Raw genomic sequence first — 563,650 nt, 5'->3', positions numbered from 1 at the left:
CCTGCCTGATTGTGGCAAAAAGAGAAATGTTGTAAGCAGGAATGTGATAAAGCACATAACAGAAAATTTCTAAATAATAACCTGGTTATATGAAAGTGTAACAAAGACCCTTCCTTACATTGTCAGAGACCATATATCAATGAAGACAGCCCAGCTTTGACATCTGGCCACTGTGTTGCTGGATCAAGAGTGCCTCACAAGACAAGTGGGCTTATGAGCCCACTAGGCCCTGGGAATGGGGCAGGAATGGACACACTGTTAAGGGAAGAGTTTCAGAAAACATTACTGAGTTCTGGGAAAGAAGAAAGCATGAGAAAGAAACTCAGCACAATCCCACCTTGATATTGTTTGGTATAAGGTGTAGTAGAAAGAAACTCTGAAACTTTCAAGATTCTCTTGTTATATCCGACAACAATAAAGCTCATTCTTGAAACCCCCACTGTTCCTGTTTCTTGACTTTGCCTGCCTTGAAGGGCTGACAACGGTAACATCCTACTTTCCTTCCCAACACTTGGTATCACAATTGAGATATATATCTACCCAAAAATAAAGTTCAGTAAGCTTTCTTCCTAGGTAAATAGGTAAAGGCTTATGGCTGAAAGACTAACGTTATCCTTATAGTTGGAGAACATGTGTAGCACACCTGGGAAATATTTTTAAAGTGCATTTCAAATAAGCCCTCTTTGCTAATCTCACCATTCCTTGGTAACGTGTATGTATTATGTGGACATCATCAGGTGCTGTCACCCAGTTTCTCATATACTGCTTAGCACATAGATAACGTTTTGTGGACATACATTCCAGGTGGGATCCAGCTTTGGTTTTTTAGCTGTAGTGGAGAGACACCCTCTCTCAGGCACATTAATCGGTGGCTGCCACTGGAGTTCAGATAAGATAAAGCCATGGCTTTATCAAGCCGACTGACTGGAGTGAAGGGGATGGCTCGAGGCCCCCTGTTATCCCAGGTAGGAACAAGATAAGCTCTCTGGCACTGACAGAAAATCACTGGCTTCTGATGAATGTTCTGTATTGATGTTGGTAATGAACAGTATGTGGAGGGGGAGAATGACAAGCCTTGGAGTGTGAGTATCACAAGGTGAGACTGTGCATGTGAGAATTTATAGGAGTGTGAAAACAAAACTGTGTATGAATCAGCCGTTTGGGGTGATTTGGGGCTAATTGCTGGTTGTTTCTATTTATTATGTTATTTTTAAGGAAGGAGTGAAATCTATTTCTCTTCTGCTTGAAAAAGAAGACTGCCCGCCCACCTGGAAAAGATGGCTGGGCTACCTATTTGGCTTTTTTGTGAATGGCAGTAAAACCCTGCTTGCCAAATTTTCAGCCTCATTTTTGTTCAGAAAGTGCCCCAAATATACAGAAGCACCTCCTCCAGGCATCTTCCTTCACATTGCCCTTCTTTTCTTTTCCAAGAAGTAATCATTCCCAGGTGCTAGACTACCAGGAAGAGAAAGAAGCCTAGTAAACCTGGGTCAAGGGAGGGGAGGATAAATGATCCAGGAACAAGCCATCCTGCCAGGTCCTTGGAACATGGGTTGACAAACTCTAGCTAAAGTATTCCATAGACATGCCCCACCTAAGGTCCCCTTCCCACTTGTACATACATTTGCACTGACCCTGGTGAAATACCTTTGACCACCCTGCTTGTTGACGCAGCCAATGGAGAAAGGATTGTTATTCCACTCCTTTGAAGACAAATGTTCCCACAGTTTTTGGTTATAAACAGAATCCTTTTCACTGGCAAATGATTTCTGGCCATCCAGCCCCTTGACCTCATGCTCCTGAGATGTGCCATGTCTCACATACTTCCTGCTCCTAATGCCCAGCCAGCTGAACATGTATAGAATACCCAAGAGAAGACACAATCACTGGAACTGGAGGATTCACCATCACTATGAGTTCTACAGAAATAAAAGTATGTGTATTATTGTGTTACAACAAGGTAACTCAGAATTAACTGAACAATGTTTACTGAATTAACCTGATTGGATTTACATAGTACATTCATCCATTAATTAGCCAATCACATTTTAGCATATTGGGGTCACACAATACAAATCAAACTAGTATATTTTGTGAATCAAACCACTAAGTAGGTGTGTTGTATTAATGTCTAGAGCAGGTGAGATGGATATTGTGGAAAAGAACGGCTGAGATTGACTTGATTAGGAATATAAACCTGGGAGTTCCCTGCTTAAGGTAGCTGGGCCTTCAGACTTTCAAGCTGTAAAAAGAAATATAGTGCTTGGCACTACAGATGTAAAAAAGTCTATTGAGATCAGTATAGGGACTCTAATAGCACATGATAAATATAGGGGATGGCTATTTCTGAATCTGACCAACCTGGAAATATAGGGATTAAGAATAATTCCAAACAAGCCAAAAGGTGGATTGCTTAATTCTGGATTGTTATCCTGCAACTTTATTCCTCTTTGAGATTCCAAAAGGAGACCACAACCCTGAAGATTCAGGTCAGATAACATCCTAGTTTGTGGTTCTGCCTATTGTGGGAATTCAGCCATTGTTTTGGCATGTTGGGCAAACAATGTCATCACATGAAGCCATAATATGGCATATTTCTGTTGCTATATCATTTTATGTGAATGCAGCAGTTGTGTTTTGTTAATTTGGGTTAAATGAGTTGTGTGAACCCAGCCAGTATGTCTGTCTAACATTATTGTTTAAGTATGGACCATCTATGGTATTAGGAAGATTTTTCATTCTGTTATCAAGGAGGTATAGGATATATTATTGGCATTTTAGACTTTTTTAGTGGTTACTTTATAGCCTAGACAGCCTACTTACAATTAATTCTTGTTCAGCTTGCCCCAAGATATATAGGAATACTTGTCCTAAATTTGAAAATGAAAAGAAAGATTTGTTGATTGCTGTTGTCTAGTGATTGAGATATACAGGCCAGGTCTAGGGAAGGGAGGGGTTAATTCTGATCAAAGTCTTGCACAGTTAGTGGGAAAGCAGGGGTTAAACCCATACTAGCTGAGGGATAGGCAGCTGTGCTCAAAGGCTCATTGGGAGGGACAAATCGATTTCCCCATGGGGTCTTTTTGTTTGTCCTTTTTACTGAGAGACATTATGGTGAGACAGGATGACGCCAACCTGGAAATGAGTAGAGGGGGCTGGGATATTGCTGTGGAAAGGAAAAGCGGAGGGAATACTAGATATTGATAGCAGGGGTAGAGGATGTGGCAGCCTTTTCTGATTGTAGATTACTAGGGCGATTTGCTTACCATGTAGATTGACAACTTCCTACAAGTTACTAGCCAGGGAATGTCCAGATCCTCTCTTTTCCATAGTCACTGAAATATTTGATAAAGGAACCCCTATGTGCATTTTCTGCATGATTTCACCTTCCCTAACCTGGTGCTTTCATCAGTCCAGCTAATATGGCTGTTAGCTGTTTGCAGAATAATTATAATCACATGAGAGGCTGGATCGAGATCTTTCTCCGTTACTGAATGGTATCATGCTCCAGTTATTCCTCTAAATCTGGAGAATTAAACATGGGTATGCTATAATCATTAGCTCATATAAGTCTGAAGGGTACAGGTAACCATACAGCATACTTCTTAAGCAATTCTGTAAAGAATATATTTATGTGGTTTTAATGTTGCCAGGATCAGAATTTTCTATGCCTTTTTCCTGTGTCCCTTCTCTTAAGTATGCAAAGGGAGTGAAAGAAAATGCTCTCTGTAAGGGATCCAGTTTTTTTCTCCCAGGACTTTAAGGGTGTAAATGTCTCTTTTCCTTTACATTTTGATGTACAGGCAAATTAGTGATGCTTTTGGATAATACAATTTGGTAAACATGGACCAAATCAGCTGAAGTAGTGGAGTTACATTTGGCCAAGAATTGTTTATAATAACCTAGCTGGGAAAGTCAGCCCAGAGACTAATTTTTCGAAAGTTCTGCTGAGTAACAGTAGCAGATTTCAGGATCTCTTTCAAAGTTTACTGAAACCTTGAGATCCAGGGGCAAAATAACAAAGTATGCACATATATGCTAAGAATTAAGGACTAGGTTGTTTTGGACTCCGTTCAGCCCAGGAATTTATGATAGTACTTAAACTAAACTCATAAATCCGTTCACATAAAAATGCTTTTTGTTTTCCAGGTTTTTTTTTTTTATGAACCCAATTTTATTATTTTAGTTTTTAAGCAGCTGATATTGCTAGACAGTTGAGAATTAAAAACAGCAATGCCAAACTTTCACTCCTGATGTTGGTTGCTATTGATGTTATTTATAGTACAGAGGGTATTTTTCGGTCCTTATTTCATACATCCCACATCACAACAAGGTCACTGTGATTCTTCCACAGATATTGTTGAATTAAGATTGCAATACTATATACAAAATTGGCAGTAATCTATTGAGTTCAGTGGGGTTTCTTCTTGAATGGATTACATATGATTGTGCTGCAAGTGTCCTTGAATCTTGCGACTTTAACTCGGGCAACTAGAAGTTGTGACTAACCTGAGGTTCTGGTCCAGGTCCAAGTTCAATGTTACCTCCATAAGTTTACATTTTATTTTGGCTCAAGCCATACTGAGAAATACAAGATAAGCATCTTATACATTCACAAAGTTCTATCTTACATCAGTGCAGGATAAGGCAATTGCCTATCCCACCACTGACCAAACTTTCCATAGTTTGAACATTCCCTTTGATCTTCCATGATAAGGGAATGGGAGTGCTTTAAGTTTTGAGCGATTACCTTTGAAATGTTAATTTATGTAATAATTATTGGATATAGTCAAAGAGTCCTACTTTTTACATACTGTCTGTCTTACACCAAATGGAGATATCATTACTAGAAGGTTATTGATATTCTCTGCTGTTTCAGCAGGAGCACTGTATTGAAATAGTAGATGGTATTATTCTACCCCACTTAGCACTCTTCAAGCTCCAAGTGTGGGTCTGTGGTTCTTCCCTTTCATAAGGACACTGATAGTTTGGGGACAGTTCAGAGGAAAAAGGGGATGATGATTGGAGTGTGAGACATGAAGACAAAAGAACTGGGCAACCTAAACAGAAAGAAGATAATAGTGATAGCATAATACTGTTTTCAGATAAGCTGGAGGTTATTTGGAGCAGGATGGAGCATAGACACAGAGAAAGGGATCCAGTTAACATTAGAACAATGGGCTGACTACTTGACATTTAAAAATAATCTGTTGCACAAATGTATTTTAGGAAAGTGATGAGTCCAAATGGTCCTGTTGAGGCTTGGGGCAACTTGAGCTCCATCCCTTTTGAATGTCTTTTCTGTTCTGAAAAGCTGTAGTAGTTTCACTTTAAGAAAATCAGCTGGAGGTCTTTTAGCCTGTTTTGCTTCCAAGGTTGCTATTTGTTTCCCTAGCAGGCTTTTGTTGCCTTTCCCAGCTGTACAGAAAGTTGACATCAAACTGATGATCATCCATACTTCTGCTGGGAAAAATGGACCATCTGTTGAATGTGGGTTGCAGAAAAACACATTATGGTTCATCTATAAAAATGTGACAACTCTCCTTGCTGCCTGGTCTCCCATGTTGATTGTGCAAGCAGGCTTTTCCAGACATTAGGTGTATCTTTGTTATTTCCTCTCTCCTCATTTATAATGGTAGTCCCCGGGTTAAGAACAATAATACTGTTCCAGCTTGTATACAAATCTGACTTAAGGACAGACCTTGGGGACGGAACTCTTTCTTAAACTGGGGACTACCTGTATTCTGCCTGATGTCTCCTTGGCCTCGCTATAGTCAATCTATTTCCTGCCCATCAAAATTGAGCCATGCCTGGAGTTGCTGGAATTTTTTGAGGAGGCAGCTTTTGCAGCAACACACCATTTGTATCTTTAGCACAGCCAGCCACAAGATACCAGTTAATGTTACTGCTTGTGAACAGCATAACTAAGTTTAACTTGCTTTCTCTTAGCCTTCTCTCGGTTTACATGTTGAAGTGATCCAGTATTGCCTTCTGCATGTGCAAAAACTTGGATGTTTTTTTGTGAGCATTGTACCTACATTTTGAGATGTTGGGATGCAACCTATATCTTCCACAACCTCATGCTACAGATGAATTGGACTTCAACTCCCATAATTCTTAGATGCCATTGTTGTACTGGCTAAGGATTATAGAAGCTGCAGTCCAACGCCTGTGGAGGGCATCTAGTTGAGAAAGGCTGATCTGAAACAAAAATTTATTTCCTGTGTTGTTCACTTTTCTGTAAGGGAATCTATATGATGTCTGGATGGCACATAAATGTTCCCCATATCTATGGCTCTTGACCAAGTTGGCTCCTGTTGAATTTTACTGTGTACAGTATTTAGGTACATCTTATCACAAACTTTGGTGCTCCAACCATTTTCAGTGAAGAAATGGTCGGTGGAGGGTGTGAGAAATGATGACTATGATGACTTAATAGCTTTAAAATTAAATCTTTTTTTTTAATGGTCCCACTAAAGTTAAATCCCCCAATATCACTTTTCCTCTTGTAAGAAATATTTGTGTGTGTGTGTTTTGGTGAAAGGTATCACAAAGCTATTGTCACAGATGATATTGAGCTTTCTGAACTACAACCCCAGTTTGTTTTGGGATAAACCAATTTCCCCCCATCAGCTGGGTTATACAAACCCAAGATAAAAGATTAACATGGAATTAACCCTCTCTTTTTGCTACTGAGACAGAAATGAGTTGCTAAAGAGGCTCCACAATATGGAACTTCTCTAGAAACTCCCATTCTCTGATCATTTTACTGACCCCCACCACACAGAAAGGGGATGGGACTGAGTAAGTTTCCTATAAGACCATCCAAGATGGCTTTGATTCCAATCAAGCCACTGTGGACTTTTTTTTCTCCCAGATAGGGAGAGAGGGACAGTTACTCAGTTTTCTTTGTAGTGGCTGGGTTTCCTATCAAAATCATTTCCTATTTGACCAGGACATCTGGGTTGCCTGCTGCTGGCTCATGGGTATTAGTGTTTATTCTGGGGTACCAGCAGACTGTATCAGCTATGTTGTGTGAACACTGCTACAGAGTTTAATGCAAGTCTTGATGTTTAACTGCCCTTTGCTATGTTCCCAGCCTGGTTTTGTTGCTGATCCTTGGTTTTGCAAAGTTTCTGGAGTAGGTGTACCTAAATCTCTTTTCCATTTTAGTGTCTGCTGGTGGAGGTAGACACTTCTTTTCCTAAGTGACTCATTACATAGTCAGGCCCAAAGTGCTTTGGTCATTAAGATTCCTGAGCTCCGACTTCTTGACCCTCAATCCTGGTCATCCGAAGGCATGTATTCTGCCCCTAAGTTTCACCACCATCTCATTCATATTCCCACAATTTGATGGTTTTGTTGGCCCTACTTTTAAGCAAATTGAAATGATTGACCAACTTAGGCTACAGCTATAGTTAGAATAGTACCCCATTTCTCTTCAAGCATCCAGTTTTTATCCTCTGTTAGAATTAACTGCCATACCATTTGTTCAGGGCCTCCTAAATTTGTGTGCCATAGTCTACTATCTGAACTCTAGTGCTAAAGTTGCCCACCCAGGTGCCATCTCTTCCCTCAGATGACAAAATGTCTTGGGATGGCCTTTTCCCAGATGTCAGCACAGAGTCTAGTAAAAATAAACTTAAAAGGCCACAGAATTACCTTTCTGCTCAGGGGTTGATGAAAGGCCTGTGCAGGATAGGCTTAAAGCCAGCTGGATAGATACTCCTGTCTGTCAAGACACCCTCATTACTACCTCTCTGATCTCCCAGCTTAGGAGACTTCAGTGCTATTGATCTTTGGAAAAGAAGAAATATTAGTGCATCAAATTCCTGCTACATGACTCTGACTGATTGGATTGGGCTGCTTTCTTATGCCCAGGTAACTTGCACTCTGCACATTTATTTCTGCCTTTTTCTGTACCCTATAATGCCCTCCATTGCCTTCTATGCAAAAAACATAAGGTATTCAGTGTCTTATGACTTTTCAGTTCCTTCAGTTTCTCAACTTTGTAAAAATTTCTCTTTCATGTATTTGGATTTGCAGAGCTTGATCAAATTGTAGCTAATGAGCCAAGGCACTAGCACCCCTTCACCATCTTTTCTTATTCTGTGACTGCTTTCCAGTTGTACCTTGAATCTTGGCACTGGCTTTGCAGAGGAAGCTGGTTTGGAGAATGAATAACTTCTTTGTAAGTTCACTGGGCCTGTGGTGCACCTGTGCCTGTCAGTGACATGCTGGGGTTAGCTCAACCTTTCAGCAGAGCAGCATGGGAGACAGGAAGAATCCTGTGTTTACTGCAGATCTGTATAGGCTCAAAGTTCATCTGAAAATGCATTGATACCCTCATCTAGGATCAGGCAACTCTTGCATCACAGGTATGGTAATAACATTCCATTCTGATTAGTACTGTCAGGCTACTCACAACAAAATCCCTAATTGCTGCACTGTTCTCTATAGGTCCTCTCTTTTATAGGGCTAGGATTTCAGAGTTAATGGAACAGGATTTGTCCTTTGTTTGACATTCTATTTACTGCAAGACATAGCCCTGGCTGGGCTGTTGACCTAGATCAGTGGTTCTCAAACATGTTGGACTCTGGACCCCTTTACATTCTTAAAAATGATTGAGGACCCAAAGACATTTGGTTCATCAGGGTTATATTTATTGATATGTACTAAATTAGAAATTAAAACTGAGAAATGCTAAAATATTATTTATTTGACTTTCACAGAGTCCCTGAAAAGGTTTCAGAGACCCACACTTTGAAAAACCTGGACCTAGATGAACAGTCCTAGGTCCAAAGAATTCTTGATTCAATCTTCAGTCTGTTTTGGTTTGCTCTGTAGTCTCCAACAACTCCATGTTCATGTCAGGAGGTTGTTAGTTACAAGTGGCTATTTAAATCACAGAAAACATTGGAGAAGTCTGAAGATGGTTGTAATGGAAATGGTGAAATGCTTTGGTAAGGCAGGGGAAGAATGCATATAGAGAAATATTGGGAGCACAGCTGAAGAAATCCTGTGATGGTAGGAAACTGCCTTCTTTAAATCATGAATGTGGACTTCAGATTTGGGCAATCTCCGTGATACATAGAAGGGAATCATTGGCTGAAGCTTCTCCCATCAATCCATGGCAGCACTGGGTATTGGTGAAGCACACAGAGGTGGTGCTTTTCACTCAGCCTTTTAGTGATGCCCACATTCTAACCCTACTGGTCTCACATTACTCTTGGCTCATAAACCTGCCTTATCTCTATGATGCATATGCAAGCTCTTGTCTCTGAAGCTTCGGACTCCGTTTTTGGCCAGAGCTCACATCAGCTGTGATGGAGTAAAGGGCACCTTGAGACTGCTCAGCTTGTGCTGTGTTGTGCTGCAGCTCAAGCTTCCCATATTAATGCATCCTTCCTGGCTGGTAGGTAGGTTGCAGATAGGCTCGCTGCCTCTGTGCCCACTTGGCCTGAATCCCTTTCCCTAGAAAATGTTGGGCCAGTCTGAGGACCTTGAGCAGCAGGAGGTCTTTGTCAAGCTTCGGGGGTATAAACTGTTCTGATGTCTTTCCTGTTTCAGCTACATTTATAATGTGCTCCCAGGCTGACAGAGCTGGCTGGCTTACAGAAAATCATGAAATATGAACTGAAAACCTGCAACAGAGAATCCAGAAGGTTTGCTGGGTGAAACTAAGTTTCCCTTCCTATCACTACCATACTCTCATGGGAATGTTGGGAATTTCTCCTTGATTCTTTCCCTGTCCTGGGGTCTGGATGCTTCAGAAGGTTTAAGAGGAGATGATGAGAGGCCATAACAGTGTAACAAGGGCACAAAAATGATGGAGGAACTTATAAGATGATGGACTCCCCATTGCTTTGCTTGATGTATTCAGGCAGAGGCTAAAAAGCCCTCTGTTAGGGGAGATTTACTTTGGATTCCTGTCCTGAGCAGGACATTGGACTCAGTAGCCTAAATGACATCTTCCAATTCTATGATTTTAGGGATATGATATTGGAATCAGAGTAGGAATATATAGAATGGCACCTTCTTAATCAAATTTCTCCTTGCTTTCCTAATAGCAAAATATCAAGTTCTTTTAGAACTGCTTTCTTTATTAAGGTACTCTCCTATTATCAGATTACAATATTCATCATCCACAACAATAACATTCAATGCCATGCTGGAGATTATGGGAATTGTAGTCTAATGCATCTGAAGGATGTCAAGTTTGTTTATATTTACTAGGGTTCTTTGCTGCTTCATTTGTCAACTGATTCTGAGTGACTTACATTCCTGCCACATGTGAACAAGGTTAAAATAAAAAAATTAAACAATATAGATAATATACTATATTCCTATGCTGAGGAATCATAACCCCATATATTCTTACACAACAGGAATCCTGTCAGATACTCTCCCTTTCAAAGACCTGTTCAAATAACCAGGTTTTAATAGTGTTCCTGAGTCCTAATAATATTGGGTCAAGTCAAATCTCTGGAGGGGAGATCTAGAGAATCCAGGGAAGATCTCCCCTTTCCAGAGAAGGGGAGATACAGTTGAGAAGGGCCACTTCTAAGAACTCTACAGAAGACATTATTTAAGAGAGGGAACCCTAAGGGAGTCTGCTGTTCCCAATTTAATTGGGCAGGCAGAAACCATCAGGAGCAGGTGTTCTTGTAAATATTCAGTTATGAAGGGCTTTAAAGCCAACAACTGCTACCTTGAATTGCACCCAGAAACCAACTGGTTACCAGTGCAGCTCTTGAACTAGGAGTGTTACATATATGTAATTACTAGAGCTTCTACATTTTGGGCCAGCTGCAGCTTTGTAATGGAGTGCACTGCAATAGTCCAAGTGGGAGAAGAGTAAAGCAAGAGTTAATATGAGAAGGGCATCCTGCTCCAGAAAAGGTAACAATTGGCACACCAACTGAAGCTGTGCAAAGGCTTTCTATCCAGTGCTGCACCAATTCTTATCTCTTGTCTTGGAAATCCACCACAACTAAACACACTGTCTCAGATCTCATTTCTTTTCAGTTCTTTGCATGTCAGCAGCATCTAGAAAATGCTGTGTAGAATGGGAAACGATATCCACATCTAAAGCTATTCATATTTCACAGATATGAGTCATCATATACTAACTGTAGGACAGGAAGGCCTGGCGCAATATGGTTCATGGGGTCACGAAGAGTCGGACACGACTTAACGACTAAACAACAACAATACTAACTGTATGCCAGACATTTATATGTCACCTCTGTTATTAATTTTTGCATGTGACAGAGTTCGTAACTAGCACCTCACTTGTGATATAACACCTCTAGTCTTGTTTCTCTAAGACATTTGAAGTTGTAGCTTCTCTAATTTTCTCCTCTGGAAATGCATATATGATAAATACAAGAAGTGTTATTCCTACATCACGCATCATGTTCATTATATACATGGAGGTTTATCAGTGAAAATCTACATGTTTACTTGGAATGAAGTCTCATTGTATTCAATGAAGCAAGCCCCAAATTAGTATAGTATGTACAGGTCTGCAGCTTTCTTCCACAGTTCCATCAAATTATGTGAGATATAAACATGTATATGACTGCAGTATAAGAATTTGTGAGCTGCAGTAGCTCTCAATAGACTTCTGGGTTGAATTCAAGGTGCTGGTTGTCACCTATAAAACCATACAGGCAGGACTACCTTTCTCAATTATTTCTGCTTGTTCCACACATTCTAATAGGATAGGCATGCCTTTCCTTCCTTAAACCAATGTTATCTGATGGGACCAAGAAGGCATGCATTTGCCATTGCAGTGACTGCCCTCTGGAATGATTGTCCCCCTCCCTTGATATAGCGTTAATCCTAACCCTGTTGGCTTTTAAGAAGACAGGAAGAACTTGGTTTTTCCCCTGAGTCCTAGGGCCAGGATGATAGGAGATCCCACCTTGAGAGGTGTGCATATTGAGGGGCCCAATTTTTAATTATTTTTTGCTGTTGTAGTTTTAATTGTAATTTAATTTTTGGTTATTCTTTATTGATGCATGCCACTCAGAGATGCTTTATCTGAGCTGGGCAGCCATATAAATTTCTTAAATATAGATAAATAAATAAATCTCAAGAGACACATTAGGTTGTGCCACAGATTGGGTACATAATGTGTGTAGAACAAATGTGCACTGATCCTTTTGAGAAACTGATGTGGTCTTTCCATGCACCTAGTGCAATACTTGCAATAATTCCAACTTCTAAGTCAAGAGTGGGACTCCCATTATCTTTAACCCATTATCTTTCAATTGGGACTAATGAAAATGATTCTGATCAAGAGTATTTCTACAGTGCTAATAGCAGTTCCTCATCACTGTTTTCTGTTATTTAAGGATAGGGTGAGAAGAACATGTAGGACTCTCACAGGTTCCATGGGTCACCTGTGGGGTTCATATTGTCAATTTAGGCACTAATAGGAGCAGTTGGACAGCAGGAACTGGAATAATCAGTCCTTGAGTAATGATTTGCTTGACAGCAGACTACTGAGATTGCGGAAACAATCCATGTTTTCCCTAATTCTAACAAAACATGTCTATCGCTCACAGAGAGAGACAGCACATTGCACTGAGCTCTGGTTGTTGAATAAGCCCACAATTAGCTGCTTTGCATAACACGCTACACCATAAATCATGATTGTGAACATTCAGTTGAATACCAGAATTTCTTAGGGTAGAGATGTCAGCTTTGTCAATAGTCAACAGTTTCCTAGATTCAAGGTAAAAAAAAATAGAAAGCAAAAAATCAATTAAGCCATGGGAAGTGCAGGAAGAAGTACTAGAATTGAACCACAGTGGATATAAGAAGGGACTGCACTCCATATTGAGAGAGGATAATCAGTTGTTTTATAAAACAATATGAAAAAGAGCTTTCTAGGTAGCTGTGTCAATTTGTGTGTCTAAGGGATCATCAGCACATCCTTCTTGTTCAGGGACCAAGATGCCCTGGGAACCATTTGTGGAGGCATCAACCTGAACCTGCCCCTGGCCCACTGCAAGGGCAGCCTCCGCCCATCTTCTCTTGCTTCTCATCAAAAGTGACCTCTTCTGACTTCTGCCAGCACATGTGGTGCTTGTGGAACTTCATTTCATTGCTGCTATGCCAATTACCTAGTGGATGTTGTAGTGGGCATGCCTCCTCCCCTTTGGCCACTGGTCATTGCCCTCCATGGCCATTTCACCTTGGGCTGGTGGTCTGCCTGCCCTTCTTCGGAGGGAGCCTCCCACATAAAGCCTGACCCTGTTTCAGTTTACAAGGTACATTTTAAGTCTTACTTGGACTCTTTATCTATATGAAAATATCACTGTTTTGTAATATGAATATGCTGCTTCCAGTATGGGTGAGGTATTTGTGCATTAGTTGAATAGTTCAAGAATTTTAACGAGTGTGAGCAGGTGAAGTGGTAGTTGCTTTTATCTTCTAGCCCCTGCCTTCAACCTAGAGAGCTATATCCCACATAAAAGCAGTAAGGCAGTGCCATTTTGCCTGTTCTAATGCTATTTTATTTACTTCATGGGAGACTTCTGGGTGTCTCCCATGAAGTAAACAAAATAGCTTTCTGCCAGCATTCCTTTACAAACTTTACCCATGAAGGATGTTTGGGAGCTGGGATGAAATTCACAAGAATTCTTCCAGTTTCCCCTTCTACTCCAGGCAACAGGAAGAAGAGTCTACCTTCTCTGGTAAGACTGGTGAACCAAAAGTAGTCCAGCTAGCAGGCCAGTGACTGAAGAATGGCTGGAAGCCTCTCCCCACACCTCTCCATCCCACTGGGCTAGTTTTGGGCAGAGATTTACCAGACTTACAGAAGACAAGTAGTTTTACTGTTCTTCCTGTCATTTGTGTTATCAGAAGTCTAGTGTTCAGTAGGCCTATGCTCAGAGAAGTCCAAGTGGCCAGTGCCAGGCCACCAACAACCTGTCACTTGGGTAATTTGAAACGTGACTAAAGCCTCCATCCCAGGCACCCACCCAAGCCACCCTGACACACTTTAAGGAAAGGACTGGCAGTGATTTTCTCTGCTAATAACATCCTGGTTGGAGGGGAAACAAAGCTGAGGAATCTTGCTGTGGATGTCAAGGGAAAAGAGGAGAGAGAAGGGGAACTGGGGGAGACATGATGTAGAGCTCTTGTGGTGCCAGTGTTTTGAACTGATGAAGTAACTGGCACCCACCGAATCATCCCTCTCTTGTGCCCTGCTTCTTAGGCAGAGATAGCCACTATTCTGCTTCCTTGCAGTGGCAGAATAAGGGATGGCATGCAGGCAGCGCTTGAAGGGGCCTACTGTATGTACTTGATAACAGGACTTTAGTGCTGCTGTGAGGAGGCGCCCTGAGTATTCAGCCAAGCTGCACCCTAAACTTCTAGCCAAGCAATGCTGAGACAAATATCTGGACACTACTGCCAAATATGTCTGTTCATTAAAATTGTGGTATATTGGTCGATAGCCTTTGGTTCAAGAGCCATTTTAATTGCAGCTTCCTTATGCCTTTTACTAAGAAGTATGTAATAGTGTATTATTCCAAAACACTAAGCAAATTTATGGTTTTGAGGACTGGATGAAGCCAGTCGGTATGATTTATAAGCTGATGTTTGTGGCCGAATTTATTATGTGAACCAGATAATTCCATAAAATATGTAAAGCAAACTATGGTTTAACATTTTGCATGAACACAGCCTATATATTTTCTAGATTTTTTATCACTTATCACTTTAGCAACGCAAGTTTAATTAAGGCATCAAGTTATCCCTGTTTCAAGAGAAGCATAAGATATGCAATTATCCTTTCACCCTCATAAAACTATATAATGATAATGTTCTAAACACTGGATAAATTAATTCTAATCCATGAAAGCTAAGTATTTTTCATCTATAAGATGCTACATGACTATATGCTACTGTTTTATTATATGCATGCCATCAAAGCTAAATTTGAGACTGACATAGGAGACACTGACCTTCTCACTTTTGTGACACATATACAGTATAAGGATGCATAGGTTCCTTTGCATATCTAATAGGGCTTTGAATGATCTCTGGGTAGAAAGATATAATATTGTAATGTAATGTAATGTAATAATACAGTCCTGGTTGCAAAGGTCACTGTGATCAGGGATCTACAAAGTCTTTTTCTCCAGACAGACATAGGATATATAGTAGCACCAATGGCTACATGTTCATTTAAGCCAATCTTCCCCAATTAGTCAGTGGATTAAAGTGGATGTTAGTTGCAACTTACAAACAAGATTCTTACAGATGTATATAATGGATAGTTACCATGAAGTATGGTAATCTTTTATTGGAATTACTGTTTAAAAATTTATATGCTACATACATATCTAAGAAGCTATCCTATATAATAATTGTTGAGTTGCTTTATTTTGTTATTGTTTTCATTTTTCTTCATTTTATTAAACAAATATAGGCACCCCTCCATCATTCCCAACGTGGTGCCCTCCATTTCTTTGGTCTATAACTTCCAGGGGGTCATCATTCCACCATCTCCAGCCATGCAGTGTAGGAATGATCTGGGAATTGTAGCTCAGCACATGTGGAGAGTAATAATTGGGAAAGCCAAGTTAAACTCTCCATCTTGTTTTAAACCGCTGTGAGTTGTAAGATTCAGCAGCACACAAAAGTAATCAATCCCCCTTGTAGAAAGTCAGAATTGATTATGTGGGTGCTCCTGCTTCTTCTCCTTCATTTTCACATATCCTTCCCTCACTAGGCAGAGGGAATCAAAAGAGAGCAATAAAGAGGAACAATAGCACAAGTAGGCACTACTACATACTCATCTGCTCAGCTTGGAGACAGATTGAGAGTTTGGGTATGTATGTACAGTCTTCACGCTTTTGTCATTTTTCCATATGCATTCAGCTCCTGAAAATACAGTTTACTTACAGTACATTCCTTTTCTAATGTTATTTTTAGGCATGTTGTTTATTATGCTATCACTTCAACTTTTCCTTTTTCATTTTGTCTACACACAGAAACACATAGATAATGCCTTCCCTCAACCATGGATATAAAGTGCAGAGCTTTCTCTTGCTAAAAGGTGTCTGAAAGAAGAATTCTGGAAAATGATGTTTTTCTCATCTTCCTTCCATGATCAGCAGCATTTCATAATTTCCTGTTACAAACTACTGTTAAAATAGAGGGACTTTTTTTTCCTTTGCCCTCAGCTGCCCTTTGGGGATGTTACTTTTTCCCTTAGCTGTCTTTCTCTAACTTTATCCCTTTGCTTATAGTAGCAGATCCAATTCCACCTCTTTGTCCATTCCCCTAAATCTTTCATTCTACAGAAGTTATGTGCACAAGTATAATACATTGGAGGTTTAGTTACACACTTTAAGAAACACTGATTTATAGCAAGTCTCCCTTGAGTCAAGATTGACTCTTGCTGATTACATGGATGTGCTCATGCAATTTTCTTAGCAACAGAATGGATAGAGTTTGCCATTGCCTCCTGGGATATTCCTTTTTCATCTTCCCAGTATAATCTACAGCACTATATGCACCTAGGACAAAAGCATAGCAACATGTAATTTAACTAAGAGGTAAAATACCTGCACATTTTTATTGTTATGTGGATTCATGCTGGGGTCAGGTTTGCTGTGAATTATTTAGTGCATTTTTGTACTAACGACTCTGTACTACCAAGATAATGCAAACAGCACAGAATCACAAAACATCTACATTATAAAATGTTAAAATAGTGAGATCCATAATGTAATATTGAAACAATATTTTAAAAATAATAGGGTAAGTTTTAAAGAGACACTTGACACTCTTCCTTAGAGTAGAGAAAATAGGGACTAAGTAGAGGTCCAACAAGAATGAGAGCTACAATTTGAAAATGACACAGAAGGAAGTCCTTGCACATGCCCATTGAATAGGTTTTGTATGTGACTATGTGTTTAAAAAAACCTCTGCTGCAGATCTCAACAAGTAATCAGGTGCATAAAGAAAGAAGCTGAGTCTTAGATAAGCTGGTGAGGCAGGAACCAGCAGTTCTTCAGCTGAACGGAAGGGTTATTGGTCATGCCTCAGTTCCTTCAATACTTAGGGTAGATTTTAAACTAGAGTTTTCAAGATAACCAATTCTTTGAATTGAGCTTGGATGGCAACTAGTGCAATTTTTTCAACATTTAAACGTTATTTATTTATAGAGTTTATATAGCTGCTCATCTCAACCTATGACTCTTGGCAGCTTGCAATAAAAAAAATTAAAAATAAAAACACAGGATAGCATAAAAACAGCATTCCAGTACAGCCAAGTCACCTAAAAAAAGCTACTTCATAATCAAAATCCCATACTTGTCAGGCTCCACTAACAGCCTGACCCCAAGGCCTGAGAAAAAAGCCTCAGGAAGCCTAACAGGGTCAGGGCTGTTCAGATCTCAGGAGCTGCTGTTTCACAGGGCCCATGCCACCACAGAGAAGGCATGCTTCCTGGGTCCCACAAGATGACATTGTTTCAGAAAAGCCACAATCACCAGCGGAAGATCTGGGGGCAACTTAGAATTAAAGAGTACTCCCAACTATAACCCAATCCACAGAAGGAGCACAATTCTTCCAGTACTGGTTGAATGTTCAGGCTTCGTGTTGATCACTGGCCTTTCTGTTTCAGTGTATTTAATGCCAGCTTGATAAATAAGTAATCCACTCTAATCACATTTTACCGGAAGATATTTTTTATCATCACATAAGATAATTGATATGCAGATACTGTATGTTTTACCTGCAGAAAAGTTTTTCTTTGTAAGAACAAAAATGTAGTATCTGACATTATCTTTAGATATGAGAGCCAGAAACTTGGAAGAAATAGCCTTGGGCATTGATTTACACCACATATTGTTATTCCAATCAAGAAGGATTACATTCCTTTAGAACTTGCTTCTTTTTGGGGGAAGAATCTAATAAACTCTGGAACTTAGCATTAGCACATGCATTTTTCATTCTCTTCATTCTTTTCCCCTCCTTTCCACTCCCTTTCAAGTCTAGCCACGTGTGGCTGAGTCCCAAAAGATGGGGAATTCTTTGAATAGAAAAACATAAAAGCTACAACATGCTTCTGAGTCCAAACTAGCAGACAGCTTTAATTGTAGACCATGCACTACATTATAGTCTGACTAACTGCTAGCTATTTCACTAAGTGTTCCTTATCTTTCAGATAAATATAAAATCTGGGATGGATTATGTTAAAGTTTGGAATCTCTTACATGCTGGTTGTGGTTATGAAACGAAGTCAGAGAAATACTAAACTGGTGTAAAAATAGTGCAGCGTTGTCTAACCCAACCACCTCTCTCTTACCTGCTTCAGAACCTATGGCAAACTCCAACTTCCTGGCAGCAAGGAACCAGGTTTTTCATATCACTGATTCCATGTGACGTTGACTGTCTATGCACAGCCACGCGATTGCTTGTAGTCACTGACATATAGTAAGTGATGAATGGAATAATGAAATGAGCGATAGCTCTGATTAGGATACAAAAGTTCCCAGAAGAGCCTTTAGCTGGGAGAATTCATGGATACAGGGGGGTAAAAAAGTATTTAGTCAGCCACCAATTGTGCAAGTTCTCCCACTTAAAAAGATGAGAGAGGCCTGTAATTTTCATCATAGGTATACCTCAACTATGAGAGACAAAATGAGGAAAAAAATCCAGAAAATCACATTGTCTGATTTTTAAAGAATTTATTTGCAAATCATGGTGGAAAATAAGTATTTGGTCACCTACAAACAAGCAAGATGTCTGGCTCTCACAGACCTGTAACTACTTCTTTAAGAGGCTCCTCTGTCCTCCACTCGTTACCTGTAGTAATGGCACCTGTTTGACCTTGTTATCAGTATAAAAGACACCTGTCCACAACCTCAAACAGTCACACTCCAAACTCCGCTATGGCCAAGACCAAAGAGCTGTCGAAGGACACCAGAAACAAAATTGTAGACCTGCACCAGGCTGGGAAGACTGAATCTGCAATAGGCAAGCAGCTTGGTGTGAAGAAATCAACTGTGGGAACAATAATTAGAAAATGGAAGACATACAAGACCACTGATAATCTCCCTCGATCTGGGGCTCCACGCAAGATCTCACCCCGTGGGGTCAAAATGATCACAAGAACAGTGAGCAAAAATCCCAGAACCACACAGGGGGGCCTAGTGAATGACCTGCAGAGAGCTGGGACCAAAGTAACAAAGGCTACCATCAGTAACACACTACGCCACCAGGGACTCAAATCCTGCAGTGCCAGATGTGTCCCCTGCTTAAGCCAGTACATGTCCGGGCCCGTCTGAAGTTTGCTAGAGAGCATTTGGATGATCCAGAAGAGGATTGGGAGAATGTCATATGGTCAGATGAAACCAAAGTAGAACGTTTTGGTCTAAACTCGTTGTGTTTGGAGGAGAGAGAATGCTGAGTTGCATCCAAAGAACACCATACCTACTGTGAAGCATGGGGTTGGAAACATCATGCTTTGGGGCTGTTTTTCTGCAAAGGGACCAGGACGACTGATCCGTGTAAAGGAAAGAATCAATGGGGCCATGTATCGTGAGATTTTGAGTGAACACCTCCTTCCATCAGCAAGGGCATTGAAGATGAAACATGGCTGGGTCTTTCAGCATGACAATGATCCCAAACACACTGCCCAGGCAACGAAGGAGTGGGTTCGTAAGAAGCATTTCAAGGTCCTGGAGTGGCCTAGCCAGTCTCCAGATCTCAACCCCATGGAAAACCTTTGGAGGGAGTTGAAAGTCCGTGTTGCCCAGCGACAGCCCCAAAACATCACTGCTCTAGAGGAGATCTGCATGGAGGAATGGGCCAAAATACCAGCAACAGTGTGTGAAAACCTTGTGAAGACTTACAGAAAACGTTTGACCTCTGTCATTGCCAACAAAGGATATATAACAAAGTATTGAGATGAACTTTTGATATTGACCAAATACTTATTTTCCACCATGATTTGCAAATAAATTCTTTAAAAATCAGACAATGGGATTTTCTGGATTTTTTTCCCCATTTTGTCTCTCATAGTTGAAGTATAGCTATGATGAAAATTACAGGCCTCTCTCATCTTTTTAAGTGGGAGAACTTGCACAATTGGTGGCTGACTAAATACTTTTTTGCCCCACTGTAAATATTCAATATTTTTAATATTTTTATTGGAGTCTTACATAGTTAAAAGCTAATACAGAATTAGAAAATATATACAAACAAAAAAGGAGAAGAAAGAGAACAAGAGAAAGAAAAAGAAAGAAGAAAAAGACATATAAAAAGTGACTCTCCCCTTCCTCCAAACAAGTATAAGCATTTACAGTAACTTAACACCTTCACCTAATGCAAAGAGAGGACTCCTTGGAAAAGACCCTGATGCTGGGAAAGATTGAAGGCAAAAGGAGAAGGGGACGGCAGAGGATGAGATGACTAGATAGCATCACTGAAGCAATGAGCATGAAACTGAGTGAACTCCGGGGGGCAGTGAAGGACAGGAAGGCCTGGCGCGATATGGTTCATGGGGTCATGAAGAGTCAGACATGACTTAATGACTGAACAACAACAACAACAACAACACCTTCTCTAATATTACAGAAATTTAAAAAAATCTCTTCTCCCCATTTCTCATCACTAAACAATAACCAGATTATAGAAAGATCAATCAATCAGTCTTATTCAGCAAAAGCATTAAGAATACCAGTAGTAGTAGCCTATATGTTTTAAGCTTAGACAAATTTATTTTGCATTTTGACTTATAACTTTCTCTAATAAGTAAGACATAAAAGATTTATCCCCATAGATATAAAGAATATCAATAATAGTAACATATATATTTTAAACTAGATCCAATAGATCCCTTTTACATTCTAACCCAAAACTTTCTCTACCAAGTAGGAGGAAAAAGATTTATCCCTATATGAAAAAAAACTTTACCTCGTCTTTCAATCCTAGTTAAAAAAAAAAAAAAAAAGCCAATAACAATAGCCCAAAATCAACATTTATACAATTTAACCCTGGTGAAATAAGTCCACTTTGAATTCCTTTTAAGAAGAAGAAAAAGGAATTCAAAGTGGACTTATTTCACCAGGGTTAAATTGTAAAAATTTTGATTTTGGGCTACCATTATTGGATTTTTTTTTTTAACTAAGATTAAATCTTTTTTTTGACAGAGGCTTAATCTTTAGTCACTTCTTCAAATAAAGTCCCACATAGTGATTCTCCCTGTCTCTTTTCAGTAGCAACTTCAGAAATTTAGTACTTCCGTTCTGTGGATCCAAAATAAGATAACTCTCCAAGTCACTCTTTTAATTTATAATCAGGATATCTCTTTTAATTGTTAAAACATCAGCCAGCATAGTTTGTATATCCATTACAACTTCTTTCTCCATGTTACTCTTGTAGTCAAATATTTTAAAGTCCATTTTCAAATCCACAACATCTTTTTCTATATCTTCCATATCTCTTTTGTAGTCTGGCAATTCTTTGCAGCCCATTTTAAAATCCCTATTCAAATCATCCTCAGCTTCTGTTTTATCCAGTAGAATCTTTTCTTCTTCTATAACCTCTGTTAGATCCAGTTTTAAAAATAAGTCCTGAACACATTGTTTCCAAATAAATTTAAATTCTTCTATAGTAAAACAATGTTCCTCCCTTATGTTAGGAAGTACAGTATCTTTTCCTTTAATTGCTCTCTGGTTCCCTGTAGTTAACCTTCAAAGCCCAATCTTATCTTTTGGTTATTTTCAGAGCCAAAACTTTCCCACAATAAATTTTCTTACAGTTAATTCCAAAATCATCTGCTGTATTTTTATAAAATTTAAAATAGCCCATAAAAAAGCTATTCTTTCAACTCCATCTGGCCCCTTAACTGTCCACAGCCAACATTCTTAACTTCCTTTTGCTGTCTTCCAAAAGTTAATTTTTTAAAAATCTTTAAACTTACTTAAATCTTCTTTCTCCCGGGATAGAAGGAAATTCTCCCAGTGTACAGCAACTTGCCTTTCAGAAGGTTTTTAATTCCCAAGTAAATGGCTAATAAGTAATTTCTGATGTTAATTAAAAGAGGAAGTGAAAGCAAGTCTAGCGTCTCTTTGGAGGCTCCGAACTGTGGCTTGTGCTCGATGGTTTCCATGACTCCCAGAGCACTCCAGCTACTGGAGATTGCTAGACTGCGATCTCTTCACAGGCAGCCTCTGTAAGGAGTACTTGTGGGTGATCCGGTCATCTTCTTTGTCCAGAGATGGTTCTGAAGAGCCGAACTTTTTGCCGGCCCCTCTTAATTGCCGCAGTTGTTGGCTCTGCAAAAACAGAGCTGTCTTCAATCCACCATTACTCCCCCAGAAGTTAATAAATATTCTGTATTTTTCACAATGCATAATTATGTTTCGTAGGCTTTGAGATAATATCCTGGTTCAACAGATTGCATTTGTTTTAGACAAGAACTAATTATTCAGTGTGGCTAAATAGATTCCTACCAGTCCTGCATCCAATTTTTTGGCAGGGGGCGGGGGAAGTGCTGATGAAGGTTTTAGGAAGCAACAGAGTGACTGTTCTACTGATCACATACACACTGACTCTCAAGTTTTTTTTATTAGGGTTAAGAATTGTGGGTTGTTTCTTCTGTGGGAAGCCCAGATGATGGGAAGACCATATATCAGTGTATTGCCTTGCATATAGAAGACCCTATGTGAGGTTTCTGGAATCTCCATCAAAAGAAATAGGAAGACCTCTGTCTCTGAATAGATAATATAGTTTAAATAGCCCAACAGTCTGAACCTGACGTAATAAGCTTGATATGTTCAAGTGCAATTCTATTCTTTCCCCCCTGAGAGAATACCACTTGGCCCAGCTAGATGGTGAGAGAGGGAAAGTGCATTCTACCATCTGCCTGCTACCTGTGGAAAAGCAGTTTCCTCATACATTCAAGCCTTGGACTGCATGCTTCCAGCAGAGGATTGCCCAGGATTTCATCAGCTGCTTGAGTTCAAGAGCTCAGCCCTGGTAGGCTTGCTGCCAAAATTTTGCTCCAGAAAAAGCTGCCCTTCTGGGTGGCTTTGGAACCAAGCGCACCCCACTTTTTATTTTTGTAGGCTTATGTATATGTATTTATTTAACTTAAATAAATATGACTTGGGGCCAGGTTGTTTGTGGGACCGCCTCTCCCTGCCCATTCTACCAGGTTAGACAGGATGGGTGCACTCCAGGTCCCTTCCCTTAAATATTGCCATCTGGTGGGACCTTGGAGACATGCCTTTTCTGTGACAGCCCCTACCCTTTGGAATAGCCTCACCTCTGAGGTTCAGAGAACCTCCACCCTATTAGCCTTCCAGAGTGCTGTGAAGACCTGGCTCTTGACCCAGGCTTGGAGCTAGGATAGTGACCCCAGCAAATGCAAGAGTGTATGGGACATTACAGTGCTGTGGTTGAGAAATATGGTTTGGTTGGTTTTATTTATTCTGCTTTTACTGATTATTATTGTGAGCTGCCTAGGATTATCTTGTATAAGATGGGCAGCCATATAAGCTTCTAATAAATAAGTGGGAGAGCACAACTTGGCCCCTGAAAAAAAAGGGGAGCAAGTTGATGACTAGCTTCACTTCCTTTCAGATTATAGCCTAACCAAGGAAGTCAAGGTGACAGTGATGGTGGCTCCTCCAACTTGAAAACCAGGTCAGTTGCTAGTAAAACATATTTTATCCAAGGTTTAATCCTGGATGACAGTGCTGACCTGGTGTATATTTCAGATGCCTGGTTGAAAGAAGAGGATGGAGTTCAACTCTGCCAGATTTGTCTTCTGAAATATTTTATAGTATAACAGGCTAGCAGTGAAAGGTTTGGAGGTGAGTGGCCATAAGCTATAGAAATTCCATCTTGCTGACAAGATGTTTCATTTGGCAATCTGCCAAATGCTGCTGTATTTAGGTGAGTAGGGTAGCACTGAGATTGCATCACAGTCCTGGATATGCAGCCCTTATCAATAAAGAATAGTCTCACTTTTTTTCTCCTTGTAGCAAAGTTTCACTGCAACAAACAAGCAAGGGACTAGGAAGTAGATACCTGGGGCATGGTGTTTTGTACAAGTCATTTCTTTCTTCTCTTGGAGAAAAAGAACTCAAAAATTGAATAATAGAACCATATGTCTGCTTCAAGAAAAGAGTTGCAGACCATGGTGAGTGTGTCACTGGGAATCTCTTATTCATGGATCCAAAGGCAGAAGTGTTGCTATAGAAACCATAGAACATATCCCTTTTGCCAGCTGGAGAAGACTTGTGGTTAACACCATGGATGGAATGACAGACACGTGGTACAGGAATAGAGGTGATCAGTGTGTCTATGAGATTGTTATAGAAAGAGAAAAGGGGGAACCAGGTAGCTTTGGTGGCCGCATTGGCACAACATACTAATTAAGCCAGCGTAACCCAAGTAACCCAATTATTTTACAAGGCATAACAAAACCCTTGAAATTAGCTGAGCTGAACACACTGAAGCCAGATTTACCAATTAACATTTGGGACCCCATTTACTGTAGATTATGACCAGCCCTGCAAAGTAATACTAAAGCAAGAAATGGTGAACCTGTTTCAGCCCAAGGCCCAAACTAGCTCCAACCAAGCCTATGCATAAACAGCCCACGCTGGGTGGCCCTGCACTGCTGTGGTCATACAGCTTTAAATGTGCTTGCCCAGATCTATGTTCACAAATAATCATACAACATTCCCACATGCACACACAGTGTGACACATCACATATACACACACATTCCATTCCCACATGCTCAGGCCCCATGTGCTCATGCCTTGAAGTTGCCCCCATGAAGTCTTCACTTCAAAATGCCAAGATGCTTGAATGAGTGGATACTGGGTTTCACTTTACTTCATTGTGCCTTTCCTGATAGCTTTGAAAAGGCAGCTTCCTCAGGAGAGAATGAAGAGGAAGATGGTTTCCAGAAGGGTGAGAGATGCCCACCAGGCTTCCTGCCCTGCCTTAAAAATGTTGTTTTAAAATACAAAAGAGTGATACAGGCATGAGATAAAGCAAGCAGGAACCCTCCAATATCTGTTGGTGTCATGCAGGCCCAAAGTACATTCCTGAAGGTAGAGATAAAACTAAGGGATACTGCTTGTTTTATCTCTACCTTCAGGAATGTACTTTGGGCCTGCATGACTCCAATAGATATTCTTTAAGTATAATAAGGGATGGTTGCATCCTAGTGTTTTGTCTGGAAGTATATTCTTCTGCCCAGAAAGATAAGCTGGAGTAGTAGGGAGCATCCTGAGGCTAATGGGTGTGGTAGGGAACAACCTTACTAATTTACTTTCTAATAAATGGGTAATTTGTGACTGGCTACACCAAAGATGGAGGCTCTTTTCTGAAGGGGTAAGCCTCTCATCACAGCAGTCTTGAATGTTTCCCAATGTTCCAGATGTGTCTCCCAACCCCAGAAGACTGGAGACCTCAAACATTGGACCTTCTGTGTGATTACATAAGCTGGTGGCTCAGCTCAATGGCTTACAGATCAAAGCAAGTTGCTGGGATGGCACAAGTATTCTTCCTATTTTGTAGAGTGGGAATTGGAACTGCCAAAGAAGCAGATGTTCCTATTACCTCTTAAATATGAACAATTAATGCAAGTTCTTAATAATGTTTATTGCTGTGGTTGGACCCTAGTCCCAAGTGATACTGGCATCAGTGAGAAAGATGAGTGTTACTTTACAGATGAGATGTGTAAACTTGTTCAGTGCTTATCTTAATAACATATATTGCACATTTGCATACTTTGAGAAACTCCTGGATCACAAATAGTTGCTCATTGCCCTTGTTCTTTTTCTTTACTAGAGTTCCAATGTTTGCTGCATCTTTGGTTATCCTAGAGCTATGTAAGATTCCTTCTCTACATTCTATGAAAGTAGCTGCAATGAAATGAGTCCTGTAGTAGTAGCTATAAACCGAACAGTGTTGCTTGAGCCCATTAGGGAGTAGGCATAATGACTTGTTATAAAGTACTGCTGCTGGTAGTTTCCCCTTTCCATTGAGTGCCACTGATTTGTGAGCCATACTTCCTTCCCAAAGGCAGCTTATGTCCTACAGGGAAACTTGTTTTTAAACAGTAACATCTTTGAGGAAATGGTAGCAGCCAAAGAAAAATCTTCTGGGTTGACTTTGAGTCTCCCAGTGATCGGAGCTGCAAGAAGATTTAATTCTTACCCAAATCATAATGGGGTGACTTGTCATTCAGAACTTATATAATCTCTTGCTAAGTATTTACCTGTATCTCTGTTAGACAATACACTTCCTAGGGTAGAGGCCTATCATTCTTATGTTGGTCTCCGAACTGACAGTGCAGAATGACTGAAAGTTACCTGACATAAGGTATACAGCAGTCTGAATACACAAAGCACAATATGGATTTTGAGTATCCGAGTGATAAAGTTCTGAAAATCATAATCAATAATATAAGGATTTTCCTTTCTCATTCTGCATGCTCACTGAGTATGCATTGCCCACAGGGCCTATCCCAGCAAAGCCTTTAATCACTGACTCATAATTAAACATGCAGTCTTTCCCTAGAGCTGTTCCCAAACCTACTTTCTTTCCATGAACATCTACAGAGATAGGCGTGTGAGGGATGTCATATGCATTATGACATCATCGTACAAATGACACAAATTACATACTGTACATCATTTGCACCATGATATGACTGACATAAATTACATAATTTATGCTATTTGTGTGATGATGTCATGATGCAAGTGACATCACTGTAGCTTTTACTGTGCACCTATAATAACTCCTTTCCATGACCTTGTTTACCTTCTAGGCCCAAAGAAGGCAAACCTTTTGTGGCCACCAGCTGAGGTATAGCTAATCCAAAATCTTTAGCATTAGTCTGTACTACACAGCTTCACGTTAACTTTCCAAAATGTTTAACTGAAAAACAGCATTACATCCGAAGATGTAAGCTGCACTGTGCAGATTCCTGCCCCAGAATTGGTAATGTTAAACTCTCTCCTGAACAAAAGTACATTATTAATAAATGTAGATTTCAATCCTCAGGTAATTCTTGCTTTGACCAGATGTTGCCAGCATCAACTCAGATAGGACACAGGAGTTCTTTTCATGTCAGTGAGCAGTTGGATTGCCATTGGCTTAAAAAATCTACTTTTGATGGATAGATGAAGAATTCATTCAAAAGTGATAGACTTCTCAGCAATTCTTTTTGCTTTTTGTACTGACCTGAATTATAAGGCCTTTGAAGTTATTTTTCATGTGGCTTTCCTTGATTGTGGTAACTGGGAAGCAATGTGTGGAAAGAAAAAAAAAAAAAGGAAGCTGAGTGGCAGATTTGCTTTCATGCTGAGACAGGAAGCATGTTCTAGGCTTGAGAATTGGTTGAAGTGGTTCTTGAGACGTATACTGGATTGAATGAAACGTGAAGCTGGGATTATTTATGTAAATATGTGTCTCTGTTTAAATATGTACGATTATGTAGAACCTCAGATACATAATTACCTAAAATGGTTAGGTTCATCATGTTTTTCTTTTTTCCCAAAGTAGCATGCATATCTTGCTCACTCATGCAATATACATACAAATCATAATGTGGTTTTGATTTGTTTGGTTTAGCATGTTGCATGGATGCCATTGTGGTATAGAAATAATAAATTATTATTTAGTGCATTGTGCAGTGTTCATCAATTGTGGCATATTAGATAATCCATAGTTAAATTATGTCTTAACAAGATGTGTGAGTCAGGTTGTAATGCAATTTGTTTGCTTATGACTTTGTCTCTCTCTCTTACGTGGCCATAAATACCCCAGATGCATCAGAGTTGCCTTAACACTAGTGTAACAAGAGTACCTTTTAAAAGCAGGCTGAGTCCAGTGAGTTTAGAGCCTGGTCAGATTTATTTTGGTTTATATATAAAACAGGATCAACAGATGAAAAGGAATAGAAAAGCAGTTTTAGAGCAAAGTTCTCAGCATAAGAAGTCAAGAGAAAGCTAAGAATAACATACATTATACTCAGAGTAAGCAACAAGTGGTCCTGGGCCATAAACAGCTCATGGGTCCCTATTTTGTGTCCCTTGAAGTGTCCCCTGGCTATGATTGCTGCAAATCAGAACCTCTACTTTCTGCTCGTTTGAGGCAGAAAATACATGAAAACCATAGCATACCTTCTAACTTAAGTTTAACAGATTAAAAATCAGCAACGCTTCTTTTCCAACTACAGAAAAATAGAAGACCCAAGTCTCACTCAAATGTGCAGTAAAGTCCTCCCTTTGCCCTGCCTACAGCTGCCCTCCCTTCTTCCTTCCTTCAAATGTTGAAGGTGCCTCTAGCCATAGAAAGCTTTTCTGCCTATGCAGAGAACTTCTAAAGTCTTTCTTTGGCACCACTCACTTGCTAGATAAGGTGGAAGCAGAACTCCTAATGAGATGTACACCAAGCTTACATATTAATAATGTGATGCCCTGCCATAACTAGTCAAACAATGATGAGATTTTAGAACTCTCAAGAACATCCTATCTTTTCGTAACAGAAGTCACAATAATTTAAACAGTTCAGTGTCTGGAAGAGAACAAAATGAATTGCTTAGCTAGAAAGAAAATGAAAATAGGCAGAAAGAAGTATATAAAGCTTATGATACTAAACGATTGCAGGGAAACAAGTATGATGTTGAATGCAGATTTCCACTTCCTGAGAACCTCAGTTTTCGTGTTCAAAGAGGGAAAAAATAGCCCTTTTTCATGTGAAAATAAGGCTTAGAAAACAACAGATAACTGATGAAAATTCCAAAGCCGTATGGAGGTTACAATGAAGTTTAAGGGAAAGAGTCTTCAGTATCATACACAGCTATTATTCTGCTGTCTGCAGAACAATTATGCAAACTAAGCAAAGGCATTAAAACCATTTAATTTGCACAATTCATATAGACTGTGGAATTAATAATCTTGTGCTATGGAATTCGGGTTTCCTTGCTGTTTCTGTTTAAACTTAAGAACCCATACCTTAGATATATTTTAGCAGAGCAAATGAATCAATCTGACATTCTTTACTTGTTCTTCTTTGGCACTGAGGACAGCTATGCGACAGCTGGTACTGGGGTTTCACCTGATCAGAAAAGAAGAGTTCTGGAAGTGGAAGTAGTTGCAGCACCTTCCAGAGAAACACTGCAACCCAAAGCCTTACACATAGGGGTGAAAAGTGCTGTTTGCTTGCTTGCAAGCTCCTGCAAGACAAGCAGGAAATGAACGTCAGCTGAGTTCTTTTCCTTGCTCTGTGCAGCTCCGCCTCTCACTGTCCCTCCCCTGAGTCAGAGCTGGATCTCGTCCCTCCATCATGGGGATGTAGGGGAGGGGGGATGCAGCTCCCACTTAGAGCTGTTGATCCCCTCCCCTTATGATGCCACTAACTGAGCCAGCCTGAGCAACAAAGCTCAGCTACCTACTAGGGGATCAGCTTAGGAAATGGGTTGTCAACACTAGATGAGGTGCTTGCCTCCAGCTCCTGTTTTTCAGATACCAAGTTTCAGGACCAAGGATAGCACCACACTCTCTGCGTCTATTTCCCACTGCAGGCGCCACCTCAACGCAGCAGACTAGATTCCGCCCCCGCTGGCAGCAGCTTCGGATTTGAGCACTTCCTCCGCCTACAGAACCAGGGACAGCGCCTTTTCTGGGAAAGGAGTCGTCGTCTTCACCAAATTGCTATCGTCGCAGCTTCAGTCTCCCGTGTGGAGGAACAGCATTGAGCCACGTTGGTAAAACATGGCAACTGAGGTGAGCAGCGCCGGCAAGGTGGAACACGCATGTACTGGAGGCTACAGCTCTGCCGAATCATTGGTGCTGCAGCCAGATTTTCCTGGTTTGTGAGTGTTCTCCCTGATGCGGCAGGAAGCTTTACATCAGGCACCCCAATATTAGCTGTTATTGGTTGTTGTAGTGCCATGTTCCTTGGCTTGTTATGCTGAGGGCCTCTTGCTTTTCCTGAGTTTCCAGTGTCTGCAGCAATTGTACAGGTTAAATAAAGAAAGGAAGTATAGAAACCTGAGGCTCTTTGAGGGCTGAGAGTGCCATTGCTCATTCCAAAGCTAATTGCCTGATTTTTCCCCCCTTACAATGTAAATTGTTCTTGTTCAGCAATCATGGAGCAGAAACCAAGGCAGGCTATTGTTAAGAGGAGCAGGTGGCCCTTTGCTCAGCTGTGAATCAATGGGTTTCCCTGAACACATGGTAACATTCACCAGAGATAGACAGAAAGTCAGAGGCCTGAGGAAACACTCCTGAGCTGGACTGTGGTAGCAGCCTGACCAATAGCCATGCTTGTGGGATGATAGTTATGGTGTCTCGAGGGAACCAGGTTGGGTAAGGCTGCCTTATGTCTTGTGCTTTGGATTTGGTTTTAGTTCTGGCTTTTGTGAATAGGGGAGAAAAAGAGATACATGTGCCATGATTTCCTAGAATAAAGGGGGGCATTATTCAAATTGATGAATTATAGACTCATAGGCAGGTCCCCAAAATGATTTATTGTTTGGTATAAGGTTAAAAAATACAGGGGGTGGGGGAGGAAGGGAAAAAGATTTTGCAGTGTTTTCTCTAAAGGTGCTCTATCCTGTTTTCAGAACTCTTTCCAAGTCAGCCCCTAGCAAGAGCCCCATCCCTCAGTGATTTTGTCACGATCACTGTTGCTCTTGCTCCATATTTCCCACCTTCCCATCCCAGCCAATAGGATCCTGTTTGTCAATAGAAGATGCATCCCTGAGCAGAAAAATCAATCTGAGTCGGAGCAGAAATAGCCAAAAGCTTGCTTGTTGCTAAGGGAAGAGCAACAGTTCCTGGGGGCATGGGTGGTGGTGGAAGGGAGTAGAAGCAGCTTGTTAAAGACTCAGTGAGATATCCTTAGACTTTGAAATAAGAAAAGCACGTAAGTACATGAAGCACACTGAATTCTCTCCCCTCCCCCCAATTTACAAAAGAATAGGCAGTTGTTTTTACAGTCATCTAACTTCAAACTCTCTTCCATTCCCAAAGATATTAATTTCAATCTTCAGTTTCTTGGAAGATTTCCATCTAAGCTCAAAATAAGATAAACAGGTCCAATTCCTACTGAGGGAAACCAGGGTTGCTCTGAAATCCAGTACATCTGCTAGTTTTCTAAATACCTAGGAAGTTTTATTGAACTGGATGGCCTCATATTTAGACTAATAAAACTTGTTGGAATTTTAAAAACATAAAAATAGCCTTCCTAGCCCATTTTGGTCCAATGTTATGATTTCACAGGCTTTTATTTTATTCTGAACCAACTCAACTCTGAGGAGGAGACAGCATATAATTTAATGTAAGAAATAAATAAACCTAAAGGCAGCATTGAGTCTTCAGAACTGATTGCTCTTAGGCTGTCCTTCATGAATTGATTAAATAGCTTTTTAAACCCACCTAAAATACTAGTCATCATGTCATGGTAATACTAATGAGTTCTATATGGTTTTTATCAACTTGGGAAAAAAATAGTTGGGTCTGTTCTGAATCTTCTTCCAATCATCTATGCTGAGTGTTCCCAGACCTTAACATTATGAGACTTCCTGTCCACTTTCTCTATGCCATGCCTGTATGGGGGGGGGGGGGGGTGTCACACCACAAAACTCCATAACACAGAATGATTTGTCCACAACACTATCTTTTGGTGTAATCTTTGATATTTAGGCTTGTTTTGTTTTAACCCTGATTGTATTTCATTAAGTTGTACTCACTTGAAAGCAAATATATACATAAATATATAGACAAAAATATAGTTATTTTATTTTTTAATGTTTATCAAAAGCTAAATATTCAGTACCTTCTCATCTTCTGTAACACAATGCCTGAACATCTTCATTCAGCTTACTAATTTAAATTATTTTCTGTTATGTGACATTAGTTAACAAATGAACTCCGTCCCATCTCAATAATAATATACTAGAATAAATGTAGTTAGTTAGTGCATAATTCAGGGTGTTGTGAGAACATGATCTTTTATGATGGGCTCAAATATAGATAACTGCGATTGAAATCCAGTTGTATCCCCACTTAGCTTACTGAGTGATTTGAGGAAAGTCATATTCTTTCAGCTTGACATACCCCATAGTTATAATGAGAACCAAGTTCTGATGATCCCAATCAGAACTGGATTTGGACCACTCTGTGTCTGCTATTTGAATGCGAAGAAAGCTAGAATGAAGGAATAGTGGGATATTGGTGTTCTGTATCACAGCCTCATAAAAGATCTTTTAATGCTTTTTGGGGCGTGTAGTATGGAAATGTAAAATTAAAGACTACTTTCATTGTCTACATTTTGGCTAATTAAGAAGGTATTTCTCTATGTAATTAGGTAGTAGAGTAATATTTTTCATATAAAAATATGCAGATTCACCTTCTTAACTGAAGTACATACCTAAAAGCACCTGCAGATAGCAGTCAGAAAAGGTATCCTTGCTTATACAAAAAGAAACACACTTTGAAGATGGTGCCTGCAGTGACTCATGAAACATCATTTAAAAACAAATTCAGCATTCCACCCATATCCCAATTACTTTTATAATTAATATGCATTTTAATGTGGATGTTGGTGCTAGTTAGAGATTGTCCCAATCCCAACTGTCCCTACTTATATGTAGTGATCAATGACTGCGTGACTGGGATACAGTTGAATGACCTTCCATTTGAGTGGTGCTGATGGTATGAATTTTCTCCGTAGAAGCAGAAATCATTGAGTCTGCTTAGTTAGGCCACTTACAATTTTTCTTAAACAAGCCTGATAATTAAGTAGCTTCTCAGTGCCTTCAAGAATAACTGATGATTCTTAAATGGTTGATTAAGCAATTGAGATGTATAAGATTAAATGTTCTAAGATGTCTTTAATGGGGTAACACACTTACTCTTTTGTGATGCTGTCCATATTGCATTGCTCCCTTACTATGTTATAGAACATGTTTCCCTTGGACTTCTCCACTTACTCTTTAACATTTCCCCTCTAAGACAACAAACAAAACAAAACAAGCATATTAGTGGATAAATGATCTTGGGGAGGACTTTGGTATGCAATGTGATTAGGGGAGAATTAGGTTTGTCTCTGTGAAGAATGAAGAGAAGTACACAGTGAAGCACAGAGCAATCCAGGAATGAAAAGAAGTCCATGTATACAGTGTGAGCTCCCACCACAACTATAGTAGGATTTTCTCTTGTTGCAACCTCCTACCTTTAATTTTCTTCAGGTCCACAATCTTCAAGAACTGCGGAGGAGTGCTTCATTGGCTACCAAGGTTTTTATACAGCGAGACTACAGTGATGGGACCATCTGTCAGTTCCAGACCAAATTCCCTCCTGAATTGGACAGTCGGGTACAATCTGTTATTTCATGTGGTTCTCATGGCTCATACTCTCACACTGTATAGCAAACTTTTATATCAAACCAGTATCTAGATTGGAGGTCAGATTAAACCCAGTCAATTAAATATATCAAACCAGTATCTAGTATCAAATATATCAAACTAGTATCAAATATATCAAACCAGTATGAAGGTCAGATTAAGCTATGATGTCCCACTAATGTTCTATGACTGTTTCAGTGGCTTTCTAACTATGTATTTAAAGAACTTATATGGCTGCCTGTCTAATCCAATGATCCTAGGCAGTTCACAACAAGCCATAAAAACACACTGTACCCTTCCCACAAATGGGCCATAATCACCCATACTACTGACCCCTTGACTCAACTCCATCCTAGCCCAATGCTTGGGGGAAGAGCCAGGTCTTCATCACCTTCTGGAAGGCTATTAGGGTGCCCTCCCAAATCTCAGTTGGGAAGCTATTGTAAAAGGCCAGAGCAGCTATGGAGAAGGCACACTCCCGGGCCCCACTGGATCTACATGTACATTACTTCTTTGTGGAAGGGCTGACATGGCAAAGTAGAAACCAAAGAATTTCAGACCAGGCATGACTGTTATGTAAACAGGATGCAGGTGCCCTCCACATTCCAGTCTGAGAAAAAGAGCAACAAAGTGTCTGTTGCCACAAATGAGTCCTAGGATTTAATCCCTGGGTACATGCACCCACACATCCACACAAGGTTAGATTTCTGAATTCTGTAGTAGCTGACCTTTTGCATAGACAGAGTTTGCAATAATGCTCTTATCTAACCACAATGAGTCCTTGAAGTTCTGCTGTTAGCTAGTAACTGAGTGCAGAGGGTGTGGTTGAGTATCTGAAGAGTTGTGAATACGTCTGACACTTTGAGGGATTTTTCCTAATTAGTTAATTGTTGCAATCACATGTTAACTACATAGTATAAATGCAATTTCTTTCAAAAGTATGAATGCTTGCACATACATGATTGCTTCTTGCAGCATCTCTTCTTTTGATCTACCAATGTCTCTGTTCTCCCTTTTGGCATCTGCATGAAGGGAGAACACCAGTAGTCATTAAAATGACATCCTGCATATCACTCTTACGTCACTTCCTCTCTTTTCCCCTTCCAAAGATTGAACGGCAACTTTTTGAGGAAACAGTGAAGACCCTGAACAACTTCTATGCGGAGGCTGAGAAAATTGGGGGCAGCTCCTACCTGGAGGGATGTCTGGCCTGTGCCACAGCCTATTTCATCTTTCTTTGCATGGAAACCCACTATGAGAAGGTTTGGAGGACATAATAGAGCAACTACAATAATTAATATAATAGGTGTTTAATATCCCGTATTAAGGGGCCCCAAAGTAGGGAAATGCAACAATATCAATATAACTATTTTAATTTTACAAAATTATTGAAATAAATAATGCACAGTGGCATACTAAAAGGCTGAAATAGACATGATACAGGAGCTATGTGATTAAATCTTCCAAAATTGTCCTTTTCATCCTTCAAAGTGGTTCTGATGGATATAACTGCATTGGGATTTCAGTGCTTTTAAGGTTTGGTTTTAAAGATATATTTTTCACATTCTTTGTCTTATTACCTTCCTCAAATGTTCTATGTCCACTGAAGCATGCTTTTACTTGTGTATATTATTATTAGTGGGGCAAATAGTAGATGAAGGGGTATTTAGATCAAGGAAATAGTCTAAGGAAGGAAAAAAAACTTCTACCTGCATTACAATGACAATTTAATTCTGCATTAACAGCATTACAATTCATTTTAATACCCTCCCCATTAGTTTTTTTTTTTTAAAATCTAATCAGAGATTCCCTTCTTTTCACACTCTGATCTGTGCTTTTCATCATATATAGCCATCTTTAGCATACCACACAGCATGGTGGTATCTTTAAAAATATTATGGGAGATAGAAGGGCCATGTAGTATTTTAAGGCCCTCCCTTTGTAGCATCTTTCAAGAAATTGTCTACTTTACAATGCAAAAGGGATGAACAAGAATATGCCACTGGTCCATTTGGCCTACTTTATTAATTTTTTTAGAGACAGTTAAAGATTATTTAAAGGCACCACCACACCACTCACTGTGCATCTATTCCAGTTTCCAGATTGTTAAAATTATTTGACCAATTTTTGGATTGCTTCCAAAATCTGTAAAACATGTTTGATCTGAGTTGATAAGGATAGAAGAAATATGCATGCATTTGGTGGGATGCAAAACCTCTCTCAAAATCCTTTCAATAGAAATTATTGTCTGCGTCCAGCCTGATCTGACAGGGAGGGTGAAGAACTGTCCTACCTGACAACTTTCTGCACTGTCTTTGTGGTGGCCAATCAATTTGCCCTTATTTGCACAGCATACCATACAATCTGTTTCTTAATTATATAACTAAGGGTTCTTTTTCAAGGCTGATTTAAAGTGCTACCATCCAATTATTTTGCTGGTAGAAGTCTAATCCATTTTACAACAATCTCTATCCTGCCACTGGCAGAATGCTGGCAAATGAGGCTGTCCTTGTTTATGGTATATAGGGCATGTTAAGGAGAGTAGGTATGGATCCCCCTGACTTTGTTTGACTTACTCCCCACAAATGTCACTAGCCAGCAGGGAAACGTCCATCAATCTCTCTTTGCAACATGGGCTGTGGCTGGAGGAAGAGGTGAGTTTTGATAGATCTGTCATACCTCACTCTGGTTTTGTGTTTTGCACAGGTATATTGGATACAGGTTTTAGTGCCATTTTGGCCACATTTTTAATGGGATTCCAAAATAATAATATTTTGGGATAGCATGAAACCCATGTTCAGAAGGAGGATGACTGTCACCTGACAGGCATGGAAAGAACTGCACTATGAAGCAAGAGAGAGAGAGATTGATTGATTTTGTGTGTGTGTCTGTGTGTGTGTGTTAGTGTTAGTGTTAGACTTCTCTCTCTTCAGCTTCACTGATTAGCTCCTGTTTGGCTGGGGATTGGCTTAGAGGCCTGGCAAGTACGATTGAAATCCTGGCTTGGAAAAAAAAGGAAACTCTCTTGATATTCCAAACAAAACAAGTTTGAAGACAGTGCCCAGGGACTGGAGTGGTGAGGGGAGCAGGTCTGCACCAGCCTACAATGACCAAAAGACACTGGGCTGATCCCTCCTCTTAAGAGTCACCTGACTGTCACACTGACTGAATGGTTGATGAAGCACCCATGAAAAAGCTGTCATGGCTTGCCCCCAACTTAAAAGGAAAAACTCTAACACTGGAACAGCTAAGGATGGCTTTAAGGGAGTGAGATGAAGGCAATATCATGAGGACATGGCAAGGAAAAAAAGCAGGTTGCTACAGCCTGTATGTGTTATAGTAACTGTAACTGAGGAAAGTCCCTAAAATATTGTAAGTGCACATATAAAACATGATGGATAAATAAGTGCACTTATCAGTGAGCCAAGATTTTTTTTTCATTTTTATAATAATGCACAATCTCTAAGAAAACTTGGAACTTGTTTATACCTTCTCAGGTTTATACTACTTATTATCTGTGGACATGAAATGGGCATTCACTTGGTCCTGATTGGTTCTAATTATTTCTTCAGGTTCTGAAGAAGATCTCCAAGTATATCCAGGAGCAGAATGAGAAAATCTATGCCCCACGAGGGCTTCTGCTGACAGACCCAGTGGAGCGGGGCATGAGAGTTGTATCCTTGGTTGATGTCAGGGATGAAAACAAAATACATGACTGCCTAAAACTAACTAGCTAGGTCTGATTTATGGGGTCATGGTGGATTTTATCTATCTATCTATCTATCTATCTATCTATCTATCTATCTATCTATCTATCTATCTATCTCTGTAAAATATTGTGGTGATAGTGATTCTCAAAGGTGCTCACATTTACAATAGGACAGATGATTTCACCAGCCCAATGATGTCTGGTGCAGTAGTCTAGGAATGGGGAGTCCTGGGTTCAAGTCCACCCTTAACCATGGAGGCTCACAGGGTGACTTTGGACCAGTCACACATGCGCGTCCAAGCTCTCACAGAGTCGTTATTGTTGGATAGTTAAGGAAGATCTCCTTGTAATCTACTGTGAGCTCCTGTAGGAAGTGGCATAGAAACCTAGCAATTAAATAAATAAATATTGTTCAATCAGTAATGCCATAAAATGCATAGATGTGACACTGAGGGAAGACGCCTACACTATACAGGAGATAGAAATTATTCAGGTTCTTCCTATAGTTTACCATGCATTCCCCAGGCCTGATTAAGACTCTGAGAGGGACTCCGATTCGGAAAAAAAGGTGGTAGGGAAATAATGAGAAGTTAGGATGGTTGAAAACATTTTTACCACTTTCTATCATTTTAATATTTAGCATCCTCTGGGTGGGTAAGACTACAACTTTCATTACTACTGTATAGACAGCCTGGCCTGGCTATAGTGTCTAATACATCTGGAGGCCATGATACTGGGAAGGGTTATTTCAGAAGAAGGCATCCGTTGATGCCAGATAAAACATATAGGTACATTTTCACACAGTGTACAGTTGATCTGGGTAACTATTGTCTAATTTGCCATGAAGTGAAATGAAGTGGTAAGTCAATCCTGCATCTTTCAGAGGCATACCTTTTTGTTTTCACTATTCTTGCCCCAACATGGCTCATATCTCCCTTGCACAATACATTTAAGTTGGTTGCTGAATTAACTTTATTGCAAACTCTGAAAATGGGTTAAAACTGACCAAGGTTACCAAACTGTGTGCGTGCAACTGCTAAGTCTTCAGGTATTTTGTGTAACTTGAGAGGTTGAGTCCCTAGAAGCTAGGCAGACTACTGTAGTTCTGTAGCTCTTTCTGCTCACCTGAACTACTGAAGAGTAAGGCAAAGGAGGATGAACTCCACATTGACTGAAGACTTAACTCTGCACTGGTTTGCCAACCTTGGGATTTGGCTGTGATGTGTGTGTGAACAGACACTGACCAGTAGCTTGGCTTGGGAAAAGAGGTAAGGTGATCTGCTCCCTGTGTGTACGTGTATGGGTGTATGTATGTGTGAAAGAACAAAAGAAAAGGGTGAGGAGAGAGAGCAAGTGGCATGACTAACATAATGTCTCCATACCTGCTTAGCCAGTAATGTAAACTGACTTTGAGTTCCAGGAGGATGTGTATATTTGAGAGAGGGCCTCCTTGGCTGAATATGGGACGGAGCAGGATTTTCATGCATTTGTTTGGTGTCCTTATCTTCTTGCCTTCAGATTGAGATTTCTATCTATGAGGATCGTTGCAGCAGTTCCAGCTCAGGCAGCACCAGCAGCACCAGCAGCAGTGCTGGGGGAGGCGGGGGAGCAGGAGGCCGGTGACTGGCACAAAGTCCCGGTAGGGACTTGTACTGCCGGGACGATGGAGTCTCTGAGATTCGCAGGCTGCGCTATCAGAGCACCCGTTTCTGAGCTCCTCCAGGGGGTCAGGATGCCAGCAAGGAGTATCACGACACCCCTGGGATTTACAATGGCTGGTGAGGGAAGTCATTCCCAGGGGATTCCTGACCTTGACTTGAGTGGCTGTTACCCCTGAAGGAGCTCCCTATGGGCAAGTCCTTGATATCCTGAAATACTGGCACTTCCTGTGAGTTCCTGCAGACATGATGGCCCCTGATTTTCCCAGATAGATCATTACTGAAGTTTTGTCCTCCCAAACCCCACCCAGACTGGCTACAGCTGCTAGCTGAAGGTCAAATGATCAGCAAGATAGCAACCCAGCAGAGTGAGCTGGGATGGGGTGGGCCGAAGGAACAGGAGTGTTTTTAAACTATGTTATAATCCTTTCAGTGAGTGTTTCTGCCTTGTTCCTTAACAGGCTACCTTAGCTCTTGTCTTTGGGTGCTATGTATATTCCTTTCCTGAACTTCAGGCATGCTATATGCTTTGAATATTCAGTGTCCACAATGCTTCCACTTCAGTTGCCTGCATCCTCTCCTATACCTCTAGTGCTGGTACTTCCAAAACATGTCTCTTCACAGATGCTAGGATGGCTTCTGTTCTTGGAAACCATAGAACATGCCTTATGCTCTATTTCTTTCAGGGCACTAGAAAAGAATATAGCGCCACAGAATGGAGCTGCTACTTGGTCTCTTCCTCTGGGACGGTAGCGTGAATACTACTGGAGACTATAACTTCTTCCAAATTTGGAAGACTGCACCTCATTGACTCTGGCCAACTCCAAAAGATTTCGGTACAATTCTGGGATCATGGAGAGCACTAAAAATATTCTGAGGCTTTAAAGGTGCATTGTGGGTAGATGGGTGGGATAATGGTTTATTTATTTGCTTAACTTAGTCCATCTCAAGTATATTTTAAGTATGTGTGTAAATATCTTCTATAGCTCTAACCATCTGAGCTTCATTCCACCTCTACCCCTGAGTTGGTACACAAAGTCACAGGAAAGAATATTTCCCCAAGGCTGATGTGGTAGGTGTTTCTCCCTACAGCTCTTAACTTACCTCCCAACACTGGTATTCTGCAACATCACCTTATTACTTGTATGCACAAGTTGTTCTTTGCAGCATGTTTTCTCATCCTGTATATAGCCGTTTGGGTCCCACGAATATTTAAGAACCTCTGCGTATTGGTGCTTCAGTGCCACTTCTCTGAGTCCCTTGGTACCACTCTGTGAAACAAGATAGATCGATAAAGAGAAGAGGATGCCAAGTTGTCCAAACAATGAGTATCCAAACCATGGATGAAGTTTGTCACTACCTCCAACAACGAACAATAGATCCTTAAATACTTCCAACTTCTCATATATCACACATCTGTCTTTGTGTGTATTATAAGCATACGCATGCTGAGATCCTCAAAGAACAAAATTGTACACATATCTAAAGAGGGGAGAGTCTTGAGTTGAGTGCACACTAGGACATTTATTATTCACTGAATGCTTGGCCTGAGAAGCTTTGCTGTAACTCATCTTCATTACTCAGGGGCATAGTGGGGCATCTGCTGAAAGCCCAGGTGCTAATAAAGACACATTGTCAATCATGCCACACCAGTCATCAGGCCCCTGTCTGGTGCTTCTGCAGCATAGTTCCTGCTGCATCAATAACTGTTTTTCCACTATTCTCATCCATTGCTCCCCTCATGATTCTCACCCTTCTTTGACCTAGTGAAGCTGCTTCCCACATGCCTAGTAAAGTCTGGGCCATGCCAACTATGGCTGATTTCTGTCACTGCTCTCAGTCATCCCTCTCTGGGTGTGGTGCTTATTATGGATATAGAGTGATGGTTAGGCCAGGCCTGTAGCCTGCCCTAAAAGTTGGGGGAGAGGACAAAAGTAGGGAGAAGCTTATGTGGACTTTTAAAAATAAGATAAAATATAGGCTACAGGATGGGATGGAAAGATGCCACATTAACTTTCATGCTTATTCTAAGTACTCCTGAGGCACAAGAGGGAAGGAGACATAAGGGACTGGGGGTGGCAATGAGTAACCACCAGTGGGGCACCATACAGAGACTGATGGTAGAAGTTATAGGAAACATGGCAGCATTCCCAGTTGAAACAGGGTCTCTTTAGCAGCACCATATTAAGGTTCCACTAACATCTGGAGTCAGCCTTGTTATTAGTATTCTCACCACCTTGATTTCAGGATTGGATTTCCTTGATGGTGAGAAAAGAACTGGAGATTGACCAAACCCTGTTCTGTGGGACTGAGAACTGCGGGGGCTATAGCAGATGCATAGAAGTTAGGCCAGATGTATCCAGATGCCTTGAGCAGCTGTGCCTCATGCCATATGTTGGGTATCATTTTTGCCACATGAATCTGGTCACAACTCAACCTACTATGTCTTGACATGGCAATTTCTAACAATAAATGGCAAGTGAGAATTTACTTGTGTTCTTTTCTTTTTATCCATCACCTTTAGGAACAGTACATTACTTCCCACTTCTACGGCTAGTTGTTTCATGCACAGTCATTCTGTATCATAGTGTTTAAGTGTGTGCATGACATGACTACCTAAATGAATATCAGTAGTCGGGCTGTGTAAAGCATTTGAACAAAGTGCTTCATAAAACTTAATCAGCCAATATTCTATTAACCTGCGGTCCAAGTTGCCTGTGCTGGTATGTAGCTATCCAGGTCATCATTCTAGGAAGGAGAACAGTCTTCCATATGGAAATTGTCTCTTCAATGTGACTTACACACACACACACACACACACACACACGATGCTCACTAGTATGAAAAGTCCTGCAACCTATCCTCAGGAGTACAAATGGGTATTTATCTGAATCTCATTTCAGATTAATCTAGAAATTATAAATTAGTCTAGACAAAACTTGGTAATTTTTTTCAGAGGCAATCAGAGTCTCGGGAAAAAAAACCCTAATCTATCCTGCCTTCCAATATTTGCAACTCCTGTTTTGTCCCTCCACCCTCTCAGCTTTCCACTTCTTCAATTTTCATAACTTGAAGCTGTGGGTCTTCCCCCACTGTCATCTCCTCCTCCTCTTTCCATTTGGTGACAATGTGTTGGGTCCTGGAAATGGTGAAAGAGGTACTTTTATCAAGGGAATGGATTGTGCAGATTTTACTTAATGGTCACAAGGCACGAGCATTATGGATTACTTGTATGGGGACACGTCTGAATGAATCGAAGTGGCTTCCTTTTCCCCCACCTTAAAGAGATGAGTAGTAGTAAACCTGATAGCATTGACTATGAAGATGCTTTCCAGCCGCTCCTACACACACAAAAAATGGGGATCAGTTCACTAATGAGAGATATATTAAACCAAAGTAGAAACAATCTAAAGGTGAGTTTAAACATTCATGTTAAAACAAACAATTGATTTCTAACTTTGGAGTTATAAATTCTTCCAACTTCCTGAGTGTCATAATTGTGTAACAGCACCCCCAAGTGTTCAAGCAATGAAAGAAATATAACTAGAATGGAATATACAGTCTACCTTCCCTTAAACTCTCAAAGCAAAGAAATACTGATGTTAGTTTATGTCATGCTCCTGTGTTTAGGGTCTTCCACCCCTCCCTCTTGGTGTAGGGGGGGAGGATTTCTCTGTTTTTACACAGTGTATATCCTGTGTAGTAGTTTCAGTTATATTAACCACTAGGAGGCACTAAGAGATCAATTTCATCCTTTTTGGGATTCATTGGACACCAGTAGCCAGATGATATTCCATGAGGTTCAGACCTTCTGCCAGGGAATTGAATTCATGGACCTTTGCACTTTAGATGATCATATACAATGCATTAGCCTGAGGAGTTGTCCAGGTCCTACTGCTAATGAGTTGGAAGGATATATAGAAATTCTCAGGATAGTATATACAGTCCACCTTCTCTTAACCTCTCAGAGCACAGAGAAGCTTATGTTACATTATGTCATGCCCCAAGCCCCATCTGCATATACTGTAAATGGTCATCTGAAGTGTGAAGGTCAGTGAGTTTGGTTCCTGGTACAGGGTTTGAACCCCACAGAGTAACATCTTGCTTCCTATGTCTGATGAATCCCAGAAAAGATAAAACTGGCCATGTGGTGCCTCCTGATGGTCAGTGTTTGTGATCAAAAGCAGTGCCTCCCAATCTAGGAATGGGTGCAACTGGTGTATAAGATGTAATTGTGCAAAAGCCCTCCTAGCCATGACTCAGGGTCCATCAGGCACCTATGGTGGACTGTTCAAATAGGTCCTTCTCTCCTGCAGTGGGGGGCAGTCCTCAAAAACTCCAGGCTAACAGGAAGTTATCTCTCCATGATACGGGACTGATGACAACACCCCCAACTCCAAATCACATTGCCACTGCCCCGAGACAAAAAACAGATCAAACACGTGCCCCTGTTTGAGGGGCTGATGAGCACCTGATGAGCTTCCTAGTGAGATGGGTGGGGACTAAATTTGAAAAATATTAATAAATAAATAAAATAATCAGAACTAGGTAATATGCAAGATTTCGGTGGGCTGCTGTACTCGGCATATGATGGAATTCCCTCATAATCACAGGTGGTTGCATTTTCAAAGTGACATGGGAAATATCTACCTCTCAGAATCTCAGAAACCAAGAAGAAACCTGAATACCAAGAATAAAATACTAATATTTTTAGTAGCATGAAATGAAGGGAAACTTATAGTTTCACACAGCCTTGCAACCCCAGACCTCTTATGATGGAAATTGCCCAGCAACACCCTTGACTAATCAGCTGGGAGCTTAATTTGCTTTTCAAGCAGATTTGAAGCCTCATCAGTAATGCCTGTAGTGTGCAGAAATCTGGCTTTACTTCAGACAGAGAGAAGTGCCTTAAAAAGATGCAGAGCCTTCCTAATGTAGCCAAGGGAATGTCTTAAGGAATCTTTGGTTCTGCTTTCAGATTCAATGGTAGTATTTAGTGCCATCTGCTAGGGGAAGCTGTTCTGATGGCCAAAGAATGCCATGGTGCATTTAGAAGATGGAAGAAAACAGACAAGATCTGCATGATTATCCCTTGCAGAGAAAAAGAAGGGTCAGGTGGGACTTGGAGTCTGAGACTCATCACTCCTGGCATCGTGTTGTTGGAATGCTGGTACAAGGCCATAACATGAATTGAATTAAGAATTAATTTGTACTTAGCCCTTTCCCCATTGCTGTATTAAAGTGCTATCCACCCATCCTTGAACCACAGAAAACTCCATCAACCTGAAATCTGCTGCCCCCATTTCCGATCTCCATTATGCCTTTATAGTCTCTGTTCTGCACCAGTGCTGAATGGTGTGGTCTTGATCACGTGTGTGACAAGTAAAGCAATTACTTAACTCTTCTGACTTTACTGTGCTCCTGCTTCACTGACAATATGATTCACAGTGAGGGGCACGTGTTTGATCTGTTTTTTGTCTCGGGGCAGTGGCAATGTGATTTGGAGTTGGGGGTGTTGTCATCAGTCCCGTATCATGGAGAGATAACTTCCTGTTAGCCTGGAGTTTTTGAGGACTGCCCCCCACTGCAGGAGAGAAGGACCTATTTGAACAGTCCACCATAGGTGCCTGATGGACCCTGAGTCATGGCTAGGAGGGCTTTTGCACAATTACATCTTATACACCAGTTGCACCCATTCCTAGATTGGGAGGCACTGCTTTTGATCACAAACACCTTAGTACCTCTCAGCTAGCCTATTAGAACATATTCCACCTGGGGCTGCCCTTGAAGAGTATTCAGAAGCTTCAACTGGTCCAGAATGCAGCAGCACAGGCAGTACTGTGCTCTCCATGGTACTCTCATGTAACACTGTTCTCATGAGCTGCACAAGCTCTCAGTAGGCTTCCAGGTGCAACATGGTGGCTGTCACCTTTAAAGCTCTACATGGCATGGGAGCAGGTTACTTGCAGGGCCCCCCTCCCTGATGGTTTCTGATCCCTGCAGATCAAGCAAAGTAGGCCTGGTCTGAGTCCCATTAGTGAATCAGTGTTGCTTGGTTGGTCCTTGGGTTAGGGTTAGGGTTTATGACCTCACTGACCTCAAATTGACTAACACTTGGCTGAACCTGGGTAAACCTGGCTGCCATCAATTCCTTTTTTAAAAAATTAATTTTTATTAAAAGTTTTTACATAGCTAAAAGACAAGTACTGAAGTATATAAAGAAAAGAAAGAAAAGGAGAAAAGGTGCAGAAAAGAATATAGTAAAAGAAAGAAAAAAGAAAGGTTAGTTAAGGAAGCGACTTCTACCCTTCCTTATAGCAGTTATAGACAAACTCATTATCCTCCCTCCCTCCCTCCTTAACATTACAATAATCCCTTCAGCTCCTTATTCAATCTTTTTTCAATCAAATCCAGAAATCACCATTTCCCTTTTTTCCATTTTCAGCAAAAAGTCCATAAAAGGTTTCCAGTCCTTTATAAAAAGACTTATTGTTTTGTCCCTGACCAAACAGGTCACTTATGCCATCTCTGCTAGTTCTGCCATCTTTAAAATCCATTCCTCCATTGTGGGTATTTCAATATTTCATCTTTGTGCATATACAGTCAGGTCCAGAAATCTTGGGACATCGACACAATTCTAACATCCTTGGCTCTATACACCACCACAATGGATTTGGAATGAAACAAACACAATGTGCTTTAACTGCAGACTGTCAACTTTAATTTGAGGGTATGTACATCCAACTCAGGTGAACGGTGTAGGAATTACAACAGTTTGCATATGTGTCTCCCACTTGTTAAGGGACCAAAAGTAATGGGATAGAATAATAATCACAAATCGAACTTTCCCTTTTTAATACTTGGTTGCAAATCCGTTGCAGTCAATCACAGCCTGAAGCCTGGAACGCATAGACATCACCAGACGCTGGGTTTCATCCCTGGTGATGCTCTGCCAGGCCTCTACTGCAACTGTCTTCAGTTCGTGCTTGTTCTTGAGGCATTTTCCCTTCAGTTTTGTCTTCAGCAAGTGAAATGCATGCTCAATGGGATTCAGGTCAGGTGATTGACTTGACCATTGCATAACATTCCACTTCTGTCCCTTCAAAAACTCTTTGGTTGCTTTTGCAGTATGCTTTGGGTCATTGTCCATCTGTACTGTGAAGCGCCGTCCAATGAGTTCTGCAGCATTTGGCTGAATGTGAGCAGATAATATTGCCCGAAACACTGCAGAATTCATCCTGCTGCTTTTGTCAGCAGTCACGTCATCAATAAATACAAGAGAACCAGTTCCATTGGCAGCCATACATGCCCATGCCATGACACTACCACCACCATGCTTCACTGATGAGGTGGTATGCTTAGGATCATGAGCAGTTCCTTTCCTTCTCCATACTCTTCTCTTCCCATCACTCTGGTACAAGTTGATCTTGGTCTCATCTGTCCATAGGATGTTGTTCCAGAACTGTGAAGGCTTTTTTAGATGTCATTTGGCAAACTCTAATCTGGCCTTCCTGTTTTTGAGGCTCACCAATGGTTTACATCTTGTGGTGAACCCTCTGTATTCACTCTGGTGAAGTCTTCTTTTGATTGTTGACTTTGACACACATACACCTACCTCCTGGAGAGTGTTCTTGATCTGGCCAACTGTTGTGAAGGGTGTTTTCTTCACCAGGGAAAGGATTCTTCGGTCATCCACCACAGTTGTTTTCCATTGTCTCCCAGGTCTTTTGGTGTTGCTGAGCTCACCGGTACGTTCCTTCTTTTTGAGAATGTTCCAAACAGTTGTTTTGGCCACACCTAATGTTCTTGCTATCTCTCTGATGGGTTTGTTTTGTTTCTTCAGCCTAATGATGGCTTGCTTCACTGATAGTGACAGCTCTTTGGATCTCATCTTGAGAGTTGACAGCAACAGATTCCAAATGCAAATAGCACACTTGAAATGAACTCTGGGCCTTTTATCTGCACATTGTAATTGGGGTACTGAGGGGATATCACACACCTGGCCATGGAACAGCTGAGAAGCCAATTGTCCCATTACTTTTGGTCCCTTACCAAGTGGGAGGCACATATGCAAACTGTTGTAATTCCTACACCGTTCACCTGAGTTGGATGTACATACCCTCAAATTAAAGCTGACAGTCTGCAGTTAAGGCACATTGTGTTTGTTTCATTCCAAATCCATTGTGGTGGTGTATAGAGCCAAAGATGTTAGAATTGTGTCGATGTCCCAATATTTCTGGACCTGACTATAAAATCTTGCTGCAGTTACCATATATAAAATCAATCTTCCACAAGTCTTTTCTAACTGACTATCCATAAGTCCCAATAAAAACAGTTCTGGTTTCATCTCAATATTAATCTTCAAAATTCTTTGTATTATCGTATGTATTTGTTTCCTTTTCCTTTTCTTTTTTCTTTTTCTTTTTCAAAAGTTCACCATGCATGGTAAAATGTTCTTTCATGTTTTTCACATTTCCAACATTGACTAGAAGTATCTTTATCCATCTTAGATAATTTCTCTGGTGCCATATACCAACAGTACACCATTTGGTAAAAAGTTCTCTCTTAAATTATAACACAATGTGAATTTCAGTCCCTTTATTCACATTGTCTCCCATTGATCCATCTGTATATTGTAACCAAAATTCTTAGCCTATTTTATCATGCAATCTTTAACTTGTTCATCTTCTGTTTTAAATTTCAACAAATGTTTATACATTTTTACAGTCACATGCTCATCATTTGTACACAATTCATTTTCAAATTCCATCTTATGTTGTTCAATCCCCATTACCTTTTTATCTATGTTAAATCTTTCTCTCAATTATGCATATGAAAACCATTGAAAATTAAATCCCTCTGTAGTTAATTGTTCTCTTGACTTCACCATAAGCTGTCCATCTTCCTGTATTAATAAGTTTTGATATGTTAACCATTTCTCTTTGCCTGTTGTATTTTTTCTATAAAATGCTTCCTGTGCTGAGACCAGTAAAGATATTTTTAGGCACAACTTGTGGTTATATTTATTCCCTATCCTTAATATGTCACTTCTTACATAATGACTTTTGAAATCTACATTAACTTTATTGTACCATAAAAACTCATGCCAACCTTAAATTGAACACTAGAAGGGACTTAAGTCAGGCAAAAAAAGAAAAAAACCAACAACTTGCCTTTAGGATTGGGATTTACAAAATGACACAAAATACTATAACATTTGAAATATTAAAGGAGATCTTTGAAGAATGGGGCCAGAAATTAGTAGCCACAATATCAACACTATCAGTAACGATGTCTGCTTCTCTGAATAGACTATGTCTAAAATATGTTCATGAAGGAGTGGTAAATGTGAAATGAATTTTGCTTGATGCAGAAATAGTGGATAAAAAGAAGTGCAGATTACAAAATATACAAGGCATTCAAATTGGAAATACAAATGACAGGAAAAAGTGTGGATTACAAGATAGAGAAGAGCCAAGAGAAAGACTCCGATAAGAACTTTTTACTGGACACACAAAAGAAGTTGGTCACGGCTTTGAAAATCAAAGGGGACATGCAAAAGACAAACCAAGACAATGCCCTGGATAAGACTTTCCACTGGATTTACAAATGAGGTGTGTTAAAGCCTCGAAGAAGTCTTTGCTATGGGAGAAAGACAACATCTGAATGAATTAAAGATCAAGACTGTTAGAAGTAAAAGAGAGGACAATGAAGTTGGTCTGAAGCTCTGGTAACCCTTTGTGGACTTTTTGCTGACACCAGGATTGAAAAGTTGATGATTTATGGTTTTGCATATAGAAGGGATGGGTTATAAGGAGAAGAAAAATTTGTTTGTAACTTTATAGGGGATGATGAGTTATCAAATTTGTTTTTACTTGTGATGAAGACTGGAAGTCACTTCTTTATATATTTCTTTTCTTTTTCTTTCTTTGTACTTTTTATTCTTTCTCTCTCTCTTATTGTTATAGGTCCATTCATCATCCGCTTTTATTTATCCATTATCTTTGATAAATTTTGCTTCTTTAAATATTCATCACTCTTGCCGAGGAAATTTCTTCTCCTTTATAAAGTTTTGTATAATACTAATGGAATCTGCTTTGCATATTTGCATTATCTGTTACCATAGCATTTCCATTTTGTAATTTTAATATAATTTTCTTCTCACTTTCTTTTCTCACTTTATATGCTAACCACTTCCCCGGCTTATTTGCTAACTCAAAATTCTTCTGTTTTGCAAAATTCATTTTTATTAAATATATATATATATATATATACACACACACACACACACACATATACATATATACATACATACACACACTTTTAAACAAGAAAATAAAAACTAATACAAACTAATATAAAGTAAGGAAGAAAAAAGAAAAAGAAAAAAAAAGCCAAAAGTGCAAGAAAAGAAAAGAAAGTTGAAGAAAGATAGAAAAGAAAGAAAAAAGATATAAAGAAGTGGCTTCCAATACTCTTCACACCAAGTATAAGTACAAATATATTTTAACCTCTCTAAAGTTATATCATATTATTCTTCTTTCTATAATATGTCCTAATCATCAAAACCATAAATCACAAATTCATTTTTTTCATTTTTACACAAAAAGTCCATAAGAGGCTTCCAGTCACCAATATATGTAGATAATGTCTTTTCTGTAATCAAAGAAGTCATTTATCCATTTCAGCAAAATCTATCAACTTCACCAACCATTCCTCCATTGTGGGTAGTTGTCAGGCCCAGCCCAAGAACAAAGGTGAAACCGTCCAGTCGAGTAAAATTCCTTTATTTGCTTACACCTTATAGACAGAATCTTGCTAAACTAAATCTATACTATAGTAACTAGTGAATATACCCTGTGAGATTCTAGGGAGTGGCTATTCTGAACCTCTTTCGCTTCTCACACTCCCCCTGCAAACTGTATTGTCTCTTGTCTCCTTTCCCCTCCTGGAATACACCCCCTCCCTCCTGATAGCTTTGATCTCCCACATCACTCTCCTCCTTGTAGATACATTCCATTACAGTAGTGTCAAAACTTTCCATCTCTGTGCATATAGTAATCTTGATGCAGTAATCATATATTGAAATAATCTTCCATGGCTTTTTTCTAACTGTTTATCCATTATACCTAAAAGGAAAAGTTCTGGCTTCAACTGAACATTAATCTTTAAAATCCTCTGTATCAAAGTATGTATTTGAATCCAACATTTTTTAGCTGTTTTACATCTCCACCAAGCATGATAAAACATCCCTTCATGTTGTTCACATTTCCAACATACATTTGAAGTGCTTTCATACATTCTAGCTAATTTCTCTGGTGTCATATACCAATGATACATCCTTTATAAAAATTGTCTTTGAGATCATAATACAATGTAAACTTCAACTCTTTTAACCACATATTTTCCCATTGATCCATCTGTACATTATAACCAAAATTGTTAGCCCACTTTATCATACATTCTTTAACCTGTTCTTCCTCTTTATTTCCATTTCTTTGATTGTTAACATAGAAAGCTGGCATTGTAAAAGTTAAATTTGCTATGAGACATTTTTCCTTCCTGGAGACCTCTGAATTCCTTTTTCCTTTTTATTTCCATGCAGCCACCCACTCCCACTAGCCTGACTGAACTCTTGGCTAACATGGAATTGCATCAGCCAAAGGGGAGACTGGCCCACTTGAAACTGATGCAGAGAGGGGGTGTTCCCTCAGGCTTGGCGTAGCAGTCTCTTCATTACTGTTCCATCCTTTGCCATAGTTCCCTTCATCAGCAACTTTGTTTAGAGGGCCACCACATTCTGGGGCCCAATGCAGCTGAACATGATGCGATCCCCCTTAAACTAGACCTGCACAACTGGAAAAAAAAGATGTTGCTGGGGCCTATTTTTAAAGGCATTTAAATTCTGCATCATGGCAACAATCATCCAGAGTGAAGACCTAATTAACTGTACTGATTACATGTTGCATAGCAACTAGGTGGAGCCAAGGAAGCATCATTTGACCTGGGCTTTTCTTGGTTCATAAATGGTACATATAGAGTGCACTTTTGCTTTGGATCTGTTTTGCTACACCTCCAGAGGACTGTTAAAACTGACTTCTTGCTTTGAATCTATGGCTCCTATTTGCTTTTGAATCAAGCGATTAGCCAAGTTCTTAAACTCACTGAATTCAGCTTGCATGCTTATTCAGGCAGTCTACTAATAACTCCCTTCTGCAATCATCCTGAGAAAGTTTCAAACTTTTCAATGAAAGTCTGGAATCTGGGCCCAGCACATCAGGCAGATAGGAGTTGTCCCTGTGAGTATAAGATCTGTTGCTCCAGATTTTGAACAGAAAGTCTCTGAAGAACCTCTAGGCCAATGTTTCTCAATCTTAGCAACTTGAAGATGCATGGATTTCAAAATTAGCTAGTGTTGAAAATAATACCAACACCTTGTAAGTTCCTGAGCTGGGCTTCCTGGCATTATGTTGCCTTATGACAACATTTTGGACTTACACTTGACATGTATTCTAATCTCCTTTGGTATGGGGGACCCTTGTTGTGGTTTGCAGTTTTGCTCTGTTCCCTGGCTGCTGCTGATTGAATAAGAGAAAGCTATAACCTAGCAGGCCTCATGAGCCCTTCAGATGAGATAGGGTGGAAGCAGGGAATTATGGGAGTAGTATGTAGGGAAAAGAAGCACATCTAGCATTGCCATGTAATTTTTATGCAATTGACTATGATATAATCAAAACCTTTCTGGAGATATATTACATCCTTCAACACTTCACGCTGATGGGATGAAATATGACAGATGAGATGGGTACCTCGGGAAAACATAAGATAACAAATGACCCTGTCATTTTGTAAACACAGTACAGGATTTAATGCTCCCAACTACTCTAAGATGCTAAATTAAAGCTATAAGATCATGTGACATCACTGAAAAGATATTAGCATTATAAGCCTGCATTGATCTGATCTGAGTTGAGTTGAGAATCAGATCACTTATCCCAGTTAGATAGTCTCAGCTTTGTATATTTGCACTGATTTTATGTGATGACTGACACCAGATTAAATCCAAATATTTTGCCTTAATTATGTGTAATAACCACCAAAATTTTGACATCATGACAGTTTCTGCAACCTGATGCCATACATGAAAGACCTAACAATGGTGTCTTAATTTAATATGGTATCCCCATTAAGTTGCAGAAAGTATATAATTTTCATTAATTCACATGCAAGCTTCAATGACTAATATCTGTCAAGTGTAGGAAAATTACAGTGGTTGCCTGAGAAGAAAATAATGGCAGAGATTATTGCGATAAATATATTGTAATGTGATATGCTTGTCCTGTCTGACAAAAAGACAGCTATGCTTTTAATAATGTGTTTGATTTTTATCTCTCTTTTTTGTGTGAGGTGAAGCTCTTCTGCCTTCAAAAACTGCATGACAGGGTACGTTGCAATACCATGCTAATGCCATTTACTGCATATGATTAAGAAGCAACCTATTATTTAAGCAAAGTCAGTTAATGTAGTAATGAATATATATTTTCAGGAAAATATAGCTATAGATACTTTTGCATTTATATTTTGTATGTGTATGTAGTTTAAGTATTTTTCATATTTTTAAAAAATAATCCTGATGTTAACAATTAAAGCAAGAACTCATTTCTCATCTCCCCCAAAAGCATGGGCTAATTTTAATTAATCAGATAAAAGCAAGATGGACAATTACTAGACTTTAAAACATGTCTATAAAATAAGGAGTGATGGGGCATTTGCAACTGCAAGGTCATTTTCAAAGCCAGTGATAGTGTTTCAAAAACATGTTGAGTGTTTTATAGTTGAGGCCCTGTGCTAATGGAAGTTAGTGCAGAGGGATATTCCCCCTTGCTTCTGTTTTACCACAGGTGTATGTATAGTTTCCTTCCTTCCTTGGCCATCCAATTCCATTTGGTATGGCAATGCTGGCCATGAGCAATCAGTAAGAGTAGGTTTCCTGACCAGTCTTTTCAATAGCTTCCCTCCTTTGTTTTTAGTACTGATGTAGTTATAAATGGGGGAGATTATACATGGTCTTCTAATTAGCAACTAGTGATCAAACGAACATGGAAAAGCATGGCTGGATGAGATGAAGTCTGCTGAGCAAAATGTCAGGAAGCTTGCAGAGATCAGAGACCAACGATTAATCAAGGCAGGCTATCAGGCAATGCAAAGGTGGGGTCAGCATCACAGCAGAATCCCTGTCTCTGCTGGAGCATGGACCACTGTGTGAGACAGGCCAGAAGCAAGCATCCTGAAGCCTTCTGCTGGCATTACTTTGAATTTCTCCTAAAATACAAACTAACGACATCAGAGTGCCAGGTTGCTTTTTCCTCCCAAATGCCTAACATTCCTTTGCCCAACAGAAACTCCTTGGAGGTTTTCTTTTCACTTCAATAAGAAACAGGCAGTGAGTGGGGGCCTTGGTAATGATAAGCACCAGAAGCTAGGCTGAGAAATTTAAAGGTGGATAATTAAATCTTAGAGGTAATTAAATCTTCTTAGTGTGAGTATGATCTGGGAGGCTCCATGTTCCAATCTCTCCTTGATAATAACCTCAGTCATTGCCCTTAGACAAACCACCATCCATTCAGAGCAACACTGCTAGGCTCCTGCCCATGCTGGATGGAGCTCTGGGCATATTCATTTTAGGGAACAGGAAAATATACGCTGCAGATGCTCGTGCATGATTACACAGAGAGGATTACTGAGATAATCTTTGTGAGGGTTATATCAAAGAGTGCTATGCTAATGTTTTAATAATATTCCACTGCAGGTAGTATTTAGAATTAAGAAGTACATTTTTCTTGTCTGGCCATCATATTTCTTGTTCCTATAGATAGAACTACTTGCAAGGGAATATTTTCCTTCCTTTAGCTTATTCTTCAATAAATCCAAAAGATCCAGTTGTTAGCTCATTGACTTTTACCTTGCCCTACTACATAACCAAATGTACTTAAATGGGCAAGTACATTGTGTTAGAAAGTGGGGCTTAAATCAGATATAAAAATATATTCCTTACCAATTATCAATTTCAATAGATTGTGTGTGCTACTAAAAATCATGTCCTGTTTGATTATAACATAAACATTAACATGACAGAATTTTAAGTTGGTTTGGAGCGAAACAACAAACCAACCAACCATCAACTTTTGTAATTCAGAATAAAATCACAGCAGCAATCAAAATAAAAACATGATGGGTTTCCAGAGTAAAAATCACTCTTTCTGCTTGAATATCATGTTCATGAAAGTGATGTTGTGATAAATTAAATGTCACAATGTCGGCAATGGGGACGAGGATGGGATTTTGCCCAGCTCTTCTATAGATCTGGATCTTCTACATCAATTCTTCCTGCTAACATAATTGATCTTGTATTTCCTGCATAACGTTTTATATTGCAACAGCATCTCATGCCATATGGCATGTGTAGACTGAGAAATTATAAACTGAAAAGTGATAAGTTGATATCATCTTGCTTGGTCTTCATGCTTAGAAAAATAACTCTTTGGGTTAGCAGAACTCTCTTCATTTTTGTTGCATTGCCAGGAAAAAATAGAAGAAGCAGGCAATACCTGGGGATATAAACAACCACATTCCCAATAAAGGTCATGGAGTGAGTAAGCAAGCATTTATTTTGGATTCAAGTAAAAAGAGAATACCTCAGTTCTTCAGACTGTAAGTCTGATGGAAGAAGAATGACTACCTTGAATTGGGAGATAAAAACGATCACCTGCTCTCTCTCTGTCTCTCTCTCTCTCTCTGTTGTCACCGCCCATCTCGTTGAAAGGACTCTGGGCAGTTTACAAAACAGTTAAAAATAATTAAAAGTACAGTATACAATAATCTTAAATAAATAGAAAATAAGATCCAAGGATAGATGTTAAAATTGGCAGTCAAGGTGCCAGCCACCCCAGGATTGGGTAAGATTGTTGTCACCCCACGCAAGCTGGCAGAGCCAAGTCTTCAATTCTTTCTGGAAAGCCGGAAGGGTGCGGGCCTGCTGCATCTCCTGGGGGAGAATATTCCATAGGGCGGGGGCAATGGCAGAGAAGGCTCTCCTCCTGGGCCATGCCAGCTGACATTCTCTCACTGATGGAGTCTGCAACATGCCCTGTCTGCCTGACTGGGTGGGACAAGTTGATGTGATGGGGGTGAGACAGTCCCTCAGGTAACCTGGACCCATGCCATGTCGGGCTTTAAAGGTGATAACCAACACTTTGAATTGAACCCGGAAGGAGACTGGGACCCATTGCAGCTCACGCAGTAAAGGTGTTATATGTGCCATTCTTGGGGCACCCAAGATTGTCCGTGCGGCTGCATTTTGAACCAGCTGTAGCTTCCGGATATTCTTCAAGGGTAGCCCCATGTAGAGCACATTGCAATAGTCTAACCAAGAGATGACCAGGCCGTGAGTGACTGATCAGAGGGCCTCCTGATCCAGGAAAGGGCGTAACTGGCAGACCACACGAAGGTGGGCAAAGGCCCTCCTGGCCACGACTACCACCTGCTCCTTGTGCAGGAGTCATGAGTCCAGGAGGACCCTCAGATTACACACCAGGTCCGTCCGGGGCACTGCAACCCCGTCCAAAACCAAGGATGGTAAATCCTTGGATACAGAGGGGCTTCCATCCACAGCCACTCTGCCTTATCAGAGTTCAGCTGAAGCCTCTTGCACCCCATCCAGACCCCCACAGCCTCCAGGCACCACAAAAGTGTGGTCACAGCATCATTCACCTTACCCGGGATGGAGATGTATAACTGGGTATCATCTGCATATTGATGATACCTCGTCCCATGGTGGCGGATGATCTCACCCAGTGGTTTCATGTAGATGTTAAAAAGGAGCAGAGAGAGTACCGAACCCTGGGGCACCCCACAGAGTAGGGGCTGTGGGCTGGATCTCTCACTCCCAATCAACACCAATTGGGATCGACCTTGGAGGAAGGAAGAGAACCAGCAGAAAACTGCGTCGCCCACTCCCAACTCCCTAAGTCAACCGAAAAGGATACCATGGCTGATGGTATCAAAAGCTGCTGAGAGGTCAAGAAGAGCAAGGATGGATGCACTACTCCCATCCTGCTCCCACCAGAGATCATCCATGAATGCGACCAATGCTGTTTCCATCCCATATCCAGGCCTGAAACCTGACTGAAAAGGGTCCAGATAATCCGTTTCCTCCAGGATCCTCTGGAGCTGCAATACCACCACATTCTCAACCACCTTCCCTAAAAAGGGGAGGTGGGAGACAGGACAAAAATTGTCTGATATGGTGGGATCCAGTGATGGCTTCTTGAGGAGGGGATGCATCAGTGCCTCTTTAAAGGCAGCTGGAAACACCCCCTCCCTCAAGGATGAATTCACCATTGCCTGGACCCACCCACATGTCACCTCCCAGGAAGTTTTGACTAGCCAGGAAGGGCATGGATCCAGTTGACAGGTGGTGGCACTGACCATCTGGAGGAGCCCATCCATCTCTTCGGGTTCAACAGAATCAAACTGTTCCCAGATAACAGGGTAAGAGCGTACTTTGGGCATCTCTATAGATCATGATGCACACTTGGCATCCAACTGGAACTGGATCCAAGTGATTTTATCCTCCAGATGCCTAGAAAACTCCTCTGTAAATGGGCCACTGGGCCTCCCCTTCCGAAAAGGGATCGAGTGATCTTAAACAGGGCTGCTGGGCGGCATTCTATGGATGCAATAAGAGCAGAGAAATTTTGATGTTTCGCCACTCTTACCGCCACGAGGTAGGCCTTAATAGTAGCTCTAGCTTGTGTTCGGTCGGGTTCGGTTCTTGTTTTCCTCCAGCAGCACTCTAGACATCTCTTAACCCTTTTCAAAATGCTCAACTCCTACGTAAACCATGGGGAGTGTTGGGTTTTATGGGTCAAGAGAGGTTGCAAAGGCATGATTTTGTCCAAGGCCTCAGCCGCTTTCCTATTCCAGGTAGTGGCCAAGGCCTCCACTGGACTGTGCAGCAGACTCTCGGGTACAACCCCCAGCTCCTTTTGGAATCCATTTGGGTCCATTAGTTGCCAGGGGCAGACCAATTGAATGGGTCCTGCCTCCCTGCAGAGGGGGGTAGCATAGGAGAATCTCAAGGCCACCAGGAACTGGGGACAGTTTATCTGCCATATGAAGGGGTTACATGGGCCAATGCATGCTATACATTTTGGGCAGAGTACAAGGCAGTGTTCACTGAGGAACCTTATTGCCACCGATCAATTCTGCAGATGGTGGTGTCTATCTGTTTCCAAGGAGAAACCTTGCAGGCAATGGTAATGAAAAGTATCAGTGCATTGTAGCAGGAACACATCAGCTGATCTCTCACCCCCACATTGGAACAACAAAAACAACAGTGGGACATGTCACCTACTGTAAGCAGTAAGATTTGAGTGGCATTGTACCTTGGCAAAGAAAATAATCTCCCTGGTCTTTCCTTCTCACAAATTAAAAGTTATGTCTAATTAGCGCTGTTTCAAGAGTTTTGTTGTCTGAGGTGAAGCACAAGATGGTGCTCCCTCTGATTCATATGCCAACTGGACTTATAATTGAATTTCTCTTTCACATTGGTGATGAGGTTGTATCTTCCACTGCACAAACTCCAGAGAGGGGTATAGGGCAGGCTCTGCATGAAACATCATCTTTTCCATTGCCTGAGGCAACTTCCTCAGTCAAATGGTAGGGCAGTCCAGGAGCCTCATAATGATCCTCTACACCTCCTTCTCTCAAACAAAATGGTATCTTAATCCATTTCCATCAGTCTGTAAAGAGCAGTTTCCAAACCACTCCTTTATATACATTTGTGCCAAGAGACATCTCAGAATGATTTAAGGGAGGCGATTCTGGGCCACAACTCTATTTTTTGCAATGTTTGAAGCACTAAATGCTGCTGCCTTGCTAAGCCAGTGCTGGTTACAAACCTGATGGGCATCATTACCATCAGCCTGGGTGATAGTAACGGAGTGTGCATCCTATGTCTTGACACAGATGTGCCCATGGTTATTCATCTCATTCACTAACCCCTGGGCACGGAAGGGGATGAAGAGGAAATAAAATACTGTATTTATTTACAGTATTTATAAAAATGTGCTGAAAAGACCTATTATCTCTTGCTGAAACATGCCAGTAAAAGCTTGGCCAGGGCTCTAACTATATGCAAATGGAACACTCCTAGCAGCAAGCAGGCTGAGTGTACGCCCCAATTCTTTGAGCGAAGAAAAACAGAATCCCAATCCCTCCCTCAGCCTGGTGTGGGCTTACAGTATTGTCTACGTAGCAGTTCAAGATGGCTAATTGCAGCAGCCATAGCTTTGTAATGAACTATTTTTCTCTGGTCCCCTTTTTAAAATCTAGACTTGTGAAGTGATGGGGAATTTGTGATCTCCTGCATTTTATCACCTCTGTTAGCCAGGCTGGTATGAAATAAAACTCAACATATCTGGAAGGACATGTCTGTCACTCTTTCCGAAGGCTTTTTTCTAGTTCTTCAGCCTGAAGCTTCAAACCCATTTTTATTCTGATTTTGCTTCTGTCCTCTAGAGGGCACTAGCTTCATAATTGATTGTTGTTACAAGCTCACTAATGATATTATGCATTGGGGGGAGGAAAACCAGCAATTATGTCTAAGCTTCTAGACTTAATTAGCCATGTAACCTGTCTATTTTTTTGTTTCATAGAAGCTGGATGAAATCGCAAGCCAGGTATCCTACACAGCTGAGCAATATGATGTGGCAAACAAGGAATTCGGCCATTAGCTGAAGCAGCATCTCAGAGCCACAGCTAAACCAGGATAGGATGAAACCAAAGATCTATCCCCAACAGCATTTATGACTCATTTGACACATATGAGCACATCCCAGTTTCACCAGGTAGTCCTTAAACTCTTTACATATACAATTCTTTCCCTTCAGTAGTACTGTTTGTGAATGTCCATAATTATGCATGTGTATTTTCTTCCATTTTAGCTAGTGTAATTTGATGAATTTCCAATACCTTGTCATAAAATATCACTACTTACAGCTATTTTCAGTTCATGAAGTACAAGAGCACAGTCCTCCCAGAGTGCACTAAAGTTTGGCAGAAGCACAGTGTCATAGAAACCCAATGGATCATTTCATGGCCAATCGTTTCAACCTCAAGTGAAACCTATGCTTTCTCCACTTAAGCTTTTGCACTCCAGAGCCCTATGTCTTTGATTATTTCATTGTGGCTTTGAATAGCTTTGCTAACTTGTCCCTCTGATTTCGCCTGAAAAGCAGCATTTTGTGCTTGGGCTTTCATTAGCCAGGTTGAAACAGCAACTTAACCCTTTGCATGCTACTTAACCCAGTACCTCTTAAAAACATAGGGGAGGGGTTTACAGGTTTGCCCTAATAGAGACCCTTTCTCCCCAAAATGAGAGAATGGTAGGTTAGCACTAAGATGCCAAGATGGATAGTTATGAGCTTAGAATGAGTCCCTTCTCCATTTAGTAAGGGGAGAGATTGGCTGTTAGATGGCCATCTGGCTCTAAATTAGAGATGGACAACCTGGAATTTTTGTGACTGTCAGGCCCTTGCAGCCTCTAATATTCCTAAAGTCAGCAACAAACTTCCTTATAATGGCAACAATTTTTCTAAATTTACTTGGCCAAATAAAATGTAAATACTAGCCTCTGACAGATGTAAAGCACCCATTTTATTTAACCTCCTATCCCAGCAGATCAAAATGAAGAGAAAAGGTTGAAAAGTCTATCTCAATAGGCTCCAATTATGTTATCATGTCACTGTCAACACTCTGTGGCCCTTGACTCAGCTGCCAAAAATGCCCTGAATGAATTGGATACCCACCCTTCTTCTCAGCTAACTTTCCAGCTTAACATACAACATCCTATCTTTAAATCATTGCTGACAGATTCTGTCCAGGCTGCCTTTTTTTTACATGCTCAAAATATATTTGGGATTCTCTAAGCTACTACAATTTGCACTGTGCTGAAGATGGAAGTGTTCCCTTGTAATCATACGTAGGGTTCTTGAAAGCTCTCTTTCTTTGTTTTAGGCGTCTTCTGTTAGTTATTAGAGTCAGCTGTGTGATAAGACAGATTCATCTTTTATGCACTAACAAATCTTTTTAATCACATAGCAGGAACTAAGTCATTCAGCTGTAAGTGGCAGAATAGCTGTAAAAGCACCTTCAAATCACAGCTTCCTGTACTTTTGCCTTGGAACCTAAGAAACTGCTAGCAACTGGATACCTTAAAACTGCAAGTGGCTGTTTTATTATTGTTCATACAAGTTCATCCCACATCACCTAGAAACATAGAACGCTGCCTAATATTAGAGTTGACCATGGGTTCCTTCAATTCAGCACTTTTGCTGTTCTGTCATTCAGTCGCTTCTGACTCTTCAGGATTCAATGGACTGACCTCATTTTGTCCTAATTGTCTACCCAGAATGGCAGTGGCTCCTCAGACCTCAGGTGGGGTTTTTCTAGCCATGCAGACTTCATTGTACATGTTCAATCATGGCAATCATGTGAATGGTTAGGAGTAAGAAATTAGAGTGAAATGGTACATCCAGTCTTCCACAACCTAGCACACTCCAACTGTGTAGACCAAACTCCCAGAATTCTCAGCAATTCTGGAAAGACTGGTATAGTTTGTAGCAGCAATATATGCTTCTTCAACATTGTTTCACGATCCTTTAAGAAGCAGCCTTTATATTTTGTGCAACAAAAACATATACAGAGAGAAAGCGCCTCTAGTTCTTAGGATATAGCTTGCACTGCAGGGTGAGGCTAACTGGATTTTCCAACAAAATGATGTGAGGTCTGTAAACAATGCCTGACCTATTCAAGACTGCAAGCAAAGATGGGTAAACAGAAGATACCAAATTTTCTAGAGTTGCACCAAGGGTATTCAAATATTTTGATCTGATTCTACATTGCTATGAAGAGAAAATTCTAAGAAGAATAAAAAAGCAAATTAATCTGTGCTGCCCACTAGTCTATTTAGTCTACAGGAAAGATGAAGATCTATCTATATTAATCCAAGAAATGAAAATATAAATTTTTAAAAAAACTGTAGGTAAGAGAGTAACAGTAGTCAAACGTGACCCTTTCCAGATGTATTGAAAGCTGGTAAAAAGAGAACACCAAATAAATGTATATAAAATATTCAATAATGCTTTTGTTTCAAAATGGCACCAACTTTGCTCAGAAAAGAATGGCATCTTCCTTGAAATTTTGAGCTCTTCCTCTTCTTTAAATATCAAGAGAAAAAACCCACCATTTTATTTTTTAATTTCTTTCTTTCCTTTTTTTTAAGGATAGACAAACTTGTTCCTGTTAGGTTCAGAAGCAAAAAACAAAAACAGAAAAAACAAAACAAAAACAAAAACAAAAACCAGAAACCAGAAACCAGAAACCTCTCAAATATTCCCAGTCCACCATTAAAAAATTATCTCAGCTGCAGCTGAAGTCTGTTATCACTGGCACTTTACCGTAAGAAGATCTGATCCCAACACCATAGGATCTCCTTTCTCCACGGCAGGCAGAAGAAAGAGGTCTTTTTACCAGCCCTCCAGGCCGCTGCCCACCCTGCTGCTGTGGCTGCATGTCACAGGGAAGGTTGGTTCAGGCCTCCCTACTGACATATGAAGAGCGCTGGAAAACGTGCTCATAAGCGGCAGTCAGGCATCCAAGAACAGATACACTTCTGCCACTGTTAAAATGTAAAAAAGGAAGAAGAGGGAAAGATCCTGGAGGATATAGATGCTTGTAAGAGAGATTGGGGTGGGGGGAGAATCCATCTTCTTTCTGGCTTCTCATTTACTCTAAGCTGGAGAAAAACTGGCAGGTACGATGTTTGCTTCATATTGTAATAAGAGCCCAACTGGATTTGTGTTTCAACTTGAAGTTAGGTAATGTCTAGATCACTGTTAATTTTACTTAATTAAATAATAATGATTTTGCCCTTTGAGAAAAGGTGTCAGTCTTTTCTTTCAATAGGGACTAACAGATCATTTTAGAGTTTGGGGAGGAATTCCCAGCCATCAGCTCACATTGGCTGACACCTATAGAAATGTTTACCTCCCCCCTCTTTTTTCCTCTGATGTATGGCATGCGCCTTCTGGCCTTTCTTCACCTCACTCTTTACATAGCAATCATGTTTTAAGTGGATCTAAATCAGGAGCAAAATAACCCATGAATGGAATACACAGTTGTAAACACAAAGCAGAATCCATTGTCTATTGCAATTCCCTGGCACGTGTGCATTGTGTTTACAACACAGGTCCCCTACAAAGTATTTACTATGTAACAGATAGAAGGCATGCTTGCAATATCTCCTCCTTTGCCTTACAATGTTTGGTAAAAAGAGTCTTGCTCGCATTTAGTTTGTGCTTGCAACAATATAACAAACTTCTAAATCACGGATAGGAAAACTTTTGGAGATGGAGGAATGATTTGGTCCCCACAGAATATTTCATAAATTGCACAAGTAGACAAAGTTGGTAAGTGGAGTCACAATACAGGCAGACACATCACACCCATGTATACCCACTCCTGCTGTTTCATTCCCATTGCATTCACACAACATCAATGCATTCATACTCCCCAACCCCCACTTCATTCACCAGAGAGGCTTAGCCTTTCTCCCAACATGAACCTGCTGTAGATAGCTGTTCTCTGCTGCCGTTGGAAGATGGAAAAGAACAATCTGGAACAAGCTTGCTGAGAGGCAGGACTTTAATTCCTCCAAGCCCCCCCCCCCCAATTCTTGCCATTCAGCTAATGATTATTCACGTACGTGGCAGAGCAAAGTGGGTGGAACTCTCTTGGCTGCAGAAAAAGTATTAAAGGCTGCATCTGGTCCATAAGTTGCCTGTATCTGTTTGTTTGCTTGTTTATTAGATTTACATCCTGCCTTTCCTCCAGAAGCTCAAAGCAGCATGCACAGCATCCCTCCTCCGACTCCATCCCCTGCTCCCAACCTCCTGAAGTAGGCTGGGCTGAGAAACTAGAGTCACCCAGCGAACCTTCACGGCTGAGGATGGATGGCCCTGGTCTCTCTGGTCCTAGTCCAACACCTTAACCACTACACTGACACTGGATTTGTCAGATCTGCTTGCATATGGTTTCTACCTTGGGAACCTTCCAGACGCATGGACTTCAATTCCCATAATTTCTAAGCCGGATTTACCCTTGCTGAGAATCCTCAGGTTGGGGAAGGCTGTGGTAAAGAAGCTAAGAAAAGACAAATATAGTAGGAATATTGAAAGGCAAATGGGAAATGTGCTGCTGCAAAATGAAGCAACTTCTATCAGAGATACTACCAGGACAGGACTTCTGATCAAATGTGCAGGGCCCTGTAGAGCAGAATTCAGCAGGACTGGCTGCTCACATGTTTTAAAACGAAGTAAAACCCAGAATCTTATGCCTGGTCACCTGACTGCCCTTAGATATTCATAAGTCTGCCACAAAGAAAACAGGCACAAAGCTTAATACTATCTCATTATTTGGCCTATTTTCTTCTGAATATTAGCTATTGTCCCCAGTCTCACCCACATCCCAAGCATAGTTGCAAGCAGATGCTTGTCGACAGTGTAGAGTTTATTGGCGGTGGTGGGGGGCGTTATGGTAGTGTGATTCTCCAGCTGGAAGATTGTTTATTTAAACTGCAGACAAACCAGGATCCAGGTTTGTAATTGGGCTGGAGAGGAGGAGGAGGAGGAGCACAAGGAAGGATAGGAAACAATTATGTCATAGGCCAAACCAGCAGGCACAGAGTAACTGTATTGATTTTAACCAAGCAAGCTACTACCAGCAAGAGCTACCTTCTTGGTTATAGGCAAGCTCCTAAGAAGATGGCCACCATATAGAGGTGACAAGCATTGGTGGGGCCTCTGCCCTCTCTGTTTTCTCAGAAAACCTGCAAAGGGTGTGTTGCTAGTGCCAGTGTCATCAGCTGGGCTGTATAATGGATGCCCCCACCTCAGTTCATGTTTCCAGGGACCACCATGAGAAAAGAGGATGTGGAGGGAAGGAGGAGAGGGGAGGCTAGGTCATCCATAAAGGCTGCTTCTGTCCTTTATTGGCAAGGCTTAAAGTGCATAGGAGTAAAAGCAGAGTCCAAGGCAAAGTGAAAGGAGAGGGGCTGATGGCAAGGTTGAGCCCAGCCAGCTCCCTGAAGAAGGATATCCACCGAAAAAGGCCACTTGAGCTACACACAGAGAAAAAGAAGCAGAAAGGACAGAAGACTTGTTAGTGGCACTTGGCAAGGAGCAAGCCTTTAGGCTAAAGGAGACAGAGTACACAGCATGTCTGGCAGGAGAGAGAAGTCCAGAAACCCCAGCCACCATCCTCTAGCCATGGAACTGCCCGTGATCTATGGGAAACAACAGTAGAAGGAAAGCAAGCACCCTTGTCTCCACCTGCCATTCCCTTCTGGCAAATCACAATTGCTGAATAGCTGCTCAACAATGATTAGTAGTTTCCAGACCTGTGTCTGATATCAAATGTCTGATATCAATTTCCTCTGACCTGGAAAAATTATCTATCATTCTCCTCTGCCTAGCAAGGGTACAGAACAGGAAGTAATTCTACACTACCCTCTACAATAATTTGTGATTAGTTAAGGTGAACTTAGGGACCTCATTAGCTAATTTGCTTCTCACTCCAAACATTCCTTCATCTATGTACATAACAAAGACTTCCAGAGTTTCACTGCCTGACAGTTCCCTATCAATTTCATTAGCTGACATCGGGATGTAGCTCCAGCCGGTATTCCCTTCTGCCCGTGCTATCACTCACCAACACAAGCAGTGCCGTCCTCATTGGGTTCAAAGCCCCGGTCACAGCGCTTGTTGCTGCGGCAACGGTACCCACCATATGTGTTGATGCAGACGGGTCTGCCTCTTGGACACACAAAAGGAAATTCTGCACACTCATCCATGTCTGAGAAGAAGGGAAGCGAGAGAGAGAGAGAGAGAGAGAGAGCATGGAAAGTAATAAAAGACAGACTCAGTGCCAGCAGCCTCAGAAATCAGCCACATGGGTGCGTCTGGATACCAAAGAACTGTCGTTCTGCTCCATGGAACCCAGTTGCGGGAACCAAGAAATGACACCCCAGGAGCCTTTGCTGACCTTCTCTTGCCAGGTGACTCACCAACACAGCGCCCACTCTTGTGCTGAAAGAATCCTTGGCCACACTATGAGAGAAAAAGGGAAACGTATCATCAGCAGACCATTGGCTCTTAATCTCATTTCTGTCATACCTATTTTGAGGGTTTTATTCTGGAATTTGTGTGGTTACAGTTTCTGCCTCAGACCATGCACCATCTAACATTCAGCTCCCAATCTTGAGCTTTTTTTGTTATAGCATCACTTCTGAAAAGTATATACAGTGAAGCTTCTGTACAATTTATTTACAACCACAGAGAATGAAAATGAGCCAGACAAAATTGCCCTAAAACTGCAGAGCTGAAGGAGAACACACCCCATTACTGCTCCGGAGCCACTGGGAAATTGCATTCACAAATTTCTAGGAAGAAGATCACACCAAGCCTTTTCCGCTGGCTGGAGAAGGAGTAGCTGCAGTGAACTTCCTGCAAGAAAGAACACCACGCTCCCGCCGGTTTGGCCTGTGACGCTGCAACTACAGTTATCTTGGGCTGCCAAAGTGAGGAGAAGTTGTTGACCATTAGAAGAAGGAGCAGTGGCAGACGCAGGCTTTTGCTGCATTCATCAGAATAATAAAAGCAGCATCGCAGCATCATACAGCAAGCTCTGTCTGTTTAGGTTGTGTGTGTGACCACACAACACGTGTAGGAAAAAAGTGGGAGGCTTGCACTGCAGTACCGTGATGCTCCTTGCATTGCTCTGAGCCCCCTCGCCCTCCTGCCCCTCTTCAGCATTGCTGAGGAGCACTACTAAGTCAGCTGCAACTTCTCTATTCAAGAAAGACCACTAGCAAAGGGAGATCAGCTTGATCACAGCCGGATGTCAGTTCCTCTACCTTTCTCTTCCATTTCCCTTCTCTTGTGCATTATGTGTTTTACATTTATAAATCTGAAGGTGAGGCCTTTCATTTTCTTTACTGATGTGAGTTGCCTTGGGGGACAAACAAAAGGAGTAACATAATATAATGTAAAATAATGTAAAATAATGTAAAGTAAAAGTAATGTAAAGTAAAAGTAAAGTAAAGTAAAAAGTAAAGTAAAGTAAAAAATAAAATAAAATAAAATAAAACAAAACGTAACGTAACGTAACGTAACGTAACGTAACGTAACGTAACAACTAATTCTTTATGCACGTAATTTATTCTCTTTCTGAAAATGGAGACGATAGTTGCAGAATTATTTATCTCTTCAAATTCTCTGCCATCACACATTTGTTGTCCTTTTTTCAGCATATAATTTCTTGCTGGTTGTCTGGTCATCCCACCACCTATGGTAAGCCTACTAAGGAACTTAAATGTCCAAATCTCTCCTGTTTCTGCTAATAACGGAATCAATGGCTACAGTTACAATTAAATTACAGCCAAACCATCCGATTCAGAGCCCTGTTTGCAGAGCATATTTAGAGCCCTTGTGCATGCAGCCTTCTTTATTCACTGCATTGGAGAAGCTAATCTTCTTGTGCAATAAATGCAGAAGCCCAGGACTTCCTCTGTATCGGCAAAGTCTCCATATGAAAACCAGGGCACATAGTAGATTTCTGGATAAGGGTATGACAAAAGGCAGCAGCAAGAAAAAAATCCACACTGGGCAAGTATCAGTCATTGCAAATCTGAATCCCTTCACTATTTACTGATGAATGTAGTTGAGAACTCATAATTCAGCATTTGTAAATGGGAAGGTTCTCTTGTTGTTATTTTATTAGATTTATTATAGCCGCCTCACTCCAAAGGACTCTGCAGATTCATACCCAATCTTTTCATTACAGAGATGGCACATTCAAATTCGGTTTCCAAATTTCAGCAGTCCTTTCTTAGTAAACTCCATTATCTCATTGTAGGCAACATCCAATATACAATTTAAAACAATAAAAAACTACAAAGCATAACAGCCCAGACAAAAGAGCTGTAACAGTACAAAAACCATGACAGGGGCTCCACTAACATAATAACCCCAGGCCTGGGGGCAGAACCAGGTCTTGAGCCTTCTGGAACCCTAAGAGACCGGGTGCCATACAGATCTTGGGGGGGATGCTATTCCAGAGGGCAGGGGCAGCAACAGAGAAAGGACGGTTCCTTGGCTCCACAATGTGACACTGTTTAATTGAAGGGACCTGGAGTGCACCCACTCTGCCTGAACATACCAGGCAGGCAGAAATGATTGGAGACAGGCGATTCTGCAGACAACCAGGCCCTAGGTCATGAAGGGTTTTATAGATGATGACCAGCAGCTTAAATTGTACCTGGAAGCCAACTGGTAGCCAATACAGCTCATGTAGCAACAATGACATATGAGTGTAACAAGAAGTGCTTGCAGTGCTACATTTTACATATATACAGCTATAGCTTCCAGAGGGACTTCAAGGGCAGCCCATGCAGAATGCATTGCAATAGTCTAGTCACAAAGTGATTAGAGCGTGAGTGAGCATCTAAAAGACCTCCTGGTCAAGGAAAGGGCTCAACTGATGCACAAGATGAACCTGTGCAAAGGCCTCCTGGCCACAGCTGCCACTAGTAGCTGTGAATTCAGGAGGACCTCCAAGTTACACACCAGTTTTGAATGGGGAAGTGTAACCCCATCCAGCCCTATCTAAGACCAACAGTGAAAATGTCCCCATCCCAGGAGCCCAGACAGCCACAGCCACTCGGTCTTGTGAGGACTAAGCCAAAGTCTATTCCTCCCATCCAGACCCTTGAACAATTTATGCTTTTCTGGCTGCACATTTTATGAACAGTGCATCTGAGAGGAACAAAACTACTTGAAGATGGTCGGCTAATGCTACAGTTTCCTACCCAATCGTTTCATTATAGAGATGGCACATTCAAATTCTGTTTCCAAATTTCAACAGTCCTTTATTAGTAAACTCCATTATCCCATTGTAGGCAGCTGAACAATTAGAGCAGTGAAAAGATAAATGTACACTGAATTTTTCACGAGAAGTAACTGCAGCAGTGTAGCTGTAGCCACAGCTGAAAAGCTGAGAAGATGGTCGTGCAGCAGCTTATAAGCATCTTGGAGGAAGAGGATTATCTGGACCCCTTTCAGTCGGGATTCAGGCCTGGGTATGGGACTTAAATGGCATTGGTCACCTTTTTGGATGACCTCTGGTGGGAGTAAGATGGAGTAGTGCATCCATCCTTGCTCTTCTTGACCTCTCGGTGGCTTTTAATACCATCAACCATGGTATTTTTCTGGATCAGCTCCAGGGGCTGGGAGTGGATAGTACTGTATTGTGCTGATTCTCTTCCTCTGAGGCTAGCTCCAGTTGGTGTTGATTAGGTGGGAGAGGTCCCACCCTCAGCCGCTCCTTTGTGGGGTGCCACAGGGTTTGGTACTTTCTCTGCTCCTGTTCAACATCTACATGAAGCTTCTGGGTGAGGTTATCTAATGGCACAGAGTGAAGTACCATCAGCACACTGATGATATCCAACTTAACATCTCCACCCTGGGCCAAGTAAGTGATGCTATGGAGAACCTGTCTCAGTGACTGGAGGCTGTGGGAGTTTGGATGAGTAACAGTAGGCTTCAGCTTTACACAAGCAAGACTGAGTGGCTTTGGATGTTGGGGCCCCTTGGTCCTGGGGACTTTCTACCTCTTGTTCTGGATGGAGTTGCAGTAACCTAAACAGAACCTGTGCACAATTTGGGAGTCCTTCTGGGCTCATGGCTCCTGTTTGAGAAACAGGTGGCAGCCATGGCTAGGAGGGCCTTTATATAGCTACATGTTGTGCTCCAGTTGCACCCGTTTTTGGACTGGGAGACCCTGCCTTGGTCACCTCTCATATGGATTACTTCAATGCGCTCTACATGGGGCTGCCCTTGAAGAGTATTCGGATGCTTCAGCTACTGTAAAACGCGGCTGGGCAGGCAATTATGTGCACCCCTCACTCAGCGCATGTTACACCTCTGCTCTGCAGGCTGCATTGGTTGCTAGTTTGCTTCCAGTTTCAATTCAAGGTGTTGCTGATGACCTATAAGGCCCTTCATGGTATGGGTTATTTGAGAGACTGCTTCAATCACATCTACCTGTCCCATCAGGTCTGGCATGAGGAGTATGCTCTGGGTCCCATCAGCCAGAGAGTGTTGTCTGGCAGGGACCAGGAAGAGAGCCTTTTCTGTCATGGCTCCCACTCTGTGGAACATCATCACCCCAAAGATCAGATTGGCCCCAACCCTGCTGGCTTTTCACAAGACGTTAAAAATGTGAATTTGCCAATGGCATGAGTATCCAGGCGTGTGGTAGAGCCTGTGCAGTGGCTGTATTAACTGTTATGGGTGGATGTGACTACCTCAGCTATGAATTTTGCTATATGGTTTTATATTGTTTTTAAACTGCTGTATTGTTTTGGTGTTATTAATATTGTTTTTAATTGTTTGTGAGCCGCCCAGAGTCATATATTGAGAAAAATAAATAACTAGTAAAAAGTAGCATTGCACAACTTTCTAACACTGACAGTTTGGCCATTCCTTACCTCCTGCTAGTGCATTTTTAACACTGGAAGTCACTTTGCTGACAATAGCAAATTCTGTAGCAACATTACCATTATTATAGCCCCTTTAGCTATATTACACCCTTTAGCTTCTCTGTTCAATTTTAATGTTGCTGTCACAATTCAGAGAATCCTGATGATGCTCCCTAGTTGGATAATGAAACATCTGCAAGAAAACAACCACGCTCAGAGAGCACCAAGGACTCCGCAGTTCAGCCTTGAGCTACAGGTATTCTCTTCTATTGGACTAGAGAAACTGGCTCACTGAAACCACTCTGGAGAAGGAGGTTATGGAAAAGAGCAAGAGAGGCCAAAGAAGGGGCTGCAACAGAAATGTGTTAGATCAGCCTGGCAGTCCTTGTTGAAGCATCACATTTCCAGGTGCAACCTTCCTAGAATGATATTGTAGATGTATATATTTGAACATTCAAGCTTAGTGTATGAACAGATTTAACAATTGTAGGCAATAGCACCAATTGCAGCCTCTGCCTTTCTTTTACCCAAATATCTTCCTTTCTTACTAGGAGCAGCTTCTCTTCAGCCAGTTACATCTTCCCCTGAGATACCAGGCCTGTAAGAAGCTCATACAAACCAACACCCCACCCTTTCTGCCCCTATGTTCCTGGGTCTTTTTCTTTTCCCACTGGGAGTCAATATTCCACAAACCTGGATCTCTGGATATCTTATTTAACTATTTTTGGAAGATGAAATTGGGTGGAAAACCACTCCCTTTTATTTTATTTTAAAATCATTATTATACTTCTGCTAAACAAGCATGCTGATATTGGTATCTTGTTTCTTGGGACCCATTTAGCTTCACTGCTTTCATTATGGAGGAAATGAGTTGGCATTCCTTACACTGAAAGCCCAACTTAAATTGGCTTAATTGTGAAGCTTACCTCAAGAGGAAGTATAATGGTGGGTGACCCTGGTGTGTCCTGGGGATAGAGAATTTCCAGTACAGAATTGGTCTCAGTGCTCACTACAGCCCGGCTGACAAACTTGCCATCTGGCCAAGTCACTTCCAGGCTGCTAGGCTCATCCTGTCCTACAAGGAAGAAGCACAAGGAATTGCTAAGTAATGGAGAAAACTGCAGCCAACATAAAAAGAGGAATGGCTGTTAAAAACCACCTTTCCTTCAATGTTCATGCTTAGTTTTCCTCCTCCCATATTTTAATAGCTGTTCCCAACAGAGATGAAAGAACTTGAGATGTGATGGGGTTGTATCCTTCCATCTACCACTCTGTGCCAAGACCAGCAGAAATGTGGAACATTTGGGCATATAGGCCCTTTGAATTTCTGAGCCACTTGACTTCACTTACAGCTCAATCTAACCTGGCAATGCCCCACTAAACCAAGCTACCTCAAGGATGCAGAAAAGTAATGAGGTGTGGAGAAATGCAGTGCCTTCTGCAGAAACAGCTGGAGGAACAAATCAGGGCTTCAGTATTATGCAAACTCTGCTCTCTGGGAATGCAAATTACTATTAACACCCTTTATACTCTTGATGATATATCAACTATTGTTAATACATAAGACAATAAAATTAGCTTGCTAAATATTTTCAAAGAAAAGGGCTATGGTCTAGAAATAGGCTTTAGTGCAGCTGTGGTTTAGCATCTGCGGATCTCTAGAAATGTAGGGGGCTGCTACAGCCCTTCAAAAACTTGCTGCTGAATTAGCGGTTTTAATGTGATAGAATTGGGAAATCATCTAAAAATATGAGTAACCATATTAAGTATTTTGGTTCTGACCACACCTACTTTGGGGGATATACTACACGGTCTTTGGTCTGTGAAAGGTTGTACATTGTTGCTTTCTTGTAATGTAGATTCTTCAGTATGCATTACAGAGGTTAACAGAATTGGAGGAATGCAAGGATGAGGCCCTGAACTAAAAAGTTTTAAAGGGGTAGAATGATAAGGACATAAGTTAGTGAAAGGACAGAACTGATGCTTTATCTAATTTACAGTGTTTCTGGTGACGTTTGGTGAGCATTAGGAGGGATGAGAGGCAAAGAAGATCCATTAAAAAAAACTAAAGCACCTATACTGGTCACAAGAAAGCAAAAACAAAGTCCATGTTAAGGCAACGCCTTTCTTAGACTAAGTTAAAATTTATAAAATAGCATGTGAGCTTTTGAGTTTTCAAGAACTCCACATAATCCAGAAAATAAAAGAAGCAGTGGGGAACAGGGTGGGGAAATATTAACTGAAGTTTGCTAATAACTGATCCATGTTTGCAACAATTTCAGGGTCATAGGCAGATACAGCACTTGGATCCTACCAAATACAGAGATGGTGTTAGGTTGCACCAGGCTTCTCTCTCTCAAATTTGATTTGGAAGGAGAAATAAGCAAGTGATAATTGTGCATTATTGAGCTAGATGGCAGAATGGCAAGGGCAGAGAGATCTGGGACCACCCACCGCTCTGCATTCCAAGCCCTGCCTCCACCCCTCCTCACTCACCCAGGCCGAAATGGGCAACAGGCTCCATCTCACACAAGTACCCAGACCCTCCATCAATGATGCGCAGATGGGCACCACTGTGCCGCGTGAACAGCACCACTTTAGCACCACGAGCAAATGCCCCAAAGCGTGTACGTGGAATCACCCGCAGCCAGTTGTTGCCAGCACCCTGTGGAGATGGACAGACAGACACAGCCGAAGGATGAAGTGGTCATGGAACTGAGGAAGGACTTTCATGCTTGTTGACAGGTAGATTTGATTTTAAACGTATTAACAGAGGTACCTTTCTAAACCCACCTCACTGACTTTGAAGACTGAGAGTGGCTGTGCCATGGATTCGCCATGTGAAAGAATTAAATCCAGCTTCCCATCACCATCAAAATCTACCACCGCACCTCCTAAAATAATATAATCTCAGTAAGGAAATGTATCTTTGGTCATCATTTTTGTGAAAGGGCCACATGATTTAGTGGCAATATTGAATGATATAATGCCCAACATGAGAAAAATCAGAATATACTTTCTTCATTTCTGTCCTTGATTCCATTCAATTTCCCTGCAGTGGTGTTTTCTGTGACTATTTACTCCACAGGCACCTTCTCTTCCTAGTGCCAAATCCTCTATTAATCAGATAGTTTCTGCTACTGATACTCAGGAATTAAGTCTCCTGGCTGTTGATAGGAACCACACACAAAGGTCACTCTTTTCTTCCTTCATATGCTTTAAGAGGCAGCCAATCATGGGAACAACCCATAGGCCTTGGGGTCAGGTCACATGGATGTTTTGTCTCTGAGCCTAAAACAAATAATTATGCTCTTGTTATGGTGCATCACAGGACCCAGGTGGCAAGATCTGCCAACCTCTCCCTTTCTCCCTCAAACATCTGCAGTATTTGCATATGTTCATTGAGTGTTTACAAAATACAGATCCCATGCAAACATTGTATAAATACACTATTATATAAAACCATTACACTCAGAATCTGACATTTCCTAACTGTGCCACTGCCCAGCAACCTAGATATCTAGATTTTCCTGGCACAGAGAGGGGTCACCGGTACACAGTTATCACTGGCAGAAGGTCTGTCCCAATCATTGCCAATAGGTTACAGCAACCTCTTTTATATCTGTGTTATTCTTGCTAAGTGATACATGATAATCATGCTCCACAAAAGACATCACAATGATTCACCTGTGCCACGCCCCTCTGGTTCCACAGCATCACCAGGGTTTAGTTCTTCAATAGCTGGGTCAGCATGTTCTCGGCGGACAACCCTGCAACAGCGAAGGACTGTAGTAATTAATGTTGTCCTCCCAGAACAGGGCCTTAATTTTGCAAGCCTATTTCTGGTGGTCACCACCCTGAATCACAGCCTAAGTCTGCTTTTGCCACTGTTCTTTTCTCCGGAAGAGACCTTGCACATTTGCAAAATGATAAATTTGGCATGGACTCCCTAGACTTGCCATATGCTGCTGCTATCACTTTATTAGTCAGAGAAATGTAAGCAACTCTGTTTAACAAGCCATTGATTGCCTACAATTAATGGGAACTGTGCATAAGTGCTAATTAGTGAAAGCCAGACCTCCAGGGATGTGGTCTAGGCAGAATAGACTGCTGTATCAGTAGTGAGATAGTCACAACACTGTCAGCTGTATAAAGAGTGGCTGGAACTGAATGGGCCCCTTTCCATTCTGGTGGAACCATTTCACTCCTGTGGATTATATCATAGGAGAGCAAATGACAATGTATAATGGATCAAGAATTATCCCTCCCAGCTCTCTCATCTCGTTCTTGGTTTGCATGCAGAGCTTTTTAAAGACATGATGATTTCCACCAGACTATGCTGCTGGGAAACCTTTCCTGCAGTGCCCAGGGCCAAGCAAGATGGGGAGCCCACTGCCCCAGCCTCTGGTGGCCCTGCGGCTCTCACCCACCGGAAGAGGCGGTTGGCAGATGAGCCACGATACGCGATGTTGTTGAAGAAGACTTCCAATTCCTGGTCATTGTCAAAGTCAGCAGCGATGACAGTGCGGACAGGTGATGGCATGGACAGTTTGGGCGTGGCAATGTCCTGGGGGAAGGATGGGGATTAGTGGGACAGGGCTTGGGCTTGTAGAGGATGTAAAGATTAGGAATAGATTTAGGCAACTGGATATATTATAGCTGGGCTGAAAAGTAGGGAGCTAATGAAGTGCAGCAGGAGATGTTAAAAGACTATATAGTTTCATGCAAGGAGTTTTCTTCTGCTGATGGCTAGAAACCAAGATGAGGAAAATGCTGCCAGATCTACATTGCAGGAATAAGGAGCATTCTTGAGCTGTGAGATAATCCTTCAAAATAAGGAATTTCAGTCATCCAACTGGGGTAGAGACATCAGTCTCTTTGGTGATTGGATCTAATCTTATGTGCTCCATTCTTTCTTACATTATTTCATTACTGGAGTCCCCACATCCCCTTTCCCTGCTCAGAGCCCAGGACATTCCAGGCATATACTGGTTTTGGACTTCTCTTTTCCAGATGGCACTTACCCGGAAATGGATACGCCCACCTGCATTAATCTGCAGATAGAGCCGGTGTGGTCCATTCCAGTTACCATAGATTAGGTCAACTTTGCCATCACGATTGAAGTCAGCCAGTGCCACTCCACGACCATGCTGGTAGGGATCATCCAAGCCTACAAGAGGATGACAGGGAAGTCAGCAGGATGAACATTCCCATGTACTATACCGAACTGAATCCTCTGCTGTTGTGGAGCTCAAGGAATTCAGGCTCCATAGTGGTGGTGGACAGAAGAGGGTTTTCTGGCAGATAGTGCTCCTCACTGAACTTGCCAGTGACAACAGGGCCATGGACAAAAAGAATTACAGATTGTGTGGTATGGCTAGTTGAGTAGGCAACTGAGAGACTGGAAATCTGCTATTTCACTTTCCCCCACCCGATCTCCTTCTCTCCTTCCAGCCAATGTGTTCCTATTCTCTTGATGACATGGAAGGAATGTTTCTAAAGAGAATAGGTGTCATCAGCAGCACGGCAGTGATGGATGCCAGCCTGACATCTCGTTAAACTCCAGTGATCATCAGCCAGACGCTAAATAACTGGTGGCTGAGCCTGGGTGCACTTATTATCCCCCTCCTTTCCCAGGAGCAGGCAGGGTGGGATAGAAAGAAATCTCAACTCTACTAGGATTTACAGTGTCCAGCAGCTACATAACCATTTTCATCTTGTAAGACACGCCCCCCCTCAAACGCCCTCACCCAGGCTGTATACTCACCAGTACTGGGTGCTACATCAATGAAGGTACCATCACCCTGGTTCTGAAAGAGGAAGTTGGCTCCGTTCTCATTATCACAAAATATGTCAGAGGCAGCTTCACTGAGAATGGGACCCACCGCTATGCCCCGACCCCCTGGGAACAAGAGGAGTGAAAGCTCCAGAGCACCCCCAAACACTGCTCCCTGTGAAGTAGGTAGCTGCACTGGGAATAAATTCTAGCTAGAATGTAAGATCAAAAAAGCCCCACCAGTGGATTCATTCTCCTACTTCCCATCTCTGTCCACAGTTAATCCTATGAATTGATAAACATTAAAATTCACTGTGAGGTTGGTGGTCACTTTTTACCATCAAGTTCCATAATACCCACCTAACTATTTCGTAAGAATTCAGTGCCATAGAGTCTGAATGCTGAACCAAGACCTCTTAAGAGAGACGAGACGAGAATCAGAGACTGATCCAGCATAGTGTGAGGCAAGTTTTCTCTCCATCTCAGAGGTCTGGTTTCTGGAAGCTACAATTTAGCTGGTAACTACTATTGCATTGCCCTAACCCTAGCTGTGTCTGGGCTTTGTAGGATTTTAAGAAATGTCCAATGGAAGGTACTGAAGCAAAATGGTATCCATCACACAGAACTCCCATTTCTTTCCTGCTGGAAGCCATTTTATTTTTTCCACAATGCAATATGGAGAATTGCAGGAAAAACAAAAGTAGGCTGCTGTTCAGATGAAATGCTACCATGGAAAAAACATAAATGACACTCTATGGTACTAGAAGATGAATTTATTCTGAAACTTACGGAGCACAACAAAGGAAAAGCCCCTGGAGGACACTTTGTAAGAGGTCCTTCAAACCTGGGGCTCTTTCTGATCAAAGGTCTCCCCAGTTTATATCCTCAGGTTTTCTTACTGTCCTCTTCAACCTTCATATGTTGAGCTAGCACTCAATACAGCACTCAATACAGCCCTCTGCTTCCCTCATACCTGTGAATTTATTGACTCCAGCATCTGCAGCCACATCATTCAGTGCCACAATGCCACGCTCTAGGTCACTGGCAGCTGTATCCATCTCAATGAGGGCATGAGGACCAACCCTTCCATTGGCATAGTTAGCTATGTAAATGGAATACCGGCCAGAGCCCTGCAGGAAGGAAGGAAGTGGAAACATTTAGCACCTGAGCTCCAATGAAGCATTCCCATCCATACCCCACATGTGGACACAATGGCTAGATTCATACAACACGCAAACCCCCAAACCAGATGAACAAAACACGATTCCTATGTTCCTATGTTCATATATCATGCCCAAATAAACTGTCATGGTGTAACACAACTATCTGGTTCATATAATGAAATGGCTGAGTTCCCAAAACACGCTGAGTCACAAAGTACCCAAGCCCACAGTCTGGCACATTGTGTGAGTGCATCCAAAGGATAGCAGGTCCACAGCTTGATAAGGATGAGTCTGGTATGGAAAACACCATGCCAGTCCCTGGAGCACACAAGCAGAAACAGTCTAGTCAGACATGGTTGTTTTCTTCCCCTTGCTAGGGGGCTTCCAAAAAGAACATGCCAGGCCTTCACATGCCCACATTTGCCCCAGGCTTTTCTGTCAGCCACCATCTGCCCCCTTTTGTTCTCCCATGGCACCCTGATTTAGCAATAATCATTGGAAAACAAACCACGCAAGGTAGAGAGAGAAGAAAATGCAGGTGACAGGGGCATAAATCACCCAGACAGGCGGTGTTTATCAGCAGCACGGCACTCGCCTGGCACTGCAGCCCCTGATGGGAGTCCTGACAGCTGTGGGGGAGGGGGCAGCGCCTGGTCACAGAGGAGCTTGGTGGAGAACAAGGCCTCTCCAAGCATGTTTTCTCTCTTTATGCAGCTTAGATGATGCCTCTTCACTTCCCAACTGCCATCTTCTGCATTCTGAAATGATAGCCTCAGCAATGCCATCTCAGCCTGCCCATGCACTCACCAGCCTGTCCACGCATGCCACGGAACGCCCAGCAAAGCGGCTTGCCACAGCCCGATTCACCTCATCACTCAAGATGTCCTCCCAGTGCCCATTGCGGAACTTGAAGAGTTTATCTGTATAGGTGGCTACACCTGGGGAGGAGAGAGGGGACATCAAGCATCTTATGGCCCCAGGCTATACTCCATGTGAGCATTTTCTCCTGTCAAAGATAGGGAACCAGGCAGAGCTGCACTTTCTCCAGAACCTTAACCGCGTCTTTAGGTAAAAGGGCTCTAAGATTCCAGGGATCAGAGGTGGAAAGATTTGGCATAATCCATTCTGAAACATAATTGCATTGTGCAGATGTGAAATCTCTATGTATATGCAGATGGTGAATTTAGCCATCAGACAATCCCCACCCCACCCTGTCACTGCAAATGGAGCCCTTCTTTATCTTGTCTGCTTTGAGTTCCTGATCGTCAGCCTTTACAGCTTCTCCACTCCAATCCCCTCACTCGGTGAATGTGTAACTGCTAGCCAGGATGCGGGGCTGCGACTGGGACTGCACTGCTGCGAATGCAGCAACCCCAGCAATGCTTAAGGGTTGGTAAGGGAGGTCCAGAAGAACATACTCATTAAGGAAAAATGTGCCAAAGCAGCATGGAGCCATGCACATCATAAAGGGAAAAGGGAAAAGAAAAAATCGATGGCCAGACCCCGACACCAGGAGTAATGTGAATGGCTGATTTAAGGAGTGGGAGTCTTTGGCAGCTGCAAAGCAGTAATTAGGTATGTCAGGAAGACAGATAAGCAGAACCCAGAGCAGGTCGATGAAGCAGGTGAAGGGCCCAGCCCAACTCTGGTAGCAGCAAGGGCCTGGCACTGGTTTTGGCGAGGGAGAGGTCCACAGAGCTCCAAAGAAGGGCTTCGAGCAAAGGCACAGAAGCAGAGTGGGAGGAAAGACAATTGTCATTCCAGGGTTATCACAAGCTATTCAGCGAGAGTCTAGAAGCAGCCAAAATCCAGCACGGAATCTTCACAGAAAAGCCTGTGGTCAAGCAACATTTCCCAGAAATTCCCACAAGCCCCCCTGAAGCTCAGAGAAGAAAAGGGGCCTGTTTTCTGACTGCAATTTCTGTTAAACCTTAAGGAAGGGCTAGGCCTTAGGATTGGGCTGGCAGGGCAAAGATAGCTCTACATATGTGACTTTGGCAAGAGCATACAGTGAAGGGGTCTAGTGCCAGCCTAGCAGTTAGGCAATCATTTTCCCAAAGGAAAAAGATAATGGCAGTGGAATCATAGAGGGTTAGATGCTTCAGAAGTCCACCATCTTTCCTCTATCCTATTCACCTCAAGGAACATTGCCCCAGAGGCACTTGTTCATCCCCTGCAGTTCTAAGCTCTCAGAGCTGCAGTCACTGCTGGCAACGAGAGATGTGGCAAAACCCTGAGTCAGCAACCAAGTCTCTCCACATCCCCCCCCCCCACCCGTCTGCCAGCCCCGCTGCTGCCAGAGAATTGACAAAATCACTCAGCTGGGAAATTAACTCCAGGCTTGAAACATCCCACCCTGGTGGCCAGTGAAGGTCAGGAAACTAAAGTCAGTGGTACAAGGCTAGCAGGTGAAGCCCCAGAGTAAACTATGCAAAGGACAGCCTACATGGTACCACAACCAAGAAAGAAAGACAGCTGAACAGACTCCTGGTCTTCAACCAACCACATCACTATGTGCCCCCTCTGAGAATCACTCCCACGCTTTCTGTCACCTGTTTTGTTCAGTTTAAATAAATGCTGGGAACTAGTCAGTGCTGTTCAAGCTGATAAAATGGGATAATTTTCAGAGGCATATAGTATGTTGTAGTGACAATGACGAAATCCTATTTTGGCAGTGAATGTTAATTAACAAGTTGAAGCCATAGGTTTAATGGGGTCATGAGGTGGAGGTGTCAAAGCATGAATGAGTGAGGATAGCATATGAAGGAGATGCAATATGTAGTCAGCACTGGAAGACTGATGAATATGGTGGGTGAAGTGATACTGATTGGCAGGATTTGAGGGGATGGATATCAAAGTTGGGTGGATATCACAAGATGAAGGAAAATGCATAGGACATGTGAGATGCCTGATGCTTTAATTTGGTTGTCGATGGGAAGTTAAACGTCAGGGATGGGTGGCTTTGACACATACCAGAAAAGGCATTATTGGTGTTTAGGAAGTAAATCTCCTCCCATCCATCTCCATCAATGTCACAGGCTGTCACACCAATTGCATTGCCCTGGCGATCCCTCAGTGCATAGTAGGGGGAGCTGTGTTCATCCACTGCAAGATTCAACAGCCGTCCCCGTGCCTTGTCGTACTTCAGCACTAGGTTGGGTCCATTGTACCTGAAGGAATAGAGAGTAAGGAATGACGCAAGAGTGAGCAGTGAGTAGTTTCAGATACCAGCCCTTCTCAGTGGTTTTCTTCTATCAAAGTGAAGTCTTCTATTGCTGCTAATGCTAGTCCCTCAATTTGGCAGCCAGGCATTCCCACTATCTTCTGTTCTTGAAGAAGAGAAAGGAATGGACCGTAATAAAGAGAACAGTGGTGGGAACCAATATGCTTTCCATATTTTCTAGTCTTTTCCACTGCTCTGCCTTATTAAGAAGCCAGTAACTCAGTCTGAGTTCTAGCGTACTGGATTAATTACCTCCCTGCCTCTCTTCTGCCATAATGAATTTGTTAGATTTTAATGAGCCACAAGGCTCTCAGTAACTGCCACAACTACCTTTCGGTCCCATTCTGTGGGAAAAAGTCAACAGAGAAAAAGGAATAAAGCCACTGTTTTCCTCATGTCTGGTGAACACATCACAAATTTATGAAAAGTGCTTTGAAAGACAGATTTAATACATTAATCTGGTAAGATTTCAAGACACATAATTCACTAAAGTTGATTAAAACCCTTCACAGGACAATGTACAAAGTTTAGGAGAAGGAGTGATGCTTATGAAGTTTAGGATTATATTTTTTAAAATATTAGGAAAGTCTATTTTCTCATCCAGTGCAAAGCAAATGCTACGGGTAAAAATGTTATGCCGCTTACAGTAATACATGTTTAAATCAACATTTTCCTTCACCACAAAACTTACACTGTTGCCTTCTTCCTTCTTCAGATTAGTGAGATTCACTGGGATAAATAGGTTAAAGAAAAAGGATCTGGAAATGGGCTGGATTTTGTGTTTCCTATATTTATGGAGGTAGAGTTCCTTTTCAAAATCTTTTCTGTCCTTAAAGGAGATCAAGGCTGGACCATTTAAAGGGCCAAGCCTGCATCAGAGGCTGAGTTTTGTAATGTGTCAGTGGGTCTATGAAAGACACTTAGTGACATGCTGAAGGATTTGGGGATCAAGTGAGGCACTACTGGGGCTCCTCAGGAAAATGGTGACCAAATGGTAAAGGCCCCAAAGAAGTTTCTTTTTAACTTCTTTAAGACAACTAATGTCTTCAAGATGCAAATAGGTTTCTCCTTTTTAATTCAGGAATCAAGACTTACCTGGAGCTGTATTGTTAAAAGGCATATGACATGGGTTTGACTTGAAGCCCTTGTCAGGGAGAGGCACTGGAAAGATCTCTGATACAGAATTGACAGAAACCTAAATTACTGCAGGATCAGATCAAGAATAGTGCTTTTACTGAGTACTTATCTGTCTTATTAATGGATTTGGCCAAAGTATGCCCTTCCACATGAAACCTCTAACTCTATAATGTATAGAATTCTGTTTGTTTGATTAAGGGAGAGTTCTGAATTCTTTTAGACATCCATCCGTGTTAACATCGCACAATGCAAAGTTGCAGAAACGCCTGAGTGGTTTCATCTGGCAGCTAATGATGTGTGACTCTAATGTGGTTAGCATAGAGTTTGCTAAGGCTGAAAATGTACAGCAGAGAGAGAAAATACAGCAGAGAAGGAGGGCAGGGAGGGGAGTCCTAGGAGCTAGTAATAAATATAGAATTTGGTAAAACCTTGAGGGCAGTATTTGAAAAACCAGGAGAAAACATCTGTCCTGAAAGGAGATCAAGACTGGACCATTTAAAGGGCCAAGCCTACATCAGAGGCTGAGTTTTGTAATGTGTCAGTGGGTCTATGAAAGGCACTTAGTGACAGTATTTGGCTATTGTTGCTGTTATCTTTTGGAATGGAGGACTTTGTAATCTGAAGTAGGAAAAACTGCCTTCAGAAAACATGGTAATCCTCTGTAGGTCTTGTTCATATTTGGGGCAATGTATACACTTTCTGATTCTTCACCCTTTAACAAAAATAGATTCAGACAACACTGGTTTATATTATGGCTGAAATTATTATATAATAGTCTGACTCTTGGAATATTTCATGTACTTGAATAAGAACTCCAAGATCTCCCATATTCTACCTCAATAAAGATCAATGGGAAAGAAATGTTCATGTAATAAAAGCTTAACATTCTTCTGGGTTGTTCCAGCATCTCTTTCAGCATGATATTCTTCAGTTCATTTAAACACTGCATAATTTGAAATGTGCTATATTAGAAAGCACAGTACTGGCAATCCTAGGGTGGAAATCTTCTTTCAAAAGGTTGCACTCTGTTATCCAAAGGTTTCTAAATCTGGGCAGCTGCAGCCTGTGGCTGGATGAGATGCTTTGTTATCCTTTATTAGGAGCAATATCAAAAGGAAATTAGAAATACTGGGTATATTAGATCTGCAAATGATACTTGTAAACTTTGCATAGTTTCAAGATTCTGTTCTGGTGGAAGCAATTATAATCTATTTCTTATTCTTAATCTAGGAAAATTCAACATACAGGTTTTGAGTGCCCTGGCAAAAGAATACTCTGCTACAACTTGTAGGACCTTCCCTGTGCCAGCCTGCCAAGGTACTAAGATCTACTCAGTACTAAGATCTACTCAGCTATGATCAAATCTCCCTTCCACCAAAGTGCCAGCGTTACTACTTTTTCAGTACCAGGTTACATTTTTTGCCCCCTCTGGCATTTTAGATGACTTGTTTATTGTTGTCATAATTGTTTTTTAATGCATTGCCTTTTAAATGTGTTATGATTACATTCTCTTTTGTTTTTATTATATTCTATTCCAATTCTGTCAAGGGGCTTTAAGCCTAAATACCAAAGAAGTCACTATTGTGCCCTAAAGATGTATATATGTATGGGGGGGGGGCAGTTATAGTGCATCTCAGACTAAAGCTGAGGTAGAAGTGTGGCAAAAGCAGAAACTTGTCCTTTTCAGGCTACAAATAAATACACAGAACATCTCAGAACCAGGCTCCAATTGCTCTGCTAAGGCCATAACTGAAGAACTATGTGTCTACTTTAGTAAGAATATTAACAACTTGGTGACAGTTTAGGACTGAGTGATGTAGATGTTAGGTCTGGAATGCACATCCATGAAGGAAGGTCAGAGGAATGATGGGAATAAAAAGGATGGATGGATTCAGGTGAAGTACCCACAGATGAATAAGTTTTCTGGGTAAAGTTCCCTTCTAAGAAATCTGAATCAGTCCAGAATTAATCAGGAATAGGTTGCACATTATTGTTACCCAGAGGAATATCTTACTGCAAAAAGCTTTCCCCCCAAATGGATGATGACTTCCACCGTTCCCAGTGAACTTGGTTGAATTGGCATCCTGACTAGCAATAATAGCACAAATGCATTTAGAGACCATCATCTGGGGGATAGCTACAACCTTTCCCAATTGGCCACTCTCAAAATGTTTTGAACTACCTTCCTCATATTCTCCAATCATATGTTGGATGGGTCTTGTGGGATTTGTTATTTAAAATATCTAGAGGGGACTAAATTAAGGAAAGCTGCAGGGTAGATGTCCTATATAAGGGAAGCCTACAAATCTAAGGAACCATGATTTTATGGCAGTCAGTAAGATTGGGAAAAATGCTGATTCCTGCACCTGGAATTTCATATCATTTACAATTATTATCTATCAATATTTTAAATAATTGCAATGTTATTAGATATGAGATGTGCAGTCCAGCTTTCAGTCTCCTTGTGTTAAAGCACCGGTTGCAATTATTTCAGAAGGGACCATTACTTTCTTTCTTTTAGGAATATTTGAGAATTAGAACTGATTTCTCCAACTTGGAGTCCTTCTCATTCCTAACTCCTGGCTATAGTTAGGGGTGAGGTACTGCAGTCTGACAATTGGAGGGCAGCAGGATGGGGAAGCCAGTATGCTGAAGTCTACATGTGACAACAGCTTCATCAGAATAGCCAGTTCATTACCTGATACTTGTTTGCTTTTGACAGGACTACAAAAATCCTAGATAAAGATTCTGAGGATCCTTTAAGTGCATCTGGACTCATACAGTTCTAATATGTGGCAGGTATTGTTTCCTGTGTGATAACTTGCCTCTTCTTAATTATACATTAATGCACCCTTGGCAAGCATGCACACATTCCTGATTGTTCATTCATGGGAAACTTCCACTTTCTCCATATGCACATTTGTCAATACATGTCCAACATGACCACTCTGAAGGCAAAACATGCTGTTCCTCTTTGAGCAGCTGGCCAGGCTGGTTTCCATTTCCTTCTATCCTTCCTCTTCAAAGGACTGTCAGATTAGGGATGCAAGGAGCACACAGCTGAATGCCTGCTCACTCCTGTGCACCAACCCAAGCCAAGCACACTGTCAATAATGCGACGAAGCACTCCCTCACTCTGCTGCAGCCAATTAACACAATGTCAGGGTGCACACTGAGGCTGTCAGAAGAGCGAGAGAGAAGGTTGCCCCTCCTCAGAGAGAAAGTTTGTTTTTCTTCAGGTCAAACCAGGGGGCTCTTCCACATGTCTGGACTTGCCTAAACCTTTCCTTACCTATGTGAAATACCTGCCCGTCCAGAGTTTTCTAGGCTGAATAAGATAATCTGGGTTCCAAAGCCTCTGTATAAAGCAGCATTCCCAAGCCTACTGTTTTCTAGTTGCACTGGGATTACAATTCCCAGAATTTCCAGGCAGGGGAATTCTAGAAGCTGTCATTACAACACAGCTGGAGGGCACCAAGCTGGGGAAGATCAGCATGAAGAATGGAATGGAACTGAGTTCTCCAACCTGTGTGAAAAGTTAACTAACCAAGGCACGTACACAATATTCAGCATTAACACAGGTGATACGTCAATAAGGGGAATGTTTGCATTTGATACAGGATTCAACGGTTCATTCTCTACTTCTGATGCAAGGGTTGTTGGTTAAGTAGCCAAAAGAGTACCCTACGACACAGAAGGAGACATCTGTAAATTTAAAGTACTGACAATCTGGTCAGTGGGGGGGGAGAAAAAAATGAACTAATTCAGTGATGATTTGACAATTCAGTTTCATGGAATGCTAATTCATTTGGGGGATGAAAAGAGAGAAGACAGGAAGAAGAAATGAAGTGGATGGCATCCAGAACTGTAGATCACATTTCAAAGTTTTGCTGAAAGTCCCTATTGATTCCTAATTTTAAATAATGATAATATGTATTTATTTATTAAATTTATATAACCACCCATCTCACGAGAAGTGACTCTGGCTGGCATACAATAATCAAATAAAAACAATGCATATATAAAAACAACCATTTAAAATATTAAAAAGTCAACACTAAAAGTATAGATTAATTAAAACTAAAATATATACAATATAATCAGGTTTATTCTGCATGTCATGGAAAGGCTCTGTTTGGGAGCTTACATATTAAACTACTGGGAGAAGTCATTCTTCAGTTTGGGGTGGATATTATTAGTATGAGTATGATATCTAGTTGTATGGCTCTACCTCAGCCAAGAAGGAGATATAGTAGAAGTCTTGATCTGGTGCTTGGAGGCTATGAGAAGGTTCCAGCTACAGTAATTTATGACCTTGTCATCTCCTGGTTAGATTGGGATACGCTGTAAATGGGCAGCCCTTGAAAACAACAGAGTATAGCAGAGTAACAACTATTTTATAAGGGCTATATTGGTTCCCAGCTGACTTCCAGCTCCAATCCTGATTCTTTAGGGTTTAGGTCCTTGTTAACCCTGGGACTGTCTACTCCAGATACCAGTTGTCCATCCAATATGTGCTAGCTGATATGATATGCTGCATGTCCTCCTAGGACATGAAGGAAATGGGTGCTTGGAGGCAGGTCTTTTTGGATGCTGGGCCCTAGTCTGGAACAGCCTGCCCATCCAGTCTGGATGACTCCTTCTGTGTTATAGTTCAGGAAGGCTATAAAGATTGTTCTTCCACAGAGCCTGTGTAGCAGCAGGCGGACTGCAGTGTGTGGAGTAGTTTTATGTTTTATTGATATGAGCAACCTTCGAGGAGGTGGCATACAAATGGATCCAAATAAAAACTTGCTAGCCATGCAGCTGTGATTCTGCTAATGAAAGACCCTGCAAAACCTCTGAGACAGAATGCAGCTTCAGGCACCTGAGGTCCCTAGCACCCAAGTGAGGATGAAACAGAAAAATGTGGGACTCCTGAAACTATGGCCCTAGTAGTCCATGTGCTGCTATAGGAATGGAGTGAATAGATGGAAAACAATTTAGCAGGAGTTAAGATTTGCAGGGAAAATCAAGGCCAGGAAGAGATGAGAGAGCTTGGTGAAATGAATTTGGTTACAGAAACAAATTCCCCGTTTTCTAGGAAATCCTAGACAGAAGAGCTTTTCAATGGATATATACTCTTTCCAGCTCAGTGCAGCTGAGACATGTTTTATGAGCAGTACAAGTTGTACAAGTAGTGGCCAGGTATAAAGAGACAGTCCCCTCTGGCACCTATTTCCTAGGTCATGATTCCAACCTGGCCAGGTGGGGGGAGCCGGGGTGGGGGCTGAGAAGACTGCAGGCAGAGGCAGTCAATCAGGGAAATGATGTGGGAGACAGTTAAGTTGTAAGCTTTGAGGATGCAGCTGTACAGTAGCTCTACTGAAAATGCACATTCACATCTGCAACTGAACCATTGCACAGATGTTACTTCTGGTTTATTTCAGGGGCTCCACACCAACCTTTGCATGTCCTAAGAGCAAAGTGGAGTATGCATACACACACTTTTCCTTCCTTTTACAGCCTTCCCCAACTTAGTGCCCTAAAACCAGATCCTGCTAACTGGGAATGATAGGAGTTTTAGTCCAGAACATCTGTAAAACACCACAAAGATAGCAATGCCTGAGTTTTTCTGAGAAACAGGGTCTGAATTCACACACTGTATTAAACCTTAATGCAGTTTGTTTGGTTTTGAATTAATATAATACGTGCATCCAGCTATTGTGGTTATAAGGTGGTTTAGGGCTATCAAGCCTAGCCCATTCTTTCTCCTCAAACATGGCTCCTTGGGTGATGGCAGCCCCCCCCCTTCCCACACACCCAGCAACACTCAGCATTTTCCATGGTACCCACCCAGCCACGACAATCTCGAAGTCTCCATCCTGGTCTACATCAGTCACAGCCACGCCATAGTTGAGCTGAGTTGGGTTGCTGTCATAGTCAGGGGGAAGGATTTGATCCGTGACTGCTGTGAATATGGGTTTACTGCGCTGGGATCCTTCACCAGGCCAAGGCAGAACCAAGCTCCACAACAGCAGTAGCAGCAGCTTTGGCACCTACAACAGAGAGGCATGTGGCTACATCACCCATTCATCCAGTTGCTGGAAAGCATTGTTTTCCATGCAGGAATCCTGTAACAGACTATAAAACTATGGAAAATCTAGCTTGTTTTTTGCCCATTTCACTGCTACTTACCCTTGCAGGTAGTCTTTGGCAGGGATCTGATATAGCCATCCTGTTAAATTCTTAGGGCAGAGCTGCCACCACCCCTTGCAGAACTGGGCAGGCAGTTTTGGAGACTTTGGTTTGGTTTGGGATTGGCCAGCAGTTGTCTACTGCTCAAGTACCAATACAGATGTTGTTTGTTTTAATCCAGTGTAGGCAGGGAACTTCTGTTTCTTAATCTTCTGAGCTTTGGGGGGGAAGCGCTGGAATGCTAGATCTATGGCAAATCTGAGCTGGTGCCAAGAGCAGGATGTGCTGACACTATAGTTCGTACCAAGCATCTAGTTTCAGGACCGAAAGTGAATTCAACTGCCTCAGAATTCACACTGGGATGTGAAACCATATTTGCTTCAGAGTTCCACATCCCTGCTGAAGAGAAACAAAAAGACACTAGATTAGACTATTAAATCTCACATTTACCCTTCATTCATCAGAATTAAAAGGAAGAGAAAGGCCCTTAATCCATTCCTTCAAGAAAAGTGTCCTATCTCTCCCCTTTGATTCCATCAAAGGGCAAGAGTTGATTTTGTTGCTAGTCTGAACTAGAAGATGGAAGGGAAAGCAGCTATAAAAGAGTATCAGGGTTTAAATATAGTTTAAACATAGATTTAAACATAGATGCAGTGATGTGAGCAAGAATTTAAATAACATCACATTTCTGTTCTAAATTGATCACACCCTACTTCATAACCTTCCAGTAACTGATTAAGCATGATAAGGCCAGAAGATCTTGAGGGCCGTCTAGTCTGCTTCTTGAGGCAGGCTCCTCTTAATATTAACGTGCTTCCACAGAATGTGTGTTGCTCCCTCCTATGGGATAGGCCATGCAAAAAATGAGAATGGCAGGAAATAAAGCATCTTGTGCCACAGATCACCTTTCAATTGAAGGTAGACTCTGAGATAGGATCAGCCTCCTTTACTTCCTGAGAGGGCATTTTCTCAATGAGATTAGTTAATCCCTAAAACAGATGAACATCTCTCTCCTCATTTGTACACACAACCAGAGTAGTTAAAGCTTAGTAAAGAAGGCACTTCTTCATTCTGTCAGTACTCGCATATGGAAACTCTTATATCTTATGTTAATAAGCATCTTTCCTCCCTCAGCCAGGGCTGTCAGCTTGGAGTATTCTTATAATCAGTATTGTAGGTTAGAATCAATAGTGCCTTTAAAGTCCCTTGGGATGAAAGAGTGAAGGGGGAGAAGCCAACCTTTTCATCATGTTTTATCCATCCTGATTGTGTGAATAAGAAGGTTGTCAAAACGCATTATGGAATAGGTAATCTGTCTTATGAACATTTCTACAGATAATATCTCATTAGCTCTATTATTGGCCTTTGGGGACTGCCCCAACCCCTATTAGCAGTACCCTGTGTTATTCACACTTCTAGAAAACAGATATTAAGATAACTCTTGCAAATCTTCCTGCTGGATCCAAAACCAGAGTTGGGCTTGGACTCTTGGGAGTACCCAATCTACCGATACTGACAGGCAGATGGTACTACAACTAGGCACGTCCCAAGCTTTTTCTCCTCCTACTCTAAGATCAGCTAGATCATATTATCTCTAAGACTTCATTGAAATCACCATATGCTCAAAATTATTCTCTGAAGAGGTAATGGATGAAATTTATCTATTTCATTATGCTTTACAATAGAATGTAGGGATGCAGAATTCATGATGTGGCCTGAAATACAGGAAAACTATCCAAAACAAAAACTGAAAACTAGTACTGGACTGAAAGCCTCAGTAAGGTCAAACTTGGTTATTCTTGTTATATAGGGCAGGAGGCACCTGGTGCAAATAATTACAATTAATTATGATTATTATGAATAGTTGTGATGTAACATACCAGAAGCTATCAAGTTCAATCCTCTCATCAGGAAAAACTCTACCTACTCACTTTAGAAACAGTGAAGGAACCATTGGCTAGCTGATATACGTCTATAGGCCTGATGATTAGGTGGGAAGTACAAGAGCAAAATGCATCTTTCTTGTGTTCTTCCACAGCAAAACAATCCATCATACAAAGCTGGTAGCTGGTACTATCCTCCAGTTTAGGCTCAGATTAACTCTTCATTAAAAAGGTTTCCATAAACATAGGATGGTAACAGGCGCCTGGTGACAAAGACAACGTGTTCTTCTGTCGGGCTCCCAGCATTTGGCTTGAGCTAATTAAACTCATACATCAGTGTGCATTTCTAGATAGATCATTAGGGAAATGGCCATTAATTAAGTTGCCTTCCTAAACACGGACAAACATGCACTCAGAGCTTGCACCTGTGCACAGGCAGTCAAGAAAATGTATTTGATCCTTGTATGTAACCCCTGTTCTTCCTCTTGTGGGATTTCAGCTTTCCTCTTGGACCAGATTTTCATGCTCCTGATGCTATCAGATAAGGCTGCTGAATACATTACAAAATCCATATATGGAAAATAGTTCTGTTTAGGCTTATTCTGAACAGTTTCCAATAGTTATGGAGGAAAACTGATTAGGAATCATTATCATGGTTGGGGGGATTACCCTCCAATAAATTTCACAGAAAAAGAACACACATTAGAAATAAATCTCACCACCCACCCCCAAATTTCATTTTTGCCATAGTCCTGCATTACAGTCTACACACTATTTTCCTAGAGATTCTAATACAAATCTACGCAACTTGTGCCCTGGCATTAGCCCCTTCAAAAGCATTGCAGTACAATTCTCATTAACCTTAGGCAGCACATCTTGCTGGATGGGGATGACTGGGATTTGGACCCCAATATACCTGAAGAGTATCAGGTAAGGGGAAGTTAGCATAATGGATACTATCTCCCATTTAAAGCCTTTAGAACTTTCAAAAGGGAACAGAATGCATGATGGGAGACCCAGAGGTGAACTAGTCCCAGGGTGGCTGGTGGTGTTTCTAGTCCAGGGGTGAACAACGTGACAAGTGCACCATTGAACATGTGAATGTCTCCTTCAGTCCTACTGGGTTCCCTGACTTGATATCAATACCATCAATCATGGGTTTTTTTTCAATTAAAACATTAAACTGAGAATCTGGCATGTGGCAAAGCAAGACATCAGCCTCCAGCATCATCACTATTTCAGTGAGTGCCTCTAGTCACCTATGGTCTTCAAACTTACTTAGAAAATAAAAATGGTAGGTGGCAGCAGCCCAGGGCTTTATTTAGACATGAACCTCCCAGGCAAAAAAATCCCAGAGCAAAAGTGAAACTTAGGTTGTGGAATAGAGTATTCTGGGTTGGTGGGTGGGGCCAAAGGGAGTAGTGGGGAGCAATTTCACACTTGTCTTTTATTAAATTGGCAGTTTGTGACTGATGAAGCTCACCATGGCAGCCATTTTGTGATATTGTTCATGACATGACTCAAAATTCCCAATGGGATTACTGGCCCCCAAAGGTTGCCTATCCCTGTTCTGTTCTCAGGTTTCAAGATTTTATCCCCTGGGTTGGGGGCAGCAATTCAGCAATCAGCTGTCGATATGCCTGCAGAAGTCACTGTAGGATGCCCATGGAAAAGCTGCAAGTATCAAGAGAGCAACATGACATGGTAAAGGAACAGCAGGGACATACTATGAAAAGCAGGGAAAATTTTCCCCCCACCCCATGTTCGAACAGGATTGTATAGAAAAGCAAGAGGCTGAAGCGAGGCATTCATTTGCTGTCAACTGTGTTGTTTTTGATCCCTTCCCTTGCCTCTTCAGTTCAGTTCTGAAAATGGAGGATATTGATAGGTTAAGAAGATTCAAGATTAAATCCAGTTTCTTCTTGAACCAACCAGGGTCAGAAACAGTCTTAGGCGTCTGCTAGCATTCCAAGGTACAGACATGATTTTGGGTGCCCTTGGCAGCTGGAAAAAAAATAGCGGACGCCATTTTGTTCTTGTTGTGGACATTGATGGAAATCACCTGCATGACTTCATGCCCTACACATTACCATTTTCTATTATGCCAGGAGGTCAGCTCTTACATGGAGAATGCAGTGTAGACAAGAATGCCCATTCTGAGCCTACGCTGAAGCAAATTTGCCCCAAACACAAGACTGTGATAATAGTTGGATCCCGCTTTTGTAACCTGATGGTCTCTAGTTTGTTAGTCATATGGTTCCAGGTTCTGAATGGATGAAAAGCTTCTAAAACATTAGTGTCTGGTTCAGGGATATGTACTGCCAAATTACAGAAAAGGCACTTCAGGAGGGTATGTCAGCAGCTGCATATTTCCATGACTTTCATGATCTCTTAGGGTGTGGCCGATTACACTGCTATTCGTACCCACATATGCAGAAACCAGAAGGGTTGATGACAACAGATTTCTGTATGTTGGGAAGATACTGGGATTTGCATAACATTCTAACACCATGCAATAATCCCCAAATAAATACATGCTTTGATTTCTTGCCATTGGCTGGGAGGGGGAGGGGGAGCAGAGGAAATTGCCTGTGATTTTCTCACGACAGCAAAAACAGGTTCTCCTAGCAAATCCTGGACTTTCAAATGAGTGGCCACAGCAGAACTAAAAATTTAAGTGCACCATTGCTGTGCATTAGCAAGTAGTTGCTGTTCCAGACTTTCTGCTATTTTCCTAAATGTTAGTTGAACTCCTATGGAACCACATCTCCATTATATACGCTTCTCCAAAAGCCTCACAGTGGCACAGGGCTTCCTGCCTCATTGTGGACTAGTGACATCACTAGGTCACAGAGTCGTTATCCAAATGCATTCCTACATCCTTCTCAGTGACATCATGATGGTTCAGCCAATGACTTGTGCTGACATCAACTGAGCTAATAAACCTTACAAGATGCCAACCCACCATATTCTTGTTCAAAGTGCAGACTGAGTGCAAACAGATTCAGCCCAACAAAAGCATGGCATCATAAAATTCGAGTTTGAGCCTCAGTTATGGCCCAGTATTGCTTCGGGTTCCAATTCTGTTTTTCTGGAGCCACTAACAAGAAAGGGCTACTGGCCTGGCCTGCATTGCTGTCTTTCCAGAGCTTGCTATTCCCAGCTCAGTTCCTGCATTAATACTGCAGGCAAGTGATATTCTTTTCCCCACAAAAGTCAAAGGAATTGGAATCGGACCTATCAGATCTCCAGAAAGCAGCCATAGCTCCAGGGCCCACAGAGTTACACTTCAGAGTTGGAACTGTGCCTCTCCTCGGCCGTGTCAAACTGCAGGGTGTCAAGCCAGCTCCAGCACTGGCACTGCCACCACCAGCAGCTGCCGCCACCAGCAGCACTAGTGCAATTTGGAGAGCGGCAGTCACCTTGGCACTTGGCTTTTGCTCACTGCCGTGAGGCAAGCACTCCAAGAAGCAGCTCCCCGCTCAGGCGAGATCCAGTGTGCCACTGGGCAGCTGACAGCTGTCCCCACCGTGGCTCTTCAGCACATGCCCAACACAGAAAAGGGCTTCCCCGTCCCCACATCTGTCAAACCTCACTTCCACTTCTTACTCCCTAGCTTCCAAAGCCCGGGCTTCTTCACGCAGCCCCTCCCTACCGTTCTCTCCCAGAATCCCACTCCTCAATCCAAATTCCGCCCGCCCGAGTCTCACGTGGCGCTTGACTGTGTCCACATAGTCCCCCCCCGCCCCGCCTCATCCGCCAACTCGCAACTTTTCTTCCCCACCCAACGTCTCCACCTCTTTGGGAATTTGGGAAAGTTTGCTTCGGTCGGTGTGTACACAGTGGGCAGGGAACAGTTGTACTCACCGGGTAAGTGGGTTGCGGTGGCAGCTCCATGCCTGCCAGCTGGCCGCGAAACATCCCGGGCAGGCGGGCGGATTGCCCGATCCCGTGCCGATGCCCGTAGTGTTGGTGCCCGCCCGCCCGCTCGCTGGCCGCCGCCGCCGCCGCCGCCGCTGCTGCTCTAGAGGTCCTGGCGCACCTGAACGTCTATCTCTCCAGCTCTATCAAGTCAGCAGAGCGAGCGCCTCCTTATGTAAAGGCTTGTGGCCGCGAGGCGACCAATCACTGTGGCCCGAGCACAGCAGGCGCCCAATGGCAACGCCGGGAGGTGGGGCCTCCTGGCACTGATTTACTACCTGGAATTGCAGGGGAAGCGCGGCCAGGCAGCGCCGATCGATACGGAGCCAAACTGTGACGGGCGGTGAGGCTGGGGTGTGTGTGTGTCTGTGCACGCGTGTGAGTAGCAGGGGGAGGGAAGCAGCATTCAAGAGCAGGCGTGCAACCTTTACAAGGGAGCAGGTTTGTCTGATCGGAGTAGCAACCATTAAAAGAAGCCAGAGGGCATTGCCCCGACGACACCACGCTTGTAGCGCTGGCTACAAAGAAGAGCAGGGCATTGAGTGGGCGTGGGTTCGCCTGTCCTGCGCCTTCCCGACGCCCATTTTGGCCAGACTATCTTCTATCCCATTTCTTTCACGTGAAGAGAAGATCGGCGGAGACGTGCCGTGGCTGGAAGGTGGAGATGTTGTCTGCCAGGATGAATGAAGCAAAGCCGGGGGCCCTCGCCTTCCAAGGATGGAAGAGGGAGGTGGGCTTGCCAAGGGGCTGTGGTCTTGGGAGAGCAGTGCTAGCTCCTCCCCCAGTAAGAACAACCCTCTCCTCCTGCTGCTCCTCGTCTCCCGGGCAGCACCCTCCGCTGCGCCCAATATCCCCGGACGTTCGCTCTCGCCACCGCCTTTCCTGTTAATTCTAACACCCGTCGTAGTTGTCCCTATGATCTTCCTCACACGTGAGCTGCTGCCCTGTGTCTCCACTGCTTCACAAGTTTGGTTGAAGATGGGAAAACTTCGGTCCCTCGCTGTTAGTGAGAGAGGAGGGAAAGGATGGAAGATAGGACCTGGAGCTCGCTCGAGCTTCCACTCTTCCCATCCCAACTAGCAAGGTTTCCTTAAGCAACAGGCTCTGTATAAATGTCATCTTGATGGCCAAAAGGGGAGATGCCTGTCTTCTTCCTGAGCCCTTGCTTCCTTTGGCTGGAAGCTGATTTCCAAGTTCTCAGCACTGTGGGCACCATACCCGATAACCGGGCAAATGTGCTCTCTTTCAGTTCCCTTATTTTTGGCTTCTATGTTTAGGCTGCCTAAGCACATTAGACTTGATTCTCTGTGTTGGAGGGCATATTATTCAACGCCCCTGCATCATACTGTGACATGGTTAGGTTAAGGACATTGGAAGCACAGTTTTTCTAAGATCCCCATAGCTTGGTGCTAGTGGTTGGAACCAGTCATGAAATGTTCACTACTGGAAACATACTTCCCTCTTCCCAATGTGTAACTGGTGAATAGGAAAATTTTCATCTTAGGTTTTTGAAATTGTCTCCTGATGCCAAAAAGCAGCAAGCATTCTTGGAGATTGCATTGGGTTAAAAGAGTGTTTGAAGAAACTCTTTGAGGCCACATGTGCAGCTACTATTGAAAAGCCTTTCCTAATCTGGCACCCACTAGATGTGTTGAATTATGATTGCCTTCAGTTTCAGTTGACGTGGGCATTGGCTGTGCTACAACTCTGCTGTTAGTGGAACTTTGGGGAGAAGAATGAATGCCTCTCCAGAATCATGTGTCCTAGTCTGACCAGTGCCATGTGAAGCCCATTTTGAAGACCAGGGCACTTCACAGTAGAAACAAATCAGCTAAGAAAATGGCCATGATATAAAACATGAGAATAGATCTCTGATCCCTAATAGCTTAGTTTTGCTACCAAACTCTTCAGTTGCACTGCAACTTCTTCTGAACCAGGTATGGAGCTTAATGAGTGGGTAAGGATAAGACCCCACATCTCTAATGTCAATAGCACATCAAAGTTAACTGGTGCTTTTTTCAGTTCCAGTCACATAAACCATCAGAAACCCTATTGCAATGCCTCATGTATTATAATTCCCCGCATATATACAGTATCTGTTGGGAAAAAGCATCATTATGTTAGGATGCTTCAAGTATAGCACAAGAATTCTTTTTCTCTTCTTTTTTACATCAGAAATACATTGACCAGATGTGTAATGTGTCAGTGGCTGAATACGTGCAATGGAAATAGTAAGAGATCATTCATTTCTGAAGCAATCATATTGGAGGCCTTTGAGTGAAATGTACCCAGTGCCCTCTTCTATAATACAGTTCCATTTCCAAGTAGTCCAGTCAGCTGCCAATGCTAATTTACACAAATTTGCTTCTCTGCTTACAAGTATGCTATGTAAATTCACAATGATAAGCACCAGATAATAATATGGTCTTTCAAAAATGTCCCTGCACTTTTAACTATATGCAGAGTCACTGATCTTCCTCCCACCTCTAATCTAGCCATCAGACATTTCACTCTTATATATTATGATAAAAACATGTGATTACCAAGGGGTTAGCTCATTAATCTGCTGCAGCAAAAACAATAGTGTTGTAGTGTTAGCTTTATTTAATTTACTATAGTCCACTTCATCAGATGCATGACTCTAGAGAAATAAAATTGTATGTCATAGCTGTTACATGCAGAGAGATAATAATTAAGAATAGATTTCTGATAACATATATCTAATAAATTAGACTTTATTACAAACCTTATGCTGCAGTATATTAGTCTTGAAGATGTCACAGGTTCCTTGTTATCAATATGCATGAAATCTGTGTGAATTTTGTTGACTGTTATTGCTGGTTGTCTGGAATGTTTACTCCTCCAAAGTCAAAGGAAGATTTTATTGATCTCACCGGATTCCATGTTTTGCAATGTATACCTGAAATATCTACCCATTTAGAAATAACTGTTGATGTAACTGTTGGTGGAAACTAAAACAAACCTGAAAACTATATTCAAGTATAAGCTCAGCTATGATTTACAATCAATAGGTGGCCAAATGGAAACATTTACTTCTCATGTTTTTTGTGCTTATAACCTGAGTTGCAAACATAATGGCCTACTCTCTTTCAGCAGAGCTACTAGAGAATGGGATTTTTCCCTAGTATGTCAAACAGCTGCTTTTAGGGGACAAATTTATGAACTCTTTCCTCTCAGCTAACTAGAGTACAAACACAGTGAAGACTCTTGGGAGAATTTGGGCTGTTTTATACAAGATAGAATTTCCTCCAAAGAAGTAGAGGAGTTTAAGCTAAATAAGGTAATAAACACACATGGAATACATGCACATGTGCAAACACATGCACATGTAAGGGAATAGGTCATAGTTATACTGATAATATGGACATATTTGTTGAACTGCACAATGCATTTTTACCGTTTCTTTTATCAAAGGATAATTTCCAAGTAGAAAAATGCGTTTGTTTTAAAAGTTCTGGTTCATATAGCATCTTATTTGCTTTGAACACAGAAAAGGTGACTAGTTTAAGGCCTTTAAGATTTCTTCTTTAAAGAATACCCTCAAATACCACAGTTGGCACTATATACAACATATAGGTATAACTGAATTCATGTGCGTTTGACCATTTTGCATAGAGACATGGCTAGCTCTATGAATGCAACAAAATGAAGTGATGGGAAAGACTTGACTATACAAGTTCAGAACATCAAATTCTCCATTCTACTGAATGCAAGTAGAAAACAAGCACATCAGGAATAAGTTTTCTAGCCTAGTTTTTTTAATTCCAAAAGTTAAGGACTCTGCAGCAGTTCAAAAGCAACTCCAAACCTCTTTTAAACAATGTCAACTGTGTTCAAGAGCTGAGCTGAATTATTCCTCTCTCAGTTATGATGTATTTGAAACTATCATCATCACCATCACCATTATCATCATCCTCATCTGTAGTTCTATGGTGTTTCTGGGTGGCCAATTTCCCTGTTTCAGGACACCTCCCAGATCAGGTCTTTCAAGGGTAAAATGGCTTAGAGCCTCTTCAAGTCCCTTCATAAAACAGCTGTTTGTTTGGGGTTTTAGTATGCAACTAGATAAAAGCATGAAATATGAAGTAAGGATAAGGATAGGGTAATATACAAGTGATTTCTTTTATTCTCCTTTTGTATGGAGTTGGAGGGGAAAGGATTTTTGATGCTATCAAACCCATAGGAGAGGACAGGGCAATGTTTTTTGCTAGGTGTTCCAAGTATTTTGTGGTTGGCAGCAAGTTTTAAGCTACTCATAGATTGTCTTTTGAGGATTGAGGAGTAGAAGCAGGTGGGGTGTGGAAGAGCCCTCCAGACTATGATTTTCTTCAATCTCATATTCATATTCTGCTATTTTCATCCCCAGTTCGTTCTACTACTTGAACCAGGGATATTTCTCATATGCTATGATTGACTCTTATTACTTTTCAGTCAGAGGATGTGGTCAGTGGATGAGAGCTTACAATATGATGTAAGCAACTTGTCTTTTGGGGGCACTTAAGGAGAGTTTAGGAAGGGCTTGAATGGAATGGGACAGAAGGGAAAATGTGATATAGGTACAAATCTTCTGCTTGGGAGTCTGGAAGTGCAGGAGATTCAGTAGAATGAACTACTCCCTCTCATAGTTTACTCAATCACAGAAAAAATATAAATAAGCAACTAAAGGAACTCCCCAAAAGATCATATTTTCTTTCACCGACTTCAGTTGGTTAGCATGGAGTTAGGTGAAGAATGAGGTCTGCTATTAAGGAAATCAGCATAAGTCAGGGATATTCTGTTGGATTATAGGCTATACTGAACGTTACATGGCACTTTAAGGGCTGCACTCCAGAAGTGCAAAGGACCATTTCTAATTTAATTTAATTTTTACTTATTTTGGAGGTGCTTTAATAAACATGCTCACCCCAAGTTGCAGTTTTGTTTTTCATCTGTAGAGGGCAAAATAACATGACTCCTTTTTTCAATGTCATAGCTCCCGCTGCTGATTAAGAAAAAAAAATGTGGCATGTCTTTCTTTCTTTCTTTCTTTCTTTCTTTCTTTCTTTCTTTCTTTCTTTCTTTCTTTCTTTCTTTCTTTCTTTCTTTCTTTCCAGATGGCAGAAGCAACTTGCAGGGATACAACACTGGAATAAACAGCGCCAAAATGTTCTCCCAGGTTTTGGAGGTGTTTTGGAGACTTAAGGATTTACTGTTGTTGGAACAACTGTCCTGAATTTGAGGAATTCAGAGTTTAAAGGAATAAACATGATGAGCCTTGTGGATTTAATAAAGAGATCATAGAGTTGCAGTCATCCAGTCCAACTTTCTCCAATGTGTAGGAAAACCAATGAAACTGTCCTTTAGAAGTGGATGTCTAGCCTCTTCTTAAAAACCTCCAGAGTTGAAGAACCACTACCTCTGGAAGTAGACTGCTCCACTGTTGTATAGTTCTTACTATCAGGAATTATTTCCTTGTATTTAAATTAAATCTAGGTAGCTACAATTTATACCCATTATTTTGGCCTTAGTTCCTGACCTTCTTCCCTATGGTACTTTTTAATGTACTTGAACAGTGATACCAGGTATCCTCTCAATCTTTTTTTTTATAGATTGAATATCTCAAGTTGTTTCCATCTGTCCTCATACGGCATGTCCTCAAGTCCCTGTATCATCTTCATCGCCCTCCTCTGAACTTGTTCTTATTTATCAATGTCCTTCTGGACTGTAGTACCCAGAGTCATATACAGTACTCCAGTATGATCTCATCCATGCAGAATAGAGGGAAATAAGGACTTCTATTTCTTTGATACTCTTCTAATTCAACCCAAAACTGTATTAGATGTCTCACTGCTGGCTCATGCTCAGTTTGTTGTCCACATCACACCCAAATCCTTCTTGGAAGTAGTGCTTCCAAACCATGAATCCTTCATCTTGTATGTGTGCGCTATATTTTTCCCTCCCTAAATGTAATAGCTTAGATGTCTCCCTGTTGAAGGACATCTTTTTCCTCTTATCTCAGTCTTCCAGCCTGTCCAAGTGAAATTGCCATCTTGATCTGTCACCCTGGGAATTAGCCAGATTTCCCAATTTTGTGTCATCCATAAATTGGACCTAAGACATATCCTTGCAGGATCACACTGGATATTGCTAACTTGAGTGTGGTTAGTCAGCCAATTGTAGTGCTATCCAAACCACACTTTAACAACTTGTCAATTAGAATGTCACGTGGAATCCTGTCAAAAGTTTTGCTGAAGTTGGGGTAGATCACATGTATAGCATTCCCCTTGTCTACTAAAGTACAGGTAGTCCTGGACTTATGACCATTTGTTTAACAACTGTTCGAAGTTATGACAGTGCTGAAAAAAGTGACTTACGACCAGTCCTTGCACTTAAAATCATTGCAGCATCCCTGCAGTCATGTGATCAAAATTTGGGTGCTTGGCAACCAGCATGCATTTACAACGGTTGCAGTGTCCTGGGGTCATGTGATCACCATTTGCCACCTTCCCAGGGGGCTTCCAACAAGCAAAGTCAATGGGGAAAGCCGGATTTGCTTAACAACTGTGTAATTCGCTTAATGACTGTGGCAAAAAGGTCATAAAATTGGGTGTGATTCACTTAATGACCTCATCGCTTAGCGACAGAAGTTCCAGTCCCAATTGTGGTTGGAAGTCGAGGACTACCTGCAGCTATCTTGTTAAAGGAGGAGATGAGATTTATCTAACATGGTAATCAAGACATTGTCTTCAGGATGCTTACAAATGGCTTCTTTTATAATCTGTTCTAATATCTTTCCAGGTATGATCTTCTATTTCTTTTCCAATTCAGGTATAATCTAATATTCCTAATCCTCTTGTAAAGAGGTCAAGGAATGACTTCATTGTTTCCAATGCTACAGTATGCCTATACAGAAATTAGCAAACTGCTCTCATGTAGGTATTTATTTTAAAGCTACCTGAACCAAAAGCTCCTACTTCATAGAAAGTTTTCTTGGCTCTCAGCTAGGCCCAGCGAGTTACTCTATCACGGACACATTTTTTTACTGAATTAGGAGCATTACTGAGCAAATGATACAAGGTCTGGGATCTGGTGAACAATGCCCTGAAAAGCCTCTTGCTTGGGTTATAACTTCATATTAACAATGTAGAAGAATAAACAGTGCTAATGATATTGGCAGTTTATACTAAATTGGGAGGTGTCAAAACAGCAGAGAGAACAGCAAGGAGAGAGGGGTGATAATAGAAAGTGTAGCAAATGTCGGAGGGCAGTAAATGGAAATATGTGACTTGTCAAGGCATTGAGACGATGGGGGTGCAGGCCAGGGAGCTGGATGAACAATGAACAGGATATTAGAGTAAAGCTGGCAGGGAGATATGGTGGTGAAAGCCCTAGCTGAGCATGCTGGAAAGATGGTAGGAGGGTGAGGGTTCATGTTTTGTGCTTTGCTGTCAGCCCAAATATGGCAAATATGTTGAAAGACTGCATACATCAACACTGACAAATTGTAAGAACTGTAGAGATGTAAGGAGCTTTGTATGATTTAATTATGACTCAAAGATAAAAACACTGTGGAATTGCAGATGTGACTTGCAGTTGCCTCTTAAGCATGTGCTCACTTCATCACATTATGGCAGTGGGAAACATTATTCAAAGTATAAATATTAAGTTTGTGATAGTTTGTCAATTTAAATTGCTCCACTGTTTTCTTTCTGTAAGTGCAAATCAGTGTAATGAATATTCCAAGCTTGTAATACTTTACACATCATTTTGTTCAAAACAGGAGTATTTGTCTGATGTTTAAAGTGACTTTACCTCACCAATTTCTCTTTATGATTTTAAAATAAGTTGACCTAATAATTATTTCTGTGTGAGTTTTTCTAAAATGAAGTTTCACTTGTTCTAAATGCTACACTTCATATTCTAAATAAACTGAAGATTTGGGTACAGTATTGAAGAGTGACTCAAGTCAAGAGAAATCTCAGGTAGCTTGAACAGAAAGCAAACAAACAGACAAAACCTCTTTTCCCTTTTGGATTAGCTTGTTATTTTATCTCTCCCACAAGACTCAAAGGACATATTAGAAATCGACGCTGCAGGGATAGGCGTCTTGAAGCTCTCCAGATGTGTTGAAACAACTCCCATCAGTCCCAGCCAATTGGCCAATGGCAAGGAACTAGAAAAGCTGCAGTCCAAAGCATCTGGAGGGTGCTAGATTGTCTGCCTCCCATTATATTTTAAAGGAAGATGAGGTATATCTGCATCGTATCACCATAGTCCAGATCTTTTCCATAAGAGGTTTTGGACAAAACAGAACTCAGTTTCTCATCTGCTACTTTCCCCATAATGCACATTAATATTAAGGTGCATAACATGTTTTCTCCTCTCTACTTGGGATGGCTTATTTTTAATATTTTTCAGCCACTATGCTGCACAGATGTTCCTGAACAGGAAAAGCAACTCAGAAAGACATATAACCCATGGAAGAAGGTTATACATATAGTTTGCATTAGTCCCAATGACATTCATGATCAAGAGGAGAAAGGGACCCAACTGAAGTTTCCCAAAGTTGCTATCAAGGCGGCTTTCTCCCAAAGAATCCAGAGTCTTGTTGGGTGTACAGAAGGCTGGTTACTTTGCTACTACTCTCAGTTTTGCTGAGCCTCTCCAGATTCTGCTCTGTTGCCATGGCATGCTCTGCCCAGAGTTTAAATAACCAGTTCCATTAAAGTACAGGAATCTTTTGTTTTCAGTCAGTTAAGAGTATCAGCCAGGATAGGTGCCCCTTAGGTAGCTCTGCAGCACAATGAGAAATCCTGTTTACTAAATTTCTCTTTTTTTAGCAACTATTATAGGCTTGCTCACTCCACTAATGCTACCCCAGCTCGCCTCCCTTCCATCTTACCCTTCTGCTTTCCCTGCCACACTGCTCATTCCTCATGACATCCCTCCCCACTGTTCCCTTGGTGGGCCATGCCCTGGGGAGCTATTTGGAATCTTCCTGTCGCCACTCACCAGGACATTCTCAAAATGTGAATTATTCATTCTCACTAAAAGCCCTTTTTGCTGTCTTGCTTTTCTCAAGTATTTGCTATTGCTGTGTAACCGGAGCTACTGCCACACAGTCCCTTTCTCTGTGGTCACCTCCCTACCAACTAACAGTCATGAGGTGGGGGCTGGGAGTATCTGGCCAGGGACCAAGGTGTGCATTTATCTAATCTAGCTTCAAGGTGATCGTCGATTTCCCAGGAATTTCAAAGGCACTGGCAAGAGACCTTATCTCTCCAGAAGACATGGGTCCTTTAGTGGAATGCCGTTTCCATGATGAGCTCCATCATGAGTAATTTCCCTCAAAAGTTCCAGAGAACCAATTTTTGTTGACCTAATGTACAACTGTTAATGTACAACTAATCTACAACTGTTTCTGAACAGTCCCTATCTTATCATACCATACCAGAATCAGCCTGGACTATGTTTGCCCCTCAGGTAGTCAACCTTCGGCATATGATCAGGAGTCTGGTAGCACCTTTTCCAACTAACAAGTTTTATTAAAAGGTATAAACTCACAAAAGACCCTGCTAGTTGGAAAAGGTGCCACCAGACTCCCATTTTTTTTTTTTTGCCTCCATAGACAAAGACAACTCTCCTCTTACAACTTCTGCACATGCTACATTTTGGGCTGGCTTCACCTATGAGACTAGGAAATGTTTGCTTAAAATATTTGTGTGTGTATGCCTACTGCACTTGAGCAAAAAAGGTTCCTAGAACAGCTTATCCAGATCAATAGTACAATAGTTCTTTTCTTTAGTCTTTTACTCTAAAAGTCATGGAGCACAATGAAAAAGAGATAGGGAGGAAGTAGAGAAAAACAAGCTCAAATATCTACAGTATGCTTAAAGTTATAGTCTGCTAACCCAACAGAAGGAAAGTCTGCCGCTTGGCAGCAGTGGGGAGGAACACCAGAGCAACAGGTCCCTCCAGATGGAATGGAACAGCCCTGCTTCTCCCCTCTTCTTCTACTCTGCAGTATGTTGGAATGGGTGTTGCTAGATGACAGTTATAATATTAACTTTTTAAAAAGGTTGTTGTTGACAACATTAGTAACATTGCTGAAGCAGCAGCAATGGAAACCAGATGGGGAAGAATTGAGGAACAGTGCAGCTGCCCTATAAATACGTTATGCTCTGCAGTATTTCCAAAGCAGGGAGACTCAAGCTTTGTGCAGATTCATGTTCTATGCATAAGTGCATGGAAATGGTCTTAAGAATGACTGTACATATGCTAAAGCCCAAGCCTGAAATTTATGAGACGTTTCCAAATAAATATGGGGACATATTCACTTTCTCATTCCAGTGGCATTCATGCTTACTAGAGGGTTAGTATGTGCAGGGGGAGGGGGGCTAAAGCCCCCACTGCTGAGGCAATGAGCCCAGGGTTTTTGTCTTTTCTGGTTTATTGGGGTAGAGTTTGGAGGGGGCTCTTTGTTTTATAAACCATATTAAACACATTTTAAGGCTTGCAGTACAGTTTTCTTCTGTTTCCTTTCTCAAAATATCAGAAACCATGCCCTAACTTTCAGTAATTATGCCCAGAGAAGTACATCAAAGAGGTATGGGGTCCGTTTGGGGCTATAGATTGTCCCATCCCTGATGTACACAGTGGTGGAAACTGTTAAAGATTAGGTATTTTTATATAAAGTTGTCTTCCGAGAAGTGCCATTTGTCTATTTGCTCTGCATTGTTTGGTAATTAGCATTTTATAGCATTTCTTGAATACTTCCTTTAGCCTGATCTCTGTTGTGGTGCTAACATGTACAATTATGTGGACTGAATGCATGATAAATGGATGTACATATAATGAAGAATGAGAATCACCTGACATATGTACAAGCAGCAAGCAAATCGATATGGGTTATGTACACATTTAATGTAACATCTAAATATGTAACGATCCCCTTCTATGTCATATTCAGGTCAAGTAATATTGCAGTCCTAGGTAAACATTATTTTGTTGCCCTGCTTTCACCCTGCTTTTTTTGTATTCTGGGAATAGGGATGGGTTTTCTCCTCAAAGATTTCCCCATTGCTCCGTGTGAACAGAACAAGGGCAAGGACTGCAATTGGGGATATTAGAAGATAGGGTGCATTTACTTCTTCTTCAGATGTACATATGTTGTCACAAAGCTCAATGTCCCACTGACCTCTCTATACTACTGGATGGCCTGATTCCTATGCCAAAAATATAATAGAGCCCTACTATATTAAATGGTTCTTAAGCAATTGAAAATGGAATTCTCCAAAAGGCAATGAAAATGAGCTGATGTAGACCGCTGCTCCATCAAGAGTCTGTTGATTAGGACATTATGGAAATCATGGGAGTGCAAGGTGAGTTGGTGCCAGAGATAGCAAATTCATTCCAGGACACTAGGAACAAGGAGTGGCTAGTGGCAGGTGCTTTGCTGTTTCAGAATCAACATTGGATGTAGTGTCCATAATCCCATGAAGCTTCAGAGAGTTTGGAGCCCACCGCAGGACGTTTTCGCCATGGAAAGATGTGTGCCAAGTACATGTCATGCTGCATCATGGCTAGTACTTCTCATGTTTGGCATCTCATGCTTAGATTCAGTAAAGTATCTTAGTATTCCATGGCTAAAGAAATGTGCTCTTGGGAGCAAGAAGAGCATCAATGTTTGTCAGATTTATCAAGGTATATATAGGCTTTTGCAGATTAGGTTTGGTGTCATGAAATCTTCTTTTCACTAGCATAGGAAGAAGTTTTCAAAAAAGCAAGCTAAGGTTGTGTTTTCAACTGCTTCTGAAGCCCCCTCTCTAACAGTAATGGTTTCCTGCTCCATGGAGATGCCAGAATAGTGTGTGGCAATTAAAACAGAAATGCAGGACTTGAACTGCATGTGGCTTACAGAAACCTTTGGAAAATGGCACAGCTAGGAGACATGTGAGTTACCATGAAAGGAGGATAGAAAAGACCTACTCAGCTCCCCCTTACTGATCCTCATGAAAGATGGATTAGCACAAAAGAGATCTTGTTGATTAATCAGTTCCAATCATTGTCTACCAGGAATATGTGGGTTTCAAATGGATGCCACCTGACATAACTGTCCCTCCCAGTCAGGGCCGGTGCACACTGATAAGGAGCATCTTTCTAGCACTGTCTGGACCGAAATGAGTGCTTTCTCCAAGCACTGCCAAATACTAGGCACAATGCATTGTAACAATCTAACCTATCCCCTCCCAAAGGTGGAGTCCACAGATCTGTGCTGCATCAGCATTGTCTGGGCTCAGAAATGGCTTGCCAGTTAAGCCGCACGTGGTTCTTCCAGACAGAGAACACATTTCCTAAAGCCCAGTTTTCAAGCGCAAAAATATATTTACTGGTCCTAGCTCTAGATCTTACCTAGATGAAAGCCCACAAGTTCCATGTTTCTCTTGGTAGCTTAGTTTCTCATGCTAGTGGGCTGTGTAGTCCTTGGTATAGAGTTTCTTTGTCACTTATTACTGTTATTTTAAGATCCTGTGGTTATTTCTCCACCAGAGCCCAGCCCAGTCCATCCATGTACGGGAACTGTTTTGAGACCTGAAATCTGGACTCAGAGAGGGTAAGCACATCCTTTTGTGTCATTCTACACAGCTGCTGCTCCCATCTTCTCATGTGCTAGGAGCTTGGGTGTTAACCCTTTCTCCAGCAAGGTCACAAGCACAATTTGAATTTGCTTGGCAGCATCACGTCTGTATCCACCAAGATGCTCTAGGGATGTACTGGCCGTGATGTTACTTGGAGACAGTGATAATTAGCCTTGCTCACAGAATCTGCTCGAGCTCCACCAGTTGGTACCTACCCCAGGAGTCCAAAAAGGGAAACTGTTTGCTGAAGAAGGAAATAGGAATTAAGCATCGTGGTTTGTATTAACAGAAGGATGAATGGTACTTTACAGTCATGGTGAATAACAGCAACAACTATGACTGAGAACATTCCATGACATTAAAAAAAAATTATTTTATAATGAATATAAAGTGATAGTGTTGTTTAAAAGCATGATGCCTCCCATATACCCAGAAACATACTAGGCCTTATTATTAAGCAGAATGAGATGATCATCTTAGGCAATGAGTGCTGGAGAACAGCAGTGGCAGGCTCCCAACTGTTCTTATGATGTTTCCTTTGTTGAACAACACAGTTATATATGTCATACATCTTGCTCTGGGCCTCTAAACCAGCCCATTGTTTCAAGCATGGTGGTGAATTTCACTCCTTTGCTGCTATCCGACTTTCCAATATCTTCATGCAGGATGGGAAATGGGCACCATCTTTGTCAACAACCACAAAATAGCTAGGGCCATCCCTGGCAACTGGAGGTTCAGCTTGTCGATCTAGACCTATCACCAATTTATCTAGGAAAATTCAGATGTATTACTCTTCCTCTCTTGCTTTGTATGTTTGAAATTTAGATTGCAACCATCCTGAGACAAGGATCTGCCTTTCTTTACATTACTTTATCAAGAGCCATGATCAGAACATCAATGTAACAATGAATAATAATTGGAGGCCTTTGTGTTACAACAAATCTTGGCAGATTAATCCCCGTTGACCTTGCTCATAATTGGTTGTTGTTTTATTTTATCCTTGTTGAAAGTGGTCTAGATTTGCCAGCTCCAGATGAAACATATCTTTTAAAATTAACATTTGCTTAAACAAAATAAAATAAAAGAGTGCAATCATGTTACAGAAGCAAGGGGTGGAATTCTAAGGGGCATAATCTGAGGTATTTAGAAATAAGAAAATTCAGATCTACTTCAAGAGAGGAAAAAAAGTAAGTTACATCCAGTCATGGTTTTACATAACCTGTCCTAGACCTGTTTATATACTGCTTCTAAAATATAACTTAAACCAGTCTCTCTCTCTCTTTCTCTCCAAACTCCAGATCAAAGAATCCCCCCTTTTTTTTACTTAAAAAATCCTAACATTCTGCTCCCTCATTACAACATAAAAAGGATCATGGATGAAAAGCATGGCGTATTATGACCAGGGGTGATCATTTTACAGAAAACAATGAAAGAGAGATAGGAACCCCAAAGATTTCTCAGACATTGCCTATACATTTTAAAGTTCTCTTGATACATCCATAGGGACTAAAACCTTTCTTTAATAAATATAAACAAATGCTATGATTGTTTGGAATCTAAATTGTACTCTTAGTTTCATATAGATGATGAAAACTGTCAGTCCTGTAGCTCCTTAATGACGATCAGATTTACTATGACATGGGTTTTTACAGCCTGCAGCTCACTTCATCAGATACAATGCTGCAGATGATGGCCAGTGCTCTATACTGAATGCTTCATCCTGAGCTGGACTAAAATCTTAAAGTTGCACTTTTCTGGGATGCTGCATCTGAGGATCCAAGGGAGCCTGACAGGAGGCTGATGAGAAGAAAGGCCTCAAGCAATCAGAGCAGTGGAAGAATAAACATGCCCTGAGTCTAAACATGGGAATTCATAAGATGTTTTCTATTTTTAGGAATGACCTTAATTTCTCCAGATTGTTCCTTTAAAAAACAACACCTTCCTGCCATACACAAAGAACTACTGTATCATATTTAAATAGCTATTTCTTATTTCAGGGCACTTCTATCTCATTGAAACTGCCCTGCGCAATGCCATAAATGTTCTCAGCTTAGAGCAATTTTGATTTGGCTATCTGGTGGTTGTTCCTCTTCCAAAAACAAGGGCTCCTGTTGCATTGTGGGGCAATGGTTGGTCATGAAAGGCCTTCTCAAACAGCATAGCAAGACTGATAGCTCCTTCCTCACGATTGCTCATCCTTTCACTCACCAGGTCCCTGAGGCCTTTCCAGCTGCAGTTACAGATCAACAGATACGGGGAGAGATAACAGTCAGCGGACCCAGAAACATCATCAAAACTGAATCAAGTACTGTACCATGTATTGAACAGCAAGTGTTTTGTACTCTGTGGAAAGATTCAGCAAGAAGACACTAAAGAATAATGCCACATGCCCTATAAGAGACCCACAAGATAGCTGGCATGCAGTGGCTGAGGTGGAACATTCCTACCAGCACAGATAGGATATGTTTAAGAAATTATGTACTGTGGCCAATGGATATAGACAATTATGGGAAAACTAGAATTCCAGGGGCAGAAGCCAAGAGATCTCCTAAACTATTATTTTAAACTTGCTTTGGAGCAGACTCTTTCAATCTGGCACTTTCCAGATGTTCTTGGACTGCATTCCAGCTGGGAATTCTGGAAGAAGCAGTCCCGGCCGGAACAACTGGAAGACTATTTTATAGAAATACATTATTTGAAATCATTGACATCTGAAGAAGCATATTAGGATCAGTGTTTGCCTAAAAAAGAAAATCCTCTTCTCTGAATCATGGCAGACCATTGATACGGAAAACTATACTTGACTGAATTCTCAGTTCTGTGCAACTCCTAAAAGGATAGGTGTCTTCCTAGTGGATGGATTTGGCAACTCTACTGATAGAATGGGGAATATCATTCCCCCTTCCTAATTCAAGGCCTTGCTTGCCGCAGGAGATTCTGTTGCTGGGCTGAAATAGCTACATAAATCCAAGTAGAGTTTTCTCCAGGATCCATGAGGATAGGAAAAGAGTTGAAACTGGCATCAACCCTCCTTTCTGCAGTATCTTCTGCTTAATAGGCCTTTCCTATCAAGTACCAAAAGTGGTCAGATTTACGGCATCATCCTTCACCCAAGCGGTCATTTTATTTAAAAAAAATTCTCATGCTCCAGGCTCCTCACCCTCCTTTCTGTCTGGATGCCAATGAATTTTGAAGTTTTCTGGAGGTTCTTTAGAAGCAAAAGAATGCCAGTGAGTGAGCATGGATCAGGGAAGGAGGACAATGGCCTGTGTAGATTGAAGAAGGATTCAATAGCAGTATAATCCCCCCCCCCACTAGCTGTTTAGCACTCAGGATGCTACAGTAGTGTTCAGAAATGTGAGGGGAGGGAGGGAAGGGGGGAATCTGCATTAGAAACTTGGTAGTAAACAGTTATTCTGCTGCTGTTGCTGCTGCTATGGAAACAGCTGCTAAAATCAGAATAATGTCCATAGTTGGACTGACAGGAGACCCCACAGTGTAGGCTGAATTGCCCAGGTCTGTTGGGGGCTTTGAGAGCTTTGGCAAATATTAATTCGAGCTCTCCTCCAATATGCCAGGTTGTCCTGCATAGCAATAGGGTGATGTTAAGAGTGAGCCCCAAGATTCCCTACTTTTCAGCTCACCAGGTCCATTCCATACAGTATTGGCATTAGAGCAGGGGTAGGTGGCCTATAGCCACAAAACCTCTTTTTTTCTTGGAGTCTTCATAGCTACTTCCAGTCACAACTGCTAAAAATCAAGAGCATGGTTTCCTCCCATTTTGTGTTGGTAAATACATGGAAATTGTAACATTAAGTTTTAAAATATTGTAGGTATAACATAATTAAAATTCCCAAATTCCCCCTCCCACAACCATAAGAAGAGGGGGGAAATAACTCAACCATTGCTCTACTCACGGGAATGACAGAGCTCTACTCCCTTTGCATCACTGCCCTGCCCACAGTAGCCCTTCCCTTTCAAAAATGTTAAAGTGTGGCTCTGTCAATACCAAAAGGTTTCCCACTCTTTTAGACCAGCAGTCCTCAGTAATATTCCTTATGAAAGAACTGCAGCAACATTTCTGGCCAGAATTGGTCTAGAAGAGATAGCCAAGCAATCTTGATTAGGCAGTATTATTGAAGGAGTGGTGTTTCCCTTGCAGGACCAAATTAAGGAATCTACCAGAAACTACAAGTTTCTACCAGAAACTTTCTACCAGAAAGTACAAGTACAAGTTGTTTACAACTTGTTGTAAACTGACATGTACTTCTGTTCCCATGTGAGAGAATGTTGCTGTTGGACAAGATCACCTGAAGGTCACCCAACCTCTTTGGCCTCACCCATATGATACATACTTTGATGTTTCTACTTTCAACTGTGGCAAGCCAGATTTAAATGTGATGGCGGCAGCATCTTTGAAGGGCACACCTGTGCAGCAGCCTATTAAACTAATAATCCATTTAAGATCAGGCCTTTTATTCTCTGATAACTGGCATACCATCCATCCAGACTATGAATCCCCAGCACGCTAATGTTGCATGAAGAGTTGAAACAACCTGATTTAAACAAATGTTGTTTGAATGCTGTCCCACTAAGGTAAAATTTCTTCTATCTCTGACATCTATTGTCAGTTCTCACAAAGAAAAAGAATTGCAATTTCACTTTTTAGTGACAGGAAGGCATTGTTCCTGGCATAATGGCCAGAAGTTAAAGCCCATTCATTCAGGAGAGGACCCAGGACAACTCCTAGCAGAAGGAACAATGCATGGGAGTACAAGGGTGTCTAAACTTCATGCATCTTGCACAAGACCAGGCTCCCAGCCACTCCCTTAACCTCCATAAATCATTTTCTAATTTATAACATGAATAATTGATTTTGCCGTGGCAGCCTCGGTGATAAATCTCCCATGCACACATGCATAAGAAAATAATAATCCCTCTTGGAGTGATTGGGGCTCCCTCTATTGATTACCTGTGCAGAGGGCCTCTTACCCACAATTCATGTTCCAGCTCACCCTGCAGTACTGCTGGCAAATGTGTGGGGAGGCAGAGGAGGCAGATCTTGCTAGGCCAGGGACACACTGCCACTCTCTAGGCATGTGATGTTTAAGGGCACAAGATTCTCCAGGAGGAAAAATAATTGATACCCAATGGAACTGTAGCAAGAAAAGAGATTGTGCATTTCTTGTTTTCCTGACAATTTATTTTGGAAAATACTTGTCTTGAGAGATGGCTCTGCCCCAGCTTTATAGTTGGGGTAGGAACCTTCTATGGGAAGCTGAGGGGGCATAGGTTGTGGGGCTATAACCAGCAGTGGAAGAGGCCAGGATTGAAGTAAGCCTGGCCATCCTTTTTCTGTCTCTCCTTTGCTCCATCCAGATCACTTTTGCTGGGAGTCTGAACTTCTTGCAGAAGGCTTTTCAAATTAGGCTGAGTTTTGCAGATTTCTCTTTAGCACAAGTCTGAGATTTATAAAATGGGTACTGTCAGGGCCTCCTTCTGTTTGGAAATAAGCACCTACTTTACCCTTTAATTCCAAATGTTTGAGGGCTGTGTGGCTTCTTATTTATGGTGGAAAGGTAATTCTGTCCATGACCAGCAGCATCACTGCTTATTACTTCAAATCCTCACATGATGAGACCTGAGAAGGGACAATGGGGCAGAACCCTGCACAGCTTCACCTCACACATCTTTAAGCATCCCTGCCAGCATGCTCCCTTAACAGTAACTAAGAATTGGGTGTTCCATACAAAGTGCTAGCTAATAGGATAGCACATGGTAGAGGAATTTCCAGTCCCCTGTCCCCATTCCAAAGTCTTTGCTAACCTTAATGCTTCAGAATCCTTATAATAAATCAACAGAGCAACTGCATGCAATCTCCACCATTTCTCCAAAGATATGGTCTAAAGATGGTTCCTCAGCAGAATTCATCCTTTGTGCACAGACATGCATGAACACAGGACAAGCACAAAGAAAGGAAAAAGAGATGCATGCTTCAAGAAGCTTGGATTAAGATTCTTAAGAAAGTGAGAATCATTTGTAAAATGCACAGCAAATGGCATATTCTATTGATCTCATTATAACGTACTTCCACACAAAGGGTGCTTAGAAGACGGCAGCTATGGACAGTTGCTTCATTGACTGTTCCTGTCTTTTTACACATTTTCCTATTCCCTTTGCAGCATCCAACTGTGGCAGGTTCAACAGGCAATTCTGCACTAACTACTAATGCCTTTAGATCAATTTTAAAATCTTCATGGGGGATGACAGGTAATCTCCTCCCTTCCATGAACCTATGGATTCACAATCTGCCTCATAAATGTTCTCTGTGGAGCTACAATATCCCAACGTGTTCTGGGAGTGCTCTGATATGTGTTCTGGTGGCTTTGGAGGAAACAGTCCACATTATGCATGCCCCAGGTGGTTACTCTTAGGAAGAGAATGCAGTGCTGGTACAACTGGGTACTATCTGGCAGTGCTGTTTTGACTATCCCCCCCCCTTTTTTTTTTGCTGTTTGTTCCACCTTAGCCTGCCTTAATTGATCCATTCACATTGACTAAAGTTTGGACTTAGAGATGTTCCTCTTTTATATCCTGGATTAATTAGATAAAAGTGTCAGGCATATATATGGCCACCAAGTTTCCTTAGGTGTTCCAGGCAATCTCCCCTAACAAACCCATTACAATGCTGTATTGAAGCAGAAGTTGTTGCAGATAGACAAACATAGAAACACACACAAATGGTGCAGTTATATGAATTTTAGAGCACATGAGTACCCTTATCCCATTTAATTTGGTCCTTTGCAGGGTCATGCAAACAGGACAGATGGGAAGGGAGAGATTTAAAGCAGAGCATGGGTTGGCAGGTCTGTGGGGAGCTCTACCTGGGCCTTTTTCCTTAAATTGCTTTTTCTCTCCTGAAGCTAGTTATTTTCAGTCATTAATGGCTAAAATAATTTTAAAAGGAGATTGAAAAGAAAGAGAGATGTGATTATGGGGGTGGAGAGGTTATATGCATACACACCTGCTCGTGTTGTGCTTTGAATCCTCCACCTCCTGCTTTGTGAAGATTCAGCAGCATCTGCTGCCACATTTTGGTTGTTTTGGCCCCAAGGTTCAATCTATTTGTCCCGGCATTCAGGCCTGTCTGCCTGTGAGTGCAGCCATGCATAGATTCTGTCATCACTTAGCAGAGGGCTGTCCCCCCTGCCCTTCCAGCCCAGGTCCATCCAGAGCCCTAGAAAGTTGCAGCAATGTCACTTCAGCCCTGCCGGAAGCTAATAAAGCAGGAGAGTAACAGAGTGAATCTCTATACCTTTAATATGCAACATTAAAAGGTAATGGGAAAATCAATCCCAGCAACAGCAGGGTTCCCTCTGCAGCAAGTGCAACAAAGGCACAAGCAGTTTTTGTCGGGCCCTGCCAAGGGAGCCAGAGGGGTCGGGTGCTGTGTGTTCCAAGCTGTGCCAAGTTTTGTACCCCATGATTAGCTGGATGTTCATGCAGTACCACCCATTTGAGAGTGTGAACAATGAAGTACACAGCCAATAAAGATGTAACCATTTATCATTATTTTAGACACAACTCTTTTCTGCGTGGCATCATTTGTTAAATGGTAGGTCATCATGCCATCCTAAATGGTACCCAGGAATGTATGTTTGAGGGGGTAGCACTAACAGGTGTTTCTGCCTTTTTGGAGGTACAAAGCTCCAATTACAGGGTAGATGGCAGTTCTGCAATCATGGCCAAAGTAGGAAGCTGGGTTCTCCTAACTCAGTCCACCTCCTACTTTATAAACATAGCCTGGTTTTAGAGAACAGAAGGTGCCCTTCTAACTGCTGCTGTTTGGGAGCTGTTGTTAAGGATGCTTACAACTAGCAGGAGGATGATATGGGCTGAAAGTGATCCATTAATTTTGTGCCAATTTCTTCCTAGCTAACCAGAAACTCCAAATCACATATTCAGGGGATCAGTTTCAGACCTATTCAAATTAGTGCAGAATTTGGTAACAATGGGAGCTGGGAGAAAGAATGAGTTTGAAATTAATATGGGTGATTGGAATACTCTCTTTCTCTCTCTCTGTCCCCATTCCCGCATGTAGGCATGCATCCATGTGTCCTTATGTCCTGACATGCATTTGAAAATGCAAGGTTGAGTTATTAAGAGTTGGAGGAATATTCATATTCCAGGAGTGAAGGGCGGGAATTATCACTGTTATTATATCTTCCCTAGGCTAGAAGAATGGGCACTTATCATCTGCATCAGTAAAACTTCCCTGCTTAGTAAATTAAACACAGAACAGAACAACACACCAGCTAGTATCACATGTGCTGGCTCCTGCCAAAATACAAGGCACAGCACCTGGTACCTACTGCTGTGTGCCCGGTGTGAAGCTTTTTTCTCCCCTTGTGCATGTTTTGTATATCCTCTAATACTATAAAGGAGCATTAGATTGGCAATTCAAAAGAAATGACTGAATCTATCATAATGATACTGTCTTTGTTGTCTCAGCTCCTTATCTGCTCCAGATTAGCTTGTCCCACCCAAAATCTCATGACTTGAAAGCATCCTGCCTATCCCTATCAAAAATAGGGCAATATCTCCAATTTTGATAAATTGATTATGTGCCATCAAGTCATTTTCAACTCTTAGTGACCACATCGATAGATTCTTTCCATTATGATCTGTCCCTAACCTGTCTTTCAGGTCTTCCAACAGTACACCCATCACCACTGTAACTGAATCCATCCACCTCCCTGCTGGTTGTCCTCTTTCCTTCCACAATTCCTAGCATTAGAGCCTTCTTCAGAGAGCTAGGTGTTTGTATAATGTGTCCAAAGTAGGATAATTTGAGCCTGGTAATTTGTGCCTCAAGAGAATTCTGGGTTGATTTGTTTGATGATCCATTTGTTTGTTTTCTTGGCTGTCCATAATATTCTCAGAAGTCTTCTCCAACACCAAAGTTCAAAAGTGTCAATATTGTTCCTATCCTGCTTCTTCAAAGTCACTTCCATAGAGTGTCACAGGGAATACAGTACCATGGTTTGCACAATTCTGGTCTTTGTAAGTATAGACACATCACAGCATTTGAATATCTTTTCCAAGGCCTTCATGACTATTCTACTAAGTGCTAATCTGTGGTGTATTTCTTGACTGCTTGTTCCTTTCCTATTGATGGTTGACCCTAAAAGGCAGAAGCTATCCAACACACTGATATCTTCATTATCAGTACTAACACTAGTTGTTGTACCTGTTGTCATTTGGGTTTTTTTATATTTAATTTTAGTCCCATTTTTTCACTTTGCTTCTGGACTTTTATTAGTAGAGCTTGCAGATCCTTTGCATTTTTGGCTATCAGGGTAGTGTCATTAGCATAGCGCAGATTATTGAAGTTTCTTCCTCCAATTTTCTTCTCATCTTCTCCAATCCAGCTTTCCTTAATATATATTCGTCATAGAAGTTGAATAAATAATGGGAGAGTATACAGACTTTGCCAACCTGGAGCCAGTCTGTTTCATCATGTTCTGCCTGGACAGTAGTTTCCTGACCTGTGTATAAATTCCTCATGAGAACAATGAGATGTTCTGGGATTCCCATTTTTCTGAGCCCTTTCCACAGCTTGAAGTGATCGACTTCATTTAGGCCTTTCTATAATCAATGAAGCACATAGTGACTTCTTTTTGATATTCTTTGGCTTTCTCAATTATCCAGCATGCATGAGCAATAATGTCTTGTGTTCCTTGGCCTTTTCTAAAGCCAGCTTGAACATCTGGCATATTTTTCCATGTATTGCTCTAATCTGTGTTGGATGATCCTGAACATTATTTTGCTAGCATGTGATATCAAGGATATTGTATGATAGTTTGCACTATCTCCAGTTTTACCCTAACTCATATCCAGAGCAAATCATTGGTAAAATTCCTGGTAGTGAAGTGAGGTGAAGACACAAAGTACAGTTGCAAGAAAGTATTGAGTAGTGTTGGATACATGTGGCATGCTCAGGACTGTGATAATTACTCTTTCATTACCTGAGAGCAGATTAATTAACTTTACTGCCTGCAGGAAAACTAATACGCACACATCTTCTTCTCAGTGAGTCCATAGATTTCAGTGATCCAGTTCAGGAGGGATCTGGATTTTGGATTCCTGGATACTGTTCCTTCTGTCTTACCTCAACCACTTTGAGTGATTTGCTGTAGATCTCTATGAGCTCTTGACTCCCAACAGTTTAAAAATTGCCAGTGAAACCTGTCTGTCTGTCTGTCTGTCTGTCTGTCTATCTACCTATCATCCACCCACCCACCCACCCATCCCTGTCCTTGTAGTAATTGTTGTTTTTCAGTCTCAGTGTTCCCTTATTTATAAACATAAACAAGCATCATTTGACTGTTTTTTCACCTCTTTGTGTAACTGGACTGACCAGTTTTGGGACATGACATTAGAATACCTGAATGACTTGTAATAACAAAGATGTGGAGTTATACTTGTTTATCCTCTCTCATGAGGAAGGGAAACAGGGAGAAATGTTTTACAATTTAATGATTGTTGACCTTAGCTACTGTCTTGCAGTTGCCTCTGGTCGATGAATCAACAACATGATACAAGATTATTCTTGTAACACAGGAGTCTTGCAGGCCCAGTAATTAAGCATAGGTGGAGCTGATTCATGCTAGTTTCAAGGAGCATTAGGACTTTGTAAGGTCCTGGACACTTTAGAGGCTGTCAGAGTTAGTCAGACATAACCATGTAGCAGTGGCCATATATTTTGCTTAGGACAAGGCAATATCTCTTTCTCCACCACTCCACCATCCTTTTCTTACTAGTTTTGATGTGATCTTGTTGGCACCATCTCACTGAGGCTAAATATTATAACTGTGGTTAATTTATTTACAGTCAAAATTAATAAAATTACAATCACATAGCACCAAACAAACAGTTAGTATAATAAGAGCCAAACAATTAGTAAAATGAATAGAGTTAGGAAATGAATAAATTAATGAATAAACATTTTCAGTATTAAACCCAGAGCCCTCTTATGGCTGTTACAATCACACAAACCTTGGCAACTCTCCTAGATGTTTCTGGAGATGTTTCCACTAACAAGAAAAAAAAGTTTTGCTTTTTTTGACCAACCTAAATGATTGGTTAGCAAAAATGGCATTAATTCAGAGTACCAGGATTGATACAGAGGACAGCACAGGAAGACAAATGGTGTCAATTGTCCCGACCCAACAGGGAGATAGGCAAACTTGAGACAGAATGTTATATAACTCCCCCCCACAAACCATTTTTATTTTATGTTTGTTTCCCTTTTCAGGAGTAGGCACAAACACACTCTCCCACTACCACAAATTATGCAGTCAAGTTTTTCACATTTGGGGAAATCACAGGGGTGAGCACACCCAGAGTGCAATGTAAGAGCCTCAGCTTGGGAAAACCTCCTTCATGTTCAAGGTATCTCCCCTGTCAGATAAGTATCTCTCAAAACCATTGATGGCAGAGTACTAAATCTAGCCAATGAGAATACTCTTCCATGCAAGATAGAGAGGATGTTAGTGAAGTAATCAGGCAATGTGACAGATCTACCCCAGAGGCTACCATTACAATTGGGAGGAACTTTCCTCCTCTTTCTCTGTAAATCTAGGCCAAGAACTTGTTTCTTGTCTCTAAACAAGCTCTCTCAAACTTCAGCAACATCAAGAAGTGCTGTGGGATACCACAATCATTTAAGTCTGTAATCATGCTTTGCTTCCAAGAAGAAACACATTTATCAGATAGGACTAACCGGGCTAAGGATCCCTCCATAAAGGTAAGCTCTACTTTAACTGGCAAGATCTTTTATAAGTGTCTACAGAGGGAAAGCCAGTTTGCAAGTACAGAAGAGCACATATCTGACACCTATTGGGAGACACATACCATAGTTCTTAAGAATGTGGATTGAATTACCTCTAAGGGTCTTATGCCATTATCATTACCAAAGCAGGACCAAGCTGCACAAAGCACAAGGCTCAATATCTTAGATCTGAATAGTTTGACTTCAGAATGATACTCACTACAGGTAGCAGACTGAGTTATGGCATTCTGAATCTTTGGGGCCTGAACTATTGTGTGCCTGTATTGGTTTCTTCAAAGTTGTAGATGTTTAGATGAAGACATCTAGGTGTTGGACAAGTCTTTGACTTGTTCAATTACAGATACCATTCTGTGCAATTGTAAAAGCAGTTAGCTTGCCTCTTAGTAAACAAAACCTTTCTTTTGAAAGTGGGCGACCAATTTTTCTTCATTGCAAATTGTTGCCAATGCTTGCAAGCTCTGGCTGAGACCCTCATGTGTCAGGGATAAGATGCCTTCATCATCAGCATAGAGGAGGATAGTTAGGGGTTTATTCGCTAACTTTGGTGGGTGAAATTGATCGATTGATGGTACTGGGTTTGTTTGTTGCTCCAGCTATGACTGACTCTGAACAGCTTACAGGCTTATGATATGGTAATAAGATTAAAACTAAAGGTAACAATATAAGCATAACAGTATAATACTATAACAGTGTAATAAATAACAACTTACATGCCAAATAACAACCATAAAACTGTTCTCATCAAGAGAGACTAAAATAAATTCCCACAGCCCCAAAAGGCCTGCTCAAGCAGGCCTTAACGACTTTGTGAAAAGCTAACAGGGTGGGGAAATGAAGTCCAGAGAAACATGAGGAAACCAAGACTGAGAAACTTGCTTTTAGACAGAGCTTGAAGAATAGAATTGATAGAAAGTTGAAAAAGGAGACCAAGTTTTGTAAGCAACTTAATTCCTTTTCTAATAGGTATTGAAATAGACAGTCCTCCAAAGGAGGTGCGTCTAACCTGCATGTAGGCCATTTTATGTAACATCACAATTAATCAAAGAAGCTCTATAGTTTCATCCTCCTCCTAGCAGACAATGGCCAAACCACAATTATCATGGATAGGTCACAATACATAAAAAAGTGAAAGAATTACTGGAGGACAAAGAAACCTACATCCCAGTAAACATCAACCTGATACAGAAACTAGACAACCCTTAATAACCTAACCAAGAAAGGCCAAATCACAAAAGAAGAACAGTGGTGGATGAAAAGCAGTGGACCCATCCTCCCATACTTCTATTGATGCCCAGAAATACACAAGCCCAACGTACCTCTCCAACCGGTTGCATTGTTACCAGGAACCCCAACATACAACACAGCGAAAGAACTTACAAAAAAGCTTGGACATCTCACAGAGGGAAGCAAATATTCTATCAACTCCCCACTACAGTGCCTCCAGAAAAAATCCAAGACCTAAAATAGATGAAGATGAAATTATGGTTTCATTTGATGTCATGGCACTCTTTACATCCATAGACCCAGAACTAGCAAAATAATCCATGGCAACAGTAGTACACAACACACCCAACCTAACCAAATACAGTAAAATTGAAATAGCCAGAATCATAGACCTCATCAGCCTCTGCCTCACTACTTATTTTCAGTTTAATGGACAAATATACCAATAATCAGAGGAACACCCATGGGATCACCACTCTCAGGACTCATAGCAGAGATTGTAATGCAGCATCTAGAAATTATAGCACTTCCACACATACAACCTGTGATGGAAGGCTTGAGCGAGGAAGATACTGGAATAGAGGATCAAGGTTATCAAGAGGGAGGGGGAACATCCCAGAGCAAGCACTTTCTCAGTCTGCAGCAAGAGCGTGGGAAGAGGAAGAGGATGAGGCTAGCCCCTCCCTAGAGTCTCATGGGGTTATATCAACTAGTTGCTTTAGCATAAGTTTAGTCTGGTGAGATTCTGTCTATTAGGTGCAAGGTAATAAAGGAACTGGACTGGACTGGATTGTCTCATTGTTCTCCTTGGGCTGAACCTGACACAACCAAAAGTATGGATCTGGTATGTAGATGACACCTTTGTCGTAATAAAAAAAGGAACAACTAGAGAAGACACATGAAACAATCAACAACATCTTCAAAGGAATAAAATTCACAAGGGAAGAAGAAAACAACAACACACTACCCTTCCTGGATATCTACATCAGCAGAAGAAATGATGGCAAATTAGAAACAGAAGTCTATTGAAAAATAACCCACACTAACAAGTGCTCCACTACCAAAGTAGCAACCCAACCTCTCACAAGAGGAGCTGTGTAAGAACATTATTCAGATGAGCACAAATGCATTGCAGCAACCCAGAACAGCAGAAAAAGGAAACAGATCGCCTATACCACATCTTCCAACAAAATGAACACCCATGCAACTTTATCAAAAAGGGCCTGACCACTCAACCCACTATAGCACAACGAACACAAGCTATGAAAAGGATAACACTGCCATACATCAGAAACATCTCAGAAACAACCAACAGACTATTACAACCACATAACATCACCATAGCACACAAACCAACTAAAGCCCTCCAGAACATCTTAAGTAAATCAAAAGACCCAGTAGCCCAAGAAAAAACAGGAGTCATCTACCACATACAGTGTAAGGACTGTAACAGCCATTATGTAGGACAGACGGGCAGAAGACTAGAAGAGTGCATCCATGAACACCAACTACCAATCAAAAGACAATGAAAACTCCTTAATCTCACAACACATAGACAGACTCAACCATAGCTTCAACTGGGAAACTGTCAGCTTCTTAGATGCACCCAAAAACACAAGGAAATTCCTGAAAGCTTGGTATTCAGACAAATCAGCCATGAACAGGCACATAGAGATAAACAACATTTACACACCATTCAAATGAGACAACAAAAAAATAAAAAGACCAGAACACCTCCTTGCCAGCAATCAACACCCAGATAAACAGGGATTAACACCAATATTAACACCATGACAAACAATCAAGCAGTAAACAATACTCTAATCAAGGAACTACAATTCAGATAAACAATCAAGCAGTAAACAACAGCCTAATCTAGGAACTACCAAGGAAAAAAGACAACACTCCCACCAACACTGTCAGGGCAAGCTACTGTATATAAGCAGAGAGCAGTCCCCACTCCCTTCTAGCACTGAAGATGTTACCTAGCCTGGTAATGAAATGTTTGCAAGAAAACAACCAACCCCAAAGACTCTAAAGCTCTATAGTTCTTTCTGCCAATTTCACCCATAGGTACTCCCTAGATATTGAGCTAAAGACTGCCTTCAAATCAGTGAAGGTGGCATACATTGTGGTTGACTAGAATACACTGCTGAATACTGAGAATCCATCTGAAGCCCTTTCCACAAAGCCTTTTTCACAAAACAATAGGAGATCTTATAGAGCCAAGTTAAAAGCCCCTAACACAAATACACCTTGCCAGGGAAAACAAAGCACAGGCTCAGCTATGCAGCATCAAAATGGGCATCTACCCTCTCTACAAACACTTCCCCAGGGAAACTAAAACTTAGTTCAGCCATAGAACATTTAGAAGGCCAAAGTGTGCTAATATGCTGGGAAAAGATTCTAGGAGGTGAGCAGAGCTCTGGGAAAGCAGAAGAAAGTAACTCCCTGGAAGGAAATGATGTTCATGAAATACTGCCTCTTTGTTCTTTCAAAACCTCATTGTCTTTGTACTCCTGCCCCATTACCTCATAGTTACACCCTAATGGCCACTGACCTCACTCGGCACATGATGTGTTATATCCAATGAAATTCCAAGCTGTTGTATCCAATCACATGTATATTCTAATTTGCATAAGTCTATAAAGAGGGGCTGTAACTCCACCCCTCTTTAAGCCTGTATTTGCCTCCAATGCTATCAATGAACCTATCTGTGTTTCATTGTAAAGTGTCCTGGTCTCCAGTTCAAATGTACACCTTAAATATTTTACTGCAAAGGAAAGCTGAGCTGAATCCTCGTTTATTAGCTTTCAATTCTTCTGGCTGAAATATCAGCATATTTTGTGTAGAAAAAGGATGAAAGAGAAAAAAGAGCAGGAAGAAGAGGAAGAGGGAGGATTGGTAGACGCTGCAACTCATTGTGTTACTTTATATTTTTCATTGCTCTATATCATATTTACCCTCACTGTTCCTAAAATTCTTCTGCATTTATCAGTTGCTCTAACCAAGAGGTGGGGTATCTATGGATCCTCTAAATCCCTGACTGTTGGTCATAATGGCTGAGGTTGACGGGAATCATAGATCAACAATAGTTGGGGGGCACAGGGTTCCCACCCCCGTTCTAGTCTGAGCTGCAAGCTTTTTTTGGAGAGCCAAGCCCTTCCTTCCCCACATAATTTGTATTTCAAATCTACAACCCACTCTTAAATCATGTACCACTTGTTTCCAATTATTGTAATTTAACAACAGTTTACTAATGATAGAGAATATAATTGGATAGGATGAGGGAAAAACAAGATTAAGTTGCAATGAAAAATGAAATAAAAAATCCAGAACTGGACTAGTATGCAGATCTTCTGGTCTGCTGACAGAGGGAATAGTAAAAACTAGGATTTCTCATGTTGTACCCCACCATGCTTCTATTCCATCATTGAAAACAATACAGGGTTTTTAACCAGGGCTTTTATTTTCAACTGAAATATCCCTGGATTTGTACATGTTACCCATAATACAGCCCTTCGATTCCCTAGCTTCAGGTGAGTCCCACTGCTCCCTAGACTAGCACAAATAAGTCACTACTGACCTTCTTCTAGACATCATTAGTCTGTCTCCAGACACTGTGAAACACAAACAAAGGTTGTTCCAAGACACTTTGCTGCCAGAGGAAAGGACAAGATGGCATCCTCTCCTTCCATTCCATTTCCAGAAGACAGCTAGACTGGCAGCTCAATCAGTGTTCAGCTCTAAAAAAAGAATAGGCTCGTTCCCCACATCTGACGATGACAGCAGGCTAGTTTAGAGGATGAAGGATAGACCATGTGGCATATACTGCTTGGTGATTCAAGAGAAGAAAATGGCCTGAGACCACAGAAGAATCATCTGGGCAGATTCCATGGTTGTCCTCCAATATTTGCTGCCTGAAGCAATGGCTTCACTTTGTCTAATGGCAGGGCCAGTCCGGCACAAACAAAATTCTTTCATTCCTTCAGAAGCAAGAAATCAGGAGGAATCTGGTAGCACCTCTTCCAATTAACAAATTTTATTAAAAGGCATATGCTTTTGTGATGCTTATGATGATAAAGTGAATTGCAAATTTTAAAAATCTGCTGCTATTGCATGATGCCTCAAGAGATTGGCAATAGGGCAATTAATACATTTACAAACTTTTAGAAGTGGTTGTGACGGAGAAAGGTGATGATATGAAAAGCTCAGGTTTCAGAAGATATCCCAATGCATGTTGGCTTCTTTCCAGAGACATCTCTGAATAGGAAAATGTCCCATCAAGGCAGCCATCAGCTAAGGCAGGCACCAGAACCAGGATGCTGCCTGCCAGAGAGTAAAAGTTAATGAATTATGATATAATGACACTTTTATTGCCTTCTGTTTGTGATATTTTTGATGAAGATGTCAGACAGTCAATCTCTCCAGGAACCAACAGCCTGACAGAGATTCAAGAATAGAGGCCTAACATAGGCCTGGCCCCTGACTACAAGGCAGAAATGAGAGGTGACAACGCAAAGCACAGTCTAGTAGATCATGTTCAGTCTAAAGGCAAGCCAATATTGCCCATAAGTTGATTTATGCTCACCAATGTTCTAACCCAGAGATTTTTGTTCAGCCTCTCTCCTTAACCATTAAGTGGGGATCCCAATTAGTCTGAAATTTAGGACCTTATACATATTACCAACTCGTTCTGCCACAAATGAGAGATTCTTACAGCATGATCAGAACCAGGATTGTTGCTCTGTATGCATGTGAACAAGCAAAGTTCAAGATCAGTGTTTATTATTCATTGTGATGATATAAAATCTTTACACAGACAAAAAGGAGTGGTTCTTGCGTTGAATTCAACTCCTAGCACCCCATGGACACCAGCAGGCAGTTTTCTTGCAAACAGTACAGAAGTGGACTTCCATTTCCTTCATCTGGGATTTTTTTACTTCCCAATCTAGCTGCAGCTCTGGAATTGTTTTGTTGTTTCCTATTCAACTGCTACCAAGCTTAGACAAAGTCAACCAGCTACTGAAACCTTTTTTGCAGGAAGTGCAACATAGTTTTTTTTGGACTGGGCTGAATTATTCTTTTATTTGCTGTTCTTGTGCATAACAACCTGTCATTCCAAGGGTATACAATTATGTGCATGTTCTTATTAACAGCCATTTTTACTTTTTTCAACTAATTCCTTGCAACAGATAACATTCTATGACTTATCATTCTTACTATCTTCACATCTTAAAATTTCTTTGTCAATTTTCCCATCTTTAATAAATATTATATCCACGTGCACAAATTCAGCATTTGCATTTTCCTAGTAAAACAAAGCTATCTTGGTCTTTAATAGGTTAACGTTCAGATTCATTCTTCTCATTGCATCATACTATTTAACATTCGTTATAAATCATTCAGGTTCTCAGAGAATATAGCACACACATGCACGCACACACAAACACACACACACATACTATATTATCTGAGAACCTGAATATATATATCTCTCCACTCAACATACTCCAGTGTCATCACAATATCTCTTATTTATCTATCCATAAATACATTTAACTGCCAGAGAGACTTCCTTGAATTCCCTGCTCTGTATGAACCATTTGCTATACATTCTACTTATTCTTCTGCATGTTTTACATCCCTATACCACTCTTATCATATTCTGCAACCAACCTTTAACTCTTGTATTTATGCAAAACATTCCATAATTCACGCCTACTCAGTTTATAGTACACTTTCTCCAAAACAAAGAATATACGATGAAATTTCTTTCTCATATTTATAGGTTTCTTAACGAGCAGCAGAAGAGCAAAAATCTAGTTTATACCTCTGCCTGGCATTTAGCCACAGTGCATTTCCCAAACTTTGTTCAATGATGCCTCTCATACCATTCTGAGGCATACTTAATAAACCAATTCCTGCCCTCCACCATATTGGTAAAATTACCTCCAGGTAAAGCCATGTGAGATAATGAACATGTGCTGAAGTCTCACTAGTCATGCTGCTACCATTTTCAAAGCAGATCTGAAACTGAATTTGGCAATAGATACCATGCTCATATATTGTCCACAACCAATAATCATTTGCTAACTGCCATATAAACAATGGTCGATAATTGTCCTCCCTATTTAAATTATTTGTCTCCTTATACATTTCTATTGCCTCTCTAATAATTATGCAGACTTGTTACAGGGTGCCAAGATGCTGATGTTCACCAAGTCTATTTTGTGATTTGGCTCTTGTGGCTGATGTTCAGCCAATGCTGATTCTCCTATGTTTTTAAGTTGAATGTCCTTTCATGTTCTTTAACTCTTTAAGTCTCATTTGTCCAATGTAAGTGTTCCCACACTGGCAGTTTATTCTATACAGTCCCTCAGTTCTCAATTGGAGAATTTATCCTTATTAGAGGCAGCTATTGTTATATCATGTCCATCATCCCAAATCTTACTGCTATACTTTTTTGTACAGCATTTTTCTTATCAAGTCAGACATAGTTGAGATGCGTGGATGGTTTGCATGCTGTTCATACTCCTTCTTTGGCTGTTCTGATATTTTTCTTGCTCTAGTAATGTCTTTTAAGTGTGTCCATTACTGTACTTATAAGGGCATCATACAGGGGTTGGATTTCTTTTGGTTTGATGGTGGCATCACTTATTCTCAAAGGCAAGTCATAACATATAGGGAAAACTACAATGTAAAAAATTCAAAACTTCTGGAGTGTGACACAATCACCTCCCCTCTAAAAGCAGCCCCACTGCAAAGATTGAGGGACAAGCAGGTGATATCACACACTCGCATATTTCCAAGAAACAAACAGTAGGCTCCTCTATCTTCATCACCAAGTCACCTGGACTACATGAATCCCAAGATTCATAAATCTGCCTTCTCCATTGTGTCCTATTGTCAGCAACATCAAATCACCCATCTATAGACAGCACAGTATATTGAGAAACGTCTCTAATATTTCATGGGAAAAATAGCACTGTTTGTTGAAAAAAACAACTAACCAACATCACAACATTTCAGTGATATCTTTATAAAACTGAGAATAAACAATCTAATGATTGTCTGATGTCTGGATATTACATTGTTATTTACCAGCAGATTCAGTATCCCAGTTCCAACAGATATGCACATGATAAAGATATCACAAACCTGGTAAAATTCTGTCTGAATAACACATTTCCCATGGTATGAAGAATATTTTGAACACAAATCCAGAACACTTACAGGATTGCCATTTTCACCAGTTACTACCAATATCTTCATGGAAGATTTTGAGCAGTTGCTTTGGAATACAACCATCTACAACCAAAGTATTGGCTTACTGTAGATACATTGATGATACTTTCATTGTCTGGCCACCTAGAAAAGGAGAGATGATTAAATTTCTAGACCACCTAAATGAACAAACCAAGTCCATAAAATTCACATAGAATTTGAAAATAATGATTTGCCATTCTGGGATGTTCTAGTGAACAAGGTAAAGATGAATATTAAGTGTACAGAAAGGAGATGCATACAGACAGTTGCCTCAGTGCTCAACACAGCACAACCCTCTACAAAAATGACCAGGTGTTAGGCCACTAATAAATAGGCAAACAGGCAGCAACATTTCCCCTGTATCAAGAGGCAATTAAGAAGATCAAGGTATCCAGGAGGCCCCATCTTAATGTACTTACTGAAAAATGCAGGCTAAAGTATACATTACAGTTTCCAAGATTCTATAACCAAATCCCTTTTTCCTTGCAATACACCTGACTAGGTAAGAATCTGGATTTCTTGGTAGCTAGGGGCTTCACCTCATTTATATCATTTAACAGTCCCCCCCCCCAAAATATTCACCCCTTGTTCTTCCACTATGACCATTCACTGGAATAACATGCAATTATATGTTACTGTATACTGTATGGACCCAACTAGGTTCCAAAGCGAGCTGGGAGTTATACCTGAGAGTCTGCTGCATGGTCCAGCGGAGACCTTGGCCACTACCTGGAATAGGAAAGTGGCCAAGGACTTAGACAAGATCACACCCGTGCAACCTCTCGTGACCCATCGAACCCGACACTTCCCATGGTTTATGGAGGAGTTAAGGGTTTTGAAAAGGGTGAAAAGACATCTAGAGCGCCGCTGGAGGAAAACAAGGACCAAACCCAACCAAACATAAGCTAGAGCCGCTATTAAGGCCTACCTTGTGGTGGTAAGAGCTGTGAAACTTCAATATTTCTCCGCTCTTATTGCATCCGCACTATGTCGCCCGGTGATCCTATTTAAGATTACCCAATCTCTTTTGGGAAAGGGGGGCTCAGTAGCCCATTTACAGGGGCGTGCAGGAGCTTTCTAGGCATCTGGAGGATAAAATCGTTCAGATCCAGTTCCAGTTGGATACCAAGCGTGAGGCATGGTCTATAGAGATGCATACGGTATGTTCTTACCCTGTTATCTGGGAACAGTTTGATCCTGTTGAACCCAAGGAAGTAGACAAGGTCCTCCAGACAGTCAATGCCACCACCTGTCAACTAGATCCATCTCCCTCCTGGCTAGTTAAATCTTCCCAGGAGGTGACATGTGGGTGGGTCCAGGTAATGATGAATTCAACCTTGAGGGAGGGGGTGTTTCCAGCTGCCTTTAGAGAGGCACTGATGCACCCCTTCCTCAAAAAGTCATCACTGGATCCCACCACACTGGACAATTTTCGTCCAGTCTCCCACCTCCCCTTTTTAGGGAAGGTGGTTGAGAAGGTGGTGGTGTTGCAACTCCAGAGGATCCTGAAGGAAACGGATTATCTGGACCCTTTTCAGTCAGGTTTCAGGCCCAGATACAGGACAGAAACGGCATTGGTTGAACTCATGGATGATCTCTGGTGGGAGCAGGATGGGGGTAGTGCCGCTTTCAATACCATCGACCATGGTATCCTTTTGGGTTGACTTGGAGAGTTGGGAATGGGCAGCACAATTTTGCACTGGTTCTCTTCCTTCCTCCAAGGTCGATCCCAATCAGTGTTGACTGGGGGCGAGAGGTCCAGCTCGTGGCCCCTTCTTTGTGGGGTGCCCCAGGGTTCAGCACTCTCTCCGCTCCTTTTTAACATCTACATGTTAAAATCTCACTGGGTGAGATTATCTGCCACCATGGGATGAGGTATCATCAATATGCAAATGATACCCATTTATACATCTCCATCTCAGGGGAGGTGAATGATGCCATGACCACCCTTTCGTGGTGCCTGGATGGGGTGCAACAGGCTTCAGCTGAACCCTGGTAAGGCAGAGTGGCTATGGATTGGAAGCCCCTCTCTATCCAAGGATTTACTATCTTTGGTTTCAGACGGGGTTGCACTGCCCTGGACGGACCCGGTGTGTAATCTGGGGGTCCTCCTGGACTCATGACTCCTGCTCAAAGAGCAGGTGGCAGTCATGGCCAGGAGGGCCTTTGCCCACCTCCATGTGGCATGCCGGTTACTCCCCTTCTGGATCAGGAGGCTCTCCAGTCAGTCACTCACGCCCTGGTCATCTCTCGGCTAGACTATTGCAATGGGCTCTACATGGGGCTACCTTTGAAGAGTATCCGGAAGCTACAGCTGGTCCAAAATGCGGTCACATGGATAATTTTGAGTGCCCCAAGAACAGCGCATATAACACCTTTACTACGCAAGCTGCATTGGGTCCCAGTCTGCTTCCGGGTTCAATTCAAAGTGTTGGTTATCACCTTTAAAGCCCGACATGGCATGGGTCCAGGTTACCTGAGGGACCGTCTTACCCCCATCACATCAACCCGTCCCACCCAGTCAGGCAGAGAGGGCATGTCAGGGAGAGAATGTCGGCTGGCAGGGCCCAGGAGGAGAGCCTTCTCTGCCATCGCCCCCGCCCTTTGGAACATTCTCTCCCCAGAGGTGCGGCAGGCCCCTACCCTACTGGCCTTCCAGAAAGAATTAAAGACCTGGCTCTGCCAGCTTGTGTGGGGTGATAACAACCTTACCCAATCCTGGGGGTGGCTAGCACCTCAATGATGCTTCCTGAATGATTGCCAATTATTTTCGGATCTATTTATTTTCTATTTATTATTGTAATTTTGTAATTTTAATTGATTCTAAATGTTTTGTAAACCGCCCAGAGTCGTTCAACAAGATGGGTGGTGACAGATTTGATATATAAATAAAAAATAAAAATAAATAAATAAATACATAAATTATCACTGACCTATGGATTTCTACTTTCATGAATACCCACAACAATGTAGATGACCTCAATCAGTACTTTCTGACACAAATTTAACTCCTTTCATAACTAAATCTGCAGCTTCACTTCCTTGCATGTATTCATCAATTCTGTTCCACAGGATTAGATCACATTCATTCGGATCTAATACAACCTTCTCCTTTCTCTTAATTTCATGAACAAATATCTCCTTCCCTTCCCTTCCCTTCCCTTCCCTTCCCTTCCCTTCCCTTCCCTTCCCTTCCCTTCCCTTCCCTTCCCTCTTTACCATTTGATATTCTAAGTCATAATTTTCCATACATCACGCTCATCACCAGATGGACCCAAAAACCAAAGCCCAATTTTACCCTAAGTAACTTCACATTATTCTGGGCAAGCTACCATCTCTAATCTAGACACTATTTTGCAAACAAAATACTACTGCACACATCCCATCAACTAGGAGGAATATGTAATGTATTGATACACTCAGGAATGTTATAACATTTGGAAATTGCAGAAACACAACAGTTAACTTTGCGTGGATACAAAGTTCATGCCATGTTATGGTAATGGAGGAAAAATCTCATGTAGGCTATCCCAAATTCTACAGGAAAAGATTTTGCTACTTGTGAGTGTTCCCAAATTGCATTTAAACATTTAACACCAGCTTAACTGGCTAGAGACAATTGATCAGAAGTATTAACATAGTTCTCAGAGCAGCCAATCATATACACGTATACTGGATAAGCAAATTACAGTATGAGAATAATAGTCTGAACATTGTTATTTATAACCCCCAGAATTTCTGGGCAAATAATATGGTAACTTTCTAGGGACTTAATGGCAAAACTCTTCTACCCAGAGTCCTAACTACAACGAGACCGTGACAGTAAATCTTCACTGAATATTATTTCTCTACCTGTCCTCCCCATTAGTTCGAGCTTTATTCAAAATATGTGCATTTTCAATTCTGTCAGTGTCTTGTTATCAGCACCAGCCTTCTAGCTTTGGCATTTCTCAAGAGATCCTGCTGGTTGGTATTTCTCTGACACTGCAATGTGGTACTGCCATTCTTCAGTACCACATGAATACTCTCATCACAATCAGATAAGCAGCATCAAACAGAAGCATTCAGACAGAAAAGAAGTCCAGACAGAATTCTTCCTCTGAACATGAATACCTAGGGATTTAATAACCCAAATGGGTCAATCTTTTATATCCTAGTTTCTGTCACCCATGCACACTATCATGAAACTATCTAGACTGATTGCCTGCAAAAAACAGAACCACCAGCCTTTGTCGTATAGTTGGAGGAGTCCAAGTCACTGCTCAATGCCAGCATCCAAATTAAAGTATACCAAACACATACATGACTGCCTAGTTTACAAGGGAATGCTTTTGTGAAGGGGGAGCACCATCTCTTTGTGTAAATAGTTTCACTGCCAAATTACTCTTATTATTAGGAAGTTTTTTTTCCTTATTATTCCATCTTTCCTTTAACTTCTCCATTATTCCATATCCTGAATTCTGGAATGATATGGAATAGATTTTGATTTTCTGTATTCCATCCATTCAGTTATTTGAAGACTGCTGTCATACTGCACCTTCCCTCAGTCTTCTGTTATCAAGGCTAAATATTCCCAGTTTCTTCAATCTCTCTTCCTAGGACCAAATCTCTAGTTCCCTGATTATTCTAATTGGCCTTCTCTGAACATAGTCCACTTTGCTTGAATCCTTCTCAGAGTGTAATGGTTGTAATTAGACACAATATTCAAAATGGGATCCGATTAATGCAAAATAAATTGAAAATATTGCATCTTGTGATTTGGAATCTATACTCCTGTTGATGGAACCTAAAATGGAATTGTTTTTTTTCTCAGTTATATCACACTGCTTAATCATACTGGTAGTTCTTGGGTTACAACAGCAACTGGGACCAGAATTTCCATTGCTAAGTGATGTGGTCATAAAGTATGACATCATGGAATGCATCGCTGGCAGTTGTGGTCATAACCCCAGGACCATGTGGGTTGTTAAGCAGGAAGAGGCGGGAGCCCCAGGCAAGCAGGCCAGTGAGTCCACAGGTGGTGTGTTCGTGGGGTGTGTGTGGCATGGGCAGACGCTATGGGGCGCAGGGGATGTGTGGGTACTGCAGGGGCACTGCTGTGGGCAGGTGCTATGGAGCACTGGCAGGTGCGCGGGTGATCTTGCTACCTACAAATCATGCTATTCCCTTTCAGGGTAAGTAATATTACATAAAGCAGTCAAAAGAAATTAAAGACAAGTGATAAGGGGGAAAAAAGGGAAACACAGCTAATGGTGTTTCTATCAACAACATTCACTATCCCTCTCCATTTCTATTCTTGCACACTAACATGCTTCCGCCATATCCATACACTGCATCATACCTTGCCTTTTCTTTTTTAAACTTCCTCTGTTTTTCTGAGGATCTCATCAACTCCATCCAACCATGACTTTTTGGTCCTTCCCTTCTTCTCAACTCATTTACTTTTCCTTCATATATTTCTTCTGAGATTCATTTGCCATTCCATTTCTTTACATGACCAAATCACCTCAACGTACTTTTGGCCTGGTTATTTACTTTTGTATTCAATCCACATTCATTCAGCACCCATTCATTCTTGATTCTATATCTTCTTGTTTTATCACACATTCTTCTTCAGTACTCAATTCCCACTGCATCCATCTTCCATTTATATTTCTCCTGACATACCAACTCTCTATATAATGAGAGGGAAGTGGGAAGAAGCACACTCTAATACACAGCTATTTTTGCTTCTTTCAACAAACTTTCTTTCCTTGCAACAGACTGTGTAGTACTCACTATCTTTCTATATTTCTATCAGCATTTTCACTTCTCAAAATCCATTCTTAGTAAGTATTCTACCAATTCATCTACTTGCTCATGTTTTTTTGCCATCCATATATAACTTGCAATTGTATTTTTCAGATCCGTACTCCTTGTTGCATCATACAATCTATTCAAACTTTGCTGCAAATAATTTGGATTCTCATATGGCATCATCTGCATACAAAAATATGTACATGTTCATGTCCCTAACAGTACACCTCTAACATTATCACAAACATTCCTTATACATTTATCCATAAATACATTAAACAACCAAGGGGCATAATCTTGTCTTACCACCTGCTTAGTGCTCTACCATTCACTAAGCATCCCATGTATTCTGATGCATACTTTACTTCCATCATATACTGTCCTTATCATGTTCAGCAACCAACCTTCAGCTCCATATTTTATGCAAATGGTCTACAATTCAAGTCCATTCACTTTATCAACAAAGTGTAAAATAAATGTTGTTTCTCACATAGATATCTCACACAAACAGTCCAAAAAGAGAATATGATGACGAATATCTAAAAAAGGAGTTTCAATGGGATGTAGATCCATTCAATCCACAGCTCTTCACCATTCAAAGATTTCTACTGAAGAATATTCTTGATCAGCAAGTTGTTCTAAGAATTGTTAATATACCATAGTGTACATAAAATTATTCAAGTGGTAAATAAATTCTTAATCCTGGCTTTTAAAAATTGATATAAAATTTAGTTTTAAAAAGGCATCAAAGTGCTGTGAATGGGAAATCATACACAAATGTAACCAAAATTATTTTCTTGCTTGCCAAAAAAATTTAAAGGCTTGCAGAAAGTTTGAGAAACACTGCTCTAACCTATCAAGATAATTTGAATTTTATTTCTGCTTTACAGGGTACTAGCAATCTTGCCCAATTAGGGTCAAACACTAATGTGATAAGCAATCTGTCTACAACTTCATCCAAGTCATTAAAAATGGTGAAGAGTGTAAGATGCAGGACTGAACTATGTGGCACCGCATTCCAGTTTGATGAGGATTCATTGATTAATATCTTTGAGTGTAATTTTTCAGCCAGATATGCATCCACTTAGATCACAGAATCAGAATTGGGAGGGATTATTTTGGCCACTAAGTCCAACTCTGTTTAATGAGAGAGTATGATATGAGGGTACATATTATATAAATTAAAACATCTTCAACAGATGGCTATATAATTTTGTGTCAATACTTCCAATGAAGAAAAGCTCATAACTTCTTTGGAAAATTGGTTCCACTGTTGACCTGTCCTTATACTGTAGTTAGGAAGTTTTCCTAACATTTAAAAAATGTTATTTAGAATTTTCCTTTCTTTTAGTAAAGAGCAAACAAAAGTAAGGACTAAAGATTTACATTGGAAGCATAATGTATAATATAAAATCATAATCAATATCACTAAAAATACTTCCAGATGCTTGATGAACAATTTGCTCTTGTTCATACTTAAGATTCAAAGTTATGTCTCAAAATCACAAAGTTAAGCTGTATATCAATCTCAGTGTAAAGTGGATTAACCAAATGTCCTTCAATAACTTGAGATACCTCAAAAGATATATTAGACAAAAGCATATTTGTTCCACTCATTTGAAAGTACTGAGACAAACAATAAGAGTACATTGAGAGCTTATTAGTATAGATTGGCTCAACAAAACATAGCTATTATGCTGTTTTAAGTTCTAGCAGAAAGGTGCAAGTTCATCTATATTCCATGACACAAGTCATCCAGTAATCAATGGGAAGAACACAGGTGAAGCTTGGATAGATCAGCACCCTCCTGTTCATTTTCCTTAAGAATCAGTGCTCTGGGGCATACTGCATTTGATCCTGAAGATAATGTGAGTTTCTTAAAGAAAGAAAATGCAGGGGAATATAAGAGGGGATGGAAGCAATTTATAACTTTAACCTCAATAAATCTGTTGAGTATTTGAACAGCTTGTGGTACTGAATTCTACAGTTTGACTTGGTTCAAGCATTAGGAGAAAGAGAACATGTAATGTTCATTTCAGAATGGGAGGCAAGGTATTTTTTTCCTATATCAGACTGCTGAACAAAAAATTACATTTATATCAATGCTCCCATCCTAATTTATTGAAGTCATCTAGATCTTGAAGGGCTCAGAGGTTATCTTCTCCCCACTAGCTGCCCACAGAAATGGAGGCAAGCTTCTGGGGAATTGCTCTGTGAAAGGACAAATAAAGGGAAGAGCACTAAGTATGTGAAAAATGTATTTTCCATTTCACACAGGTCATACAATGGATGGGGAGATAAGGTGAGCTATTCCAGAGTGTGGTGTTGGCATCCATGCTTCCATCAAATTTTCTCAAAATTAGAATATGTCTGCAGATACATACTGTATTTAGAATGTGGCACTTTATCACTGCTAAGTAAGTGGGTGTTTTCCTTCCAATTCAGTAACTAAAAAATATAGTTGAGCACGTGCAGAACAGAGAGCTTCTATTCTCACCACTAAGTAACATTGGTAAGATTCAAGAGGAAAGTAGCCTGTAAGCTTTAAGCAGTCACAGAGCTCGAGTCTTCAACAAGGTTAGATTATGTCCCATGTTCACTGGATGAACGTAGCAGACTATGCAAATCTAAAAGAAGAATTTCTTACGTGGCGTAATTACGTCTGTTCTTAGGACAACTAGATCGGGAGAAGATGTTTGAAGGTCCGCTAAATTAAGAGGGTGACTTACTATACTACATTTCCCAGACGCCCTTGCGGAGAGGACGTATTAAACTGGATAGGGGCGGACGGAACTAGTGAAGGCGGAAGCAGCTATGGTGGAGTGATCGTGTTTGTGCTTGGTAACTGTTTCTGTTCTCCCCTTCCCGTGTTGGGTCTTTGCAGATGTTTCTCTTCTTTTGCCTTCCATCCTCGTCCCCTCATTTTCTGGGCGACGAAGGGGGTCCTTAATGCCGTTTTCTTCCTTTTCGCTTGCTTCCCTTCCCCTCTGCCCACGAAGTGATAGTTGGTGCTTCCCACCAATTCTGATCGCTCTTCTTGGGCTGGTGATTATTACCGGTACAGTAGTTCATATTCAAGCAACAGGTGGGCAGCAATTGATTTTTGGGAAGAAAGACGCTATATAATTTTGTAATATAGAAAATTAAGGTTCGTTAATGCTGTATAATCATGTCATAAATCTGTCTCAGTTTGCCCAAACTCCGCACAACCCTGTTCTGTAATTCAATCTAAAGTACATTAAGTGGTGCGGATTTGTTGTATTTGGGGGGAAAAAATGCAGCATTCCGTGCAATAAATGTACATTAAAAAAAAAAACCGTTTAGTATCTTTAACTCAGTGTTGTTGCGAGATTATTCCATTTTTCCATGTCCCTGGGAACGTACATCCTTTTCCTTCAAACCTCTTAAACACTTCTTTTGAAAAATGCAGTTTTGAATGGAAATTGGATAATGCCTGCGTCGTCACTAACAGTACAGGGTGCACTTCTCTAATGCCAATGCTGTTTTACAGGGCAGTCTTAAATGTTTTTGTTACATATTTTTATGACAAACTTCAAGAGGACTAATATAGGATTGAGAAATACTTGTCTAAAGGTGGCTGGCTGAATCACCTCATCCATACATTTACATTGCTTTGGTTCTTTCTTTTAAAACAATTAACAAATTATTCTCTTCCTTCCCACTTTCAGTAACAGAACTAAAGCTCTAATCATGTGCATAATTACATGTAAGTTAACTGAGAAGGCACTAGGGTTTGATCCTGTGAAGAAGTCTGCTTTCCACTTGAGAAATGTTGCATTGCTTGTCAGCCTGCGTGAAGTAGTAAAAAAAACAAGTATGTTTGAGGGAGAATGCTGAAATACAAAGAACTCTTAAATATGTCTTTTATTAGTGCTTCAGGTTTTTAGGGATGAATCCTGACACTCTGATCTCATTTCAAGGCTATTATCTGGCCCAGATTAGCTCTTCACTGTTACAGCTTAAAATATAAAAAATAAAAAAGTATCAATATTTAAAGCTGTAACAGTGAAGAGCTAATTTGGGCCAGATAATCAGTTGTATTTATAACAGTTTCTCTCTAGGAAGCTTTCAGAGTATTAATGCACAATATTAATATACTTTAGTACATTCTAGTGCTTTTGGTTGCCAAAAGAACCTTGCAAATACCAACCTGTACAAGAGCTAGAGAGAAAATGGATTTTCTTATGGTTCAAGGATAAGGCTTCAGTTTTTAAAATTTGATGAACTTTTAACTTTCCAAGGTTTGAAGGCTTGGGTGAAGTAATGTACACATAAAACCCAAGATATACAGTTCAGACTCAAAGACACCATTAACATGAGAAGCTTAAGACTCTTAAAACGTATTCCTGTTTTTTTCATTTATTGCAGATATTCAAGTGCTAGTGAGTTTTTAATTAATAAGTCCAAAAGCTGTAAACAACATGTGATGTTAAAATACAAATTTAAGAATTTTACATTGCACATTTTAAAAATTAATTACATTAGAAGATCATGTACAGTTTATTAAAAATGAGATTTTTCTGCAATGTTTTATAAATAGTTTGTAGAATCATAGAGCCTAACTCCCTGCTCAGTGCAGATATTCAAGGTAAAACTTACAGATGGTTGTCTACCCTCTGTTTGAATACAGTCAGTGACAAGAAGCCTTCCACCTCAATCTGCATTTACTATTAGGAAGTGTTTTCCAACTAACACTGTCAGAATTTGCCTTCCTGTAACTTAAATCCATTATTCTGTGTCCTGTACCCTAATTAAGAGAAAACAGATTTAATCTTCAACATGACACCCTTTCAGGTACTTCAAAGCTACTGTCCTATTCTTTCTGTTAACTTTTTCTCAGGACTAAATGTACTGTGCTCATTCAGTGTCTTTTATAGAAGTTAATTTCTATTCCCCTGACCATCTTCATTGACATTCTGTGAACCCAGTCCAGTTTTTTTGAATCCCTGTTAAAGATCAATGCTCAGAACTAGACACAGTACTTCATGGTGGAGTCTGACCAGAAAAGTACTATTACTTTCCATAACTTGGACAATATATTATTCATGATGCAGCCTAAAATTGCACTTAACTTTTTGTAGTCTCATCACACTGTTTGCTTATATTCTATTTGCAATCAACTACTATTTCAGTTTTTTTCACAAGTATCAAGCTATTCCCCATATCGTGTATCTATGCATTTGATTTTTGTTTTCTAAATGAAAAAACTTTGCTCATGTCTCTGTTAAATTTTATTCAGTTAATTTCAGCTAATTTCTCTAACCTATTAAGCTCAATTTCAATTTTATTTCTGTGTTCTGGGGAACTAGCTATCTCACCCAGTTTTAACATTTGATAAATATATCTTCCATCTCTTCATCCATGTCATTAATAAAAATATTAAAAAGTATAAAACCCAGGATTGATAAATGTGACACCCCATTTGATATCTCTCTTCAATTTGGTGAGCATCTTTTTGAGTATGATTTTTGAACCAGCTATGTTCCCATTTAATTGTGATGCTATCCAGCCCACACTTAAATACTGATCAAATGCATTACAGAAGTCAAGATATATTATGTCCATAGCATTCCCACAATCTGTTAAGGAAGTTATCCACTCAAAAATAAGATAAGGTTAACCTGGAAAGGTCTGTAATTACCACATTGATCTGTAAGAACTTTGGAAGCAATCTCTTTATGATCTGTCTTAGAACCTTCTTAGTATCAATGTCAGACTGGCTGGGCTGTAGTTTGCTGGATTTTTCTTTCAACAAATATTAGAAAAAACTGAACTCTTCCATAATTGTGAATTCTTGCCACTTTGAAAGAGTCGCAGTTTGCTTTTGAAAGGCATCATGCACGTCTTCTTGGTTGGATGACCAATGGCAGACATCAACAGTATTGCTTTTATTTATTCCTCCAGATATTTTAACTTAAGATACTCTCTGCAGCATTGTTAAGTTGATTTATTTAGATTTCTGAGCAGGAGTTGATATTTTTAACATACAGTGCAAGTCTTCCCCCCATTCTATTGTTTCTGTTCCTTTTGAACATATTGTTTCCTTTAGTGCTCTGTTCCAGTTGGGAGTCATCCCACCAGGTCTTCATTAAAATTATTAAAACATATTTGTCTTTCTGTACCAAAAATTCATACTCATCTTGTCTATATCCTATATTTTTATAGGATTAGTGTATAGTCAGTTAGGGTTATGATCTTTTTGAGCCAATGTTCTTTCTGACATTTATTTGAATTGAGGCCCCATTTCAGCAACACTCCCACTTTCTATAGTGCATTTTTTCCAGTTCTTACTTTTGTTTCTGTCCCCCATAGGATTCAGTTTAAAACTGTCCTAATCAAGCTTACCGTGCTTTAGCCAAACACTCTTTGGAGATACGCAACCTCTCTCATGACAGTGGTCCATCATCTAGATCACTGAGACCATGGTCCTGGAAACCAAACCTCTCTCATTGACTCAATTTGTGTAGCCAGTTATTGAATTGCAGTATTTTTCTTTCCCTCTTTAGCCCTTTTCCATAAACTAGAAGAATAGATAAGAATACCACCTGATCTCCCAGAGCCTTGATTTTTGTTCCAGGGTTTTCAAAGCCATTCTTTGCAGTGTTATTTGTCCCCACGTGTATTATCAGAAAAAATAATTGTTGTTGGACCTGGTAGATCTTGGAAGTTGTCTGTCACATTCCTGATTCTTACTCGAGGAAGACAGCACACTTCACAGGTTGATGGGTCCAGTTGGCATATATATGTTTCAGTTACTCATTGTGCTGACTCTTCTCTTTGTCTTTTTACAGGACACAGTTGCATCCTCTCTGCCTTTAGGGTTCCACCATCCTGTCTCCCATTCTTCAGTGTCTTTTCTTTTTCAGCTGTTTCATCTGCAAGAGCTAGAAAATGGTTTCTGAGTTCCAGCAAGCAGTACATCTTTTACATCTCTTGCTGTTGCTCTGATCCATTGAGGTTACTCCTCTGTTTGACTGTCTTCTTCATGGAGACTTGTTTCCACTGCCAGTTTCTGTTGTAGCCTTTGAATTCATAAATCCTTGATTTCTCATCAGCTGAAATGTAGCCATTTGCTGCTCCTTTTCTTTGACATTTCCTTCAACGACTGCTACAAGTTTGCATTTATTGTTAATATTAAATATTATCCCTTTTTTGCTCTGTTTCCTGTTACATAATTAATACATATTTTAATATGACTATATACCCTGTTAACAAGTAAAATTACACCTCTCTTGCATCTAGCAGTCCACTAGTTTGATACCACTGAAATCATGTCCCAGTGAAAAGGCATTCTGTAGCTGTGATGAAAGGATCAAAAGTGCCTGCTTATCCTTTAGTTGTGTTGTTTAATGGATAGATACTAAAGAATCTTGGATAATTTGCAATAATGCATAGGAATACAATATACATAACACCTTGCAAATGTGTGCTCAATTTTTAAAGGCTTTATAAGTCAGTCTCAAACAGTATTTATAACCAATAAACATGTAATATCACCTAATTCAGTTTTACCTGAATCTTCTAAACAGCATTCAGGAACAAAAACATGTACCGTGCATTGCCTGAGCCAAGCCCAGTTGTCTTTATTTTTAGTCAAGTGATATTTGATTGCATTTGTTATAACCACCACTTTTCCATTCTGTTTAAGTACACATACACACTTTGGATTCACTGGATAAATGCATTTTGTATAAGAAAGATAAATAAGATTCTCTCTCCACATTTTGGCGTGCTATTTCCTCAGCCTTGTCTGTTCCATTTTGTGTGGGATGTGAAAGGAGCATCTATGATCAGCTGCTGCAATATATTAGATGTAATGAACTGGTGTTGAAAATTCTTGTTATTTTACAAATTCTTCTTTTCACATGTTCTAATGGGAAAAGGGGTTGTTTATTTATTTATATATATATCAAATTTGTCACCGTCCATCTCATTAAAAAACGACTGGGCGGTTTACAGAGACAACCTAGTAATATAGTAATTTGGAAAATTCCATACTTTTCTTTTTCTTTCCTCCTAACATTTATGAAACAATCCCAAATATGAATTGTTACTCCATTACAGGGAAGAAAAGTTTCTTATAGGTCACAAGCCATCCCTATGTGGCTGTTAGAGAAAAGGGATACAAGATGTTTAGTATAAGATTATATGAACTAATTAAGCTGTTTATACATTGCATTTTTAGGATTAAATCATTCCAAAGTGATGTGCAGTACATGGAATGAATGAAACAGTGATATCTTAGACAGTTGCATAAATATTCAGAAGCAATTATATGAAGAAACTGCTTTCACATGTAAAGCCATCCTAAGAAAGGGAGCAATAAAATGTTAAGCATTGAGTGTTCTCCTAGTCCTCTACTAAAAGGCCCTGACAGAAAGGCATTCCACAATGGGCAATGCCAGTAAAATTGTCCTGGCTTTTTGTGTTTGAACAGAACTGACTTTACCAATGGATTTACCAGCACTGATTACAGGCAAAAATGTACAGGTGAAGGCAGTGTCAGTTAAGGATATCTTGGTGTCAAATGGATAGTGCTTAATACCAGCAAATTAGGCCCTGTAATGTGCTTTTTTGCATAACTGGTGCAAACGGTATGTTACCAAAAATTTTCAGAGAGATCACATGGTCCCACATTGTTAATCCTGTCCTGGTTTAAGATACCACTTTGTCTGGGACAGTATCAAACTCTTATCACTGCTTATGCAGGTTGCACTTATAAAATAATTTATATTCCACCCCTTTAATGCTTGAAGACCATTCAGTGTGCCCTAAAGCAATTAAAAAAATGATTAAATATTATAGCATTCTGTAAAAGCAACAAGATGGATAAGCAAACCCCATCTAATAGAACATTATTTGTAGGACAAAATAAATGGTGACTGGAATAAAGTTTTGGCAGGATGTAGAGGGCTTTCTTTGAGTTCTTGTAATGCTTTATTGCTGCCCTCAGAATCTGGGGGCTGATGCTGCATTTGGGGAGGATCACTAGTGCCTACCATCCAGTAAGTCTTTTTCCTGTGCATATTGGTCTGGAAAAATTTATGTGGGCAGCAGCTGTAGTCTTCTGGGTACGATGGATGAACCACAGTAACTGCTGGGACTTTATTGAATTACAAAGAGATTCTATTTATCAGAGCCCCTGCAGGAGGGAAGTGATATGGTGTCCCTTGCTAATGCTGTGCTGCACCTCCCTCCTCTCTTGGCAAACTTGAGGTCCCAGGCACTCGATGCCTCATAAAACATATATCCCTTCATTTCCAGCCTCCGGGCAGCGTTTTTCACTGTCTCCTGCCAGCAAATGTCATAACTGCTGTTCTTCATCATGGTGTTTCAGTTTCCTTGCCTATGCACATATTGCTGATAGTGACCAGTTGTATGATGGGTCACTTTGGGCAAGAACAGCATTTGTCCTCGGTGTTAGAGGTGTAGAGGAGTCGGGGCAGGATTAGGAGCAAAATGGTAGCTTTACCTGAAAATTGCACCAGCAGCATATGATCCAGGTGACCCAGTCAACCAAGGAGTAGCCATTTTTGAAGCCATTCCAGCTACTGCAGAGGAAGATGGAGCCTGATACTTTACAGTTGTTAGCTTTTCCTCTCTGAAGAGGGGGAAAAAATAATCTGCAAAATCCAGATTGGTGACCATATTACAGCAGATAGCTCTGGGGAAGGGGGCTTATCTAGCCCTACCCCTTTCTTCCAGATTTCTATCCCCCCCCCCCCACGTAATTGTGGAGGGAAGATTTGAAATGTAAAAAGTACACAGAGTCCGACTTCCTAGAGAAGACTTTTTTTTTGTGGGACTACTTGAGGACTTTGTCATCATATTAGCAGCTAGGGAGAATTAGTTTGGGACTAAAATTAGCTCTGTCCTTGCCACTGACTGAGCTATGTAATCATATGTCGCATTATATGCACCTACATGCATCAGTCATACAAACAGCCATTCAGTCTTCAGTAGGGGAAATCACATGCTTAGAGAAAGATATGAGAGCAGGAAGATTTTGGAGAATGTGAAGTGGCAGAAGGAAGTTAAGAAATATGTATTTTCAGTTTTCTGCTACATTTTTATAAATAGGTTTCTTTGAATTCCAATTATTGAGAAAAGACTAAAGGATTTGTTTTCTGAGGGTGTACTACCAGGATTTAACAAGCTGAAAGCAGAGAGAACTTTCTTTTGATTTTATGGATATAAATCGTTTTCATGAGTGTTAATACTGAGGAGAGGACAGCTATGCAGTTATTTAGCCTCTTGCTCTAAAGCTTGTTAGTTTTTCTGCAAGCTCTTCCACTGATTATATTGTTTGTCCTGTTTGAGGCCTAATGTGATGCAGTTTAGGCTTATAGTTTTGATAGGTTTATACAGACCTTCTCCACAAAGAGGCTTCTTCCTGGTGTAGTGGAGGCACCTTGATTGTGGAATTCCACTCAGAACTGAATTGAAGGAATGGAAATCAGAGAGTGTTGTTTATTGATTCCTAGAGGGTCATCTGTTTAGGGGGAGATCAATGCTGCTTCCTTTTGCCTCTACCTATTTTACCCCCCTATCGTATCCCCTTTTCCCAGTTCCAGCCAGGGTGCTTTGGGCAACCTGATCTTGCTGATCATGGATGCGTCCTGTCTGCTATTCCCCCTTCCTCTGGGGCGTGATATTTCTGCAGTCTGAAATAGTAGCAGCTCTTTCATCATTGTCAGCTCATCTCCAATTTGCTCTCATCCTTTCCAGGTTTCTGTCCCTGTTCAGTGTCTGCATTTCCTGTCTCTCCACAAGCTATGCCTTGCCTGCCTGAATTGTATTTTATTTCTAGCTTCACTCACTTCCTTTGAATTATTTTCTTGTTCTCTCAGTTCTTTGTGCAAATTCCCCTTTAGTATCATCTGCAAATGTAATTGCCAGGCACTTGGAAATTAAAATTTGGGAAACTTTCCTTGAAGATCAGTGGCATTGAATTTTAATGCTGTTTTTTCCTCAACATCATTTGATGGCAATTTCTGATAGCAATTTCCTGATCATAGACAATCCCATCACTGTCTAGATGAATGCAGCCTTATATTCTTATATTCACTTTCCGTGGTCTCGCTTTTTCTTTATAGGACTGCTAGGCTTGGCAGGAGACTTTCCAACTTACATAGTTACTACTGCTGGAAATCAGACCACATTTGTGGGCAAGCTGCCACAAAATAACCAAAAAGAGGGAGATAGTCAACAAGATAACCTGCCCTTTGCTAAGCCTTCCTCACCAAATGTCTTTTAAACATTAATTATTCAGGATTGATATATTAATTAGTTAAACCTCCCAGATAGTCTGGGATGCTTGTGGTTGTGAGTGGCTAGTTTTAGTAGCATGCACATATATGGCTGTATTTTCTCCAGGCCATTCCTCTCATCTTTTTCCCCCCCTTTTCAAGACAGATTTAAATAATCTTATTCCTATTGGACTCCTTGTTAATTTCATCTCTCTTGTTATTTATTGATGTGCTCTCTAGCAGGGCTTCTGCCCTTGATATATCTATACAATCCTGCCTAATTCCCTTAGTCCTTTGGTCAGACATTAATTCACTTTTTTTCTTTGTTGCTTTGTCTTTTTCTTGCAAGTTTAAAAGAATATCATTGACTCCAAGCCTCCTCCTGGTATTGAACTGGTGTTAGTAACCGTGCTTAGTTCAAGGAATCTGAAATGGAAGAAAATGAACTGTTTCCTCTGTTGTGTCTTCTTATTTTTTAAAAAAGTGTTATCTTTGCAGGCTTGGGATTGTCTTGTGAAGTGTGGTTGATTCCTTGCTCTTTGTGTAAGTCTTAGTATTCCACTAGGGAGAAAAACATTGAGTGAAAGGGGCTTTTCCCCCCCAAAAAGGGGCTGTAGAATTAGATATCCTTAGTTACTGAACTGGGGAAGGGGTCATTGGTCAAATAGATATGAATGAATGGCTCTAAAAGATGAAGGAGGATTAGGGCAAGGGTGGGATGTGGATCTCTTGCTATCCAGCTGGCTGGATTCAAAGCTACTTACTGGCTTATGACAAATGTTACAAGCATGCTTAAGGTGCAGTTAAGGTGCAGAGGAGCATGGTAGAGCCCCAGGCAATATTTTCTGCTTTTTGGTGTGCAGGTTGCTTCTTAAAGGAAACCAGCTTGGTCTTCCTGCTCATGAGAATCTTTATATTCTCTTGCTCCAACAGCAAATTATGACAATGTATAAGCTTCCTTCTGACCACTGTGTGAGGGCTCATGCAAAGATTATAATCGTACTACAGAAAGATAGATTGAATTCAAGTCAATTTAACTTCTCAAGAAGAATAGAAAGTGGTTGTAATGGTTTAGACGTCTGAGTTACCATTGTAGTTTATGCAAGAGAGATGCTAGAGGTCAGATTCATTGTATGGTGATGGATACAAAATTTGGATGCAGTTCCAAGTTCCAAATCAGCTACTAAAATTTACATATAAGTGGCTTTGCAGATTAGCATTAAGTTCTGAGGAAAGTGACTTTAATGACAATTCAGAATAAAGTTTCTCTCCTGTACAGCAAGGGTGAAGAACTCATGACTCTCTAGAAGTTTGATTATAATTCATATTGTTCCCCACAACTGCTTATGCTGACTGTGGCTGATTTGTTGGAGTCTAACAAAGAAGGAAGAGTCACAAGTTCTCTCCTCCTACAGTACAGCAATGTAGACCCCAGCACCAGGAATATTATCTATGCATGCAGCTCCCAAAGTACCTGTGCAATGGCATATAACTGGCCTTTTTTTTTAAGTTTCAGGGTTAAAACCACACCCCCACCTCCTAAATTGGAACATGTTTTACTGTTTCAGATGATTTAGAGGTGAAAATATATCGTAAGGCAACTATTTTGCCTCTTAGCAACTCACAAGTCCCACCTCCTGAAGTAGTTGAACATGGTGCTCCCCACTCCTAAAACATCTAGACACCCACCCACCTCCGACTTCCAAGGCCCCTGGGCGGTCAAACAATTAAAGTGCAGAGCCTGGTTATAATGAGTTGCTTACTCTTGATGTAAAAGGCTCATTGTCCCAACTTCTGAAGTATAGCTGTTTGGAGAAGAATCCCTAATTTGCAGGAGATGAGGGATTATGTATCTGTCTCTGGGAGGGAATGTAGGACTTGCCCATTTGAGCTATATATATAATTGAGAACAATAGAGACATTTGGGAGAGGTGCAGTCCAGGTCATATTGTACCCCTTTAGTGTACAGAAAGGGTCCCAGAGAAAAAGACTGCAGACGGACTGTGGATTTCTGTTGGCAAGGTGCTTCTGTTGATGCTCTGCAGAGAGGGAGAGACACTCTTGTCATGTGCCTGGAGACTAAATGAGTAGACCATTCCAAAGGGGTTTCTAATTCAAGTTGTTTGGAGTCTCCTTGCACCTCTCTCTTGTTATTAATATTATTATTTTGTAAGAAGTGCCAGTTCTACAGGAGGCCATAAAGAATGACATTGTGCAGGTATGAGTGCTAAATGACACATGGTGCTGTCACACAAGGGCACTTCGCTGCTCCCTAAGCACCAATTGAGAGCTGTTCCCTTTGTGCAAAAGGAGTGGAGGCAGGTGGAGGCAGAGATGAGTTTTGGTCATTACCAACCCTGGGGAGGGTGGAAGCTGAATCCCTAGGGCCAGTAAGGAAGTTGGCATAGGCCCTACCTCCACAGTACTGTGGGGCAAAGATCTAGCACTCTTGTCAGGCCAAAGGGGTTGTTATTTCTCTCCTATGATCAAGGCTCTAAGGTAAATATGCTATTGATGGAGTTATGGATTGAGTGGAATCGGAAACCTCAAAGGCTAAAAATATAGTTTGCTGCCAGGAAGCAATACCGGCTGCTAGGAGCTCATGGGTGCCACTACAGCCTTTACTACTGGCAGCTGTGCTTGTGCAGTTATAAGAGAAGGGTTCTGTGCTCTTAGGATGCTCTAACATCTCACTTGTCTGTTTTCCCATAAAGGATGGGCACTTTACCCATAGCTAATTGCTGAAGCTGTTCCCTAAGGAACATAGTTCATGGAATGCCAGGTATGGCTGTCAAAACTAGAGCTCCAACAGGAATATATTCTAAAGTTGTCTATACAAAGAGCCCAATTGCAGTTATAGTAAAAAAAAAAAAAGGCAGAGTATATTTTGATGGATTGGTTTTTCTAGCACAGTTTGGGAATATTTTCCCCTCTCACCTGTTACCATCATCCTACTATAGCCATTCTGGGTTCTTGTTTCTCAGTTGGCTCCCTGTTTTGCACTTTTTTTTTAATCAGGCAGAGCAACATTTGGATCTGAGGACTGATTGCAAACATCTCTGTGACCATTTGTGACTGAGGGATTCCCAGATTTCATTTGCTGAAGGTCCTTTCCCATCCTTTTGTAGACATATCTAATGGAGATGAAAATGTAGAATATCTAAGTTGTGCTTTTCTTTGTAGATTCAGGTGCACATGAAAGAGTTGTTACCGCCTCACCCTAACTAGGTTTGCAGAAAATGCTAGGCTAGACTAAATTGGAGCTGAGTATCTTATAGTTGTTTGTCTTGTGCAAACCTAGTTATTATCTCACCATAGTATTGAACTTGGCATCACATTAAGCCATATTATGGTTTAATTTGGGAGAGGTCATAGCATTTTATGTAAATACAGCTGTTGTGTTTTTTTTAACCCAGGTTTAGGATTTAATATTTTGTGCACACCCAGCTCCTCAATTGTATACATTGCTAGAAAAGTGGTAATAAAGTAAAACAATGAAAGAAAGATAATAAATAAGGGGAGGGGAGGAGAGATACTTTTGGTGGGGGTGGGGAGATGGGTCCACAGAGGGATCTTTCAGACAAAGAAAGAGAAGCAAGAATAATGAAGGGGACAGAAGAAACACTGTGGACTTGGGGAAAAATAATATGGAGCCAAGGAACTTTATTTTGGGTCCAGAAAAAGTGGAGAAAGTGGTATAAGAGATGGAAAGAAAATGAGTGTGTGAGGGAGAAACTGCAAAAAGTTTTGAAACAGAAAAAAAGAGTAACAGAAAAAGTATGCTGCAGAGGGATCAAGGGCCATGTGCTGTGTGGTGGAGAAAGAAAATAAAAGCTAACATAGATGGCAAGAAATATTACCCTGCAGAGAAAGAAGAGAGCCTGCTGCACAATGCAGAGAGGAAGAAGGACCCAGTAGATAGTAAGTTAAAAACCATACACAGCTAAAATTGAAATCAAACATTTGTGTAGCACTTTGGCTTTATTAAGTAATTGAAAATGTTCATCAGAATAACCCGAGTATTAGGACTCTGCTCTAGAAGCTGGTGTCTACCTGGCCACTAGTCCCAGACGTTTACTTTTGGCTTGACAGCCTGCCTAGTTTGGAGTCTGCCTAGTCTGCTACATGGTTCCTTGTATAGTTTTTCAGTTTCTTTGCCTTGTAGTATAGATTAAGGGGCTTACTACAGAACTTAGAGAGCAAGTTAGAAGTTGTGTTGTTCAGCATAGTGTGAAAAGGAGACACGCCAAGGGACACTGATTCAATCCTCTGAGCATGAAATGGGTTGGTGCCGAGGCGTGGCGGGGGGGAGGGAAGGCATCTGATGGAGTGTGTAATAGACTGCGGATACAAGGGAGATAGAAGATCTTGAGAAATAAAATTTGTGAGCTGTACTTCCTCCTGTTCTCTTTGTTTTGCATCTTGTTCTAAAAAACAAAACAAAAACAAAATCTCTGCAGAGGATGATGCAGTAGTTAGGGCCAGTTAATCTTAAAACATCACAGAACAAGGCTCTTGAAGGAGTTCAGAACTGGATCAGACCAAAGGCACCTCTAGTCTTGTCTATTGTTTGCAGTTCCCAGACATAATCTCAGAGATGCATCACTTCTCCACTGTTTGTAGCTTATAGTAGCTGGCCAGTATCTTCTAAATCGCCTTTCCTCAATATTTTTTATTACTTCAGTCTTCTCAACCTGGCACCTTAGACATGTTAAATTATCTCTAGCTAGCACAGCCATTGGCCTAGCTATATTGTTTGAGAATTATCAGAATTTTAGTTATAAACATCTGGAACCTATATGGAGAAGGCTGGTCTAGTCTTTCAAAGCCAATTAATCCACTGACTGATCTTGTGACAGTGAATTCTATGTCTTAATAAAATGACGTGGTGTAAATAAAGAATTTATTTAGTGTGTTCTGATTCTGGGGCTAATTAATTTAATTATAATCAAATATGTCTATCTACTCTTTCCTCATCTCTGTAACTTTGAAACTCTTTAATTATATCCTTGCTTAAGCATTTTGTTTCAAAATTAAGTCTCATCAGTCATTTTTGTTGCTGTTCCGCAACTGTTCATTCCTGCAGTACCGTTTTTGCTATGTAACCCAGATAAACATCTTTGGCATAGTGTGAGTTGGGTTCCCTTTGAACCCTTGTATGAGAGAAATTGCATGCTTTACAGAGGAAACACACAGTTGGGTTCATATTGTGTAAATATGGTATGGTCTTGACAATAGAACTATAATGTAAGATGTGAATATTGTGTTACTCATGGGTATGTGTCTCAAAATCTGTAATTGGGTTAGATATCTGCACACAGAATAGTGATGCTCGCACCTTACATGGAATCACCAGCATCCTGGTAACCACTGCATTTGCTGTAGAAAGTATGGATCTTCTAAGGGTGGCAAGGAGAATCAGAGGTTGTTGGAAAGGCTGCAAATTCTGACAGCAAGAGAGGCTTAATAGAAAGTGTGACTGGCTGTGGCTTTTCAGACCGTGGCACAGTGCAAGTTGTGCTGCTTCATGATGACAAATTGTGGAAGGATTGTCTCAGCACAGATGAAGGATGGCTGAATAGCTGTCAGGGGAGGGAGGTGGAGTGGACACACAAATTGTTCTCAGGAAGGCTTATAATTTGCAGATCCAGTCTTGCTCAGCACAGGACTTGTTGCTTCAAGAGTCTGGAAACTTCTTTTCCTTAGGACTACATCCTCTGGGCCAACCTTTTCCAAGCCAGTGCCCTGCATTCAGGTTGGAATTGATTAGGATTGATTATGTACCATCAAGTCAGTGTGTCGACTCTTAGCAACCATATAGATTTTCTCCCTGACAATCTGTCCCTAACCTGGTCTTTCAGGTCTTCCAGCAGTGCACCCATCGCTGCTGTAACTTAGTCCCTCCACCTTACTGCTAGTTGTCCTCTTCTGTTCCCTTCCATCTATCCCAGCATTAGAGCCTTTTCTAAAGAGCTAAGTCTTCACATAATGTGTCCAAATCAAGTTGGAATACAGGTTCCATAAACTCCTGTAAAGATTGGTCATGTTAGCTTGGAACTTGGGAGACTGTAGTTCTGCACAAATGGAAGGCTCTTGACTGGGAAGTCTCCTCCAGATGATTAATTCATTTGGCCTCTTGGCCTCTTCATGCCTAGTCAATTAAGTCAGCATCATCTGATATGAAGGGCTTCATAAATATGGTACACACATCATCAGATGATGCAATGGTTTTAAGAATGACAGATTGGCAGTGAAGTCAGTACGTTTGAAAAGGTTTTTACATTTTCATTTTTTAAAAAATATCACAGCATTAAATTTTGGAAATGTTCCTGTGGTCTTGAGAAATTCTGGCCACATCCCTGTCTGCCTTCTGGAAGACCCTTAAAACCTAGTTTTTCTTTCAACCTTGGGGATCCCATAGTGAGCCTACAAGATGGTAATATGATGACAAATGATTGTTGTTCTCCCAGATTCTTGGTTTTTAAATGCTTTTTATTTATGCTTGTCTGTTTTATGGTTTTAATTATTAATATGTTTGTATACCGGCCAGAGTCACATTAGATTTATATAGATAAATCTAATAAATAAATGTTTGTTTGTTTGTTTTTGGTCAGTTCAGGCTGCCAGTTGGTTAACTCCAATTTAGGCAAGACAAACTATCCCTAAAATTGATTAAAACCTTGATACAGAACCAGAGATGTAAAATATGTACTGTGTTGACTTGAGTTTTTGTTTCCATGGTCCCCGATACTCATTTTTGAGCATTCGGATTCATTTAAGTCATATCTTTTTTTTATATCTATGATCATGGTCTAAAAAGCACTGAACAGAATCTGAGAACCTCTTTGTTTCAGCAACTGTGGTTGAAAGGAAGCATTGAAATCTGCAAATGTCAGCAGCTTTACAATAATAAATATCCCCAAATTTATTATGGCCATCATGCTTTTGGATTCTGACTGGCTTGAAATCAAGCTCAGTAAACTTCCAATTCTAAAAATTGCAATTATATTTTTAGAAGCCAAATTGCATAAAACCAGTTATACATCACACTAAGTGCGGGGTTGGCTGAGCAGTGAATATGATGACACACATTTGTGAGCAAATACAGCCAACAAGAATAACTTGTTGGTTATTCTGGTTTGGTTGTGTTCTGTTTCTTTTGAATACAGGATATTACAGTCCCATATTCTGATATGATAAGCTTGGCTAACCAAACAACAAATGGCTTGTTAGCTGCTTCACCCATGAGCAAGTATAGCTGGGTGAATAGGGTATGTTTATAGTTTATTATCATTTAAATGTATAACTGATATGAATTTCTAGGGCAAATATAAATTTTTAGGAACCAATGGGTTGGATCTTTACAATTTTGTCTGGAAGGCAACCATTAATTCGGCAGGCCTAACTCTGAAATAAATTATAGCATTCAAAGTGTACAAAGCTAATGATAGGCAACTTGGTTTTCTCAATGTGTTTTTAGACAACATCACCCGGAATTCCTTACTATTAACCTGACTAGCTGTGGTTGAGCTGCATTATATGAAACATCAGGAGGTTGCCTATTCCTGTTCTGTCTAAAGAGAAAAAGTGGTTTCATTGGAACTGGAGAAGAGCCACCACTGATAGGTATAAGAACAGATCTAAGCTGCATTTTGGGAAGTGCTTTAAGGAGGCTTCAGTAGGAAAAGGAAGTGGTAGAATCTTCTCTGGAGATTTGTAAGAGAAGGCTGAACAAATAAATGCCATGCATGGCAAGCTTCTCAAAGGATTGTTAATTGCAAGAGATTGATGCCTGAAGCATTATGTTGTTATGCTTCTCTGATTACTCTTATGGAAAGTAGGTTGAAGAAAAGCTCAGTGGGCTGTAGGGTTATAGTACTGTATAATCCTGGGAAATATGTGAAGGAAATGCAGGGATCTAGAGCTGATAAAAGTTTGGAGAGGAAGAATTAGAACTCTCTGGCCCTATCCATGAAAAACGTTAAGACTTTTAGTTAATTAATAATGTGATATTCAGCAAGACTCACATATGTATTCATTTTGCGGGCACATTGACAAGGGCATATTTTCAGCTTTCCCAACATCAGTCCAATTATCTTCACAGTCCTGCTAATTTTCTAGTAAATTGCTTATTGCTGCCTTCCCCAACCTTGCACCTCCCAGATACATTGGACTATAACTCCTCCTTCCTACCTGTCATAACGGTACTGACTATGAATGATGGAGGTGGTAACCTGACTTATCAAAGTTTAGACTGCCAGGTGAGGGAACACTTTTTTGTGGAATCATCAAAGAGACACTTGGAGAGCCTACTTGTTCTTGTTGTGCTCCTTGGAGTCCCAGTTTAACTTCTGCATTACTCTGTTTCCTTCTCAGGAAAAGCTGCTATTTACCTAGTGCTGATTTTACAGCTTCTTTTTATTGTAAAATTTGTGATGTGCTGCTCTACTTTATATTTGCTATACATAGGAAATTTGAAAAGTAATTATGAGCAGAGCTTTTGTTTGCTGCCATTAGTGTTGTTGCCATGAGATACCTTTGGAGCACCCAGTTTGTGGAACACAATTCCTCCTTCACAGTGGGTGTGACTATTCTGAAAGAAATAGATTATACTTTGTGCTGAAAAATGACTCCTTTGGGCTGAAGCTGTCTTAATGATACCTTCTCTTCTCACTGAGTCAATAAAGATGAAGGGGACCATTCTGTTGGTTAAATTAGCTTATTGGAGAATGGAAAAGATCCAGTGGTTCTATCTGCATCTTGGTTAGGAAACAATTTGTAGACTTTTAAAAATTTGCCATATATACCTTGGTTACTTAGAGCTTCAAATAAAGCATTTTGTTATGGGGATGCCTTCTAGTTCAAAAGATTGGCTAGACTCTACAGGAGGGCATGGATAGAACACATTGTCCTATATCTATGCTCTTTTCTAACCATGGCACTCTTTGATACAAGGTTTCTCCCCAGCAACACAGGCCAGCTTCATGTTTTTAACCATTTAGACGTTTAATAATTTACCTGTCTGTGGTAGATTGAAATGCAGCGTCAATAGGCACAAGGGTTGATCTAGTTGCCTTCTTTCTGTTCCCCTTGAGGGCATCTGCATGGCCAGGTGACACTGAGAGCCTTTTCTTAGTTCTTTTGCTGCAGGCCTTTTCTTCCAGACCCTGTGTCACCCCTTAAGTTATCCTGGGTGAGTTGAGTTGTGATTTTATTTCAAATCTAGGGTGGGGAGAAGAGAGAAGAAAGGAGCAGGGTGGAAAAGGTGAACACAGCCTCATGTACTGGAGGTGCTTCGGAAATGAGAATCTTGGATGAATTTCTGGCCCTATTGATTGGTATACAGTTTATACATCCTGACATTCATAATCTTGGTGTGCTGCTGATAGTCCAGATTAATGGGCCCAGGGGCTGTCCATCCGTCACTTCCCATTAATTACCAGAGAGGTGTTTTTCCAGTGATTTACCTGACAGCGGGCCATGATGAATACCCCTAAACCAAGTGGGCAGTGATTAATCATGTGGCCACACCCTTCTCCAACTCTTCCTTCGCCTTCACCACAGGACAGACCCTCAAGCCATCTGTCTCCATAAACGTGGCCTGATGCATATTTATAGGGACCTGGGGCCTGGCAGAGAGCAGCCTGACTGTTTGTGCCAAAGCTTGTGAAAAATAAATATCCCCTGGCAGAAGGGGGTTGCAAGTACCCAGGGTCTTAGTGTGGCAGTTAGGTTTCAACAGTGTGCAGTCTAGGGTTTAGAGTAAAAAATCGAGGGGGGTTGAACAGGAGGAAGCAAATATGGCTGTTTCAGCCTTGGAAGGGAATATGGGCTTGTGACAGGGGGACTGTGCCTTGCACTTATTCCTGGCCTTGAATCATGAGAAAGATTTTAAACTTAAAAATGAGGAGCCAAGAGTGCAAAGCTGTCCTCTCTACACTGCTCTAATTTGCTGCATGTGTAAATCTGGCCATTCATCTGTGGTTATTTCTCCATTTATAGAACGCAGGTAAGTTCCTTTCCTAAGCTGGAAGGAGGTTGACCGCTTGCTTCTAATATGTCTTGTAGCAGCTGCTCATACTGCCAATGGGATACATTCTCATTATGTTTCCATATCAATGAGGATTCCTGATAGAAGGCAAGTCTGTGCCCATGGCTTTTGCTTTTCTTTACATTTCCAATACATTGAGAATCGTCAGATCATTTGATATTAGGTGCCCTGCTGAAGCACATCAGAGTTCCTTGTTCTCTTCTTTGCTTGAACATGGGGTTGATCTACAGGAAATGCCAAACTGGCATTCTAATAGATAGCTGGCAAGTGAGCAAGATTCTGTGTGGGTATATACTTCATGATGGGTGCATTTCTAACATTTCTGGATGTTTCTGAACCTCTTAGTGCCATTTTAAGATGGTATGGCTGGGCTGAACTAAGATAGGCTTAGGCCACCACCACTTGTTTACTCTGAAAATTGTCAACAAAATGAGTGCAAGGGCAATTGTATTCTAGTTAATCTTGGTATCTGTCAGTCTTTCCAAGCAGCTAAACTAGCATTATATTATTAGCCCTTCCCTACTGGCCTGGCAGGCAGCAGGATACATGGCTTGAACACTGCAGTCCCACAGTGCCAGGTGACATCTTCTATGCTGCTGGACTTAGACAGTAAGTTCTCTAAAGGGCTCATTGTATTTCCAGCTCTTTCTTGGAGGACTGACTGGGTTGGGTTGGGAAACTTCCCCATTTTGACTAGATTATGGTGTTCACATAAGCAAGCCCTGTGCCATATAGGGGTTTATAGGTAATAATCCAGCACCTTGAATTGCTTAAACCAAAACAAAGCCAGGGTTTGGAGGTTAAAATGAATCTTCTCTTGCCCCACTATTTTCTGTGCTGTAATATTCACACAGTACACTTACCCCATCGTTGAACCAGTTAAGCTTGTTGTGTAAATATAGCCATCCTGCCATAAATCCTGTCTCGCTCAATAACTGTTGTTATGAGATACAGATAAATGCATAAAACTGAGCTCTTCATATGCCTGTGGTATGTTCGGTACAGTATCTTTGCTCTTGCCTTATTAATGTGTAAACCATTGTTTAATACCATATATGCTATATATTTTGGAACATGTGATGTGACATTTCATAGTCTTGAATCCTTTGCTTAAGGGGCTTAAATCTGTCCCTTAGGAGCCTGTCGGTTTAGGATATATATACCGTACTTCTTACATATCCATGGGAATCCAATTGCAAAAGAGAAAAGGGCACAGCAAAATCCCCTCCATGGCATTTGGAACGGGGGGGGGGGAGGGGAGGAGGGGAAGAGGAAGAGGAGAGGAGGGTGTACAAAGTAGTATTCTGAACCCTTTTTAAAGCGTAGTAGATATCCATTTCATTTCCATATAGAGGCAGCAAGGACAGAATGTGTTAGAGATTGGTGCTCTTTTTAGACCAACACAGCAACTGAAAGCTTAGATCTAGTCCTTCAGATGAAACAGGCAGGTGAGCCACAGAAGACTCCTTCTTCAACTCAAGACTTATATCTCATTCAGTTCTCTATATATTCCTAATACGTATCCTGCTTCCATAGCTTGTTTCCTGTTTTCCCCAGAGAGTGATGGATTCAATATTTTAGAAAATTTTGGGCAAGGAACTTCATTGCTTCTTTTTCAGAAATAGGAAAACAGGAAGTTGAATGTGTACCCGGCCTTCTATGTTGTAACTAGGCAGTATTGTCCACTCAAACTTAAGTGACTCTCTTGAGCAGAAGAGCAGAACCTTTTCCTATCACTTTCTGAATGCAAAGCATGTGGTCTATCACTGAGCTGCAGTCTGCCCCCTAGTCTCTTGGGCAGGGACATAAGCAAAAAACATAACAAGACAGGTTCTCTGTGTTGCTCCTGAACTTCTTGGGTGCTCTGTGCCATGCAGAAATTGGTAGACACTTCACTAGCCTTCTGACCCAGCAGAACATTACCGTATCACTCTCTAGAGATAATTCTGCTTCCCATTTTTAATTGTTCAGAAATTTATACAAACTTCTGAACTATAAAAACAATTCTCTTTAAATGTGCTAATCTGGCCAACCAGTAAATATATAACACATTTAAAATGTGATGGGGTAAATAGTGTCCTAGAGGAACTTGATCAAGAATTAGTTTGTTAGTTAACAGAAGAGAGACTTGACTGATTTTGATCCTGGACTTTTGCACATAATCTTTAAATAGAAAGAGAAACAAATTGCCAGTCCTGTAGGGTATAGGTTAATAAATCTGGGTTTTTTTAAAAAAGATTTTTTCTCCCACTCTAGAGTAAAGACACTGAATGATATTTGCAGCAGCTTGAGCCTTGAGGCTAGAGACTAGAATTACAATATAGAATAAAATTACATATCTATTTTATTTGTTGCTTCACCTATCCTAAACCATACTTATTCTGTGTAACTGTCTTATTCTCAAAATCTTTTTGGACAAAAGTATTCATGTGGATTTTAAGTAGAATATAGAAACTTTTGGTTTAGGATAGAGTTTGGGATATTGTGAAGATAGCTGAGCTTATGCCAAACACCACTGTGATTTGCTACAGGATAGTGCCAAAGCTGATAAAAATCCTTAGAGGAGCTTGATTAGAGTTTGAAGCAGCTGGGATTAGGGTACCAACTTGCAGGAGAGAGCAGGTTGAAGCTTACTTATACCAGTTTTTAAAAATAACAAGATATACTAGGATCCATCATATGAAAATGATATATATCTTTCTCTCTCTTTTTGTGCCTAGTGCAAAATTAATGTGGTTTTTTCAGGCATGATTATCCTCTTTTCTTGAGAGCAATATTAGAAAGTGTTTAGCAGTAGAGAGAGAAACCACAAAGGGGATCTGATGGCATCAAAATCTGATGCAAGGCCTATAAGAAATGCTCAAGTAGTTCATTGATCAAAAGAATAATCAAAATGCCAAAGCATTTAAGCAGTAGAGCTTTCTGTAGAGGAATGTCAGTTACTGATGCTGTTTTGTGTATAATGTCGTACATAACTAGCTGCTGCTTGACTCTCAGTTCTGCCTCTACCTTTCCCTTGTTTCAGTACATTTCTGTTTTTAAGTTGTACCACCTCAAATCTGCTCTGATGAATTCTATTTTAATTCCACATAATTTGTGCTACTGGGTTTATATAACTCTGATGCTGCACTGGACTGATTCCCCCTCTCTCTTACAGATATTGATAACACCATGCAGTCAGATACGGAAAAGACCAGGGTACGTCTTAAGAAACCGGACATGGTCCTGTATGTCCCAAGAGCAAGACGTGAGATGGCAGTCTCAAAAAGTGGTACTTCCCTGGCCACCAAATATGGGAGGGAGAGTCACTGCTCCACAGGGAAGGACAGCATTAAAGCATGTGAGACAGGACAAAGCCCTAAAGCTAGGAAAGGGCAGCTTCAGAATGATCAGGGAAGTGCTGGGTCTCCTAAGAAAGAGAGAAGAACTTTTTCCCAAGACTGGAGTCATAATGATGCATTCTGCCAAAGAAACCCAGGCACAAAGACTCAGGAAGAGAAGAGTCCACAGTTCCAACAGAAGACCAAATCACATCAATTGTTCCATTCCTCCAGCCTCCTGGACCCAACTCTTACTGGAGTGAGTGAAACAGAGACATGTGAATGCTGTACTATACGCTCTGCTGTCTCAATGGAGAGAATGGCAGATGTCCCACCAGAGGTTAGTAATATAGACAGCTCATGGAAAAATGAACATACATGTCCATCAGAAAGACAGGGCACTTTATCTTTGCCAAAGGCTCACCGCACTGGCAGGACCAAGCGGGCAGGAGTTCTCCCAGAAGAAGTAGGACTGGGTGAAGGTGGTATGCAGTACTCTAGCAGTAAAACACTCTTGGATCAAGAGCTAAGCGAAGATAGCAAGTTGCTTTGCAAGAGTAACACAACAAAGCCTTTAGGTAAAGGTGGTTCAGAATTGACTGGAATAAGTGCGAACAGTATATCTGAAAATGTAGGCAAGAGGATTCCAGGTAACATAGAAACATATAAGGATAACTCATCAATCTGTACAGAGGAGAGAAACTCTGATTCAACATATATAAGTAACAGTGGTTTGCTGGAGCACATTGATAAAAGCAATCTGTTTCCTATGGAGATAACTAATAGATGTAAATGTATAGAGCAGAGCAGTTCCAATCAAACAGCAATAAGTGACAAAAGCATCTTAGAATATGCTGTGGTAGAGCCAAAGGAAAGTAGTAGGGTTAAAGATGCAAAGGGGAGTGTTCCTACTTCAGCACAAGCAAGTGAGCATGGCAACAAGAATGAGAGTTGTGTCTCCCATCATTCAGTTAAACTTAGCTGTGATCAGGTTAGAGTGAGATCAGATAATTTGTCTACTTATAGTAGTGGGAACATTTTGATTCAGGCGGAGACACATAACCTAATGGAGAAAGGAGAGCAGTTCCCAGATAATTCAAGTGTGTCTATAAGTTCTAGTTGTTCAGATAGGACTTCTGGGAAGACAGATGATCTACCCAATTGTGTCTTTGAGGTAGCAGGGGATGAAATGTTACAGGCATGTGACAGTGAACATAAGAAGGAGAAAAGTCTGTTTCACGAGACTGGCCAGTATAAAGTTGACACATTTGAGGCAAAGGCTACACTGACAGCAGGGGAAAGCACTTTGGACTTGGTTGATCAGAGCACTGAGAGTAGAAGCAGTGTGGAACCAAGCAGTTCTTCCAAGGAGACTGCCAGCTGGTCGCTGAAGTGTGCCTCTGAGAAGATGGCATGTTGTCCAGGAAGCATATTGGAGAGAAGAGAAACCCCCTTAGCTGATAACTCTGTGGAAAAACCAAGTTTGGGGGAACTGGGTATAAGCTTGCAGTATCCCTTTGAAGACAAAGGAGGAGACCCACCCACAGATTGTGTACCAGCTAGTTTGGAAGAGACTACTAACACCAACGCAGGTCCTGCAAGTCACAGCAAGAGTGACAGCACGGCAGACGAGACCTGGGATGCCCTGTTTAATGATGATGGGGATTGCCTGGATCCACAGTTACTGGAGGGGGTGAGTATTCTGTGCTTTTTCCAGAGCTGAGGCAAGAGCTACATGCATGTTGGAGGCATGTGACACAGCCAATTTGAATCTAGTATATGTTTATATCAAAGCTGGCTCATTCTGGTCTCCTGTTGCCTTTTCCTGGAATATCAAGTCATAAACATTAAATATAGAATTCTCTGCTGAAAAATTCAGACCATGATGCTCAGAGGAATTCAAAATACATATATTTCATTTTGTCATTTGGTCTAATATTGTTTCTAAATCTTGTTTGTTTTTGTTTTCGCATTATCTGCATGTTCTTGGGAGGTGAAGGAGAGTCGATGCTATTAGAAAATGGCACACAGGGGTAGGAAAATTGGTAATTGACAGCACAGGAAGGAAAAAATCAGGAGTCCAATAGCACCATTTCTGACAAACAGACTTTATTAAAAGGCATACAGTCATGACTTTTAATAAAATTTGTTAGTTGGAAAAGGTGACTCCTGATTTTTTGCTACCATAGACCAATATGGCTCTCCTCCTGCAGTATCCACAAGAAGCAAAAGGAAACTGCAGAAATAATAAAAACTGCAAAGCTCCAACTATATCAGTGAAAATATACCCTATTTTCTGAACATTTAGTAGAGGCTGCCGATTTATATTATTCCTCCCACCCGCCGCCCATTAGGGCTAGTAGTTCACCCAGAAATGCCCTTATCAAGGATATGCACTAGAATAATACTGTCTGGGCTGTGTGTTTCCTGTTCTCTTTGATAATTTGCAGGGAGGATCATATATGGTCTGCAGTAGAAATTGGAAGAAAATTCTGCATTCTGTATGGCTAGCTTGTAGAACACTTTAGCACAAATGCTGGCAATGAAATCATTAAATAAAGAGAAGCAATGTGAATGATTATTTATAAATCCAACACCTGCAGCGGGCTGGGCTCCCTAACCCTTGCTAAAACTCAGCATGGCCAGGTTCTGGATTACAGTAAAGAAATATGCTCCATTGACAGTATATAAAATGCATGTGATCAAGCAGGCGGAAGTGTTGTGCACGGGGCCTGCGTTGCCATTGAGCAGCTCCGGCATGATGAACACCAGGCGTGGAGAGATGGACTGGGAAGCCTCGTGAAAATGGCAGTTTTTTAATTGGCTCTGGCTTGTTAGCATATTGGCCTGTAAGGATAGCGCTGAATGCTTGGTGGTGAGAAGCACAGCCTGGGGAATGTGCAGCCTTGCCGTCCGTTTACGAGGAAATCTCGGTGTTGGCTGGGTGGCTGAGGACCCTTATTAAAGCTTAAATCAATATCACAGCCCTGTACTTTTAGAGTGACACAAAGGTACCTAAAGTAACAAAGTGGCCTAATATTGCTGCAAAGTGCACACAGCCTGCTCAGGAGTCAGGGTTGATCTGAGCTGATTCAGCTTGCTAATAGCTCCTGAAAACCACTGAAATTAACTAAGCATGCTCATTACCAAAGGTTAGCTCATAAACCATCCTAAATTCCCCATAATGGAAGCTGCTGAAACTCCACAGGGCCTGCTTTTACAGGAAGTGGCTGTAGGTTCACTACTGCTTATTCCACTTGGTTATGGTCTAGAAATTAAATCTCTCTTTCTAAGCAGGTCATCCACCAATCAGAATCCAAGCCAGATCACACATGTGGCATATATGGCACAAAAGGACTATCTGTCTTTCCTTTGCCTTCAGCAGACCTGCCAGCACTTCAAGTGCAACCTCTCTTCCTCAGAACAGGAAGAGCAACAGGAATGCGGTTGACCTTCAGATCAGGTGGCACTGAGTGTCTGTTGCACAACATAGGCAGGGCTCAGAGGCACAAGACATCCTCCATCCGTGCCCAGGCAAATGTAAATAAACCCTTGTGCAAGGGAACATTTTACTGTATTTACATTTTTCTGTAGCTGTGATAGCTCGCGTAGTGCTTTGGGCTGAAAAATGAGCAGGGGAATTGTTTGCATGCTGGAAGGCATCAGGAAAGCAAAAACAGTTTAGATTATCTAACCTAGGGCTATGTCCTTTGGTTTCGGTAAAGGCTTGGCCTGCTCTGTTGGTATTGTCAGAAGTAATGGTTGTCTAAACTTAACCAGGAATGGGAGGTAAGGATGTCCCTCCCTCCAATCACAAAGCTAGTGATCTCTTTGCATTATTATGAAATAAGCATTATAGAATATTTCTGCTTGTTTGAAGTAAGTCCGTGCCTGCTTTTATAAGAAAAATTATACTAGTACGCTTTCTGCATTAAACACCACCAGTTTTAAAAAGTTAGGGATGATTTCTTTTCTCCTACACCTTTCTTTTGCTTGGCAGAAAGTGCATCCTCCCTAGCTGGGAAAGTGGAGGTGAAATATGGCACCGATCACTGGGTGATGCAGCCTGCCAAGGAAGTAAGCTCTTGGTCCTTTTTCAGTAGGCTCCTCTTATAGCTTACAGACTTCTTCAATATCCTAATAATTGCACCATTGCACTCAGAAAAGGCCCAGCAGTTCCATGTGCCACAGACACTTCAAGGAAAAGCAAACCAAAACAGGGACATAATCCTGTTTTAAGCTTGAAGGCAAGATCAGAGTGAAAATAGTACAGTGATTCTCTGTTAGAAATATATAGAGGAATCTATGAAGTCACTGACTTAGGAAAACTTCCCCAAAAAATGCGAACTGCAGCTTCAATCAGCCCCAGCTAGTATGACCAATCATCAAATATGGCAGAGTGAGAAGTACAGCCCAAAACATCTAGGTGGTGGAAGTCTGATTTGCCATACGTCCAGACTGGGATTTTTGTCAGATTACGTACAATGGTAAGCTTCACTGTGCCTGAACCACTCCTTTGAGTGTCTCTACCACCATTGCTTGCTGATAAATAGGTTTGTAAATGTGTGTGTGTGTGTGTGTTCATGTGCAATTTGGGATTCTCATATTTTCTTTAATGAACTTGGAGTTCTGTGTGTGATTGCATCAAAATATTTAAACATTTTCACAATCCATGTTATTAAATGTGATTTCTCCACCCCCCGCCCCACACAACTGCTTACCAGAAAAAAGACCTTCCATCAGGCTTGTGAAATTACAGGGCTCTGGGATCATGAAGCAGATGGATTTACAAAGGTTCTTTTAAGAGTGCCTCACAAAAGGGTGCAATGCCACAAATTTACCTTAACAAAGAAAAAAGTTGTGTTAATAAAAGAGCGAATATGGGACAATAGCCAGAAAACGAGTTAGTGTAAGATTTCTGTTGAGACCAATTACCCATAGTATCACTTTAATGAGCTACAAGATTTTGTGTGGATGAAACAGGACTTGAGTTGCACACAGTGACAGATCTTGGGATGCGTGTGAGCTGAATTCCTTGTTCTTGTGGGAAAAATCAGCATTCAAACGTTCCAAAAATTCTTAGTGGGCAACCTAATTGAACAAAGGGAGATTTCACACTAGCAAGCACTACCTTGCTGTTATATTCACTGTGAAATGTGCCCCTACTTTAAATCATTTTGCATTTGTTACTGTAGGAGATCATTGCATATGGTAAAATGCTGTTCATTAAATCCCGAATGATTCCTTAAATTGACGATTTCCCATATCAGAGAAATGGGCAAATTTCCCATAAAAGGCTAACAGGCAGAATTTGGCTTTTGTGAAGTGGCTGTAGCCTTGTTAATGCAGAGCTGCATTTATCCATATCTTCCTGTTTGTGCTGAAGAAAGAATAAGGTGAGATAAAAATAGAGGGTGAAAAAAACAATCCTCAGAAAACAACTCATATCTAAATAAAGCAGGATCTGTGCTTTTACTTACCCCAGTGAGTTTACTTTGTTGCACCAAGGTCAGTCTAACTCAGTGTTGTCCAAACTTGGCCACTTTAAGATGAGTGGACTTCAACTCCCAGAATTCCCCAGCCAGCCATGAAGTTGAAGTCCACTCATCTTAAAGTGGCCAAGTTTGGACAACACTGGTCTAACTCATTTTGTTGTATAAGAGCAAGATTAGGGGTAGAGAGGCTGCACATGGGAATAGGAAGGAAAGTGATGAGATTTTGGCATGTCCCGAAGGAGATACTTCTCATGTGATTGTAGGTTGTGTGTTAGGGCTCTCCTGTTTACACATGAGGGAGATGGGAGCATCATGCTTATTCTTCATCTTGATGAGTACTGAAGTGAAAAGAGGGAACACAGATATGTGTGTTTGCCTTGGGAATGGGGAAGGGTGTATATGTTTTAGGTGATATGTATGAGATTAGGATTTGGGCCCTGTATTTCCCAAACGTCAGCCTTTCCTGTAGTATTGGATTACAGTTCTCATCATTTCAAGCCAGCATGCTTAGTGGCTGTATTGGAAGGGCTAAAAATGGGGACAGCTCGTGAATGAGCGTAAAGGCAGCAGTGATTCTGTCTGTCTGGTGAAGGCAACAAGATCTATTCCCTTCACTTAGCATTTGGGTAGCCCCCTGTTTTCATTTAGCAAGGAAACTTTGCTCTAACATTAGACTATTTGATCCTTAGAGTCCTAAATTCTGCATGGTTTTTTTTTATTATTCTACAAAACCTAAATTTGGAGGACAGTCATCTGAAGGCTATCCAATCAAACCTAGCTTCTTTTAGCTGCCAGAAAATTACTTCTCTTCCTCGCCCAAGAAAGATAATTTATGTCAAGTGATATCAAAACCTTTAATCTCCCCATGGGACTGAAGTTTCTGCAGCCTCTGCTACTCAGTTCTTTCCCCTATCTTGCATTAATTGTCTTCTCTGTCTCAAAAGTTAGGTAAATGAGCACATCATCTTCCTAACCTGGACACACCAGCACAGATAAATCTTTAGAGAACACTGAGCCATGCAGCAGTCTTCTTCCTCTTCTTCCTCCTCCCCCTCTTCCCCCTTGCTCACTGCTGCCTGGGCATCCACTGACACAACCTTTCCCACACAGGCATGAACATGAGAGATCTCTGGGAAGAAGACTGTGAACCAAAGGCTGGGGCTGGCTTTATGCATCACTTAAGTGCACAGTTCCTGTAAGCAATTCATGATAGGAAATTCTAGCACTAATGGGCTCACGCTCTCATACGTATGAACCCTTTTAAACATACTTGTAATAATACAAAACTATATACACACTACATTGCCTGATGCACGTATGCATGAGCAGCTGTCTGCCTAGCTCATATTTCACAATTAAAGCTGCAATTTGTGCATGTGGAAAGTTTTAAGAAACTTTGTCTCCCATTTCCAGTGGTCCCTGGAGACAAATTCTAATCTTCGCATTTTGTGATCTGTCCTGTTTTGACTTGTTATCCTCCTTGCACCCAGTGGTTTGTGAAGGGCAGGGGTGCTCATGCAGTATGCATTCCACACTCTCAGATAATCTTCCATGCCACTTGATATTATGAGCACTCTGCTCCATCAAGCATGTCTGAGGCCTGATCCTGCTGGGAGGTAGTGTTGTTCATTTGAACTCTGGATGCTCAGGTTCATGGCTTAGTTTTATTAAACCCAGCAAGATGCATCCTTCTTTATGTTCCTATTGCTGCAGTTCCACCTCTTCCTTTCTGGTTTGCCATCTTTTTCTTACATACTCCTATCACAAATCCACTTTCTAGGAGGAATTATCTGAATTACTGTCTTTTATTGACTCAAGAGAATGGGATTTATAGGCTCCCCCTGTGGAGCTGTGGCTTGTCTTGGTACAGATGCTTGAAAAAGCAGACAGGAATCTGCCTGAGTTATAGACTTCCTTGCCAACAGGGTGTGTGCTGATGTATGCCATTAAAAACCCAGCACAAGAGTTCTACCAACAGATCACCAGCAGCGGTAGTCAGCATCCATCTGTCAATTGCAACACAGCCAGAATGACTTGGCATACTTATTGGAAGGGACATTTCTTTGGAACAGAATGGAATGGCCAGAACAAGGCAATTTGGTGCAAGGATCACTGTTGTCCATTATGTTATCATGAGGCAGGTTTGGTGACACCATCAAAGATTTTCTAAGATGAGCCCTGCCAATTCAGAGATGTCTGTAGAGGCTGTGGTTCCTTTCTTGCAGAAGCAAGAGTCAGGTTTCTATGACCTCCCTGATTTAGGGCTTAAGACCATGACAAGCATGCAGTTTCCTTGTGAAATATAATCACCTTATGAATGTATTTAAAAACATTGTTTTGCATTGCATTTCCGTCCTAAGAAAATCACCAAGGCAAAAATTTGCTATAATCAAAACTAGAGCACGTATAAAAAGGTAAAACAAAGCAGATTAAATACTTATGCAGCAGGCAAGATTTAAAAAAAATACTAAAGACAATTTAACTCTTTTTTTTGAAAAAGAGTCTGCATTAGGAGTGGGTTCCACAGCCAGGTGCTGCCACTGATAAAACTCTGCAATGCATCTCTACCATTTGCCCTCTTTTGGCAGCAGAATAACTGGACTCGACAAGCAAGTTCAAGTGGGAGGAGAACTTCCAAGGGTTCTGGTCTCAAATAATTCAAGGCTTTATTGATAATAATCAGCAGTTTGGATTATACCAGGACAGTCATAGAAGTCAGTGCAGTTTAAGCAAGAACAAGGCAATACCTTCAGAAAAGCAGACCCAGAAATTGTTTGGAAACGGCTGTAGCTTCCAAGGGCAATTGCAAAATAAACATCTCATGTTAAATTTAATTACTATTAGCTGTAATTGCCATTAACTGTTACGCATTAAAGTGTTAATTTATTTGAACACGTTATTTATTTAAAGACGTTTACTGGGACACATTCCAAGGAATACATGGGCTCAGATCTTCTCCTTGTGCCACAGTCTTGTATTTAGCATTTTATCTCCTATTCTTTCTAGCCGTGTCCAGTTACCATAAGGCTTGCCATATTTGCTTTATTAACTGCATTTTGCAACTATCTCAGGCATTGGTTTGGATGCAACAAATGCCTTCCTGCTGGATGAATGCTTACTGGGGCAAATGCTCATTCCAGCTTCCTCCTCTGGAAAAAATGAGGGAGGAATCTGCCTAGATCTGGCAAAAGAGCAGAGGGAAGTGCTTAACAGGGAGGGTGTGCAGGCAGCAGCAGGCACTTCATCAATAACTCCCAATCTCCTGTGGGTGATCAATTCTTTTCTAGAGCTGAGCCTATGGCCCCATCAATCAGCTGGTGCACCCATTCCCAGGCTGACATAAAGCCCAAGGTTTGCGATGAGACAAGACAAGGCTGTCATTTCAGGGTTGGGATATGAAATTAGACAATGGAGCAGATCCTCAAAATGACATCTGGGATCTACCTGTGACCAATGCTACTTTCAAAGAAAGGATCAGAGCGAAAGAAGGTTTTGCTGTGTGTCCTGTGCTTCTGGCTTATAATTAGTCTCTGCCCTCCCTCCAGCTGTCTACCTGCACTCTCCGTGGCACAAGGCTACAGGAGCCGCATTTTGATTATTACAACTATTCTCCAGCTGATCTGGACATGAGTGACTCTGAGCTGCCACATGTCATTGAAATCTATGACTTCCCACCAGAGTTCCGCACCGAGGATCTGCTGTGTGTCTTCTGCCGCTACCAGTAAGCAGTTTGGTTCTGTTTCTCACTTGTATCTTCTAGTATAGCCTGTTCTCTGAGCTGAAGTGGCTAGTGATGAAGCACGTTAGAATTGTAATGAGCATTCCTTTCAGTGACCTGTTTATTTAAAAGTCATTGACCCAGCTGTTTGCCTTCATTGCAGCCACCCCTGCCTCAAAGCCATTATTACCAGTTTTCCCTAAAGATGCTCAGGTTTGGTGTGTTATTGCTGCCCATCAAGGGAATGCTGTATCTTTCCCATCCTCTAAACCTTCTTCCTGTCCTGCGATAAGAAATGCAAGTGAACACACATCTACTCCCTAGCTATGTATTTCCTTGAAGCTGTGCGTAATTTGGTGGCTTTTGTTTTGTTTTTGGGGTCACTGCCAATTTTCCAACTTTTGTTTTTTTCCTCATCAGGAAAAAAGGCTTTGACATTAAATGGATAGATGACACACACGCTCTGGGTATCTTCTCCAGTCCCATCACAGGTATGACCGGCTTCTGAAGAACATACCTGATGGGTGGGTCCTTGGATGGAAAATGCCGCTTGACAGCATTCATTGGGCGGGAAGGCTCAGGGCTCTTGCCCACTCATGCCCATTTCCCATCTAACATTTCCTTTGCTCACCATAGCACGGGATGCTCTCAACACCAAACATCTGATGGTAAAGACCCGTCCCTTGTCACAAGCGACACGAGCTGCAAGAACCAAAGCCAGAGCCTATGCAGGTGAGTCCAGAAAGATTCAGAGAGAAGCTAGTCAAGAATCTACCGTGGATAACATTTTCCAGCTGCTGAGTCATACATGTAATACATGTTGTCTTCCTACAGATATTAACTGAGGCCATCTGATTATAAACTGAAATAGAAGTGACGCTTCAACTGTCCTATCCACCTTTGCTCTGCACATGTCATACATTGATTAGTTCTGGTTCTTAGTGCTGATAAAATGCCTTCTGATCATGAAAACTGTTCCACTGGAAATCTCCAGCTTTCCCTCTTAAATTTAGCTTCTAGAATCCTGTGCACACTTATCCAGTGAAATAGCTGCACTAACATCTGTTGGTGGTGTCCTCTTAGCATTGAGCAGTGCTTTTTGCAAAATTAACAAGGATCAATCCTACTGAAATACTGGGTCATCCCCTCTTGAGTTGCTGCTGGCAGAAGTAATTCCCAAAACTGTTTTCAGGCAAATGTGAAGTGCTCCTGCATGTCTTCAGTAGTAAGCACAGGAATTTTTTTTTTTAGTTTTCCAATCTTGTGTTGTTCAACATCTGTGAAACTGAAAGTGAAATTGCCATGTAACACAGTCAGTTTTGAGTGTAGTATTATGGGGATAGAGATAATCTGGAGACACAACAACCATATAGCTCTGCTAACACTTGTATATTCAGCCAGTGGTTTCTTAAGTTCACGTGCACTTTGTCCACTGTATTATTCTGTTTCCTAGTTTCATGGGAAGGTCCATTAAAGTTGCTGCCAACCTTTTACACTTTCTCATTATATATGAAGCAGAAAGGAACACCTATGTTGTGGGGAAGAAGGCCATCTGTTAATATTTAAATATGCTCATCTTCCCACCCCATCAGTGGGAACAAATAATAACTCCAGATGTTGAGACATCTGCCCTTCCCTCCCCTTAGAATTCCTGCAACCTGCCAAAGAGCGTCCTGAGACCTCAGCTGCTCTGGCCAGGAGACTGGTGACAGGTGCCCTTGGTGTGCGGAGCAAGCAGAGCAAGGCAGAACGCGAAGCTGAACGCAAGCAATTACAAGCAGCTCGAGGTAAGCTTAAAGGAATGGAGACACTGCAGTGTTGGAGATGTGGAGGAAGTAGGGAGAGATAGGAATGGGTATGCTACTTCTAGAAGCACCAAGTGTCTAAGATGGAAAAGATGCAGGCTGCAGTATCATAGAGTAGCAGTGACAGAAGTTAGATGATTTCTCTATGTCTCAGCCTCAAGCTGTCCTGCTCTCACTTACTATCTACATTCTGGAAGTCCCTGAGGAGTCTGTCTGGCCTAGGTCTCTGTTTCAGTGCAGGATGGTAAGTAAGCTAAAACATCCTTGCTATAATACTGCCAGTTCTACCTGAGTGCCCTAGGGAACTTCTGGATGGCCAGTGATTTCCCTGTCTCCGGGTCAGCAGAGAAACTTACTATGCCCTCCTGAAATATACAGGGATATAAAAGAAATAATCAACTTGTTTGGGGTTGCATTCTGGGAAGAGGGTTCCCTCACTGCACTTAACACTTCAGTCCCCTTCCTTTATTACTAAGGTGCAGCAATGTAGCAAAAACGTACTAGGTTAGGGTACAGTGAAGGGAAACCACAGGGTTGTCCCTATCCAGCATGCTCCAGGGCACAGGCATCCCATAGATTGATGATTGTTCCCTGGTTATGATTACACTATCGACTAATGGTTCCGTCCCTTTCTGGTGTTCTGGCGCCTAGCTCTCTGCCAGTCCTTCATCTGCACCAACCAGATAGCGGTGATAAAGCCTGTTGCCCTAGCTGGGGGAAGCAGTTTTCCATCCTAGCTGGGAAACTCTAATGAGATCAACAAAAGTTTTCCCGATTCCTACTGTGCCTTTGTCTGGTAGAAGTAGAAAGAAGACAGAAACAGCCAGTCAGTGCAGAATAGCTTGTGGATGTTTGGAATGAACTCTCCTGTCCTGCAGCTCCAGAATCCCTTGGGTGAAGCCTGTATCTGTGGTACTGCCAGTCTTCTGCTTATGATGGGTATCTGGACATGTTTGGTTTTCATAGGATTCTACCTAGCTTAGCTCCAACTTCTCATCCTCCTGGGTGGCCCAGATTGAAATTGAACCCCACATGTTTGACAATGCAGCTTTTTGCCCTAAGGACAACTATGCTGAATGACTAGAAAAATAGTATAATAAACATATTGGTTATAAAAGCTATCAGAACTGTATTTCCTCAGATCACTTTGTCTGTTTCTCTTGTGAAATGATAAATCTTCTGAACAGCTTCTGTTCTGTCTTATATTCATGGGCAGATTGAAACTAGAACCCCAAGTTCTACAGTTTTCAATTTAACCAGTTTCTGACTTTTAGAACAAATCTGTTATTTATTGTATTTATCTGTTGGATTTCTGCCCAGCTTTTCTATAGAAGCTCGAAGTGGCTTTCATGGATAGATTTTTTTCATTTTTTTTAAAGAAATCCTGTGAGATAGGTTGCGCTGAGAATTGAACTTGACTGGGTAACTTGAACCCAGGTCTTTGCAGTCCTAAACAGGACCACTGAAAAGTTTTTCACCAGAGCTGGTGGATAATGAAGGCAGAGCTGAATCTTGTCCAGGTGCAGCAGAATCACCAGAAATAATAAAAATGAGGATGAAAAAATTGAATATAGAAACTAGGGGCCCCCTTCTCTGAAAAGAAAGGATAGGTGTTAGTTTTACTGGCACTGTGGTCTTCTGTGAAAGACAGTACAGTATCTCAAGCTCACGTTGATCCTTCAGGCAGCAATGAAAATCAGATGAGAAAGTGCAAGTCATTAACAATGCAAATATTTTAGTTGTAGTATTTGTCTTTAACAACACACTTTGCACCTCAGGAATATGCTGACAACTGTTTGTCAGTTCAAGTGATAAATTTCCAGGTGATTCCATTTTCTAACCTTACCTCTTCCCCGTAATAATTCTGGTAAATTCAGCTCCTCTATCTTTTCCATTCTCCACCCCCGCCTCCCATTTTGCTGTGGCATATTCTTAAGCAGCTATTTTGTGGAGTATCTGTTGACCCTATTCAACTGTTCTTTTGAAACTGGAGTATAAGTATTGATTACTCAGGTTTTTCAGACACTCTTATTGTAATTAGCTGTTAAAGATTGCTTCTCTCTACCAGTTTGGCTTTTTGAATAGGATATGCATCCAATAATCACTGTCATCTTTCCAGCACTAGTATCAGGATCAGAGATACTATAAGCTCACTGCAAAAGACATTTTAGGGGGGGAAAAAACTGCAACATATTTCATACAAGGCTACAATATAGTACAAGATGTCCAGGTTTATGTAGCCTTATTAATTAAATGTCTTTCTTGTACTTACTAAGGTCTCTAACCTTGCAGATGTGCCTCTCTGAATCCATACAAGATGCAGGAATTCTTATTTTCCTTTCCTTTTTCTTTAAGGGCATTGGAGGAGAACAAGGGTGCCCCTGGAGCAGTTTATAGCTCTAATTAAATGCCTTGAGGGAAGAAAGCTGTAGTATATCCAATCCCTCTAGGAAAAAGATATATGGGAAATGTGACTGTGTCAGGTCTTCAGTGTTCAGCTGTGGACACTAGGTGGTGCTCCAGTTCTGATTAGTACTACTCCAGAATACAGAACTGGGAGCCAGGCTGAGCTTCGAAAAAGTAAGAGTAAGACATGCCTAAGAACAGCTAATTTATTTTAATTACAACTACCAACTCAGTAGTTTGCTACTCTTCTCTGCTGACTAGACTTTGCACTGCATTACCAAGCAAACTCTCCAGGCTGATCTCAGGTGAAATGCAGCCCCATAACATGCTTCATGAATCTGTAGGAAGGGATAGGATTCGGGCACACTGTGCAGGGTGATTGAGTAAATGCTTCCAGCGTGCAATGATGTCAGTGTGTCCATAGATTGCTGAGGTAGAAGAGCCTTCTATGTCAAGAGGGATATCAAGAAAGAGTGCGTGCACACCAAGGCTGCACCTAAGGGTCACCAAAACCCTGATATTTGCTGCTCTGATGAACTCTGTTTCACATGACTGCTGCTTCCTCGCTCACATTTTTTCTTGCAGAGCGAAAGCTCTTGGAGGCCAAGCAAAAGGAAGATGCCTGGGAAGGTCGTGAGTGAGTCAGCAACCAGTTCAAGAAAAGGAAAGTTGATTGGACCTGCGTGAAAACCTCATTGGAGTGGAACTGAGACTCTGACAAATGGGCAGGTTGTACTTACAGCATTGAGGGAATCTACCATCCCCTTTGGGGGGAGCAATAAGGTGTGGGGAGCTGTTGGTGCATCGGAGTAACCAGGCGTGCCAGGATGGGACATGTGAATCCAAACTGCTGGGTTGACTGGAAGGCCCTGAAAGAGCGGGACTGGAGTCTGGCAGTGCCTCAGGAGGAGCTGCTGTACTGTTAAAAGTCCTGCCAGTGCTGTTCTGTATGCCATAGAATATAACCGAAATGCACACATCATGTTAGTTTAAGGCATGCGTGCAGGGCCTGTCTGTGTCACTGAGTCACGTGGTGCTCAGTGGGATGGGGCTGAACTGTGATAGCTTTTAGATCAAGCCCACTAGGATGGCCGGGTGCCCAATGCTGAGTTTGCTATTAAAGTTGATTTGATTTTATATGGTGTCATGTGTGATGCAGGCAGCCTTACTGCCTCCAAATAACTCTTTGAATCTTCAGCACTGGAAAATAAGCAGAGGCTGTGACAGCAGTTCAGTGAGTTTTTGTTCCTGTGGTTGGACTGGACTGAGACCCCCCTCCTCCAGATTCTTCAGAATGGAAGTCAACATAAGGGACGCTTCTCTTATAAATACATTGCTGATAGAACCCTCATAAGTTCAGCTGAAGAGCTGAGATGGAAGCAACCCCTTCCCAATGTGGAAATCGGGCTCCACCTGGGAGGCCCTGCTACCCAAACAGCCTTTGGACCCTGCTAGCAGAACTGTTCCTAAGAGGCTCTATGCACTTGTGGGATTCCCCTCCTTGTGGCAGGAATATATTGGCAGCAGTCCTTCCAGCATGTCTCTCCCACCCTGTGAAAATAGGAACAAGTAGAAAGCAAGCCAGATCTGGCCTGTTTGCAAGAAAAGTTGGATTTCACTTTACGGGCATTCCCCCCTCAGGAATGCTTCCCAAAGACCAGCAAACAAGGTCCTTTCTGTTCTGGGCAGCTCTATTACAACCATCCAAATAGCAGGCAGATTGGCCACTTCCTGTAAACTTACATCAACAACACACCTTTGCCAGACTTGGCCGGAGATTCCTGTGGTCAGACACTCCCAGCTGTGCTTGGGGTCAAGCCCTCTAAATTTGGACCAAGAGTTTTTGGTTGTCCCTGCCTGGTTGATGCAGGGGTCAAGATCCAGACATATCAACCTGATCTTGCTGCTGCACAGCAGCAGACATAATCACTGCTCGAATACTAGAGCAGCACGGTCTGTCCCAGACCAAGCTGTGGGTCATGAACAGTGCATCAGAGGTCATGTTGGAAGTGGCATTTGGGAAAAAAGAGAGTAGTAAGGAGGCTGAGTTCACTGGGAGGTGCCTGGCATGCCACATTGACCTAGTCAGAGGGAGAAGGAAGAGACTCTCTATGGGACATTCTGCTTAACACTGTTTGGGATCAGATCACACCACAGTAGGCCAAGACAGCTCTCAAAGCTGGAATGTTCTGGCAGGCTGCCTGTTTCTGGCCAGCCAGACTTAACAGCCATCTCTCTACCTGGAACAGCCATCTGTTGTGTCTCCATTTGAGCAGGGTGGAGTGCTTGCCTGTGATGTGGGCAGCATTCTGGAATAGGAGCGGATGGGTAGTGACTGTTTTTCCTGGCAATTCCAGTAGTCTTTAATCCCCTGCTCTGCCACACAAGTGATACCTGAGACAAGTCCTGTCTACTTGATCCAACTAAATGCTCTCAAATCTGATACACTGTAATGGCTAATGTTCCATTCCTATTTACAGTTTCTGGCAGTTTGCAGATCCTCCCTGCATGAAAGGCCAGCAGCATGGACATCAGAGTAGACTAGCCACCCAAGCAATTTAATATTTGGTTAGAAATAATTGCGTTGAAGTTAGTGGGGTTTAATTCTCTTGTAAATGTGGGCTTAAGGCAAAGTGCAGAGCATTCTTTAAGTTGCCATACCCAAGTCCCGTGCTTAGTTGGTCCCATACCTTATTCCCAAACAGGCTTTGTCTTTTCAGTCTGTTATTGTCCTCTTTTCCTGTACTCTCTGTCTTTTTTTTTTTAATAGTTGTTCTGTTGTAAAACATGCCATAGAATTTGAAAACTATTTAAGTATCTCCAGAAACAGATTTTATTTATTTGTCTCCTCAGTGTTGCTTTAAAGCCTGAGTCCAGAAGTGTGTAGTATTCAGATCTGAATTATGCAAAGAGGCTTCTGATCCAACATAGACCCCATCAGCAGTTTCTTAAAGGAGACAGGCCCTTCCCTGGTCTTCCATAGTAGTATGCATGCTCAAGAAAGAAGATGCATGAGTTGAGTTCAGGAGGCCCTGAAAGCATCCGTGAGCACCCGTGTGCTTGTGGATGTTCCCCTTGTATCAGGGCTTATCAAGTTCCCTGCCTCATCTGCCTTTCCATTTTTTCTAGTTTCTTTTAATTTTAAAAGAAGACAGGGAAAGCATGCAGAACATGGCTTATTGGATCCTTTAAACTCATTAAAAATAGCTCTGCTCTGGGACATGTGACCAGGAAGTGGGACTTTAGATGGAGATGACAACACTCCAAACTGTTACCCAGTTGTCTCTCCACAGGGGATAGGTGGGGGAGGTTTTTCTGGATTTCTGGATCTTTTCCTTCTGTAGCCCCTGGCCTGATCTGGGTCATTCTTGAACTCAATCTTTCTTTGCCTGCTTCATTTCCAGCACCAAATTTGGTCCTCCTCTGTTTTGTTTTCAGATAATTATTGTGCTAAGGAGAGGCAGCAGAGTCCTGGGTCCTTTACATAATTTCTTTCCAATATTTCATTGAACTGGAAAGAATAAAAAGAAAATGGAGTTGGCTCTTGTTCCTTTTTTGCCCTCCGCTACTGATAGAATCTTATGTCCAAAAAAGTTTTGTCAGCCACAGAAATTGAAGAGTACATTCAAACGCATGTCAATGATGGTTATACTGACCAATGGCAGATAAATTCACACAGGCAGGTTCTGCCAATTTGTATTAATCAGCAACTCAGTTACATAAATATTGCACAGATATATCATGTAGAATGCATTCAAAGATATCACTGTTGTGATTAGGGTGTCAGTGTGTATGCTCACATAAACGATTAGTGCGCAGAACTCACTGGAGTAAAAAAAAAATTGGCAGGCAAAAAAGGAACGAGATGTTGAATCTTGCAAAGTGCCAGCCTCCAGCATCATCTTTATTTACAATAATTCCTCTGGGCCCCATAGACATTCTCAGAAAATAAAAGTGGTGGGTTACTGCAGCCCAGTGCTTTGTTAAAAGGCTGCTTATCTGGCCAGAGAAAAGGCTAGCTAAAAGCTACTTATTTATTTTGCAATATTTGTAAATCACTCTAATCCGCTGAAACTCTGGGAACGGTAGGAGTATCATGGGAACTGGAGGAGGTAACAATCAGCAGTTTTATAGAGTTGCCTTCTGGTAATGGGCTATTTGCGATTGCTCGTGCTTGCTGTAATAGCCACTGGGGGAAAAGTCAAGCCCACCCACTCTCCTGCCCCTCCCAGCAACCTGTGGTGTGGGTCCCCGTGATGCGCTCTCAAAACTCAAGCATGTCTGCTGGCTCAAACAGGTTGGGGATCCCTCCTGTCAATTATTGCCTGGTCAGCTGGACTTTCTTGAAAGGGCCAAAGGAGCTGGCCAGGCCCTTACTTGCCATCTCTGTCGATAGTTTAATACAACCTCCCTAAAAGGCCTTACTCTGGCTCCATATTCGTGCTCAAAAACTTAACCCCACTCTGATTCTTGTGGACTGCTGGACCCTCTGCAAGATTCAGCAGTGCAGGCCTAAAGCTATGTGAGCAGCTGATTTTTTTTTTTTAGGCACTGATCAGTGGCAGCCATGTTTAGGATTCGTATTCTGAGGCCTCCCTCACTGCAGCCCTCCTGAAGTGGAGGTGGGAGGAGTAGAAATATGCTAATACAGAGTCAGCAATTTGGTTCAAAGCAAGAATAATTTTTAAAATGGCAGTATGTTTCTAGATGTGTTCACTTTAGAACAACAATAATCTAAAGTAGTGTTTCTGAACCTCAGCAACTTTAAGATGTGTGGACTTCAACTCCCAGAATGGGAGCTGGGGGATTCTGGGAGTTGAAGGGGGATTCTGGGAGTTGAATGGCCACACATCTTAAAGTTGCTGAGGTACAGAAACACTGATCTAAGGAATACTGGCCATTGTTAATAGCAGAATATAGTAATTGAATGTGCTTATTGCACATTCCAAGACAGAAATTTGGAAAATCTGGTCCAGCTGATTCTGGTTTGGCCATCATGCCCGCTCTCCTCTGCTATGATCCTGTGGCTCAGGTGCTTCTTTCTCAGGAGTTTTAGCTAATCTCAAACTCTGTTGGGATTTTGAAGAACAATTTATTACTCAAAAGTAGTTATTGAAGCAATGTCCACTGTTTGAATCAAGTCTCTATATTCATTTTTGAATTGTACAAGAAATCAGCTTTGTTTAACCTTAGTGACATTCAGGTTGTGTTGGATTACAACTCTTGTTGTCCCCTGCCAGCACTATTATTGTCTACACTGAGTAGGATGATGGGAGTTATCTATTTAATTAATTAATTAATGTGTATGCTGAAGAACATCAAACTTGAGAAATGTGTCCACAATCATGAATAGTTCAGTACCTGGATGATTTCTAATTTAAAAGTAAAGTCTTTATGAGGTAAGTGACCCATCAAATTGCTCTAACAGGTTCCTACCACGTATTCTCTGAACTGGATGTCTGTGCACTAGGTATCCTCTGGGGAGATATGCCGAACTCTTTCCTAATTTCTTCAGTCCTCAGTTTAAATCTTCCAGTTCCATAAAGCAGCTATAAACATACAACTTATGTTAGGGCACCCTGAACTAACCACAGCTTCACTGTATATTTAGACAAGAAAAAAAGTTAAATAGTCTTTACCAAAGGACTTTTCTGACCTTCAGGGCAGCCACTGGGGGCTGCTAATCAGTATAAAACAAAAATGCAGGATATTTAAGCACAGATCTCTTAGCTGAAATGAGAGTTTGGATTTCTGCCACCTATTAAGGAATCACTGTAATTCATTGCAGTGGAATTCAGTTCCCCCTTGTTCATTGCATGATAAATTTCCATTTCTTGTTCATCTGTTGTATATAATCCTCACTTGTCTTTTCGTGGCTGCATTTCTCTTGGGGAAACAACTGCATTTTCCAGCCATTTAAAATATAGTACTTTCTTTCTGGGAAAAATTAAGTATTCTTCCCTGTCCAAGTATACATATATTGTTATTGGAATTGCTTTCAGGCATGAAAGCTGGATGGATGTTGCCCCACCAATAATAAGAACAGACTAAGTGATCTTTGCAGGAGTACCAGGCACATATGAACATCCAGAAGAAGCTTTTACCGCCTGATCATCTTGCCACACATTCCAAATTTTATGGGAGGATCCAGACAACAACATCTTGTCCTCCACCACTTCTCAGTTTTTTCCCCCAGAAAATCTGTCAAGGAAAGAAAAATAGAATAACTGGATGATATCTTTTGATTGATAAAGCTAGCAGTTATCTGGAAACAGCCACAGATGTGAAATAGTGTGAAGTTAATGACACTAAAAGCCTCACAAACTCTTAATTTTGAAACAAGGGTTTTGATGGTTGAACACTTCTATAAGGGTCAGAGCAGTATCAGAACAGTTTTGGTGAAGTTGGAGCAGCCATTTTGAGCCTAAAATGGGGTGTTTCAAACTCAAATAATTCAGACCAGAAATCTTTTGCATACTCTAATGCCTTAAAATGGAGAATTAAGTGGGCAAAGTGAGTCTGCACATGATTAAGAAGAGGTTGTGCAAGAAGTTTGGAAGTGAAGGAGAAATGACTGAAGAAGCAGGGAAATAATTTCTTGAGATGATGCATTTGAAAATGTAGGAAAGGAGCATGTTGAGCAAGTGAAGACATGAGGTGCTAACCTTTTTTTTTTTTACACCTCAGCATGAGAAATGTCATTAAATTAATAGATGAGGACTTTATGTCATATAATGAATATGAATTCTATGTTCTTCCATGCCCTTTCTGTTCCATGTAAGCCTCAAATATGGTTACCCTCTTGCCTCTGCACTCCATTAAACCATGAAGGTTCTCTTCAGCTTCCATTCTGCTAAATCTATCCTGTAGATTGCAATCAATTTCTCTTTTACTCTTCCTGTTCCCCACGTTTCAGTTATTTCTGCTTCCCCTATGCCTGTCTGGTCCATCTACCAGAGACATTTAATCTTCGGAGTGAAGATCACATAAATTACGTACCATACAAATGATGACGAGGACGAAAAATCAAAGGAGATGAGAAGTTTAAGAAGATAGAATCAGTCTGATGTTGCAGCATTGGAAGATGGAGGTCTGTAGTTGTGCATACAAGATATTTCATGAAAAATTACTCACCCCATGAATTGCAACCTGGTGAGAAAATTTGCTGAAGAAGCTAACTAAGAATGTAATCACTGTTGGTTGCACAAATAAATATTGAACTTGTATTATATTCGCAGCTAAAATAATATGTACAAAGGTGTTCAAATTGCTTTCCAGAAACCTCTGGGGTTCTGCATGAGAAAAATCAGGAAAGATAGACTTGTTTTCCAGGAAGAGAGCTTCGCTTTCATTTTTACTGTCTTCCTCAGAATTGCAGAGAAGTCTTGCTTGTACTCTAAGGAATAAAGACCATACCAAGACACTTCTTGAGATGAAAAGCAAGATGACATCTTTCTCCATTCCATGCACAAAATATTACATTGGTGTGTACAGCATCTATAGCTCCTAAAGGCAACAGACATGCACAACTCTGTTCTGCAGCATCTTAGTGCTGCTTCCTATCAATGTAACATGAAATGGACTTCTCCCTCTCTCTAACAGGAGGCTGGTCTTCATATCACTACTCACTGATGCCGAGCAGCATTGAGGCTCCTTGGTGCATAGGATATATGTCTTTAAATCCTTTGCAGCATACAGGACCTTCATCCCAGATCCTTAACAAACAAGTCTGGCTACTAAAATTTGAAAGCCAGTTCAATTTTAGGATTTTTCATTTTGGAAAGGAAGGGCCACAGCACAGCAGTAAGATGTTTGCTTGCAAAAGGTTTTATCATCAGTTGTTTTGTCCCTATATAAACTGGGAGATGCTTATGCCCACTACCTGGGAGAAATATTGCCAGTCCTTATAGGCAGGCATCTGATTCATCCAGGTCTTGTGGAGTACCATTTCTATAAATCTTTATTGGTTAATTATGGAGATTATGGGATTTAGTTTCTCCAATACTGGAATAGAATCAGATTGCCCACCTATAGTGTAGATACCCCTGAACTTGATACACTAATTAACCAAACTGGTTCAAGGCAATTTCTTTGCCCTATGTAACCTTGTCCAGGCCACCTTCCCACCCTCTCAAGGTTTGTTAAGGTCCAAGTTGAACAGTCTGTTTTTGTCAATCTGAGAGACAGAGAAAAGGAGGCAGAGTTTATCAAATTTCACTTGTTTCTTCTGTTCATGAAATGGAATTTCACATCCAGATCTGTCAAAGCTTAAGCCATTTTAGACAGAGCACTTCAAAATGGCTCAACTTTCACTCCATTTCCACACCAATTCTTCAGAACCAGATTGAAGCCACCCTTCAGCTGTTTTCAATTCTCTTGTCTTGAAGCCCAGAGAACCCCATGAGCCAGTCAGTTCTCTCTCCAGCTGAGAGTTCAAATAATGAGAATCAGTGTCCACCCTGAATTGCCACAGGCCCTGGAAAAATAAAAATCTCCTGACCCGGATCACACAAAATACATTACCACCAGCCCAGTAGCATTTTTTAAAAGAGTTGTTGCAGAGGAGGAGCCACACTGTTGTGAAGACTCTGTTTCTACTATTTGGCTAATATAAACTTTTGCTAGTTGTGAGGTTGGAAGAATCAGCATTTCTCTGACCAGGTGCTTCTCCCAATAAGTGGAGCTTCTGAAGGGGCATTAGGAGAAGAAGGGGTTGGCCTTTGCTAAGCTGTTTTCATCTCCCACTGCACCCCACATCCTTCTTCCAGTTTTGAAGGAGAGAATGCTTCTCTGCCCCAGCTTCCTCAGGTTCAGCAAATTCACTCTGAAATAAGCTGGGCTTCCTCACAAAGAAGGCCAGGCAGATTAGCAAATCTCTGGCTGCTTATTAATCCATTACAGGACAGGATTAGAAATGAGGGTGAGCACTCCAGCTGAGCTCAGTTGTGAGGTAAGGGAAAAGCAAGCTTGCTAGGGGGAGGTTATAGTCATGGTACAACTCCACTGTGATGCTGGAGATCAATAAGGCCACTGAATCCTGGCTTGGCTGCAGGCAGGCATAAATCACTCCCATCCATTCCTCTTCCTTCCTTGACATGGGCCTGAGGGCTGCCCCCTCCCTTCCCACGATGCCTGATGGATTGCAAGCTCCTGTCTACATCCAGGCTTTATTTGTTGCCTGGATGAACACTGCAATGGAGTTGGCTGAGGGAGGCAGGTGCCACTTTGCTATGACCAACTCTTTCGCCTGACTTCTCCCTCATAGGCACATGGCTTGCCTCCTACTGGAAGATCTGTGAATGTTCCCTTGGGATTTGAGGCATTCCACTCTACTAGCCTCTGCTATCCTGGGCAAGTCTAATGCTGCTGCTTCTGAAGCAATACTTCCCTACTCCGGGCTGGCAGGCAGGCAGACTGACTAACTGATTGGCTGTGCTGTTTCCATGCTTCTTTCTCAGCTTGACTTTGTCAATTGGACTCACATAGAAAAAGTGGATGCCACAAGAAAGTCTACCTGGGCATTCTGTCATTCAGCCATGAACATTATTATGTGGTTCAAAAAGCCTTTTATTGGCAGGGTCAAACTCCACAAAATGTGGCACAAAATAGCACCTTTTGTTTCTCTTGAGAGAGGTTTGTGATTCTTCCCTGAGCAAGTGATCCCCAAATAGCATTTTACCCTCCCTATTATTAGCCATCATAGTTCATTGCACATTACTAGCTCCATAGTTAATAATACCGCTCCACTTCCCTAACCTCTTAATATTTAAACTATAGCATGGCCCAGCTGGTGCCTTCTTACAGGAGGGCTCATAGGTGCCTTTTCCGTATCCTTTGGTCTGACTTGGGTTCTTGGATGTGGAGGTATCTGTACTCATGGCAGGACAATAGCTCTTCTGCACCAGAGGTAAGGGTGGGGAGTGGAGGCTTGGGCCTACAGGCATATTGCCTGCTGTATGCCTTTGGGGCAGGGGGAATGTGGGGGCAGAAAAGAAGACAGCCTTGGTGTGTCTTGAGATGAACCAGGCTCCTGAGATAAAACTTGTCAGCAGATGGAGCTGGTTGAGGTAGTTTTTCTGGGCTGTGCTACTCACACACCCCTTCTGCCAGCAAGGCAAGAGCATGGCTCCTCTTTGCCACAATGCTACTCTCTTAGCTGGGCATGAGAAAGACTGCAGTGTCCCCATCAGGTCATTTCAGTCCCATATTTGACCATAGCTGCCAAGCTCAATAAATAGAGAAAGCGGACCAGACAAGCTGGACTGTGTAATGTGGGGCAAAGGAGTGATAGCCACAGCATGGCCATATAGTCTGGATGTGGTGCTGCTGTGTGTGTGTGTGTGTGTGTCAATCCAGGGCAAATGGCAGGGAGGGAAGTGGGCCTTGAAAGAACCTTTCTGCAGAGTCTAGTTCTTGTGCTAGTCAGCATCTGCTTGGATTCTGTCATAGCCCTTGTCAGGTTGAACTGTGAGAAGATCTAGATCCAGGTTCCTTGGAGAATCCCAACTGCTTCTAGAGTATTTGCCTAGACAAAGTTGCTGCTCAGTCTTTGCTGTGCTTCCTCATCCCACTCTATCTTGGCACCATACTCATCACCTGCAAACCAGACAGAAGAAGAAAGGAGGGATATTAACCCAGCTAACAATGCCAAAGGGCAGTATGTATCTCCAGCCTGTGGTATGTGGTTTATCTTCCAACCACGGCTAAGGCTTTCTGTTGTGTTTATACCTGTATGGCATCCATGCAACCAGATACGTTGTCCCTCATACTGGCACTGACAGCGAAGGGCATTGTTGGAAAAGTCAGATTCTGCTACCTCCTGCTTAGGATTCACAACAACCTGGCAAGATAAAGGGAAGGATGGCTTATAGTTCAGTTTGATTGCTCTCTTCTGATCTTCTTCTCTGTCCCCATTACCAGTTTTAGTAAAAAAAAAATATCTATGACAAAGCAACTGACAATAGGGGCCAAATTCATGCCTAGGAGGTTGTTAGGGACGATACCTCTTTGTTCAAACCAAGCCAGACTTCCTTCCCAGACTTACCTGGAATATGTAACTCCCAGGTGGCACATCAGTGATATCTACCCATTGGCAGTCAATGTCATGTCTGTATGTGTCCCAGCAACCTACACTGACACCCTGCTCTCCAAAATTAGCACAGCCAAAACGCCGCTGCATTCCTATATGGAAGAGAACAAGATGGGTGACAGAGAGTAGGCCTTGCCTCACTCACAAGATACTTCTGATGGTATGTACTTATGAAGTGGTGCAAATGTAGTACTTGATTCTAACTTTCTTACTGTTCCCTCTGAGTCTATGTCATTAATTTTCTCTTACCTTCTGGGCAGTTGGTGTCCTCCAGGCAGAAACTGGCCTTATGTCCCTCAGCCACCTTGGAGCCATTGAGTGTCAGTAAGTCATAGTGAGTGAAAACCTCAATGCTGTGGTAATGTCTGTGGGATGAAGAAGAAGAATCAGAAGGCTGCTGTAGGTCAGGATAAAACTATGGCTTGGAAGAAATGGGCTTGTCTAGATAATAGCCAAACAGTCCTTCGTGCTACTTGTGGCAGCGAGAAACAAAGATCTGCTGAGCCATGAAACGGAGCAATGTAGAAGGATTAAGCTGGGCTTTTGGCTCAGCTGCTATTATAGCTCTTCATCCATGCTCAACCATAATGATAGCTTTAGCATAAACACTGCTATCTTCCCAGATGCAACAATCTGAGCTCCCATCATAAAAGAGCTTGCTGAGGTGGAATATCTTTCAGTGGGACACGTGAACCTCAACTCACAGGGAGAAGAAGAGGCTAGGTTTAGAAAAGGAAAAGTAGTCTGGACCACATCTTGTTTTTTAAAAAATGAATGAACAAAACTACCGACAGGAACTAACAACAGCTTTCAGCTTCAAATTATACACATGCATCAGATAGCAACAGCAATTTGATATGACAAAGAAGCACATGTTACTGGTCCCAGTATGTCAAGAACTGCCCACTACCTGTGGCACTCGTGCCATATCCATGCGTGACGGCCACTTTTTGGAAGAAAGTCAGCCCGACCCAGGTTGTGAATCTGAGAGGAGAAGCGCAGCAGGCGTCGATACCCCTCTGGCCAGTTCATATGGTCAGCAGAGGCAGAAAGGCAACCTTCCTCATGGGCACAATATAGCATGTTCAATGGGCGGTCCTCAAGATAAGCTGTCTCCTGTACCAGTTGGGCATTCATTACCAGATCTGGGGCGTCTAAAAAGAGAAGTGGAGCATGAAGTTCTAAATCCATACAGTGTAATTTCTAGGCCCACACTGTTAAACAAATTGACACCCCTGATCCAACTACACCACTTTCTTCAGATTCCTCCATCATACTATATCTTTTGAACTTTCTCAACATTCCTTTGCTCAACCTCAACATAACAAAACAAAACAAAATCTGGCAAAATGGTAGCTCTCAGGACTGCTGTGTTGCCTAAGATAGCTGCTCTATATGAGATCCCAGTGTGTTAGCTTTAAGCATCTCCAGGCCGGACTGTTCCTATTTCCACTTACTGCGGGTACAGGTGACTCCTGCAGCAAAACGCCCCCCTCCATTTGGGCAATGCACGGGTCCATGGTGCTGACATTGTAGGATAGACAGTTCTGAGCCTTTACAACGCACACCACTCAGTACCACCTCAGAAGCATCTGCATTGCCCTGCCAGTACCATGTTTCCTGGAATAGGAACAAAGGGATAGGAACCAAGTAAATACAGGCTCTGAATTTGAAATCCCTGTCTTGGAGTAGATAAGCTCCCATGCTTCCTTTAAGCCCTTGCCTAATCATGACTAACCTGAAGGCTTGGAAGAGGAAGCCTCAGGTACCACCTCTGCAAATGAGTAAGCAAGCCAATCTTGTGCTGGTGCAGTTCAATACTTAAGATTATCAGAAAACAGTGCAGGCAAGCACTCACCTGGAGAGCATGGCTTGCAAAGCCCAGTCCCATCTGCCGACAAGCAACCATGGCCTCCTTGAGTCCCCAGTGTTCTCCACATACGGCACCCCAGCGGAAGGCACTTCCCCTGGGCATCAGTACTTCCACAACACCTTCCTCTGAAGTGCGCCCGCCAGCCAGACGGATCTGCACAGATGAAAACTGGCTTAATAGGTCAGATTAATTATGATGCAATGATGCATATTATAGGTGAATTCCAGGCTATGCTGGCATCATTAGGACTTTTGAGAACTTGGGTACAAGTTTCCTGAGAAATCCGTAATGGGTTGTATGAAGGGTTAACAGCCATTCAGATTGATCAAGTGGCAGTGGCTTTTCTTTGCAGCCTGCCAAGTTGTGGAACCCTATATTCTCCTGAGTAAAATATTGCTCCAGCAGCATTTTATCCATTCCAAACACAAGCACAGTTTATTCTTTCTTAGGTCAGGTATACCATCTCGTCTGGGCTGCTTGGCAAGAGCAGCCGATCCCCTCCTTGTATTATTCATTCCACTCCCTGCTTTGGCAATACAGGGCTTTAGTCAAAGAATTGGATCTTACTTGACGTTGTGCATCTGTTTGGGGCACATTGCAGCGGACAGCAGCATCATTGTCATGCCGGCATCCCGTCTGGGCTGCTTTTTGGGATCTGCACTCCATCAGTGATTGCTCATGTCCCCTGCACCGCACTCTTGTTAAGTGGATAGGACCCAAGCCTGTAATATGAGTTATTCTTAATAGGGATGGAGTCTCACCACATTGTGTGCCACATACACTATAGCCCAATTTCCTCCCCACATGCACAGTTATCAGCCTGATTCTCTCTCAGTAGGGTTACATGGATCTTCCTATCCTACATTGGTCCCACGATTCAATCTTCCCCAGATCCATCCTCTTCTTCCTATCCCTGAAGTTTCTCTCTGGTATGTTAGAACTTTGTCACTCTTTCTGGATTTCACTTGCCTCTGAGAAACTCCATGAGATGTTTCTTAGGAATAACTTATCCAGAATCCTCTTTCTCCTTCCATATATGGCAAGGAGGCAGGAGCCTACTTTGAGCCTTGCCTCACCCAGTTTATGGTTTACCTCATCCCTCCACTCACCTTGACCCAACTGTGCTCCTGAAAGAGCTTCTCGTGCAGTGCCATAACCCAACTGCCGACACACCACACTGGCAGCAAGTAGATTCCAGCCTTCATCACACACAGTGCCCCACTGGCTACCTATTAGCACTTCCACACGCCCTTCACCTACGTGTGCACCTGCACGGAGACGCACCTTGGGTTCCTGCTGGAGTGGAGATAGAGATTAGGGACTAACAAACAGAAGGGAGGGTTAGTGTGTATTTGTAAGAGAGGAATTGTTGTTCTCTGTCAACAGTAACAGTGAAACTCAGGGGGGCTTTCATCTAAGGTTTTTAACTTGTAGTTCTCCTGTCTCATTCTTAACATTTTATGAAAGGTCTAAGGCCACACAGATGTCCTCTTGTAAGCCTTTGGTCTTTCCACTGCTACTCTAGGATAGAACAACTATATAGGATCTATTCAGTGAACCACTATGAACCCCTCATCTGAAATCATCCTGGGAGAAAATTAGACTGGCCCTTGCCCTAGTAGAGAGGTTGCCAAATGATCCTATAGTTTCACCATGGTCAGTCCTCTTCACCATAAATACTTTGAGCATACCAACCAGGATGTATTGCCCCCTATTTTTTTCCTTTGGAAAATTATCTTCCATTTACCTGTTTAGGCTTGCCATGGCTAGATAGCTTGGCTTTCCTGGGCTGGAATTCAGGACCTGCTATGCAGCTGACCAAAGCATGCATACCATGTGGGCAGGCACTTGGATTCTGAGCCTTTGGAAGCACGTGCAGCTTGCATTCACCCAAGTGAACCTCAGTGCCCAGGCACTTAATCTGATGGATCCAGAAGGTATTCTTTTTGCTCAGGCTTTTCAGGCTGCAAAACAAGGGAAGAAATTATTGCCTTTGGTCAGATAATCATCCCTCTGGCCATCTTCCAGAAGGCTTTTTCCATGGGTGAACTGAAGTGCTATCCACCCATCCTTGAGTTGGCAGAAAACTGTACTAGCATGAAATTTGCCATCCTCATTGTCAATCCCTATCCTGTCTCTGTTGCCTTTGTTTCAAGTCACTGGAGTCACCTGACTTTGCTCCAAGGTGACAAAGTCTAACAGAATTTATACATCTTGCGTTTGTCCTTGAATGGTGTCAGAATAAGGAGGAGAATACTGCTTTAACACTGACACACAACTTCAGCCTGTCTCATTCATGGCTGGTAAGGAAAGGATGGCAACATCATGGGATCACAGCAGAAAAAGAGCATGTAAATACCATCATTAGGCGCAAGTGGGGAAACGCCTTAAAACTGGATGAATTAACCGCTGAAAGGCACAGGAAGCAATTAGGCAAATAAACACTAGAGATCCTAAAATCTCCTTTTCCCAAATATTGAGGACTGCAAGGCAATAAAAAATGAGCCAACCCCTTACCTGGACCTTGGATCCTTTAGCTTCTGATTCCAGAGTTTCCTGAAAGGAAGATCAAATATAAATGGACTTTGGCAGCAGCATTAAGAATGCCTTGCAGAAAGAGTAGATATGTCACTCAGATACTTCACTACAGGTTTTTTTTGTTGACAATTTTGAGATTAAAAAAACAAAACAAAACCTCATTCTGAACTCTTATTTCTGTGAATTACCAAATACACTGAAGCAATGGTTGTTCCTATTCTCATTTGTTCTTTTAGGAAAGGTGGCAGTGCTATCCATAGCAACTGGTTCACGGCATTACCCCAAAGGCCCTGCCACCACTGAATCTCTCAGTATCTGCATAGAAGTTCCCATAAGCAAACTGTACAGCTATGGCAAGCATCATAGAAAAGGTGCCATAGAAAAAGAAGAGCTACTTGAAGATGATGGAGACCAAAGCTCTTAACACTTTTAAGTGCCTCTTTACCAATGTGGTCAAGAAAAATGTGTCTACAGGTCATGTTGGCATTCAGAGAATTTGTTGATCTTTCTCAATCTGGGTACTCTACCCCATCAAACATGGCTATGTTTGTGATCTAACACTTTGGGAGGACACCACACTAAGTTAAGATGGTCTAGAAGTTGACGCTGGAGTGGTAGTCCCACAGAATTGATGCATAGGCTAGGGCCAGAAAGTGCAGGTTCTGCTCATCCCTGAAAAGCGCAGTCTTCACTATAATTACTTCACTGCGGTTTGGCTGATCCCCATGGTGAAATGGCTCTGGCACCCATAACTGCTCATTGCAGGACTGTATTTAGCAAGAGAATAGTGGGTGGAGTGTAGAAGATGAACAGAAGGAAACAAGCACATGGAACTGCCAGTGTGTGGGGAGGAAAAAGAGCCCACAAAATCACAGGAATTGGACAGGCCTTTCATGAGAAACAAAAGGAAATTTTAGACGAGACAGACAGAAAGACCATTGTTGTCTTTATAAAAAATCACCTGTTGCCTTATGCTGCCCCATAAGATGCCCATTAAAAAGTGGATCTCCTGATTCATGCTTATCTCTTTCTTCATCACAAATATAACATTGCATACATAGCCCTTGTATTTCTCACTCTTACCTGTAGAATCCTGTGGCCACCTGTCCTTCATGGGGGAATCCTAGCATCCCACACAGTACACGAGTGTTGTTTTGAGTCCAGCCAGCATCACACACCTGACGCCAGCGTCCCTGGAGCTTTACTTCTACTGCACCTTCCATGACAGGGGAGTTTAACTTGGCCCGGGCCAGTATTGGCTTGATCTGCACCTCTTCTACTCTTGAACCCTGCCCAAGGGAAAGAATGGATATTAACCTCTATTTTGTGATTGCTGTTAATGAAAAGTGAGCTAATCAAATGCATATGCTCAATAGTGCAGGGACAAGTCCCACTGATCTTCATTTCACATTAGGATTACATTTCCATGGCCATTAAACTCAGAGGAACTTCCATCCAAATGTGCATACGTAGGATTTGGCTCTAAACTGTTATCAGGGAAAGGAAGCAATTCCAGTCTCTAATAGGGTCCTCACCTGCAGTTGGATACGTGAAGTAGCAGAATTGAGTTGGCGTGGCCCAGTGCACACCACGCCACTATCTTCATTGTGGTTGCAGTCAGTCACCCCCCAACCATTGGATGCACATTCGGCCAGGGAGCTCTCAGTACCTGAGCACCGCATATTGTCCAGCCAGATGGGGCCTGTAGATACATAAGATCAAAAGTAGAAGCCTTGGTCGTTCTCTTCTGGGTTTAGTTTTTCCCAGCCTGATCTCACTGCCTTTCCTAAGAAAAGCCATACTGCTTCCTGTTTACAGTTGGAAGCCTTGTCTGTCTTTCAAGTCAAACATTACTTGTAATATGCATAGATCATTTTGAGAAGCCAAGCAAAGAATGTCACACCAAAACAAATAATTTATATATAATTGATGAGGCACAGGAGAGGTGTAGGAAAAAGGGTAACATCTGGGTAGAGATCAGATTACATTAGCCTTTCCCAACTAAGTACCCTCCAATTGGAATACAATTCCCATCATTCCCCATTAGCACAGCTAATAACACTTGCATTCTAGTGTATCTGAAGGGCATACATTGAGGAAGGTTAGATTGGTGGACCAAATGAATAGACTGGTTCGACTAAAAGGAAAAGAGCACAGAGGATGTGGGAAGTCTGGCCTTTCATGAATACTTGTCCTAAATACAAATGTGTTGTCAAGAAGGAAATTTAATTTAAGATGAGCATACTACGACCAATGTGTTACTCTTTTATTAGACTTTGTCTCTACCTTTCTTTAGCACTTCCAGATTTCACCTGAGGTTGAAGTGAACATAGGCCGAAGTGCCTACAGTATTGCAAGTATTCCATTTGCTACACAGTACCGTTTATGCTGTCTCTTGCTGAAAGATGAGACTTTAAGATGTATGGGATGCAATCTCCCCCTTATTTCAATTCATGGTGGCCTTTGAGCCAATGCAAAGTAAAATCTTGCTGGTCCACATGATCCCAGTGCTCAGAACAGGAATATACATAGCCCATTTACTTGAAAGCTAACCTTATAGCTTAAAAACCTGGACCAATAATTGAGTACTTTCATACTAAATACCACCTTTATTAGTGAGTTTCCAGCTCTTGGCACTGAAAATAGGTATACAGGCTGAGATCTGGCAAGCACTAAAAACTGCTTGAGACCAACAACACTCCTTCTTGGGTTTCTCCATTCCTGCCCCTCCTTACCATCTCCTGGGCCATATTTGGCGCTGTGGGCCCAGTTTATGGCCTGTTCGTAGCCCAGCTCCCTGCAGGCCACACTTGCCACATGGATGTTGAAGTCATCATCACACACTGTGCCCCACTGTCCTTTGTACAGCACTTCTAGCCGTCCTTCGCCTGCTTGGCTCCTGGGCCCCACCAAGCGCAGCTTAATTTTGGGATGTTTTGCCCAGCTAGGTACTTGCAGGCATAGCAGGAGGAGGAAGGTAAGAGGATACACCTGCAGAGGGAGCATCTCTGGTCCAGTGCTGGTGGAGATACCTGGGAGGCCAAAGAAATTGGATCAAAAGTAGCATGAGAAAGGAAAGGGTCAATGGAACTTCTTGTCAGAAGACTCCTCTTCGGTTTAAAATGGACAAGACAATTTATAGCAACAATATAAAAACAACCAGGAGGAAATGTTATTTAAAAAAATACAGGAGTAGCAAATAATAATGTATTGTAAATTATTCATTAAGCACTTAGCAATGTGGACGTATTTTAAAAAGACCCAGGTTCTTCCCCCTTGCCAGAAGGAGAATGACCGACGGACAGATGGGAAAGGATGCATGGATGTGCCGACCAGAGGAATAGCACATCATCCCAGCCACCCACATGAACAGGATGGGGCCTTATTATCTCCTCCAGAATCCTGCCACATCAGTGCAATGAAATGATTGGTTGCTTTTCTATATTTATGTCTTGGATTTTGAGAGGCGGCAGAGAATGCCCCATTTCTGTCTGAACACATGGTTCCTTTCCATGCAAAGGTAACTTGAGCATAGCTTATGAGGAGGGGACAGCCACGCAGACACAGTGCACCTTGTCCCATCACTATTTCCCTATGCCCACCGACCCCAACATCACAGACTTCACTGAGAGTTTGACTTACTCATTCCACACTGCTTGGGGCTGTGCTAAAGAACAAGTTGGGCTCCTTCCCCTCCTTTCTACATCCAGTTCCACAGGGGCTCCAAATGCACACGTTCAGTGTACTTAACCAGGACAAGTTAGAGGTATTTAGTATTTTATTAGTATTTAGCATTTAGTAGCCTGTTGTTTTACTGTTTTGGGGGGTGGGGGGGTATAGCTTAGCCTGCTTTTGATCTAGCCCATTTTCAGCTTATGATTCAATGCTTCCAAGTTAAAGGAATGACGTGAAAGCAGCCCCCCTCCTCCTCCACCCCCCACCCCACCCCCCTACACACACACCAGCATCCATAGTGGTCTTATAGGCTTGTCAGCCAGTTACTCACCTGCAGGCACTGAAAGAGGGGAAGAAGTGCTGCTCCCCGAGCCTGACAAAACCAGTTGTCAGCAGCTGGATCTAATGGGGGTGAGGCTGGCCGCCTGCTGCAAAACCTCTAGCTCACAAGGTGAGGAGAGTTACCGCCAAGTTCCTGTAGAAACCCTGGCGGAGAAAGCAGCCAGCGCGAGTTTTTGCCAGCAACCCGTCCCGTCCCACCCTTTTTATCCGCGGCATCCGCCCTTCAGCTCTGGCTCCTGCACGAATCTGGGCAGGGCAGGCGGGCGCCTCAGTGGTCTCCGTGCCCGAGAGGACGCCTCCCCTAGAGGGGCAAGAAAGGTGCCCCCCAGCCCTCTGCTTTTGGGTATTCCCGGGCAGGGTTCTGCCCCCCACCCCACCCCACCCCAAAGGAGCCACAAGGTCTCAACAGTAAAGCAGTCCTGTATCTCTTTGCCAGGGAGGGGACGGAGGGGCGGGGGGGCATGCTTCACCTGTTGGGTTTCTGCAGCTCTTAAAGACGTCAGCGCCCAAGCAGTAGGAAGGGCAGGGAGGCGTTTTGCAAGAGGAAAGGGAAGAAGCAACGTTACCCTGGGGGAGGGGGATGGTTCACATTTCAGGGATGGAAGATCCAGTTCCCCACCTCCCTGCAGGTTCACAGATGAGTGGCCCCGAATCAGGGACCTCATGGAGTAACCAGACCATCAGAAGAACAAAGCAGACTGTGAAAGGCTATTGCAAGGTTAGGGGATGAAGAGGAGATGGCCTTTAGGGACATTGCAGAGCTATCAGATCTGAGCTTCTGAAATCCAGATAACCACCAGATGACATAAGGCAGTACTGTAGTTGTTTCTGTATCTCTTTGCTGCCACCTTATGGCCATCTGGATCTTTACCTCCCTGATCTAGTGGCCCTGGTAAAGTGCTTCTTCCCAGAATGACCCTGCTGCACCCAAAGAGCATCCAACACTTTTGCATTGCTGTCTGAAATAGCTCCACTTCCATCCCTAATTACAACCCAATAACCGAGGATGGAAGCCGTTTTCAAACACATATTGAGTCCCATGTTCCTCTGTGGTCTTGCCTATGGACCAGTCCAATGGCTACAAACTCTATAAACATATAAAACTAGATAAAAGATCCTGATTGGTGCCATTTTATATTTATACATACATTCTCCCAATCAAATTAGAGGCCATTCCTGTAAAGTCAGCATATATAAGCTAACCATGTCAGTTACAAAGCTAGTAACAAAATGCTAGGCTTAATTTCTAGTAGTAACCTTCCCCCCCCTCACCCCCCCACCCCTTTTCTGGTGACTTACGATGTTATGCAAACTCAGCCTGTTTGCTTAGATTGTTCTTCACTGGATTAATTCAACACCACTGAATTTATGTGACACAGCTATACTCGTCCTCACCTAACAACATCTTGCAAATATAGGAGTTCTGCTGCGCTTATGGCAGCAACTTTATTATTGCGATAGAACAATCTTCCTCAACTTGGAGCCCTCTACATGTGGCCTGGAAAAAAGGGTTAAAGGTGAGAATAAGATGGTGGAGAAAGTGTTCATCAACCACCTGTCACTGATTTTACTTTTCAAATTATACCCTGCCCTATAACCAAAGAAGTCTCACAACTACCTCACAATAGATACATTTGAAGTAGGTGTGAAGTATGGTGGATTTCTTTCTGGTTTATCACGAACATCAAGTGTTCCCACTTGATAGCATAGCAATGCTAGTTGTACTTCTGAAGAAATTGGAGATTGGTCACTAGACAGCTAAGAGCCACTAAGTAAGAGATCTGAGATATACTACTACTCTTATTTTAGTTCTTGCTAGCAACTTTCTTCTTTATGCTGTTGTTCAATATGCCTGACGTCCAACAAGAATAAAATTAATCACAATCTGTACTATAATCAATCTCGAAAAGAATTGTTATTCCACTGAAAGGAGTGGCTGTTATCAGAACCATGGTTTGCGCTTCACAACCAAAACCAGCAAAGATAATCCATGGCATCTGATATGTATGAAACTTGTTTCTTTTTAAATCACTGAGATGATCTTGAAGAAAGGAAAATGTAGACTTGTCTGGCATCTCTAGTTCAATTAGAGCCTTTTTTGCCTTAGAACCTCTTTAGGATAAGAAGAGGCCATCTGATGCTGTCCCTAAAACGTTTTAGCCTCTATGTTCATTCAGCCCTATCCAGAAAGACCAGTTCAAGAAATTATAGGAGTAATAGTTCAAAACATTTGGAGGCTACCAGATTGCCTACCATTCCTTCAGTGCATGTTCTGCTGAGCACCATCACTTCCAATGGTACCAACAGGAAAGAACTTTGGGATAGATGTCCAAGCAAAACAAGCAAGATCCTTTGGCATCTGCAATCCAGCAGTTTTTTTGGCAACCTTACTGAGATAAAGTCATCAGCAGCCATCGTCATATTTTGGTTGTATTTGGGTTGGTTTCATGGGCAATAACTGGATATTTCCAGGATGTTACTGAGATGTCATAAATGCATCCTATTGTTAAGCAGAGCTTTTGAATGTCTTGCTAACATAAACTGATTGGCCTATGATGTTGATATTTTGTTGGAGACTGAAATTCTCCTTAGTGTTTTTTTTAAAATGCCTATCCCACCCACGGCAAATATATCTCTGGAAAATATGGTTAATTTCCCCCCATCTTCAGTTTCTTGGGGATAATAGTATTATTGGGTACATTGATTATTTTTAACGTGCTAAGAATATGTGTGGTTCAGTGACAAAATGTAAACCTTGCATGCAGAATATTCCAAGTTCAGTTTCTAGAATTTTTTTGTAGGCATGTTCAAGACTCCTCTCAGATTCTTTAGAGAGCTGCTCCCAGTTAATGCTAACCATGGATAAATGTATCATGTAAACATGGATACATTTAAGTTCTTTTTGCTTTGAGGGACCTTCTAGTTATCCTGCTGAGTGAAGCCATAGATTTATGCTCTGACATTTTGCTTTAATGGTGCCACTGTCTATCTTCTCAAGGTTGCTCTCTTTTTAGAATCAGGCAGATGATCAGGCTGTACCCACTACTGTAGCCCTCAACCTGCAACCTGTTAGATGACTCAGTCTTGCTCCACATTCTTTGTCCTTGATTTCATCCCACAGCTCTCTTTCATCCAGCTCCTCAGTTCCACTCTTGCTCTGATTTGCTGGACTGCTGACTCCTCCAAGTAGCAACACATTCGCAGCACCTCCTGGAAACCTGTTACTGGTTCACATTCTGTGGCCTCATCCTGGCAGCAGCTGCTCCCGCCCCACTAGCCCAGAGGAGCAATGAGCAGTAAACAGGAAGCATGTTGCCCATGCCGTAGCCCGCATCCCAGGCAAAAATGTCCTAGTGGCAACTGCCTGTTTGCTTAGAAATTAAAGAGTAGGTTGCTAACACGAAGAGTGGGCGGTGGGGGGGGGGAAGCCTCAAAATAGCCCTGAGCTCATCATTCTGGCAAGCCCTTCTCTCTCTCTTTTCAGGGAAAGACCCATCTGGGATGAACTAGGCAATTCTCTACCTAACCCCAAACTGTGCCCTCCACTTTTAGTTCCCATACATGGAGTTAGCCCCACCCATCTTCAGGGCCCAGCTGAGAGAATGGCCTTTTGGGACGAGCCCAGGGAACTCCTTGACTACTTTCCTAGTAAAGCCCCTGGGGTCTTCCCTTGTCATGCCAGAGGCCTGACACCCAGAGCACTCTCTGCTTCTCTCCCCAACACATGGCTTCTGGTTAAATGACATCAGGGGACTTAGCAATTGTCAAAGCACCAGATTCTTCAAAACATATTGCTATGACCGAGAGCTGTCAGCAGTTCCATACAAAACAAAAGAAGGAGGCAGGCAAATTGTGAAGGATGGGATAGAGTGAAGCAGGAAAAGGGCTCTGTTACCTTCCTGAGAACCCTCGAAGCAGAAGGGTCACCCCTCCTGCGTAAGGGGACTGATAGCAGCAACTTGTTTTCAGGCTACAGTGTCAACTCTGGAGAGATTTGCCAGGGCAGACCAGGGCATGGGGATTTGTAAATATTATGGTTCCCTGTCCCGATTGAACTGAGCCAGCACATTTCTTATAATCAGAGGCCCAACCTCTAGGCGTGATTTGAAGCATGGAAAATATAGAGTAGATGAATCAACTTCAAAATGACACTTTAATGTAACTGCATTCACTTCATCACTTATTTATCCAAATAAAACCTGCTTAACACAACCTTTTCCAAACTGGCATCTTCCAAATGTGTTGGAACTGCAGTTCCCAGAATTCCTGTGCTGAGTTAGCACAATGAAGGTAGTTAACTTAGTCATAGTTAAATTTGGTAAAGACTGATTAATGTAATTAGTCTCCATTTTTTTGTAATTCAAAGCATTCCAAGCTCAGTTCTCTCTCTATCCCCAAAATAACCTTTGAAAATTGTGAGGCAAGTTAGCTAAGCGAAACTGACTGGTCCAATATTACCCAGAGAGCTTTGAAACTAATTTGGGATTTGATCCATTGTCTTTCAAGTTTTGGCCATCTTTTTCCTGATGTTATGTCGAAAACTGTGAATAAAGCTAGACTTTTTGAATAAGCAAGGGGAATAATATAAATAAAGGAAGATGTTAATTTGGGAATACAAAGAGAGAACCTAAAATTATATCTATAAATAGCTTAATTGTGCATAGAATTAATTTCAGAGATAGAAAAAAATGCCAAAATAGGATTGATACTCAATGTTACAAGAAGATAGAAGGAATTTATCAGTATGTTTGTATGACCTTTTTTTTTTTCTCCTCCAAGAATGAAGTCGAGGAATTTTACCCACTGCTGAGTTACATTGGTCTCCATCCAGCCTTGAACCTGCACAAAAATCCAGCATAAAATTATACCCCATAGCTGATCCTTGTCCTGCCTCTAGTGTGTCTATTTCGAATGTTGTTGTCCTGATTATGTGTATGTAGTGCAGGCTAGGCAGAAAGTGATGGCTGAGTCCTCCAGCGTTGCTGCCCTCCTTTTCAGCATGTCACCATACAGAAAAAACATCTGCCAATCAGGGCTCTGCAGCAGAAATTGGCTGGGTCCGGCACCAGGATTTTGCCAGGGTCTCCAGGCTGCATTGTCTACTGCTCACCTCCTAAGCTCCATTCTGTCATAATAAAGTTGAATCAAGTGTAAAACAACAAACCAAACCAAGTATCACAAATGGAGCCAAGTTGCTTTCAGTGGTCGTTAAGGGAGATCACTTTTATTTGAAAATTTTCTCCCTTTTCTCTCCTTTTCTACATAGTAACCATTCCTTTGTATTCTGGAAGTAAATGCAGAATGAGGAAAGGGGAGGGCAGTATTTCACTCTTCCTATTTCACCCTGTTATGCTATTTCAGCTATTTCATGTTATGTATGCTATTCGGGCAACAGCAACATATCAAGCAGGCTTCAAGTTTTGTGTCCAGCTCTTTCAGGGAGTGACTGGCAGAAGAGCCTGACCGAGAACCAGCAGGAAGGGGATGGACCTGTATCAGCCTGGATAATAAGCATCTTTCTGATAACTTATACTACTGCTCACCTTACTTTGCTTCTAATATCAAGAGCTGGAGAACTGTAATACATAGGACACATCTTGAGGATGCTGCTGGACAGTATCAGAACAAAGAGAAAAACACTACTTTAGTACCAGTACAGTACAGTTAAGGATGACTTAAGCCTGTTTCACTGATGGACTGGGGAATGAGATGAAGGCAATGTGGTGGGGACAAGTGGGAATGGCTATTGTCAAGGAACGACTATGCTGTGGTCAAATACAAGTAAGGACAGAGGGAGAGGGAAAAAGAATTTCTTAATTCAGGGACATTCACTGAACTTAGACAGAAGTCCTTTTTCTGAAGAGTAAAAGATTCTTTTTTCATGTTCTGGAGGTCCATACATATCTCACAATACATTGTTCTTTGACTAAACATATTTGGGAGGGGCTACAAATAAGAACAATGGTGCAGCAGCAGGAACCTGTGAGGCTGAGGTTAATCTTTTTTCCCATGGGGTTGCCTTATTCCAAATTCCTCCCTCCCCCATGCCATTTGTTTGGGAGAACAATTACTGTGATACTTCCACCAAGTTCTGCCTTTCTCCCTCCTTAGAACCAAGAGCCCAAGAACAGGGAGTGGATGGGGGCTACGGTAAAGGAGAGGGGAATTCATCTGTAGCCTGTCTCAAATCACTCCTCCCCACACAGCTGCTTTTCGTCAAGAAAAGGATTTTGGGGTTCAGGTATCAATTTACTCACATCATGACTTGTTTGGACTTGATGTTAAGAGCTGGTATCATCATCTTGTGTGTTTTAGCCCTGTTCTAAAACAATATTGGTTATGACTCAAATGGTCGCCAAGAGCAGACCTCCACCAAGTATCATAAAGGAAGAGAGTGTTTTTAAGCATATGGCTCAGACCAGCAACTGGGTTTCAGTATCAGAACGGAATCCCCCATCTTTCCCAAAGAAGCCCTTGCCACTTTCCCTCAGGTGTCCTAGTTGAAAATATGGGGGAGCCCATTGTTTGATATTGTTTCTAAATATTTTGAAGCCAACAACACCTGCAAACTCGTCATGCCACACACTGTCATGTCCAAGCCTTCCCTGAGAGTTATGTTGAGGCTCTTCCCCCTCCTACTTTCAAGAAAGGTCTTCAGATCTTCTATAATCAAGACCCTCTTTTCAGCCAGTCCACTTCCCTCTGAACTACTCTGAGTAATGATTTTAACTCTTTTCATTTGTTCACTTTTTATTGTTAACTGCCTTGAAGTACCCTAGGGATAGAAAGGCAGGATATTAATCACATAAATAAATAATCCATCCCTATCTGCCTCCTCTCTCATTTCTTAGAAGTAATCTAGCATTAATAGCTCAACAGGCAGGAAACAGTGGGAAAATGACTCCAGTTTGGTCAAGAGAAATACCAAAAACGTTGCAAAGAAAAGCAAATCTTGCTTCTCCATTCCCCCCCCCCAAAAAACAAGCCACGTTTGCTGCTTTGATTCCATTCATCAAAAGCTGGACATGTCTGTACCAGTGCCTGTGCAAAGGAAATATCTTGGCGGTCTGAGTAACTTATGGGGTTCTGTCACCCCACTGATTTAGTCCACTTAATTTCAGGCCGAGTACAAACGAGCCTCTTTCCTCCCTCTCTCTGTCATCGTTCTGCACGACCCGCGCGGAAGGCCTATTGCGACCAAGCGACCCTTCTGCTTAACGAGATTTGCCGTCTCTCTCTCGACTGACTCAATTATGCCAAACATGGCGACATCTCTCGGGCTTTTACGGGGGAAAAGGGCTGCTCCTGGGCGGCCCTGCGACTGGGAAACGTCGAGCCAGAGATGAAGGCTGGATCCTCCTTCCAGGCACGCGGGAGCCGCCGACTAGGGCGACGCTGCCTTCCCTTCCCTCCGGCACCTGCCTCTCGCCTCGCCCCGCCCTTCTGCGCGCCCCCCGAGCGCCCCGCGGCGCTTTCTGCCCCTCCTGCCGCCTGCGGGGGCGGAAGGCTGCCCCGCGAGCGACCGCCGGACTCAGCGCCGCTGCCCCGGCCGACGTGGCAGAGGGGAGACGAGTAGGCGCTCCTCCCCCTCCCGAGCGCCAGGCCGACGGGGAGCACGTGTCAGCGCCTCGGCTCGAGATATGTCCTGTGGTTAAGCCTGCGGAGCAGCTCAGGCGGCGCTAAAAACAGTCCAGCCGGGAGCTATTCTCAGCCCGTCAATATTTATATAGCTGTCTCAGGTGTAGCACCTCGCTCCAGGGAAGTTTTTATTTAGGGGCTGGGGGGAGTTCCAGCGGCGGGGGCGATGGGGCGAAGCATCACCCGGCGGAAGCGGCCTCGAGGCCGAACCGAGGTGTAGGAGAGCTCCCTCGTTCGCCGCCACAGTAGCGAGGGAAAGCGAAGGGGCGAGACTCGGCCGCTTCGGCCGGCGGGGCGGGGCGGGGCGGGGTGGGGTAGGGCGCACGTACTAACAGTCCACAAAGCCGAGGAAGGGGAAATGGGCGGGGGCCGAAAGGCGCGGTGAGCCCATAAGAGCCCCGAGACCAGAAGCCAGGGAGGGGCTCATACCCTACGCTGCGTCGCACACAGTGCCCAGCCTGCAGTTTTGAGAAAGCCCTTTTTAAGGAGGGCCGGGAGGGCCTTAGCCCTCTTTAACTCGCTCTCCAAAGCTGTTCTTTAAGGCACTGTTTTTCAAACTTGACAACTTTAAGATGTGTGGACTTCAGCTCCCAGAATTCCCCATGCTGGCTGGGGGATTCTGGGACTTGAAGTCCACACATCTTAAAGTTGTCAAGTTTGAGAAACACTGCTTTAAGGTGTGTTGCCAGCAATGTAAGTATGCCCTTTCCGATTAACAGCCTGCTTCTCCACAAATGTGTCCAGTCCCCTTTTAACACAGCATGTTAGCAGTCATCACCACACCTGATTGCAGTGAGTTCCACAGATTAACTGTGTTGCATAAAGGAGCACTTTCATGTATTGGTTATGAACTTTCTGCATTTAGTTTTAATGAGTGACCCTGCTTTCTAAATTATGAACGAGTATGAAAAAAACTTTCTTCTCTCCCCTTTTTCTATATTATACACAGTAATATATTCCTCTAACCAGTCTCTTCTTTTGCACTCTTCTGGCTCCAGGTTGTACTGTGGTTTGATTGGGGGGGGGGGGAGGTGGGGGGAGGCTTGGAAGTGTCCTTTTCCATTAGAAACCACGTTACCTCAGAGCAATATTGTACTTTTCACACACTGCTCGAAAGTGCCAAGGCTGCAGGTTCACCCTCCTGTTTGTCACAGATTGTGACTCAATCTGGTCCAGTTCCTCCCTTGATGCAGAGATCCAGAATAACCATTTTGTTTCTACCGGAAGCCTGGGGGTGAGAAAGCATCTAACACTTTGAGCCCCTGCTTCTTGCTTCTCAACCCAAAATGCTGCAGAAGAGTCCATCTGTATTCATAACCATCTATCCATGAAGCATTTCTGGATAATGTTAAACTTTTATATGCTAACCCTGTAACTCTCTTCTTCTACCATCACAGCAATCCGAAGAGGTCAAACACATGAGAAACCATTCAGCAACTTGAAGCAGAATGCCACTACAATCTCCTGAGATTGGAAGAAATCTGGCAGATCATCTTTGCCAGTACATACAGATAATCTCTGGTGTGTATAGTAAAATGAACTGGCACTGCTTTTTCTTTTTTTATTCATTGCCCCTGGCTAAAGAGACCGCCCCCCCCCCTTCTAAATGGCATGTGTAAGTAAGAAATCTCCAGAAATACAGGAGGGGATGTAGAACCAGGAAGAACCTGCTGTTTTCAACCTGCTGGGTGAGATGAATGAATCCAGCCAAGGAAGCCTGAGTGACTGCATTCATGCAACTCACTTACATTGGTTATAGTACTGAATTAAATCATTTTCTAGGTTGGCACAAGATATAAACTACCCAAAGTGGCTGGATTTGCACAGTATGTTAAGCCGCAAGAAAGCTTAACCAATGTTAAAACTCCCCAGCTTTTGCATGATGTACAAATACAGTTATTTAAAGCTTTAACTGACCTGGTTAAGTATGTTGTACAAACACAACAGTGAATTCCATCACCCAGTCTGATTTGGAAAAGGAAGGCACTGGGAAATAATTGCTGCTGTCAGCTGTCTTCTTAAGAAGCTTCTTCAGAAAACAGCATGGCTTCTTTGCTTCTAAAGAGAGGCAAAGCTCCTGCAGTGTGTTCTTTGCATTGCTCCGGCTGCCTTTTCCGGCAACTCCAGTAGTCAGCTAAGAAGCTTCTGCACATGCAGTTTAACAGGCATATGCAGCAAACCACATGACATCAAAATGGAGATGGAATAATACAAATATGACTTACATATTTGCATCAGGATGCCTGATGCAAATAGAAAGTTGCATTGTTTATGTAATTACATCATCTCTCCTCATCCCCAGATGCCTATGGCAGGTAGGGCAAAATGAAGCACCTTAATAAAGCGAATAGGGCTGTCTCCATGTCCTGATGAAGCTGACTTGCACAGGCCTGTTCTAGTCCTCTCTAATGCCAGTGATGCTTTATGGCAAGAGCATACAGAAGGATCTTAGCTCAAAAGTAAAGTAGATGTGGAATGTTCTAGATTCAGCTCTTGGCATCTCTATCATAAAGAGATCAGGTAAAAGGTGATGAAAATGATGTTCTCTGCCAGAAACCCTGGAGAGTTACTGCCAGAAGGGGTGGAGGACGACACTTGAACCTGGTCTATGTTCCCTTAGTAACATGTTAAGATTTGCATCTTCATGGGCAGACATTGTAGGCAGAAGGAAGAGAAGGCAAGATATATTTAGAGAACTCAAAAACATTTCATTAACAGTGCTCTCATGACCCCAGAGGGCATGGGCAACTGGGCTGAGCCAGTCACTTACTAAGCACAGGGAAGCGAGCGATGGCATTCCACAAGGACTACACTTAACGCCAAATCAAATACGTAAAGGATTAGATATTTCAGGGTAAGTGGAGAAGCAGGGAGACGCAGAAACCCAAGCAGGAAAAAAGCGCTGTTAGCAGGCATGAACAGCCAAAGCATTTTATATGTGAAGATGCACAATGTTGTCTGGGGAGGGGATGCCCATCTTGATTATTCAGTTGTTGAATTTCCATGAAGAAAAGAGGCATACAAGCTGCCCTGATGCCCGGGATCTGGAGGCTTCTCAAGTGAATAAGAGTCTAAAATTGCTTGATTGTTGTGCTTTATAAATCATGACTCGTGTTTTAACATACTCTGTAAAACTACCCAATTATGTAGCCACTAAATCATGGTTAGTCAACTCATGGCATTCTGTGTAAGCACCTATTTCCTGGGAAATCTACTGAAAACTGGATTTTGCCTTTTCCTTGGGACATCAGCACCCACTATTATTATCCATCACTAATGCTTCCACTATTAGCATTTTCTGTTTATAGGAAAGAGGTGATGGTGGATGGCCCATGTCTTACAGCTAGGCCGGGTCCCATATTATCAATCATTATTAGTCACCATGTTACAAGCTGGATGCTGTGGGTGCAGCACTTGCCAGGTATTGCCAGTGACACCAAAACAGTTGTGCAAAAAGTCAACATGATACCAAAAAATGAGAAATACAGCTGCATTACTAAAGCTAAGGGACTGCATTACAGTAGGGCTACTCTGCACTTGCTCTTTTAAACCCCCTAAATTCAAGCAGTAATGCTTCCCCCTAGTGGCAATTGTTGGTCTAGCCAACAAGTTGCACAGACTCTGTGGCCTGCCAGGTTATAATGCAGTACAGAAGCAGTGATGAGCTTCTAGATTGAATGACCGTGGTCTATAAGTTGTGCCTTAGAAGTTGTGGGAAACCGTCCACTTTCAGTTTATTCAATTAACTATGGTTAAACTAATCATGGCTTAGTAGAAAGGTGAAACCCAGCTTTTGATCCCTTCCACTGTGCTGTTCTGTGTTCAATTCAGTTCAGAAAAGTTCCTCTGCTAAAGCGCTCATTCTTGACCAGATACCACACAAGAATGATTCCCATGGGATGTGATATATAATGGGGCCCTTCACAATTTTCATACAAATGAACATTTATATACTTAAGTTACTATGACCCATCAAGAAAAGTTGATTGTTCCTGCACTTACTCCTATAAGTGCAGCTACTGCAATGCACTGGGGCAGGGGGAGAGACTGAGGAAACACTCCCGAGGTGAACCAGCAGTGGTGATGCAGTGGGAGTGGCTGTCCTGGGCTGTGTTACAACTGAGACAGGATATTTGAGGTTGACAGTGTTTGAGAAGTAGAAGGCTCTATTCATTATCTTATATAGCATGCTTCCTGCTTCAGAAGAATAAAACTGATACTTCATCATTTTGTATGATGTCTCATGTACCTCAGAAATTATGTGGCTTTACATAACAAACCATCTTGTCAGCCCTAGACAATTTCCTTCTCCTTGGAAAAGCCCGCCAGCTACGGCTGCATACAACCTCCATTTATTTCAATGGAGGTTTGTGCCAGTTCCTCAGGAAGTCACATTGAAATGAATGGTTGTTGCTCATACGCTGCAGTTGAGAAAGAGCACCGTGAGACCACTGGCAATCTCACCCACAGACCGCACAAGAAGCATTGTCTGCGCTTGCCTTGAATCCAGCAGGCAGTGACGAACATACCCTCACGAAACAAGAGAAATATTACAGAGGAAGACTGGGGGAAGGGAGGTGTTTTTCAAACCCTTTATTAATCTCTGGATATATATTTCCTAGTTGGCAATGATTTTATAATCAGTTCTTCATACGAAATTAATCCATCATACACAGGGAGGGAAGTTACTGATATTCCTTATTGTGTCAACACACTGGTTGCAATCCATGTATAAATTGAGGTGGAATATTAGATTTAAACTGATTTATTCTCACTGATTTCAATGGAATGGAACGGGATAGCAGCCAAGTATTCTGGCTCCACTGCTTTGTGACTGAGATTAGCCTGTACATAAAATCCAACCAAGGCCAGATCAGCGAGGGCAGCTGGCTTCTGGCCATTCCCTGCCTGGATTTGCAGTCAGATTGCAGAGAGGTGTTTGCAAGCAGCTGCTTTTTGCTAGTGAGAAATATGGCTCTTTTGGACTCCGGCTCAGTCAGGCATATCTGGCTTTGGATGGGGAGCACAAGGTTAGATGACATGAATGGCAGCAGACTCTCCTTAACCCTCTGCTAAGGTGATTTCATAACAACTTGGCCTTGGTTTTGATCTTCTGGAAAGCATGACTCATCATCGACACGATAAGCTGTTTCTCAGGAGCAGCACTTCAGAATGCCCGTATTTTCACAGGTCAAGAAGCAAAAGGCAAGACACCCCATAGTGCAAGATAAATAGCACAGCTGGGGGTTTTGGAAGAAAAGAAGATGCTGAAGGGTCGTCCAAGAAAATCTGAACTCAACAGACCTCGGTACAGTTGTCTTATTCAGTTGGAGGGAAAGCTGCCCCATGAACTCTCCTTCACTCGTGACTCTAAGCGTCCCTCTAACTATCAGAGAAAGAGACATGCACCCCTCCAGTGGTCCGAAGAAGAGCAAGTTGTGGAACAAGAGGCAGGGATAAACTCCTGGTTAAATGATACTACATGAGAAGCATATTAGTTGATTATAAAGCAGAAACGGAATTGCCAGGAAAGCTCGGTTATTGTGTTCATGACATATTTGTGTCCCACTTGAAACAGCAGTGGCTATTTACTTGCTTGGTGACCATGCACTCCAGGAGAAATACATCGTAGTGGTGTACTGAGTAATTTGTGATGAAAAAATATGAGAAGGGGCTATAAGAACAGGCCTTCAAATCCTACACAAGGGAGTTCATTTCAAAGGCTTGGATTGCAGATTGCAGAGTGCCCAGGTTTCTCTCTTTTTGAGCCAAAGCAGTAAATCATCCTATAGGTTCACAGGTTCTTGAAATCCTCCAAGGCTACTCCAGCAGCATTGCGTCCCACTGCTCCCATTACACCTCCTCCTGGGAAGAAAATTGAGGCATTGAAGGAAGAAGGAGGAGGCTTGACTGCAACAGAAAGTAAAATGGCAGCACTCTTGGAAATATTTGTGATTGACAGGCAGGCCTGAACGAATGACCCCCAGTTCTCTCAGCCCAACTAGCAGTCCCTTCTAGGACTACATTGCAGAAGTGGGGCAAGAATCAAGCTTCCCATAATGAGACCATGGGGGAACACCTTTATGTCCTTTTTTATTGCAGCCTTGCATACACCACTCACACTATCCCTCCCAGACATACCAGGATGAGCACCACTGCCACAGAGGTATAGGCCTTGGACTGGAGACTGGTAGCTGGAGTAAGATGGCACTGGTCGGGCAAAATATAACTGATCCAAAGACATGGCCCCATGGAATATATTCTGAAAGCCAGAGGAGTGTCAGGTGAGAAATTGCTGAAGAGACAGGGCTGCTTGTCCACTTCCCAGCATAAAGAGTCAATCTATATACACTGGATGATTTGACTCAGGGAATGGCTATCCTGTGGCATTCAAGTTTCAAGAATAGCACATAGGATAGATTTCCAAGACGATTTTACTGTCAGATGCAGGAAGGCTCAAAAAGTTCCCTTATGGTGACTTGTCAGCCTTCAGAGGGTGGGGTTTTTTTTGGCAAGGCTACTGTGTAAGGATCTGTCCCACCAGATCTAGTAGAGAGGGCATGCTATGGGTTCCATCATTTAGGGAGCTACATTTGGCAGGCCCTAGGCAGCAGGCCTTCTCAGCTGTGGCGCCTGTGTTGTGAAAGGTGAGGCTGGCACTGTTGCTTTTGACTTTCCAAAGATCCCTCAAGATCTGGTTGTGCCAGCAGGCCTGGGGACCCCAAGGAACTGAACTAGTGAGGTGGCTCTGTTATTATTAGTAATAATGGAGTATTAACATCCCTTCGCCCATTAATTCTTTTTAGCTGTGTTTTATAGTTTGTAATGTAATAATAATAATGTTATTTATTAATTGTTTTTTTAGCTTTGTTGTACGCTGCCCAGAGTCAATTGTTTTGTGAGGCCATATACATTTGAATGAATGAATGAATGAATGAATGAATGAATGAATGAATGAATGAATGTTATATGGTCTCCTAAATTGGTGGGGTCTTTGGGGAGTGATTCTCAGTAAATACATACCCCACCAGGTAGGCCAAAGATCTGTTCAAGGTCTGGAGGTGTTAAAACATCTATGCCAATGATGGATGCCTTGAACCCAGGTGCATAGGCTTCAACACTGTCAAATACTACAGAGAGAGAAGATATCTGGTAGGGGACCATAAGTCAGAAGTAGAATAGAACATCTCAGCATTAATCTACGGCATGTCCAGGTTGAGCTGGAAAACCTCTATCTTTAATCTTGGAATGCTCCTCCCAGTTACTGTTGAAGACACTTGAATAGTTGGATCCAGGGTCTGATACAAGGCAGTCTTGTAATTGGTTGAATAGGATAAAATGAGACTTGCCTCTTGGTTCAAGGCAAATCAATCATCATTTATCTAGGCTGCCCCCCAACATTACCTTTAGACAGACTGGAATGTAAACCCTCAAGTACACAAAGCTATGAATGCTCTGTGATTAAATCATTCTTTAGTTGCTGCTAGGCTCCTGTTCATTCCAAGAATTTCCCTGTTCATCACAGAAATGCACATGGCTGTTCTCAGAGGTTATTTCTGCATACAAAAGATAGCAACTGAGAGCAAGAAATCCTTCTAAATGAGTAAGGGAACTGACATTTTGTCAAGAATACAGTAGCAAGGTTTGCATGAGTACGAAGGGGGAGGCGTTCTTGCAAATGGAAGATATTCCTTAGATAAATGCAGGATTTGCCCTTTATACTAAGATGACTCCTTGCCAGGATTTACCAGTTGGCTGTACCTCGATTGGTATAGTCCTCACGGTCATGATGATCCCACTGCTTTCCTTCATCAAGCAAATAGGGGGTGTATTGGGTAAAAAGTGAAATCACATGGCAGCCTGAGGGAGCCAGGGTAGGATCCAAGACCGATGGAATGCACATTTCAATCATGGGCCTAAACAACAAGAAAGAAGGCACGCTGTAACTCTTATGCCCGAGTCACCGGCTGAAAGTGTGGCTTCTAAGATCACACCTCGGTTTTACACTAACATGCTGGATCTACTGTAATGCAGTCCTGCCAGCATCTTATAACAAAAGGAAACCAAGTGAGGTACTTGGCACCAAGCCAAGAAGATAGGCCAAGCCTTGAAACAAATCTTTTGAGAAGACCTAAGGCCTGCTGAAGGATAACATGTTAGGACAAAGTTCTACTTGTTTCAGATTAGGTACTGACTTTGCAAACCCTTGATGAAAACAATGCACACAAACGCAGGGGTGAACAAGAAATGGCACCCCAGTTCTTGAAGAATGTCAACTTAACCAGGCTGGTCAGGGTTGCTGGGAATTGAAATTCAGCAACATAGGAAGAGTAAAAAATCATCCATTCCTGGCAAATACTAGTAGCAAATTCAATTCCCAGCTTGTTAGTTTGCATGGCAACACTCATATATAGAAGGGAAGTAGCAGTTCATTTGGTTTGTAGAAACAAAAAAAATTATGAAAGAGAACTGGGGGAGGGGGCACTGGGCATGGTGTACTGATCAATTACTAGAAGGGGAAACTAGAAGGAAATTGGACAGATGACAGATTAAACAGGAAAGACTGGTCAGGAGCACCACCCAGATTTTGTTGATCCCAGGCCCCACTTGCTATTCTCATAAAACCAAGAAAATACAAATTTGAAAAGGCAATTGTCATTATAGATAAGAGATGTAATCCTATTTTGGAGTGTATGTGACTTCAGGCATAAGGCTTAGTGTTCCAGTTTTATATTATGATACTGAAATAGTATTCTATAACCTAACAATGCAATTCTACATACAATTTACTTGGGAGTAGGCCTCAGTGAATTCAGTGAACTTAATTCTAGTGAGTAAACAAGCATATAATTGGGCTGTTAATTTCCTTTCTACACAAAGCACATTGTAACAGATTGAGTGCCAGGGTGAATTACAATTCTGGATTTTAATTTGTATTGTGCACTTAAAACTGTTGAATAAATGATAATACAGAGATGGGGAAAGCAGTAAACACCAGCAAAGCTCTTTGTTGTTGCAGAGAGATGGCAGTGGAAGATCAAACCAGCAATGCAGAACGTGCATCTAAATTAGAGTTTCTGCACCACATTCATAGCAGGGACAAAAGCCTGACAAATGCTCCAGTGTCTAAAATAGCTAATGAAACTGTGTAGATGCATGCTTATGTAGGAAATTCACAGTCATATAACTATACCAGAGAAGAACTTAACAATATCTGTTTGTTTTGCTAGAAAATGGGCCTTAACTCATTAGACCAGGATCAAATCATGATAAGAGCTTTAGATTAGGAACTCTGGAGTGGTGAAATTTGTGTTAGCAGTTTGGAGTTCTGTGCTCTCAAGTGTAGGATATCTGGAAGTTTAACTGCAGGACACTGCCAGGTTGAGCACTAGGAAGACTACTTAACAGGATAACAGGGAGCAGGTCCACCCACAGCCATTTTAGATACGCATTAAATAAGAATCCTGTATATCAGAATTAAGTTGGCTTCATTCTCTTTGGTAGCTGTTACCCTCACTCCTTGGTTAGGACAAGGTAGATTATAAAGCTGCCTTCCTCAAAGCCATTAGGACTTCAGTATCCATAATTCTCAACCATCAGTTCTTGCCATGTTGACTGGGAATTATAAGAACTGGAATCTAACATATCTGGAAGTATCCAGGTTTGGTGGGTGGTACTCCATCCCCAACTCTATTGAAGTCACTTAGCATTGGTGTTCATACCTTCTAGAGGGCCTCCCATTGCAAGCATCCTCAAAGGCCTGGTGCAAGGTATGGATGTTTTCACAATTGAGATGGATGGAGCATTGATGGTGAGGCAAGGGATCACTATTGGTAGTGTTTGAGACTGCCAGAAAACTGGGCAACCGATCCACAGCCACTGGGGACATGGACAGTAAAAGTTGGTATTATAAACAATGCCAGGCAGTACAACAAATCTCAGTTCTCCAGATACTTAACACAGCATTCAGGAATTTGCTCACAACAGAAGTTCACAGACAGGACATGGCTAGATAAATCACTTTATTGCAGATAAAACAGAAGTCATACTTATGCAGAACACCTGCCTACTGCAGAACATAGAAATCAAGGCCTATATAACTACTGCTTCAGGGTGTTAATTCTAGGCCTTTTGGTCCTACCTTTTCAAGTCAACAGAAATTTGGCTGCTTTCTCCTCTGCCTTGAGATTGGGGGATATCTGTTCAGTGTTTACAAAACTGTTCTGTCTAGCCTGAGAACAACTGGTTCCCACTTTGTCAGCTTTGTTCTTTAAATCACCAGCCTATCAAAGTTGGGGGGCAAATTAAAATAGACTTCCAGTTATTTGGGGTTTTACCCACCCATTTTGATTTACTGGGCAATTGAGTTAGAAGGACAAAAAATAATTCAGGAAAAAAATACATTGACAGGATGCAGTGAGAAGAAAGTATTTCAAGTTCCTCAAAACTCTTTGTATGATTGAACGATGCAAAGCATGGGTGGAGGGGGAGTATCTTTTTTTCTCTTTTCCTATTCTTCACCACATGCCTTTTGTACCATCCAGTCTGAAGAACAGATCAAAAGTTTGTTCATGATTTGGTAATGTTTCAGTTGGCCCTATTAAAGATGTTGCCCAGTTACAGATTTTTGTAATTTACACATCTTATTCCTTGAAGCACCTTGGCTGATCTCAAAAACCTAAGCAGGGTTGGATCACATTAGTACCAGACAGGAAGCCACCAGAAAGTACCAGGGCTACAGTATCATCATATTGTTATTAGTGATAGTGCTAGAAGCATTGTAAAGACACTCTTTATGATCCTCTGAATGACAATAGGTTAGAAATGGGAGGCAGCTCTGCCTGTTGTGCATAGGACCATGGAAATTATTGTACCACTAAGGAGCTTTACATGGAAGCTTCTCACCTATTTACTTCCTCACAATCCTCACCATTGATCTTGGTGACTGGAGAGTGTGTGTCAAACTGTGATATTCTCTGTATGAACTCCAAGGGCAGATGCTCCTAGAAAGAAGAAACACAGATTCAACAGCACACTGGAAAATAGTTTGGAGTTTAACTGCCCAAACCCATTTTTCTCATTCTTCATATATTTATATTATGTAAAGAATGCATACATGATTGCCACTCACAGCCACTCGCCCCCCTCGGGTATGCAGTTGCCAAGAATTCAGATTTGGATGGATACAGTACAACAACTGTCCTAATTGACCAAGCTAGGCTTTACTAAGAGGAGCAGCTGACCAAGGGCCATGACACAGTGCCAGATCACATACTTTGTATGGAGAAGGTTCCAGATTTACAGGTTTTCCTACACTATTATTTCAGATCTAAATGAGCTAAAAGACTAAAAAGAGATCCCATTTGGTACCCATACTCCAGGTTGGGCAGTTCATTGACAGAAAATAAGGACCTTATGCCAGAGAATATGGTGCCCCTAGTCAGTATCCATCCCTGGAATACGACAGAACTGGAGGTTCAGCATAGTGTAATATTTAATATGAAAGGAATCCGCTGTTCTGGAAAAAAAAGTATTAATCAGTACACAACAGTAGAACTAGCAGAACCTTCCCTAAGGTTCTTCTGGGACCCTTTAGATGTGCCAGGTATTAGCTAGGAATTCTGGAACAGGAAGATGGGAAGGCTATACTTGAAGCACATGGCTCAGACTCTCTTTGGGACTCCTTCCTCTTTCCAAACATTAGCTGCCAGTCTTTCTCTTATATGGCTTGAAGGAACTCTCAGCAATCTTATTCTCCTGAGAATCCATAAGCGGTTCAGTTCTCTTCTACGCAAATTACAGTCCCTGGGTCCTTGATGAAAGAGATGCATGTTGCTTATCTAGAACTAGAATGTAAACAGACCAATCAAATATTCTGGGCAAGTTCTAGGCATCCTGGTTTTTAAGAGAAGACAAAAATAAGGGTAAGAAAGCCAAACATACTTGTGGAGTCAGCTCCAGGAAGGTATGATGTGGAGATGCATTGGACAGCACCAAGCGGCTCTTCACTTCAGTTCCATCCTGGAGGCAAACTCCTTGAACCTTCTTATCAGAACTCAGGAGAATCTGGGCAACTGCCTGAGGGGGAGAACAAAATAATGAGCAAAAAAGTATGGGTTCTCACATGATTAGTACAAATGTGCCCACTTAATCTGGTGGTAGACAGGATCCTGACTTCAGTCTCTCCCCTCCATAAATAAACCAGTTTGAATACGATCAAGACATTATTGCACTTAGTCTTGTGGTTCAAACAGAACTCTGTGTCACACATAACAGTAAACAATTGCATTTGCTGCCTCTTTGCTTGTTCCGTTGTTCTTTGTCAGTGTCCTCTTCCCTGGAGGCCTTTTTGGCACTCAGATCAAGACTTGAAAGATCTGCTCACCTTATCAGTGAAGATCTCAGCCCCAAGCGTAGTTGCAGCACGAGCCAAGGCCCTGGAAAGTGCCCCCATGCCACCAGACACATAACCCCAGGCACCCTTGTGCCCCTCTAGCTCACCCATGACATGGTGCAGCAGAACATACCTATGGGAAAGTCCAAAAATTAGGGGCAGCCAAATAATATTGTGTAGGCTACAATAGTATTTTTAATGTCGATGCTGGCCAGCAGCTTGGGTTTGTCGCAGACTTTTTGTATACCTTTAAAAAAAAATACAAGTCTTCTCCCTCAAATGCAGTTTAGACTTTATAACTGTTTGTATTACAATAACAACACTTTCACTCCCCAAGGACTTATAAAAATGAAGAAGCATTACAGAAATAAAATGTTATGATGCTTGGTATAACTTACTAACCATTTTTGCTTGTGTCCAGCAATGCTGGTACGTAGACCTGATTGCTGTTGATTGCCAACAAAGTATAAAGGCTGGGGATGAACATGAAAGGATGAGAAATGGTAAGTGCAGAGACAGGACAGAGTTAGGTTGGAGAACAGCAATAAGAATTAACAAAAGTATCATTACCCACTGCCTGGTGTGTGTGGACCAGCCATGGCACCAATCACTGCATCAGTGGCTAATGTTGCTTTTAAGGGCTCTGACTCAAACCAGAAATCCAAAATCTGCAAGAAGACGTATCAGAAACAGGCTCTGTATGGAACCCTTGAAGGAATCTATACATTCCATGTCCTCATCACCTTCCTCAGACCCATAGGTCCCTAGGCTAATCCTAGGGTCCTCTTATAGTTCAAATTAAAGTTATCCAAAATATATTATTGAGCACCTGCTGAATTGTGTAGATAACACAGTTCTACACTAAAGAGATTGCACAAACAAAAAAAACCCTATTTCACTGGAAGCTTCCTGATCAGGTTGGCCAGTGCCATTTACCTTGGAAATGGGGGCTGTGAGGACCTCGTAATACTGTGGAAGTTGTTTTCCCAAAGCAAATCCTGGCAAGAAGAAAACAAGGTGATTCATGCCTTTCAAATACAGAACAAAAAAGGAAAATACTCCTGGTAACCAGCCCAACACTGTCTGACCAAAGAGAGACTTACAGCTGCAGAAGATCCCCAATAAAAGATCACATCAGGAAAACTCCCCTCTCTCTTTGCTCATCTTCCACTGTTGCTCACACACAGCTGGTATTCCATGCACGCTGCTTGGGCACTTTCAAGTTCACAATTTTTTGTTAGCATACCTTTGGCAAAAAGCCTTCATGAGGCCTCCCAGAGGTGACTATATTCATGCCAATTCTCCCCAATCCATGCAAATGTTGTTTTTAGCAACGTTGTTGCTTTCAACAATCCTAGTCTTCGGAAAGATGCAAAGTAATCTTAACTAATCTAGCATGGCTTTCAGCATTAGCACACACATGTACGAGTGCATGTAAGTGGGCAAACAAGAACAGCCCTCAGTTTATCAGCTGATGTAGCTTCCAGGGGCTATATGGTTGCTTTGTTGCTCCAAGATAGGAGTGAGTAACCTTTTATTGGCCAAAGATCACACAATATTTTTGGGCTAGCCAAGGTCATACATGTGGGTGAGGCTAGGTTTGGGGGAGAACATTGAGGTTTCTTTATTTTAAGGCATATGTTAGTTTCCATGTGTTTCCCTCTCAGAATTGCAGGAAACTGTGGGGCCAGGTTTTAGAGACCATGGTCAGAATATTCTCTAAGAGCTGCAAAAAGGAAATCTAGGGTTTACATGTGGCCCTGGGCTTCAGGTTACTCACTCTTTCTTACAACAAGGTAAGAGGAGGGAATGTTAACAAGTACAAAATCTGTGTGATTGGGTGAGATTCTAGTCACCTACATAATCCACACAACAGCCACTGAAGAGAGATCTGGGTATGTATTCATCCTGACCTCAGGCCAGTGCTATCCCAAATGGCAGGGTCTGGGCCACCTGTCTCTCACCTGCACGGAACAGGGCTTGCAAACCCTTCAAGGCTCTGAATCGCTGATGCAAGGAGCCCTGAGTGAGTGCAGCTACATCCATTGGGCAGATATCAAGTAGAGGGTCAATGGCTGCCACCAAGTGGCCCATGAACATCTCATACTTGGGAAAGGCCTGCAGAGGAAAAGGAAGAGGCAAACTACTCAGCTGAGGCTCATTTCTAGAATAAGCCTTTTCTTACAGATCGACACTCCAAGCACTCACAAATGTTTAGGCCTAATTTCTCATATCGTATGACTGTGATACGTGCTGCTGCTCCTTACCCCTCTGCCTCCAAGAGCAGTCCTCCCCAAATACCTGGGCATCCTTTAGGGAGAACTGGGCAATCTGGTTCTGTGTCTCAGCCATGCTGTTCCCCAGCAACAGTGAGCAGGGAGCTTTCCCACCCCGACAGTCCTCCAGCACTGGAGTGAAGGAATATGGGTCACGCAGCAGCACTTTTAAGCCGTGTTTCTGCAAGACAGAACTATCGCGTGAATGCAATAGGGAGATTTGTGTATAGTGCTCAGACATATGGCAACTGTGCCAAAACTGTGTATTACACAATAGTCCCGGAATGACCCTTTCCTAGCATGCAAAAGAAGAATGATATCTTTATACCACTAACAATTGTGTAAACTGCCACCAGCTAATTTAGGCTGCAATCTTAAAAATGCTTATATGTGGAGTAAACTCCATTAAATAGTGGGACTTAATTCCAACTAAACTCTTCAACATGAAGAGGCTCCCTTTTTTAAGCCTAATCTGCTAGTTTCTGATTTCAAGAATTTGCCTCTTTGATGATTGAGGTCTTAATCAAATAGGTCACTGTGTTTGACTTTCTGGCTTGAAGCTGAATATTAATTTTTTTAAAAGGCACGGGGAAGGAAGGGATACATGCGGGTCCCCATTGCATGGGTAACACTGGATAATCAGAAGAGGAGAGGCACATGGGATCAGGATATAACAGGTTTCAGGAAAAAAATGACAAGCAAAATTGGAAAAATGACAGCAAACAGGAACCAACCAGCAGTGCTTTCCAAAGCACCATCCATACCTTCAGCTCCAGTTCAGCGTAAATCTGGGGTCTCAGCAGACTGAGCAGGTAAGAGGCTCTGGAGAAGTGAAAGCCTGCAGAATAGTGGAGGTCAGGTGCACCAAGGAGCAGAAGTTATATTTGGGAAAGGGAAGTATTGGATAAGTTTAACTCTTACCTGGGATAATTTCTTCAGTGACTGCAGCGCCTCCCACAATGTACCTTCTCTCCAGCACTACTGTTTTCAGCCCTCCTTTTTGCAGATAGGCAGCCTGGGGATGTAGTGGGTGTTAACGTGGTCCTGAATAGTCCCACCTGCTGCTTTCCAAGAACCCCTGTTGCAGAACCTCATAACTGCAAGACCAGGTATCCCCCGTGAAGAACAGATTCCCCCAAAGTATAAGGCACTAGGGATCTGTTCCAGAAGTTGTCAGATGTGAGGTGCTGCCTCCTTCCAGAACCCTCAGTACTTACAGCCACTAGTCCGTTGTGTCCTGTAAAGATATCACAGAACGAGAAGCTACTTGTCATCATTTGCTTCTTCTTATGTAGGTGCACATATTTTATTTATTTATACAAGCATTTTCTGTCACTGTTCTCAACCCTGAAAGGGTCCTCAAGGGAAAACATTCATTTGAAAAGGCAAAACATAATTTATAGTACAGTTAAGAACAGGTGATACTAAAGCATCTAAAATCAGCAGCGGCTCTGCCTGCAAGTGGATCGCAACGCCTAGTCGGCCCCAGCTAGCATGGTCAGTGATGAAGATGCTGGGAATTATAGTTCTGCAGTATCTACACGATCACAGGTTGCCCATCCCTGTATATGTCTGGCACAGAATTAAAGTAAGTCTCCAAACTGTGCTTGATTTTTTTATGACTGCATTAATCCTTCCATAGAGTTTTCTAAGCAACTACAATGGGGTGGCTTTTTTGACATTCCAGTCTAGTCCAGACCTTTGGGATGACCAAATGTGACTCTGCTTACTTGCTCAGATGCTACACCTAAAGGGCAACACAGAACTCCAGGTAAACGTGCAGTCTTGGCAAGTAGCAGCACTTGGATGGGACTCTACCAGAAAATATCTGGAAAGTCAAAAAACAATCTAGAAGGCAGCACTGGCAAACTAATTTTCATACTGTTGCCAAGAAAACTGCTGGGACAGCAGGCATCAAGGATGCCTCCAGGAAGCGTTGCTTTTTAAACGGGCACGGGACTGCACTGCCAATAGTTTCTAGACTAAAAACTGCAACGCCCTGCAAGACAGACAGATATTGACTCCAAGCCAAGGCATTCTCCCTGGGCAGTGGGCCATCTCCGTATCTGGCCATGGGCAGCCCCCTTCGCTCCCGGATGTGTCAAATGGGCTTCATGCCTCTGACACTCACCTGCCCCGATCACGACAGCATCGTACTCCCGCTTCAAGGAGGCTCCAGGCCGCGAATGGTTTGCCCTGCAGCCCGCCAAAATCCGGCGAACGCCAGCCGGGCCCAGCCAGCAACAGTGCCCGCCTGCCATTTTACGCTGGACTTTGCATTTCGGGTCGCACTTTCGGGAGAAGAAATAGGGGCGGGGCGGTCCTGCGAGCTTTTATAAAGGCGGGGAGGAGGCGAAGAGGAGGGCGGGGGAGTATCCCGGGAACCGTCCCGAATGCGCAAGTCAGTAGGAGGAAGACTCGCCGCGCAAATCCTTCCGAGTCACTTTGCCACACCGACAACGCGCTGTCCCGGGCAGAACAGGCCGAAAGCAATTTGTAACGTAGCCTAAAGCAGAGCCGCTTTCCAGCTCGAGACTCAGACCAGGTCCACCAAATCATTTTGGTACCTGATGCAGAAAATACCAGAAACTCCTCTCACCTCTTCCTGGCATTAAACAGCAATAATCATGGATTGATAATGGACGAGTCTCTTTCCAAGACAGGCGACCTCATATCACCTTTCGCGCTCCGGAGATGTGAAGTGACGAAGGAAGCGTATTCTCAAAGGCAGCTTACATTCCCACGCACAGGAGGTCTTCTTTGACCCGGGGGCCTTCTCTTTCCCCCACGCCCCACTCAGCTCCTAGATTTTCCAGCCAGGGCACAGCTCCCTTGGGGGAGGCTGTTTTCGAGGGAAAAAGAAAGCCCTTAGGGTGAACTTAACTAAGTGGCAGGAAAATGGCGTACGCATATTAACATCAAATCAAAATCTTGCAAGCCTTTGCTTGCAACCAGGCAGAAGATGACCTGATTAGGCAGACAGAACTGGAGTATTGGTTCTCTCTCAGCAATGCAATTTTTTTCCCCGCTTGCTGGATAATCACAGTCATTGCTAACATTTGCAGGCAGCTGAGATTAGAAGGGCTTCCAGTCAAGCGTTTAAAAAAATAATTAACTTCTGATATCTATTCGTATAATTACAACTTCCACTCCGCTGGCCTGGCCATCTTTCACATGCTTCTGTGTTATCAGTCCCCGCCCTGCCTTCTAAGTGGCTGGAGGAACAAAGTTATTGAAGAATATTTCTGCTTTGCAGACTTAATGAAAATCTACCCACAGGTTTTTTTTCTGTGTTAAAAACATATTGTTTACCAGTGGATGGCAATGCAGGAGGATATGTCACATTGCTTCATTCTTGTCAACCTTTAATGGCAGCACATTTACATTATTTTAGAAGGAAGACCTGTGCCAGAACGTTGCACCACCAAAATTCAGAATCTCAGCGACATCCTCTGCCACACAGGACCCTTCTTTCTCTTCCTCCTTATTTGGTACTCACACCCACCCACCCAACACAGGGAGGGTTTTGAGGTTGAGGCTGCTGAGCATGCTCAGTCCTTCCTGGGCTCCTTGGAGGGGGAGACACTTTCTTCCCTGTGGGTCTTCTTTCTAAGGGTTTCTTTCACCTCTTCAGTCTTAGCGGTTCCTTCAGCCTAGGGTTCCTTCACTTGTGAATGTATGGTCTCATCTAGCTAGATAGCCCAGCTCTCCTCGCTTGCATCTTAACCATGTACCAACATGTACCACTTTATTCTGCAGCATCCCCCATTAAATTGCCTTCATCTCATCCTCAGCATGTGAATGAGACAGTCTTAAGTGATGCTCAGCTGTTTTGGTTCTAAAGTACAGTATATTCTTCAACCTAAAGCCATCAGCAACCTACAGCAGTTTCCAGATATGTGAAATCTGACATGCTTTGCTGACTATCCTGTGAATAGCAAACACTCATTGCCAACATCAGGCTTGTGCGGGCACCAGTTCTCCGCCCAGGTCCCAGCCCTCTCCTCTGCCACCATTCCTTTGTTCCATCTCCTGGTAGAAAGAGCTGGACACAGCTACTGCCCTGCTCTACCCTCAGCTCCATGGACAGCTGATCAGTGGCTGGAGGAGCTGTGGGGTACAGCTGCTGGGTTTTTAGAGAGCTGGTTCTCCTGCTTTATCACATGAGAGAGGGAGAGGCTACTGGGTTACTGAGTGTGTGGAGTCCTTGGGGTTCTCTGAGCTTGGTTGTTTTCTTGCAAATGTTTTGTTATCCGGCTAGGTAACATCTTCAGTGCTAGAATGGAATGGGGTTTGCTCTCTGTTTATACACAACGGCATGCCCTGCCAGCATTGGTGGGGGTGGGGGTTTTATTTTTTCCCCTTCTGATAGTTCCTTGATTGGGGTATTGTTTACTACTTGATTGTATGCCTGGTGATAATCTTGGTGTTAATCTCTGCTTATCTGGGTGATGATTGCTGGTGAAATGTCCTGGTCTTTTGTTTTCCTTTTTATTGTCTCTTTTGAATAGTGCGTAGATGTTATTTATCCCTGTGTGCCTGTTGATGGCTGCCTTGTCTGAATACCAAGCTTCCAGGAATTCCCTGGCATTTTTGGATTTAGCTTGGTCTAAGATGCTGACAGTTTCCCAGTTGAAACTATGGTTAAGTCTGTCCATGTGTTGTGAGATTAAGGAATTCTCTTCTATTGGTACTGAGTGTGTCATCTGGTTTTGCACTTGATAAAGCAGATGTGGGTCAGCTATCTGTCAAGACTTGCGGCCTCCTAAGGCCCCCTCCCTGCCAATGCTTTCCTGCTGGCTGCTGACATCCAAAACATGAGTGGACAGCAAAGCCAGAGGGTTTCACCAGTTTGCCATGCTTAACACAACCTGCCTGTGCAATATCAGGACACCACTGTTTGGCAACAAGCCAACCCAGAGGCAATAGACACAGGATAGGGATCAGCAATGGGAACAGTGAATTATATGCCAGTATAGTTTTCTGCCAGCTCTAGGACAGGTGAATACAGTAACTCAGCTGTGGAAGAAAGGGCTATATAATTAATTCATTACTAATAAAGAAATCTGCTGCCAAGAACTTCGAATAAACCTTGGCTCTCACTTTCCTATACAAGTAATCCTTAGAAGTACTACTACTTTTTCTAGATAGATGTTTTATCATACTGAAAACTGTTTCCAGATAAAGATGAAACAGACAAAATAAAATAAACAAGAGGTGCATGTTAGGTAGAAATTTCATCTTTATAACAGACATAGCCAGAGAAATGTACCAGCCTGTCTGGATATTAAATAATGCACGTGTTTTAGGGGAAAAAATGGCAACAGCAGACATGGGCAAGAATAGACAAATAGCTGCTTTGGATCAAACCTGAAATCAATTTAGTTCAGCCATCACCAGTTTAGTATGCTCCAGATGTGATGGACTAGAACTCTGATAATCCCTCGGCCAATGAAAGAAATTTCTTGATGTTTCTTGCCCTCCGCAACTGGCTTCACATCACTGGTTTGTAAAAACAGTAGTATAACAGAGGCTGTTGGATTGTTTTAGCCACAAACATAGCCAGCTTTGCCAATTTGCTTCTATCTTTATTGGATAATTAGAATATTGAAGGCTGATATGGTATAAACTGTTAAGGCTGAGAATTCTCAGTTCTTTTTCTATGGACACAATTTTCATTGTGTTCATGTCTCTTTTGTATGCAAGTTTTACAAACATTTATAAATCGAGAGAGAACTTGGTGCTTGTGGGTATATTCCTTGGCACCTGAAAACCTCCCTGCCCACCTGTTTTGAAATTATATTTTAAGGAATAAAATAAATAAATGGGAAGCTGGCATGCTGCAAAGCAAGATAAAAACAAAAAACAACACAAAAAGCCTCTGAGAAAAAAAATCATTTAAAAAAAATACCTCTGGCTTTTCTATGTGCGCAGGCTAATTAAAGCCAACTGATGCCCTAAGCACAGCCCAACAACGGTGCCCCACGGTCCTTCCATTTCTTAAGTGACAAGACATTAAGACTTGTCTATTAAACATCTGTCACTCACCATGCCAAAGAAAACATTTTTTGACAATGCAGATTAAGGTTGAACATGGCAGTTACAGACAATTGCAAAAAAAAAAAAATTGAAGTTGAGTGGGGCAGTGAAAGAGTTAAGGGGATGACAGAGCTGGGGGGGGGACTCTGTGGTGCTACCACCTTCCGTTGGTGACCTTAGCATGTGCTTATTTTGCTTAATAGTTAATCCAGGGCTGTATGTGCCCCATAGACATTCTTAAAAAAATGTTTAAAAAACAGAGGATGGTTGCAGTCTTTCATTGGATATGAATACACTTACAAAGAAGATTTTAAAAAAAGTGAATTGGAGTGATAAGAGAGTGAGACCTGAAATCTAGACAGGGTGGTGGAGGGTAGTTTATCTTCTGTATTTTGTAAGAGACCTAAAATGTTACCTTTTCTGCTCTAAATTATTGTACATTACATTTCTCACATTTAGGATAAATATTTAATGATAATGAAGTACCTAAGAAAACTAGGCACTGAATGAAACACATAAGTTTACAAGCTGTGCCGAGTGGGCTTTTGAGTCAAAGTTCTGATACAGTTACAAGAAAGGAAGTCCTGCATCACACCTTCTCCAATCCAATCTCACACCAAGGACCCGTGCTCTGTCAGTAGCTGTGCTCTGACAGGAATCACTGTTGGTATCCAAGATAAGTTTTGGGACAGAGCTTTTTGATGTTGTGAGGGAAGATGAATGAACAAGTTGATCTAATCTGAACTTCCAATGCAGGTGAAGTAAAAACACTGTCCAAGCTAGACCTGTCCCACTGAAGTAAAATCAGCAGAGACCTGAGATGCAATGTTGTCCAGAAAGAAGTAAACAGCCAAATTCAACGGAGCACCAGTCAAGGCCCCTAAAGCAAGGGGATGCGTGTTGGCTCCCAGAGTTGCTGGGCCAAGCTGCGTGCCTGCTGGATCACCAGTTCATTTGGCATGATGCCCAGATGGATGGTCAGCAGTTCATAGCACTTCACCACTTCATTGGCATGTTTCCTGCCAAAGTAACGGAGCAATTTCCTGTGAAAGAGAGAGGGAGTCAGAAAATGGATAGAAGTGGGTGATGGTGAAAGGGTGAAATCAAGAAAGTTCTACAAAGCCGCACTGGTCTAGCCAGCAGAAAACAAAAGCACTGCACTTCAACTATCAACAGGGTTGCAAAAACTTAAGTGTGGCCATACAATTTTAGGCAATTTAAAGATTCCTCCCAATGTTGTGTGTCCCCTGGCAAAGCAAAAGCTAAAGTTGCAGAATTTACATGGTTACGACACCTCTCAACTTCACATCACACAAGGGTAACTACAGTATAGGATTACACCTGACACTGGAGACCACATGCGCCAAAGTTGTGAGTTATAATGATGCCAGGAGGAACAGGCAGTTAAACTGAGTAAGCTGTAAACACTGTCCTTTTCATCTAATCACAGAGCTTGAATCAATCCCCAAATCCCTTCTACATCCACCAGTATTTATGGAGCTAGAAACCTTGCTCACCTGTAATAATCACCTGCCAGTGTCCCAATGGGAACAGAATCATCAGAAAGCACTGGCACTTCCATAACCTCCAGCTTGTATCCCTGCAGAGACACCGAAGCAGAAAGAAATTGTCAGGAAAAGGATGTTTGGAACTGAATGAGACATATGCATTCTTAGCTCATGGCTAAGGCAGGCATCCCCATCCTAGTGCTCTCCAGAAAGATTGAAGTCATCAGCCTGTAGGATCTTCCTGTCATCAGTATTTATGTGCCACATTAGTTGTTCATCCCCACAGCAACAGTTTAGCCTGATATTAACTTTGTGAAGCAGACTGGGAAAGTAGGAGCAGTTCTGGGAGAGTAAGCTGAATGAGCACCTTAATCCAGTTTTTTTTAATATATCCTGAGCCAACATTCTAGGTCACATTATTCTCCATAGTCTGGTTGTCTTCCAGATGCTGGGTAGGAATTTTGGGAGTTGGATTCCCACACATATTAAAAATATTAGGTTGGGAAATGCTACTTCATCAAAGATGAGTAAATCTGGCTCTACTGGTAGGTATCTGGAAGATCTGCAAAAAACCAGGAAGGGTTTCTGATTCCCAGTTGTTTAAGCACCAGCTATAGAAAAAGAGACTCTCCCTGGCCATAAATTATACCAATTAAATAAAGAAACTAGGAGTAGCCAGTTGTGGATTTAATGGGGAAGGATTGTGAACTCAATTTGGGTATACAAAAGCAAATCTCTTTACATCATTTGCACCACACTCCAAAAGGAGGTTCTTTAGATTCTGCATCAACCTCTTTTATATATAAAGTTGTAAAATAGCATACTGCCCCTGCTCTTTTCTACTCAGCTCCGGGTTCCTCCACAATTACCAGTTCATTCTCAAACCAGAGGAAGTAGGTGCAATAATAGTCTCCATCCCGGATCATCAGTGTAGTGTAGCCCTTCTGCAAGTAGCTTCGAGCCAAAGCCACCAGTGACCATACCTGTGGACCAAAGGTGGAGAAAGAAAGGTAAAAGTTGCCTTAAAGTCAGCCCAAACCTCAAACTCAATTGCTGTACCCAAATTCAAAATCTCCCAGGTTTTGGTTATTTATACACATACTCATCAATCACCTATCATTACCTTCTTCTTAATAAAGTCAAGCAGAGGTCCTTTGCCTAACTCCGAAGTAGATTCCTCTGATGTGCCAAGTGATGGAGCCACCATTTGTCCCACTGTGCGATCCACATAGATGAAATGTACAAGCCCTGGGAAATTTTCCAAGTATGTAGATGAAAGCAAGTTAAGAACTTGGTTAAAGGTAGGCATCTTTTCCATTTTGGCCATGACCAGCTCAAACAGTAGCCTTAAACTTTCACTCTGTTCAACAATATTTAGACACTTCATAGAACTTTTGGAGTCAAGAGTCCAATCCCTATTTTTTAAAACTCAAAATTAAATGAGTAACAGAGCTATCATTTAATTTATTTAGAGTTTAATGTTCGTCTAGGAGTATGGGTGCTTTCTTGCTTTTTTCTGTTATCCTTCAACAGCATGATGGTTTTTATGGCTCTGTTCCAAACATCTGAGAAACTCAGAAAACAGCCAAATACAGTGCTCTTCTACTCCAGTTCTGCCACATGTCTATAGCAAGGGAAGCACTAAATTGGTTTTGTGCATGTGAAAGTGGAAAAGAAACCAGTGAACTTGTCTTCAAGGCTGTTTCCCCAAGAAATTCTTTTCCTGCCAAATTTGCTTCAGTAGTTGCATCAAAACAGTATTTTGCCCAGTGCTTCCCTCTCCTTTCTCAGAGCCTCTCTATTTCCCCACAGGACTTCCAGCATCCCCAGTCAAAATGGAAAGATGGGGAGGATATGCTAAACATCAAAGGATATGACACCATGGTGACATTACGCTTGCTCTTCACCAGTAAGAAGTCTTTCCAATCTTGGAGCTTGTCCCTGACAACACAAGGTGGAGAGAAAAATTAAATAAAGGATTAATGTTGTTATGCATGCAAGTCATGAGCAACAGTGCTTATTTGGCAAACCTGTCCTGGGCAAAAGGAAGAAAGGGCAGTATTCAATTCACCTATCTCTTCTTCTTACAGTGGAAGAAAACTGAGCATTAGCATTTGGGGAAAAGATGATTCTGAGCAGAGGGTCAAAAAGTTGTCCAGCAGTAGAGATATACCAGCTTAAGATGGACTGCATGGAATGAGCAGAGTTTGGAAGACAAACAGAGTCAGAAATACGCCTTATAGATCCTGCAACCCACCAGACTCTCAGCTGCAATTTCACCTTTCTGCTACTTCTCACTCACTGTGTGAATTGCTGCACCCCGTCCAGCAAGTTCTGAGGCAAGCCTTGGGCCCCTGAAGATCCAAGGAAGAGACGCCGATATACAGCACACAGCTGCCGCCGGACATTGCAAAATGCCTGCAAAAGCCTCAACCAACATAAAGATCAATACATTTATAGGACATCTCTCACTCTAAGTGGCATTCTTGATTTGGGTTTGCATTTTTCAACTATTACTTTTTATAAAGAGCATGTCAAAAACATAGGAAAACTGATTATCCAGTTGGAACTCTCTTTCTTTCCTCTTCCTAATATTTGAATACATTTTCTATATATTTTCTTAGCTGCACAAAAGTATTGGCTGAAGTACTGGCCTCTTAAATTTTATGAGGGACCTTGAGGGGACTATTCCTTCTTTTGTTTCAACTGTAGTATGCCTCTTTTAAAGTTTACACTACAGTTTTCATCTGCTTCCCATCTCAGAAAGGCAGGAAATGGTCTTCTGTACCTTCAGTTTTTAGCAATCATAATCAGGCAGAGCTCTGAGAGCCACAAGTTGCCCATCTCTGCTTGTTCTATCATCTACATTTTAGTTTTAAATTCTTGCTGTAATTCTGAATATCTTTTTTCTTGTTAATTCTTCTAAATAAGGTGTCTATTCTCAATGCTCACAGATGCAAAATTTAAACTATCCCACAGATGTATTCCGCTTGAATAGATGAATGTACTTGCGCATATCGATCAGTAGATGTGATAATTCCTACTAATACTCACTCCAAGGAACTCACAGACTCACTTCTAGAGGAAACTTTGTTCTTTAATTCCTGCCAGGTATTCTGCAACTGAGAGACATACAAAAAAAAAGTTGCACACACTGGTTCCTTTTTTTCCCAGCTCCTTTCTTATCTAGGATATCTCATTATCATTCCCACAGCATTAAGTGGGAACTCAACCACAACAAAGGTCTGCTCAATTCTATCCCATTAGCACCACTGAAGGGCCAGATTTCATTGTCAGTACACTACCCCAGCCCTCCTCATATGGAGCAAAAGCATCCACCACCATTTTCTGTATAGATGACCTTAATTTTCACCTGTGACTCCTGTCCACTCAGCTTCTTGACAAACTTGTCCATTCGATGTCGGAGCTCCAAAAATAATGGCTGAGAACGCAGAGGTTGCCGGGTCTCCTGTCCCTCTTTCAATTTCTTCTCTATCATCAGGAGTCCATCCAGCAATTGGTAGAGAGAAAGGGCCACCTGGGAACTGGGGTTCTAGAAGGCAAACAGGGTGGACATTCAGAAACAGCCAGTCTGGGTGGATATCAAATGAGTGTCAGTGGACTCTGCTCACCTTAGTGAGGAGTACAAGCAAGATGCCTGGCCAGAGTGAAACGCAGTGCATTGTGTGGGGCATCATGGGACAATAGCCTTCTTTCAAGTTGACATCCAGAAATATTCTCCGTGGATTTGTAGTTTCTGAGACTGGGGGTACTAAAACATGCAGCAAATCCTCAGCCACCTAGGAAGAAAATGTGCAGGTGTCATGGAATTAGAATAAAGTGAACTGCAGAGCCTACTCAGATAAATGTCCCTAGACCTGTTTCACAACAATTTAAGGATGTGCCAAGGTAATCCGTTGTTCCTTTAAACTAGAGCATTTGTGATGGCAAAATAAAGCAATAGCTCCAACTACTGACAATTTTAAGAAACAGGTAGGGAACATCTGGGGAACAGATCACAGGGAGGCACATATTAGGCAGAAGTGAGTTCTAGGAAGCTACCTTCCCACACTTCTCCCTCACACAGATATATAGATGTCCTTGCTGTTGCCTAGGTTTGAACTGAACACTTGCCCAGAGTTTTTTTAATTAGGATGACTTGTTCAAAGCGATCCTTCCAGGACCAAAAAGAATTGGGTCAGAGGATGCCTATTACTGGATAGATAGACTACCCATCTATATTAACAAAACGGAAGCATGTATTGTATCATAGAACAGGCCTCCCCAAATCCTCGAGCCAGGAGGATTAGCTATATTGGTTGAAGATTATGGGGATTGTACCCTAATGCATCTGGGGAATACCAAGTCTGGGGAGGCTACTGTAAAAAAATCCACCATTATCTCTTCTATCATGAGCCTTTTGATTCATTATAGAAGAGTTCCTTGCCTCTTTTCATCTTCCACTGATGAGTTTTTGTTGCTACTTTTTATCTTTTGTGGAGTTTTATATAGTTTGAGAAGTTTCATTTTATTCTTTTCTTCATATGGGGACAATGCTGGAGGTTCTGCTCACAGAAGTGCAGTGAGTTGATGGTGCGAACCCTAAGGTCATTTCTGATTTGGTGATGAGATAGGTATAGGTTAGAGAAAAGCATGGGAAATAGTCAGCAAATCCCAAAAAGGTGAAAGTACAGAAAACAGGGATTGATTATAAAGCTTCCAACCCTAATCCAAGCACGTACCAGGAAATCACTTACCACTTACCAAGCACTTACCTCTCCCTCACTCTGTGAGTCTGCACCCTCAGTCCAGGCACTTCCTTCAGACAGCAGAAAAAGAAGAGAGACTAAGCGTGCTTCCAAACAGAGCCTTCTTATGTACTCACCCCTGCCTCAAATACTGAATGTTACTGGCACGTTCAGACATGAACATCTTCCACTTGGAGCCTCTGTGTTCTCATATATTTTCTTTTCTTTTTTTCCACAAAAAATCCATTAAAGAAAAAGGTGGAATAGCTGCAAAATAACTGATTGATGGATCCTTATAAGCACCCAAATACCCTTACCCCCAGGAATGGGAAAGAAGTTGAAGAGACAGTAACTAATACAAGAGATTTTGACCATCACTGTCCAATCCAAGCATCTGGGGCAATACCTATCCCATTTTGCCCTAAGTGTTTTGGCTGCAGCATATGCTTTTTTAAAGGCAACAATAGTAGCAGAGCTCTGTTCCTTGCAAGCAAGATAGCAAGCAAGGTAATAGCAGCTGCCATTTACTACAGCCAATTAATATGCAACCCACTTCTGAAAGAGTCCTCCTCAGATCCATAACAGAATGCCCTTTTTATCCTCCACAGTCTCTTCTCAATGTTCTCCACAATTGACCCCAAACTCACCTGTACTCTGTTGGCTAGGGGAAGCCTTGGGGGTGAAGAACTCTTCAGGCATAGAGAGGTCATCTGCTATCTGAGGGAGGGTGGAAGGAAACTGACTCAGTGAGAGCCCAGCATGGCTCCCTTCCATGTGCCCAGAAGAAATTCTCACAGTGGGCAACAAAGATTAACCAGTCCTGGCAAAGGATGGATCCCATACAGCTTGTCCCATACCTCAGAGCAGCTTTCTTGTCTTCTATCTATTCAAACTTTTGAAGTCCAGTCCACACTCAGTGTCCAGATCCAAGCCACATTAGGTATCTGAAAGTTTATACCAAAGACCAGCCTGTGCTCACCTGTTCTTGAGAAGTGCTGTGGTGAAAGGGACTGTTCACTGGAATACTCTCACTGCTTTGAGGCCTCTGAAGATGTTGTTCTCCCTCTCCAGGCTGAACAAACAGGTTTGGCATCAGCACCAAGTCCCACTATAAAGAGCTATTTTCCACTGTTTAATTTATCACAGTACCTAGTCATCACTTAATGCTTTAGCACTGTGGGAAATTAAAATAGTAGAATAACACTGGAAAATAAGCATTTACAGGATCTGACCCTGTAAACAGAAATTGTGACATGTTTATCCCATTCTTCTTTTAAAAGAGAGTAGGATAACATATATTGATTACACCTTTCAACCTTCATTTTAGATAGGTTCAGTGAGTATATCACTCAGTGAAGTTTACAACTGATGAGGATTTCAACCAGTCTTCTGAATTCTAGTTTAGCAGTCTAACCACTAACTAACAATGTCATTCAAGAAAGAGGCTCAACCATTCAGGCATCTGTACAGATCTCACACAACCAATATTATTTAGTAATTAAGATACTACAACCAAAGAGAGCCTGATTTAAGTTCATTCTCAGCCAAAAAAGCTCACCAGATGACTTTTAGTCAGTCACTATTTTGCAGCCTAATACCTTTTGTTGTAGGAGAAAAACTGGAGAAGGGAGTGCTTATGTATGCTGCCTTGAACTTTGGAGAAAAGGTGGAATGTATCTATATCTCTAGCACATAGATATTTAAATAAATAAAAGTTCTCAGTTCAAGATCCCTATCACAGAATCCTGTTTCTACCTAGTCCTACTTAGACATTCCATCCCAAAGCAGTTGTCAAAGGGATTCCCAAACAGAGGGAGATAGGCAGAGAGATTCTTATGCAAGTATAACTCCCCTTATATGAAATAGTTATTTGTCTACCTGGGCCAGTGCTTCAGGAACAGGCTGGTCCTTAGAAGTGCTGGGATATAGATCTTGCACAATCAGGAGGAGAGTGAGCAAGTCAGCTGGCCGCAGAGAGCTGGCATTCCGGCTGGATACAAAGTGCCACAGAGAAAAAGAATGTCACTGTTAGAAAAGCCACATACTGACTTTCCAAAGGGACAGAGGAAAGCAAACTGGAGGGCCAAATAGTGGGAAGTGTCAAAGGAGGAACTTTGTAAATTGTTGGGAAGAGTGGCACCTGCATTAGGGGGAAAATGACTGAGGAGAACTGGGGTTTTACCTGGAGTAAAAGGCAAGCAGTTTGGTGTGTATGAGCAGGAAGGCATGCACTACTTCATGTCCAGCACGTTCAGTGTTGCCATTGATGTACTGTACAACTTGGCGCTCCAAGAACTCAATACACTGTTCACACAGCTGTGGGTGGATCAGGCGCTCTACAGCCTGAGAAAGATGGGCATTTAGATTTCAAAAGCCTCTCTACTCCCACCTTTGGGGCTCATAGTCCTTCAAAAGTACATTTCTATTCCTCTAAACAAATTTAGGATAATTCCTTCATCCCAAGCCCAATTTAATGAAACAGTGTGAAAACCCTCACCACTACCCCCCTTCCCCATTCTGGTGTCTTCTCAACATATTGGTCTGTAGCTCCAATAACCCCCAGCTATAATGGCCAGTAGCTGCTTTACCCTGAAGTTATGCTTACTTCTTACAGGGGACACTCACATATTCTGGCTTGCTACCTCCATTCTTGAAATGATGCATCTCACATGCATTTCAACAAACCCACTCTGCTTTACCTCTACAGCAAAGCTCTGGTCTTCCTCACGCAGCTGGTTATAAGTCTGTAGCAGGCTCTGAAAAAGCCCCCAGATGTGAGCCCGTTGTTCAGATTCTATGGGGCGAAGTCTACAAAAAAGAACCAGCCAATTAGCTGAATACAGCCAGGGCCAATTTTCCCCTTCACCATCCTCCTCTTCATACTTTGCCATTGGTTCCCCTCTCCACCTAAAGTGGAAAATGCCATTGCATTCCAGTGTCATTATGCTTAACTCAACTGTACAGTCTTCCTTAATATATCAAGCAACACAACACAGTTATTCATCAGAACTAGAAGCCACACAACACTTTCAGCGCTGCTGCACTTGCCTATAAATTATAAGTAATGCCAACTCTTCTGTCTCAGAACCATATGACCAACTTTTAACAATGGGCGATATGTGAGAGAGAATATATTACATTGACTTTCATGAAGCTGGTATTCCCAATATGTGAGTACCTGAAAATTACAATGCCTAGAACTCCCATTGGTCAAATGGTTGTATTACAGCAATGTGGACAAGACTACTACATGAGCCTTTCTAACTTAAGTAAGTAGGAACTGTTTATACGTGGTTGCAACATTTACCCAAGTCTAAACTCCAAGTGTGAAGAATATGGAAAAGAAGAAGTTGCCCTCATGTCAATTAGTGCAATTACAAATGAGTAGCTTAACGTGAGTAGAGCTGAAGCATGGCTGATGCTCCATCCAAAAAAAAAGGCCACAATGAGAAACCTAGCAAAACAAAAATCCCATCTTCACCCAATCACTAGAGCCAGTTTGGTCTAGTGGGTAAGGCTCCAGGCTAGAAACCAGAAGACTGAGTTCTAATCCCACCTTAGGCATGAAAACCGGCGGGGTGACTTTGGGCCAGTCACTCTCTCTCAGCCCAACTCACCTCACAGGGTTGTTGTTGTGGGGAAAATAGGAGCAGGCAGGAGTATTAGGTATGTTCACTGCCTTGAGTTATTTATAAAAATAATAAAGGCAGGATAAAAAAACCAATTAAAAAAATCACTCACTCTCGGTGGAAGAGGTGGCTGTCCAGTGTGACTAGGCCAAAGTGAGCTTCAGTCAGTCTTCTGAGCACATAGAGCTGACGGCGCAGGTCATCCTCACTCTCATGGCCATCTCCACTCACTGCAATGTACAGGCACTCACCAAACTGAAAAACAAAAAAAACAAAAGGCCTACAGAACTGCATCAGCTACAATTATAAGACAAACAAAAATAACAACGTACTGGTAACATTTATCATAAAACTAACATTTCTTAAAAGTTCTCTTTACTGCTCTAAAACGCTAAGCACATTTTCATTTTTTAAACAAACCAGATTTGAAGCCAAAGGCAGTTCACTGATGTTGGTTAAAGCCACTGAACCCACCTTGGAGAACATTATCTGAGACTTATCAAGAAGTGACCAGACTACAATACACTGTTGCTGGGGTGCATTTAGCTTGTGGCTGACAAACAGTGCCATTTATAAATTATTCTTTGCAGGAAAAAGAGGAGAGTGGACCACTCAAACACTGAAACTAGAAGATGAGGAAAAGAATACAGGCAGTGCAGAGATCAGCTCATTCAGCAACTGTTCAAAGACACAACAGCACTGAATGAGAGGACTTATGACTGTTACTCATAGTTGCAGCCATCACAGCATCCATGCGGTCACGTGATCAAAATTCTGGCAGTTGGCAACCAGCTTGCAATTACAATAGATGCAGCGTCCTATGGTCATGTGAATACCATTTGCGACCTTCACTGCCAGCTTCTGACAAAGTCAACGGGGAAGGTGGCAGGGGGTCGCAAATGGCGATCACATGAGCTCAGGACACTGCAACCATGCAGGATTCACCTAACAGCAGCAACTGGAACTGCCACAATTGCTGTCGTAATTCGGCATGGTTGTGGGACATTGTACTTTACAACCGCATTGCTTAGCAATAGAGTTGCCGGTCCCAATTACCATTGTTAAGTGAGGACTACTTTTAAATGTGAGGTTTACTTTACACTCCTCAGATGAAATTGGATCTCAACTGGGAGCTCCCTTCTACCTAGCCTTTCCAGGAATCTATCTCTGCTGGTCCTAGTCCTGAACAGCCAGCTTTAGGTCCTAGTCCTGGATAGCCAGCTTTAAGAAGGTATGCATTCAACAGATCTACATTCCCCCCACCCCAATTAGATCTTTAAGGAGGCTTTACACAAATATGTTTGAATACCGTTATTTAAATTGGCTCCATACAGACTTTTCTCTTGCCCTTCAAACAGTGTCTATTAACTTCTAGCCATCTTAGCCTTGGCAGTGTGGGCAAAGAATCCCTTTTGTAAATGTGTCAACTTCTCCCCACAGGGTTGGATCTAAAAGGAGCTGAACTATGTCCAAATCCAGCTGAAGGATGATTCATTCTCCTGGAACTACATATGGATATGTATGGATATGTGTGATTTTGACATCCATGGCACCTGCTAAATTATCATTTATAAAGTCCAAATTGGCTTGAGACCATGGTAATTGGGCTATGACTTCCTCTGACACAAATCTGCCTGCAACTTAGACTCAGAAGAACTAAGGTATGGTAGATTGAGAGGCTCCACATCTCAACTGTGGAAAAAAATCTGGTTGGCTCTCCTTTTTGAGTTTGAGGAGGGAAACAAAATAGTATCTAATACATCAAATGTTTATCTTCCAACTATGCTCTTTCTATCCTTAATCTGGTGACTAAAATACTCCCATAATTGTGGCCAAATGCTATGTGAACTAATGTTTATGGGTACTGAAATACAACCCACATAAAAAGCACCAGGTCAGGGAAAACTATTGTGCTCTTTGCTTACTACTGTTTTAAGTGGTGTTGTTTAATACTACTTTATTCTTATTAACTGGTTTATTTTTGGCTTTTTAAAAAGTGAAGTTGTGGAAAAGATGCTTTTTTGGACAGAAACCAAACTCTTTTAGGAGAAGAAGGAAAATACTACTTCGAAACTGGACAGTACATTTCTGTCCTAAAGCAAGTGGCACATCCAGGGATACATTTGTCCACTCCTTATTAGAAATTCACCAACTGCTTGCAATGCAGAGCAGTGAGTAATTACCATATGCAGTACATAGAGATGTTTGCCATTTTCAGCAGAGAAGCAAGTGTATGTGTCTCCTAACTTCTCTAGCATAGTTGCACAGGAGATGATCATGGGGGCAAACAACGTGTTGATGCTGTCTTCCACAGAAGGGATCTGTGAAAAGAAGGAAAATCACAAATATTCCTATCTTCCAGTTAGCACACACATCTTGGACTAGCTGGAACCCAATATCTTTCCAGGAAGTTATACATAATCACTAGAACAGGCGCATGCAACTTCTTTTAGCTTAAGGGCCACGTTAGGCTTTTCACAGTAGACCAAGCAGCATATATCAAATGTGTACAAGGCCACTACACCTTTCCTGAGTGATTTGGCAAGGCTTAAAAGACCCATTATGCTCTTTAATTCCCTGAACTACAAACCATACAGAAACAGGCCTAAAACTTTTGGCCCCATCACTCACATGGGGCTCTGGGGGCTGCAAAAGCTGGCAGACTGCCATTTTGGCATCCAAAGAAACCTTAAGTACACCTGCTCTAATACTACAAGAGCTACAATTTCTAAATGGAGCTGAACCCAACAGTACCAATCTCCTTCTGCTCCTGCATTTGTGCTAATTCTCTCATCAGAGCTTACCTCATCGCCATTCTGATCCTGGGTCCCAAAACGCTGATGCAGGATTGCCATAAAGTCTGGATCGGCCCAGTAGAAGAGGACTTCAGCACCCTCACTGGAAATGAGGACACACTTCATCTGTAAAGGAAATGCAAACGCAGGGCTTTCTAGGTGGTTACCTAGATTCAGTTCCTGTTTATGAGGGGGCAGGAAACGAAGAAGAAAAAAGATCAGCTTTGGATCTATCAGGAAATATAAATAAACAAAGAAGAGAGTCAAAATCGTAACCACTGAGGAACTGAGCAAGGGTCAGTAAGTAAAATTAGTAACATCTATAACGGTGGATATCGGCTGATGGGGCTCCAAAGGGGCCTTTCGAAAGAAGGAAGCGCTCGGTAACTGTCGCACCGAAACGAACGTGGCAGAGGAAGAAAGAAATGAGAGAAGCCCCATCAAGACACCCTGTAGGAAACCCACCAGGACTGAGCGCCAGGATGTCACGGCGATCTGCCCGGAAGGAGGAGAACTTTTCTCAGGCCACAGGCGGGCCCGCCGCGCCGAGCTGCCCTACCTTTCCCGCCCCGGGACACGCCTCCAACCGAGGCAGGGAGCGGCTGCGAACGTGGCGCCGTGGGGTCTTTCCAGTTTGTAAGCTGAGCAGCAGGAACCGCTGGGAGCGGCGGAGGACCCTGTCCCAAATTGGTCCTCATCGACTCCGGACGAACTTGTGCAAGCCAAGCCAAGCCCGCCCGCGCGTGACTCCGCCCCGGGAAAACACATGAGCCGCGGAATCAGCTCCGCCTGAACCAGAGAAGGCTCGGGAGCTCCCACGCCGCCCGCCTGCCCGCCCTTTGGGCGTTGTTGTTTAGGGGGTCGGTTTTCTTTGAATCAAACCGGCAAGTCTCCTACGCAGATGGCGGAGAGGAAGGAAAGCGCCGCTGCCTGACCTATTTCCTCACCACTCGGTTGGCTGCTGGGCCAGTTCAGTGAATCGCGCCGCTCCGCCTTTGAGTGGAGATAGGGCGGGGCTCTTCGCTAAGGTGCAGGCGAGGGACGGCGAAGGAGGTGAAAGTTGGTTGTCGGGGGCGAAGAGGGGGAGGCGCCCCTGAGCGCCCCCTCCCTCCGGCAGCACAGTGTCCTTGGCCGGTTGCTGCCTTTTCTCCGGGGAGGACCCGTTCCGTTAAGAGGAGGGCAAAAGTTCAATCCTCGTGGTGGGGCAGAGCCCTTCCTCACTTACATCTGACCGCTTCACGACTCTGCCTCAGCAAGTGCTACTTCGGTTGTGAGTTGGCGTCGCGGACTTCATCTCTTCCCCAGCCAGTACCTATGGCAGCTTTAAGTCTGCACTGATGTCAGAGCAGTGTTTCCCCCTTTCTCCCGCTCAGGCTTTGCCACGGATGAGAGCTGACAAGCTTCACTGACTATTCGGTCAAGGTGCTGTCAAGTGACGTCCTGGAGGTGCGATCACTTGAGGCTGATGGAGGAGGACCCCTCCTCCTCTCTGGGTCCTGGGCACTGCCTCTCAGGGTATTCTGCTTTGGGTAGCGAGGGAGTTCCGTACCCCTTTATCCATCAGGAATGACCAGCAAGTGGTGGTCATGGGGGTGGGCTGCATGTTGAAACTAGAGAGAGCTGTCTGTCTGCTGCTGTATGGTACAGCTGTCCTAGCACCTGTCCCTGGTGTTCGGGATGTTTTTGAAAGTGGGTTTAGCACTCTTCTGGAATAGCACTAAGCTTGAAAGAGCTCTTTTTGGATGTGAGTTCAGTGCTGTTCCAGAAGATATATCAGCTGATAGTCATACTTCTATGCACCCACACAAAACAGTGAATTTTGACACACAGTTAAACTTGCTGGTCTAGTCATCTGTCAACATTTTATTTTTATATATCAAATTTGTCACCACCCATCTCGTTAAAAAGCAACTCTGGGCAGTTTACAGAAAAGATAAAATTAATTTAAAATACAATATAAGAGTAGTCCTAAATAAATAAGTATACTCCAAAGATTGATGGAATATAGCAAATATTAGGTTCGGGGAGTGTCGTCAGGGCACCCCAGGGTTGGTTAAAACTCTTATTGCCCCATGCAAGCTGGCAGAGCCAGGTCTTTAGTCCTTTCTGAAAATCCGGGAGGATAGGGGCCCGCCGCACCTCTGGGGGGAGTATATTCCAGAGGGCAGGGGCAACGGCAGAGAAGGCTCTCCTCCTGGACGCTGCCAGCCAACATTCTGTCACTGATGGGGTCCACAACATGCCCTCTCTGCCTGAGTGGGTGGGATGGGTTGATGTGATGGGGGTGAGACGGTCCCTCAGGTAGTCTGGACCCATTTAAGATTTAAAGGTAATAACCAACACCTTGAATTGGACCTGGAAACAAACTGGGACCCAATGCATCTCTCGCAGTAAAGATGTTACATGTGCCATCCTGGGGGCACCCAAGATTGTCCGTGCAGCTGCATTTTGAACCAGCTGTAGCTTCCGGATATTCTTCAAGGGTAGCCCCATGTAGAGCACATTGCAATAGTCTAGCCGAGAGATGACCAGGGCGTGAGTGACTGACCGGAGAGCCTCCTGATCCAGAAGGGGAGTAACCGGCATGCCACATGGAGGTGGGCAAAGGCCCTCCTGGCCATGACTGCCACCTGCTCCTCCTCCCCACCTCCAGCCCCAGCCCACCATAGGAAGAGTGATTGGTGCATGCTTTCTCACTGGCTGGTGATGTGTAGTGGGAAGGAAGGGATAAAAAGCCAAGGGAATCCAATCCCTATCCTTAATGTGCCTTGTACAGTGCAACAAGGAAAGCACCATTTGTTAGGAATCACAAGTAGGAGAAGTAAAGTTTATCCTGGTATAGTTTTCTGCTGCTCAGGAACTGGTGTGTAGTATTTAACTTGGCTGTGATGATTCCTGTAATTGAAAAATGCCCCACCAGTGTGTGTGTGTGTGTGAGAGAGAGAGAGCGAGCGAGCGAGCGAGAGAGCATAATTCCTGGCTCTCCAGCTACATTCTTCTTGTTACCATTTTTTTTCTTCTAATCCTAGACAACTGTTTGGGCCAATGGGCACATTTGAAATTCCGAAAGCTTTTTGTGGGTGCTCATGTGTAATAGATTCCATGGGAGTACCTTGCCCCATTCTTAGAATATCTACTACGGTAGCTGTGATGAGGCAGTAAACACCCATTTACCAGAAAGTTGCTCTCTGTTACTGCTTCTAACCTATAGGATCCTCTCTACTACCTTGTCTACTTTTATTTTTTTTCTCAGCAGGTGAACATATTTTTGAGTGAAGAATTTTGGGCCAGTCACACTCTCTCAGCCAAAGGAAGGAGGCAATGGCAAACCACTTCCAAAAACATTGCCAAGAAAACTGCGGAGACTTGTCCTGGCAGTTGGCAGGGGTCAATACTGACTTAAAGGGAATAAAAAAAAAAAAAGATGCTGGCAACATGTTACTTTCATATTTAATATTGTTTGAAAGAATCTTCCCCTAAATATTAGGTTGGGCAAGAATGCTGGTGGTGAAAGAAAGAGGGACCAGTTCAGACACTACTTTATTCTATTTGTATCAAAACTCCTGGTGTTCTCTCCACCTCCCCTCGCCCTAATTGCTCCCTCAAACCCTACATCTCTGGATCCTTTTCTTTGGGCTTCTTCTTAATCTTTCCCACCTTCTGCATCAATCCTCTCATTTGGCTTCTTTCATGGCCATCTTTTAGATGTCTCATTTTACAACTCCGATCACTTCCCACCAGCCTGACTACTCAGGGGTGTAACCGAATATTGTTTTGTAGTTGTTATTGTTCTACAAAGTGTCATGTCCACTGATGGTACTATATAAATAATATTAATTTTTAGCCTTGCCAGTGAGCTTGCTGCAGTCAGCAAGTTTGCTAATTGCTCTGTAAGCAGCATGCCATGACACAGAGTGAAGAATGTGCAGACAATTACTTTCAGTGAGGAACTCTGGTGGTAGCTTCAGGCACATGAATTACAAACAATTTACCTTTTCTTTTGGGAATTCTTCCCTCCCTTGCCCCAGAAAGCTTTGTGATACTTGCTACATGTTTGAAGTTTGATCGGAGAGCTGATGAACATGAGGTAGACTAGCCTTCCGCGGGCTGAGTGCCCTTCTCACCAATGGCTATGCTTCAAGGCAAGAGTGCAGCAGCTAGTGAAAAAAAATGTGATGGCCACTCTTTTGGAGATGACATAAAAGTGATTAAAGACACTATAAACACTGAGTGCTAGATTACCTCCAGCTGAAAATAGAATCTCTAAATGAGAAGACTGTGGGGAGTCTGTGGATATGTCTGCAATTGACTTATTGAAAGCTGATAAGATCCTTCAGGATGAAACAGTGTTGCTGGAATTCCACTCTCATTGGGCTAATTTATATGTGATTGAAATTGCAAAAGATTATTATATTGGATCAGGAGTGATCTTGATTATTATCTTCTTTTATTGTGATACTGGTTTATATTATAAACCATTTTGATTTACCTGTTGCATGGTGCAGCGGTTAGGATGTTGGACTAGGAGCATGGGGACCCAGGTTCTACTAGTCCTTTAGGCACAGAAACCACCTGGTTGATCTTGGGTCAGTTACTCTCTTTCAGACCAAATCAGCTTCAGGTTCTGTCCCCCTCTTGGGAAGTGTGTGTGTGTGTGGGGGAGGAATCTTAAATGTTTTCCATGTTTGGCTGGCATGCATGTATCTAGAGCATTGTTTTTTTTCAATCTCCAGTTCTTAATTAAGAATTTGTTTAACTTCATGTCTTTGCCTACAAGGAAAGGTTACACTTGCAATTTCTTTTGCAGCTCTACTTTGTCTTCCCCCTTCCCAATCTTTCCCAATTCTTTAACAGCTATATATTTCAGCTAAATTAATAGAACTTTTATCTTATTTCCCACTTATTGGTTCATGTAACATTAACAACTTACCACAATTATATTATTCCATGTAAGGGATATCAGGGATACTTTGCACAATAATTTGACCATTGTGTTCAGTTAATATAGATTTTATTTTCAATTTCATCATTTTATTTTATGTCTCTTTTTTGCTTACTGTCTCTAATATTAAATATATTAATGGCAGTCACTATTGTAACAAGGATCATTAAAGGATTGGAGTCCCCAATTTAGCATACTGTAGATAAGTGTTTGCAAGTTAAAACAGATGGAAACTGAATATGTTTTTCTGCAGGAGGCTCCTAATAGAAAGCTTGGGAAGGAAAGTCTAGGTAAGTGTAAATTCTGTTTTGCAATTGTAATTTTGATTAATAGCTTTCTTAACCCTTTTTAAATCTTAATACCCATCCCCCAAATTATATCCTTGGTTTTGTAATATTTTTCAGTATTATGTAAGAATTCTAGTGGATATTTGTAGTTTTATTAATCCTTCTCCAGATGAATATGCTTCAGTTTCCTCTATACATAGAACTTCTTTTTGTCTAGAGTAAGGTGCTTTGCTCCTATCCTTGAGAAAAGAGGGGAAAAAATGCTGATATAAAAACTGCTGACCTTCTCCAGCCTACCTTTTACCATGCATGTCTCAGCAGTGAGGCCGGTAATGTGGCTGCCTTCACACAATTCAGCGTCTGATGGTTTTAAGGCAGCAACTGGTTAGGCCTTTTCTTCCTATTCCTCCCTGGCAGCTGCATCTATGGTTGCTCCTGCAATGAGACTACACAAGGAAGTGGGAGCAGCAGCCGCAGCAGCAGACAGAGCCCATCTCCAGATACTCAAGAGATGCACATATGCGCACTTGAGTCTACAACTGCACCTAAGCATACCCATTTGCACACAATTAACATGTGCATGGCTGCCATTTGGATTTTATAAATTTAAATTTAAATAAGCATCTTTAAAGGCCTCTGGCAAAGAAAAAAACTGCTTCCACTGTTTTTTGCGTTAGAGGTGGCTATTTGTGTCCCTGTAGTGCGTTTGCTCAAGGTCCAAAAAACTGCAGTGCCAGAAGAGCTTCAATTCTGTCTTCCTTTGGGCTTTTCTGTGTGCCTTATGAAGTATTTAATGGGAGGGAGAGCTAGAACTGAAGCAGGAGAAGATGGCAAAGACAAAGCTCAGCACCACAGCCTCGTGATCCCTGGGCAAGGAAAAGAAGGTCACAAGAGCTCCTGCATGGTTCACACATAAATCTATACAGGCAGAGTACCACAGTGGAAAGTGCATCCCCTGAGCACAGTGCTTGGTGGTACATTTGTCCTCTGCAGCTTCTCTCTCCCCTGTCCCCCCTTCCCTACTGGAGACAAAAATTGTTAGGTGAGGCTCTACTTACTGCTGGGAATATTAACCTCGTGGAAGACCTGCATTCCCTTTCCACAAGGTTGCTATTCCCCTGATCCAACCACACACAAGAAGAAAATGTCTATGCAAGAGAGGTCTGGTGTCATTGGCAGCAAGAGCACAAATGGGCATGGAGGGGGCAGTAATTCAACAGGGTATTTGAAGCCCGGAGGATCTTTGACCTCTGAAGATGATTTTTCCATGCAACGGTAATGTCTGCACTGCAGGCCTTCTGCTGCAGGAGTTAGGAAAGCACTACGTTCATGCTGGAACACTTTGAACCAGTAGGTTTTAGCTTGCTTCAGCAGCAGGTTTTCTATAAGATGGACACTCCCTTCTGAGGCTATATCTTCAGCAAATGGTATGTGAGGCATCTTTCTATTGTGATAAGCAGATGATGTTCTCAGCCCTTTTCCTGATTTCTCATTCCTTGGTATCTAAAGTTAAGACAGGGTGTACAATTTCAGATTATGCTTTTGTGAAATTTATAGCCTTATTTGACAATAAATTACACAGATCTTTTAAGTGGACCTTAAGTGTATTTTGCTAAAGCATAAAGGTTTAATTGAGCAGATGGAACAGAAAATGATATATTTTTTTCCCATAGTAACAGGGACTAGATTACATCACTGTCTCTGATATGGGACATTGCCAAAGCATTTATTTGAGTTGAATTATTGCATATGGTTCTTACAAAATTGAGCAACAATTAGTTAAGGTTAAATCCCCACAGGAGAAAGTTAAAGAATTATTCATTCTTTATGGACCTCATTCAACCCCTGAGTAATGTAAATCTTTGGTGTCTGCTAAATGGGAATCTAACAAGCTTTATGCTTCTAAAACAGATTTTTTATTACATTGCACCAGGCAACAATATTGGGAAAGGAGAAAAATCTATAAGCTAATGGCCTTTGGACAGAAATTAAGCAATGTAGTATTGTAGCATCTATTCACATGGGAAAGTGTATACAGATTCTAGATCAATCAACACTTCTAAAAATTATAAATTGTTTAGGTCCAATTCATCAACAAATGATAAAATAGGTTTCTTTTAAAAAGCACACACAATGTGAGATTACAACAGTTATTATAGAGCTAGGTCATTAATTTTACTTTACCTCTTTTACTTCAAGAAATTGTCACTACAATTAAATCTATGAAACCAGGAAAGGCTCCTGGCAGTGGCCTTGATTGTTTTCCAATTGACTGATATAAAATATATGGGTTTATATCTTTTATTTTATTGGAGGCATATAGTAAAGCTTTTTCAAATAAATTCCTATCCTTGTAATGAGGCAAATAATACAGTTATTCCCAAGTAGGAAAGTATATACTATGTGTTCTAATTATAGACATATTTTCTTGATAAATGTGGATACTAAGATTTTAACAGCAATTTGACCTATAGATTGCAGCTTATTTTTCCAACTATTATGCGTGCAGCTTTGACTGGATTTATACCAGACTATCAAACCTCTGATAGTTCTGGTGTTTTTCCTCTAACTCAAAATGGACAGATTTTGGATACTGAGAGAGAGAGAAAGGAAGGAGAGAGGGAGGGAGATTTTTTGTGATAGATTTTGATTTATCTGCAGCTTCTCCAAAGCTCTGTAGTTTGGATTAAAATGATTTATTAGACCTGTAAATTAGAAAAATTTATGAAGTGGTACAGATCAAATATGCCCTCTTTCTCATTTTCTTTTTAATATGAGTTTACAGTCTTTTGTCTGTGTTATTAGTAATTCTGGAAATATTAAAAGCATACATACAAAGGTGAGGGGCAAAGGCTTAAATGTACAAGTGGTATGGTACGTTTTAAACCAGATATTTATGCTGAATAAATGATATTGAATATTTTAAAGGAAATTTGCAATCATGCAAATTACAAGTGGTTTTATTATGCCAAAATTTCAGCCGTATTATTTGACTTTTATTTTAGCTTTGGGTATTATCTGGGATAAGGAGTATCAGCATTCATCTTCTCCTTGGGCTCAACTTGACAGCTGTTTTTTGACTTAACTAAAATCCTGTCAACTATTATGATCCTGTTTCATGCAGAATCAGTTTCAATACCCATACAATGCCTCTATCTATCTATGGAAAATATTGTGTTGCAGATATAATTTTGACCCTTTTACCTATGAAAAGTTTTATGTCAATATTAAGTATGGGAAATAACAAGTCCTTATGGATTTGCATATCAATAAGGGATGGGTAATGAGAAAAAGAGATATTTGCATGTAACCTTATAGGGGGTGAAGAATTACTAAGTTTGTTTGTACTTGTGATGAAGATTGGAAATCACTTTTTAAATATTTATTTTTTCCTTATCCTATTTCTTCCTCTTTTTTATTTTCTTTGCACTCTCTCTTGCTTTATTCTTTTTCTTTCTGAGTATAGTTTGCATTTTTTTATTATTATTATTAAATTTTTCAGTAAAAATGATTTTTTAAAAAGGAAATAACAGGTACTTAGTTCAGTTTTCCCAAATTATGAAGAATAATGTAATTTTAATTGTATATTGCACTTTATTTTGCATGAGATAGTGTAATTTGTTTAACTTGAAATATACATTGTTATGGGTGTGAAATAAAGCTGCTATTATTGCGGCATGATGGAATAACTAATTAGTTGATAAATTAATGTTTGTGTAAACCAAGTTTCTTAAAATATTATTTGGATCAATTCAGTCTTGAATAAGCTGTTTTTAAAAGTTTGCAGAATTAAAAAAAGAGCTTGATTTGATTTATTGACTACTTGTCAGTTTATTTAGCTCAAGCACTTGTTATTTGGTCCATTTGGTCCCAATGCTACTGCTGCTTCTGAAGTTGCAAAATGGGTGAAAGTTTGGAGGAATCAGCATTATGGAAAGTTATTTATAAGAAACTGGATGAAATTAATCATTTGTAACATCTCAGAAATTGTGAGCTTGAATGTCTTGTTCTAATAAACCATAAGGTGTGTTTTAAAGAATATGAAATTAGTGTCCCTGGACCTTAACCTGAAGTTAAGGTCATGTTTAATGCTCAGAATGTTGAATATGGTTAGCTGCAACTGCCTCGCTGTTGGACTTGCAGTTCAGGAGTTTAAACATTAAGTCATACAGTATAGTCTTCTATATGAATATATACACTTCTATTGCCACATTTTGGGATGAAATTCACAGAACTGTTGAGACACATTAATCATTGTATGTAAATACACTTTTCTCCTTCTTGGCTATATTCCCAGTATTTGGAATTTGTCAAGACATAAGAACTGTGGACTTTAAAAGTTTTAAATGTCGAAAGAAGAAATCTACACCTGTTCTGCATTAATACTGTGTCAGTACCTGTTTATGCTATTTCCCAACATTTGTGTTGGGGCTTTTGTTTTTACAAAGAACACAACTTTTGAGCTGTTCTATTTATTATATTATTTTCCAAGCTGCTGCTGCTTTCTCTTCTTAATAATTTCTGTTATTATTGTAACATTATATTGTATTTTTTTCTGTTGTTAGTTTAATATGGACATACACCGAGACATATACCAAAGCTGCATTCTACCTATCCCCCTTGAATTGGAGCTGCTGTCTACCAAGGATGGAGAATCATTGATCCAGAGGCTATTGAACTTCAGATCTCATCAGACTAAGCACAATCAGATTAGGAATAGCGGGAGCCAATGTTCAGCAAGAATTAGAGGTGCACAGGTTCTCCACCCCTTATTTAGGCAATGTTTTTGTACAGGTATTAATTACTACTGATCCTTTCTTGTTTCAATAGGACCCCCTGACTGCAACAATTTCTATTCCCTTCCCTGGGACAGGAACAGACAATAGACACTGCTGTATCTAGAGACAACTCCCACTGTCCCTACAGACTGTCTTCTTTTTCATAGTGGCTACGAGTGCTTCAACCTGAAGAGGTGACCTGTAGCCACCTGCTATTTTTATACTAGAGAATACAGTCATGTGAAAAAGAAAGTACACCCTCTTTGAGTTCTATGGTTTTATGTATCAGGACATAATAAAAATCATCTGGTCCTTAGCAGTTCTCAAAAGTAGGTAAATACAACCTCAGATGAACAACAACACATGACATATTACACCATATCATCATTTATTTTACAAAAAGAAAGCCAAAATGGAGAAGCCATGTGTGAAAAACTAAGTATACCTTATGATTCAATAGCTTGTAGAACCACCTTTAGCAGCAATAACTTGAAGTAATCATTTTCTGTATGACTTTATCAGTCTCTCACATCGTGGAGGAATTTTGGCCCACTCTTCTTTACAAAATTGCTTCACTTTGTTGAGGTTTGTGGGCATTTATTTATCCACAGCTCTCTTGAGGTCCTGCCACAGCGTTTCAATTGGGTTGAGGTCTGGACTTTGCCCATTGCAACACCTTGATTCTTTTCTTTTTCAGCCTTTCTGTTGTAGATTTGCTGGTGTGCTTGGGATCATTGTCCTGTTGGATGACCCAATGTCGGCCAAGCTTTAGCTGTCGGACAGATAGCCTCACATCTGACTCTAGAATACCTTGGTATACAGAGGAATTCATGACTGCAAGGTGCCCAGGTCCTATGGCTGCAAAACAAGCTCAAATCATCACCCGTCCACCACCATGCTTGACGGTTGGTATGAGATGTTTGTGCTGATATGCTGTGTTTGGTTTTCGCCACACATGGTGCTGTGCATTATGGACAAACATCTCCACTTTGGTCTCGTCTGTCCAAAGGACAGCATTCCAGAAGTCTTGTGATTTGTTCAGATGCAACTTTGCAAACCTAAGCCATACTGCCATGTTCTTTTTAGAGAGGAGAGGCTTTCTCCTGGCAACCCTTCCAAACAAACCATACTTGTTCAGTCTTTTTCTAACTGTACTGTCATGAACGTTAACATTTAACATGCTGAGGCCTGTAGAGTCTGAGATGTAACTCTTGGATTTTTTGCAATTTCTCTGAGCATTGCACAGTCTGACCTTGGGGTGAATTTGCTGGGATGTCCACTCCTGGGAAGATTGGCAACTGTCTTGAATGTTTTCCACTTGTGAATAATCTTCCTCACTGTAGAATGATGGACTTTAAATTGTTTGGAAATGGCCTTATAATCCTTCCAGATTGATGGGCAGCAACAATTGCTTCTCAAAGAACATTGCTGATGTCTTTACTCTTTGGCATTGTATTAACACACACCTCAATGCTCAAGACCAGCAAACTCCTAAAACTTTGGCTGTTATAGAGGTAGTCACACTTGCTGATGATCAGTTGATCAAGGGCATTTGATTAGCAGCACCTGGCTGCTACTTAGCCTCTTCATACCTATGGAAACAGTAAGGGTGTACTTAGTTTTCCACACATGGCTTCTCCATTTTGGCTTTCTTTTTGTAAAATAAATGATGACATGGTGTAATATATCATGTATTGTTGTTCATCTGAGGTTGTATTTACCTACTTTTGAGAACTGCTAAGAACCAGATGATTTTTATTATGTCCTGATACATAAAACCATAGAACTCAAAGAGGGTGTACTTTCTTTTTCACATGACTGTATCTCCAGGCCCCAAAGGACCCAAAAATATTCTTATGAAGTAATTATTGTGGGCAGTTGGAAGCCAAACTTTTGCTTTGAAGTACCTCTCCAAACACCCAGAAGAGTGGCAAACCTCATTGTTACTGCCTTGCTGAAGGGGGAAGGAGGTATAAGTGTCATTTGATTAGTGGGAAGAAAAAACAGTGCAGAGGGGCAGAAGAGAGAGAGAAATGAACAATGAATCAGTGGATCCTTAATGGGGATCAGTATGTGGGGTGAGTGGATCATTTATGGGAGAAATAGATTTTGTATTATGAATAGTTAGATAAAATCTGAGAGGTGTTCTTGAAAGAAATGTAGTTCAAGGAATTCTGTGTTTGTGGTTCTGTCTCTACACTGCCAACATGTATATTACCAGCACCATTTTGCAGACATATGGGTTTGGTCATGCTCATCGAGTTAACTATTGGGGAATGACATACCTCCATAGCCACTACTTTGTGATGACATACATGACATATTCCTCAAATTTTAAATGTACTTATATCTATTTATAGGCCACCTCACCTAGCAATTCTAGATGGCATACACATTTCTAGGATTTTCCTAGGAAAATCTTAGGATGGCTAGGACTGTAAGTAGTTGTGCCTTCTAGTACAAGACAATGGAAGCCTCTGACCTGGAAGATAACTTGATAATCCATCCTCCGTATATTTGAATAATCACAAACTGGAAAAGGGTGACAACATTTGTGTTCATACATATTGAATTAGGGCCCATACATGATGGTCAAATGGTCAAATAGGACTTTTCATTTGACTTGGATACTTTAACCTTTCTATTATACTCTTCTAGATTGGTTCACACACATTGGTTTGTTTAACCATGATTCACTGAATAAACCAAAATGGCTAAATTCACATAATATATTAAACCAAGAACCAAACAAACCACATTATGAATTAGTAGAGTGTTTAAACTCACCCTTCATTGTATAGAAATTTAGTCAAAATGCATTTCAACAGTAAGTGATCTAAAAATGAAGTGGTAAGAGCACATCTCTGTCTTTGGGAAAACAGATGGGGATTTCTCCATCTGTTAAGTTACTGTCCCAGAATAGACAATGCAAGGACACAGTTGTGACATCCAACCCTTGCCTAAACATTTAGGCTGCTCAATCCTATTATACCATATTCAGTCTTAAATTGAGATCAACAAAGTGAATTTTTAAATAATTGAATATCAAAAAAGTGATGCAGTTACCAAGTGGGCACTACTTTGAATACAAAACCTATGTGGAGGAAGTAGTCCTGTTTATCTCCAGGGGTCTCTGGATTAACAAGCAGATGCTGCTAATGGTTCCCATAGAGTAGAAACTTGGAAATGTCTGTAGGAAAATTGATTTCTTGAGCAATAGAGCAGCAAGACAGAGAATTACTTTGATGCACTACTGCCAGTGCAGAAAAGGACCTGAACCACAGGAGGGATCCTATAGAATTGATTGACCCAGCATTCACAAATTTCTATGAGTTTATGTGGCCAGGAACAAGCCAGAACACTGTGCTATTTCATTTTGCTGTTCAACAACTCTATTTTGTCATTTTTTTAGTATTTTTTTAAAATAAATTCTCCACAAACTTTTTTTGTGTAGTTTAATTAGAGTGGGAATATTGTGTAATGTCAAAGCATGGGCATATTATGAGGTGAATTAATTCCAACTTTGTGGAATTTTCTTAATAGAGACTGGAAAAATAATTTATCATGTTGTTTAAAAAAGAGACTGTCATATTTTCCCAGGGAATACATATAAAAGCAAGTATAAGCTTTAAAATAAGTTTCTTGCAGCTCAGGCTTAGAATAGTGATATCTAGTACTGGAAATTCACTCCCATTAACCTGGAGAACAAGAAGCTGAGTCCATGGGTTTCAACTGGCCTATTAAAATAGAAGTTGATTCCCCTTCTTGCCAAATCCAAGAAATATGTTCAAACTCCACTGCAACTGTGCTACCCCTATATGCCAGCTGTTGCATTATATATGTATTCTGATGCCTTTATTCCATATTATCTGCATTACTGCAGTTAACATTTCTTGACTGTCAGCAGTCCAAAGAATAAAATTTAATATATTTTCTATTTCCATATACTAGACACTGTCCATTAGGTTCCCTGAAACAGAGCAAGTGGTTTAAAAACCATTGAAGCACCTACATTTCTTAATAATTCCTTATTGAGAAAACCATCTTTACTTTTGAACTGGATGTTGTCCACATTTTAGGGGAAGAAAGTGTAAAGGAAAGACAATATTTTACCTTTCATTTTTACTATTTTGGGTTAAATCTTTACAGGTTATTTTCCTCAACTGTAAGCGATGTTAAAGTTTGCTTTTCTGTTTTAGTCTGAAAAAGTGCCAGGTCCCTTTCACAATATCATTTTCTATCCTTCACCAAAGATTCTGTATAGAGACAGGAGAAGGAGTTGTTGAGTTTGACTCCTGGTGGAGAATTTCATGTTGTTTTCTTGGTAGTGTTTTCTAATTGCCTTCTTGTGGAATGCTTTTTCATGTTCCCAATCTAGCCTCATCCTTGGGCTTTTCTGCTGGCCTCCCATCTAAATACTGACCAGGTCCAACCCTGCCCAGTCATTCTCAGAGAAGATGCAAAAAAATAGAATATTTGCATTGATGGCTGAAGGTGGCACCTGTACTTTAAAATGCTTTCAAACACTGAGTGAGATTGTAGCTTTGGCTCAATTCCTTTTTCATACTCTATACATCTAAGTCAGGTTGCAATATATTTTACTTCACAGCAGGCAGGGCAACAGAGTGGGTGAGAGGACATGGAGCAATGAAGTGGGGAATACATCTGCACTTATGTTCGGAAACTCAAGAGTGTTTCCCAAGCATGGCATCCTAGGCAATCCCAGGAAAAGGTACTGGAGTTTTTGGCAAATCAGTTGTCAGTTCTCACAATACATTCTGTTCAGTTTTATGCTGTGATGAGCAGTGTGCTGGCACTGGTATAGCATCGTAGCTAGGAAGCATAGCATCACGCTTGGAATATTCCACAAAGATCATTTAGTTGACCCTGTTGATACAATAAATCATTACTACAACATTTATAAGCTAACCCATGAATCAGAATGTTCTTTGTTCTTGCCTCTGCTGTATATTTGCTCAGTTTTTTAAAGGCAAGTTACTGCTTCTTAACTTCTACACCCATCCTTCATTTGCAGTATACAACTAAAAATGCTGACCTACCTTCCATAGTTATTGTAATGATTACCAATAATAATAGTAGTAATAATAATAACAATACCTAAAGTAATTGAAAACTCTAAAGCATTACATAAATAATAATATTTTGACAGAGTTTGTTTTTTTCCTGGTCTTGCGTGCCTAAAGACAACTTTGGCACACTTTTTTTCTGTAATTGGCTGCTGTCCTGGGGAAATGAAATCAATCATGCATATGGTAAAATAATGATGGGCTAAAGGGGTCAGGAAAACCAGTTTAGAAATTTTCATCCAATAATAAAATAAAGGAACCTTTAAACCTATGTCAAAGCTATCTTTGAATTTGAGGGGCCCTTAAATAATAGGCAAGTTATTCAGTAAGGGCCTGTACTTTAAACACTGATAATAAAACAAAAAAAATCTGCTAATAAGACTTATTAGATGGCACTTGTGAGAACAACTTCTTTCTTTTGCATTCCTTCTAGTTTCTCTCTCTTCCTTTTCTTTTTCTTTTTTTGCAGTAAGTATACATTTATGTAGTGGAAGTTTTATTTTTATTCTAAAGCTCCATATCATTTGCATTTAATGCCAGCTTAAAAAGAAACCAGTACTTTGTATTATCTTTCCCTCAGGCTAACTTAATTTAATCTTAGAGCACACCTTATAAATGTTTTGCTTCTTTTAGTAGCATTTGGTTAGGTGAGATGAATAGAGATGAAGTATTGTGCAGTGGTTGTATCTAAGGCTAGGTAATTGTGCATGTGAGTGCGGACAATAAGATTGATCCTCATACTGGAACTGTGTGCTGGGTTATTAGTAACATAACAGATGTCTGGTTGCCCTTCATAGCTGTGACACCTAACTGAATATAAATACCACTTGTAGAAAGTGCAGGGATAGGGCTACTGGATCTGGTTTGCAAAAATCGGAATGACCACCTGATGGCAGCAAAGAGGCACAGAAGACTATAGCTCCTTGCTTCCATATAGTGGTTGTCCAGAGTTTTGTAGCCCAGACTTGGTACGATACAGACGCTACATGGGCTTCAGAATACTGAAACGAAAATATGATATTTTTAAATATTTACAAGCCTATCTGTCATTCTTCCATGCACCACCTGTTACAATCTCTGAAAGTCCACCAAGAAGTGGGAAACTAAAGAAGGCCTCAGTTTCTCAGTTCTTACAAGTATTTTTTCAGCTCTTCAGAAAATATAATTTAATAGTTAACATTTACAGCAAATGCTCCCAGGAGGCAGCATTATTTACAGTGGCCAAGACCAATTCTCTCCTTTCCCATCCCACAATGCCATTGGCTCAAGCAGCTACAGACACTCCAGAATTTCGTATCTGGATTATCTTTCTTCTGCAGCACAACTAGGTGCTTAATTCTGTAAGACACAATTCTGGCTCTTGCTTCTCAATGTGTTTTCCTGGCTACATTGCTTGTTCTACTGCCACTTGCCAGCAGGGAGTGCACCATCCACAGGGATAAAGCTGAAAAACCAGATTCTAAGCCTCTTCCTGTTGATAGTTTTCTGGTAGCTTCTGGAATGATGGATGCATCTTGACCTTGCACTTGCTCAGCACAGAAAGCCAGGAACAATTCTCCCTATTACAGCTTCTTCATTGCCCACAAGGTGGCACAAAGTCCCCACTCTATGATAGTCTATCTGAAAATTGCAAAGGGTTTAAAATACTGCTCGTTAGGAAGTAGCCATAGCAGGTGGGGATGCTAGGAACATAATAACATGTGAAACAGCGGTGGACAGCCAGTGTTTTCCTGGAGGCACTTCTATCCTCTTTTCCTGGTGACATCTGCACACCCCTGCCAAGAAATGCCCCAAGGGGGCCTCGTAAGTCTGCTCTTGGCAGTGGGGTTGGGTAGAGCTACCGATACCGGCAGGCCAGGGCATTAACATTCTTGACCACATAGAAGCTCATAGTGAGAGGTGGAATAATCAGGGTTCGGCCAGGGCGAAGAGGACGAGGCTTCAGATTTGGGAGGGTTCCGTCATCCAGCATAGTGAGTAGCTGTCCGTTAAGCTGCACAGACCTGCACACAGACCAAACGCATGAAAAATGTTTTCAGTCAAGCATGAGAAGAAAGCTGTTCCTTCCAGATAATGGAAAGAAGGTAGGACTTGGAGATGGCCATAGATGTTTTTCATAACAATGATAAAAGAAAGAAATACACTAGACAACAGACTTCAAGATAGATGGCCATTAGCTTTCTCTTTATATCTCTGCTATGGAGCTGGAACTTAAAGATAAGCTTCTATGAAAGGACAAGGCTAGGACATAGTGACTGCATTGTCAGGTAAATTATACCAATACTAGAATCACATGGATGGTGGGGGCTGAGAGTGTGGGATTCAGGACAAGTAAAATACTTCACAGAATGTACAGTTAATCTAGGGCATGCATGACCACAAGGTGTAGTGATGGTCAACAATCTGGAAGACTTTAAAAGCAGATTGGACAAATTCATAGTGTACCGTTAACTGACACCTAGTTATGACTCATGACCTTGGAATATATTTCCAAAACAGAGACAGTACATGACTCAATACCGCTTGCTGAGAACATGAGAGAGAGGCCTACTGTGCTTGCATTCCACTTGTGGGTTTCCCACAGGCACTTCACTGGCCATTAGGAAAATGGAATGTTAGACCAGATAAGCCTTCTTAGGTCTGGTACAATAGTGTACTTCTTTTTATCTGATTTTGTGCAGGGCACCATAAATATGCAGAGAATAAAGTAAGAAAGTGTATCTGAATAGTTTCCATTATGAAGCATGGAAACCTCTGGTCAGGTGTGCGTGGGTGGAATTTTTGGGAAAATAGAATTGCTGGGTTCTCCATCAATATTTTAAAGCTGGATGAAATTATATACAGTGACAGGTTCCAAACAGGTAGCCCTTTTCTGTTTACAGCACAAAAAAATATGTGGTTTCTTAAAAGCAAACATTGATTCACAAGATTCATTACAGCATAAGGTTTTGAGACAGCAAAAAGATGGAAGTTAAGGTATCTGAGTAGTTCAGTGGCAAGTAGCACATCACAGGAGGGCATGCATGTACGGATGAATAAATGGAGCACAATGCTTGATATCTTGATTAGTAAAATGTCCTCTTAATGGGTTCTCTTGGTAATGGCCTTGAGCTGGACAATAGCACTCACCTAGACTGAAGTCCTTCCTGACCATAGGGTTGTAGCACATACTGATGAACAAGCTTGTCCCGAAGGGTCCCCACCAACTTGATTTTCTTTCGTGACCGATGCAAGTTGATGATGTAAATTGTGATAGAACCACGGACATAATTATGGCTGTGAGAGAGATAAGAGTTTAAAGGTGAACAATTTGAATACTTTTTAATAATAATGTGTTAGCTCTAGAATTAAGTATTTTCTGTATTATTTTTCAATCCTAACATGAAATTCTAGTCATAGGAACCCCATTTTGGGACAAAAACTGTGGCCCCTTTTACCTAGTTTAACTGCCTGACAACATGAATGGTTTCCTGCAGTTCAATCCAGGGTGTTCTTCTGTCATGTCAATTTTCCTTTGTGTCACCTTGCAAATAAAGTTTTGGCTAAAGAATGCTCCCAACATAGTCTGCAATAATTGCCAACATGATTCCGTGGTCTTAATGTAGCTGCTAGGGACTGTTGTTGTTTTCAGAGCAGCTAAGGTCCTATTTTTCTAGTAAGGTGGGACTAGATAATGTTTTTGCTTCAAGATCTAGCTTGGGTCATAAGAAATACCATAAAATTGAACAACATGATTTGTATGGGTTACATGGGAGGATAATGTTGTCATCTAGGTATAGAAGCATCAATATTGTCCCTACTGGAAAAAGCTAGTGCATATTAGCTGAGTAAATATAGCATTTGATGGTCTAGAGCAGTGTTTCTCAACCTCAGCAACCTTAAGATGTGTGGACTCCAAGAATTCCCCAGCCAGCATTCTGGGAACTGAAGTCCACACATCTTACAGTTGCTGAGGTTGGGAAACACTGCTCTAGAGGATACTGGCTTTTTAAACGTAAGGGAGCAGGGCTGATGGAATTCTAGTACAAAGTTGAATGAACAGTGTTCCAATTCTACTATTCTTTAATTACAAGTGGCTATTAACATGAGTAGGAAAGTGGCAACATGTGAGACAGGTGCAGCTACTGCATTTCTGATCAATGGGATGATTAAATGGGTTTGAAGTTTTTAATGTAGTTTGCAGGCAGCAATAGGATACTGGCTAGAACCTTACAATTTTAAGTAAAATCTTCTGATTTAGCTGCAATCTGCAACCATGTACATGCAGAAGAGCTGCCTGCCTTATTTTACAGGACAGAAGAAAGCTATATTGTATGCTAAGAAAACTTTGGGGGAATATTTGAAAGCTAATAGAGTGGTTAGACGCATATGTTGGGAGTCCCTAGCTGAAATCTCAACTAGCCAGATGAATTGGTTTAGTGGCCTTTGGCAATTTTTTTAGTCTGTTCCTCAGTCTAAGTCTCTCGCCTGTAGGATGGTGGAGGGGGGTGGGGGTGGGGGGGTGGCATGGTGACAGTGCTATTTTATTATAGGATGTTTATACAGATTACGATGATAATATGAGGCATCTGAAGCTTTATACATTTTATTTCCTTAGTCAGCATTTATAAGGTTTTCAGTACTCCTGCTTTTGCGGTAAGCTTAGGCAAGAATATCCCCAAAGAGGAGTTATCTTCTGCCTGTGCACAGGTGTCTGCCATTTACAGTATTTGCCTTGGGCATGGAATGGAGCCGAGGGTCTGCTCACCTGGGCCTTCTTTTCCTTTCCCATCTCTCCCTGTTTCTATTGCCAGTTACCTGTCAGTCGTTGGCCAAGGTTCCCTCTAGAAGAGGGAGGGGGAGCCTTGCTGAAAGCATCTGGGTGATGTGAAGTAACAACAATAGGGGCCTGTGTCTGTAGGGAAGTCCCAGGCCCTACACTCCCAGGATGCTTTGAAGGCTTATCATAGAAACTCTAGCTAGGCTAGGTGCCCCAAAGGTGAAGTGGGGGGAGAGAAGGAACTGAAACGAAATCATGGGGCCATTAGGGAACCGTACTCCCTTGATGTCATCCACAAAGGCTCCCACCATAGTCCCAGAGATAGGAGAGCTTCCTTATCAACACCAGTGTTATTCCTCACCCTTTCCACAATCTGAGCAAGCCAAGTTGCCAAGTTGTACGCATTGAAGGGAGGGGGGGGAGAAGAGAAAAATAGGTCCACATATCCTGCCCCTAGGCAATAACCACCCTCCTTGTTGCAAGACAGCAATGGGAAGAAAAAGGCAGAAGCAAAACCTATGCTTTTATCTATATTTTTTTTTCCTGGTACACCACTGTTCAAGAAATGAATTTCATTCTTTAGCAGGTATAATGACACATAAGTCTGGGAGCCTGGAACACAGAGATTCATCTAAATTGGATGATATTTTCCTTTTGTGGATGTAGTTGATTAATCCCTCTTGGGTCTGCTAGTCATCAGTCCCCAATCTCCATTTTTACTTAAATAGTTGCATCTACCCTGATAACTCACTTGTAGTAGCTGGTACAGTGAGCATAGATGCGTAACTTATCACGAATCACCCTGCCAGGGCGAGGTTTTCTCTGCAGCCCAGCTACATGAACAGCAAGTACCCTGGGTCCGACAAGTCGCTTGTAAAGCAGTGAGAGCCAGTAGTCCTGTCAAAAAAGCCAGATCAATTATTCCTAGGACGGAGCCTATGGAGAGGCAGTATAAAGGATTATGAAGCATATTCTAGTTTGCTACAGTCCAAGAGTAACACTAAGCATAAAGCATCAGAATTATGCTTCTCTATTTTCAGAAAATATAGGACAGAATTTTTCTACATAAATGGGAGAAGGTGGAATATGTGTTTTTCTTGTGTTGAGAAGCAGTACTTGCACAAATTCTTTCTTTCACAATAACTGTCAAAAACATTTCAGCTCTATCCAATACTGAACTTACTGGTATAGAATTTGAGTATCCTTTTGCATAGAAAGTTTGTGACATGGCCCTGGGGGTTTCTTATATAGGTGTGTTTAGAAAAGGAGGTATTGGAAAAAACATAAATTAGATGACCTTTTATACAATCCTACTAAGTAGACACGGCTGTCTCCTAGCAGAGACTTACGGGATACATTCCCAGGGGCCCTATAGACCTTTGCAACCAGATCTGAGCTGTAAAACTGTGTCCTAACCACATGGTGAAGAAATGCTGCTGTAACCTGACAAGTAATTGCAGTACAATAGTCCTTCCACTCCCAGTTCTCTGAGAGTTGGTGGAAAACCCAGAACATAAAATGCCACTTGTGGTTCTGCTCTCGTCACTTCATGTCCTGTTCCTTCCAGTGACAAATGTACATGCATTTGTCAAATGAGATGCAGCACAACAATAAGAGTGCCATTTACCACAAATATGAGAACAATACACCCTTAGGATTCATGTGCAAAGCAGACAGAGTATTTATTCCTAGCTAAGGTGCATACACAATTTGGTACTCCTGTACCACTATATGTTATAGTACAATTTAGAGTTGTCATATTAGAGAAAAGGCCATGGAAATCTGGGGAGAACAAATTCTTCATTAACTATTTTCCATGAAGTCTCACATTTAGAATATCCTTTACAGTAGCTACTGAGTCTGAAGAATCTGGAAGCATCTCATAAGATATGCTATTATCATAGTCCTCCTGGAAGTTTTTTTACATGTTGTTTTAATGTTTGTGATCTTAGTTGCCCTGATCAAACAATAGGATTTTGAACAGATCCTTAATTTGCTCCAACTGAGAATTACTTCAAGTAATAGTAAGGACCAATATTGTTCTCTAATAATGAAAATGACAGTGTTCACTGAACTGAATACTCATACAGCTGTAAGGAACATAGCTAGATGAACTTCATTTATTTTAGAAAATCCAATGGCTTTTTAGATGTACTGGATTACAATTCTCAATATCCCTAACACTATCAGAGTGGCTGGGAATAATGGGAGCTGTAATAAAACAAAATGTTGAGGGGACCAGGTTAACACACACACACACACTTTTAGGTACAGTGGTAGTACTTTGTTGTGACCAGAGCTGTGCATCCCATTGCTTAAATTCACTAAAGAACAGATTGGCAATATGGCCTGGATGGCAATTTGGGCTGGGCTTCTATGCCTGCAATTTGTTTTATGCTGTTCTTCTAAAATGTTGCTTTAAAAATCCTACATTCTTGAACTGAGTGGTATTGCAGCTTTTGGGGATGAAAGTTGCTATGATAGAATAGAATCTGTAAACAATTTGCCATAATTCTAATGTAGTAATTACATGATAAGGCTTATGTGTTATGAAAATGTGTTGCTAATATTTCTTTTCACAAAGAAAAAACATATTTCTGTACAAACTGAATTCAATCTTTGCTGGTTAGTCACTGATTTGATATGGGGTATTTCTCTGCACTATCTTAATGAAATTGTATTTGTTGGGAAAGATGACAGGTCTCACTGCAGTTCCTACAGGTTAACATTTTCACTGTGGTGGGGTTATCCCAAGTCCAATATGATTTGAGGAAATCTGATGGCGTTTTCAAATAGAGCTGGAAAAAATGTACCCGAAGAACTAAAATGCACTGCCAGTCAGTATATAGCCCTCATTTAGCAACCACAATTGGGACTGGCAACATGGTTGTTAAGAAAAGCAGTAATTAAGTGAAACCGCAACTTTGTTTATGATCTTACTTCGGCTTTCCTTTGCTTTACAGACCTGCGAAGGTCGTAAATGTGAGGATTGGTCATGAAGTTACTTTTTCATCACTATCGTAACTGCGAGCAGTTGCTAAATGAGGCAGTTGCTAAACAAGGACTACCTGTACAGACAATATTGAGGTAACTAGGAAATTTTCATGTTTCCTAATTCAAGGAATTATGATTAGGACATAGAAACCAAAGAGACTTTTCTTTTGGATACCTGGGTACCTCCATTTGGCCCTAGACTTCTAAGCAAGAGCTTGAGTCAGTATGTGGAAAGAAAACAGTCCTAAGAGTTTGTGGTTGCCTTCAATTCAGGAACAGTTTGTTTTTGAATAGTAAAAGGGTTCTCCTCAACAGCAACTGCTGCATAAATGCAGAGTAGTTTTCATCTGCTAACAAGTTATCCTAGATGTTTATATGAGTGGGTAATAGTGATCAGGTTGAGCTACACAAAGTTGCCCAGCAATGTTATTCAGCTGACTTTGGGGCAAATGCACCAAATCTCAGTGATGTGACAAAAGCAGGAACAAACGGAATGGAACTCTACAAAGTGAGTCATTCCTCATGCTTTCACTCTTAAAACTTCTCCCAGTCTAGTTAGATTCTATGGATAAATAACCCCATGACATAACAATACACTTGTAACTCCGCAAGAGTAAATTTAATCGCTACTATGACATGGTGGCAATGTGCTCTTAGTCTGTGTGGTACCTGTTGGTCATGTGCACCTGCCAGAGGAATTTTTAAGCCATACTGTGTTAATGTATATTCTTGACATAGTACAGAACATGGACAAGGATGGCAACTGAGCAGCAAGGGCTCCTTGGTTGCCTTGAAAAGGTACTTTGCATTTCAACGAAGGGGAAGGGGGGGAAATACACACATACAGATGCAAGTGCACTTCTTAATAGCAAAGCTATATAAGCTATTATTGCAAGATGAATAAACGACTGCAGTGCATTCAATTTCTTGGGTAGCTTCAAGGCCAGCATCCTACTTGGCAACTCAACGGCTGTGGGTTCATGTGCTGTTTGTTCATATGTAATGAATACAGATATGTTTTTGTTTCTAACAAATAGGGCTGAAAAGGTATTTTATACTGCACCATATACTGTTAAACTTGTAAAAGATGGGTGGTATTTAAAAGCACAGCCTTATATATTTGATATTCCAAAACAGAGAGTTGAAAGATACTCACTTTGGCAAATTGAATTACCCTACATCTCTGAACTGTTGCATAGATGCCACAACAGCTCAATTATCATTCCTTCAGCAGAAAATCTCTGGAGTTAGGGCTAGATCTGCCATGGCATGGAAAGGAGAGCAATTGAGCTCTTGCAAGGCACCCAGCCAAAGCTTGTCGCCAGCTGATGGGTAGTCAGGCTAAGGCAGTGATTGATGTCATGGCTTCTCTCAGCATTGGAGGGTTTGCACAAAGGAAAGATAGCATGTGGAAAAGTCTTTGTCAATGAGTTAGTGGGAGGATTCAATTTCACATCCCAGCAGTCTTGCACAGCCCCAAATAGCCACTTTCATCTCTCTGATAGCTCCCACGGGAAAAGAAAAGGCACCACATCCCGCCCAGGTTCAGAGTCTGCTGCAGCCGAGCCATAGCATTTCTGCCTGTTAAACAGCCCCCTGCTCCTCCACCCAAACAAATCACCTGTTCCGGATAGGAAGAAAGATATTAGCACCGAGTGTGTTTTACGCAGAAGAAGATGCATGTATAATATGTCCTTTTTTCTTAGTATGATTAATTTAGAATGTTTGAAATCCTAGAGGAAGCTCTGAATAGGGTTTGGATTTTTCTGACGCCCCAAACTGCCTTTTTGGTGTAACTATCTTTGGAGAAAAGTATTTACTTGTTAATACTCAGTTAACAGCAGATACCATTTTAATTTGAATTTGTAACACAGGTCTGTGCCTCTGCGCCTCTTAGTAGCCTGATATTTATCTGTAACATATTTTCATCCATTCATCCATACTCTCTCTCTATTTTCCTATCAGCCTATTTATAAAGCAGTTTTTTTCTTTTCTAAAATTAAACCTTAACCTTATGGAAAAAAGAAGCATTCAAGAAGTATCATTCTTCTCAATCTTTCTGTTTCAGAGTTGGAGAAGGAGGGATCCTAAATCATAAGAACTACAGACCATGCATGTCCTCTTCTGTTTCTACTATAGAATTATATCCAGTGCCAACATAAAAAGGTTGGTACTGAGTTGCATAGGCTGATATCTTGTAAATGTTTTCCTGGGGATGTGAGGCATAAGAAGCCAGAATCAACAAATGATTAGCTGGGAGAAAACTCCAGAAAGTGATGCTCTCCTAGAATCTAATTGCAGAAAACTTCCTCTTCATTACAGGAATAACTCCATTTTTGTGGCTGCTCTTTGCTTCCCAGATCTGCATGCTGCATTCCAGGGCCCTGCAGGCAGCGTGTTTCAGACCGGTACCAGGCCTATACATTTCTGGCCAGGGAGATTCAGAGCTTTTTGATGCTGCCAAGTTTCACTTACAAGGTGTAAAATTTACTAGTCTGAAAAAAGAGGAAAAGAAAACCTGTTATTTTAAAAGATTTACGTATGATTTTCTTATTAGAGCCCTGTACACTTAGAATAGTGAATACTTCAGCCCTTTTGAAGAACTGCAAATAAGAGGGTTTGCATTAAACTGGAAGGAACTGCCCTGCTGTGTGAAATTGTGAACTTCTTTCACCTTCATTCCTATAAATCTAAACTTTGTTCAGCTCCATTTTCCTGCCACTTTGCTCTTTCCCTAAGGACCTGGCTGCCTTGGCTTTGGTTGTTTTTATTGTATGTTTTCAGGACCCTATGACTCCTCTCCTGCCCCTCCTTCCTCCCTGCTATGGCTTAAATGCCCCTCCCACAAGAAAAGCCCTGATTCTCTTGGTCTTATGCAACCCACAAGGGTCCCATTGAGCTCTCATAGTGGACAAAGTTATAGCTCCAGAGGTAACCCTGCCCCATCTGCTTTCAACATGTTGTGCTTGACATTAACTAATGTCTCCTATTAGCACTGAAAGAAACCAATCTGGAAAAATGTATTTTCAAGCCGAGTTCAAACAGGCCACAAAGAGCAGTAGATTTTCAGCTGTGTGTGCAAAACTTTTTTTCCTGTGTATGTGTGTGTGTGTCTGTCTGTCTATTTGCTGAAGCCAAGAATTTGAGGAGCAGGTCAAGGGCACAGAAGTCATGCACAAATCCTCTGATTTACTGACTGGCAACATGAAAAGGAGAGAAAAACTCAGACTGATTCAGCAGAGATAATACAGGGCAAACAAGAAAGAAACAAGCAGAGAAGTGAGGGAGATGAAGGGAATTACTGCTGAGGTATATACGTAGTAAGAGTGAAAAAAGAGAGAATTTTGGCTGGAAATGATAGAAAGAAGTTGATGGGGATACAGCATGTGAATAAGGGAGCTACCATGCTCCCTCTCTGTTAGTAGATTAAAAAGGCTGTCTTGAAGTGACTCCTGCAAAATAAGTAATTATGAAGAAATAGTGTTTGGTTGTATATGTGGAAGGATGTAAAATAGGTCAGAAAGGCCATGTGTTACATTACACATCTAGAGTAATGCTGAAGGAGACCAATCAGATATGTAGGACAGAGGACCAGTAAGAACAGAGGGATGCTACTGCAAGTTCAGAAGATACAGAACATTGTATCATATACATACCGGCAATGGGTTGAAGTTCTGGTCCACAAGATGGTTGTGCCCATGATCAAAGAATGAGTGTCTCATTACTACATCGATGCCCTGGCTGGCTAGCATCCCAAGAGAGTTTAGCCACCTAGCAATTTAGAAGACAATTTAGTTTTTAACAGAGAATAGCAGGCCAGATTTTCTCAATTTAGGTTGTGCCTTAGTTCCATATATCAGAGCTGCCTTGTCTAACTGGTACCCCATAGTTCTTTGAATCACCATAGTGGTCAGTGATTTGTGATGATTGGAATTATATTCCAGAATATTTGGAGGCCACCAGTTTGGGGGAAGATGTCCCTGGTGCACTCTCTCCTTTCCTTATTCCAAAAAGATCTAAGCACCATGCATGTCCCATTCCCAATTTCTTCCCTTATGTCTTTTGGTGAAGCAAAGTAGTCTGAGAGACAATTATCAGCCCAAAGGCACTGACTGAACTTCTTAAATGAGAAGAGGTTGGGATTCCTTGTCCAGTAATGGTTTAATGTATAATTAGCATCCTTCATTCAGTTTTTATAGATTCCAAATTACCTTGTTGTTCTCCACCTTCTATATCTTTACAAATTTCATTTGTGTCATTTTAAAATGAAGATAATTATGAATCAGCAAAACCTTATTCATGCTTTTCAGAAGGCTATCCTGCAAGCTTTCTCCTTATTCCACCTATTGCTTTTCTCGCTATACCTATACATTTATGAGATTTTAAGATTGGTTTCCATTCTTTTGCTTTTCTTTTAATTGTGAAAGGTATTAGCTTGCCATCCAAGAAAAACTAAAGAAAACATGTTCATGAAGGCTCATGAATCAATTATTCTGCTGCTTCACTGACTAGGAAAAAATAGAATTAGCAGCCACTGTAGAAACTTTTAATTAAGAGGTGCCCAAGATCTTTTCCAAAAATACATATTACAGAGGTAAATTATAGGAGCTTTTTGGACTTGAAAATCAGCATTGTCAGATAATATCTACTACTATTGTAAATGCAATATACTTTCAGCTAAGTATGAGGAAAAAAACCTCAGCAACTAAGAGTCAAAGATATTTCTATGAACAGATGGTTCTTGCTGTCCTCCAATCAGGGCAACAAGCAAAAAGCCCTACATTGTCCCCCCTACATTAGATATTGTAGAAGTTGTATATGAGTATGTATGGATTTTGAACAGACCAAAACAACAAATCCACCTTCGTTCACACACGCACACACACAAAAGAATAATAAAAACTTGCTATCAGGTCTGCTTCCCCCCCCCCCAACAATCCATTATTTGTCTATTATGAATACAACTCAAATCCATTTGAATTTAGACAGCCAGTTGATTGAAAGTGGGTCTTGGCAGCTCTCCTGCATGAAGGTGGATTGGATATTACCAAGATTGTACAGGGAAAAAGTTGGAGATTAATGTGAAAATGTCCTAGGAGAAGTTATATAAAATGCCCATGGAATAATTATAAGAACCGAGTGAAATATTGGGGGAAATGGGTTTTCTATTGTTGACTAGACAAGAGAGAAAGAATCCTCCCTTAATTATAATGAGATATTCAGGATGAAGGTGCAGTCCTGATAGTGGGATGAGTCCCACCACCACGATAATGCATTTTGATGGGGATTTGAAGTTGTGAGCAATTTTAATATCTGCTCAATGAGCAGGCGGCAGCTGTGGCTAGGAACGCCTTTGTACAACTTCATCTGCTGCACCAGTTGTGCCCTTTCCTAGATTGGGAGGCCCTTCAGACCGTCACTTATGCCGTGGTCACCTCACAGCTTGACTACTACAACATGCTTTACATGGGGCTGCCCTTGAAGACCACCTAGAACCTTCAACTGGTCCAGAATGCAGTGGTGTGGGCAATGACGAGCATGCCTTGGTGTGCCCATGTAATACCTCTGCTTCATGAGCCACACTGGCTGCCAATTTGCTTCTGGGTGTGATTCAAGATGTTGGTTGTTACCTATAAAGCCCTACATGGCATAGGATCTGGTTCCTTGAAGGACCACCTATCCCCCACAGTCTCTGCCTAGCTGATTTGATCTGGCAGGGTTGGTGTTCTCTGGGTTCCTGAAGAATGCCATCTATCAGGACCCTGGAAGTGTGCCTTCTCTATAGCAATGCCTGCCCTCTGGAATCAGATTCCCCCTGAAATCTGGATGGCCCCCATCCTGCTGGTGTTTCAAAGGGGCTTGAAGTTCTGATTCTTCACCCAGGCTTTTGGCAAGGATGATTGAAGCCCCCTAGGTTCAGGTGGGTCTGTTTCTTTTCATTCCTGACACTTTTTTGTTATCATGCCATCTTTTACTCCTTTATTTTTGTCATACACACACAGAGACACAAAATCTCCTCTCACCCCTATAGGTGGTATGTGTCTTCCTCAATCTTGGTCCTCTACCAGAGGCATGGGAGTTTGAAGGTTCTGCAACATAGATAACAGCAGTATCTTAGCTGTTCCTAGCACTGCACTGGACAGAGCTCTGATGTTGTTCCTGGGATCTGTTGGAGCCACTCTCCAAGTTTAAGTCACAGGCCCAAGTGCTCCTATCACCACTGAGAGCACTTTGGCCTTTACTTTCCACATCCTCTCTAGTTCTTTCTTCAGGCCCTGGTACTTCTTCTCATACTCCTTCTTCCTGATCACTTGGCACCACTTGCTGTCACTTGGCACCACTACATCTATCACCACCACTGTCTTCTGATCCTTGTCTACTACCATGATGTCTGCTTGATTGGCCAGTACCTGCCTGTCCATCTGGATCTGGAAGTCCCACAGGATCTTAGCCCTGTTATTCTCCACAACCTTCTGTGGAATCTCCCATCTGGACTTGGGAGAGTCTAGCCCATATACTGTGCAGATGTTCCTGTATACAATGCTAGCTACTTGGTTGTGCATTCAATGTATGCTGTCCCTGCCTGCATCTTACGCTCTGCCACTATGTGTTGGACTATCTTTGAGGCCTCTCTACACAGTCTGCACCTTGGGTCCTGTCTAGTGTGGTAGATCCCTGCTTCTGTGGTTCTGGTGCTTAGTGCCTGTTCTTGTGCTGTTATGATCAGTGCCTCAGTGCTGTCTTTTAGTCCAGCCCTTCCCAGACACTGGTAGGATTTCCCAATGTTAGCCACCTCAGCTATCTGTTGATGGTACATCCCATGCAGGGTCTTATCTTGCCATCTTTTACTATTTTGTTTTTGTCATTCACACACACACACACACACACACACACTATATATACAGGTAGTCCTTGCTTAACAACTGTTTGTTTAATGATGGTTTGAAGTTATGATGGCCTTGGAAAAAGTGCTTTACGATCTGTACTCACACTTATGACCGTCACAAACCATCTCACCCCCCCAGTTACGTGATCACGATTTGTGACTTTTACAATGGTCATTAAGCAAATCACTATGGTCATTAAGCGAATCATGTGGTCATTAAATGAATTCCAGCAAAAAAGTCCATTGGGGAAGCTGAATTTGCTTAACGACCATGTGACTTGCTTAATGACATGATTCATTTAACAACATTGTAAAAAAGGTCATAAAATCGGGTCCAGTCATGTGGTGACTCACTTAACGACCACCCTGCTTAACAACCAATTTTCCAGTCCCAATTCTGGTCATTAACCGAGGACTACCTACACACACATGCACGCATACATATACACACAGAATCATTGGAAGTCAGGTGATTTATAAATTTAAAAAATAAAATATCCCTATGCCAGGGGCACTGTATCCATAATACAATGGATTCTATAATAACAGAATCTTGAAAGCCTGGCAGAAATTCTGTCTATCCCCTCTTATAGTAAAGAGAAGTGGTGGAATCTTGATTTTTTTTCCTCACCCATTCCTGTCTATCTAGTCTAACCTAATGTTTATATAATGGTTGTTGACTTCTTTCTTCAAGGCCATCCCCATACCCCTTTACACTTCTGGTAATGAATTCCATAGGTTACTTATGCACTGTGTTAAGAAGTGCTTCCTTTTGTCTACAGTATTTTAAATCTCCTTCCAATCAGTTTGATTTATCTCTTGTTCTCTTGGCCCCTGGTCTTATTGTTTTGAGACGTGGAGAAAAAGTTATCCTTGTCCACTTTCTCTATGCCATGCATGATTTTATGCACCTCAATTATGTCCCCTTAGTTGCCTTTGTTTCAAGCCAAAGAGTCTTAAACATTCTAGCCTTTTCTTATAAAAAAAGGTATCAGCTTCCAAATCATCTTGGTTGCCCTCTTCTATACTTTTTCTATTCTATTATTTTTCAAATATGGAAACCAGAACTGTACAGATAGTACTCCAGAGATGGACATACTATAGATGTGTATAAGAGCATTAAAATATTGGCATTTTTATTCTAGTGTCTTTCCTAAAAAAAGTTAGCACAGGATTTGCCTTTGTTACAGATGCTGCAAACCAAGTTGACATCTTCACTGAATATCCACTCTGATCCCAAGAAAATCTTTTTCCTGTTAATTATGACAGTTCAGACCCCATCAATAGTATTTGAAGTTAGGTTTGGGGGGTTTTTTTGGTTCAGTAAGATAAAAATCATAACCAATTGTTGCCTTGTGGTTGAAGGGGTAGTCTATAGGAGGGATTACTGGCTCATACTGCATCCCCATGTCTCAGCACCTGGGATCCCACTGTAGCATCTTGCTGGAATAGTTAGGAAAAGACAAATTATTGATATACCAATACTGATAATTTGGAAAGCAACTGAAATCTGCTGTTACAAAACTATAAAACTTCAACGTTTTTAATGCATTTCTTGTTTTTAAATAATTTATCTCTACTCTTTCCTCAAATTGGCTCTGGGATTTCATTGCAAAATAAGAGATAAATGTTCACAAATGCATGGAAAGAAACATATGGAACATAAAAGAAGTGAATACTTAGCAATATATTATACTCATACTAGGCTCTCTGACATGGTTGTGTTAAAACACTATCCACCAGTCCTTATCTGCTGCTGAACTAGAGTGTTCTCCACCATCCTTGAGTCACCAGAAAACTATACCAGTATGACATTTGCCTTCCCTGTTGCTGATCTCTACCCTGCCTATTTTGCCTCTGTTCCCATTCACTTAATTACCCTCCAAGGAAGATTTTACGTACTGTACATTGAAGCTGCCCTTGGATGGTGTCAGAAGAAGGGGGAATATACTACTTTAACATCAGTGCAATTAAGGATGACTTATGGCTGTCTCACTCAAGGACTGGGATGACATGAAGTCAACATCATGGCAACAGTGTAGAATAATGATGTTGCCAGGACACATTTATGCCATGGTTAGATGCAAGTGGGGAACTGCCAAAAGACTGGTCAACTGGAAGAAGCCAATATCACAAGATGGATGAGGATGTGCCATATGCCAATATTTATAAAACAATAGCCCGGAATGTTCCAATCTGTACCATCCAATGCCACCACTACATATGGTAAATCAAATCCATGTAGCTTTTGTATGTGTTTTCCTATATGTATTTTCTGTCCCAATTCCTCACTGTATTCCAATATCTAAAGTATCCACTTACAGTATATGCTTTCTATATTTTAAATGTATTTTTATTCAAAATAATACTTCTATATGTTTTTCTTTCAAATGATGTATTTTGAGATATTTTAATATGTTTAAATTACTGGAAATCGAACCACAATACTCAAAAATTTGTAAAATTAAATGAGTAATTAAGTGGGTCAATTTTTAATTAGAATTTCCAAAGACCAAATTCCTAAAGCATTGTGCGTCCACACGCTCATTCGGTGTATGTATATAGAAGCAAATGGCAGCTGCCATGTTTGATGCAAGGACTAAATGGCAGCTGCATTCTGTGCATTTGCCAAATAGGCTGGCTGATCTTTTGCACACACAAAACCAGCTGCCATTTTATACATGTTCAAACAAGCCAGCATACAAAAAAGGGCTGGCTGTCCTGTTTGGACACATGCAAAATGCCAGCCACCTTGTTTTCATGAATGCAAACAGACCAGCCAACCTGCTCTGTTATTAGTTTTGGGCGGGCAAGTGCAGATACAGGACCCATCATTATCCCCACCCCTGCAAATGCCGGTGCCAACTTTTTATCTGCAAATCCACAATATGTTTCTTACCCTATGCATTTTTTGTTAAGTTCTCACTCCTTTTGTAATAGACAGTCAAATATTTTTCAAGAGTTACATGCTAATGTGATACCCTGTTGTGAAAATGTGTGCTGAACACTACTTGGGGAACAAGTTTAACACTAAGCATTTTCCATCATTCATTAAATACTATCTTGGAATTATTATACACAGTTATATAGATCCCGACTGAAATTGTCAGTGTAGCCCAAAGCCCAATTTCATTACTATCTGTGAGGTACCCTGAGGACAAGGTCAGAGAGAAGCAAAGCATTTGAACAGAAATAAAACATAGTAACTTTATTTCATTTTAGAAGTTGTTTTTGTTTATTTTCCCAGCTTAGCTATATAGCTGTGATCTTACATACATCTACCTGGGATTCAGAGCTCTATGAATTTAGAAATAAGATTCACTACAGAGAAAACATGCATAGGATAGGATTAATATGAAAAATAAGATAGGGCAACACACTGACAACTATATCTAATCTGCTAATTAACAATGGCAACTTGCTTGGAATGATCTCCATATCAAATGATGGAACACTGATTACCATATGAAGGTTGCTCCATGGTTAGAAAAAAATCACTGAGGCTCCACTACAGTCTATCAACATCTCTCAAAATCTGCCACATAATTAAAAAGGGGCAAACAGTAGTTTTAATTTCCAAAGTTTTCAAGCATATTTTAAAAGAATTTGTGATATTTGATGTATTTGTATACAAATTCTAAAAATAACATTAGATGTGTTATCTAATTAGATAAAATTAGAATAAAATATGTGAATCTGCTTTTTGCTATTGTAAAGTATAGGGAAACTTTCATGAATTGATTTAAATAATAAAGAGTCTTCTGTTGTAACATAATCTTCCATGGACCAATATCACTAATAAATTAGGCTCTGCATCATAAAACTGTTTACTTTTATAAGTATTTAGTCAACTATTTTTTGTAATTATAGGAGCATTTGATAATTAATTTAATGTATCTGTATACAATGCATAGAACAGATATTTTCTATTTAAGATTTTAAAACTAAGATTTAAAAGTTGGGCTTTGATTGTCAATCACTTTCCCCCATTCACAGAATTTTATGAGGATTCCAGATTGTACTATTGTCTATTTATAATTCTCCTACTATTTCTCCCATTATTTTTTTCCCAGAGAAAATTCATTAAGGAAGAAAAAATGAAAGAGCTACAGTGTATCTTTTGATGTTAGCTTTTCAAGCATTCTGTCTGGAAATACTTTAACTGTAATCAGATTTACTATTTGTGAAATGAATAGTTATAATTATAGTACAAAACTCTAAAAAATATATGTTTATCTTCTCATCTAAGTATTAATTATTGTAATTTTGAATGTAAAATGTGGAATTGGTATAGGATATTTTACTGTTGATGCATTATTCCAGTCATGATTACTAAAAGGAGTAATTCCTTTTCTGCAAAATGCTGGAAATGCAATGAACAGATTAGATCCTTTTTCCTTATGTGGTGGCAATATTACAAAGCCCAACAATACTGGGAAAAAAAATCGTTGAAAAATACCAAACTAGTATTGTAAATGTAGCAGCTGCTAGGATCGTATTTGGTTTTTATTGGGAAAGAACTTTGATCCCCTCTATGGAAGAATGGCTAACCAAATTGTGGAAATATGCTTCGTTGTCTAGAAAAACTTCATATTTAAAAAGAAAAACTGGTGTACTATTAATCTTATTTACAAACCATTTCTAGATTACAGTTCTATACATGGAATTGTGCCACATCCAAAATTTGGGTTTTAGAGTTATATTTTAGTTTGACATATAATCTACATATTATTTATAGTATTCTTGTACTGTATTGTTTCTTATTTAGTTTTTTTCCTCTTATTTATTTCAATTGTGCTAACAAAATATTTTTAAGTTCTCTAGAGACATGTTTTGACTAGAAATTGGGCATGAAATGCCTTATATTTTAAGCTCTTAATTGTGCATTAGACTATATTTACTATATGATATCTTAGATCTGTTGGTTATTTGAGATTTGCTGGCTATCCACCCATATTTTATTGTTTATACTTGGTTCCTTTAAAAAAAATCTGTATCACGTATGCTTTATAGTCTTTTAAATGTATACTTGAAATAAATAAATAAAAAAAATGCAAAATGTGTTTTGTTTTCACACTTGTGCAAATATGATGTAAATTCCTATGGAATAATTTAAAACACAGTTTGTAACCAAATACTAATGGTTAAAGGAATCTCATCAGGAATCTTCAACCATTAAGCTCACTTTATTTCCATCTGCTTTTTTTCCAAGAAAAGCTTGAGGGTATCTCCTTTTGTTTTGGGCAGAGATTCTTATCTCCAGTGTGGAGGGAAAGAAAGTGGAAGGGAACTTGCCAACCACAATTTTTGGCTTGGAATGCTAAGTCAGACAAAACATGTAGATCTCCTGCTGTCAATGTATATAAGCAAACTCTTTTTTTAAGCGAGTGGACCCCTATACTAATTTCTGTTGATTAACCTGGTTTGACCGTGTGGATCTCCGTGGAGCGCCTTCTATGAACTTAATAACTATGAACTTTCCCATGTGATTTCCTTGTTTTATTTTTATAAATGAGTTGAAAAGTTGCCAAGATTGTTCTTTCCACCACCACCTGGAGGACCTGTACCCTATGACATCATTTTCTCACACACCAAGAAGAAAAAATACTAATTTTATAAATGGCCTTTAATTACACCTTCTACAAAATGATCAAACAGAACTCCCAAGGGCTTTATGCTAAGATATGAAATTCTTATATTTTCATAAGATAAAAAAGGAGTAAAAACCCTTAACTTGAAGGAAAGGCAAATGAGAGGGAAAAGGAGAGGGAAGGGGAACTTAATCTAATTAGCACTGTGCCCAAGCTGCTGAAAAAAAAAGATGGGTATACTTGTGCTTAAAGTATAAATAAATCTGCTATCCCAAATTCTGTGCTAAAAAAGCTGAATTTTGTGATTTATATAAAGCCAATTTACATATTATTATTTTGAATAATTTATTTGGATTCTCTTAATTACTGAAAGGAGTAAAGAGTTATGGGAGGCACAGAATTCTTCTCCATTCTTTAGGATATCTTAATCAGTCATTCTGCTGGCATCTGAGAATTCAACAGATATTGCCTATCTACTGTTATCTGTGGACTCCTAGCCTTTTTACTATGGCAAGAAGTTACTTCACTAACCATTTTTAAGATCATACTTCCTCACTCTCATTTCCAGCTCATCAAGAAGGCAGCCTAAAATTTCCATTGTGAAAGTGGTGTTTTCCCTCTTCACCAAATACAAACCTTGCTATATAAATTATCTATGATGCCTCAGTTAACTGGGCTCTTTATATCTACAAGTGTGAAAGAATGGTACGCCTCTTTGTAAGCATTTATTTAGCAGTTTTGTGAAAGCGAAGCACGCCTTTAAAAAAAAAAGTAGTAGCGTCCTGGTAGATTTAATCTAGAAAAGAGAACTCAGTTCTGTAAGCAGTTTCTTGCTGCTTCTCTCTCAAATGACTACATTACAGGTGCTTTTGCTACAAGTTTTCAGGTGCTTCTGCTAACAAGTGGCTTTATGTGACTACTTTCTACCTTTTTTTATTACTTCGAGGAAGCAGTGCCATTTTGCCTATCTGACTGCCAGTATAGTAATACAATTCCCACGCGGTGCTTATTGATTTGGGATGTATGGCAACAGGATGATATTGACAAGACTTATGCTTTTTTCCCCTTACCCTTGGGATTTTCCTAACCATCTACTGATCTCCTGGAAGACCAGCATTCCTGTATTAAAAAACTAAAAAATCTTGCTGATGGGCCAATAGGAATAGGAGAGCTGAAGAAGAAAGGAATTCTGTTGGTGAGCATGTATGCTGGCACTTGCTCCATTCCTCACCATACTCTGCCCCACTATCCCATCAGCCAGAACATTTCTGAACATGGCAGTGAAAATAATTAGGTGCAGATGGAGATTTCAAAGGATTTTCCACATTTAACAAAGCCACCATTACCACTACTATTTCAAATTTCTCTGTACATGCCTAGAGTCCCCCCAACATCAACCCATCATAGGTTTTCAAGAGTAATTGGTGGTTGTTTTTCTTGCTGGTAACTGGCACTGGTGAGATGGAGGAGGAAGCTAGGAATCCACCAACTGCTGATCTGAAACTGTCCCACATTAAATCTGTGCAGACTGGATCATTCTAAAACCTCAGCTGTGGAGGCAGCAAAATTATGCCGATATACTTTTCTGCCAACTCAAGGACAGGAGGAATGTGCATTAATACAACCATAAAGAAGTGCCCTTTGGCAGTCACAGAATCTATAAACACTTTTAAAAAAGAAAGCTGACATTCCCATGAAAAATAGTTTGCTGTCATTATCTGAATGAAAAGGCATGCAAAACTCATTTCATTTGAACAAAAATATTAACAAAATGTAATTTGCAGCACCACAGAGTACTGTTATTGGTTTGCTCTAAGGAACATTTGCTTTGTATTGTTCCTGCCTATTATCCATATTCAAGATTCACACATTTCTGATCCCTAAATTCATGCTGAAATCTCATTGTTATTATTGCTTTCACAGTGCTATTGCAACATGCTTTATATGTCTACTAACTCACTATGATGCATGGATAAATGTCAAGGGCCATATTTTCTAGAGTAATCTCTAGGAAATTTACCAATAACAAGTAAAGCTTAACAAATAATGGGTGGGGCCAGAACCAAAAAGCCTTTTGCTAATCCCTTTTTGCTCCTTTTCCAATACTTTCTCCCTTCCCTTCCCTTCCCTTCCCTTCCCTTCCCTTCCCTTCCCTTCCCTTCCCTTCCCTTCCCTTCCCTTCCCTTCCCTTCCCTTCCCTTCACTCCCCTCCCCTCCCCTCCCCTCCCCTCCCTTGCACAGCCCTCACAACAGATTGGGTCAGATGATTCTTGTAAAAATTCTGAAATAAGACTTTCCTGTAGTCCTAGGTCCATAGGTTGCACAGTGCATACAGCATTACACCTAATTAAATATTCCCTTTCTAATCTGCTTATGCCCTGCTTATATATAAATAAAAGTGGAGAAGCTACTACTTTAAGGTAGCCAGCTACTTTGGTAGCTATCTTAAGTCCTTTGCATGTTTTTTCCAATAGAAACAGAAAATTTCCCATGAAGGGGTGGATAAAGTCTAATAAACTCAATCATTAATCCAAAGATGTACATTATCCTTGGTTTTAGAGTTGAGTTTAAAGTATCTTGTAGAAAATAAAGAAGCCAGTTGACCATTGTGGGTACTTATTGATTAATTTCTCATAAACACATCACTATTTCTACCCTCAGATTAACTCACAGGAAGCTGGCAGCATAGGAATCTGAAAGATTGGTGATGCCTCCTTCAGAAGTGGCCCCGATGCCCTCTAACCAAATCCTTTTTCCAGGCATGTGTGCATTGACCACCTGTTGCCAAAAAAAGAATGGGAAAGCAAAAGTGGTGGTAAGAACGCAAGAACTGCCCCGAACAACTCTCTGTCGACAGCTGGTAACTTTAAAACATGCATTAGCATAGGCTAGTATAAATAATACTGATTTTTCGGTGTCTAGTAAGGCTGAAATAATGAGGAAAGCAAAAGTAAGAACTGGATGGAAAATATGTTAAGCTGAACAGAACCTTCTTCTATTTTTTGCTACTTCCTCTATGGGCATTGTTCTTGCTTTCCTGGAACATATCACTCTTTGCTGACTTCCCATTTGTCTATCCCAGTGCTGATTCCCTTAATTTTGTTGTATATACACTATCCGAGTGATTCTTTTCAGTTTGTTTATGATGTCTCACATGAAGTACCAGACAGCAGGCTAATCAATAAAATATTTCACTCCTACAAAATGAAATTGCCCATGTCTTCAAAGCCTCATTTCTTTATGAAAACAGAAATTATTCACACAACTTAAGATATTTCCATTATCTAGATCAGACCCTTATGTAAGGAAAGAAAATCCTTTTTCTCCTTATAATTTTGCTTTCCAAGACATATATCACAGTAGGCTACTATACCATATGGCAACACCATCAAACTCTTATTCCTACTCACAACAGAACTTTATATATGCTATAAATATGCAAATTGACCTCATTCTCAGTTTTTAAAAAATGTTAATTTTTTTTTAAATTCTACATGATGATTTTTCACATATATGTACTTTGTAGTTTGCCTACTGCTTAGCACTGCCTAGCTGTGAATAGTTTTATATATTTTAGTATGTACATTTATAAATACATATGTCCTTTTAGTAAACACTTTTTCTCATATGTGATATAGCTTATGCACCATGAAACCTGGAGCAAAAGTAGGTTCTTACTGTGTATATATGCAAGTGTATATAGCCAAATGAGAAACAACATGCTTGTTAGATTAACATGTAAGTTGGATGACTGACTGACTATGGTTAGATATCTAATCTTCATGATTGTATAAGCCTAGCTCCTTTATAAATCAGAGCAGGATTTTGGCCTCTAAGCTAGTTATCAATAAAAACAGGCAATATCTTGATAGCAACTATAAAGCAATTTCTTGCTTTAACTATATCGGAGCCTTTAATGAGAGTAATCAATGTTTTTGGACATAAGTTAGCAATCCTTTCCCTCAAGCCTCAAGACCTTGTCAGCAAAATCATATTGGCCTTAACGCTTTCCTACGAAACTGAACTGATGAAAGAGCAATAAGTACATGGCATCAGAGATCCCATTCTGAGAAATGCCACTGTAACATGAAACAAACCTTGGCAGCACAGACATGTCAAGGACATGATGGTGCCAGGAAACAAAAGCATATAAGGGAACATAAGGTCTAAGGATGTCAGTTTACAACCCTTGCTACCTCGGGACAGAAGTCTGACAAGTGCCTGAAGGTCCTGTCATTCACTAGACTTACTTGAAGGAACCATCTCAAAATAATAAAACAAGGAAGAGGAAAGGAACTAATCAATTTAATTACTGCATCTGTAAGCTGGTATCTTTGGGGTCTCTAACAAAGTAACTCATCTCCTGTTAGGATCTGCCTGGCAGTGCAGCTAAAAATTCTATTCCAATTAAAAATGATCCATTATAAAACTGTTTTTATTGTTTTTCTTGATAAGTCAAAACATTCTGTAAAAATGGACCAAACATTCTAGTTAGGTAACCTTATAGGAAATAGAGCTAAGCATGGTGAGTTCATCAGGATGGCCTCTTTTCCCTTGATATACTTTAGCCCAAGGAAAGACTCCATCACCTTTGTTCTCCAAAACCTAGCATCTCCTCCCACACTTCCTGTCTTGCATAATGACTTTTATATTCTTCCAAGGGTTCTGAAATTCAACTATTTCAGTCAATAACAGCTTTCCAATGTTTCCATAAGGACAGGGCTTAGGACATTTTAGCTCTCCACAGAACCTCTCCCAAATATTTTTATACTTATTTTGTCTATCTTATTTGTCCAGTTTGCTGGAATTTTACAGGGCCTTGAAGTAGCAAAGTAGAAACCTTTGCTAAACCCGTCTGGCACTGAGCACATGGCAAATCCAGACTCAGCACCCTGGAATACTTGAAGCTCCCCACCTTTGCAAACATGCTGCCCTCTTGTCCCAGCCATCCCTCTCACTCACTCACTCACTTTCTGGATTTTCCTGATCTGGTCAGAGAGTGTGTCTAACAGGCGTGTTTTCAGGAAGTCCGTCACCTTGGCCACTCGGCCATCAAGGTAGTAACTGGAATGAAAATGAGAAGGCAACAGTCAGAGGGGCTGCAACTATGTGCTCTCCCTCACCTTGACTAAGGACCGCGCCTCTGCTGTCCACATTTACGTTTCCCCCAAATATTCTCTCTGTTCTGCACAGGTCAGCTGCTATTGGTGACCTTTGCTTCTTTTGTCTATTCTTTTTTCTGTGCCTTTGCCACAAGTTTTTCTCTGTGCCCAGAACCCCATTCTTCTAGAAGTTTTCCCATGGTGACACGTTTCAGCAATCTTACCAAATCACTCTAACTTTGCCTTCTCTGTACTTTCACTTTCACCTGCAGCAATCTGTAAGTCCTAGATAATTTTATTCAATTTAATGAAGAAAGACAGACTTAAGCCAGGAACACATTTCTACACAATGACTAGAACTATGATAAGCATAAATAATAATGAATATAAAAATAATATTAATAATTAATCACAAAATATGGAAGCTTCCTCAGTCAACTTTCCAGACAGGTACCTTTACTCAGATCTGTAGATCAATTGACAGACCAAGTATAAAAGAGTTCTAAACAGCAGAAGCAATATATATATATATATATATCTCATTACCATTTGCTGGACAGCAATAACAGGAGAAAGCTATTTCCTTCATGTTCTATTTGCAGACGTCCTAGACTTAGTTACTGCGGGCTGTATGATGGTATGATCCAACCAAAGGTTTAGAAGTCCTGTATTGATATGCTAATTGCCATCATAACAGCTGCTAGTAATTGGACACTATGATCTTCTCAAATAAGTAATGATATGTACTGTATTGTAAATACCAAAAAATCACATACAAGAGATAACAACAATTCACTGCAGAAGCAACACATTCAAGTGGAATGATGATGTCAGCTGACGGTCACAGCTGAAATAATCTTGGGAAGATATTGGTTCTGTCATGTACTTTGGAATCATCTATCCTAAAAGTTATCAACTGATTCCAACAATTCTATTTTCTTTTCTTTTAACTTTAACCTTTGTCCATTATCAATAAAAAAATTGTTGGGGGGTACATTTAAGACAGGTAAAAGAGAGTTATTCTGTTATAAAATGGAATCTCAGAGGCCTGAGTAAGCTCCAAACTGCTTGCTTTTAAGTGAAAAATTGGTGGATCATCTGTATATAACTTAATATGAAGGAGTCAATAGTGAAAATGCAATGTTAATAAATTAAAATGATGAAGTTATATATAATATATTCAGATGTATATACGTAGCATATGCTATAATATCTGTGCTGGTATCTGGATGGGGAGAAACAAGCTTAAAATCAGTCCCAGAAAAATGGAATGGCTGTGGATTAGGAAACCATCTAAGAATATTCTACGGAGATTCAATCTATAGTTTTGCATAGGTTTTACTCCATTCCACGCTGGTTCATAATCTGGGGTTTCTTTTGACTCCCAGTTCCTGCTTGAAGAGAAAGTGGCAGCTGTGGTAAGAAGGGTCTTTGCACAACTCCATTTACAAACTTTCCTGGAATGAGAGAGCCTGCTCATAGTTATTCATGGCTTGGTCATCTTTTCTTTGGAGTACTGCAATACATTCAACATGGGACTACCCTTAAAGAGCACTCAAAAGTCACAGCTGGCCCAGAATGCAGCAGCTTGAATAGTTATGGATGCATCTCAGTTTGTCCATGTTTAAGAGCTGCACTAGTTACCACTTTGCTTCTAGGTACAGTTCAAAATCCTGGTTGTTACCTTTAAAGCCCTTCATGGCTTAAGACCTGGATATCTACATGATTGCCTTCTTCCAATTGGTTTGGCCTGTCTGATAAGATCAGATATAAAGGGTTCCCTCTAGGTCCCTTTTCTTGGGGAATGTCTTCTGCAGGGACTTCAGAGGTAAGCCTTTTCAGTCAATGGCCCCTTCTATGGAACAGCATTCTCTTGAGATCTGTATGACTCCAACCCTGCTGAATTTTAGAAAGGCTATTGAAATCTGTTTTTTTCTAACAGTGCCTTGGGGATAGATATGTTATACATGTTGTTCATTCTTCTAATTTGGGCTTTTATTTATATTGAGCTCTTGCCTTTTTCCTTTATGGGGAACTGTAAGTTGATGTTGTTGTTATGTATATTTTTAACTTTGTTTCTGGAATAGAGTATGTAAGCTACTTAGACTCTGAAATGACTGGAGCAGTATGCAAGCCCAGTTAAATAAATAATACATATAAAGTTAATCTAGTAGCAAAATGGAAACTGTTGGGATAAATAGGGTGGAAGTTAGAGCTATGATCAATTAGTATAGTTCTTATGAGATTTCAAATTAGGAAATTATGAATAAAGTTATTTAAACTTTGGCATAGCTCCTAGTGGGCTTGTTATCCTTACCAAATCTTCTGTTCAATCAAGCCTTGAAACAAAATAAGAAGCATTTCTGAGAACAATCAGTGTGGAAGATTTTCTATTAGTTTTAGATATTGTAGAACTTTATCTTCATTAATGCTAGCCATAAATGCAAGAAATGCAGGGAAATAGTTATTTTATTATTAATGGGTTAGGTCCAAGCTTAGCCAAACTTACAGAAGATCTAATCAAATCAATAGAATAGTTGTGATTTCAAGGGGGGCTCCTCTTAGTATGACTGAGACCAGATCCAAACCATTGTAAGCCAATGTCTGAATGCTTCAAAGTTGCTATTTTGGCACTTTTTCCTGAAATATTTTAATTCTATTTCTTGGTTTATAAACTCATAGAATTATAACACCACTAACAGAGTGATTTTTCTAAATTTTCAAAACACTCACATTACATTGGTAATCCTGCAATAGGATTATTATCCTTACTTAGTAGAAAGGGCAAGAGACACATAGGTTAAATTAATATAGCATCTTACTTAAAAAATCTTGGCTTCAAATAAAATTTGCGTGGACACTTATAGTTCATAATAGCTCCAGCTTTTAATATCTACTTTACTGTAGTATGTTAGCCATCCAACAGCAGCACATTCTAAATATAACTATGCATAAATCCAACACAGGTTTGTCAACCAGATCTATTCTCTTAGACTACAGGGAGATATGAAGCACTGGCAAATGAGAGCTCTGGAACATATTACCAGGCACGTCAATATCTAATTGTCAAATACTGTAGTAATGGGTGGAGAACGTAATAAGGAACAAACCAGAGTGGGGAGCGGGAGGAAGTCATCCAGGATGTAGATAGACCTAATTAGCTGCTCCACAGTCATATTGTCTAGCAGTCCAGGAGAGGTAAGGAAGTTTATGCCTGGTTTCTTGATCAGTCCTCTCCTGATCTATTCTGTTTGTCTTCTCTGAAGACTTTAGCAATTAAGTCTATTGATTTTTTAAAATATGTTTTTCATATACAACTCAAGGCGGCAAACATACTAATACTTCTTTCACCTCCTATTTTCCCCACAACAACCACCCTGTGAGGTGAGTTGTGCTGAGAGAGAGTGACTGACCCAAAGTCACCCAGCCAGCTTTAATGCCTAAAGCGGGACAAGAATCCAGAGTCTCCTGGTTTCTACGCCAACACCTTACAAAAAATACAGAAATGTTTTTTTATTGCTAATCTAGGTAGCCAGCCAATTTCTTAACTGACTATTCTCAGTATGCTCAGAGATAGTCTGCTAACACTAACAACATTTCATGATCCCTGAGGTAGAAACTGAAGCCTTTTACAGAAGTCTTGAGAGAATAGGAGCTACTCCTGCAGTTAGTGCTTTTGTACAGCTCCCATCAAGGCCAATTGGACATAAACAACAGGCCTTTCCAATAGATCAGATATGTCTGCCTTTCTTGACAGGTATGTCTGCTGTTCTTGACAGTACTCTAAATGTTCTGAGGTGCTTACTTTGCCTTGCCACATAGTACAGATGCCTTTGATACTGAAGCACATTTTAGAATTAGTTAACACATTTTAATCTCAATAGAAGAAAATATCTGTAGCTCATGGTTGAACTGTGGAATCCCTGGTGCTCTCTGAGCTTGGTTGTTTGACTGCAGACATTTCATTACCTGACCAGGTAACATCATCAGTGCCAGTGAGTGTGGGGTTTGCTCCCTGTTTATATACAGTAGCTTGCTCTGACAGTGTTGGTGGGGGTGTGGTTTTCTCCTTGGTAATTCCTTGATTAGGGTATTGTTTATTGCTTGACTGTTTGCTTGATTGTCTCCTTGGTAGTTTCTTGATTATTGTTTTCTGCTTAATTGTTTGTCTGGTGTTAATCCCTGTTTATCTGGGTGTAGGCTGCTGGAAAGGATGTGTTCTGGTCTTTTGTTTCCTCCTTAGCTGTCTTATTGTCTCATTTGAATGTTGTGTAAATGTGGTTTATCTCTGTGTGTCTATTGATGACTGATGTGTCTGAGTGCCAAGCTTCCAGGAATTCCCTAGCATTTTTGGATTTAGCTTGGTCTAAGATGCTGACAGTTTCCCAGTTGAAACTATGATTGAGTCTGTCCATGTGTTGTGAGATTAAGGAGTTTTCATTGTGTCTTCTGACTGCTAGTTGGTGTTCATGGATGCACTCTGCCAGCCTTCTGCCTGTCTGTCCTACATTGTGGCTGTTACATTCCTTGCACTGTATGTTGTAGATGACTTCTTTTTTTCCTTCTTGGGCTACTGGGTCTTTTGATTTACTTAAGATGTTTAGGATGGTGTTACTTGGTTTGTGTGCTACGGTAATGCCATGTAGTTGTAATCATCTGTTGGTTGTTTCTGAGATGTTTCTGATTTATGGCAGTGTGATCCTTTTCATAGCTTGTCTTGGTTGTGCTGTAGTAGGTTGAGTGGTCAGGCCCTTTTTGATAAAGTTGTGTGGGTATTCATTTTATTGGAAGATGTTGTATAGGTGATCTGTTTCCTTTTACTGCTGTTCTGGGCTGCTGCAATGCGTTTGTGCTCACCTGAATAATGTTTTTACACAGCTCCTCTTGTGGGAGGTTGGGTTGTTACTTTGGTAATGGAGCACTTGGTTAGTGTGGGTTGTTTTGTGAATTTTATTCCTTTGAATAACATCAACATATTCAAAGGAATAAAATTCACAAGGGAAGAAGAAAACAACAATGCGCTACCCTCCTGGATATCCTCATCAGCAGAGGAAATGACGGCAAAGTAGAAAGACAAGTCTATCGAAAAACAGCTATGAAAAGGATAACACTGCCATACATCAGAAACATCTCAGAAACAACCAACAGACTATTACAACCACACAGCATCACCATGTAAAGAAATGTGGGTTTTTTGAAGTGGAAAATGTGCTGCTGTTGTTTTTAGCCAATGAACACGCATTTGGACCATTGAAGAGACATCTGCTTCTGAATACAAGTGAAGTACAAACGCCTCTGCATTTGAAACAATAACCTGCATTAAAAAAAGTTGTTCTGATTAGTCAGAGATACTTTTTTAGTTTGCCTCAAGTGTTTTTAACTGTTTCAGCTAAAACTAAGCTAACAAGGAAAAGAGAAAACAAGTCAACCTGCATTTGGATGCAATTTTCTTTAACAAGAAAGTATGTGTTACTCTAGGAGTAGAATGAAGGGGTGGGATTAAAACATGAGATTGATAGAAACATGGTCAGGGAAAGCTGATTTACTCTGAAAGAGCTTATGCTTCTACGAGCAAATTAACTGCATTCTGCAATACTGAGGGAAGTAGCTAATAATCTGGCCAGATATTGATATATTGCTTTTGAGGAGAACTGGAGAACTGAAGTGTCAGATAACTGAGAGCAAATGTTGTCTCTGTGACCTCAAAAGGGAAAAAAAAAAGGATCCAGGGAATTATAGACTAGTCAGTCTAACATTGATACTTGGAGAAATTCTAGAACAGATTATAAAGAGCACCTTGAAAACAATGAGGTAATTACCAGAACTCAGCATGGATTTGTAAAGAACAATTCTTGCAAGATTAATCTTATCTCATTTTCTGATTGGGTAGATTGTGGGGATACTGTAGACATAAGATATCTTGATTTCAACAAAGAATTGGGCATATTATTGATTACATTCTGATTAATAAGATAATTAAGAGTGACATGGATAGCATGACAATAAAGTGGCTTGAAAATCAATCATTCTCACACTGTGCTCATCAGTGGTCCCTCATCAAATTCAAGAGAGTGGATGAGTGAGGTACCACAAGATTTAGTCCTTGACCCGCTCCCCTTCAATATTTTCATTAATGATGTATATGAAGAGATAGAAAGAATGCTTATCAAATTTTCAGATAAGACAAAATTAGGTATCTAATATCTTAGAAGACAGAAATAATATTCAAAACAAAATTGATGGCTCAGAAAAATAAGCTGAAAGAAACAGAATTATATATAATAGATGTACCAGTAGGGTATTGGATAGCTGCTTGGTAATACTACAAAACAAAACAAAAGTACAGTTTCCAAATCATGGGAAGTAGTAATTCCACTTTATTCTGCTTTGGTCAGAACCCACCTTGAGTACTATGTCAATTTCTGGGCACCATACCTTAAGAAAGAGAGCACGTTTGATGTAGTGGTTAAAGTCACGAGGCTAGAAACTGGGAAACTATGAGTTCTAGTCCCGCCTTAGGCACAAAACCAGCAGTGTTACTTTGGGCCAATCATTCCCTCTCAGCCCTAGGAAGAAGACTGTGGAAAACCACTTCCAAAAATCTTGCCAAGAGAACTGCAGGCAGTTGCCAGGAGTCAACACAGACCTGAAGGCATACACACACATACCTTAAGAAGGATTTAGATGAACTGGACAGGTGCAGAGAAGGGCAACCAAGATGATCAAAGGATCAGCAACTAGATCCTATGAAGGCAAATTTGAAGGAGCTGGACATGTTTAGACTTGAGAAGAGATGCCTGAGGGGAGGGTATGATAGCACTCTTCACATGCCAATTGTGACAGAGAAGGAGTCCAAGACCTCTGTCATTGCCGAATAACTTCCTTATATTAACCTGAAATGGTTTATTCCACAACCCTCTTTCTCTGGTTCACCATCTTCATGTTTCTGGCACCCTGTGACCTAATTTGCTTAATATGATATGTAATGGGAAAGTATGTTGATGATTCTATCTTTGGACAGGAAATTAAAAACTGAGTCTTTGATCTCACTAACTACACTCTGAAACTCAATCTAAATTGTTTTGCCCGCTTGTCACAGATATGACTGTGCAGATTTGCTACTGCTGCTGGAATGCCTTTTCATTTGCAGCAAATGGTTTCTTACACCTCTCAGAAGTATTACCACAAAGACCACATAGAGTCTGTGCAATTCAGACAGTTCTCACTAAGTTTTAAAAAGGTTGAAAGGATTTTGCCTCCATTCCGAACAACACATTAAGGCAGGAAAACAAGTTGCAGCCTGAACAAGAAAGGCCTTCTGCCTCCCATCTCATCATGTATCACAATACTGTATCATATACCTGTCCATACTGTGCTTATTGTCTAAATGCAGGCACAATAGCCAAGTTTAGATTACCATGTAAACCTAATTCATGCCATTTTTGGGAACTTGGTATACAAGCTACTTCCTTCACTAAACAGAACTATTAAGCCTTCAATATATTTTTCCAGCAATATCCAAGTTGCTCAGGCCCATTAGTGTCAGACAGGATATAATGAACAAAGTTGGATGGCTTCAGCACAGCTGTTTTTATTTTACACCAGTTTATTGCAGAGGAAATTTTGCTCCATTATCTGACCCTAACTTTTGCTTCAGTTAATGACATTAAGGCCACTTCCCAACACTCAGGAATTTCCAGGGAGGTCTGCTTGGAATTAGAAATGTACCACCTTTTCTTTCTCCATTCCATCCTACTTCCGAGCCTGGCTTTGGGGTTTTTTGTTTTGGTCCACTGACCCTTTCTCAGTAGAGCTACTGGATCTAATTTATGTGATCAAAAATATGGGATGTTTATACACAGATGTGTTAGGTAGGTGCTTTAGTTCTGTTTGTGTGAATCAGTTGCTAAATTCTCACACGTTAGACCTAAGCCTAAACCTCATATTTTCCACTTTGCCTCATCAAGGTGACATTTTGCTTGTCCAGGCAGAGAGGAGAGGAAAGGTGGGAGTGTGGCCTGATAGGGATTAGGCTTTGCATGTGCAGGCAAAGCCAGAACTTTGACAGAACCATGTTCCTATTCTTTTTGTTTTGCTTAGATAAGCCAACTTCCGGCTTGCCCAGACAATGCAGGAAAATGTGAGGTTTGGGCTTAGTTCTAGTTGTATTGAAAATACTGAGACTTAACTCTAGTGATTTCTTAATAGCAGAATGTATTTAATTGCAGTTTCTGGGTGAAACTTTCTCCCAATTGTTTCTGTGTACTTATGTGACCAATTTAGTTATAAGTGTGCCTATGTAGTTAAGTAGGACTCTGGGCACAAAAATATTAGCTCAGGCCTAAGTAGAAGTGTAGCCAGTGAGTGTAGAGTTGCAGCTGATGCCTCTTAATTATAAAACATTTAAACTGTTTTATGTATCTGTGTACACGTCAGCAATATTAAAAGATGGGGCAGTTAAATCAGGGAAAAACTATATCTCTAAGGATTCATACGTTCACCATTCATACTCAAGAAAGATATAAATTTCTCCTAGTATATCTTTAGTTCTCTGAATAAATCAGTCAGGACCAAATTTTAATCCTTTATAATCAAGAAATGCTATCTACCTGAAGGCAAATTGTTTATATGATTTTTTTCTGTCTTACATTCTAAAACTACTTCATTTGGGATATTAAAGTAATGAGAAAAATCAATCATCTTTGAAATTTTAGGGGATCTTGGCACCACAACGTTTGAGAAGCCTTATCTTACCGGTGTTTATAATCCTTCTTGAAATAATACAACTTTTTTAAAAGATGCATTAGTATTTCCTGATTATTAAATACTTTTATATTTCTCATTGGGAAGAACTAACGTGGCAAATTTATTGTCAGAAACAACTGTTGCCTAATTGAGATAACATTTTTGCCTCTATACCAGCCTTCTTCCCTTATGCAATATTGCCCTCTTTTATTTTTAAATAAATGATATTCTTTTTAAGATGGCCTTTTTTCAATGTTATTGCAAATTCCTTAGTTCTGGTTTTGTGCAAATTGCATTGTTCTGTTTTAACTGTAGTGCAATCATTTGAGGTCTGGACTGGCACAACACCATGCCTTACTTGATGTACAAGGCTGATTTGTAAAATAGTTGGTGGTTGCATCAAAGAACATTCTTCTGCATTATCTGAGATGTTCTCCTGCCTTTACTTGTACTACAATTAAGCACTAATGACAGGCTACATATCCACCAACTCCCATTACTCAGTTTCCCTTTCTGGCTTGTTTTTTAAAAAATAATTTATTATGAAAATATGTGCTGCACGTAGCCTTGTCCAACACCACGTGCACACACTGTTTCCAAATAAAATCTGTCACCACGCAGCAACAGCAGAAACCACGGCAACTGAAGTTCTAAAAGGACATGGATGGGAAGATGGTTTCCCAGCAATGGCAGGAATTGTAATTTCCAGAAAGCAGATGCTCTTCCCACCATCCTGCTGAATTTCTTCCTAAGTCTACATCTAAATATCATACAATGGGACTAAATTAAGGTTACCATTTGTAGAAAATTGTAACAAATAAATTCATGCTAATACTTAATCTAGAAGCATCCACTGTCTTACTCCATCTTGGGCTCCTGAGAAGAAGTACTGAGTGTAACATCTGGATTATTTGATCACAATGATATGGTCATGGCTGCAAACCACTGTGACATATAGACTTATGCTACAGAATATTACACATTTTGCATTTTCAAAGCCTTTTCTCTGTTTCAGCCCATGAAGTGGACTCTCCCAAATAATGTTTCTACACTAGATACTCAAATGTTTCCTTGTTTCACTGATACAACGTTAACACCTACAAGTATTAAGCAAAATTGATGATACATATTTCATGAGCAAATATCTCACAAATGCTTTGCCAGTCACCTAAAGCCATAAAACATGTGACAGCAGTAATAACTCATTTGCATAGGTAACAAATCAACCTGTGACCAATAATGCAATTCTCATTTTAGCCAGGCTTCTTCCCATTATATAGCCACTATCTCTGGGAAAGTAATCATATTCCCATATTTCTGAAAGTTAGGAAGAGAGTTTCATAGTGTCTACAAGGGTATGGTATATAATACTGTGAACAATGAACCTACATTATCCTAAATTACCATAGTTCATTATGAATATAACTATGCTATTATTTGGAAATGCTCCAGAATACAATAATCATTATATTCAGAATGCAATAATCAGTAATGCTTCCATAGAGTCTAAGGCATTCAAGCAACACGGAACAGCATTCTAGCATATGTGTTAGTGATAGTTTAGATGAGATCTGCGAGTTCCTTCCATCTACTTGATTTTACTATGCTTTATTTTCTGTCATCCAGGAGAAAATTATCAGCAAGACTCCTTGCAAGCAAAATCACATTGCTTGAAAAAGAGAGGTTTTTTTTTCTTTGTATAGGGCCTACTGATGACTATTAGGCATTCAGTGAATTTATGATATATTTTCAGTATCACCAGGAAACATATGTGGAATCCTAGAAGGGCATGATTCTTAAAAAAAAAACTATGTGCAAGGCAAAGCCTTTTTAGTGCTCATCATTTTGAAAATATCAACAAATAACGCTAGCACCGAAATCCCTAGAATAAACTACTGTTGCTAGTTTTCAGCATTCAATTCATACCTGGCACTAAAGCCATTTTGGTAGGCAGCAGAAACACCAGACATTAATCTGAAATATTTTTTCAAGGGAGCTAGCTATGAATCCAATCCCAACTACTGGGACTGCTACAGCAAAATTCCCGTAGCCAGGATTTCTAACTGTGTAACCCAATCAGGCCTCCTTCAGTAACAGTAATCCCTTCAGGCTTGGTAAATGCTGCACATGAGAGTTTCCAAAAATATCATGTGTTATCACTGGGTAGAAAAACTTGATTGCTCAGATAAACAGTACAAAGGGCAGAAATTACTTATTTCCATCTGTTTTCTTCTGAAGCCCACTGACTCAGCACTGATTCTACATTCAGTCAGCTTCCCTGCAAGCTGTTCCTTACAACAGCAGACGTACCAGCAGATAAATGTGACCCATCTGCTGGCCTGTAAAGCATTAATTACACAGGAAGCTATGTTGACTTCCAGTGTGAACTGTATCCTTTCTTCAGAATACCATCCTAGTATTAAAGTACTCCAAGGGCTTGCTGTAGATATTAGACTAGCCTGTTTTAAGTTTCAGGTCAGGTCTCTTTGCTCTATAGCTATAATAACAGAATAAACAGTATAAGAGAGGCAGTATCTGAATGACAATGCTCAGTAGTTTCAGCTAGCAATACTAAAGATGAAGGATGCTGAAAGTTAGTTTGGCTTGATGACTGTCAATTATCTACACCTATAGTTTAGGTTCTGTTAAACTACAGGGGTAGGTAGTCTGTGGTCACCCCTGAATTTCTTCTGTTTTACATAATTAGAAGAGTACCTCTTCCTTTTGTCACGCAACAGAGCTTCATTTTCAGACTGAACTCTAAAGAGCAGAATGAAATCTCTGAGTTCTCTCTTGTCTGAAGACAATGCCCTATCAATGCTAGGTTCTCTTTTGTCTTGTATCCAACTTTCTCATCACTATCATATTGTTATAAATATTGAAAGAGAAAAAGAAATACCTACTGTTGCCAGGTAACTGCATCCACTACATTCCCTGCCACCTTCATGAACCTGTGAGATACAGAAAGCAGGTAAGTTTATGGGCATAAGAGAAAGGCATACATGTACACACATGCACATGCGCACACACACACATCCTACATAGGTATATGTCCCTCTGTTTTTGAATAAGGTGGTTTTTGAAGAATGAGGTGGTTCTTCTACCAAATACACCAAATCAATACACTTTTGTGAGAGCCACACTTCAAAGTAAATGAGCTGAATGCAGTATGGTACAAATATTCACACTTACTCCAGTTCTAAATGCACTTTCTTTGGTGAAAGAAGAATCTAATCCAAAAAAATCTAATCTAGGAAACCTGTCTCAATGGGTGCTGTAGTATTTCAAAATTTGAACCTCTTGAAGCAGCTTTCCGAATATACCATCTTCTAGATATTTTGGGATTGCAGCTCCTCAAACTCCCACCAAATATGGTTTAAACAGGCACTGTTTTTAAACAACAGCAAGAGAGACAGAACTCTAGAGATTGGCTGGGAAATGTGTATCAGGTTATGTGGTGGGCAAAAGCAATATGATGTGAAATACTTAACTGTACAGGTGTGTGACACCATGATTATCTAATATAGCACAAAATATGGAATGATCTGATTTCATGACTTGAACTGAAACCGGCCTAGCATTTTCTCTTGCTGATGACAAAACAACCAACAGCTAATTTTGGAAGGGGAAAGATACAATGACAGAAGAAAGGGTTTCCAATTCTTCCCCCAGTGCCGCTGCATTGATTAAACTGGCAGCCCCTCCCAATTGCATTTCATTTAAAAATTGTTGGGAAATTTGCAGAGATTCCAGACAGGGCTTTTATTACACAATCATACCATGTAGTTCATGGAATTTTATGGAAGGATCCAGATGTTGTCTTCTATTTATAATCCACCAGCGTTTTTTCACTATAAAGAATCTCTTAAGAAAGAAAAGATGGAACAATTGCACAATGTGCACTGATGGATAGAATTACAAGTAAGTCTGGAAGCACAGCTAATCATGGGGAATTCTTTCAATTTGTTCGGTCATTTAATATAATCTCAACAACTGTGAGTGTTGAGAGTGGCAATGCAACAAACACACTATAGTGAGTTGCTCTCATACTATGAGCCAGTATGATCCAGTTCCAGTGGTGATTTGAACAAGACTTGCTCACCACACATATATTTATTCATTCTGAGTATGATATAAAATCATTTTGCTGAATCTGCAATAGCATCACATTGATAAATTTATTCAGCACAAAAATGTTAAGGGTATACCAATCCTGCCTTATTTATAGCTTCAGTTTTGCTAATAGATAATTTAGATAGTAGATAATTTACTTTTGTGGGATGCCAGTTATTCAACCTATCACTACTGTTTTAAATTCTATTTCATATTGAAGATACTGCACTGCATGCCATCAAATTACCTCATCCAGCAGTTTCATGTAGATTTGAAACAAGAGTGTGAAGACTGCTGATCCCTGTGGGACCCCGCAAAGTAGGAGGCAAAGATTTAATATCTCCTTCTGCCCCATCAACACCGACTGGAACCACCCCCAACTTGAAGAGATTCAGGCAGAATATTAAGAAAATTCTCATTTTTTTTTCTCATGCAATGTGTCTAGGAGGGGACTTGTGGAAGGTGGACTGAGGAAGTTGTAATGGTTGTGTGGATGTTCGGTGGTTTCAAGTCTTGGGAAACAAAGAGAGGGTTTCCCAATCATCGATAGACCAACAGAGTTTCTTCTGTCTTGTTTTTGAGGTCCCTGAGCAGCAGTCCTGGCAGGACAATGGAGTTTCCCCCAAATATTTTGGTTGAGTGCAATGACTGGAATTGTCTTGGTACTGGTGTTGGACATTGGAGTGGTAGTCAAAGCAATGAAGAGAGGTAACAGCAGCAACAGTGAAGGTGGAGGCAAAGAAGCAGTGGAATTCGAACTGCTACTCAGCTGTTAGCAAATGCCATCACTCGAGAGCTGTTTTGCAGCATGTCCCTCATAATGGAGCTGTCGAAGATCTCTCCCTTGGTGACAATGACAACCAGCTTGCTACAATCTGCTTCTTCAGTGTTTGTGTTGGTTCCTATTAATCGTAGCTTTCTTTTCCAAGCACTTGAGATTTGCTGTTTGACAATAGCTTGTCCAGTAGTCATTAAACCAAGTAATTGGTCTGTAGATGTCTGTGTCCTCTACCTTCCCTTTTTGAATCCCGGGACTATTGTATGTTTGCTCTTTTTAAATATCTAATTAGTTCTCCAGAAGCTTTCACATATTTTCCCATGCTCATTGGATTGTATTATTATCATTGGATCATATTATACATAGCACCCCTCCATCTAGTCTGTGCAAGATATGGGTTGATCACAGAATATTGAGAAGAATTAATAACGAATCAGAACTATGAAAGCCTTGTCTATAATCAGGAAGACCATTCCGTTCTTTTCCTAAGTTTCACTGTCAACGTAACCAGTGTGCATGGAGTTGTAAGCTCTGTGTAGAGACTCTATGTTTGTTTATTTATTTTATTCAGTTTGGATGCTGTCTGAGTCAACCAACTCTGGATGGCTCACAATAAGAAATAGCATCAAAACAACAGAATACCAAAAAAAGAAAAAAAATTAACCAAAGCAGTACAAAAATAGCTGCAAAATAGTCACAAAATGGCAATCCAACAACTAAAGAAACATAAAACATCACAAACAGAGGAGTCCCAACCATGCTACTCCAAGGCCTGGGTAGATATCCAGGTCTTTAAGGTTTTTCCGAATGTCATAAGGATGGGAGCCATACAGATCTCAGAGGAGACTTTATTCCAGAGGGCAGATGCTGTTACAGAGAAGCTTGCAAAGCAGAGGTGTCACATGGACATGCCGAGGCAAACCCATTACTGCTCACACTGCTGCATTCTCGACCAGTTGAAGCTTCCAAGTTGCCTTCAAAGGCAGCCCTGTGTAAAGCAGGTTGCAACAGTCAAGCTGTAAGGTGACATGGGTATGAGTGACTGCCTGGAAGAGTGACTGATCCAGGAAAGGGTGCAACTGGCAACCACCCCCTGGCCACACCTGCCCAAAGCATTCAGTGACTCTTGGGGAGGGGGGCATTGAGCTTCTCTATGGGGAAAGAACACCCAGACCTATCCCTCCCCCAGCTGTGGAACAGATCTCACCCACATAGGTGTAAGGGGCAGCAAAATGCCCCCCTCTCAGCCTAGAGAGGGCATCAGTTTCTCCGCTCTGGAGCCCTGCCAGAGGGGACAGACATCGGCTGCCCACAGCCTCTGAGATGGCAACAGAGGTTGCAGGCAACAGGCAGGCACAACACCCTCCAGCCCACCCCTACCCTCCCTCTAATGTGGCCTCACAGGCCCTTCTCACAAGCCCAGGAAAAAACCCTGCCAGCCTGCCCACCACAGTCCCACATCCAGCAAGGCCCCAGATAATTAAAAGAGAGGGAGGGAGGGAGGGAGAGAGAAAGAGAAGGCAAAGAAGGGAGACCTGTGTAATCTCACACTGCACTGGCCGGGTCCCAGCCAGCTTCAGACACCTAGTGGCTTGCCAGGCCATCTTCCCACTGCTAGTTCCAATGCTACCTCAACTCTGCCCACCTCACCTCCAGCTGCGTCGCATCCCACTTCTGGCCTCTCAAAACTGACACCTAAGGGTCCTGGCCCGCCAGGGCCTCTGTGATCACCAGCCCCTTAAACCACTTGAGCCACTTCCAGGGTCTCTGCCAACCTCCACAGGCCCATTCAGGCTCTGCAACCTCCTCCACAGCCCCCAATCACAAGCTACACGGCCAGCAATAGTCCAGGCATCCTCAGGGCTTCATGGAGGACCAGGGTGCCCAAATGGTAAGTCCAACCCTCACAATGGCAGAGGGATCACTTTCACAACCACCATGATGTGGGGCACCCAAGGAGAACAAGCATGCTAAAAGACAGAAAAACAAAAGCAAAAAAACACAAGCTTCCATGCATTAACAGACCACCCTCCTGGATGCCATCTTGGATTCAACTGGATTTAAGAACCAGCTCACAAAATTCCTGAAAATTTAACTATCAGCTATTGCCAGCCAATATGAGCTGGCTCCAGCACACCACTGTGAACAGTCAGTGATGAACAATTAATTCTTCCAACTGGTATTTTGTTCTACTTGCTTTTCTATGATCCATGTGTAAAATTATTTTAACACAGTTAAGGTATATGATATCTACAATACTGGCCAGTTCTACTTGAAGAATTTCCTGCCAAAAGTCTGCTAGGTTGGTTATCCCTGTTGTCATCTTCATAAATCTATGCCAGCTACTAGCAATTACCCTGTTTTCCCACAGGTGCTTAAAAAAGATTGATTTATTGCTCATTCTAATAACTTCCAGGGTATAAAAGTCAAACTAACTAGTCTATAACTCCTCAACTTCTCCTTCTTAAATATAGACGTCACATACTTGTCCTTCTCCATTCTTCTTTTTTATTCTTCTGCAGGAATCAGAAATAATTGCTAGGACCCCATGATAATTCTCCAGCATTTGATAGTTATTCTTTGATGTGTACTTTTCTCTCCTGATCCACATCTGTTTTCCTTCCATGTTTGCCATATATCAACATTCTGCAGCATACACACCAGCAAATAGGCTCTGAATTAGCCAATGGGCAAAGAACTGTCCCAGAACATATCTGAATGTCTGCAATGTCAATCAGATCTTGAATGGGAAATTAATGGCCACCTCTAACATCAATGATAATTCTTATTATATATATATATATATAAATCAATGCTTATGTAGTTTGTTTATATCAAGGGCAGGTACACCCAATTTTCTGCAGTAAGCAGGAAAAAGTGTGAATCTCACAACTTATAGGAATAATAAAAATGCACAGATATTGATGCTCATCTGCTATTTTCTGTTAAGTTTAACTGTTTCTGAACAGGACTTTCCTAGAGAAAATACTTCCTAGTTTTATAGCATGTATTTTTAGGCTGGTTCAATATATAGCACATGTCTGACTGTCTATCAGATTTACAAACTCGAAAAATTAGAATATCGTGCAAATGTTCATTTATGTCAGTATGGCAACTCAAAAGGTGAAACCAATATATGAGATAGACGCATTACATGCTAAGCGAGATATGCCAAGCCTTACTTTGGTATAATTGTGATGATTATGATGTACAGCTTATGAAAACCCCAAATTCACAATCTCAGAAAATTAGAATATTACGTGACATCAATAACACAAGGATTGGAAATAGAACAATATCGGACCTCTGCAAAGTATAAGCATGCATATGTACTCAGTACTTGGTTTGGGCCCCTTTTGCAGCAATGACTGCCGCAATGCGGCGTGGCATGGATGCTATCAGCCTGTGTCACTGCTGAGGTGTTATGGAAGACCAGGATGCTTCAATAGCGGCCTTCAGCTCCGCTGCATTGTTTGGTCTCATGTCCCTCATCTTTCTCTTGGCAATGCCCCATAGATTCTCTATGGGGTTCAGGTCAGGTGAGTTTGCTGGCCAATCAAGCACAGTAATCCCATGATCACTGAACCAGGTTTTGGTACTTTTGGCAGTGTGGGCAGGTGCCAAATCCTGCTGGAAGATGAAGTCAGCATCCCCATAAAGCTCATCTGCGGAAGGAAGCATGAAGTGCACCAAAATCTCCTGGTAGACGGCTGTATTGACCCTGGACTTAATGAAGCACAGTGGACAAACACCAGCAGATGACATGGCTCCCCAAATCAACACAGACTGTGGAAACTTCACACTGGACTTCAAGCATCGTGCATTGTGTGCCTCTCCATTCTTCCTCCAGACTCTGGGTCCTTGGTTCCCAAATGAGATGCAAAAGTTGCTCTCCTCAGAAAAGAGGCCAGGGGGAACAGACCAGTTCTTTTTTTCTGTAGCCCAGGTAAGACGCTTCTGATGTTTGTTGTTCAGGAGCAGCTTGACAAGAGGAATACGACATTTGAAGCCCATGTCCAGGATCCGTCTGTGTGTGGTGGCTCTTGATGCACTAACTCCAGCCTCAGTCCACTCCTTGTGAAAGTCCCCAACACTTTTGAATGTCCTTTTCTTGACAATCCTCTCCAGGCTGTGGTCATCCCTGCTGCTTGTGCACCTTTTTCTACCACACTTTTCCCTTCCACATAACCTTCTATTGATGTGCTTTGAGACAGCACTTTGGGAACATCCAACTTCTTTTGCAATTACCTTTTGGGGCTTTCCCTCCTTATGGAGGGTGCCAATGATGGTTTTCTGCACAACTGTCAGGTCAGCAGTCTTTCCCATGCTTGTGATTCCTACTGAACCAGCCTGAGAGACCATTTAAAGGCTCAGGAACCCTTTGCAGGTGTTATGGATTCATTAGCTGATTAGAGTGGGACATTTTGAGCCTAGAATATTGAACCTTTTCACACTATTCTAATTTTCTGAGATTCTGAATTTGGGGTTTTCATAAGCTGTACGCCATAATCATCACAATTATACCAAAGTAAGGCTTGACATATCTTGCTTTGCATGTAATGCGTCTATCTCATATATTGGTTTCACCTTTTGAGTTGCCATACTGACATAAATGAACATTTGCACGATATTCTAATTTTTCGAGTTTCACCTGTATATCATGCTGCTTTCTTGGCAGCCCATAATAACAAACAAAATATAATACCCCAAAATATACATTATAAATACATGAAAATAAAGCAAAACAAAGCAAAACAATACCTGGCATCAAACCCCAAAAGCCCTCTGGAAAAGTTCTGTTTTCAACTTTTTCCAGAAGGTAGATGGGACTCCATTCCAGAGAGCCAGGCCCATCATAGAAAAATGTTTCCAGGCTTCAACCTTTCCAGCCTCCCAAAAACTGGGGACAACCAGCTGCTTCTGCCCGCTCAACCAAAGTGGTCAAGCTAACTCTAGTGGGGAGATGCAGTCCTGCAGATAACTTGGCACCAAACCATAATATAGGTTAAATGAAGTATCTCTACTCATTTTTCATATCTGGTAAAACAGCCTGCAATTACCAAAAAGAAAAAAAAAGTCTCTGTAATAGACTGCCACAGTACTATTTCTGTGTGACAGAAAGGAAAGTGTGGGGTAAAAAAAGTAGTCTGCTTTTGAAATTAATTTCTCTTCCTCTATAGGTGCTTCCAGACACAATTGTTATTGTGCAACTGCCCTATTGTGTTAGTGGAATTTTATAGGGGGTTCACATGATATTATTTTCTATTTGTAACCTCTTAGTTTCCCATTGCTTCCTCCATATTTTTTTTTTCTTACAACAGATGGAGTAGTTGCACTATGTCTTTGAATTGGTAGCACTAGTAGTCTTTCATCTGGAAACACCCAGTGAATATGGGGGAATGGGACTTAAAAATAAATTTTATGACATACAATTATTTCCTATGTTTATGGGGGAAGGGGCAAATGGTTTCTTCTGCAGACTTTGAAAAGGCATGTGTGTGTGTGTGTGTGTGTGTGTGTGTGTGTGTGAATGAGCAATGAAATCACCATGAACATGCATAATCTACCATAGTTTTTTTGTTGTTGATGTTGTAGCTTTTTAGGGGAGAGCTCTGATGTATCCAGTTATACCACAGAGACTTAAAATCATAGCTCTAAGTCAACTACAGCTGTTCCAGTTTTAAAATAGTGTTTTCCCTCTTCTTCCAATACAATTTTTGCCATAGAAATGATTTAGTGCACTTTATCAATAATGTGGTTGATGACTCAACCAGAGCTTGGGATCTGTCCAGCTCTGACTGACTACTTTAGGCTGCTACAAGCATGACCCCACCCCTCCAACTGCTAGACACTGCCATTTCAGTTTGAACTGCAGGACAGACTGATCACCTGGCTTCTGTAGAAGTGCTTGTCAAGTCTTATTCCAGCTCCTTATGTAAGTTTTTAAAATGTGGGCTTAGCACTCTTTTGAAAGAGCATTAAACCTATCGAAAGAACACTAGTCCTGTGATGCAGAGACAGTTGAATTAACCCAAGAAAGAGAACAAGATTTTGCCACTAGTTCGGTCATTAATAAGTGCATTATAGGTTTTTAGCTGTTTTACCAACATGGAGTTTCATGTGACTATCTTTTGTACTGTTTTTATTATTTTAGGCAGGGGGTCCCATTTTTCCTACTGCATGGACTATTCTGGGTGCTGACACCAGCCTTGATGCACAATAGGGTCGGTAATGCGGATAGTACAATTTATGCCATCACACTTTTTCTGGACTGGAGTATGGCTTTGATGCAGCCATCTATCTGTGCCCTAATTCTCTGCAGTTTTTCATTCTCAAAATGAAATTTGGCTGGAGAAGGAAAACTGAAATATCACTTCCCCATAAAGCAGTCTTCCCCAACTTCACCCATCAAACTGGGGGACCATAGTGTACAGAATATTGCTTGGGAATTCTGGAATTATTCATCTGGAGAACACAAGGTTGGGAAAAGATGTCTTAGATATAATTATTAATGCAAATCATATTTGTGATAATATATAATATGAATTATTTGATGAATATTAAAAAATGACATGATACCACAGAAATGCACACTGATACAACTGAATTTAGAAGGATTCTGTTAAATGATCTAAACATGGTGTCTTTTAGTTGAATTGGACTACAACTCCAAGATATCCAGCCAGTAAGATAATGGATGTAGGCTACAGCTCAATAGAGGTTGGGAAGGCCATTTTAAAGCATGCAAAGAAAGATAATAAACATGTAAGACTGAACATTCCCCTCAAAGGAGGCAACTTAAATCAAATAAACTGTCAAGGTAGTCTGCATACCTATCTGACAGCACAAACTATAAAGATGATACACTTATTTCAGGGATCCATAATGTTTTCGCCCATACGAAATCCATTTTTTATGTGTGTTCATCTTTATTACATGGTCAAACATCAATAACACAAGAAAATTTGGTAATGTACTTCATCCTTCAACTGTTTTCACACTTTAAAGTTTTTTTTTTTTATTACTCTGACTTCCGTTGGTAGGAAAGCCCAGTGTTTGATGCAGATACTTCAAAGGAATTTTTTGTTATAAGGTCAGGCACGTAAGTTAGGAAATGGGTAGACAGTGTGACAACAAGCTGAATACTTTGCTTCATTATGTTACATATTTTACAAAAAGTACATTCACTTAGAAGCTGACTGAAGATCCTTTCTCATTACACACACACACACACACTTTTTAACCATTAAGAAAATGGTTATCATCTTACCACAATAATAACAACAACAATCAGAACAAGAAAGTAAGGAGAAAAATCTGGAATGCATCTCATTTCAAAGAGTGCATAAGTGTTGGGGTGGGGGGAAGGTTTATGGACCCAAAGTCTTCCTATGCCTCCTAAAGTATAGAGCCTGTTCATGTTTAAAATTCTCAGTCACAAAACCTGGTTTACATTTTTATTCAAGTGCAAGTGTTCAAATTGAAACCAAGAATACTGCAGATCAGATTAAGAAATTATCTAGATACAATGAAATTTGAGCCAGCAAAAGGATTGCAGACACAAGTGCAACTTTAATAGACCTATTTATTGTGTTTATACACATGTGCGTGCACACACACACACTTATACTTTACAAGCATACCTTCCAGCCCTCTCCAAGGTTGAGCCGTAGGAAACCATTTTTAATTAATATGCCACTGAAGTCAACTTTGTGCTGTACTGTTGTTGTCTTCTAATACCTCTTTGAAGCACCTTAGCATTTTTCAAATTTTGAAATCCCCCTCCCCCCAAAAAGATATAAAGGAACCATTCAATTGCACTAACTGTACTTTAAAAATCTAAGTGAACAAACTATTTAGAAGTAACCAATAGAGGCGAATATGTGTAGATCAAGGTTGAACTGTGGAGTCCTTGGGGTTCTCTGAGCTTGGTTCTTTTCTTGCAAACATTTCATTATCCGGCTAGGTAACATCTTCAGTGCTAGAATGGGATGCGGTTTGCTCCCTGTTTATATACTGTGGCATGCCCTGCCAGTGTTGGTGGGGGTGAGGTTTTGTTTTGTTCCTCTGGTAGTTCCTTGATTAGGGTATTGTTCACTGCTTGATTGTGTGCCTGCTGGTAACCTCTGCTTATCTGGGTGATGATTGCTGGTGAGGAGATGTTCTGGCCTTTTGTTTTCTTTTCTATTGTCTCTTTTGAATAGTGTGTAGATGCTGTTTATCTCTATGTGTCTGTTGATGGCTGCCTTGTCTGAATACCAAGTTTCCAAGAATTCCTTTGCATTTTTGGATTTAGCTTGGTCTAAAATGCTGAGAGTTTCCCAGTTAAAACTATGGTTAAGTCTGTCCATGTGTTGTGAGATTAAGGAGTTTTCATCATGTCTTCTGACTGCTAGTTGGTGTTCATGGATGTGCTCTGCCAACCTTCTGCCTGCCTGTCCTACATACTGTTTGTTGCAGTCCTTACACTGTATGTTGTAGATGACTCCTGTTTTTTCCTCTTGTGCTACTGGGTCTTTTGGTTTACTTAAAATATTTTGGAGGGCTCTAGTTGGTTTGTGTGCTACGGAGATGCCATGTGGTTGTAATAGTCTCTTGGTGGTTTCTGAGACGTTTCTGATGTATGGCAGTGTGATCCTTTTCATAGCTTGTGTTGGTTGTGTTGTAGTAAGTTGAGTGGTCAGGCACTTTTTGATAAAGTTGCATGGATATCCATTTTGTTGGAAGATGTTGTATAGGTGGTCTGTTTCCTTTTTCTGCTGTTCTGGGTTGCTGCGTTTGTGCTCGCTTGAATAACGTTCTTACACAGCTCCTCTTGTGGGAGGTTGGGTGTTACTTTGGTAATGGAGTACTTGATTAGTGTGGGTTGTCTTCTGATAAATGCGGGTTTCTAATTTAATGTTGTTTCCTCTGCTGATGAGGATATCCAGGAAGGGTAGCGTGTTGTTGTTTTCTTCCTCTCTGGTGAATTTTATTCCTTTGAAGATGTTGTTGATGGTTTCATGTGTCTTCTCTAGTTGTTCCTTTTTTATTATAACAAAGGTGTCATCTACATACTGGATCCATACTTTAGGTTGTATGTGTGGAAGTGCTATGGCTTCTAGGCATTGCATTACAATCTCTCCTATGAGTCCTGACAGTAGTGATCCCATTGGTGTGCCTCTGATTTGTTGGTATATTTGTCCATCAAACTGAAAATAGGTAGTGAGGCAGAGATTGATGAGGTCCATGATTCTGGGTATTTTGATCTGGGTGTATTTGATTAGGTTGGGTGTGTTGTGTAGTACTGCTGATATGGTTTTATGGATGTAAAGAGTACTGTGACATCAAACGAGACGTAAAGAGTTTATGGGTTCTGGGTTTATTTAGAAATAAAAAAACCCTGTTCAATTCATTGATAACAATTTTTGCCAAAAACAAAATGCAGAGTAGAAGCCAGTGTCACTCTGAATAAGGCAGAAAACATAGTGAGTCCTTTTTAGAGGGCATATCTTTACTCACTGTTATTCAGACAAACTTCAGCTTTTTAACATAGGCTGCCTGCAGAGTATGTTTAGAGTTAGGAAAGACACTTATTCATTAGATCTCATTTTTATGAATGTAATACTCTGATATGCCTTTCCCTGTAGCAGATAGCTGCTCTTCTTCTTCTTCTTCTTCTTCTTCTTCTTCTTCTTCTTCTTCTTCTTCTTCTTCTTCTTCTTCTTCTTCTTCTTCTTCTTCTTCTTCTTCTTCTTCTTCTTCTTCTTCTTCTTCTTCTTCTTCTTCTTCTTCTTCTTCTTCTTCTTCTTCATAATGCTCTGAGGTGAAATAAATGCTAAAAAATTCCATGGTTCAGATATATATCAATATAATGGTTCATAAGCAAGAAAACTAACTGCATCAGTAATTCTTTATTAGTATAAACTGAAATGTGACTACAGTTCTTCAAGAAATCAGAATTATTGGTGGTTGGAAATAGTCTTTTCTGTTTCGTAGGCACAGGTGGCTGTTCCATACACAGTATGGAAAATCCCTCTCTTTTCTATAAGCAACCATCTCAGTACTGCTATAGAAACAAAGGGTACCAAGTTCCCTAGGTACCCAAGTTCCCCTTCCCCAGCGGCTCGCACTCTCTCTCTCTCTCTCTCTCTCTATATATATATATATATATAGCCTTCGAGTCATTGTTGACTCCTGGAGATTGCCTGAACTAGTCCCTGCACTTTTCTTGGCAAGCAGTTTGCCATTTCCTTCTTCCTAGGGCTGAGAAGATGTGATTGGCCCAAAGTCACCCAGCCAGCTTGGTGCCTAAGGCGGGACTAGAACTCATGTTCTCCTTCTAGCATGGTGCCTTAACCTCAACCTGGCCCTCACATTCATATTTTAGCCAGGCTCAATAGAAAAGTTTACTTTTTAAAATATTTACCTATTTATTTTAAATAAGAAGCCTAAATGAAGACAGTTTAGAGAGCCAGCCCAACCCACCTCACCTTATTCCTATTTAGATACTGTTAGGTAACCCTGACAATCTCATTTTGAAAATTACTACATAAAGGTAGTAAAGGAATTATATAAAATACTACCAAAGCATCCTTGAAATGTTATTTTGTAGCAGTGAAGAGTTTGCACATCTCAGTGATACAATGAGCTATACTCTGGAGAATATATACTCCCAGAAGGGTGAAGCATGATGTGCAGGCCATAAAACAGGAGATTAAATACAATTGACTGGAAAAAGAAGTGGCAACCCACTCCATTATTTTGCCAAGAAAATCAAATGGACATTCAGAATAACAACGTCAACACGCTGCTATAAGAGAGATACCCACTCCACATCTGAAGGCATCTAACAAGCTACAGGTGAAGAGCAGAGAACAGGTATGAGTTGCACTGTGCTTATGATGTGGCTGGATTAAAGCTGAAAGACACTCAGCTGCCAATGTGCCCAGAAAGAGAATGAAAGTTCAGTGTTGCAAGGTATGTATGCTTTTGTGGGGAAGGTACGGAAAAGGTGATCGGGTAGGTAGCAATTGCAGAGGGAGGAAACAGATTATCTGGACCCATTCCAGTTGGGATTCAGGCCAGGATATAGTAGGGAGACACCATTGGTCGATGACCTCTGGGGAGTTGGGATGGGGTGGATTGAAGACCTGATTGCACTTGCCACTTATGAATAGATTGCTTATAGATAATGAAATATGGGACTCATTTATACAAAATGAGGTAGGTTAAAAAAAAATGATAGTCACATAAATGTACTGGAAATATATATGCATCTGAATAATATTTGCATTAGGTAAATATATATAGATTTTTTACTATTTACTGTTATAATGATACACCATGCTAAGTTTTTTATTTTCTTTGTTGTATTTTTGTCACTTTTTCACAATAGCATTTTTTAATGTTTTTTTTCCTTCTTCTTGATAGTATATTATATTTTTGTGTTTTGTTTTTGTTTTTTGTTATTAATTAAAAAGCAATAAAAATATTTAAAAATTACATTCCTGCTTTGGACTCAGATTTCATTTATCAGACCATTGTCTAGGCTGCAGCTTTTCCTCATGTATCTCAGGGTTATTCTCATAACCCATTACATATGGACATTACTAGATGGACAACACTGACATCAAATAGACTGTGTGTTCTGTAAACTACAATGACTGTGGTTCACATCAAGAGCTCCTTCTTGCAAAATTACAACTTAAAAAAAACAAAATAATCAGATAAACAAGATCAGAGCTCAGCAATATTTCATAGGATTATGTGTTCAAGATTAAGTATAGATCAAATGGATTGGATTTAACAGGGTACCCAAAGAAACTTCAATTCAATCTGGACTGAAATTTGTGACATCATTGAAGATGAAAGCAAAAAGCAAAAAAGGGTAAAATGGATGCCTACTGACATGTTGAAAATAGGTGAAGAAGGGTAGAAAGCAAAAGGCAACAGAGACAGAAGAAAATTTGCCTAACAAAACACTGAGTTCCAGAGAAGAGCAAGGAGACAGAAGAAATTATAAGCCATGCAAAGAAACAGAGATAATATTCAAATGGAAAGGTCAAGAGATTGATGCGACATGTAAATGTCTAATCACTGAAGTACAGCCAGTCATTTTGGAAAATGAAGCTAAATTGACCCTAGAAAATATTAGTAACAATAAAGCTGCAAGAATGGGCGAAAATATCAGACTTCCCTCCTAGCAGTCTGGACTGCAAACAATCAGCCTAAGGAACAAGAATCAAGCAGTTCTGATGAGTAGCATTTATTAGAATGACAGTCAAGGTTTCAACAGAAGAATTATGACAAGCACTATACTTCCAAATGAGACACATATATAGGTAACATAACAGGGCAAAACTACTGTCCATTCTGTTACAAAACAAAGAGCAAATCTGACTGAACATAGATGCCCATTTTCAAACCTACACAGTGGCAATAAGAGTGGTGCAACATCAGTATTTCTCCATTCTTATTACCATCTGGCAGCCCTCTTTAAAATAACCAGGATACTACTAGGGAAGGAAGGGCAGGATGAACATTTGCAGGTCCATTGTGAGGCATTTTCTAATCATCTGGAGGATAGAATTGCTCAGATCCATTCAGAGTTAGATGTTAGTATCAAGTCCAAAGGAGATGACTCAGGCTTCATGTTGTGAGATTACATGGGATAAGTTTTATCCTGTGAGGCCTGAGGAAGTAGATAGGGTTCTCTGCATTATCAGCTCAGTGACTTGAATCTGATCTCCTACCCTTCCTGGTTGATGACAGCTGGTGAATTTCTTGAGGAATGATTACTGAACTTATTTTAGTTGAGGTTCAAGCCTCAAATTGGTACTGAAATTGGTCACTCAGAATAACCAAGGAAGTAGATGGGGGAGTGCATCCTTTTTGGTTTTGTAGGACCTTCTTAGCAGTAGTACCTTTTGGTATTGTCTAGAGTCCCCTCGAGGGAATAGATCAGTTTGTGATCGTTCAAATCAGCATGTATAAGGACTTAACAATTTTTGAGACCTGTTTTCTCCTGCTTCACCACACTCAGTAGCAAAGGAGAAGCTAGTCAGTCGTTTGTCAAAATTCACAACTTCCCCAAGCCCTATCCTTGCCCCAAATTACATCACTATTTTGACTGGTGAATTATTTTCTGCCACCTGTAATGCTCAGAAAGACAGATAGCACCAAAGCCAGAAAGGTTAACCAATCACTATGCTTAAGATACCCCAACATGAGAAATTAGGACACATCATTCAGTGTCAAGCTTTAACAGAAGTAACAGATGCAGGATAGGGGCACCAAATGTTATGTCAATGTAGTTTCCTGCTGACTTGAGGATGGGTGGATAGTAGTTGGCCAATGGGGAAAAACATGACCAGTTGCCACTCTCCTCATATTTGGTTTTGTTTTAAGCAACAAGATGTCTTGGATTGATTCTGATCTCTTGTATCAGAGACTGATGGAGCTCTTGATCAGGCTGTGCATTATTTTCTTAGCTTATAATGGAAATGTTCAAGACCTCCCCATTATATGAAATAAGAGATTATATAGTAATTTTGAAGACAGGTATGGGTTCCCAGGTTGGATGGAGCCAGTATAAATTATATCTCACAGTAGAAAGAGGATCATAACAGGCTGAATAAATGCATAGTCAATAGCTTTTTCATCTGCAGAGTTTTTCCACTGTTGTGCAGCATTAACATCCAGGTATTCCACTCTGGTGTGTGCTATTTTCTAGCTTCCCGGATTGTTTGTCATGATCACTTACCCATCCAAGAGGGCAACAACATTTTTCCTAGGTCTCCCAATGTTGGGCCCATATAGGCTGGCTCGGGAGTAGGTGCGGATTAGCTGTAGTAGTCTCTTCAGCTGCATATAGTCCTTGCCCAACTGAGTGCCATTTACTGCTCGTCCTGTGAGGGTTCGGTAGTTATTTGGTTCTGCAAGCAATCAGAAAAGAAGCATTAACCAACTCTTGACACCCTCCTGACAAGCCTGCACCAGTTTGGAGGCACTATGCAGAAGGAACTGATGTTATATCTCTTTACATGGCATAACTCTTAGTCATCTATCTATATCTTGGAATGAATCTAATTCTCAATTCTGGATACACTGGTATAGGATTGCACTGTAACTAACTTTATCCCTAGGTACTTGCAAGACCTCTATCTTATATACTTGGTCTCACATTTACTGCATTAGCAGGTACCTATCTTTTTTCAACTCATTTTTTTCTATTTGGATCCCTGTAAGTATGAGTTGCAGTAAGCATTCCATATAGCAATGCTTCACTGAGAGAAGTTCCCAACGTAGGAAGATCCCAGTGCTTCTTTGGTCCTCCTATCCCCTTCCCTTCTCCAAATCCCCATCCTTTAAGTTCACTTACCATTGCCCAGCTCCCAGGAGATGTTGTACTTCTTGCTGGCACTGTACTTGAGCAGGCTGAGGGCACTGGTGCTGTTCCAGGAATTGTTGGGATTCCGGCGCAAAGCATTCAATGCAAAGATGAGATGGAGGCCAGAGCAGTCAGCAAAATTATAAAGTTTGTCTAGAGACCTGGCTGGGGAAAAAACAAATCCAGCCTGAAACTCAAATACAAAGAGGAGCCCTCTTGGCTGCCTTAGAAGATGCCTAGGGGAAGGACTGTATCAAATACAGCCCTCATATTCTTCACAACCTAGTCATTCTAGGGTTCCGTTACTACCCACCCCTTCAGTACAATAGTATGATCTGTCACATAGGACATACTGTACTCATGAACTCTCCTAATACTTGTTTCATTATGCCAGTGATGAGCAACTTTTTTCACCCTAAGAGGAAAAAATGCATAGATACATAGAGACTCTCTTACTACTGTAGATGTTTTTTGCATCCCTCCTTTTCTAGTGCAACAGCACTCTCTTTCAGTTTGTCAAAGAGCTGATTGGTTAGCTACTGGAAGGAGAGAGTAGCAATGTTAGTGGTACAGTTTCAGAGGGGAGATAAACTTGTTGAGAGCAGACTAATAAATGCTATTATTTTTATTGTTGTTGTTGGCTGCACAGTCAGCCAGATGTTTAGACTGGATATGGCATTTTTATCCACCTATTGAGTGCTTCCCAAGAACGCGGGATAGGCAGATGTTGTTGTTTGATGGTGTTAAAGGTATCATCGCAGGATGTAAGCTGTTCCAAATAAAGATGCCTTTTGCAATTGACTGATGGTGATTTTGTCAATGCCAATTATTATTGTTGGTTGCACAGTCAGCCAGATGTTTAGACTGGATTTGGCATGATGATGATGTTGAAGGAGTGACAGACTATCTCCCTATGCCTCAAAAATTCACAGAACGGTGACTATAGCTATTTGGAAGATTATGAGAAATCTAGTCAAAGTTCAGAGACATCACTCTCTGGTTTTCTCAACTGTAACATAAGGTTGTGAAAGCTGAACTATCAGAAATATTGATGCCTTTGATTTATGGTGCTGGAGAAAGTGACTGAAAATATTTTCGATTGCAAGAACATATCATTCAATACTAGATGAAATAAAACCAAACTGTCAACAGGAAGCAGAAATGATGAAGCTAAAGCTTAGATATTTTAGACATGTAACATGAAGGCACAAGTAATATGATTGGCAGGGCATGTAATATGAAGGCAGAAGACCCTGATGCTTGAACAAATAGAAGGCAATCAAAACACAGGCAAACAGAAGACAAGGTGGCTAGATACTATCAATGATGACACAAGCATAAGCTTATAAGAATCAAAGAAACAATTGACAGGTGATCTTGGCAAAATGATGTCCATTGGGTCATGAACAATTGGAAGTAACTGAACAACAAAGTAAGTTTCATTATTACTTATTAATTAATGGTTGTGAATTCTGTCATGCTGATTGGCACATTTTGCATCAAACGTATATAATATTTTATTATGCAAGCTTCCATACTATTCCAATTCAGATGCATTTGTACCACAGAGGAAATTTCTCTATGAAGTCCTCTCTATTGTACTTTGAATATCCCCCTCATTTTAAAAAAATGTTTCCAGCAATGGAGCTTTATTATTTTTACTTTTATTAAAACAAAATAATATTTTATTATTATTTGTTTGGTATAAAACCATACTGGATAATATCTACCTGCAAAGATACATATTTTAAATTAAATAGCAGCAAGGATATCCCTTACTGTAAACCTATCCTTATTTATTATGCTTCTGGAGTTAGATTGGATATTACATAGTTGTAAAATGTGAGAGACCTAACTGTATGTGAATATCCTTTATACATGAGGGCTTCCTAAAGAAAGCTATGACTCTGAGTTACAGAATGGCATCAGTCTATTTCCATTTCTTTTCTGTAGAGCCTTCTTTCTTTGGAAGCTCTCATCCAAATTACCAAGTTTATGTGTGTCATTGTGGCCCCAGAGGGTCATCTTTTTCAAAGAGAAATACAGTTTATCTTTTTCAAAAACAAAGGGCAGTTAAAGATTTCAACTTGATTTTTTCAACAGCACTTTTATTTATTAAACTAAAAACAATAGGAAAAATCTTGAGATTGGTGGGGCTTGTTCTGTAGCTCCTCTAGAACTGGCTCCAAGCTTTAGGAAGTAAATCAATGTCATTCTGTCTTAGGGAGCTAACACTAATTTTATTTGCAAAGCTTGTTACAGTCTTTCCCTTGTTTTTCCTTTCAACAAATATATGGGTAAGTCACTATTACTTCCACATTGCAGAGGAGGATCTGACGCTAAAATATTAAGGTCCCATTATAGGAGAATGGTCATGATTCCTTGCCTTGAAGACATTCTACTTTTTCTATTCAATCAATCAATCCATGAAGGACGAAACTGAGGATGAGCACAGTCATCTGAGTCACTGTCAGTATCACTCAGTTGGAGGTACAAAACAAGGAGAAATCTTATCTACCTGAGCACCCTAAGACAATTCTAAAGCCTGTATTTTATGAATTAATTGCACAAACAATTCCTCGCTTTAGAAGTTATTCTTCCAGTTTGAAGATGATGACTGGCATCGAACTAGTGTGCTGCTTTTCCTTTTGTGTGGATTAAACCAAGAAAATAAACACCTGAACAGAGTTTAGATCTAACTGGTGAATCCTGCAGAACTTCTTTTTTAAAAAAATAGTGGTAAGTGAAACTTACTGATTACCTAGTGAATGCTGAAGAGGGTGTAATGTATCAGAAATCCTCCTGCCCACCACCCAAAAAATAACTTCTGCAGAGAGAAACATGCCCATATAGCCATTATTAGATGAATTTACAGATATTAATGGAACTAAAGTCTGTATCCCTAAAAACTGATATAAGCAGCAGCCATAAGTGTCTTTCTATGCTGCAAAGCAAGTCTGCACACAGCAAGCAGTGGGAGGGGAAATCTCTAAGGTAAAAGGTCGTGGATGCTAAATAGGCCCAGACGGCTGGTGGTTTGTTCTTTATGGGGCCAAAGACTGGGTCTTCTCCCCTGAGGGACATCTGCTGTCTCTCAGGTCTCAGTCACTCCTTGTTACACAGCCTCCATTCTGTTTAGGTAATGCAATTTCTGAGCGAACCTTGAGTTTTGTAAGCATCTTGAGGCCTCCTGTTTGCATATGCTCGTGTTTTAGCACTGTCAGAACCAGTTCCAGCTTTTGATAGAAAATCCTGAGGAGATTTTTCCCAGCCCAAAGACATTATTTTTCTCAGAGAGTTCCATGTTTTCTGGGGTGAGGTGTGGGAGTAAGGAGGAGAGGATGCTGCAAGCTTTAAGTGGAATCAGGTGCTGTTTTCCTGCAGGGACATCTGGAAAATGTCAGGGTCCTTGGTGTAACAGGTACTGGCAGATGAGCCCACTGCTTCCCACACAAAGCAACCTCTTTCCTTCTGGAATCCTACATCCTGTCCTTTGTCCCTGGAACACAGGCCCTTGAGCTGGGTTAAATTACCAGCCACATGCTGAAAAGTCAGCATCTATTGGCAGTGCTAGTAGAAACAAAAGATGGCATTTCTAAGAAAAATACAGGCTCAGAATGAATCATCCCAAGTACTTCTATCTAGGACCAACTGTATCACTTTATGGTCAGGCTCCACCTGCTGGGGCCAAGAACCATTTCCAAAGCTCGGAGGATTCCACCTGTGAATGTGCAAGTGTCAGGGGAATATGCATTGCCATGGTGATCGCTATTATATTTCTTAAGTAAGAAATAGTGAAAGAAAGAAAGCAGTGGGTGCAGGGAGAAGCTGTATGTGTCCAGCATGGAACTTATGCTGATGATGTAATACAGAGAATACCAGCGGAATACAGCTTAGAGGGTTCTTTTTCCCTTGCATGTGATGCTGCTGCTTTCTGGAGATAGCATTAGTAAAGCAATGAAATATAGGAAAGGGACCAGGTTTTGCTAGAAAAGAATTACTCTCTGTCTAATCATGCTCCACCCTGATTTTCTTACTTCTCAGGGTTTGCATCAGGATAGTTATCAAGTCTTAAGTAATTGCTTCTGTCTTGGTGCCTCAATAAAGTTAAAAGATGTAGATATTGCCTTCAGAGAACAGCATGCAAATGTTGTTCAGCCTATCAGAACAAATTATTCTTACCTGTCCCTATGCTCTTTATACAATCTGGTACACAGACATTAGGTACTGAAAATCTTCATGCAGTGAAGTATCATCTGCAGTTAAAAGGCATAGCAACAGAAAATGGTCCAATACTTGGTAACATCAACCTTGGTATCTGACATAGCATTTGTTCCACTTGGTTTCAAATACAGGAAATGAGCCAAAAGACCTCTTATATCCCTAGCCTGAAAAGAACATTACATAACAGAAAAATGGCACCAAACATAGCTTCTCCTAACCATCTAGTATTTATAGCAGGAAAAGTTATATAAGGATCTGGTCCTAGTAATCCTAGATCTGGTCATGTTTGGTCACTTAAAGCTTCCATCCTTCTCTGGGACATGAGCTGTAATTATAACAGCTACTTGATAGAACATAATGAATGTAGAAAAGTAGGCAAGGTACCAACAGAAAAAGAGGAAACACTATGTTCTCAATTACAGTACCTATACTTTAAAATTGCTCTTTTTTCCATTCCATCTTGAACTGAGCTATTTTGCAAAAGTATAAACCACTTAACAACATACAGGATACTGTTTTTCCATCCTTTCAACTGAAAAAAAAGTTATCCATAGAAATTTAAGAGAGAATATGCCTGTTCTTCATTGTTTGAGGCTTCATGAGATTTCACAAATTGCAAACTGGAAATCAAAATTTTTAGATGAGCACCTAGGTGGAAGGAGCTGCCTTTGACTCATGCCTCCAAGGCATTCTCACAGAGAATTCTCCCTTACTGGTTCTTTTGTTGCAGTTGTTAACAGAAGGCTAATATAAATATATGCTGAGAAAAGGTTAATTTCTGCATATCAGGTTGTGATTATGGGCAGAAAAGGAAGCCGGTAAAAAGTTTGCAATCCTTACAACCCATTGTTTTAGGCAGATTTACCAATTATTTTTCCATGCCAAGAAGAATGAAATAGGAACAGAGTTGAACCCACAGATAATTCATATTGTGATTGGATGGTCCTAATATATTGTATATATCCTGCTAACTAGTTTCCCATACTTTATACATACATGCCAGTGTACTATGAAACCGGATGAGAACAAAAATAAAACCCCAAATCAGTGAGATGATGTCCATAACAGAAATGTCAACTTCTCAAAATGGAGGTAAAATCTTACATTTTGGGATTCAGAGGTATGGATGGTGCATATTCTACAGGGCTGGGTTTGGGAAGAATGTTGTATCCAAAGAAAGACTAAAAAATGAAACATTCACCTGTAGGTCACTCAGTTATTAGATTTTATCCACTTTTCTTCTGTAGTTGAAAGATCAAATCAAAGTAGTACTGTTCTACTAAGTACCTGGCCCATAGTTTAACTGAATGACACCTTTAATGTACTAATTTTTACTGTTGTTTTTAAATTATTTCATGAAGAAAATTTATGTGGTTGCTAAGAATCAACAACTTGATGGCACGTAATCCAATCCAATCCAATTTTAAATTATATGTTTTATATACTTTTATTATTATTATTATTTTGCTATTCCTTGCTCAGAGTTTGTTAGGATTAGAGCAGTCTATAAATATTGTAAAAAAATAATTATTTTTACTGAATGCCAAAAGAGAATTGTGTTAGTTTTTCCTGGAAGTCTCTTATGTCTTTAATATTGACTGACAGAAAATGCTTTTCCATCACTGCATTCTCATGTTGGGAGAAGCTGCCTCTGCTGTTTTTCTGCCTGTCATGCGCTCCTGAAGGCAATGAAACTCTATACCAGCCTTCTCCTAGTGCCCTCCAGATGCTGGGACTGCAACATATCTGCAGGGGGCTGGGTTTAGGAAGAATGTTGTATCCAAAGAAAGACTAAAAAATGAAACATTCACCTGTAGGTCACTCAGTTATTGGATTTTATCCACTCTTCTTCTGTAGCTTAAAGATACAACTTACTCTGAATTATTTTCTTGTTTTGCCCCCTCTTTTCCTTTTAAATAAATCCCAAGTTTTATATTCTATTTTATAAATTTGCCCACCTTTTCAGGAACCAAGTGGTCTGATAGTCACAGACAATTTGCACTATTTTGGATCTCAAAATTCTACTTCCTTCATCTCATGTTTGTTGGGACACAACTCTAATAGTTCTCTTGATAATAAGGGGCTGCAAGCAGAGGAAATAGGATAAGACTATAAAATATGATATAGCCATTTCTGTGTATGTTTGTGTGTGCATGTATGAGAGAGAGAGTAGACATAAATACATTGACAAAAGTGTGGTTTTCTGGGAACATACATTGAAAAGATGGGTCATAGTTAATTTTCTCTAAAATGTGCGTTGCAACCTATTGTGACTATCTGTTAGTAAAGTTACATGTGTTTGGGTATTTGTTGCAATCATGCTTTTCTCTGAAACCCTGAAGGTTAGAAACATGATTTAAAACATGGGTTACAAAACATACATTGGTTTTAAAAGGCCACAATTCTGTGCAACTTTATATTTTAGCAGCAGCCTGGTGACCCTGATGAGCAGAAATTGCCTATAGGCAGGTGCATGAAATGCAAGGCAGGCAAGTTAAAGGTCTGCAAGAATGAAGCACTTCATTCCTTCTTTGCACCCAGCTACTGTAGCAACAAAGTAGGTTCTGAAGGAAAGGTTCTTCATCAGTTCCCAGCAGAGGAATCCTATTTTCTACTCTTCCTCTGCAGCTCCCAATAGACCAATAAAAGGTGCTCAGAGTTTATTTACAGCTCTCATGTACTGTGATTATGTATGTAGAAGACCTATGATTGAACTTCGTGTTTCATGAAGAGAGAGAAAAGGCTAGGAAAGTCTTCTGCTTGAAATCGCAGAATAGAAAATACTGAACTAAATGAACCAGTTGTCTGGCATGGAGGCATTACATCTGGATAACCTAAAGCAACATGTCAGTTTCCTTGTTGCCTTGTTCTAGGTGTACTATCTGAATTTTATATCTCTATAAATTACATATTTCTGTGTGGCATATTTTGTCAAGTCTATTAGTGAATACATTCATGAGTTAGATCAGGGATAGCAAACCTGTATCCTCCAGATGCTACTGAACTACAACACCAGCATGACCAATGGTTAGGAATGCTGAAGCTTCTACTATAGTTCAGAAATTATCTGGAGGGTTCCATATCCTAAGGCTATTACAGTCATCACTACAAAAGCAGGTATATTTTTATGCATTTAGGAAGGTCTTGCTTTGCTTTTTTAAAAGGCATTATCTCTCAGTAGGATGAACTATTCATTGCTATCCATGCCAATGCAGTTTTAAAAAACGTTGAGCTTTATTCCAAAAGTTATTACCCTCCAGATATCCTGGGATGCTTCATACAATGTTTTCTGCTCAACTGAAAAATATTGTGCTTGAGATGATATGTGGGAATAAGAACCTGTCTGTTATGTTTTATCTGATGGCTGCTTCACACAGGAAAGTCATTACTTTGATGTTTCCTTTTGATCCCTGAGTGAAAAATATGAATATGTGAATCAACTCAGCCTTAGGGCTCTGTGGGAGAGGGAAAAATAAGCAGCACTTAAAAGCAGCAGAGGCCTACCACCCCTTTATATCTGGATGCAAAGAGCCAAATGGTGCATTTTGAACCCACTTCTTAGTAGAAGGTCCTTAGTAGAGAATGGATTCTGAAACAAAAGGACGATAAGAAATAAGCTGTATTTCTTTCACCTTCTCAAGGACCTGATGTGTAGATGATTAGAATATGAGTGTATCAAATATTTTTTACCATTAAGAAGCTGAACTGGCAAAATGTAACAGTGAACACAAAGACACTTTCACTCACATTTTTTGTGCTGATTCAGAAGGAGCTCTTGAACGCCAACGTTCTTAGAACATTGTGGATATTTGAAACTAAAACTTTTTTCCTGGTTCCACATTATCTGAAACTGGAGCAAAATGTCCTTTCTTTTGCAGCAATACAGATTGCTTTTCCATTAATGGGAACTCTTCACTCACTAGCAACCTGGCTCTGAGCTTCAGCATCTGTTCCTGCTCCTGTCTGCAAGCACAGGACCTACACATTTGGAAGTACTTCAGAAACAAACATGAGCACAACACCTCTCTGCTATTTATTAAAGCATGCATGTCTTTATTCAAACTATGTGTAAGCCTGAAAAAAGATGGAGCTGCTTTTAAAATCACATTAAAGATGCACTGGTTTAATTATTAGATTAGTTCATTCATTAAATTTATTTTCATGATGTCTGAAACATTCCTTTAGAATCATTTTTGAAGACTGTATGTTTTGCTTCAGAGGCTTGCAGGTCCTTCAGTGGTCTTTATACATGTACAGAGATTGCTTAAAAACCTTTGGATTAGCCCTGCTGTAACACTTCATGAGGAGGAATGCATCATCTCTGACACTCAACGTGAAGGGCTGAGACACATTGCACTGCTTTGCACAGGCCTAATAGGAGCACAGCTCAGCAAACAGTTGTTTCAAATGAACAACTGACGCTCATTGTGGCAATGGGAAGGAGGAGAGGTATCATAGAGAAATTTTAAAAATGAAAATGCATAAATAAGTCAATAATTTTGCCTACATTATATTATCCATAATTCCAGTTGCTTGATATCACTCCTCACTATTATTCATCATCCTAACTATATACAATTTCAAAAGAAAAGGCTCACCAAAAGCAACGGACATCCATTGTAATTACCATAATGTGCTAGCCCCAGGATATAAGATTCTTATCCTACTAAAAACATATATTAAATTATGACAACTTAAAATTCTGATTTTAGCATAAGTATCTAGTATTTTCAATTAGACCCCAATCACCCTGGAGTAGAACAGGCTATGAAATACTTGATTAAGGGATTCTATACACAACTCTTGCAAATCCCCCTATGTTTTTCCTCTGTACTGAGGCCAGACTACAAAATAATGTGTTGCAAAGCTGCCACCCTCTGCCTCTGCATTCACAACTGCTCTAGGTATGCAGTTACCGAAAGAATACTTCTAAGCTGCCAGGGCTCACTTGCTTGCTCTCTGACAGAATGACTGGTTTATGTGGCTGTAAGATCTGCTGTCTGAAAAGCAGTAGAATCTATTATGTGTTTCTAAGCAATGACAGCTGGCACTGCTGTGCTATAGTTTATGCTGGCTCTCATATAGCTTAGATCAGCCGCTCTTCTCTGAGCACCCTGGTCTTTCAGAAAACGTGGTTTTTGGAATGGTTTAAAAGCATTCCCAAACAGACAAGAAGTAGCTGTTCTTAGCAGCCTTTAAACTTGTAAAGGATTTGGAAATAAAGAATAAAAGCAAAATTTGAAGAGAAGAGCCTTCCCGTGACCAAGGCTCATCTCCCAAAGTAAATCAAAATTGTATGATTAATCAGTTGATGAAAGGCTATAATTTTTTTTCATCCTATATGACATAACTTTATAGTTGCTAATCATGCCAACTAGATTATCTTAATTATGACAGAGAGGTATCCAGAGATATGAATAACCAAATCAGCTCAAGTAGTACATCCAGATTGAAATTGGAGCTATGTTTCAGAGCTGAGGAAGGCTAATCCTTTTCTAGCTTCAATGTTTTGCAAAGGAACCTCTGATGTATCTGCAGAGACTGAGTGAAACAGCAGGACACACTATCCCAGTTGGTGGCTGTTCCTGTAACTCACGAGTATCAGTGATTGCTTAATCATAATCTAATGATTAGTCCTGGTTCAAAAATCAAACTAAGTAATAGATGGTGCTGCTTAACCAAGAACAGGCAAGTTTACAGATTGTAATTAATGGTCTTCCCCTAACCAGAAGTTTTCAAGTTCAGAATTGTTTCCAAGTTCAGAATTACAATAAGTGAAATTACACTATGACTTCCATGTTGTATAAATGTGGTCAATGACTGTGGCCATACTTTTAATTTTCCTAACCAGCAGGGAAAGCTATTTTAATAGTATATAACCACATAGTGCAAAATGACATGATAAATATCTAAATGATTGTTATAATTGAAATAAATAAAACTCCATTCATTTGATTTGAGATGCAACTCAGGACAGCACACACTATTAAAAGCAACAAGTAACACCCCCAAAATATAATATACTAAAATATGTTGCGCTGGAAGTGATTTAAATAACCAGAACAATTAAAACAAGCTCACTAAAACACCTGACCTAGTGCCCAGAAGAAGAGCCAAGCCCTTAGAGCCTTTCAGAAGGCAAGTAAAGAGGGGGCCATCTATCTATGCCAAACTACTTCATAATCTGCAAAGAATTCTTATCAATATCAATTCTTCAAATTCATTGCTTAAATTCAGGATTTCTATGATGTATGGAAAGAATGTTTATTGTAATTTTGATCTTAGTGATGACTAAAACACTTGCTATCTTCTGCACATAAGGTCAATAATATATAGTGAATGACATTCAAAGATTGACAATGTTTATACAAACTGGTCACTTAATCTGTACTTTTCTATATCTTCCTACCAGAATCAGTGACATAGCCTTCTGATTCTAATGCAGACATTCCTCAGCAAGCTGAATCACAAATCCTACAATAAGATTCTAGTATATGAATAAATTTAAAGGGAAAATAGCTTCTTAGCAATTGGTGACATAGCAGCAACAAAAGCCTCCTCATTTATTCTTCCATATAATTAATGAATTAATATGTGCCATTACATAAGGGAAATGAAACAACTGTTTTCCATTCACTCTGTTACAGGTCACAGTGTTCATGCCACAGAAGCATTTTGTATATATTCTACTTTCTATGTATCTAATTTACAATATTCAAAGTAAGCAAAAACATTCATCTATGCTTCAACAACAGTGCTAATGGGGGATCTGTAACTTACAGTCTGTTGCAAGATATGAAATGCCTGCAGAATTATATCACTCATATAAATGCATATTTCCAGTGGGTTTGTTTAGTCATAATAAAATACTTATCAGCCTCCATAAATTAGCACATCCAATTGGCCATTTCCCTCCAGTCTTGTTGCCCACAGGGAAATAATTACAGAGCAGATTGTAACTGAAACATGTAACAGAAATACACACACACACACACACCCCTCAGGCATGATAAAGGCAGAATTCACAAGATTATCCCTGAAATAAGGAATGCACCTTGATCCTCATATAGTACAGTAGATTTCTGGCAGTGTGCAACAGCACAACACTTCAAGGCAACTTGCTCATCACATGCATTTCCAGACTCAGCAGGTCCAAAAAAATCTATGATTTCCATAGAACTGGATATCTACTTGGTTTATATATGCCAGAGCATAGAGACTGACAGGAAAAAAAATCCTTCCTTCAGATTGGTTTGTTTACTTACTTTATTCATCATTAGTATAGCACTAATATTAGAGATCTGGATGGTTCCCACTTAGATGATGTTCAGGAACATATGAAAGACCAGGCCTTTAATACCTTGGGGCAGAGTGATGGTTGAGCCCGTTTGGTGGATTTCGTGTTTATATGTCTTTCCTTGGACAAGCCAGCTGATGTGTTGCCAGGCAGAAATGGAACACAGTTTTGCTGCAAACCAGCATGTGCAACCCAGCCTTGTCTATCCAAAACTGAATTGCTGTCAGAATTAGGACTGAGGCTCTCCTTTGACAGCTTTTGCACTCACAGCTATGGCTCCTGCCCCACCCACTCTTGAGTGCTGTCCAAGGCAACCCAGTCAATACCAAGGTGTGCTTGCCTAATCTTACCTTCCTGTTAAATGATTCTCCTAAATTGCAACAGTGTACTACTCACAGATTCTAAGGAGATTTTCTAGACCTTCTAGGGGAGACCTAGAGTTTACAACTGGTACTGGCAAAAAGGGTCACTATTTAATCAGATCAAATGTGTATTAAATCTGCAGTCATCTGGTATGTAATCATGTATGAGAGTGATTTCCAAACAATATATTAAAAACAAACATACTTCTCAGCTTCCAGAACTCAGATATCAAGACTTCATGATATTTTAATCCACTTGTTCTCTAGATAAGATGGCTATCCAGATTGTCTTACTCTGAGAAGCCCTATAGAGCTGCACAGGCAAGCTTTATTGGATATTTCAAAAATCAGAATCTGTTGTTGTTATTTTATTCTACCTTTGTATTTGGTCAACTCAAAGTGGAATATTGTTCAAATACAAAGGTAGAATAAAATAACAGATTCTGATTTTTGAAATATCCAATAAAGCTTGCCTGTGCAGCTCTATAGGGCTTCTATAGCTTCTATAGGGCTTCTAAGCATAACTAATACTCCTACCTCCTATTTTCCCCACAACTAGACTGTGAGGTGGGTTGGGCTGAGAGAAAGTGACTAATCCAAAGTCACACCTTTAAACGTTCATGCCTAAGGGAGGACAAAATCTTATGGTCTCCCAACTTCTAGTCCAACACCTTAAACTCAACACCAAACTGGCTCACAATCTACATGCAGCTATTTTAAAATTTTGATATTCAGGAAATAAATTGAAAATAAACTCTTGCATGGCCCAAATAATGTTTAAAATTCTGCTCTACAACTGGATACCAGGAGACATAATAAACTAACTTAACTATGGCCAATATGAGCTAAACTATTGTCCCCATTTGAATCATTCTCACTTTGTCAGATCCTGCAAACATTATACACGTGGATTTGCCCAAGAATCAAGAAGGAATTGTGTTTTTGTTTTTGTTTTACATTTCTTTTGCACACTTTGAAAATGGGGCATCTGGTATTTTTCAAAACTCTAAAACATTTTAACTGAAAACTGTCTTTAGGAAAAACACACACATACATAAAACCGGAAATGTTTTGATCTGAAATCCTTAATTAAAAACATGTTCTAAATACTAACTTAGTCTTTAAAGAAAAAAGTTAAAGACAAAATGTCCTTTTGCACATCCTAGGCAGTATTTGAATAAACCCAGAGACATGCCAGGAAAATGCCATCCTAGAGTTGAAGCCATGGCCTCTGGCACATAAATGTGTGGCTTCTCTGTTGACCTGCACCAGCTGTTCTTATAACTTAGGAAATAGCACATACCCAAACCACCTCATTTTGATCATCATTCCATAAACGTTTCTTGTATTTCCGATCATGCACAGAGAACTAAAATGAAGTATTCTAGATTTGTCTCCCTTCCTAAATGTTGTATTCCAAATACAAGAGATATACATTCATACACAGACACACATGATGCTATTTACTTTTGGGTAAGCAACATTATGCAGAGTGCAGAAAAAGAATAAGTAGTAGTAATAAGTAAAAGAAATTAAAGGCATAAGAGAAAAGAAAAGAAAAGGAAATCTAACTAAATCTAGTTTATATCAACATCATCAATTATACCACACCATACCTTTATATCCTTGCTTCCACTGTGTCCTGATTCATACACTGCCTTTTGTTCTTCAAATTTCTCACCTCTTTCTGAAGTTCTCATCAATTCAATTCAACCATCACTTTCTTGGTTTTCCCCTTTCCCTCTACCCATTCATTCTTCTTTCTTGTGTTTTGCACTTCAATCTTTATTCATTCTCTCTATATGACCAAATCACCTCAACATACTTCCTTCATGTTGCTCACTCACTTCTGTGTTCAATCAAAATTCATCACCCATTCTTTCTGGCCCCTATCTCTTGTTTTATAATACATACTTCTTAAGTAACTCATTGCCACTGCATTCAACTTACTTTTATGTTTCTCCTGATATACTAACTTTCATTTCTAAGTAAGAAAGTGGGCAGAAGCATGTATTTATACACACCCATTTTCACTTCTTTCAACATTCATTCATTCCTTGCCACATACTACCTGCTATTTTTCTACCAGGATTTGCACATCTTAAAAATTCTCCACCCATTTTCCTATCTTTACTAAACATTCTACCATTGTACACACATTCATCTACTTGATACAGGGTGGGGTTTTTTGGGGATGGCATTTCTTTATAAATGCCATTGTTCACTCCATTGTCCCTGTCAAACACAATTGCCTTGGTCTTTAATAAATTAAATTTCAGATCTCTACTTCTCATCATACAATCTCTAAAAATCATCAAGGTTTTCAGTCAAAACCATGCCACTGTCTGCATATAAAAGTATAGACACATTCTTATTCCCAACCAATACACCTCTAATGTTGAAACCAGGTATGGTGTTAGACTGGCACTAGGGAGATCCAGATTCTAGTCCAGCCTCAGCCATGGAAGTTTCCTGGTCACTTTTGGCCAGTCACTGTCTCTCAGCTAGATCTACCTCACAGTGCTGGAGAAAAATAGGAGGAGAGAGTGCTATGGATGCTGCCTTGAACTCCTGCATTAAAGGTGAGATATAAATCCAACAAACAAATAAATATAGGTTAATGTCACAATAAACATTCCTCATACATTTATCAATAAATACATTAAACAGCCAAGAGGACACATATTGCACATCCTTGTCTGTTCAAAGGGGAACCATTTACTAAGCATTCCATTTATTTTCACACATATTTTAATTCTATCATATCCTGCTCTTACTGCATTTAGTAACTAACCTTCAATTCCATATTCATGGAATTCCATAATACAAGTCTGCCCAGTAAGGGGATGTGCAGACTAGATTTGTACCCTTACAATCAGAATTCTGCCAAACCCTTTCCCCATTGTTTTTGCATTTACTCATTAGCTTTCTCTTTGCATATAATGGCATTCATCCAATTAGGCACAGATGCAGGCTTCACATACATATTGAACAAGTCACATAGCCCCTCCATACAACATTTCTCCAGTTATGCTATTTACACCTGCTGGCTTATATTTTTCAACAATCTCACAGCATTTGCTGCATCCTTTTCATCAGTTTTTTTCTTTGACACTAGCATTTATATATTTCAATTTCACTCTTCACATACATTCCTGTATGGATCTTTAAAATACAACTTCCAGCATTTTCTTACTTTACATTCATCTCAAAACATTTTATCTACTTTTATACTTAATCCTGTTCATTATGATGAAGGTTCCTTGTTTAGATGTCTTCACCAACTTATTTATTTCTGTCAAAACTGCTTTGCATTTTCTCTACCTCTTGTAATCTTAACCATTTCTTGATCTCTTTGACTATATTCTTTTCTCTGTACACACTGTATAATATCCAGCTCTCACCTCATTTTTTGCAGCAGTTATTCTCTTATATGCATTTTCCCCTCATACACAGCCTTTTTCAATTCATCATTTGAACTCATAGCATAAATTCAAATACTTCTTACTTTGTAGCATAATTTTTTCACTCTGTTACCAGCAGCTACCACATAATCTTTTCTTATAACCATTTTCCATTCATTCTTTTGGGAGATTAACTTGTCTTCTAACACTTTTTCAAGCAGACGTTTCTTCCTGCAAACTTCTACTTTCACCTTAATTTCTTTCTTTTTCTTCCATGTCTATTTTTCCCAAGACCCACACAGTATTACCAAATAATGATCTGTCCCACACTTTTTATTGCTTTAATGCATAGAAATAGAGAAAAAAGGAAAAAAATAAAAACAGGAAACACTAGAAAAAAGAAAAATGGAGGCAGGGAAGACTAGAATACATATATTAAAACATTTCGAAACAAAGCATACCTTGACCACAGGGAGCATTCTCTGAGGCATCCAATAAAAATTAAAAATCTTTTGTTGAAACATTTTCATCGAGTTCATAATTATTATTTAAGTCTTAATTATTGATGTGTTAATATGGGGTATTCCAACTTTTTATTCCAAATTCCTGTAAATAATTCATATCCACTTTAACAATATACACAAGATGGATAATCAAAAGTAATACTGTCTATAGTACTATTGTACATGTGCTGTATATGTATATTTTGTATATGTACAAAATTTGGCATCAATATTTCAAATGGAATTCAGGCATCCGAGTACACAAATCAGCACAATCTTTACCAGTCTTCAAAGTCACAGTTACATAAGTCTCATTAAAGGAAGTTGGAAAAAATTATTCAAAAGAGCACTATTAAAAACCTCCAAGAGTAGGAGTCAAAAAAATCAATATATGTCTTATACCCCTTACGAAGAAATCCCTGCATCTGAAACCTCTCACCACTCATATCCTTCACTAATTCTCTCAAACGTTCATCATAAATGAAACAATCATGCTTTCATGTCATTCCTCTGCCATATATCTGCATAAATAGACATGTTTGAATCTTGGGTATAGAATAAACAGGCCTCTTTCTAAGCAGATATATCACCAAATATCCACCATTCTCATTCATTCTTGATTCTCTCAGTGACACAATCATTTTTCTGTACTCTCTCTTATTCTCACCTATCCATTCATGTCACCCAACAAAATAGCTTTTTTCCCCAAATTGCATTCATTCAGATTTTTTTTCACCAGTTTTTCCCAAAACTGATCCCTTGTTCTTTCACTGTCACCATTCACTGGAACATAACTTGCAACTTTCACCAGCCTACAAATTCCTATTTTCATAAGAACTGACAAGAATCTAGACGGCAGAAATTCATGCTTTCTGTCATACATTTTAGACCTTTCATTCTTAATTAAACTTATATCTCCAGGCATGTTTTCATTAAGTTCACTCCACAATCAGATCATCTTCATTCAGATCTATTACATCCTTCTTCTTAATTCCACAAATACAGAGTACAAATCATATACTCTCATTTCATTTCATTTCATTCATGCTCTTTGCCATATACATTCCAAGTTGTAATGTTCCATACGCCTTGATCTTCAACAAATGGGTCCATTAACTTTTAGCTCTGCTATCCATTATGGTTTTGATAAACCATAATGCTTTATAGTAAGATAAAGAAGGAATAGATTAGGTTACCAGCCATACTCATGCCATATGCAGCATTCCTTGCTAACAATAAGGGCACAATGTTTATCAGTTTGGCATGTTTTGGCCAGTATGTCACAAACATAACCAAAGCCCAGTTTTACCCCAGGCATGTTCATGCTATTCTGTACAAGCTAGGATTGCTAATCTAAGAATCACCTTGTTGTTTATATACCACCAACTAGGGGTCCATACACTATATTGACACATTCAAAATACAAGAGAACATAGCTGGCTTTTATTCCATGACAGTATATTTCCATGGAAGTCCATACAAAGTAACATTAGAACATTGTCTGGAAACCCTAGGACATATTAGGACATAGGTTCTATCTGAAGTCCAGAATAAGTCACAAGATATAATTCATCATCTTGTCTGTGCATCTAATGATGTACTGGCTTCTTAAGAAAAATACTAGTTTGTCCTAGATTTCATCATCTCCAACCAAGAATTTTATTTGAAATTTCCTGATACCATCAACAAAGTAAGGATGGGGGAGAAGTATGCTCACAATTGTCCCTTGCAAACTGCCTTGACTTCACATATCTCTTCTCGGTAGCTGAAAGGCATTAGAAAAAACATATTACTCTTCATAAAATCAGTAAAACTACCAAACATCATTTAAAGAGAAAAATAAACTTATACAATCTAAAATAGTCCTTCCCAGTCAAGTAGCATCCAATGTTAGACTACAACTCTCATAATTCTCATTCAGCATGGCCAGGAGCAGCATCAGTTGTTGAAAATTGACTTAAAACAAACACAGAAAATGAAAGAGTTAGAAGGAAATTATCCAAAAAGTTAATTGGCTCCTGTCCTGGAATAATTGGCAACCAGCATATCATGGTACTCCTGGACAGCTTATGTATTCACAAGAATACAGTACGGTTCATTTAGCCTCCTGAAATAATCTTTATGTTGCAGTATATTTACAGAATAGTCAAATCCTTATTCTTAGGATCTACATTTTTGGCATTTGTGCAAACTATAAAAAATATATTTCCCATTTGTTCTGTGAAAAAATTATAGTCCTATATCTGCAGCCACCATAGATGGACAACAAAAGTTGCAGTCTATGGAGAGCTTTTGCCATGGCTAAATTAGTAATGGACATTCTTAGTGCACGTGCCAAATGTAATGGGCTATGACCACCTTCCTCAACCTCATGCCTTCCAAGGGCCATGTTGGTTGGAAATTCTGGGATGTGTAGTCATAGCAAATTTGTATGACAACACATTGGGGAAGACTGAACTATGATGTTCCCATATTCATACACTGCCCATCCAAGAGAGATGGCAAGCAAATTCAACACAATTCCTAATAGATAAATGGAGTGTCTTCCTCTGCTCCCATTGAAAAACACCATAGGCTCTATCTAACTGCATCATTTTTTTATTGTTTTCAAACACATCTTACTGCTCAAATTTATTCCATTCTAATCTTATAAACCCCTTAAAACAAAGAAGAGCAGGGAAGAATTAATATAATTAGTTGGCCTTATGAGACAGTCAGATAAAAATTTTGTCAGAGATAAACCAGATTAGATGAAAGGAGTAGTTGCTAATAAAGCCCTCAAAGGATTTTATTTCCTGCCAGAGTAACTCATATGCAGGGACAGCTCTTAGGGGGAAAAGAAGCAAGAGGTCATCATCCAGAATTAAATTATTTTCAATTTAATGTATCTTGAAGCACCATCTGAAGAGTACCCATTAACTATATTTTAACATCGTATAATACAAACATGAAGGTCTTTTACTTAATAAATATTCCAAAACCTAACATAAATTTCTAAGTTTCCAACCCTTTCATTTAATCCACACATAGCATTTAATAGGGTGAAAAGACCGTCAGCTTTTAGACTCCTTAAATGAAAAGCATATGGACAACACTTGAACAAATGGACATGAAAAGAGGTGAAAGCATATAATATGATATGGTATATAATTGTAGAAAATAAATCCGGACCTTTGCAGCGAATCCTTCTTCAGCAGCACCTGCACCTTCTATTGTAAGTCATGGAATAAGCTCTTATCTTCTCCTGGATTGGCATTAGGATATAGATATCCTTCAAGCAAGAGAACACCAATCACTCTGTCTAAATCAGTTCCAATATGGCAAAAGCAAGTTTGAAATTTGTTTATCCACTGGATTTATATCCAAAGACTCTTGGTGGCTTACATGATATGAAAAAGTTAATTTTTCTGTTATGACTTTCTTTTCCCCATTCTGTCTCCTTTTCTTGAGGTGTTTGAATTAAATTCCAAGATACCAACTTAGGTCATTCAGGAGAGCAACCAATGTTGTCTCAATATTATAACAGGCCTGAATCCTGACTGAAAAGGGTCTGCTTCTTCTAGGATGCTGCATAGTTGGTACACCATCATCAAAAGGGGAGGTTGGACACTGGCTGATATCTAAGACCACCACGAGATAACCTCTTCAGAAGGGATCACATCACAGCCTTCTTCAAGACTGCTGGCAGCTCTCCTTCCCATAAAGAGGTGTTAACAATCTTCCAGATCCAGGTAGTTGCATCTCTGCCTACTCCACACAAAAGCCAGGACAGATGGGGAACATAGCTACAAGTGGCAGAGGACATCTAGATAGTCTTCTTGATTTTTTTTTGTCCTCTGATGCTGCCATCCGTCCTCTTCTAGGGCTCCATTTTTCCTGGTAGTTGTTTCTTGCTCGCTGCATTCAGTTTGTAGACAGACTTCTGCCTTTTCCAGGAAATCCTCATTTTCACAGATGAGTTTCAGTGTGGCTAGATGTGTCTCTAGACCCTCCACTTTCTCCTCAGCAATCTGATCAGTTTGCACTTGGTGCAGGTATACAGCCAGTCCCCTAGATATGAACTTTCAAGTTGTGAACTTTCACCAATTCAAACCAGAGGGAGCTGGAAGTCGGAGACGGAAGTTGGGCTGGAAGTTGGGAGAAGGCGCAAACTAAACCCTTCCCCCCATCTCCCGACTTCCGGTCCTGACTTCTCACATGGTTGGTTGTGTTTGGTGTGTGGCGACTGCAAACTGCAGACTGCAAATGTCTGCAATAAAGTGCAAGAGTGCTGATGGGGAGGGGGTAGTGCAAAGAAGTGGTAATCCATTACAATGCTCATGAAGATGGAGATATTGAAGAAAATGGGGGGGGGGGAGAGGATGGCGAATGTAGCATGTTCCTACAGCATGAATTGTTCCACAATAATTAAAAACAAAGATAAGATCACGGAACATGTCAAAAGTTCAGTGCCTATGCAATCCATGATAATAAGCAAGAGGAGCGGAAAAATGATGGAAGAGATGGAGGCACTGCTCGGCATGTGGATCGAAGATCAGCATCAGCAGTGTGTGCCACTTAGCCTAATGCCAATCCAGGAGAAGATAAGAGCTTATTCTATGACTTACAACAGAAGGTGACGGTGCTGCTGAAGAAGGATTTGCTGCAAACCATGGGTGGTTCCACTGCTTTAAGGCTCATGTGAACCTTCTGAACGTGAAAGTCAGTGGCAAGGCAGCGAGTGCAGACAAGGCTGCAGCCAAGGAGATCCTGGAAACCCTCAAGGAGAACATTGAGGAAGATGGTTATTTGACCCAGCAAATATTCAATGTGGATGAAACGGGGCTTTATTGGAAGAAAACACTGGACAGAACATACATCAGTAAGTAAGAGAAGACCATACCAGGCTTCAAAGCAGGTTCTGGTAACCTGAGCCTAAAACCGCTGCTAGTCTATCACTCTGAGAACCCACAAGCTCTCAAGAACATCTCAAAAAAGCTCACTTCCTGTTGTGTGGAAGGCTAACAAGAAAGCTTGGGTCACCCTTCTCATCTTTGAAGACTGGTTTTTCCATCATTTCATCCCAGAAGTGGAGAGGTTGTTGTTGTTCAGTCGTTAAGTCGTGTCCGACTCTTCGTGGCCCCATGAACCATATTTTGCCAGGCCTTCCTGTCCTTCACTGCCTCCCTGAGTTTGCTCAATTTCATGCTCAAGTGGAGAGGTACTACCGTGCAAAAAACATCAGCTTCAAGATTCTGCTCTTATTGGATAATGTCCTGGGTCATCCACCTTACCTGAATGATCTCCATCCAAACATGAAGGTTGTGTATCTGCCTCCCAACACCACCTTCCTCCTGCAGCCTGGAGTGATAGCAACCTTCAAAATATACTATCTTTGGTGTATGTTTAGGCAGGCAGTCCAGGCAACTCCCAGATGACCTTGTGCCAGTTTTGGAAGTCCTATGACATCCATAAGGCCATCAAGAACATCAATGCAGCCTGGCATGAGGTTACCCATGTGAACATGAACAGGGTGTGGAAACGTCTGTGCCCTCAGTTCATTCATGATTTGTGAGCTTGAGGTGGCAGAAAGGGAGTCGCAGGTTGTTATCAGCAACTTCGTTGCCCTCAGCAAGGAGCTTCAGCTTGACCTGGAGGAGGGGGACTTTCATGAGCTGCTTGTTGCACAGAGGACCTCTCCAGTGAAGACCTCATGGAGTTGGAGGAGCAGCGAAAACAAGAGGAAGAGGAAGAGATCAAACCACCAAAGTGGTTCCAGACTAAGCTGATGGGAGAGTGGTTCAGCTTAATTGAGAAAGCTGAACGATGTCTGCAGCTGTACATGATGCAATTCAGTGCTACAATGTCATTTATGAAGAGAAGAGGAAGACCACCACCCAATCTCATTGGACGGCTTCTTCTGGAAGGTGGAAAAAAGTCCTGTTTCAACTACAGAGGACGAGCCCACACCATCTCTGCAAGCGCCAACGCCATCAACACAAGCGCCTATGCCATCTCCTCAAGCATCTACGCCATCACTGCAAATGCCTACGCCATCGCCGCAAATGCCTACCTCAACGCTGCCACTTATGTAAGATATGAACTGCACATTTTTTATGCTTGATGGACTTGCGAACAAAATGGACTTATGAACAGCCTCTTGGAACATAACCCATTTCTAAGTTAAGGGACTGTCTGTAATTGAAGTCCTCCTCAAGCAGGAATACAAACATAGCACACACCTTGCAGGTCACCACAATGCTAGCCTCTTTCTCCATGACTTTATTACTCTTGAGGGTTGTACAGATCCAAATAGATTTTCCAAAAAGAATTTTCCTTATAGACTTCATATTTAGATTCTTGATCGGATGAGCCAAAGTCCCACTTCTCTGTTGCTCACGGTGAGCTCCGCTTCACTTTCCCAGAATCCTCTGGTAGTATGCAAATGTTCCCAGTGAGGCCACCAGGAGACAGGGATGCCCACTGTCTCTTCTCTTGTTTATTTTAGTTCTTGAAATACTGAACAGAGATATAAGACAAAATGAGAGGATTGTGGGAGTAAAGATTAAAAAAGAAACTTATAAGTTAAGGGTTTTTGCAGATGATTTGGTGTTGGTTTTGGGAGATCTTTTAAAGGTAATTGAAATATTAATGGGAAAATTAATTATATGAAATCTGGGCCAGATAGGTTTCCAATAAAATGGTGTAAAATATAAAGAAAGCCTGCCCCCTATACTGTTAGAGATATATAATGATTTTTTTTTAAAACTAAGTTTTTCCCTTATCACTTTATGAGGCCTATATAATGGTAATTTTGAAACTGGGCAAGCACTATAGATTGTGTGAGTTATCATCCAGTATCTTTGTTACATGTAGCAAACATTCTAATTGTAACTTTAGTATATAGGTTGCAGAACCTGCTACCAAAAATAATACATCCTGCACAATCTGATTTCATTAAAGGATGTTAGACCTCTAATAGCATTAGATTGCTAGTGGATATTTTAGCAGTTCAGTCTGAGAATCTTGAAATGGCTGTAGTGGCTTTGCTGGATGAGAAAAAAGCTTTTGATATGGTAGTAATTTAATTCTTTGGAACATTTTATAACAATTGATTATAAAAATGGATTTCCTTTAACTTTTATTTCTTGGATCAAAATCTATTATCTTAGTCCTTCATTCTGCCTGAATGATTACAAATAGAATTATTTCCTCATGAATTATGATGAAGTGTGGAATACATCAAGAAGTCAATTTGTGCATGGGGAAGAATAAATGTAAAAATGAATACAACCGTACGGTTGACATATACTTTAAAGGGAATTACTATGTTAATTCCACTTAGATGCTTTAGACAATTGTACAAGGTAATGATTACATTTCTGTAGAATGGGCAGAGTCATAGTTTTGTCTCCGAACTGTGACTCCCATATGTAAATGGAGGCTTTAATTTTCATGATTTTCTTTGTACCATTGGACTTACCTATAAACTTCCGTTCTTTTTTAGAACAAAAATGAGATTGCAAATGTAGCCAGCATCTGCAGGGAGGAGTATGGGGAATCAGAATGATGAAAGCAGCCTTGTGGCAATATGATACAAGTCCCATCCCTTTTCTACATGTGTCATGATGTTGCACACATACTGCAAAGGGGTAGTGTTTGTGGTACACCACCACAATTGTGGATGCTACTAAATGGAGCATTGTGGGCAATACTGGAGAATTGTTATTTGAAATCTTTCAAATCCTAGCATGTATTTCATTCTAATTATAGCTGGAATTTAGTTGTATTTCCAGCATTAAAAGCAGCTAGACATATTCGGATGCTACTGGGGAAAGAATATAAGGTTGATTCTTGTTCTTGTAAACAATAAACTCTCTAGGGTAATTCTTACTTTAAAATGACAGGTATTTTTTTAAAAAAATATGGGCTGAAAATGTAAACACCCTAGATGATGATGACGATAATGATGATGATAATAATAATTTAATTGAATTTATTAAACTTGTATGCACCCTCAGCAACTCTGCGTGGCTCATAACAATCAAAGAAATTACAATAAAATCAGTAAAAGATAAAGATAAAAGATGGCAAGCACAATGAAGCAAGATCAGCTTATTGCCACTTGCATTTTCAAGCCTTTTGATACATTATAAAATGACTACAATCTGCAAAAAACTGCTTAATGATAATATATTGTATTAATATACTGTCAGCCTTGGAAACTTCTATAATTTTGGGAATATTAAACAACATTTATTTACAAGCTAAACCAATGATTTAGTTTTATTAAAAACTGAAGAATCTAACAAAAACGAATATATGCACAAGAAATAAATATAATGTTGGGTTCTGAAATATCCAGACATGTGGAACTTATAGACCTCTGCCTCACTACCTACCTCTAATTTGATGAACAAATATACAAACAGATCAGAGGAACACCCATAGGATCACCCATTCAGGATTCATAGCAAAGACAGTGATGCAATGTCTGGAAACAATAGTACTCCCACTGATATAAGCTAAAATATGGATCTATTATGTGGACGACTCATTTGTCATTATCAAAAAAGATTAAGTAGAGAATGCACATGAAACTAACAACAACACCTTACATGGAATCAGATTCACAAGAGAAGAAGAGAACAACAACAGACTACCCTTCCTGGGCATACTCATCAGCAGAGAAAACAATGGCAAACTACAAACCCAAGTGTACCACAAAACAACCCACACCTATTAAGTGCTCAACTATCACAGCAACAACCCAACAGCACACAAAAGAAGCTGTATAAGAATTTTCTTCAGTTGAGCAAAAGCACACTGCAATAACCCAGAACTCCAAAAAAAGAGAAACAGACTATCGACATAACAAGTTCCAATGCAATAGACTCATGCAATTTAGTTTAATTACAGAAGTGTCTATCCATGCAACCAATAACTATGCAACCTGCACAACCTATATAAAAGATAACTCTTACTATACATCAAAAATATTCCTGAAACTACCCACAGGTTACTAAAAGCCCTAGGCATCATGGTAGCCCACAGACCAACAAAATCTACTGAAAGCATCCTAAGCAAACCCAAAGACCCAACAGCAAAAGAAGACAAAACAAAAAACATCTATAATACAAGGATTGCGAAAACAACCATATACAGTGGTACCTCGGTTCACGAACTTAATTCATTCGCGACTCTGGTCGCGACCCAAATCAAATTTTCCCATAAGGTTCAATGTAAATACGGTTAATCCATTCTGACCCCTCCAAATTTGGTCGCCAACCGATTTTTGGTCGCGTCCCGAATCAAATTTCCCCATAAGGTTCAATGTAATTACAGTTAATCCGTTCTGAACCATATGTTGTTTTTTTTTAAAACCACAGAAATATGAAACAAAATACAGCATGAAGAGAGAGAACGCTAACCTTGCTCGACGCGACTTCTGGCGTGGAGGACAGGAAGGCGGGTGGGGAGGTGGTTATTGCTTGGAGGGAGAGTCCCCCTCCCTACAGGAAGCCACGGCCACGTATCACGGGAGGGAAAATGGCCGCGGATCCTGTTCATCACCCGATCCGGTGTTCGCGAATGGAGGCAAAATTTTGCGAACGGAGCTGTTCGTGAACCAAATTGTTCGTGAACAGAAGCGTTTGTGAACTGAGGTACCACTGTACAGAAAATAGGCAGAACATTGACAGAATGCATTCATGAACGTCAACTGGTAATAGGAAGACAGAATGAAAACTGTATTGTCGAAGGGCCTGCAAAAGGTCAACGAACTCAGCTCAACTACCAGGACGTGTGAACAGTTCACACAATGAACATACTAATCACCCCCAGCAGCCACTTGTTAACAACTCAATAGAAGAAAAAACCCTGCCTAACCCCCAGGAAGATACACACATATTCTGACACCAAATCAAGCAGCCACTCGTTAACCCAAACCCCCCACCCCCCCACCCCCCCACCACACCCCCCAATCCTTCCCCTTCAGATCTCTATAAATACCCACAAAAGGGCCACATCATCCTGGGCACAGAGAGAACTGCTCCTGTCTGTGCTCCTGCTCTCTGAAGATGCCGGTCACAGATGCTGGCGAAACATTAGGAAACAAAACTTCCAGAACACGACCACACAGCCCGGTAGACCCACACCAGCCACAGAATGAAAACTCCTTAATCTTACAACATACTAAATTCAGTCACAATTTCACTTGGGAAAGCTGTAAATATTTTTGACCAAGCCACATCCAAACATGGAAGAAAATGGGTGACTATGAGAAGGATGTGCAGATTCAGGAATGGGTGCAGGTAGCACACAAATCAAATCTGTTGAAAAGCCTTCTGGCTACAGTTTTCACCAGCTCTTCAAGCAGGGGAAGGACTCCCAAACTGCACACCATGGGGAAGTGCAACCCCATGCAGAGCCAGAGTTGGAAGATCCTGGAACCTTGTCCATGAATCTACTGGGAGTTGCTCGGAGTTGGGTGGTATATAAATTTAAATTATTATTATTATTAAGGTGTTCCAAATAAAGCTGTCTTTTGCAATTGGCTGATGGTGATTTTGTCAATGCTGACAGTGTTCAAGTGGTGCTCCAGATGTTTTGGGATTGTTGCATGGATTACTATTGGCACTATCTTTGCTTCCATTTGCCACAGGCATTCTTCTTCTATATGCAGGTCTTTGTATTCTGTGATTTTCTCCAGTTCTTTCTCTTCTATTCTGTCTCCATGTATTGCAATGTCCACTATCCAGATTTTTTTGTCTTTGTTATCAACAATTGTTAAGTCTGGGGTGTTGTGTGGCACTTGTCTGTTTGAATTCTAAAGTCCCAGAGCACTTTAGCTTCTTCATTTCCAATTACTTTGTCTGTTCTGTGGTCCCACCAGTTCCTGCTTGCAGGCAAATGGTATTTCTTGCAGATATTCCAATACACTATTGTTGCTACTTTGTCATGCCGTTGTTTGTAGTTAGTCTGTGGAATCTTCTTGCACCAGCTAACTAGGTGGTCCATTGTTTCTTCAGCTTCTTTACAGAGGCAGCATTTGCTGTCTGTTGCTGTCTTCTCAATTCTGGCTTTCTACGCATTTGTTATTAAGGCTTGGTCTTATGCAGCCAGAATTAGCCCCTTGTCTCTTTCTTCAACTTTCTTGCTCTTAGGCATTGCCAGGTCTTGTTCTCTGCTTTGCCTGCTAGATTTTGTGTGTGTGTGTGTGTGTGTGTGTGTGTGTGTACTGGCCATGTAATACTTTGCCTTGCCATGTCTCTTTTCTATTCTTCATTTGGTCATTCTTGTAAGTCAATTTGGTCTTTTCAGTATTCAGTAAGCCTTCATGGTGTACTAGCTTCAGTGCATCATCTTCACTATCCTTCAGATATTCTTCCAATACCCGTTTTTCTTCTTCAACTGTCTGGTGTACTTGCAACATTCCATACCCACCTATGCTCCTTGGTAAGTAGAGTCTGTCAACATCACTGCATGGATGAATGGCATGATTCACTGTCATTATTTTTCTGGTCTTCCTATCCAGGGCTTCAAGTTCTGCTTGAGTCCAGTCCACTATTCCAGCTGTGTATCTAATGACTGGAATTGCCCAGGTGTTAATTGCCTTGATGGTATTTCCTCCACTGAGTCTGGACTTTAAGATATTTTTCACTCTCATGATATATTCACTACTAACCTTACTTTTTACTTCAATGTGCTTGATGTTGTCAGCTTGAAGAATGCCCAGGTATTTGTAGTAATCTTCTTTATCCAGACTCTTGATGTTATTTCCATAGGGCATCTTGATTCCTTCAATTTTCACTATTTTTCTCCTGTTGATGGTAAGGGTGGCATATTTGTCCAGTCCAAGCTCCACTGCAATATCTTGGCTGTATATTCAGACGATGTTGAGCAGCAATTCTATTTCAGATGGTGTTTTTCCATACAACTTCAGATCATCCATGTAAAGGAAGTGGGATAGCCTAGCAGATGTTTTTGATGCTTGATAACTGCAGCCATGCTGTACATTAGTTGGTTTGTTTCTTGCAGTGAGCTGGGGCTTGTTTATATTTGATATTACAGTATTGGCATCTTTTAATACTTGTGCTAGCTGTTTCTTTATAACAAGCTTCAATGCAGGCAACCTTATTCTGTTGTTTTTGTGCCATTCTAGATGCTCGGTCATTCTTTGTTTCAGTTCCTCTTGTTTTTTAGTTAGAGGGCTTTGTTCTTTCTGAGGAGAAGTCAGAGGAGATGGTGCCTGGTTTGGGAATAAAAACGATTCAATAGCTATGCTGGCTTCCTCTACTGCTGAGTCCCTCTGGTTTGCCTCTACAGTCTGAGCTACTTCTGGCAAGGTTTCAATTTCTTTGCCCTAGGTAGACCTTTGTAGTTCTTCCAATTCTACTTCTGTGAATACTTCATTTTGTATTACAAATCAATGTTGATCTGCTAGCCTTTTTTCTGTTATTTCTGATTCTAGATGTTGTTCTTTCCAGAATTGGTGCATTCTTTTTAGATATCTTCTTCTTGTTGGACTTGATTTGTAATAGCAGATCATTATTTCTTTGTTTTCAATCTTCATATATTTGCAATGGGTAAACAGCTTTTCTTCCAGTAGTCCTGCAGCTGCTGGCCCTGGTTGCTCAGCCAACAGTCCTGAGTCCTGTAGCCCACTTGCCACCAGATGTCCAGGAACTAGAACACCTAGCATGGTCCTTGTTGACCAGGGTGATGACCGATCTGGTATAGGTTTCTGTAAATTATGACTCACCACATTGTTTATGGGAGAGGCACTCGTCATCTGGGTCCTTTGATGAGACCTGTCTAGCATGGTTGAACCTCTGGCATAGTTCTAATCCTCCTTGGAGCACGCAAGCCCCACAACCACGTCAAGGTTGTTGTTGTTGTTGTTGTTGTTATTTGCAGTATTTGTTCAATTAAAGCAGTAAAAATTACAATAAGGACACTAATTGAATGGTTGGCCCTGGGACAGTGGAATTGGGGATGGAAGCATATTCAGGGGAGGGCAGGTGATATTGGAACTGCAATGGGCAGAGGGAGATATAGTAAAAATCTGGGGGTGGGCCACACTAGAGAACGCTGGAAGCACTGTTTGAAATTATTTGCCCTCTGGACCAGATCTTTGATGGCCCAGGGCTCTGGTTGTCGTTGAATGCCAGGTCAGTGCATAATAAGGCTGTCCTTAACCATGATTTGATTGTGGATGAGGGTACCAACCTGGCATGCATTACTGAGACTTAGGTACAACAGAAGATGGTGTTCCCTTTGGAAATATGCTGGCTGGGTTTCAGGTTCTACATCAGCCAAGACCCAGGGAGGGGCATTGTTTTCTATGAATTGCTGAGGGCTCTCAGAAGCTCTGTTCTAAAGATAACCAGATGTGAGACTCTCTGGTTGAAACTGGGCCTTCAGGTACAGTTGGGATTGCTGCTGGTGTTGGCCTCTTTGAGGGAGTGGTTCCCCTGGCCTTGAAAGAGGCTGTGGTACATCCTTTTCTCTAGAGGCCTTCATTGGACTCCTCTTTCCTGGACGGTTATTATCTAGTTTCCAACCTTCCTGTTAATGAAAATGTTGTTGAGAAGATGGTCAGATAGCAGTTACAGAGGGTCTTGGAGGAAATGGATTAACTGGAATGGGTCCAGTCAGGTTTCAGGATATGGCATAGTAGAAAGAGCATTGGTTGCACTTGTCGATGATGTGTGGCAGAGCCAGGATGGGGATAGCACATCCATCCTTGTGCTCCTTTTGTCTCTCAGCAGCTTTTGATATTGTCAACCATAATATCCTTCTGGATCACCGCAGGGGCTGGGAGTGAGAGGCACAGTGGTTTGTCTCCTTCCTCCGTGGTCAGTTATAATTGTGCCTGTGGCCCCTCACTTGTGTGGTGCCTCAGGGTTTGACATTCTCACCCCTCCTATTTAACATCTACATGAAACAGCTGGGTTCAGAGTTTGGTATCATCAATATGCAGATGATACCCAATTGTACATCCCAGCTTCAGGTGACATTGTTAATATATTGACCCAGTGTCTGGAGGCTGCTTGGGGAGGAACAGACTTCAGCTTAATCCTGACAAGACTGAGTGGCTATAGCTGTTTGGGCCCCCTGGGTCAGGAACTTTTAGTCTTGAATGAGGTGGCAGCTGTGGCCAGCAGGGCCTTTGCACAAGTCCATCGTGTGTACCAGTTGTGCCCTTTCTTTGACTGGGGGGCCCTTCAGATAGTCACTCATACCTTAGTCACCTCACAATTGGATTACTGCAATGTGCTCTACATGAGGCTAACCTTGAAGACCATCTGGAAGCTACAGCTTGTTCAAAATGCAGTGGCGTGAGCAGTAATGGGCGCACCTTGTTATGCTCAGGTATCATCACTGCATGTCAGCCCTTTGAGGTACACCAGAATAGAAAACCAGAGTTATGAATGCTAATACTAATACGACTGATACTGATAACTCGGAGAGATTCTGAGCATATTATAAAGAGTACTACCTGCAAGCATCTAAAAAAGATGGTTAGGGCTAACTGAAAGCACCTTAAAAAGTTAATATTCTCCAAATACCTAAAGGACGTCACAAAGGTCAAGTTATGTTCATCTTGTTCTAGAGTGCACAACATAGAATAATGGATTTAAGCTGCGGGAAGGCAGATTCCAAAGTTAAAAAAACTTCCGACAGTAAAAGCAGTTCAGCTAGCATCTGGGATGCTTTAATTTGGATTCCTGATTGAGCAGAGGGTTGGATTCAGTGGCCTAAATGTCCCCTTCTAACTCAGTGATTGTATAATTTTTAAAAGGAAACCATTGGTTTCCTCTTGAATCTAACAGAGGACTCATTCACATTCCTTGGTGGTCACAGCATAAAGACACCCAAAACCCATTGACAGATTTTTCCTTTTTTAAAAAAAATAGTAGTTATTAAAAATTACAATTAAAAAGATAAAAACTAATACAAGCTAAAAAAAAAAAGATAGAAAGAATAGAAAGTGCAGAAAAGAAAAAAATAGAAAGAAAAATAGAGAAGAAAAAAAGGATATAGTAAAGAAAAAGAAAAGAAATACATAAACAAATGATTTCCCCCTTCATCACAAGTATAAACAATTTTAGTAACTTATCACCTTATCTTAAAATACAAGAAATAATCTCTTCTTCCCATATCCCATCTCTTATCCATAAACAAATCCTTAAAGCCTCATCATTCAGTACTGATGAGCAAAAGTCCATTAAGGGTTACAACATACCTATTTTGACCTTGATCAAATAAACCAACTTTATATTCCTTCCTTTTACTTTTAACAATCTTGATCTTTCATCCCTTCAAATAATGTCCTAGAACTTGATTTCGTTTCATTTTTCTTTGTCCCTTCTCACAAAACGCTTCAAAGTTTTAACAAGTCTCTTTTGTAAATCCAGTATAGGAAAGTCATCCAGGTCACTCTTTTGGTTTGTTATTTGTATATCCCTTTTAATTATTAAGATATCAGCCAGTTTCATCCAGTGTAGCATCTTTTTCCATATCATACTTGTAGCCTGTCATTTTTAAATCCACTTTCAGATCAGTCTCAGTCTTGTCTGGTAAAATTTGTTCCTCTTCCATAACATCCTTTTTTTCCCAATAATTTTATTAAGAGTTTTAAATGGAACAATAAAAGCAAAAAGAAAGAAAAAAGAAAAAAAAGAAAAAAATTAAGAAAATAAAACAAAACAACTCCCCCTAAAAAAGCAACTTCCCACCCACATCATGACAAGTATAAACAATTTCATAATCTCTTCACCTCTTCTTATTTAGCCAATGTACAACTCTTCATCCCATAACCCATCTCTTAACAATAGGCAAATCAAATAAATAACCTCTTTTTCCATCCAATTCTCAGCAAAAAGTCCAAACAGAGCTCTAAAATATTAACGTTAGTTAACATATATAAAATTCAACATTCCACATCTCCACTCTTAGCTAAAACAAAATCCTATTTAAAAGGCATAAAGTGGTCCCAATATCCCAATATAAACAAAGTAAAAGAAAGGTTTAACATACCAAAAGGAATCCATTTCTTCTTTACAAAAGACAAGCTCCAATACACAACTTTTTACCCTAAATAACAACTTATCCCATTCTGATAAACATTCCATATATCATCTCTAAACTATAAGCAAATCCACAAAAAAGTGAAATTTAGTATAACAGAGAGAAACAGTTTCTCCTTTAAAGAAAACAAGATCAAACTTCCTTACTTTAAGTAAAAAGGCCATTGAATACAAAGCAAATTTGAGCACTATGAAATTAAGATACAAAAAATAACAGTAAAGAACTTAAACATCTTATTAAGTATAAACAAATCCATTTTTTCCAGTTAAGATATCTGCAAATCCAAAAAGAACCAGCCAGAATAACATGTTCCATTTTATCCTTGGTCGAATAAACCAATTTTATATTCCCTTTTTCTTCTATACATAACAATTTTTCTCTATAATCCATTCAGATGGTAGTTAACCTGTGTTGGAACTGTCTTCAGTACTTTAAACAATCTCTCTTGGGATTCCAACAAAAAGAAATTACTCCAATTTCTCTCTAAGATTGTCATTTTTATTTCCTTCTTAATTTTCAAATTCTTATCCAGTTTTTTCTTTATGTCTGGTGAAAAGTTCTTATTCAGATTCTCATCCATGGTTTCCTCGGGTATGTTTTGCTACATATCTTGTTCTAGAACATCTCTGTTCTCAGAAAAACAAAGCATAGCTGACATAATTGATTCAATATCCCAATGCAGCTCCTTGAAGATACCTCTAAATGCCATTTTAAATTACTTACTATGTTTTCAGTCTCAAAAACAATTTCTCTTTCCCACAAACATGCAATTATTCTTTAAGAGTAATTTCAGCATCTTAATATTCAAATTCCAATTTCCAATGCTTTCTGCGCCCTTAATCCATGTAAAAACTTAGCCAAAAACATATCTTGCCTTTTGCTGTTTATTTTAAGTTCTTAAAATTTATAAAAATAAATCATATTCTTATATTAAGGATTGAAGACACTCACCGGCTATTTCCAGCCTTGTCACTTTGCAGGTGTCTAACTCTTTTGAAGCAGTTAATAAGCAATTACAAGGTAGTTAGCAATGGAAGTGTACCAACTTAGTGTCCTTTAAAAAAAGGCTGTGTTTGCAGCTGGGGAAATTATGGAGAATTCCCCCATCTCCTGATTCCTACCACCACCACCACCACCACCACCTGAGATCGCTGTGTCAGGATCTACGCAAGCTAGAACCTTCGATTGCTTTTAAATTAGTTTCACAATGTATATTAAATGGTTAATAGTAAAAATGCTAATTGCAGGCCACTTGCTTGACCTGCCATTGAAGTTAGGAGAAAGGGGGGAGAGGATGCCAGGTGCTGTTATCTTTACACAGGCATCTCCAAGGCCAAGCGCTGTGAGAACCGGAGCAAGGCGCAAAGAATTTCAAGCGGGAAAAGAAAGGAACAAGGGGGGGGGGAGTTTGGGCTTAAAAAGGAAAGGTTTTGCTTTGTAGAATTAGACTCAACAAACTATAGTTGCTATGCATTTCTCCCAATAAAGAAATCTTTGATGGAACTGTTTAGTCTCCAGCGGATTTACTGAACTTTGGGAATGAGTGTGTAGACTCTGACACGCTGTCTTGTGTCTCTCCATGAGGAAAAGGAACAAACATAAGGAGAAACAACTTGGGCAATCTTGCCGCCTCTCTCTTTTGTCCAGAGAGGATTGTAGGAGCCGATGTGTTAATCAGCTCCTTATTAAAGTCCGCAGACATTGCTCTACTTTACACGGAGCTATCTTCAGTCCACCGTCAGGAAGTCCCTGTGTAAATAACATATTTTAAACACAGTCTATCTATAGAGGCAGACACTCTTAAAATTAACTTGCGGGTCCATTGTTCAAAAATATCCTTCAATATGTCCAATGTTAAAATATTTTGCTCCATTCTGTATTAGTAAATCAAATTTGAGTGTTCTTTTCCTTTAATTGTAATCTTTAGTTCCTTCTGATTCCCTCTAGTATTCAACCTTCAAAATCTCATGTTCTTTTTTTTAAGAGGATTCAAAACAAAAGCATTTTCCCATGGGAAGGATTCTTATAATTAATTTCAAAATCTTATTCCAAATCCAATTGTACCCTTAATCTGTTTGTAACTTTCCAAAATCAAAGTTCTAATCACCCTTTTACTGCTTATTCCAAAAGAAAAAAAAACATTAAACTTGTATTTAAAACTTCTTTTGCTAAGGATTGAAGGAAACTCACCCAGTGCTGTAAAACCTATCGATCCAAAGGCTCCTAATAGCTGAAAAGCAGTTAACAAGCAATTTTTGAAAATGATTAGAAAAGGAAGTATGCGAACCTAGTGTCCTTTTGAAGGCGACAACCACAGTTTGAGCAAAAAGATGGCTATTCTCTCACCTTCCAGAGCTATAAACCTGCCGGAGACCACTGTCCTGTTGTCTCCTCATGAGAAGCAACTGTCTGGAGCACTTGTGGGCAATCTCAAGTCCTCTCCTTGTCTGGAAAGGAATTACGAAGAGCTGGTTTTCATTCCTCTGCGGTTGTTGGCTCTGCTTTTAGCAGAGCTGTCTTCAGTTTGCCATTTCTTCCTTGGAAGGGAGGACAGATTTTTTTCTTGACTGCAATTGGCACATTGCATGACTGCCTTTTCCCATCTGGCTGCTGGGCTCTGTGCCTTCATGACCATCTTTGCTATAGCTGCCAGAGAGACCAAACACCCATGCTATCTATTTTTGTTATTACTGTTGTTGTTGCTATTTGAAGGATGAATGTGAAAATAGGCTGCCAAAGATGAAGTCACAGAAGAAATCAAATTGGATGTCAGAACAAACCATGGAATTTGTTAAGAAGAGAAGAGAAGCCAAGGCAAGAAAGACAAAAATCTCAGAAAGGAACTTAACAAAGAATTTCAGAGAGCTGTTAGCAGAGACAAGAAACAGTGTTACAACAACATTTGTAAAGACATAGAAGATGGAAATGACATGGAAAAACAAGGAATGTCTTCCAAAAGATCTCTGAACTCAGAAGGAAGTTCCAACCTCAAATTGGTATGCTAAAGAATGCAAGATAGTAATTGATTCAAAGAAGATCAAAGAAAGGTAGGAGTATACTGAAATACTCTACAGGAGAGATGTCATCATCCAAGATATCTTAGATGATATTCCCTATTTACAAGAACCTCTAGTACTATAAGATGGAGTTATATCAGCACTCCAGTCCTTACCAAGCCGGAGGGCTACAGGAACTGATGGAATACCCACATAAGTATGGCAAACAACAGAAGAAAAATCAGAAAAGGTTCTAACTAAACTATGCCAGCAAATCTGGAGATTGACATGGTGCCACAGAGATGGGAAGAATCTACATTCCAATACCAAAAAGGAGACTTAACAGAGTATGCAAACTATGGTACAATATCCTTAATTTCACACGCTAACAAAATAATGCTTAGGATCATCCAATGCAAATTAGAGCCCTCATGGAAAAAGAGATGCCAGATGCTCAAGATGGCTTTAGAAAAGGTTGAGAAACAAAGACCTTATTGCTGATGCATGCTGGATAACTGAGAAAGCAAAGAATAACAAAAAGAAGTCACTATGTGCTTCACTGATTATAAAAAGCTTTCAGTTGTGTTGATCACGTCAAGCTATGGAACGTGCTTAGAAAAATGGGAATCCCAGAATTTCTCATTGTCCTCATGTGAAGCTTACATAGAGGTCAGGAAGTCACAGTATGGACAGAACATGGTGAAACAGACTGTCTCTAGGTTGGCAAAGGAGTACAACAAGGCTGTATACTCTTCTCTTGGTTATTCAACTTATATGCAGAATATACTGTATATTGAGGGAAGCTGGGTTGAAAAAAGATGAGCTTGGTTTTAAAATTGGAGGAAGAAACATCAATAACCTGCACTATGTTGATTACACTACCCTGATTGCCAAGATCTGCAAGCTCCAGTAATAAAAATCAAAGAACGCGGTGAAAAAATGGGACTAAAATTAAATATAAAGAAGACCAAACTAATGACAACAGGCACAACAATCAGTCTCAGAATTGACAATGAAGATATTAAAGTGGTGGATAGCTTCTTCCTTTTAGGATCCACCATCAACCATAAAGGAACAAGCAGTCAAGAAATATGCCACAGACTAGCACTTGGTAGAGCAGCCATGAAGGCCTTGGAAAAGATACTCAAATGCCATGATATGTCTGTATCTACAAAGATCAGAAATCATGCAAGCAGTGGCATTCCCTGTGACACTCTATGGAAATGAAAGTTGGACTTTGAAGAAGTAGGATAGGAAGAGTATTGATGCTTTTGAACTTTGGTATTGGAGAAGAATACTCCTGAGAATACTGTGGACAGCCAAGAAAACAAACAAGTGGATCATCAACAAAATCAAACCAGAGTTCTCACTTGAGGCACAAATGACAAGGCTCAACTTATCCTACTTCAGATATATTATGTGAAAATCCAGCTCTCTGGAGAAGGCTCTAATGCTGTGCAAGGTGGAAGGAAAGAGAAGAGGAATACCAGCAGTAAGATAGACTCAGTTACAGTGGCAATAGGTGTACCATTGGAATCTATCTATATGGTCACTAAGAGTTGACATTGACTTGATGGCACATAATCAAAAACTGAATGGAGTTCATAGTTCTTTTGCATAAAAATCAGTTTTTACTATCCTAAGAAGAACAATTTAGAACAAGGGCATGAGTAATTTGTTATTACTGTAAGATAGTTGAAAATCATACATCTTTTCCAATATATTGCTAATCTCCCACAATCTAGCTTTGTTGTTGTTGTTTAGTCGTTAAGTCGTGTCCGACTCTTCGTGACCCCATGAACCATATTGCGCCAGGCCTTCCTGTCCTTCACTGCCTCCCTGAGTTTGCTCAATTTCATGCTCAAGTGGAGAGGTACTACCGTGCAAAAAACATCAGCTTCAAGATTCTGCTCTTATTGGATAATGTCCTGGGTCATCCACCTTACCTGAATGATCTCCATCCAAACATGAAGGTTGTGTATCTGCCTCCCAACACCACCTTCCTCCTGCAGCCTGGAGTGATAGCAACCTTCAAAATATACTATCTTTGGTGTATGTTTAGGCAGGCAGTCCAGGCAACTCCCAGATGACCTTGTGCCAGTTTTGGAAGTCCTATGACATCCATAAGGCCATCAAGAACATCAATGCAGCCTGGCATGAGGTTACCCATGTGAACATGAACAGGGTGTGGAAACGTCTGTGCCCTCAGTTCATTCATGATTTGTGAGCTTGAGGTGGCAGAAAGGGAGTCGCAGGTTGTTATCAGCAACTTCGTTGCCCTCAGCAAGGAGCTTCAGCTTGACCTGGAGGAGGGGGACTTTCATGAGCTGCTTGTTGCACAGAGGACCTCTCCAGTGAAGACCTCATGGAGTTGGAGGAGCAGCGAAAACAAGAGGAAGAGGAAGAGATCAAACCACCAAAGTGGTTCCAGACTAAGCTGATGGGAGAGTGGTTCAGCTTAATTGAGAAAGCTGAACGATGTCTGCAGCTGTACATGATGCAATTCAGTGCTACAATGTCATTTATGAAGAGAAGAGGAAGACCACCACCCAATCTCATTGGACGGCTTCTTCTGGAAGGTGGAAAAAAGTCCTGTTTCAACTACAGAGGACGAGCCCACACCATCTCTGCAAGCGCCAACGCCATCAACACAAGCGCCTATGCCATCTCCTCAAGCATCTACGCCATCACTGCAAATGCCTACGCCATCGCCGCAAATGCCTACCTCAACGCTGCCACTTATGTAAGATATGAACTGCACATTTTTTATGCTTGATGGACTTGCGAACAAAATGGACTTATGAACAGCCTCTTGGAACATAACCCATTTCTAAGTTAAGGGACTGTCTGTAATTGAAGTCCTCCTCAAGCAGGAATACAAACATAGCACACACCTTGCAGGTCACCACAATGCTAGCCTCTTTCTCCATGACTTTATTACTCTTGAGGGTTGTACAGATCCAAATAGATTTTCCAAAAGAATTTTCCTTATAGACTTCATATTTAGATTCTTGATCGGATGAGCCAAAGTCCCACTTCTCTGTTGCTCACGGTGAGCTCCGCTTCACTTTCCCAGAATCCTCTGGTAGTATGCAAATGTTCCCAGTGAGGCCACCAGGAGACAGGGATGCCCACTGTCTCTTCTCTTGTTTATTTTAGTTCTTGAAATACTGAACAGAGATATAAGACAAAATGAGAGGATTGTGGGAGTAAAGATTAAAAAAGAAACTTATAAGTTAAGGGTTTTTGCAGATGATTTGGTGTTGGTTTTGGGAGATCTTTTAAAGGTAATTGAAATATTAATGGGAAAATTAATTATATGAAATCTGGGCCAGATAGGTTTCCAATAAAATGGTGTAAAATATAAAGAAAGCCTGCCCCCTATACTGTTAGAGATATATAATGATTTTTTTTTAAAACTAAGTTTTTCCCTTATCACTTTATGAGGCCTATATAATGGTAATTTTGAAACTGGGCAAGCACTATAGATTGTGTGAGTTATCATCCAGTATCTTTGTTACATGTAGCAAACATTCTAATTGTAACTTTAGTATATAGGTTGCAGAACCTGCTACCAAAAATAATACATCCTGCACAATCTGATTTCATTAAAGGATGTTAGACCTCTAATAGCATTAGATTGCTAGTGGATATTTTAGCAGTTCAGTCTGAGAATCTTGAAATGGCTGTAGTGGCTTTGCTGGATGAGAAAAAAGCTTTTGATATGGTAGTAATTTAATTCTTTGGAACATTTTATAACAATTGATTATAAAAATGGATTTCCTTTAACTTTTATTTCTTGGATCAAAATCTATTATCTTAGTCCTTCATTCTGCCTGAATGATTACAAATAGAATTATTTCCTCATGAATTATGATGAAGTGTGGAATACATCAAGAAGTCAATTTGTGCATGGGGAAGAATAAATGTAAAAATGAATACAACCGTACGGTTGACATATACTTTAAAGGGAATTACTATGTTAATTCCACTTAGATGCTTTAGACAATTGTATAAGGTAATGATTACATTTCTGTAGAATGGGCAGAGTCATAGTTTTGTCTCCGAACTGTGACTCCCATATGTAAATGGAGGCTTTAATTTTCATGATTTTCTTTGTACCATTGGACTTACCTATAAACTTCCGTTCTTTTTTAGAACAAAAATGAGATTGCAAATGTAGCCAGCATCTGCAGGGAGGAGTATGGGGAATCAGAATGATGAAAGCAGCCTTGTGGCAATATGATACAAGTCCCATCCCTTTTCTACATGTGTCATGATGTTGCACACATACTGCAAAGGGGTAGTGTTTGTGGTACACCACCACAATTGTGGATGCTACTAAATGGAGCATTGTGGGCAATACTGGAGAATTGTTATTTGAAATCTTTCAAATCCTAGCATGTATTTCATTCTAATTATAGCTGGAATTTAGTTGTATTTCCAGCATTAAAAGCAGCTAGACATATTCGGATGCTACTGGGGAAAGAATATAAGGTTGATTCTTGTTCTTGTAAACAATAAACTCTCTAGGGTAATTCTTACTTTAAAATGACAGGTATTTTTTAAAAAATATGGGCTGAAAATGTAAACACCCTAGATGATGATGACGATAATGATGATGATAATAATAATTTAATTGAATTTATTAAACTTGTATGCACCCTCAGCAACTCTGCGTGGCTCATAACAATCAAAGAAATTACAATAAAATCAGTAAAAGATAAAGATAAAAGATGGCAAGCACAATGAAGCAAGATCAGCTTATTGCCACTTGCATTTTCAAGCCTTTTGATACATTATAAAATGACTACAATCTGCAAAAAACTGCTTAATGATAATATATTGTATTAATATACTGTCAGCCTTGGAAACTTCTATAATTTTGGGAATATTAAACAACATTTATTTACAAGCTAAACCAATGATTTAGTTTTATTAAAAACTGAAGAATCTAACAAAAATGAATATATGCACAAGAAATAAATATAATGTTGGGTTCTGAAATATCCAGACATGTGGAACTTATAGACCTCTGCCTCACTACCTACCTCTAATTTGATGAACAAATATACAAACAGATCAGAGGAACACCCATAGGATCACCCATTCAGGATTCATAGCAAAGACAGTGATGCAATGTCTGGAAACAATAGTACTCCCACTGATATAAGCTAAAATATGGATCTATTATGTGGACGACTCATTTGTCATTATCAAAAAAGATTAAGTAGAGAATGCACATGAAACTAACAACAACACCTTACATGGAATCAGATTCACAAGAGAAGAAGAGAACAACAACAGACTACCCTTCCTGGGCATACTCATCAGCAGAGAAAACAATGGCAAACTACAAACCCAAGTGTACCACAAAACAACCCACACCTATTAAGTGCTCAACTATCACAGCAACAACCCAACAGCACACAAAAGAAGCTGTATAAGAATTTTCTTCAGTTGAGCAAAAGCACACTGCAATAACCCAGAACTCCAAAAAAAGAGAAACAGACTATCGACATAACAAGTTCCAATGCAATAGACTCATGCAATTTAGTTTAATTACAGAAGTGTCTATCCATGCAACCAATAACTATGCAACCTGCACAACCTATATAAAAGATAACTCTTACTATACATCAAAAATATTCCTGAAACTACCCACAGGTTACTAAAAGCCCTAGGCATCATGGTAGCCCACAGACCAACAAAATCTACTGAAAGCATCCTAAGCAAACCCAAAGACCCAACAGCAAAAGAAGACAAAACAAAAAACATCTATAATACAAGGATTGCGAAAACAACCATATACAGTGGTACCTCGGTTCACGAACTTAATTCATTCCGCGACTCTGGTCGCGACCCAAATCAAATTTTCCCATAAGGTTCAATGTAAATACGGTTAATCCATTCTGACCCCTCCAAATTTGGTCGCCAACCGATTTTTGGTCGCGTCCCGAATCAAATTTCCCCATAAGGTTCAATGTAATTACAGTTAATCCGTTCTGAACCATATGTTGTTTTTTTTTAAAACCACAGAAATATGAAACAAAATACAGCATGAAGAGAGAGAACGCTAACCTTGCTCGACGCGACTTCTGGCGTGGAGGACAGGAAGGCGGGTGGGGAGGTGGTTATTGCTTGGAGGGAGAGTCCCCCTCCCTACAGGAAGCCACGGCCACGTATCACGGGAGGGAAAATGGCCGCGGATCCTGTTCATCACCCGATCCGGTGTTCGCGAATGGAGGCAAAATTTTGCGAACGGAGCTGTTCGTGAACCAAATTGTTCGTGAACAGAAGCGTTTGTGAACTGAGGTACCACTGTACAGAAAATAGGCAGAACATTGACAGAATGCATTCATGAACGTCAACTGGTAATAGGAAGACAGAATGAAAACTGTATTGTCGAAGGGCCTGCAAAAGGTCAACGAACTCAGCTCAACTACCAGGACGTGTGAACAGTTCACACAATGAACATACTAATCACCCCCAGCAGCCACTTGTTAACAACTCAATAGAAGAAAAAACCCTGCCTAACCCCCAGGAAGATACACACATATTCTGACACCAAATCAAGCAGCCACTCGTTAACCCAAACCCCCCAACCCCCCCCCCCCCCACAACACCCCCCAATCCTTCCCCTTCAGATCTCTATAAATACCCACAAAAGGGCCACATCATCCTGGGCACAGAGAGAACTGCTCCTGTCTGTGCTCCTGCTCTCTGAAGATGCCGGTCACAGATGCTGGCGAAACATTAGGAAACAAAACTTCCAGAACACGACCACACAGCCCGGTAGACCCACACCAGCCACAGAATGAAAACTCCTTAATCTTACAACATACTAAATTCAGTCACAATTTCACTTGGGAAAGCTGTAAATATTTTTGACCAAGCCACATCCAAACATGGAAGAAAATGGGTGACTATGAGAAGGATGTGCAGATTCAGGAATGGGTGCAGGTAGCACACAAATCAAATCTGTTGAAAAGCCTTCTGGCTACAGTTTTCACCAGCTCTTCAAGCAGGGGAAGGACTCCCAAACTGCACACCATGGGGAAGTGCAACCCCATGCAGAGCCAGAGTTGGAAGATCCTGGAACCTTGTCCATGAATCTACTGGGAGTTGCTCGGAGTTGGGTGGTATATAAATTTAAATTATTATTATTATTAAGGTGTTCCAAATAAAGCTGTCTTTTGCAATTGGCTGATGGTGATTTTGTCAATGCTGACAGTGTTCAAGTGGTGCTCCAGATGTTTTGGGATTGTTGCATGGATTACTATTGGCACTATCTTTGCTTCCATTTGCCACAGGCATTCTTCTTCTATATGCAGGTCTTTGTATTCTGTGATTTTCTCCAGTTCTTTCTCTTCTATTCTGTCTCCATGTATTGCAATGTCCACTATCCAGATTTTTTTGTCTTTGTTATCAACAATTGTTAAGTCTGGGGTGTTGTGTGGCACTTGTCTGTTTGAATTCTAAAGTCCCAGAGCACTTTAGCTTCTTCATTTCCAATTACTTTGTCTGTTCTGTGGTCCCACCAGTTCCTGCTTGCAGGCAAATGGTATTTCTTGCAGATATTCCAATACACTATTGTTGCTACTTTGTCATGCCGTTGTTTGTAGTTAGTCTGTGGAATCTTCTTGCACCAGCTAACTAGGTGGTCCATTGTTTCTTCAGCTTCTTTACAGAGGCAGCATTTGCTGTCTGTTGCTGTCTTCTCAATTCTGGCTTTCTACGCATTTGTTATTAAGGCTTGGTCTTATGCAGCCAGAATTAGCCCCTTGTCTCTTTCTTCAACTTTCTTGCTCTTAGGCATTGCCAGGTCTTGTTCTCTGCTTTGCCTGCTAGATTTTGTGTGTGTGTGTGTGTGTGTGTGTGTGTACTGGCCATGTAATACTTTGCCTTGCCATGTCTCTTTTCTATTCTTCATTTGGTCATTCTTGTAAGTCAATTTGGTCTTTTCAGTATTCAGTAAGCCTTCATGGTGTACTAGCTTCAGTGCATCATCTTCACTATCCTTCAGATATTCTTCCAATACCCGTTTTTCTTCTTCAACTGTCTGGTGTACTTGCAACATTCCATACCCACCTATGCTCCTTGGTAAGTAGAGTCTGTCAACATCACTGCATGGATGAATGGCATGATTCACTGTCATTATTTTTCTGGTCTTCCTATCCAGGGCTTCAAGTTCTGCTTGAGTCCAGTCCACTATTCCAGCTGTGTATCTAATGACTGGAATTGCCCAGGTGTTAATTGCCTTGATGGTATTTCCTCCACTGAGTCTGGACTTTAAGATATTTTTCACTCTCATGATATATTCACTACTAACCTTACTTTTTACTTCAATGTGCTTGATGTTGTCAGCTTGAAGAATGCCCAGGTATTTGTAGTAATCTTCTTTATCCAGACTCTTGATGTTATTTCCATAGGGCATCTTGATTCCTTCAATTTTCACTATTTTTCTCCTGTTGATGGTAAGGGTGGCATATTTGTCCAGTCCAAGCTCCACTGCAATATCTTGGCTGTATATTCAGACGATGTTGAGCAGCAATTCTATTTCAGATGGTGTTTTTCCATACAACTTCAGATCATCCATGTAAAGGAAGTGGGATAGCCTAGCAGATGTTTTTGATGCTTGATAACTGCAGCCATGCTGTACATTAGTTGGTTTGTTTCTTGCAGTGAGCTGGGGCTTGTTTATATTTGATATTACAGTATTGGCATCTTTTAATACTTGTGCTAGCTGTTTCTTTATAACAAGCTTCAATGCAGGCAACCTTATTCTGTTGTTTTTGTGCCATTCTAGATGCTCGGTCATTCTTTGTTTCAGTTCCTCTTGTTTTTTAGTTAGAGGGCTTTGTTCTTTCTGAGGAGAAGTCAGAGGAGATGGTGCCTGGTTTGGGAATAAAAACGATTCAATAGCTATGCTGGCTTCCTCTACTGCTGAGTCCCTCTGGTTTGCCTCTACAGTCTGAGCTACTTCTGGCAAGGTTTCAATTTCTTTGCCCTAGGTAGACCTTTGTAGTTCTTCCAATTCTACTTCTGTGAATACTTCATTTTGTATTACAAATCAATGTTGATCTGCTAGCCTTTTTTCTGTTATTTCTGATTCTAGATGTTGTTCTTTCCAGAATTGGTGCATTCTTTTTAGATATCTTCTTCTTGTTGGACTTGATTTGTAATAGCAGATCATTATTTCTTTGTTTTCAATCTTCATATATTTGCAATGGGTAAACAGCTTTTCTTCCAGTAGTCCTGCAGCTGCTGGCCCTGGTTGCTCAGCCAACAGTCCTGAGTCCTGTAGCCCACTTGCCACCAGATGTCCAGGAACTAGAACACCTAGCATGGTCCTTGTTGACCAGGGTGATGACCGATCTGGTATAGGTTTCTGTAAATTATGACTCACCACATTGTTTATGGGAGAGGCACTCGTCATCTGGGTCCTTTGATGAGACCTGTCTAGCATGGTTGAACCTCTGGCATAGTTCTAATCCTCCTTGGAGCACGCAAGCCCCACAACCACGTCAAGGTTGTTGTTGTTGTTGTTGTTGTTATTTGCAGTATTTGTTCAATTAAAGCAGTAAAAATTACAATAAGGACACTAATTGAATGGTTGGCCCTGGGACAGTGGAATTGGGGATGGAAGCATATTCAGGGGAGGGCAGGTGATATTGGAACTGCAATGGGCAGAGGGAGATATAGTAAAAATCTGGGGGTGGGCCACACTAGAGAACGCTGGAAGCACTGTTTGAAATTATTTGCCCTCTGGACCAGATCTTTGATGGCCCAGGGCTCTGGTTGTCGTTGAATGCCAGGTCAGTGCATAATAAGGCTGTCCTTAACCATGATTTGATTGTGGATGAGGGTACCAACCTGGCATGCATTACTGAGACTTAGGTACAACAGAAGATGGTGTTCCCTTTGGAAATATGCTGGCTGGGTTTCAGGTTCTACATCAGCCAAGACCCAGGGAGGGGCATTGTTTTCTATGAATTGCTGAGGGCTCTCAGAAGCTCTGTTCTAAAGATAACCAGATGTGAGACTCTCTGGTTGAAACTGGGCCTTCAGGTACAGTTGGGATTGCTGCTGGTGTTGGCCTCTTTGAGGGAGTGGTTCCCCTGGCCTTGAAAGAGGCTGTGGTACATCCTTTTCTCTAGAGGCCTTCATTGGACTCCTCTTTCCTGGACGGTTATTATCTAGTTTCCAACCTTCCTGTTAATGAAAATGTTGTTGAGAAGATGGTCAGATAGCAGTTACAGAGGGTCTTGGAGGAAATGGATTAACTGGAATGGGTCCAGTCAGGTTTCAGGATATGGCATAGTAGAAAGAGCATTGGTTGCACTTGTCGATGATGTGTGGCAGAGCCAGGATGGGGATAGCACATCCATCCTTGTGCTCCTTTTGTCTCTCAGCAGCTTTTGATATTGTCAACCATAATATCCTTCTGGATCACCGCAGGGGCTGGGAGTGAGAGGCACAGTGGTTTGTCTCCTTCCTCCGTGGTCAGTTATAATTGTGCCTGTGGCCCCTCACTTGTGTGGTGCCTCAGGGTTTGACATTCTCACCCCTCCTATTTAACATCTACATGAAACAGCTGGGTTCAGAGTTTGGTATCATCAATATGCAGATGATACCCAATTGTACATCCCAGCTTCAGGTGACATTGTTAATATATTGACCCAGTGTCTGGAGGCTGCTTGGGGAGGAACAGACTTCAGCTTAATCCTGACAAGACTGAGTGGCTATAGCTGTTTGGGCCCCCTGGGTCAGGAACTTTTTTAGTCTTGAATGAGGTGGCAGCTGTGGCCAGCAGGGCCTTTGCACAAGTCCATCGTGTGTACCAGTTGTGCCCTTTCTTTGACTGGGGGGCCCTTCAGATAGTCACTCATACCTTAGTCACCTCACAATTGGATTACTGCAATGTGCTCTACATGAGGCTAACCTTGAAGACCATCTGGAAGCTACAGCTTGTTCAAAATGCAGTGGCGTGAGCAGTAATGGGCGCACCTTGTTATGCTCAGGTATCATCACTGCATGTCAGCCCTTTGAGGTACACCAGAATAGAAAACCAGAGTTATGAATGCTAATACTAATACGACTGATACTGATAACTCGGAGAGATTCTGAGCATATTATAAAGAGTACTACCTGCAAGCATCTAAAAAAGATGGTTAGGGCTAACTGAAAGCACCTTAAAAAGTTAATATTCTCCAAATACCTAAAGGACGTCACAAAGGTCAAGTTATGTTCATCTTGTTCTAGAGTGCACAACATAGAATAATGGATTTAAGCTGCGGGAAGGCAGATTCCAAAGTTAAAAAAACTTCCGACAGTAAAAGCAGTTCAGCTAGCATCTGGGATGCTTTAATTTGGATTCCTGATTGAGCAGAGGGTTGGATTCAGTGGCCTAAATGTCCCCTTCTAACTCAGTGATTGTATAATTTTTAAAAGGAAACCATTGGTTTCCTCTTGAATCTAACAGAGGACTCATTCACATTCCTTGGTGGTCACAGCATAAAGACACCCAAAACCCATTGACAGATTTTTCCTTTTTTAAAAAAAATAGTAGTTATTAAAAATTACAATTAAAAAGATAAAAACTAATACAAGCTAAAAAAAAAAAGATAGAAAGAATAGAAAGTGCAGAAAAGAAAAAAATAGAAAGAAAAATAGAGAAGAAAAAAAGGATATAGTAAAGAAAAAGAAACGAAATACATAAACAAATGATTTCCCCCTTCATCACAAGTATAAACAATTTTAGTAACTTATCACCTTATCTTAAAATACAAGAAATAATCTCTTCTTCCCATATCCCATCTCTTATCCATAAACAAATCCTTAAAGCCTCATCATTCAGTACTGATGAGCAAAAGTCCATTAAGGGTTACAACATACCTATTTTGACCTTGATCAAATAAACCAACTTTATATTCCTTCCTTTTACTTTTAACAATCTTGATCTTTCATCCCTTCAAATAATGTCCTAGAACTTGATTTCGTTTCATTTTTTCTTTGTCCCTTCTCACAAAACGCTTCAAAGTTTTAACAAGTCTCTTTTGTAAATCCAGTATAGGAAAGTCATCCAGGTCACTCTTTTGGTTTGTTATTTGTATATCCCTTTTAATTATTAAGATATCAGCCAGTTTCATCCAGTGTAGCATCTTTTTCCATATCATACTTGTAGCCTGTCATTTTTAAATCCACTTTCAGATCAGTCTCAGTCTTGTCTGGTAAAATTTGTTCCTCTTCCATAACATCCTTTTTTTCCCAATAATTTTATTAAGAGTTTTAAATGGAACAATAAAAGCAAAAAGAAAGAAAAAAGAAAAAAAAAGAAAAAAAATTAAGAAAATAAAACAAAACAACTCCCCCTAAAAAAGCAACTTCCCACCCACATCATGACAAGTATAAACAATTTCATAATCTCTTCACCTCTTCTTATTTAGCCAATGTACAACTCTTCATCCCATAACCCATCTCTTAACAATAGGCAAATCAAATAAATAACCTCTTTTTCCATCCAATTCTCAGCAAAAAGTCCAAACAGAGCTCTAAAATATTAACGTTAGTTAACATATATAAAATTCAACATTCCACATCTCCACTCTTAGCTAAAACAAAATCCTATTTAAAAGGCATAAAGTGGTCCCAATATCCCAATATAAACAAAGTAAAAGAAAGGTTTAACATACCAAAAGGAATCCATTTCTTCTTTACAAAAGACAAGCTCCAATACACAACTTTTTACCCTAAATAACAACTTATCCCATTCTGATAAACATTCCATATATCATCTCTAAACTATAAGCAAATCCACAAAAAAGTGAAATTTAGTATAACAGAGAGAAACAGTTTCTCCTTTAAAGAAAACAAGATCAAACTTCCTTACTTTAAGTAAAAAGGCCATTGAATACAAAGCAAATTTGAGCACTATGAAATTAAGATACAAAAAATAACAGTAAAGAACTTAAACATCTTATTAAGTATAAACAAATCCATTTTTTCCAGTTAAGATATCTGCAAATCCAAAAAGAACCAGCCAGAATAACATGTTCCATTTTATCCTTGGTCGAATAAACCAATTTTATATTCCCTTTTTCTTCTATACATAACAATTTTTCTCTATAATCCATTCAGATGGTAGTTAACCTGTGTTGGAACTGTCTTCAGTACTTTAAACAATCTCTCTTGGGATTCCAACAAAAAGAAATTACTCCAATTTCTCTCTAAGATTGTCATTTTTATTTCCTTCTTAATTTTCAAATTCTTATCCAGTTTTTTCTTTATGTCTGGTGAAAAGTTCTTATTCAGATTCTCATCCATGGTTTCCTCGGGTATGTTTTGCTACATATCTTGTTCTAGAACATCTCTGTTCTCAGAAAAACAAAGCATAGCTGACATAATTGATTCAATATCCCAATGCAGCTCCTTGAAGATACCTCTAAATGCCATTTTAAATTACTTACTATGTTTTCAGTCTCAAAAACAATTTCTCTTTCCCACAAACATGCAATTATTCTTTAAGAGTAATTTCAGCATCTTAATATTCAAATTCCAATTTCCAATGCTTTCTGCGCCCTTAATCCATGTAAAAACTTAGCCAAAAACATATCTTGCCTTTTGCTGTTTATTTTAAGTTCTTAAAATTTATAAAAATAAATCATATTCTTATATTAAGGATTGAAGACACTCACCGGCTATTTCCAGCCTTGTCACTTTGCAGGTGTCTAACTCTTTTGAAGCAGTTAATAAGCAATTACAAGGTAGTTAGCAATGGAAGTGTACCAACTTAGTGTCCTTTAAAAAAAGGCTGTGTTTGCAGCTGGGGAAATTATGGAGAATTCCCCCATCTCCTGATTCCTACCACCACCACCACCACCACCACCTGAGATCGCTGTGTCAGGATCTACGCAAGCTAGAACCTTCGATTGCTTTTAAATTAGTTTCACAATGTATATTAAATGGTTAATAGTAAAAATGCTAATTGCAGGCCACTTGCTTGACCTGCCATTGAAGTTAGGAGAAAGGGGGGAGAGGATGCCAGGTGCTGTTATCTTTACACAGGCATCTCCAAGGCCAAGCGCTGTGAGAACCGGAGCAAGGCGCAAAGAATTTCAAGCGGGAAAAGAAAGGAACAAGGGGGGGGGGAGTTTGGGCTTAAAAAGGAAAGGTTTTGCTTTGTAGAATTAGACTCAACAAACTATAGTTGCTATGCATTTCTCCCAATAAAGAAATCTTTGATGGAACTGTTTAGTCTCCAGCGGATTTACTGAACTTTGGGAATGAGTGTGTAGACTCTGACACGCTGTCTTGTGTCTCTCCATGAGGAAAAGGAACAAACATAAGGAGAAACAACTTGGGCAATCTTGCCGCCTCTCTCTTTGTCCAGAGAGGATTGTAGGAGCCGATGTGTTAATCAGCTCCTTATTAAAGTCCGCAGACATTGCTCTACTTTACACGGAGCTATCTTCAGTCCACCGTCAGGAAGTCCCTGTGTAAATAACATATTTTAAACACAGTCTATCTATAGAGGCAGACACTCTTAAAATTAACTTGCGGGTCCATTGTTCAAAAATATCCTTCAATATGTCCAATGTTAAAATATTTTGCTCCATTCTGTATTAGTAAATCAAATTTGAGTGTTCTTTTCCTTTAATTGTAATCTTTAGTTCCTTCTGATTCCCTCTAGTATTCAACCTTCAAAATCTCATGTTCTTTTTTAAGAGGATTCAAAACAAAAGCATTTTCCCATGGGAAGGATTCTTATAATTAATTTCAAAATCTTATTCCAAATCCAATTGTACCCTTAATCTGTTTGTAACTTTCCAAAATCAAAGTTCTAATCACCCTTTTACTGCTTATTCCAAAAGAAAAAAAAACATTAAACTTGTATTTAAAACTTCTTTTGCTAAGGATTGAAGGAAACTCACCCAGTGCTGTAAAACCTATCGATCCAAAGGCTCCTAATAGCTGAAAAGCAGTTAACAAGCAATTTTTGAAAATGATTAGAAAAGGAAGTATGCGAACCTAGTGTCCTTTTGAAGGCGACAACCACAGTTTGAGCAAAAAGATGGCTATTCTCTCACCTTCCAGAGCTATAAACCTGCCGGAGACCACTGTCCTGTTGTCTCCTCATGAGAAGCAACTGTCTGGAGCACTTGTGGGCAATCTCAAGTCCTCTCCTTGTCTGGAAAGGAATTACGAAGAGCTGGTTTTCATTCCTCTGCGGTTGTTGGCTCTGCTTTTAGCAGAGCTGTCTTCAGTTTGCCATTTCTTCCTTGGAAGGGAGGACAGATTTTTTTCTTGACTGCAATTGGCACATTGCATGACTGCCTTTTCCCATCTGGCTGCTGGGCTCTGTGCCTTCATGACCATCTTTGCTATAGCTGCCAGAGAGACCAAACACCCATGCTATCTATTTTTGTTATTACTGTTGTTGTTGCTATTTGAAGGATGAATGTGAAAATAGGCTGCCAAAGATGAAGTCACAGAAGAAATCAAATTGGATGTCAGAACAAACCATGGAATTTGTTAAGAAGAGAAGAGAAGCCAAGGCAAGAAAGACAAAAATCTCAGAAAGGAACTTAACAAAGAATTTCAGAGAGCTGTTAGCAGAGACAAGAAACAGTGTTACAACAACATTTGTAAAGACATAGAAGATGGAAATGACATGGAAAAACAAGGAATGTCTTCCAAAAGATCTCTGAACTCAGAAGGAAGTTCCAACCTCAAATTGGTATGCTAAAGAATGCAAGATAGTAATTGATTCAAAGAAGATCAAAGAAAGGTAGGAGTATACTGAAATACTCTACAGGAGAGATGTCATCATCCAAGATATCTTAGATGATATTCCCTATTTACAAGAACCTCTAGTACTATAAGATGGAGTTATATCAGCACTCCAGTCCTTACCAAGCCGGAGGGCTACAGGAACTGATGGAATACCCACATAAGTATGGCAAACAACAGAAGAAAAATCAGAAAAGGTTCTAACTAAACTATGCCAGCAAATCTGGAGATTGACATGGTGCCACAGAGATGGGAAGAATCTACATTCCAATACCAAAAAAGGAGACTTAACAGAGTATGCAAACTATGGTACAATATCCTTAATTTCACACGCTAACAAAATAATGCTTAGGATCATCCAATGCAAATTAGAGCCCTCATGGAAAAAGAGATGCCAGATGCTCAAGATGGCTTTAGAAAAGGTTGAGAAACAAAGACCTTATTGCTGATGCATGCTGGATAACTGAGAAAGCAAAGAATAACAAAAAGAAGTCACTATGTGCTTCACTGATTATAAAAAGCTTTCAGTTGTGTTGATCACGTCAAGCTATGGAACGTGCTTAGAAAAATGGGAATCCCAGAATTTCTCATTGTCCTCATGTGAAGCTTACATAGAGGTCAGGAAGTCACAGTATGGACAGAACATGGTGAAACAGACTGTCTCTAGGTTGGCAAAGGAGTACAACAAGGCTGTATACTCTTCTCTTGGTTATTCAACTTATATGCAGAATATACTGTATATTGAGGGAAGCTGGGTTGAAAAAAGATGAGCTTGGTTTTAAAATTGGAGGAAGAAACATCAATAACCTGCACTATGTTGATTACACTACCCTGATTGCCAAGATCTGCAAGCTCCAGTAATAAAAATCAAAGAACGCGGTGAAAAAATGGGACTAAAATTAAATATAAAGAAGACCAAACTAATGACAACAGGCACAACAATCAGTCTCAGAATTGACAATGAAGATATTAAAGTGGTGGATAGCTTCTTCCTTTTAGGATCCACCATCAACCATAAAGGAACAAGCAGTCAAGAAATATGCCACAGACTAGCACTTGGTAGAGCAGCCATGAAGGCCTTGGAAAAGATACTCAAATGCCATGATATGTCTGTATCTACAAAGATCAGAAATCATGCAAGCAGTGGCATTCCCTGTGACACTCTATGGAAATGAAAGTTGGACTTTGAAGAAGTAGGATAGGAAGAGTATTGATGCTTTTGAACTTTGGTATTGGAGAAGAATACTCCTGAGAATACTGTGGACAGCCAAGAAAACAAACAAGTGGATCATCAACAAAATCAAACCAGAGTTCTCACTTGAGGCACAAATGACAAGGCTCAACTTATCCTACTTCAGATATATTATGTGAAAATCCAGCTCTCTGGAGAAGGCTCTAATGCTGTGCAAGGTGGAAGGAAAGAGAAGAGGAATACCAGCAGTAAGATAGACTCAGTTACAGTGGCAATAGGTGTACCATTGGAATCTATCTATATGGTCACTAAGAGTTGACATTGACTTGATGGCACATAATCAAAAACTGAATGGAGTTCATAGTTCTTTTGCATAAAAATCAGTTTTTACTATCCTAAGAAGAACAATTTAGAACAAGGGCATGAGTAATTTGTTATTACTGTAAGATAGTTGAAAATCATACATCTTTTCCAATATATTGCTAATCTCCCACAATCTAGCTTTGTTGTTGTTGTTTAGTCGTTAAGTCGTGTCCGACTCTTCGTGACCCCATGAACCATATTGCGCCAGGCCTTCCTGTCCTTCACTGCCTCCCTGAGTTTGCTCAGTTTCATGCTCATTGCTTCAGTGATGCTATCTAACCATCTCATCCTCTGCCGTCCTCTTCTCCTTTTGCCTTCAATCTTTCCCAGCATCAGGGTCTTCTCCAAAGAGATCTCTCTTCGCATTAGGTGACCAAAATATCTGAGCTTGAGCTTCATTATCGATCCTTCCAATGAGCAATCAGGGTTGATTTCCTTTAAGATTGACTGGTTTGACCTCCTACACAATCTAGCACTTCTGCCTATATTTGCTTAAAATACTACGTATTCAGTTCACAATTCAACAGAATATTAAAAAGCAGCCCAAATGCAGTCCATATTTTTGCATTTTAAAGAATTAAATTAGTGCATAGTAAGATGCATAAAATAAATTAGTAAGTTATTTTTTGAGATAATATTTACAAATAGTTATTATTCATTGACTGATAGAATGGTAGAAGCATAAAATGTAAGAGCTGAAAAGGAGATCGTAAAGACCAATCACCTGCCCAGTGCAGATATCCGCTCTTGATATCTTTAGCCAAAAACTCTTTAGCCAAAAATTGCCACATTTCTCAAGGAAAAAAACATGATATTCTATGAAAGAGTGAAAAATGTAACAAATTGATGAACAATTTGCAAGTATTCAATAAATAAATTGCCCTATTAAAAATAATATATATATTGGACAGTTTCAAGGGATGACTAAAACATTTCATTTATGTACGTTTATGTAGGATGTGTTAATTATATCAATTAATCTTCCATCACTGAAGCCATTCTTAACATTGACCATAATAATGGAGTAAAATGACAATGGCATAGTGCAACAAATTTATTGTGTAGTGCATTATTGTTTAAAATAGATACACTGCAGTGTAGCCAAGAATTAGATTTGAAATTGTTCTATACATGAGTTTTAGGTTCTACAATGGTTTTTTTTATACCCTCACATATTATTTTTAAGGTAAGTTTGCATTTATTTACTGGAATAAAATCTGGTGGATGTGGGTGTGTATCTCATTCTGCAATGGAATTCTATCTTTTGGTGATTGTTTCAGGGGAGAGTATTTTTTTCCTGATTTTGTTTGCATGTCATATATTTTATAAAATAGACATGTTTTCTATATAACAGTAGTATTTGCTGTCACAGCCAATAGAGCAATCTAAACTATAAGCCACAGCAGTAATATAATGCAACAGCATCAGGTTCTTTAAAAGAGACCATCCTTGGACCCAACAGTGTTAGACAACTTTTGTCCAGTCTCCAACCTTCCCTTTTTAGATACCATCAATCATGGTATCCTTCTGCACTGGCTTCAGGGGTTGGGAGTGGTGGCAACTTTTGATACCACCGACCATGGTATCCTTCTGCATGGACATCAGGGGTTTGGGAGTAGGGAATACTGTGTTACAGTGGTTCTCCTCCTTCTTCCACGGCTGGTTCCAGTGGGAGTTTGTGGGGGAGGACAGGTCAAGCCCTAGGCCCTTGCAATGTGGGGTGCCTCAGGGCTTGAGTCTTTTGCCTCTCCTCTTTAACATCTATGTGAAACTGCTGGGGGAGGTCATCCAATACCATGGGGTGCAGTATCATCAATATGCTGATGATACCCAGTTATACATCTCCATGCCTAGCTGGACAGGTGATGCTATTGTGGTGTTGGCTGAGTGCCTGGAGACTGGGTGGGGAGAAACTGGCTTTGACTCAACCCTGGCAAGACGGAGTGGCTCTAGGTTTTTAGTCCCCAGGCCTGGGTGATAGTCTATCTTTGATTCTGGATGGGGTTGCACTCCCCTGGACTGAGCTGATATGCAATTTGGGGGTCCTACTAGACTCAAGGCTCCTGCTCACTGAGCAGGTGCCAGCTGGGGCTAGGGGAGCCTTTGCATAGATTTGTCTTGTGCACCAATTGTGCCCTTTCCTGGACCAGGAGGCCTTGGTCACTTCCTGTGTGGATTACTGCAACGTATTCTATATGGGGCTGCCCTTGAAGACCACCTGGAAGTTAAAACTGGTCCAGAATGTGGCAGTGCACACAGTGATGGGTACTTCTATCTAGGTTTACCCACGTTACACTGGCTCCCAGTTTCCTTCCAGGTGCAATTCATGGTGCTGGTTATTACCTTTAAAGCCCTATATGGTGCAAGACCAGGTTATTTGTGAGGCCACCTCTCCCAAAGGACATCTGCCTGTCCTACCAGATTGGATAGGATGAGCACACTCCTAGTCCCCTCCCTTAAATGTTGCCATCTTATGGGACCTAGAAAGCGAGCCTTTTTCATGGGAGCCCCTGCCCTGTGGAACATCCTTCCCCTGAAGTTCAGCAGGCCCCCACTCTTTTAACCTTCCAAAAAGCACTAAGACCTGGCTTTTCCCCCAAGCACTAGGATAGGGTGAGATTGATGAGATGAATTTGTCGTGGGCTGCATGTGAAAGTTTAGCTATGGTGCCAGGTTTTGTTTTGATTTTAATACTTGTAGTTTTAAGGGTTTTTTTAATTATACATAGATGTTGTTTTATCTTTTGGTTGTGAGCCACCTAGAGTTTGATACAAGATGAGTGACTATATAAGCGTTTTAAATAAATAAGCAAGCAAGCATTGGTATAGCCAAAAATCAGATAGCTTTAATGTGTTCCAAAAAGGGGGATTAGCACTTCACATGCTTAGGATTTACAGTATATTGCATCAAATTATTCTAAATTTTCAGAACAATGGCCAGATTCTCTATCAGATTTTATAATTGCAACATTCATTCTGATTTTCATTGCAAAAGACATAAAACAGAAAGTCTTCATTCTCTTCCGTTGCTGCCACAGAAAACAGGTAGCTGCTCAAAGAAAAACAAAACTGGAGAAGCTTCGTGGAATGAGAAGGAATGAGGAAGAGAAGATATGCCTAGGGGTGCCTGACAAATGCAGCATTACCCACTGTTAGGAACATATGAATGGAAACATGACGTTCCCAAAACTTTATAAATTAAGAACCAGGACACAACTGTAAGATAATTGTGTTTCAATTTTTGAGTTGATGAAAAGTATCAGCAACACACTTTTCCCTACTTCTCAGCCATATTATCCAACATGGAAAAGTTGAAGCCCATTCCCTTGACATCTACCATTTAGTCCTCGCTCAGCTTGAAAGAAAGATCTCAGAACTGTTATACAAAGCCTAGGAACTATGGGATTGCAGAAGAACCAGATGAATGTTGAATCAGAGGAAAGAAATTCTCCGATAGAGGAACTCTGAATGACCAACAGTGGATAAGAGTGAACTGCAGGCAATAAGATGAACAACAAAGGCATTGTGGGAGTGTTCTTTTTTTTCACACAGGATTCACAACATTCTTCTGAAAATTCAATTTAACCGTCCTGTTCTCATTTGCTAACCAGAACCAATTTAATTGTAAATCTACACGCAGAGACTGAGGATGGGATGGGGTGGAGTGGAGGAAGAGCAGACATAATATTTTGCAATTGCTCTTAGCTCTCAGTTCAAAGGCAAAGTGCAACTGCTTTGAGTCCTGCTATAGTCGTTTTCCCATCTTCTTCAAACCCAGGGCAGAGATTCATTTCTCTGTTCAAGTCTAGAGAAAATGATTGGTGAAGATCATTGCAAAATAAATCTATTTGATTTATGCAAAATAAACCAAGGAAGGATCTCTTTTTTCAGGAGCCACAAGAAAATCCCACCTAACCTGTCTGCAAATTACATGAAATATAGAACTACAGGAGCTATTTTCTATGGTCAGTGCTGATTCCCACCATGTCCACACCTATAGCTACCCCAAAGTATGAGGCCACACTCAGGTAGTTTGAGAGAAATGTGGCTGATTATTTCATGTACTTCATGGCAGGAAACCAACTAAGCCATGTTTCCATCACTGCCCACTCTCAGGAACATATTGCCAGTATCAGCATGTACAAGGGTTCCTTGGTTTCATGCCTTGTTGTGACAGTTTAGTAAACAATTTGATAAAATCAAGCACTTTTCAAAGGAAAAGTCATTGCATTCATACTCACTGACTCGTCTGGTTCTGCTTACCATCTGCATGGGCTTATTTGGAACAACAAAACAAATTTCATTTCCTGGTCTCCTTCAATGTAAATAGGTCCATTAAGCTATAAGGGTGTTTACATTCTGGAAGATAGTTTCAGCTTTTCTTCTGATTACCCACAGCCCATAGCTAGTATTCCAGCTGCTCCTCTGCAGTCAACTTTTACTGTTACCTCATGCTGGAAGAGTTGGAGCCTTGTGGAACTACAAGCATATACATAACAGAACCAAAAGGTGAGCTATACATATTTAAAGAAATCAGTATACATACACACACACACACACACACACACTCCATCACATGATACATCAGCAGCAAACTGTTTCACCAGTAAGAACTCATTCTGATAAAAATATTCTACAAAGTAACTTTCCGCAATAATTGTATAATCAAAAACAATATTATTTTTGAAAATGTCACACCTCTAAGAAGTAGACACAGGGTAGAATTAGCTGCAAAACTTGAAATGGCCAGGATTTGTACATAGAATAAAAATCAACAGTGTGATGAATTAGGATTTAATTCAGGTGCCATAGAAATTCAGAAAAAAGGAAGTAAAGTAACTTACTATGGTCCTCACAGTTCATAATTATTCAGGGTGAAACTTAATCCAAAAGCTGATCTAGGAATGCCAGGAGGATCAACTTATTCCCCGCTTCCCCATCTCAGAAAGAAAGGGACAGAGCCAACACCAAGTGAAGTTTTTTGAGGTAGCCCAAGCTGTTGGATGCATTTAGCCTACAGTTGGCAAAAGAATTTAGAAGGTAAATTCTTTATCTTTGTATCTTTGTATCTTTGCTACAAATATCTTTTAATTTATGCCAAATCTATGTATAACATTTTATTCTTGTTGAACCCTTTTGTTTAAATGCTGAAGTTTTCCTACAATTAACATTCATTTTGAACTTATTTTTGCCTAGAAGAGCAAGAATTCTAAGTGCCCCATTTGGAAACAATAATAAATGGATATGGGCAGCTAATTATGCAAGCCAGGTCACACTCATTCCCATTTTACAAGACACACAGACCTTTGGAAAGCATTTTTTCAGAATTATGTTTGTCCTGGTTAAAAAGCAAATGTTTGAAAAGACATTCTGTCTCACAAACAGAGGAACACATTAGTAGAAAACTGACATAATGTCAATCTTAGTCACCCCAGGCTCTTGCATTCACTTTATATAATTATGTTGGCCTGAAAATCTGCCTTGATCTTTCCACCTCCTCAACTTAACAAAGCAACAAGGATTCCATCATGTAAATGTTTCTGCTTCATGGACACCATTTTACTGCCAATCTTAGTAGAAGAAACAAATATTACAACTGTTCTACTTATGCCTGTTCTCCCTTCTGCTTTTGTTTAACATAGGAAAGCATTTTTAAATGCTTTCACGCAGAATGCAAAGCTGCACTGTGACATATTGGATTTCAGTCCCATGAATGCTGGAAGCCTCAGCATTCTGCAGAGAGCAAGTGTTCAGAACAGAATTTTACACATATGTATGATTGTTCACCCAGACTAGAAGGATGAAACATAACCCAATGGATTCTAAAACAAACAAGCAAAAAATAGTGGGACCCAAAAACTGATTACTGTTATCTTTTCCTACCATAATTTGAATTCAAATGCAAATTCTCCTTCAAAAAAGACTTTCAGCTCTCTGAGATTATTTCATTAGAAAAATGTATCTCTTCCAATCTGCAACTAAACAGCTTAATATTGCTACATTTAGTGGATACTGATTTAGCAAATAAATTAGATAAATTATGGTGAAGACCTACAATCCAAGAAGCAAGAAAATTTGAAATTAAAAAGGAAGTCTAGAGTAGAATTCAGAATATTTAATCTAGGATACCCTATGTATGAAGCCATTTCCCAAAGGCTAGCATATCCAAGCTAATTGCTGAGCCAGGCAGACTAGAAGGCTAGAAATATTTTATTAAGGCACTAATCTAGAAAAAAGGATACAACCTGTGGCCCAGGGCCCCATGCAACCCCATCCCTCTAAAATGTGTAACAGACAGATTTGGATAAGAATAAAGAGAGGGAATCTGGAAATAGTCTAGAAAAAAACATTGCTAGTATATTCCCATGAAAGCAGCAATGGCTCCATTTTCTAAGTTTGTGTTACTGTACTACAAAACACTATAATAAGCTACATGAATCATATCAATCTGCACTGGTGTGTTAGACCCAGAAAAAGAACTCTTAATTTATTGGTCATTTCCAGACTACTAGTCTCATTGTAATGAGGATGCAATTATTACCATCAGCCTAGAAAAAGGTTCTCTATAGTACTTTGCAAAGCTCCATAGGACAATTTATCAAACTGGGATAATGTGTTGCAGGAACTTGGTAGTACACTTTGTCTCTGACTTTTTTATAGAAATCAATCTGGGATGTGTTTATGCTGTTTTGTTGAATGAGATAGGTAGGTAGAACTCCTTCTTTAGTCTTCTGTGCAGTATCTAATTTTATCCATCTTAGAATAGCTGTGAATTGAATGTTTAGGATGTCCTGTCCAGAAAAGCTTTTTCATGTTCACTTTATATTTTCTTTTCAGTTTTGTGTTTACTTGTTGGTTGAAATGTGCTAGAAAACAATTAAAAATGTGACTGTTTTCTATTAATGTATTATACAGGAACTTGTCATTATCAACACATCTTCTCCATTACCATTCCACAGTTTTGTTCTTACCCTGTCTGTCACTGAAACCTCTATTATAATCTTAGGACAATTATATAAAGTTCTTTTCTTTTTTCATTGCACAGTGCATTTATACCAGTCTTCCCCAACATGGCAGCAGATGTATTATGGAAGTTCTTAGCATAAGGCTAGTTCCCTACTAGAGTGATTCCTTATAGCATTTTCTAGCATTACCCAATCATTGCTGAGGTGATGTAAAGCCTGTCTGCATTGCTGGAATATATACTGACCACATCAATGGCTAGATGACCCCGAATGATGCTATAATTGACTGGTGGGAAATGGCCTAATCCTCTAAAGATCATCATGACTGCAAAGGCTGCAGTGCCCAGTATAATTATTCTCTCTCCTTTTTTCCTCATCAGGATAGTGAGCTATTTATTTTCCATTCTTTCCTCTAGCATAATAGAGAATATTTTCATTTCCTTATTGTCTTCTACCTCCATTACTACCCTAGTATGTTTTCTGTGTATGCCCCATCTTCAAGTATTTTTGGCATGGAGATATTATAGTTACATGCTTGAGGCTGAATTCCTTATCAGGACCTGTATTAATAAATATATATCCCATCTTTTAAATATAATTTACCAAGGTAGGCCACACAATTTTGAATTAAAAGAGCACAATAAAACAAGCATATAATACAGTATGTGAAACAGAAGTAAAAGTAGTATAAAACAAGATCAAATTTTGACCTAAATGTTTATTTGATTTAAAAGCTTTCTCAATGCGTTCATCCGGCACCAAAAAATATGACAAGGCACCAGAAAGTGAGGAGAGATTAAAAAATGGGATGTTATCACTGAGAAAACTATTTTCCTGGTTATCTTCTCCCCCCGCCCCATATATATCATTTGAAAGGTCATTCAGAGAGAAATCCCTGGAAATGACTGAAAGGTATAGTCTAGCACATTTAGAAGAAGGTACAAGTACAGTAGCCTCAATCCATGTAGGATTTAAAGATCAGCATATATTGAATTGTGTTCAGAAACAGCCTCAGTAAAAATACTGTAATTTAAAGATTCTGGTAATAAAATACACTTGCAACACCCAATTCTAGTTAGCCCCTCAGAATTATGATCTGAACAAATCATCATTTTCAGCCTATCTTGAAATGCAATAGCATTCTAATGTAATACAGAGGGATCAGACCATTTATAAGCCTGGCTGGCCTATCTATGCTATTTCTCAAAGTAGCTTTAGTTATTGTAGGATTTATAGGTTGTTTATGAACTCCATCTGGGTTCTTTTAGAATAAGGGTGTAAATCCTTTAAGTTTCTCACTGATGAACTCATAATTGTTCGCAATTTTGGCCAGATCAAGTTTCCTTCTGCCAAAAATTGCTTTTACATTTTTTTACCATATACTCCACAAGCAAATTAAGTATATCTCCAGATCATCAAGTTATTTTTTTCATTTGTCTTTTTATGCTCAGCTACAAGTTTCTTCTGTTTTTTCTTTTTCTTTTTTCTGTCCCTTTGTGGAATTTAGAAGCTCTTCTCCAGGTCTGCCAAACTTTTGTTTCCTGGATTTTAGATTCAAGAAGTGAATATGTTTTATAGCTAAATACTCCATTCTGTTTGTCCTAGTTTGTTCTAATTTCAAACTAAAATAGTGCCTTGTATTGTCAACATACTGCTGCTAATCCTCATTTTCTGGATCAAATTTCCATAGGTTGTCTTTGCTGCTTTTTTTCACCAGCATTTTGCATAGAAAATCTTTTTATATATACAAAACAACACTCCTATTCACTTTATTTGCAGGCTAACAAAACAAGCAGCTTATTCCTGGACCAACATGGAATAGAATTGAAAAAGAGTCTTGCTCCAGGGCATAATATTACATTTAACTCCATTATGATCAGAGTAGTATAATTTTGGTTAGAACTGTTATTCCAGTAGAATGGAAATAGTAGTGGTACGGAAATATTCTTACAATGAGTTCCAGTTTCTGCAGCCATAATGGGTATGGATTTTGTTTAGAACATATCATCCTCTATCCCCCATTATAGCTGCCTTTGCAACCTATAAGAATGGTTAGAGGCTTCGGAAAAACGCCTTGCTGAAGAAATGATAATATGATGCCATGCCACCTTCAGAACTTCCACTTGAAGATGGCACTCACTGTACCTTTGCAGTCTCCTATTGGTAGCTCAAGGAAGAGAACTGCTTCTTTTAGCAAATTTGTAGTATGTCAGCAGGAATAAAGATAATCAGCAAGTCTCCTTCAAATTGCTTTGGAAGGACTGGGGAGTAGAAATGGAGCCATCTCAAGTTCTTAAATTGGCTTCAGGTAATTAAAGTCATTCTGTGGAATGCATTTGCCATCAGCAAAACACATTTTAGTTTCATATTTTTATAGTGTGTGATAAATGTTATTAATACTAATAACATTTACAACTGAGCGGATAACTCATGAGCTGAATAAGCAAAACAGATGTAGAGTACAAGCTCACAACATACTATAGAGCACAAGCAACCCTACAAAGTAAACAAGCACTCTCCCCAGCATTTCATTTCCTCTTCATTGAGAAATTGCCACCAAATGTTATCAATGGATTAAGGCTGTAGGCTTTTTCAGATGATCTGCAAAAGAAATATAAGCTAAGTAGAGTTTCAACTGTATGGATGCATATTGCCGTCTTTGAGATTATTTTGGGCAGAGGCATCCATAGAGGGGCAAATGACTGAAGCAGCATCACCACCACCATGATGCAAGCTCCATTTCTTTTGTATGCACAATATGACATCACACACACATATAAAAGGGGCACAGCATAATGAAAGTGGTGGATCCTGCTGATGCCTCTGTTGTTTGCATAATACATTTGACATAAAAATATTTGGTAGTTGCCTCTTTAGATAAAAAAGATATACAAGAAATGTTTAGGCAGAATGCAAATAGTAATATTTTGGTGCTATGATAATACATTTACAACACACTCCTGCACTGGATAATAAGGATTGTATTGTTCCCAGTTAACCTGTGTTGTTCACTTCCCCTTTTGTCCCATAGTCGATAAAGTGATTATTATTTCTAGACATCTTCTGGAGCAGGTTCTGACAGAAAGCAATATGGGGGTGGGGGATGGGGAGAGCATGGCATCAAACTTACTTCATTCTAGCTTGGTGACAATCTATGGGCTCTTTCCAGCTCCAAGGACAGAACTGCTTGCTGCCACTAGTTGAGGACAGAGCTGGATCATTATTGATTACTCTCTCCTGCATCACTCTTCAACCTGTGAACACTTGTGATCTATCAGCTGGGCTCTTTCGGACACTGTCTAGGACTAGGCTTGTGTTCAGAAATAGCCTGACGGGCCCCAGCCTCTGGGACCTACACCCTATACCTTCAACCTCTTAGTCACAAAATTTAACAGGTTTGCTAAGCACACTGTTCCAAGCACCTATTCTTGTCCAACCATGCTCTACCCCACATTTGGTGTTCATGCCAGTGCATGATCTATGGCAGGAGGGAAAGCAACAGTAGAGGAAGCCATCAATTGCTTTTCTTAACTTGTCTCCCATTAACACAGTAAGGACAACACAGTTGCTGTACATTTAACATGGCAGCTGGCTCTGCCCAGTGGCTCCTTTACCTGTGGAGCCCCTTTTACCACCTAGTTCTAGGCTACATACTACCTGCTTCCTTACCATCATGTGTATTAAAAGAGAGAGGATGAATGAACTAAACAACGTATAGCGCCAAAAGAGCAAGTTTACATACCTTTTTTGAATCAAAATGGCATTAAATTAGTGGACCTTTTTTCTTTTGTGAAAAGATAAGCAGACATATTCAGAGTAGTACAAAGTTGCTTACAGGCAGAAAAAACATCTGAGTTACCTTAGATCTAAATGTAATGCTGAAGGCTGGTGCATACTTTGCAACATGTGATCTTCCCATTCATTAATTTAAAAACAACAATAACAACAAATCAGATGGCACAGGGAGATGATCAGCAGGTGCATATAAGAAACTGTAGGACTTTACCACTCTAGGCCTAGTCAATTCTGAATAATCAATGGTTTTGTGGGCCGTTTCACAGTATCACTTTATTGTGAAATGCAGCTTCAATAAATTAATGACTATTCAGTTACTGAAAGGCATTAACATATTTTAAACTGAAGCTGCAAATTCAAAGCTAGCTGTTCTGGACTGTGGTCTTAGCAGAACAGAGGTACGTCCACATTAAAAATAACTTTTCTTAAATCTCACTCAATTTTCTAACACATTGAATCTATCCAACCCGCAACCTCATTTCACTCACCTTAACCAATCTTAAAACTCTAATGTTAGTTGATATACTAAAATTAATGGCATCTGAATTAGCTACAAAAATTTTGGAGGTGCTACATGTGGTCCTCATGTCATAGGCCAGAGCCCCATGTACATAGCATACATGATCATAAAAAGCTATTCACCAATGTCTGTACAGTATAGGCATCACTAGCAATAAGCAGCACGCTCTCCTTTGTTCTCCCCATACTCTTTGCATTTTATGAAGTGTATATGTGTGTGTGTTTGTGCTTACACAAGATTTAATACTCCCTATCAAACCAGTATCGCAGGAGCACTCATAAAACTGATAACTATTATATTCCCTGTATTAATATCCAGTTTACTGTACAAGGTCATTTGCCAAAGTCTACATCCCAGCAAGACCTATTAGATATGATACTTGTGATAGAAAAATAATGAAATAAAGCTGCAAATTCTCCACCCCATCACCTTGCCTCTCTTGCTGCCAATTCCCCCCCCCACTCCCCTCTGCCCCTCTTGCTCCCCCACTTGCATATTTAAAATAGGATCTGTTTCCACTGCCAAGAAAAGCCCTTTTAATCCTATCACAGCAGAACAATGGGAAAGCTGTCACCTCTCCACCTAAAGATTTGTCTAGGGGGCAGCCTCAATGTTTTTGTTGTTGTTAAGTCGTGTCCGACTCTTCATGACCCCATGAAGCATATTGTGCCAGCCCTTCCTGTCCTTCACTGCCTCTTGGAGTTTGCTCAGTTTCATGTTCATTGCTTCAGTGATGCTATCTAGCTATCTCATCCTCTGCTGTCCCCTTCTCCTTTTGCCTTCAATCTTTCCCAGCATCAGGGTCTTTTCCAAACAGTCCTCTCTTCACATTAGGTGGCCAAAGTATCTGAGCTTGAGCTTCAGTATCAATCCTTCCAATGGGCAGTCAGGGTTGATTTCCTTTAGGATTGACTGGTTTGAGGACACTTTAACAAAATGAGAAACTTTCTGCTGTAATCAAGCGCACGTGCCATTATCTCCACATTCTATCCTTGTTAACACTAGGATCCTTAGCTTGGCTGTTGGTTGCAAAAGTAATGGTTTGTTACCAATAGAAGCAAATATGTGCAGCTCAGGGTTGAACTGTGGAGTCCTTGGGGTTCTCTGAGCTTGGTTGTTTTCTTGTAAATGTTTCATTGCCCGGCTAGGTAACATCTTCAGTGCTAGAATGGAATGGAGTTTGCTCTCTGTTTATATATTGTGGCATGCCCTGCCAGTGTTGGTGGGTTTTGTTTCATTCTATTTTTTTCTCTGGTAGTTCCTTGATTAAGGTATTGTTTACTTTTTGTATGTCTGGTGGTAATCTTGGTGTTAATCTCTGCTTATCTGGGTGATGATTGCTGGTAAGGAGATGTTCTGGTCTTTTGTTTTCCTTTCGTCTCTTTTGAATAGTGTGTAGATATTGTTTATCTCTTTGTTGATGGCTGCCTTATCTGAATACCAAGCTTCCAAAAATTCTCTTGCATTTTTGGATTTAGCTTGGTCTAAGATGCTGACAGGTTCCCAGTTAAAACTATGTTTAAGTCTGTCCATGTGATGGAATGGTTTGATGAAGGCCATGCTCGGGGAGATAAGCATTTCCTTAGCCCCCAACAGGAGCATGGGAAGGTTAAGAAGATGAGACTGGCACTACCCTAAGGAATTCACGGTGTTTTGGCTTGCTGGCTTGGGAAGTTTACATTCAGTCTGGAGAGATTCTGTCTTTGAGGTGGAAGCTAATAAATGCAACAGAACTGTATCTGTACTGTCTCATGGAGTTCTTTGGGCTGAACCTGACAGTCCATGTGTTGTGAGATTAAGGAGTTTCCATCATGTCTTCTGACTGCTAGTTGGTGTACATGGAGGTGCTCTGCCAGCCTTCTGCCTGTCTGTCCTACGTAGTGGTTCTTACACTGTATGTTGTAGATGACTCCTGTTTTTTCTTCTTGGGCTACTGGGTCTTTTGGTTTGCTTAAGATGTTTTGGAGGGCTTTAGTTGGTTTGTGTGATACAGAGATGCCATGTGGTTGTAATAGTCTCTTGGTGGTTTCTGAGACATTTCTGATGTATGGCAGTGTGATCCTTTTCATAGCTTGGGTTGGTTGTGTTGTAGTAGGTTGAGAGGTCAGGCACTTTTTGATAAAGTTGCGTGGGTATCCATTTTGTTGGAAGATGTTGTATAGGTGGTCTGTTTCCTTTTTCTGCTGTTCTGGGTTGCTGCAATGCGTTTGTGCTCGTTTGAATAATGTTCTTACACAGCTCCTCTTGTGGGAAGTAGGGTTACTTTGGTAGTGGAGTACTTGATTAGCATGGGCTGTCTTCCGATAGACTTGGGTTTCTAATTTGCTGTTGTTTCCTCTGCTGATGAGGATATCCAGGAAGGATAGCGTGTTGTTGTTTTCTTCCTCTCTGGTGAATTTTATTCCTTCGAAGATGAAGCCATCAACAACATGCTACCCTTCCTGGATATCCTCATCATCAGAGGAAATAACAGCAAATTGTTGTAGAAACCCAGGTCACTGAATGAGTGGTCTTAACCTGAGGCCTACCTGTACATACACATACAGCGGGAGAGAGAGAGACCCCTTCATATGTAGTCTACTGACATTTCATTAAAAGTTTGCTGTTCTGGAAATTGCAAAATGGCCCTGTATTGAATGATTAGTGTGTTTACAGGACAACAGATAAAAAGAAGGAAGCTAAATTGCCACAAAGATTGAAAAATCATAGGAAATCAATTTCCTTTTTTGCTTCAAGAAAGGTATGGATTCCTGATACCAGGTGATAAGGGTACCTCAATTGTTTGACATGCACATCATAAAGTAGATACTACACTGAGGAAGAGTGTTTGATCACAACAATCAGCAATATAGGCTACAAGACTGGAGGGAGATCAAAGATAGTGTGCAGAATTGACAGTACTAACAGTAGTGCAAGAAAGCCTTCCTACAACAGCTGGATTTTTTAAAATAATATATTTATCCATGGTTCTTTGCCAGGATAGTCATATATAGGATTTGTTAAAATTCAATTGATGCATTCTGAACCCTTCACCATTTGTCAAAACTTAAGAAATCTTCTAATGGTTTTCTGTGCTTGCAATTCTACCATGTACTCTGGAAACAACTGAAGAAAGAGATAGTGTTAGAGTGAGAGTTAATTCACCTCAGAAAAAAGTGGGAAACCCCATGATCTTCAATGTGTTGTAACTCAAACCTTGATAAAAACAAACAAAAAGGTTCTATTTCAGTTAACTGTCAATTTCTGCCAAGAGTTATCTCCTCCTTCAAGTTTGCCTTGTAAATAGGTATCACACTTGAGGATCAAACCTAATGTGAAATTAATGCCACTTTGCCACTGCTATTACATATTAATTTTGCTAGAATCTGGCTAGAGCCTAGAATGAACAATTTTCCTCCAGTTGGGGGACTCCTGAATAAGTCTATCTTATAGTGCTCTAAGGAACATGGTGTTGACTTTTATGGAGGGGACAGCACTGAATATTTTGGCCCCAGAGAGATGGAATTTAGGTAGAATTTGGGCAGGGCAGTTCCATTTAAAATAGGTACCAGGGGCTTAATATTATGGGGGGGCTTAATTAATCTCCTCAAATATGCTACCAAAAATAGTAATTGTTCAATGGCAGAAAATGATAAACTGACTTGCTTATTAAAAGAAAACTTAAATAACTATTACCTTAAAGAATGGAAACCATTGATGGACTATTTGCAAAATGCAGGTGGGTGAAGCTTACATGGGGATTTGAAGATTAGATTATAAATGTAATGGGATATGTTTTGACAAAGGATTTTTCCTACTTAATGTATTAAAAACTAGCACTTATGATAGTCTTATTATTCCTAAGACCAGAGATAGATTGGAAGTTATCTATTTTTCATATCTTTTTTCTTTTTCTTTTACTTTATCTCACTTTTTCTTTTCCTTTTCTTTATAATTTGTATTTTCAATTTTCTTTTTCATTTCTTTTAACTTTGTAACTTTAAAATTTCAATAAAATATTATTTTAAAAAAATAGTAATTGTTCAGACAAATTTGGACAATCTCAGATTGGAGTACTCAGAGGCCACAAAAAAGGGTGCATGGGCTACATTGCTTATTTCTAAAATAGACTATAAACAAATAACAGTGGCATTGTTTCTGCCAGATTTACACATGATAGGACTTATCATTTAAATGCCTGACATTTGCAATCCCTTAATACACCCAGTACACTAAAGTATTTACAAGTCTGTGAAAGGAAAAATAATAACAAAAAGAACATTGTGCACCTCATATAGATATGCATAGATAGACTAATTTAAAGAATGGGCTAGTAATATTTGTGGGTTTCTTCTAAACGCTTTGTACTTGGATTTTGCCTACAACTATGAACGTAGACCACATGATGGTTCCAGCTGACAATGTTTAAAACAAAGTACAAGAGTTGAATCCACAATAAGGCAGCACTCTGTACAAATGTGCATGCACTTAATTTTATAGAAACTCCTAATGGCAGATTCCAAAATCTGAAATGTTTTCCGTTGATACTACAGGTCATTCCTTTGGTGTGACAGATCATGTAGGCTGCATTCATAAGCACCAAATGAAGATATGACTAAGCAAAAGAGAAAACTCAAGACAAAATTCAAACTAAGTATTAACCAGTACAACTTTTAGGGAGGCTTATAGATTCTCAACTGCCTTTCAGCCCTGCCTCTTTTCACATACTAAATTCATGCTTCTTAACTTGTGTCTCCTGAGAAATCACAATTATGGGAGCAAGTGCTAAAATTGCTAGGCAGAAAAACCTGCACTTGCCTACCGATCCTTTCCAAATGTACTCATCCACTAATCCCAGACTCCCCCCCAGATTTATTTCTTTGATACATCCTGCTCTTTAATCAAGGCAATGAACAGAGCAAAGATGCAGCATTAGAGTTGTTTTTATCAACACATTAAGAGATACAGACAAACAAAAACAAGGCTGTCACCTGGCACTGAAAACATATCAAACTATCCCAGGCAAGTATCTTGAAACAAGAAGTGCCAAAAGTGAACCCTTACAACCAAAAAGGCTGTTCCTTCTATCATAGTTTTTATAATAAAGATAATAGAATCTTTATATCTAATAGAAGATTTTACAAAGATTTTTAAAAACTACAGAAACATAGAAGAAACAGAAATAGATTATAAAAGGGTAAAAGAAAAAGTTAAGAATGACAAAAAAGCAAGGAAAAGAAAAATATCTAAAGTTACTTCCGATCTTCTTTGCAGCGATTATAAACACAGTAATGACCATCTCCACCCTCCCATATTGCATAACATAGTCCCCTTTTTCCCATGAACAAACCTTTTTAATCAATAAATCCCAAAATCAGCAGTTCATTTTTATCAATTTTCAGCAAAAAGTCTATAAAGGGTTTCCAGTCTTTTATAAAATTAGTTGTAGTTCCCTCCTTAATGAAACAAGTCAATTTAGCCATTTCTGCAAACTCAGTCATCTTCATAATCCATTCCTCCATTATTGGTGTTTCTGTAGTCTTCCATCTTTGTGCATATAATAGCCTCACTGCAGTTACCATATATAAAACCAATTGTCCATGAAAGTTCTAATAAGAAAAGTTCCAGTTTCATATGAAAGTTAATTTTTAAAACTCTCTGCATCATCATATGTATTTGTATTCAGTATCTTTTTGCTTTTTCACAAGTCCACTATGCATGATAAAATGTCCCTTCATGTTTTTCACATTTCCAACAGTGATTAGAAGTACCTTTATGCATCTTAGACAGTTTATCTTGTGTCATATACCAATGGTACATCATTTTTAAAAAGTTTTCTTTTAAATTGTAAGACAATGTGAATTTCAGACCTTTTAACCATATTCTCTCCCATTGATCCATTTGAATATTATAACCAAAATTCTTGGCCCATTTTACCATACATTCTTTAACTTGCTCTTCCTCCATTTCAAATCTCAACAAAAGTTTATACATTTTAGCAATCACATGTTCATCATTTGTACATAATTCATTTTCAAATACCATTTTATCACATTCTATTCCTTGCCTTTTTTATCTATATTAAATATTTCTCTTAATTATGCATATGAAAACCACTGAAAACTAAATCCCTCTGCAGTCAATTGTTCTCTTGATTTCATCTTAAGCACCCCATTTTCCTGTGCTAGCAAGTCATACTATGTATATGTATATATAGTTGTAATCAATCCTGGGGGTGGCTGGCACCCTGATGACACTCCCCGAGCTGTTTGCCAATTTTATCATCCCTTGAAATTTATTTATTTAAGATGGTTTATATTGTATTTTAATGGATTCTATCTCTTCTGTAAACTGCCCAGAGTCACTTATTAACGAGATGAGCAGTGACAAATTAGGTAGGTAGGTAGGTAGGTAGGTAGGTAGATAGGGTAACCATTTTTCTTTGCCCGCTATTTCTTTTCTATAACATGCTTCTTGAGCTGAGGCCAATAAAGGTGTTTTTGGGCATAGCCTGGGTTTGTATCTATTCCATATTTGTAGCATGGCATTAATATAATTATTTTTAAAAACTACATTTACTTCAACTTTATCATACCATAAGTAACCGTGCCACCCAAACCTCAGACCATGATCTTCTAAATCTAAAAGACTCTTATTTCTTAACAACAGCCATTCCTTCATCAAAACCAAACAGCAGGCAGCAAAATACAATTTAAAATAAGGTAATCCCAGTCCTCTTCTTTCCTTTGCATCTTGGAGAATCTTATATTTAACCCTTGGGTTTTTTCCCCCTGCCATATAAACCTGGATATGTCTTTTTGCCACTGTTTAAATGGTGCATCAGTTCTCAAAACAGGTATTGTCTGAAATAAGAACAACTTTCTAGGTAACACATTCATTTTTAACTCTTCTATCATCTTTCATGCCATCTCCAATAATGTAGGGTCCAGAAAACCATCCTAATATTTTGGCAAATTCATGCATGACAAGATAGTCCTTTAAGCATCAGCTCTTAATCCACTGAAGGCTTTAGATTTAATATTTGCACTCTGATTTATTTTTGGAAACTTCCAGCATCTGAGCTGAACTGGGGATTAAAAAAAAAAATAGCCAGAGATCATTTATAAAGTAGCACTAACAGACACAAGAAGTATTAAACATACCTCATCTACCTCACAAAGTTCCATGCTACCTCCAACCCTGAGTTGTTAGAACATAGAGTCAGTTATCCCAAAACTAACATGTAATACTGTTATAAAATATTATGTATCAGCTGACACCAGATTTTGGTGCTGGAAAGACGCAAGTTTGTCCCCAAAAGTATACCACCAGTGAGTAAGGAGGTGCTTGGTATTCTGTAACAGTATTTGCCACACAAGTAATTGTTCTATTCAGTAGTGTCAATTATTTATCTTTTCCTGTTATATCAGCTTTAAATTCTGTTCTTAAGAGGGAGAGGGACAGTGGCTCTCATTTTTGGCTAACTTTAGGATAAGGTTACATTGTGATTTATAATCCAGGGTCAATTTATCCAGACTTCTCAAACAGTAAGTGGGGCTATCAAATGTAGTTTAATTCTCCTTTTCATCTTTCTCTAGCTGTATGATAAATCATGGAAATCTTGTCTGTCATCCAAATAAATCTACACCTGCCTACAGAGAGAGCCTGGGAAAACAAGAGGGGGAGGATGGATAGTCCTAATGACTCCGAAACCACAAAGAAAAAACAATCCTATCTCATAGTTCATTTGTTCAACAAAACCTTTCCTGAAGCACCTTAGCAAGAACACTTTCAGACAGAGAAGCAAATCTTCACAAAACAAGGCCACCTTGTCCCTATAGCAGTGCCAAATACTCTACTCAGAACTGGTGAAAGAGAACCGCAGGGAAATTAAGTTGCCAGGTTTTCCATCACTGTTCTTGTTTATATGGATCTATCTGAAATCGCATTTCGGCAGAATAAGAGAAAACAAGCCTTTTAATTCCTCAATAAATTCTGTACCACAGTGTGAGCCATTGTTTGCTTTTTTTAAACACTGCCTGGGAAGAACCTTCTGGTTTTAATAACTAATACTGCTGAGTTCAATAAAAAATACTTAATTTAATTTAAACTAAACTTTGATTAATGCCAGCTTCCTTGGGAATTTTATCTTTGCTTTAATTTGAGTTACCATGTAAAGAAGACGAAGGAAAAAAAGGAGACAGCAAAGGACAGGAGTCAATTAATTTCTGTGCTCATTTCTCAGCAAAAGACTGAAAAGTGGAAGATTGACAGGTAAATGGCAAGAGTCAATTCCTTGTCCCTCTGAGCAGTTTATTCACAGAGTATCTAATGTTTTCCTTAGTTTGGAAGAAAAAAAAAATAACATTGAACAGTTCATAGTTCAGTTTAAAAAATAAAATATTCCAAGACCAATTAAGATCAGATTTCATGGATGGAAATATATTGCTTCTAATGTGTTAATATTTCAGAGATAAGCTACTGTATAGCTGAACACAGAGAACTCTTAACAACTGAATGTTGAAATATTTAAACAGATAAACTTGTTTATAGCCCTGTAAATAGTTATAGACAAAAACATCTTAAGAGCCTTTCCCCACTACATACTACTAGTGCCATCCACCCATCCTTGAGTCAGCAAAAAAATTATACTGGATGAGATTTGCTGACCCCACTGCCACTCCCTATTCTGCCTCTGTTGCCCACCACTGCCAGTTTCCTGACTTCTGTCCAAGTTATGGGTGCCAAAGACCTTTCCCCACTTGTATGGTCTAAGCATGGCTAGCAACATGTCCTTCATCTCATCCTCAGCCCATGAGGACCTGTATCAGTGTTAAAGTAGCAGTTTCACACTGTACCAGTATTAAAGCAGTATATTCTAACACTGTTTAAGGGCAACCTTAAGGTGTATAAAATATGTTAGCTTTTGTTCCCTATTTCCTTGGAGGAAATAAAATTTTCAGGAATGAAAGCACACACACACACACACACACGTGCCCTTTTCAAATTACCTTGCATAAGGATCAGATGAGAGTTTATTTCTCCTTTGCTTTCTCTTTTGTTTACAAAAACAAAAAAAATGAGTGATGGAAGCTGAGCAGCCCTTCTTACCTTACCTCAACACACTTCTTCATTTACTGTAGATGCTTCTCTTTCTAACATGATTCACTTGTAGAATCAAAGACAATCCTTGTGGGAGATAGTTTCAACAGGACTAATTTCCTGTTTTAAAAACTATACCTTCACATAAACAACAAACACGATTTCTTGTATATCTATTTTGAGCCTCTAATTCAATAGTTTTTTACTTGTATGGGGTTGTTTAAGAAAGGAATATTTTTTTCAATGGTAACTTTATCTGTCTGCCCTTTAAAATAGTATGCATCACCAGTTCATTCTCATGTGGAGGACAGACCCAAGTGTACAGATGAGAAAAACAGGATGTTACCTATGGTATCACAACTTTGAAATTTTCTCCCTAGGATATCCAGCAACCGGCATCTCTTTATAGCAGGAGTGGACAGACCATTGCGCCATATGCCACAGCACCCTTTGGTGACCCCCTCAAAGCACCCCTGGAAGGAGCAATTGAGAAAATATATGTATGTTAAGGGGAAATTTTGAGATTTAAGAGTCAAAATGAATGACTCATTTAAGCCACACTGCAGAGGCTTACAAACCCATTTCAGCCTTACACCAAAAACATTGCTGTTATTTTTCCCATGATAGGGTTAAGAGGCTTAAGCACTCCTTTTCCCTCTTAAATATCCCCACCCAACAAAAACAGGCCAAATAGTCCCACTTATTCAAATAATATGATGACTTCAATATCCATACTTCTCTAGCCTTTGCATACATTTTTTTTAAAAAAGGGGGAATGCAAAAAATGTTGCCCACACCTACTTTACAGATTGTTTAAAATATATGTATGAAGATGTCAAACTTTACTTTCCATTTTAACCTTTCAATGTACTTACTTACCTTTCATATATATTGCAAGGTTTTAGAAATCATAAATACCAGTTCATTTTCTAATGGGTAAATTCTGACTTCCTCTACTTCCTCTACTCATAACTGTATATTCTACTTTAACAGTAGAGCTGTTACATTTGTTTATTTAAGTTTAATTAACAGGGAAGTAGTCCAAAATAATTCCGAAATTCTTGTTGCAGAAATAAAGTTCTGTCTTCTTTTGTAGCCCAAACTATTAGCCTTCCCTCTTTCCCAAAGACAGCTGGTTCTTGCTTAAATAAGTGTTTGTAGCCTACTATCATCTGTAGAAGAATAATGTCTGAATCATATGTCTTCACCACAAAAGTTTTATCCAAGTCAGAGTTTGCAAGCATTTGAACCTAGGGCAGTATTTGTCTAATGGCTCTAAATCCCATCTGGCACTTTTCAGCCCAGAAAAATCTATCACGCAAATCCTTTTTTCATACATTACTGATAGAGGATATCACAACATTAAAGTCTTTGATAAAGCATCCCAGTATTTTGCCAGCTTAATAAAGGATTGAACTTCTTTCTAGTCTTTGTCTTCCTTCCAACCTAGTGTCATTTGTAGGGGGCCCAAACCATTCCCATTTGAACACTCTGGCAGACTGCCATTTTTTGGGGAATAGTATCATGTGTACTACTCTCATAAATTGCTAAATATAGCACTCTGTCTCAAATGTTCATGTATGATTCTAATAAAGCCACCTTTTTTAGGAATAATATTCTTAACAATATTCTTTGGGAATACAGCTGAGTGCTATTTCTGTATTTTGAATTCTAGTGAGGATTGAGAAAAGAGTTCAGACTAACAAAGGTTGGATCTGAATATATTTTGTACCCTTATGCACTAAGAACTGCACCAGTCTTTAACATGAGGATGAGGTGTATCTGGAACCCCTTCATTTTTCCTCATGAAAGATAGTTTCTTTAGTCCTTTCCCAGTCAACAAGCAAGCCCTCTGCCGTATGTAATATCGATACTACATGACAATTCAAGCAAGTCCATTTTTATAACAATAGTGCACATGCTGTCCACATATCGGGGTGGGGCAGAAAATAGCCTACATGTGGGGAAATGAGTAGTATTACCACTAAAAATAGTAGCAGTAGAAAAAATAATTAAATGATAAAGATATGAAAATATGAAAGCTGAGTGGTCTTTTGACTATCTATATTCCAAACAATGTTCTTTAGGAACCTATGATGCTTTAAAGACCACAGTAATAATTGGAAAAATAATTAGTTGGAAAAATAATTAGTTGGAAAAATTATCATATTTCAAAGCACAACATTTGGTGCTATTTTACATTACACTGAGTAGTTAAAAATGCTATTTTCTGTAACAGAAGCGCAGCTTGTGTCAAGGGAAACATAACAAATGAGAAACAAATGTACATTTATTTCACAACATACTGATTGTGTAAAAAGCCCTTAGAAGCCAGCACTGCCATGGGCTATGTGACTATCTTATTACTTTAAGCCTGATCATATAGCATAGACTGTTGTTGTAATTGTTGTTTTCATGTGTGTGGTTCTTAAAATATTATTTTTCATGGTACTATTTTTCTCCCAAAACATCTCTCTTATATAGCATTCTTTTTGCATCAAGCCATATTGGAATGGGCCTAAACAATCCTAAGATTTACTATTTTTGTGCCAATTATACCAGCTATCTAACTGACTTTCAGTTAATAGATATATCTATAGATATAATATAGGATTGCTAATATTTGCTAGATTGTACATTATATACACAAACGTACTCCAAAAGAGACAACCCAGTCCAGTAATATGTACTGCTAATTTCTTGAGACTCTAGAAAAGTACACTTAAGCTGCCATTTTTAAATTTTTATATTGGAGTCTAGACTTCTGTATGTTTATCAGAGCATTTTAAAAATGTACCATGGAGCTAGAGCAAATTACATTAGTCGAAACACATCTAACACATGTCCTAAAAACTTGAAGTTGCATGGGGCAGCTTTATATTTGTTGAATTTACACTTTACATTTTGGGCCTCATATAACACATGTAGGAAGTTTGTTGTTGTAGTGTATTTTAATTAATTAATATTTATTTTAATTAATATTTATTCTGTTTTTACTGTAAACCGCCCAGAGTCGCTCTGTAGTGAAATGGGCGGTGACAAATTTGAAATATAAAAAATAAAAAATAAATATGAACCACCCATTATAGCTTGAAGATGTGCAGTGAAGCCATTACAGTTTGTATATCAAGCCATGGTTTAAAAATGTCATTTAGCACTTATGAGTAAATGCAACTCTGTAGATGCCAGTTAACATAGCACAAGTATGACTGCCTGGTTAAATTTTCTTTAACCCTTAGCACCCAGATAGATCCTTTAAAAAACTGCACTACTGTTTAATCAGATGTATGAATTTAAAATCACCATCATGGTATGATGGCTGTGGTAGAGCTAACTATATAATTCTTCTCAGATCAAGCATCACATTTGGAATGTAAGTGACATGACAAGTGCCACACTTCAACAAATCAGTGATCCAGGATGAATAAGTGAACAAGGTGTGGTTAAAAATCTATATCTGACTTTAATTTATTTACTACAGTGAATATGATTACTATCCTTCTGTCACATTAAATACAAATTCAGAGGCAACTTTTGGAGAGCTCACACAGAGTACCCATATCGTCAGTAGATGACATGGGCTTACCCATGCATTGCCATTAACATTGGAGGCCCATATTTGTGTCCCACCATTGTCAGAATTACTATTAGATGGATTACAAAATAGGACTTGGACAGCTGTGCCATTCAGTTATATTGAAAAGTGATGCTAATTTGAGAGAATATTTACCTATATTTTAGGAATAAATGTGAGGAATAGTATTACTACTAGTGAAAATGTTTAGTATGGAAATACCTTGCATATAACTTGTAGAAGCTTCACAAGTTTATCTATATACTTTCCCAGAGAAAAAATAATAAGTGCCTGTTAGTCTTTCCATGCTCCTGAATTCAGTAAAATTTCTTTCCAAGGATGTACGTAGGACTGGTCAGTTGCTTCTCAGTCTCCTAACCAGAACATGGTATTTTCATATTCCTGCATCCTGTTAAATTATCAGAAATTATATCAATAAGCAATTGTATATTACAGGACAATAATATCCAGTTTTTTTCAGATACAACATCATGCATCATGGTATTATTTATACCTTTTTGTCATTCCTGCTGATTTTTTACCTTTTCCTTTCCTTTTCCCTTTCTTCTCTCTTATGTTATTTCTTCTTGCATTAATTTCTCTGTGTTCCTAGAGACATTCATTATACCTTTCCTAAAAATACTGAGTTGCAACACAAAAGTAAACTGATGCTATAGAACAGAAGGGCCTTTGAACACTTTATTTGGTAAAGAGCAGACATACCAGTTTGTCTTCTACTGCAGTAAATAAGTGTTCCCAGCTTTCTACATTTATTATGGCAGCTGTTTAGTAAGCAAGCATGCTCTTCCCTTAGCAGCCATTTTGTAAATTTTCATTAACATTCCAAATATGCCCATCAGCTCAAAAAGATTGTCTCTTCCAACTGCACGGTAGGAAAGACAACATGTGGATCTCCAGATGTTGCTGATTGCAATCCTTATTGTCTCTTACCATTAATCACACTGGCTAGAACTGATGGGAACTGGATTCAACAAAATTGGGAAGGCCATACTTTGTCCATACCGTTCCCCATTTCATTCATAAATGGAATGTATGCTGGAATATCATCAGCTTCAACATCCTTCCATCCACTGTAAGCTATAAACAATGAACTGTAGTGGAAGCAGAGAAATGTTGAAAATAGTGACATCACATCACCTGATTCTTTTATCAAACATTATCAGGAAAATATTAAAGTAGGATGATTTGAATCAGCAGTAGACATATATACAACCTAATCTTAAGTGTGGCCTAGATTCCCAACAAATTTCTCCTTGGACTCCATCCACTCACAACCTGGTACACTATCTAATCCAAATATTCCTATTCCCCTGGAAAAAGTATGGAGAGGTTTCCAATGTGTCTCAAGACCTCAGAGAAAATACATTCCCTATGGCTATGGGGAATTTTGTCCAAGACACATTAAGCAAATAAGTGTAATAAATAGTTTTATTTTGACTAGAAGCCAATTAGATGTTAATAATGCTCTTTAGATCCTAAAAGCATATTCTGTTACATCCCTGTAAAGTTTCCAAATGCAACTTACAGTTCTCAATAAGCTACAGGTGCCAAAATTAAGGGCCAAATTACCAATCTGGTTGAAATAAAGTTTTGGAAAAGTTAAATGCATCAGGGAAATTAGATGACAAATAATTTCATTAAAATGCTAAGGAAATACTGCTAAAATTAGAGAAGTAGACTATTTAATCAGTTTCAATCTATCATCAGAAAATTTTTCCTGACATCCAGTAATTAATAAAGGTGACTTTTTAAACAGTCAGCATTTTTGCCAATATTTATTAAAATAATTGGAACAGAAAAACTGCTCTGTTAAATAAAATTAACAAATATTGGGAGGATGTGTCCTTTTCAAAAGCATTATAATGGAATATTTGCAAAGATGTTCCTTTTAAACTAGATTATGCCACTAGCATATAAGTATGCACAAACAGAGGAATGGTGACCTGGCACAATTACAATATAAGGAGACTTCCTGTTATCTGACTTCCTGACCTCAAGGTTACAAGAAATGTATTAAAATGATCTTAATATGATTGGTCAGCTTCTTGCTCAGAAATGCTAAGTTTGGAGGCAATGTGTTGAATGCTTGCTGAGCCATGTGATCCAGTTAATGGCAGATGAAAGAGGAGGTCAGATTTACTAAGTGCTGAGGAGGTGTCATCAGAAGCCCTACAGATTACTTCAAGATGTGTTTCTACCAGCAGTGGGGCTACATTAGACCTTATAGAATACAGTAAGGCTGTTTCTGTTGTAGGCTGCTTTAACTACTAGTTTTAGAATCTTAGAACTGCTGGAGGAAAACCTCCAACTGGTATACAGAACTGAGTTCATTTACTGTCTGCATGTTACACTCTGTGTGTGAAAAGTAACTGTGTTTTGTGTGTTGCTACACATACATTTGTTGCCTCGAGAGACAGGGACAGAAGAGTGGCAAATAAAAGGAACAGGGATGGTTCCAAGAGATATAATCTGAACCATGTGCTCTCCCCCACTGCCCCCCTCCACCTGACTGGGATTTTACAGACAATACAGTCATAATGTGTTGAACCTTTTTTCTGCCCTTTGAACCTCGAAAATCATGGCACAAAATCTTGACAGCAAAACACTGAGGAAGAGAGAGGACATTTCTGTTTTTCAAACAATTAAAACAAGTTTTAAGACTTAGTTTAAGCATAATACCCCTCTTCAAAAAACATACAAACAAGTTTTCCAAACTCCCTGCAGGAACCATATTTACAGGAAACTCCAGGCCTACTACATCTCTGATATATCAGTTTTATTTATTTTTTAATAATAATTGTATATACTTTTTAAAAAGTCTCATTCCTTCCTCTGTTCCAGTGTGCATAAGTATGGCATTTTTCCAGCTTCCCAGGAGTCAAGTCAAACTCAAGAATAGGGCAATGTTAGATCATATACAGAGAACTGCAAGATCAACTCCTATGCATATTTCAGCTGGCCTGGTACTGACCTTATTTCCCACTCTAATCTTTTGTACCACATTGGTACAAAAGTCTTGGATAGGAAGGAAAAACTAACCTGGTACGTAGACTGAAAGGTTTGAACTAATCCAAACCTTTATAGATAGTAAACTCTTAGTTTAGAGGAATTTATGTAGTCTATTAAATTAAGGGTTTGTTGTATTTTCTAAGAAAAAATTGGTCCACTTGAATAAATTCAGAAAATATCAAGCCAGCAACAATTGACAATTATAGAGCATTTATAAATGAAAATATCTTGTGGAGAATAAGATATTCGGCATTCCATGTGACTTGCACTGCAGAACAAAGCAAACATCAGAAACCTTAGTTGGAGAGTGCTCACTAGAACCTTAGGAACTAATAACTGATTAAGAGACTTGAGTATCAAAACTCTGCTGTACTAATCATATGTATATTATAATTAACGTAAATTTATATAACAGGCTTACAATCCCACCCCCCTTTAAGTTTGCTTTTGCTGCTTCTACTATTGTAATGAACAATCTATACTTCAATGAAATTGTGTGCTGGACTCCGATTTAAATAAACTGTTGGGCAGTTTTGTGAGAGGAATTTGTTCTACAGATGCAAACAGAAATAGGCAACCTATAAGAGATCATTCAATTATAAGCAGAAAATTAAAAGTATGGGTAAATATATAAAAAGAATTAGTCCAGATTTTTTGCCCCTTCCTTCAATATTAATTATTTATTTTCATGGAGGTAAATGTACACAAAGTTTTGACCAGTGGAGAAGTAACTCTCATAGATTGCAAGACTTAGCTATTAACAAAGCAAAGATTAAACCTTTTGAAAGTCTTTCTTCAGAATGGTCAGAATCACCTCACTGGTTTCAGTATCTCTATATAAACAGTATAGTTCTAAAGGAATTATCAAAACAAAGTGGAAGAGACTTGACTGAATTTGAAAACTTACAACACAAAATTCAGAACATTTGTTGGGACCTGGAGTGAAATATGGTTCAGGAACTACACAAGTTAAGGACTGTATGATTAAATAGATGCAGAATTTAAATGGGACATTTGACATACAACAATGGGAATATCAATGATAAATATTAAATTCACTGTGAATATTACACTTAGAGAAAACTGGTACAAGATGTTTTATCAATGATATGTTATTCTAGAATTGATTGCTAATATAGAAAATCTATTTTCTAAAAATTGTTGGAAATTCAACGATCAGACAGAAACAGTCTTTCATAAATGATGGCAACATTGTAAAGCCCAACAGTTCTGGAAAATTATTTATTACAGAATGAAACAAATTCTAAAGGCTGAATTCCCTGTGACCAGGCATATTTTTGTTAAATGTGACCAAACTTTATATTCCCACAAAGTACACCAAGTTGCTTTTGTATACGGTAACACTATTGGGATATTTTTTGCTTTTTATTGGAAATCCCATGTAATTTCCTCCATAGAAGAATGGCAAATAAGATGTGGGAGTATACATTGATGTCAAAAATAATACCATATTTGAAAAACAAATCTGATACTGTAGAAAGTAAAGAGGATGACCTTGACAAAGAGAGGGAAGACCCATTAGCAAGGCAACAAGTAGGTAAACATTGTTTAAGCCCATATGAGGGGGGAAGGGTATGAAAATGTCTCAGACACCCCCCCCCAAATTCATAAGAAGATAAAAGAGAGAGGAGAAGCACATTCAGACTTGCAAGATTCTGTTACTTTTAGCAATCTTAATAAAAGTAGTTTTAGCACTTGTGGCATCTGTTTCTTGGTCTGGTCTATTTTGTAGGGCTGACACATACAGAATTCAGTTCAACTTGGAAACTATTCACGGTTTATAATTTTACATATGGGCTTTGTGCAACATCCAATGTTGGTTTTTCTTAAAATAAGGCTTTAACATCTAAGCCTTTGTTTGGTTTGCTAAATAAAAACAGAATTCTTAAATCGGGCAGAATTTTTGTAATTCTTTTGACTTATGATGCATATTATATTGGCTATTGTATTTAAATATTGGATATTGATTTTAACAATGTTCTGAAGTTCTTAACTGATATAAGATATTTTAATATATAACACAAATCTAATGTTACTTTGACAGTTTTATTCAATCTTACAATGCTTGCAAATCTTTTCTACTTATTTTTACTTTTGTTTTTCTTTTTGATTGTTTATAAATTAAAAAAAACATTCAGAAAAAAAATTAAGGATTTGGGATACCATTATAGACAGACATTTTGCCATTAAAAATAAAAACTGTAGGAGAGGTAGTAGAAAATAAAGTACGCTCAAATGGCTCCAGATATGGAAGCTGTACACAAGCTGGTAGCTATTTTAACACACTGACACCCTGGACAAGACAATAACCATCTACAGTAACTCTAAAGAAAGTAATGTTTCATGTGTACATGTATGTGTATATGCAAGTTTATACACATATATACATGCATATTCCTTCTGCAATTGACTTGAAAGTATTTTTCTTCAAATGGAGAAAGCTGGCAAGGTATCTGGAAGAAAAGACATAAAAAGATGATGCAGATTGATAACTCTGTTCATTTAAAATCTAGGAATATTCATGGCCTTTCTCTTCAATAGGACTTAGACCTTATAACATTCAGGAGATCCATGATTGCCAAAATAGAATCTGCTTGTCTACTATGAACATCTAGAAGGGACCTTTAAGGGAGCCCCTTCCTTGCAAGATACATGTGGTATGGACCCCATTATAGGTATTCTCAGTGGTGGCCCTCACTTTATGAAACATTCCCTAGAGTCAGCCTCAACTTCCTTTAAGCAAGTTAAAGCAGTACAGTACTGTACTATTTTGGCATACTTTTGGCTTTTAATTGAATCTGGGGGTACATCATAGAGTAGGGGGAGGATCTATTTAACCCTTTCCTTAATTTTTTTTTTTTTTTGGCAAGGGCAGGACAGAATAATTAGGAGCAGAAACTGCAGAAATTTGGAAAGCTCCAAACAATTAACTTATTCCAGCTAAGGTTAGATTTGAAATGAACATTTTATGCCTCTTCTCAATATTTTATGTCTCTTCTAATTCACTTCTTATAGCTCTGCCCTTTCTTTGGGAAGTGGAAAATTTTAAAGGGACAGCTCTCTAGTTAAGAACATAACATTCATTCTCTTAGTTAATTCTATCCAATGCCTGGGATCACTTTCAGGGGAGAGAGTTCATGCTCCATTGGTAAGTTGGAGTTCAGCATTCTCATGCTGAAAGGCTTTTATCCAATAATCTCTAGGGAAGGAATATGCAGGCTCTCTATGTTCATGGTTCTATAGCTCCAATCAAATGCACAGCCTACTTAAATGATCCTTAAGGAAAAATTAAACCTTCGTTATGAATAATTATGGATCTTCCACATGGTACAAAGTTTGGAATTAAGTCTCTGCTTCTTCTGCTAGTGAACCCATGTAATACATACTGCAGAATTTTCTTAACAGAAAAAGGGAAAGAGAACTCAGGATTAGAATTATATTCCAGATTTGCAAGGCAAATCTACAAAAGGGCAGGAAACCAAAACACAATCGCTAGATTACAGCAGAGACACAGACGCCATAAGTACCTGGATGTCCAGTTAGAAGAGGTGCTAGGAGTTTTTAAAGTACAAGATTCTTTCTGTGTATGCATGTCTCTGAGTTGCATATAGTCTAACAAAAATATGGCAGCTCTTATGTTGTTTCTAGTTCTATATAAATCATTGCTAACAACTGGAATGGGAATTAATATCCTTCTTTGACGACACTTTTATGGTAGTAAATGGCCAAGGTTTGTCTTTCTAATTATTAATTAGGGTTTTTTAAATAAAAAGTTAAATGTTTTTAGTTGTTAAGAGATCATTTATGTCTTACTGTGTCATTACTTCAATTAATTGTTACCACAGGGTGCTTGGAACAGATACACTTACCCATACACAAGGCCTTGAATAATTTTACAAGCCACTACGCTATCATAAGTTCAAAAGATAAGTGATACATATGCTGGAAATGCAATATGTGTATATCTGTGAGAGCACACAGGAACAAGATATACAATACTGAACATTAAAATAAGCCATACAGAATGAACTTCTCTGCTCATAGCCCCAGCCAACTTATTCGGCATCATGACCTAGCACTCTTCAATTCTGTATAAATTCCAAGACAAAGACTCTCCAAGAAACAATGTTATTTGCCAAGCAGTGCAAGTTACAAACATCCCTTTTAAAAAGGATTTGGAATCAGATGAGAAAAATTGGGACCCAATTTATTATGTAGAATTGAAAAGAAGTCTGTTGTTGGCTCACCCCAGTGGTAAAAAAGATAGTGAGCCATTGAGAGGTTCACTTGCCATTTTTGTATGCCTACTGTTCAGTTGAGCTGATCTATAATGATTTTGTCAGATCCTGGAAGTTGACTTGCAAAGAGAGAGAGATTTTCTGCAGTCCAGCAATCCCAGAAGCCTACAGTAATAAACAGCAAACTCCAAGGTTTTATTCTACCTTGATTGTTCAGAGAAAACTACAATATTTCAGTAATATCTATTGTTATTTGAACCATGGTCCAATGTTCAAATCTCTTGAGACCATTTTGAATTGTGATTTTGTCTTCTAAAGTATCCTGCAACCTGGTATCAGCTGCAAATTTAAAAAACAATCCCTTCAGTCCCACCTTTTCTAGGTTAGGAGTTCTCAAACATCATGGTACCACCATCCCTCAAAATGGTAAACCAAGCCTTATTTATTTTATTTATTTATATTTCAAATTTAGATACCACCCATTTCACAAAAAAGTGACTCTGGGCAGTTCACAATAAAACAGCAATAAATATTAAAATACAATAAAAACAATATAAAATAGAATAAAAATAGAATAAAAACCAAACACATATGCAAATAATATCTTCCAAGATGTTGATGATCAGTAAGATGTTAACATATGGGAGCATCTTCAAGGTGCTAGTGCTAGCCACCCCCAGGGTTGGTTGCCCCTTTTTTTGCCCCATGCCAGTTGGCAGAGCCAAGTCTTGACTGGTTTCCAGAAGGACAAGAGAGTTGGGGCCTGCCTCACCTCTGGGGGGAGAGTATTCCATAGGGCAGGGGCCATGGCAGAGAAGGCTCTCTTTCTGGACCCCGCCAGTTGACATTCTTTCATCGACGGGGTCTGCAGTATACCCTCCCTGCCTGACCGGGTGGGATGGGTGGATATAATGGGGGTGAGATGGTCCCTCAGGTAACCCGGTCCCATGCCATGTAGGGCTTTAAAGGTGATAACCAACACCTTGAATTGGACCCAGAAGCAAACTGGGACCCAATGCAGCTCACGCAGCAAATGTGTAACATGTGCCATCTTTGGGGCACCTAAAATTGCCCACCGGGCTGCGTTTTGAACCAGCTGAAGCTTCCAGATACTTTTCAAGGGTAGCCCCATGTAGAGTGCATTGCAATAGTCTATACATGAGTGACTGACTGGAGGGACTCCTGATCCAGAAAAGGGCGTAACTGGTGCACAACACAAGCCTTGTGATACTCATCCACCCCCATGAACAAAACAATATCATTTTAACTAGAACTAGGCAAGAAATGAACATACCACCCATTCACAGATGTCAGCACTGGATCCATATTCTTGGCCCTCCTCCACCCTCCACCCTCCACAGCAATCCAGCCCAAGGCAGAAATGCCACAGGGGCCCTATACTGGATCCTTGCAAGATCATACTCCAGGCCTTGTCTTTGCCCACCATGCCCACACAGCAATCCAGCTCTAGGCATGCACACCATGGTACCCTTAGGCTAGATCCCTGCAGGATCATGCTCCAGGCCATATGTGCATGCTATGGCACCCTGGGCTGGACTCTTGCAAGACCATGCTCTGGATCTTCCATTCCTGTCACACCTGGACAGTGATCTAGCCCTGGTTTGCACAACCTGAGCATCCAGGGCTGGATCCCTGCAATATCATATTGGACCACACTCCTACCCCCAGACAAGTGCTGTCTAAAGAGACTGGAAGTGAGTTATGGCAGTGATCCTTCTCCAAGGGTGCAAGCTCCTAAAATTTCCAAACCCTTCACACCCCAAATTTGTTCGTAGCACATTTGAGAATTCCTGCTCTAGGACATTTATAAATAAGCTGAATGACAGAGCTCTGGGGGACCCTGCTCAATACTTCAGGACAATACAGAACCATTTATAAAGACCCTTTGAGTGTGGTTGCACTAAATATACTAAATCACAATAACGTCTAACCCATATTTATTCATCTTGTCCCCGAAGTATGTTACAGTATTATAATATCTTGCCCAGTACAAATATTAAACTAGACAAACTGTAGGTTTTGGGGTCCTCACTCTTCTCCTTGTTCAATATTGGGACTATTTTCATCTCCTGTCTTTTCTTATCAGATATCTTGGTAATTATAAAAAATTAACATCAGTGGTTCTGAAATAATTTATGTCAGCTCCTTTAACTTCATATTCAGAGGCATGAACTTCTTCATAGGCACATAGCTTCTTTACATACAAAGCTATTCTAGCTCCCTTTTTATTTGTTCTTTCTTTTGAACACGTAATATCCTTTAAGTTCTATGCCAATCATGATTCTTATCCTACCAGTTTTCACTGATATTCTTATCAGCTCATATTTTCTCTCTGTGTTAAGATTTCTTGTCCCTCTATAATTTGGTATACAGTATATCTACTGGAAACTGAGAACATTAACACTCACCAATCTCCCTACCACCCATATGGGTAAGCAGGAATGGATAGCAACCAGTAATCTGATGGTGTCAGCCCTTCAAGGCTGTCCAGATCAGGAAACAGACTCCACAAGAAAACCAGAACTATACTTATAGGTTATAGTAGCAGAATCTTGAGAGTCTGATTGTGTTTTCCCTTCCCTTCCTCTTATACCCCAGGGAACCAGGGAGGAGCAAGTCTATGTCTCTTCCTAATACTCTGCCTTTTCCCTGTACTCAAGGCATGCTTCTGCATATTTTGTTTCTGTAACAATTTCTGAACAGTTTCTCTAAACCATCTGCATGGCTTCCTGCAGATAAACTTTGGTAATCTTTCCACCATATGCACTAGGAAGACAACAGATTTCTTAAGATAGTTTATCTGGCCTACACATAGTTCTTTTTATCCCTCATTATAGTGAGTCTCCCATCCGCACTATTCTTCTTTTCCTCCTCCATGGACAGCTTTCTTTTTGTTGAATCCTATAAAGTTGAAAATAATTTCCATTTTTTGGAGAGGTTGAAATGATTGAACTATTTTATTGGTCAGTTGGTCAGTTCCAGTGGAATGGATCTCCTCCTGATTCATTCCTTTTTTTCCCCCAAATACTAACATGCTATCTTCCTCTTGTTCCTGGACATCTTCCTGTGTCCTATCCTCCTCATTCTTCTGACCTTCAGGCAGAGTTCTCTGTGCAATGCCTGTGTCCTCTTCACCTTTCCTGAGAAGAATCCTTTCATCTTCTCTTCCAGCAAGGACAATGGCTTATACCTGCAACAGGTGTAATTAGCATTCTCTTCTGATAAGGAAACAAATATAGGGCACACCTGGTAAACAACCATATTATTCAGTTGGACCTGTTTCTCCCTCTGCTAAACTCTCTTGCAAAACTCCCTTTTTTTGTTTGCTTCCCTGTTCCCACCTGCTGATCCCCTTTTTAAAGTGCGTTAGCTGAGAAAGGCTTCTTAAGCAGAATGGCAATACTTCTTGGAGATGATCTTGAATGATCCACTAGTAGATGGAGCAACCAATGTGAATGTACCATGGGCCTATGCTGGACACATAAATGATGCTTCCTATAGAAACCACTGTCTATTTGGAGGGCTGAGGGGTGGTTGAATTAAAGCAAGAAGAGTAGAGAATCAAACAAGGACAAAATAAGCTCAGCTATTTTGATGTTACCCAAAGAAGACAAGAGGAAATGTTCCTAGATCCTGATTATAAAGACATCAGAAGGAACTGAGATACGTAACACTAACTTCTGAAGGGTCACTAAATGGGGCCCACCTTAGAACGTTCCAGTGATCTCTGTGCAAGTACAAAAATGCTTATGCATATGACGCTCAGGGACTATGATGAACTATGAGATTTCTATCCAGGTTTTTGCTTTAAAATTCTTGCAGAAAGTTTTATATATTATCGCATGTAAGAAAGATGCTGAGGGCAATAAAGATAGGAAAGGATAGGAAGGAGAAAATAAATAAATGTTCTCCTTTTAATGCAAACCTTCCCAGTTCACACTTCCCATAACTGCAAAATGAAGGTGCAACTATATTCAGGGTGGTGTGTGTGTGTGATGCATTTCTCAAATAATTTTTTAAAATCCATTTTTGGGAGAAATATGCAAAATATGATATTCATGAAATATATAGACAGACAGTCCCCTACTTACAAACAGGTTACATTCCAATAGGCTGTTCATAAGTCCATTTTGGTTATAAGTCCAACCAAGTAAAAAGTTAAAAAAAAAAGAGGAGGCAGGGCAGCAGTGTGGGCAGAGAAGCTCTATCTTCTGCTGCCAATGTGTTGCCAGGTGAGGCAGGAGAGGGGGTGGTAGTGGAGGAGAGGGGAGTGAAGGACGAGCTGGTGGGGTGCAGTGCACTTCATTGTCAGGTGAGACAGGAGACCTCCACCCCCCTCCCCTGTCCTCTGCCACCACCCCTCTCCTGCCTCACCCGGCAATGGAGCGCGCTGCATAAACTAACCTTTTCTGGGAACTCCAACTCCAATGCAAACCTCCAATGCAAACGGAATGCGGGAGAAGGCAGGAAGGAGTTAGTCTGCAGCATGCTGCAAACTAATCCTTTCCCGCCTTCCCCCAACTTCCGATTCCGATTTCTGGCCCGACTTCCGGTTCTGACTTCTGGGTCCATTTTGTTTGTATTGGTGAAAGTTCACAACATGAAAGTTTGCAAGTAGGGGACTGTCTGTAGTTAAGAAAAAGTCTTTCAAAAACAGGTATTTTAGACAAAAATGCAGATAAAAGTAGGGAAAATGTACACAAAAATGTGTACATTTTTTTAAAAATCAAACTGATAATGAAACAGGACAAAATAAACTGAAAAATGAGAAATTAAACTGACAGATCAGTCCTTCCCTAAGAAGGATTCCATACTATTAGTATACCTGTACTGCTAAGATGATCACTACCAAGTTGAATTTAATTTCTCTTATAACTGACCAGCCGCTGGTCAGATGACATAAAATAATAGTACGAACCTGGATATGTCTACCATAGTTGTTAAGCTAACATGTAATTTTCCCCTACTCTATTATTCCCCTTGAAGCATAAGGAATGCAGCAAGTTAAGCCAAATCCTACTGAATGAGGATAACCATTTGCGATTAAAGATGAATAAAATCCCCTGGATTTTTAGTCACAAATGTATTATCTGGGCATCTTTTAAAGCTACACAACCAACCACTCATATTTTCTGAGTGCCTTTCTAGCTTTGATTCTAGCTATTGAATATATCAGGTTCCATCCCAGAAATAAAAGGTTGAAAAGCCACAATGTCCATGAGAAAAAAACCTTCTGCAGTGATATAATATGATTAATGCCTCTGTCTACATCTGATGCTGACCCTTTGTCATCAGAACTTCAGGTACTTTAGGTATCCAACTGATTCTAATCTGTTTCTTGCTCAAATTTAGTCATCTGAAATCTGATCTGTACTCAGAAACAGTAAAATTATGTTACAGTATTTTTGTTCAAAAATATAGTTCTTGTATGTCCAACATAACATTATAAATTAATTTTGCTCTCATTTTATAATGGATGACTAATGAAGAAAACCATGTACAAAATTTAAAATGGATTCAGAAAAAGCTGGAATCATTCAAATTTCAAACAAGGAATACTGCAGCTTGCAACTTGCTGGAATCCAAAGTATCAGTAATAGATGCCCTGAATAACTACACTAAAAACAAAGTGATTATTTTTTCTAACCCTCAGTTGGGATGACAAATGCCATACCCATATGTATATACTTATTGACAATAGAGAACTTATGCAAAGATTGACAACTGCAGGAAGGATGACAGTTACTGGGCAGGTTTAGATATGCAGTTGTAAGAGAACGGAAACAAAGCAAGTTCTGATGGACGGTCATATAAATAGCTATATTCATTCATTTTAGTAGACGTCTAAGTATCTCACCCATACTCACTAGTCTTCGCAACTTACAGAAAAACGAAGCAGGAGGGGTCAAGAAGCCCTCTAAAATAGAACAAGAAACCAGTGGGAATTATTTTAAATTGGGGCTGGTGCTAACACTGAGATGCTTACTAAGCCCAGGAAAGAAACTTTTCCTAACAGATCTGGCTTCTGGGCTTGGGATTATTTGTTCGTTTTACAAATGCTAAAATGGCTTTAGGTTGCAATATGTCAATGGTGAGTGTTGAAGTGATATATCTAGATGTAGTACTCTTTGGGCTGGCTTCTGGTTTGATGCCGATATTAATCAAGCCCATCCAGATCTCTGCAGCATATAAACAGCATATAAACATAGTAATTTTAGAGCAAATTACTATCACTATAAAGGAAGCCATTGATCACCTGTACAACTGAATCATGCTATAAATTCACAGGGAACCCACACAGGAACAAGCTTAGTAAGAACAGCAGACAGCTGTTTCATTTCTGTTTCTCACAGAAAAAAAGTATTTCCATTTCCATATTTGGAAAACATCTAAGATCCAGGATCACACTTTCTGCAAATTCTATGATCATAGATACCGCTGCTGTCTATATTGGGAAAGATAGGTCAGAAGACATGAAACCTCAGGCATGCAGAATAATTTATAAAGCATAATCAAGGAGAGCTAAATGACAAATGTGACAAGAGATAAAGGCAGTTACAATCTGCCCAAAAGAATAGTAGTTAACATGGGATGTAGGATAATTAAATAATCAGGCCTGAGGTACCTTTTTCTTTTTTCACCTGAATACCAGGGATACCTGGGCACAGAAGGAAGATAAATGTTTTATCTGAACAAGTTCAGAATCACTGACCATAACTGCTTCTAAGAGAAGAAAGGTATCTTTTTTAGAAAATGATAAAGATATTGGAATTGAATATCTGAGCATGTGACAGAGATGAGAAAAATAACACAAATTTCCTGCTAGACAAAGGTGGCTCTGGTGATGGTGCAATACATTTTAGGGATCAAATTCAATTAACCATATATTATAAATGCAGCTTTGCTTGAGGAATAAAGCTGAAAGTAAGAAATACCTACAACAGGGGACAGGCAGCATTTCTCCAATCTTCCTATACCAACCTCATAACCAATATTCCTGCACAAACGTCCACTTTCATGAACTTCCTTATAATTCTCATGGACTATTCTCAGTGTAACAATATTGAAGAACAAGGATCTCCCACATTGTACCATTTTCCATATAACATGAGTTGCTTTTAATGTGATACCATCTTACTACATACATGAAACTTCCACGTATGAAAAAATGTGTATGTTGTAATGTATGAAATACTAGCATTTTTCCTGCTGACAGTATACAGATACAGTACATGGTACACTACATAGACAGCTAATCTGAGAATGAAAAATAATATATCCATTAACTGGGTTTTACATAATACTAAAATACAATAATGTATTTTATTTGCTTTGGGGTTAACATTGTATGGGAACTACACCATTATGGCCTAGGGCTATGAACAAGATATTATAACTAAATCAAGCCCCCCCCCCCCCCGGCTTCCATTATCTGTGACTAGATATTTTAAAATGTATTTTCTACACTGAGATTATTTGAAATAACCACCAGAAAAAGTTTCTGGAAAATTGAGAATAATTCTATTTATTCTCATTTTTTGTGTCATCATAAAAGGCAACTGGGAAGTTTGAACAGAAGATTGCTAAAGAATACACATTTAGCAAAAATTGGATTACTCTAAGGAAGAGTCTGTTAATGGAACAAGTTATGGAGTCACTGACTTTAAATGCATTTGAGAAAATGACAAAATGAACCTGGTGCGTTTTAAGCTTAAGGTTAAAGCTGAAGTCCATGACTATGAGATCACTTGATACAATAGGTACCTCTCCATTCTATTCTTCATGGTATCACTTCAGCCATAAAAGGTAGTCCTTGGCTTAAAAAGAAAAAGTTGGGGCTATAATGGAGAAAAACCAGAATTAAAAAAAAAATTATTTTATTAACCACCAAAGAATTACACAACTCTGAGCACAGCTGCAATAATACTTCACCATTGGTTTCCTCATAAACATCTAGAAAAAAATATGATGTGTTAAGATTTCAGAGCAAGCCACAGTGAAACAAGTTAATGGTAACAGTTTAAGCCATTGCTTAAATCTTGCATTTATGTACTTAATGGCCCTTACTCTTTTCTTTAGGATAGAGAGTTCCTTGGGAAAATTGGTAAAAGAAATGATATGTGAAAACTCTTGTCGGGAGCACTAAAGGTCATTCAGAAGGCTGAACACTTGAACAGATTGTCCATATTTCCTATATTGCAGGCCTATTCCAGACTTCAGAGCATGTTCTTTGTTGGTAAAAGTAATTTATGAAGCAGACCTGACTACCAGAATCTGTTTTGGCAGGGTACTGAATGTAGACTTTATGCACTGTGTGCTCCCCAGATAAGCAGCAGACAGAAATAAACAAGAGGTCAAAAAGAAGGAAAGAAAATGAAAACTGGAGAATTGCCTAAGACCAAGGGATAAACAGAACACACTTCTAATACGAATGACAGTATTTCTAGATATAAATCCAGCTTGGACAGCCTTGGATTCGGGTTTGAATTTACAGATTCTCTTTCAGTTCCACCACAGTTGCAATCACAGAAACTCCCAAGAAGCTTTATTTCTCAGGACTGCTACACTAACAGGAAAGAAGGAAAGTCTCTCAACATATGCAAAAGTCTGGCTGACAAGCCTGCCTTAAAGGGGGAAGAAATATCACATAAACATTTGAAAAGATCCATAGCCAAATTCACCTCACTCCCACATTAGGCAGTATGGGTGAACTAAATGCATTGGCCTCAAGCCAAGTCAGGGCCATACAGTTCCAATCTGGCCATGTCATACACTATTAAAACTATATCAGGAATAGGATCTGGAGAATGGAACATTCTAAAACTAGGACATGGCAAGCTTCTTCTGCTATAAACAGAAATAATCTTCCAGTACAGGGAAACTTCGTTTTTTAGTGAATTGACTGATAAACCCATTTTAATATTACCTTCATATTAAATATAGAACAGTTAACTCCTTTCTGAAAGAATTTAACCTCACTACTTCCTGGATCTTTAATTTCCAGGTATGTTTGGAAGCAAACTTTCCAGAGATCAGTATTACCACCATATACCAAACCTTACATTTTACTTGAAAGCATGATAAAAAATAGTGTCAGCTAACCTTACAAAATCACAGGATACATGCACTGACACTTAAGAGTTGTAGGGAAAAAATTAACAAGCATTTGTAACTTGAAAATGAAGCAGAAACATGAAGAGAAGTTTCCAAATAGGCATTGCTGATTATCCCAGGCAACTGTCTGAAAGAAGGAAGAACATTTTCTTCTACAAAATATAAGAAGGAAGTAAGAGCTTATTCTTCTACAAATGTAGAAGGTTCCATATAGTAGGAAATCCCTGAAGCTTTCAAAAAGTGTTTTCTCATACAGTGTACCTGGTGTGTGACAGCTGCTTCTTTGTAACTATAGGGAACTGTGGTTTTCCATTTGTGAAAATTCAAGTAAAATCTATCATTTGTTTGGAAAGCTACTATGTCCCGGGGTTCTCAAATATCTTTATAGGTTAAACACTTGGAAAGGATTCAAGGCTCCAATCAATGCTGGAATATGGGGAAGTGTTTAACAGTATATAAAATAAGCTATGCCTGTGCTTGATGATTATTTCAGGATTGACTAATGACTTGTCCTGCTGCCAGACACCTCCAAGATGGCTCAGGAGGCTTATTTCTAAAGTTTGTGTCCATGGCATTCCATCAAATGGAGACTTTTTTTCCCTGCAAAAGCCCTGGACTTGGGAATTCAGAGCCAGGAGAAGCATAAATGAACTGCTGGATACTAAGACCAAACACTCCTAGATGTGATCATGCAATTAAATCATCTAGCATTTCCATCCACAACAGCCAACAGTGGGAGAAACAAGTTTTTAAAAGGAAGTAAAATGTGGCCATGATGTCAGCTGCAGCCTTCCCTTAGTGATTCTTGGATACATGCCAGTTTGTAGTTAGCTTTTTCATTCCACAAGCCAATCTTTGCTAGGTAAAAATGTCAGAACTCTTAGACTAGTAAGTTTAATATTACCTGCCCAGAGTTGCTGGGAATCAGGTGGCATATATTTATTATATACACTTATTATATACACTTATTATATATACTTATATACTTATTATTATTATTACTATTATCCCTACACATCCAAAGCTTATATCTTTTCCTAAAAGAGCAGGCAAATTTGCATGCATTGGTAAAGAATGATGCTAACAGGTACAAGTATGTTTAAAAATACCAGATAATCTAGCATTAATTTATATTTATTTTAACTTTTATTTAGAACATATAAGTGTATCTGTAAACGATAGATGGAATGTTCAAGTGGCAATGGCGTGTATTTTAATCCGGCAAAGCTATTATGTAGGAGGAAGGCTTGAGCCTTTCAGGAAAATATAGATCACTCTCACCAGCTAATAATTTCTGAAAGGAATAGGACTGAAAAAAGTAGAGAGTTATAGCAATGGAAGGCAAAAATCAATGTGGGGGGAGAGGAGGGTGTTAAAAAAGGGGACCGTTTCTACTGTTCCTTGAGGGTCATGTACAAGTATACAAATTTAATACAAATTCTGAGAAATATTTGACGTAGGCTTCTCACAAAATATGTTAATTACAGAGGATTGAAATATTTATATTTCATATTCGACTCTCTCTTAGGAAAAAGAAGCTAAAGTTAATTCATGTGTTTTTTGCTTCACTACTACTCTAAGATTAGATATCCGGAGACCAATAATTTTTTAAATGTCAGTGTCAGGGAAGGAGACATATTGCTTGAGTCATAAAGATGGCAAGTAGCTACTCTCCACACATGTCCAATGCTAAACCGAAAAATAAAATAAAATGAAGTAATTAGTAAATCATACAATTGCAGGGAAATAACTAACTAAATAAATAAGCTGGGCATTTCACAGACACAGCAAAAGATGTCTATAGCTATTAAATGTATGGAGAATATATGAATAGTCTGTCGTCTGGTGCAGTCAGAAACTTTTCCAATAGTGAAAAACAAACAGTGGTACAGTATCAATATTATTGCCATCACAAGGTTCAAACCACAAGCACTCACAGTAGGCAAATGATGAAACATGTGTTGCAATGTCATGATACAAACACCATCCTTTCGTACCTATGTACATATGGCATGGAGCTTGCATTCTGACATGTTGTATGTTTTGTCATTCTAGTAAAGCCTTCAGATGCCCAAGTTCAAAACTCAAAATCCCTTTTGTCACAGATGTGTGTATTTGCAGGATGACATGCTAGTCCAGTGCAGATTGGTAGAGGTTTTTTGATGTTTGAGCCTACAGCTGAGAGATAGTGATTGACCCAAAATCACCCAGCGAGCTTCTGTGCCTAAGCGAGCACTAGAACTCACTGTCTTCTTTTTAATTGCTCATCCCAACTAACTGGCTGGCTAGATAGCTAGATATGACATAAGGAAGAAAGAAAAAAGGTGATTACCTGCCATTCTATATAGGTACATTCTAGAGAAAATATATGGTAAAATTATTGAATCCTGTCCTATACAGTACTAAAGGCTATTCCACTGAAAATTCTACAATTTCTCCCTGGTTAACATGTATACCTACTTGATGAATGTCAAGTTACAGACTTGTTTGTGAAAATGTTTCCCTGGAATATATCCCAGATAGGTGATTAGATAATTCAATCTGGCTGCAATATTCCTACTTTAAAACCCCAGTCCAGTTCTGACTCTTCCTATTGTTTTTCTTCTGTCTGTCCTTCCTTCCCTCCCTCCCTCTCCATGTCAGTATCACAGAGTGGGATTTAGAGTTAGAAACTTCTTATCCTTGGGATCAGATCTTCTTTTCTTTATGGATTATGAAAGACAGAATCAACATACACTCTATGAAAGACTAAGCTATACAGTGGGGCAAAAAAGTATTTAGTCAGCCACCAATTGTGCAAGTTCTCCCACTTAAAAAGATGAGAGAGGCCTGTAATTTTCATCATAGGTATACCTCAACTATGAGAGACAAAATGAGGAAAAAAATCCAGAAAATCACATTGTCTGATTTGTAAAGAATTTATTTGCAAATCATGGTGGAAAATAAGTATTTGGTCACCTACAAACAAGCAAGATGTCTGGCTCTCACAGACCTGTAACTACTTCTTTAAGAGGCTCCTCTGTCCTCCACTTGTTACCTGTAGTAATGGCACCTGTTTGACCTTGTTATCAGTATAAAAGACACCTGTCCACAATCTCAAACAGTCACACTCCAAACTCCACTATGGCCAGGACCAAAGAGCTGTCGAAGGACACCAGAAACAAAATTGTAGACCTGCACTTGGCTGGGAAAACTGAATCTGCAATAGGCAAGCAGCTTGGTGTGAAGAAATCAATTGTGGGAGCAATAATTAGAAAATGGAAGACATGCAAGACCACTGATAATCTCCCTCGATCTGGGGCTCCACGCAAGATCTCACCCTGTGGGGTCAAAATGATCACATGAATGGTGAGCAAAAATCCCAGAACCACACGGGGGGACCTAGTGAATGACCTCCAGAGAGCTGGGAACAAAGTAACAAAGGCTACCATCAGTAACACACTATGCCGCCAGGGACTCAAATCCTGCAGTGCCAGATGTGTCCCCCTGCTTAAGCCAGTACATGTCCGGGCTCGTCTGAAGTTTGCTAGAGAGCATTTGGATGATCCAGAAGAGGATTGGGAGAATGTCATATGGTCAGATGAAACCAAAGTAGAACGTTTTGGTCTAAACTCAACTCGTTGTGTTTGGAGGAGAGAGAATGCTGAGTTGCATCCAAAGAACACCATACCTACTGTGAAGCATGGGGGTAGAAACATCATGCTTTGGGGCTGTTTTTCTTCAAAGGGACCAGGACCACTGATCCGTGTAAAGGAAAGAATGAATGAGGCCATGTATCGTGAGATTTTGAGTGAACACCTCCTTCCATCAGCAAGGGCATTGAAGATGAAACGTGGCTGGGTCTTTCAGCATGGTAATGATCCCAAACACACCGCCCAGGCAACGAAGGAGTGACTTCGTAAGAAGCATTTCAAGGTCCTGGAGTGGCCTAGCCAGTCTCCAGATCTCAACCCCATGGAAAACCTTTGGAGGGAGTTGAAAGTCCGTGTTGCCCAGCGACAGCCCCAAAACATCACTGCTCTAGAGGAGATCTGCATGGAGGAATGGGCCAAAATACCAGCAACAGTGTGTGAAAACCTTGTGAAGACTTACAGAAAACGTTTGATCTCTGTCATTGCCAACAAAGGATATATAACAAAGTATTGAGATGAACTTTTGATATTGACCAAATACTTATTTTCCACCATGATTTGCAAATAAATTCTTTAAAAATCAGACAATGTGATTTTCTGGATTTTTTTCCCCATTTTTCTCTCATAGTTGAGGTATACGTATGATGAAAATTACAAGCCTCTCTCATCTTTTTAAGTGGGAGAACTTGCACAATTGGTGGCTGACTAAATACTTTTTTGCCCCACTGTATTCTGAGAAGAAACTGGACCAGAGCCGAGTCTAAACAAAGATTTAATATAATTTGATTATTTCTTAATCAGCTAAAAAAAAACCTTCTAGAAAGATGGGTTCTTGTTCCAAATCACATTTGAACTGTGTTTTAGAATAGGTATATTGATCCTAGGTTTACTATTTTAGGACAAAGGATATTGACGCTTGTTTTTAATAACAGACAACACATAGGAAAGAGACTGAACATCCATATTACTATCCTTATATATATAATGAAAATAATTCATCCAGTGATTTATAAATTCTGGTCTTGTACCATCCATCCAATATATAAGGGAGAATGTAGAGGAACAGAGTACAAGATAGGATATTGCTCACAATGCCGTTGACTTGTTTTCATGATATTAGCATTTAAATCAAAGAGAAGTGAATCATTATAGGAATTTATTTCAGGATTTGACAACATGGTGCCCCATATCTCCAAAAACATAAAAATAACATTTGATTTTTAAAAAAATAAAAAATGACCAAAATCTCATGATACCTATATCTCATAAGATCTCTGTCCTCACTTGAGATTACAGGAGTTTTGATCATTTGTAATCTTTTAAAAATGTTTTCAATTAAAAAAAAAAATTGGTACCCATAATTTTGTTGAAACCATACAATGATGCCCACAACCTAAAAAAGAAACAGAACCCAGAAATATAGAGCAGGATCAGTAACATGTCACCAAGCTCACTAAGATAACACTCCCCTGCTCTAAAACAATATATTGCAACACTGCAACACTCAAAATTCTGATGCTGATTCCACATTCTTGAATACTGCCAGAGAGCACAGAATGGGAGATTTTTTAAAATGTTTTATCTATATTCATTAATTTCTCATTAGGCTTTCTCATCAGTGATGCTTTAGACATATCCCATCAACTATTTCTTCACCAAATTTATGGGTCCAAGACTGTTTGGAGAAAGGAAAGGCAGCCTAGACCACCCAATATCTTGGGCTAGTCAGCTTGTACAATTTCCTTGTTAGGAAAAGTTCTGCATTCAGAATTATCCTTTCTACCTCCACATGAAAACTTTTTATTCTGCTTCCCTCTCCTTCTGCTTGCCAGTTGCTTCTTCCAAATTATCCAGTTGGGCTGGCTCAGATGTATCAACTCTCTCTTTTTTTAACACATGCACAAACAGTGACATTGTCATACAAGACAAGTGAAGATTGAATCTGAGGGCTAAAAACCAGATGTTTCCAAATCTTCCTCTGTAAGCCATATTTTATCTATAGCTTTTCTCTAATTTATAGCCAATGAAAAGATGTTACTACATTAGCTCATGGAGGGGGTGGATGATAAAACAAGGGAGGAAGAGCCAGACAAGACCCAAAGAAGCTATCCAGAGCACTGCAATTGGAGAAGCGTGACGAATGGGCAGTGTGGCTGCTGCAGGCTTCAGCAAAAAGGCAGATTGCCTGGCTAGGATGATTGGTCACAGCTGGAGGCAGCATTGCATACACCATCTGGAGTCCCTTAAAGAAGCTTCCCCAGGTGATCCAGTTTAGGGAGTGTCCAACAGAATGAAGAAAAGGAGCGGCTGAGGCAAATCCAACTCCAATGCCCTCTAATTAGTTATTGGAATATGCTGCTCTCACTTCCTTGCCAGTAAGTTCACATTTTACTCCTAAAATGTTTTTCCCATTTTTGTCTGAAAAATTCTGAACATGCAGTTCGTGACATGAAGACTCACCAAATGCTGGGAGGAGTAAAACTGACCTATTTCTCAAATCCATTTCATCTCAATTTGATTTAAATACTGTTCTAGCCAACATGAAGTACCTGTTAAAGCCTGTGTAGTTCATTAGTACTGTAGAAGTACATTCCATGCAGTTCTAGAATATGTGACAGTAGTGACTGTGACATTTAGAATCCATGTCCAAAATGTATATGAAATACCATAAACATACACATATACATTGATTTGAACATCAATCCATCAGATGCCCAAAACTAGTATGCAAAGTATGTTATTCTGTCCCAATTCATGTACCACACTTAAAGTCCAGAAGGGTAGCTCTGTTACTGTTTTGTAGCAAAAACAACCAAGAGTATTTATAGTATAACTATGAGCTTACTGCACCCTTCTCTACCTTAGCAACCTCTAGAGGTGCTGGGAACTTCTGGGAATTGCAGTCTCAACATGTTTGGAGATTCAACAAGGCTGGCATCAGCCCATAATTATGCCATCATTTGTTAGTCTGCCACAAGATTGTTATTTACAGTTAAACCTGCCTTACATAATAGTCTTACGACAAAGGCTTGGTGGTGTCCACCCCTCAAAAACTTCAAAATAATACAGCATGCGGATAATTACACCTTCAGCATTACAACAGAATACCAAGACTAAAAGTGTGTCCTAGCTATGAGCTGAATTCCTAAGACATGTCCAATCTGCACTTAAGCATCACTGTCCATTTCTTTGAAATCTTAGGACAGAGAGGATCACAATTGCTTAGAAATTCTATATACCATCTTGACTGACTTATGGATAAAAAGAGGAATATAAATAAAATGGGCACTGCCCCTTAACAGCCACTAAATTAGGATCTTGTTTTGAACTGATTAAGATAGGAGAGCAGGAGGAACTGCAGGCAAGGAATCAACAGACGAGGAAGTGGTTTGGAGTTACAGTAAGCACTAGAATCTGACTGTATTCCTAACAGCAGGCAGTGACCCTACTGATCAGAGCAACCCTTGTGACCACTTAAATAATAATCCAGATGTACACTCACCCACTGTTCTGTCTTCCTTTGCTGCTGCTTCTAAGCTGCAGAGGAATCTTATTCCAGCAATAAAGAATTGATCTGTCATCAGGAGCGTGTCCCTCAAGGTACAGATGAAAGAATGAGCAATGACCCTATCAGCAACTTGACCACAACATTCCTTCTTACTCTCTTCCCAGGATCTCTAGCATTGCAAATATGTATAGCTTTCACACAGCAGCTCACTATCCCCTTCTTTTAACAAAATCCTATCTTAAAATAATTCAAGATTGCCTGCTGGGTGATATCCTCAATGTTAACTTCCTCTAGCACAGTGCTCTCCAGATGTGCTAGAATTCTCATCATCCCCAGCCAGCATGCCCCTCTAATACATCTGGATGGCACTAAATTGAGGAGTTGCACTATGTGTTAAATTTCAACATCAAAAACTGTAAGGATAAAATTCTAGGCATATCAAAGCTATATTACTCACTAATCTCCGGATTCAGATTCCCAACTGTGTCATAGAAAATAGGGTTACATTCATTATATTTATTTATATAACTAAACAGAAATGCCACTTTTCTAGTATGATGCACTCAAAGCAGCTCACATGTCCTTTGTGATTCTCAGACCAGTGTACTCTATAAAACAGCCAGGTAAGTTGTGGTTAAATTACCATCTTCTCCCAACTTAAAATGAAGAATAACTTAATAAGAAAATGAAACACATTTTAAAAATATATTCTGAATGTTGAGGATACAAAGGTTAATAAAAAAATAGCCACATCTGTGGTACAATCTAAATCCTCTCTTATCTTCTGAGAATTCTCCATCACATGAGGAAAATGTCTATCAACATGCTAAGTATCACTTTTCATAGACAAGGAAGGAATGGACCATGTGCCTGCAGCTTTGAATCACATCTTTCAGTACAAGTACCAGCATAAAATGTGAATCTGGTATCTTTCATACAAATATTTCAGTATATATACCAAACAACCTTGTCTAAAGTCTATGGTGTTCTTTAAATCAGTTTTACCAGATGCATTTTTTTCTAGGATTGATGCCTTAGTCTACCCAATTGTGAAACCTGTTCTGCACTTCATTTAATAAGTGAATAAAGAGAAAATGCCAAGGGATAAAACCAACTATAATGATAGACTATTTACACAGTACTTAAAAAATTCAAAATGTATAGGTGCTCAATGTAATTAATATAAGTGATTCTTATATCAGACATGGAAAATTTGACCAGTTTTGCTAAAGATGGTGGAATGTTATAGGTAGGACCTAGAAAGAGTGATTTATGTAACATAACATGATTTATCTGTTTACAGAATTAACCCATTTTCTGCCCTGAAGTCATACACCAAATGGCCTGGGCTTACATAATAGGCTACGTCTTTGGGAGAAAAATTATCTAATAAAACCCTGTAGAAATGCACCATTAGGTTTGTAACCGACCTGGCTAAGAATATTGCATAAACATAGCCAAGGAGTTTATGTTGACCAGTCTTGTCTCACTGTTTGGGGCTATTCCATTCCAAAAGTGGCAGGCTTTTAATGCTCTGTATCATTTAAAACTGCTGCTATAATATTTGTTTTACCCAGAATTCATAACAGATAAAATCTCTTTAGAATATAATCATCCTCCCTCTAGTCCTATAATTCTGTTTCTGTCAGGCCTAGCTTAAAGAACTCCTGAAGACCATGCAGGTTCAATCAGCAAGGTTTATTAGCCAGCGCCTGTTTACAGAAATCTTCTCAGACTGACCACTAGTTCCCAGGCACAGCTATTCACTATCTTCTGGAATGTTTAGGGATGCGCCAGCTTTCTCCGCTTATCTCCAGAGTGTTGTTCTGGAGACGAGAGCACCGTCTTCACCCCCCTTCCTCCATTCCAGTCCATCACAGTTTCTATCCTGTCAGTCTGAAATGGTCAGATAAAATGACTTTTTATTCATCAAAATGTCAAACAAATGGACTATTCCAATATCCTTTTTTTCTTTGGAATAATGATAAAAAAAAAAACCCAGGATGGACAATTTTTTATTTTAACTCTAAACATGCACTAAAATGTTTATAGCACTTCACCCTGGCATTGTCAACTAGAATCATTTTTTCCACTACAGAGTCTCTCTTAAAAGTGCTTAAGGTCGCTAAGCCCAGAACATAGGAGGAAAAATGCTTTCAAGAATGCTAGAGGAGAGGAAATTCTACCAGGTGTAGTATGACTTCCCTGCCTTCATCCCAAGTTAAAAGTATCCTGAGGAAAAACCATGAAAATCCTCTGAGACAACTCAAAATGAATCAGGATAAATTTAATTTAGAAATCCTAATCAAGTATTCCATTACATGCTTCCCATCCTTCCTAGATATCTCTCTTATTTCTTATTTACCATAGCAAAAGAATCCCCTACAGTGGAAACCATCGATTTCTAGTAGCCAATAGCATGTAGGAGAAAATGCACATGTTCACAGCAAGGCAAGACCTTCTTTGTTCCTAGTACCCATGGATGCCCATTAGTGTTATCCAACCTTATGAATGTATGATGAAGCTGCTTTGTTTCACCACTTGTCTTTCAAGTACGGTGTTGCCTGTTTTGACTAGTATCAGTTCCCCCCCCTCAAAAAAAAAAACCTTTAGGAAAATATGTTTTCCAATGTTGACATTATTGAAGTGGAGGTTTAGAGGACTTCATATATGCATTTGTTCTTCCCCATCAAACTTTGTTTAGATACTAACAAAGCTGTAGGTCTAATTTGCACATACAACCAATTCTATACATTAATACATGCACTTTCCCAGAGTAATCACCACAGAGAACTTTGTCCTACCTAGTATCAATTCAAACATAATATTTGCACTGTTTATTTGGAAATTTTAAATTTTTAAAAAATTTGTCTATCAAATTTGTCACCGCCCATCTTGTTAGAAAATTCCTTGGAGACTTTTAATACTGAATGATACAGTGATGTATATGGAAGTGTGAATCTATGCTAACATAATAGCTATGTTAACAGAATAATAGATGCATCATTACTGAAGACTATTTAAAAGAATCAAAATATTGGGAGAAAACTATAGAATTACACATTATTAACTAGCAGCTTCTTCAGTATCAAAGAGATAATTTTTGTATTGTATATTAAATTAGTCTGATATTTTGAGAAGACTGACACTTGATTTGGGGCTAGTCCTGACACACAGGAAAATAAGAATAAAAATCACTATGTTTCCTTGCATTTCAGAACACTTTTAAATAAGATAATTTAATGTGCTTGTAGAGCAATGACATATGTACCTTACTGAAGACCAGTACTACGATTTGACAGAAAGCTTAACTATACAATTTGTCTCACTTCATAACAATGTCTCCGTTGATTTAAATTAAGTCAAACAGCTTACTAAAGGAGGTTAGAATGTATTAGAACCTCTTTAGACACACTGTGCTGTTCCTGGGTCAGCTCCAGACATTGCCATGACATCAGCTAATTGCAAAAGCTGAGCTGATATTTTTCTGACACTGAATCGGTTTACCACAGCAGAGCTTCATTTTTTTCCCTGATACTAGATTTGGTGACCAGTCTATTTTGCTTCAGCTGCTGAGTGCAAACAAGACCTTGGTCAGCATCTACTACGGCCAACTGTGCCTAGGGAAGGAATACAGCCAATCTTATCAACTAATCTGTTCTTGCCCTTCTAGTCACTTTCTTCTCACTTTCACAATACTGGTTTTTAAAGCCTCTCTGCCTGTTTGCATATGCTTATACATCCTTGACTTACAACCAGAATTGGGACTAGAACTTCCATCGCTAAGTGATGTCATTAAAGTGAGCTGCACCCAATTTTATAACTTTTTTTGCCACAGTCATTAAGCAAATCACTGCAGTCATTAAGTGAATCCAGCTTCCCCCATTGACTTTGCTTGTCGGAAGCCCCCTGGGAAGGTCGCAAATAGCAATCACATGACCCCAGGCTGTTGCAACTGTTGTAAATACATGCCACTTGTCAAGTGCCTGGATTTTGATCACGTGACCATGGGGATGCTGCAGCGATCATAAGTGCAAGGACCAGTCATAAGTCACTTTTTCAGTCCTGTTGTAACTTCAAATGGTCGTTAAATGAATGGTCATAAGTTGAGGACTAGCTGTATAAGCAGCATGCAGCAAACCCAATGTCCCCCTCCCCGCAAACTCTAGATGGCAATCTACAACTAAGGTTAGCATTATTATGAAAAGTGCCTGCCTGCTTGAAAAAATATCACCACACTATCCTCCAGTTGGCTGCTCAGAGCTAGCAAAAGGAGTAATGCCTTCACAGGAAGATGGCCTCCTCCTCAACAACTTGGTCATGTGCAAATGGCCAGGCAAATGCACACATGTAATGGAGCTAGCAAGTCATTTTCTTTTTCTTTTAAATAGAGTATGATTGAGGGGATTTTTGTTACTCCAAGAATTGTGGCAGCTCAGCAAATGAAACACTGTTTACATCCCTTTCCTAAAAAACTTTCAGGTGAAAAACTGAAAGTGGTGGGTTTTTGTCTTCTTCATAGGGAGGAATAACAAATTTAGACAAAATCATGAAAAATAAAATATATTTCAATTATAACTAATACCATTATGAGTTAAAATAACAGTCTTTCCAGTAGTAATGTATACCTATGACAGTTGCACACTGAGAGAACAACAACAACAAAAAAGAGTTCAAATTACAGATTTAGAGACACTAAAGAATACCACAGACTGCAAGAACTAATCAATCAGTCCTGGTCCAAATAAAGGCTGACTGCTCTTTTGAGGCACTGAATAACAATTCATATGCTTTGGGCATGTATTCTGAGCAGATGATGGACTAGAAAAAATTATTATGCTTGGCAAGGTTGAGGGAACAAGAAGGAGAACACAACCAATAAGGTAGATGGATGGGGAAAAGAGATTACTGGAATGTTCTTGGGAAAGCTAAAGTTATTACTAGAGACAAATCAAGATGAAGCATTCATGCAGTTGCCAAGAGGCAAACCTAAATCAATGGCAATTACTAACTAATTATTCATGAAGTCGAGGGATAACTGACTGACTCATGATGTTCCTTGCCTATTTTTAGCATTTTGCAAATATTAATCTGCTTTGTGACAGATTAGAGGGAGAAACAAATGGAAACTGTTACAGGAAAGTGCCTCTAATTAAAAGCTGGCTTCTTTTGAATAGAAGGTTTGGCAAGCAGGATTTAAGGCCTTTTCCCATTACTGAGTTAAGGTACAATCCACTTTCAGTCAGCAGAAAACAATGTCAACTTTACTGTCGATCCCAGTCTTTTCTCTACTGCATCTGCCTGAGTTATTGCCAAATAACTCCTGGTCTGTAAGTGTGCCACTCAATATAGAAAAAATTATTGGTTTTCTCCTCTGCTTTGCTGCTGTCTCCTTTCAGTAATCTATTAGCCAGCAGGAGAAAATATCCACCAGTGAGAGCACTGCAGCAGGAATTGGGGAGGGGCAGAGATTTTGACTTAGGAATCTGCCTTCTCTAGGCTGGTTTTCCAGTCCCCCCACATTCTGCATTTGGCTATCTCTCAAATTAAAATAATGTGAAATAAAGAAACATAATGGAAGTATGATAATAGGCCAGGGGAATCCCTATCTTATGCTGTTCAGCTACAATAAATAATAATTGAATATAAATAGGGTATTACTCTACCCTCTTCCCATTCATCCTCTACCCATATGGAACAGTAACACTTGGAACTGAGTCAAGTTGGGATATGGGGGACAGTTCTCTGTATAAAACATTTTTCCCCTTTAGAAGAAAGGACACGCTCTCATAAGGCTATGATAGATTTGGGATGGGGGAGGGAGGGATAAGAATTATTCAAGAGGTATAGGAGTTAGCAAAGAGGGACTTTGCACAGGCATTGGTATGAGAGATCAACTATGTATCTGGCCAGGTTCCTCAGCTATCCACTTGCCAACCACTTTGGTTGCAGGATAGATGATAATGGTTACAGCAGCACATCTGGCTGCTATTAATGGGCCTACAGTCAGTTCATCTCCATTATAGCAGTAAATTCTTCTGCAGGGAAGTCCCAACAGAAGCACCGCAGGATCCACTAGGCTCATGTATTCAAGAAAAAAAAAGAGATGCTCATTTCATCCTTTTCAAGGAAGCAATTAGTTTAAACAGCATGAGGTTTCCAATCTGGACACCAAGCCCGATGTCTGCACACGTGCAGCCAAGAGCCATGTATTGCATGGACAGATTCACCGGCATTCATAGACTGCAGAAGAATTTATCCATAATGATATGATAAATGCTACACGTGTTGACTAATTAAATATCAACCACATTAGCCATTTATTTTGCTTTGCGTCAACTAAAATTCAATAAATATGAGTATTACACTATTCAGGAATTGGTTCTTCTTTACATAGTGAAGAATATTAATATAGCTCACACTGTAAATAGCTAAAACTACAACTAACTTCTAAAGGCCATCTTTAATATTTTCTTATTCAGCCCATACTACACTAACAAAAAGCAATACAATACTTAAAAATAAGCAATTGCTTCTTAGCCTGTAAGTTAACAAACAATTCTCTGCAATAAAAAGCAATTGATTACTGATGAAAGCTTACAGTCCTAATAATAAAACTAGTAATTAAGGGGTTTTTAAAAAATATTCAAACAGAATCAGCTTTATATATTTATTTATTAATCAAATTTATACACTGCCCATCTCACTGTATAAGTGATTCTAGGCGGCTTACAAGTAAAACGATAAAAATCTTTATAAAAATATACAAAGTTAAAAGATGGATAAAGCGTCCTCAAGCCACCAACCACCCTGAGTGTTGCGAACCCCACTGGATCCCTATGCTAGTTGACAGAGCCAGGTCTTAATGCTCTTCCGGAAGTCCAGAAGAGTGGGGGCCAATCTCACCTCGGGGGCAAGATGTTCTACAGGGGGGGCAATGGGAGAAAAGGCTCTCCTCCTAGACCTGCCAGTCAAAATTGTTTACTCAACGGGGTCTGTAACATGCCCTTCCTGCCAGACCCAGTAGGCCGGGCCAATGTAACCAGGATGAGATGGTTCCTCAGGTAAAGCCTGTGGCATGAAGGGCTTTAAAGGTCATAACCAACAACATAAGTTGGACCTGGAAGCAAACCAGCATCCAATGCAGCTCACGCACCAGAGGTGTTACATGTGCAGCCCTAGAGGTGCCCATAAACGCCTGCACCACCATATTCTGTACCAGCTGCAGCTTCCGGATGCTTTTCAAGGGTAGCCTCATGTAGAGTGTGTTGCAATAGCAGTCCAACCCATCCAGGACCAAAGATGGTATGGCCCCAGACATGGAAGAGCCCCAAACTCACAGCCACTCCATCTTACCAGGGTTCAGTTGAAGCCTGTTGTTCCCCATCCAGACCCCCAGAGCCTGCAAGCACCACGTAAGTACAACCACAACATCACTTACTTCACCCCGGATGGAGATATATAGGAGCTTTCCTGTAAATTAAATCCATTATTCTGTATCTTGAATTCTGGAACAAGAAAGAACAGTTCCTGACCACTTTCTTTGTGACATCCTTTTTAATAATTGAAGGTATCAGTTATCAATCTCATAATACTCTCCTGCAGTGGTAAAGACTTGCTATCTTTTGTTCCACAGGTCATGAATATCCACCATGACTATTAGTAATTAATAACATTCTTTGTGAAATTGCTTTATTATTTTTTTCTTTTTCCAAAAATCTATTGCATGCAGACCATTTTCCAGTAAAGATAATGATGCTGTCAAGTAAAGCTGGATCCTGGGTGACTTCATAGACATATCCAAGGAGTCCCAGAGTTTTATTTAAAGTACATTAAATAAACAATATGGAAGTGGTTCACCACTGCTTTCTTTCAGGATTTTTTTTTCAAACTTCTGCTCTAGCCTACCATCCTGCACTCTGTGCCCAGACAAGATTGGCCAGAATTTTATTTAAAGTACATTGGTTTCATGTTTAAGTTCCTTAAGAACTCTTGGATGGATTGATTCATTGATTACGCATCATTAAGTCACTGTTAACCCTTAGCAACAGCATACACAGATTTTCTCCATGACAATCTCTCTCTAACCTGGTTTTTCATCACCCCTGTAACTGAATCTATCCACTTTGCCGCTGGTCATCTTCTTCTTCTTCTTCCTTCCACCCTTCCCAGCATTAGAGCCTTCTCCACAGAGTTAGGTCTTTGCATAATGTGTCTGAAATAGGATAAGTTGAGCCTCGTCATTCGTGACTTGAGTGAAAACTCTGGGTTGATTTGTTTGATGATCCATTGGTTTGGTTTGTTGGCTGTCCATGGTATTCTCAGGAGTCTTCTCCAACAACAAAGTTCAAAAGCATTGATACTCTTCCTATCCTACTTCTTCAAAGTCCAATTTTTGTTTCCATACAGTGTCACAGGGAATACCATTACTTGCACAATTCTGATCTTTGTAGGTATAGATACATCATGACATCTGAATATCTTTTCCAAGGTCTTCATGGCTGCTCTACAAAGTACTAGCTATGGCATATTTCCTGACTGCTTGTTCTTTTACTGTTGATGGTAGAAGCTATCTTCATTTTCAAATCTAAGGCTGGTTGTTCTATCTGTTGTCATTAGTTTGGTCTTTTTTATATTTAATTTTAGTCCCATTTTTTTCACTGTACTCCTTGACTTTTATTGCTGGAGCTTGCAGATCCTTTGCATTTTTGGCTATCAGGGTAGCGTCATCAGCACAGCACAGGTTATTGATGTTTCTTCCTCCAATTTTAAAACCAAGCTCATCTTCTTCCAATCCAATATATATTTAGCATGTAGGTTGAATAAATAAGGGGAAAGTATACAGCCTTCTCATACTCCTTTGTCAACCTGCTTGGGTGGACAGCATCTATTAATTTATTTTCAACTTGTGAATAAGTTCTAGAATGTCAATATTTTTCTTAGTTCCTTAGGTTCCCTTTTTGAAATGAATAATATTTGCCCCATATCGAAACCAGTGTAAATAATTTATTCAGTCTGTCTGCAATCACCATATCTACTTTTAGTACTCCTTTGGTCATCCAGTAGCCTAGTAACTTCTGATATCCAAATATTTGTTATCAGTCTTAATATTATTCATTATATAGGGCTGGGACGAGTTGCATACCCATGTTAGCCTCTTTTTAAAAAATGTAAGTTTGCATTTCTTTTTGTTCTCTTCCTTTGGACAACATTTTCATTCCTGGAAAAGCCTTTTATTCTCTAATTTATTTAATACTGTTGAATTGTGATAACCCTGTGATGTTGGCTCCTTTATTTTGGGGTACACACTTAAACCTTTAAAATGTTAATTTCATGGGAAAGTAGGATTCACCTTTGAGTATACAGTACCAGTTTCAATTTATTCTTGAAAGAAGAGAAAGCAAATACATATCAAGCTAAGTATGGCATGAATATCTTTGTTAACTGTTGTTTCTTTAATTTTCCCTTTATAGAGCAACTTTCAATTTCTTATCCTGCTCCTAAGGTGTGAACCTGTTAGAAGAATTTCTTCCCTATGGTTCATTCCTTGCTGAGGTCAAACACCAGATGCTGTAGTTCAGAGTTCAAAAATTTATTTAGCACACAAGGCAAGAGCATTGAATGTGGCCAGCCCCATGGAAGGGGAACAACACCCTTTTATAGTCAGGTATAAACAACTAGTTTCTGCATGCCTATTTCTAAAATTCTCAAGTTTAATTTTCCAAATAAATTATAGCCCGATTTCTCACTTTCTACTTGGTACACCTTATCTCTGTTGTCAGAAGTGTAACGGTTTCTTCTCATTCCTTCCTTATCTGTCTACATAACCCTCTTGTTTCTCTATAATGGTGAAACAGTAGCTTCCCTTCTAAAATGGTGTTAGTTCAGCTTTCTAATAACTAATTTCCAACACTCCCCCCTTTGAGCCTTTAAAGAAACTTCTTTCAAAGGCTCACCTTTCCTTTATATTTATCATCAATTTTCTGCTTACTTTCCTGAATTTCCATTTGTGTAAGCATAGTGAGTTTAGCAGCACAAGATTTGCAAAACTTCAGAAAGCTAGTATACATAATAGACCTAGACACTGAAAACAACAATATTGACAAATACAAATTATTATCAACAGAAAGATGGTGCCTACTAGGGTTTTTAACCAGCCAAAATTTGGAAACCACAAAGTGACTGTTTCCCACCATGAGGCAAAGCTCCAGCTGGTATCATCCTTGGCTACCTTCTTCCAACAGTCCTTAGTAATATGATAATTTCAAAGGACCTCATATTAGTTCTAATTCAGATTTTGTTTTTCATAAACTGGTACTCTTCAGATGTACTGGAATTTAGGTCCCATAATTCCATCTTCCAACATTACCAACAAGGGAAGGAAGGAATGATTCTTAATATGTTAAAATATGATCAAAGTTGAAAGGATAGACATCAGATTGTTTATGCTGGAGATGTAAGAAATTTGAGTGCTCACTGACCCATATGATATGGGCATGCCATCATTTAGTATCTTTTTGGGATAGTGTATTAATGTGTATTAGAAGATTTATAGGAAAATCTTTAAATTATATACCAATGCTTTGGAATTTGACTATTTATCAGGAATTATGGTTGTATCAAGCATGGGAGGGGTGGCATAAAGAATTATATTAATAAATTGGAAAAGTGATATTATTCCAGATGTCAAGGAATGTTTGCCCAAAATGTGTGATCTATTTTGGAAAAGGCAACACTTTCTACTAATCAAAGGATGCAGCAATATGTGTTATTATGGCAGAGATTGTGATATCTTACAATAATATATTGTATTGTTCATATTATAATAGTGAATTCATTGGCAAACCAGTGACTATTGATAACTATAAAATATAAGATAGATTTTTTTATTTTTTTCCTTCAGTTTGTATTTTTAGTTTATACCTTTAATTAAAAAAAGTAGGATTAAATATTGTTTTGATACAAAAAATAAGGATGGATGGATGGATGGATGGATGGATGGATGGATGGATGGATGATGAAACCATAGGTGAACACTGCTAGTTTTAATGTTCTTGAAACATAGTGAGAGTTAATTTTCACTCAGAAATTCATCTTTAACACAGGTATCATCACAACCAATTTAGAGCTCACTTATCTCCTTCTTCTCCTTGCCCTTATCCTCTTGTTCTTTTGTTTATTCATTTGGCAAAGAAAGAAAATGAAGTTCGAAAGCAAAGTAAACATATTTTATTACATTTTATTATTATTATTTTCTCTGAAGCAAAGACTAAAACTTAGAGGATGTTGAATGGTGAACGATTCACTTGAGACAAATCAAGATTTGATAAACAAACAAATCAAAATGCCTTGATAACACCTATGCAAACCTGAACTGCTACGCTGCCCATGTCCTCTTTTTAAGAAAAAAAAATACCTGTGTTATCTTACCTTCTTTGTTATGCTTTGTTGTCCTTTGTTTTGCTCAGAACCTGAAAGTGCAGGTGTAACTGTCTTGGTGCATAGTTCTCTTAGCTTCATTGCACAACCCAACACACAGAATCCATCACCAGAAAGAAAAATATTTACATGGCTCTGACTAGTTAGAAGTAAATATTATGCTCTGTTCTCTAAGAAACTAAGGCTCAGATACCTTTATGAAATCAGAGATTAAACTTCCTAATGATTATCAGGCTATATAGATCCCATTCAAGGAGATGGGGCACAATTTCACTACTTTGGGCAAGTTCTGTTTTACTGAGACTGTATTGCTGAAAACGTCCCTCTTTGTCCATTAACACATTGTAAAACGCCAAGACACTGCAATAACCAGGTGCTTTTAGGCAACAGGTCCAAAGAAAAATGTGAACAATGTTCTAGGCCTCTTTGAAATTGCTTTGGAGAACAGTGCAGGAGGGAACAACCCTCCCTTTGAGGGTCAGTTTATTTACTGAAGAATAAGCAAGTTGTCAGGGGAGATTCCAAGCGCTCAGTACAATTAAACAATCAAGAAGACTGTGTTATTGAGAATGAGAAATGGCTCAAAGAGATCCTGTCCTAACATCTGCCAGGTGCAAGTCTAGGTCTCTACCATAGCTATCTCTCTTCCTCATGAAGCTGAGACAAACTTTAGCCCAGGTGGTTCCCATTTTCTCTCCACATGGTGGGATGCCATGTTTATCAGGATAAAGTGCATGTGACCACAATTCAGCATCCATTCAGCATTCCTTCCAGTATACATGGCAACAACCCTGGATACCACTTGGTGGGCTTTTCAGTATCACTCACTGGCCAGAGATAGGAGAGCTGGATCCTTCCCTTCTATTCTCTCACTGGCAGGGCAGAACTTAAGCAGTTTACAAGCACCTTGCATCTTTCCTTCACAGCCTGTCAGTCATTCCATGGATTTAATGGATAATTCAAACAACACCCATAATAGAAACAGCCACTCTGCTCCATCTGGGCCATTATCTCTTTTATATTTGCTCTTTAATATTTACTGGGTTCACACAAAGTGCATATGCTGCTTTAGCTTCAAGGACACCAAATTTAGTAATTGCTGCATCTCTTCTGTTGAGGCAAGCAAGAGCAGGGAGAGAGGACGAAGCTTTTATTTAAAAACAAAACAATTAAAAAACCTTATGCACTGCTATTTTCAGTACTGCCAAAATGCTACAAAATGCCTTGATTCACTTGTGTGGGCAAAGACACATGTAAACATCTGTAGACAACTTCTACTAGATCTATCAATCATCCTCTGTCTCTACTATCAGGCACTTTAAAAAAAGGAATAATAATTAACTCTTTAGAGAAGAGATTTCAGTGCTCTCTCTCTCATGAAAACTGCACTGAAAAATAGCTATAATTATTTTTTTCAAATAATAATTTAGATCAGAGATTATGAACTGAAAGTCAGATTCACTCTACCCCTCACACACACACCCCAAAAGTCATTGCCAGCTGGAATATATTGTAAACAAGTGATTGTAAGAATGGTTGCCTTAATATTATTAAAAAATGGTTTTTAAATGTAATGCTGCATCTAGATTTGGATGAGTTGAAATTGGGTTATATAGGAAAATAACCTACTTGTCCCAAGAACATTATCCTGAAAATAAACCAACACTGAAAATAGAAAAGGTAATTATTCTTAAATTAAGTCTAAGATATGTGAAATAATGAATTATTCTTCAAAATGCAGGACAATGATTAAAGGATTTCTTAAATGGAAATCCAGTATGTGTTTGGAATATGAGATAATATTCCATAAAAATACATCAGTGTAATGTATTTAATATGAACATAAAACTCAACTTTATGGTGCAATTATTCGTTGCTTTCATGTTTAAATAATGATGAGTAAGTCTTGCTATCATGGCTCCATTAACAGAACCCTAGTCATAGCCAAAGTTCAAGTCTTCCTGATACAATGCCAGGAGAAATTGTTAGGCATCCAAGCCTATGATGACTCTTGTATGAGATTATGCAGATAGGAGAATTAGCCTTCATGCACTCTCCTATTATATGTCCTTGTCTAATATAAATTTTATATAATATTGGACTTGGATATATTCTCTTACTGTTATAATTTGCAATATTCAGGTTGCCAGCAAAGCGAGGAGGCAAATTCAAGATCATATTTTAATTTGTATAACATTCCAGTTGGTTTTGTGCTATCTATACAGAATCTTCCCATGGCCCTGTAACTATAAATAAAATCTCTTTCAAGTTAAGCTTAACTACTGCTGACTTTATGGATGAATCCACTCAGTTTTCTTGGCAACAGTACAGAAGTGGTTTGCCACTGCCTTCTTCTGGGGTATTTTTCAACTTTCCAGTCTAGCCTACTTCTCTGGTATTCCCTGCTAGTTTGTCATCAGTAGGCTTTCATTAATAGTTTTCTTTCTCTTTTCATCATGAAACATGAGCAGTATGTTCTACTATAATTTCAGTGGAATAATGATCCTTAGCTCAAGATAACCTTGTAGCCTTACCTGTAAGTGTGAGATTTGTGTAGGTGTTAGAGAATTGCTCCTTGAGGAGAACCAGGTGCATCTGAGCTGCCTTTTCTCTTTGTAATTCCAACATGATGTCAGGATGCTGGGCAATCTTACAGCCTTTTTGTTTGTCCAGTGCAATATCACTGCGAATAATGTCTGCAGCACAAGTGAAAAGAAAAAAAAATGTCACACCCTCAACTTCCAATCTTACCAAAGTAGCCAAAATTTACTCTAAAACCAGATAACATTATCACTGTGGATAATTTATTCTTATAGCACCTTATAAACTTGAGTTTCTTTCCATGTAACATTATGTATCCAGTTAGACCTATTTTCCCGACAGACAACATTGCCACTTGCCACTCTTGTCTTTTTTCTTATGAAAAGTTTTGCCTAGAACAAGTCTTAACATGATCTGTTCCACAGAGCATATCTGTATATCATGTCCCGTTAAGTATTGCCAGTGGCCCATTGTTGCATAACTACAAAAGCAAGGAACATCAGCCACAATATAGGACCTAAAAACATATAAGACATGAACTCTTAGATATTTTATCTCATCTCATCTATTTTACTTTAGTGTTGTTTTTTTAAATTTTTGCTCATAATTGACTGAACTATTATGATTATTGCTTAGATAAAGATTTTATGTAAAGATTTACATAAAGATCTTGGATTGGGACTAGGAGGGCCAAGTTCAATTTTATTCTAAGCCATGCAAGCTCAGTGGCTGACTTTGGGCCAGTTACCATCTCTCAGTCCAAACTACCCTCAGGATTGTGAGAAAAACATGGAGGAAGGGAGTGTTATATACACTAACTTTCGCTCTTGGATGAAAGTTGGGATATAAATCTAATCAATACATTTTAAAGACAGCATGGTTCAGAAGCTAATGAAAGAATATTTTAATTTGCTATAATACTTATCCATTTTTTAAATGAGATCTCACTATTAAAACATTGCATTATAATATATTGGTAAATTCTATTGAATTATAAATCATAGAATGTATGAACTGAAAGGGTGATTTTTCCAACCCTTTGTTCAATGCAGGACTCTACTAAGCCATGTCTCTAAGCTAAGTCACAATCCCCATTTGAAAATCTCTAGCAAGTGGAAGTTCACTACTGTACTAGACAGACTGTTCCACTGCTTAACAACTTACTGTCAAGAAATTCCTCCAAATAATCTCTTTCTTTTAATTTCAATTTGTTGATCTTTGTCCTGCCCTCAATTTCATCAGAGAAAAGGTCTGTCCTTTCTGGCATCTGACAGACTTTTAGATACTTATAGACAACTTCCATACCTCTTCTCAATCTTCTCTTTGGGAAGCTAAACATGCCCAGCTCCTTTAACTGTTCTTTATAGGGCTTGGTTTCCAGACCTCTTATCATCCTAGTGGCTCTTTTCTGGACCACTCTGGCTTCTCCATGTCCCTTTGAATGTGCATAGCACAGAAGAGACATACTACTCCAAGCGAAATGTAATTAGTACAAAACTATTACCACCTATGAGCCAGATATTTGTAACATATTAAGACAGTTCAAAATTATACTGGCCTTTTAACAGCTGTATCAAACTGCTTGCTCATGTTCAGCTGTTCCAGTAAGACCTACTAATCCTATATTATATATTTGATTTTTGCTACCTGGACATAGGACCATACACATGCCACTGTTGAATATCATCCTGTTGGATTTATGCAGGTTTTTCCAGGGGAAAGAAAATTTGAATTTTGGAGCTGATCACCACTTCTAGCCCAATAGCCTCATTCCACAATCTAGAAGACCAGATTATTGGAAGTCTTGGCTTCAGGTTTCTCCTGGTAAATGCTAGATCTGTATATAATAAAGCTATGTACATCCACAGACCTGATATGTATTACCAGGGAGGCAGTGTCACCCTCTTTGAGATCTGTTTTCCTTAGTTTTGGTTCCTACATAAGCCATGATGCCAAGATGGGGGAGGAGGGCCAGGGAAAGAGAGAGATTGATCCTTAAAGAAAGTCTGGTGACAAGCAGGGGCTTTGCTTATAAGGTGTTGGGCTGAGAGTGCCTATTTGTGATACTAGGCTATAAGGGCAACCTGGATATTCTGCTTGTTCCACCCACTTTGCTATTCAACAGAGGCCTTCCCTAGACTCCTGAATTTCATCTCCAGGCAGGTATTGGAGTCTTCATGGTATATAGTTCTGAGGGATATCAGTATCTAGTCCTTGAAATGGAGTTTAAATGGAATTCAGGAATCTGTGGCCTCCATGGTAACCATGGGTTTGTCCAGAATAATTTCTAGCCTACATACATGAGTGGTCATGCATTAAATTTAGTTTTCAACTCAAAGCAGTTACATGATTTTCTGGAAATAGAGGACATCACTGTTAATCCTTTGTCATGGTCAGATCATCACTGGGTTTGTTTTATTTTGTTGCTTCTTCAAACCCCCACAAGGCAGGTAGACCCTTTAAACTGGTCTGACCAAGATACATTATGGATCAAATGAATTCCAACACTTGGAGTTTTTCCCAGCAATCTGGAAGGCAGTCCCAAAGAGTGCTTGATCCAGATCTGGAAAACAGAGGTGACCACAGCACTTCACAAGTAGAGTCTCCTGTTTGCTGATCCAGGGGTGCCTCTTGTTCTACCAAGTAATGAAACAACCTAGAGCATCAGTAGACTAGAAGTCAACTTGTCCAAACAGAGGTAAGAGCTCATATTTGAGCCTCCATCATGTTGATAATGATCCTGAAACATTCTTTCTTCTCCAGTCTTATTGCGTCAACAAACAGTGCAGCATCTTTATTTAGGATGACCCTCTTCTTTCTATGGGATGAGAATTGGCAAGATTTGCCAGCATGCTGCTATGAGAGTTGTGGGCAGCATTTCACCAGTAAAATTGCACACATTCACTCAAATGTTGATTCTATAAAGGCAGAATACATGGAGACTTAAAATATTATCTGGGATTATCATCCTCTGGATTTCAAGGAAGTGGATAGGATTCTAGACAATCTGAATACTCCTGCTCATGAACTCTATCCCTGCCATGGTTCCTTTGAAAGCCCAGAGATGGGATTATTGACTGGAACAGGGAGGTTACTGTCAACCTTCCAAGATAGTCCAGCCCAGGAAACCAAAATCATGAACACTAAAACTACTTTATTGTAAGGTTACAGTAACAGAATCTTGCAAGTCTGAAAGTCCTCCCCCCCCCCCTTGCCTTTACATTCCAGAGAACTAGGGGATGGTCAATTCTGAGACACTTTCTCAAATTACATTTCTGGTTTGGGCTCATATTTCATTTATCAGACCATTGTCTAGGCTGCAGATCTTCCTTCTGTCTCTCAAGGTTATTTTCAAAGCTCATTACAGTTATCGGTATCTAATAAGGGAAAGAGGCACTACAACCTGCCTTGAAGAGATGATGACATGCCCTTTCCTGAAGAGGCATTCTCAAAACCTAACCATTATACAACTACTGTCCTGGAGAAGGCTATGGTGGTTCTTCAGTTGCAAAGTGCTATAAATGAAAAAGCTAATCTGGATCCCTTTCAGTCAGAGTTCAGATCTGCTCACAGAATGGAAACTGCACTGGTCACACTGGTAGATAACCTGAAATGAGATCCGACAGGGGAGTACACCTCTCCTAATCTTCTTAGGTCTCTCAGTGGCATCCAGTACCATTGACTATGGTATTTAACCAGTCCATCAAAGTTTGGCCAGTCCCATTTGTGCATATTTCTCATATCTGATACTTTTCTATGGAGTATTATTGCCTCACTCGGTTCACTAGCTGTTGTTTTGGAAACAACCTTTGGTTACTAAAGCCATAACTTGTTGTGCCTTTTTTGAAGTTGCTATTCTCCACATTTGCATAAGCTGAAGTCTTCCTGAATAAACTCTTCTGCCTTCTGGCCTGTTTTGAGTAAATTTCACATATTTCTTCTTTCATACAGTCCATTCACAGAAACGCATGGCAAAAAATATACTTTATCATCATATCACTGCATTATATGCTAGCAACAAAGCAGTGGCATTAATATACATAATTCATAAAATGATGTAGTTATTCATGGTTAGCATATTCTAACATCTTTTCCATCATCTAGGTCATTTATAAAGATATAAAACAGCATGTATCCTAAGTGTATGTCAGTCATGCATATGCATTCTAACTGATGGGATGCAGGCAGCTGTGTTGATTTACAAATAATCTCTAGATTAGTCTTTCTAGATTAGAGATCTAAAATTGGGTTTGGTTGCCAAAATGTGCACAAACTGATCATTATTATCTTTACCATTAACAGGGAATACAGTATATGGGACAGGTGTACCTATGGCTACTAACCTAGCTCACACCTTCTCTATCTTACTAAAAAGTCTTATGTGGAAGCCACTGTTGACTAAAATTATGACAGGCAATGGAGGTCAATATCTATGGGCTATGATGACCATGATACATGGAAGACTGCAACCTAGAATGCATGAGGAGTAAATTGTAAAGAACATTAATGAATTAGATGAAAGAAAGAAAATAGATATATTGTATATCTCTGAAACTAAAAGAAAGATATAATAGATCTGAAGGAATGTGGCTTAATCTTGTAGAGCTGACAGACACATGCAGGCAAATGAAGATGTAGGTTTAATTATGAATTAAAGGGTTAGAAAATATGTCAGAAAATATGAACTGGTGTGATCTTGTTATGAGTATGTATGAAAGTAGGTATGCACAGTTGGTGATTGTTGCATGTTACACTCCAATGAATACTAATAATGGAAGAACCAGAAATTAGTTTTTGGAAAAACTGTGCAACATTCTGAATGAATGCAGTCTAGTAAAAAAAAAAAAATATGACAAGAATGGATGTGCTGAATGAGACAATATAATACAGAAAGTGTTTGGGCCATTCAGAGACCCAAGTATCAATCAGAATGGTGACTGGTGAATATCTGCTTTTAAAAAAGTATATTTTGAATACATAATTTAAGCATAAATGCATTCATATACATATTATAAAGGAATGAATAAAAATCTAAAAGCATTATTGTTTTGATTTTTTATAATGTAAGACTGAGAGAATTAGTAAAGAATTCAAGGGTGATGAGAAGTGCATAGAAGCCTGTGGAGTTATGCTAACGGGAAGTATGAAAAGGAATGCTTTGTGGAATGATGAAATGAAAAAAGTATGGATTAGAAAAATGCATATGAGCAAATGATTGAAGTGTGTGTGTGTGCGTGCGTGCGTGTGTATATACAGTGGGGCAAAAAAGTCAGCCACCAATTGTGCAAGTTCTCCCACTTAAAAAGATGAGAGAGGCCTGTAATTTTCATCATAGGCATACCTCAACTATGAGAGACAAAATGGGGGGAAAAATCCAGAAAATCACATTGTCTGATTTGTAAAGAATTTATTTGCAAATCATGGTGGAAAATAAGTATTTGGTCAATATCAAAAGTTCATCTCAGTACTTTGTTATATATCCTTTGTTGGCAATGACAGAGGTCAAACATTTTCTGTAAGTCTTCACAAGGTTTTCACACACTGTTGCTGGTATTTTGGCCCATTCCTCCATGCAGATCTCCTCTAGAGCAGTGATGTTTTGGGGCTGTCGCTGGGCAACACGGACTTTCAACTCCTTCCAAAGGTTTTCCATGGGGTTGAGATCTGGAGACTGGCTAGGCCACTCCAGGACCTTGAAATGCTTCTTACGAAGTCACTCCTTCGTTGCCTGGGCGGTGTGTTTGGGATCATTACCATGCTGAAAGACCCAGCCACGTTTCATCTTCAATGCCCTTGCTGATGGAAGGAGGTGTTCACTCAAAATCTGATGATACATGGCCCCATTCATTCTTTCCTTTACACGGATCAGTCGTCCTGGTCCCTTTGCATAAAAACAGCCCCAAAGCATGATGTTTCCAACCCCATGCTTCACAGTAGGTATGGTGTTCTTTGGATGCAACTCAGCATTCTCTCTCCTCCAAACACGACCAGTTGAGTTTAGACCAAAACGTTCTCCTTTGGTTTCATCTGACCATATGACATTCTCCCAATCCTCTTCTGGATCATCCAAATGCTCTCTAGCAAACTTCAGACGGGCCCGGACATGTACTGGCTTAAGCAGGGGGACATGTCTGGCACCACAGGATTTGAGTCCCTGGCGGCATAGTGTGTTACTGATGGTAGCCTTTGTTACTTTGTTCCCAGCTCTCTGGAGGTCATTCACTAGGTCCCCCCGTGTGGTTCTGGGATTTTTGCTCACCATTCATGTGATCATTTTGACCCCACGGGGTGAGATCTTGTGTGGAGCCCCAGATCGAGGGAGATTATCAGTGGTCTTGTATGTCTTCCATTTTCTAATTATTGCTCCCACAGTTGATTTCTTCACACCAAGCTGCTTGCCTATTGCAGATTCAGTCTTCCCAGCCTGGTGCAGGTCTACAATTTTGTTTCTGGTGTCCTTCAACAGCTCTTTGGTCTTGGCCATAGTGGAGTTTGGAGTGTGACTGTTTGAGGTTGTGGACGGGTATCTTTTATACTGATAACAAGGTCAAACAGGTGCCATTACTACAGTTAATGAGTGGAGGACAGAGGAGCCTCTTAAAGAAGTAGTTACAGGTCTGTGAGAGCCAGACATCTTGCTTGTTTGTAGGTGACCAAATACTTATTTTCCACCATGATTTGCAAATAAATTCTTTAAAAATCAGGCAATGTGATTTTCTGGATTTTTTTTCTCATTTTGTCTCTCATAGTTGAGGTATACCTATGATAAAAATTACAGGCCTCTCTCATCTTTTTAAGTGGGAGAACTTGCACAATTGGTGGCTGACTAAATACTTTTTTGCCCCACTGTATACTGTGTATATATATGTGTATATATATATATGTATGTATGTGTGTATATATATATATATATATATATATATATATATATATATATATATAGGCAGTTGCAAAGAACATAGTCAGAGAGAGTAAGGAACAGTTAAGGTTAAAAGAGGCAAAGAAAATGCAAAACAATTTTTATGGAAATAATTTTTTTTTCTGGAAGTGAGTAAAGAGGGTTCAACAAAGAACCTCCAGAGCAGAGAATGGAATTAAAAATAGAAGTGATAAAATGATTTGGTATGATGTAATGCTGGAATGAGTGTTTTAAGATTTTTATGGGAATAATAATGATACATTGAAAAGTATGACTGAAAAAATACCATTAAAAAAAAAATTATGAAAAGGAAGTCATAAATGCTGAGAATGTTGAAAAATGATAAGCCTGCAGAGAACCAGAGTACTCTGAAAATATGATGGTTTGCAAGGGCAGAAAGGCATGGAGAGTAATAGTGCATGGCATGGATATAAACTAGATTGAGTTATATTTCCTATTCTTTTTTCTAATTTCAAGACTAATTTCCTTTACTTACTATTTCTATAATGTACATAACGCTGCTTACCCCAAAATGTAGTAGCATGATGAGTATGTATGTTGGGACAGTGTGTTATCATAGAAAGAAGTGAAAATGCTTTCTAGGAAACAGTCTGTGGCTTATTGAAAAGGTGACAGAGAAGAATGAAGTAGTGCAACATGGTACAGTCTTTCGATATGAACCATGGAAATGTGAATAGATGGAGATCCTCCTGAGGTATCATTGTTGCTGTGATTTGTGTACTAATCTTTCCACACTTTTATTCTCTTGCTTGGATTGTAATATGCTGTAATCTATTAGTGTTTTATCCATTCCCCAAAACATACTGTTGGGGAGTGTTAGGGAAAAGAAACATATAGAAGTCCCAGTGTATTTGGCAGTGATGGCAACAAAAGAAAAATTATTAGCGAAAATATACATTTGGCAGTGATAGAGATACTATTTTATGTGTTGCCACTTTTCTGAAAGTGAGATAATATTTCCATACATACTGTTATAATACATAAAGGCAGAAGTTTCCCACTGAAAATTTCTCTGAAATGAAAAATGCTTCAGACTGAAGCCCTAGTTTAATTCCTGTTTTGTGCTTTAGTTACATATTGACCCTAGAATGTACCCACCAGGATCCACCAGTGAAGATGTGGTGGAATTGAACTGCTTATTTTGGGAGACACTCAGTCATCTCCATCTGCTGCCATCTATGCTACTTGAAGGCCACCATTTTGATCTACTCAACTGGAAGATCTGAAGATCCTCTGGTAGAGGAGAACACCTCAAAAAGTAGCAGGCTTGGTCATCTGATGATATCAGATTAAATCAGAGGTTTAAAATATCAGAAGAGCCTGGGGCTTTTATTTTTCTGATAGCAGAAGTGATAAGCATCACTTCTTATATTGCTCCCTTCTTATGCTGTTCTTGAAGTTTTCTGGAGAGTGAAAGATGCTGCTTTGACCACCACCAAACAATAATTTCTTATATCACTTTTTCTAAGTATTTCATATTATATCACTAGTCTTTACAAAGAGCCTATAACTATAACAGAACCTGAAGTTCTTTTCATCTAAGAACTACATCCATTCCTGCTCATACTGTCATTTGGAACTGGAATATTTTGTAATTAAATCAACAGCATTTCCATCCCTTTCCCAGACATGAAAGAAGACAGATGCAATCAAGGAATTAAACAATTCTGTCATTTTATTCTTCCCGTTATTACTTCCTTAGCTTCCCTATACAACAGAACACTGCTTTCCTTGATTCCTTTTACTTTGGACATTTTCCCCAAGCCCTTATTATTATAACTTGTATAGTAACATCAGCACTATCGAAAGTAATAATACCTATTCTATTTTAAATTAGGCTTTAAATAAATACTTCTAGGAATATTACTTTAAAGACTTTGCTATTTATTTGTACACTTTTGATTCTGCATAATTATCTGAAAGATATTCTGTTACCTTTTCCATATTGCAGTATGGCCTTTTGATTCCATTATGAATAGAAATTTTCTTTGTATTTGTGCCTCTGTAGATGTTTCTGGGTACATACTCGTAAGTTTCCGTGTGCAGATAAAGAATGTCACTTAATACATGACAAAGTAAGTTATGATAACTGTTAGACTAGCCTTCCCCAACATGGTGGCCTCCATATACTTTAGACTACAGCTGCAAGGTAACCACCGCAGCCTCAGTGCCATGATCAGCCCAAAAAACAGACTAGAAAGTGAATAGGTATGCTTGAAGCTGATGAGCACTGATTTGCTCAACAAACATTCTCAAAATGGAATATTGGAAACCAACATATAGGGAGCAAGGAACTGTATATGCAAGTAAAATTTGGTGAGCAGATGCTAAACAACCACTATTTTAAATCCTTTCATGAACAAACAACTTCATAATCTTGATCAGAGGGAGAACTTCAGGAGCTGCCTTTTTTATAATTGGAGCACTGGACGAGGGCTTTTCTCCATATATTAAAAATGTATAATTTATAGTAAGTTCCTTAGTTTGGACAACAGACAACTTTTGCTTAACGGCTGATGATTTGCGAACATGCCCTAAAGTCACATAGGGCTTTATGCTGGCATAAAAGAAAATCAGAAAGAGCTAAGCAGTTATACTTGACCTCATCCTATGTTGAAAAACATTGTACTTCCCAGTACTCATGAGATATGTCATTTCTACTTTTCCCTCCCCTTCACAACTTCCCCATGTGTGCATTTCCCTCTCTCCATCAAAAAGCTAAGAGAAGGAAGAGAAGAAAAATAATGTGGTTTAGAGTTAGAAAACAAACTACTTGTGTGCTTTCTCATTTTCAATTCCATGTTGCCTATCCCTACTTTAAATTTTGTGTACATGGACAAAAATTAACATGTAAAAGTAGACATCCATATTTTAATATAACTATAAATCATGCACAAATGAGAAGGGATGTCTACCTGCCTCTCTTCACAGCATTATGTTAGAAATACTTTTTGACCCAGCAGAAAAGTTTGAAAAAGATAATTATCAATCCAATGTAAGTAATATCTAAGGCAGCCTTGCCCAACCTGTTCTCCTCCAGATATATTAGATCCCAATATATCTGAAACTTGAGGACCTGTCATTCTTTTAAGCAATGATTTCAGAAACAAAACTTGATTCTTGCTTGTTCCCAATAATTAAACCAAACATTTCTTTTCTAGGTTTGGATGTGTCAGAGAATAGTGTTGTGTTTAAAACCAAAAATGGATATTTGCATTCTCCTCCTCTAGGATGTATACACAATATCCTGAACTCAATATCTTCTTATGCAACAATTTGAGAAAAATAATACTGATTTACTTCTGGAGACTGGACTGGAGAAGCTTGCTGTTGGATTTGGTTACTGTATACTTTTCAATAGTCAGGAAGAGTATGCAGAGTCATCCTTCTGCAGTAATTTGTATTGCAGATTCATAGATGAATATGAAGGGAGCACACCCGTGTGGCAGGTAGATGAGCTGCGGCTGATTGCAGGATGCAAACCCAGCCTTTGTGAACTGGAAAAATGAAGGGCTCCCTAAGAGGGCTCTAAGGCTAGAATATGGGAAAACAGTAAGGCTTTCTGAAGACAGCATATTCAAGGCTTCTAATACTTCCCCAGCATTACCCAGGAGATGCCTGAATACTTCTGGGACACTCACACTGAGATACTGATTAGTTTGGTAATTCTGTCCATTTTCAGCAGCAATACAAAGGATCTTCTGCATTTTTGCTAGGATGGGTTCCATATCTTTCTAAAATGTTTTAGCTAATGATCTCTTCTTCAACTGAGAGACTTCATTCTAGTAAATGTTGGTACATCCCACATCAAAATATCAACATTCTTTAAACTGGTGTTAAGACAAAACAAAATTCAGCCAGCCTGAGATAGGAGTACATTTATCTGTTAAAACAATCCCTCTCTGGAGGCATAGCTGTGCATAGGCAATCCATAGGGTTGCCTATGGATCTGAACAATTATTTTCCAGGAATTATGAAGTCTGCCACATAACAACAGCCCAAAGACCAGTTTGAAGACTTCGTTGAAACATTTGGGAATAATACCAAATGAATTATAAAAGAAATTTTAATTGCATGTTCTAGTTAAACAAAAACCTTTCTACTTATAAAAATAAGTGATGCATGGTAACACTGGAACTGAGATATCCTACTGGGATCAAACCCACTCTTAGTCATCACACAAGATGGCCAGTAAATGGAAATCTGTAAAACTTTTAATAGCTATTTTAAAAGATTATGGCCATTAAAATGGTTTCTATGATTTCGCCCATCTTCCTGGCCAAGTTCAGTGATTCAGATTTTGGACCCTGGCGTACAGTCAGATAACATGAGTGTTTTGTCTTAAGAAGTCTTATGCTAACTATTCTAATATAGAGAGCATATATTTGTTCTGGTAAATGTTCCTGTCTTAGAGCATGTTAAAAGGCTGAGAAACTAGAATTAATGCAAAGGGGGTAGTTTCCTGAATAGAATAAGTCAATTTTATCTTGCCCATAAAAAATACAGTATATTCACTATTAAAAGACTTCTTAAAATACCAATCTTACAGCTTCTAAATATTTTGTCTATGTATTTGTTCAGTGTATCTTCTGATATGCTAATATCACAAGTAAAGTTTTCCGCAAGTCATACTCAACTCCTGGTAGTTTTATGAACAGGGGAACCATACTGAGCAGCAATACATTTGTTTGTTTGTTTTGATTTCTACAGCTGTCTACTAGTACATGACTCTGGGCCAGCTTACAAAGATTAAAGCAATATAATAATTAAAAAAGAAATAAAAAGAGCCATACTGGAGGAAGAAACCATCACAACAGACCACTCTGTATCTGTCAGAAGGATGGGGATGTCTTGGTGGATCACAAGCTGAACATGAGCCAACAAACTGATGTAGCTGCAGAACAAATCAACTAACCAACCAGCCCAAATGCAATCCTAAGATTCATCAGCAGTAGTGACAAGATCAAGAGAAGTAAACCAACTCATGATTTTCAGAATAGTAACATTTTTAGTTTCTAAGATTTCTTTATCTAGCAAGATAGTTTGAAAAAAAAATGTAGAAAAAAAAGACAGATATGAAAATTGTGATTAGAGTTTAAGTCATGCTGGCATGAAGTCTTATTAGACTTTTTCTAATTCAAATACAGCTTAAATATAAATGACAATTTTGCACCTTTATTCCTTCATGCCTGATAAAAAGCTCTAGAAATTAAAAAGCTTACGTTTTGAATGTATTTTGAAACCCTGAGTTTCAAAAGTTTATTTAAACAATTGTGGCCAAAGAAAGCTAACAAGCAAAACATTACTGATTCCAGATGATTCTTTTATCATTCAATTTTAATGTTATCCCTTATTTATTCATTTATTTATTTGCTTGGTTATATTCAACCTTTCTATGCAATTAGATACTCAAGGTGGCTAAAAAATTACAATACAAAATACAGAACAAAACATTTCAAAACAAATGTGAAAATAAATACTAAAATTAATAATTTAAAATTACTTTTGGAAATTATATGCCTCAGTATGTGAAGATTGCTAGAAGCCATACTCCATGGAATCACGAGGACTTTCAAAAGCAGTAACATTCTTGGATCAACATGACCCTTGCATAAGAGGCTGGATTTAAATAAAAAGTTAAGCCATAAGCCACGGTATTCTACAACTGGGTATATACAGCACACCAAGGGCTTATCCATGCTGCCTAGTTGTCCCATTGCCAGAATGGGCAGGCAATTGTTGTTGGGGGGCAGAAACAGAAGTCATTGAATCTATTAATCCCCCATTCACTGCTCAAATGATTTCAGGGTACATCTTTCTGTTCCACTTCCAAAGTATTCTCTTTCAAGTTATGTTGCCTCAAGTGTTCCTGTCTGTTTCAGATAGCATGCTTCAGTTTGTTGCAGGGTAACCCCAGCAGTTCACTGGCTAGCTTAAAGGAAAGAAAGCCCCTTCAACTGAGTTAATGCTTACTATATAATATCTTTTGAAACTGTCTTTTATCATGAATTCTAAAATAGTACAATGATTATATCACTTGCCCTATGAACAGAAGGTTGTTTGAAACCTGCCAGAAATGTTTTAGTTACTATTTTTCTTTCTCCAAGCTTCTTACTTTTCCCGTGCTTAAAAAAAACAAAACAAAACCCTAGTGATGTACTGCTTCATCATTTTTCCAGTGACCTGAGGACACTAATAGTAATGGTACCTCTAAAAGACATTAGCAAAAAAAGAGGCTGGTAAGAGAGAATTTAAAAGAAAAAAGAAAAAGCTGCTTGTTGTGCTTGAATGTATGTGCATTTTTATACATTTACTTTGTATATATACATTATAATTAACTTTTTATATGCAGGGCCAACTTTAGGGTAAGGCTGAGTAGGCCCTTGCCTAGGGCACCAAAGCTTAGGTAGTTCCAATGCCACCCCTCCTTCTGAAAACAAAAGCCACAAGAACATTTGTTTATACTTCATCTACCTTTAAAGAATCAAACTTCTGTATTGTTAGTACAGGATTTTAGGTATTGTTGCACTGAGGCTTAGCAATTTTCAATTGACTCTAGTTGGCAACTCTGCTCCAGTAATGCAGTGGACCAAGTTGTAGTTGTCAAGGTCATGTCACACAGAGCAGATGTTAATCATTTTACAAATGCAAATCTTCACATTAGTGGGGGGTAGTGCCATCAGTCAATGTGGCTAGTTACTCCATATATCCTTGAGCCAGCACTGTGTGTATGTGTGTGTGTTACTTGTACATATACACATACAGTACACAATTGCCAATTGTTTTCCTTCCTAGAATAGAAAGGAGGGAGGGCACAGCACCCAGTGAGCGGAAGCGGTAGCCTACTGTCCTGACATAACATCTTGCAAGTTGTTAAATGCCTCAGTGTAGGCAAGATTTTCTTAAACCAACTTGCAGTTAGACTGACATGGAGAAGGAACTTAAGTAGAAGGAACTTAAACAATAAGTATGCCCAAACAAACCACATAATGGCTAAGCATGCTATGTGAAAATAACCTTTTGATATAACATCCACAAGATCTAGGTTTGATATATGTTGCACTTTGTGTTCTGAACTCTGGACAGACTAAGAGCTACAACTGCTGTTGATTAAGCTTTAGATAGCAAGCTAATATCCAAAGGAATTTTCCACTATAGGATTGGATTCACACACTGCATTAAGCAATAGTTTGTTTTAACGATGCCTTATTGACTAAGCTATAATGAAGGATCATATATAATCCTTAACAGTAAACTGTAATTAAACATTTCAAATACTGTGTTACACTGAGCCAAATCCAAACAAACTATGGTTAAAACCAAACCTTAATGAAGCCAACATTAGTTGAAGAAACCCAACTATAATTTCTTTGAATATATCATATCTGTCTGAATTGTCAAGATCTAGGGTTATCCAATATTCACCTTGAACAACACCCTAATAGTATACATATAAAATATTTCTTATAGTTTGCTTTTTTTACTGTCCAAACTCCATGAAATCTCTATCCATATTTATATTTGTTCATCTAGTTTGTCCAAATATTCCCATTTGCAATCTCTAGAATTTCTGAATTCCTTAGAAAGAGAGGTCCTGTTCTCACATGAGTAAATGTTAATAGGATTTTTATTAGTTTAAAATACAATTGTTGGATAGTTTGAAACTTTAAAAATATTACTCTGTAGTTGTATTTCTCATTCACAACAGCTGAGTAATATAAACCTAATATCCATTTACAAAAGGTGCAGCTTGATGGTAGAGTCAGCATAATGTCACAGGTCAAATCTCTACAGCACATCTTCACTTAGGAAATTGGCAGCTAACAACTGTGAACAAAAGAAATTTCTGACTGAGATTCTTGACTCCCATTGACAGGTATGCCAAGCAGTGGGTGGAAGATAGATTGGGATTAACTAACAGATCTCTGGATCATTCCACAGTCAGTTATAAGAATTTCTGACTCTTTTTTTTTTTTTAGCAATAGCAAAAACAAAATGATTTTTTCTACCTAATTAGATTGCTAAAATGAAGAAAGCACAGAGTAACTAGGACTAGATTTTTGTGTGGAATGGATTATGAGCTCAGTTCAGTTCTGTTATTGGAAACACATTTTTGGTTCAAAATGTATTCAGAGATTTTTTTAAAATCCTACTTTTTCATGCTAAGTATATATCTTGTATATCTACTCTGGATGGATATTCTGGAGTACTAATAAAAACAGCAGAGTGATTTTTAAAACCGACATCATTCAACCTTTGGAGTAAATGATACTATGCTAGATAGTTTCATGTATTTAGAGTTATCTGAGCAAAAACTGCAAGGTAATATTACTCCAAAGTATTTTCAAACAGATGTCTGATATGTTAAAAAGTATGTTTTAGAATTAATAGAATGTTTTTATGGGTCATAAAGATAAATGCTGCAATTATATTGCTTTTATTTTTTATTGTTCTGTACATTGCTCCGTAAGAGGCAAAATAATATAAAACAATTAATTAATAAATAACACATTCACTTTTATTACACAATATGTCACTATAGATGGACCACAGACTACTAGATAAAGATGCTTATAGATATATTTCAGGAATTAATGTTTCTATGCCACTTTTCACATTTCTGGGGAAGAAACAGAACAAGGGCTACTTCAGGCAATTCCACATTAAATTGCTTGTCTCCCATGTTGCTCTGATGCTAACTTCTTGTCTCTCATCTTACTCCGATGATACAATAATCAAAGCAACAGAGGAACAGGCTGTTGTTTCCTACCTTGCCCTGTAGGTCCATGAAAACTTTGTAACAAGGAAGAAATGATAATTCTTTTGTATTATATTATTATTTTATTATTTTCATATAAATTATTTTATTATATAAAATTTATTGTTATAGTATTATTTATATATATAATATATATTTATTAAAATAGTTAAAATGTTTTATTGTATTATTTTATTATATTTTATTATTTTCATATAAATTATTTTATTATATAAAATATAATAATATTATATAATATGTTATATATTATTAATATTATTGTATTATATTGTATTATTATATTATTATAGACCAAACTGAGAGCCAGTTTGGTCTAGCAGTTAAGGCACCAGGCTAGAATCCAGAAGACTGAGTTCTACTCCTGCCTTAGGCATGAAAAAATGGTTGGGTGACTTTGGCCCAGTCATGCTTTCCCAGCCCAACTCACCTCACGGGGTTGTTGTGGGGAAAATAGGAGGAGGAAGGAGTATTAGGTACATTCGCCATCTTGAGTTATTTATAAAAATAATAAAGATGGGATAAAAAAGGATAGTTCACTGACTTAAGAGGCCATCACTGGATAAAAACTGCAAGATTATAAAAAAATGTAGAGAACACAGCAGCCCAGGGCAGTGACCAGCTGCTGGATGGGAGAAGGCATGCAGGCACTGCAGCTAATTGGAGCTGGGCCTGCTACTAGAATGGAACAGAGCACTGGATATAATCTGTTCTGAAGGGCTTAAGATGGCTGAGGTCAGAAAACTGACAGTTTAAAACTGCAGTTCTAAATCAAAACTGGAAAACAGAGGCGTGGGGTACATTCTCAACCGGTTAGGATTTGGAAGAAGATAACATCATTTATTCCTTCACTGAGGAAGCAGTGAGTGGCCTGAACTGGTGATGTGATAAGCAGAAAGTGTGGATCTGCCCATAGTTGATATTTGAATTCACGTAACTTAAGACACTTTACAGAAGACATCCCTGTTTTTGGATGAAAATGGCCTGTTTGCATATTTTTCAGCCAAAATAAGTAGACAGGAACCGAACATGCTCTTAGAAGAAATGTTTTTAATAAATGACATCACAACACGACGTCACAACTCAGGATGGCTCTATGAACCAAACTTACTACAGGCTATCTATGCACTCTATTGGCTTCAAAAATAACTTTTAGTCTTGCTTGCCTCATAAGTTTAAACAGCTTATATTTCCTTTATACAAGAACATTCAAACTTCTCACAAAAATCCCTACAAATACTTTCCAAAAAAATTAAGAAATCTGGGCATGCAGCAGAGAGACAGAATGCTGACTGAAAAACAACTAGTTAATTTAAGTGCATATTCTTTGAATTTGCAAGAATCAAATATGTTTAAACCCCTGGGTATTAATAGGAGAGGTTTAACCTAGGGCTGTTTTCCAATTAACAGAGCTCATAGTTAGTTTTTCACATCAGGTTTAACCATTCTATCAAAATAGTTCTAAAGAATAAAACATGCACATTTTTAGCAAGCTCCACTGTAGAAGATGCATCCTCACCTCCGGATGAGAAAATGGAAAAGTAATTGTTATGCTGTGCCTACTGTATTTATTCAGATGTTTAGTTATTGTAAGGATTTTAAACAATCTGCTGCTCAGTTAATTGGGTGCTTTTTGTAAGCAATGAAAAGGATTTTAAAATATTTAAATCTTTTTGACATACATCTAGATAAATCGTATCTTCCTTTAAACTTGACCAAAAAGGTCACACTGTAATTTGCTGCTTAAACAAATCATCCAAGGTGGTAATACAGATAAAGCATATTGCCTCATGTTGATTATTTGTATGAAAACTTGGCAGAAACATCAATAATAGACAGAAAGTAAACCACTTTTCCAAACAAATATCAACATACTTGGTGATACATAGCATTTTGATTTTTCATTACTGGAAAATCCTAGATGTTGACATACTACTCCTTAAGAGAGGGAGGCCATCAACTTCCAACTATTTATCCTTTTCCAGTACTTGCAATATTTCCACTCCCACAGTTTCAATTATCATTGGATTAGTTAAAGCCCCTTTCTTATATGTCACAATCCTGATTTGAATTGAGGAGAGTACTGTGAAAGCTGGTCTATTTTTTTAAAGCAGTTATACAGTAACGGACTACACTTGGAAGCATTCATTAGAGATCATTATAAATAATAAAAAACATAACAGCTAATTTGGCATTATGAAACCATTTCCTATCTCTTAGGCACACAGGCTGCTTCCCACTTTCTCTGAGCTGCAAGTGAGCCCCTCTTATACTGCACTCTCTTAAAAGTTCACGTTTGTATTCTGCAGGTACTTGCCTGTCTCTTTTCCTAAATATAAGCACAAATGACACAATAACTGAAAATATTTATCAGCTGGTATGCCAGCTATAGCCCTACCAAGAAGATATTACCATGTTTCAATTATCTATGCCCTGTTTGGCTCCTATTTGGAGTTCTGCAATGTGTTGTATACCTTTACAAATGGTATTAAATATTCTGTTGGTACAGAATATAGCTACTAGACTTTTAACTAGGATTTAGCAAAAGTAACCCATTATCCTAACTGATCGCCAGGGTTGATACTAATACTTTAATATCTCCACTGGCTTCCAATTCAAATGAAAATATTTGCAGACTTGATTTAAAATACTGGGATGACTTGCAATATCTTTCATAGTTTGCAGTCTCAAGAACTGAAGAATCATCTATTTCCACATGTTTCTATTTCTATCTATTTCCACCTGATTCCTGTGGTCATAATCTGAAACCCTTCTTATGAGTGTCCATGCCAAATGAGATACTCTGTGTTGCAGTTAGTAAAGTGAACTTCTCAGTACCAATCCCCCAGCTAAAACACCAATGAAGTTATTTCTGCAGGAGACTTTTAAATTTTATTTTACCAGATCTTTTATATGATGTTATAGTTTTGCTTTAGCTCAGTGGATCTCATTTCCCTGCTTTCCCTTTTTAATGTGGTTTAGTACTGTGCATTTTAGTCAGCTTTTCTCAATATTTGTGATACATTTTGACCTATTATGTGTTTAATTTTTTTGCCTGCCACTTATCATGCTGATTCATTTTTAAATTTATCACTATATTAATAAGCTGTCCAGAGAACATGTTATCATGTTACCTAAAAATTAAACTAGCTTCTCTACTTAATGGACTTGTGGCAGTATGTATTAAAAATCCAGAATTCTTCAACAAGAAATGTTACTACCACATATATTCCTTGTATACTTTTTTATTATAAAGAAATGAAGGTTTTTTTATAATGGGATCAACTGTTCATAAAATAGGAAATGAGTACCCAGAACATGGATTATAAACAGCCACAAAATCTGCACTTCTGATACTCTAGTATACAGGATTGAATTCTCTAGATCTTGAACAGTCTGAGAATTCAGACCAATGTCTTACCTAAGGAATAGCAAGACATCCAAACTTGCACAAAAATAAAAAGGAATCAGAGAGATACCTGTACAGTACTTCAAAAGCTTAGGTCAGGCAAGCTAGCAGTAGAGAAAAAAATAAAATAATTAAGATATGTTTTCATTAGATATTATGCTTAAAATTTGGTGAACTCATAACCCATAATCAAAGGCCTTCTGGCTTCTAAGAAGTGTTATAATTTATTTATTTTTTTCACCTGATTCTTGAAATTTGAGATGCTGAGCTTACTAGTACCATCTCCAGGAGAAAGCTGATCAACAAATCCACACCTAGCATAACGTGCACTGGTTTCCTCTTCATACTTTAACAATGGTTTGGAGCATAGAAAGCAGAATTTGCAATAGTAGCCAGGCAACAGAATGGTAGAATATTGGGGTAGATTATCCTTCCTGTACTTTGTCCATTTGTGGGAAGAGGAAACGGCCAACAATAGATCCATGCTTGCAGAATGCAATATAAATATTAGACTAAGTGTAGATATTGATCTACATTTTATTATTACATGCTTCTGATAGAGTTCATGCCTATAAGTCAATTTGTTAAAAGACTCCTTGTTTTTTTTCAAAATTATCAAATCTCTGTGACTATGGAAAATCCTGCTTGTAATTCTTGGTGCCTGTACAGGAGAGCCAGCAAGAAAGCTTGGCCTGTGGGCAGGAAATCCCCCTACCACACCTTTCTGATTTACACTGATTCCTGATACACACCACATGTGTCCCCTCCCTCCTTCCCCCATTTGCTAAGGTTCTGTTCCACATTTAAGTGATGAAAAGTTAAGACCTGTGGTTACAACTTCTATGAGAAACTTCATTTTGAAGGGCTGCTACATTTCAACTTTATTGCCATGAGGAAAAATGAAGAAACAAAAGGCCACAGTCACTCAACAGCAAAGAAATCTGGGTGAAGACATTTAGTAAGTGTAAGTTCTCTACCAAAACTTGTTGAAATATTGACCTCTGGGCTGAATATTTATTTCTGTGAATCTTTAGTATGAATCAACCTCAGCTCTTGGTCCAAGAAGTTTTATGCTACAGAGAAAGTTTTTCCTTTAACTTTTAAACCACAGCAGCTTCAACAAAGCAAGTTGCAGTGAGGAAGAGAGAGGGGGATACAGCAGACAGAAATCCGTGTGGAGAAAGTGGCACATTATTTTATCAGGTGAAATGGAGAGGGTACATGCAGTGAGAATCTCAGGCTGTACTACCCTTGCTAACTGAGATATCAACATTAAAAATAACTTCTACAATGGAAAAAAAAAAAGAAAGAAACAGAACTGGGGTATGCATGAGGAGTTTGTTTGACAAAGCAGATAAAATCTCATAAACCACTTAAAGTCAGTCAAAATGGCATAGAAGTTATACTTAGTAAGCAAGTAAATAATAAAATGAGGTACCTTCTCTTTTGTCAACTTACTCAGTGGGGTCTGTCTGGGATTAACTGGTTTCCCGGGTAATGGTTTTTAAAAAATCAAACAGCCTCCTAGATCATGTAGCCAAAGAAAGGCTGGGAGATGGGTATGTTTGTGTGTCTGTATCTTACTACTTTTCTTTTGAAATTGAACTCATATTCTTAAATTGCTTGTCTCTAATCATACATACAGTACACTGTTTATCCTGAAGATGAAATTCATAAAGCCACTCATGCTGATACATAGCAACTCTTTAAAAGATGCTCAATTTAAAATATATGAAGTAATGATTATATTAATTTGGGCATTCATGCTAAGTTTCTAAGGATAAAAGTTTGCATTTACTGAGATTGCTGAATATGGATTAAGTTATTCTTTAATGTATTGTATATTCCAACAAGTATTCTGCACATATTTATTCAACAGTAATTCCCACTATGCTCAAATGAGTTTACTCTCATGAAAAGATGCATAGGAATATAGCTTTCAGATGAGTATTTAAAATTTGGAGATCACCTCTTCTTTATCTAGAAGAATATACTGCCTGCATTAACATACCAGAGTAAGTGAATGATTTTATACAGTGAAAACTAATGTTCCATAGCCTTTGAATGTAAGTTCAAAACACTTGAGTTTATCAGTGAAATCTCAGTCATGGGTTTATATCTCCCAGTCCTGTCTTCCATCCAGCTCCTCTATAATGTGAGACTAATAATATAATTTTGGATTATGAGAATTACTGTTACTATGAAGGCTTTCTTAATATTTAGGAGAAAACGCTGTGTGGTTTGATGAAAAAATTATTTACATGTTTCACAAGCTAGGCCCACTCTTCTGGACATTAATTGAAGTGAATCTGGGAACATATCAGAAGATATATCAATATTTATCATGCAGCAGGTGCCAGACTGATTAAGTAGGGCCCCTTTCATCTAGGATACGAGACTGCCAGAAGGCTCTCAAGGAATAAGACTTGTAACCTGATTGCTTTCTTTAAAAGATGGTAGTTACTGACAGAAAATGAATGCAAGTAAATATTATAGTATTGCAGCCAGAATTAATTTTGAATGTATTTCACTGGAATTAATGCAAGTTTTCAATCCCCAGGAATCACCATTAACAGATATCAGCTCATACTTAGCTGCTTAATTTATTATTATGAAAATAATAAATCCTGTAAGAAAATCCACACCCTAAAGTACATTGCTTTAAAATATGTTCAATTGACAGTGGTACTTAGGAGATGCATAACCATGGATTTAGAATTTTTAAAAAATGAGTAAGTCATTGGAATTTTGCAATCCAATAAGTACAAGTATATTCAGTGGAAATGATTCCTAAATACTCCTGCAACATTGAGAATAGAAGTAAATGTGACAGTCCTTATCTTATTATTCTGTCAAAATCCAAGATTATTTTTGTGTTGTGGGAGTAATTCAGCTTCACGTGGAAGAGAATTTCAGCTCATCCAAATACAGCTGTGGATAGAAAATGAATAAATAAACAGAAACAATTAAATGGTATGAAAAGTAGCAAATATAGTTTGCTCCAAAAGCTGCTTCTAATGAAGGGAAACATAACTGGGATGATTAAGGATTCATGGAAAATCTTTTCAGATCTACTTCTTTAGCACAGTTTATTTCAGTTTTAAAAGCTGTGATGCCTTGACTCCAAACAGATGCTAATGGATGGGGGGGGGCAGTTAGGAGGGAAACATATTACTTTATTACAGTAAATTGTTGGGCTGTCCTATCAACCCATGTATCACCTCTGGAACAGAGAAGAGGACTTTAGAAAGTTGTTTTCTTCAGTCATTAGAAAGAAAAAGGTAACTGCCCCAGTATATGGAAGAGAGAAAAAAATGAGGGAAGTCTCGATGGATGAGTGACCCTACTTTATTGTTGATTTAACTACAGACTGCTCCAATTCCAAATGACAGTATAAACATGGATGCATAATGGATGCAGTTCTGAGTTTTAGATGAAAGGCCCTCAAATTCTGTTATATTTATAGGCTCTTCATGAAGACAAGTGATATAATATGAAACACTTAGAAAAATAAGAAATTGTTGTTTGGTGGTAGCCAAAGCAGCATTTTTCACTCTCTAGAAAGCTTCAAGAATATTATAAGAAGGGGGTAGTATAAGAAGTGATGCTTATCAATTCTGCCATCAGAAAAAGAAAAGCCCAAGGCTCTTCTGATAGTAATGGTGGGGTTCAAGTAGCATAGGTGGCAGCAGATGAAGATGAGGGTATACTGAGTGTCCCCCAAAATAAGCAATTCAATTCCACCATATCTCCACTGGTAGATCCTTGTGGGTACATTCTAGGGTTAACATGTAACTAAAGCACAAAACAGGAATTAAACTAGGGCTTCAGTCTGAAGCATTTTTCACTTCAGAGAAATTTTCAGTGGGAAACTTCTGCCTTTATTATAACGGTATGTACAAAAATACTATTATCTCACTTTCAGAAAATTGGCAACATGTGAAACGGTGTCTCTACCACTGACAAATGTATGTTTTCTTTAATAATCTTTCTTCTGGTGCCATCACTGTCAAGTACACTGGGACTTCCATACATTTCCTTTTCCTAACTCTCCCCAACAGTATGTATTGGGGAATGGATAAAAAACAAATGGATTACAGCATATTATGATCCAAGCAGGAGAATAAAAGTGTAGAGATTTTAGTACACAAATCACAGCATCAATTATGCCTCAAGAGGACCTCCATCTATTCACATTTTCATGGTTCATATTGAAAGATTGTACCATGTGACGCTATTTCATTCTTCTCTGTCACCTTTTCAACAAGCCACAGACTGTTTCCTGGAAAGTATATTTTTTACTTCTTTCTATGATAACAAACTGTCCCAATATATATACCCATCCTGCTATTGCATTTTGGGGTAAGCAACATTATGTAAAGCATAGAAAAGGAATAATAAATAGTAAGCAAAGGAAATCATGCTTGAGATTAGGAAATGAATAGGAAATATAACTCAAACTACTTTACACCAATGCCATTCACTATTCCTCTCCATACCTTTTCATCCTTGCAAACCACCCTTGTTTCCACCTTACCCATACCTTGATTTATAACACTGCATTTTGTTCTTTAAACCTTTCTCTCTTTTTAAGGGTCTTGTTAACTCCATCCAACCAAAACTTTGTCATCTTCCCCATCCGTTCATCCTTCCAGTATATGTTTGTTGTGTGATTCTTCATTCATTCTCTCTAAATGACCAAACCATCCAAAATAGTCTTTCACGTTTGTCACTCACTGTTATATTCAATTTCACTTTAATTTAGCACCATTCATGATCATATGTCTTTGTGTTTTATCATGCACGCTTCTTAACCAACTTATTCCCACTGTATTCAACTTACTTCTAGGTGTCTCTAGACATGCCCTATTTATTAATCAAATTTATATTCTGCCTCAATCACAAGACTCTTGGTGGCTCATAAATAAACAGTAACAATATTAAAAAATAAGGCAATTAAAACCCAGACACAACACATGGCATCAGACCCAGAAAAGCTCTGTCTTCAGCTATTTCCAGAAGGCAGACAATGTTGGAGACTGCCATGTAATATATGGGGAGAAGCACACTCTTATATAGAACTATTTTCACCCTGAACAGCCATTCCTCACAACAGACCACATACTACTGGCTTCCTTACTATCAACATTTGCATCTCTTAATATTTCTCCATGAATTTGACCATCTTTAGTAAATATTCTACAAGGTATTCATGTGTTTGCTCACCATTTATGTATGCAATTGTTCACTCCATTTTCTTTGTCAGCCACAACTATCTTGGCTTTTGATACCTTAATTTTCAGATCTATACACCTCATCCGTACTGCAATCATTTGGATTTGCAACATCATCTGCATACAACATACCCATGCATTCACACCCCCAACCACCACATCTTTAATGTCTCCCAAAAATTCCTTATACATTTCTCCAGAAATATTTTAAATCTCTCAAACATATTCTGGTAGATAAAAAATGCTAAATATGCACTAATCACATTATCTAATATAATATAAAAGATACTCAGAGTAAGTTCTAATGAGCAGTTAACATATTGTAATATATGTAATGAGCCTAGAAAGCCTAGCTTTGTGATTGTTACTCTTTCTTTTCTTTTCAAGTCACACTTGAATTGCATACCTATAAAAAGCATAAATTGTCATTTGCCTTTACTAACTGTCCTGAACTAAGTATTGATAATAGATCCAGAAATAAGCAATTACTGTCAATAATGCATGATAGCAACTAACTTTAAAAAAATAATGGGCCACCATACTAAATCATAGTGAATTTAACATTGTTTATTACCTAGAAATGCTTCCCTTTGAGAAATGGAATATAAATATTAAATATATTAATAAATGTGTTTATAATATTCACAGTTCTTATTTGAGCCAGTATATCTATAAGTACTGGATGAAAAGGGGGAGATTCAGGTTCTCAACCTCTTCCTGCATGTCTCTGGATGCTCTGGGAGAGGGACATTTGGCCATGATTCTACAAAACTGTTATTATGAGTACAGTACTCTCTTATTTGCCTCATTTAGCTAACTCCAGAAATACAAATAACTCCTGTCAATACAACTTTTTTGTGCACATGCTTAATGTCTATATAGCCCTGGTATTTCCATGTTCAAAGCACAATGTAGTGCTTCTTCCACAGATAAAAGCCACAGTAGACATCTTTATATTTCCAGTTATATCCAAGCCTTCCATTATTGACATGTTCCCTGGGACTTTAGGTGTATAGCTGAGAATCTTCTATGTCACTCACATGAGGCAAGGGGCCCATACAGAGAACCAGATCTCTCATCCTAGGTTAGCTTTGGTGGCAAAAGCACAGAGGCTTCTTCCCCCTTGGGCACTTTTGTGTGAGCAGGTATGAACTGATTCCAACAAGGAGATGCTAATATACAAATCTCAGACTTTATGCTCATTGTTCCCCGACAGACAACCAGGGAATCGGCCGTCTCCTTGTTCCCCTTCCAGGCTCCATTAAAAGGTAACGTCCACTTTTCGTACAAACTAGTTTTTATCCCCGCCAAAGTTGGTCCCTTGGGAGGGAGAGCTGCGGCCGAAGGCCTCCCTCACGGTGTCTGGCCTCCAGTGACCCCGGCGCTTCTTTTGCTTGCTCCTGTCAGGGACTTTCCGAGAATCCCGCCCCAGGTCCTTCCTTCCTGCGCCTCCCCGTTCTCGCCCCTGAGGCCTGACTCACCGTCCTCGTAGTTCTTGAGGTAGTAGTCTGGTCCCGGTCCACCACGGCTCTTGGCCAGGTTCTTCACGTTCTGGAACTGCAAAAAGTCGGTCCTTTTGCCCGCGAAGCGGAGAAAGGCGGGTGCCAGGCCACGCGCCAAGGTCACTAAGCGCCGGGAGCTGCACAGAAAGGGGCTGAGTGAGCGAGGACGAAAAGGAGGGAGTGAGGCAGCACGACGGCGGTGGCCCGACCAGCCAAGCCGGGCTGGGCGCGGCGCCATCGTGGCTCCGGTGCCCGTCAAGCAACGGCTCGCCAGGCCGGAAGCTATCAGCGCAGCTCCGGGAGAGGCCCCAAAAGCAGAGTACACTGACTTGAATTCCCGCACCAGCTGCCGGAGGAAAGCGCCGGAGAGGCAGGCATCCCTTCTCCAGAGATTGCCACAGGGACAGTGGCGGCTCTCAGCCACATGCGGACACCAGGAAAGGCACAAGGAGCCGGCGCCTCGCCCTGGGAGGGCACTTGCGCTCTCCCGCCGGAGCTGGCGTTGCCCTTGCCATCTCCTCGGACTCCGTGGAGGTCCCTTTCCCTGCTTCCCCCCCCCCCCCCCACGTGCTTGGGACAAGAGGCGGCGCAGCGATTGGCTGTTGGTGGGGAAGCCCGTTCTGTCCTGACCAGCGAAGCAGAAGGACCCGGGTTTCTTTTGCTGCCTAAGGCGGTTACATTTTCCAGCCGTTCCCTCTTCATTGCCACTCGTGGCATCGCCCGCGGCTCCTCTCCTGTTTTCTCCTCCTGAACGAAAATCGCCAGAGGAGACGGGAAGGCTGGGGCCTGGGTGATTGCCCTTGGGGCGCCCCGAGAGGAGGCAGCTTGAGACCCCCTGCAGACCTCTAGGGATGAAATCCACCCGAGCAAACCTCCGGAGAGGGGCGGGGGAAAAGACAAGCAGCGAGATTTTTCAGAACAGCGATACGTTTCCGAGATGCTTTCTCCATTACAAACATGTGCATCTTAATAGGAACCATGGCCCGGCCTCTTCGCCGCGGCTCTGCGGGCCGTGGGAGCCCGGAGGGCGCACGGGTCTAACCGCAGCGGGGGCCACGAGGGCTGGAAAAGCTAAAGAAAACTCGGGGTGGGGAGAGAAACCGAGGAGCCGCCCCTTACCTGAGGAAGTCCAGCCAGCCGTCGTGGAGGATTGAGGGATCCAGTTGCAGCGAGAGGAAGTTCTCGCTGGTGACGCGGAGGGAGCTCCTGGTACTCACGTCCAGGAGGATGAGTGTCCTGCCCGGGGTGCCCTGCGGGCTGGTCCGGGCGGGAAGACGCTTCACCCCGGCCTGAGAGGGGAGAGAGAGGTGAGCCAACAGCGCCAGTCCAGGGGCCAAAAGGGCCAAGAAGCCAGGAGGGCCAGAGCCGGGGCAGGGCATGCTGGGCCGAGGGGGGCTCCCCAATTAAGTCCCGCGCCGGGCACAGCCAGTCACGGGCAGCTAATTGTCCGGAGTGCAAAGCGTGGGGGCGCGCTGCCTTTTTTCCCTCCCCCTCCTCCCCCCAATGTTTTGGTGCTGGTGGAAGAGGGGAGCTCACGCCCCTGACCAGCCTTCCCCGGGGCCGGTGCCAAGACGCCTTGTTCGCCAGCGCCGCCCCTAGAAGAGTCGCCGCCTGCGGACATTTTCGCGTTTCCAAAGGTAAAGGGGAATTGCTCCTGGCTTAACTCTCTCGGCCCGCGATCCCCAAGGGTCCAGGCTGGTTCCCTAAAGGACGATGGCTGCAGGCAGGGAGCGTTTGTTGCCAACGGCCTTTCCCCTCTTTGGTTGCTTGAAAGAAACCTCCCATCCAGGAATTGCAAACAGTCCTTCAGCTAAGGGTAGTTTTGCCACCGAAGCCTCACCTGGGCGGGTCAACCAGAGCCCCGAAATAGACTGCATTGTTCATTCTATTGCTCTCTCGCAGAGAAAGTGCTGGCAGTTCTGAAGAGATCTGGAGCCCGTGCAGAGGGAGGCGGGGGTGCTGAGTGGGGGGGGGGAAGCATTAACTTTAATCTTTGCTTGTTTTCTGGTTCCCCTGCGCTCTTACCGAGCGGTCGGAAAATCAAAAGGGTTGGAAGGGTGCAGGGATACTAGTTAGCAGTTTAGCCGCTGCCTAAGGCCGAGAGCGGAGTCCAGAGCCGGAGGCCGCCGAAAAAGGAGCACTGGGGTTTCAGGAGAAGCGCTGCCCTGAAAAGTAAAGCTCTGCCTGCAAGGAGGAAAACCGGAACGAGATGGAGTGGTGAGTCAACCCACCTTCTAGGCCAGGAGGGTTATTTTTCCCATATTGGAAAGGCAGCCTTTCCCGAACAGCCGGGAAAAGTTCTGCGAAAATGCCCTCCAGTCTTTGTACCCTCTTACCTCTGCGTTCAGCGCAGTCGCCTTCCGCCTTTTCCTTGGGAACCTTTCTCTCCCTGGGTTCCTCGGCTGCAGGAAGAATCAAAGGCAGCGCTGAGGTATTTTTCTAATCGGAGGTGTTCGGAACTGAGGCTGCCATACGGGGCAGGCTGGGGATAAGCGAAGCGATTAATTGAATGGATCCAGTTTTGTCCCGTATACAACTGAAAGAGCCGCCTTAAACGCAGATAATCGCCACTCCCCTCTTCTTTGGGGGAGATCCACCGTGGAGCATGGGATAGTTCCAGTTCAAAACAAGCCTCCAACGGCGCTCTTAGTGGATGATGGTATCCCCTTCCTTTTGATGTGTTGACCTGACTTTTCTGAGCGTAAGCTCCACGTGGAACAGAGGAGAATTGCTTCCGAGTAAATCTGCGTGACCGCAATCTTCCATGGAGTACTGAACACGAAATCAACTCTAGAGAAATCCAGATTATTCCTTTCCCAAAAAGAAATATTTCTGATGGAATTAGGTTGCTAAACAGCTGGAAGAGCTGGCCTTGGTCTCTCGGAGGCTTGTTTACATGCAGCCTGATGGTGCCGCGGCGGAAACGACTAGGCGGCCCCTACAGAATGGCGATCAGCTCCTTTTACCTCTGCGCGGAGACAACCAGCACTTCTATAGAGGTCGTTCTTGTATATTCATCTCCTGAGTCCACAGGATTTATGGTCTAGAAAGATATATATATATATCTATATATATTCAAAGAAACGCACCTCAAAACATTAGGGGAGTGTAGACGAGCGATTAGAATTCCGCAGCGTTTCCAATATTGGATATTGTCTTCAGAAAGTGGTTTTGTGCCGGGGCTGCGGGCATCCCGATCATGTCTACCCTGAAGTAAATACTAATGGGTTTAGTCGATTGCAGCTCTAATTTGTGGCTCAGAGGTTAGGATTAACCTTCCTTCCTCTCACTGGATGATCTGGTATAGGAAGCGCCTCAGTGAAATGTGAGAGAGGAACCGATTGCACTTTGTGGAGATTAAGTCTAAAAACATTTCTACTCACGAGTAAGTTTCAGATATTGGGATTTTCCCTGGAAGATGGAGATGATCTTGTACACAAGACAATTGCTAATTACTTAGATCTCTATGGGCTTCAGATCATCCCCCCCCCCCAGTCTTGTGTATTTTTAATTTAAAAAATAAATTCTACCAGCCCTATTGGAGCTTACTTCTGAATAAATACTGTATAAGAAGAATGGGGCCACTGTAATGATTATTTGATAGGCAACTAGGGTAAGCCTTCATTGATTTGCAATAGGATTTATCCCATCGTAAACCTCAAACAAAATGATCAGTTTACAGAGAACCTTTCTCAGCCATAGACCCAAGGAAGACAGATCTTATTTTATGCTCCTAATATTTCCAAATGGTGAAAAATGCACTTCTGCAGTAAATTATCCTGTTATATCCATCTGGGAATACCCTGCTATTAAGGTTCACTAGGAACGAGGTGTTGCCATGGGGTTAAAATATTTCAGTCAGGAAAGGTGCTGTATCTGATGTCTCCTTAGAATCAAGGAACAGCAGCAAGGGTGGAGGAATGGCGCTATTGCGCTGGGTTACTGAACTTACCCGGCCCGGTGAAAAATATATTAAGTCATGGTCGTCAGGGGGCAGTGAGATTGGACTGAGCTCCGAGTTTGGAAGAAAATATTGCAAGATGGGGATAATATCGCTCCTCCTTCGTGAATGTAGATCTTTCCCCATTCCCAATGGTAGCCCAACGGGGTCATTGAGCTCAGTAGCCTCTTTCCTTCTACCCTCTCTCCCTCCTCTCTCTCTTGACAGTTTCCAGATCCAATGCTAGGAAATTTTAAAACATAGTGAGTTGGGTGTGTAACTGCTAGATTCTTCACTGCTATTTTGTGGAAAACTTAGAGCAGATAGAGTGTCTCTCTGAGTGTTCAGTTTGTTGATCATTCTTATTTCCAGTACATCTTCCAGTTATATTAAAAGGCATCAAGTTTATAGGATTTACAATACTGGTTGCCCATGAGGCATAGTTTACCCAATGAGTTATTTACATTTAATTAAACTAAGTTTAATACTTTATACATATTTCAGTTCTGCAAATTAAGAAGATGTCCTGAAATAAACTTGGGAAACCTGGTAGGAAGCATCTGCTATATTTTCTTTAAGCTTGACATCTTTTATGTACAAGATGAGCCATGATATTATAAAATTGGTGAAGAGATGTAGTAAGTAACCCTTTTCCATTTATTTTAAAGCATTGGTGGTTTTATACAGATCATTTTCCTCTTTTGTGATACATAGAGAATTTAAATTTTTTAAATACTTGGTTGCTACCAAGGATTTCTGATTAGTCTTTTCTTCCTCTCCAAACCAATATTCTAAATATCCATTTGAAAAATCTGGACGCTCATTCACTGTGCCATTGATTTCTGTAAGGGTATGAAGTTGATGCTGTTCTAAAGAACCTAATACTAATGCTAGTAATGATAATTCATTACATTTATATGCTGCCTGACTCCTAGTGACTCTTCCTGCTTATTATCAGATAAACTTCCCTCACCTTTAAAGTGTCACAAAATCTCTGCCATTTTTACCTCCTCTGAAGGTCCAAAGTTACCTTTGTTGTTTTGATGGCTGCTGGAATTCATTGAAGCAGCACTTCTAAGGATTCCTTCAAAATGTCAGGAAAGAGCTGGGTTGGAAGTGTCAATTATTGCAGCCAACTCAGAAATGCCACGCTCTGCAGGACTTCTTTCTGCAATCTGTGGAAGAGCTTGTTTTCTTTTCATTATAATAAAAGATAAAATGTATGCTACTGGGAATTTATCTCGGGTTCTGATACAGTTGTACCAGTCAGGGGACTGTGATCCCAATCTATTCACTGAAAGGCAATTCCACTGAAAATATCTTTTAGGAGTGGGCTAAAGCATTGCTCACACTCATATGCTAAAACAGTACATAAGCCTAATCATAGCATTGCCTTAGCAGAATTGCATTATGTAATTTTCACGCTATATGGAAATAAATTCCCCTGATGTTTAATGGCCAGCGTTTGGACTTATCTGCTTCAGGGGACTTCATTTGTTCCATTCCCTTACTCCAAATGAATTACAGTAGCATGTATCAGTTCTGTCTTTCAACTGTTGTTTTCTAGCTTGCTTTCCTTCAGAGGAAGGACATCCATCTTCATCACTCAATTTTATACAGGTCTTCTCAGAAGTGAGATTTTTTACTACTCAGATCTACTTAATTCCAGGCATTTTTTTTTTCACTGTTGAAGAATGCTAAAAGGAATACTACTTCCCACTGCATTTTTGGAGCTTCCTAAGGATTTGTTTGTAATTTTTAATTTGTTTTAATGAGGAGGTGAGCTAATGAGCTGATTTAAATACCCAGAAAGCCCAATTTATCCATGTTTCTTAATACATTCATTAGGAGCATATGAAAAAAAATAGAATGCTCACATATAGTGTTTCACACTCTTGGATACCTTTTTGGTAGCAATTTGCTCAGCTTGGACTATACAGTTTGTTATACAATGCTTCAGAATTTAAAATTTATCAATCATTACATTGATAGTTCAGTAACTGGTAATGCATGTTCCAAGGCCAAAATTGCTAGACAGAGAAATAACAAGAACAAAACTGCAAATTGGAAACTCAGGCTTTAATTCTCCTAATAAAGCCATTTTTAATGCATTCAGCTGGTGATATTTGTGAATAGTATACTCTAGATACAAATACTAAACAATTAATGGGGAAGTTTCTAAGAGTTTGTTGTGTTTTTCATAATTTTGCATGGAGAAATGCTTCTCAGAAAAATGAAGTGCCAATGTTGTTTGCTTGACAAATGAGATTGGAGCCTATGGAAAATCCAAAAGCAAGGCTGAGTTCACAGCCCAAATGATTAATTCTAATTCAATCCTGCAACCCTACCCAGTCTGGTGTTTCCATTCAACTTGATCCTGGAAACCTAAGCAGGGTCTGTCTTGTTGAGTACTTGGATGGGAGACAACCTTAAAATTCCAGGACTGTGGGCCAGCCAGAACAAACATCTCTGAAGGTGATCATGGTAAACCACTTTCTTAAGTGTTGTGAAGAAAACTGCAGGGACACGTGTTCAGGGGGCCAACAGGGTATGAGCTCGACTCAAGAGTATCTTTACCTTTTTTTGTATCTGCTCACAAAGTCTGTAGAGGATTAGGTGAGAGGCAGGAACTGTCAGCGGTTAGACTGAATTTTGCTTGTGTTTGGGGTCTAGGCTGAGCCGTCCTAGGCGTTAGTTGGGATGGGAGAAGAAAGGCAGGGCGGGGGGCAGAGAACGACAGCTTCCCCCGAATTTCTGTCCCCACCGAACCTGCTTGCAGAAGCCAAAGGAAAAAAATCTGATCTTGCCGACCAAGTATCCGACAGAGGGCACGCTACGCGAAGCTTCTAAGGCTTTGATTTGCCTTCCGGTACAAAAGTATCTGACATTGCTCTAAGAGCGGTCGTTCCCTGAGTGCCTCCTGGCGGCCGAAATTCATGTCAGTGCCTGAGAACGAAGGACGAGATTCCTAACATGCAGACATTATTTGACAGCGGGGGGGAGGGGGGGGATGTAAAAGAACCTACAGCACATTCGTACGTCCTTCCACGCATCTCGGAACTCTGTCGATCTGTGAAGAGAAGGCAAAGCTGGATAGGAGACCTCGCTCACTGTTTCTGCCGGACGGTAAGAACAGAAAAGTTATCCGCTGGCTCAGGCCGTGGGCCCATTTAGTCCAGCATTCTCTACCGAACAGGAGCCAAATGCATTTAGGAAGCCCGCAAACTTGGTGGATCACACAGGCATCTCCCGGTGCCCCTCTCTTGATGTTATTTAAAATATGCTGCCAGTGGTTCAGGAACTAGTATGCAGCCATGCAGATTCACTACTGTACGAAATTGCAAATTCGTCTAGCCCAACCCACTGGTACGCGTGGAACCGCATCTCTTGATGTTTTATACAGTTAATCAACCCCGATGATTACCAGCAGCTACTGGTGTGAACTGAAGTTCCGTGCCTGCATTATTTGAAAAAGAATGAACACTGATAGGTTTGTCCAAGTGTGCACCAGCTCACCCTGGTCCGGCCCGCTTTTGTGATTACATTAACCTGGACGTTCCCGAGGCACACGGACGAGCATCGTGCTCCTTGGTTTATGGTTTCGTTCTGAATCCCTTGGCCAAGGAAACACCTGTACCATAAGTGAATGGACTTCTGAAGCTGTCAAAGGTTTCGGAGCGTGCGGTGCCACACATCTGCTCTCCTGGGGGGCTACAGTCGCCAAGAAGGACAGGGTAGGATCTCAGGCTCGGCTCGAGCTTCCTAATTTAAAATGCAGGCCGTACTTATCGTCTGTGAGATGCCCTTAACTCAGGCTCCAGCGCGCATTAATAATGCCCAGGGTTTGCTTGTTCCCATTGCTTTCCCCAGGAACCTGCCTAGCAGTTCTTCCTTTGCTCCCGTCTCCAGATCGTACAGAGACATTTTCTCCACCCCCGCTGTGGATTAGCAACTTGACGCATTTTCTCATTCTTCTGATCTGTGAGATCTAGACTGAGCGATGTCAAGGGTATCAATGATCTGTTCAGGGAGGGGGGGGGGGAAATCCCTTTTACAACACTCACGAAACTTCTTCCAGCGGAAGGAATTAGAGGTGTGTGAATGTTAAAATAAACCGAAATAATATTGTGGTATATGGGGGGCTTTTTAAACCACCAGAGAGAGAAGCCAGGGAGCCTACAGGTTCAGCCTGGCACCTGTAATATATTTAAGGGTGATCCTGATTTCTCTGCGGATACTTGAGCTTGTCCTGTGCGACTGCGCTTGGCCCAGGGCTCCCTTCGTCTGACATCCCGATCCAGCGGGACGTGCAGGAGATTTGGGGAAAGGGTTCTCAGGCGCTTACTCCTTCGGTGGCGAGGGGCGCCCCTCCTCGCCGCCTGCCCCCGCTCATTCTGTGCTTTACAGCAGGTTCTACGGCAAAAGCAAGCAGATGATAAAAACACCCTGTTCTGCAGCCAACCCTGATATTACTTTTTAAAGCAAACTTGCGATCATGTATAACTTTGCAAGTTGTAGTTCGCCTTGACTACAGCAGTACTTTGCACGTAGTGTTGGTTGTTGCTCCTCTGATATCAAATCCATTCGTTACGCGAGAAGACGCGTCGCGCCATTTTGTTGTAACATAATACAACGCGTGTATTTCAATAAAAAATTATTTCGCAGGTACGAGGCCAGTCAGTAATCTTCCCCTCTCGCCCTGCACTATATTTGTAAAAATAAAAAGCAAGAGGATTGTAATCCGGACTGACTGGGTGTTCGTTTGCCGCTACTCCTCCCCCTCATCTCTCGCCCCCTCGGGGTGGTCATTCCGGGCGGGGTAGAGGCAGGGCCCTGATCCCCTGTGCTAATAATCCACGGGGGCAGGGGGCAGAGAAATGCCCCTGTGGATCTGGCTTTGTAGCAGCAACAACGTCCCGTATAGGAGATTCAGAAGAAATTCAGAGGCAACTGGTTTTGTACAAACGTCTGCCGCCGCTGCTGCGCCCCACCAAGTTTCAGGACCGGTTTCCAAAAAAAATTATATTTTGGTTTTCTTGGTTTGGATCGCCCCCGTATCCTATGCTTTGAAGCTTTTGGACTGGTTTAATTTATGCAGATCATATTTATACTTGCCCGGGCTTGAAAATCTTATGATCTGGCAGCTGTAAATAGATCAAGTAGCAGTTGGTGTTTTTTTCTTAACTAGATTGTACTCTGGATATTCATGGGAAACGTATGTTAGGATTAAATGTCTGAAGCAGAGGTGGTGTGTCTTTCTTTTCTTAAGAAGTAAAATCTAGTGGAAGGCAAAGTGTTTATTCCGGTCTTCATTGCCCTGCAGAGATTAGTCCTTGAGACCAGAGAAGCACTGGACAACTGTTCCTGAACTTGGTGCCCTCCAGATGTCTGTCTAGGGACAAGAGGAAAGTTATCAAGTGTCGGGTGGCAACAAGTCCCAAGCATAAAAAATATGTCATTGTTTGATGATGGTGATGGTGGTGTGCATCTGGCTTGTCTTGCCAGGATCTATTCTCAACCTACAGCCATCATTTTTTAAAACTAAGATAAAATTAAGGATTTTCCAGATCTGTTGCATTTGCTGTTATATGTTCAGTTGGCGGGCTCAGAGATTGGGACATAATCCAGTCAAGGTTTAAGCACTTTTGTGACCTTTTTGTTTAAATGGGAAGATGTAGGTTAGGTCCTAGATAGAGGTCTTCCATCCCAAGAGATTCTAAAAATAGCTGAGCATTTACCAAATCATGTTTAAGGTGAGCATTAATAATTGGCCATTGAATGTGGACTAACATTTATACACTCTTTATGTCTTTGCCTCCCTTCACAGTACAAATAAAAACAATTCTGGAATTCTTTCTTTCAGCTTTCCTTCTTGTATATATACTCAGATAATTTTCCACTGAGATCAAAGAAACTTGTTTTAGTCTGGTGTTAAATGGATCCCCTCTTAACTATTCTGTGGGCATCTCTTGGGCCTGAAAGGAAACATATATCCCAATTAGATGCATGTTTCCAATAGAAGAGAATATATGTAGCTCAGGATTGAACTGTGGAGTCCTTGGTGCTCTCTGAGCTTAGTTGTTTCCTTGCAGACATTTCATGACCAAGCTCAGAGAGCACCAAAGACTCCACAGATGCATGTTCACTGAAAATAAGTCCAATATAGTCTGAGCAAGCAATTTCAACTAACTGAGAGTAAGATTAAATTAATTCATTGAGATGTATATCTGAGTCAGACTCTACCAACCACACTTTTGCTTTTTTATTCAAAAATATTCTTATTATCTCAGTTTGTTAAGTACAGTGATAATATGGTAACTTCTCTCTATCTACCTATTTGCATGATTCATTGAAATATCACCTAAAAGCAGGATGAAGAATTCTTGTTTTTAAACAATGTTTTTTGCTACATATATCAGCCTTCCCCTTGGTTCTCCCATGCTGGCTGGGAATTATTTAGAATTTCAGCCTAACAGAGAGAGAGAGAGAGAGAGCACGATCTCAGATATATAAGTAAACACTTCAATGGTAAATAAAAATTAAAACTACAGCAAAAGTAAAACAATGTCACTGTAGACCCTATAAATGTAGTTTTGGAGATACCTTTTCAAAAAGGTATCTAAAATTGGAGAAACTGCCATATGTTTGGTGGAAAAAATGTAATAAAAGGAAACATATACCCAAAATAGGAAAACAGAGCAATCCCGATCACATTCTGCTGTCTGACTTTTAACTTTGTATTTTATATACTCTTTTAGGTGTAGGTCTCATCCCAAGAAATCTATGTTCTAACAAAACTACTTTACATAGTAGTCAAAGTAAAGCAGTCTATATTTTCTTTTTCAGCTCTGTTAAGTTCCTCTGACAGTGTTTCCAATAAGTGAGTAGAGGATTGCATTTAGAGCTGTCCACTGAAGTAATAAGCCTTAAAAGTGCTTAAATGTGGCTAAATCATTCCCAGTGTGTTTATATGATCTCTCCCTGAAATGGAAAATTTGACTAATGATTTCTCTTTTCCAGAGATTACACATACGTACACATCTTGAGGTACAAGTTAATTCTGAGAAAGCAGAGTTGGGTGCTCAGCCATAGCTGGCTCAGGCTGGGAAGCAAAGTCTTGCTTTGCAGAAGAAAGAGATTTACAAAAAGCAGATGATGTAAGGGAATCCTGCACATTATGAAGTAACCATCCGGTCTGTAGGCTTCTGCCCCGGTGAAGACTGCTGCACAGCCTTTGATGAAGTGACATTCCCTCACAGCCCAGCTCTGCTTCAGATAATGTTTCAAATAGGCCGATGAAGATCTTTTTGCCTCTTTTAAGATAAATAAGAGAATGCTGAAAAAAGTGTCTTCCCTTATTTCTTTCCTCTGCTCTATGAAAGCCAGGCCGGGTGAAGGGGAGGAGGGCAAGGCCAGAGTGGGACGTGGAGTCAAATCATGCAGGATTAAACAGAATCCAGCTTTGAATTAGCCTCTGCAGTAAAGGCAAGTTAAATTAACTGCAGCAATGTGTGTGCTGGAGAAAACCTTTGCACAGAACCTGGTTCCCAAGGCCCCGATGGAATGAGAAGAGCCCTCTCTGCCAGCAGGCCTCCCAGTGAAACTTTGACATTGCTTTGCCTGGTAGCAGCCTTGCTTAGATTGCCACAAATCAGAAGATGGCATGGCATGGCATGGCATGGCATGGCATGGCATGGCATGGCATGGCATGGCATGGCGTGACATACGGCAGCTCCAGACTTTTGAGTGAGCCATAAACACAGGCAGGGAAAGGGCACTGCTTTACCAACACCCTCAGCTCTGACACTTCTTGACTATAGCTGCATGACAGAAGGAAAATCTGTCCTAGTAAAAAGTAAGGATCTCTCATAGTAAACATCAGTCATAGCTCTACTAAGAGGTTCAGTACAATATATGGTTCAGTACACCTAAAAGTGTTGTCCTTTTCAGAGAAAGCCAAAGTTTGAGCAAGTAAAAGAATTACTTTATGGACAAAAAACTGGAAGATTGTAAAGATTATATTCATAGGAGGGAGCCCTACCTGCCCTCCACCAGCGCTCTCACAGCAACCGGTGCAGAAATTTACAGTGGGCAATGAGAAAGAAATCTATTGTTTGAAGCCGATTCCAGCTGCGTTGGCTGGAAAGAGACATTTTCACCTTCCAGGCAGAAAAAAATCCATGCCAGCATTTAAAGTCAAAATGTGCGTGACCCATGACTAATTAATTTCTTCCTGAATTGTATTTTGTTTATAACTTTTACCATGGAAGCAATATATTTGCACTGATTTGGTATATACCTCTTCCTCCTATCCTCCAGGACAAATAGTTTTACTGGATGACTGCCCTACAGTCTTAGAGAAGTGGTTTCTACTATAGACCTTGTATTAAGTTAAAAGAGTTGATGATGGGATAGGGATGTTAAGTTAGCATATTCTGTGGGGAACAAGTAAGAAAGAAGCATTGCACCAGAGCAAAAACTAAGAATATAATTTCAACAGCTTTATCTTTCATTTTAGAGTATTTCTAAAGACTTTAGTCCTCAAAATAAGTTTAGAGATTCAAATCTGTCATGTTATAACCAATAATCAGAGCTGTCCAAATTGAAGTCTGCCCCAAGGTAATCTAAGTTTTACTACAAGTAGTCCTCAAGTTATGACCATTTGTTTAACAATCGTTCAAGGTTACGACGGCACTGAAAAAGTGACTTATGACCAGTCCTCACACTTATGACTGTCACAGTGTCCCTGTGGTCATGTGATCAAAATTCAGGCACTTGGCAACTGGCATGTATTTATGATGGTTGCAGCATCCCAAGATCATGTGATCACCATTTGCGACCTTCCAAGGGGGCTTCCAATAAGCAAAGTCAATGGGGAAAGCCAGATTTGCTTAATGACTGCATGATTTGCTTAATGACCATGGTGATTCGCTTAACAACTGCAGCAAAAAAAGTTGTAAAATCGGGTGTGACTCACTTAGTGACTGCATCGCTTAGCAATGGAAGTTCCGGTCCCAATTGTGGTTGTAAGTTGAGGACTACCTGTAACAAGGAAAGCTCATTTCTGTGACTTCATTAATTCATGTGAATTTGGTTTTATATGCTTGTTTGTTTTACATAAGGCTTTTATTCTTGTAAAATCAGACTCATGAGGACAGGCAAGGCATTTTGGTGGACCCAAGAAAATACATCTGTCCACTGAAAACCAGAGTCAACATTACTCCCCACCGTATTTGTCCCCAGATGTTCTTCTGTAGAGGCATATGCCCATGTAGTGGCTAACTGGGGCTTTCTGAAATGCTTATCAGATCTTAGATGGATTCCTTATAAACACTGCCTCAACCCAACATGTTTTGAAAAAAACAGGTTAAATGCTATTTGGAGTGGTAGAGCTACATTTAAAAAAACAGGTCTTGTACTCTGTTTAAGAACACTAGTCTTGTGCAGCACACAAGGTAGATTTAAACCATGAAAGCTGTATGTTGCTGATTCTGGCACCATTGGTTGCATTATAGGCTTTTCATTGCTTCTGCCAACAGTGGGCTTTGATGACCATAACTTTTACTGTTTTTATAAGTTTGGAGGGGCAGCATCATCATTTTGCATACTCCATTCCAAAAACATGGATGTCCTTGAGATATTTTCAAGTACTGCCTTTCGTGAGGACAAGACTGGAACCATTGCCAGAACTGTGATTCCCTTGCAGCACTGAGGACAGTTTCCTAATTATAGATCATGGCCTCCCCTCTTCACTTTGTACTCTTCTTCCTGTGCTATTTTTGCACATGGGCTTAGTGCTTTTTCAAAAGAGCACTAGACCAGTATTGAGAAATAGCCTGACAGACAGGTCATAGATGACTTGGCTAATCATGCCAATCCAATCACCCACCTATTCTAGTCCACCCATGCCCCACCCCATGTCGAGGAGACCATTGTGTTTGCTTTCCTGCCAGCAAATGGTGCAATGTGAGAAACAAAGTCATGGAAACCAATTGCTTTCTTTAACTTCTCCTGTATTAAAACAATAAAGAGAACATCAGTTGCTGGCCTTGTAACTGTGCCAGAATATGGCTTGGCAATCAGGGCATCACATTTTATGACAGCATGCTTTCTGTACACAGCTCCTAATGTTAGAGACTGATGTCCTCCCCTGAAACGAAATGCTGGAAGATTCAAGAATGACGGAAAAAAACATTCACAGCCATCACTTGAAATGATATCAATTTGGATGGTTTTAAAAGGAGAGTACAGTAGCCATATTCATGGAGGAACAGATTATCAATGACTACTAATATCAGTGTTGGTTTATTACCTCCTGAATCAAAGGCAGCATTCTTTATATAATAGTTGCTGAAATTGACTACTTGAGGCTTGTGAGCTTCCAAATGCATCCAAGTGCCCACTATTGACACAGAATGCTGGACTAGATGGAACTGTGTGTGTTTCTTGATCCAGCTGCCTCCCACAAAATTCTATCACAAAATGACCCTTTTGCCACATGGAAGAATTGTAATTTCCAGGATGTTATAGGGTCTTTTTAAGTTTCCTAACTGATCTGCTGGATTTGGGGGTAGGAAGGGTGGACGTTTTCAGTTGTTCATCAGAGTTTTAACAAATTGGGCAATTTTGAATGGAGGAATTAAATGTTTAAATCAGTGTTTTTCAAACTTGGCAACTTTAAGATGTGTCGACTTCAACAGTTGAAGTCTACACATCTTAAAGTTGCCAAGTTTGAAGAACACTGGCTTAAATACATTGGAGGGGAAAATAGTGCAGTGGTTAAGGTGTTATCTAGGACTGGTGAAATCCAGCTTCAAATTTATCCTTACCTATGGAAACTTACTGAATAATTTGGAGCTGGTCACTATTTCTCATTCCAACCTATCTCACAGGATTTGGAGCATAAAATGAGCAGAGATCCTCATTCCTGCTTTGACCTTCTGGAGAAAAGGTAAGAAATGAGGATGAGGATGAGGATGAGGATGAGGATATAATATACTGCCAGTAGGCAACTTGTTTATACAGGCATTTATTTGTTTGTTTATTATGTAGATTTATATGGCCACCCAATCAACCTATAATCAATAACTTTTATCTAGGTAAATTGACTTGTTGTGGCCACTGTGAATATGTTGCAATTTGTTCAAAAGCCTGCTGTGTTTTTTTAAAATTTTCTTTTGTTTTCTTGCTTTTATTACTGTCTTTTACCTGTTTAGCGTTTATGTTTTTGCTATTTTATTTTTTACTGCCGATAGCTGTAAAAAACTTGAATACAATTTGCTAGCTACAGATTTAATGAACATACAAATGCATTCCAGTACAACCTGCTTAAAAAATAAAAGAAGTTTTTCTGATTGCTGTTGTTGTTTTAAGGCAATAGTTTTAAGCTGGGATTCCAGAACGGAATACATCTGCTTGGAAAGATTAGGGAAAACCCTACTTTCATCTGGATTGGGGATGGGGAAGGGAGTCAAAAAAAGAATATCTTTTGGCACAGATATATAGGGCAAATAAAATAAAATAAACATTTAGAAAAGGCCCAGACCCAACCAAGAACTTCATTGTTTGCACCAGTTGAGGATCTGGCACCCAGTTGGTGTGAATGGGTTGTTTCTTTCAGATATTATCATAATTACTTCTGAAAGCCGGGTTCCTTTTAAACTCTTTCTCCCTGTAAACATTAAGTCCACAATTTTGTTAGGCTTGTAAATAAGCCCCCACACTCCTCCTTCCTCTTCTAAGCTTGCTGTTTTTAATCATAAAAGGAGCCTTTGAGAAAAAGGGAATATGAGAATGAGATGAAGGGGGTTGTGTGCAATGGAACTTTGTCCAGAGCAGAGGCTGTTTTGGCCCCATGCAAATGTATGAAGGAGCAAAATTAATCGGACTCTTTGTGCAGGCCAAACAGCTGTCTGACAAAGTCATATACCAGTGTTCACTTGCTTGGGGCATGTGCAGTCAGGTCCCAACACTGAATGTGGCATTTCCAGAGTTGTCCGTTACTTGCCAGGAGGCAACCAAGGAATGCCTTTTTTCCCCAGATGTCCCATTGAGTACTTTGGCCTTTGAAAAGTGCCGATGTAGAATCACGCTATACACGACAACCTTCCAGTTGTATCAGTGATTCAAAAGCTTTCAGTCCCATCATGGGCTTCTTTCATGTCTCTTAGCAAATATTATCTACGTGCATTTTGGGGAGAAAATAATATTTAATGCACAGAATAAGGTAAAATGCATTCACCCAAGTGACTGCCTTTACTTCAGCACATTGAGTTCTTGATATATTTACTCCAGAATAAGTCTGCACATAATTGTGTGTAAGCTTAACGTGGGTGAATCTTTTGGTAAGTTGAGAGAAACCATGTGCCATTTACCTCAAAAGACAACCAAGCATTTATTAATGCTAATAATGTTTTTTTAATAAACAAATTGGAAATGATATAGTACATGATACAACTGGAATATTACTTCATTCAATAACTCTCTAGGAGAAATTTTAATAAGCACAGCGGGAGGGGGATTTACAAATATTCAGAGAAAGAAACAGAAAAAAATTAAAACTCTGAGGTCTTTTCTAAGAATTTATTTAATATATCTGTTAGAAAAACTCTGGAAATGGCCCCTTTCCAAAGAAAAACAGGCTGCCAACTAGCTGAAAAGAAATAAGAGTCTCTTGCCTATGTTTTAGTGAAGTTTGGAATGCAGAAATCAGCACCAAAAGCTTTTGGTGGAGATAAGCATTATCACCTGCTAACTTCTGCACATCAATCTGCTGCAGCAGTGAAATGGCCAACGCACACTGGCAACCCTTCACTGAAAGAGAATACTTTATTGCAGCTTTCTCTCCAACCAGTGCCCTCCAGATGGATTGGATTACAGCTTCCATCTTCCTCAGTCAAACTCTTAGGTTATGGCTTTTCCCCCACTTACAGGGGAAATAATGTCCGCACCATCTTTAATACCCCTGGTCACATGTTGGCTTCATTTTATGCCCAGCCCAGGGTTTAAACAGACTTATGTCTGTGTTGTGTGCAGCACTGAATCCAAGGAGCAGAAATCTTAATCCAAAATTGTCCCATCGCAGCTTCAAGGTATGTAAACTCTATAATGCTTTACTACCCATTATCAGATTACCTGTTGCAGGTGTGACCAGATATGTTTTGGGAGATGCTGGCTCACCACATCTTTTCTAGTCACTGGCAAAACTCTCCCATAGCCATTTCTTTCCCAGTGTTTACCCTCTCAATTAGTGTGGCATTTCCTAAGTTCCTTTCATACCATCTCCCCTCTACTTCCTCATTTTGAAATTAAAACTCTCAAGAGTTTCCAACCAGGCAAAAGGGAAGAGAGTAGAGTGCCATTGTATTCAGGGAAGAAATGGGGTCATAGTTATGCAACTGCATATTTACACAATTCTGAAATGACATCAGGGTAGGCACAACACTCCTGCTTTTCCTCATTGCAGCAACCTGAAAACAGTAAATCAAACTAGACTTTGATTGATTATTTTCCAGCTCACCTATTCTTGTCAATTTCAGTTAGTCCCACCCTCCAGCCCATGGTTGCTCAGCAGCTAGTCAGTTTCAGTTATCGCCTCCTCTACAGGATCTAGCAGGCTGCGTAGTGGTGACAGGTTCTGTCTCCCTCCTCTCATGGTTATTTCAGCTCATATGTCTCACTGTGTATATCTAACTATAACTGTTGATCCTGGAACCTGTTTGGCCCCGCTCAGTTAATTTTCCTGTAGAAACACATTCATGATTGAAACCATCTTCTCCTAACTCATGAGATGCCCAAATGGGACACAGGAGGAGGGCAGACAGGTCAGTCTAAAGAAACACAGAGTCCCAGCCTTACGAAGTGGCACAATGACATCTGACCCACCTGTTCATGCTGCAGTGTCATGATTAGTGGACATTTTCCAACTGGTTGGTAAGATGCTGAAGAGGGAGGATGACAAAGGCAGAGGAGAAAATCAATCTGTGTGCCTGTAATAAGTGGCACATATGCAAATCTGGACAGAGGTGATTGGCAAGGAGTTCAGATAGAAACAACAGAGGCAGGGTAGGGACAAGTGATACATTAGCCAATCTTATGATGGCAATATGATGTTCCAACCGAAGAAGCAGTGAATAGTATTTCTCTGCCCTCCAGTGTTTAGGAACTATTGTTTGCTCCCTCAGTATCTGATAACTTGAGAAGCCTGGCAAGTGCTGAAAAGATGGAGGAAGAAGTGGTGCCCATTGGGTATTTTCTGTGCCCTAGATGAATGAAAGGGTGCCTAAGCAAGAGAAACTGTGCCCCTATCCCAAGTAAAAAGAATTGGTACTTGGGGGATGGTACCACCTTCCTGTTGCTACCTCCAGGGTGCCTCTATCTTTCTTTCTTTCTTTCTTTCTTTCTTTCTTTCTTTCTTTCTTTCTTTCTTTCTTTCTTTCTCTCTCTCTCTCTCTCTCTCTCTCTCTCTCTCTCTCTCTCTCTCTCTCTCTCTCTCTCATTTTCTCATTCAGAGACATCCAGAGGGAGGAAGTCTGTGAGCCAAGTGCGTTTGTGAGAGCAAGTGAGCATAATGCATCCCCCTCCTTCCATCTCCTCTGCCCAGAGGAGTATCCAGATGTTCTCTCCCACTAAACCTCTGACTGCAATCACACATGCATTTAAAATTGAGCTCAATATGCACTGCTCAAGGGTGAGTTCCCTTCTGTATCAATCTGGCTTGATGTCACTCACAGGCTGGGAAGTCAGCTCTACCTAGCGCAGTGGCACTTACTCCAAAGTCAGCTGGCAGAGGGCTGTAGTCTGACTTGGGCATCAGTCCAATTGGACACAGCTGTATTTGCTTCCCAGCTGAAATGCACAGCTGTATGAGTGTTATTTTTGCCTGTGCACATTCCATAAGTGCACTAGGGTTGCATGTGTAGCTTTCATTTGTGGACTGATCTGTGGTATTGTTTGAGCATGTTAACATTCTTCAAAGCTTCTTCATGGGGTACTGTTATCTCAGTTTGCCCACAACTTGAAAACCCTAACAAGTCATAAATCCAGGTATTATTACCTAATTATTGGCATGATCTTCCATAAAACATCTTATATTGCAATATTAAAAAGAGCACTGGACCAGTCCCATAAAATCTGCAGGATTTTTTGCTGAGCAGGAAGCTGGATTTTGCCCAACACAACCACCGCGCTGTCAGTGCACGGATATCACTTCTCTTGGCAGCCCAGGCTGGTGATGTTTCCAGTAAAAAGAATTAGGCAGAAAGCAAAATGCCCTCACCGTCTTGAGTACTTCAGAGACTGGAACACTGAAGTTATCTAAACTATTTCTACAGCCCAATAGCTGTAATAGCCAGGTGCTGAAATCACTGCTGTAGATCACATCCAGATGGCTTATGCTGTAGAGGGAGTTTTTACCAAATCCGTGCCTGCAATTTCTTTGTTAAGGAAAAACGTATTCCATACAGATCAGTTAGGAGAGCTAGCGAGCAAGGGCATAGATACACTTTCTCTGGGAGAGAGTGTGTGTTAAAGGAAGGGGAATTGAGAGGAAAGAGCTGTTACTTTGACAATTAACATTACTAAATGACCAGGAAAAAATGCAGCCTGACCACTTCCTGTGCAGCTTTTTAGGTGTAGCTTCCTATGCAGCAGAAGGAAGGAGGCACTTCTTATGGGATGGAGCTAAGTACTATCATTTTTGCCTATCACTTCCTATCAGACTGAGGACAAGACAGAATGGTTTTTCCAACTTTGTTTTTTGTAGCATTACCAGTGGTTACACAGATACGGTTATTACTACATTTCTCCCCATAACAATATTTAGCTTGACTGCATGGATTCATTCTGAGGCTGAAATATGTGGGGCACAACTATGATACAATAGTTGCTAATTTCTATAGGAGAGTGTCATCATTCTCACTTTCAGAGTTCCACTGGTTCTTTATCTTTGTTAGTTTCAGTAATTTGACCATCCCATCCAGCTATTAACGTCTCACATTCTCTGAGGTAAAGCACTTTGATGCCATCACCATTTTTACTCTCCGGTCCCTCAAGAATTGTCTGAAGATGATCTGCACTCATGTTCTCTTCTATTAACCTCCCAATGCAGAGAACAAGGAGCAAAGCATCATTGCCTTGCCCCAAGCTGCTACAGCTCCTGGAAAAACAAAAATTCTCTCCCCCCCCCCCCCCGCAAAAGGGAATAAAAATAAATTTCTTGCACATAGCCCTCCACCCACATCCTTTACATTGTGTGCAATTATCAAATTGTATACAAAACCCCCTAGAATTCTCATTAAGGGGCCATGCTGGTTGGGGAATTCTGGGAAATGAAATCCACATATCTGGAGGGCACCTACATTGGGGAAAGCTGGTACAGTGTAGATACTGTAGAAAGCTTCTACAGTTCAAATGTAGAAACAGTGGTGGCTGCCAAATAGGATGGCTTTAAAACAAAACTAAGCAATGGAGGATGTCTGTTAATGGCTATTAGTCATGTAATCTCTAAAATTATCTCTGATATTGAAAGCAGAGTGCACAGAATGCCAGTTTTTGGAGAACATGAGTGGAGAAGTGTCAGTGGTCTTATGTTCTGCTTCTAAGCTTCCATAAGTTTTAAGTTTTAGATTTTTAGTTATCACAGTGAGATTGGAATGGTGGGCAAGATAGTCCCTTTGCACTTCAGTATGTCCACATTCTTCTTATGCAGACAGCCCTCAGGAATTTATGTTCATGGGAATGGTTCAGATAGCAGCGTTCAGCATTCAGGCTTAAATGACATAAATAGCTTCCAAAAATGAAATGCACTCATCGTTCATGAGTAGCTGTTGATGATTTCTTAATACTCAGGATAAAAGCACTAATAGCAAAGTGCAAATTAACATACAGAAAGCTGCAGGTTCAGCTACTGCAACTCATGCTACAATTCTATGCATATTTATCTGGAAAATATTCCCATTGAACAGAGTGAGAATTTACTTCTAATAAAAATATGTGGAATTATTTTGCAAAAGAGTTTTCAGATAAGCAGTAGACAATTTACTTGTGTTTTAAATGAAATATATTAAGGCCTTCTCAGTGCTTAAAATCAGGAAATTTGCTTATCCATTAGGTAACCATAAGACCTTCAGGATGTTACTGGATCTTAAGTCTCAGCATCCCCCATTATTAGTCCTGCTGTCTAGGACTGACACATATTTCTGAGCCCTCATCTAAAACAATACAAATCACACAAAGATGTTACTTTCCTTTACAATCAGCAATACGGCTGTCAAAAGCCATCACTGGACCCAACAGTGCTGGAGAACTTTTGTCAAGCCTCCAACCTTCCCTTTTTAAGAAGGGTTGTTGAGAAAGTGGTCAGATTACAAATTCAGAGGGTCCTGGAAGAAGCAGATTATCTGAACCCTTTTCAGTCAGGTTTTAGGCTGGGACATAGCACTGAGATGGCATTGATCACACTTGTTGATGACCTCTGGTGGTATTGGGATAGTGGTGGTGCAACTGTCCTGGTTCTCCTTGACTTCTCAGTGGCTTTGATACTGCAAGGAATAGGAGTGGGAGCCATGGTGTTGTGGTGATTCTCTTTCTTTCTCTGCGGTCAGTTCCAGTTGGTGTAGACAAGACACAGAGAAGTTGAGACTGAAGCTCCTGAAGTGTGGGGTGCCACAGGGCTTGATGCACTCACTCTTGTCTCTGTGTCTGAAGGGTGCTGGGGTCTGGATAGGGAGGAACAGGGTTAACCTCAACTCTGACAAAATGAAGTGGCTTTATGTTTTGGGTTCTCTGTTTACCAAAGACTTTCCATCTTTAGTTCTGAATAGATACCACTCCTCCTGACAGAACTAATACATAATTTGGGGGTCCTCCTGGACTCAAAACTCCTGCTCAAAGATCAGGTGGCAACTGTGGCCAGGAGGGTCTTTGCCCAGATTTGTCTGGTGTGCTAAGTGTGACCTTTTCTGGAATGGGAATCCCTCCTCAAAGTTACTCATCCCTTAGTCACCTCATGTCTGGATTATTGCAATGCACTCTACATGGGTCTGCCTTTGAAGAACACTCAGGAACTGTAGCTGTCCTAGAATGTGGTGATGTGGGCAATTACGTGTGCACCCATGTAACATCTCTGCTGTGTGAGCTGTTCAAGCTGTTGGTTATGACCTATAAAGCCTTTCATCGCATAGCACCCAGCTATTTGAGGAACCAGTTGTCTTCCATGGTTTCTGCCATCCAGTAAGAACTGACAGAATGAACATGCTCCAGATTCCATCTTTAAAAAAGTGTCATCTGATGAGACCTAGGCAGTATACCATCACTATCAGGGTGCCTGCCCCCTGAAATACTATTTTCCTGGAGGTTTGAATTGCCCTGACAATTAGAATTGTCCTTTAAACATCTGCCAATCATGGCATTGCAGCAGGAACAAGCTCAGTCTATCAAGAGGACTCTATCAAGTATCTCTAGGTGACTCTGTCTGCTCCTTTTCCTATATTTCATGCTATGAAGATAGACTGCCATAACACATTCTAAGAAGTTGAATAAAATGGGAAAAACAGTAAGAATCACAAATGAAACTAAGTTGCTGGCCATGCTTCTTGAGGAAGACCACTTCCCTTTCCTTTCTCTTTATTTTCTATGTAGTCATCACTTGCTGACCTGTAGATTCATCTGTGTTTTACTCTGGAGGCAAATGGGTGGGATAGGGTTGGATTTGCCTTGCGTTTCTGTCATGCTGCTTCACTATTACGCTTTTTCAGGCTGAAACAACATTATACATTAAGCAAGTTTTATAATGTTTCATGCACCACTATCCCCAGTCCAGTTCTTTAAGGAGTGAATAGCAGGATAGACTGGCTATAGAAGATGTTGAACAAAGTTCAGAGGGGAGAGGAGGAGTTTGTGTCAACTTGAAACATACATGAGATAACTGTATGAATGTATGATCCCATTTTCATTACTGATTTGCTTCTCATGTCAGAGGTAGTGAAGAGTAAAGATGTGAGGCTGCGATATGATTATTAATATGATTAATAAAAACTTAAAACAAATTGAAGACAACAATGGATATTGTTTTGAATGTTTTAATGCTGGGTTGAGTTTAGCAATGCTTGTAATTGTATTGGAAACTGCCTAGTTAAATGTCTTAACAACAACAAATATTTGTAAGGTAATTAATTAATTAAAAATTGCATATGCATTCAGTATAATTCAATTATTATTAGTTGCATCCAACTGCGTATGCCTGCTAATGCAACAGTTAACATCAGCAGATGAGATTCTTCCTTTGCATATTATGTTTGCCTACACCCTAAATTTGCTCCAAAGGATTTGAGATTTCTCTGCATGTGCCCCTGTGACGTTTGGATGTTTTCATATATAGTTATAAGGCAACCCTACTCATATCTACTCAGAAGTAAGTTCCCCCAACTTCCTGGTAAGAAGATAAAGAAAATGTTGAAAATAATATACAGCTTTGTTCAGCAGAAAAACATTATGAAGTCATTGTATTACACAAATGTACACTTTTTCACCTATGTTTGCTGCACATTTAGAAGTGCATTGTGTATGGTGGAATGTTTTGTTTTGCTTATACATAATCTTTCTGATAAGTAATCTCCTACAGTGTGGCAAAGTGTGTGTATGTGTGTATGTATGTATATATACACATACATATACACATGTACACATTCACATGCACTAAATAATTTAGGATATCCCTGCTAAGCAAGAAAAAAGCTTTTTAGCTGAAAAGATAAAGAAAATAATTTGGTAAAAATTACAGGACAACAGTCCTTTTCCCACTGCTGAGTAAAATTCTTGAGCCAGCAGAATACTATACTGGGATGAAATTTGTGATGCCTATCCTGCTCCTACTGTCTCTCTTCTGACTCACTGTTGAACAGTGATTTTCAGATTCTGTGTGTATAGCGCATGATAAACAAAGCAACAATTAATTCCTCTGGCTTTTGCTGCCCTCCCTTTCTTTATATTGTTAGCCAATAGGAAAAGTATCTGCCAAAAATGGCACTGAGGAGGGTCTGGCATATGGAGAATAGATACCTATGGAACACTCATCACTGTATTTGGTTCTGGAGAGAGGGATTTCCCCAGGATGCCACAACAAATATTTTCATAGATGGGAAAGCTGAGGTCATGCACTCTCAGCATGACATAATCTGTAGTGTGTGCATCATCACCATTGGGCCTTCCTCGTAGCCACATCTCTGGGCCAGTGTTTCTCAATCTGCCAGCCTGTTAAGTTGGTCCACACATCTTAAAATCGCCTAGGTTGAGAAACACTGTTCCAAGGCTGGCAGTGAGTGGCTGTGTGGCAGCACCCAGAAGTAGCCTGTCAGTAGACAAAATGGTGTACACCAGCGTGGTTTCAAACTTGGCAACTTTAAGATGTATGGACTTCAATTCCCAGAATTCTCAGAGTTGAAACCCACACATCTTAAAGTTGCCAAGTTTGAAAAACACAAGCGTACAAATAGACAAAAGTGTGCACCCCCTCCCAAGCAATAAAAACAGTAAAAAGTAAAGCTACACAACCCCCTTTGTCAGCAGAAACAGCAGACAACATGTAATGTATTTACTGGTGACAGCACCAGCAACATGTAGCTGGTGGCACCTAGCTCCTTTTCCCAGTTTAAATCAACTTCCTGTGCAACACTTTCATAGAGCATTAAACCTAGGTTACAAAAACAAGTGTAGCATTCTTTCAAAAGAACCAGAGTAAGACCTAGGAAACCCTTCAGAAAGCACTTGTCAGGCTTAAATGGGCATCTGCCTCTGTGGCAGGCAGGTGTTTGACTTCTCCTGCAATCCAAGCCAGAATGGCCACGGAGGACAGTTCCCAGGAGTGGAGGAACTGTGGTTGCAGCAGCCTAAAGCGGTCAATAGGAACTGGGCAGATCCCCATCCTTTGCCATATCATCAAGCCCATTGGCAATGAAGTGTGCTAGATCATGTCCATGGTAAAAAAATGGTTCAATAAAAAGAGAACATGCCATTTTAAAACTAGAATAGCTAAAGAAGACTGTGGGATAGGAATGAGATGAAGGTTGGAGATGAGATGAGATGAGATGAGATGAGATGAGATGAGATGAGATGAGATGAGATGAGATGAGATGAGATGAGGGCAGCGTCATAAGGACAAACCATGTAAAAACGGTTAGTGGAGCATGTTCATTTTGAGGTTAGAAAGATGTGTAGATGAGTCCTCTTTTTCCACATCTCTCCTCTAGATGTGGATGCTTCATGACCACAGCTCCTCCCAGCACAAAACAATGCAGATGTAAATGTAATGAGTTATACATGTTACATGCTGCTCTCTACATATCTTCCTTAGCTGTTGATTTCGTTCAACAAGAACAACCTGTTTGGAAAGGTTTGTATTCTATGCTTTAAGCAGAGAGGAAAAGTGATCTGATTTGTTGTTTAGCTTTTGTCCTTTCTGGAATGTGCAAAATGTTAAATTATACCATAGCTCTCTGCAGTTTGCATTACCATCTGTCACTGATTACATATTTAAATGTAGAACTAGATCAGCGTAGACAACCTTTTCTGATCTGAGGGCTGCGTTCCCTCAACTAGTTCTTTAGGTTCCTTGTGAGAAGGGACTGCCCTTGGCTGTTGTCCAAGATTTACCCAACTACTTGTAAGTACTGCCTAAAGGCCTTCCAGAGAAAACGCATGGCAATCCTTACATCCGCCACCCCCACCCCCATCCCCACCCCCACCCCCGCCAAAGGCATTTGGAATGCAGAAAGAACAAGCAGGTTTTCCTGCGAAACTCTTGTTTTCATCAGTTTGTAAATATCTCCCCTACCAGGGCAGGCAAGCAATAGATCAAAATATGTTGGTAAATTTCTGGGGTCATTTGCAGTTCAGGTTCCTAATTCCAAATTAATTTATTTTCTTTTTAAAAAGTGTGTGTGTGTGTGTGTGTGTGTGTGCATTTGATTGGGTGTCTCAAATAAGCTTCAGAAATTTTTAAGAGTTTGGGAGGAGAAAAAGATGAATGTATTTTGCAACAAATGTAAAGGACTGCACATGCATTTGTGGTACTGAAAATAAATTTCAGTTTAGCATGTACCCAGAGGGAACTTACTGCTTAATTCGAGGCCTCCCCTAAACCAGTTTCCAACAGTGTTTTGAATTTGCCTTGGAGCTTTTAGGGAAACAAGTAGATCCATCCACCAGCTTTCAACTATCCCACACCGTTCTGTGGGTACTTCAGATATACGCATAGGCTACTTACAGATTTGTTCAGAAAGGGGTGTATTTTTGCACCTTCAGAAGAGAGGTCTGATCTAACCTTCTTCAAAAGGATTCAAACACCAATTTTGTTATAATTCATAAGGCAAGTTTGCTACACTACAATACAGCAAGAAGAAATGTTTATTGTATAGTCTCTTCAGCAAAGAAGGAACAGATAACAACAGAATGCTTTGCCTCAGCAGCAGAAGATACTGCAAACTTGACTTGTCAAAAGCAGAAGGCCGTTTTCCTAGGACTTAAACGAGGCACGGGGAACTCAGAAGCTTCTTATTTCCTGTTGGGGCACTGCTTTTGTTGCTGATGTTGCAAATCTGTTCTCTTTTCTGTGCCTGAAGAAGACTCCATGAAGCCTGGGCATTCTATCTATGAAAAAGGCTTAGAGTTCAGTTCCTGGCTTGTGTCCTGGCACTGGGCAAGTTCTACACATATTTGTCCTTTGTCCATCAAAACAGTTTTAAGATAATGCAACAGTTTAAAAGAAAGCAGTTATGTCTAATAGATTTACAATTTAGCCATGCCAGAAAACAGAATTAATAGAACGTAGATGTGAAAAGTGAGAAGAAAAGGGGAGAGGGGAATTGGTTTCTGGAAAAGTTACAAAATGAGTTACATTCAACCATCAATTAAACCTGAGCTTGTTCCAGAAGTCTTGACACATATATACGCTTGAGACACAGGAGAATATAGAAGTTTAACCAGGTAATAAACATTTTGGGCCAATACTTAGCAAAGTATATTTGCCCTCTCTTCTTTCAGTGTCACTATAGTGACAAACCTAAGTAGGTAGAAGGTGGTTCAAGATCTACTAGCACATCATCTTCTAATCTGCAGTAACCAATATGCTTTTATAATTTGCAGTTATTTCATTATAACAAGTAAGGGGCTTAATATACACAAACTAAAAAAAAGCTTTTTGGAAAACCTAGAAGGGCTGAAGGGCCAATTTAGGATTAAAAATATATTCCTGAATAGGCATGTGCTCTCGAACAATCTTTCCTTATTTCCAAGGCTGCAATCTAAAACATGTTTAAACATTCAGCAAAAACAGCCATGGGGTTGTGCTTAAAAAGTACTTTGGCACTGATAGGCAGAACTTGAAAAGAAGGAAAAGAAGGAGTTTTATAAATACAGATCTCATCTGCTTGCCCCTGGCATGGAATCTTTTAGATGCTAGCAATATTGCCTACCTTACTATATAAGATATGTGAGATACAGTATTGTAATCATGTGAACAAACACTAATAGTGCCCACCCAGTTTCAGTTTGTAATAAAGATCAACACTGAAATCAAGAGAAGTACTACATGGTTTGTTTATGCTACTGCCACGAAAAACAATTTTTCCACCTCTATACTTATGTTCAAATTATTGTACAACAGAAGATCAGACAAAGGATTAACCACAACTTTGGGGTTCTGAAGGCTTTCATTTTCATTTATATTACTTAAAAAGTTTCAGATCAGCCAGTGGAGAATTATTCCCTTCAACATGTTAACAAAGCATCATAACAGCTGTAAGTCAACCTCTCTAAAGAATTTCACAGCCCATCTACATGCTTTGAAAATCACCAGACCTGCAGCCTTTCTGTTTTGAGAAAGATGGAGAAAGGGAGCCACCATATGGCTCTTAAAGTTATTTTCAAATATAGTGAGTGTAAAGAAAAGAGTTGGCACGAAGGGAGGGCCAAAGAAAGGAACTCTACCTCAACCAAATCTTTTCCTTTTAAATAAAATATTGTCTTATGTTGCAGGTACATTTAAATACTACTTCAGAACTAAAGCAAAGGCAAGTCCTGTGTCACTGACTTCTAAACAAAAGGTAAGCTACAACCTTTTGATTTGTTCTTTAAAGTATCCTTTAAAACTACAGTAATCCTATTTTGGATGTTGGATGTTGGATAGGATGAGATGAGCATGCTGGCTAGGGAATTCTGAAAGTTGAAGTCCACACATCTTAAAGTTGTTGAGGCTGAGAAACACTGTACTAGGAGATTTAAATTTCTTTCACTAGTGTTACATCTTAGAGATGTCATCATAGGATACAGCACAAGTGAACAAAACAGACTCCCTTAATGTAATTTATTTCCATTTAACAGTGTTCATTCCATTGCCAAAAAAGGGCAACTCCAAGGACTGCTCCAGTTATCGCACAACTGCCCTCATCCCTCATGCTAGCAAGATTCTCTTTAAGATCATACAACAATGTCTGGCACCAACCATCAAAAGGGAATTACCAGATGCTTCAAGCTGGTTTCAGAAGGGGTCGTGGCACTTGTGACCATATTGCAAATCTATGCTGGATCATGGAAAAATCTCAAGTATATCAAAAGAACATCTACATCTGCTTTACTGACCACAAGAAAGCCTTTGATTGTGTCAGTCATGACAAGCTGTGGAGAGCCCTAGAAGACCTGGGGGTGCCAATACATCTGGTCAAGTTGGTGCAGTCGCTATACACAAATCAGGAAGCCACTGTGTGAACACCATATAGAGACACTGATTGGTTCAAGATGAAGAAAGGAGTGTGGCAAGGTTGCATTCTTTCACCTTTCTTATTCAACCTGTATGCCAAAGTGATCATGAGGAAGCTGGAACTTGAAGAATCAACAATTGGAGTAAAGATTGGAGGAAGGAACATCAACAATCTTCGATATGCAGATGACATAACTCTCCTCTCAGAAACCAAAGAAGGCCTGAAACTTCTGATCAAAAGGATTAAAGAAGAAAGTGAGAAATTTGGCCTCTTCTTGAACATCAAAAAGACCAAGCTCATGACCACTACAAGGAATGGAAATGTCAAAAGAGCAATTGATGGTGAAGAGATCAAATGCATGCAAGAATTCACTTTCCTAGAATCGCAGATTGATCAAAGCAGTGAATGCAGTCCAGAAATAAAACATCAAATTGCACTAGGTCACACAGCAATGATGAGCATGAATCGAATATGGAAAAGTAAGGACATCAGCCTGGCAACTAAATGCAGATTAGTCCACACTATTGTGTTTCCCAAATTGTGTTTATGGTTGCAAAAGTTGGACCACGAAAAAACTAGACAGGAGGAAAATTGACTTGTTTGACCTGTGGTGTTAGAGAAGGCTCTTGTGCATTCCTTGGACACCAAAGGTGACAAACAAGCAAGTTCTGGAGTGTATCGCTGGAAAGCAAAATCACAACATTCCTCCTTACTTATTTCGGCCATGTCATGCGATCAAACTCACAGCAAAAGGCAATTATGCTCTGAATGACCAGCAGTAAAAGGAAACAAGATTGCCAAAAAACATGGCTGATTTTTTTCCAGCCCCTTAATAGTAATTCCACTTTGGGTCACGTGAGCAGGAGGAAGAGAGGCTTAGGACTGGGCAAGGCAGCAGCATTCCAAGTCATTGCCCATCTGCCCTCCCATAGGGATGCATTAGGAAAGTTTTTCAGGATTTTTTTTTTCTGCAGCACCTAGCCAGACCTGGCCTTTTTTCAGACTCAATCTTTCTGTTGTTGGCCGCTCCCACCACACTAAATATGGTTCTGTTCAGTTCAGTTTTCAGAGAGTTACCCTGTGATAGACAGGATTCTTAGCCCATTCACTTCACTTCTTTCCAACATTCCATTTAGTTGGAAAGAATAAAAGGGTTCAGTTAGAAGTTGTTGTACTTACAACACTGCTTCTGATTAATTCCACTCTATCTTATTGGTCTTAGAAAAATATTTTCCTTATGAATAGAATTGTAGTTAATGGGGTCTTTCATTTAGGCTAAAAATTGCTCCAACCCAATGCTTTCACATATGTAGTGTTTGTCTGCACTACTCCCTTGAATCAAGCTCAGCTCCTGATAGTTTCATATATAGGTTTATTTGTTAGATTTATATCCTGCCTTTCCTTCAGGAGCTCAATATGGTGTTCCAGTTCTTCCCTACAGCAACAACACTGTGAGGTAGTTTGGGCTGAGAGTGATTGTCTCAAAGTCACCCCATGAGCTTCCATGGCTAAGGGTTGCCCAACACCTTCACCAATACACTTGACAGCAATATGGAAGTACTATGCCTTTTCTCTTTTCTTCTTAAAATCCCAGTCTAGTCTACAATCCTAGGATTTCCTGGTGGCCTCCTGTCAAAGTACTAATCGTGTTAAAGCAACTCCAAACTGGTTCTACATTATAAAACAAGTAGACTAGTTTTGCAACAGTATTACTGGTTTGAAACAATAGAATCACTGAATGTTGGAAGGGATTGGAGAAGATGTCGTCTATCCCCTACCAGTATAAGAACCCATATTATGACATCCTCAACAGATGGCCACCCAGCCTCTGTTGAAGTAGGCCACCCAGCCTCTGTTGAAATAAGTCATTTGCTCATTGTTGAACAGTTCTTACTGTTAGGAAATTCTTCCAACTGTCCAACTGAAATCAACTTCCTCATAATTTAAACCCATGGTTTCTTGTCTTATCTTTTGGAACAATGAAAAAATCTGACCCATCTTCTACATGAAAGTCCTTCCAATACTTGAAGACAGCTCTCAAGTCTCCCTTTTCCCTTGTACTCTTTTGTTATCCAAGATAACCATGTTCAATGTCTCCAAGCATTTCTCATGATTTTTTTTCTTCCAGACCTCTTCTTACATTGATTGTTCTCCTCTGGATACCTTGATATTCTCTTCTGTATGTTACAACCTCCCCCCAATCCTTGTGTCATCCACCAATTTGATAAACACATTGTACCAATAGAAGAGAACACATTGTCTAACTCCTCATCCAAGTTATACATAAAATATGTCCCAGTAAAAGGACTAAAATGGAGACCTGCAGCGTGCCACTTGACACCTCCTCCCATCTTGATACAGAGCCTCTAACATATATTTATTATAATTTTTCAACCAGTTCTATATCCTTCTAGTAGCAGCATAGTTCAGTGCACATTTTGCTATCTTCTCTGCTAGAATCACATGAAGACTTTGTCAAATGTTTTGCTAAATTTAAGATATATTATGTTCATCTCATTCTAATGGTTTTCAAAACTGGTCAGAACAGGTTGGCTTGGCATGACTTGTTCTTGATAAACTTTTGCTGACTCCTGGCAAATAATGCATTCTAATCTAAATGCTCACAAACTCACTGCCTGATAATCTATTCTAGAATTTTGCTATTATCAGCATTAATCTAACCAATCTATGATTACCGGGTTCCTCTTCCACCCCCCTTATTTTTCAAGATAGGACAATATTTGCCCTTCTCCAATCTTCTGGCACTACATCCAGCCTCTGTGATTTCTCAAAGATCACAGAATGGAGCTCTGAGATGACATACCTTCAAAACATTTGGATGTACAGTAATTGATCTGGTCCTGGAGCCTGAAAGTAGCCAGTTGTTCCTAATTACACTTTAGTTACCTTGGATCACCACTCCTTCCTTGTATCAGATGTTCTGCTTAACTTCATTTAAATGTAGTTCCCCTTTGGGGAGAAGACCAAAGGAGTTGAGAAGCTCTGCCCCATCTCTATCATTTGTTATAATTCTACCATCATCTCAAGCAGCAGGTCCATCCCCTCCTTTTTTCCCCCCTCAACTGACATATCCAAAAAAGCTTTTTTTTTTTTTTTGCATTTAGCTTCCCTTGCAACCCTAACTTCCTTCTGTGTTTTAACCTTTCTGATATTATGCAGGTATTAGTTACTACTTGCTGGTATGCCTCCTTGGTAATTACATCCATCTTCCATTTCCTGTACATGTCCTTTTGAACTCGTAGCTCAGCTGAAAGCTCACTATGTATCCACAATGCTTTTCTACACCCATTTTTTTCCTCTCCTTGGAACCGTGCGTGATTGTGCTTCCGTAAGAGCCAGGCGGACAGATTCGCCTGAGCCCCTTCACCTTTTCTCCCAGGAGGGCAGTGGCCCTCCACTTGCAACATGTGTAATTCTTGTCATCTTTAAGAAGAAAAATAAAGTCAACACACCTCTGCAGTTCGAGTGCATTTTTTTCTATCTCCATGGCCTCGCTGAACAGAAGAGGAACTCCCTCCATTCACTTTTGTGAAATCTCTCACATTTTTATAAAACACCCACAGAAAATACTGATTGGTATCCCAGATTGTTGGCTTTCTAGAGAAAATGACAGTTATGGGTTTTTTTTAGGTGCCTCCCCTTTTACCTTCCTTGCCAAATTCCCCCACAAAACTCCTATTTGCTCTTCTTCTTTGGTTGCTCAAATTATAGCTTTATTCTGAAATAAGTAGTATTTTACAGTTCAGGTACTCAAATATTTTGAGGATGTTTCTTCTTTATGACCAAAGTATGTTTAATTATAGATACATTATTAAATATCTCTTTTATACATGCACAAGCATATACATGCTTTATGCATTGAATTTTGAAATATGATCTATAGCATATTAATGTTGAATATTCAGCCTGTTTTCCAGCCCCAACCGTTCCCAATGTGGTATCCTCCAGGAATGTTGGATGACAGCTGTTCCTGTTCCAAGCCAATAGATGAGCAATGTTGACCATGCCAGCTAGGATGGTTGTACCTAAGTATGTTTGGAGCTAGTGAATGCCAAACTTCAGTGCAGGTACCAAAATTGTACTCAGTTTGCTGCTAAGGAGTTGATTTAAGATTCAACCCTTAAGCATTTAAGATTCAGATAGGAAATATTTTTCATAAAAAAAGGAGGGGTGGAAAATAGGAAGGGATAAAATGGGAAGACATAAAAAACAGCCAGGAAGACTTTAGGAAGAACAAGCTTGGAAAGGAGGTGATGGCTGACAGCTAAAACAGACTTAAGACAGTTCTAGTGGCTGTTGGACTATTAGTTTCAATTTAGAGAAAGGATATTCTAAAATATATTAGACAGTGTTCGCACCTGCTGGTTTCTGAATGGTCTGAAGCTTTGAGGGCATGATTTCAGGGAAGAGTGCCAAAGAACATACTGTAATTGAAGGGCCTTATCTATTCATTATAGAGACTCCTCAGTAGGGTTAAAAGAGAGGGAAGAAAAGATCAAAGTTTTTATTAGTCAAAGAAATCACCAGTTAGACCAAGACTAGGTGCCAGTTCATCCAACTGAGAGAAGAAAAGGAAAACTTTCCACTAATACCTATAAACCTTTTTTTAATTCAAGGATTAGGAAAAGTAGATAAAAGTAGGACAGAGAATAGAGTACACTTATGTTAAGCACGTATGATAATGCACATAAATATGCATAGATTAGAGCTGAAAGTTGAAGTTCAGAAAAAAAAATGCTACACTTTAATTTGTAATTTTGAAACACTATCTGAATGGGAGGGGGAAACTGTTCATGTTGGTATACAGAGTAATTTGTAAATCATATCTGCAAAGCTTGAGACTGAAGAAATGAAACTGCTTTTGCTGTATTTTATCAGTAGTTTGAATTAAAAGAGGGAAACCTCCTCCCCCCATACTGTTTTGCACTGTTTCTTTCAATCAAATCCTTCAAATCCTCAGATACTGTATGCTAGTTGCCTGTGTCATCAGAACTCATATATTAGAGTCTGTGGATTTAGAAAAACAGGGATTAAAACAAAACGAATTAACAACAAATCTGATTGTACCATGCAATCTGCATACTTTCTAAAACCATTTGGCATTTGTTCCATTTTCTAGGCCAAAGAAAAGGATTAAGACTAGTAAAGTGGTATTCCTACCACCACAGAAAGATTCTATATCTAGGAAGGCCCTTTGTGAAGCTATTCTAAAAGATTCTAAGACACATTCAAATATATGGACAAGATTTTGGTTTAAAATATTTGACGGAATAATTAAAATGAAGGAAATACCAATTAGCTCTATGGAGAACATGTTCTCAAATTTTGAAAAGGCAAGGAGAAATGGGTATATACTGGATAAGGAGGTTACATTCGTAAATTATTGAAATAGCATAGGTAGACAGGGTAAGACTTACCATAGGACTTAAATATTGGGGGACTAATGGTGTTTGTAATATTTGCTTTATTTACAAATACTGTAGGTAGCTAGAGAATATTGGTAAGAAAAAAGGCTACTGCTCTGGCACACAGATGACCCGTTATGTTGGGCTGCACACCCATACAAAGACATACATATCTACATTCCAGAACGTTCAATTCAAAATGTCCACGTTTTTTCCTCATTATGCAAAACTGACCTATTGATTCTACTGCATCCCTTACATATACACATACCCTATAGAAATAAATCTCCTTTGTGTACAATTAACCAGCTTCAATCCCTGAATTTTATAGGAATCCAGATGTTGTTGTTGCTGTTATTATTATATCTGCAGATGGGGTGTTTCCCTTTGTTTCTTCTTTTTTTCTTACTAGAGATCTATTAAGAAGGCATAATGCCATTCAACTGTCAGTACTAGGAAGGCATCCCTAAGATGGATTTGGTCTGAGAGCCCACAGCCAAAAAAGCTGAGTTTAAAATAAAAAGAAAGAAATATCAGGGGTGCAATATTCAACATGTTTACAAGGGAGGAGGCCCTTCAGAGTTTTCAGAAAACAGGATTGCAAAGTGAGGCTGTCCCTTCAAATCTTGACTCCCATCAGATGCTGTTTTTTTTCCAACCAGGCATCCTCTAAGTTTGTTGGGATTACAAGTCCCAGAATTCCCAGGTAGGTTGAAATTCTGCAAGTTCCCAACACACAGGAGAATGTCAGGTTGGGAGATGCTGCCACAGATAGATCCATTTATGGTAATGACCACAGTCACAACACAGCGCACTATCCCCTTTCAAACCACAGGGTAAGGTTATGCTTTTCACTGGTAAGTCTCACATTTTGGTCCATGGACCATCAATTGTTCATGGAGATTCACAGGTGGTCTGCCAGATTCTCTGCATTCACAGGCCAGAGCCCAACCACCGCCTCAGTCCCCATCTGCTGTGTGCACTGTCGGTCAGCTGGCTCCCAAAAACAGATCACTGCCTGAAAACTGATTCACTGAAGGGTAAGTGATAATATTACTAACAATGTAAGTACTAACACTCAGCAAACTGACAGGTGAACAGGTTGCAAGCATAGTTATTGACTATGAGTCTGTCTGTGTTATGCTAAATGGAATTGTGATTTTGCGCCTGCCACCTGAAAAGTGCAAATAGGAAATGCAATAATGGATATCTGAAAATGGGCTGGAGATGTCTCTTGACAATGAGAGATATTTTGAAGTAAATTTTGACCAGCAAGTTTGGGCTAAGAATTGCTATTATGGCATGGGGTACATAAAATAACTTAAGTGGTAAATAAAAACTTAACTTTGGATTAAATTTTCTGGTACAAACTTTAGTTTTAAAAAAGAGAAAGCATACACAAATGCAAACATAAATGCCAAAAAAAGTGAACTCCCACACTCTTACAGATTAAAACGTATGGAGGATGGCATTTGTTTAATTGGGCGGTCCATGCATTTTCCTAATGTTTCTTTTGTGGTCCATGATTGCACAACATTTGAGGAACACTACCTTAAATGAAAGCAGTCCAATGCACCAGCCAATATAAACACACATTTATTATACTCTAGTGCTTGTTTCTATAGCATACATTACAGCATTTATTTTTTCAAATAGCCTTTTCAAAATTAAGACTTAAGAGTTAAACAGCACAAATTAAAATACAAATACAGTATAAAAATAGAAAGAACCAATTATTTTATTAACTTGCCCTGAACGGAATCTAACCAGGAGGAAAAAAAAAATAACAAATCCTAGTAACAATTAAACATTAGGCTAATAACAATAGTCAGTCAAGTCTGTTGATATAGCTAGTGTTTCATTCATTCCTCTTGTTTGATTGCATCTTTCTGGATCCTCAGGTCTACATGTTAAGTATTAATCCATTATATTACGATTTCCCACCTTTCTCATTTTATTTTCTCCGTGGAAGCAAATTCCCATTAACTCCCCTCACTGCGCCAGAATCCCAGTTTGCTCTTTATCAATATTTAAAGAGGGAGGAAGATCTGGCAGGTCGCCCAGACAAGCAGGTCAGCGACGCATCAAGGACTGCGTGTTTTCGCTGTACTTCAGGATCCATCCCTGCACGCTGTCCGCAGCTGGGCAGAGACCGCCGGACGAGGACGCTGTTAACAGAAACCCCCCGGTTTCGCAGGAGAATGGAAACAGGGAAAGTGGGTGGGCTCCACGTTGAAGAGAAGCCCAATTCTGCGACTGATAACATCCGGGGCCATCTTCGCAGCGTGTGGGGAGTCTACCGGGCGGGTACATGGGGCGCCGCTGACCCTACGAGAAAAGCCAGGGGGTTGGCAGGCTCGCCCCACACACACGTGGTCCAGCGGCCGCCCCCAGCGCCTCGGGAGAGTCACGTGCGGCCGGCGCCTGCTCCTCGAAGCCCCGTGTTTTGCCTGGCTGCGGAGGATGGTGGGGCAGGCGGCCGCAGCTTTGGGCCGCGGGCTGGAGCGCAGAAGCGCCTGCTGCTGGGGTCGGAGCCGAGGCGCGGTTCTGCTGCTCTTCTTCTCCTTGTCGCCAAGGCCCCCTGGCGGAGCGGCGTGGCTACTGGGGTTGCGGCCGGAGGATACGACGCCCGGGCGCGTGTGGCTCGAAGGGGGAGCGCTGCGGGCGGCTGAGGGCTCCCGCTTCTTGCTGCGCCTCTACTTCCAGCCGCCGGCCGAAGGGAACGCCGGCAGTAACCGCAGCAGCGCGAGCGAGGAGGTTGAACGCCGCGTCGTCTTCGTGGAGGAGCCGGCAAAGGTGGAGCGCTGTCCCGAACGCAGCGCCTGGGCCTCGGATGTGGAAGTGCTGGGCCCGCTTTTGCCCGGAGGCTCGGACGGCTCGGCTTTAGCCGAGGTGAGAGTGCGGGAGCCGCGAAAGGGTGAGCCCGGTGCCGGGCCTGAAGGGCGTCGGTTCGGGCTCTGCGCTTGGGATGGACGAGCCTGGCAACTGCACGGCGCGCCGGGGGGCTTCGTGCTGCAAGTAGAGGCGCCGGCGGCGGTCTTGACCCCGTGGCTGATTCCGTTGCCCACCGCAGGCTGGCTGCGGGCTCTGGGCGCACTAGTCCTGCTGGCTCTGTCGGCGCTGTTCAGTGGCCTCCGCCTGGCCGTGCTGTCGCTCGATCCGATGGAGCTGCGGGTACTGCGCAACAGTGGCTCGGCTGCAGAGAGGGACCAGGCACGCAAGGTAGAGGCTGCGCGCGGCCGAGGTGGAAGCGGCACTTACCTGCTGTGCACACTGTTGCTCGGACAGGCGGGTGCCAACGCCACGCTGGCGGGCTGGTTATGTGCTGCTCTACAAGCCAGTCACAGTTTCCTGCCCGAAGTAAGCCAAGGTGTGCCGTGGCTGCCTGTCCTGCTCTGCACCGGTGTCGTCTTCCTGGGTGGCGAGGTATTGCCCTACTCTGTTTGCTCCCGCCATGGGTTAGCCATTGCTGCACACACGCTCTTTCTCACCCGCCTGCTCATGGCTGCCACCTTCCCTATCTGCTATCCACTCAGCCGTTTGCTAGATTGGGCCTTGCATCAAGAGCTGAGCACCTTCTCCACGAGGGAGCGCCTGCTGGAGACCCTGCGGGCTGCTGACCCCCATGGTGATCTTGTGAGTGAGGAGCTAGCCATGGTACAAGGTGCGCTGGAGTTGCGCACCAAGGTGGTTGAGGACATCTTGACACCCCTGAACGATTGTTTTATGTTGCACTCTGATGCCATACTTGACTTCACCACCATTTCTGAGATTCTTCGCTCAGGCTATACCCGCATCCCTGTATATGAAGGTGAGCGACGAGACAACATTGTCGACTTGCTGTTTGTCAAAGACTTGGCCTTCGTGGATCCTGATGACTGCACTCCACTGCAGACAGTTACCCGCTTCTATCACCGCCCGCTGCACTGTGTCTTCCATGACACCCGCCTAGATACGCTGCTCGAGGAGTTCAAGAAGGGTGAGGGCCCGGGGCCCCAGCCACTCGCCTCCTGCCAGCATCACATGCCTCTCTGCTCCCTGTGCACCCTGCTTGCGAGGTACCCTGGGATCCCACTGTGCCCCCTCCTGCACTGGTCTACCCTCTTCCTGTAGCCTCGGTATTGTGGCTGAATTCTTGGAACAGCACACCAATGTGTGTGTATGTGTGTGTGCATGCCCATTTATCACATATGGCTCATGTGTGCATGCCCATTTATCACATATGACTCATGAAAGACACTGGAAGTATCCAAAAAATCTTCCAAATCGGTCTACCATGATGAACTAAGGAATGTTCTCCTGAAACTCTTTGGTAGCATTCTTTCCAACTGGTTCCACTATTTGTGTGAACTGACATGCTGTTGTCAATCTTCCTGCTTACATATTTATGTATTTCCATTCAGTGCGCAGAAACAATGAGCTGATTTTGGTGTGTCATTTCCTTGCCTTCAGTTGTAAGGAGGAATGAGCCATAATTTTCCTGTTCCAGCAAAGTGTTAGGAATGTTGCAAGACACACTTGCTATGAGGATATGAAGCTATCATATGTTAACTCTGGTCCATACTGACTCAGAAAATACAAGTTTTAAAGCCCAACATAACTAGAGGACACCAGGTTGGAAAAGACTGTCCAAAGTTAACTGGCAGTAGTTCCCCAGGCCTCAGACGGGGCGGTAGTTCCCCAGGGCCTCAGTCTTTTCCAGTCCTATCTGGATATTCTAGGGATCAGATTGGAGTCTTATACATAATGCATGTGCTGTAGCATCAAGCTTTGAATCATCTGCAACGTGGAGTCTGTTAATTTCTTGTCCTAATATTAGTTGTGAACCTGTCTTCAGTAGCAAAATTATTGTAGGACAATTAACCCAGTCTTTATGTCTTCTATACTATATTCAGACTTGGCACTGAACAGTATCTAATTTGTTAATATGGAGGCAAGAAAGAAAACGGGTGCAAGAAATTGTAACTAATAACTATAAGCAGAGTAACAGAGCTTCAGCTCTTTGCAAACTCACTCTTTAAGAATAACTAATTCAGGTGAGATTGTGGAGATGTATGGAGTAATTCAAGAAAACACATCATATATTATCAGTGTTATGTTTAATTTGGATTTGTACATAGTGTATACAGAACCAGCAGACTTGAGAATTTTGCACACATTTAGTGGGATGGTCTTTAGCTCCCATAATCCTACAGTCAGTGTGACCATCTTCCATGCTTGCTGGGAACTGTAGGACTTGAAATCCAAAACATCTGGAGGGAAGATTGTGGAATGCTGATACAGGTTATATGTAAGGGCATTGCTCACCTAAATTGAGAAAGACAGGCATTTAGTCAGACAAGAATTCTCATGAGATAGGGTTGAATGAGTAAATGGCAAACTCAGAGCCCAGAGCTATTTCTGGGCTTCCAGACATCATTCATACACAATCCATGTTTTTTCCTTTGTCAATTTGATGGATTGTGCTTTTGGGTTTAGTTCTGCAATTAGTCATGAAAGTCATCCTAGGAAGAGGAAGCAAGGGTTATAATTGCACTGTCACAGTTTGTGTTGCACTGTCACAGTTTGCATCAAATTTTGAAGCAGCCTTCCCTCTCACTTTCTCAGGAAAGTATTGTATATTTCTTGGATCTGTGAAGCATATTGGATCAGAGTAATATCACTTTCAAGAGGATGCCCATTGGTGGCTCCACATATCCCCAGATATCCCTAACTGATACTAGCGTAATTTGGTTGAGTTGCAGCTGGATGTGCCAGATGCAAGCAATCTAAAGCAGCTGTCCTCTTGAAAAGTGGGGTGTTGAACATTTGGTCTTGAATTTGGCTCCTTTTGTTAATCTCCAAGGGTACACTACAGGCTCCCCTGACACTTCTCAGTTTTGCAGTGGCCATATGGAAATCCTTAAGACTCATTGATGTTGTTCAGGGTCATAAGCATTCACAATTTTATTGTGAACCTTGTAATATCAGGTACTAAAACTGGAGCAGCTGAAATAGTGGAGTTTTTGCTTTCAATCTTCCCCAAACTTCAGTTTTTTAGATGTGGCCTATGGTGTGCCTAAAAAAGCTTAGAAGGAAGAGATAAACAGAAATCATATTTCTCTCAGAGTTACGATGGGGGGTAGCCAGTTGTATAAGCAGGTGGAGTGAGCACAGAAAGCTCCTCACAATTAAATAGCATTAAGTGGAATGAGTATCTAGTGGATGCTTTATCTTAAATGCCATCAAGTAGATGATCAGAATGGCTAAGAAATTAAGTGGAGCAGCATTGGAGAGAAAAACAATAAGTCTGCGCTGTGCTTAGCACCAGAAGGTGTAAGAATTAGCATTATTTAAAAAATCTATGCAGCACTGCCACTACAAGGAGAATTATAAATGGTGATCAAAGCTAGTCATGATGTTCCAACTGAGATTTAGCTAGTGTTGAATCCTATATTCTATGGCTTGTTTTAATTGGGCTAATCTCATTGAGTAACATTCAGTTTGCTTTCCTCTCACTACTGTTAACTTCCTAGCAAAATATTCCACATTTAATGCTTTGGAAGGATCTGCACATGATAAAGGTCAGCTACTACCATTATCCAGAGAGTTAGGAGTAGGGTCTAGCAGGAAGCAGGAACAAACCAGAATCCCACACATCTCAGCTTCAGTGCCCATCTAACTGATGTGGGGTGAGTAATTCTCTCTCCCTGGTTCCTTGAAAAGTAAAGCTAATTCGGGAACTTTTTTTAAAAAATAATTCATTGAAAACCAAGCCTAGATTACCTTTGTTTCATGCTCTGTAAAAGTAGTGTTACGTTTTTTAGATGTTTTACAAACATATTTTTATACAGAAAGCATCAGCATCTAAGTACATCATCTTGGACATCTAAAATGCTTACTCTCATAGGATTTGAATATTAGCAAACATCCCTGAACTTTAGGCCATGTTATGATCCTTTTGACACCAGTAGGTGAGATTTGTGGGAAGTAGAATTCATTGTTGGGGAGCAAACAGTCCTTGACTGGACATTTTGAGCTATCCCCAAATAACTCCTTCCTTACCTCTTTCCTTTTCTCTCCCATCGTTATGAATTCCTCCTTTCTCCAGAGCCCAGGATAATATCTCCTTCAATTTACTTCTCACTCTACAGAAAGTAGCATATATCTCATTCCTGAATTTCAAGAAGTAAATAAATTCTACAAATGAGATATATGCATTGCTCAGACTTAATTGCTTACCTATCCTTCACACGAAGGAGTGGGCGGACAGAATAATTTTGCTTTTCATTCCCATTTCAAGAGGGGGCTGCTTCTTACTGAGCACTGGAGTCAAAGGCCCAGATACCTCAAGTGGTCCACTTCTTATCTTATTTTGGATGCAGTGGACAGTAAACACAATAAAACTCCTGTTGAATCTGTTTCTTTTCTTGTAGGTAAATCACACCTTGCAATCGTGCAGAGAGTGAATGATGAAGGGGAAGGAGACCCTTTCTATGAGGTGATGGGGATTGTCACTCTGGAGGATGTGATTGAAGAGATAATCAAATCGGAGATTCTGGATGAGACAGATCTCTATAGTGAGTATTAGGGGGCCCACTAGGAAGACATGCACTGGACTGGGGGATAAACAACATCACAGGAACTATAGTTTTGTTTGTTATTATTTCTAGTAATTGTGAAACCCTTGCTAAAATCTCTTCTTCCCCCTCCCCCCAATTCTTACTTATTGAACTTACCTTTTTCCTATTCTCCAGTTAGACCATATAGAACTTGCCCGTCTTTTCCTGTTGTGATTTTTCTTGTGTAGCAGCAGCTTTCAGCTAGGGAATCAGCCAGCAACCTGCTTTGATGACAAACCAGAATCCCACACATCTCAGCTTCAGTGCCCATCTAACTGATGTGGAATGAGTAGTTCTCTCTCCCTGGTTCCTAGTATCTTATTTAGCACAAAGGCAGATTTTTAAAATAGCATCTTCCAGAGTGAGACCTTTCATTTTACCTCATTGCTTCTCCCTTTCTGGAAGACTAATCCTTGGGCACCAAAGCACTGTGAAAAAATACTTTTAATGTTGGATGATGGAACCAGAGTGGGAGATGTTACTATGTATAGTAGAGATAGGAGACTGCAACAATATGGAATCTTATTGATCAGATTTTAGTTGGTGTAGTGGTTAAGCACCAAGCTAGAAATGGGGAATCTGTGAGTTCTGCTCCTGCCTTAGGCAGAAAGCCACCTGGGTGACCTTGGGCCAGTTATTTTCTCTCAGCCCTAGGAAGGAGGCAGTGGCAAATCACTTCCAAAATCTTCCAAGAAAACTGCAGGGATTTGTTCAGGCAGTTGCCAGGAGTCAACACGGGCTAGAAGGCACACCCACACACACCCACACACACAAAGGTTTAAGAAGGCAAAGTATTTATCTTCTTCTTTTTAAGAAGAAGAAAAAATAGTCACCTGTAGTGCTAATTGTACATATTTACTTACCTAAATTGTTAAGTACATTCCTTAAGTAATTTAAGGAAATATGACAAGTTTGCTTGAAAATTCTGTTTTTCTTTTCTCTTTCTCACGCTCACTTTCTTTTTTAAATTACATATTATATATTGTGTTTGTAGTTGTTAATCCTGCTAATCTAAGACATATGCTTTGGTAACGCCTGAAATGTATTACACTTGACAGTTTTAATTTTCGCTTTGGTATTATATTGTTGTTTGTATTTTAATAAAGCCCTGCCCCCACGGTCTGTGGCTTTGTGACTGATGGCAGAGTTGATAATACAGGTAGTTCCCAGTTTAAGAACGTATTCCATTCCCAAAGTCTGTTCTTAAGTCAAATTTGTATGTAAGCCAGAACAGTATTATTGTATAATACTGTATAAGTAGTATTGTGTAATAAACTCAAATCATTGTGTATTTAACTCTAATTTTGCTACAGTAGTCTCCATTCTTAACTATGGGTCATCTGTAAACCAGGCATTCTTAACCCGGGGACTCCCTGTATTCTCAGTGCTGTAGAGAAATGCTGTCTTTCATTTAAGATACTGGAGCTGTGTCATTGTAAGGCCGGCAAACCAAAATGTTGCAATGAGAGCAGAAATTGAGATACAGTGTCATTTCTAAATTCTCAGAGATGTGACTGTATTTTTACTTTCTTGATCTTCAGCAGACAATCAGAAAAAGGAAAGGATCCCCCATCGGGGTAGGAAGCCTCATGATTTCTCCATCTTCAGACTTTCAGATAGTGAGATGAGGGTGAAGATCTCCCCACAGCTGCTGCTGGCTACTCATCGCTTTATGGCTACAGGTATCTGGCTCTTCTTAGGCTATTGCTTTTCCCTGGACTTTTGACTACTCATTGACTGATATCTGTGCTCTTGGCAAGTATCATGCGTATCTTGAGGGAATTATGTCCTTTTCAAGAACAGAATGACATTTAGGTCTTTTTTTTAACCTTAAGATTTGGCATCCAACTCTTCTGTGGATTATGCTTTAAGCAGCCAGATTCATTTAGAGTAGAGTGGATGAGATGTTTAGAGGCATCATTTTACTTTCAGTACCAACTTTCTCTGTTCTGGGGCAGGTATGATGAACTGAAGACGGCTCTGCGAAAATGGAGCCAGCAACCAAGGCAAAGACCAAGGAACCAGTGACTAGGCTGGTTCCTTGGAACCTCTCCAGATAAGGAGAGGATGGGAGATTGCCCACATGTGCTCCAGATGGCTGCTTCTCACGAACAGACCACAGGACAGCAGTTTTCCAGGGGTTTGAGTGCCGGGAGATGATGGGATGAGCCATCTCACTCACAACTGCAGCAGACCCTTTTAAAGGACACTAAGTTCACAAACCTCACTTTCTAATCACTTTCAGAAATTGCCTATTAACTATCTTAAAGTTATTACAGACCTTCAAAATGACAAGTTTGAGAAGTCCTTATCGGGTGAGTTTATCTTCAACTCTGACCAAAAAAAAAATTAATTACAAACTTAAAACTTAAAGAATTTGAAATAAACAGCAAAAAGCTAAATACGATTTTGATCTAAGAAAGTTATAAATAGATTAAGGATATGTCTGGAATATTAACTTTTACTATAAGAATTTGGAATTAATTATAAGAAACAACCTTGTGGGAAACAGGCTTATTTTCACTATCCTGGCAATTGCAAATCATAACAAAAGATAAGTTATGATTTTAGAAACTGGACACTAGATGGGACTAAAGATTTTAAGCAGGAGAAAAAAAAATACTGAAAGTGTCAGTTAATACTGGGACTTATAAAATGATACAAAACAATATAACATCAGAAATATTAAAAGAGATCTTTCAAGAATGGAGCCAGAAGTTAGTAACTAGAATATCAACTGTCAGTGATGATGCCTGTTTTTTTGGGATAGACTATGTCTAAAAGATGTTAATGAAGGAATGACCGATGTGGAACAAATTTTATCTAACAAGATAGAGAAAGTACAGAATGTGGAACTACAAATGACAGGCCAAGAGAATGATTTGGAAAAGGATGCTTTACTGGATATGCAAAAGAAACTGGCTGAAGTTTTAAAAGGGAAATACAAATGATAAACCAAAAGAATGACCTGGAAAATGTTTTCTTATTAGACCTACAAAAGAGGCTTGTTAAAGCCTTGAAGAAATCTGTGCAATGGGATAAAGAAGAATTGAAGAGAAATCAAATCCTATGGCAACATTTGATTGAATTAAAGATTAAGACTGTTAGAAGTAAAAGAGAGGAATGTAAAGTTGGTTTATTTGATCAAGGTTAAAATAAGATGCAATGTTCTGGTAATCCTGTATGGACTTTTTGCTGACATGAGGGTTGAAAAGTTGATGTTTTATGGATTTGGTTATAGATAGGGGATGGGATAGGGGATGAAGAGATATCTCTTTAACCTTACAGGGGGTGAAGAGTTACTAAATTTGTTTATACTTGTTTTGATGAAGGTTGGAAGTCACTTCTTTAGATATTTCTTTTTCTTTATTATATTATATTCTTTTCTTTTCTTTTCCTTTCCTTTCCTTTCCTTTCCTTTTCTTCTTTTTCTTTTTTCCTGCACTTTTTATTCTTGCCATTCTCTTTTTTTCTAAGTTTAGTTTGTATTAGTTTTTACTATTGTAATTAAAATTCCTAATTTTTTTTTTTAAAAGTGTTGTCTTTCTCCAACCACCTTTCTCCTAAGTTGTCCTAGCATAGAAAGCATAGTTACTGCTTTCTTTCCCTTTTCTTCCTTTGCAGAGGTGGAACCTTTCAAGATGCCACATCTCTCAGAGAAGATCCTGCTACGGCTGCTCAAACATCCCAATGTCATCCAGGAGATGAAATTTGACCACAAAAACAAGCGAGCACCTGAGCACTATCTTTACCAACGTAACCGGCCAGTTGACTATTTTGTGCTCATCTTACAGGTTTGTCAAGATTAGTGAGGGGAATTTGTAACACCAAGGTTACTGTTTACTATAGGAAGTATTTACTTTACATGGTTAATTAGGCTTCAAAAAGAAATAACATCTGGGAAATAAATGTATATATAAATATGAGATCTTTATACCAAGAATAGAAAAGGACATGTTCCAAGGATTTGTTTTAGGTATTCCTCATGGATAGCTATAGATAAGTTATCAGTTCTGATCATGAGAAAATCCTATAAACTATATGTTCACTCAGGTAACTTGTACATGTCTTGTTAGAGAATAAAGAGTAAGTACTTGACCTGCTCTTATTCCCAACCTGACATCTCAAGATATCGCTATTGATGTCCCCCAGCTATTTTGACTTGCATTTCCTGTTTTTTCTTTTATGAACAGCCACAAGTATTTGTGAGTGAACTGCTCTTGTTCTTACCTGAAGTTATTTTCTTAAGCTATATTATGTATTTTTCCTTTTTCAGTGGGTGGCCAAGGCTTGTGGAAGAGAGGTAACTGGGACAGCTGAATTACACGCTGTTTGTTTTTTTCTATAGGGAAAAGTGGAGGTGGAAGTGGGGAAGGAAGGACTGCGATTTGAGAATGGTGCCTTCACATACTATGGTGTCCCAGCAATCATGGCTGTCATCTGTTCAGGTAGAAACCTAGAGCTAACCACAGAATGGGATGATAGAAGCCACAGAACCAGAACCTACAGTGTTCAGGAGAAATGAGCTAAAATGTATAATGTATAGAAACTTGCAGATTTATTCTGATTGCAACATTTGGGTTTTCACTGTATTAAGCATTTTAGCAAATAAGAAAAAGCAAAGGAAGGGAGTATTGGTAGAGACAGGTACCATAATGCAGTGGGAGGGAGGGCTAGAAGAAACTGCAGCAGGGGTGCATAACATCTGTTGACTCAAGGACCACACCAGGCTTTGCATGGCACAATGAGGGCTATGCTCCAAAAGTAGTAAACACTGGGCCCTGTATCAGGAGGAAGTACGGAGTTTTAAGGAGCAAAATGCGTGCCTTAGGCATCTGCAAGGCCTAAAACCTTTCCAACTCTCATAAATGGAAAAAAGTGCCCAATTTTTTGGCCCCATCTGCAAAATGAATACTGACAGGCTGCATGTGACTCTGGGACTACACTTCTTTCAGCACTTGCTTGTTTGGTTTCTATCCCTTCTCCTGAGATTTTGGAAGGAGGCACAGACCCACTGACAAAATGATAAGGCTAAAACATTTTTAAGCAGAATGCCTTGGTTGCATATTACATGAAGTCAAGTTCCATGTCAGATTTTAATTACAAATATAAATGTGCAGACTCTGAAGTATATTGACAGAAGGCTTGATAAAACAGGTTATGTGGAAATCTTTTGAGCTTCAAAATCACAAAGGAATCTTTTTTTATGCAGAGGATCTTTTTGCTGCAGATACAGCACCTTCTTTCATGCAGAGATGGAAGGAGCATTGCTGCTGCTGTTGTCCCTTCCTTTACAGTGTTTGAGTAAATGTGCCTATAATCCTTCCCCGTGGGAGGCTTAGGTTGCAGTACTGCAACGTTGACTGAAAATCATATGTTGGGAAGAAAGAGATTTGTGAAGCAATTTCCTTTTCCCTACAAGCAGGTAGGTCATGTAAAACCAAATAATAACATGTATGTGCTAAGGGCTGCCGTTCACTTGAGTCTGATCCAGGCATGCAACAGTTGATATCAACTCCTGCCTCTTTATATACTTGAAAATGTGTCTCTTCCCTGTTCAGAGCAGGGGTGACAAAATAAAGGGCTGATTGGAACTCACCTTCCATTTTTCTCTGTCTTTTCAGATAATGATGGGCGCAAAATGAGCAGCCTGGCTGGGTCATCTTTCCTGTGTATGTATCTCCTACATGACTTTTTTTTTTTTTTTAATGAGGTGGTATAAGAAGGCCATTTCCACTGGGCATTCCCAGGAGGAAAAGTTAAATAAAGTTCAGTGCTTCTTGACACTCTAATCCTACCCCAACAGAACTGTGAATTGAGGTGAGGTGGGGTAGCTGCAATAGATATTCTTTCATTTAGTTTAGCCACATCCAACTCTTAAATATTTAATTTGATACAGATATTTTAGAGCAGCTGCTCTGATGATATAGTTGATAGAACTGTAGATTTTGGCTAAGCCAAGGGTATTTTTTTAAGATCGGTTTACTAAATAAGCCATACCTGATCTTGTTTGGACAACACCCTAAACCAGAAACAAATCATTGCAAATATGAAACCAAGTGTGTTTGTCAACTCATTACTTGTGCGGGGAGTTGTGATTCTGTCAGTTTAAGGTTACATAAACATAAAGAAGATCTGCCTTAAATACTTCAGCCTGAACCAGTTCCATAGTAAAGTACTGGTTCCCTTCGGAGCAGCTCATAGCATACACCCAATAGGAAGAGTTTGAGGCTTCTTGGGGGCAGTGGGAATTAGGGAGGGAGCCACTACAGTATACTTTGAGGATGAGGAATGAAGAAACCATGGAGGTATCAGAAACCATCCCAGAGAAAAAGGACTGCAGATCAATATTTGAGAATATCCTCCCACTGTTCTGCTACTAACACAGTCCATTTGATCCTTGATTTCTTTATTGATGAGATATTTAAATACGTTGATCACCAATCTAGTGCTTTCCACACCTGCTGGACTTCATTGTTCCCAGTCAGCATAGTTAATTTATAATAAAAAGGTGCTGGTGTAACTTTTTTCTTTCCTATTCCATTTCCATAATGAACAACTCAAATGCAACCATATAAAAACAACCTCTAGTTGTCTGACCAGTTGAGTGTATCAGTAATGGCCATGTCATATATTTGCCACAGGTATCCATAGTCCCCTATGGAGACTTCTGCAGTCAGTTTTAGCTAATAGCAACATCTGTTGGTGCTCCATGTCATTGCTGGTTGCCTTTCTCTCTCTACTTCTCTTTATCTCTTACTGTGGGCTCAGTACTTTAAAAAAAAAGCCCATCCCACCATCCTTACTTACTCAGTTGCTTCTGCCAGCTGTTGCTGCTGCCCCATTCCTTTGTTCTCTTACCAATAATTCTCCATCCCTCTCAGCCTTAATGCTCAATCCAGAGCAGAAAGAGGAATCATTAGTGCCAGCCATAAATGTGTGCATTGGAGCATTTATTTCCCTTGCCTTTGAAAGCTAGAGATGCCCTGCATAAACTATTAGGAATGGTAATACAATCAAATAAGTGTGCACTCAGTGCAGTTCAGCTAGGTCTACAAAAATAATATAACTTCTGAAGCTTGGGTCTGTAACTGATGACTAGTTTTAAAATTAATTTGCTGTTTGGCTATCTGCATTCCATTGTTTGTGTTCTTGATGCCATCAAATGGTGATTTGTGGGATTGCATCATGGATCTATAAATGCTCATGAAGTATTTATTAAATCCACTTTTTTTCATTTTGGTGAGTCTCAATGTAGTGATGTGAAGTGAGATGCAATATCCATGAAATAATGCTAGGTAGCATGCAGAGGAACATTTCTTTTCAAAGTTGACATTCTGTTTACCTCTCCCTGTCCAAGTAATCTAGAAATAAAACTAAATTTTACAAAACTAAAAGAGCTTAGGGAAGATTAACAAGCTCTAACCTGTCCATGATGCTGTTGTCATTCCTGAGTAGCTCACTCTTTGTTCCTTCTAAACCTTCCTTGCTCCCTTTCCCTTTTCCCCTGTTTTTTGTCTCCTGATCCTTGTCTTCTCTGTAGTACCTGTGTCTGTGTCCCGTACCTTTGCCTTCAGCCGAGGGGAATCTTTGGCTGGCTCCCCAGGTAACAGTATAAATAGCACCCAGTTCTGCTGCCTCACGATTCTGGGTGGCCTTCTGTGACTCTTTCCTCCTGTGGAAGATACATGCTTATAATATCCTGCATGCTTCAAAACAGATCATTGTGAACATGTGTGCATGTGCTCTGTTTCCCTACAATTGAATCTGTTTGCCCATGCTGAGCCACATTTTGTGTCCAAATCCATGCATGTTATTACAGCAATGAGTATTTTCTCATGCTATTATTATACAAAGAGAGGAGCATTTCTTAAACGTTTCTTGTAAATAAAAGAAGAAGCAGCAAGTATAGTGCAAAGTAAAGCACTAGCCTTTAGCGTTTTATTTATTTACAAAAATATGCCTGGGTCTCTTACAAAGGGTTTACTGGCTTTATAAAGAATATTCTGGAAACTGGATTCTCTTGTAAGAAATGGATATTCTGTGGCTAGCTGTGCTCATGACAATTACTTTTTGAATATTGCCACTATATAGTCTCAGTGTTCTAAATATTGCCTAACCCTTTTCATCCTTGGAAATGTGTTACACAAAAGTATGTTCCAGTCATCTGATTCAAGTGAGGAGTAAGCCATTAAAGAGTGCTCAAACATCTCTCCTCACTTGATTGGCTGTGGTTCACTGTTGCAGCTATACATGCTTCTTGTTGATAATAGAAATATATTCCCATTGATGTGCATGGAGTCTTACTTAAGAGAGATCTTATTAAAATAGCCAGGTAGCAATAAAAGAAGGGGGAAAAGAACTATTGGTAATACAGACGAAACTATACATGTATTCACTCAAACACTATGTAATTAAAATCATTAGAAGGGAAAGAATTAAAAGGAGATTGTGTGGAAGGTATAGTTCTGAGTTACTGTATCTTTTGAAGTAGACACAGTTTATAATGTGTCATGTCATAAGAAATTCTATCCTATGCAGGTCTACTCAGAATACATCCTTTGGCTGTCTTTTGTGTTAACTAATTGTAGTGGCCTACCTCAGAGTGATGACCTTCAAAAGTATGACTATCACGTTTACCAGCTAGTATGCCTGTGTGATTGGTTGGAAATATTAGGAGTTATAGGGGAAAAAAACCCACCTTGGTTATATTCAGACATCAGGTTAAGGAAATTGGTAATTCAAAATTGTAATTTAAATATTCAAGACTGTATGTTTGTATAAACTTCCTAGCAATTAAGTTCTGCTGTGAATGGGTCTTTGTTTTGAGAAGGCATGGGGTTTTGCTACAAGGTGCCATAGGTTTCTATAGTAATTTTTCCAGAATAGAAGAAGGTATTAATGCAAGCAGGAAAAATTAAAAATTAAAATTAAAAAGAACAAGAGAACGGTCAGTAGATTAGCTGCAAAAGTGAATTTAAATATAGGAATTTGGCACTAGATAGACAAGAGACACTTAAAAGACCTCTATGTTAGGTATAGATATGTCTTGGAGAGGAACCAACTACCTCCATTTCTGGAGAAAGAGCATAGAGGCAGCAGTATAAAAGCTGATTGGTTATTTTTCCTCCCATGCATTCTAGTAGAGTCAGTTGAAATGCAGTCTTGTATTTCACTGTGGTATTAAGCCAAGAAGATTTTACTGGAACATCCTTTTTTTGTTTTCATTTTTTAAAATCTACTACTTTCCTTTTCAAAAACTGTGTTTTTAGGCTTCAGTCATCTTCTTGGCCTTGCAAATCCTGATCATTGTTATAAAGTCCCAGTGATAGTTGGAGCCTGAACAGAAAGCACAACATGTAGGAACTGGGAAATATACTATAACGTTTTCTTGTGGGGATTTCTACAAGGAGAACCATTCAACAAATAAACATTCAGATTTTTTTTTTCAAATTTATGCAGAATAAAAAACCAAGAGCTCTTACGGGTGGAGTTCATTCCAGGCAAATTAAAATGTCAGCATTAAGGAAGATTAGGGGAATCTTAAGAATGCTTCCCTTTAACTCATAGAAGCTGAACTTTAGGCATTGTGTTTTTCTATTCATTGCTTCTTCTTTATTTCTAGTGAATCAGTCCCCATCCCGTTGCAGTGGATTAAATCGCTCCGAGTCTCCTATTCGAGAACGTAATGACTATGGAGGCAGCAGCACCCAACTCCATAGTGGCAGCAACAACAACATATACACTCCAGATTACTCTGTTCACATTCTTTGTGATGTACAGTTTGTCAAGGTATCTATTGGACTGAGTGTGACTGAAAGAAGTGCGCACTCTTACTGTTCCTTTATGCCACGGAATATAAATAGCCTAGTGCCAGGATTGTTCCCTGTATCAGGTCCAAGAGTGTGGCTATACAAGATGGCGCCTCGTGAAAATTGGTTTATTAACTGCACAACTAACTAGCAAGCATGGTGGACATAACACAGAGATATTGTGAATGTGGTGAACTTACTAACTTGACTTAGAAGTGAAGAGACAAGACAAAGTTGAATGACAAAGCAAGGTTGGGTGGGAGAAATTAGTGTAGCACATACAATTTTGGCTTCTAGAGAGCATTTTAGAAGAGGCAAGGCATCCTTGTAATCCTCTGGTTTCTGATGGTTACAGATGTGTAGCCTGAAGATTGTGTGAGATGTAGTTGCTGGGAACATGCAATTTTCATCCTTATTCTTGCCACGTGCTATAAATTTACTTGACTATCCTCTACCAGATCACTAAACATAGATGTCATGGTACAATGGCCAGCACAAGATACAATTCTCACTTCTTAGCAGTTTGGATATTTTACAAGCAACATTTTATTTTTAAGAGAAATATTCTGTAATGGTACAGCATTTCAACAATGCTCTGGCAATGTTTAAACCAATAAAATTAACTGTATATTTTTCTGTCTAATGGTAGTACATATAGTGGCTGGTGTGGGTCTTCCGGGCTGTGTGGCCGTGTTCTTGAAGTTTTGTTTCCTAATGTTTCGCCAGCACCTGTGACCGGCATCTTCAGAGTGCAGGAGCACAGACAGGAGCAGTTCTCTCTGTGTCCCTGTCTGTGCTCCTGCACTCTGAAGATGCCGGTCACAGGTGCTGGCGAAACGTTAGGAAACAAAACTTCAAGAACACGGCCACACAGCCCGGAAGACCCACATCAGCCATCGTATGCCGGCCGTGAAAGCCTTCAACAATACACGTAGTACATAAACATTTCTTTCTTTGCTCTCTTGCCTTTAAATAAGGACAAAAATAAGCTCCTTCCAAATAATGAGAGATTAGTTTCAAGTTGTGTTGGACCTGGAATAGAGCAACCTGGGAATAAACCCCCATTCAGTAAGGATTTTGATTACTCTCTGCTTAAATTGACTCACAGAAGGAAAAAAAAAAAGGGCAGAAACAATGTGATGAAAACTTTGAAAAGAAATAATGGGTTGGAGAAAGTCATATTGCTGTGGAGCATAACAGTAACCATAAATAACGTTGCAGGAAAAAAAGGATATTGAGGGGAGACTAATGTGTAGAGCCAGTTTTGTGTAGTGGTTAGAAGCACTAGGCTAGAAACCGGGAAACCATGAGTTCTAGTCCTGCCTTAGTCACAAAGACAGCTGGCTGACCTTGGGCCAGACATTCTCTCAGCCCTAGGAAGCAGGCAATGGCAAACCACTTCCAAAAAATTTGCCAAGAAAACTGCAGGGACTTTTACAGCAATATTTAGGTTTACTGAAAGGAAAAGAGAGATGTGATGAGGTGAAAAAGCCCTTACACTCAGAATGTAAAGTGATGGGGCTGTGTGTAGTAGCAGAACATCCCTCCAAACATGATGCCTAGTGCCCTCCAGATTTATTGGACATACAACACCCTTCAGTGACACCAGACTGGGGGAAACTGTAATAAAATATGCAGAAAGGTAGTAGAAGTTACTAACACTGGAGAAAATGACTTTGCAGAACTAGGTGATTCTCTGGTAATTCCTCTGTTTGATTCCTAGATTACTCGGCAACAGTATCAGAATGCATTGGCTGCCAACCGCATGGACAGCTCTCCCCAGACCCCTGACACGGATGTTTTCAATGATGGTGATTCCACAAAGGCTCCCACAGTTAGAGGCACCCCACAGACACCCAAGGATGATCCTGCTATTCTCTTGAATGAGAGAAGCAGCATTGTGGGTAGGTGTACCACAAAGCATGTTCCTATAGAGTGACTATGTAAAGACACCTGTGGGAGCCTTATGTGCAAAATTATTTTAATTCTCTTTTTGTTAATTTATATCCATCCTAATCAGACCAAGCTGGAAAAAAGTTAAACCAACTGTTTTATTGCAGTATCCTCTCATATATTTGTGATGAGAGATGTGTACTCTGACATGTGCTGCTGAAGTCTCTTCATATATATCATGCAGCCAGCAAGTCAGATGGGAATGTGAAGAGCCCCACAGACTCTATGTTTCTGCACATGGAGGGAATCCCTCACATTCAGGAAGAGCTGACAGGCAACCCAGAAATCAGCATGCAGAGTGAGTATTTAAGAGCATGGTAACAGCAGGGCAGGGCAGGGCAGGGCAGGAAGAACACTCCAGAGCTGTGAGGGAAGGAGGAATCCCAGCCTCATCTTGACTATTATTGCCTTGCAGAAAATGAGGCCTGTATTGTCAGGCTGGAACCTGAGTCCTCAAGCAGGGAAATGGAGCTCAGCACATCTCCAAGTGGTCCTCAGGAACCCCTGGGAAAGAAGTTACTTCGGACACTTAGTGAGTCATCTCAAAGTTCTGGGGGAGGCATTTGTCTATATAGAATTTGTGACATGGAGTATAATTCTGGCTGCTTAAGCACAATAGACCCCCGCCCCCTTTATCCTTGGTGCTATTACACAAATATCCAGGATCTACCAGCCAGCATGCTACTTGAAATTTCCTGAACCTAAAGAGTTGTACTGACTAGTGGGAGCTTGGAAAGTGTTTGAGGTAGGGGATCTTTCTCCAGCAGTGACTACCAACCTTGACACTGCTGCTTGATATTGCAGGTGGAAGGAGAAAGCCTTCGGCAGATAGTGAAAAAAGTTCAGATGATAATACTAACTTCACATCGCTCATCACATGAGTGGCGACATGGCTCTGCCTTTCTCACAGGTTGGTACTATGCATTGCCCTATTCTTGGCAGTACTGATCCCTTCCTAAGTCACAAAATCTGAATACTTTAGAACAACACTGACTAATCATGGTGGAACCTGAACCAACTTGAAGATAACTGTACCTACCTTTGTTTTTATTATTTATTTTCAAATAACACATAAAGATTCTGTTTTCAGCCATGCCCATAATAGACTCTTGAGCTGCATTTGTATGATGCACAACAAACTTTCTAGGTCCAGTGTGTTGTGTGAACCCAGAAACCTGATCAGTTAAGGATCAGTTGAGAGATAAATTGAAATTACCTTTGAATTTTGTCATAGCCCTTCCCCTGACTATTCCATGTGGACCTAGAATCCTTCCATTTCTGGCTAGTGGCCTTGCATTGCTCAATTAGTCCACCAAGGAAACAAGATGTAAGGGCAGAGTGGCCGAAAATGCAAGGCCTTTCATTATAAAACTCATTGCCAAGCCTTGATAGTCACAGAATACATCTAAACATTGCAGTGCCCAAGCAGACTAGTCTGACTAAAATGGAAGGGACCATTGATTTAGTAAAGCTTTAACAGTATTTTTTTGGCACAGGGCTGTGACATGCAAGACAGGAAAAGGTCAGAAACTTTTTATTTCTCCAAATGACTACACTTGACTCAGCATAATTGCATGCTGCCAGATCAGACAATGAAGAATTATGATTGGGTTAAGCAGGTTATGTAAACCAGAGATGCTCTGAACTGTGGTCCATACTGTAGAGTACTAGTGGTCCATGGAGGCCCACAAGGTGGTCCATTGCAGCCTCCTCATGTACACTAGCCAGGACCCACTCATGAACTCAGCTCCCACTTCCTCATATTCACTACCGATCTAATCAGCTGGCCAGACCATAGCCAGACACCAACTCATACCCCATTTCTGTGTTCACCACCAGTCATCTTGTTGACAAAATGGATCAGTGGCTGAAAATTAGTTTGTTGAAGTTTATAAGTGATAAGACAAGTAGCAATATGTATACTAAAAGACAGTAATGAACAGATTTCAACTGTATTATCATCTAGAAAGCCGCACGCGGTGTACTAAGGGGAACTGCAATCTTGCACAAGCAACCCAGTAAGAAAAGTGCAAATAGGGAATACAACAATGAATATCTAACAATGAGATTTCACTAGGCTGGAGAACTACTTGCCCTTAGTCCTATACTAACCAGAAAACTAGTTACAAGAAATTTCCGTTGAACAATATTCCTGGCCAAGTTAGTGCTATGTTGTTATTACTGCATGGGGTACATAAAATAATTCCAATGGCAATTGCTTAATTCTGAATTAATCTTTTTTGCTACAAATGTTAGTTTAAAACAGCCTGTAAACATGAAGGGTATGGGAAGGCCCATAGAATGGGTCTTTTATCATTATATTGCTTATAAAAAATGTGAAATTCCAAGCATTTTAAGATGAAAGTGTTGGGAGATGTGGTCCCCACATTCAAGTGCAAGTTTGAGAAACACTGATGCAAACGTAGCTTTATGTTTTAACACTTAATTTTTTTTCAATGTTCCATAAGCTTCCTGTCCTAAGGGTTGTTTGTGCTGTTAAATTTGTGCTTAGTCTCTCTCATGTAAGGAGTCATCATAATCTTATTTTGGAAGTAACTGTTAAGAGGAATGATATGCACTTGTCCCAGAGCTAAAAGAGCACTAGATTTTCTCAAGTGGTACATAGAAAGATACCCAGTACTGTTCTGGCCAGTAAATCAAAGAGCTATGTGAAGTAGAGCAGGAAAAGCACAGAGGTTTTTGCAAGCTTATGGTCTTAACTGTTGTCTTCTTTCCCAGGTCTGCAGCATGACAGCCGACTGTGACAAGATTCATGTGTATGTTACAGCACCTGCTTCTCTAACATTAACTACCCCTTACCTTTAGGGCTAGAGAGACCACAGCCCTTTAAGCTTGAGAGGTGGCATCAACAAATATGAGAGCTGAAAAAGTCTCAGGAAAAAGTGGAAATGAGAACAGTATGTTGGCGGAGTGTGAGGATTCCTCTAAGTAGCTTAGCAGGGCAGTGTCCTCACCGTCTCTCAATTACTACCATTGGGGAAAAATACAAAGGAAGAGGGCATACAGGCCTTTCCTGCTGGACATGCCACTCCTTTCATTAGTGTGGTCCAGGAGAGTAGAATGAGTGCGTGTGTGTGCAACAACATCACACCATACACTCGCTCTGAATTCATCTGCATCTGAGCATTATCCAAATCTGCCCTAGACATGTGGTGTTGGTAACCAGCATCAGCAGGCTTTGGGCTGGCAGTCTGAAGTGCACATCATCGCACAAATCACCTTGTCATTTGTAACCTGTGAATAAATGGGCATTTGACCCTATTGATATTCTGACTTCCAGATCAATTGAGAAAAAAGAGGAAGGTTTGACATCAGGTCTCTGGGAGAAATAAAATGCACCTGTTTTAAATTATTTAGTTCTTTTGATGTGTAGCTTAAAGCACATACAGGAGGGAAGGAGAGAGTAAAAGAACATGCATTACAAGTTTTGGTAGAGATACCGTCAAAATGTGGCCTTTAAGCTTCTTCTTGATCAAACTCAAAATTGAGGTCATTGATTGAATGTTTAGAAGTGCTTTTGAAGTCCATTTTCTCCAACTGTTTTAGCTGGTAAAGATTTGAAAGTAGCACTACTAACAGTTCGTCAGTCACTTCTAATAAGGGCAGGTCCACAAAGGTATTCCTGAAAAGTTGCTTATTGCAACTTCATTGTTCTCCAAGGGAGAGGCAGTATTTGCATGTGAAGTAAAATGAAAAAGTAGATTTATTCTGCCTCAAAATATAACCTTTATTCAATCCAATTTCAAGGCCACCTATCAAAAATGTGTTTAACTGTGGGGGTAAAGTCGAAACTAAATAGCAGGAAAAGCATATTCAGCTTCACACACTGTGCCAAAGAACAAACAAACTGCTATATGTTGTACTACATTATAAAAACCTGGACAACCATTTAATGGCAGCAAAGAGATTGTTCTTTGCTGCCAACTAGTGTTCATCTGGGGTTTAGTAGCCCAAATCTGGTAACACTACATCATGACTTAGTGCGATTATGATGTGAACAGAATCGTGACCTTAGATATAACAGGATGGTGGCAGCCATACAAAGACTGTGGAAGAGTAAGTCTGCTAAAACAGACATTTAGTTGATAGCCATTTTGTGCCTCACTGCAAAAGTGCACCTAAAACTAGTACAGGTTATCCTCAGTCTAAGAATGAGTTTCATTCCCAAGGTCTGTCTTTAAGTCAGATTTGTATGTAAGCTGGAACAGTATTATTGTATAATACTGTATAAGTAGTATTGTGTAATGAACTCGAACCATTGTGTATTTAACTCGAACCACTGTGTATTTAATTCAAATTTTGCTACAACAGACTCCGTTTTTAATTATGGGTTGTCTGTAACCCGAGGATTACAGTAATAAGAAACAAATGGGGGAAAAAATAAGAAATGTACTGATCACATTTAAACTTCTACAGTAAGTAACTTCCCTCCTCCTGGCTAAGAACTGAGTAAGTACATTCCAAACCCAGGCTTGCAAATCTACATTTGCTTCCAGCTCCCTGTACTTCAAATATGTGTCTATAAGCCTTCAGGTTCTATAAGATTACAGCCTTTCCCTAAAAGATTATGAGGAACCACCAAATCCTGGAAGCTATAACAATTTAAGAGTTGCATCATACTTTTTTAAGGCAGAAACCTTAACTGCTGAAGCTTTGGGTGCTTTACACAAGGATCTTCCAGTGCAGAAACTTGATCTGTAAGCACATTTATTAAGTCAGCCTTCCTTACAGAAAATAAATTTCTGGTAAATTCAGGTATGTTTGGGTGTATAGCCTTGTGGGCTACAAAAGGAATCTTAACTTGCCCATTGAAATAAATGTATTTTTAGTGGTTTAAAGGAAGACATTGAAAGGAAAAAAAACTTCTGTTCCTATCTTTTGTCCTTAAGTTCCTAGGAAGCAGCAGTGGGTTATTCTAAGTCAAGTGCAGGATCATGTGTACTTTAAAAAAATTGTACAATACTTAATCTTATGTTGGCTTATAAATGGGAGCTGCATGAAGAGATATTTTATTTATTTATTCTGCATTGACAGAAAAGGTACAATTATTATGGTTACAGTCTTAATTCATGCAAGACTGAAAGCCACCAGTAATCATAGTCTTGCTTCCTGAAAAACCCCATGCAGCCTATAACTGCTAGACCAACTATTTTGGTATCTGCCCCCAGGCACTGTCCTTTTGCTTTAGCAGGCTCAGGCCAGATGGGGTCAGTTACATAAAGTGCAGAATGAACACACACAAGGCAGCAGGAAATGGCTGTTATGCTTCTATTCTAGAAGCAGCTGCTATTAATACTAGTTGTGCATATTGACAGCTCACATACAGAAGGAACAAAGGTTTTAGTCTCAGTCCCACTGATACATGCATACACAGACACATATCAAGAGGCAAGAAGACACTTTTGTGACAGAATTGCTGTTCCCAATCTCTCCTGAGCAACAAAGATGACAGACATAAACTCAGTGAGACTATATTTGGTAAGATGGAGCCAGTTATTCAGGCTAATAAGGGTCAAGTCAACTATTGCATGCAATAGTTCTAGCTAAGTTAAGTTCTAGCTTTTTGTTTTTAATCTCCCAGATCCAAAGGCTGATTTGGAATCTGGTAAAGTTAGCAGGAGACAAAATGATACAGAGGATTATTTAACTCTTTTGTGTACATACAATTCAATTATCCATTCCCTCCAGGTAATTTTCCATATATAGGGAAAGATAACGTATTTTCTCTCCTTCTCATGCAGAAAAAGCATGGGAGGAGGAGGAAGGATTTTAAGCATAAAAATGGCAACAGGAGAAAAAGTTAAGCAATTCCTCTTTGCGCACCTGTTCTCTGGCCATTCTTGTGCATAAATTCCCTCGACAGTGATGGTTTGTGGCTTAAAAACAGTTAAAATACTCGAAGTGACACATATGCAATGCCTAATTTCAGATTTCCTGGATTTTGGTGACTGCTTCATAGATGGAATTAGCTACATAATCCAAGTTCTTGGTGGTCAAACCACACATGTTGATACGGCCACTGGCCATCAGGTAGATGTGTTTCTCCTTGATCAGGTACTGTACTTGCTTAACTGGAAAAGGAAAAAGACAAGATGTCAAGAGTTTTCACCAGAAATCTCAAGCAACGTTTACTACATTTGAATCATTTGGCCTAGGGGTACCCGCAATATATGATCCAAAAAGTCAAGATGACAAGTGCCATCTTCACTTTTTTGACCATACCCTGTGGACACCCCTGATATGGCCAATGGGAAATAAATAGCCATGCAGAGAGTATGCAGTCAACATCTGCCATGCGAAGCACAAGCCTGTTATAAACTGGACTTGTAGTGGGGTAGAGGCATGACTCCATGATAAAAATACAAAACCTTCTACCAGAAAAGTTAAAGTAAAGCAAGGATATTAACTTGACTCCCAAACACTATTCCCGCCAGTCCTTCAAATTAGGCCTGGTCAAGAAACAGATGCCACAGGGAGGCTCCCTTATTATTGTTGCAAAGTACTTTTAACAGAATCTGAAAATCCTGATTCAAAATCTTCATGGCCCCTTTTTGGACAAGGGGCCAAAAAGGTCAACAAGGTCAAGGCAGGGCTATTCTGAATCTTTCTCATGCTTTCTATTTTCCCAGGACTCAGCACCTCTCCCACCTCCTTCTCAAGGTCACATCTAAATTCCTATACAACTCTTTCTCTTAGCTTCCTTACTTATCTGCCCCGTCCACTTGCCCCACATCTGTACTCACTGTTGAGGCCAGTAAAGCTAAACATGCCAATCTGCTGTGTAATGTGATGCCAAGTGCCTGGTGTGCCCAGAGCCTCAAGCCGAGACTGGAGTTCTGCCCGCATCTTCAAGACCCGATCTGCCATTGTCTTCACATTCTCCTTCCTGCCACAGGATGGGAATTAGAAGAACTGTAACTCACAGAACTAAGATTCAATGACCACTTCTTGTCACCCTGTTCTTACCACTCAGCAAAAAGCTCTGGTGTGGTGAGTGTTGTAGCCACAATTCGTGCTCCTTGAGATGGTGGGTTAGACCAAGTAGTACGGACAATCTTTTCCATCTGCGACAGGACTCGCTTCACGTTATCTGCATCCTTTGCCACAACAGTCAGATTTCCCACTCGCTCATCTGAGGAAAAAGGAAAAGTGCAGCCATAAGCGCCATACAATAACGGTGAACTGAGAAACCAGCCCCGCTCTTCCCATATCAGAAACTCTATATAACCACCTGCATTCCAAAGGAATTGCCTCAAAGGGGCTTATAGCTTAATGCAACATAAAAAGTAAAAAGGGGGGGAATCCCAAATCTTCCAATTAACTAACAGATCCCATAAGTACTCACTGTACAAGCCAAAATTTTTTGAGAACGACTGGGCACAGAAGAGTTCAAAGCCCTCTGATACAAAGTAACGTACAGCCCAGGCATCTCTATCCAGGCAACCCGAGGCAAAGCCTTGGTAGGCAGAGTCGAAGAACGGGAACAGGAACCGGCGCTGCAAGAATGGAATAGTGAGGGGTAAGGGCTTTTGGGCCTGCTCCATAGGATCATCAATCGCCCTCCTGGGAAATACGTCCCCACAGGCTAGTTCTTCCTACTGGGCTCCTTTTATTAAGAAGTCAAATGCATTACAAGAATTTTGGAACATAAAACATATCTGTCTTTTAGCAGTATCAGAAGAGCCAGTACCTTCATAACAGCAGCAATTTGTTTCCACTGCTCCTGAGTGGGGTCTGTGCCTGTGGGATTATGAGCGCAAGCATGGAGGATGAAGATGGAGAACTCTGGAGCTTTCTGGATAAAGCAAGCAAAAGAATCAGAATTAACTAAAGTTACTGGAAGTCAAGCATGTAGGTTTCTGTGTAGTCTTGGCAGGTAGTATAGCAGTATTAACATCTTCTCATAAGTGGGAAATAATTCTAATAATACATATAACATTCAGAAGATTAGCAAGGATTAGGGTCCAAGGGAAACCTAATCACATTTTAGAATTTCCCTGCACGTATCAAAACTATTCAGTCTCCTTGTCTGCAGAATTCTGGACTGGAGTCTACCACAGATTTTCTGGGATGCTGATTGGGTAGCATGAATAAATATAGTTTAAAAATGCTTCAAAAGTACTATGCGCACATAGGCTCTGCTTCCAGCACTTGGAATTCCTATGAGTAGAAGAGAATCCTGAGTGGAATACAGCACATAAAAGATGTACATCCTTCTGGCAATTGTTCAGTTTAACTATTCTGTAACAATTCAGTGTGACAATACTGCACTGACCTCTAGGATGTGCAGCTCCTACAAATAATCGACATAGGAAGATGCTCTCAGCCATGCCAAGTCTTACCTGGTGTCCCTTTTCATATTGCTATCTAGTTGCCCTCAACCTATAGGATAACCTACGCACCTCCAAATCAGTAAGGAATCCTTGAATGTCCAGACCCCTATTTGCAGCATCCCAATAGTGATAGCTCCGGATGTCCTTGAAGCCAGCATCCGTAAAGACAGATTTATGGTTTTCTGTGGAAAAAGAAGGTTCAAGCCAGGTTGCCTTATGTTGTCTGTATTAGGGAGACGGTGTTCCCAAACTCACAGCAATGAACAAAGGCTGTGCTGAAAATCATGGGAGTTGAAGTCCAAAGCATCTGAATACATCAGATTGGAGAAGTCAGGTTTTTTTTTTCTTTTTGCTCCTTCCCAGATCAAAAATACTAGCAGCTCTCTGCACTTACCCCAGGAAGGATCAGAAATATAGATAGGGGTAGCTGTGTTGTTGGTTCCATTATACCACCGTCTCAAAAACTCTGCTCCAATACGAAGAGCTCCAGTGCCCCCCAAGGACTGGACACCTCCCACCTGGAATGGGGGAAAGAAATACTGAGTTGTGATACAACCAGATCTCCACTCTCTCCAAATGGTTCCATCCAATCAAACTGCACAAATTCTACCTCAAATAGGAGATGCAATGTAACACACCACCCTGTCCATTCTCCTTATCCCCAAAGTCTTCTATGCTTCTCCCATTTCTTGACCTAAATGGTTCATCTTGTGCCAAACAGGGTAAAGCCATTTGTTTCAACTACATAGTGCATTCTCTCAGGAAAAATATGTTCTTAGGATTCATTCTTTAACATCAATACAATCATTTCACTGGAGTTCGTTATTTCCCTTGTTGTTTGGCAGCTGTATGATCCCATTCAGCTGTGTCAACAATGTGGCTGGGCACACTGTTAATTGATGAACCAACATTTCACAGATCTCTAAGAGGCCAACACTCAACTGGCAATGAGTCTCTTTTCCAGCCTCATGCTTACCCTGTTCTCTTTGATGGCTGGGCTATCCTCTCCTAGTGCAATTCGTGAGGAATTTGCACGGAAATCTGGCAACCCCAGAATAGGCAGATATTCATGATTCAAATTGGTGTTCTTGGCAATCATCATTTCCACTTTCCGGACAACTGGTAATACCCATGGCTGTCCTTCATTTGTGCGATAAGCTGCAGGGGAGAACAGAATTACCTTAACAAATGCAAGGATACACACAAACCAGAATAATAATAAATGGGGGTGGGTGAATGAGAGATTGCAAAAAACCCTCTTCTTATTCTAGATTGCTGGTTTTCACTTTAAACCTTTGAAGAACAGCTGCCATCATGTAAAATTAACACCAATAGATCCAGTTTGGTCTAGTGGTTAAGGCACCAGGCTAGAAACCAGAAGACTGTGAGTTCTAGTCCTGCCCTAGGCATGGAAGCCGTCACTCTCTCTCAGCCCATGATGAGGCTTGGGCGACAAGCTAGACCAATAGATCCAGTTTGGTCTAGTGGTTAAGGCACCAGGTTAGAAACCAGAAGACTGTGAGTTCTAGTCCTGCCCTAGGCATGGAAGCCGTCACTCTCTCTCAGCCCATGATGAGGCTTGGGCGACAAGCTGGTTGGTAAATTCCTGTCACTACCAATGGATCAACATTCGGTTGATCCAAAAAAAGTGGACCCTGAACCTGCAGGAAAATGTTATGAAGAAAAAAAAAAGTAAGATTAATACCAATGCAGCAGCGTTCCACACCCCATTGCAGAGATATTAAAAATCAAGTATTTAATTTTTATGGAAGACTATCAAATTGTTAGATTGTTACAAATAACAGATTTTGGGGAGCTCTAATGCTTATAACTGAATAGGAGCTTTGGGCAAAAAACTGAAGTCAGAAAAAAATAAGTCTTGACTGTTAGAAATAGATTAAAGTCCTGAAGATGCAAAGTGGAGCAAATAACGACAGTTGAGAAATATTCCAATGTATATTAGTACAAAGAGAACTAAAGAGTTTCCTTCAAAGCAGAGAATTGTAGTCTGCCTTTTCAGCTATTCATTTATGATGATCAATGAAGGGATGAAAGAACATGAGCAGGTCTAATACAGGGGCAAAGACTAAAGGTTAAGAGAACACAGAAGTGAACTGCATATTCAGCTTGGACTTTATTTTCTGGTGTAGAGCCTCCTTTCCTGTTTCTGCAAGACCCAGACAGTAACCTCTCAAGGTTATGCAATTTGGCTCAACCAGTACTTTGATACCAGCCCAGATCTCTGATAGCTACATCCCAGTCAGATATCTGGCACTAGAAGCCCACATACTAGACCATAACCATAGCCACCAAAACCTCTTCGTCTTTTCCCACTGCTGGTCACTTGTTTGTATCCAGGGTATTCAAAAAGATTCTGTAACTTTGCTAATTAAACATAACTAGCAGTGCTGAATCATAAAGTATCCCTGCAAATCTCAGCCCAGAGCTCTACCATGATCACATCTGTATGTAAGTCATCTCAAAAGCATAAGCAATACTATTACCACAATTCTAGATTTATAATGATTATATCTCCCAGATAATAACTGGTATTGAAAACATCAGTAGAATAAAGAAAACTATAAGGAAGATAATGCCAAAATGCATACGTTTTAATCATTAAGAGCCACTGGACTATGCCTTGAGAAATAGTGCAGGCATTGGGGAGACACTAATTCTGGATGTCCTACATAAAGCAAAAGACACTAATTCTGCCCTCTGTGATCACAGCTTGTTACAAGTCTTTGGGCAGATCAGACCATCCATTACACATTCTGCAGGACCCTTTAACTCTAGTCCATGCATTGTATATATTTCCTTGCTAATATTTCTCAGGAATTCCAACATAAATGGAACCAAAGAAGTATACGCACAAAAAAAGCATGTAATTACACTGCTGTCCCAGGATCTCTAATCTCCATGAGTCACCAGTTCAAGTACTTTGGGGTTCTAAATATCTGGATCAAAAATTATCCAGTTCTACTATACTACTGAGAGCCAGTTTGGTGAAGGGATTAAGGCACCTGGCTAGTCCTGCCTTAGGCAGAAAGCCAGCTGGGTGACCTTGGACCAGTCCTTCTCTCAGCCCTAGGAGGGAGGCAGTGGCAAACCATTTCTGAAAATCTTGCTAAGAAAATCACAAGGACTTGTCCAGGCAGTCGCCAAGAGACAACACTGACTCAAAGGGGCACACATGCACACACACACACACAAAACGCTCTCTATTCTACTACCATACTATTAATTGTTATTATTCATATAGAAGAGAAATATATCCTGGTAAATATTCCTCCTACTCCAAAAATAGAGCCATAAGATTTTCCAGATACTGCACATGAAAAATCCAAGTACTTCAGGTCATAAAGAGTGTGAATTTTCAAACTAATATAAATGCCCTTTCGACGGGAAGAATGAGCTGGATGGAGTTTACTCGTCAATTATCACCCCTTCGTCTCTTCTGCATCTCTAGCAAGCTGTTCCTTAGGCATACTTTCAATAGGGACTGAGCTTTCAGGGTGCGGGTGCCAAGAAGGCATCAATGTTTGCTTCAGTAAAACCGCTGAAAATTCAGCAGGACCCTATCAGAAACTCGGGAGACGGTATCCCAGATCCTAGGACTCCGAGAAGGAGACGAGTCCGCGGTTTTCTAAACTGAAATCGTAATCTGGGGGCAGAAGGCACGTGCATTCTTCTCCTCCCCGCCTTCGCTCTCTCACCTCCCACTCCAAGATTGACCTTGCGAGAATCCTCGTCGGCGCGGAAATCTTCCGTGAGCTGGAAAACCGCCACTGGGGCGGTCTGCGGAACGGCAGCAAAGACGGATCCTGCTCCGGGAGCCATGGCGGAGGGGCCCCAAGCAGCAGCGGCAACAGCAACTCCCCAAAGCGCAAAGCGTTACCCGGAGGAGACCTTCACCTTCACCGGCGGAGGCTGAGAGAACCGCCCGCCAATCCGCAGCAGCCTTGCTCCTCCACCCTGACAGGCAAGGGCAGGCACTCACCAATCAGGCAGCGGCTCTCGAGGGGGGCCGAGCCTGCGCAGCGAATCGTCCGCGACTTCAGGCTGCCGGCGGGCTCCGCTAATCAGATGCTGCAAAGAATGGAAGTGGAAAGTTCAGCCAATCGCCGTCTCCCAGGTTGTAGAAAGGCGTGGTCGAGCGAGGTTGAGTTGCGCTGCCTGTTGGCGGTCGAACGAGAGTGATGCGGACGGTGGGCTTGGAGGGTCGTTTGGGTTCCCCTGGAGGAGAAAGGGGAGACACATTTCCACCAGGAGGCCCTCCAAGAAAGGGGACCCGATTGCCGCTTTTTTCGGAAGAAGAGAATTTGCGTGCGGAAAAGGAGGCCAAGTTCACTTCTGACTATCTGAGTAGTAGGCAGAAAATAGGTTGCAAACGAGCTGTCAGGGTCAGCAGTCCTCGCATCGGGAAAGACGCAGGTGCTTGTTGCATCTCCTTTTGAACACATCCATCTTACTCAAATACAGTGTTTCTTAGACTTGGCGACTTTATGATGTGTGCACTTCAACTCCCAGAGTTCCCCAGTCAGCATGCGGGCTGGGGAATTCTGGGAGTTGAAGTCCACATGTCTTAAAGTCACCAAGTCTAAGAAACACTGCGTCTAATAGAACAACCTTGGAAATCATAAATAAAATAGTCAGAAAGTCAATAAGCAGAGTGCCACATGTACCTCTGGGCAAGGTGTTTCAAAGCAAGGAGGCCATCCATGAAAGGACTGCTTTTGAGACTACATCCTCTTGTGGGGTTAGATCATCAGCATCCCTTTTCTGGACGCTTGGGCAACAGGCAGAATCAGTCTGGAGGAGACAGTCTCTAATATATCTTGGAGCCAAGCCATTAAGGGCTTTATAGGTTAAAATCAGCACTCTGAAATGGACTCAGAACCTTGAGGCCAATGTAGTAACCACAAATCAGTGTTATGTTGCAGTAGCAGTTTTCATGCAGTAGCACTCTGGCTGCCACAATTTGTATCAATTGCAGTTTCTGGGTCATCTTTAATTTCTGGGTCATTTTCAAAAGCAGCCACATGTAGAATACACCACAAGAGTCTAGGTGCATGGTGATGAGGATGTGAGTCTGTTCTGGAAGGGCTGCAACTGATGTCTCAGTCTGTTATATGAAGAACCCCTGGCCATGACTTCCACCTTTTCTGCCATGAGCAGTAAGTCCAGGAAAAACCCAGTTATATTCCTAGCAGCTTCATGTAGATATACATGTTAAATAGAAAGATATAGATGTTAAATAGGAGATAAAACCAAGATTTGTCACATCTCACACTGGAAAAACCATGGACTCAACTGCTCCTCCCTCATGACAATCAACAGGAACTGCCCACTCAAGTCAGAACAGAATCACCATAGACTAATGCTCTTGCAACTAGTTCAGAAGTCTACCATGGTTAATGCTATCCTGTCATCAGGACCTGGGAATACACCTTTTCTGTTGTGGCACCTGCCCTCTGGAACCGCATCCCCCCAGTGATCTGTGCAATTCCCTCCCTGATGATGATCCAAAAGTCCTTGAAAACCTGTTTATTCTCCCAGGTTTGGAGGTAGGGTGATTGTTGAGTCCCTGTTGTTTTTCTTTGGTATGTTGTGTCTGTTTTTTCTGGTTGTGCATGATCTTTTATTTCATTGTTCTTTACTTTTTAATGTATAAGCCACTTCAGTTGTTTAGTGGCCTCTACATTTAATTAAATAAAGAAGCTGCTAAGAGATTTAGGACAGAAGGGGTTTGCACTCTCCTTCCAGCTCCCAATGTAGGTCATGTACTAGGGCACATGTAGGGTAGCCAATGCTGTTTCCATACCATGCCTGAGTCTAATAAAGTGACCTAGATAATCCACTTTCTTTAAGAGTCTCTGTAGTTGATTCCCCATTATCTTCTCCAAAAGAGAAGAGTGGAGACTGGGTGGTAGTTATCTAATATGGCCCAACTGAGTGATGACCTCTTCAAGAGAGGTGGCACCACCATCTCCTTCAAGTCTGATGGCACCACACTCTCCTTCAAAAAGGCATTTATCATCAGCTGCACATATACACCCAAGCTGCCCAATGGAGCCAGGTCAGTGCGTAGGTGGTGGAACTCATACTACAGAAAACCCTATGAAATTCTTTGAATGTTATAATCCCAGATGACAGCATAAGATATTGCTCAAGTCATCCACACAGCATCCAAACTCAAATGAATATAAATGATTTGAACTGCCAAGAAGCATGTCCTAGTAGCCTGCAGGAGCATTAGCACATCTCTTCTTCCCCTGCAAGAGCAAGTCACTGCACAGGGCTGCCAGACAAGAATCTCTTAATGGAATAAGTGCAGAGATGTAAGCATCCTTTGCTGCTCTTATCACCACAGTGCAGATCTGAACAGGGGCTTGTATTTGAGATTAGTCATATCCACTCTTCATCTTTTACCTCTGTTGCTCTAGGCATCTCTTCAACTGTTTCATTTCCTGGAGCTCACTGGCAAGCCAAAGGGCACCCTGGTATTGGCAATAGAGAGGCTTCTCAGGAACAATTCTATTCAAAGCCCTAGCCATCTTCATATTACAGACAGTGGCCAGGCACATGACAGAACTGCCCACCAAATCACTATGAAAGTCCCCAAGTGCCCACAAAAATCCTTCTGGATTTATCAGGTGCCTGGAGCAGACCATCCTAACTGGTCTGCCATGCCTATAAAAGTCAAGGATGCCAACAATGTGCACCTTTTCCAGGAAATGATCTGACCATGGCAAAAGACTGATGATAATGTCCTGTGTCATCTATCCAAGGTAAATACAGATCTGATAAGTGACCACCTATATGGGTTGGGGCTGAGATAACCTAGAACTAGCCCATGATTGCAACAGAGATAATGAAATCTTGAGTACATCTGGTCACCATCCCCAGGGCATGGTGATTGAAGTTCCCCAGCACTATAAGCCTGGGTGACTCCACATACAGCCCTGAACTCAGGAAGGGACACTGTTGGGCAGCAGGGTGGATGGCACACCATCAGCAACCCTAGCTTGTCCCTAAAGATGAAGGTCATTTACATTCAGACACTACTAAAATGTCATATCTGGTTTCTGCAAAGATCTCATAGAAATTGGCACCATCCCTCTCTCTGATTTCAGCACTGTGGATGCCAGAGAACTTGAAACAATATGGCATTCAAACTCCCAAGCTTATAGCCTACCCCAGCCAAGGCTCTTGGTTTAAGACCTCCAGGCATCCTTTAAGACAAAAGCTGTCGTGCATATGTCCTGAGGCTGAGATGGCTTATGCATGGCTTCTGTACTTACACTTTTTCTGTGCTTCCAGGTCTATTTCTCCCTAGATATCCTGGCCTTCTTCAGTTTTCTTGTCCCTCATAGTTCAGTGTTGGCTACTGGGAGGGTCACTGAGGATGACTTCACTTACTTTCATGCCAAAGCAGATGTTTCCTTCTGTTTGTTACCTTTTTGAGCCAAGCCTCAAAGCCTCTGTTTGTTTATTCCTTTCAACCAAGTAACCTGTACTTTTCCTTATCATTCCTGGTTGAGTCACAGTCATAGGATACAGCCAAGTGATGTACTGTATGCCACCCAAGCCACAACTTGTTCACCCAGAATATAATGTACGAACATAAGAACAGCCCTGCTGTTACAGGCCAAGGTCCATCTTTATTCAGCATTTTGTTTCTCACAATGGCCAGTGAGATGGATGCTTGCAAGTAGAAGACAAATACATACCCCTTTCCTGCTATTGGACCCACTAGCAACTGGTATTCAGAGGCATACTGCCCCTAACCCAGAGGTAACACTCAGTCTTCAAGATCAATAGTCCTCAATAGACCTATCCTCCACAAATTTCATGTAATCCCCTTTTAAAGTAGTATCCAAGTTGGTGGCCATCGCCACATCCTATCATAATTCATTCTCTCAGTTAATCATATGCTGCATGAAGCATTTTGTTTGTCCCCATATGTCCCCTTTCAGTACAGTTTAGCTCAAGCATAGCATTTTCTGTTCTTTTAGCCTTACTTGCAAATACAGTAGCTTTCCCACCATTCATAACACAATAATACCTAACAATAAAAGCCTGGATACTTTTATTGTTAAAAGAACCTGGAGGTTCTTTTTTCTAACACCAATGGTGTACATGGACCCTTCTCAAAGAAAAGCAGACTAGTCCCTAGTTGTACAGATTACAATATACAAAGTAGACTTCAAGATAACAACAGGAAAGCGTGGGAAGAATAAAATCTAGTGAATGGGAAGTGATAGGAACTGTGAATAAATAAAGAATATCACACTGTTTTTTAACAAAATCAACTTAGGATGAATTTCATCAGAGCACAGGGACAGGATGGTTGTACCAGTCTTCATGGGAAAATGTGATTTTGAGAAGAGATGTGAAGTAAGTAAGAGATGTGACACCACACAGAAGTTTTCAAAAACAATTCTAAGTATCAAAGGAAAATGGTGTCAGACAAAAAGAAAGGGTTCTACATATATGAGGAATTCGGACATCTTCAGATAATTAACTTTTTCTCAAAAAATAAAGGTCCCAAACAGGAACGTATCAACGTATAAGCCTTGGAGGGGACTTGATTTGAGCTGCATTTCATTATCCAGTGCTGTGCTCTGCATTCTGCCGGCATCCTGATGGGAAGTTTGAGTGCAGAATTCCAGCCCAAAGCAATGCATTCCGGTGAATGTTTGAAAAAAGCCATGGGTACCTCAAAACCCGGCAGGCTTTTGCTGCCTTCATATAGAATACTAAGCTAGCATTCAGGGTGCCAACATGGTATGGAAGAAAAAGTCAACATGGCAGCCACAATGGTGTGATCTAAGCTCCACCTGTTTTCTATGTGCATGCAACATACATGAAATACGGGTGAGGCTTCAATTGTACCATTATGACCACCATTATGACTTTTTTTAGCATCCCCTGCTGGCATTTTTAACCATACCACTTGGAGGTGAGTGAGGGATTAGAAGCAAGACATCTACATCCCAAAGACTCTACTAATTACATCTCCTATTGTCCCTTCAATGACCCCATCATGTTAGTGAGAAATGCAGCCACCCTGGAAGACATTTATGGGGTCCCCCCAACCAACTTTTTAAACTGAAGAAGCTGCTTGGACAAGCAGCAAAATGTATCAGACCGAAAGAAAAGAAGTCCAGTTGCCATGACTCAACCTCCAGACAATTCCACCTGGATGACTGAGGATCTTCATCAACATTTTAACCATGATATGTTGAACATATTTCTTTGACCTGGTTTCTAAATAAAGCTAAGCCTATTAGATAGTTATTGGATGATGTTAATTCAAGCATACCATGTTATGGCTTAGTGTAGGGGATGAGCACTCTACCCAGCTATATGCTGCTCAGCAGCTTGTTTTTTTTTACAGCCTTCACATATTGTGACTGAAAGGCAAACTGTTGAATACTGGCAACACAATTTTCTCTGGAAAAGGGACAAATTAAAGGAAAGAGCCTTAATTTTATAACATTTTTTAAAAGCCTCCCCAACTCCCCCCCCAATGGGGGTGAAAAGGGACTGAAACTATCTGTCTCTCTTCCTATGATGTCATCATCAGACATCTTCAATAACCAAAAAAAAAAAAAGTATTTTTTTAAAAAAGGCTTTTTAAAGTCTCTCCTATTTCATTATAAAAATCTATGTGCCACTGAGATAGTCTTAGGTGTGAACCAGACTGTTGTTTTGGATCCCATCCAGTCTCAGTTCCTAATCCATTTCTTGAACCATTTGGAATGAAAGGCGTTTTATGCAGTTTCATTAAGAAAGACGGAGCGGGTGGGAGAGCTGCAAACCATTAAGAGTGACTTTCAAGAACTAATTTAAATAGCAAGCCTCTTCTATCAGATCACTTCCTAAAAATCAGTACAGTGATCAGTAATGTATTCCAATAAATATTGAATCAATGTATTGTAATGGCTGTTTCTGTTTGAACTATAAAACTAGTTTATTTATACCCATGATATTTTTCTGTGGTCCAGCTTCATCCTGAAGATGGAAGGAGGATTTTAAACAAAGGTTGCCAACTTTTGTTTTCCTTGCAGATGTCTTACATTGCAAGCAGAAATTCGGCAGGAGCCCCCAGTCTCCCTGAAGAAACAGTAAGCAAGAAAACATCAGTCCCATGCCTTTTAAATACAGAAAACACCCCAGGCACAGAAGGAATGAAGAAAACTTTTCTCCACTTCCTGATTTCTGTTCTGCTCCAATTTGGGGCTAAAATGGGTTTGAAGAAGTAGCAACTTTTGCAAAGAACTGCAAAACTCAAGTCATATCTTACAAATGAGAACTTGACGATATGGGATGACTTATGGCTCAAATGGTTTGAAGCCAACCCCAGTGCATATAGTTAATCTATTTTGCATACTAGCTATAGAATCCATCTTCAACCCACTCAGCTTCATTCTCCTTGGTTGCCTGTCTTTTCTGGACATTTTTTATTACAGTAGAATTTACTTAAGTAAGAAAAATGTCAAGGGAAGGAAGGAAGGACACAGAAAAGAAAACCAGCAATTCAGGACTGGAACATTCTAGAAAAGTCTGGCATATTCTGTTCCCCTTTTTTTTTTTTTTGGATCATCCCATTCTCAGGTTGGTTTGATAGCTTCCAGAAATAAACCAGAAACTGCTTTAGATTTTGGGAATTTACTTTCGGAAATTACTAAGCCCTTCCAGAATGGCATGGAGGTTCAGTGTGATCCAGAAGGGGAATATATTGATTCAAGAGTTTGTTTTCTAGCTCTTTATTCCAAAGTTCATGAAGATGACTAATATCCTTTGTTTAAAAAAAAGTGGGTTTGGATATTGGCAATCTTAAAAGACATTAATGTGAAGAAGTTGATTATTGTAGTGCTGTTGGTACCAACATCTCATTGTTATAATCATATTATATATTAGGTTTTATTGCATTTTATTAATTCTTTTGCATTGGCTTATATTGCTGCTGCTCTTGTATATTGTTTACAGTCTTTTGAGATGGTTTATAAAATAATTAGTTACAACAGAAGAGACTATAGCTCAGGATTGAACTGTGGAGTTCAAGCTCATTACAATTGTCACAATAGACAAATGTAAACAGTGTCCATGCATTTATATTTTTCCATAAATTATCTGGAGTTGGAATGAGATGTGAGACAGGCAAGTTCATCCCTGACACCAAATTGACCAAATCATTTAGGGTGGCTAAACTGCAACCAACATGAATTCCAAAAGGAGCTGTCCAAACTAGAAAACTGAGGGCAGATAGGAATTTTCAGCAATACAATAATATAAAACTCAGATGTGGGAGGAGTCCAGTGTGGAGGTCTAAGTCCAGAAAGAGAGTAATAGTTAAAAAAATATCTGGCAAGTTCATTAGAAAAATGTTACCTTCAGTGTTATTTCTTACCCAAACATAAATCTTCTCCCAATAATCCAGAATCAGGGATCTGAGTATATGTTTAATTTGTACGATTCTAGGGCAAGGACCTGATAATTATTCCTTTTATTCTTTATAAATGAGGATGCCTAATAAAATAACATCATACATTCTCAATTTTCTATGCTCTCCAGTGTAGCTACTTGAGCACAGCCACTGGGTGGCGCTGCTGTACCACTTTTGTTGGATCAGAACTGCTAACCTCTAGCAACAAGATGTGAGTTAAATAGATTTTCTATCATAGACAGGGCTGTTAAAGAGCTTTCACAGTCCAGATACTAACAGATCGTTCTCATAATACATGGCATGGAATCTGGGAAAGGTCTCTGATACTGAAAACCCAGTTCCATGTGATTAGCTATAACTTTTTGAATGATACCTAATATGTGGATTACGACGGTATTTAGACCAGTTTCCAAGATGCTGCCACAAAGTGTCTCTTTTGTCTGAAGTAAAATGAGAAAACACAGTACAGAGAAAACACACAAGGTTTTCTCTGTACTGACATCTGAGCTTAGAATCCCAAACATTTCCATTATGTCCTGCTTTCCAGTTCCAGCTTAAAACCATTTTATTTATCTAACTCTTTCTGGTGCTTAAACATGCAAGTGTTTTATATTAGAAATTTATCCTAGACTGCTATTTTAGTGTGATTTTTGCTGGGGTTTTCTTATTTTGATTTTGTAAATTGCTCTGAAAGCGTCAGCTGAAGAGCTGCTAATAAGCACCTACAATAAATAAATAGCAAATCATGATTAATTTGCATTCTATGGCAAACCACAATTCTTGTTTGTAGATGTTTAGATAATGCCTAGAATTCTTAGGGCTGTAAAAATCAGTCACCATTGTTTTGCAATCCTATACACGTTTATTCATAAGCAAATTTTCCTGTGTTCCAAAAAGTGCTGAAGATTGCAACCTTAACAAACAAAATTGCTCATGTCATAATATATCAGAATAAAAGTAAGGAACCTATTAATAGTTAAAGGTTATAACCAACTTTCCACTGGATTGGCCTCTATCAGCCATTCTAATTGTCAGTTATATCCATAACTGGATATATTTGGTTGTCCTGCAGCTTTTTGATTTATTAATCACATTTACTACAAGTCCTAAATTATGAAAGACTTAAACAGTATGTAAGAAATTTAAACTTTTAAAAGTTTAAACTTCAAAAAACAACTTTTCTTCTTGTGCTCAAAGATGAACCAGAAATCTGTAAAAGTATTTAAACATCAGCAAACTGCATTTGTACTAGCCAACAGCCTGGCAGTTACATTTTTTAATGAAATGAAGTTTCTGGAAAGACATCCCCCTATGCTATACAGTATACTGTAGTAATCTAATCTGGAGGCTATGAATGAGTTGATGAACAAGATATTTATTGATGATCATAACCAGGATATTTATTAATTTAATTTTAAATTTTTGAGTAAACACCACTATAGCATGTACATTTAGCTTTGCAGTCTACTTATTGAGAACAGCAAATTCAAATGAGTCTTATTCTAGGAAAGAAATGAAGATTGTGCTCACAATAATCTTTATAGAGAAAGTTGGTGTGTTGTTTTTTTCAGCCACAATATATCTAGATCTAAAGAGACTTAAGTCATGGCATTCTCCTGGAATACATGTAGTCCTCCCAAAGAGAACTGTGTGCTGAAGGATGAAAACTGGCAAAACAAAATCCTACTACTTCTATACATGTGCTCTTCTGCTGTATTAAGACTTTATTGCCCTGTCAACATACGGGAAGAAGGAAACACACCCTTAAATTCTCCAGTAATGTTTCCAATGAAAATTTTAAAATGAGTAAGTTTAAGTCATTGTCAGCAGATGTTAGCATCTGGCTGGGCCCAGCCAGACAAGAAAGCTAAAAATAGGGTTGAGCCTAGTTAGTGCCCATATGGGAGACCTCTAGGGAAGAGTAGAGCTGTAGCCTCGCTAGACTGGGACATCCAAAAGATATCCCAGAAGGTGTCAATAGCAAACCACTTTTGCATCATTGCCAAGAAAACTCCATGGAATATACCAGTAGTCAAGTTTGATGTGAAGGAGATTTTACTTTTTATAGGGAAATATAATCACTAGTTCTACATATGAACAATGTTAACTTTGTCATTTACTGACCACTGTAGATGTTCTCCCTAGAACCAAGCCGGATCCTGAAACATTAATCCTTGATTGAATGCAAGCACATCACACTACACTGGAGGCATCTAGCCCTCCACTAATGATCCTTGAGTCAGTTTCCTAAAAGAAAGATAATACTCCACCCTCAAGCTCCCCACCCACTGCACTTTAATCTTGAACAGGTACACAAAAGCAGCCATGGAAAAGTATGTAAAAAGAGAAAATGTAGAAAGGGGCCCCAAGGCATCCCTGTCCCTTAATCTCTTGACTATGATTGATACAGAGAAATGACCTGCCATTCAACATAAAACTCACACACCTGAGCCAAGCGTGAGAGAGACCCTCCTCCCCCACCCCTTGCATAGTCCCATCCCACAGCAAGGCCCCTACAGAGAATCCATGTTTATGTTTTCACATCCAGGATAGAGGCATTGGAGAAAAGGACTCCCCACAGAGAATGTAGAGTTGGGTGTGGGTGTAAGTATATCTGTACCTGGGTCTTCCTTTCTCCAGAAAGCAACTCCTGGCTAGACATATACTTTGTTAAACTCCTCAGCAAAATACACCATGGCTATATCTGTCACCAGGCCTGAGATTTTAGGAAAAACTAGCTAATCCATAGTGACAGGGGACAGCCATGGGCCACTTCTCCAAGCTATCCTATCTAAGCAGAGTTAGCTCCCCCATGATAGTGAAAAAGGTAGAATAATGAGCATGGGCTTAGGCTGCCATCATTCTTTTCCAACAAATGAGAGAACAAAGTGCTGCCGATTAAAACAGGCAAAAGGGGGAGAGGATAGGGGGCTGGACCATTATAGTATCAAAGCAAGGGTCACTCTTCCTGAGTGCATTAAAGTCTGCTGTCATGGCACTGCAGGAGGAAATAAGTGATGATTCCAGATCAAGAAGTGACCGGTGTTCTTCCTGTCTATCTGTTGGTTCTTCTCAAGAACATCTGTAGCAGATGCAGAGCTGTGCATTTTTACCAGTAGTGTTTCCTATCCCCTCTGCTCCAACATTGCTAAGTAGCTTCCTGTCCTAATTAGTGGCACAGTTAGATAATTATAGACTCCAGACTGAAGTTTTACACAGGAGGAAGGAGAACATTTAGATTGTAGTATTACTATATCAGTTATTCCAACACATAGCAAGGCAATCCTACTATATTTGTAGACTTTCTACTGAAAGAAATCCTGGACTTTACCCCCCACCCCCAAACCCATATCCTGATGGCATACCCAATTTGCTTCTGTATTACTTGCATTCCTTATTATCTTGGGTAACTGTGTTGCATCAGAGACATGATCATGTTAGCATTCCTCTGATCATAGCTGTTTTCTAGTGGATGGGTCCAGACTACGGAGAGAGTGGACTGTTTTCATTCTCAGCCCCAAGGTCAGGTCAAGAAACTTTTTAGGTCATGTTTCTCAGATTAGCTATCTCTAAAAGCTTATCCAGATCTCCAGCATTAACTCTTCATTCTCCTGCATAAACGAGCCCAAGATTCATACACAAGCTTGAACTGAAAAGAATATCATGTCCATGTGAGGGATGGACAAAGTGAAGCTTTTAGAAACATAATATTGTGATGCTGGTAGATCACTTGAGATAGTGCAACCCTCCCATTTGTATGCATTTCCACATTCTCCTCATCCTTTCAACAATAATTATATTTTTCTCCATTGTTGCTCCACATAGCTTTCAGTGAGGCTGTGAAACTCCAAAGGGTGCAGAGTAGCTCAATGTGACTTCTGGAATGTGAACAAAGATGAGAACGGCAAGTGCTACAGACTGTATACTGTATGAGGCTCCTTAATTAAGTAGAGAAAAAAGTGCACTAGAAATTGATAATACAATTCAGAAACAAGCATTAGGAGTCCAGACTAGGAGTCCAGTCCTCCCATGTGCAGGTTCACTAAGAAGCATATACAATTGGACCCAATATATTAAATCTAATGCTCTGGGTAGCCTGGCAATATTATTTTCCACCTTTAATTAATGCACTATACAAGGCAGAAAAAAAACAGATTTCAGCAATCTCCAAGATGTTTAGAGATCATTGTGTTATATGAAGATTGCAACAGTTCTACCAAAACCTCAGTTACAGTAGGCAGGGAGGTCTTCTTCACTATTCTATGTCTGCACTGTTGCAGGCTGTTGCCACTACAAAACAGGCAATTCTAAAGAAGAAATGTAAGATAAAGTATGTCAGAGAATCAATGCAGGGTTGCTGAGGAACTTGGTCAATTTCTATTCTGAATCTAATCATGATAATAATAATGTAACCTGAGAAATCCTTACCTAATGATCTAATGGTCTAATGGGCAGATTGACATTGCAATGGGGAATGGATTGTTATATGCTGATCATTTGGATTTTGATACTCATACAAATTGGCACTAGGGTTAGGTGACACACTAATAAGTTGGTCTAAGGCTTGCCTCTTTAACTTTTCTCTTCTTGCTTTCCAAGTGGAGAGAAAGCTTACCTGCTGTTGTGACTAGAACATTCAGAATGTCACCACCACAAACAGTCCTAAGAGTTACAAAAAGTGATGACGTGCCATTCTTTCTAGGGAAACATATGTGGGTAGGAAAAAGTCTGCCTCATGCCAGGGGCATTTGTGGCCACATTAACCTCTGCATGCTGGTTTCGGTAGCAGTCATTTTCCTTTTTAGAGTTAGTTGGAGTTTTTTGCATAACAAGAACAGGGAAAAATTTAAGGGGGAGCACTTGGACCACCTTATAAGAGAATAAGTATTTTTATAAGAATGTTCACAAGAATGTTAAACATTCTGCACATTGAGAAAACAGAATAAAATGGACTTCACTGTAAACACTGGTGAAAATGTCACTGACTGGACTTGGATGAGCCTTCAGTTTTAATTACTTGTTGATTTTTAGGAAAGAATAATGTGGTCAAAACGTTCTGTTTTGATTGGCTACAGAATATGATTAAGTTTCTGTCCTTGGATGGGACTAGTCATGGAGTCCAAAGAATAGCTGGAGAGAGTTAGAATTTCACTTAGGGCAGCTGGAAGCTGGGAGATGAAGGAGGATAGTGAGCATTATAGTGGAAGCATTAGACTGGAAGAAGTTGACATAGCCTACAAGGTCTGTATCTTGTAACATGTAGAAAATAACAGAAGGAAAATAATTGCTTCATCTCTGCATACAGTAAACATTATTCTAATGTTAATGCTGTTAATGATTTTTTCCCTTCATTCTCAGGACTGGAGAAGTTGGGATTTTTTGAGGATCATATCTATCAGACAATACTATGTTAACCATTCTGTGCTTTTTTTTTTTTTTTATCTGCACTCAGTCTATTCTCCTATCCTTTCCTCCTGTCTTTTGGGTCCATGACAGCATTCTCATCTTACTGTATCTGCAATAACTTTTGAGTGCTTGCCCATTTAGATTGGAGATCTTCATTCACACAGCATGGAAGCATGTGCATGCAAATTATCCTGAAAATCATCTGAACTGTAATTTATTCCCAGTGGTAACCAATGTCATTTGCCCTTTGGAGTTCTTGGAAGCTCAAAAAAGTCAGACCTTCCCCATCACTTAGGTAAGATCCCTCTAAGGAATGAAGGGTTTTGCAGAAATATGCCCCTAATATACCAGGCCATTTCTCACATAGATAACTTTCTTCAGAATCAATAGTACAATTATAGGCCAGGTGATATATATGGATGAAAGAGAGAGGTCTCTGTTATCTAAGTTCCTCATTAATCACTCTTGTTCCAGGACAAGAACCAGAAATCCAAAGAGGGCAAAGCTCCAGCATGTTTACATTCCTCTGCCTGCAAATAATTTTTGTAAGAAAAGAAGTAGATGGGGAGAATTGAAATCCACTTCAGCAGGATTTGAGGAGGGGATGAAAAGTCCCGATGATTGATTTTGGCATTGTAGCAATCTTGAGGCTTTATGTGCAATAGCCTTCAATGTTAACCACGCCACTTGTTCACTTGGACCAGCTGAGGATTTGCCTCACATGTCAGGATCAGCCAATGGCATATATGAAGCATTATTAAAGCATGATAAATATGGTTTAATGACAGCTTTTTGTTTTTGTCATAAGAGTGGTAGTGGATTTGACTCATCAAATATCAAATGGTTTGGGCTAGCCTGGCACAGAGGCAAGGATAAGTTCAGATCTATAAGCTTTGGGCACTGTTGATGGAAACCATCAAACTAAAAGTGTCATCTGGTGCTCAACTGCTAGGCAGGCATTGCAGAGGAACCAGGCACCACAGAATGTTGGGCTTTAGTGGTTACAGTATCAGTCTTACATTGGGGACAACTTGACTGGAAGCTCTGCTTAGCCACAAGGTTGTCTGGGTTTGTCCCTCAGCCTAATTTAAATAAAAGGATTGGTGTAAATCTAAGAGAAAAAAATTAAGACCAAATGTATTAATCAGAGCCTTTTGGAAGAAGAGTGGGGAAATTAATACACCCCCCCCACACACACACTTATTTATTTATTTATTCATTTCCTATTTGACTGAAAAATTGAAAAATTACAAATATAACAATGCAAATAACAACAACAACAACAACAAGGCATGAGCAACTGTTATCGAAACTTACCTAGAAGGTAGGAAACTGGATAATAAGATACAAAAATTCACAGAATCTGGTTCATATGGAAACAGATCCAGCAGGGAAGAGAGGGAGAAATGAGAATTTTATGCAAAGACTTCCATGTTCCAATAGATGCATAGAAGAGCAGGAGCTGCACTGAGTGTGAGACAAATGCAGATGAGCAGAATGCTGAAAGCAGCAGGATGTTGTAGGATGACTGCAGATATAAGCATATGACAAGCCAGAAAAGTTGATGGGCAGATAAAGAAGAAATGATAGCTGCCAGGCAAGCCTTCAGTGGGTCTCAAAATTTGTCTGTCATCAAATTAGGGTGATGATGGATCAAACACTTCAAGATTTACAGAAGTTGTTGGGGAGGAGATATGGGGGAGGTAGCCAGCCTTTGGGGCTGAAACCACAAGGAATCACAGGATTTTCTCCCCTCCCTTGTTACATTATTACAGGGGGCCAATTAATTATTTCTTCAGATTTATCATATTGGCTACTTACATGAAGAGATCACCTACTTTTTTTTTCTGGTATTGCCCTCTTGGACTTGATCTGATGTGATAGATAATAAGATAAACTGAGTACTCAAAAAACAATCAATGGTTCTTCTATATATTAGGTTGATATGTTCTCAGAAGCACTCAGGTCTGTGCATTGCAGTTATAAACTTACACTCATTCATTGCTTTGCATAAACCTAAGTATACATATCTATATCTGGGTTCCTGTGATATCCTCCATCACAATCATCTTATCAAAGAATAGATTCCCCATTTCAGTGGCTGTCCACCTTCACAATGGATCCTGGCTTTCTGGATATCTTGAGTCTCTTCTGTTTCTGCATCTCTTTACAGAGCACTGAGTTCCTGAACACTGAAGGGATAACAACACCCAGTTGCTGAAAAGCTTGTTCACCACATGGACATGCTCCAAGACTAGTGGTGATTCATCCAAACTTGATCTAATCCCTTCTGTTATCTGTAGGCACAAGTTTTGTTTCATCAACTAATACAGTTCCTATATCTGCCATATCTAATATAAGGAAATTGTCTTTATTCTTGAGGCTTTTGATGTATAAAAAAATGTATATCAACAAAAGGGTGAGGAAAAGTATCAACTATTTCCTGTCTATTCACTTAGAAATACAACTGGATGCATTACATGCCAACAAGAGATTACATTTTCAAAGTGCCATTTCTCAGTTGTTTTCATGTCTCTGGTTTTTGATGCAGCTTTGGAACTAGCACTGCTGTGTTTGCTGCTATATTTCCATGATTGGGAGAGCTAATGTAAGCAGAGTGGTCTGAATATTGGACCAGAACCAGAAACATTCAGGCTGAAACCACCCATTGAGTTTCCTCTGTTGCTTTCAGCCAATGATTCTTTTGCAGTGTTAACATACCTCAGACCGCTGTTGCGAAGGATGAACAATGTATGCTGCTCTGAGCTCACTGCAGGAAGAGCAAAAAATAACTACATAAAGATGATATTTATTAAATTTTTATAAAGAAATGTCTAGTTCAATATCTCTTTCCCAAGATTTTAATCCTACATTCAGCTTCCTACTATTTAAGGAAAAGAAAGTGAATTTGTATGATCCACCTGCATACCATAGATGTGCAGGCATTTTATTGTACAGAGGAATATTTCAAATACACAGATTTTTTTTTTATTTTTTTTTTGGTCATACAATTTAGGGCAAATAATTTGTAATGAATTGTACTGAAAAATACTGCAAGTGATATTTTCAAGCTTCCATGTTCCCAAGACTGCCAGGGTGGATATTCCACTTCTTCTGTATGCTGTGTTGCAGCTTTCCTGTCACAAACACCTGTAGGACTTGGTGAGCACCCAAAGCTTTCAATCATTTCTACCAAGAGCACCTACTGGTAATTAATGACCAGAAATTCAAAGTGGTGGTTTTGTCCCAAACCCCAAAAGATTTAAATGGGCCATTGAACGGGAGGAAATTGAGCAGCTTAAAAACTTCAAGTATTTGGGGTTAGGGTTTCAGTCCACAGGTGCCTGGAGGATGCACCCTGATCGTGCTGCTTTACAAGCACAAAGGAACGTGGCAGCTATTATGATTTTTTTTTTTTTTTTGGACAAGAGGAAAGGAATGCATAGAAGCAGCTCTGAAACTTTTTACAGCAAAACCCTTGGCTTAGATATTGCATGGCACTCATTTGGGATCATTCCCCCACTATAAATAATTTAAAGTCATACAAACAAAGATTTTGTGAACCCTTTTTCAAATACTTAGATATGTATCCAAAGTGACACTCAGAAGAGAAGCCGGGCAACAAAAAGTGGAGGTGAGAGCATGGCTGTTAATTCTTGCCTATTGGCTCAAATGACACTTTTTTTCTTATCAGGACTGACAAACCAATTTCAATCTACATGGCAACAAGCAATTCTGGGGAGACTTACCTGTTATGGTTTGCCTCTTGAGCAACTGATCCTTCTGGAATACATACAGTACAGGCCAAAAGAATCATCACAGAATTCCAGAAGGAGGTCAGCCATATTCCAGCCCATGTTAACGCTCGTACAACTTATTCCAGATGGGAAGTGGGCAGACACGTAATTACCTTAAACTCCCCTGCACAGCAAAGAGCCTTTCTCAGAGCCAGGCTTGATGTTTTACCCTCTGTCATTGTTAATGGGAGATTTACAGAAGACCTCATGTGTATGAAAACCTGTCCATGTATCACAAACACTATTGACACCACCACACATGTACTTTTACACTTTCCCTATTACCAATGCAGTCAAGAAAATTTCATTCTCCCTATAATGACACATGTTGTAGGTCATAATGAACATTTTCTTCTTGATTTTCTCCTCTCAGATAAGGAACCATGCATTACATACAACATTGCACGATTTTGCCTGGAAGCAATTAAAATATGCAAACAAATAAGGGTACAGGGCATGGGTAAATTTATTGAGAATTCCTCTTTTATTTTTATTACTTATACCTTTATCTGTTTTTACATTCTTCTTGTGGCCTTCAGAGACCCCTTTAGTCTTATTATTAAGGATTTTTATAAAGATACATTAGTGTTTTCATTTTATCGTATTGTGTTAGCAGTCATAGCTTTTAGTTATCTTGTGTCTTTTATAAGTTTCAGTAGTATTATTGAAATGGGTGTAATTATTCTTTCTTGTATTTTATGTTAGTCTATGACTGAAATAAAGATTAGACTGACTGACTGACTGACTGACTGACTGACTGACTGACTGACTGACTGACTGATACAAGTGACATTATCTTTCTTTGGCCATGTACAAACTCATTACTGTATGCCCAAAATGGGGGGGGGGGGGAATGATTTACAGGATTTTCTGGTGTCCCTATTGCAAGTAGGATACATTATTTTGTAGACTTTAAAATGTCAAGGAAATGGGAGATGATGAAGCTCACCCTTAGGTACTTTCCTTGATCTTTTCACCTTTATCCAACCCTACCCATTACCATAAAGTCATTTCCATTGGCCTTTCAGTAAATATGCATGTACAATTGCGCAGGTAAGTATACAGTACTGAGCCCCTCTCAATGCAATGACCAATCTCTCTTTTGCCACAAATTTATGGCATACCTCATGGGTGGTACTTAACATTAGAACAGTCAGATGATGCGCAGGAGTGGAGGGAAAGACATTGACCAGAGAAAGAACTTGTGAGAGAAGCTGTAATTTCCTAATTTATGTTGTCTTTGCTCATTGAAAAGGTAAAGGCAAATCTCTGATTCACAATCTGGGAATGTTTGAAGTATATATTAAACATTATGGGACAGGCAGGGGGAATCTCTGCATGACAAAAGGAGAGATCAGGAATGATTCAGAAGTTCAGATGAAGATTAGAAAACTGCCACCAAATCAGAAGGTGAAGAAAGAGATTTCTAGGATCAGCTGAAGCTGAGACAAGATGTAGTCTACTTAATATTTTTTTAAAATGTTCCTCTTGTTTGGGCAGAATCATCCCAAGTATTTAGTCATCCAGGAATTCAAACAAAAGCAATTTTGCCCCAGCTAGGGGGTCAGGCAGTGGGTGGCCATTCCATTTTAAGCATTGGGATTTGTGTCACGGCATCACCAGTTATTTACTAGAAATGCTGAAGCAGGAAATAAGATAGAGTTAAGCTTGCAGCAGCGTCTGCTACATTGGGGACATTTCTTTTTTAAAAACCTGAGGATAAAGATGGTTGATACAGATAAGCAGTAAAACAGTTTTTTGTAGCAAGCCTCTGGCAACAGCTGAAATCAATGTCCATTCCTACTGAAGATTTGGGATAAAGTTGCTGCTACTTTTTAGTTAAGGTTTCTTAATTGGTTGGAAAGGGCAGCAAATGATTAAATATTACTACACTATTTTTATCACCCAAAGTTTGAAAAGAGATGCTTGGGGAAATGTTCTCCTTGACCAAGGGAGGAGAGGACTTCAGTTCTTGCCCCAATTCTAGCAGCATGAGGGGTTGAGTGAGCTCCAGCTTGCAGGATCCCTAACTGTGGATTTCAAGGGCGAATGCCTGCATAGTAGTGCTAGACAGATGGATGCGTGGTCTCAAGTGAAATGCTTTGTGCTTGAAGTGTTCTGCAACCTTCCCTAATATGCTACAGTGACATACATTGCTCATCAGTAATGGGAAGAAGAGAGAGCCCAGGGCAACTGCAGGTTCCCAAAAGAATTGTCCTCCAGAACAAAGCTGAGGGTAATTCTCCACTAAGTGAGAATATTGCCTCCTGAAAAGCTAAGAAATCCAGTGAGTGAGAGACTGCAAACTCAGGACTGGGAATGAATGAAGGAAACAGGCTAATCTGTGCAATGACATTGGTTTCCATTCAACCCTTCACCCTTCCCCTTTGGGCTGGAGGCAGGGGGGAAGTGACTACAGTGTGTCTCTGCCATTGCATGGAAGTTGAGTGTTTTGAGTGCAGGTTGGCTTCTTAGAGGTCTGTTCCTGTGTTTGCGGAAAACAAAGAGGTGTTCTCTGACCCAGGAAACCTGGTGAGATCCCTAGAGATAAACTCCTGCTTGGACACAAAAGCCCTGGCATTGTTCTTCCCCTAAGGCTCCCACATTCCCACAAGCGCAGCAAGGCTTTTCTGGCAAGAAAATGTTACCCATGTCCCTGAAAGCCAAGGATTGATCATCCCCACAGCCCCTTTGCCACACACATCCTGCTTCTGCTGGGCTCACTCTTATGTTAATGTTAATGTTAATGTTAATGTTAATGTTAATGTTGGTTTTGTTTTGTTTTTAAATGCCAGCAGGAGACACGTGTCTCAGAACAGATGCAAGCCTGTTTACTGCTGAAGAGATTATCATTATATTCCTTGGATGCTTGTCTGCAAGAGAGAAGTGCTGAACCATTTCTTTATCAAATCCATTCCACTATTCTTCTGTGGGGATGAAGTCAGATAAGCAAGGGGAGGAGCTGGGCAGATGCAGGTTACAACACGGGCAAGCAATATGGATGCAGAGTGAGGCTGTGCAATGACGTTTCTAGGTTGAGGGCAAAGGGGGCAAAACAGGAAACAGTTTAGAGACAAGGACTAAAATTATATGGTCAGCTTAAATGTACCTGCTGTAAAGTGTGTAATTTGATTCAGAGTATTTTAAAAAATTGCAGATCGTGGCCTGTCTCTCAATCCTTCAGCCACATTAAAAGTATATTTAAATATGGTAGAAAATGTTCAGGTACAGTTTTAACATTTTTAAAATATCCATTGGTTTCAATGAGTAAATCAAACACATGTTAAAATCCCATTTAAATACATGGGCTTAGAAAGTGCTTATCTTTGATTAGGTTGTGCTCAGATATGGAAAACTGAGTTATGAACAAAACTATAATTATGGTAGTCAAATTGGAAAAGGAAGGAACTTCTGCAAATCAAGGATTTGTTATATAACTTTTAAGAGAAATGCATGCATGGCAAAGTGATGGGAAACGTGAAAGAAAACAAGTTGCCAACATTTGTTTGGGAATACTGGACTTCTAAAGCACCCTGTAATCATTCTTTTGCAATACCTCTGATGGGGAGTGGTGATATATTACAAGTAACCATGCCTTCTGTTTCCCATCACAGATATCACCATCTGTCAAGGAGAAATAGAATCAAAATACTACTGAAAATCTGCATCTGAAGAAGTGATATTAGGCAAAATTCAGACTAAATACTAAGGCTGGCCATTCCTTCCTTGAAACAGATGGTCTGTCTTGGTTCCTTTCTTAAAACAGCATCCCTAAAGTTTAGACTGGCTGGTTGGGAACGATTGTTGCTCCAGATACATCTATGGTCAGAAGGTAAAGTAGCCTTTCTTGTCTGTTTCAGCTACCATGTCAACTGTACATCTTTAAAAGGAGAGATGAAAGTGTTATTTGATTAAAAAAATGCTAAGAGAATTCTAATCTATCAATGTCATTTGTTCAACTGCTAGATCAATGACTCAACATTGTTTCAAACACAGAGTAAAGTTCATCACTATCATCCCTTAGTGAAATAGGAAAGCTATAGGAGTTTCTCACAGATCCTTAACTATCTTTGCAGAGCTTTGACCATAGAACTGAACTGCCTGGGAGATCCAAACATATAGATCTCTCTAGCATAATTACTGAGCACAGGAATCTTGTCTTTTTTGCATGCCAGTCCAATTTAGGTGCTGCCAAGAGAGGCAGATTTATACTTCTAAAAGCTAATCATCACTTGGTAAAAAGTTGGGATTCAAAATTATCAAATTAATAAATTTCATTTCCCTTATTTTCTGTAAGAGAATTTAAATGGTAATTAATTGTCTTCACTAACAATAAACTCTAGTTGAATCGCACCTTTTATTTTTACCAAAAAGGCAGTCAAAGAGAAGCTTAAAAATGAGGCATATGAATCCAGGGCTTTCTCAGTGGAGTTGTGAGTTGCAAGAGCAGAATTGCAACTCTGATTCTCTGACACACAGAATGACAGTGGAGATGTTCTGAACTCTCAGATATAAAATGAGAGGGGAAAAATTCTTGCTTTTCATCTCTCTCTGCATCTGTGGAGTTGGAAATCAAATGCTCATGTTTATTTATACATGAAAACCACAGTAATATGCAATAATAGCAATAAGATGCCAATTTAATCAATCACTGAATTGCTTGAAGAAATGTAGAGCTGAACGGGTGATTAGCCTTTTGAGTCTCAGCCAAAGAATAAAGATCTGTACCAATGGCCTCTTGAAATTCTCTACCCTATTTGTAGGCAGAGAAATCAAGGAAAATATTAAACTGAATTTCTCCAAGAAAAAGTTATCAAACAGTATCTCAGGGTTAGGATTTGCCTTAGTGTCTTTCTTTTTCCTAAAGTTTTTTTTTTCATCTTTTTTTTTTCTGTCTGCAAGCAACACACATGTATTAGAAGAGTAGTTGCTGTTTTGTGTCCTCAATGAAATTTTAGAGCTAGTATTAGTTCCAGGCATTTTGGGATGATGGTGGGGGGTAATTATCACTACCATTATCCCCCCCCCCCCAGTGCTAAATATTAGGATACAATTCTACAAAGTGAGCTTTTTCTGCAAAGATGAAAAAAAATAAAAGTATCAAAAATTTTCTCCAGAATGTTCTTTTTTCTTCCCTCCCTCCCTCCCTCCCTCCCTCCCTTCCCTTCCCTTCCCTTCCCTTCCCTTCCCTTCCCTTCCCTTCCCTTCCCTTCCCTTCCCTTCACCTAAACACTTGCAGAAATGTATAAACCATCCTGCCCACAAAATCTCTCTTTGCAGACACTACTCTGGATGTGTGGAATTCATCACAAGTTTCCTACATAATTCTTACCACATACAGTATTGTTAACTGCTGGCCAACTGCTCATTTCTTAGCCAGATTGTTCATTAATAGTCCAGAATGCTTGGATGTTTTCTCTACAGCAGCTAATTGTTGGCATATGGATGATAACTGGGAATCTGAAGAGAAAGTGCCACTCTGCCAGCGGATAGGACCAGGTTATATGCACATAGGCAAGAGAACAGTAGGGAATTGACAGAGTCTATCCATATATAGTGAGTTCTACTGTTTTATAAAAGTATATTTTTGCTTCTGCTTATGTTCTGCCTGAACATTTGTAAATAAAGAAAATGTTACATAAGATGCTATAAGTCTTATCAAATTCTCTTGTTCAGAGGAAACTAAATGCTAAAACCTTACTCCTAGGAAATATTTCTGAATGAAATGGCCAGTATGGAACCATATGAATTTTAACAGAAAGTAAGTAGAAATCAAATCCCTACCAGAACAAGATTCAATCGTATTCTACAAGGCTGATAGTTGTGGAAGATGTTGAGCCAGATGGTGACTGTCTGAATTTTCTTTGTGTCCCCTAATAAAATCACGTCACAAATATTTGGGAAGGGGGACTGTAAACATCAAGAGAAAAATGAAACCATGAACCATAAGCAGGACGGGGATTGTAAATAAGATGCTTGGCCAAAGAAAACAAGTGATGACTGTTTGGGAGATAATGTCAAGATTAGTGAGGAAAGGGGACCCACCAGATGTCTGGGACGAGGCCCAGTTCATACTGAACATACACCCCAGCTCCAAGTTCTGTCTGCTCTACAGCCTGCATTGGCTCCAAACATGATTTATTGGATGGTGGTAAATATAACAGAAATACATTTCTAATAGCACGTATCTTACACAGAGCCTAAAGGTACCTCTGAATAATTAGCCAACTTTCCCCTTAACATTACACATATGGGGTTTAATGGAACAACAAAGGTAAAACATGATTCTTCCACAATTCTCCAATTTTAAGAATATAATCTATACACAAGTTTTATGTGGGATTTTAAGCCAGAACACATTTTAAAATCTATTCTTAGGGTCTTTCCTCACTGTTGAGTTGAAGTGCTGTCTACCCATTCTTCAGTTGGCTGAAAATAATACCAGCATGAAATCTGCTGTCTTCATAGATGATCCTTATCATGCCTCTTTTGCCTCTGTTCCCAGTCACTCCTGGTCACTTGACTTTCCTCAAAGCTAACTTTGAGCTGCCCTTGGATGATGCTGGAAGAAGGGGAGAAATACTACCTTAATAGCAGTACAGCTAAGGATGACTTGAGCCTGTCTCGTTCATACGATTATCTCATATTCATTGTAGATTTTCTGCCTATCTTAACACTGACAAGCCTTGATTGAGCTTTTTAAATCCCCTGCTACCATCCTCCATTAAGGGTAGCTATTATCTCTATCTTATAGGTTAATCCTATCTCATAATTGTATCCCTCTCCAGAGATACAGAATATAGAGACAGAGTGGAGGGCTTTTTACCTAGGATTTTGTACAGCATATGTAGTTTGAACTTTGCACTTAATGTATTTTGCACCAAGCTTATTAAAACTGTCTAAGTCTACCTAGAACTTATCTATAGTTGAATAGTGTGTTTTTTTCTAATGTTATTTTCTTCCATTTCCCATCCTCTTGCAGCAGTCTTCCACTGCTTGTCTTCCATGCATTAATGGGTTGGAAATGAAGCCACCTTAAATTATCCCTTTCCAATTTTCAACCCTTTCCTCTATCTGGCAACCCAGCACCCCAGGACAAAATGGCCCTACAGAATGAGAGGATTCATTCCCCCTGGATGGGAGGAGCATTCCCATTCCAGCACACAATAGCCAATCAGAGTGGAAGCTTTGCCTATACAGATGGAATGAGATGCAGCAGAAGCCAGAAAATACTATTTTTTATGTGAAGCAAGAAAAGAAAGGCAGAGATTGCATTTGTGGTGTGCTGCAGGTAGGTTAAGGACAACACTTGTGCTCCTGTCCTTGAGAAACAGCGGGATATCCTCCCACCTGGACAAGCGGGAAGTGCGGATCAGCCCATAGCCATGATAATACTTTTAATTGGATATTTGAATCTGATTGGGTATTTCATGTAACCAAATGTGTGATGTAGAAAATCCCAAACAGAAAAATAATGTATATGCTAATACAAATGTTAACAATTTTGGTCCTAAATCCTATTATGTAGCTATACATCTAGTATTAACTTTTTAGGGGCAATACCTCATGGCAGCCTAAGTTTTTTGTCTCCTGTACTGTTCCCAGCTATTTCTAAAGCCAGTTTAACAAATTCCAGTCTATAGTGGATTGACCACAGGGACAGGTTATCACCTAGTCTGGGCTAGAAGCAAAAAAGGAAGTTGCTAACCAGCTGAAAACATGGCAGCCCAGCAGCCCTGGATGTAATGGTCATACAGGGCAGTGACCAACCACTGGAGGGGAGGGGTGTGTCAGATGCTGTAGCCAGTCAGAGTTGGGGATGTTGCTAGGTTGGAATGGAGCACTATAGACCAACTGCTCAGAATGGCTGAAGATGGCCCGGAATGGAAAACAGGCCATGGGCAGAGGGTAGAGTGCAGTGTCATCTGTTCCTCCCCTCATGGGTGGCCTCTACTGGCAATGGGTAGGCAGAAAATGTAGATATGGTCTAAACATAAGGAAAAACCCACTATATGAGATCCCTTAATCCAGTGTTCCTCAACCTTGGCAGCTTGAAGATGTGTGGACTTCAACTCCCAGAATTCCCCTGCCAAGGTTGAGGAACACTGCCTTAATCCAATCAGGATATTAAAAGCATGTTTTGTTGCTTTGCTACTGTGTGTTTATTTATTTTTTTATCACATTTGTATAGCCGCTCATCTCACACAGTGACTCTGGGCAGCATATATAATAAAACAAAGTACATAAAAAAACCATTAAGAACTGCACTTTAAATTAAAATAAAAACAAGGTAAAAATCATGATGAAAGACAGAATGGCAGCAAAGCATACAAAGAGCGCATCTAGTTAATTATCATACAGCCATCTAACAGGGTCCACTCTATCATGGGATCCCCAAACTTGTTGGGAAAACCATGTTTTGAGAGGCTTCCAGAAGGCCAACAGGGTTAGCTTCACCTTGCGGGGGCGGGTGGATGATGTTCCACTAGGGGGGAGGCATGGCAGAAAAGGCTTTCCTTTTCCTTTTTCCTTTTTCCTTTTTCCTTTTTCCTTTTTCCTTTTTCCTTTTTTTTTTTTTACTGTTGCTGCTATTGATGATGATGCATTTGTTTAAAACCAATCCAGTTGGAAGCTTGCCTTTATAGACAACAAGCCTGACACTATTTCCAGTAAGATAAATTTTACTATTTAACTCCTCCATACAAATTAATGCAAACTATACTCTCACCAAAAGTTCATGAAAAGAAGCAGATTATTCCGATTACAGCAGCAGAGATAGGTTGTTTCTACATCATATTCTGCTCCGGAAAGAATATTAGGAAAGGAAAACATTTTAAGAGCATCATCAAGAAGCTCTGCCAGGATTACTATGGCTGTTGCAGCTTCAAGAGGCAAGAGAAGGCGATTAGTATCAGTAGGCAAAAATCTGTCTATCCAGTTAACTTTACAGTTCAGCCTAACTGCTATGGAATCCACTTTTAAAAGCCTCTCTTGCAGGGGGAGCTGAGGATCTACTACAGGGCCTGCACTTACATCAGTCAAGTGACTCAGTCTCATTCCTAGAGCTTCACTCAGCATGCCTCATCCTTGTGAAGGAAACACCCATGACTTCTCTTTGTCTACTGAAACAAGAGGCTGCTTTGGGCCAATCACTGGCAGAGATTGACAGGAGAATGTGAGCAAGCCCAACATCTCATTCCGCCACAGGAGAGCAACCTCCAGGCTATCATCACAGACAAGCAGAGTCATGCCCCACTCTTACTACTAAATTTTGCTCACTGATATCTACCATGTTCCAGGGGAACATCTGCAGGCTAGTAATATTTACCACTGAGGAAAAAAAAAAAAGAAGCACATCTATTTTCATTGGCAACCAAGACAACTTACAAGGAAAAACCTGTGTACTGCTAGCTGTCATAGTAACTCCTTCTGTCCTATAGCACATACTGTTGCCAACAAAACAACATGGACGTGGATATGGAGTCACCAAGACTCAAACCTGATTCAAAGGAGATCATATCTTTAAGTTAGCTTCTGACAGGACAGTAGGAAGTGCAGAAGGGCTCCAAAACTGCTAAGGATCTGAGACTTTAGCAGAAGAAATAGAATAACAGCGGGTACACTAGCTAAATAAAATAATCCTGGTCAGAATGCCTGGAGTGTCCAAACATTTCCCATCTGCAATACAATGTTTTGTTCACTGCATCTCTATTTTTGTTAAAATGAAGTAGGTGGATCTGAATTCAGACATAAGTTGATATAAGGGACCTGTCCAGAAGTCCACATCAGTGAAAGACTCATGATAGGAGTAGGTAGCCCTAGGAGTAGTAAGATGACGTTGACAGATGTGGGGACAGGGAGAACATTGCAGCTCTGATACAAAATATTTAGAGTGACCCACAGTAGTAGTTAATTCCATTACTAGCAAAACAGTTGAATACTATATCTAGGTTGGAATCTCAAGAAGGTGGAATCACTGTATTGATAAATGTTTTAAAATAACAGAGGTAGCTTAAACACTTAACCCAAATTCTGGAATGCACATTTAAGCATTACAATCACTTTATCAGATGCACAGAGTATATTCCAAGATGAGGTCAGATATACATGCACGCATGCACATACATACACACACACTTGGTAGGAAGCAGAGATGATAAATAGTGAATTTAGAAATAATATTCAAAAGATAGTGACAATGATAATTACTTTATTGACAGTGACAATTTACAAACCATTTTAAAAAATGTTAATTGCCCCATTTTATGAATGGCCACTATCAGTAAAGTAATTATCTTTTAATGCAGCTTCTCTGTAAAGCATTCTCAAATATAGGGTTAGAAAAACATTCAAGAATAAAACCATACAATTGTACTAAGCAAATGAAGATGATCCTTGCTCAGATATTATGGTACTTAGCCTATGATTGAGTCAATTCTGCCCAACAAGGCATTGTGACATGAGGTTGAATTTGATACCCAGATGACTGTTTTCCTGATGGTGCTACACTAATAGCAGAAATCTAATTAGATATATGGCAGCTTTAGAAATGCAGTAATTATTTTTTGTCGACTAGCACTGCTTGCTTGCAAATTTATAGCCAATCAATGGAAATTCAGATAGAACCTTGTTTGGCAAACTCACAGTGGAATAGCATAATGATTTCTCATCCCACTGAGTTGCAGAAAATCACAAGATGAGCCACAAGACAATTTAGGGAGCAGGATGAATTTCCTAAATTCAGGACTCCAATCCTATGCTTACTTTTTTGGAAATAAGTCCAACTAAATAAATTTGGGACATCCAATTAGATATGCACAGAATTAGGCTATTCAGCAGGTACAATTATCAGTAATAGTAGTACTATAGTTACATACTTCACATCCTCAAAGGAAATCCTATAAATTCAGTGAATGAACATTAGTTTTAATGATGTTGCAGTACTGCTTCCTGATAACTGTTTGCTGGGCTTGGTTCTGTTTTATATATGCTGTACTTGAAAATAGTTGCATTATTACTGCAAGCCCCTTTGGGGAAGTCGGGGGGAGGAATTAGATATATTGTTTTAAGATAAATCAAAATCTGGATGTGCACTTTACAGTTAGTAGTAAAACTGACACAAAGATGCAGAGTAAAGTGGAGCAGTGGTCATGCCCCATGAAAGATTCCTCCTTAAAAGGCTGGAGCAAAGTGGGAGGGAGGGAGAGAAGAGATCACTTGGATTCTGCCTATAGACTTGAGCAACTGCTCTGAGTGCCCTTTAACCAGCTGGCAGGATCTCTTTTCCCTTGGAGGAGGAGGTGGAGGATGGAGTTAGGACAATGGGCTGAAGCTCTAGCAGATGTGCAGAGCCAGGTAATTGCACTCCTTCCTCCTCACCATTCTCAGCCCAAACAAAAACAAAATCTCAGCAGAAATTCTAGCTTCACTCAGTTCTCTAAAGGTAGATGCCATATAGCATCAAATGCAGCTTCCAGCAGAATGATCACAGAAAACAAGTTAATAAATGAAAAAGATACATTGAGCATCAGCAAAATATTTAAGGATTGAGACAATTAATTTTTAGCAAAAACATTTGCATTGTAGAACTATGAATTACCAAGGATCTGTTAGGAAAACAAGTGAGTAAACTATGCTCTAAGGCAGTGATGGTGAACCTATGACACACATGTCAAAGGTGACATGCCATGACGTTTTGGGTGACATTCTAGTGTTCACCAACATCTGACAACTATTTTCCCTGTTTGAGTTACCAAAGAAACTGAGTTTGCTTTACTTGTATTTCATTTTTGTAATTATTTGACGTTTATATAATACATAGCACCACACACGATTGGACTGTATTTTTAAAAAATAAATAAATATGTAAAGAATTGTTTCTCTTTTGTTCGGGGGTGGGGGGTAACATGCCAGCAGAGTCAAGTTTGGCATTTCCTGAATTTTTGACACACCAAGCCCAAAAGGTTCACCATCACTGCTCTAAGGCAACGAATTAACTATGCTAATACTGTACAAAGAATTCCCAGACAGAATAGGGAAAGTAAAAAAGGAAATCCAGCCTCCAGCCAAAAGTGGGGCATCTCCTGGGACAATCTAATCTCATTGCAGTGGCTTGCTTTATAAATTACAGCAACGATGTAGTAGCTGGGAAAAAAATCTTGTGTTACTGGAGTCTCCCACAGTAGCCCTTAATGTGTTTCCTGAAATGCCCCCAAATCTCCACCCCTGCCAAGAGATCAATTCCTCTATGAAATGGGATGGGCTTTAATTGAAGTCAGTTTATTCTGGGATTGTAAATTTATCTTTAGCTGCTTTAGCTGAAGTCCAAGGGGCTGCCCTCAAAGGATCCACCAGAACTAATTCTTAAAAATCTTTATAGTACTCAGATTTAGGAAGGAAATGATGAATTAATTAGTTGTTTGGTGGCGTCAGATAACAGCTGTTTATGTGTGCTCTGTGCTTTCATAATTAAGAGTGTGTGGAAAGATATTTGATGTAATGCAGCGCTATAAGATGCAGAGCAGTTGCTGTTCTTGCCTACTGAGCAGGCTCAGCCTAAGTGAGGACAGAGGAGGAGAAGGGTAGGGCAATGCAACGTCCGTCCCCTTCAAAGCAAAATCTATCTTATAGTTTCCTTGACACTATCTGTCCACCATATCAGGGCTCTGGTTCTCCATGTGCAATGGGGTAAGACAGAAGACCAATACACTGGGGAGCTATTGTCACCAACAAGCATTAAACAATAGAGATTATTGGTTATTTATCTTCTAAATAAATCAGCCAGCCCTGGAAAGAGCAATTTAGAAAAGGCCCTCCCTGATTCCTGGCTCAGCCTTTGGCTGCCATCAGGGAGGCAGAAACAGAGAGAAACAGCAGCAAACTCTCACGCAAACAGCCTATTAAAAAGGCCTGTCAGAGGCACCTTGACCTGAAGGTTTGCTCTAGTCTTCAGCTCCCAAGCAGCCCTCCCCTTACATGATGTATTTCCCCTGCCATTTTTAGAGCTGCATTATGTTCACTCCAGGAAACAGCCTCTTCCTTCTTATAAACACAGGCCTGGCTAACTGACCAGCAACCCTGCCACTCTGCAGCCACGTTCAGTCCATCCATCACAACTTGCTGTCACCCTAGCAACATTTCCCTCAAACTGGTCCAGCTCCAGGGGTGGTGGAGAGGGGGAAGCAGCCCGATTCCAGCCTGCTGACTAATTCCTTGGAAACTCCTAGACAACACAATGAGAAATTCTTTCCAATGGCTTCCAGAATGTCCCTGAAAGGTCACCCAAAGGTTGGTACAAGGACACATCATTTCTTCTTTCCGTGTTGTCAGCAGGATCGGGTGCAGTGCATACGTGTGCAAGCTGTCCTGATCTTGTGGTGAACATGGGTCCCTTCTCTATAAAAATAGCCAGGGGCAGGACTCTCAAGGAAAACTTAATGAACCAAAATGTCAGAGGGAAAGAGTTTATACCACTCTACACTTATTGATAGAGTGCATGTACTGAAAGACCAATAGCTGTACTCCATATATTGCTTATTTTGTAGAATAAAATCCCTTTTGCTGTATGATAAAATATGGACCATTTCAAAATAGGTCATACTCAACACTGAAAGTTTTAATTGTAATTTTACTGAGGTATATTACTTAAAATAGATATTTAATATTTAATTTAATTATTTAATATAATGTATTTAATATAAATAATTAATAATATTTAATTTTATTATGGGGGTATTGCTGCATATGTTCCTCTCACAGGGACTGGTATTTTCTAACTCCCCTCCAGATATGTTGGACTACAATTCCCAGCATTCCCTGCTGATTGTCTAGCACATCTGCAGGGCACCATGTTGGAAATGCTAGCCTAGGTGGCAGAGTGACTCAGAAGTTTAATAAATGAACTTAAATAAAATTACAAACATATGTTTCCCCTTACCTTTACTGTTTATATTGCCTGTGGAATGCTTTCTTGAAAAGATTCCTAAGAAGTGACACATAATGTTAGTCTATTTATATTCTAAATTAAAGTGAGCTACCTACCTATTCTAGCCTGACAAACAATTCGGCATGTTTTGAAATCTAACAGACTGAGAGCCAAACTGTACTGAGGATCTCCCAATCTTCATTATTTAAAATAAATATGTTAATAACAGCTGCCTGGTGCCTCAATTTGGACTGGGGCTGTGCACCAGGGAGTTGCGCTTCGTGCTTCGTCCCTGCAATATTTCCTCCTAGAAATCCCCTCCCACAAGAACAAAATGCTTTGCTTGGGAAAACGTGCACAGTTTTCTCCATATGGTAAAAGAATTTGGATCATGAAAATGCCATGTAGGAAAGGGGTGGGGCAGCTTCTCTTCAAATCCCAGCATCTCAGGCTACTATTAATTTATCCATACTGACCACAGGTCTCTTAATCAGGCCCTGGCCCAAGTAGAATGCTAGTAGCTTATAGCAATTCAAACTGGGGTACCATTTCTGAATTCTCCCCATGTAAAAAACACACACACAGACACATAGAAAACTGTCACATCTGGAAAGAGAGATGTTCTAGCTCAGTCTTTTGGCCTTTTAAACTCTTTCTCTTACGTTTCCTTGAGCACTAAATAATGTTACTCCTTTCTCTAGGATCTGCAGCCCATTCTACAATCTCAATACCTTCAAGCACAAGATAAGCAACCTGTGGTCTCGATGTTGCTAAACTGAAATTCCCAGTGCTCCTTAACATTGGCTGGTCATTGTTTGGGGATATTTAGAATTGTAGTTCAGCAACTACAAGTGTAAGACAAGTTTATACTGCTAAGAGAAACTGGTCCAACAAAATATATCCTTTCTAATGTAATTTATTTTTTTCTCTAGGTCTAGGAAAACAGCAACCCTAGATATATTATTTATTTTATCACATATTCAGATCTTCAAAAACCTAGGGTGAACTACAATGTATGCTCTTCCAGGTCACCTTCACAACAATCCTATGAGGTATGCAAAACGTAAAGCACATAAAAAACAGGCAGAGCTTCAGTTGCACCATCGTGGCTGCCATCTTGACTTTTTTGATAGAAAGTCAAGATGATAAACTGGGTGATAAATTGATTAAGGAACAAATGATGAACTTTATGTCTGAATGCTGTTCTAACCCAACAGTTCCCAACAGCTGTATAACGCTGTGAATAGATCATAAGTACAATTGCACTACTGTATCTTTTGCTTAAACTAAATTTTGATTGCTAAACATTTAGGACCAGGCATTTACTGTTAAATTAAATCCATTTATATTAACCTGATCAAAGATGTTTTGTTATTTTTGCTGCAACAGATCAATACAGCTGTCTCTTTGGAGGATATGAGTATACACTGAGGCACACATGCCTATTAAACCCTGTTCCTTTTACAGCAAGTGATATCGTTTGTTATTAAGAATGATCAAGCAGGGTTTATAAAAAGTAGGCAAGCAGCAGGCAACATTAGGTTTGTTGTAGATTTAATAGACCTGAATAAAAGCAAAATCAATTTGTAATTTTATTATTAGATACTCAAAAAGCCTTTGACAAAATACATAAACAGTATATGTTTGCTGTACTAAATAGATTTTGATTTCTTTTGCAATTTATAAAATAATTAAGATATTATATGAGTCACCCATATCTAAAGTAAAGGTTAATGGTATGTTTTCTTCTACTTTTCCACTATTTAGAGGAACTAGACAGGATGTTCACTTTCACCCTTGCTTTTTAACATTTGCATGGAACTCTTGGCTTGTGCTGTTAGACAACACAGGGGGGTCTACAGAGTAGTAGTACAACTCAGTTGAACACAAATTGGTTTTATTTGCAAATGACATTCTTTTGTTTATTTCTAAACTTCACCCTACTATTCCAGTGTTGATGCAAAGGATAGATACCTTTAGTAAAATATACTAATATATTTTATTAATACTCTAATTATTATACTCTATTAACTGGACCAAATCGGAATTGATGCCAATAGGTGAAAATTTGGTTATCCATTCATTTAATGTCAATTCTGTATTTGTACTGAATCTATTAAATATTTAAATGTATATACCAAAGGATATAACTCAGTTAGCAATGTGTAATATAAATAGAATATATAGAGAGGTTTCTTCAGATATCGATAGATGGGAGTCATTAAACCTCAACCTTTGCGGAGTCATTAAACCTCAACCTTCATTCTCAAAATGAATATTATTCATCAGATATGGGGTTGGCTAGCCCCCTAGAGGCCTGGTGTTGCTTCCATAGGCCTCCTGGATTTTTTCTCTTCCTTCGACTTTGTGTAAATGTGTGTGTGTGTGTGTGTTTATAAATTTTAACTATGTATTTATTTATTGTTTTAATCTGTTGTAAACCACCCAGAGTCCCCCATTGGGGGGGGGAGATGGGCGGGGATAAGTTTGCTAAATAAACAAACAAACAAACAAATAAATAATTCCCAGATTAATTTATATTCTGAGAGGAATTCCAATTTTTATATCTGGAAAATATTTTCAGAAAATAAATTCTTTGTTTAGAAAATGTCTGTGGGGTTCTTCAATTCTGAAAATATCTTTACAGAAAATGCAATTATAAATTAATGAGGGATGATTCAGTCTTCTGAATCTGGAGCTATAGCATCATGCTTACCTCAAGTATTAAATACTGGAAGCCAAAAATTGGTGTTAATTTTCCAATTTGGGCAACTTTGGAACATACATATATCACACTTTTGGTCAGATGGACAGTAGCATCATGGATGGAGCTATAGCATCATGCTTACCTCAAGTATTAAATACTGGAAGCCAAAAATTGGTGTTAATTTTCCAATTTGGGCAACTTTGGAACATACATATATCACACTTTTGGTCAGATGGACAGTATTATGATCTAAATATACCAAAACTCTAATATCTCTGGAAACAATTTCATCAGTTAGAAAGCTATGGAACGGAATGTCTAATAAAAAAAGATTTGACCCTTTTTCCCATGCCAAATTGACTTTATGGGGAAACCCAACTTTAAAAATTGGGGAAAAGGTGATATGCAAAAATTGGATGAAAGCAGGGATATTGACTTTGGACCAACTGATAGATGATGAAGATGAATTTTTAACATATTCTGTGTTAAGAGACAAATATCATCTATCAGATGTAATCCAATGGCAATATCGACCACGGTATCCTGTTGGGACAACTCAGGGAATTGGGGGTGGGCAGCACAGTATTGTGCTGGTTCACCTCCTTTCTTCAGGGCCAATCCCAATCAGTGGTGATAGGGAGCGAGAGGTCCCATCCTTGGCCCCTCCTTTGTGGGGTGCCACAGGATTTGGTTCTCTCTCCGCTCCTTTTCAACGTCTACATGAAATTGCTGGGTGAGATCATCCGCCACCATGGGATGAGGTATCATCAGTATGCTGATGTTACGCAATTATACATCTCCATCCCAGGTGAAGTAAGTGATGCCGTGACCGCCCTTTCACGGTGCCTAGAGGCTGTAAGGGTCTGGATGGGAACAACAGGCTTCAGCTGAACCCTGGTAAGATGGAGTGGCTGTGGGTTAATGGCTCCTCTGTATCCGGGACTTTGTCATCTTTGGTGCTGGATGGGGTAGCACTGCCCCAGACAGACCCAGTGCGTAATCTGGGGGTCCTCCTAGACTCACGGCTCCTGCTTGAAGAGCAGGTGGTAGCCGTGGCAAGGAGGGCCTTTGCACAACTTCGGGTTGTGCATCAGTTACTGGATCGAGATGCCCTTCAAACAGTCACTTATACCCTTATCTCCCAGATAGACTACTGCAATGCGGTCTAAATTGGGCTACCCTTGAAAAGTATCCAGAAGCTACAGCTGGTCCACAATGCAGCTGTGTGGGCTATTTTTGGAGCCCCAAGGAGGGCCTGTGTAATGCCACTGTTCCGCAAGCTGCACTGGGTACCAGTTTGCTTCCGGGTCCAATTCAAGGTGTTGGTTATCACCTTTAAAGCCCTACATGGCATGGGACCAGGTTACCTAAGGGACTGCCTCTCCCCCATGACTTCAACCCATCTCACCCGATCACACAGAGAGGGCATGCTTTGGACCCCCTCAGTAAAGGAACACCGATTAGTGGGATCCAGAAGGCGGGCCTTCTCTGCGGTAGCCCCACTCTTTGGAACATTCTGCCCCCAGAGGTGCAATTGGCCCCCTCACTCCTGGCCTTCCGTAGGGCTTTGAAGACCTGGTTCTGCCACTTGGCCTGGGGTGGGGAGGGAATACTTCAAGCATGGGGATGGCTAGCTCCATAGAGGCCTGCTGTCTTCAGCCCCAGATTCATCTTCTTGGACTCTCCTTTTCCTTTTTTAGTAATGTTTTTAATTGATGTTTTATGTATTTATATATATTTATGGTTTTAATGTGTTGTGTGAGTCTCCCAGAGTTCCCCCATTGGGGGCAGATGGGCAGGGGAGAAATTTAATAAATAAATAAATAAATAAATAAATAAATAAATATTTACAGTTACAACATTTGTTAACAACATTGTTTGGACCAGCAGCATTTTCAGCTTCTGAGACACCTGAGATATTAAAACAACTTTAAAACTAAAAAACCTACTATTAGTTTGTATAGATATTTGTTATCAGTAAATCAGTTTGATATGCAGACATTAAGGGATGAGTGGAATAAAAAATTAGAGGTTCCTATATTGCCTAGACAATGAAAGAGTGTCTTAACTTCTATAGCAAGTGTCAATGGACCTTAAACTATGACTTATACAACAAAAAATAGTATTTAGAATTTATTGGACTCCGCTACATCTCTATAGACAAGGATTGTCAAAAACAGCATTTTATTGGAGTTGTAATAAGGACCATGCCTCTTAAAAGCATGTTTTTACAATGTCCTATACTTATTAAGTTTTGGGAGAAAGTAGTGGGCTGTATAAATATGATTGTGTGACAAAAGCTAAAATTTTCACAATCTCTTATTTTTGTTACTGCTTCTTTACCAATTCTATTTTTATTATCTAGAGAATTTATAAGGTGTTTTGTATATGTGTTTGATAAACAGAAAAGCAAGTTATAAACATTTTAAAATAAAGAAATGAAAACCTAATCTGTTGCTTGTTTCTCCACATGCTCCCCTAGAAAACATGCATTTAAGAGCTGAGAGTCAATTTAAAAAATGACTGTGTTTGCTTGATATACTTACCAATGGTTAACTTAATCACAGTTGGCTAAAAGGTAAAGACCCCCTTGAGTTGAGTTTGACTCCTGCTAACTATGTTTCCATATAGTTTTCTTTGCAGCAATATGGAAGTGGTTTGCCATTGCCTTCCTCCAACATGTTTTTCAGCTTTTCCATCTAGCCCACAGCCCTGGGAATTCCCAGTGGTCTCCCAGGATACATGCACAACACATACTAATCAGATGTGCTTCACATCAGCCAAGGATGACTTGATGTTATCATCTGCTGTAGTTCCTAACCCCAAGCAAATTTTCTTGGTTCGTACAACACAGGAACTTTGTATAATGCATTGAACCACAAAGCAGTCAACATTTTAGCATAACATCTTGTGCAACTCCAGCACATCTGATTAGTTCAGTGTGTCAGAACCAGGGTTAATTAGTTAATTTGGTTAACTAAATAAATTATGATTAATTTAACCAGGGTTGCACATGGCTTGCTAATGCAGTCATCAAATTATAAATGAACCACACTGACTGGGTTTGAACAATATACTGGTTAACCAACTGCATTTAGGATGGTGTGCTGTGCAAACCTTACACAATTATCTCTCACACTTTCTAGTTGCACTGTAGGAAAGAGGGATGGACAGAGGGATTAAGAGGGTAGCAAAAGTATCATTGCTCTATAATCCAGCTTCAAGCTTCTTTTAAAAAGGGCACAGGCAAATTCTCTCGAGGGCTACCTTGCAAATTTCCACATGATCTCATTCAGCAATTTCATGTGGGATGTTGAATATCATGGGGGATAAAATGGAATCCTGTGGAATCTCACAGCATAAGTACCAGAGGGTCAGGCAGAAACCTTATCAGTACTTCTGTACTGTACTGATAGGGATAAACTGTAGGAGTGATACAGAAATATGAATTGTATTTTCTTCTAGTTTTGTCTTTTACTGTATTTTGTATGTCATTGGGGTTTGGTTTGGTTTCCTTTGGTGCCTTGAAATCAGTGTTGATTCCTGACAACTGCCTGGACAAGTCCCTGCAGTTTTCTTGGCAAGATTCAGAAGTGGCTTGCCATTGCCTGCTTCCCGGGGCTGAGAGAGAGGGACTGGCCCAAGGTCACCCAGCTGCCTTTGTGCCTAAGGCAGGACTAGAACTCACCGTCTCCTGGTTTCTACCCTGTGCCTTAACCACTATGCCAAACTTGCTTTCTGTTATGTATGTTTGGTCTTATTATTGTCTTATATTTTGATGTACTCATGGCAATAGTAATAATAGAAATAGCCATCTACTTCAAAGTTATTTCACTCACATCTGACTTGAACAACTCCCAAAAGATACCATGGCCAATGGCACTGAAACATTAAGAAATTCAGGAGAATCAGCAGGTTCTCCCTCATTTCTCTCCTCATCTATCTCCTGGCAAATATCATCCATCCAGCATCCAGGGTAGTTTCAGTCCTAAAACCAGGCAACCATAATTGAAATGGATCTAGAAAATCTATTCATCTAAGAGTGTCTGAATCTGATTAGCCAGTATATGCTCAGGCATCTTACCAAAGAAGGAAACATAACTTATTATCTTCTGGGTCCAATGAAGTTTTTTTCAGGAATGGTCTCATTACAGTATCCCTTAAAGATCCTGAGACTTCTCCTTGAAAGAAGCAATTTATAACACCCTGGACTCAGCCAAACATCTCATTTCTGCAAGATATAATAAGCCATGAGAAGCAAGTGAGAACCAAGCACCTTTTCCACATCATCAGATCTTTAAAAAAGCTGAACTCCATCCAAAAAAGCATTAAACCTGAAGTTCAAGAAGGTGATTTCAGTTGCTACTTTTTGTTTTTCTAGAGAGATGCTCTGTGTTTTTCTGAATTATGTGGTCAGAAAATGTTCAACCAATGCAATTTCTTTAGGGTGGAAAAGAACTATAGTTGTTGAATTTCTGCCAGTCATGAAGTTCTAAAAGGTGCAGACTCCCTCAGCAATATGACAGCAGCATTAATGCACAGTAAATATGCCCATTACCTAGTTCTGACTTTTCTCACCTGCCATAACTACAGCATAGTGATCTCTGTAAAAAGTGCATATGATTCATAATTTACCATTGCAAGAATGGATGGGGCATAAAGTTGTGTCACAGTTTTGGGTATCACACATTGTCTCTCACAAGCCTTTCAAATGCAACCCTGTAGCAAAGGCAAGGAGGTTGTAGGTAACTAAATATGAACAGCAGTTGGGTCTCGATGCCAAGTTGAGCTGGGCCTCAGACACTGGAAAGCTGTGGTCTAACAAGCTGTTAAAATGTGATTTATGAGCAATACTACTTCAGAAGAGGAACAGTTTAACTGTCTCCTTTAACAGCCTGTAGCTTGATGGCTCTGTGCAGCTTAGATACACAACTGGCATGAAATATTCCATATAAAATCAGCCAGCAGTGTCTCTGTGTTGAGGCATTTCCTACCCTGCTCTGACTCAGTGACAATATGACCTTTTCACACTCCTGCAATTTGATTCTGAGCACAGCTTTTACACATTAGATCTACCCACTGTTCCTAACACTACTGCAACAATTATTGAGAGCTCTCTGCTTAAAACCACTTTTAAAAGGCCTAAAAATAAACAATTAAAAGTAAGGACTTTTGCAGCCACCACAATTAAATTGGATTCAATCTGGGATGAATCACATCTTCTACAATGTGGCTACTACAGTATAAATTTAGGCTTAGCCAATGAGAACTTTTGTGCTGCTGAAGGGCTGATTACTGTACAAAAATCCCTTACCTGACCCTCCAAATGAAGAGCTGGTAGATTTTCTCTTTGAACAAGTTTTCTTCCCACCATTCCTCTCTATTTTTCATTATCCTGTTCTTCTTTCTTTCTTGTTCCTTTTTTTTATGTTGCTTTTTGCTTTTGTGGAAAAGAGATAGTCACCTGAGAGTTATGTCTGCACTGAATAAATATGACAGGTCCCACAAATAGTTGCTGCTTGGAAGAAAACAATTTGGAGTGTGGTAAGGCAAATGGATAAGAGAATATTTCTGGTATTTGTTTATAGTGAAAACACCATCCCCCCTTCAATAAACATGAATTTTAAAATGTGTTATTCAGGAAGCATAGTGAATGACTTTTGCACAATCTATCTCTCACTATCTTGTTGTGAATGTATGTGTATCATCCATAACACCTTGGGGTAGAATGAGATATGCATGTGAATTGTCATCATCGCCATCCTCATCTTTTCTGACAGTTGAATGGCCCATTTCATTGCTCCATATTATTCTGGTATGATATTATATCAGCTTTACATCACGACCCAATGCACTGTTACCTGGGAGTAAGGTCCTTTTAACCCAACAGGGACTGCGTGTGAGTCAACACGCACACAATTTCTCCAACAATCACCCCAAGAAGCTGCAAACAGCTTAAGAAATTGGACAGAACCACTGTGTTTTACTTTGCTTTGTCTATAGATGATCACATCTAGGGTGGTGGTGGGTAAATCTCTGTACTAAAGTCTGTGAATGAATATGTCTGTCTGTATGTGAACCTGTAAAATAGAGTGGACACATAAATGCATTCAAATTTGCATAGATTGAAAGTTTGTATTTGGATGCATCCCAGATACCAATTGCAGAGGAATACAACCATAGTTATTGTACACATACAAGTACTGCACAGATGAATCCTGAATACTGCTCTTTTTGGATCTACAGTCCCTCTTTCAAGTGGGGATGCACTCATAGGAGGCATAAGGAAAGAATTCAGACTGTTATCAAAGAACTGCTTGAGAATGTATCTATTTACCTTAATTTAATCCTTGATTGTAAATTATAATTTTAAATTATACATCTCCATCCCAGGTGATTTGAGTGATGCTGTGACCACCCTTTCACAGTGCCTGGAGGCTGTGGGGGTCTGGGTAGGGAACAACAGGCTTCAGCTGAACCCTGGTAAGATGGAGTGGCTGTGGATTGGAGGCTCCTCTGTATCTGGGGGTTTACCATCTTTAGTTCTCGATGGGTTGCACTGCCCAGACAGACCCAGTGCGTAATCTGGGGGTCCTCCTGGATTCACGACTCCTGCTTGAAGGGCAGGTGGCAGTCGTGGCCAGGAGGGCCTTTGCTCAACTTCGTGTTGTGAGCCAGTTACGCCCCTTCCTGGATCAGGAGGCCCTCCAGTTTGTCACTCACGCCCTGGTCATCTCTTGTTTAGACTATTGCAATGTGGTCTACATGGGGCTACCCTTGAAGAGTATCCGTAAGCTACAGCTGGTTCAAAATGCGGCCACGTGGGCAATCTTGGGTGCCCCAAAGATGGCATACATAACACCTTTGTTGCAGGAGCTGCATTGGGTTTCAGTTTGTTTCTGGGTCCAATTCAAGGTGTTAGTTATCATCTTTAAAGGCCTACATGGCATGGGTCCAGCTTACCTGAGAGACCAACTCACCCCCATTACATCGACCTGTCCCACCCAGTCAGGCAGAGAAGGCATGTTGTGGATCCCGTCAGTGAGAGAATGTCGACTGGTGGGTCCCAGGAGGAGAGCCTTCTCTGCCGTTGCCCCCGCCCTATGGAATACTCTCACCCCAGAGGTGAGGCAGGCCCCTACCCTCCCAATTTTCCGGAGAGAATTGAAGACTTCGCTCTGCCAACTTGCGTGGGGCAAGAAGAGATACAACCAACCCTGGGGATGGCTGGCACCTTGAAGACACTCCCTGAGTTTATTAACACCTAATTAACATCAGCCTCTTGGAAGTATTATATAGAAAGTTTGTTATTGTAGTATATCTTAATTAATTAATATTTATCTATTTTAATTCATATTTATTCTGTTTTTGCTGTAAAACGCCCAGAGTCACTCTGTAGTGAGATGGGCTGTGACAAATTTGAAATATAAAATAGATAAATAATAAAATAAATTTAAAAATAAATAGGTCTTGAAGCATATTTTACTCTCTGCCAGTCAAAGTCTTGCAATCTGGTAATTCTTGAATTTGGCCTTAAGTTCTTACTAATCAGATTGGGCCTAATGCCTAATTTTGCATAGCAAAAACTATGGTGGAGATGCATAATCACCCTCAGCTAAGAAGATCCACTGAGCCCTCCACACAGAAATGCAGTGGGTTAGGTTTTAAGTTACTTGATGTTGCCCAGTTGGGAGTAGATAAGATGAATTAGATTTTCCTATCTACCAGTGAACACAGCTTCAAGGCATTTTAATTTGGCATTTTTTGCCCTAATGATTAGGGCAAGCACACAACACACACACACATTTCTCATACAAATAAACGTTTATTAATTTTATTAATCTGCTCAAAAGCTGTATGGACAGCAATTGTTATCTGAGAATGAGCTTTCTCCCCTAGCTGTGTTTCTCCCAATAGTTCCATTGTGTTGAAGCTCCTTGGAGTGTAATCCCCCAGAAAGGGGAATTCTTCCAAAAATTAAGCAAAGATGATATTGAAACACTAGGCAGATTTAGGCATGTGATAACTGCTGCTAATCCTTTATTTATATAATTTTATTAGAGATTTTTACATAAGTAAAAAAAAGCATAAAAATATATGAAGAAAAGTTAAGAAAAGGAAAAAAAGATACAAGAAAAAGTACAAAGAACAATATAGATAGGGAAAAAAAAGAAAAAGATATTTAAAGAAGTTACATCTAATCTTCTTTACAGCAGTTACAATCAAACTTATTACCTCTCCTCTCTCTTTAAGATTATATTACATGATTACCTTCTTCCCATATTCAACCTTTTTTAATCAGCAGATCTAAAAATCACCATTTCATTTTTTTTCATTTTCACAAAAAGTCCATAAAAGTTTCCAGTTTTTTCTGGTGCTAATCCTAAAGACTTAAAAATCATTCATCTCACTTCACTCATTGTAATTCTCTAATATTTTCTTTTTTAAAAATGTAGGAACCAGTTAGATGATTTCTCTAAGTAGTGATCTTTAATTAGCCAGGTCACATGCAGCCAGTGTGTCATAGGGGGCAAAGCATCAGACTAGGTTTTTGTGAAAGGAAGTAGAAATGAAAGACCCATGTGTGCCTTTTTGAGTTTTTGCAGCAAAATTAAGATAAAAATATAGTCAAATGTAAGTGCTCCAGGCCACTTTCTTACATCTCCCAAGAAGTTTTAATTGATGCAACCTATCAATGAATTCCAGAAACTTTGAGGGTGATGTCCTAGCTCTGCTGTTTCTTCAATTAATATATAGATCTGATTTACCACTAGGGGCAGGATGAGAGCATAGTATGATTAGGGGAGTCTCCGTTTGCAATCCATAAGCCACTAAAGCAATTTGCAGACTACTGTGATACCAGACTAGCCACATACACACAGAGGCACCAGATAAATACACTAGATGAGCAGAAAAATCTGTAGGATTACTAAGCCTTTTCTATCATTTCACTCCTTAGTATTACAGCTGTTCTGTCTTAAATGCAGCAGATTGGACCACTATAATGATAAATACATTTCCTTAAATAAATCAACATTTAATGAAATTCAGAACTTAAAAAAATACATTGCCCATTTTAGCTTAGTCTTCACTCCAGGCTAACAAGCAGCTTATGGAGAATGGGAAGCTCTGTGGCAGAGCCCATGCTTTGCATGCAGAAGGTGTCAGTCACCAAGTAAGGCTGGGAACTCCTACATGGGAGCATCAATTAAACTGAGGTACGTGAAGAAAGGGGCTGCTGCAGGTTGGGCACTCTCCTAGTTTCTTCTCCATGGTATGCTGACAGAAGACCTGTTATACAATTTAAAGACATTTTCACTGGTCAAGCTCAAATAATGATTTTCCTTGTTAAACAAGTCCAATAAACTCTCTCTTAGTCTCTCATTGACATCTGAACGCAAAGCTCAAGAGACGGTCAAAAATGTTTCAAGAGACTTAAAGATATAAAAAGAGCCCTCTCTGAGGAGCATTGTGGGGCAGAGGCTGTATGGCCAAGATGGACGAGACAAGCCTTTGAATTTGCCATATGATCAGGAAACTGAGCAGGTGGATGACTGTGATTCAGTGACTAGGTCTTACTAATACAGTACTCACCTTGCAAGACTGTAGGGAGCATAAAACTGTATGGGAGGGCTTGCCATGAAGATGATGCCCTTCAGACAAGTAGTCCATAATGCTCCACACTAGTGTGGATAAAAGAGGGAAGATCATGTGCATCAGTTTTACCCAGCCTGGTGCCTCCCAGAAGCCCAGGACTTCAACACCAAAGGTTATGCTGATTGGAAAATGCGGGGGGGGGGGGGTGTTGAAGACCAATGCACTAGGTTGGGGACCAGTGATGAGCACTGAAGTCCTGCGGGAGGAATAAATAAAATAGCCCTCGGGATGCCAGCCCTTTTCGTGTGGAAATGCCCAGGAGTCCTTCCCAGAGCTAAGACAGCCTCCCTCATTTGGACAGGCCAAGCTTAGCCTGGCAGCTCAAGTCAAAGACGCCCTTTGGTCGAGAAGGCAACCCCGGAGACCAGCAGGCGCCGCCCGCCCAACGGGAGCCTTCTCGGGTTTTGCTCCCGCTCCAGCCTCCCGTAGGCGCATCCGCCCAGCAGCTCCGCATTCCCTCTGTGCGGTGGTTCCCACATAAATCAGTGCGGGCGGTTCGCCGGGAAGGGCAGTTTCTCATCGGGCGTTGCTGACAGCCAACGACAAACAGACCCGGCCTGAGAATAACCACGGCCTGGGCTGAGTTTACACAAGGGCAGGCGCTGTATAAATATGGAGCAAAGCGGGAAGGGAAGGGGGGGGGGAGAACACGAGAGCTTCGGCGCCCCCTGTACCCTACCGACTTGGAAGGGGTGCGGCCCGGCCTGGTGAAAGCCCTCCGCTTACCACGAAGAGAATGAAGAGAAGCACGCTAGAAGGGCAAGGTGCCCGCCACTGTAGCTTCTAGAGATGCCCGGGCAAGGGTCAATTCTGTAAATAGCCAAAGGATGTGGTCCAACCTGCGCTTAGTTGGGGGAAACCGAAGGGCAGCAGCGTGACTCATTTTCTCTTACGACTGTTTGAATTGGCCCTTGAATTCCAGGACCTCCTTTAATTTCTATAGTCCCGGTTTCAGTTGAATTGCCCCACAGAAATCAAAGGAAGGCGCTACCAAGCTCTGCGCAGGCGACGTGGCTTCGAGGGATGAGTGAGTTTCAATTATTCGCATCAGCTTGGAATGGGGGAGCCCACAAAGCCTGCCTTCCTCGGCCAGGGCCACATAATTACCGGCCAAGATGGTCGAAAATGGGACGTGATACTGCCCCAACGCATCTGGAGGGCACCAGCTGGGGACCGCTGATTCAAGGCCAGGGGACCAGAGATGCGGAAGCACTTGCGAGGAAGTGGCTGAGGGAGAAGAGAGGCTCCAGCAAGCCGAGGCAAAGAGTCATGATCCAGCACCTCGGCGGATGCTGAAAGCCAGCCAGTGGACCGGTCCAACGTGGGAGTCCAAAATCAGAAGGGAGAGCCGCGGAACTAATGGACAGCTAGAGGTCAGCTTTTCTTAAAAACGTCCCCCTCCCCTTCTGTCTAATTCGTTTGTCTCGTCACAATAGTCACAGGTGCATAGAAACTGCAGGCAAAGGAAGAGACCCCTGATCATGTGGGCATCCCTTTTCCAGAGTAAGCTTACTCTCAAGTCGGATCGCATTGATTCCAATGGGAGGCATCTCGACATCTTCTTAAAGTTCGCTTTGAAATCAAGGAGAAATAAAAATGATTAATTTTGTTCAGGCCATGACCGGTGTTATGTTTTTATTAATTTTGTGTTTAAAACGTATCAAGAAAGCAGCAACATACAACAATAACTCAAGAAAAGTTGTGGACCTAATTGCAAAGGGGAGGGTGCCATTCCCGCAGGTGGCCCCGATTGTGTCAGGACTTCGGGCATAGAAGCTGAGGAATTAAGGGTGTAAGGGATCAACCAGCACCCGAACTGGGCAGCAACCAGTAACTGAGCAGTCGGGTCGTTTAGCCCTCTTTTCATTCAATTTCACAAACCAGCGCGCCATTAGCGAACGCTACTATCGCGCAAGCGCACTGCGAACTTCTCGAAAGAATTCGTCCGAATGACTCTACAGTGGGGAAGCTCTGCAAGGAATTTCTCCGCTCCTTCAAGCGTGGACAAAGACCCAATTCCCGTCAATAATTGACCGTAGATGGGCGGGTAACTATTGCTAATTTATTACATTTAGAATTGGAAATCTAGGAGACACGCGTTTCAGAAGCTGCCACAATTAAAAGAAAACCGGCATACTTGCATTATTATGTTTTTTAAAACTATATATATATGAATGCAAGTAGGCTGTTTTTCAAAGCTACATTCCTGCGCGAGAAGAGGGGGTAATCCTTCTTTGAAACAATAGCTACTCAACACATTTTTCCTTTAGCATTATTACATTTTGTAAGAGACAACTTTATGCCGATAGGAATAACTTGCTTACTCAGCTCACGGACAGAAACTGGCTAAGATTAAACGGGTCCTCGCCCAGATTAAGGATGGGGGTTTCGCCGTTTCTTTCATGGAGGGAAGTTGGAAAAGCCCCCGCTTCGGCCTTGCTGTCCTCCTTGAGAAGCAAAATGAGGGAGGCGAGCGGAAATCAGCCTGCTCTTTGGGCTGAGGATCGGTTCCCCTTCCGAGCTTCTGCCACTGAGACCGGCCAAGGCCTCCCTGGGCGGATCGCCGGGGTCCAGATGGGACTAAGGTGAAGGCGTTTGCCTGTTTCCTTGGGTCTGTCGGGACCTGAGCTGCCAGACCTGGAGGCTGCGGGGTCTCACCTTGGCCCACGGGCTCAGGGAGCCATTAGAGGCCATAAGAGGGATACCATCCGCGGAGAAGGGACTTCCTGCTCCGGTCGCCCCTCCGATCCCCATCCCCCTCGTTCAGAAGGGCTCCGACTGCATCCATTACCTTAATCCCTTGTCTAAACAGTGTGCGGGCCGGCTGAGACAACAAGGCAGCGCTAAAATTCGAGAGGGCGGGTGGGCAACAAAAGAGGCTAATGGGCCCTGCGAAACAATAACCATTAACAGCAGCGGCACCTTTCGCCCTCTGGAGCGCAGGGAGGGCTAGCAAAGCCGAGAGGAGGGAACGGACGCGCAGTCACGCACGGAGAGACAGAGCTTCAGCCGGCGCCTGCGAAACGAACTCAAGGCTGTAACGTTGAAAGCTTTGTCGACCCCGAATCCGGGAGCCGCTTCTTGCTGCGGGCTTGGAAGCGGATCCCTTTCGGGTGCACTCGAGAACCATTCCGATCCATGGGAAGAATGGGTTCGCCCACAGTCAGCCGTGCAAGCGGCCGGTGGTTTGGCGAACTTCTTTTTCACGTTGATATTAAACCCTGCTTCTGTATCTTTCCTCCTGTCCAGAAAGCGCACGTGTAACCTTCCTCTGGCTCTCCAAATGGTTCATACGTTCTAAATACGTTCCTCCTCTCCTATTTTTTTTAAATCCTAAGGCTGCTTTCATAAGCGAACCTTTCTGGAAGTAAGATAGGATAGTCGCTATTTTGCACCCAGATCAACGTATCTTTACTCGGGCCTTTCTGCAAGTAAAGATGGTTTAGATGAAGGTGGGCAAAGTAGACAAAGATTTTTGGGCTGGCCAGTAAGGCGCAATTTGGGCAGAAAATTTTCAATCACAGTTGAAAAATAATTGCGAGAGTAAACAACAACTCATTTTTCAAAGCGTGCGATCCTAAATGAGGATATGATTGCAAGCAATGTTCAACCCATTTCAAACGCTGTTTTCCTGCATTTTTTACTAAAAGACCAAGGTTAGTAACCCCATTTTGCAGCCCTGAAGCTGAAGAGGGAAGAAAAGAGGCTTTCCAAAGATAACCTGGTCAATTCAGGTGAGATTTACAACAAACATTTTTCTGGTAATTTAAAGAGCAGAAGTGCCAAAAAGCGCGGCTTTTCAGTTTCTGGAGGGGGAGAAAAGTCTTCTTCAGACGTCTCGGAGATACTTGCCACGTTTCCCGTTTCTCTCGGTTTATTTGAAACAACAGAAGTCCAAGACAAGCCAGCCATAGAAGAAAACCGGGAGTGGGATTTCGGGAAGGAAGGAAGGAAGGAAGGAAGGAAGAAAGGAAGGAAGGAAGGAAGGAAGGAGGCTTCCACCAAACCTGGAATGAAAGACAGTTTGTGCCCGAGAGGCGGTTAACTTTGTTTCGACCGAGGCAGCCCGAAGTAAAAGTAGCTTCTCAGTCCCTCCATTGCCGGAGACTCACGGCGGTTTTTGGGGAGAAGGAGATTTATACGCCGCAGTTTTTGTCCCGAGTCCGCGCAACGGAGGGGTGGGGTGGGGAGGAAGGATCGTGACCTCACGGAGCCGCGCGGTTTCTACGGCCCTTCCTGCGGTTCTCTCGTGAATTTCTTCTAAATCTCCTTGTTCCTCAGAAATGCACAGCTTGATGCAATTCGTGGATGCGGCAAAGAGACGCAGTCGGAACGGGAGCTCCCCTCGCTGGACTAGATTCCGCAGCCGGCTCGGTTTGTTGAGCGTTCTAGCCTTTCCTCTCTAGAAACACGGTAATGCTTTGGTTTCGGGTGGGTGAACTTTGTCGGGCACAGCGCGGTCTATCCAGCGGCCGAAATCCCCAATCCAAAAGAATCCAGTTGCCGTGTCTCCGAAGAAGTGCATTTCCAGATGCCCCAGCGGAAGATCCCAACCCTCGTACTTTTAGTCTCCTGGACTGCGAGGTAGCCGACTCCCGCTTGCTCTGCTCTGGGAGAATTGTCTGTTTTCCCCGATGGAGGAATATCTTGCACTGCGCATTTCTGTAGATTTACGGCGACAATAGGTCGGGCTGTAAAAATGAGGCTACCGAGAGCCTGCAGCTCCGAAAAACTGACCTACGATTACGGGCAGAGGCAGGCTTCTCTTAGCGGCTGTTGCGCTTCCCGCTCGGCGATCATACCTTCCCAAGCTTGCTGGCTTCGATTCTGGATGCAGCCACACCGCCCTGCCAATACAGGATCAGTTACTGGCCCCCGAGCTGGTCGCGCAGGGCCAGAGAGTCTGAGCAGAAGGCTGGCTGAGGCTGAGGCTGAGAAAGGGAGAGCTATATCCCCCGTCTCAAGCAGAGCAGAATAGCCATGGAGGCCTTTCTAGGGGATATATGAGGGCTGTCTTCCAATCAAGTTGAAACACCTAATCTCCTGCCCTCTGATTAAATAGATATTTATTGAGGCATGCATTTTCCTGGGTCTGAATTTTTTCCACCTAAAATTAGTAAATTCATATGTAAGACAGAAAGCATGAGTAAGTGGACTTTTCTTCTTTTTAAAAGACAGACTCAGGCCTAAAGATTGCCTGCCAAAAGGAGCAGTAACTTTCTCCCTGTAATATTGAGAGCACAGTCTTGTTTCCTATTTATTGGAGAACCATAGTCATAAAAAAAGCAACCACATCTCCTTCTTTTGCACATCTTTATCAGGAGATATGCCATGGTGCAAAACACAGAACTCCATGTGCAAGATCCTTACATCAACACAAATAAGAAATGCTAACATTGGCAAATCAGCAGCGACCAAACAAAACAAAACCCCACCACCCTAAACCTGATTTGAAAAGCCCAATCGATAGTTGGGCAAATAGCTTCATTAAGTCAAGCAAAATGCGATCTGCAAAAAGTGTAAACTTTTGAATTCTTCAGATAAAACGGTACAAACAACAGGGGATGTGGGACTTTCAAAATTAGGTCACTGGGCAGGTTTGAAAACTTTTCCATGCTTGGAAAAAATCACAACATAAGTTTCAATGCGAGACACCAGAGTGAAATCCAGGCCCAAACTTGATAGCGACTGTCTTGGTTTAACTTAAGCAGCGTCCTCGACGCTCGCCACTCCGAAAAAAAGCCTTTTTACACACTTGCTGGTGCTGTCTTTTCCTGCCTGTCCTAAATCGTAGGCTTTGCACTGCTCCTTCAATTAGAATCCATTTCGGCAGACTGTTCTCTCTCTCTGTGTGTGTGTGTGTGTGTGTGTGTGTGTGTAAGAGAGAGGGAGAGGGAGGGGGGAGAGAGAGAGAGATGCACCTACTCTCATTGCCTTCCGTTCGTTTAAAAGCAAAGTAAAAACCTCGCATAAAAAAGCGTTGCTTCCATGTTCCTAAATTCACACCTACCCACTAAGGTAGTGACATTTCCTGCATCCAACAAAAAGAGCTTTACTCCAAAACAGTAGGAAAGCTTTTTGACTTTTTCCGCAGCGGGCTAATTTCTCTGGACGTTGTCATTCAAAATAGCCTCTTGTCTCTCGGCTGTAAGAGATTTTCAGCCCGATCCCAGACATGTTTACTGAAAAGGAAATCGCCTTGTTGTTTACAGTGCCTTAGCTATGCTTTGGATTGTTACCCGAATCAAAGTCAGCAGGAAATATTTTTCTTGAGAGTTGCTCGCCTGCAGATGGGACCATCTCCCTCCGAAAGTGCACTAGGGGTCTGAGGTTCTGCTCCAGAACCCTATTCTCTTCTCTATCACCAGGCCCGATTCTCTTCTCCCGACCATCTCATTTACAAGAGCAAGGCTATTTATAAATAGGCCTCACCGGGCTTTAATGACAACGTATAAGTGCACCGCATTGCAGCCTCTGCTCCATCAGGATCTCAGTGTGTTCCCGAGCCTGTCCGACATGAGAGTGCTTCTATTCCTGATCGCAAAGAGAAAGCAACATGTAGTGTTAAAATCCCTTAATGGGTGTCCGGGATGTTTGCAACCTAAGCCTGGCGAGTCTGCATGAAATGGTTTCGTGGCCGTGCTGTGGGGACTCAGTTTTGTTTCTCATTTTTAGCCTGTGCCGTACCTTCCTTGCCTCTTTGCTGGCCTGTTTATTTTTAATCTCTCTAGATTAGCAGAAGAGTCTTCTGCAGTCCATTTGCTCAGTGAAATTACCAACATTACTGTTGACAAAATGGAGGTGCTGCTAAATGTCATCTTTATATTGCACAGAGCCCTAAGAAGGTGTTATAACCAGCGCATTAGGAGAATCGTTATGAAGACCAGCGATGCACAGTTACATGCATTTCCTATCCCCTACTCCGATGGGGAAAGGGAACAGACCCTTCCTCATCCTGTCCCCTAGTGAGGGTCCCGCAGCCTAATTATAAAGGTCATTATCTGGACGTTCAAAATCGTTCAAAATCTTAGCACCGTTAATTTCAAGGGGGAAGTTAAGTCTATTGAATTCTGGGGAGTCCATTTTAAGTAATGGCTACCACAAAGTAAAATACAGGAAGTCATCAATATAGTCGCCCCTCGTACAAGTCAACTTGTGGGGTAGTCTCTTTGGGGACTTAGGAGGCTGTTATCTCAAATAAACTGATGAAGTGTAATTTGGGGGGCGAAGAATCCTGCTTTAACTTGTATTTGCAGAGAACTGGTACAGAAACTTTTCGACTTTTTACGTTTGTTTGGGATTCTTTTGGTTGCCCCCCCCCCCCGCCCCAGGAAAGGGAAGAGAAGGGAAGAGAAGGGAAGGGAAGGGAAGGGAAGGGAAGGGAAGGGAAGGGAAGGGAAGGGAAGGAGAAAGAAAGGGAAGGGAAGGGAAGGGAAGGGAAGGGAAGGGAAGGGAAGGGAAGGGAAGGGAAGGGAAGGGAAGAGAAGAGAAGAGAAGAGAAGAGAAGAGAAGAGAAGAGAAGAGAAGAGAAGAGAAGAGAAGAGAAGAGAAGAGAAGAGAAGAGAAGAGAAAAAAGCTGTCCCGGCTGTGGAAAGGGGGCCAGCTGGGTGGAGCTGGGAGGGGGGAGTTAGGAAATAGGGCCTGAGAAGAATGTTCGCTACCAAGCACTCACCGGGCCAGACTGCAGAGCCTCCCATTCCTTCCCTTCCCCTCTTCTCGCGAATTCTGTAGCAGCAACAATTCCCATGAGAGAACAGCGGAGCCAACAAGAAGGAAATTAAGAAGCTTCGCACGGAATTTCATCCATCGGTAGTGACGTCACTGAATAGCCACACAAAATCATTCTAATAAGTTGATTTGAAAATAGTAAGGTGACTTTCAGAATTGCCTATGTACTTTGGGCACTTTCCTCTGATCTCTCTCTCAGACGTGCCCTCCCCCACCCATCTGTGGCCAAGGGAAGGGAAAGGAAAGGAAAGGAAAGGAAAGGAAAGGAAAGGAAAGGAAAGGAAAGGAAAGGAAAGGAAAGGAAAGGAAAGGAAAGGAAAGGAAAGGAAAGGAAAGGAAAGGAAAGGAAAGGGGAAAGTTGAAGCTTTTTACTCACTTTGGGCACACAACAGGATAAGTTCTGATCATCATGGCTTATTGGGGAACACAAGATTACAACAGCTATGATGACTTGTTTTCTTTACATATCTTATAAATAATATTATTATTACGAATAATAAAAATATAGCATTCCGGTTCCATAATCGGTCAGACAACTAGAGTAAAAAAACTCATAGCTTTTGCCAATCACTTTAGATCAATCTTATTCACATACCCACAAGTACACTGCTTCTGAACCAGGAGATTCATTTGATCATTGTGAAAAGCCATCTCTGCAATTACATTCTGATATTTTAAAAAACCGTCCAACGAGCCAAACGACACCTTTTAACAACTATACATATGTTGACTATACAGTATAGTGTTGCCAGTTACTGTAATCATTACTGTGATTACGATTATAATACTGCCATTATTCTTTTTAGTACATTGCTTAAAATGCTGAGGAAGAAGAGCCGTGTCTCAGGTGACAAAGAATAGAAGGAGGCTGCCCTCCTTCCTCTGGGAAACTTCCAGGAAATCTGCCTTTCCTTTTTCCGGAATAATCCTTAATGGCTATCAAGGTTCAGGAGCGCGGGTTGCTAGCTCCTCCGCCCGCCTCCGCAGCAGCCCGTTGACCCACCAAGGGAGCCCCCGCTTACCCTGCTGGGGAGGGGAAAAGCGCCGGCGGGGCCCCTCCCCGCCCTTTTCTTCCGCGAGTCCTCTTCTGGTCTTCTCGGAAAAGCAAAGCAAAGCGATTCGAAGTAAATTCCCAAGGGACGAGCGGCAGCTCTCCGGACTCCAGCCTCAGGGTGGGAAGCGAGTGGCGGCGTGGCCGGCCAGGAAGGGGTGCGGCTGGGCCAGGTCGAGCCGGCGCGGGATTTCTCCGTTTCAGCCGGTCCTGCCCGCTCCCCATTAAGCCTGGCCCGGGCGGCGGCCTTGGTGGTGCCAAGCATCCCGCGCTCGGACGCAAAGCTCCTCACCCCTTCCGTCTGGACGCGCCCGCCCGGTCACCCTCTGACCCGAAGCGTTGGCGGCCCGACCGGCCCGGCCTCTTCCTCGCCGCCGGCTCACCTTTGGGCAGGTTCCTTCAGAGGGCCGGCTCCCGCTCCCCGCCTTCCAATGAGGGCCCGGCCTGGCCCCTCCTCGCCGTGACGCACCCTGCCCGGCCGAAGAGGCGGCTCCGAGTCCAGAGCGGGCTGCTGGTCCGCGCCGAGGCGGGGACTGGCAGAGGCGGCGCCGCGTTCGCATGGACGCCACTTCGCCTGGCTTCGCTCCCGGGCGCGGCCCTTCTGCCCCAGCCCGGCCGGCCGTCTCTCTCTCTCCCGCCTCCCTGCCCAGGATGCTCCCCAGCCCCGCCACCTCCACCCCCTTCTCCGTCAAGGACATCCTGAAACTGGAGCAGCAGCAGCAGCAGCAGCAGCAGCAGCAGCAGCAGCAGCAGCAGCAGCAGCAGCAGCAACGTCTCGGGGCCCCCCTCGAACCGCCTTTCGCCGCCGCCGCCGTTGGCTCGTGCCTGCTGGGCTGCCACTTCTCAGACGGGGAGGACGACGAAGAGAGCAAGGAGCAGCAGCCCTTCCTGACCTCTATGGCGGCGGCAAAGAGCCAAGGGGACGAGGGGTTCTCCCCCGGCAGCTACGTGCAGGCGGTGCTGCGGGGCACCTGCGAGCCCAAAGGCCTGGTGGAGGAGGCAGAGTCGGCGCGGGACTCGGGAACCGGTGAGTACCGGGAGAACGTGGCCAGGGCGCCGGGCCTTCCGAGCCTGGGAGGCTTTAGGGCCGGTAGCATGCCACGCCTAACCCCGCAGACGGTCGGCCAAGCCCCTCCAGAAGAGCTTTCCTAAAGTGACCCAGAGTCGTTAGGAACCGCGTTGCCCTGTCCTCCTCGGGAGTGGGCCAGACAATTCCTCTGTCACCCGGAGCAGACCGGGCGGGATGCTTGAGCGTAGATCACACCTTCCCGACTTTTTCCGAGGTGTTTCTTCTCTCTCCACAAGTTGGCTTCAGTCTGCTCTAACCCCTTTCCTTGGGCCCTCCAGATGGTCTCTGCTTTGCTAACCCCATCCTTTAGCTTGCATGGTCAGGCTGGGACGATGGGAACGTGATTGAGGCTGCTCTGGAGAGTAAATTGCCTTCCATTCCACTGGAAAAGGCTGACTGCTGAGGAGGCACTCTGGGCTATGATCTCCATCGCGAAGTAATGGACCACATGCATCCGACTGTGTCTCTAAAAGGTCGTCCATCCGGCTCATGTTGAGGGGTGTGTGTGTGTGTATTTGTGTGATTTTTAATTATGAAGTAAGATTGATTTATTTGAATGGGAAACCCTCCCAGGTTAACTTTGTACTGTAAGCTAAGCAGAAAAGCAGAAAACCAACTGCTATTGTCGGTCAGGCCGATCCAGCCCCTCTCAAAGAGGTGAGGAGATAGACGCCTGAGCCCAGGCAGGCAAGTCTTCCTTGGGTCCGCGATAGGAGGTCAGCTGTAGAGGCTGCGGGGTCTCTCACAGGCCCTCACGGAAAGGCATCCAAAGGGGTGGGGTGGGGAATCTGGCAGCCAGACTTTGCTCAGGAGTGTGGAAAGCAGGTTACTCCTGGTCTGTCTAGAACAGGCCAGCCAGGCCTGGGCTTGGTGATGGGGTAGAGAAGAGCGCTGTTGGATCTGCAGGGGGTGGGGTGGGGGGCATACTGCAATTGTCCTTGTCTTATCCCATGAGCAAGGGCCCTCTTGCAGCTCCCACTTCTTTCCGGCAACCAATCCCATTATAATGTCAGCTCAATGACTCCAGGCGCTGGGTGAGGAAAATAACAGGCAGCTCCGGGCCTCCAAGGGCTGCTGTCTCTTTTCCAAGCCCAGGAGACAGAACTCTCTGCAGTCAGAGACCAACGTGTGGACCATTGCAAACCTGGCTGGGCTCCTAATTTGTAAGTGGTGGGTCTTCTTGTTGCACTTATCCAATCAAGATGCTATTCAGCTCGCAGTTTATTTTTGCATAGTTTAAAAAAAAAATCCAGAAGTTCTTTTGTGCCTCTTGCCTCTTGTGGCATCTTCAGTCTGTAATCATTGGGACGTGAGTGAAAGTCCTGCAAAATAGAGACTAACGCAGAAGGTGGTTTGTTTCAGATTGGTGTACTGCTTGAATTCAGCCACAGTGGCTTGTAGTTTGTAGTTGGTGGGAAGCATGATCTCAGTCAGATATGGATTCTTCATGGGATTTATGCTGAAACCTGCCCAGCAAATCACTATAGGAAGCCTACGGATTTACTGTATTGTGGCCTGACTTTTCTTTGGCTGTGTCAGGAGGGACTTTGGGACAAATCAAAGGCCCCACTCAGTAGAAGAAGGTGGTAGAAGAAGGAGGCTTCTCAGCGAGGGGGATTCCTTCATTCAGAGAACAGTTGATGCCCCCATTCCCATTATCCTCATCAGGCTGGCAGGGACTGTAGGTGCAGTGCCCCAAAACATGGAAAGGGCATCAGATTGTTCAGGTGTGCAGAAGTCCGGAAATGGCCTTCTATAAGGGGTTTCTCCAGGCGCTGGCTGCACCGAAATCAATGGCTTCGGGGCAGCCATCGAGCGCAGAGGCGGCTGCCTCACCCTTAATCCCAGCGGGTTCTTGCTCGATTACTCCTCTCTACTTTCGCCCTTTCTGCAGGCAAGGAGCCCGCGGAGGAGGCGTCGGAGCGTCCCAAGGCGCGCAGCCGGAGGAAGCCGCGGGTGCTCTTCTCGCAGGCGCAGGTATTCGAGCTGGAGAGGCGCTTCCAGCAGCAGCGCTACCTTTCCGCTCCTGAGCGGGAGCTCTTGGCCAGCAGCCTCAAGCTCACGTCCACGCAGGTCAAGATCTGGTTCCAGAACCGGCGCTACAAGTGCAAACGGCAGCGGCAGGACAAGGCTCTAGAACTGGGCGGCCCGGCGTCTGGGGCGGCCCAGCAGTCTCCAGCGCCGCCGCCGCCGCCGCCGCCGCCGCCACGCAGGGTGGCGGTGCCGGTGCTAGTGAGGGACGGCAAGCCATGCCTGGGCGGCTCGCAGGCCTACAGCGCACCCTACAACGCTTCCGCCGCCTCCTACCCGTACAACGGATTCCCCAATTATGCCTACAGCGGTTCCTCCGCTGCAGCCTACGGCGCCGGCTACAGCTGCAGCTACCCCGCGGGCAACAGCGTGGGCCCCTCGGTGCAGCCGCCGGCGGGACCCTACATGAACATGGGCGCCTTCCCCAGCGGAGCTCAGCCCCTGCACCAGGGGGGCGCCGGCTCTTCCTGCACTCAGGGCATCCGGGCCTGGTAGGCAGCGCAGCTCCTCCGCAGCCACTCGGCGGCCTGGCTGGGACGCTTTGGGGAGAAAGTGAGCGACGTCCGGAGAAGCGGTCTCCCAGCGAAGTGGGAGGGTGGCCTTCCCCCGCGGCTGGTCTCCAGCACTTCGTCCACTCTCGGAGCCTAGCCGGATGCCCGGGCCGCCGCGACCAAGGACAGATTCTCTACTTGGACTCCCCCAGGGGAGAGCGCCCGCCGGCTTCCACAATGGCTCTGAAGGGGTCGGGTGGGGTCAGGTGCGGCCCCCGGAGACGCCACGCTCCGCGCCTGGGCGGTATGGGGAAACGGGGGTCAGGCGCCGCCAAAAGCTGCTTCGCTTGTACAAAGCAAAGGCCGCCTCCCTCGACCCCATCCCCCTATCAGTTTATTACGTGTATCGATGTAGCCACTACTGCGAGGAGTTAAAGGATTCAATAATAAACCAGGTGCAATAACGAGATCTGGCTTTGCTGTGGCGAGGCCGGGAACCGCTGTTGGCGCGGGAGGACGGAGGAGGCGCGAGTGCGCGTGCGGTCTGGCCCGGTTCCACTGCAGGCAGAACGATTAAGTCGGTGCCAGCCCCTGTCCCGTGCGCAGGCTTAGCCACCCGCCCCCAGTTACTATTTCGGAAGCCTTTATGCCACGCCCATAACACCTCGCTGCCCGGATCAGGGGATGATATGGGGAAGCGGGTATAGGGAGATGCTTCGGCAACCGGGACCCCTCCAGGTGTATTGGACCCCTACAGTGCCGTGAGTCTCGCCTGGTGGGAATTGTAGCCCCACAACACCTTTCGGATGCGCCGTGTTGGCGAAGGCAACCAGCCTCTTCCCCGCCACCTCGTTCTTTCCGCTATGCTCAAGGAGACCTCCTGCCTTCAATCCCTAGCGAGCGAGGGGCGGGTTTAGTCCACAAGGCTCGATGTAGCATTTTCCTGAGGGTGAATTCACCTGCACGGCCCTCGTATTCTCCCTCTCCGTGTTAACTAATCCTAAGCCAGGGGAAAAGCAGCCTTCCATTACACCTGGATACGCAGGGCCTGAGAAAGGCTAGTGAGGGGGAGGAACCCGCGTTAAAGTGTCACCATAGAAGTCCACTGGCTTTGGCGAGCAGCGGCCAAGTCCTACCCCAAGTGGCTCGAGCCAACGCTGACAGCAGCTACTTCGCTTAAGCAGATGAGGGTGTGCTTTGTCGCTGCCGCTGGTGCGGATGCCGGCTCTCCGAAGCCAAAGGTTCCCCCTTCCAGCCCCTTCGGCAGCCGGTCACTGTAATCCTCTTGTACCGGGCAAGGAGAGGGTGCCAAAGCGTTGAATGGAGGGCGCGCTGCGCAGAGCGGCCCATTGTGGCGGCGAGGCCGACTCTGAAAGGAACCGCCGGGAAGGGGGCTGAGAAGCGGCATTTATTGGAGTGGGGAACAAAAAGGGGGGCCGGGACAAAGGCGCGAGATTGACGGCCCGCGCTGTTCCACGCTGGGCTCGGACGGGCAAACGAGAGGCGGTTTTGTTTCCCCCTTTTTAAGCCTGCAGGCCGAAAGCGAGGATGGGGAGGCGGGGTGGTGGGTGGTGGGGGGACGCAGTTCAATGCCGGATCGGCCTTGGTTGAGATCTGGAACGGAAAAGGTAGCGAAGGGCAGAGAGGAGCGGCGGGGAGGCTATAGAAGCAAATACATGTTATCTACCTATTCCGGCCCCCTGCCCTTTCCCCTGATTGACTTCAGAAGGATAGAAAGCGGCTGTGCACGCGCTATAACAAGAGAGAACCTCTTGCGTACATTCTAAGCCCCAGCGCTTCAAATCACCAGTAAGAAGTTCTCATCTCTCCCGCACGGCCTTGCGATCATCCCGTAGCATAGTCCCGATCTCTCCATCGGGAGACACGAATGAATCGGGCAGAGGCAATAACGGGCCATCCGGTTAAGAAGGAGACGGACAGACTTCTGCAACCATTAGCCTGGATCTGACTACAAAGGGTTCAGATAGCTCCACCTGAACATCTCTGAATGCAGACGAGTAATTGAATACAGGCATTGTTGCCACTTTTAAATTTGGAGCTAAATTACATGCGAATGAATTGTGGTGGAGGTTGCAAGATTCCTTGTGCCATGTCCATTGCAGGTGATAATCTTTTTCAGTGGGGGGAGGGGAACCAACTTCTTAAGCATATCTGTTCTTAAGTATTGCTCCTCCTCTTCATACCTGAACCTGCTGCAGCACATAAAATACAAACAACAACTACAATGATCAAGCAATGCAATTTAAAAGGTGAGGAGGAGGAGGAGAAACTCGTGCTAACTTCTGAGATACAGGGATGGTTCTCTGTTACCCGACCTGCAGTCTAGTGGTTTTGCCTCCAGGCTGGTGGGCTTGATCTCTACCTGCAATGGAATGAGGCTGCAGAACAGACTACAGTATAGTAATTTAGGAACAGATCACAGTTGTATTACTCCTCTATAATCCCCCCCCCCCGGGAAATAGAAACCATTTCAGGATGGGACCATACAGTAGTTAACATGTTGTCTTTCCAATTGCATGGAGTGATTTCTTTTAACTAAAGCAGTCAACCTGGTGATTTCCAGATGTGTTTTCCTGCAGCTCTGTGTCAGTAACCCCTAATTTCAGTAGTCAGGGTCGTAGACTCAGCAGGAGAAGTGCAGACACCATGAGAAAGGCTGTAATATATCAAACACAGATTAATTTTTGAGTGGGGATTTACACAACCCCACATAGAACATGAATCAGAAAGTGGGGAATAGTAGCTGTTCTAGGTCCCTTAATTCTGAAAGACTGTCCAACTTTTCTGAATATTTAAAAATAAATTCTTAGCAGAAGAAAGTACCAGTCTATTTGAATGAAGAGACTGTGGGAGACTTAAATAATTAATATTTAATAATCCCATGTGCTTGCCACTAGAGGGAAAAGTTTATTACAAATTAAGCTGCCCTCCACTGCCAAAGGGATCTGGGAGGCTCCACAAATTATAAACATTTATATTAAAATGTTAAGGCAGCCTAGTTCCCTCCAAATGCATTGAATCTGTAATCCCTCTGGAGAAGATGGCCTTAAGGGAACTTTCAGGGATGCCAGTAACTGCAGGAGTTGCAAATCCATGAGTTCCTAAGAAATTCAGGGAGAAGAGAAAGATTCTTCACTGATGAACAGCTCATTCTGTGAGCTAGACGGCAGGCAACTCAACTCTGGCCCACCTTTATAGCACCAGATTTCAATGAATTAGTTTGTGTAGAATCATTATTGATTCTCTCAGTCCACATTGACCTATTGTGATTTAGAATAATAATAATTAGAATATAGGATCAGAGCACAAGCCTATCTCATCCAGCTTTCTCTTCTTTTTCCAAGTCCTCTGGGAAATCATAGCATCCTGCCATTCAGGTTCTCAAAGACTTGCTGTTCAGAGCACACTACCCATTTTTGCAGAAATATTTTCAAGCTATACCCAGCTTTTGCTAGAATAGATTATAAAGCAAATATTTGGGGGAGAATCCTAGAAATTGGAAGACCATAAGTTCTAGTCTCACTTTAGGCACAAAGCCAGCTGGGTGACCTTGGGCCAGTCACTCTCTCTCAGCCCTAGGAAGGAGGCAATAGCAAACCACTTCTGAAATATTGCCAAGAAAACTTCAGGCAGTCCCAGGAGTCAAAACTGACTCAAAGCCCCCCCACCCCCTGCAATCAGCTTGCACTATCATTACCATCGTGAGATATGTTGTCTTCTTTTGTTGCATCAGGAGCAGTGGTCTGATGCCCTCAAAGTTCAGATCATGATTGGCCCAAACTATAAAGCATGGAACTCCCAGCCCTCTTTCCCTTCTGGTCACTTCTCTTGGAGCTGAGCAAGCCAAGAGAAGTGACTCTACTGGTAGCAGTTTTTCCTTCCAATTCCCACTCCCCCTTTAGAACCTGGCTTGATATTTTACAATTGATCTTTGAAAGATCTGGAGGTGGAGGGGCAGGAAGAGAAAGAAGATCATTGACACAGTACAGCAATCCTGTGAAAGACAGACAGAGCCAAGGACTAGCAAAGTTATAGCTAAAAACTGAGAGTTGGGGAAGCATTAATCCACTGGACCCTAACAGAAGACCCACCATCCAGGAAAGGAGAAGGGTTAGGGTATTTGAAAAATGCCACAGGTGGATTGTTTGTTTCATGAGCAGGAGGAAAAGCAACAGAGATTTTAATCACAGGTAAGGCATGACTTGGAGACTGCCTTAAGCAGATGGTGTCAAATGGGGCTAAGGAAGCGGGCACCTGCCATAATGACCCACTTGTGTAGAAAGGCTCACTGTCTTTGAAACTGGGGACAGGATGTATCCAAAAGGACTACTGTCAGGATAGCCTTACCCTCCTTGAAACTGTCCAGTCCTCATT

At 40.5% G+C, this 563,650-nt stretch overlaps 10 protein-coding genes, 3 long non-coding RNA genes and 1 other non-coding gene across 39 annotated transcripts; 5 read left to right on the top strand and 9 right to left on the bottom strand.

Moving 5' to 3' along the window:
• Positions 1 to 29,564: 29,564 nt before the first annotated feature.
• GOLGA7B (golgin A7 family member B) lies at positions 29,565 to 38,938 on the top strand. The gene is made up of 5 exons (XM_007419924.3): positions 29,565 to 29,801; positions 33,272 to 33,397; positions 34,537 to 34,689; positions 37,000 to 37,101; positions 38,655 to 38,938. Exons 1-5 carry the CDS (start codon positions 29,790 to 29,792, stop codon positions 38,757 to 38,759), a joined length of 498 nt encoding a protein of 165 aa, XP_007419986.1. The 5' UTR covers positions 29,565 to 29,789; the 3' UTR covers positions 38,760 to 38,938.
• Positions 38,939 to 49,513: 10,575 nt separating this feature from the next.
• CRTAC1 (cartilage acidic protein 1) lies at positions 49,514 to 92,809 on the bottom strand. 7 transcript variants are annotated; one of them, XR_015794391.1, is made up of 16 exons: positions 92,679 to 92,809; positions 86,587 to 86,789; positions 79,365 to 79,561; positions 77,199 to 77,329; positions 76,202 to 76,358; positions 75,220 to 75,354; positions 74,477 to 74,622; positions 73,883 to 74,019; positions 73,140 to 73,222; positions 72,246 to 72,346; positions 71,949 to 72,117; positions 70,379 to 70,527; positions 64,980 to 65,022; positions 64,625 to 64,768; positions 54,490 to 54,621; positions 49,514 to 54,402 (listed from the first exon to the last, which is right to left on the bottom strand). XR_015794391.1 is itself a non-coding variant. In XM_088132047.1 (15 exons), exons 1-15 carry the CDS (start codon positions 92,730 to 92,732, stop codon positions 63,916 to 63,918), a joined length of 1,968 nt encoding a protein of 655 aa, XP_087988173.1. In that variant the 5' UTR covers positions 92,733 to 92,809; the 3' UTR covers positions 49,514 to 63,915. The 7 variants fall into 7 exon arrangements, 6 of the variants coding, with proteins under 6 accessions (XP_087988173.1, XP_087988170.1, XP_087988169.1 ...); XM_088132047.1 differs by having other exon boundaries at positions 49,514 to 64,034; XM_088132044.1 differs by having other exon boundaries at positions 49,514 to 54,621.
• A 23,875-nt stretch (positions 92,810 to 116,684) lies between these two features.
• Positions 116,685 to 116,848, bottom strand: LOC112541301 (U1 spliceosomal RNA). The gene has a single exon (XR_003085326.2). It is a non-coding gene; the product is annotated as a U1 spliceosomal RNA (small nuclear RNA).
• A 17,445-nt stretch (positions 116,849 to 134,293) lies between these two features.
• R3HCC1L (R3H domain and coiled-coil containing 1 like) lies at positions 134,294 to 170,715 on the top strand. The gene is made up of 7 exons (XM_007419909.3): positions 134,294 to 134,354; positions 155,992 to 157,847; positions 165,195 to 165,370; positions 165,788 to 165,858; positions 166,004 to 166,099; positions 167,014 to 167,154; positions 170,164 to 170,715. Exons 2-7 carry the CDS (start codon positions 156,006 to 156,008, stop codon positions 170,217 to 170,219), a joined length of 2,382 nt encoding a protein of 793 aa, XP_007419971.3. The 5' UTR covers positions 134,294 to 134,354; positions 155,992 to 156,005; the 3' UTR covers positions 170,220 to 170,715.
• Positions 170,716 to 179,087: 8,372 nt separating this feature from the next.
• Positions 179,088 to 188,169, bottom strand: LOXL4 (lysyl oxidase like 4). The gene is made up of 14 exons (XM_088132147.1): positions 187,814 to 188,169; positions 186,614 to 186,780; positions 186,162 to 186,367; positions 185,058 to 185,096; positions 184,288 to 184,504; positions 183,650 to 183,836; positions 183,108 to 183,262; positions 182,526 to 182,693; positions 182,125 to 182,287; positions 181,578 to 181,821; positions 180,917 to 181,032; positions 180,623 to 180,759; positions 180,307 to 180,418; positions 179,088 to 180,174 (listed from the first exon to the last, which is right to left on the bottom strand). The coding sequence occupies exons 1-14, from the start codon at positions 188,082 to 188,084 to the stop codon at positions 180,104 to 180,106; spliced, it is 2,253 nt and encodes a 750-aa protein (XP_087988273.1). The 5' UTR covers positions 188,085 to 188,169; the 3' UTR covers positions 179,088 to 180,103.
• An 11,232-nt stretch (positions 188,170 to 199,401) lies between these two features.
• PYROXD2 (pyridine nucleotide-disulphide oxidoreductase domain 2) lies at positions 199,402 to 213,726 on the bottom strand. Of its 3 annotated transcripts, XM_007419911.4 has the most exons (16): positions 213,535 to 213,726; positions 212,621 to 212,640; positions 212,325 to 212,418; positions 212,168 to 212,241; positions 211,429 to 211,584; positions 211,092 to 211,245; positions 210,064 to 210,125; positions 209,698 to 209,795; positions 209,119 to 209,260; positions 208,677 to 208,811; positions 207,664 to 207,736; positions 206,456 to 206,612; positions 204,495 to 204,649; positions 203,757 to 203,863; positions 202,875 to 202,995; positions 199,402 to 202,598 (listed from the first exon to the last, which is right to left on the bottom strand). In XM_007419911.4, the coding sequence occupies exons 1-16, from the start codon at positions 213,662 to 213,664 to the stop codon at positions 202,528 to 202,530; spliced, it is 1,749 nt and encodes a 582-aa protein (XP_007419973.1). In that variant the 5' UTR covers positions 213,665 to 213,726; the 3' UTR covers positions 199,402 to 202,527. The 3 variants fall into 3 exon arrangements, with proteins under 3 accessions (XP_007419973.1, XP_025025223.1, XP_025025250.1); XM_025169455.2 differs by lacking the exon at positions 211,429 to 211,584 and having other exon boundaries at positions 213,535 to 213,725; XM_025169482.2 differs by lacking the exons at positions 199,402 to 202,598; positions 202,875 to 202,995 and having other exon boundaries at positions 204,482 to 204,649.
• Positions 213,727 to 216,621: 2,895 nt separating this feature from the next.
• Positions 216,622 to 230,903, bottom strand: HPS1 (HPS1 biogenesis of lysosomal organelles complex 3 subunit 1). Of its 8 annotated transcripts, none has more exons than XM_088131625.1 (19): positions 230,682 to 230,903; positions 230,132 to 230,225; positions 229,511 to 229,648; positions 227,440 to 227,582; positions 226,398 to 226,506; positions 225,881 to 226,041; positions 225,577 to 225,688; positions 224,678 to 224,770; positions 224,346 to 224,415; positions 223,726 to 223,769; positions 222,583 to 222,750; positions 222,324 to 222,503; positions 222,005 to 222,072; positions 221,253 to 221,384; positions 220,827 to 220,891; positions 220,074 to 220,219; positions 219,820 to 219,933; positions 218,960 to 219,042; positions 216,622 to 218,485 (listed from the first exon to the last, which is right to left on the bottom strand). In XM_088131625.1, the coding sequence occupies exons 1-19, from the start codon at positions 230,888 to 230,890 to the stop codon at positions 218,323 to 218,325; spliced, it is 2,292 nt and encodes a 763-aa protein (XP_087987751.1). In that variant the 5' UTR covers positions 230,891 to 230,903; the 3' UTR covers positions 216,622 to 218,322. The 8 variants fall into 8 exon arrangements, 7 of the variants coding, with proteins under 7 accessions (XP_087987751.1, XP_087987752.1, XP_087987753.1 ...); XM_088131626.1 differs by having other exon boundaries at positions 221,253 to 221,378; XM_088131627.1 differs by having other exon boundaries at positions 230,132 to 230,248; positions 230,682 to 230,815.
• A 12,546-nt stretch (positions 230,904 to 243,449) lies between these two features.
• On the bottom strand, positions 243,450 to 439,821 carry HPSE2 (heparanase 2 (inactive)). 3 transcript variants are annotated; one of them, XM_025169756.2, is made up of 12 exons: positions 439,221 to 439,811; positions 438,081 to 438,238; positions 412,234 to 412,395; positions 298,547 to 298,720; positions 297,929 to 298,100; positions 282,197 to 282,244; positions 270,417 to 270,510; positions 268,118 to 268,224; positions 256,626 to 256,740; positions 250,727 to 250,872; positions 248,346 to 248,492; positions 243,450 to 247,219 (listed from the first exon to the last, which is right to left on the bottom strand). In XM_025169756.2, the coding sequence occupies exons 1-12, from the start codon at positions 439,478 to 439,480 to the stop codon at positions 247,054 to 247,056; spliced, it is 1,749 nt and encodes a 582-aa protein (XP_025025524.1). In that variant the 5' UTR covers positions 439,481 to 439,811; the 3' UTR covers positions 243,450 to 247,053. The 3 variants fall into 3 exon arrangements, with proteins under 3 accessions (XP_025025524.1, XP_087987758.1, XP_025025560.1); XM_088131632.1 differs by lacking the exons at positions 250,727 to 250,872; positions 256,626 to 256,740 and having other exon boundaries at positions 439,221 to 439,821; XM_025169792.2 differs by lacking the exons at positions 268,118 to 268,224; positions 270,417 to 270,510.
• A 774-nt stretch (positions 439,822 to 440,595) lies between these two features.
• LOC148213580 (uncharacterized) lies at positions 440,596 to 471,747 on the top strand. Its single transcript, XR_015794268.1, has 3 exons — positions 440,596 to 452,992; positions 466,072 to 466,139; positions 466,417 to 471,747. It is a non-coding gene; the product is annotated as an uncharacterized LOC148213580 (long non-coding RNA).
• A 2,059-nt stretch (positions 471,748 to 473,806) lies between these two features.
• Positions 473,807 to 495,531, top strand: CNNM1 (cyclin and CBS domain divalent metal cation transport mediator 1). 6 transcript variants are annotated; one of them, XM_088132640.1, is made up of 12 exons: positions 473,815 to 476,198; positions 479,635 to 479,778; positions 481,362 to 481,502; positions 483,445 to 483,614; positions 484,169 to 484,268; positions 485,445 to 485,492; positions 489,446 to 489,612; positions 491,356 to 491,536; positions 491,770 to 491,883; positions 492,001 to 492,117; positions 492,390 to 492,495; positions 494,325 to 495,531. In XM_088132640.1, exons 1-11 carry the CDS (start codon positions 474,683 to 474,685, stop codon positions 492,464 to 492,466), a joined length of 2,775 nt encoding a protein of 924 aa, XP_087988766.1. In that variant the 5' UTR covers positions 473,815 to 474,682; the 3' UTR covers positions 492,467 to 492,495; positions 494,325 to 495,531. The 6 variants fall into 6 exon arrangements, 5 of the variants coding, with proteins under 5 accessions (XP_087988768.1, XP_087988765.1, XP_087988767.1 ...); XR_015794502.1 differs by lacking the exons at positions 492,390 to 492,495; positions 494,325 to 495,531 and having other exon boundaries at positions 473,807 to 476,198; positions 491,693 to 491,883; positions 492,001 to 492,035; XM_088132639.1 differs by lacking the exon at positions 494,325 to 495,531 and having other exon boundaries at positions 473,808 to 476,198; positions 481,365 to 481,502; positions 492,001 to 492,495.
• LOC148213579 (uncharacterized) lies at positions 476,292 to 489,539 on the bottom strand. Its single transcript, XR_015794503.1, has 3 exons — positions 487,386 to 489,539; positions 479,938 to 480,044; positions 476,292 to 477,526 (listed from the first exon to the last, which is right to left on the bottom strand). It is a non-coding gene; the product is annotated as an uncharacterized LOC148213579 (long non-coding RNA).
• A 1,078-nt stretch (positions 495,532 to 496,609) lies between the features above and the next one.
• Positions 496,610 to 503,896, bottom strand: GOT1 (glutamic-oxaloacetic transaminase 1). The gene is made up of 9 exons (XM_007419916.4): positions 503,656 to 503,896; positions 500,916 to 501,097; positions 500,334 to 500,457; positions 500,009 to 500,121; positions 499,297 to 499,401; positions 498,952 to 499,102; positions 498,573 to 498,738; positions 498,350 to 498,492; positions 496,610 to 497,677 (listed from the first exon to the last, which is right to left on the bottom strand). The coding sequence occupies exons 1-9, from the start codon at positions 503,777 to 503,779 to the stop codon at positions 497,532 to 497,534; spliced, it is 1,254 nt and encodes a 417-aa protein (XP_007419978.1). The 5' UTR covers positions 503,780 to 503,896; the 3' UTR covers positions 496,610 to 497,531.
• Positions 503,897 to 545,238: 41,342 nt separating this feature from the next.
• On the bottom strand, positions 545,239 to 555,997 carry LOC148213578 (uncharacterized). 4 transcript variants are annotated; one of them, XR_015794373.1, is made up of 4 exons: positions 555,636 to 555,997; positions 554,558 to 554,706; positions 553,318 to 553,419; positions 545,239 to 548,457 (listed from the first exon to the last, which is right to left on the bottom strand). It is a non-coding gene; the product is annotated as an uncharacterized LOC148213578 (long non-coding RNA). The 4 variants fall into 4 exon arrangements; XR_015794371.1 differs by having other exon boundaries at positions 545,239 to 553,419; XR_015794372.1 differs by lacking the exon at positions 554,558 to 554,706.
• A 107-nt stretch (positions 555,998 to 556,104) lies between these two features.
• NKX2-3 (NK2 homeobox 3) lies at positions 556,105 to 559,380 on the top strand. Its single transcript, XM_025167727.2, has 2 exons — positions 556,105 to 556,691; positions 558,628 to 559,380. The coding sequence occupies exons 1-2, from the start codon at positions 556,223 to 556,225 to the stop codon at positions 559,257 to 559,259; spliced, it is 1,101 nt and encodes a 366-aa protein (XP_025023495.2). The 5' UTR covers positions 556,105 to 556,222; the 3' UTR covers positions 559,260 to 559,380.
• The last annotated feature ends 4,270 nt before the right edge of the window (positions 559,381 to 563,650 follow it).

Source organism: Python bivittatus, unplaced genomic scaffold (genome assembly GCF_059951505.1).
Source record: "Python bivittatus isolate LINGU-HERP-01145 unplaced genomic scaffold, Pbiv_v1 ctg000980_np1212, whole genome shotgun sequence".
Taxonomy (NCBI): Eukaryota; Metazoa; Chordata; class Lepidosauria; order Squamata; family Pythonidae; genus Python; species Python bivittatus.
The sequence above is the reverse complement of the archived record's forward strand: the minus strand, read 5'-3'. Positions and strand labels throughout refer to the sequence as shown.

Bases quoted from the DNA above. Each gene is read 5' to 3' on its own strand.
- GOLGA7B (XM_007419924.3), top strand. The intron at 33,398-34,536 runs GTACAATCTGTT...CCCCTTCCAAAG, and splicing joins CTCCTGAATTGGACAGTCGG to ATTGAACGGCAACTTTTTGA. The intron at 34,690-36,999 runs GTTTGGAGGACA...TTATTTCTTCAG, and splicing joins TGGAAACCCACTATGAGAAG to GTTCTGAAGAAGATCTCCAA.
- R3HCC1L (XM_007419909.3), top strand. From the start codon at position 156,006: ATGCAGTCAGATACGGAAAAGACCAGGGTACGTCTTAAGAAACCGGAC. The intron at 165,371-165,787 runs GTAAGCAGTTTG...TTTCCTCATCAG, and splicing joins TGTGTCTTCTGCCGCTACCA to GAAAAAAGGCTTTGACATTA. The intron at 167,155-170,163 runs GTAAGCTTAAAG...TTTTTCTTGCAG, and splicing joins GCAATTACAAGCAGCTCGAG to AGCGAAAGCTCTTGGAGGCC.
- GOT1 (XM_007419916.4), bottom strand. From the start codon at position 503,779: ATGGCTCCCGGAGCAGGATCCGTCTTTGCTGCCGTTCCGCAGACCGCC. The intron at 501,098-503,655 runs GTGAGAGAGCGA...TCTCCCCTGCAG, and splicing joins GGTCAATCTTGGAGTGGGAG to CTTATCGCACAAATGAAGGA. The intron at 500,122-500,333 runs GTAAGTGCAGAG...CTTTTTCCACAG, and splicing joins TATTTCTGATCCTTCCTGGG to AAAACCATAAATCTGTCTTT.
- HPSE2 (XM_025169756.2), bottom strand. From the start codon at position 439,480: ATGCCCTGCCCCGGCTCTGGCCCTCCTGGCTTCTTGGCCCTTTTGGCC. The intron at 412,396-438,080 runs GTGAGTCAGGCC...CTTGTGCTGCAG, and splicing joins CCTCAAGAACTACGAGGACG to ACATTATTCGCAGTGATATT. The intron at 298,721-412,233 runs GTAAGGCTACAA...TTTTTTCCCCAG, and splicing joins CACAAATCTCACACTTACAG to CCAGGTCTCTAGACAAACTT.
- LOXL4 (XM_088132147.1), bottom strand. From the start codon at position 188,084: ATGCTCCCTCTGCAGGTGTATCCTCTTACCTTCCTCCTCCTGCTATGC. The intron at 183,263-183,649 runs GTGAGTGGAGGG...CTCATATTACAG, and splicing joins AGGAGCACAGTTGGGTCAAG to GCTTGGGTCCTATCCACTTA. The intron at 181,033-181,577 runs GTAGTGGGCAGT...TTCATCCCACAG, and splicing joins ATATGGCACGAGTGCCACAG to ACATTACCACAGCATTGAGG.
- CNNM1 (XM_088132638.1), top strand. From the start codon at position 474,683: ATGGTGGGGCAGGCGGCCGCAGCTTTGGGCCGCGGGCTGGAGCGCAGA. The intron at 485,493-489,445 runs GTATGTATCTCC...CTTTATTTCTAG, and splicing joins GGCTGGGTCATCTTTCCTGT to TGAATCAGTCCCCATCCCGT. The intron at 491,884-492,000 runs GTGAGTATTTAA...ATTGCCTTGCAG, and splicing joins CCCAGAAATCAGCATGCAGA to AAAATGAGGCCTGTATTGTC.
- CRTAC1 (XM_088132047.1), bottom strand. From the start codon at position 92,732: ATGTTTCGCGGCCAGCTGGCAGGCATGGAGCTGCCACCGCAACCCACT. The intron at 86,790-92,678 runs GTGAGTACAACT...TCTCTGTTGTAG, and splicing joins CACCGCAACCCACTTACCCG to GTGCCAAAGCTGCTGCTACT. The intron at 74,623-75,219 runs GTGAGTATACAG...ATCCTCTTGTAG, and splicing joins TGATGTAGCACCCAGTACTG to GCTTGGATGATCCCTACCAG.
- NKX2-3 (XM_025167727.2), top strand. From the start codon at position 556,223: ATGGACGCCACTTCGCCTGGCTTCGCTCCCGGGCGCGGCCCTTCTGCC. The intron at 556,692-558,627 runs GTGAGTACCGGG...CCCTTTCTGCAG, and splicing joins GGCGCGGGACTCGGGAACCG to GCAAGGAGCCCGCGGAGGAG.
- PYROXD2 (XM_007419911.4), bottom strand. From the start codon at position 213,664: ATGGCAGGCGGGCACTGTTGCTGGCTGGGCCCGGCTGGCGTTCGCCGG. The intron at 212,242-212,324 runs GTAAGAGTTAAA...ACTATTCTGCAG, and splicing joins CACTGAAGAAATTATCCCAG to GCTTTCACTTCTCCAGAGCC. The intron at 210,126-211,091 runs GTGAGAGACAGG...TCTTCTTGCCAG, and splicing joins GCAAGCCCTGTTCCGTGCAG to GATTTGCTTTGGGAAAACAA.
- HPS1 (XM_088131625.1), bottom strand. From the start codon at position 230,890: ATGTGTTTTCCCGGGGCGGAGTCACGCGCGGGCGGGCTTGGCTTGGCT. The intron at 230,226-230,681 runs GTAGGGCAGCTC...CCTCATTTCCAG, and splicing joins CGTGTCCCGGGGCGGGAAAG to TGAGGGTGCTGAAGTCCTCT. The intron at 222,751-223,725 runs GTAAGTGCTTGG...TTTTCTTCCTAG, and splicing joins ACTCACAGAGTGAGGGAGAG to GTGGCTGAGGATTTGCTGCA.